The sequence below is a fragment of the Hemitrygon akajei genome, chromosome 18, assembly GCF_048418815.1.
Source record: "Hemitrygon akajei chromosome 18, sHemAka1.3, whole genome shotgun sequence".
In the NCBI taxonomy this organism is placed as follows: domain Eukaryota; kingdom Metazoa; phylum Chordata; class Chondrichthyes; order Myliobatiformes; family Dasyatidae; genus Hemitrygon; species Hemitrygon akajei.
The window spans coordinates 20,784,199-21,360,914 of NC_133141.1; the positions used below are offsets into that span (position 1 = coordinate 20,784,199).

At 41.8% G+C, this 576,716-nt stretch overlaps 3 protein-coding genes and 2 long non-coding RNA genes across 9 annotated transcripts; 2 read left to right on the forward strand and 3 right to left on the reverse strand.

Moving 5' to 3' along the window:
• Positions 1–7,989: 7,989 nt before the first annotated feature.
• Positions 7,990–24,802, reverse strand: LOC140741566 (uncharacterized). Its single transcript, XR_012102082.1, has 3 exons — positions 24,668–24,802; positions 8,744–8,846; positions 7,990–8,212 (listed from the first exon to the last, which is right to left on the reverse strand). It is a non-coding gene; the product is annotated as an uncharacterized lncRNA (long non-coding RNA).
• Positions 24,803–94,410: 69,608 nt separating this feature from the next.
• Positions 94,411–328,838, reverse strand: LOC140741175 (sodium channel protein type 8 subunit alpha-like). 5 transcript variants are annotated; one of them, XM_073071042.1, is made up of 28 exons: positions 328,726–328,838; positions 325,983–326,164; positions 324,217–324,545; positions 279,055–279,174; positions 262,163–262,251; positions 259,108–259,236; positions 252,383–252,474; positions 242,207–242,434; positions 237,143–237,206; positions 220,067–220,208; positions 217,087–217,293; positions 206,794–207,069; positions 198,407–198,790; positions 173,397–173,529; positions 157,520–157,758; positions 153,086–153,259; positions 150,026–150,382; positions 148,149–148,619; positions 143,074–143,194; positions 137,891–138,045; positions 136,074–136,247; positions 130,945–131,067; positions 112,004–112,288; positions 111,194–111,247; positions 103,643–103,780; positions 102,162–102,266; positions 99,149–99,419; positions 94,411–97,282 (listed from the first exon to the last, which is right to left on the reverse strand). In XM_073071042.1, exons 3-28 carry the CDS (start codon positions 324,490–324,492, stop codon positions 96,123–96,125), a joined length of 5,967 nt encoding a protein of 1,988 aa, XP_072927143.1. In that variant the 5' UTR covers positions 324,493–324,545; positions 325,983–326,164; positions 328,726–328,838; the 3' UTR covers positions 94,411–96,122. The 5 variants fall into 5 exon arrangements, with proteins under 5 accessions (XP_072927143.1, XP_072927145.1, XP_072927142.1 ...); XM_073071044.1 differs by having other exon boundaries at positions 198,440–198,790; positions 324,217–324,549; XM_073071041.1 differs by having other exon boundaries at positions 324,217–324,549.
• Positions 328,839–387,167: 58,329 nt separating this feature from the next.
• On the forward strand, positions 387,168–399,143 carry LOC140741176 (thiol S-methyltransferase TMT1A-like). The gene is made up of 2 exons (XM_073071046.1): positions 387,168–387,709; positions 398,213–399,143. Exons 1-2 carry the CDS (start codon positions 387,215–387,217, stop codon positions 398,447–398,449), a joined length of 732 nt encoding a protein of 243 aa, XP_072927147.1. The 5' UTR covers positions 387,168–387,214; the 3' UTR covers positions 398,450–399,143.
• Positions 399,144–488,563: 89,420 nt separating this feature from the next.
• Positions 488,564–490,756, reverse strand: LOC140741631 (fidgetin-like). Its single transcript, XM_073071916.1, has one exon. It carries the CDS (start codon positions 490,748–490,750, stop codon positions 488,564–488,566), a length of 2,187 nt encoding a protein of 728 aa, XP_072928017.1. The 5' UTR covers positions 490,751–490,756.
• A 15,795-nt stretch (positions 490,757–506,551) lies between these two features.
• LOC140741567 (uncharacterized) lies at positions 506,552–515,256 on the forward strand. Its single transcript, XR_012102083.1, has 3 exons — positions 506,552–506,624; positions 506,813–507,014; positions 515,149–515,256. It is a non-coding gene; the product is annotated as an uncharacterized lncRNA (long non-coding RNA).
• Positions 515,257–576,716: the final 61,460 nt, after the last annotated feature.

The window sequence follows — 576,716 nt, forward strand, 5'->3', positions numbered from 1 at the left end:
CCCCAATAAACAACCCCTCCTTCACACAAAAAACTAACAGAACATCAACCTCCCCCCCCAAACCCACTCCCCTTGCACAACAAAATGGAAAAGGAACGGGTGATAAAAACACAGAATATAAAAACCATAAGCCTGAAAAAGTCCACAGGCCATAAATACAACAGTCCAATCCGTAAACGCAGAACCGCGATACCATCCCAGGATATCACCGACATGTATCGAGAGGGGCACGACACGGGGCAGCAAGGCCTGCCCGTCTGCCACAGTGAGCCACACAGCGATCAAAAGGAATACAGTCGGTGTTGAATTTTTGCTCACCTTCCAAATTCGCCTCGATGTCTCAATCCTCCCCGACACTTTCATTGATGATTAATGGGCCCTATAATTGGCGAAATGGAGTTGAACATTGGTTTGCACCCCGTCCCGAAGTTTCTTCGCATCGTGGCCACCTGAGTGTGCGCTCCCCAGCAATACTAGCAAACCTGCTCGTGTGGATTTTGGTCCCCCTTGGGTTCAGGTGCAACCCATCCCTTTGGTACAGATTATACCTTTCCCAGAAGAGATCCCAAGGATCCAGGAATCTGAAATTCTGCCCCCTGCACCAGTTTTTCAGTCACATGTTCATTTGCCAAATCAGCCTATTCTTACTTTCACTGGCACGTGGCATAGGCAGCAATCCAGAGATGCTACGCTGGAGATCCTACTTTTCAGCTTCCTACCTGATGCCACATATTCTCTCTTCAGTACCTCAGCACTTTCCTACCTATGTTGTTGATACCAGTATGTACCACAACTTCTGGCTGCTCACCCTCCCTCTTTAGAATGCTGTGGACCCGATCTGAGACATCCCTGACCCTGGCAACATACCATCCAAGTGTCTCTTTCACATCCACAGAATTTCCTGTTTGATCCCCTAAGTAATTTTTGTGAATCTCCCATCACCGCGGCACTCCCCTTTTACTCCCTTACCTTCTAAGCCTCAGAGACAAACTCGGTGCCAGGGAGCTGGTCAATGTAGGTAGATCATCCCTCCCAACAGTGTCCTAAGTGGTATACTTGTTAATGAGGGAACTGTCCACAGGGTTACTCTGCACTGGCTGCCTATTCCCTTTCCCTCTCCAGAAAGTCACCCAGCTATGTGCCTCCTGCAACGTAGGTGTGACTGCCTCCCTGTAACTCTCATCTATCACCTCCTCATTCTCCTGACTGGTTTCCTGAATCGGTCTCCAGTTCCCTAACACGGTTTGTAAGGTCTTGCACTTCTCGCAGAAGTAAAATAACAATTAGGGAGACTGGAGGGCTCACAGATCTACCCCATCCACGTGAGGAGCACATTCCATGGAGCACCAGGGATCCATTCTCACTACTCTAGCAAGGAACTAACAGATGAAAAAAGAGAAACCTAACAAAAACCTTAACCTAGCCTATGCCTCTCCTCACTGAAGACTTTTGAGCCACCGCCCATGTTCCCCACTTGAACCCTCTCCCACTCCAACAATGGCCACTTCAGAATTGCTGCTTCGCTTAAACATAACTTCTTTTTATTGGCCCTAACCCCAACAATCTCAAGCTCTGCAGAAAGTCTCGATATGTAGATGGAAAGTAGATGGTAAATGAGCTTTCATGTAACTTGCTCACTTTATGACTATCAGGAAGGATAAACAGTATGGTCAAGGATTCCTGCTACCCTGGCCAGTCCCTCTTCTCTCTCTTGCCTTCTGGGAGATATAATAGGAGCTTGAAAGCCCAGACGACCAGGCTCCAGAACAGTTTTTCCCCCACTGCTGTCAAACTCCTGAATCAATCACCTCTTTCACATCCCCTTCCCAGTGGTGTTGCCATGTTCTGGGATTTATAACTCTACCAGCGCCATGATTCTGTTATGGTCACTTTTGCATTTCCTTTACGCTCATCGCTCTATTTATTGTTGCATTTATTATGACCACGAACACTGTTTACTCTGAACTTCACGTGAGCCAGGAATTTCATTGCACCCTGGTGTATATAACTGTAAACTAATCTGTGATCTGAAATCAGATATAAGAAAAATTCAGCAGCCAATTTCAGCACGACACATTTTCCCCAAAGCAAGTATGTGCACGCTTGCACTCACACCATGGGATTTTCTGCAACCATTTGAAGAATAGGACATTCATTGACTGAAGGTCAAAAAAGACAACCCAACATATTAAGTCTATAGATGTGCGATGGAGAGTAGTCTGATTGGTTGCACCACAGCCTGGTATGGGAATGCCATTGCCCTTGAATGGAAAAGCCTACAAAAAGTACTGGAAACAGCCCAGTCCATCACGGTAAAACCCTCCTCACCACTGAGCATATTTACAAGGTGCACTTCTGCAGGAAAGCAGCATCCATCATCAAGGACCCCCACCATCCAGACCATGCTCTTTTCTCTCTGCTGCCATCAGGAAGGAGGTACAGGAGCTTTAGGTCCCACACTACCATGTTTAGGAACCCCTCAACCATCAGGCTCTTGAACTAGAGGATAATTCACTCACCCCAACATTGAATTGATTCCACAACCTACAGACTCACTTTTAAAGGCTCTGTAACTCGTGTTCTTGATACTTATTGCTTATTTACTATTATTAATTTTTTCTTTACTTTTAGTATTTGCACAATTTGCTGTCTTTTGCACATCGGTTGTTTGTCCGTCTCCGTCAAGTGTGGTTTTACATTGATTTGATTGCGTTTCTTTGTATTTACTATGAATGCCCACAAGAAAATGAGTCTTAGAAAATGAGTACAGTATATGGTGACAAATATGTGCTTTGATAATAAATCTACTTTGAACTTTGTTTGAATGGTACAAGTGCATGTTAATGTACCCAACCAGCTCACCCCAATCGTTAGCAATAAGGTAGCACCCATCACTGCTGCACTGACACCACCTAGTGGACAGTCTAACAAAGCGCTGTTCTGTTCATTCAGAGGCAAAATGTCACATACCTCAAAGACATACCAGCAGACTCCCTGTAAACTCTCAAATACTCCCAAGGGAACCACTGTAAATACCAACCCACACTCAGGGACCACAGTAAACACCAACACTCTGTCCAGGGAGCCCCTGCAAATACTGACACACTCCTAGGAGCCCCTGTAAATACCAACACTCGCACCCCGCCCCCGTAAATATTCGCACACTCCCCGTGAACCACTGTGAACAGAGACACACTTCCCGGGACACCTTGTAAATACTGACACAACCAGGGACCCACTGTAAATATCGACACACTCCTGGCCCCACCACTGTAAATAATGTCACACTCCTACCCCCCCTACTTCCCGTAAATACTGTCACACTCCTGGGGTCCCCCTGAAAATACTGACACACAGCTGAGGACCCTCTGTAAATACTGACACACCCTTGGGGTCCCCCTGTAAATACTGACACTCTCCTTGCGGTCCCTTGCAAATACCGGCAAGGTCCCTAGGGACCCCTATAAATACTGACACACTCTTGGGACCCTCTATAAATACTGGCACACTCGTGGGGACCCCCCTATAAATACGGACACACTCCCCGGGACTCCCTGTAACTACAGACACACTTGTCAGAGCACCCTGTCAATTCCGACACACTTTCCGGGACTCCCTGTAAATAGTGCCGCAGGGTTTCTATGAATCTGTTTGCCATTAAACTGCCGCATTATTTAGCAATTAAGCCGTTCCGTGCGATTTGCCAGTAAGGATTTGGCAGACTTTTAAAAAAAAACTTAGGCCTTTCTGATTGGTACCATGTGTGGAGGGAGAACATACAAACAGAAAACACCATAGCATTCTATTCCTGATCATCACTTCATGATGCCTCGTTCAGGGATAATGGACAAGGGCAGTAACACGGTGCCCAGCAGAGTCTGATAGGACAACATCATCAGTACATTCCCTAATCAGCGCCCCTTGGGTAAGGTACAGTAGAGGAATCAAGTTGAGTGGGGAACAGGAAGGAAGGTGGAGTTGAAGCTGGCATTAGATCAGCCAGGATCACATTGAGTGGTGGAGCAGATGGCCAACTTCTGCTCCTAGCTCCTGTGCTGAATGTAACTAGTTTCTACCACCTGGCACCTCTTTCCTTTGATCCATAGCTCAAACCCCAATCTTTGAGCGATAAAAGGGAGGAGTAGGGAAGATAATTGATGCAAAATAAGTTTACGGACACATGTCACATTCACTTCCTGACATCCGGTGTGCAGTTAAATCCAGATGTTTACCATTGGCGCCTGTCTCTTATAATCTCCAACAGTGTATAAATGTGAATCCTGATGTCCCATATTGTTGCTCGATCCACTGAAGTCAATCAATAGTCAAAAATAAATGTAACTTTAATGATATTAAAGAACAAATGCCCCATCATTTGTCCTGAACTTGCTACCGTTGGAGGATGTTCATCAGACCCTGGCCTGGGAGACAAAGGACAAGAATTCCTGATCAGGCTGTGAGATTAGACGATAAGGCCATTAGATGTAGAAGCAGTAGGCCTTTTCGCCCATCAAGTCTGCTCCATCATTCTATTATGACTGATATATTGTCCTTCTCTAACCCATTCTCTGCCTTCTCCCTGTAACCTTTGATGCCCTTACTAATCAAGAAATTATCAACCTCTGTTTTAAATATACACAATGACTTGGCCTCTACAACCATCTGTGGCAATGAATTCCACAGATTCATCACCCTCTAGCCTCTTTGTGAATAAGGAATATTATGGAATGATGAAGTTTCTGCCAAGAATTTCAGCAAATTGGACTCTCTCCTCACCATTGTGGGCTAGGGTTGAAAGCTGTCCCATAGGCTAATACTTGCCTCCAAAAATATCCTGGAAAACCACTTCTATGGAAGCTTCAAATTGTATTTGAGTCTTCAATCTTTTACTGAGTAGCTGTTACTTGCCATTTATATTAATGATTTGGATGTGAACATACAAAGCACAGTTAGCAAGTTTGCAGATGACACTAACATAGGTGACATCATTGATGGTTAAGATGGCTATCAGGATTTACAGAGGGCTCTTGATCAGCTGGATAGGTGGGCTAAGGAATGGCAAATGGAGTTTGCCTGGGATAAATGCAAGACATTGCACTTTGGGAAGACTTTCACAGTGAATGGTGGAGCCCTCGGGAGTGTTGTAGAACAGGGGACCGAGAAGTACAAGGGTCCTTGAAAGTGGCATCACACATAGAGAGGGTGGTGGAGGTGACCTTCATCAGTCAGGGCATTGAGTTTGGAAGTCAGGATGTTATATTGTAGCAGTACAAGATGTTGGTGAGGTTGCATTTGGAGTACTGCATTCAGCTTCGGCCACCCTACTGCAGGGAAGATGACATTAAACTGGAAAGAGTGTAAAGGAGAGTTACAAGGATGTTGCTAGGATTCGAGAGACTGAGTTACGGAGCGAGGTAGAACAGGCTAGACATTTTTCATTGGAGCGCAGGTGAATGAGGGGTGATCTTATAGAGGTGTATAAAATCATAAGGGACCCAGTCATTTTCCCAGGGTCGGTGAATTGAGAATTAGAGGGCCTAGGTTTAAGGAGTGAGGAAAGAGATTTGAGAGGATCCTGAAAGGCAACTTTTTACACTTAGATTGTGGTGGACATATGGAACAACCTGCCAGATGAAGTTGAGGCAGGTACAACTTTTAAAAGACATTTGGACAGGTACATGGATAGGAAAGGTCTATGGGTTAAATGCAGAGTAGCTTTAGATGAGAATCTTGCTTGTATTGACCAGTTGGGCTGAAAGCCCTGTTTCCTTTCTGTATGACTATGACTATAATAACAGAAATAGCCAATCAGGGATGGATAAAATAATTTTGTGTTAAAAATGTGCTTGCTGTGGTTTCCAGTGGAGGACAGTGGATATCACAAGTAACAAGTTCCCTGCAAAAACATGTCCAGGGAAACAGGGTTGCTTCCATGGACTGCAAACAGCTGGTGGGACATCTGCTGCTGCTGGAATGCAATCTCAGCAAATGCTCCTGCTGTAGCCTATGCAGCCTCTGGAAAAGAAAGGATAAAATCCAAAAACCTCACTACTGGTACGCACCGAAAATCTCAAAATAAAACCTTGCTGAATCGACTGAAGCCAAGGCTATTTTCAGAACAGCACACTTTTGGCTGAATGAAGAAAATAGTTTGTCAGCATTCGATTCACATTCAGAATAAAATCTCATTTACATCCGATGCCACAGGCTGATACATCTCTATATGTATATCAGCCCCTCAGAAATAGAGCCATCACCGTACCAAGCTCACTCCCTGACCAATGCTTGGAACACTCAGGTGAACCATGCAGAACAGACACTACCCTCAACTCAAACAAACCTCCTTCCTTCCAGCTGAGGCAGAGGTTCACATGCATCTCTTCTGACCTTGTCTATTGTATCCGGTACTCTGACGTGGCCTCCTCTACATTGGTGAGAACAGGAGTAGACTAAGTGACCACCTCACCGAACCTCTTCACTCCATCCACAATGGCCGTCTGGAGCTCTCAGTTGTCAGTCATTTTACTTCCCCTCCCCGTTCCCAGACCTGTTTGCCCTCATCTCCTCTGCTGCCAGGGTGAGGCTAAACACAAACTAGAGGAACAGCTCCTCACATTCCCCCAGGTAGTCTACAGTCCAACGACATGAACATTGAATTCTCCAACTTCAGGTAAACTGCTTCCTCTCTGTCCCTTTTCTCTCTACTTCTGATCTACCCAGTTCCTGCTGCACCCACCCCAGCCTCCATCACCCTGTCCCTTTCCCACCTCCACCCACTCCATTTGCCCATCATCCACACACCCCTCCCACTGGCTCCCCTCCCCCACCCCATCTGTCCATTACCCACACACCCCACCCACTGGGTCCCCTCCCCCACCCACTCCATCTGTCCATCACCCACACACCCCTCCCACTGGGTCCCCTCCCCCACACACCCCATCTGTCCATCACCCACACACCCCTCCCACTGGGTCCCCTCCCCCACCCACTCCATCTGTCCATCACCCACACACCCCTCCCACTGGGTCCCCTCCCCCACCCACTCCATCTGTCCATCACCCACACACCCCTCCCACTGGGTCCCCTCCCCCACACACTCCATCTGTCCATCACCCACACTGTTCATCCCCCAGTGTTCCCATCCACCCGGACCAGCTCTATTATTTGGTTCCATGCTCCACCTCGCTCTGCTATCAGACCCACCATCTGCAGCCGTTTGTCACCCCCACCTCTCACCTCCCGGCCTCTGTCACTATCTCCACTCTGCCCTCCTCCATCTGCCTATCACACCTCCTCACCTGGATCCACCCATCACCTGCCACCCTTCCCCCTCACTTCTTCATACTAAGCAACACACACAAGCTGCAGGAGGAACTCAGCATGTCAGGCAATATCTATGGAGGGAAGTAAACAAACTCACAGGCAAAGTACTGCCTCACCTGGAAGGTTGACTTCCCTCCATAGATGCTGCCTGACCTACTGAGTTCCTCCAGCACTTTGTGCGTGTTGCTCTGGATTTCCTGTATCTGCAGACTCTCTTGTGTCACCTCCTTGTACTGACTATCTCCCCTCTTCTCTTACAATCCAGACGGTTCTCGATCTGGAACATCAACTATCCATTTCCCTGCACAGATGCTGCCTGACCCCTGAGTTCCTCCATCAGCTCCAATCCCATGCCTCTGCTCTCTGCCCATAGCCGTGAAAGTACAGAACCATTAAAGTACACATACCATTCCCTTTCCACAAGGGATCTGCTTTCCCCTATCTGCTCAGCCCAGATAACAACAGCTCACTGTGTGGAAGAATACTTGGCTTATTACACTGGACAAGAAATCTTTTCCAGAAGTGTAGCTTCCTCAATTTTGTTTTGTTTATATTAGACCACTTGAAGCTGAACATAAATATAATTTCAGACTACTTGTATCATGTAGGAATTTGGAGAAAGAAGAAAGTAACTACATATTGAATATAATGTGTTTAATTGCATAATGGTGCTGATGCTTTGCAATAGTTCAACTGAGCTGAAAATATTCTGTTAATGATTTTTGTTTGTACTCAGTGTCTGAAGCTTCTCGCTTAAGTGTCCAACAATAATCAGCCAGCATTGATGGATTCCAGTTGCCCTGATACCATTTCTCCATGACCGTAATGTCCTGGTGAAACCTTTCACCGTGCTTGTCACTGACAGTGACGAGATTTGCAGAGAAGAAGTCTAAATGGGGATGCAGAAAATTAATCTTTAGTGACATGTTGCAATTCACAGTTTTGTGTGCTTGAAGCATGTTGTCAACCAGTTTGATGCTCTGTAGTTGCCAAGAAAATCTTCAACTCAACAACATCCTTCTATGCGATTTTCTTCAGTCCCACTTAGAAGTTCCTTAAGCTACCTGTTTGATGACCTGTTTGATTTGTGGACCAACAAAATTGCCTTTTTTAATCTTGGCACCAGTTATTCTGGGAAACATCTGTCTCAAATATTGAAATCCTTCACAAAAGTTTATAGCCTTTCTAAAACCTGTTCTGCTATGCAGCATCTGCCCAGACAAGTTAGAAAACTCAGCTTACATTGTAGGCAACATTTTAATTGACTTGAATTATGAACTGAAATAACAAATATAGGTGATTTTAAAAAAAAGGTGCACAATAGGGAAGTTTCATTGTGATTTTCATGATCAGCAGCCCAGCATCCATAAGATATACACAAAGGTATTCAGGAAGCAAAATCTTTGTTATCCAGTGTTACCTGAAATTCTTTTTTTATTCATTCCAGGGAGAAATGTCCAGCCCATCAACTCTATTGAAGTTTATGCATAAAATGTGTTGCTTCTGGAGGACTGAGCTGTGCCCTAGGAAGAGAAGAACAAAATGGAAAATGTGAATCAACCTTTAAAATAACCAAGTAGAGCTTCCGCATCTCATCAAATGATATTCCCAAGCAACACACACAAAACACTGAAGGATCAAAACACTTGGTGGATCAGGCAGCATCTAACTTAATACTTCTTGTTACACTACTGCCATTTAAGGCAGCAATAAAGATCCTCCATCTCAGGCAGTGTTCAGGTCTTCCTTCATCATGTCAGTAGCTTCCTCTCGGTTTTCACTACTGTCAGTCATGCGAGTCCCGGGTGGAGACTCAGGAAAACCATCAAACTCAGATGTAGAAGGATTCTTCATTGCCGTTTCCATAACAAATTTGTTTTACCAATCAGGGTTGTTAGCCCTGGGCTGAACCCCCCAACCTGGAGGATCGGTGGACCACTTTTACTCTTTGACCTGTTTGGCATGGGTGACCTTACCAAGAGCCAGAGCATAAAGCTCTGATTCCAGCCAACGTAGCTCTCAAGTTCATTGAGGCACAACACAAGCCTCCAAGCCCTACGACAAGGTTGTGGTCCTCTTGGAGGAGGTAGCATCTATGGAGGGGAATAAACAGTCGACATTTTGGGCGAGACTCTTCCTAACTACTTCTTGATGTTATGTACATTCCTGGCAATAACAGGAAATTGGACTTGACTCGACCCAGCACCTACCTACAGGGAAGATATCAATAAGATTGAAAGAGTACAGAGAAAATTTAAGAGGCTGAAACTGGGACATGAGTACCTGAGTTATGGGGAAAGATTGAATAGTTTAGGACTTGTTTTACCCTGAAGAGTAGGAGAATAAGAGGACATTTGATAGAGGTATACAAAGTTTTGAAGGGTATAGTTAGGGTAAATGCAAGGAGGCTTTTTCCATTGAGGCTGGGTGAGACGAGCACTAAAAGTCATAGGTTAGGGGTGAAAGGTGAAATATTTAAGGGGAACCAGAGAGGGAACTTCCTCATTCACAGAAGGTGGTGCGAATGTGGAGCGAGCTGCCAACAGAGGAAGGGAATGTAGGTTCAATTGTAACATTTAAAAGAAGTTTTGATAGGTATATGGATGGGAATGGCATGGAGAACTATGATTCGGATGCAGGTAGATGGGATTAGGCAGACCAGGTAGGCACAGACTAGATGGGCTGAAGGGCCTGCTTTTGTGTTGTAGCATTCTATTACTGTAACACAGACACTTGCTACCTCAAATGTTATTTAAATACTTTTTTCCAATTAAATTGGTTGCACCACCCCAGTGAAAGCATTTACTTTGAGAGGATATGCAAGCTCCCAAATGTTTGAGTGGGTCGCACTCCAAGAGCAGGTCTGGTTGGTTTCCAGGTCCATTAAGAGTTTCCAATCTCTTATGATGTTACTGATCCTTAATGCGTGTCTTCTGTATGGAAACAAACTCCAAGTTTTCATTATCATTTGCTGCATAAATGCAGGGATCAATATTTGATGCATTACTGAGCTCATTTTCCCTATTTTATTTGCTGATAATTTGGGTGTTATCTGATAGTGTGAATAAATTGTTTCTGTGAACCAACTCAAAAACCAGCAGTCAAAAATTAGAAAAAGCTCGTGAACAGGATTTTGGCCAAAGAACAATCCTAATGCAAGGTCCTGATCCAGTATGTCGACTGTCCATTTCCCTCTACAGATGCTGCCTGACCTGCTGAGTTCCTCCAGCACTTTGAGTGTGTTGTTTCAGTTTTCCAGCAGAATCTCATGTCTCTGTATCACAGTTTATAATCTCATCAGCAATCCCGATCCTGCCATATCCGGGGTCCTTCCTTTCAGATTAAGTTCAAAGATCAAAGTAAATTTATTATCAAAGTCACCATATACTCCTCTGAGATTCATTTTCTTGCAGGCATTCACAGTAAGACAAATAAAACATATAGCAGAGTCAATGAAAAACTACACATAAAGACTAGCAAATGACCACTGTGCAAAAGACGAACTGTGCAAATAAAAAAACAAGTAATAATTATAAATTAATAATACTGAGAACATAAACTGTGAATTCCTTGAAAGTGCGTCCAGTTCAAAGGTGAGATATGTGAAGTTATCCACTTTGGTTCAGGAGCCTGATGGTTGAAGGGTATTAACTGTTTCTGAACCTGCCGGTGTGGGACCTAAGGCTTTTGTACATTCTTCTTGATGGTAGCAGTGAGAAGAGAGCGTGGCTTGGATGGAGTGGGTCCTGGATGATGGATGCTGCTTTCTGGTGGTAGCACCCCATATAGATGTGCTTAAAGGTGACATATTTAAATAAAGACCATCCACACCTCAGCTGAAGCAACTAACCTCCCAGGGCACTAACTTGAAAGAAAACTGCAGAGTTCTCCTGGTGTCCTACCTAATACTTACTGTACCTTTCAACCAACACCAAAATACTTGTTGTGAACATCATTAAGAGTCTGTCCTAGTCTAACCATGTTGAAGTCATGGCCAAGGAAGCTCACCAAACCCTCTACTTCCTCAGGAGGCTAAAGATATTCGACATATCCCTGTTGACTCTTACCAAAACATTCTGACTGGCTGCGTGATGGCCTGGTATGGCACTGGCTCTGCACGTGACCACAAGAAACTGCTCAGCACATCACAAGAACCAGCATCCACAGTATGGACTCCATTTATATTTCTCGCTGACTCAGTAAAGCAGCCACCCACCCATCCCAGACATTCTCTCTTCACCGCTCTCCCATTGGGCAGAGGATACATAAGCCTGAAAGAACAGGCCACCAGGTTCAAGGACAGCTTCTAAACTGCTATCAGATTCTTGAAAGGACCTCTTGTATAATGAGATGGACTCTTGGCCTCACAATCTACCTTGTCATGACCTTGCACTTTATCATTTACCTGCACTGCACTTTTTCAGTAATTTTTACACTTTATTCTGCATTGTTTTTATTTTACCTTATTCTAGCTCAATGCATTGTGTATTCAAGACAAACTTTTCAATATACCTTGGTACATGTGACAATAAAAAACCAATAGAATTACTAATACCACTATATAACAACTTTCCTAGCTGCCTGCCTTCCAACCCCTACCTCTGGCAGCACAGCAATGCAGGGCCAAGCTCTGACTTACAGGTAGCAAGCCAGGGATAATGAGAACCCAGTTTACTTAATGGGGTGATCATCCCCGACCAGCCAGGAGTACAACATGCATTTTCCATATTCGTAGCAGCTTCTTTCTAGAGTAATTGCAATGTGATGAACAGGCTCGAGGGCAAATCGCTTTGCAGTGTAGTCATTATTGCAACATAGGAAATGCAGACACCACTTTTTACACAGCAAGCTCTCATAAAGAGCAATAATCCGATCAGAACATTTTGTTTAATGACGTGGATTAAGGACAGATACAATAACATTAAGCAAGTACAATAACATTTAAATGACATTTATAAGGACAGGTATATGGATAGGAAAGTTTAGGAGGATGTAGCACAAACATGGACGAATGGGACAAGCTAACGGTATGGTCCAGATGGGCAGAAGAGCCTGTTTCCATGCTGTAATACTCTGTCTCTATGACATCTGCTGTGGCATATTGCACAAATGTCGTAGTAGTGTTGAAACAGGACGACAGTTGCCATCAAATATGGGCTCAACAAAAGTTTCCAAAGTTATTGGTCTCTCTAACAAGCAACTGGTGACTTCAAGTATGACTCCCTATCCTCCTTCACCATCTGGCTATAATTTGTTTCCACTTTCCGTTAGTGTGTGTGATGCCTAACCAAAGACCTTCCCATAGCTGTCATCCATGACAGAAATATTGCTTCAGCAATAAGGAACTAGGAACATTGCAAGCAAATGATTGTGCTGTGAAGTATTTTAAAGGACTCACTACTTGGCAGGCCTCTGTTTACAAAGGTTGAATGCTTTCTGGTCTAAGGTAGACTAGAACCAGCTCTGGTGATAAGGTAGTGTCAGTCCCTTGACAGAAGGCTGGCACAGAATTGGACCAATCAAAGTTCACCATCAGTTTTCCTGTAGCAAAATTGAACACTATATTCCAAATCTGGACTCACCAATGTTTTATACAACTGCAAAATAACATCTTGACTTCTATACTTTGTGCCCCAACTAATGAAGGCCAGTGTGCCAAATGCCTGGTTTTCTTTGTCCATGTTTAGTTGAGACAAGTTCACCTTGGCAAAAGTCTTGGTCCCTGGCAAATACTACCTATATATCGCCAGATGTGGGCAAAAGGGACTTATTGCCATCTTCAGCTTAGTTAGGTATATCCCCGAGTCACCATCCCCCACCTCTCCACTCCGAAAACCTCAGGGTCTTGCTGCTTTGGGCAGCATAATTGCGGGTGTCATCAAATCATAACACCACACTGTATTTTTCACATTTGCTCAACTCTTTCACAACCCAATTCTTTAACACGTTAGTGATAGACTAACGATCAAACTGGAGGAAGTCAGCAGGTCATGCAGCAACTACAGACGGAGATTGACAGTTGATGTTTTAAGTCACGACACTTCATTTGGACTGAGAGATACATGGGAGATAGTCAGTATAACGTAGTGAGGGGGAAGGGATGGGGTAAGAGCTGGCAGGTTACAGGTGGATTCCAAGTGAGGATGGACAATAGGGGAAGGGGACAGTGGAGATAGTGACCAAAGCCGAGAGGCGAGAGGTGGCTGCAGATGGTGGCATTTGATCGGAGAGGAAGGAGGAGCATGGAACCAAATATGGGAGCTGGGGAGGGCAGATGGGAACGGTGGGGGGGGGGGTGAGAGGGGACCCAGTGGGAGGAGTGTGTGGGTGATGGACAGATGGAGTGGGTGGGGGAGGGGACCCAGTGGGAGGGGTGTGTGGGTGATGGACAGATGGAGTGGGTGGGGGAGGGGACCCAGTGGGAGGTGTGTGTGGGTGATGGACAGATGGAGTGGGTGGGGGAGGGGACCCAGTGGGAGGGGTGTGTGGGTGATGGACAGATGGAGTGGGTGGGGGAGGGGATCCAGTAGGAGGGGTGTGTGGGTGATGGACAGATGGAGTGGGTAGGGGAGGGGACCCAGTAGGAGGGGTGTGTGGGTGATGGACAGATAGGAGTGGGTGGGGGAGTGGACCCAATGGGAGGGGTGTGTGGGTGATGGACAGATGGAGTGGGTGGGGGAAGGGACCCAGTGGGAGGGGTGTGTGGGTGATGGACAGATGGAGTGGGTGGAGGGGACCCAGTGGGAGGAGTGTGTGGGTGACGGACAGATGGAGTGGGTGGGGGAAGGGACCCAGTGGGAGGAGTGTGTGGGTGACGGACAGATGGAGTGGGTGGGGGAAGGGACCCAGTGGGAGGGGTGTGTGGGTGATGGACAGATGGAGTGGGTGGGGGAGGGGACCCAGTAGGAGGGGTGTGTGGGTGATGGACAGATGGAGCGGGTGGGGGAGGGGACCCAGTGGGAGGGGTGTGTGGGTGATGGACAGATGGAGTGGGTGGGGGAGGGGACCCAGTGGGAGGGGTGTGTGAGTGATGGACAGATAGGAGTGGGTGGGGGAGGGGACCCAGTGGGAGGGGTGTGTGGGTGATGGACAGATGGAGTGGGTGGGGGAGGGGACCCAGTGGGAGGGGTGTGTTGGTGATGGACAGATGGAGTGTGTGGGGGAGGGGACCCAATGGGAGGGGTGTGTGGGTGATGGACAGATGGAGTGGGTGGAGAAGGGGAACCAGTGGGAGGAGTGTGTGGGTGATGGACAGATGGAGTGGGTGGGGGAGGGGACCCAGTGGGAGGGGTGTGTTGGTGATGGACAGATGGAGTGTGTGGGGGAGGGGACCCAGTGGGAGGGGTGTGTGGGTGATGGACAGATGGAGTGGGTGGGGGAGGGGACCCAGTGGGAGGGGTGTGTTGGTGATGGACAGATGGAGTGTGTGGGGGAGGGGACCCAGTGGGAGGGGTGTGTGGGTGATGGACAGATGGAGCGGGTGGAGAAGGGACCCAGTGGGAGGAGTGTGTGGGTGATGGACAGATGGAGCGGGTGGGGGAGGGGACCCGGTGGGAGGGGTGTGTGGATGATGGACAGATGGAGTGTGTGGGGGAGGGGACCCAGTGGGAGGGGTGTGTGGGTGATGGACAGATGGAGAGGGTGGGGGAGGGGACCCAGTGGGAGGGGTGTGTGGGTGATGGACAGATGGAGTGTGTGGGGGAGGGGACCCAGTGGGAGGGGTGTGTGGGTGATGGACAGATGGAGTGGGTGGGGGAGGGGACCCAGTGGGAGGGGTGTGTGGGTGATGGACAGATGGAGCGGGTGGAGAAGGGACCCAGTGGGAGGAGTGTGTGGGTGATGGACAGATGGAGCGGGTGGGGGAGGGGACCCGGTGGGAGGGGTGTGTGGATGATGGACAGATGGAGTGTGTGGGGGAGGGGACCCAGTGGGAGGGGTGTGTGGGTGATGGACAGATGGAGAGGGTGGGGGAGGGGACCCAGTGGGAGGGGTGTGTGGGTGATGGACAGATGGAGTGTGTGGGGGAGGGGACCCAGTGGGAGGGGTGTGTGGGTGATGGACAGATGGAGTGGGTGGGGGAGGGGACCCAGTGGGAGGGGTGTGTGGGTGATGGACAGATGGAGTGGGTGGGGGAGGGGACCCAGTGGGAGGAGTGTGTGGGTGATGGACAGATGGAGCGGGTGGGGGAGAGGACCCAGTGGGAGGGGTGTGTGGGTGATGGACAGATGGAGTGGGTGGGGAAGGGGTCCCAGTGGGAGGGGTGTGTGGGTGATGGACAGATGGAGTGGGTGGGGGAGGGGACCCAGTGGGAGGGGTGTGTGGGTGATGGACAGATGGAGTGGGTCGGGGAGGGGACCCAGTGGGAGGAGTGTGTGGGTGATGGACAGATGGAGTGTGTGTGGGAGGGGACCCAGTGGGAGGGGTGTGTGGGTGATGGACAGATAGGAGTGGGTGGGGGAGGGGACCCAGTGGGAGGGGTGTGTGGGTGATGGACAGATGGAGTGGGTGGGGGAGGGGACCCAGTGGGAGGGGTGTGTTGGTGATGGACAGATGGAGTGTGTGGGGGAGGGGACCCAATGGGAGGGGTGTGTGGGTGATGGACAGATGGAGTGGGTGGAGAAGGGGAACCAGTGGGAGGAGTGTGTGGGTGATGGACAGATGGAGTGGGTGGGGGAGGGGACCCAGTGGGAGGGGTGTGTTGGTGATGGACAGATGGAGTGTGTGGGGGAGGGGACCCAGTGGGAGGGGTGTGTGGGTGATGGACAGATGGAGTGGGTGGGGGAGGGGACCCAGTGGGAGGGGTGTGTTGGTGATGGACAGATGGAGTGTGTGGGGGAGGGGACCCAGTGGGAGGGGTGTGTGGGTGATGGACAGATGGAGCGGGTGGAGAAGGGACCCAGTGGGAGGAGTGTGTGGGTGATGGACAGATGGAGCGGGTGGGGGAGGGGACCCGGTGGGAGGGGTGTGTGGATGATGGACAGATGGAGTGTGTGGGGGAGGGGACCCAGTGGGAGGGGTGTGTGGGTGATGGACAGATGGAGAGGGTGGGGGAGGGGACCCAGTGGGAGGGGTGTGTGGGTGATGGACAGATGGAGTGTGTGGGGGAGGGGACCCAGTGGGAGGGGTGTGTGGGTGATGGACAGATGGAGTGGGTGGGGGAGGGGACCCAGTGGGAGGGGTGTGTGGGTGATGGACAGATGGAGCGGGTGGAGAAGGGACCCAGTGGGAGGAGTGTGTGGGTGATGGACAGATGGAGCGGGTGGGGGAGGGGACCCGGTGGGAGGGGTGTGTGGATGATGGACAGATGGAGTGTGTGGGGGAGGGGACCCAGTGGGAGGGGTGTGTGGGTGATGGACAGATGGAGAGGGTGGGGGAGGGGACCCAGTGGGAGGGGTGTGTGGGTGATGGACAGATGGAGTGTGTGGGGGAGGGGACCCAGTGGGAGGGGTGTGTGGGTGATGGACAGATGGAGTGGGTGGGGGAGGGGACCCAGTGGGAGGGGTGTGTGGGTGATGGACAGATGGAGTGGGTGGGGGAGGGGACCCAGTGGGAGGAGTGTGTGGGTGATGGACAGATGGAGCGGGTGGGGGAGAGGACCCAGTGGGAGGGGTGTGTGGGTGATGGACAGATGGAGTGGGTGGGGAAGGGGTCCCAGTGGGAGGGGTGTGTGGGTGACGGACAGATGGAGTGGGTGGGGGAGGGGACCCAGCGGGAGGGGTGTGTGGGTGACGGACAGATGGAGTGGGTGGGGGAGGGGATCCAGCGGGAGGGGTGTGTGTGGATGGACAGATGGATTGGGTGGGGGAGGGGACCCAGTGGGAGGGTTGTGTGGCTGATGGACAGATGGAGTGAGTGGGGGAGGGGACCCAGTGGGAGGGGTGTGTGGGTGATGGACAGATGGAGTGGGTGGGGAAGGGGACCCAGTGGGAGAGGTGTGTGGGTGATGGACAGATAGGAGTGGGTGGGGGAGGGGACCCAGTGGGAGGGGTGTGTGGGTGATGGACAGATAGGAGTGGGTGGGGGAGTGGACCCAGTGGGAGGGGTGTGTGGGTGATGGACAGATGGAGTGGGTGGGGAAGGGGACCCAGTGGGAGGGGTGTGTGGGTGATGGACAGATGGAGTGGGTGGGGGAGGGGACCCAGTGGGAGGGGTGTGTGGGTGATGGACAGATGGAGTGGGTGGGGGAGGGGACCCAGTGGGAGGGGTGTGTGGGTGATGGACAGATGGAGTGGGTGGGGGAGGGGACCCAGTGGGAGGGGGTGTGTGGGTGATGGACAGATGGAGTGGGTCGGGGAGGGGACCCAGTGGGAGGAGTGTGTGGGTGATGGACAGATGGAGTGTGTGTGGGAGGGGACCCAGTGGGAGGGGTGTGTGGGTGATGGACAGATGGAGTGGGTGGGGGACGGTACCCAGTGGGAGGGGTGTGTGGGTGATGGACAGATGGAGTGGGTGGGGGAGGGGACCCAGTGGGAGGGGTATGTGGGTGATGGACAGATGGAGCGGGTGGGGGAGGGGACCCAGTGGGAGGGGTGTGTGGGTGATGGACAGATGGAGCAGGTGGGGGAGGGGACCCAGTGGGAGGGGTGTGTGGATGATGGACAGATGGAGTGGGTGGGGGAGGGGATCCAGTATGAGGGGTGTGTGGGTGATGGACAGATGGAGTGGGTAGGGGAGGGTGAAAGGAATAGGGTGACGGAGGCTGGGGTGGGTGCAGGAGGAGCTTGGTTTATCAGGAGGAGAGAAGGAGCAGGTGAACTGAATTTGGAGAATTCACTGTGTAATTGCGAGTTTGTGTGAGAGTGTGGTCAAAGAGGTGGAGAGCAGTATAAACCCATTTCTACCCCACAGATGCTGCTTGACTCGCTGAGTTTCTCCAGCTGTTTGGCTGTTAGTCATTTTCCAACATTTGCAGTCTCTTGCGTCTCAATAGGACAATAGTAGGTTGGTTGTAAACTGACTTAGCATTTGTCTGAATGTTTCTCTGAGCTTCAAAGTTCAAAAAAATATTATGAATGTACATATATATGACCACTTCCTACCTTGAGATTCATTTTCTTGTAGGAATTTGCAGGAAAAATAAACACCATACAATAGAATTTAGAAAAATCTAGAGATAAACACACAAGGGCTGACAAACAACCAATGTTCAAAAGAAGACAAACTATACAAATAAAAAGTAAATCTAAGACCTTGAGTTGTAAAGGGTCCTTGAAGGAGCGTCCACACTGGTTCAGGAACCTGAAGGTTGTATGGCAATAACTGGACCTCTTGGTGATGGACCTAAGGTTTCTGTACCTTCTGCTCAATGGTGGTAGCAAGATGGGGACATGGCCTGGATGGTGGTAGTTCTTGATGATGGATGTTACATTCTTGCAGCAGTACTCCATGGAAATGTAAATGAGAACATAAAAAATATGAGCAGGAGTCGGCCATCTGGCCCGTCGAGCCTGCTCCGCCATTCAATAAGATCATGGCTGATCTGGCCATGGACTCATCTCCACCTACCTGCCTTTTCCCCATAACCATTAATTCCCCTACTATAGAAAAATCTATCCAACCTTGTCTTAAATATATTTACTGAGGTAACCGCCACTGATTCATTGGGCAGAGAACAGTGGAGTGGCCTTTGCCTCTGATTGACTCCAGCCATTCCCCTTAGTACCTGTATGTGCACCCTCAAGCATATCCCCATACTGCAGCATACAGTTCTCTGAACAATGCCCAAATGCACCTGAACCAAGTCCAATTTTCAATTCATTTTCAAGCAGAATTTGTTTGTCAACAAAGATAACTTATTTTTTGTCCACTACAAAAGTTGACACATTGCATTTGACCTGATACCTTCACAATGTTCTTCTACATTGTACTTCTTACCAATCTCACTAAGACTCATAAAATAATCACCTCTGCCCATAACTGAACCTTTGGTGGCTGCACATTGAGGGCACATATTCTGGAGGGAGAAACTGTTAATACTCTAATCGCTCACCATTCTGAATTGTAGAGAATTCTGGTTGCCCTCCTTTACAGGAGGCACGTTGAGGCTTTGCAAAGGGTACAGGTGAGGTTTACCAGGATGCTGCCTGGATTAGAAGGTATGAGCTATGACTTTGGACAAACTTGTGTTGTTTTCTCTGGAGTGTCAGAGGCTGAGGAGAGATGTGATAGCAGCTAATGAGAAGCGTAGACAGAATAGACAGAGTCTTCAGCTCTTGGTAGAAATATTAAATACTAGAAGAAATGCATTTAAGGTGAGAATGGGAAGCTTAATTGAGATATGCTGGGTGAGTTTATTTTTTTATATACAGAGTGTGGTGGGTGCCTGGACTGGGCTACCAATGGTGAACTTAAGATGTTGTTAGACAAGTGAACATACAGGGAATGGAGGGATATTAATCACATGGAGGCAGAAAAGATTTAATTTAATTTGGCTTTGTGTTTGGCACAGATATTGTGGGTTGAAGGACCAGATCCTGTGTTGTACTATTCCATGTTCTGTGCTTTTCTGTGTCTGAAGTTAACTTTGTTTCTCCCTCCACAGATGCTGCCTGACTTGCTGAGACATTCTGATTTTAATTCAGATTTTCAGCATCTGCAGTTTTTATTGCTTTTAGATTCCTGCTAAAGGATTGTTTTCCCTAGAGCAGGGTTCCCAACCTGGGGTCCATGGACCCCTTGCTTAATGGTATTGGTACATGGCATAAAAAAGGTTGGAAAACACTGCCCTAAAGAATACCCTGTGGATCGCTTTAAATTCCCCCTTTAAGGGAAGTCTCTCTACTTTAAATTTTCCCCTTTATAAATAGTCTTGAGCACATTAGCATCTCAGCTGTGACAATGATGAAAGCAGCCATTGTTTATATGGTGGTCAGCCACAAGTCTGTATTATCATTGGCTCTTCACACAACCATGAAACATCTGGACAGCAAAGATGCTCTTTATCATTTACAGCTCAGCATTTAACACCATCATCCCCTCAAAACTAAACAGTAAACTCCAAGACCTGGGCCTCATTACCCCATTGTACAATTTGATCCTGGATTTTCTCACTCAGGCAGTTGGGATTAGCAAAAACATCTCCTCCACAATCTCCATCAACACAGATGCACCACAGGGATGTGTGTCTAGCCCCCTGCTCTACTCGCTTTACACTTACGACTGTGAGGCTAAGTACAGCTCCAACACTATGTACAAGTTTACTGATGACACCACTGTTGTGGGCCTAATCAGAGGAGGTGGTGAATCAGCATACAGGAGGGAGATTGAAAATCTGGCTGAGTAGTGTCATAACAACAACCTCTCACTCAATGTCAGCAGGACCAAGGAACTGATTGTAGACTTCAGGAGAGGGAAACCAGAGGTCCATGAGCCAGTACTCATAAGAGGATCAGAGGTGGAGAGGGTCAGTAACTTTAAATTCCTGGGTGTCACTATCTCAGAGGACCTGCCCTGGACCCATTGTATAAATATTATTGCAATGAAGGCACAACATCACCTCTACTTCCTCAGGAATCTGCGGAGATTCTGCATGTCATCAAAAACATTGTCAAACTTCTATGGATATGTAGTCGAAAGTGTGCTGACTGGCTGCCTTATGGCCTGGTATGGGAACACCAATGCCTTTGAGTGGAAAATCAGCCCAGTTCATCACAGGTAAAGCCCTCCCAAACATTAAGCACATCTACATGAAACATTGCTGTCAAAAAGCAGCATCCATCATCAAAGATCCTCACCACCCAGGCCATGCTCTTTTCTCATTGCTGCCATCAGGTAGAAGGTACAGGTACCTCAGGACTCGCACCACCAGGTTCAAGAACATTTACTGCCCAACAACCATCAGACTCTTGAACAAAAGGGGATAACTACACTCATTCCTTTTCTGTTGTTCCCACAACCAATGGTCACACTTTAAGGGCTCTTTATCTTGTTATTTCATGCTCTCGTTATTTATTGCTATTTATTTATATTTGCATTTGCAGTTTGTGGTTCATTGATCCTGTTTACAGTTACCGTTCAATAGATTTGCTGAGTATGCCCGCAGGAAAATGAATCTCAGGGTTGTATGTAGTGGTGTGTATGTACTCTGCTAGTAAATTTTACTTTGAACTTTGAACACTAGTTTAAAGGTTCAAACAATCAGCACTTACATCACCACTTCCAGGATCTCTTTCTTTCAACTTTACAGTCTGGCAGGGCTGTGGCTGATCCAGAAAGATCAACCAGTGAAAACAGCACAATTTGACGCACTTCTCACACAATAGACAGTAGACAGTAGGATTTTACAGGAAATTAAACCGTTGGTTGACATCTAGTAAAGCAGAAGATCAAGTGAAGGTTCTAATAAATGTTCACTTCACTGTAACCCTAAACCCCTCAAGGATGCCTGCTGTATATTTGATTAAGACACACTCAACTAATTTATACAGGTTTAAGTAATTGCTAAAGCAATGACCTGTGGGGATGCAGAGTACACAGGGTGATGCGTTCTCCACAACAGAAGGCAGATCTGTCTAAATTCAACAAGGAAACCAGATACCAATAACTTAAATCTCTTCCTCCAAGTTAATAAAAAACATGAACTGCTCTCTCCTGTAGGCCAGCCTGTTGTGTATTTAATATTTCAGCAATATTTGAGCAATATTGTAAATATATTGTTTGATTAAGCATTCTTATTCATTTAAATAATTCATTACAGGTTATATATAAAAATATGTGAGTTGCGTATGTCATGACTTAAAGTAAAAATGAAGTTAGACTCGCATTCCTGGCTCCCTTGTTTTCCTTTCAATTAGTTTTATGTTTTGGAGTCACAAAACATAACAAAGGCAACAAGGAATTTTTAAGTGAACCCAAGATGACTACTTACTTGTTGAAAAGCAGTGAGACGTTCAAGTTAATAAAAGGGCAGTGATAAGCAGTTGAGTTAAAAAAAGGAGCACATTTTTATTTCATCAGAGTAGTGCATTTTCTTTGCGAGTTAAAAAGAAGGCAGAGAATGGAAGAATTCATGGGTTCATAAACAGTGAGTACTGGGAAATAATAATCATAACAAAAAGAGCAGAAATGGCTGGTATGTCAGAAAGATAGACGCGTACCATTGCACAACAAATAACTGGATATTGCATACTGAGCAAATTGAGCAGTATTTTGAAGCAAATTAAATAGCTAATAAGAAGCAAATGCCAGTTTTGCTGAGTACATTGGATTTAAAGGCATACAGTTTGCTGATATTGTGAAAGTAATGCAGGAGCATTTAGAACCAAAGCCATTGTTGACTGCATAGGTGGAATCAAAAGGAAGGGGAGTCCATTTCAGTGCACGTGGCTGAATTGAAAAGTTTGTCTCAGCATTGTCAGTTCAGAGATGAACTGCTTAATAATACATTCAAAGATCATTTAGTTTGTGGAATCTTACAAGAAAGCATTCAAAAATGGCTCTTAACTGAAGCACAGCTTACACTTAAAAGAGCAGTTGAAATAACTGTATCAATGGAAACAGCAGAGACACAATTGAGTTGCAATCAAGTGTCAACAAAATTGCAGCATCTAGATGGAGGCCTGTCTGGCTGAACAAAATGTGTTACCGTTGTGGCAGGGGCTCACATATACCAGACCAATGCAGGGTTAAAGGTGAGAGCTGCAGAAAATGCAACAAAGGAGGACACGTACAAAGACAAAAATAAATGGACTGCACAGGGAAGATAAAAGGATAAAAAGTCAGTTTCAAAAAGAACATTAATCTGCATGTTGTTGATGAAAGATCTGATAATGATGAGAGTGACACGACTGAGTAGCCTTGAGATTTACAATGTGAACTCTAACCGGAAACAAGCAACATGGCTTGCACCAGAAGTGAACAGCAAATTAAATAAAGTGGAATTGGACACTTGCTCGGCTGTTTCAGTTATTACACAAAATGAGTTTGAACGTCATTTCAAAGATACTGAACTAAAGCCTGCAGATATCCAACTAAGAACTTATACTGGAACAAAGATGACTTCTGTGGGATTGACATTCGTAACAGTGAATTACAACAACCAATAAGTCACATTGTATGTGGTAAAAGCAGGAGAGCCAGCATTGGCTGAAACAACTATAATTTGATTGGAGATCCATCCACCATTTACATGCCACATCCCCTTCAATAGAGTCAACTGAAAGCAAATTAAGAAAGGCATTGAATGATGCCACAGCAGCATTAAAGGACAGAATTGGAAAACTCAAACATATCAAGGGTAAAATAGTGTTAAATGAAAGTGCCACACTCAAGTTCTACAAAACCCGTCTGGTTCCTTATACCATCTGTGATAATGTAGCCAATGAGCTGGATCATATTAAGACAGAAGGAACTCTTTCCAAGGTTGAGTGGAGCCCATAGGCAATTCCAATGGTCCCAGTAGCCAGGAAGAATAGGTTTGTCAAGATCTGTGTTGATTTTAAGGTCACTATCAACCCAGTACTGAAAATAGATCAATACCCTCTGCCCAGGATAGAGGATATCTTTCTGGAGGGAAACACTTCAGCGAAGTGGACTTAGCTGAGGCCTACCTACAGATGGAGATGGAAAAAAAAGAGTCTGAAATGTTTCTCAGCATTAACACTTACAAAAGGCTTTATTGCTATAGTAGGCTTATTTTTGGAGTGGCATCTGTCCCTGCACTCTGGCAGAAAGCTATGGATCAGGTGCTGCAAGGCTGCCCATGGTAAGCAAATGAAGGAGAATGGACAATGACTGCGCCACAAGAGATTCCGCAGCTGCTAGAAATCTTGAGCAACACACACAAAATGTGAGAGGAACTACGCAGATCAGGCAGCATCTCTGGAGGGAAATAAGCAGGCCTGGTGAAGGATCTCAGCACAAAACATTGATTGTTCATTCCCCTCTACAGATGCTGCCTGACCTGCTGAGTGCTTCCAGCATATTGCTCAATGATAGTGTCAAGAAGGTTCATGGAAGCACTTTTGGAGCATATACCAATTAAGACTGAATGGTCTGTTTCCGTACTGGAAATTCTATACAATATCAAGAGGAATATTTCCCCTACCATTTAGGTGCCTCACTTCATGCCCTCTCCAATGTTTTTCAGACCAGATTATCTACTTTCTGTTCTCCTGCTTTTAGCAATTCTCAATTTGGTTTATACATATATTTGTATCTTATAATTATGGCAGTGATATGCAATTACTTTTCTTTGTACAAGTTGGATGTGTTGCCTCTTATTAACATGCACTGCAGACTTAATGATGTTCTGGTAAATGAAGAGCCCCAAATGTAAATCCATGAATGAAACCTCACACACAGAACCCAGCTGTTACCACTTAAAAAGAAATATAAAATAGCTTACTGCTCACTGGCTGAGATGATCAGAACCGTATCTCTCTGCAAGCTGCCTAGAAAAGCAGTGATTTCCATTTTAATTTTGTTCAGTAGGTACCAGCTGCCTTCACTCACAAGTATGCCTGCTTGTCCTTGCAGTGGGTCCAGGTCACACTGTGGAACATGAATTAAAACACAAATTATTCACCTGGTCTGTGGTTTCTTAGCAACTGTAATGTCCTGGGTTTACTTTTTTCCTTCGGAATCCGAGATCTGTTTTTTTTTGGTTCTGATGCCAGGCATGGGGCTGTGAGCTTCTCACACAGAGTGTGTCACCACTCTCCTGGTTCTTTGCAAAGTGGCATCATCCGTCTCTTTCCTTGTGCCTTACAAAAGCATACATTGATTCAGTGAGTGCCTGCTTCCATTGATGGCAATCATTAATCTTCCGCCGAGGCAGTCCCTTGAGATCGATGTCCACTCTGGTTCTGAGATGTCCAATGAAGCCAGTGGCTCTATCACAGTTGGAGTACGAGGTGGGTGACAGGGAACAGGTTTGTGAGGTGGTGAGCTCCTTTGCTGTATACATGTAGAGTTTTTCTGTGTGGAACTCCTCCTCTGCTTTGGCAGGCATGGGCCAGAGTTTCCCAGGAGTCAGTGGGAAAGAGGGCTGGAATCTGTCCCTCTCTTTCTGGTAATTACTTCCCGTGGCAGAGCTGGGTATAGAGGGACCATTTCAGGAGCCCAGTGTCGGTCTTGAAGGAATGGTGATCAGAGTACATAGAAGACCCTAAATACTAAACTCAGGGGTAATAAACCAATGCTACAGCTTCCAGGATAAGTGCTTAAGATACACTTAAAGGGAGCACATTTAGAATGGAAAATTAAAGAGGCAACAATCTGCTAGAAGAACTCAGCCAATTGAGCAGCATCTGTGGGGGAGGGGGAAGGGAAGAGGAATGAATGCATCAGGAACTAAAAGGACAGTTGTGTTTTGAGGATAGCTTTTGATGCTCCCTGCAGGTTTTCTGATATTTGCAGCTCATTATACACTCTGATACAGCCAGGTGCACCGCTGAGCTGCACCAGATCTGGGAATGTAAGAAATGGCAAAAAGTCAATGGGCTTTTACCATTTGCTTTGGGCTAGATCAGAAATACATTTATAACAGAAAAGTAGAGCGTGCTTTTTATATGCTTGAGCGCTCCTGTGGTGTAATACACTACAGTATCAACTAAATGAAATCTCACTGCCTTCAATCCCAATTATGTTGTTAACCCAATTAAAACAATTTTTTTCAGAATGATTTTATCGACTAATAAACAGTAGAATTTAAATTTGGCCGTATACAAAGAAAGGGTTGCACTTCTGTCGTGCCTTTCACGTCTGTCTCAGGATATCTAAAAGCGAGTGAGGTGGAACCACTCTTCTGTCGTTCGAGACGGGCAGCCAGGCGGCGCACGGCAAGATCCCGCAAACTGGCGCGGCGACAGGGGCTGGGTCACCTGCTTTCGTGATGAGGGAGCGATGATCGGTCACCGAGGGATGAGAATCCAATGTTGTCAAAAAGCCCCTTTCAGAGGAGTGCGTCCTCTCTCCACCAGGTGGTGCCGTGGTTACTGGCGCCAGCACAGAGCAGAAATGGCTGCATCAGCACAGCTCTTCCAGCATGCGTGCACTGCAGACTTGCCTTTTCCCTCTGTGATGTAATCCCATCTCAGCCCCTCTCTGACATTTGAGCGATGAATCCCCGTCCACGATGAATCTGTGTCCATACAAAAGCACACTGTGCAGCTGCAATTATCTGGCTGGATGCCTGAAGGGAGAGGGAAGAGACACTAAAACGAAACACACCCCCTCTCTCAATGTTGCTGCTCCGAATATTATGAAAATTCAGGGCGATTTCTGACATCCCATTTGTTTAGAATCCACCGGCATTCTGGCCTGCATCAAAATGGGCGTACACTTTTGTATTTAAGAACAATTTACAGCAACCTTCCCAAAATCTCCTTAGTGATAAAAAACAGCATGCCTCTGCAAGGTGAATTAATTACTTTGAACAGGTTTACACTAAACAATTGCAGATGCATTATAAAAAAGGATAAAGAAAGGGGCATTAAAACATGATGAAATGGTTGTTTGAAAATGCTTCCAAGTGCACCAGGATGGAACAGCAGTGAACAGAATATTCCGATGGCCATTGAAGATAAGAGGTGCAGTCTGGAGAATATTGCTTTTAGAAGTTTTTCTTCGACCAATGCACAGATAGGGACAGACACAGTCAATAACTATTATGGATCTCAGAATATTTTTGCAGCAGAACTGATTTTAAAGAACCTTCCTGATTTCACAAAACTTAAATTTTTTCTTCACATCTGCTACTTTCCACAGTCGGTTCAAACATGGTAAAAATCCATACTTGCACAAATAATGCGAAAAATTCTCTCCTTGATATTTGTTTTTAAGAAGCAAAGAAGAATTTTGCATTAAATGAGATTTAGCAGCCTGTCTGCTAATGTGTTTGTCTCTGCTCCTGCAAGGTTCCCTCGGCCTTCACAGATTTTTAAAAAAACTATTTACTTCAATGCGTCCTTCGTTCCTGCCAGTTTTGCAAAGGCCATATTCTTCTCTTAAATTCAAATTTCAAATTGTTATGGGCACTTGTTTAATCTCATACATGTAGTTAGTGCGCACAGTCTGCATTAGGCCTTAAGTGACATCACACGCCTTGTACTGAAAAGCTGACAAAATCCTTATGTATTAATTATTCCCTCAGTTGTTTATAAAGTTGATGAGCTTGAACTGCTCATTGTGGAAAAAAAAAGCTCTTCAGACTGGGAACTGCTGTGAAACCATTGCAAAATTATTTTATGACTAACATTAAGGATTATATTTACTTCGCATCTGAAACACAGTATCAGGATGGAGGGTTAAGAGCAGCACACTGGAGAAGCCAGGTGACTGAAATTAAAGAGTCAGTATTAAAGATGAACTCAACTCAGATAAATACACGTCCTTCTGGCCCACTTTACATGCAAAATCCTCAAATTACTGCATACACATCTGAGATTAAATAAGTGCCCTTAACAATTTAGAAGTAAACATTTAAAGAAAAACATGGCATTTGCAAATCAGAGACACAGGAGATTCTGCAGACGCTGGAAATCTTGAGCAACATACACAAGATGCTGGAGGATCTCAGCAGGTCAGGGCAGCATCTATGGAAGGAAATAAACACAATATTTTGGGCTAAAATCTTTGTAAAACTTGTAGTATTGGTTCATTGGAACAACTAAAATCATTGCAAGTTTTTTAAGTTTAATCCTGTTCAATATACTGTTGTTAACTTGCATTGCTGGCCTCAAGCTACAAAGAGTTTAAATTTAGCTCCATCTTACGACCATCTTGCTTGTGTGAAACAAAATAACAGCCAACTGTCCGCCCTTGCAAAATGATCTCAATTGAGTCATTGAATCATTCAGCAGAGAAGCAGGCACTTCAACTCACTGAGCTTGCTCCAATCAAGAACCTATTTTCACACCAGTCCTACTCGAACCCATTTTATTCTCCCCTCATCCCCATCTGCTCCGCCAGACTCCTTCACTAACCCTCACAGTGGGGGCAATATACAGCGAACAATTAACCTATCAATCCACATGGCTCTGGGATGTGGGGGGGGGGGGGGGCCTACACCATCACAGGGAGAGCGTGCATGCAAACTCCACACAGACAGAACCAGAGTTCAGAGTCAAACCAGGGTCTCTATGTGAGGTAGCAGCTCTATGACCTGCACCACCGTGTTTTGTGTCATCTCGATTATTAATATTTGAGATGCCATCAAAACACTCATCTCTTGCTCATAATTGAACAAGCAAAAAGCAGAAAAGACAGTGAAAGCTCTGCAAAGATCGAGTAAGTAAAAGAGAATGATGTTAAATTCTGTGACCAACTGCGTGCTCTTTAACACTCAGTTTAGAATATAATTAGAACATATAAAACCTTTGTAAAGATCTGGAGCTGATTGTGACAACTCTCAGGAGACATGTTGCTTTATTCTCAATCTCTGTTTCCTTTTCTAAGCACGTGGTACTTAAACATAAATCTGCGATAGTTTGATACAACCTTGCATTTCAAGGCACTTTCATTTGAGCTTTAACAGTTACGTGAAAGGAACCTTCCTCTTACTTAAAAGACCTTTTCTCCATCTTACTTCCAAAAAGTATTTTTTTCATCCTGAGGAACATTCCTTGTGTTCCCCATAGGATCAAAGAGATCTTGATGGACCACAGCAAGACAGGAAATAGAGTCTCGCCACTCTGTAGATTGTAGTCAATGGGAGACTTAGGAGAGAGAGAGAGAGAGTGAGGAGGGGGAAGATGTGGGACAGAGGAATGAAAGGTGCCAGAATACATCATTGGTTAACTTATTAATGAAGCAGCCAATGACTGGGTGATTGGGTTGATATCTGTAATCTGAAAATAGGCTATTATCAAAAAGCACGTTACAGCACATTCCAAACAAGATGCCCATCCAAGCTAGTCCTATTTGCTCACATTTTGCCCATATCCCTTTAAACCTTTCCTATCCATGTACCTGCCCAAATATCTGTTAAATGTTGTTATTGTACTTGTTTCAACCACTTTTTTTCTGGCAACTTATACCACATATGGACCACCCCCTTAGTGAAAAAATTGCTCCTTAGGTTTCTATTAAATCTCTCCCCTCTCACCCTAAGCCTATGCCCTCTAGTTCTTGTCTCCCCAACCTTGGAGAAAAGACTGAGTATATCGATTCCCTTCATGATTTTATATATCTCTATAAGGTCACCCCTCAGTCTCCTACAAGGAATAAAGTCCTAGCTTGCCCAAGCTCTCTCTATAATTTAGCCCCTCAAATCCTTTTAAATCTTCTCTGCACTCTTTCCATTTTAATGGCATCGTTCCCTACGTTTTTCCCTAAGTGGTGACCAGTATTCCAAGTGTGGCCTCAACAATGTTTTGTACAACTGCAACAAAAACATCCCAACTCCACTACTCAGTGCCCTGACAGATGAAGGCCAGTGCACCAAACAGCTTCTTCTCACCCTGTCTACCTACGTCGCCATTTTCAGTAAACTAGGTTCTTGTGCTCATGGGTCCCTCCATGGACAACTACAAAGAGGCAATTCCAGACCCAACAGCTTTTCTTTAACTCTGCATGCAAAAACAGAATTAATTATCAGAGGTGGATGTGAGATTCTTGCTCAGAGATGTTGGCTAACAGTCGGAATGGTTGAAGATGTAACCCAGAGACCACAAACAGATGGAGCGACGAGAACAGTAGCTGTTGGGGGTGGGGGGTATTGTTGCATGAATTAAGATGGATCTGATGGGCTTTCATATTTGTAATTATTTTATGATTAACAGACAGGAATTTATAATACTGTCTCTTTTTCCCTAGTTAGAGGATACTAAAGCCTCGAGTATTTACAAACTAAAACAATGAAGCATATTTTGTAACTGTAGAATAGAATTCAGCAAATGCAGGTGCCTTGCAAAGTTATGGAAGATAAATGCACAAGGTACAATTAGCAGTGGCATTTTAAGGAATGCTCTCTGGAAGGTAGCACAGGCTTGAATTGTTTAGATCCCGTGCACTATATTGGTCTCGCAGATCATGCTCGAATTAGGATTCATGCAGCAAAATCATATGCCATTTCAACCATTTTACCAAGCTCAGAACAAACTGCTCATTTGAAATAAATTTCAAGTTGGGACACTGAAATCTGAGGGTCATTGTTTCACAGACAGCTTTAAATGTTTTGTTTCCCAACAAGAACTGATACTGACTCATATCCATGCAAGATTGCTTATGGAAGATTAAAGACAGGTTCGCAGACAAACTAAGGTTAACAATATTACAATTCAAAAATATAAATAGCTTCCCACAACTTTAATTTAATTACAATATTGCAACAACTTGGGTACATTTTTATCTGAGGAGCTTCACACTATCAGGCAACTGATTTGTTGCTTTATGAGTCATTCCCTGCTTCACAGGATGTGCTTGTTGCTATTTAGTTATGAAGATCAGGGAACACAACAGAATGTTGGTCTATAAATTAGTCTCTGGCCGACAAGAATGTGTGTTTGCAACTCTTGGAGACGAGGCAACTCAACTAACTGACGGATTCACAGGGAATACTTTGCAAGTTATTGATAATTGGCCAAGCAAAGAAGTTTCATCCCAAAATACCCCTGAGGTGAGGGGCTTGCTGGACCATTTTAGAGGGCATTGTTGTGGTTTTGGAGTCACAAGTGAGCCAGATTTATTCAGAAGGCAAATTTACCTCCCCCGGAGAAAACTCGTGAATCTGCTGTTCTTTTTAAATACAGCGCAGGAGCCTCACGGACACAAGTTTTATTCCAGATTTATTTAATTACTTGAATCTAAACTTCCTAGCGCTCATGTTGGGAATTGAACATATATCACCACAACAACTGTCCACATCTGTGGTTATAGTCCAGTCATTTAGCCATGACACTACTGTATTTCAACCACCTTATTAGACCATAAGACATAGGAGCAGAATTAGGTTATTTGGCCAATTGAGTCTACTCTTCTATTCCATTGGGACTGATCTGTCATCCCTCTCAATGCCATTCTCCTGCTTTCTCCCTGTAAAAAAATCAAGAACCTATCAGCCTCCACTTTAAATACCCCCAATGACTTGGCCTGCACAGCTGTATGTGGCAAAGAATTCCACAGATTCACCACACTATGCTAAAGAAATTCCTCCTCTTCTCTATTCTAAAGGAACATCCCTGAGGCTGTACCCTCTGATCTGAGACTCTCCTACGATAGGAAACATCCTCCCCACGTCCATTCTATCTAGGCCTTTCAATATTCAATAGGTTTCAAGATATCAGTGCAGATGTGGAGAGGGTGGGACAGCAACTATACTTCATTGGGAGTTTGGGGAGATTTGGTATGTCAACAAGAACACTCAAAAACTTCTGTGGATGTGCCGTGGAGAGCATTCTGGCTGGCTGCATCACTGTCTGGTATGGGGGAAGTTGCTGCACAGGACTGGGGGGAGGCTGCGGAGGGTCGTGAATTTAGTCGGCTCCATCTTGGGTACTAGCCTACAAGACGCCCAGGATGCCTTTGGGGACTGCTGTCTCAGAAAGGCAGCGTCCATTATTAAGGACCTCCAGCACCCAGGGCATGCCCTTTTCTCACTGTTACCATCAGGTAGGAGGTACAGAAGCCTGAAGGCACACACTCAGCGATTCAGGAACAGCTTCTTCCCCTCTGCCATCCGATTCCTAAATGGACATTGAACCCTTGGACACTACCTCACTTTTTAAAAAATATATAGTATTTCTGTTTTTTGCACAATGTTTAATCTATTCAATATACGTATACTATACAAAGTATACTGAATAAAAATTTTTATTGTTATTTTATTCTTTTTCCTTCTTCTTCTAGATTATGTATTGCATTGAACTGCTGTTGCTAAGTTAACAAATTTCACATCACATGCCAGTGATAATAAACCTGATTTTCTAAATTCCAGCAAGCACAGGTGTAAAAGGCCTACAGCCATAACATACGTGTCCAGAGGAGGTTCATGAAAATTATCCTGGGAATGAAAGGGTTAACACACAGTATGGGGAGCATTCAATGGCTCTGGGCCTGTACTCACTGGAGTTTACAAGAATGGGAGGGGGATCTCATTGAAACCTATCAAATATTGAAAGGCCTAGATAGAGCAGGTGTGGAGAGGACGTTTCCTATAGTGGAGGAGTCTAGGATCAGAAGGAACTGCCTCAGAATAGAAGGATGTCTCTTTAGAACAGAGATGAGGAGGAATTTCTTTAGCATAGTGTGATGAATCTGTGGAATTCATTGCCACAGGCAGCTGTGGAGGCCAAGCCATTGGGTATATCTAAAGCAGAGGTAGATAGGTTCTTGATTAGTCGGGGCATCAAAGGTTACAGAGAGAAGGCAGGAGAATGTGGTTGAGAAGTAAAATAAATTAGCTATGATCGAATGGTGGGGCAGACTTGATGGGCCTGATGGCCTAATCCTGTTCCTGTATCTTATGGTCTTATAATAATATTGATGGTGAGGGATTCACTGATGCTAACACCATTGTTTGTTGCTAACACCAACAAATTTCACATCACATGCTGGTGATGATAAACCTGATTCTGATTGAACACAAGTAAACAGGGATCTTTCCTTGTCATTGTTTCAAAATTAATGCAAAGGAACAGAAATTGCAGCAATTGCAAGCAACGCAGATTATATAAACAGAGAATTGTTTCTCAGCATTAACTGCATCAGTGTGAGATACTTAATGTGCAAATTCTGAGTATATGTTTGTATACTTTAAATAAAATTGTCACATTTTGTTCAAGATTTAGGCAAGGTTGCATCAGGGTGCTTTAGCAAAAATATTATTGATACTAAATCCCACTACTATGGCTTCAGGATGGTTACAGCAACTGTAACTGCCACCCTTCCATTCCCTTCTCTCTACTGCTTTCTGGAAGACACAGGAGTTTGAAAGCCTGGATGTCCAGGCTCCAGAACAGCTTCTTCCCCACTGCTGTCAGACTGCTGAACCAATCACCTCCCTCACATCCCCTTCCCGGTGGTGCTGACATGTCCTCAGACTCTCGTCCATTGTTGTCACTTTAGCATTTCTTCCTGCATCATTCTGTCACTTTCCGCTTATTGCTCTATTTATTGTATTTTGCTATGTGCACTGTTTACGTGAGCAAGGCATTTCATTGCACACCAATCTGCATCTGATCGGTTCTAATGTGAAAATTAATCTGATCAATCCAGTCCCTTGATAGTTGATACTAGAAACGTATTATCAAGAAAGGTCATGAAATTTGAACCAACTCAGGTGAGGAGATGGTTATGTGATGACAAATTATATATATAAAAGGACATAGTTTTAAAATTATGTATTGCAATGTACTGCTGCCGCTAAGACAACAAATTTCATGACATATGCCGGTGATATTAAACCTGATTCTGATTTTGAAGAATAGAAAAAAAACATGGGAGCAAGTATTGACACTATTAGTTGAAAGTAGAAATGTGTAGCAACACCACCAAAACCAGGGTTAAAGTGTTCTTCTGATGAGATAAAGTCTAATCCTGATCACTGACTATGCTTCACTCACTTAGAAGTGCAGAGGGCGATTGAGTTGGCTCTAAGATTTGGCACCCCCCGCCCAACAGGTTAGGTTCCAAAATCTGATCATGCTCAATTCTGTAGACTCCACAAGGAGGTTATTCATTTGGACAAAAACACGATAAACCCTTGATAACCAATCATCAAAGAAGATAGACTGATTTTACTTGGATAGTAAAGAAGTCAAGGGGTAAGGAAGTAGTTCTGAGGTAAAAGATGAGCCATGATCTTATTGAACAGAAGAGTAGAAATGAATGGCCAACTACTGCTTCTAAGTCTTTACGTAACCCCGAGATCAATTTCAGGATTGTAAGGTAGCCACCAAGCCACCTGCCTTGATGCAAATGATTCTAAACAACCACACAATCTTTATGTACAGTAGCCACAACACCAGGTTCAAGAACAGCTACTTCCCCTCAACCATTCAGTCCTTGACCAACCTGCACAGCCCTAACAATCTCAGTATAGCAACATTAGAACCACTTTGCACTACAATGGACATTTTTCCCCTAATCATGTTCTTTGCATAAACCGAATAATTTATGTTGTTCATTTATGTTTATTCCTGTGAATATTGTGCAACTGATGATGATGCTATACGCCTGTGATGCTGCTGCAAATATGTCTTTCATTGCACCTATGCACAAAGTGTACTTGTGCATGTGACAATACCGTAAACTTGACTTTGACTTTGGCTCTTGGGCTGTTGATGAACCTCAATAACTCAGAGTGGTTTGTGGCCAGTGGAATCCTTTTAAATTGTGATTACCTAGAAGCAGCAACACAGATGGATAGAAAGTGGAAGAAGGCATGTTTGCCTTCATTAGTAGGCCGCTGTCAATCCCAGGGGATGATGGGTTTGTGCCTCTAGTGGACTGTGTCCTCGCTAGGGCACAAGCCTGGGTGGGAAGATTTGAAGAACTGGCTGTTGCCCATGCAGTGGGTTCCCCCTCTCCACGTCACTGATGTAGTTCAAGGGAAGGGCAAGCACCAATACAGCTTGGCACCAATGCCGTCACAGAGGCTGCCAGAGTGAAGTTGTAAACAACATCAAATTGCCTTTGGGACCCCGGCTCTGGATTTCTTCCTCGGGATTTACTCCAGAAGCCTTTCCCATGGGTGGGTATGATTGCAAGGCAGCGGAGGTTTAAATTCAGAGTTTTCCTTCTCCTAGGCGGTCTGCCATCCAAGGCTGACGAGCCCCACCTGCCCGAAACAACTGGTTTTGAGGTGCCAGTGGTCCGCCTTTGTCCTTCTCTTGTCAGTAGGAACAGTTCCACCAGGCCGAGTAGCTAAGCCACATGTGAAGGCCAAGAGTTGGACTTGGCTGTCAGAGGCTGTTAAATCCGCACGCCATTTGGGGCACTTTATAGGTACTGGGAGTTTATCCACACTACCACCCCTGGCTATGACAACCTTAGGAACCTTGCCTTCATTGGTCAGGGCATAAATATAAGAGTTGGGATGTTGTGTTGCAACTTTACAAAACATTGGTTAGACCTCACTTGGAGTATGGTGTGAGGCTCCAGTCGTCACATTATTGGAAGAATACGATTGTGCTGGAGAGTGCTGAGGAGATTCATGAGGATGTTGCCTGGATTGCAGAACATTAATTACAGGAGAGACAGGATAGTCTGAGCTTGTTTTCCCTATAGAAAGGAGTTGTCTTGATAGAGGTATACAGGAGGCATGGACAGGGTAGGTAGTCAAAACCTTTCTCCCCATGGTAGGGGCATCAAAAACAAGAGGGCATAGGTTTAAGGTGAGAAGAAGGAGTTTTAAAAGGGAGCAGAGGGGTTAAGTGTTTTTACATCAAGAGTGATTGATATCTGGAAATCACTGGAAGAAGATCTGGCGGAATGCGATACAATCACTCTGCTTAAGAGGCTTTCAGATAGACATGTAAATGGGTAAGGCATAGAAGGGTACAGACCAAATGCGGGCAAATGGGATCAGTGGAGAATGGCAAAAAAGACATCATGGATTGGTGGGCCGAAGGGTCTATTTCTGTGCTGTGCAACTCTATGATGCTTGTAAAGGGCATGAAGGGATACAGGGAGAAGATAGGAGATTGGGACAGAGAGGGAAATGGATCAGCTATGATGAAATGGCAGAGCAGACGTGGTGGCCTAATACTGCTTCTATATCTTGTGGTCTTACGGTTAAAGCAGAAAACACAGCAAGCTCCGACAACAAGCAACGAAGGACCTGTTTTCGTTAGACTCTGGAAATATTTCCTTTGTTCTTGTTGGAAACAGCAGACAAAACCGCAGCTTAGCATCTCATCAGTGACAGACTCCCTCAGTGCCACGTGTAATGCCAGTCTAAATTTGTGTGCTCAAGTCTCTGGAGAGAATCTCGAACTGAAACCCTCACTGAGAAGTGAGGGTGAGATCCACTCAGCCAGAGTGGAAACCCACAGCATTTAAATGTCAGAATGCAAGCTGCAATTCCCAGGACTTGCCTTCTTTTGTGGTAAAAATGACAGAGCACGCATGCTGGCTGAGTGTTTGGGCATTGGTACAGCTGCACTGGGGCTTTCCAGCTCGATGCTACCCAGGGCCCAAACTGACTCACCAAAAACTGCAGGAAATGCTGCTGAACTGAGGCTGCAACCCTGCCTCAGCTCAAATGCTGCATCCTCTTTTTTCACAGCTGAAAATATGGCAGGGTCTGAACAATATCTTAAATTCAGACCTTCTTGCATCTTGTTAGATTGATTTATTTGTGAAAGGTATACCCAGGGCTAACATTTAAAATCCGTTCAGCGTGCAATTAAGCCAGAATTTTCTACTTCAGTCCTCTGCCGACTTTACACTCTTCTCACTACTGAGAAATAAGCAGCTGAGAGGGTGGTCCACGCCATTTAATGATCTGTTGCGTGGCAAGGTTTCAGTCCCAGGCTGCTCACTGTTCAGTCATGGTCAAAGTTCAAGTTGGTTAAGTTTGCAATGGGAAATACTGTGCATCTGGAATGTGCTGGGTACTGTGTATGGGTGGGACAGAGGACTGGTGATTGTGAGGGTGGGGGTGGTTGCTCTATTACCTGGCCTGCGGAGGGCAGAGGTTGGAGCTTCCTTCATGAGTTCCATCCCTAGGGTATGTTTTGAGGCTGAGGAGGTCACCCATCGAGGGGAGAATTTACAATAATAACACCACTGTAGAGGGAATGAATTCATCCCATGCTTGAAGTCACACGAGAAAAGTGAATTGCAACTGGAAGCACTTGCTTAAGCCTGGCATCATGCAAGTTGGAGCTGGAAAAGATATGCTGAAATTCTGGGACAGTAAGTTTATGGTTGTCATTTCCTTGGGGCTTCATCCTATGGCATTCTTGGACCCAACTATCCTGCCCCATAAGTTTTTGATGAAGAAATCCCATGCATTTTCAAAATTTTCCCATTTCCAGTCCCTTCAATTGTCTCAGCCTTCTCATCTGCTTCTGCCCTGAATCTGGGATCTCTGCACCTGACAATTCTGGCCTTGTGAATATTCCCAAATTTAATCACACCACCATCCCCTCCTCACTGACAATCAACACCAGTGCACCTCAAGGATATGTGCTTAGCCCACTGCTTTATTCTCTCTACACCCTTGACTGTGTGGCTAGGCACAGCACAAAATTCACTGACGACATGACTACTGTTGGCGGAATTTCAGATGGTGACAAGAAGGTGTACAGGAGCAAAATAGATCATTTGGTTGAGTGGTGTCTCAGTAACAACCTTGCACTCAACATCAGCAAGACCTAGGAATTGATTATGGACTTCAGGAAGGGAAAGTCGAAGAAGCATACACCAGTCCTCATCGAGGGCTCAGAAATGGAAAGGGTGAGTAGCTTCAAGTTCCTGGGTGTCAACAACTCTGAAGATCTTCCCTGTCCCAACATATTGATGCAATTACCAGTATTACCAGTATCTCATCATTCAAGATACGCCCTCCTCTCATTACTGTACTAACATCAGTAAGTAGAGGAGCCTGAAGTCACACAAACTCAATGTTTTAGGAGCAGCTTCTTCCCCTCAAACATCAGATTTCTAAAAGGTCCATGAACACTCCTTCACTATTTTGCTCTCAATTTTGTACTATTTATTTATTTTATACATATATATGTACAGTATACTTGTATTGTAATTTACTGTATAGTAATTTTTATGTATTGCACTGTACCGCTGCTACAAAACAACAAATTTCACAACATACACTCAATGGCCACTTAATTAGGTACCACTCCAGAGCTGCCGCTCACTGAATGTTTATTTTTGTTTTTCACACCGTTCTCTGTAAACTCTGGAGACTGTTGTGTGTGAAAATCCCAGGAGATCAGCAGTTTCTGAGATACTCAATCCACCCTGTCTAGCACCAACATGGTCAAAGTCATTTAGACGACATTTCTTCCCCTTTCTGATGCTTGGTCTGAACAACAACTGAATCTCTTGAGAATGTCTGCATGTTTTTATGCATTGAGTTGCCGCCACATGATTGGCTGATTAGATATTTGCATTAACGAGCAGGTGTACAGGTGTATAGAATGAAGTGGCCAGTGATGATCAAGCTGATTCTGACTGGCAACTGGGGCTTCAACTGTCAAGGCCCCAGATGCTGGGGTTCCTAACCTCAACCTCTCCACCTCTCTTTTTCCTCCCTTAAGATTTTTTTTGACAGAGGCTTTTTTCTCGCCAACTCTTACTTCCAATAAAGCTTTGTTTCCAGGTTTCTTTGATAGAGTCATGTGCAAAGTTAATGACACTACACTGATTTAAGTGATTGCTGAAAATCAAAGACTGCAGGTCCTTGAAATCTGAAGTCATCTGCTTCTAACTAGCAATAGACCAGCTCCTATGTAGATAGGAGTAAATGAGAAACTTCCTCTGGCAATGCCTGAACCAGTACATAGCCATTTGTTTAAAATAATAAAGACCCATCTTCAATGTAGTTGTGAGCCAGCCAGTTCCAGTGAAGACAAAACTTGGAAACCAATCCTATCTCAATCTGCCAGAATGAACAATGCTCAGTAAACAGCACCCATAATAAATAAGCAGTCCTTAAGGAAGATCAGTAAAAATAAAACAAAATCAATACTAACAACTTGAATAAAAAGTGAAAATGCCAGAAACACTCAGCAGGCCAGACAGGAGGAGAGAGAAACAGAATTAGAGTTGCAAGTCATACACCCTTTATCAGGACTGATTCAAGTCTTCAACCCAAAACATTAACAGTTCCTCTCTCAATGGATGCTGCCTGACTCAGGCATTAAGAAAGGAAGTCTTTTGTTTGTTCCTACCCAACATGACAGAAGGCCTGTTGCTGGTTAGAAGATGGCAGACATTCTGCTGCTTGAGGGCCTTAGGTAGGATTGGGCAAACACACAGGCATAGTAATCAAGTTCTGGATCACAAACCTTGAAGGGCATTGACATGCAATGCCACTAGTGATCTGATCTTTATAAAAGTAATGTTTTTTTCCCTATTTTAAAGTCTAACTGGCTTAGAGCAGAAGCAAATTGTGTTCCATTCTTTATTGATAGCTTGCTGAAAAGCGATGCAAGAACGTTAACTGACATCAAAATCATATTTATTACCATTGATTATATGACATGAAATTTGTTATTTTGTGGCAGCAGTATAGTGCAAAAATATAAAATTGCTATAAATTACAAAAATAAGTAAATAGTTGCAAAAAAGGAATAATGAAGTAGTGTTCAGGTGTTTATGATTCATTCAAAAATCTGATGATGGAGGGGAAAAAGCTGTTTCTGAATCATTGAGTGTGGGTCTTCAGACTCCCATACCTCTTCCCTCATGGTAGAAATGAGAAGAGGGCACGTTCCGTCTGGTGAGGGTCCTCAGTGGTGGATGCCATCTGCTTGATTCACTATCAACTCCCTGGTCTTGCTGACAGCGTGTCCGGTTGTTGTTGTGACACCACTCAACCAGCTGATCTATCTCCTCCATGCCTCTTGTTACCATCTGAGGTTCTACCAACATTGGTGTCATCGGCGGATTTATAGATGGTGTTAGAGTTACGCTTAGCTGCAGCATAATTCCAGCTAAAGTCAGCAGTGTACAATTCTGTCCTTGTACCAGATGCAAGAATGAAATGAAAATAAGCTCCCTGCAAGGAACTGGAAGTATAGACTTGTCACTCCACAATGCAGGTCATTTCAACATCCCTAAAGAGAACTTAAGATCTTGGAATGAGCTGGGTTTATGGCCAGGGACATGGAAGAAGTTGTGTAGGAAGGCTGAAAATTGCCTGATGCCTGAATTGTCGGTTTCCCCCACAGATTAAACTCAGGATCCTGACAAAACTCAGTCACAAAATCGAGAATTGTTCAGTTTCCAAAAGCTGCACAGACTTCAGGAAATGAGTCTTCTGGTAACTGAATTTTTCATCAGCTCCTCCAAAGCCTGGGCAGATACAGTAAATACTGCATTACACTGACTTGTTCAGTATTACAGAGTGTAGGATGTGGCTGGACCTGATTTGAATGATTCAAAGAGTGCATCATTCAGTTCCCATCATGGTGGCTTTGAGAATTGGAATTCAGTTTTAAGAAATCCAGAAATGAAGGAGGCCATGAAGGAATCAGGATGCTCAGAACTCCCAACTGATTCCCTAATGTGAATTCAGGAAGGAAAATTGGCAACTTGGTCTATCCATTCCTGATTCTCATCCTGTAAAACCTGTCTGACTCCAAACCTTCCTTTGAAATGACTGAGCAAATATTGCCATCCCAAAAATTTACCTTATGATTCATTTCTGGCAACTGGCTCAAATCAGTTGTGTCAGTGTGTTGATCCTGACCCCCAATTTGACTCTATTGAAGTCAGTGTTATGAACCTCAATAGCGAAATACAACGCAAAACACTTAGTGCTATCAATCTGAGATGTATTTATGGTTGATTATTTTCTGCTCTTAAGCTGGGATCTGGAGCAGTAATCAAAATGTTGGAGGCACTTAGCAGGTTGGGGGAAGAGAATTGAGATTTTCAAAACATCAACAATTTCTTCACAATCCCTTTCCCCCTTCCACCCACACAGATGCTGCTCGACTCATTGAATTCCTTCAGCAGATTGCTTGTTTTTCAGTCTTATTCTGTTGTCAAATGATGACCACCCTAATTGAAAATTTTGACCCACTTCACAAACAGTGAATAGTCAGATACTGTCACAAAGGAGACACAAAAGACAGCAGATGCTGGAACCTGGAGCAACGCACAAAACACTGGAGGAACTCAGCAGGTCAGACAGCATCTGAGAGAGAAATAGACAGTTGTTATTTCTGGTCCACTGGAAGGGTCTCGACCTGAAACCATTCTCCATTTGCACCTACAGATGCTGCTCGACCTGAAACCATTCTCCATTTCCACCTACAGATGCTGCTCGACCTGAAACCATTCTCCATTTCCACCTACAGATGCTGCTCGACCTAAAACCATTCTCCATTTCCACCTACAGATGCTGCTCGACCTGATGAGTTCCTTCAACATTTTGTGTGCTGCTTCCAACACTTAGAAATTTGTTGCAAATTGTGAACAGAGGCGTCTTTTATCTCAAGAGCAAGGTTTGAGTCCACTTCAAAGTTCAAAGTAAATTTATTATCAACGTATATGTCACCATATAAAACCCAGAAATTCATTTTCTTGTGGGCATACTCAATAAATCCATAACAAAATAATAACTATAACAAAATTAATGAAAGACTGCCTAACTAGAGCATTCAACCAGAGTGGAGAAAACAACAAACTGTGCAAATACAAAAAGAAGAAATAACAATAAATAAATAAACAAGCAATAAATATCAAGAACATGAGATGAAGTATCCTTGAAAGTGAGTCAATTGGCTGTGGGAACATTTCAGTGATGGGGCAAGTGAAGTTGACTGAAGTTATCCCTTTGGTTCAAGAGCCTGATGGTTGAGGGGCAATAACTGTTCCTGGACCTAGTGGTGTAACTCCTGAGGCTCTTGTACCTTCTTCTTGATGGCAGCAGCGAGAGAGCATGACCTGGGTGGTGGGAGTCCCTGATGATGGACGCTGCTTTCCTGCGACAACGTTTCGAAACATTTGATGTGCTCAGTGGTGGGGAGGACTTTATCTGTTATGGACCGGGCCATACCTACTGCCTTTTGTAGGATTTTTCATTCAAGGACATTGGTGTTTCCATACCAGGCTGTGATGCAGCCAGTCAATATACTCTCCACTACACATCTATGGAAGTTCGTCAAAGTTTTAGATGTCATGCCAAATCTCTGCAGACTCCTAAGCAAGCAGAGGCTCTGCTGTGTTTTCTATGTGATTGCACTTATGTGCTGGGTCCAGGACAGGTCCTCTGGAATAATAACACCGAGGAATTTAAATTTGCTAACCCTCTCCACCACCAATCCTCCGATGAGGACTGGCTCTGGTTTCCTCCTCCTGAAGTTTACAATCAACTCCTTAGTCTTGCTGAAATTGAGAGGTTGTTCTGACACCACTCAACCAGATTTTCAATCTCCCTCCTATAAGCTGATTCATCACCATCTTTGATTCAGCCTATGACAGTGGAGTCATCAGCAAACTTGAATATGGTATTGGAGTCCAGGTCGTCACCCAGGGTACTCATTCACCGCTATGAGCAGGTCCTGGGGTCGGCTCTGAAGTTCAAAGCCCAAAGATCAATTGGAAGTCTGGAAGCCTCGGTCTGCGAATCTCTGTGAGTCTGCTGGGGAAGTCAAAGCCCAATGTTTGTGAATCTACAAGCCCGCTGGAGGCTGAAGGTGGCCCTGCCCTGGGGGCCATGTTGGGTGGGCAGGAGGGAGGAACCGGGCTGCTTTGTTGTTTGCTTTGTCCCTTCTCCCATCTTCAACATTCCTCCTCTTCTTGGACACCTCACTCTGGTTCTCTGTCTACTCTGGATCTTCTCATCTTTAATTGCAGATGAGCCATCAACCAGCTTGACTTCAGCACTCGGCTCTCCTGCTCGAACCTTGCCCCTGCTGAGCACACTGTTCATTCCATCAATCTCAAGTTTACCATCAAACCCGCAGACAAAAGGGAGTGCTGTTGTAGTGTGGTGGACTGATCTCTACCTTACTGAGGCTCAGACACCTCCTCTTACTTACCCCTTGAAAAGGACCCCACTTCAGACCATCAGAAAATTGTCTCCGATGCCATCACTAACCTCTGGAGAACTCCTATCTGCTGCCACCAAACTCATAGTTCCCTTACTCCGCACTGCTCATTTCTACCTCCTACCCAAGATCCATAAACATGACTGTCCAGGTAGGCCCATTGTCTCTGTTTGCTCCTGCCCCACTGAACTCATATCTGCATATCTCGACTCTGTTCTATCCCCCTCGGTTCAGTCCCTTCCCACCTACATCTGCAACATTTCACCTGCTCTCAGTCTCAACAACTTTCCATTCCCTGGCCCTAACCGCCTCATTTTCACCATGGATGTCCAATCCCTATACAGTTCTATCCTCCATCAAGAAGCCCTTAAAGTTCTCTGCTTCTTTCTCAACAAAACATCTAACCAGTTCCCCTCTAGAACCACCCTCCTCTATCTGGCAGAATTGGTCCTCACCCTCAACAATTTCTCCTTTGGCTCCTCCCACTTTCTCCAAACTCAAGGGGTAGCCGTGGATACACTGCATTGGTGCTGCTACATGCACCCATGCTTGTCAATTTCATCAACTTCACCTCCAACTTCCACCCTGCCCTCGGTCCATTTGTGACACCTCCCTCCCCTTTCTCGATCTCTTTATCTCCATCTCTGGAAACAAACTGTCAACCGATATCTTTTATAAACCTACTGATTCCCACAGCTATATTGACTATACTGTACCTCTTCCCACCCTATCTCCTGTGAAAATGCTATTCCCTATTCTGAGTACCTTTGTCTCCAACGCACCTGTTCCGAGGATGAGGCGTTCCTTTCCAGGACATCAGAGATATCCTCCTTCTTCAAGGAATGGGGTTTCCCTTATTCCACCATTGATGCTACCCTCACCTGCTTCTCCATTTCCTGGACATCTTCCCGCCAATGTAACAGGGATAGAGTTCCTCCTGTCCTCACCTACCACCCATGAGCCTCCACATCCTATAAATCATTCTCCGCAACTTCCGCCATCTTCAATGGGATCCTACCACCAAATGCATCTTTACCTCCCCCGCCCCACTCTCCGCTTTCTGCAGGGATCAGTCCCTCCTTGTCAATCATCCCTCCCCACTAATCTCCCACCTGGCACATATCCCTGCAAGTGAAAGAAATGCTATACCTGCCCATTCACCTCCTTTACTTCCATTCAGAACCCAAACAGAACTACCAGGCGAGGCAACACTTCACCTGAGAATCTGTTGGAGACCCCTACTGTATCTGGTGCTCCCAATGGTGAGCATTAGTGAGACTCAATGTAAGATGGGGGACCACTTTGTTGAGTACCTTCGCTCCATCTGCCAAAAGCAGAATTTCCCGAAGGTCAACTATTTTAACTTTTATCCCCTTTCCCTTTCTGACATGTCAATCTATAGCCTCCCCTTTTGCCACAATGAGGCCACTCTTAGGGTAGAGGAGCAACACCTCATATTCTGTCTAGGTAGCCTCCAACCTGATGGTGTTAACATCCATATCCACTACTGCTAATTATCCCCCCTTCCTTTTCTTCTATTCCCCACTCTACCCTCTTACCTCTTCTCCTCACCTGCCTATCACCTTGCCCTACTGCCCCTCCTTCTTCCCTTTCTCCCATGGTCCACTCTCCTCTCCTATCAGATTCCTTCCTCTCCAGCCCTTTATCTTTCCTACCCACCTGGTTTCAACTATCACTTTCTAGCTAGTCATCTTTCCCCTCTCCACACCTTTATAACCTTCCCTATCAGTCCTGAAGAAATGTCTTGGACCAGAAGATCAACTGTTTATTCATTTCCACAGATGCTGCCTGACCTGCTAAGTTCCTCCAGCATTTTGTGTGTGTTGCTCTGGATTTCCAGCATCTGCAGAATCCCTTGTGTTTTTGTTTTTGCTGCTGTTGTTTTGTTGCTTGTTGTGGTCTGTGTTGTACTGCCAAGCATTGGAGGCATGCTATGTTGGCACCAGAATGTGTTGAAACACTTGTGGACTGCCCCCAGTACATCCCTAAGTGTGTTGGATGTTAATGCAAACAACACATTTTCAATGTATGTCTTGATGAATGGGTGATAAATATAATCTGAATCTGAATCTCTCTATTTTACCACAACCCCTGGAAACAGTTCAGATAAACACTTTACTGGCTGTAAAGTGGTTTGAAACATCCTAGTTAGGATATGAAAAGCACAATAGAAATGAAACTCTCTCATCTTTGAACATTGTGTTAGCCTAGAACTTATTCTGAAGAACACCAACACTGCATCTGCCCTCAATTCCTTTACCTGTGAATTTAATTAGCATCTTTGAAGTTTAGCCACAATATCGAGCCATTATTTTTAAGTGGAGCAAGCAACTTCAGATGTTGTAGAATAACACAACATAGAAAGAGGCCCTCCGGTTTTACAAAACTCTAATTAGGCCACAACTGGAGTACAACATTATGTTCTGATTGCCCCATTACAGGAAGGATGTGGAAGCTTTGGAGAAGGTGCAGAAGAGGTTTACAGGACACTGCCTGGATTTGAGGGCAGATGCTAAGAGGAGAGGTTGGACAAAAGTGGGTTGCCTTCAAGAGGGTCTTAGATAGGTACATGAATGTGCATGAGATGGAACAATATGAACATTGCAAAGGCAGAATAGATTAGTTTAAGTGGGCACTTGATTACTAATTTAATTAATTCGGTACAACATTGTGGGTCAAAGGGCCTGTTCCTCTTCTGTACTGTTCTATGTTCTAACTAAACGTGTACGTGACAATCATTAACCTCCCATCAATACTGATCCCATTTATCAGACTTTCTTGACCTTGGTGATTGAAATGCTCATTCAGAAACTTCTTCAAAGTTCAAAGTAAAATTTATTATCAGAGTACATTCATGTCACCGTGTACAACCCTGTCGTCTTTCTCCAGCGGGCATACTTAGCAAATCTATAGAACAGTAACTGTAAACAAGATCAATGAACAACAAACTGGGCAAACGCAAATATAAATAAATAGCAATAAATAATAAGAGCATGAAATAACAAGATAAAGAGTCCTTAAAGTGAGATCACAATGCATCAGCTGTGGGCCGGTGGATATTTTATAAACAAATTTATGAGTTAACTATTTGCAAATTAAAGGTTTTCCAGGCCATTTTCACTGAACATCAGTCATGCAATATGACACTATTTTGTAAACCATCCTGATTATTCACAAGAATCAAATCCATAAGAGACTTGGGTAGATAGAAATGAAGAGCGAGTCTCTGCTTCCACCACCCCCATCAGACAAATTCCAAACACTCTCGGGGGTGGGGGGAGAGAGAATCCTCCTCAGATCCCTCTAACATCTTACACTAAATTTATGCCCTTTAATTTTAGGCACCCTCTGCCATAGGGAGAAAATTATTATAGCTTATCTACATCTCTCATAGTTTTATATATCACTGTGAGGGTCTCTCCCTTCAGCCTTTTCCACTCCAAGGATAACAACCTTTGCCCATCCAGTCTCTCCTGAATCACTCCAGCCCAGAGCACATCCTGGTGAACCCCCTCTGCACCCTCTCCAGTTCAATCACATCCTTGTAACAACCAAAAGTCAACACAACTCTTCAGCTGTGGTCCCACCACCATTTTATAAACAGAATTATGGGTTAAGTATTTTCAAATTCAAGGTTTTCCAGGCCATTTTCACTGGACATCAGTCATGCAATCTGACACTGTTTTGTAAACCATCTTGATTTTTCACAACAATCAACCCCATAAGAGACCTGGGTGGATAGAAAAGATGTTAGAGCTACGGACAGCAGAGATTTCCCAGGATGTGTTAGGATGTGGAATCTATTGGTTACAAAGGATGTTTGAGAACTATTGGTTCTTCCACGTGTAGAATATTGCACACAGGTCAGGTACCCCTACCTAAAGAAGGATATATTTGTGATAAACCTACAACCTGGGACAGCAGGTTGGTCTACAAAGGGAGGCTAACTAGACTAGACATGTGCTGGCTCGAATTTCGATGAGTAATAGATGATGTCATTAAGGGACTTGACAGGGCAGCTGTGGACTTGATGTTTCCTTAGCTGGAGAGTCTCGAACCAGGGGCTGACATCTCACAATAAGTGTTGGCCATTTAGGACAGAGAAGGAAGTTCTGAGTTAGAAGAGAAAGAAAAAATACCAGATGATGATTTTCAGGTATATTGTGCTCACCTGGGTAAGCTGCATAAAGGCATGCCAGAGAGATTTCAGGATCTTCTCTCAATCCAAGTTCCAGATTAGGTAATAAATGTATTCCTGAACACTTGTAATGAGGAATTAACAAGAAGGATGGAGGAAGAACTGATCTCACGACAAAATCACTTTGATCTGAAGCCAAGGTTCAAAAAAATATCAAGACTTTTGGGTGCAGAAAGAAATCTCTAAACACTCTCCTGCACTGTGGAAAATGGTCAAAATGTTCTTTATTGCCTTTCCAACGTCATATTTAGTGGAGGGCGGTTTCAGTGGAGTTGCCCAACTTCTTTCAAAGCAAGGAAATAGACTGTAAATTACTGAACGTGGGGATCTGAGTGAGACTCCGTCTGAGGTACACTGAGCCTGATGTTGAGAAGCTGATATCACTGCTCCAACCCATCCGTCTCATTGCATGGTGAAAAAGCAATGAAATAGTGAATAGTTGGATTACTAATGTATGCTCTAAAATTGTTGATGAAACTATTTTTACTGTAATTTCATAAATAAATAATTTTATTTGCAGCTTTAAATAGATTTGAATATTTTTTGTCATTATTTGTCACTGCTTTGAATTTCCACTTTCTATTTTCTTCCACTGAGCATTGTAATTCAATTTTTTTTATTGTTTTATAAAATGGCCAGAAAGGTTGGGGGGGGGGGGGGGGAAACAGTAACCGAAAAAAATTTGGGGAACCACTGACTTATACTGATCCCAATTTATTATCCCCATGTTCTCAACAACTAACCCCTCCAGATTCCACCATTCACTTACACGCAAGGAGTGAGCTATAGCAGCCAATTAAGCTCCCATTGTTGAGATGTAGAAGGAAACCGGAGTACCTGGGAGAAACCCACGTGGTCACAGGGAGAACGTGCAAACTCCACACAGACAGCACTCAAGGTCAGGATCGAGCACTGGTCTCTAGGCTGTGATGAAGAGGCTCTACCAGCTGTGTCCCAGTGCAGAGTACTGTGGAGGCATTTCGGAGTGGTATTTGAATTTGAATTGGTTTATTATTGTCACATGTACCGAGATACAGTGAAAAATTTGTCTTGCCTACTATTCATACAGATCAATTCATTGCACAGTGCTTTGAGATAGAACAAGGTAATATAATAAAAGAATGCAGAATAAAGTATAACAGCTACAGTGCAGGCAAATAATAAAGTGCAAGGCTATAATAAAGTAGGTTGTGAGGTCAAGAGCCCATCTTATCATACTAGGGAACAATTCAATAATTTGCTAAACAATGGGGTAGAAGCTGTTCTTGAGCCTGGTGGTATGTTCTTTCAAGCTTTTGTACCTTCAGCCCAAGAGGGGAAGGGAGAAGAGAGAATGTCCAGGGTGGGAGGAATCCTTGATTGTGTTGGCTACTTTCCTAAGCCCATGGGAGGTAAAGACAGAGTCCACGGAGGGGAGGCTGGTTTCTGTGATGTGCTGAGCTGTGTCCACACTGTCTGTAGTTTCTTGCAATCGCAGACAGAGCAGTTGTCCTACCAAGCTCAGATGCATTTGGATAGGGTGCTCTCTGTGGTGAAAACTGGAGTGGAATGGAATTTTGAATGTTAAGTGTTACGTACCCAGTAACTGGGTCACTTACCAGCAAAGATAGAAAGGTCCGTTGAAGTCTGATGGGACTATTTTTAACAGTATTTATTGATAAAAATACACAAAAATAATATCAATGCAAACATACAGATAATATACGTCGTCAATACTAAATCTAAAAGCGTGGGTATAATAATAATCAATAAGAAATAGCTCTATCGTTGTCTAGGGGATAATGTATTGTCCGATGGAAATATAAAAGTCACTCAAGTTCATTTAGGCTGCAGCTTTTGGTTGGAGAGAGAGACGGGGTTTAGAACTTGCCCGTTTTCCTTTCTATGATGTCGATCCTTCGAAATGTCGTTGGTGTCCTTTTCCTTTTAGCTAAGCCGTCTTCCGTGGTCAGTCCCACCAATTCCGAGGCAAATGGAAAAGGACGCACGTGGGCTTTCCACCGGCTTTCACTATTACACTGTCACGGGATTTCTATCATTTCTCCTGGTGCGTCTAAAGGGGTTGTTCCCCAGACCTTCTTTTATCCTTACTCATGGGGTCTCAGATGTCAATCAGGTTGGGATGATGCCACCCCCCCCCCCCAACCAGCCCACGTTGCTCATTCCTTAAGGGTGTTGATGAATAGCACAGTGCTCAATACACAATTCCGTCTCCAAGAGACAATGGCCGGTTCCCGTGGCTTTGTATCGTTGAGGGCCAGGACATTCCAAACCCCCTGTGGATTCTGCGTCTCTCTCTCACTTCCTGGGTCTCCTGACCTGAGTTAATAGTGATCTTGCGATTCTCAAAAAGGAGGGGGCTACTTTCTACCCTTCGGCCCCTCAGAGTTGGGGCGCAGGCGTAACAAAAGGGACTCAATGGATATGAGGTTAGTGCGGAAAAGATCAACTGCCTTCCAAATGAAGACTAGGGCAGATGTAGGAGGCCGAATGGCCTAATCCCCCTTCTATTTCTTCTGTGAAACTGACTCATCACTTGGATCGAGGCCAGACCCATCACATGACCGGCAGGTGGTTGGTTTGATGAAAGCTCTTGTGAAACATTTGAACCAGCACTGCAATTCACGGCACTGAAAAATGAAGGAGTGCAAGAACTGAAAGCAGCTGACCAAAGGATTTCCCCACCTGCTCTCACATCATTAGAGTATTTGAAGGGTCCATTTTGCTTAACTGCTATGAGCAGCAACATTGAATGCAATCAGCAGCATAGTTCAGGTGGCCAATGTTCACAATGAACAAATTTATAACTTCACATCAACATCTTTGCCTTTCTCTCTACATCTCAACAGCACAATTGAATTCTTTGAAGAACCTTCATACTTATGCATTACTTTTCTCCCCATCCAATTCTCTTTCATACATTATGATTTAATCTATTTAGTGCAGAATAGACTGTTCAGCACCACTGAGACTGTCCCATCAAACCGTATCGTAAGACCACAACATTAGGAGCAGAATTGGACCACTGAGTGTGGTCCGCCATTCAATCATGCCTGATTTTTATTCCCAACCTCATTCTCCCACCTTCTCCCTTACCAATCTAGAACATATTAACCTATGTTCTATGGTCTCCACCACCCTCTGTGGCAATGAATTCCACTGATTCACCACCTCCTGGCTGAAGAAATTCCTTCTCATTTCTGTTCTAAACGCATGTCCCTTTACTCTGAGGCTGTGCCCTTGGATCTTTGATTCTCCGAATAATGGAAGCATCTTCTTCACATTCATTCTATACAGGTTTCTCAGTTTTTGGTAGGTTTCAAGGAGATCCCCTCCACAATCCACCCACCCTCATTGTTCTGAACTCCATCAAGTACAGGCCAAGAGAGATCAAACACTCCTCATATGTTATACATGCCGGATATCTTTCTTGTGAAATTCTTCTGAACCCCCTCCAGGGCCAGAACATCCTTCCTTAGATACATTGTGGTATTTAAGGAATAATATTTCAAATGCAGCCTGGACAATGCCTTACAACCCCTCAGCAGGACATCCTTGTTTTTATACTCTAGTCCTCTCAAAATGAATGGGAACATTGCCTTTGCCTTCATTACTACTGACTCACCTTACAAGTTAACTTTAAGAGAACCATAATCAAGGAGTCTTTATTTCTGAACTCTCTTCCCATTTAGAAAATAGTCTACATACGCTGTCTGATTTGAACTTGTCCTCAGCTGCACCATTGTACGTGTTCTCTTAGCCTCCCTTGTGAGCCAAACATCTGTCTATCTCAGCTTACTCCTTCCCCTGTTCCTTTGAGATGTCCCCCCTCCCAACCTTTGTGGGAAGACATTACTCTACATCTTCACCTTAAGACATAGAAAAGGTCAGACAGCCAAAATGTTTTCTCAGGGTAGGAATATCAAGTCCTGAAGGTCAGGTCATAGCTTGAAGGCAAGGGGGAGAAAGTTTAATGGGGATGTGTGGGACAAATTAGTTAAAAAAAACACAGAGAGTGGTCGATGCCCAGAATGAGCCGCCAAGGGTGGTAGTGGAAGCAGATACGATAGTGGTGTTTAAGAGGCTGTTAGACAGACACATGAATATGTAGGGATATAGGTCATGTACAGGCAGAAGGGATCTGTTTAAATTGGCGTCATTGGCCAGGATATACATTGTGGTCTGAAGGGTCTGTTGCTGTATTTTTTCTGTGTTCTAAGTGGAAACCCCTTATTCTGAAGCTGTCCCCTAGTCATAGAGAAACATCAAGAATCGCCAAGGGAAACATCCTCTCAGCAGCCACTCTATCAATACCCTTAAGAATATTTTATGTTTCAATTGATCCCCACTCATTATTCTAAATTCCACTCTCCACAGGCAAAATTCAAGCTCAAATCTCTTGTCATAGTCATATATACACAGAGCAGAAATGATAGGAAAATTAGCTATCTGCAGCAGTAGCACAGGACTAACATAAGTTAACAAACTTCAATTAACATAAATTATACATAACTTAACACATATGTAAAATAAACGACACTAGTGCAAACAGAGAGAAAATATATAACCTATGGTAATGTTCAGGTCGGTTCAAGAACATGATAGCAGTGGGGAAGAAGCTGTTGTTGAACATTGAGGTGTTGGTCTTCAGTCTACAGTACCTCCTGATGCCTGAAGGTAGAATCAAGAAGAGACCATGGCCAGGATGGTGGGGGTCCCTGATGATGGATATTGCCTTCCTGAGACATCACTTCTTGCCAATGGTGGGAGAGCTCTACCCATGATGGAACTGGCTGAGTCCATCACTCTCTGTAGGCCCTTGTGTTTCTACACTGCCACCGATCGGAATTGTTCCTCATGTGGCAACTCCTTCATCCCGGGAATCAACCTCTTCAATCTTCGCCATCTCCAGTGCAAGTATACCTTTTCTTAAGCAACAAAATCAAAACTGCACACATTACTCAAGATACAGTCTCACCAGTGACCTGTCAGCTTGTAACAAGACTTGCTTTTGTTCTCCATTGTCCATGCAATTAAGGCTTCGAGCACCATTTCAGGTATCACCAATCAGATTAATGCCACCCACTGCATAACGTGCCATTCCAATGTGCTTTGTGGTAAGGCGATAATTTACTTCTGAGATGCAGTGATCATTGCCGTATGAATATCATGCATTTAGTGGTGGTGTGGATTGCAAAACAAATACAGAGACAAGACTATTCAATTGCAGGACAGAAAGGCCTCCCTTTCTTTGACCCAAGTTTCAAAGAAGCATGGGGTGTTTTCCACAGTCTCTTGGCCTACACTTGCGTCCCAATCACCATCATCATAGCACTGTGAGGTGATCTAAGCTGGGTGAAAACCTGGTTTAGATACTGAACAGGCAGTCTACTGACCCTCCTTGGTACACAGAGCCCTTCCAGATTACAGCAACCTTTAAACCAGGGGTTCCCAACCTAGTGTCCGTGGACCCTTTGCTTAATGTTATTGGTCTGTGGCATAAAAAAAAGGCTGGGAACTCCTTGGTGTGTTTTTGCCAGGGGGTTGGTTACATACCCAGAGATGCATGTCAGACCAGATTAGGATAACAACACAAAATCATCATACAAGTTGATAGGGTGGTAAAGAAGACATAGTGAATGCAGATAGGGACCACTTTGTTGGGCACCTATGCTCTGCCTGCTGCAAAAGGTACAATCTCCTGATGGCTATCCATTTCAATCCGACTTCCCATTCCCATTGATCTCTCTGTCCATGACTTCCTCTACTGCCATGATGAGGCCAAATTCAAGTAGGTTGAGCAACAACTTATATTCTGTCTGGGTAGCCCCTAACCTGATCACATGAACATTGATTTCTCCAAATTCCAGTAATTTCTCCTCACTCCTTCTCTCTTTTTTCTCCATTCCCCATTCTGGTTACCCTCTCACCTCTTCTCTTCACCTGTCTATCACCTCCTTCCCTTCTTTCCATGGTCCACTGTCCCCTCCTTTCAGATTCCTTCTTGTTCAGCCCTCTACTACTTCCAGCTATCACCTCCCAACCTCTTACTTCATTCCTTCTCCCCCTGCCCACCCATCTTCCCCCTTACCTGCTTTCACCTGTCAGCTTGTACTCCTCCCCTCACATCACTTCCTTATTCTGGCTTCTGCTCCCTTCCTTTCCAGTCCTGCTGAAGGGCCTGAAACATTGACTGTTTCTTCCCCTCTATAGATGCTGCCTGACTTTCGGAGTTCCTTCTGCATTTTGCGTGTGTTGCTCTGGATTTCCACCATCTGCAGAATCATGTGTGTGTGTAGCATGCTATCTAGTCCCTGGCATTGAGTTCACGACTCAGGAATTTAATTTGCAGCTTTATAAAACAATAGTTAGGCTGAATCTGGTGTATCGTATTCAATTCTGGTCGCCCCATTATGGGAAGGATGTGGAGGCTTTGGAGTACGAAGTTGGGATGTAATGTTAAAATTGTACAAGGCATTGGTAAGGCCAAATTTGGAATATTGTGTACAGTTCTGGTCACCGAATTATAGGAAAGATATCAATAAATTAGAGAGCGTGCAGAGACGATTTACTAGGATGTTACCTGGGTTTCAGCACTTAAGTTACAGAGAAAGGTTGAACAAGTTAGGTCTCTATTCATTGGAGCGTAGAAGGTTGAGGGGGGATTTGATCAAGGTATTTAAAATGTTGAGAGGGATAGATAGAGTTGACGTGAATAGGCTGTTTCCATTGAGAGTAGGGGAGATTCAAACGAGAGGACATGATTTGAGAGTTAGGGGGCAAAAGTTTAAGGGAAACATGAGGGGGTATTTCTTTACTCAGAGAGTGATAGCTGTGTGGAATGAGCTTCCTGTAGAAGTAGTAGAGGCCAGTTCAGTTGTGTCATTTAAGGTAAAATTGGATAGGTATATGGACAGGAAAGGAGTGGAGGGTTATGGGCTGAGTGCGGGTAGGTGGGACTAGGTGAGATTAAGAGTTCGGCATGGACTAGGAGGGCCGGAATGGCCTGTTTCCGTGCTGTGATTGTTATATGGTTATAAGAGGTTCACCAAGATGCTGCCGGGGTTAGAGGGCATGAGCTATAAGGAGAGGTTAAGCAAACTAGGGTAGTTTTCTCTGGAGCATAAGAGGCTGAGGGAAAACCTGAGAGAAGTTTATAAATGTAATGTCCTGGTTAAGATTTCTACCACTATGCTGTGAGGTATTTTATTTTAACAGTTTTCTGCAAAAGCAGTGTGTCCTGCTGGTAAGAGTGTTTTGGTTTTGGCTAAAGACAAGAAGCCATGTTGTACAACTTAGGAATGTTGTGTCGGCCAATCTGGGTTGTGGGATGGGAGAGAAGGTTCTAGAGAGGTGGGTGGAGAGGGATTTCTGAAGGACAGTAGTCTGGTTTGGGGTCTTTTGGGGTGAGGTGTGGGGAAAAGAGCACCAGGAAAGACACCTAGAGGATCCCATCTGAAGGGGAGACCCTATTGCAAGGAGTGCTTCACGAGGTGGAGGATTCCAAGAAAGAAAGTTCTGCCTGTGGTTGGTGATGAGAATTCAGCACCTTGAGTAAAGCAATACTCCCAGCTACAACAGAAATGAGCTCCAATGTTTAGGTGCACATTTAGACTGGTTTAACTGTAATGGGCCCTTTTATCTTTCTTTTTCTGTTAACTGTTAGTTAAAGTTGAAAACTGGTAAATATACTTTCATTATAACTTTATGCTGGTGTACAACCTGTCATTTCTGGGCTACCGATAACTGTGTACGGACAGTATTTACACAGCATTCAATCAAATCGAGGTTCCTTTAATTGGAACATCACGGCATTCCTGTTTGGTTGAACCCCAAATCAAACTGACCTTAGACATATACTATTTATGAAAGGTGTTTTTCTTACTGCGGAGTCACGTTCCTGTTAGCAAAGTTAGCAAACGAGCTAAGCTAGTGTACAACCCCCAGAGAGAGGGCTACATAAAATTATGAGGGGCATAGATAGAGTAGACAGCTGGCATCTTTTCCCCAGGGTCAAAATGTCTAATACTAGAGAACGTGCACCTAAGGTGAAAGGGAATAAATTCAAATAAGATGTGCAGGGCAAGTTTTTTTTACATTAAAGAAAGAGTGGAGGATGTCTAGGATATACTGCCAGGAGTGGTGGCAGAGGCAGATATGATGGAGGTGTTTAAGAGGCTCTTAGATAAGCACATAGAGGGATATGGACCATATGCGGAAAAAAGGGATTATCTGCCATTAGCTTAGTTAGTTTGGCACAACATTGTAGGCCAAAGGACCTGTTCATGTGCTGTACTATTCGATAACAACACAAGAAAAGTCCAGGTGCTGAAACCATGGAACACCCAATGGGTAAGGCAGCATCTTAACCTCTGGACACTTCATATTTCATATCAAGACCTTATCAAGGCAAACTGAGGTACTCGTCTACTTCAAGCAGGCTTGAATTACACTAGTGCCTAAGAAGAACGTGGGGACCTGACTATCGTTCAGTAACACTTACGGCCACTGTGAAGAAGTGCTTTGAGAGGCCGTTGACGAAGCATACCAGCTCCTGCCTGAGAAGTGACAGATCTGTTCCAATTTGCTTACTGGTACAAAAAGTCAATAGCAGATGGAACATCTGGAAAATGAAGATGCATACATCAAGATGCTCTTCATCGACTATAGCTCAGCATTCAATATTATCATCCCTTCAAAACTAATCAATAAGCTTCAAGACCTTGGACTCAGTACCTCCTTATGTAACTGGATCCTCGATTTCCTCACCTGCAGACCCCAGTCTGTTTGGATTGGCAACAACATCTCCTCCACAATCTCCAATAGCACAGGTGCACCACAAGCCCTCTGCTCTACTCACTTTATACTTACGACTGTGTGTCTAAGCATAGCTCCAACGCATACTCAAGTTTGCTGATGACGCCACTGTTCTTGGCTAAATCAATTGTAGTAACGAATCAGCATATAGGAGGGAGATAGAAAATCTGGCTGAGTGCTACCACAACAACAACCTCTCAATTTCAGCAAGATCAAGGAGCTGATTACTGTCTTCAGGAGGAAACCAGAGGTCCATGAGCCAGTCCTCATCAGGAGAATCATAGGTGGAGAAGATCAGCAACTTTAAGCTCCTCAGTAACTTTCATTTCAGACGACCTGACCTGGATCCAGCACATAAGTACCATTACAAAGAAAGCACAACAGTGCCTCTACTTTCTTGGAAGTTTGCAAAGACTCAGCATGTCATCTAAAACTTTGGCAAACTTCTGTAGATGTGTGATAGAGAGTATATTGACTAGTTGCATCAAGATTAGTACAGAAACACCAATGTCCTTGAATGGAAGAGCCTACAAAAAGTAGTGGATATAGGTCAGATAAAACCCTCCCCACCATTGAGTACATCTACACAGGACGCTTTTGCAGGAGAGCATCATCCATCATCAGGGACCCCCCACCACCCAGGCCATGTTCTCTTCTCACTGCTGCTGTCAGGGAGAAGTCATGGGAGCCTCAGGACCCACACCACCAGGTTCAGGAACAGTTATTACCCCTCAACAATCACACTCCTGAACCAAAGGGGATACCTTCACTTAACTTTACTCACCCCATAACTAAACTTTTCCCACAATCTACAGACTCCCTTTCAAGGGCTTTTCATTTCATGTTTTTGATACTTATTGCATGTTTATTTTTTTTCATTTTTTATAATTGCAGTTTGTGGCCTTTTGCACACTGGTTGTTTGCCCTATTGGGTGTGGTCTTTCATTGATTACATTGTATTTGTTTTATTTACTATGAATGCCCACAAGAAAATGAATCTCAGGGCTGCATGTAAATGATCTTTGATAATAAATTTACTTTGAACTTTGAATTTTGAAGACAGAAGGGAGAAAATAGATATGAAAAGATGAGGTGCAACAAGAGCTGAAAGATGGATATCATGGAGGGGGAGCAGTGAGGGAGGGTCTCACAGAACTTAGTAGCCATTATATTAGGTATCTCATGTACATAATAAAGTTGCCACTGAGTGTATCTTCATGCTCTTCTGCAGACTACTGCTATAATACATAGTTATTTGAGTTACTTTCGCACTCCTGTCATCTTGAACCAGTCCAGCCATTCTCTTCAGACCTCTCTTATTAACAAGGCATTTCCACCCATAGAACTGACACTCACTGTATGGTTTTTTTTTGTTGTTTTTCGCACCATTCTCTGTAAACTCTAGAGACTGTTGTGCATGAAAATCTCAGGAGATCAGCAGTTTCTGAGATACTCAAACCACCCCATCTGGCACCAACAATCATTGCATGGCCAAAGTCACTTGATCACATTTCTTCCCCAGTCTGATGTTTGATCTGAACAACTGAACCTCTTGACCATGTCTACATGCTTTTATGCATTGAGTTGCTGCCACATGATTAGATATTTGCATTAACTAGCAGGTGTACAGGTGTATCGAATAAAGTGGCCACTGGGTGTATGTTCTATTAACTAGAAATGTGAAAAATTAACAACTTCTGTATTTGGAGATAAAAGACAAGTTTCAACATTTGGACACAGAATGAGACAACGCATTCCACTCATAAGTTCAGCATCTTTCTGAAATACTAAAGATGTCACTGGGTGACATATTCTTTTCATAAAAACAAAAGCAAAATTTAGTTTAATAGGTGTTCTGGGGAAAAGGAAAATGACTCACATAATAGTCTGTCATAGTGAAAGGGATTTGGGATTGATCTGCACTTGTGATTGATAAAAGGAATTGTGTTAACATTCACAATCCTCTCCCGTGATGTTAGGCCAACTCAAAACAGACCACACTCAAACTATAGTACACTACCAAACCAAAGACACTTTTAAAGCATTTTTTCTATTTTCCCTCTCAAGAAAGATATACAATTTTCAGTCAAGCTAATATTAACACAGTAAATTTTCAAGATGTAATGTAATGATTATTATTTTGAATCTCAATTTTGGCTCCTTTTTATGACATTTCACTACACAACAGTAACTCCGCAGTAGAATTAAAATTACAGGCACAGGAGGAGGCAATTTGGCAAGTGCCAATCTGAGCTCATCATCTGAAGTTACCAGCTATAAAAACATCTCTGCATTCTTTACCCAAGAACTATTCTGGACTGAAGGCAAAAGAAGCACAGAGGCTAGAATCTGGAACAAAAAAAGAGACTGGAAGAACTCAGCAGGTAAAGCAGCATCTGCAAGGCAAAAGATGTAAGTTGACATTTCAGGTAGAGACCCTGCATCATGTTGGAAGGGGAACAAGAAAGACTGCAGTACATAGGAGGTGTGGGAAAGCAGCTGGGAGGTGACATCCAGAACCAGGTAGGGAGGGGATGATGGGCAGGGGGTGGAGGATATAGGATAGGAAAGGTGAACTTGGATGTCCAGAAAACTTGGATGGACAAGTGTATGTGGTAGAAGAACACCAGGGTGTGGATCACCACCCACTACTACATCCCTATGCCTCCTGCGCAATGGAAATTTTAATTTTAAGCACAGTTTTCCACGATGGTTACAATAGAAACACATGACTCCTTACTATACAGGAGGCCACTCAGCCAATCAAGTCTATTCTGAGAGAACGTGCAAACTCCACAACCAGAGCATCCAGAGTAGGAGAGCAGATAGGAGAGAACCCAAGCATTTGAAAAGGACCAACAATTCCTAATCAGGGTTTGTAGCTTGCTAAGCAGTGGTAAGAAGTTATGAGAAAGATGAATACAAAAGGTAGTTGCAATTCATGTATTTATGAATCCCTCCCCCCCTTCCTGTGTTTCGTGTGTCAATGATTTTCCCAATGGGAATCACCCTCCGACTCATCTGGGAGACAGAAGAACCATTAGATGAGTGGTTCCCAACGTGAGGCGTACGCTCCACAGGGGGGTAATTTGATTTTTAAGGGGGGCAATTCGAGAATGAGTTATTAACAGTGAATTTTTTCTAGTAAGTCTGTGTGAGTATGTGTGCGAGTTAATACATATGTGTATATACAGTATGCATACATAAAAATACTTGTGTGTATGTACATGTGTAATTGCGTATGTACTGTATATATAGTGTATCACCATCATTACAACCATCAAATGGCTTTCATAATTAAATTAATGAATTGACTGATGTAGGAAGGAACGAATGAACAAGTCCAAACGCGTAAGAAACTCGTACAAGGTCGCGCCAATGCTGCTTTTTGCAGTAGCTTTCGGTTCTTGGTGGTGTGAAGGTGTGTACATCGCGTCATCTCTTTTAAACGGTGTATCTGTCTTTGTATGCTGTAGAAACGAATCGGCATTGTTTTATTTATTTATTATTATTATTTTAATATCACTTAATGTTCTTTTTTTTACAATTTCTTCCTCAGAACTTTAACAGTCCTTTGGTTCTTTTATTTTTCTCTTTCATGAATGCCATGTTCTTTGGAAGCTTGTTTAAACCAAGTTAATGGTCTTTTAGGCTTCCTCCAGGTGAATAGGAGTTCACTTTTTGAATAATAAGAATTATATATCACCACAGGGGGCATCAGGATTTTAGAGGTGATTAGGTGGGGCATGGCCAAAAAAAGGTTGGGAACCACTGCATTAGATGGATGCCAGCTGCCCAAGGAGTGGTGTGTGATCCACACAAAATGAACAGAAATCCCTTTGGTCCATTGGGTCTAGCAAAGGTTGCTGTCCCCAAGATGGGTACAAAGCCATCGCATGATATTCATGCCTTCAGTGACACTGCGCAGAAGATGACACACCTGGGATGCCTGATGGGTCACCTACCAAGATGTCCCCAAGATGGGTACAAAGCCATCGCATGATATTCATGCCTTCAGTGACGCTGCACAGAAGATGACACACCTGGGATGCCTGATGGGTCACCTACCAAGATGCCAACCACAACTCCTGTTGCCCCTGCCATGATAACTCTCTGCACAGAAAGAAGATGCTTCATTAGGCACAAACACATTCCCGCTTGCACGATCCTAATCAGAGATGCAGTTTCTATGTTGCTCCAACCGTTTCCTCACGCCTGCACTTTGAGTTTCATCTCCTTTGTCTAATTTCTTGTTCCTTCATCCTTGAGTTGAGATGCTTTCCTGAAACGGAACTCTACAGACCACCTCTTCACTACTATAGACTTGAATCTGATTGGGCAAAACAAGACAGTAGCATTAAAAATGCTTTTACTATTAAGTGTTTGACAAATTACCTCATGGGAGGCTAATCCAGAAGATTAAGATGCATGGGATCTGCAGCAAATTGGCTGTTTGGATACAGCCGAGGACAATGCTCAAAGGGATTTATTTGGGCAGGAGGTCTATAATTAGTGCTGTTCCACAGGGATCCGTACTGGGAACTCTGCTATTTGTGATGTATATAACTGACCTGGATGAAAATGTAGATAGATGGGTTAGTAAGTTTGCCAATGATAAAGAGATTGGTGTTGTGGATAGTGTAGAAGATTAGCAAAGAATACAGCACTATATAGATCAGTTACAGAAGCAGGCTGAGAAATGGCAGATGGAGTTTAAGCCAGATAAATATGGGGTGTTGGGAGGGCAAATGCAAGGAGGCAGCACACAGTTACAGGCAAGACCCTTAACAGTGTTGCTGAACAGAGATCTTGGGGTCCAAGTTCATAGCTCCATGAAAATGGCCACACAGGCTGATAAGGTGGTTCAGACGGTTTATGGAATGCTTGCTTTTATTAGTCGAGGCATTGAGTTCAAAAGTCCAGAGGTTATGTTACAACTTTATAGAACTCTGGTTAGGCCACATCTGGAGTACAGCGTACAGTTCTGGTCGCCCCACTATAGGGTTGCTGCCTGTGCCACATGCTAACGAGCGCAAGAATAGCATGATCAGGCATATTAATGTGTGACTGAGAGACTGGTGTAGGGGGCAGGGCTTCAGGTTCTTGGATCATTGTTGCCTCTTCTGGGGGAGGCACAACCGGTACAAAAAGGACGGGTCACACCTGAACCCAAAGGGGTCCAATGTCCTAACAGACAGGTTCAATAGAGCTGCTAGGGAGGGTTAAACTAATTTGGCAGGGGAATGGGAACACCAGTGATAGGGCTGAGGCAGGGGAAAACAGAAATAAATCAAAGATAGCGTGCGACAGAGATGATAGAAAGGACAGGCAGGAGATGGGGCATAATTACAGCCAGTGGGATGAGTTACAGGGCAATAGAGGTGTGGTGCAGTTAAAACAGAAAGCAACAGATACGGGGCTGAAAGTGTTAAATTTGAATGCAAGCAGCATAAGAAATAAAATGGACAATCTTGAAATTCAGCTACAGATTGACAAGCATGACTTTGTGGCCATCTCTGAAACTTGGCTAAAGGGTGGCTGCCATTGGGAGTTGACCATCCAAGGATATACAGTGTATTGGAAAGATAGGTTAGCATGCAGAGGGGGTGGTGTGGCTCTGTGTATAAGAAATTATATTAAATCATTAGAAAGGGATGACATAGGATTGGAAGGTGTAGAATCTCTATGGGTTGAGTTAAGAAATGGCAAGGGTAAAAGGACCCTAATGGCAGCCCGGATGTGGATTACAAATTACAGCATGAGATAGAAAAGGCGTGTCAAAGGGCAATGTCATGATAATCGCTGGGGATTTTAGCATGAAAGTGGATTGGGAAAACTAGGTCAGTACTGGACCTCAAGAAAGAGAATTTGTAGAATGTCTAAGGGATGGCTTTTTAGAACAGCTTGTTGTTGACCCCACTAGGGGATCGGCTGTGTTGGATTGGGCGTTGTGCAATGATATGGAGGTGATAAGAGAGCTTAAGGTTAAGGAACCCTGAGGGAACAGAGATCACAATATGATCGAGTTCACTTTGAAATTTGAGAAGGAGAAACTAAATTCCAATGCATCAGTATTTCAGTGGAATAAAGGAAATTACAATGGCATGAGAGAGGAACTGGCCGAAGTTGACTGGAAGGGGACACTAGCGGGAAGGACAGCAGAGCAGCAATGGCTGGAGTTACTGTGAAAAATAAGGGAAGTGTAAGACAGATATATTCCAAATAAGAAATTTTTGATTGGAAAAAGGACACTACCATGGCTGACAAGAGAAGTCAGAGCCAAAGTAAAAGCAAGAGAGGGCATACAAGGAAGCAAAAGCTTGTGGCAAGATAGAGGATTGGGAAGCTTTTAAAAACATGCAGAAGGAAACTAAGAAGGTCATTAGGAAGGAAAAGATGAATTATGAAAGGAAGCTGGTGAGTAATATCAAAGAAGATACTGAAAGGTTTTTTAAGTATATAAAGGGTAAAAGAGAGCCAAGGGTAGATATAGGACCAATAGAAAACGATGCTGGAAATATTGTAATGAGAGACACAGAGATGGCAGAGGAACTGAATGCGTATTTTGCATCAGTCTTCACAGTAGAAGACATCTGCAGTATACCAGACATTCAAGAGTATCAGGGAAGTGAAGTATGTGCAGTGAAAAGTTACGATTGAGAAGGTGCTCAGGAAGCTTAATGGTCTGAGGGTGGATAAATATTCCTGGACCTGATGGAATGCACCCTTGGGTTCTGAAGGAAGTAGCTGGAGAGATTGTGGAGGCACGAACAATGATCTTTCAAGAATCGATAGATTCTGGCATTGTACCGGATGACTGGAAAATTGCAAATGTCACTCCACTATTTAGGAAAAGTGGGAGGCAGCAGAAAGGAAACTCTAGACCTTTTAGCCTGACAGCAGTGGTTGGGAAGTTGTTGGAATCGATTGTTAGGGATGAGGTTACAGAGTACATGGAGGCACATGACCAGATAGGCCAAAGCCAACATGGTTTCCTGAAAGGAAATTCCTGTCTGACTAACCTACTGCAATTTTTTGAGGAAATTACAAGCAGAGTAGACAAAGGAGATGCAGTAGATGTGGTGTACTTGGATTTTCAGAAAGCTTTGACAAGGTGCGGCAGATGAAGCTACTTAGCAAGATAAGAGCCCATGGAATTACAGGGAAGTTACCAGCATTTTTGGAGCATTGACTGATCGGCAGAAAACAGAGAGTGGGAATAAAGGGATCCTATTCTGGCTGGCTGCTGGTTACCAGTGGAGTTCCACAGGGGTCAGTGTTGGGACCGCTGCTTTTTACAATGTATGTCAATGATTTGGACTATGGGATTAATGGATGATACAGATAGGTGGAGGAGCGGGTAGTGTTGAGGAAACAGAGAGCCTGCAGAGAAACTTAGATAGTTTAGTGGAATGGGCAAAGAAATGGCAAATGAAATACAATGCTGGAAAGTGTATTGTCATGCACTTGGGTGGAAGAAATAAACAGGCAGACTATTATTTAGATGGGGAGAGAATTCAAAATGCAGAGATGCAAAGGGACTTGGGAGTCCTTGTGCAAGATACCCTAAAGGTTAACCTCCAGGTTGAGTCGGTGGTGAAGAAGGTGAATGAAATATTGGCATTCATTTCTAGAGGTATAGAATATAAGAGCAGGGATGTGATGTTGAGGCTCTATAAGGCACTCGTGAGATCACACTTGGAGTATTGTGTGCAGTTTTGGGCTCCTTATTTTGGAATGGATATACTGACATTGGAGAGGGTTCAGAGAAGATTCACGAGAACGATTCCAGGAATGAAAGCATTACTGTATGAGGAATGTCTGGCAGCTCTTGGACTGTATTCCCTGGAGTTCAGGAGAATGAGGGGGATCTCATAGAAACATTCCAAATGTTAAAAGGCCTGAACAGATTAGATATGGCAAAGTTATTTCCCTTGGTAGGGATTTCAGGACAAAAGGGCACGACTTCAGGATTGAAGGACATCCATTTAGGACAGTGGTGCGGAAAAATTACTTTAGTTAGAGGGAGCTAAATCTGTGGAATTTGTTGCCACGAGCAGCCATGGAGGCCAAGTCATTGGGTACATTTAAGGCAGAGATAGATAGGTTCTTGATTACCCAGGGCAACAAAGGGTATGGGGAGAAGGCAGGGGAGTGGGGATGACTGGAATAATTGGATCAGCCCATGATTGAATAGCAGAGCAGACTCGATGGGCCAAATGGCCTACTTCTGCTCCCATATCTTATGGCCTTATGGTTGGGGCAGCATCTATGGAATCAATAAATAGTTGATGCCAGAATAAAATGGTGTGGGAAGGGGAAGCAGGACTAGCTAAAAGGTGATAGGTGAAGCCAGGTGGGTGAGAAAGGTAAAGGGATGGCGAGGAAGGAATCTGATAGGAGAGGAGAGTGGACAATGGGAGAAAGGGAAGAAGGAGGGGCACCATGGCTGGCGATAGGCAGGTGAGGAGAAGTAAGAGCCCAGAGAGGGGAATAGAAGAAGAGAGAAGGGGGAGGTAAGAAGAAAAATGAATTACCAGAAGGAGAAATCAGTGTTCATGTTGTCAGGTTGGAGGCTACCCAGCTGGAGTATGAGGTCCCATGATCCGTTCCCTTCTCCAGCTCTGTATCCCTTTTGCCAATCACCTTTCCGGCTCTTAGCTTCACCCCACCCCCTCCGGTCTTCTCCTATCATTTTGCATTTCCCCCTCCCCCTCCTACTTTCAAGTCTCTTACTATCTTTTCTTTCAGTTAGTCCTGACGAAGGGTCTCGGCCAGAAACGTCGACAGTGCTTCCTCCTATAAACGCTGCCTGGCCTGCTGTGTTCCACCGGCATTTTGTGTGTGTTGTTTGAATTTCCAGCACCTGCAGATTTCCTCGTGTTGGAGTATGAGGTGTTGCTCCTCCACCCTGAGAGTGGCCTCATTGTGGTAGAAGAGGAGGCCATGGACCAATTTACCAGTACAGGAATTAAAATGGACTCCAGTCACCTGTACTGTAATGAGGCCAAGTCTTGCCTTCAATTGCAGTGACTGGGATGTTGAGTGGAGAAGACTACATTTTCATCTTAAATACAAGAGATTCTGCAAATGCTGGAAATCCAGGGCAACACACCCAAACTGCTGGAAGAATTCATCAGGTCTGAGAGACTGGTGTAGGGGGCAGGGCTTTGGATTCCTGGATCATTGGGGCTTCTTCTGGAGGAGGTATGACCTGTACAAGAAAGGACAGGTCACACCTAAACCCAAAGGGGTCCAATATCCTAGCAGGCAGGTTCAATAGAGCTGTTAGGGAGGGTTAAACTAATTTGGCGGGGGAATGGGAATCAGAATGATAGGGCAGAGGAAGGGGAAAGCAGAAATAAATCAAAGATAGTGTGCAACAGAGATGATAGAAAGGACAGGCAGGAGATGAGGCATAATTACAGCCAGTGGGATGATTTACAGGGCAATAGAGGTGTGGTGCAGTTAAAACAGAAAGCAACAAATACTGGACTGGAAGTGTTATATTTAAATTCACGCAGCACAAGAAATAAAATGGACAATCTTGAAATTCAGCTACAGATTGGCAAGTATGACGTTGTGGCCATCTCTGAAACTTGGCAAAGGGTGACTGCCACTGGGAGCTGAACGTCCAAGGATATGCAGTGCATCGGAAAGAAGGGTTAGTAGGCAGAGGGAGTGGTGTGGCCCTGTGTATAAGAAATAATATTAAATCATCAGAAAGGGATGACATAGAATCGGAAGGTGTAGAGTCTCTATGGGTTGAGTTAAGAAATGGCAAGGGTAAAAGGACCCTAATGGCAGTTGTATACAGGCCTCCAAACAGCAGCCAGGATGTGGATTACAAATCACAGCAGGAGGTAGAAAAGGCGTGTCAGAAGGGCAATGTCATGATAATCGCTGGGGATTTTAGCATGAAAGTGGATTGGGAAAACCAGGCCAGTACTGGACCTCAAGAGAGAAAATTTGTAGAATGTCTAAAGGATGGCTTTTCGGAACAGCTTGTTGTTCAGCCCACTAGAGGATCGGCTGTGTTGGATTGGGCGTTGTGCAATGACATGGAGGTGATAAGAGAGCTTAAGGTAAAGGAACTCTTCAGAACCAATGATCATAATATGATAGATTTCACCCTGCAGTTTGAGAGGGAGAAGCTAAAGTCAGATGTATCAGTATTACAGTGGAGTAAAGGGAATTACAGAGGCAAGAGAGAGGAGTTGGCCAAAATTGACTGGAAGGGAACACTAGCAGGGAGGACAGCAGAGCAGAAATGGCTGAAGTTTCTGCGAAAAATGAGGGAAGTACAAGACAGATATATTCGACATAAGAAGAAATTTTCGAATGGAAGAATGACACTACCGTGGCTGACAAGTGAAGTCAGAGCCAAAGTAAAAGCAAAACAGAGGGCATACAGGAAGCCACAGCTAGTGGCAAGATAGAGGATTGGGAAGGTTTTAAAAACTTGCAGAAGGAAATTAAGCAGGTCATTAGGAAGGAAAAGATGAATTATGAAAGAAAGCTGGCAACTAATATCAAAAAGATAATAAAAGATTCTTTAAGTATATAAAGGGTAAAAGAGAGCTGAGGGTAGATATAGGACCAGTAGAAAATGACGCTGGAGATACTGTAATGAGAGACGCAGAGATGGCAGAGGAACTGAAAGCGTATTTTGCATCAGTATTCACAGTGGAAGACGTGCAGTATACCGGACATTGAAGAGTGTCAGGGAAGTGAAGAATGTTCAGTGAAAATTACAACTGAGAAGGCGCTCAGGAAGTTTACTGGTCTGAAGGTGGATAAATCTCCTGGACCTGATAGAATGCACCTTTGGGTTCTGAAGGAAGTAGCTGGAGAGATTGTGGAGGTATTAGCAATGATCTTTCAAGAATCGACAGATTCTGGCTTGTACCGGATGACCAGAAAATTGCAAATGTTACTCCACTATTTAAGAAGGGCGGGAGGCAGCAGAAAGGAAACTATAGACCTGTTAGCCTGACAGCAGTGGTTGGGAAGTTGTTGGAATCGATTGTTATGGATGAGATTATGGAGTACCTGGAGGAACATGACAAGATAGGCTGAACTCAGCATCGTTTCCTGAAAGTAAAATCCTGTCTGACTAACCTACTGCAATTTTTTGAGGAAATTACAAGCAGGGTAGACAAAGGAGATGTAGTAGATGTGGTGTACCTGGATTTTCAGAAGGCCTTTGACAAGGTGCTGCACAGGAGGCTGCTAAACAAGATAAGAACCCATGGAATTACAAGGAAGTTACTAGAGTGGGTGGAGCATTGGCTGATCGGCAGAAAACAGAGAGTGGGAATAAAGGGATCCTGTTCTGGCTGGCTGCTGGTTACCAGTGGAGTTCCACAGGGGTCGGTGTTGGGACCACTGCTTTTTACGATGCATGTCAATGACTTGGACTACAGGATGAATGGACTTGTGACTAAATTTGACGATGATACAAAGATAGGTGGAGGAGCGGGTAGTGTTGAGGAAACAGAAAGCCTGCAGAGAAGCTTAGATAGTTTAGGGGTATGAACAAAGAAGTGGGAAATGAAATACAATGTTGGAAAGTGTACAGTCATGCGCTTTGGTGGAAGAAATAAGCAGGCAGACTACTATTTAGGTGGGGAGAGAATTCAAAATGCAGAGATGCAAAGGGACTTGGGAGTCCTTGTGCAGGATACCCTAAAGGTTAACCTCCAGGTTGAGTTGGTGGTGAAGAAAGCGAATGCAATGTTGACATTCATTTCTAGAGGTATAGAATATAAGAGCAGGGATGTGATGTTGAGGCTCTATAAGGCACTCGTGAGATCACACTTGGAGTATTGTGTGCAGTTTTGGGCTGCTTATTTTGGAACGGATATACTGACATTGGAGAGGGTTCAGAGAAGATTCACAAGAATGATTCCAGGAATGAAAGCATTACTGTATGAGGAATGTCTGGTAGCTCTTGGGCTGTATTCCCTGGAGTTCAGGAGAATGAGGAGGGATCTCATAGAAACATTCTGAATGTTAAAAGGCTTGAACAGATTGCACATGGCAGTTATTTCCCATGGTAGGGGAGTCTAGGACAAGAGGGCATAACTTCAGGATTGAAGGACGTCCATTTAGAACAGAGATGCAGAGAAATTAGTCAGAGGGTGGTAAATCTGTGGAATTTGTTGCCACGAGTGGCTGTGGAGGCCAAGGCATTGGGTGCATTTAAAGCAGAGATAGACAGGTTCTTGACTAGCCAGAGCAACAAAGGGTGTGGGGTGAAAGCAGGGGACTGGGGATGACTGGAATAATTGGATCAGCCCATGATTGAATAGCAGAGCAGACTCGATGGGCCAAATGGCCTACTTCTGCTCCCATATCTTATGGTCTTATGGAAGGATGTTGAGGCTTTGGAGAAAGTACATAATAAGTTTACCAGGATGCTGCCTGGTTTAGAGGGCCATGAGAGGCTGATCAAATTTTGGTCGTTTTCTTTGGAACGGCAGAGGCTGAAGGGAGATCTGATAGAGGTTTATAAGATTATGAGAGGCATAGAGAGAGTAGACAGGGAGCATCTGTTTCCCAGGGTAAAAATGTCTAATACCAGAGGGCATGCATTGAAGGTGAGAAGGGGGAAGATTCAAAGGGGATGTGAGGGTTAAGTTTTTTTAACTCAGAGTGGTGGATGCCTGGAATGCACTGGTAGAGGCAAATACATTAGAGGCTTTTAAGAGAGGTTTGAATAGGCACATGACTACAATGAAGATGGATGGACATGGACATTGTGTGGGTAGGAGGGATTTGTTTTTGTTTTTGGTTCAGCACAATGCTGTGGGCTGAAGGGCCTATCCTGTGCTGTATTGTTCTATTCCCATCCTGTATAATTTAGGTATGTGTGTGGCCTGTAACTGGGTACCTGGGATGCCGCTGCAAGTTTTTTCACTGTACCTGTACCTCACTGTACTTGCGCACAAGACTTGGGACTTGGATCTGCCCTTCATGAAATGCATCAATCAATAAAAAAATGCACAGATAATTTTGCAACAGCATGAGAAACCTGCAGGCCCTTCATCGGTGATCCTTCATCTGTAACAATCTCTGACCTCAGTAGTAAGCCATGCTCAAAAAAATTGCAGTGAGCCAGAGAATTAACAGAGTGGTTCAGAGCCTTATCTCTGTACCACAATCCCTTGAAGCACAGAACCCTTTCAAGGAATGCAGAATCCTTGACTATGTCAATTTAATTTGCAAATATTAATTCTCCACTGGGACGAATCTACATTGCACCAGGACCACATGTTCTTTTAATATTAGCTTGGAAAGTAAACATCATAAGTGCATTGTCAAACATCGATGGCAGAACAATGACATGCCTCATTTTCACTTTGAAGATCATCGTGAAAAGCTTATTAATGATGTTCAAAAGAGAACTCAAGGAATATTGAAAATGAAGAATATTTTAAATTATACTGAAAATGAGATCAAGGGGAAAACACTAGTATCAATGAGCTCATAAGAACAACAACAAATGTTTACTCTAGCATCTGGGGTTGACCAAGATACAAGAAAACTATCCACGTGCATTTGAACGGACAACAGGGTACCCTACATCCAACTGTGATCACCAAGAGCGTTCATCCTGCTTAAAGACAGTTTTAGAGGGAGAAAGGGAATGCATGGAAGGGTGGGTAGAGGGCAGTATGGAGTGGGAGTAAGCAGTTGGGAATGAAGAGAGGGGCATGTGGATGGGAAGGAGAGAATGAGAGCATGTGAGTGGGGAGGAAAGGGGAGCGAGCGTGCAGATTTTAGGTGTGGGGGGACATGTGGATGAGGAAGAGAGGGGAGAGAAGAGGGCACATGGCTGACGAAGGCAGGTGAGGGAGAGAAGCATGTGTATATGGAAGACAGGGAGGCACATGGGGTGAGAGGGAAGAGATGGGGCATATGGATGGGTAGGGTAGAGAAAGGGGGCATGGGGTGGAGTGGGGAGGGGGTGTCATGTGGGGAGGGGAAGGAAAAACAGAAGGGGTAGCTTGAGTACGAGGTGGAGGTTAGAAGAGATTAATATGGAAGGGGGAAGCAGTGGGAAATCAGTCTCGACTGTTCCTACAGGAGGAGAAAACGCAGATAGAACGAAGACGACAATGGGAGTTATAAATAGTCTGAACAAGCAATAAAGTTTTTTTTGTAAAGTTCCTTCTCTGGATGGCACGCTCACACCTCAAGATGACGTCAGCAACACATCATGATTTACCATTACCGGAGCCCTGCTTTTTGCTATCTAATGCCCTCTGCTCAGCAAACATGGAAGTTGAGACTCCACACACAAGATCTCGCCCCTCCCATGCATTTGATTTCTAGAAGGCTGCTTACTTTATCTTACGCGCTTCCTACTCCCGTGTTGACTGAAGCCCCGCTCTGAAGACCGACTGCTTTCCTTGCAGAGGGAGCAGAAAACACCCTTGCATTTCCCAGCCCCTACCCCACCCACCTGTCCTCGTTTAACGCTCGCTCGCCTATCTGCATCAAGTCAACTCTTAACTCCCTTTTTTCCACAACTGCACTTTTTCACCCACTCCCCTACACAGTCCCGCCCCGAAAAAAAGGCGAAGCCAATAAAATGAAGACTTTGGCCGGACGCGTGTCTTTGAGCTGAGTCAGATGTTTGTTCTGCATTAATCTATCTGCAGTGCAGTCTTTCCTTTGCGAGGGTGTGAATAAATTCCTTCGCCATCCTCACAGCCCTTATCTCGTTCCACATGTAATCCCTGATCACAGTTCCGGGGGCTCGGGCTAAATGTGTGTAGTCCATTTGCGATTAATTAAGGATTGTGAACATTTATCTAGATTTTGTCGCCTCAATTAGAGTGCGGCCTTCACCCCCACCCGAATGAAGCTGCTTCAAAGAGCCGTGGGTGGGATTGCAGAGACTCGTTCTGTGATGTTTGCATCCCCCCCCCCAGAGAAAGAACCGTCGCCTTGTGCTCAGTTCTGCAGGGCACACGCTTCCATTTACCTGTTTTTATGGTTGGGAGAGTAACATTTAAAAATAAGACTTGATTTTATTTTCAGCACCGTCTTCTCGCCGAACACACGGCTCTCACATGTAGCATTGCAGAGCAAGAACGAAGATAGACCGTATTACCTCAGCCTCATAGCGTCACTGTAGCGGCGAGGTGAGCTTTAGTGACGATGCACGCTGCATGAATATTTATGCAAGGACTTGTGCCTGTCACTTCGTGACTTGTTGGCTGTGTGGAGGGGGGGGGGGGTGTTCATTTTCGCCCCAACTATCCCTATTAACCCATCAATGAGATGACCTTTACAATTTATTACCCCCGGGCAACCCATTCTCGCCCTTTCAGAAATATTCCCTTTACCATACTTATCCCCTTGCTCACCCTCTCATCAATTTACAGCTAAGTTTTTATTTCACTTTCTGAGTTTCGAGGAAGATCTTTGACCTGAAATGTTAACTTTCAACCTCTGCAGATGTTGCCTGACTTAGTGTTTCCAAGATGAGCAGATTTAAAAAAATTTTTTCGGGGGGCTAACTGATTCAGGGATAAGGGATTGGACGCTTCACGTGCCAGTGCACCACAATTTGAGACACCATAAACACTGCAGATAACTCATACTTTGACAGTTTACATTTCTTTAAATTCCTGATTGTTAACCTATCTAATGGCATGTTCTGGGTCCAGCACATAGATACAATTACTAGGAAGGCTGGCCAGTGTCTTTACTTTTTTAAAGCAGGATAAGGAACTTTTTTTTAAAGCTTGTCACCAAACACTCTAATGAGCTTCCAGAGATGCCCTGTCCTGTTGAAAGTGTCCTAGCTGGGTGCATTATGGCCTGCTATGGTAATTCAAATGCGCCGGAATATAAGAAGCGGCAGGAAGTAATGGACTTAGCCTAGTACCCAACAGGCATATCTCTCCCACCGTTGATTGTACCTGCAGGAGATGTTGTCTTAAGAAGGGAACATCCATCATCAAAGATCCCCACCATCCATGCCATCTTCTCACAGCTACCATCGGGCTGGAGGTACAGAAGCCTTAAGTCCCACACCACCAGGTTCATGGACAGCTACTTCCCTTCAACCATTCAGTTCTTTGCTGCACAACCTCAGTATAGCAACTACACTTTGGATAGTGACCACTTTGCACTACAGTGGACTTCTTCATACTTTTTGTTCTAATTGTTTTCTTTCTTGCCAATGTATGTTTTTCTTGTGAATGTTGTGTATCTGCTGTATGTGTGCCCGTGATGCTGTTGGAAGTAAGTTCTTCATTACACCTGTGCACACATGAATTTGATAATAAACTTGACTTTAATGTTGACATGAACTATCATAGAGAATTGATGTATCTGAGACACAAACAGCAAAAGGCTGCAAACACTGTCGGGTCAGAGAACCAGCTGAAGTTTCAGGTCCAAGACTTTTCCTCATTTCAAGCATTTTCTGTTTTCACTTCAGAATTTATTTTCATCTACCTGATAGTCCCAAGTTCACATTCCAACAGCTTTGCCCATGTTGGTTTGGAAGATGGAACTTTGAACTCCGTCACAGCTTCCCATAGAAAACAATGGCCATTCTAATGAGTCCACTCCACTACCAATATAACTCTTCCGCATTGAGCCGCTGAGAAAAGCTTGTCTCCTGATGGTTCTCTCACCTGCCACAAAAGCTCAAGAGAGCTGGCAGCTTACCCCAATGGATCATTGTTAGCTGAGGTGCAGAGATACCACATAAGATGCTGCTCACAATTTATGTTTCAGTTGCAGGAGGAGGAGCTAGATTTCACTGTGTTCTCTCAGGGCAACGGTGTGCCTTTTACTTGCTTCACTATGGCTGTTTGTAGTGCCACACAACCAATAGAGGCAGTCAGTTTGTAGCTCTGCCTTCAAAATATTCCCAAAGTACATTCAGCAGCTCCTAGCATTCCCAAGCTATGGTTACTTGGGAAACATTTCATCAAGCACAGGGATTGAGGATGATCATATGAAAGCCAATAAAGCTCAATTGCATTTATTTAGCATCGTTCTGTGTCGATGAACACCCAAAAATACTTTGGATCGAAGAAGTCCTTTTGAAGCAAACTGGGGACTTGTGCGGCACACAAAATGCTGAAGGAACTCAGGAGATCAGGTGGCATTTATGGAAGGAAATTAACAATCAACATTGTGGGGTGAGACTTCGTCAGCATTTTGTATGTGTGGCTCTGGATTTCCAGCATCTGCAGAATCTCATGTTGAGGCCTTATACAAGAGTGATTTTCATGTCAACAATATAAGATTATTTACTTGCTAATCAATCTCTGTTTAAGGCTTTGGGGCTGAAGGGAACTACAGAACCAGGAGTAGGCTGTTTTACCCATCTGATCTGTCAGCAAAAATCATGGCTTCAAAGCAATCTTCCTTTTTGGATTCCCGTAATGTCTAGAAATCACCTCTGTTGTGAATGAGCTGAGTGACTAAACCTCCACAACTCTCCGGGGTAGAGAATTTTTATAGGTTCACCATCCTCCATCTTCTGTATGATAATTTATTTACTCTTGTCCTCACCTACCACCCCATAAGCCTCCACATCCAACACATCATTATCCACAATTTCCGCCATCTCCAACGGGATCCTACCACCACATACCTCCACCCCTTCCACTTTATGCGAGGATGGCTCCCTCCATGATTCTTTTGTCCATTCATCCTTCCCCACTAATCTCCCTCCTAGTTCTTATCCCAGCAAGCAGCAGAAGTGCAGCATCTGCACATTCACCTCCTCCCTTAACTCCATTTTGGGCCCCAAACAATCCTTCCAGGTGAGGTAATACTTTACTTGCGAATCTGTTGGGGTCTTATACTACATCCAGTGCTCCCAAGGTGGCCTACCCCTACACTGGTGAGACTCGATGTAGATTGGGGGACCGTTTTGTTGAGCACCCCCAACCATCCGCAAAAAGCGGGATTTTCTGGTGACCAATCGTTTTGATTCCTATCCCCATTTCTGTTTAGACATGTCAGCCCATGGTGTGGTCACTCTCAGATTGGAGGAGCAACACCTTATATTTCATCCGGTAAGCCTCCAACCCAATAGCATGACATTGATTTCTCCAACTTCCAGTAATCTTTTTTCCCCCACCTCCTGTCCTCTTCTTCAATTCCCCACCCTGGGAACTCACTTCTCCTCACCTGCCTATCACCACCCCCGGTGCCTCTCCTCCTTCCCTTTCTCCTATGGTCCACTCTCGTCTCCTACATGATTCCTTCTTCTCCAGCCCTTTACCACTTATCACCTCCCAGCTTCTTACTTCACTCCTCTGCCCCACCCATCTGGCCTCAAGTATCACCTTGTAGCTTGTCCCCCTTCCTTTGCAGTCCTGCTGAAGGATCTCATCCTGAAATGTTGACTGTTTACTCATTTCCATAGAGGCCGCCTGGCCTGCTGAGTTCCTCCAGCATTTTGTGTGTGTTGACATTCAGAAGGGTGGTAAAAGAGGTTTCATGCAGGAAGTCAAGAGCAGAGCAACTGGTGGGCAGGAGGCTGGTCTTCAAGAGGCTAGGTGAGTCTTCTGACCTTTTAAATAGTGATAGAAAAAGCACTGTTTAAAATGGGATCCCAACTGTATGCTAGGAATCTAGTTTAAATATTCAGGTGAATCTTTTGGACTGTTTATTGTGCTACATGCTTTCCCACACACCATCTTTGACCACAATGCCCTTGGCATCCTTGTCGGGAGTTAGGTCTGTGCTTCTGATTTTTGATGCAGCCAGTAACGCCACAATGCCAGAAAAATCTAGCTGTCTTAAACAGTGTGAAATTCCAGAGAGATGAAGCCCACAAAAGAACTGAACTAGGAGGCTGAACTGAAACTGACAACAAATCTGCAGGAACTGTATGATTTCTTTAAATAGAAACGGTGAAGACTCTTTGCTGCCATGTGTTTTCAAGCAAATGTATGTTGCAGATTTCTGTCCCTGTTTAACACTTTAGGGCCCATAATGATTTGAGAGCAACCCATTTCCATTGCAGCAATTTTACTTTATTTGGCAGTTGAGAACAGATTCCTCCCGCTTCAGTCATATTCACTGCCTTCAGATTTGGAAACAGGTTGCAATGATGCATTTCTATTTGTCTGCTGGCTCTCCCATAGTATTACTTTTCCACTGAAGTCCTCTCCACTCTCTTGGTCCTAGGCTCCTTTTCTTATAGGCTCCATATAATAGTCAATGGAGTTTTGCCAAAACAATAATTAAATGATAATCAGCTTCCTACTCTCCAGATACAGAGAGGACACACACACAAGGCTTGTTCAGGTTCCAGACTTAAAATTGCTTCATTTGAAATCATTTGCTTTTCCCAATTCTTGGCTCTCTTTCCCTGTAGATATCACCCTGCAGGAAAAAAAGTTATTTCTATCCCTGTATTTAATTATCAGTATGCAAGAGCCTTGCTCTGAAAAGGAATGGGTTCTTCTTCTAGTCATACGTTGGAACTGGAATGATGTTGGTTGCCATGAACAGCCTTAGTTCAGCTCACAGTTGGCTTTTACTTGGAGACTCAGGAGATGGCAGACACTGGAATCTGGAGCAACAAGCTGGAGGAACCTAGGAGGTTGAGCAGTAACTGTGGTGGGGGTGGGGGGTGGTGGAGGAGGGCTGCAGATGTCAAAGGAGTTAACAAAACCCTTAAAATTGGTAAAATTCCCTTTATCTTGTCAAAACCTTTTCTTCATGTCATTTTCCAAAACTATGCAGAATGCAGTGGGATCATCTCACCTCTCATCTGATGAACTAAATAAATCTGTATTAATTAGTCCCACTGTAATCTTCATTAAATCTGCATTTTTTTGCATCCTCTGCTCATTCCTTCAGGGACAGCACAGGCTGATGTCCCAATGGGCTCCCTTCCACCTCAGATTCTAACCCCCTCCCCCCCATAATTTTGTATAACTACATGATGCAGGGCTTCGGTCCAAAATGTTGACAATTCCTTTCTTCCCACTGATTCTGCTACCCACCGAGATTGTCAGCTTTTAATTGTTTCATTTGCTTTTCCCTTTACCCACACCCTTCTCCACACATTTTGCACTGCATTCTAAAAGCCATCTGCTGGTGGCAATGGCTTCTATTATTCTGCGCAACACAACGTGTGGAAATATTAAAACTCCCCAGTCACCGTTAAGCACTTTGATGTACGTAATTAGTCAAAAGAGAGAGAGAGAGATTAGTAGAAGAGTTTTAGGATTTTATTAAACACAGTGGCAATTTGAATCACAAAACTATACATGGAATAAGCAGGTTTAAATTCAATATTCTACCATCTGCACACTCTACGTCTGCAGCCCATTTGAGAGAAATGCGTTCTCACTTTGCTCAGGAAAGTTTAAATATATCCTCTTATACTGCAGTTCTGATAGCTGAATTCAGGAGTTACATCTAAAAGTGAGATCTGAAGCAACTAAACAAAGCCACACTTTTCCTTTGGGCCATCTTGACACTGAGCTAACTCTTTGTCATCTTTAGACAAGAAGTCACAAGAACCGTGGCCTTGAAATTATACTGCAGATAAAATGATTTTACGAAGACTTAATGTGCTCTTCAGTTATTTGACCCGGCTCAGGGTTTTTTTCCCCCCCCGGATAACCTAGGGTATAATCCATTAAATGGTAGGCAAAGCAATTTAATTTCAAAAGCCACATGGAGACACAAGAGATTCTGCAGATGCTGGAAATCTTGAGCAACATGCACAAAATGCTGGAAGAACTCAACAGGACCTTTCTGATGAAGAACCTAGATTATTTTCTTCCATAGATGTTGCCTGGTCTGCTGTGTTCCTTCATCATTTTGCCTCTGTTAATTCAGGAAATGCTCAAAAACTAATCTCAGCTAGAAGTACAAAGATACAAATAAGTGTACAAATAATTTAGGTAAAACAACTTGTGAATATGCATTGCCTCGAAGTACTAATTCATTTTCAACTATAAGTTCTCCCAATCGGGAAATGTGCTGGGTAATCTACGTTTTCCCGAAAGGACCTTGTCATCTCATTGCAACCTTCGTATAGAAATTGCACGGGAATCCTAAAGCCAAAAGGAAACAACCATTCAAATATCATGACTGCAAAGGAGTGAAATACAGAAGTGTTCTAGTGCATAAATCACAAGAAGCTAGCAGCCAGGTACAACAAGTAGTTAAGAATGCAATTTTTATTAACTTTGATCTTTATTCCAAAAAGTGTTGGAATTAAATAGTTACAGTTGTACAAGGTGTTGGTGAGGGCACACTTGGAATACTCTGCACGGTTTTTGTTTCCTTACTTAAAGATAGAGTGGCATTGGTAAATTGGTTTATTGTTGCACATGTACCAAGGTTCAATGAAAATGTTTGTCATCCAGATCATTTCATCACATTAATGCACTGAGGTAGTACAAGGGAAAACAATACAGAATGCAGAATAGTGTTGCAAGGAAAGTGCAATGCAGGTAGACAATAAGGATCAAGATCATAACAAGGTAGATTGTGAGGTCAAGAGTCCATCTTGTCATACTAGGGGACGACTCAGTATTCTTATAACACTTGGACAGAAGCTGTCCTTGAGCCTGGTGGTATGTACTTTCAGGTTTTTATATCTTCTGCCTAATGAGGAGGAGGAGGAGAATGACTGTCTGGGGTGGGTGGGGAATTTGATTTTGCTAGCTGCTTTATTGAGGCAGCAGATGGTAAAGACAGAGTCCATAGAGGGGAGGCTGGTTTCTGTGATGTGCTGAGCTGTGTCCATAATTCTCTGCAGTTTCTTGTGGTCATGGGCAGAACAGTTGCCTGATTTCTATAGTGCATTGATAAAAAATGCTGAGGGCCAAAGAGGACATGCCAAATTTCTTTAGCCTCCTGAGGAAGTTGGGGTGTTGGTGCATTTTCTTGGCCGTGGCACCTACATGGTTGGACCAGGATGGGCTATTGGTGATGTTCACTCTAGAAACTTGAAACTCTCAACTCTCTCAACGTCAACACTGTTGATGTAAAAATAAACAGGGGCTTAAGTCCAAAGAAAGTGGAACTGAATGAACTGCTAGTGACTTTGAGTGATTTGTACAGTGCGGTCAAAGTGCAGGTATGGGTTTGATCTCCACATCTGTTATTTAATTTACTTATTTATTTAGTGATATGACACAGATTTCAATAGAGAGTCACAGACAAGGACATAGCTGCAAAATAAGGGCTGGGTCATTTAAACTGAGATGTGTAGACATTTCTTTTCTCAGAGTGGTGAGTCTCCAGAATTCTCTACCTCTGAGGCTGGATCATTAGTTACGTTTAATGTGGAGATTGATAAATATCTGAAAGTGAGGACCTGGCAGTTATGGGGAATTAGAACAGTCAGGGTAATTTTTCTCATATCCTGTCCAGTTTTAGGATAATCATTGTGTCCTTGCAATCTTTGCCTCTGCCCTACAAGTTTCCATACACTCTTCTTTTCTTTTCAAATCTTTTTATTAATTTTAAGAAAAACATAAGTAAAATATGAGTACAAAACATTTGAGAGTACACAATAGATTAATTAAACAATCAGATATATATTAATCAATATATAAAGTCTCCCCAACTCATAGTATTAATGTAAAGCATACACTCTTCTGCTAACTTTAGAATTCCATATACATCCCTTCTGACCCCCTTACTTCTCAACACCTATTACTTATGCATTCACCTCCCTCGATTGCATTTTCTTTTATTTTCAGTTACATACTTATGCATTTTTATGATTTTACATAATTTTTAATGGTATTCTTTGCCTTGCTAATTCTTTAGCAAGATGGTGGTGAAACTGTGGAACTAATTGTCACAGACGGCCGTGGAAGCCAAGTTATTGGCTATATTTAAAAACAGAGTTTGATAGATACCTAATTAGTAATAGTGTTGAAGGTTATGGAGAGGAGAAAGGGGTTGAGAGCGTTAATAAATCAGCATGATGGAGTAGTGAGGCAGACTTGATGGGCTGAATGGACTAATTCTGCTCCTATGTCTTATGGTCTCATCTTAATTTCATTCCACTATCTTTTTCTTCAAAAATTGACTAAGCTTTCATTACTTTTGCCAAATCCTAATATTGATATTCAGCAAGAGTCTTCGTTTAGGACCAGTCCTCACTTCTTTTTAAAATTTATTCATTCTGATCTGTCATGATCTCTCCACTGCTCTGGCACTGATTAACTTACATGCAGCTGATGCAACACTTAGAACTACAATATTGCATGTGTACTCCCTTTAAAAATTTTAGCAAAATAACTCCTTTTTTTTCAGTGCAAACATTAAATGCAGAATTGTACAGCAAGGATATGGTCCCTCACTGTTCTAGTATCTGAGACAAATGTACTGAGGCATTTTCTCACCACATTTGGTGAATATTACAGCCTGGTAAATTTCTTTTTAACCTTGTTAAATATTTCTCCTGTTCTATTCTCTGTTGTCATTTTCCAAAACTATGCAGAATGCAATGTAATCATTCTCGGCTATCATCTAATGTTGGACTAAAATGTTATTGTCTTGAATAGACACAGTGATTCAGGGACCTTGGATACTGTCTGTGTGAAGTCCACACATTTCCCCCTTGACTGCTTGGGTTTCCCATGGGCTGCTTCAGCTTCCTCCCACGTCCCTGTGATCTGCTGGTAGGTTAGCTGCCTGCTGTAAGTAATCTCTCACTGTAGTTAAATGGTAAGGGGAGATGATGAACAGAAGAGAGTAAGTAACTGGAAAATAAGGAAGGAGGATGGAATTAATGGGATTGCCACATTGAAAGCCAGCATAAATGCTGTATACTTAATGGCTTCCTTCTATGTTCTGATAAGAGAGAAAGGTACATGCATCTCAACTTGAGATCCAACCTAAAGAAAAACATTTTTAACAGCGTAACTCTTCAGTGTTGAATTTTCAAGCGCAATTTTGTATGGAGCTTGGAACACTTAGCTTCTGCCTCAAAGATCATTAGAGCCCAGGAGTCTACTCAGTCCACGTCAGCCATAACACCATAAGACAAAGGAGCAGAAGTCGGCCATTCGGCCCATCGAGTCTGCTCCGCCATTTCATCATGAGCTGATCCAATCTCCCCTTTAGTCCCATTCCCCCGCCTTCTCGCCATAACCTTTGATGCCCTTAGGAAGCACAATCAAATCAGTCCTGTTCCTGGGATCCTTCCTTGTGGCCTTGCAAAATTCTCTCTCTCTTCCTGTGCAAATTGAAAGCCATTCATGAATTGCTTCCACTCGCTGGTATGGCAGTCAGATCCAGGTCATAACTGCTCTGCTTTTTTTTTGGTTTGTCTTCCTATCCCTGCAGCCCTTTTGCCAGTCATTTCTAACCCTTATCGTTCAGTTCTCAATGATCTGTTGGAGGAATTCAGTGGATTGAACAGCATCATTGAGAGGGCAGAAGGAACTGCTGCAGCTTCAGAATGAACCCCTTCATTAGCAATGATGTTGGGCAGTTCCTTTCACTCCACAGGTCCAACCTGACCCATTGAGTTCCTCCGGCAGGTTGTTTGTTGCTCGAGTTTCCAGTATCTGCCAACTCTTGTGTATCCTTCAGTTCTCAACCCCGTGGAGACCCAACAATGGAGGGTGGGCACAATGTGGGGGTGAGAGGTGGTTGAGGTGAGGGAGAGGCAGGGAGAAGTGGAGGACGGTGGCAGAGAGATATCCTACACTAAATATTACATTAATATACTGCATATTCTTAGAGCAGTGGTCAAATGATACAATTCTTCCAATGGTATGCACTCAATATTATAGAGAAATGTAACACAAGTCGTTTAATAAAGAAAAGTAAAAGGGGGAGAAAACAGACATCCAAAGTAAGTATTCAGTCTTTGCATATATCGGCACAAAGCCTTCCAGATTCTTGTGGTGATGAACTGTCCTTCCACCTCAGATCTTAACAGAGTGTGGTTCTCCAGAGCGTATTTGTTGAGCTGTGACATTCTTGCCCCGCAGGGTTGGTGGTGCATCATCTAGTATCTTCAGATCCCTTTCCAGTTTCTCCAAAATGATGCCTGTTCCTCAGACAGGGCAGGCCTTCCCCTATCATGACTTCATATGATCCGTGTGTGGTGTGTGTTAAGTCACAATTGCCTTCAGGTACAGTCTGTTTGGAGTCAGTCTAGTGTCAGTTTCATCCCAATGTATCTCCGGCTCTTAGTGGTTACAGAACTCTGGGATCTCTATTGTTGCAGTGGGCCCTTATTTTGGCTGCCTCTGATTGTCTTTTCCCTTTTTTTGTGCCTCTAGTTTTGGCAGTGTTGCTGTTGGAACCAAAGTCCTTGCATTTTTTTTTACACTCGAGTCTCTGCACAGGGCTGTTCCTTGTCCTCTGTGTTGTGTTATAACACAAGACTTAGATACTCAAAATATAGGTTAACTTTGATGATTTAGCTTTCTTCAGTAGTCCCTTGATCACCTTCACATCATTCTCCACCTTTCCAGTACAAATATTTGGGGATTTTCTCCATGACAGTTGTATATCCTGTGTTGAAATTAGGTTGTTATAGTTTATATATTTTATTACTAAAATACTTTCTCCCTCTGAGGAAGCAATAGCATATGTAAATACAATAATCAATTGAAGGGACTGAAATTATATCAAATGCCCACTTAAATGAATGTCTGAATCATATTTTCACAACCTAGAATCACCAAATGGCATAGCATAAAGGGTAGCCATTTCACACGTTATGCTTGTGCTAAGCCTTTGAAAGAGCTTTTCATTTCGTCCCATTTCCCTGCACTTTCCATAGTGCAAATGTTCTCTTGTCTGAATAGGTATCCAATTTGCTTTGAGATCTTCTAATGAATTAGCTTCCTTCCCAATTTCAGACAGTGCATTCCAGATCATCACATTTTTATCATCTTGCTGGTTTTGCTTTTCATTTCTAACCTATAGCTATTGAATCTTCTGCCACTTGAAACAGTTTCTTATTTATTTTATCAAAATCCACCATGATTTTGGGAACCTCTGTTAAACGAAGAGAATGACCTCAGATTCTCCAGTTTCCTTGCAGAACTGAACTCCTCATTCCTTGGAATCAATCTGGTAAAACTTTCCTATGCTTAAAGTTATAGCTGAAATGTAGTTTAAACTCAAGTAAGGTACTTTCCTCAAAGTTGCATTCAAAAAAGTGAATTGTACACATTTTATTTTTCAATAATAATCATCTTCAAGATGGAATTGGGAATGTATTTTGGTTTCACTGAGGATCTTAATCTCTTATGCTTTATTTTAACAATATCATTTTTAGCATGGATTAAACTAAATTTTTTCTAGTACATTAGTCCAAAATCCAAATAAAAGGCCATCACAGCTAAGCCTCATGCTTTCTGAGAATGGCTTAACATTCCCATGGCAAGGGTTATTAGATAGTAAACAGGAGGGTGTTTATCATGGTCACCAAACTCAGAGCAGAACATATCCTACAATCTTCTTTAGTCTTTTTGCTCTATCACCCACTGGAGATTCTTTCCTCAGTTACCCAAACCATTTCTGGTGACTTCTCCAGAACTTTCATAGATCTTTATTTCTTCACACAAGTGATCCACTATCATACAAAGAAACTTAAAAAAAAATCAAAATACAACAAAGGCATGTTATTTTTATTCAAGTCCCAACAAATAACAGTTAACAATAGTCACATACACACAAGTAAAAACTTTGTCCAACCAGTTTTGAATTTAGAACTGTTAGGTAAATGTAATATATACTCGATAAAACGACTTAACACCATTTGAATTAGTATTCCCTACAGCCAATATTCATTAGCTGACTGACATGACTTACAGGATGGAAATCTGGTTTACGATGCTGGGATATGTTGCTAAAATTCGCTATGTTGCACTTTAGGGCATTTGAAAGGCTGTAAGCTAAACCAAATAAACAGTATCTAAAAATAAAATTGGCTACATTTACAACCTCTCAAAGATAACACTGTCAATACAAGTTTTATTAAGACTGACATATTGGTACATGCCCCAGTGGACTACAAGATACAAGTCAGAAAATATATAGCACCCCAGTATAGCACCACAGTAAGTCAGAAAATAAATGTAATCTTCCACATATTATTTTGCACATTCCAGAGACAGTACTACAGAGTTTGCTTCCTATATACATTTTTAAACTAACACCCAATGATTTAATTCTTTCCCCCACTCATAAATTAGTAAATAGAAGTGGTATAAAAACAGTCTGACGACTGACTAATTTTACGCCATAGCCAACTTTACATTGCATTGACTTCAAACAAGTCTGGTTTATTGACCCATTTCACCCCAGTCCCAGCACAAAATTGTCATTATTCATAACACACCACAGATTTTTCCTTGCCCTTTGGTATTTCTGTGTCTTAATTTTCACATACTTTTGCTATGGCAAGACCAGTAAAGCCAATTTGTCACTGACTAGAAGTGAAAGGCTTTAGATGAATGAGATTCTTTTTTGGCTCACGCATAAATTAATGAGGCTCACACTATTTGTAATGACACCTTTACTTGCCACTGCAACGTTGATAATAATGGCCTCAACTAACCCTGGGATGTAGATAAGCTATAAAAAAAAAATTCTCAAAAGAGCCTATTTTATTTCATTCTGGGACTCACTTTGAAAATTCAAGCTGGTTATTCAAAGGGATTTTTGGTAATTATGTTACACCGAATGTTTGAAGTCACTCTCATGGCTGGAAAGGAACAAATGTTTGTACGACTGCAGTCTTTATTGGAGTAAAAAAATGGCATAGATTAAGGAAAACAATAGAAAGCCAACAAATCAGGAAGGATAAGAGACAAGGAAACAGTTTAAAAAATGGAATGAAAGACAGTATACAAGATATGGTAAAAATGACTTTATTTAAAGTTGCTCATTTGTGAAAATGAACTATTCTCTAATTGGAGCCATGAATAGATGATAATTCTATTTGGAATAAAGATCCTCTAAAGCAGGGATTCACAACCATTTTTATGCCATTGACACCTACCATTAACCAAGGGGTCTGTGGACCCCAGATTGGAAACCCCCACTCTAAAAGGACAGAAATTGATAACAAACCTCCAATGGCAATAACATCAATAAGCAGCTTCATTGTTTAACAGCACAAACATGGAGTGATCAAAAGAAGGAAAGCATTAAGGTCAAAGTAATTAGATCAGTGGAAAACTAATGGCATCAAAGCAAAGGATATTGTATTGCTCACCTGCAAAGGTTTCTTTGGAGTATCCATCTTTAATGATCCAAAAACCCTTCATCAAGACTTTAAGAGAGGAAGACCGAAGATATGAAGTAATTACATCTTGAAACCCATCAGCACAAGTCCCGCAGCACTTCTAGTTATCAGTCTGAGAGGCTTCCATTGTAGTAAGTGATCACTGCAGGCATGTTGGAAACTTTTGCCTCAAAGTACAACAAAATTGAACCTAACATAACTGATGGAAAAATCTTCATTCAAATATTGATTCTGACTCAATGTCCTTTTGTTAATAACCTGAGGGGTAGAAGGAACGGAGGTGTGAAGTTTTAGTTCCCCTCTATCATCCAAATAAGGCCAAACCTCACAGGTGCTGAAAATGGATCAGTGAGATCACATGTCCTGAAGAATAGCAAGAAAACTCACCACTGTAAGCAATGAGAACTCCTGCAATGGATTCACATACCTGTACACCAAACATTATTCAACATGGAAAACTATTATGAAGGATAAACAATAAACTTAACCTCATCAAGGGGGTTATCTGAACTTCTGCACAAATTGACGGAACATGTTTCCAACGTTTTGTTGCTAAGTTAAGCCATGTTAGAGCAGCCTTGCCCCTCTAAAGCCACTGCCAAAGTAAATCTTGTGCAGTGAAAATTCTGGGAGAGAGCAGGTTATCAATATTCCGCAAAGTGAAGGAAAAGGTGAAATTAAAGACATTTTTAGGCCATTAAACTCACCTTGCTATTTCAACTCAGGCAGTTCCCATTACTTATTTGGCTTCCAACCTTATTCAGCATATCATTGCAAATTCTAGTGACTTTAAATTCACTTTTCACTAATGCACATTTGTGACTTGTTTTATTAGTGATGAACAGCCTAACTAGCCTTATATAATCCATTATTCATTCACATCTTCCCTTAACCTTTCTTTAGCAAAAGAGCTCAAGCTTCTTTAACATTATGGCATTCAGGACCAATGTTGATATTGCTTGCACTCTCTTCAATGCTCATATCTTAAACAAATGAGATGATCAGAACTCAGGAGCATATCATAAAACCCAGAATTCGGTTCTGGCTAGTACCAGAGTGAAAAATGTGTTTTAGTAATTGCTGCTGCACATTATTATAAAAGGCCCATAATCGTTTTAAGCCTCCTGCGCCTCCCATTTCCTTTATTAATTATGCTGTATATTCTTTCTGCTTATTTCTGATACTTTGCATTTGTCAATATGAAATTTATTTTGATTTTCTGTCTCACATCTAACCACATGTCCCATTTCAATGTCATTTATTTTTATATACATATTGAAATATAGTACGGAATAGACCCTTCCGGCCCTCTGAGCCACACTGCCCAACAATCCCCTGATTGAATCCTAGCCCAATCATGGGGCAATTTACAATGACCAATTAACCTACCAACCAGTATGTTTCTGGATAGTGGGAGGAAACCAGAGCACCCAGATAAAACGCACATGGTCACAGGGAGAACGTGCAAACTCCTTACAGGCAGTGCAGGAACCTGCAGAGTTAACAGATTTCCAGTTTGTTGCTGTATCGCAGCTTAAAGTCAGGACGGGCAACGGTTTAAACCTTGCGGTCCATTTACCACCACCCTCAGACTAACACTTGTTTCAGTTGGAAGAGCTGTGCATTTCTTTATTTTATATAAAAAGAACTTGATTTCTTGACCAGTCTCAATGTTTCACTCAAGAAAAATAATACTGGATCATCAGGCACTTCACACTTGACAGTATTGCAAAAGCATCCTTTATAACTCCAATTACCTTTGAAATAATCCATGAATATGCTTGATTAGATATTCAATTTGAACATAAATTATACTTCAATGTTCTCTTACCAGCTAAGCTGTGAGTAATGTTTCAGTGGTATCTTAGGGATCATCAAGAGATTAAAAGCCAACAGATCATTTAGCAAGGAAAAAAAGTATATTTCAGTTAGTAATCTTTCACATGTGCTGTGCATTTTAGGGGGTTGAAATAAAGTTTATTTTTGGACACTTCAATTTTGTTTTTGGTGCACTGGAAGAAGCTCTGAAGATTTCTCAAGTAGGGCCAAATGCATGGTGATTTTAAGTATTAATGTACAAGTCCTTTCCACATCATAGTATTGAGGATATTTTCCATTATTCATCCAGTATTTGTGCAAGATTAATGAACTTGTGGTTGCCTGGGTTGGAATTGACTGGCCTTTTAAAATAACTGCTTCTGCTATTCTTAAACCCTGTTAAACCTTTCCAGCACCCAATGAATGTTTAATAACCATAGCTGGTGTACCAGAAGCTGCCTTGTTACTCTTCTAATACCCTCAAGGGTATACTGTGTTGCATTTAACTAAAGGGAAATTTCTTAGCTTTCAGTCTGTTTTTTCTCATCTCACCAGCTTCAAAGCATTGCATGACACTCACTGGAGCAGAATAGGCAAAGAGCCAGACAGAATTTTCCAGAAAATATCATTGGATTATTCAGCCATTTCCCTCTCAGGTTTTTGTTTACCTTGCTTCCAAGTTTCTTCCTTCCGTAACCACTCTGTTTAAGATTCAGATACTATTGTGTTTTACAAATTTATCTCTTCTACACATACTCCTAAATTTCTTGTTATACCTTCCTGGACCCAATGGCCATACAACTTCAAAATTTCTAATAGCGTAGTTATTCCTTCTCAGAATACAGTTATATTCCAACCACATTCTCTCTTGATTGGCTGTGATCAGCAAGTCTGGATGTTAATTTTTCCCCAGTGTCATAAGAGTGTCTAATAGCATAGTTACTAATTCAGACTCTGTCACAACACTCGCATTTAAGCATCATCAGTAAATATTGGGTTGGTGAAGTCGCTCATTATTACAGCATTGTTATTTATACAACCTCTTGTAATCTTGTCAAGATCCTGTCATCATCTTCCTTTACCTTCCTCGGTGATGTGTAGCAGCTATCAAATGGTAATTCAAACCTTTGCTACCTTTTCGGCTACAGCTAGTCTATTTACTTGCATTTAGATGAGTGGTGAAATTGTCCATCTATGATCCAGGTGCAAAAATGGGTTTGCTGTTCATTGGAAGTGAAAACTTGGTCTTTTCTGCAATGACATTTCAACCTGAATGGACCCTGAGCCATCCCTAGAGAAAAAAAAAATCCGTATAAACAGTGTGGTTTCATTGGAGTCTATGTCACAGATGTTAGTTGTTCAAATAAAAATTGCACCTTTAGAAAATTCAAGCCAATGTCCAAACTCACTTGGGGACCTCAGAATCCCATTCCCCTGACTTTAATTCTTCTATGGACAATAACCATCAGATCTTCTCCGACTCACTTCACTCATCCATCTGCTTTGCTGTTTGCATCTTCAATTTTACTTTATCACTGATTTCTTTGCTTTAATCTTAGTACAGAAGACTCTACGAGTCCAAATCCTCTGCTGCATTCATACGTTCATTTTGCCGTATCATTTTAGCGTTTGTTCTGCTACACCTATCAGTTTCTTCTCAGTTTTCTGTATCTCTTCCTCTGGATCTCTCCTAGACCTTGAAAACTATTTAAATTCCCGCTAATAAATAGCATAGTTTATCATTTTTCCCCAAAGTATTTTACACCTTGAAATGAAATGGCTTAAATATGATAGAAATGGCCTGCATTTAATGGAACCAAGGTTGGCATTTATATCAAAAGTTGCAAGCCTATTATTCATCCACAGAATACAATGGTTGTTAGAAAATAGCTTTTTAAACTGAGCTAATTAGTTTTGAAAGGAATAACAGATTTAATAGATTACATCGAAGTAGGCTCTACTCAGGACTGTTCTTTCTACAATATGTGGTCCTTCCAATTTGACTTTTGAAATCCATGGTCATTAACAAAGAGGTCCTTCCCAAATTTCTCTGCTGGTTGACATCAAGCATGATCCACAGAGATTTTAATATGACATAGACTCACAGCTTTGGGTGAAACTACTCCAAATTCTTGAGTAAATGTAGTAGGAACCATAGCTGGATTACCTCTTCAGAGCAACCACTTGTCCACCTGAACAGCCAAATCAAGTTTACCTTGATTGGATCCTGGTGGAGAGAGACACACAGAGGTGAGTGAATGGCTAACTGTTTCATGGTAAGTTATCATGATTTTCTTTCTTTTATGCAACTTTGGAATAATAGAAGAGGTCGTGGCTAATATGGTGAACATCCATTTTGATAGACTTAGACAGAATTTATGCATGTGCAGAGTGAGACCTAGTTTAAAAATTATGAATTTGAAATGATGAGGAAACAATTAAAGTAAAACCTCTTGAATTAACTTCTTCATACTCATCATTTTAATTCTATTAGAGGATGGTTCTAAACCTGGAGCTATAGTTAAATGGTGAATCTCCATAACATATTCTTTTTCTTGTTTCCAAGAAACCTGATATCAATATAACTTGTGCTTCCTTTAAAAATCATCTAATTTTATTATTACCCATGGTGAAAACATGAAAGGCAGTTTGGAAGAGGTATATGAACACATTCCTTTTGCAAAGTGAAGATGCTCCCACTCTTATAAAAAATTATTTCTCCTGACAGATTATAAAAAGTTATTTTTTTCACACAATATATTTTTATCTATATCTGTACTACAACAGTTTTCTTCTTTAACTCTCAACCAGAATATATTTTCCAATTGTAGATTTAGGGCAATCCATTCAGCTACCACAACTTTGGCAGTTAATGAATTTTTAAATCACAAGGACACACAACATTAATATTGCTAGGTGGTTATAGACAAGACCCATCTTATACACGTTGGAAGTAATTTTTGATTTTGTGGTTAGAAAATTGGTAGCCTATTCTACATCTCCCCAGATTTTTAATTTCCATTCATTGGAGCTGACAATCTAGAGAATGGCAAGACTCTGGCTGATTTGATATAATTTATTACACAACTCACACACAAAGTCAAGAACACTTTCATTCTATGTCTCCCTTGATCAGATTTTGAAACACAGTAGTCAGTAGTTCTTTCACAAATATCACCAACTCCTAAACCTTTCTGAATTCTGGACATTTTCCCCCCAAGATCGTATTAGGTCAAAATCCATTTTATTTTGGTCTCTTAAGAGATTTTTATCCTGTCAGTTTAGACTAGTTTCAAATACAGAGGCAAGGTTTTAAGATATTGTTTTCAACCATCTGCTCTGTTTTCCCTAAATTAGCTTGTCTCTGATTCCACAATGTGACTACTCTTGGCGAGAGTCAGACAGCGATCTTGGATATCAGAGAGCAAGTACCAATGCAGCATTTTTATCCAAAAAGAATATTAATTACTTTAAACAATGTAGAACAAGGCAATGCTCATGAGGAAGGCCAGCTTCATTCCTTTACATTTTAATTTTATTTTAAATTTTTAAATCAAAATTGGGCATCGCAAGATGGTGAATACTAGTGCCCCCTCCAATGACATTCTGATTGCATCATCACTCTTGAAATTTAACAACATACCTGTTGACCATTCTTGATGTTATTGTTCAAATCCTATAGTGCAGGACCACAGATTGAAGGATCAATAAATAGAAAAGAAATTATATTGTCCCACTCTTAATTGCCTCCCAGCTTTCCTGAGTTCTGTTCAGTTAGTTCTAAGAATGGCAAGTACTCTGCACTCCCTTGACCACGTAGATTAGAGATCATTAGCAAGCTTTTGTCTTTAATAGCATCAAAAAGTTCTTAGTTATTCAATTTCCACAAATATGCAAATTGTAATAGGAGTTCCAATCAGGAGCAGGAGATGTAGCCAATATCCTCCCCTCTGTTATCCAAAGTACTAAGTGTAGTTGTGGAGCTGCTAATTTTTTGTAATTATGATCAGCACCCTCTAATTGAACCTGGAGGAACCTCTCATGGTGTGCGTGGCTCAGGCCCACTGCAAACGATGAGTTTACAAGAAAGCTACCGAGGAAGCTTAGAAGAATTCATTAGTGACAGACAGAGAGGGAGAGAGAGACAGAGAGACAGAGGACAGCGAGAGAGAGAGAGAATCAGAGGCAGAGAGAGAATAAAAAGAAAACAAGTAAAAATGAGAGAATCTATTGCTGGAATCAACCGCTGAATGCAAGCAGCCCAGATTTCACTTCACCCTGTTCTTTCACCATTATTTATGAAATGGCCAACTATCTGCATCATTGATCCACTGCCAAGATAATAAAAATCCGGCAGATTCCTTTCAGAATTAAATGCCATCCCTCAAGTTGCTGTTATACTTAAACTTATAATAGTACAGAAAAGACATGGACTTTTTAAAAGCAGCTTTCACATCCCCTGAAGCTACTTCACGTATGCCACATTATTCTGAAGAGCAGTGACTATGGTTATGCAGGTGATTGCAGCATGATGTTGCGCATAGCAGCTTTGTGTAAACAGCAACGTGATGAATGATTGGTTGATTGGACAAGGCAGACAAGCTCTCAGTTTAGTGTCTCATTTGAGTTCTGGTAATGTAGTATTCTCCAAATACCCCAGTGGAGCCTACATTTTATGCTTTAATTCTTGCAGCACAGCTTTTATAATCTTCTGACTGGAAAGCAAGAGCACTATCCAGACATCGCAATAACATTCTGAGGAAAGCAAAACAGGAAAATTGTCACATTTCCTCAGAAGGTTAAATAATACATAAAAATCAGGATAAAGAGGAGGTAATTGATCAGTAGGGCTTGAATGTTTGAGTTTTTTTAAGTTAACTTTCTCAATAAGAAAAATTACTTTGCCAAATCTTGCAGGAAAAATCATCAATTACTGTATTAAATGTAGTGTTGGAAATGACAGTATGAATTTATGCACATTGAAAGTCATCTGTTTGCAGTCAATTTTACTATTCTGCAATCCCCACAGCTTCCCCCACCACACCCTAAGTCACATCACTGATTATTCAACATTGTCATTTACCTATACATATACATACAACTGGTCAATGGTCTTGGTACAATATCCACATTTTTGTTAAGTCACATCATTAAAGGAAAACACATAATTAACAATGCATATATCCTATACATTTCCAGTGATTTTCTATGGAAAAATAATTTTCTAAGTTGCTCTTGAGTAGTGTTTTATTAGTTATCAGTTAAAATTTAAAAATTCAAGCCTTAACAGTAAAAATGTGTATTTCAGAACTTGTGTGGGAAATGCAATGTAATTTGGAAGATATATTTCAGGAACCATGAAAATAAAATAAATGTGAATTTATGCAACATTTTTTCACACTACTCAGAAACTTCTTGAAGTGCTTCACAACAGTGAATACTTTGAAATGCAGAATTGGGATGTTACTTTTTCCCCTGTAGTAATATTCCACTGTCAATTATGATAAGCAATAATACCAAAGCTCAATACCCTGTTTGAGAAAAGTTGGCAAAGACCATTTAGGGAGGATTCTTTGCCTCCATATATTAAGGGAGGCAGAGAATGATAAATTCTTTGATAAATGGATCAATGGAAGAGAGAGAGAGGCTTGTACCTGAATGCAAGTACCTGAATGCATTTCTTGAAAACATCACAAAGTGCTTCAGACAAAGTTAATTATTTTCAAATGTGAGGATTGTTATATAGCCAAAAGCAACAACAATTTGCGCACAGTAATATCTCACAAATAGCAAAGATGAGTGTCCTTTGTTATTGTCAGTAAAGAAAAGGATGATGGCTAGGACTTATGGAAAGCTTGGTTCTTCTTTGAATAGTATCACATAATTGCACACTTTTATAATGCTGGGAAACGGCAGCCAAAATTATGTACTCTGACACTAAAATGATTAAATTCTCAATCTTCTGTCTCAGAGGAAAGAATTTTACCAACTACCACAATAATAATACAAAAATAAGCTATATTGATGAGATTTCTCAATCGATTGAACAGCATGAAAAAGTGCATGGACATTGATCATCAACAGATTCAGAAGTTTAGAAACCTGCTTCAGAATACAAGTTTGAAAGGAATATTATGGGATATACTTAGTCAAGAATGATAACACAAAAGGAAGACACATTGACATAGTGCTTTATCCTAAAACATAATGAACTACTTTGAATTGCAGCTACTGTTCCGATGCAGGAAAATTCAGTAGCCATTTTGCGCATTGCAGGATCCCAAAGCCAGTACTGAAATGACTAATCATTGAGTCATTTTTCCAGCTGTGGGAGGAATATTAGCTGGAGCATCAGGAGAACTTCCTGGTCTTCAGATTGTGCTATGAGATCACCAACCACTTAACTGCATGTTGGTCTTCAGCTCAAATCTCATCCAATAGTTGGCACAACTTCAGCACTAAAATGTCATCAGAGGCACTGAACCAGAGATCTGGGACAATGGGTAGTAACCTCGACTCAGAGATGAACGAATCGCAATCAAAGCCAAACTCACACACGCGAGGTATCACTTTTGGTATTTAATGAACCAACAATCACTTTACCATGAAGGGTAGCTAAATGCGTAAAAAACAGATGAGTGCAATCTTCAAGTTTATTTTTGCTGTTAAGTTATGAGTCTGGGGGGAAACTATAAATTCACATGCACAGTTGGGTGTTGTGCTTGTAGAGAAACTTAATGCTACAATACAAGTTAGTTTCAACCCATATTTTTTATATATAAGCAAGTGTAGCTCCCTAATAGCAGTGAGGAATGTAGAATCATCCTGTATTTCTTTTGGTTTTAAGGTTGGCTTTCATTTGCTCGCTGGAAATTCTTTACGTTTACTAGATTATTAGTAAGTTAGCGCAAAAAAAACTTAAAGGGATGAAGAAATGTGGTCAAATAAATAGGGATGCTAGTGGCTATTGGAAGAATTTTCTCATTTTTCAATTTTGCCCAGTTCAACATTAGATGACACATTACAAAGCTCCTTTTGCTTTGTCCCACCCATCAAAGGATCACTTCCTATTGGACTAGTGTGATTTTGCCCCCTGTTTAGCACATGATGTGTTTTCTCCAATGGAAGGTAACATCTAGTATGTTAGTTAGTCCTGAAAGATGGCCAGTTTTGTCTTAATGGATCATAAAAGAGGCTACTCCTAAATCTATTTCCCTCCTAACTAGGATGGAAAGAGAGACTTCCATCACAGCAATTCCAGTTGCATGTGAGTTAACCACTACACATTCAGGACATCTATGTTGGTATTAAAAAAAATATTTGCAGCTAGAGTCTATCTTTGGGGTTAAATGCAGCCTCATATATAGCTATGAAGGTGGATTAGTATACTCAGCAATTTCATACTATCATAGTGTGTGTGCTTAGGATACTGTAGAATATATGATAAATGTCATAGTCTCCTTCCCATCTTTAATGCATCTGGCATTGGAAGGGGCAGATCTGACAGGACTGATTGTAACCAGTGGTGCACATGGCGGGATCTGTACTGTTAAGGGGCACTGTCTTCGTTGCGGAAAGTGGGGGGGAGGGGGTGGATAGATAACAGCAGAGCACCTTTTTGCCATGAGCAGCTCACATTTTCATTTTGCATCGATGGCTTTTGGTTGGGTTTGCGCTGAGCAAAAATTAGTTTTCACTGAAGACAGTACCCCTTTGAGACAGAACCCCAATAAAAGAACTAAACACAAAAATCCACACCAAGACAGCCTCAACCTGGTAGAGTAAAAAGTGTAATATTTATTCTTTAGACTTGTATTAATAATGTAGCTTTAACCATCATTGTTGGGTAATAGCATCATCCACCATGCAGTTCACTAACACATTACTAGTCAAGTTTACTACTAAGATTTTAAAATTACAGTTCACATCTGTGTGGCAGAAAATGAAAACCAGGATGTGGTTTGGTTCTTATCACCCCCATTCTATTGATTCCATTCAGAGCAGTTTAGGTATGAACAGACAATTACTCCGAGCCCATAAGCCCTGGAATTGACACTGGACAACATCACGGATCTTGCTGCAAAACAAAAATGAAAACAAAATGCATCCACAATATGCTGCTGCTTTCTAATTGCACTATTTTTCTTTTGCCGCCTACTCTTTTGTTTGCCAGTTTCTGATCTCTGCAAATTAGCGCGAAAAATCTAATTCTGAACAGATTTGGTCTTAAATGGATTTATTGCACAGAGAACCAGAGAACAGTGGGTTTTTAAAATTTGTCGTCTTTACAATTTGCCATTCGGTTTCTAGAATTGGGATGTTAACGAATGAAAAAGTATCCATGATCCAAAATAACATTTTGTGACAATGGCATCAGCCTGAAGCCATTATATTTAATTTTGTAATTTTTTGTTGTATTTACAAAAAATGCATGCCGATAAAATAAAATGATATATTACAATATTTATAATATTCTCTTAAAAATTCCAACCACACCTTTCAGCATTTGCTTTGTGCTGCTTACAACATAGCCTGTACATATATGTGTGACTCTGTTTTATACATCGTTTTCTACTAACGAGGGAAGCTAACGAGGGAAGAAAACATGAATCCTCATTTAGTTGTCATCCGGCGCAGGATGACAAGAAGTGAAAATGAAATGAAGCTGCACGGTCTGCCACTTGCACTCAGCACTGTGACTTGGCGTGCGAGTTTATTTATTTCTTTTTTTTAATTAATTTTTTTAAACAAATGTGATTATTAGAGAAAAAACATTATATGTGACTACAGAAGCAAGAAAAACATGCATCAAAGTGCCAACTGCAAACCATCACTGATGAAGATGTAAATGTTCGTTTTCTTTTTAAATGATATTGGAAATTCAAAAACTGTATCAACTTGGATTAATACACATCTTGGTGCTGCGTATACTCTGTTATCCAGTACCCAAAAATTGCACCACAGAGATAAATTGCCATGTACACAGCATTCCTTACCTCCGTATAAAATGTCTACTCTGCAATATGAAGGTGATTAATCAATACTGCAAGATACAAATGAACGATCTTTAAAGCCCTAGTTTTGGTTTACATTGAAATTTAAATACAACAAGCCATTCTTGTATTTTAATTTTCCCCTTTCAGGAGGATACAGAGCAGCAATTTATGTGCAACAATGGCTGTATGTTCAGAACATTAGCTATTAAACATACACACAACCCCCCTTTTTTGTTACTTCTACTGAGGTTGGATGAATGATTCATTAAAGAGTTTGTAAATACTTGAAGGGCACGATATTAGGCTGTCCCCCAATATAGTGTATGTTTTTCAGTGGAATGCCTCAGCCATAAGACAAAACCACTGGGTGGACAAAGTACTTGTGTCTGTGGTCTATGACTCTACATGCATGATTTCTGATCACAGCATGCTATCATGCAAATCATTTCTATGCATTGAACGAGCACAATTTTTTTGGAATCGGTCTGAGCAAGTCCCCCTCAGTCCGAAAATAAAACCCACGTACCTCCCCTTATCCCCAAACAACATGAAGCCCATGTAGAAAAATATGCAGATATAAGAAAGAAACCATGACTAAAAATAAAGGCATGGGCTAAATGTTACATTTGCTGAACAGATCATGGAAGGAGGCAACCATAATTTTGCATGGTCAAACAAACCTTGGTATTGTTTTTTTTTTGTCTGAACGAGTGAACTAAAATGAGAAAATAAAATCTCTGTCTGACCCCCTTGGCAATGTACTGATCCTAGCAGCCATAGTTTGTCCTTTGTTGCAGTGACTGCCAAAATATAGTAGATGCAGTAACCACCTATTGGAGTTTATTGAATCCCCTTTGCTGTACAGGGTCCTAGTGTCATGAGAGGGGAAGGTCACTGCCGTCTAGGCAACAACTGTATATTGTAAGCAGATTATGTTTGGTATAGATCTCTAGCTGAGAGTTCTTTTTGTTCTAGAAATTGGGTCACTGTTCTGCATTGATATATATATATATTTATATATATCTATATACTTTAAGTCTGTAAACAACATTTGCTTTCAAATGGAATTTTTTTCACAACTTAGATTCCCTGATGTCTTTTTGGTTGTTTCTGCCTTTATCATTGCCTTTTCGATCCTTCTCTTGTTTCTCAGGCTTAGTTACACTGTCGTATGATGGCAGTGATGCAGTGGAGGGAGTTCCTTCCTTTTTTTCTTGATTGGTGTTACCATTCTCATTTGCATGCCCTCCTGATTTAGTATACGGAAGTCTTCCTTTGGTGGTGATCTTTCGCCTCGCCAAATGTGCCCTATAAGCCCGCTGAATAATGATGGCGCAAACTTCTTCGTGCTTGCGTCGAAGCGTGGTCGTGATCGGCTCATAGGATACCTTGGAGGGATTTGACGCCACAAACCTCTCCTCCATCTGTTGCCGAAGAACATCCATTTCTCCGCTCTCACCCAGCACGCGCTTGGTAAATGCAAATAAGATATCCAGACAATGAATCCTATCTCCGCTCACCATGGGCAAGTCCATGGCAATGAGTTCTATGTGATTGGGTTTAGGAACTCTAAGAGGTGCTTCCAAAGTATCAGCAAAGTCAGATAACTTGTTGTACTCAATGAACTGTGTGGCATCAGGGTCAAACTTCTCCCAGATTTCATAGAATGTCTCAAAGTCATCCTCACTCAATGGTTCAGCGCTCTCCTCTGTAGCCACGCTGAAGTTCTCCAGAATAATGGCAATGTACATGTTCACAACAATCAAAAATGATATGATGATGTAACTGACAAAGAAAAATATTCCCACAGACGGATTGCCACAGTCTCCTTTAACAGCAGTGCCTGGGTTCTCCTTTTCAATGTCACAATCTGGTGGTCTGTTTAAGATTGGCAAGAGTAAACCATCCCAGCCAGCAGATGTAGTGACCTGGAACAAGCAGATCATGCTGTTGCCAAATGTTTCAAAGTTAAACATATCATCAATACCAGCTTCTTTCTTGACGTACGCAAAATTAGACATTCCAAATATGGAAAAGATGAACATGACCAAAAACAACAGAAGGCCAATGTTGAACAAGGCCGGCAGAGACATCATTAAGGCAAACAATAGCGTTCGTATTCCTTTGGCTCCTTTGATCAGACGCAAAATACGACCAATTCGAGCCAATCGAATTACTCTGAAAAGTGTTGGTGACACAAAGTACTTTTCAATTATATCAGCCAGGAACATTCCTAAGGAAACAGAAGAGATTTTATTAACAGTTCTGCTTTAACGCAATTAATTCCCTCACAAATGAAACACAGCATTGCAATAAACTAATGATTAGGGCAGTCCATGCAAGAATAGCTTGTGAAATCTGTTTACCAACTTTCTCACTTCATATCATTAATGATAAAACAATGTATTAACTGTACAGTCAGAACATCAAACCTCAATGCACATTACAGCTTTGGAAGTAACATGGGTTCCAGTATTTATGAAGTTCAGATGACAACAACCTCAAAAAACTTTGTTGCAATGGAAATTTTTGTGAAAAAAATGGAGCAATATTTTATGTTTACATTTTTCAATTTACAGTTTATCCAAATTTTATCCTAATTTATTTAATCCTAATTTTTAATTAGGATTACAGCCTAATCCTCAAGCCCCAATAAATCTGAAATGTTTCCTTTCTATACTTGTTCTGCAGTGGCTTTCCGTATATTTCATATGGAAAACAAATACCCTGGACAGCTTCCCTGATATTCTCTCAGACGTAAATAATTTGGAATGTGTTATATCCTGGAATATAAACTCCAAATTCAAATAATCATCTTCCAATTTGTGCTAAAAGCATTAAAACTATACCAGGGTGGAGGTCAGAGTTCTTGATGACACTACAGGAAAATGTTCAGATTGACTGTGTCTTCTGATGCCCAATTGCTTCCTCTCTTTCCAGAATTGCACAACAAAACCAATAATCATTTACATTCAAATATAAAAGACAGGTCACTTAAGTACCACAATGTAGCCAACACTTGCAAAATTAGAGGCCAGCAAATATAATTTCCTTCATAATTGGAGAGAAGAAAACTGTTATGCAAGTGCAGAACTTATTCACTAGTGGTTCAGGAGGTTAAAGAGAAGATCAAGTTCCTCAAGCCTAGTTTTGTGCCTATTTTTTGTTTAACCTTCATGGAGAATGTGGCAGTTCAACAAACAATTCCTATTTTGCATCAACAACAGTAACATAGGTGCTGGGTTGGGACCAATTTCTTTGTCACCGGTAATGTAATGCTAGTAAGCAAGTAGCTCTCTTTCCCTCAATTTTAAATTCTACATTAAACGTTCGTAAGCACCAACCAGCTGCCTTCCAAACACAAAGGCGGTTGCCAGACTGGATACTCACAGAGACAAGTTCTTCACCCTTCTACATCTGTGTTGGACTCCCCTCTTATCCCTCAATAAAAGGATGAGTGTAAAATTGGTGTTGCATTGAATCCAGTCAGTTTCTCGTGAGGAAAGAGTTAGATTTAACTTGCTTCTAATGCTTTTATGTTTTTGGGAAATATATTTTATACATTTGCTGTTGTGGCTTTTCATTGTATGCATGACAGTGAAAGAACATTAAATGCCTTTGACTCAAGAGCAAGCACTCCCACATTACAGCACAGGTCAAATTCAGTGCCAGAGTCCGTCCAACATGGTTTAACAATTCATCTTAATCTCAGCTGCAATGTAGTGTTGGATTATCTTCAGGTGGGAGACTTTCATCTAAAAATCTAACTTAGATTCAAACCTGGAGACGAAAGGCGAGACAAACATGTGAAAAGTTAAAACAGAATCCAGCCTGTTCTTCAAATACCCAACATTTAACCACATTCTCACGACAGGGTTGTGCAGCATTGGAAGATGGCGTTTTTTTTTTTGCTTTTCTTTTGTTTTGTAACGATCGCCCTTCCTGGCACAATTGTCCCTGCAATTGTGAGATTACTGGCCCAAAACAATCGGGTTAACTATTATTCTGCTTTGATTAAATTATGGGTGCACTGTTGCACAGACATGGGCTTTTCATTCATTAAACGTAAAGACAATGATCTTTAGGTATCATTACTTACCCACAATGGAAAGGATCACAACCACAAAGTCAAATATATTCCACCCAATTGTGAAATAGTAATGCCTCAGTGCAAAAAGTTTAAGTACACATTCACTTGTGAAGAAAATAATGAAGATAAAGTTGATCCAGTACAGAATATTTTCACTCTCTTTGCTTTGACCATCTGTTTCCACCATCATCGTTACCATGTTGAGGCAGATCAGGATCATGATGACAATGTCAAAAACCTGTTGAGTGACGAAGTCATAGACTCCGCCCTGGATTATATTCTACAACAAAAAAAACATACACAGAATGAATATTATAGAAATAGAATCGCAAATTAAACTAAATTTCTTCTGTGAATGATCCAGATTCCCCCAGTTTGCTACCTGTCCATGTGTCCGTTTAAAAGCCTCTTAAACACCATGAATGCATCTCCTTCCCACCATCTTACCTGGCAGCCCGTTCCAGCCACCTACCACTCTCTGTGTAAAGAAAAGCTTGAATTGCACACCTCTCTTGAACTTCCCCCTCTCACCTTAAAAGCATATTCTTGATTGCCTTGCAAAGAACTACATAACATTCTTTGTTTTTGTCATCTAAGAAAAAGAAACTTTGATTTCATGTAAAAAAAAAAGTGAGTCACACCTTTACTGAGGAGGAGGGGATGAGAAGGGTTGGAGGTGAGGGAAGGGAGGAAGGGAGAAGAAGAACCATACCACAGCTTTCCCCAACATCATGTTGGGGCTGACGATAATAAAATACTTAGATGGAATTACAAAATGGATCAGAAATGATAAGTGCTTGTCAAGCTTTTGAACACAAGTAATGCTTTGCAAAAGCAAGCTTAGAATTGTGCCTCAAAACTTTAGGCATCAGAGGAGTTGTGCTAAATGGGTGCAACGGGGTCAGCTAAAACTTTAATCACATCCCAAGCTCCAATGCACTGTACGTGTCTAGCGCTGAAAGTGTAGCAACTGATACTATTTGATACACAAGGTCAAGTTAGGGGAGAAATGGTAACTAGATCTCAGGGGTCTGTGTTGTGGTTGGCATCTTTTGGCTGGGAGTGGTGGAGGAAAAGTGTTGGGGGTGGCAGTGGGCCCCAGGAGCCGGTGACTTGGTAAACAGGAAGTGGAACAGGGCTGGTCTTTGAGATAGATTGCTCAAGATGGCATCAAGCTGCGACTGCCATTGAAGTCGAGGCTCAGTTTTACTTGTTTTTAAAAAAAAATTTGGGGGGGTGCTCATGGGCTGGTTTTGGGGACAGAGTAGGTAAAGGTCATGTTAAGATTTAGGGACAGGAATTTGAGCAATTAGAAGATAGGCTGGAGTCTTTAGTCTCTGTCCTGCAGACTGAGGGTCAAATACCAAATACAGAAGCCAAGGCCCATTGACCAGAGCCCGGGGTCTTTGAATCTCTGCAAGCCTGCTGGGGTAGTCGAAGGCCTAATGTCTGCGTGCCAATATCCAAATCTGAGTCCGATTAAGGCTGGAGATGGAAGAAGGCTGCATGTCTTGGGGGTAAGAGGTGTTTGTGTGCATGTGTGCATATATAGTCTGTATTGTTGTATTCTGGTTTGTGTTCCGTGTTGTCCTGCCGAGCACCGTGCGTATGTTATGATGGGGCCAGAATGTGTGGTGACTCTTGTGGGCTGCCCCAGAACACATTTTTGGGGTGCTGGTTGTTAAGGCCGTTAAGGCCAACAACACATTTCACTGTAAATTTCAATATACATGTGATAAATAAACTTGAATCTTGAATGTGGGCTTGCAGCAGGTGAGCGGGCATGCATATGGTGATCAGGGCCAACACCATGCAGTGTGCTGGGGTCGGGTATGACCAAAACACCATGTAGTGGAGTGGGTTTTATTGGCATTGGGGTCAGCAGGTTCAGTGAAAGCAGGGGAAGAAGTCTAGAATCAGGAGGCAGTGGATGGGATAGGGGAGGGTTATTGTCCAATGGCAGAAGATAAGTAATTCACTTACCTGTCAGATATTCCAGACCAGCACTGTGGTGGTTAAACCAAGTCATCCCAGGAATGGCTAAGGGGTGCTCCCAGGACAATGTAGTCCAATTTGCCCCACAGCCATCCAAAAGGAAATTGCATGGGGGAATACTATCATCCCCCATGCCCTGATAGGTAAATAGTCAATTCAGTTCAAGAAGGAACCGGTCAAATTTCGGGAAACTATGTCAACAGTTTCACTGGGGAAACAAGTTCAATTTTCAATTATATAACTCTGGAAAAACACATCATGGGACAGAATTTCTCAGTATGGATGCCTAAAGACTGGATTTCACCCCCATTTTGGTATGTTGAACTTGCATGTACCCAAATAGATGACACATGAAAAAAAACACGGAATTGGGGAATAAATCCAGATGAAAAACAGGTAGAGTATTTTTCATTTTGAATCACATGCAAAAAAAACCCCTGATTTGTAGATCACATCTTGAATATTCAATTTTTGTCAGGAAATGAAGAAATGGCTGCACATCAGCTAACAACATTGGAAGGACAATCAAACATACTGAGGTAATCTGTGGCTGGATTACACAGCCAAACTTCCTGAAAGTCAGGAAGTTGCTCCAGAAAGTTCAATGGTGCAGTCTGACATGAACATTGGCTTTTATGCTTAATTTGTGCAGAAAGAAAATCATTCATAAATGGGTTTGATTTCTCAGTATTCCAAAGCAAAGCCATCTGGTGTGCAGTCTAAAAATCACCTATTTTATACAGAACAAACCATTCAGAGAACTGAAGCAGTGATTTCAGCAAATTACAGCCAATAGATTCCTCCCCCTTCCATAATCCAAACAGGCAAACAGAACAACAGTCTTATTTTCACATAATAGTCCCTATTAAAGTTACAACCACTGCCTGCAATATTACTGAATTTTGACAATTGTCAGCAATCTTATTTTCACTGTCATGGAATTATTCATGCTTAATTAATGAAGAACAACTCTGGTACATTTCCCACCAGTTCCATCAGTGGTTTGTTGTACCTGTGTAGTACTTACCAATGGCCTTGGAATGGGCTTCTGAGGCTTCTTGGACCCCAGCTTTTTCATTGCATTGTAATATTTCTTTTGTTCTTCTGTCATAAAGATGTCCTGACCTCCAAAGTATAGAGAACAAAGAAAAACTGGTTACAATCTTCAGAATTTTACCATGCATATATTCTCATTTGCTTTCCCACTCACACCTTGTTAAGCCAGTGACTCTTGGCTGGAGTGCAGTTGGTCAGATGATTATCTAATGGGTATTTATTGGGCTAAGAGCCAGGACAGCAAGTGGTGCTGGACTACTAGGCCGCTGACCATTTCAATTCCATTTTGAGCTACGCGAGCTAATATTGTTAAATGGCTCTCTCACCTCGGGTAACAACATCCTCCCCTTGAACAACTAGCATTAACCACTTTCTCAAAAGAAATCAAATCTTGCCTTCTAGTCATTACTATCTAATGTCCCTCTCTGATATTCTTTTGTTTCTAAAATACCTAACTGTACTATTGTCTCTAAATACATCGATCTTTTCTGCTGCAATGTGAAGCTTCCCAATTAGATTTCTGACCCTGTCTCAGCATTCTCTACTCCATCAACATCTCTCCTCTATTGTTAAGGCGATGCCTTGAAAAGGCAGCATCCATCATTTAGGACCCTCACCATCCAGGACATACCCTCTTCTCAGGGAGGTGGTGCAGGAGCCTGAAGACTCACGCTCAGTGTTTTGGAAACAACTTCTTCCCCTTTGCTGTTGGATTTCTGAAAAACTCATGAAGCCATGAATATTTCCTCGTTGTTCCTTATTTTTCGCTTTTTTTGTAATTTATAGTAAAATTATGGCTTGCACTATACTACTACTACAAAAATAAAATATATGTGAGTGATAATAAACACGATTCAGATACAGAAGTCCAAAGGAAATGACTTAACCTGACTACTCTTACTAGCCACAGCACTTGTTTCTCTTTCCAACCTCACACTATTACTTCTGCAGTCTCAAAACGATCTAAATTTGGGTCTCCTTTCAACTACATGCTACCCATTAGTAACTTCACTCAAAGACGTGGTAGTTAACTGTCCTAAGATGGATGAGTGGAGGTTGGAGGAGGATAGGATCAGGATCAGCTGTGATGCTCCCTGTGGTCCAATCTCTCACTAAGGTCTTATACACAAATAATCACTACTTGGGCAAGATTCAGAGGTGGTATCTGTGGAATCAAAACCTAAAAGGTAGTCAGTGACCTAAGATGAGAGGGGACAATGATTTGGCAGGGACAAGACAAAAAAAAGAGTCAATGCAGCATGGGTCTTTAGTCACCTGATATAACAAATGTATATTAAATATTCACATATAATTAGAATAATTCTGAATATATTGATAACAATAAATTTTGATATTTGCACACTGACGTCCAAATGGATAAGTTGTCTCAAGCATCTGTTATAAAGAAAGTTAGAAATCGTTATTGGAATTTTCTCATGCAAAAGAACTTATCTTTTTCTTCTGTTGGTTGAAGTTGTCAATGATGACACCAATGAAGAGGTTCAATGTGAAGAATGATCCAAAGATGATGAAGATCACGAAATAGATGTACATGTAGATATTGTCCTCATAGAATGGTTGTTCTTCAACCTAAAACAATAATAAATTATTAATCATCTTGCTGCACAATAACACTCTACAGAGGTTAGTGACTTACCTTATAATATCCCACCAACCATATGTCTGGACCATAATAGAATACTCCCCAATTGTGGTTTTAAGAATATTTTTCGAACAGCAGGTAAGCAACTTTTAAACTGCCTACATAAACTGAGTATTGAGCAGCCCTTGGGCTATCTGTTCTGGAGAAGCCTAACCGGGACCAATGGAAGTTTCTGAAGTTATTGGGAAACTACTTCTTTTCTGTAGAGGTCAGAGGAGATGTGCTGCTCCTGGCTCCACAGATGCTCTGATAACCAACACTGATGTGACCCTGCCACCCTTTAGTTCGGCTCTCACCGTCCTGACCCCTGACACATCCCCACCACCTCAAAATGCCACTGAGTTACCTCAGCCTGAATTGCCACTGACCACCACTGGCTAATGCAAATTCCTTCTGCCATCTAAATCTGGCATTTAGTTAATATCATGCTGAAAACAGCTCATTCAAATTTCTTCTGATAGTATTTATTGCAGGCTCTCAAGAGACTGGGAGTTCTTAGTCATTTACTGAGCAGAGCTATATGGTTCTGTACATGCTTGAAGTGTTGTCATGCATAATTCACAGAAGGCTGACACAAGGGATTCTGCAGATGTTGGAAATCATGAGCATCACACACACACACACACAAACAATGCTGGAGGAATTCAAACAGGTCAGGCAGCATCCATGGAAATAACTGAACAGCTGACGGTTTGCACTGAGAACCTTCATCAGTCTTGATTCATTCAGTCCAGTTCATTTCCTTCCATGGATATTGCTGCCTGGCCTGCTGAACTCCTCCAGCATTTTGTGTGCATTATTCACTTGCTGGTGTGCAGGTACCGCAAACATTGAGGGAAGTTTGCAGAATGTTATCTTTTATGGCTAGGGGAATTGAGTAGTGAGTTTATGCTTCAGTTATATAGGGCAGCAGTAAGAGCGCATTTAGAGTACTATGTATGGAACTGACCTACTTACTTAGGGGAGAATGTTCCTACTTTGAAAGCAGTCCAGAGGTTTGATGGACTGATAACTGGGAATGATGCTACAATGAGACCACTCTCAGGTTGAAGGAGCAACACTTCATAATCCATCTGGGTAGAGGGGTAGAGTCCAAACTGATGACATGAACATGGATTTCTCTAACTTCCGGTAATTTCTTCCCCCCTTCCCCTTCTCTCTTCTCTCTTTTTTCATTCGTCATTCTGGCTCTCCACTTACCCCTTCCTTTCTCCTCACCTGCCGATCACCACCCCTTCTCCATCATTTTTTCCCATGGTCCTCTCTCCTATCCTATCAGATTCCTTCAGCCCTTTACCTTTTCCACCAACCACCTCCCAGATTCTCACTTCATTCCCCCTCCCCCACCAGGTTTCATCTATCACCTGCCTCTTCCTCCTCATTCTGGCTTCTTCCCCTTTTCTTTCCAGTCCTGATGAAGGGAGTTGGCCCAAAATGTCAACAGTGCATTCCCCTCGTTAGATGCTGCCTGACCTGCTGAGTTCCTCCTGCATTTTGTGCGTTGCTCTGGATTTCCAGCATCTGCAGGATCTCTTGTGTTTATGATATCGGGAATGGGCAAGTTGTCTTCAGAAGACAAATTTGACAGACTGTGCAAGCGTACAATAGATATGGAAGAAAGGTGACTTGAATAAGAGACAAGATCATGACAGGTATTGACATCGTGGTGTAGATTAGGTTTTTCCTGTTTTAGGAGAATCACAAACTAGGGGGGTCACTGTTTAAAAATAAGGGATCACTCATTTAACAGAAAAATATTGCCTCATCTTCAAGGGATAAATTCCTTTTGAACTCTTCTCCAAAGAACAGTGGAAGCATAATTTTTGAAACATTTTCGGACAGAGTTAGATAGATTCTTCATAAGGTGGCGATAGGTTACCAGAGGTAGGTTAATGTAGAGTCAAAGTTAAAAATTGGAACAGTTTAGAACTTATTTACTGGCAAAGTGGGCTCATTCGTGTTCCTAATTGGCCTGATTGTGTGTCCATGCATATATTTGTCAACATTGTTGGAAATAAGCAAGTACTCAAATTGAAGATTCTAGTTAACATGCATAATGTGTTATTCCTGCCTTTTTTTTCTAATGGATGGTCTTGGATCCGTGGAATCACTTTGGACGTAGGCTCTTGAAGAGGTATTGCTTCTGGATATTTTGTCTCTGCATGAAAGGTGTTCCCCTGCATGGCATTGATATCGTTGGGGAGTGGGTGGGGAACAAAGGTGCAAGAGGAGATCTCTGCTCTGCAGTAAATCAAGACAGGACCCAACTGCAGCACAGACCAATTGAAGGAACTTGACAGAAGAATATAGCTGTTTGGGCAGCAGTTTGGAAGTAGTCTTAGAGGTGCAGGAAGAGATAATTTCCATTGTGAGGTTGGGGGACTGAGACATGTCAGAGCAAGAGGAGGTCTCTGACCCCCTGAGAGAGACCGTTTCCCTAGAGATTGGAAGTGTGTTGATCTGCAGGGTCGAGATGTCCAAATGTGAGACCTGAAGAAATCCACAAAGTTAAGGAATTAAAATTAGTCTGCACTTGTCATGATGGAAATGAAAATAATCAATCCTGACAAGCTCATCCCCTTAAATTGCTTACTCCTGAAAAAAAAAATCACAAGGCAGTTTACAAGTCGGGGTGTCAAGGAATAACTAAGAGTTTGAATTACTGAATTGAATCTGATGAATTAATATAGCAAAGATGTAAGCAAAAAGGCTACTAAAGAGAAAACCACAGTAGATCGAGGCTTGTTAAGTAGACCAAGGTGACATCAATTTCCTGTACAATTCCAGTGTGTCACTCAGATTATATTTCTTTGTTATATCATTGGCGCTCAGTTTACTTTCAGTCTATGAACACTGGCCTACCTGCAAAACAAAATTGATGCAATTGCCATCAATAAACATACAACTGCTCAGTAACAGGGATATTTATAAGGGAAACCACATTAGAAATCAACGACGTAGGTTCATGGATAACAGCGTTACAAAATACATGGTGTTTACTTCAATGTTTGTACCGTGTACTGCTATCTGATGGAACAACATTCATGTCGGCAGGCACAGGCTCAGCTGAACAACACAGACAATGTTCTTCAGTGCTGAGCAAATGGCTTCAAACCTTTCCCTCCAGAGCAGGGCGTCCTGACCATTTTTATGCCATGGACCCTTACCATTAACCGAAGTGTCTGTGGTTGGAAACCTCCACTCTAGAAGTGGAACTGCAGTCTGTTAAGCAATCAGTACCCATGTGCAAACCCTCAACCTGCGTGCCAACCCATCACACAAGCATGAGCTCATAGGTACAAACAATCCAAAGGGATGTGCCAGGTCTCTGGAGTGGGAGCACAGTCACAAGAGTTGGTTAGAAAACCTACTTAATAGAAATTTGGCAAATATTATTGGCCCTGTTTAGCATCCAAGGGGTCAAAGTTTTAATGGAGATCAATGTTTGCACAAATCATTTGTTCATGTGGACCACTCTTGAAAAAAAAACTCTACAGACGTACTGCTGAAAGTATCCAGATTTGATAAGCAATTCGAATGGGCAGGAAGCAAGAGGTTGCAGAGAGTGGTGGGCTCAGCCCAAGATATTATAGGTTCATCTCTCCTCACCATTGGTAGTATCTGCATGTCTCAAGGAGGAAACATCTATCAAAGATTCCTCCCCAGTCCAGGCCATCCTTTCACAGCTACCATTAGGCAGAATGTACAGAAGCTGAAGTCCCACACCGCCAGTTTCAGGAACAGCTACATCCCTTCAACCATTTGGTTCTTGAACTGACCTGCACAACCCTACTCACTACCTCAGTAAAGCAACACTGACTATTTTGCACTACAATGGACCTTTTTGCTTCTAATTGTGTTTTTTTCTTGTAAATTTTGTGTATAATTTATGCTTAATGTGTTTATAATGGCTGCTTATCTGATGCTGCTGCAAGTCAGCTGTGTAACACGCACAAAATACTGGAGGACTCAGCAGGTCAGGCAGCATCTACGTTTCGGGCCGAGGCCCTTCATCAGGGCTGGAAAGGAAGGGGGAAGATGCCAGAATAAGGTGGTGGGGGAGGGAAGGAGTACAAGATTGAAGCCAGGCAAGGGGGAAGGTAGATGAGTGGGGGAGGGAGAAGTAGTAAGAAGCTCAGGGTGATATGTGGAAGAGGTAAAGGGCTGAAGAAGTAATCTGATAGGAGAGGAGATTGGACCATGGGAGAAAAAGGATGAAGGAGGCGGAGCACCAGGGGGAGGTGACAGGCAGGTGAAGAGAAGAGGCAAGAGGGAAGCCAGAATGGGGAATGTAAGGGGGGAGGGGAAAGAAAGAGAAATTACTAGAAGTAGACTCACAGATTAAGTGTTGCCTCTGGTGTAGGAATTCTTGCAGAGATAAGTGGCAGGAGGGAGATCAGTAGGGAGGGACGATCGAACAAGGGAATCACTTCGTATACATATTCACAAGTTCATGTGCACGTGGACTTGCACGCACATATGATAACGAACTCTGTTTTATGTTCTTGTCTTTGAATACAGCTTGCAAGCTAACGGACAATTGTAGAAGGTCTCACAATCCTGATCTGTTCATTTCTGGTCTGTGATGATAAGCATCATCTACAGGCCTCCACCAAAAACCACTGCATTATTGAAGGGTGGAATTGCAAACTTAACTACACTGAAAATTAGGAAAATTATTTAATTCATTTCCTTTGGTCTCTTATGCTATTTCAATTAAGTCATGATGAGTTATACTTCAGCTTCACCCACCTTTACCTTATACCCGACAAAGACATAATAAACTTAATCTTAAAAATTCCTTTTGCCTCAAGATCCATAGATTTGGTTGGAAAATATTAGATTTCCAGATGTCCTTGCATAAACGTGCTTCCTGCTTCTGTATGATAGGGTTCCTATTTTAAACTTGTGCTCATTAGTTTACACAACTGTGGCATCATGTTCTTTCTTCTGTACCAGCTGCCACAAGCAGGTCTTCCTGGTGGTCAATCATTTTCATTCCCATTCCGACGAGTCAATCCATGGCCACCTCGCCATGAAGACTCTTTCAGAGTGGAGGAGCGCCACTTTATATTCTGTCTGGGTACCCTCCAACCCTCCAAGCTTCTGGGTTAGCATGGACTAGTCAGGCTGAAGGGTCTGTTTTAGTGCTGTACAATTCTATAATTATGACTAGGAGGGCACAGGTTTAAGGGGAGAGGAAGGAGGGGAGGATACAATCCTAGTCAGAAACAATCACTAAATTTGAGAGCCATTTGAATAGACAAGGTATGGAAGGATAAGGACCTTGGAACCATAGGACACTACAGCACAGTACAGGCCCTTCAGCCCTCCATGTTGTGCTGACCCATATAATCCTTAAAAAAAGTACTAAACCCACACTACCCCATAACCCTCTATTTTTCTTTCATCCATGTGCCTGCCCAAGAGGCTCTTAAATACCCCTAAATGTTTTAGCCTCCACCACCATCCCTGGCAAGTCATTCCAGGCACTCACAACCCTCTGTGTAAAAAAACTTACCCCTGATGTCTCCCCTAAACTTCCCTCCCTTAATTTTGTACATATGCCCTCTGGTGTTTGCTATTGGTGCCCTGGGACACAGGTACTGACTATCCACCCTATCTATGCCTCTCATAATCTTGTAGACCTCTATCAAGTCCCCTCTCATTCTTCTACGCTCTAAAGAGAAAAGTCCCAGCTCTGCTAACCTTGCTTCATATGACTTGTTCTCCAAACCAGGCAACATCCTGGTAAATCTCCTCTGCACCCTCACCATAGTTTCCACGTCCTTCCTATAATGAGGTGACCAGAATTGAACATAATTGACCTTGTGTGGGTAAATTGGATTGGCGTAAAGGGGCAAAATGTTTGGCATGGATGCTGTTGGCTTAAGAACCTATTTGGTGCTTTACAAAAGTGAACAAGTGTGTCAGAAAGTTTGCAGGAAAAAGCAGTTAAAATACCACCCAGAACAGTTGATTGAGATGGAGAGTGACATGAAGGAGAGTTTCTGTGGTCAAAGCACTGCGAGGCAGCAGTGAAGATTGTGAGAAAGGGGCTTGCAATAGTTTGTTGTGAATGACGTCAGCTCTCCTTGCACTCTCACTCACTTTGCAGTAGATCACTTAATCGCAAGCAGGAGCAGAAGTTCTGGCCAACCCTTTGCCCACATATGCTTAAACTGACACCAAAAATAATATACCTCCCCGAGTAATAGGAGCATGCAATCAAACCTTCTGATGCTGCTGCTAAGCAAACATACCCTGTAGATTCAACGCTGGTTTTCTTACATGAATACTATACTTCTAGGATTGACAAGAAAAGATGTGCAGGCCGCAAAACTGGTTTGCGGTGGGGATATCTGTATTAAGTTAGCGATGCATGGTGGACCAGTGAAGGTTTCGTACATTGGCTTCTCACAGCAAATTCCTATTACACATAAAGCCCAAGCTGTCATGAATAATGAAGACGAGGCCTTTGCAGAACATGTCCCCCACCTCTTCCACCTCCCCCCCAAAAAAACATTATGGAGCAAGTGCAAGAACTTTGGTGAATTAAGAACACAAGAGGCCCACTAGGGTCAGAGAGGCTGGAGATTTCAATTAGTGTGAGATTAGGACTTTGAGGATCAGTTAGGGCCATCAGGGTAGTCACTGGACCAGAGCCCATTGATGAGAACTCAAGGGAGACGGCTCAGCAAGATCCAAGTAGAGGGTGCAAAGGGGATACACTGGCCTTGACAGCCTCAGCCTGGAAGTTGCTTTTATAAGACTCACTCATGGAAGCATCAGGCATAAATAACCTGTGCTACACATGTGCACTTGAGGCCACTGAAAGGCCTGGATAGAGGATGTTTCCGTTAGTAGAAAAGCCTAGGATCGGAGGAATGAACTTAGAACTGAAATGAGAAAGAATATGTTCAGCCAGAGGGTGATAAATCTATGGAATTTTTTGCCTCAGACAGTGGTGAAGGCCACGTTACTGGGTGTATTTAAGGAAGAGATTAATAGGTTTTTGACTGGGAAAAGGGTTAAGGGTTGTAGGGGAATAGGGTTTGGAGAAAATCAGCTATGATTGAATGGTAAAAACTGACTCGATGGGGAGAAGGCACAAACTCAGCTCCTCAGGATGTCTCAGTGTATAAGCACATCATATATGCAGAAGCCCCGAATACAAGATGGCCACCTTCACAAACCAATAAAATAAAATTCCTTGGCGCAGTCCATAAAGAAATTATGCTGAGTGAAAGCATCCTGATAAACGCTTTATACCAGTATTTACCAGTAACTCAGGATCTACAGTCGGTGCAGACATTTACAATTTATTTTGTCACCCTTACCTTTCGTGAATCAACAGCAGCATACATAATATCCATCCAACCTTTGAAAGTAGCCTGGAAAGAGCAAAATTAAAACCCAGTCAACAACGTAGTACTTTCACCTCTTCTTCTCTCTATGTAAAAAGCTATCACTTCCTTATACACTGTTGCAGAAGTTCAACATTAATCAGTCAGAGCTAGGTTAGATGGCAGAGACTTCCCCCGCCCCCCCAGGTGGAAATGTCAAATACTAGAGTGCATAGGTTTAAGGTGAGAGGGGAGGCGGGGAAATCTAAAGATGAGCGGGGTAAGAGTGGTGGGTGGCTGGAAGCCGTTGCCAGGGAGGTGGTGAAAGCAGATAGAACAGCAACGTTTAGAAGAAATGGGCAGAGGGGGAATGGAGGGATAGATGATGCCATGTGCAGGTAGATTGGATTAGTTTAATTTGCACAGACATCGTGAGCTGAGGGGCTTGTCCCTGTGCTGTACTGCTCTGTTCTATATTCTATCAAGTTCCATTGTTTCCTTTGGAGCAGGCAGGTGAAAGAAGATTTAAAAAAAAATCAGCTATGATTGAATGGCACAGCAGACTCAATGAGACCAATGGCCTAATTTTGCTTCTATACCTTATGGTCTCTGTGATAAATTGGAACCATGTTACACTGATACCAGCAGGTAGCATTCTTCTGAAATTGAGTTGTCTTCACTGGTCCATTTATTGCCCGCCTGATGCAGGTAAAAGCGTGGCATTCCCACAGTTATTATGCTATGTAGATGTCAAGCACAAAGAAAACCTTACTATAGCAGTAATGAAATGCAAAAGAAACTCACCACTTGCAACAACGCCAGATAACCAGCTCCCACATTATCAAAGTTGATCTTCACATTCTTCCAACGAACGTCGCCATTACTCGATCCTATCAAAGCCTCACATTCAGTCTTGTTGTTTACTTCCTTGGGGAGAAACCTAAGTTCGGATGTTTCATTAAAACAGAAATAATACTTTCCAGCAAAAAGGTTCACTCCCATTATGCTGAAAATGAGCCAGAAGATGAGACAGACCAGCAGTACATTCATAATGGAAGGGATGGCACCCACCAAGGCATTGACGACAACCTGCACCAGGACGCAGAAAGAAGAAAATCAATGCGAAGGGAAACTTCAGTTAGGCCACAAACCAGGGACTTTAGGTCAGGGTTTAAGCTGCTGTCACCTCCCTGCATAGCTAAATACTACACCGTAGGTCTATCAACTTTGACTTTTAAGTTACAAAACTGCTTGTGTGATTGATCCAGGAATCCATAGAGATATTTGTGATCCTGTCATTTAACAGAACAACTGTGGCTGTTATTTTCTTCAATAAGTTAGCTTCTATACTTCTGTTGCTCAGCTTAAACCCTGTCATTCCAATTCCACTTGGGAATAAGCGGTCAATGGCTAAGCGTGCAATCTCGTAAGCTGCTTGTAAGCGGACATTCTGCAGTGGTGATTAAGATACACATGCAAATTATAGAATAGCACTTTTATGCCATTTCCTGCATACTCAAGGAACTTTAAGCTCTTTGCAATGCATATCACTAGATAGTGGGTAAAAGCACAGCTGAGTGAAATCGAGCTTTAAAACCAACTACAATAAATATTGCATGTTTTGTTCTCATTATGCTTTAAAATTATATTGTGAAACTCTAAAGATCTTAGCGTGCCAAATAACTGTTATATATATATTTTATATTGAGAGTGACAGAATTACAGTTTTTTTAAAACACCCTTGGTCTCTTGGGCCATGTCCCACTGTCCCCTTTAGAGGTCAGGCACCAAGGAGGATCCAAGGTTTTCGTTCTTTGCTGCTCCATTAATGGCCACTAGAAGGTGCTCCAGGGCAGCTACAAGGGTTTCTGCATCCAGATCTCCCCTCCACGTTTGTGGAAACCAACCAATCTCCTTTCTACCTTGGCACCTCTTGTAGAAGATGAACTGAAATTGACTATTCACTCCAGAGTCCTACGACTTCAGTGTGACATATCATTATTCAAAACTACAAATTAAGTTCAGAACTTCCAAATTTCATTGAATATCTTCCATCCCTCTCTAACCTTCCTGCATCACAGATCATCTATGGCAGAGATCGGCCAGGCTCTGCGGCCATGTTCAATAGCAAATTATTATTCTCATGTTACATAGCCCCTTCTCTGCAGTGACACCAGGCTTCACGCTGACATTGTCCCAGCAGCATGGCCAAGACTGCAATCTTAGAGAACCCCAAGTCCTGACACTTTAATGCCACTACAGTGGTGCTCCAACCCACTATGCCACCTGAAGTTCAAAACTTCTCAATGAACTTTATCAGATATGCAAGACAAAGTTGATGTGCATTGAAAGATATTAATATTCAATAAGCAGAAATGAAAGTAATCAGTGCATTTTACTGATGGAGTTGATGTCATAGTTTTCTCAAAGACTTCTATTCTCTTCCCCCGCCCCCCCCCCCCCGAATTTATCAAATTACTGAATGCGATTGAGTGTGACAATACATTTAATTCTGAAGTACCATTCATAAATGTACCTCAAAGCTTTTGGACTTCATGTTGGAAAAGTGATTCTATTGCTCCATGTACCATAAAAAGAAGCAGTTTCTCTTACTGCAGAGACCAGAGCTTTCTGTCATTGATGCTGCTAGACAAGCTATACTGAGATACTATACAACTAGCTCCTTGCAGCCAGCAAAAATGATGAAAATAATCAAGTAACTTGATCCAGATCAGACCTCCTGTTGAATCTGACCCTGCGTAGAACAGTAAAATTATCAAAATAAAAATGCATAATGATTTAGGGGTCCAGATATAAAAATCATCAAAAGCCACTGCATTTGGTACAGAATGTAATCAAAAGTTCTGTTTTTATCTCAAGATATCTGGAATACAACAGGCTGGAAATGATCTTTTAAGCTGCTTGGTCCTAGGCAACATGTTAAAAAAAAAGACCTCAACTTTGGACGTGTTCAGCACAGTGACACTGGAGATAGAGGATTAAATGATACAGGTAGGCTGCGTATACTTGGATTGCAGTTAAGAAAGTTAAGGGATCTTCTGATCAAGTGGTTCAGTGGAGTAGATGGAAAGACATTACTCCCTCTGTTGGGAAACACAAACAAGAGGGCTCAGTTTTAAGATTATGGTCAGCCAGTTAGGAGAGAAATTGGGAAACATTATTCCCAACTCATCCCACCACCATTCCAAATACACACACATGCACACATACACAAGAATTCTGGAGTTCATTTCCTCAAATAGCTATGGATTCTTGGTTCATTGAATTATTGATGTTATTAGGTTTTTGTTAGCTATATTGGAATAAAGAGAAAAAGCAGAACAGGATATAGACCAGTAAATAATTGAATTATTACAATTGGCTACTCCTGCTCCAAAGACATGCCCAAAATGCAATTCTGGAGAACAGCTAACAATTCAAAATGAAGAATATTTTATAAATCCTCACAAAGAACACAATGTAAAGGCTTACAGTGCACTGTGTTGGAAGAGTGTGCTATAAAGACCTGAAAAAAAGACTTGAGAACCTGAAAATATGACCCTAATATTATACCACCCTAATTGTGCTCTGACATAATGTATCTGAACTCTCACACATTTCTAAATTCAAAAGGTTTTGAATTTCATGAGCACATGCAGGTGTGTAAAAAAAACCTACAAGAACAAACAAAATGCTGAAAATACTCAGCAAGTAGAATTGTGAGGAGAGAGAAATGCCAGAGTTAATACTTCAAGCTGATTACCCCTTGGAGAATTTAGAAACCAGCCATATTTATTGCAGGGAAGTGCAGGGATAGAAAGAAGGAAATGTGCACAATGGGGTGACGATCAGGAGTTCAATGACACAGAATTGTGTTGACCTGGAAAGTGTGTTGAAGCTTGTTAAATTGGCATGGGAGGCGCAAATAGAGAGTGAAGAAATAAAATGTTAGAAACCTCCTGGCTCACACCAATCAGTATCATCAATTTTCTTTTGGTCTCCACCTGATCACAGATGTTCCTTTTGCTCTCCCTACTCTTCCCTCTTTATTGGAATTTAAACATGTCTGCTTTTTAATTTTTAAATAAGTGTTAACAAAAGATCATCAACCTGGAATGTTAACCATTTCTCTCCCCTTAGACATCATCTGCCCTTCTGAGGATTTCCAATACTTGTAGGACAGGAGCCTTTGGAGATTTGAATGATGTTCGTGGGTGAAGCTAATTACACCATGGATTTAAACCGGTAGGAAAAAGTGTAACTGGACTAGCAATGCCCACTGAATGAAGTTAGCAACTGTTAGTTGGCTTTTTTTGTGTTGTTTATGAACTTCCATGGGAACTTCTAAAATGCAAAACAAATGTCTTTTGAGAGTAGGGGAGATTCAACCAAGAGGACATGAGTTGACAGTTAGGGGGCAGATGTTTAGGGGTAACATGAGGGGGAATTTCTTTACTCGGAGAGTGGTAGTTGTGTGGAACGAGCTTCCAGTAGAAGTGGTAGAGGCAGGTTTGGTATTGTCATTTAAAGTAAAATTGGATAGGTATATGGACAGGAAAGGAATGGAGGGTTATGGGCTGAGTGCGGGCCAGTGGAACTAGGTGAGAGTAAGCATTCGGCACGGACTAGAAGGGCCGAGATGGCCTGTTTCCATGCTGTAATTGTTTTATGGTTATATCTATAAGAACTTAATGAATTAAGAGAACTTTGCAAGATTATAGGGCATCAATAATTTCTTACCTACTTCTTTTGAAAACCCTGGAGAAGAATACAACTTCTCCTGTGCAAAACTCAAACTAATTCAATAGTTTTCTTGGGATAACTAAGTTTTTCTCCTGCTTTATTGCAAGTCTTTGCAAAGTAATCCTTTAAGTGTTAGCTTTTGAAGTTGCAATCCCATTATCACAATCATTAAAGAAGCCACTAATTCCTGATTACCTTCTTTGCTTAATTGCAATATTTTGGGATGAATCTCCCTATGCAGGCGGTGGTGAAAGGTGAAGTCCGTGACTAACTGAGAGATAGACAGCAGTACCTCTGTCACTCAACTGCACAAGCAGTGCCCAGTCTTGCTGGAATGGGGAACAGATTGGGAATCCACACTCCCAATTACAAGGCAAAGTCAAATCTAAGCAATTTTAATCATTTTCTTTTAATTTAATGCTTTAACTGATTTCTAAGTGCTCTTAATTTTATCTTTTAATTTTGTTATAAACTGTCTCTGAATGTCAGAAATATTCAAAGATGGCTAAATTTCAAAAGAGAGATTTAATGATTAGCTTTATTTGTCACATGTACATTGAAACATACAGTGAAACATGTCATTTGCACCAAACCTAATCAAGGATTGTTCTGGGGGCAGCCTGTCATACTTCTGGTGCCAATATGGCATGCCCACAGCTCACTAACCCGAACCTGTAGGCCTTTAGAATGTGGGAGGAAACTGGAGCTGTAATAGCACTATGCTACGGTGCCACTCCCTCCTGCTAAATGCCAAGGTCTGGTTTGAGAAGGTTTAAAAAAACGGGAAGACTGGCCCACTGTATCCAGACTAGGTGAGAGAGCACGTGTGGAGGCAGTGTGCAGCCAAAGTCAGATCAAGCACATTCTGAATTAGACGTCCTTTTCATATGCCTTTTTTTGTAACACCTCCTGTCCATTTTGTTGACTTTATGTCTCCCTATTCACCAAGATCTGTGCTTGTTTTACACTTCTACTCAGGTGTTCATGGTCATTTCTTTTTTAGAACACAGATCTTTTGAGGGTAGAAGTTGGTTCATTCTAGGATTAAATACCCCCTACTGATCATGTCACTTCACCCCTTAACAGATTTGCCCAACTGAGCATGGAATGTGCATCTCATCTCCGCTACATCAGACGAACCAAAATCTAGAATCATCAGGCAGCTGTTTGGTGCTTTCTTCCTTTCAGGCGCAATATTGAACTCAATTATTATGGTCAGTCATACATATATTGTTATAGTAACCCAATAATTAAATCTGGCTTAATTATTCAATCTGATACAGCCAGCACTTCTGTTGGTTTTGGAGAGAACTCTCCTGAATGTATTCAAGAAAGTTAGTATCTTTCTGACACAAAATAAATTAACCTAACCTTTCCCTCCTACTCAACGCACAACGTTTCATTTTTCTTACATCCATGTCTCTTAAATGGCCCTAATGCACCTGCCTCTATCACCAGTTTAGGCTGTGTGTTTCACACATCCACCACTTCGTGGAGAAACCTTCCTCTGACATCACCCTCATACTTTTCTTCAATCACCTTAAATGCATGTCCTCCAGTATTGGCCATTGCCGCCCTGGCAAAAAGGCAGCAGCTGTCCATTCTATCTATGCCTCTCAATCTTATGCACCTCGATCAAGTCACCTCCTATCCTCCTTTGCTCCAAAGAGAAAAGCCTCAACTCACCCACCTTTCCTCTCTGACATTGCGTTTCTATGTCCTTGTTCAAAAGTTGGTCATTTCCCATTCTAATTCTCTGGAGACACCTTTGGAATTCAACATGGAACTGCAATTCTTCTTTTATTTTCCATATGGATAACGCTAACATATTGATCATTTCAATTCTTTGATGTCTGTACATGCATTCATTGTCAGAACTTGTCAAGCTCCCTTCCCATTAATGTGATCATACTTAGTGTATCAACAATAAATACTTTGTCTCTTGCAGACATCAAATTGATATATTATTCTATACTTTCATCATTCGTTACAGCTTCATCTTCTCTATGTGGTTTCCAAAATTCTCAAATGCATAACCAATTGTTTGGACATTGCAAAATTAGTGGTAAAATACAATGGGCAGATTCCATTCTTCATCAGCAATTATATGCCAAAACCAACCTTTCATATTCACAGCCTTGACCATTAGCACTTTCTCAGATTTGAGAGAGAATGTCACCCACAGAAACTTCAAGTGATCTTGGATTACTGCACAATTTATTATTTACTTTCACTCACACCACTGAAGAGAATGAACAAGTCAGGACACTTCCAACCAAGAAGCTAATTATTGTGCTTCTCAACAAGTTGGCAACTATGATCTTACAAATAAGAGTGCCCAAATTTCTTTCTCATTTGAAGACATCCAGTACTTGTTCAGAACGTGTTGTTTTGAGAGGTTGACATATTGTTCTCCTGAATCAACACACTGCATTTATTGACTGACTCCAACACCAGAGACAATCCATATCTAATTGGTCATTGTTGAAGCTCAGTACTGTACTGCTTTTTCTTTCTGAAGATCGTGGAAATGACTAGTCATTTCCCAACTTGCTTTTTAAAATGAACAGTAAGGCATTAGATTCCTGAAGTTCCTTAGCTTTGTTTATCAGTCTCCACAGCTTCAGCAGACAACAGAGGCTGGGTATATCTGAAATCCAATTTCTTTCTTCTTAAGAGCAAGATAATTTGTTAGTCTATCGATCTTGTATTAATCTGATAACTTCAGACTAAATGTGATATTTCACATGTTACAGAGAGCTGTGTTTAGACATTACATCATTGAAATACTGCCTTTATTTTGACGTCTGGATTTTGGAAGCTTGACTTAGATGCACTTTTTTTCATTCCTCTTCTGGTAATAAGGCAAGTTTTTGATATGGCATGATGTTTTCCATGTTATTCAGAGTTCATTTTCAAAAAAAAAATTGGACATTACAGCTCATCATCCTCCCAATCTTCATTCTGCGGCATTGAAATTTTCCATTCCTAGCTCAATTTTTTTTTTTGGTTGCTTCATCAGCTTTACATCAAATCATTTTTAATGTTGGTTTTAGCTCTTCTAAATGCTGCCCCTTCATCACCCATTCTTGCAGTAAACACCGTCCGAGAAGTTGCTTGGTGCTGGACAGGCATACTGAATGGAAGTGTGAGATGGGCTCATGCATTTTTGGTGGTCCACTGCAAAACTGAACTGCTCAGATTCACCACTCTCTGTGTGAAGAAGTTTTTCCTCATCTCGGTCCTAAAAGGCTTCCCCTTTATCCTTAAACTGTGACCCCTCGTTCTGGACTTTCCCAACATCGGAAACAATCTTCCTGCATCTGGCCTGTCCAATCCCTTTAGAATTTTATATGTTTCAATAAGATCCCCCCTTAATCTTCTAAATTCCAGTGAGTATAAGCCTAGACGATCCAGTCTTTCTTCATATGAAAGTCCTGCCATCCCAGGAATCAATCTGGTGAACCTTCTCTGTACTCCCTCTATGGCAAGAATGTCTTTCCTCAGATTAGGGGACCAAAACTGCACACAATATTCTAGCTGCAGTCTCACCAAGGCCTTGTACGACTGCAGTAGAACCTCCCTGCTCCTGTACTCAAATCCTTTTGCTATGAATGCCAACATACCATTTGCCTTTTTCACCGCCTGCTGTACCTGCATGCCCACCTTCAATGACTGGTGTACAATGACACCCAGGTCTCGTTGCATCTCCCCTTTTCCTAATCGGCCACCGTTCAGATAATAACCTGTTTTCCTGTTCTTGCAACCAAAGTGGATAACCTCACATTTATCCACATTAAATTGCATCTGCCATGAATTTGCCCACTCACCTAACCTATCCAAGTCACCCTGCATCCTCTTAGCATCCTCCTCACAGCTAACACTGCCGCCCAGCTTCGTGTCATCCACAAACTTGGAGATGCTGCATTTAATTCCCTCATCTAAATCATTAATATATATTGTAAACAACTGGGGTCCCAGCACTGAGCCTTGCGGTACCCCACTAGTCACTGCCTGCCATTCTGAAAAGGTCCCATTTACTCCCACTCTTTGCTTCCTGTCTGCCAACCAATTCTCTATCCACATCAATACCATACCCCCAATACCGTGTGCTTTAAGTTTGCACACTAATCTCCTGTGTGGGACCTTGTCAAAAGCCTTTTGAAAATCTAAATATACCACATCCACTGGCTCTCCCCTATCCACTCTACCAGTTACATCTTCAAAAAATTCTATAAGATTCGTCAGACATGATTTTCCTTTCACAAAGCCATGCTGACTTTGTCCGATGATTTCACCTCTTTCCAAACGTGCTGTTATCACATCTTTGATAACCGACTCTAGCATTTTCCCCACCACCGATGTCAGATTAACCGGTCTATAATTCCCCAGTTTCTCTCTCCCTCCTTTTTTAAAAAGTGGGGTTACATTAGCCACCCTCCAATCCTCAGGAACTAATCCAGAATCTAAGGAGTTTTGAAAAATTATCACTAATGCATCCACTATTTATTGGGCTACTTCCTTAAGCACTCTGGGATGCAGACCATCTGGCCCTGGGGATTTATCTGCCTTTAATCCCTTCAATTTACCTAACACCACTTCCCTACTAACATGTATTTCCCTCAGTTCCTCCATCTCACTAGACCCTCGGTCCCTTACTATTTCCAGAAGATTATTTATGTCCTCCTTAGTAAAGACAGAACCAAAGTAGTTATTCAATTGGTCTGCCATGTCTTTGTTTCCTATGATCAATTCACCTGTTTCTAACTGTAAAGGACCTACATTTGTCTTGACCAATCTTTTTCTTTTCACATATCTATAAAAGCTTTTACAGTCAGTTTTTATATTCCCTGCCAGCTTTCTCTCATAATCTTTTTTCCCTTTCCTAATTAAGCCCTTTGTCCTCCTCTGCTGATCTCTGAATTTCTCCCAGTCCTCAGGTGTGCCGCTTTTTTTTGCTAATTTATATATTTCTTCTTTGGACTTGATACTATCCCTAATTTCCCTTGTCAGCCACGGGTGCACTACCTTCCCTGGTTTATTCTTTTGCCAAACTGGGATGGACAATTGTTGTAGTTCATCCATGCGATCTTTAAATGCTTGTCATTGCATATCCACCGTCAACCCTTTAAGTATCATTTACCAGTCTATCTTAGCTAATTCATGTCTCATACCTTCAAAGTTACCCTTCTTTAAGTTCAGAACCTTTGTTTCTTTGTATTGAGGGTGGGAGGTAGGAGAGAGCCATTAAGTGACGTGGAATTTGGGAAGTGAATTCATAAATGATTTGGGGCTTTTTTGGGGGGGGGGGGGGGGTAAAAGTGGTGGGGTGAGGATGATGAAGGTAATTGGAAGGACCTGGCCAGGATCATGTAAGTGTTGCAAATTCTAGTGCTTCTCTGCCCATTTGGATGGTTAGTGATATTTCTCAGCCACTTTTTAGTTTTCCAAACTTTATTTAATGTAGCACTTGCTACTGTTTTCAGCTTTTAAACAAACAAGACTTCCGATCCACAAAACCAGCTATGCCTAGAAATTGGATTATGTTGTACTATTTCAAGACTCTTCATTGTTTTGCATCACTTTAGAAATTAGATAGAATCTTCCAGATGCAACTCACCTGACTTGACTTCTACACCAGACACGCATCAAGCAAGCGGCTTCACTCCCTATCCAACTTTCCTGGAGAATTGTTGGGGGGGGGGGGGGTGGAATTAGATCAAAGCATCATACGCCAACCACGTTGGGCAAACTTGCTTACGCCCATGTTTATTTTCTTTCCTGTACCAGAGCGATGGTATCAATCTTTTTGTGCACAACCCCTTCCAATAAGGATGAGCCCAAGATAAGGCCCCACCCCTCCTAAAGCATCAGGTACTGAGGGGCAAACTGACAGAAACTTATAAACTTCTGAGAGGCATAGGTAGAATAGACAGTCTTTTTTCCAGGGTAGAACCTACAGTCAGAGTCAAACAGCACAGAAACACGACTTTCATCCCAAATGAACCACACCGATCAAAGCTGTGCCTTGTCCTAAAGACCTAATTTCCAATATTCCTTACTTCTCCAATCAATTTTCTGCAGCCCACAGAGGGTTGCTGATGTACGCTGGCACCGTTTTTTTTTATTTCTATTGATTCCGTTTACAGATACTACTCTATAGATTTGCTAAGTTTTCCCACAGGAAAACGAATCTCAGTGTTGTCTGTGGTGACATGTATGTACTCTGATAATAAAATTCAATTTTGAACTTTCATCTTTTGCCTACATCCCCAAAATCAGGCAAGTAGACCAGGCTCATTCAATCCAGGGTTGAAATGGGTAGCATTATTGTATGAATTTGTGCTATTAGAAACGTCTAATCTTCTCAAGCTTATGGACCGAATCATTACTGGATTCGTTGCTTTCTTCCCAATTTACCTCAATCAATTTGCAAATTGCAAATGTCACTCCACTCTTCAAGAAAGGAGACAGGCAGAAGAAAGGAAACTATGGGCCAGTTAGCCTGACCTCAGTGGTTTTGAAGATGTTGGAGCCGATTGTTAAGGATGAGGTTTCAGGGTACTTGGTGACACATGATAAAATAGGCCACAGTCAGCATGGATTCCTCAAGGGAAAATCTGGCCTGACAAATCTGAATTCTTTCAGAAAATAACAAGCAGGATAGATAAAGGAGAAATGGTGGATGTTATGTACTTGGATTTTCAGAAGGCCTTCAACAATGTGCCACACATGAGGCTGTTTAACAAGTTAAGAGCCCACAGTCTTATAGGAAAGATACTAGCATGGATAAGGCAGTGGGTGATTGGCAGGAGACAGAGTGGGAATAAAGGGAGCCTTTCCTGACCGGTTGCCAGTGCCAAGTGGCGTACTGCAGGGGTTGGTTTTGGGACCACTTCTTTTTACGTTGTTTGTCGATGACTTGGATGACAGAATTGATGGCTTTGTGGCCATGTTTCTGGATGATATGAAGATAGGTGGAGAGGCAGGTAATGTTGAGGAAGCAAGAAGTCTGCAGAAAGACTTGGACAGATTAGGAGAACGGGCAAAGAAGTGGCAGATAGAATACAGTGTCGGGAAGTGTATAGTCATTCACTTCGGTAGAAGGAATAAAAGCGAAGACTATTTTCTGAACGGGGAGAAAATGTTAAATTCCAAGGTGCAAAGGGACTTGAGAGTCCACATGCAGGATTCCCTAAAAGTTAATTTGCAGGTTGAGTTGGTGGTGAGGAAGGCAAATGCAATGTTAGTATTCTTTTCGAGAGGACTAGAATATAAAAAAAAGGATGTAATGCTGAGTCTTTATAAGGCATGGATAAGGCCTCACTTGGAGTATTGATAGTGGATGTGGAGAGGATGTTTCCTATGGTGGGGGAAAGCACACAGCCTAAGAGACTTTTATTTAGAAAGTAGATGAGGAGGAATTCCTTTAGCTAGAGGATGGTGAATCTGTTGCGTTCATTGCCACAGGTGGGTGTGGAGGCCAGATTACTGGATGTATTTAAGGCAGCGGTTGACAGGCTCTTGATAAATGAGGGCATGAAAGATTACCGGAAGAAGGCAGGAGAATGGGGTTGAGAAGGAAATGGGTCAGCCACAAGTTAATAGGCTGAATGGCCTAAATTTGCTCCTATTCCTTATAGTCTTATCTAATTTCCTCCAATTTTAAATCTCAAAACAGCAACTCCTTCCTGCAATATGTTCCAAATGTCCTACAGTACCATCTCCAAATTTCCATTCCCCATGTCTTTCAGAAAATCAGTATACACAGGCTATTTTACCACAAGGGCCACCACAGTTTTGATCCCCATGTTTGTGCATATTTTGTAACTGTCAAGGAACTTGCCTCGGTGACTTTACAACGTCTCAAATTCAGTTGTATCGTGGTCAATTACTGGATTTCTACTTTGGAGACTAGGGACTAAACGTAAAGGCAGCACACTATTTAACTGGTATTACATGTTAAGTGTCCTGTACAAAGAGATGGGTGTTATACTCAGTCAATGAAAGCAAATAACTGAGTAAACAGTCAAGAAGGAAAATGGTACATAGGACTTCATAGTAAGAGAATTTGAGTGGAGAGGTAGGACCAATCACCGCTATTCTGAACTAATTCTACGACATACAGATTCACTTTCAAGGACTCTTTATAACTCATTCTCAGTATTATTTTTTTATTTGGATAGTTTTGCCTTCTTTTGCACATTGTAAGTCTTTATGTATGTGTAAATTCTATTGTATTTCTTCTTCCCTGTAGATGCCTGCAAGAAAATGAATCTTAAGGTAGTATATGGTAACATATACGAACTTTAATAATAAATTTACTTAGAATTTTGAAGAACATCTTGCTACACAAGGACTTGGTGAGGTGACAATTGGCGTACCGGCTGTCCTTGGTTAAGAATGGGTTACATTTTAATAGACGTTCAGAAATTGATTTTGTCCGTATGTCACAAAATACACAGAAAAACTCACTATGGCAATCACACCTCCAAAAGTACACAAGATGGCTAAGAAAAACTTACTAAAAGTGGGGAGATGGAAAAAACTAGTTCAACAGGGATGAACACATGTACATATGGCAGGTTGCTGAATTTACTGACATTGTGAGAGCTTGTTTGTATAATTAGGTGTCCATAAGTCAACCGCTCAAACTGGGAACTGCCTGTATTGTGCCCAGTCTTGCATCCCTCTACAGCAAATGGATGAATGTCCATTTGAGTCCAGAGGAGATTCACAAGGATGATTCCGGGAATGAATGGGTTAACATATGAGGAGCGTTTGGCAGCTTTGGGCCTGTACTCACTGGAATTTAGAAGAATGCGGGAGATCTTATTGAAACCTACTGAATGTTGAAAGGACTAGATAGGGTGGATGTGGAGAGGATGTTTCCTGTGGTGGGGGTATCCAGAACTAGAAGGCACAGCCTCAAAATTAAGAGGCGACCTTTTAGAACGGAGGTAAGGAGGATTTATTTTTTAAGCCACAGTGTAGTAAATCTGTGGGATGCTATGCTACAGACTGCAGTGGAGGCCAAATCCATGGGTATATTTAAGGTGGAAGTTAATCATTTCCTGATCTGTCAGGACATCAAAGGATATGGCAAGAAGACAGGTGTATGGGGTTGAGTGGGATCCAGGATCAACCATGATGGAATGGCGGAGCAGACTCGATGGGCTGAATGGCCTAATAGCACTCCTACGTTTTATGGTCTTACGGAATGGCGATTCACCAAACTGTTTCCTGGCATGGCAGAACTGCTGTGTGAAGAGAGCATAGTTACATAGATTATATATCAGAAAAAGAAATGGTATTTACAGAACTGAATCCTTCATTATTCTGTAGAACCACACTCCAAAATCAACAGCTCAAGATGATCCAGTTTCCGTGAATGGTTTAAGATGGATGATCTCAGGCTCAGTATTTCATACATCCCCAGAAAAAGAACACATTCAAGGCAGAGGCAACATTTGTCAAAATCTAAGACAAATCTGGAGCCTTGTTGTGGGGAGTAATAAAGATTCTTATTTCCTAACTCTAGTTTAGAAGTGACTGCACCTGTACTAAAGATCCAGAATTGAAAACCATGAAAAAAATGTGTGAAGCCTGCCAAAGAATCTGTTTAATAGTTATGCTCCTCACCCACCGTTGGACAGTTATGCACTTGGTACCAATGAATCTGTTGAATCATAAACTGATACTTCTGGGACAACAAGCACTCTTGTCGAACAATCCACGAGTATTTCTTATGCCCCAAGGACAGAAATAAAAATGCATCTGTGGCGCTGAAGTAGGAACTGACTGTTTACCTTTGTAGTCCACTTGTCTCAGTCAAAGCAAATATGTTGCAAACATCTGTAAAATATGCTGCGTATACAAGTATAAAATAACAAAAGGTCAGTGAAAAATCAGTTGCTCATCGTGTTTTAGAATCGCATCCAGTTTGATGTTTCTTACAGAAAAATATAACGAGTTTCCAATAATGGTGCAACTGTAGATCTTCCAACCATGTCTCCCTATTGCTGACTTGTACAAATTATAAAGTAAATTTTTCAGTCTTAATTAAATACACAAAATCGGAACATCCATCTGTTTTGCCGTTCAATTTAAAAACACAGAACAGTACAGGTACTTGGGCCTAGAATGTCTGCACTGACCATGATGGCAATCTAACTAATCCCATCTGCCTGCAAATGATACAGATTCCCTATTCACATGTCCATCTAAATGCCTCTTACACATTGCTATTGTATCTGCTACCACCACCCCTGGAAATGCGGTCCAGGCACTCACCATTCAATGTAAAAAAAAATTGCCTCTCACATTTCGTTTAAAGTTACCTCTTCTCACCTTAAACCTATGCCCTCTAGTATTTGATATTTCTAGCCTGGAAAAAAAAGACTGATTGTCTGGCCTGTCTATGTCACTCAGAAGTTTATAAACTTTTCTCAGTTTTCCCCTCACTCCCTGATGCTCAAGAGGAAACAATCCAAGTTTGTCCAATATCTGCTTAAAGATAATATTATCCAATCCTGTAAAATAGCTTGGTGAAATTCTGCACCCTCTCCAAAGCCTCCACATCCGTCCTATAATGGAATGTCCAGAAATGTTCACAATACTCACTTAACCAAAGTTTAAGCACAACTACAATACGACTTCCCAACTTTGACACTCAGTGTCCAAACTAACGAAGGCAAGCATGCCATGTGCCTCCTTTACCACTCTATCCATTTGTATTGCCAATTTCAGGGGGCTACAGACTTGTATCCTGAGATCTGAATGTCAATCAATTTTGCAAGAGTCCTGCCATTTGCTGTATATATTCTTTTGCATTTAACCTCTCAAAATGCAAAAATTGAACTCCATCTGGCAGTTACCTGCCCACATTTCCAACTGGTCCATATCCTGCTGAATCCATTGACAATGTTCCTTGCTGTCCACAATTCCACTAACTTCCTGCAAACTTACAAACAGAACACTTAACATTTTCATGCAACTGTATCACAAACAACAGAGGTCCGAGCATTGATCCTTGTAGAACATCACAGGACACAAATGTCCAGTCAGAAAACAGTTCTCTACCACTCCCTCCCTCTTCTATGACCAAGCCAATTTTGAATCCAGTTTACCAACTCACAGCAATTTAATTGACTGTACCATTGTCATGAAGGACTACGTTAAATGCTTCACTGAAGTCCACATCCAGAACATCTCCTTAATCACCTTCAGCAATTCCTCAAAAGTGCTGCACGGTCAGCTTGCAATATGTATGTTACTTGCACTGTTCACCAAGGATTTCAACACCTGTCCTTTTTTTTGTTTTACAATAAATCCTATAAATCAATTTTCAATGCACTTGCATCACATCTAAGCTTGGACACAGCAGACTAGCTTAGAAACCAAAAGTTTTAATGTGCTAAAACGTGAATTCTAGTGCTAAAACCAAATCATATCCCAATAGCAAAATTAGCCAAATTCCACGCTGGAACCATGCTTAGATCATTCATACTCAGACACAAGCACTAAAATAGGACTTGCATGGTTCCAATTTTGCAATGTTTCTGTACAGGCATATTCATTGTGGCAACTGGGCTGCAGGACGACATCCAGCATAGACTCAGCAAAGCTGGAAATGTCTTCAGATCAATGAGCAACACATCAGGATCAACCAAGTCCACCATCCACACCAAGGTGAAGCTGTACCAGAGCTGTGTTCTGTCCACACTCTTGTACAGGTCAGAATGCTGGCACATGACAAAGAATGACCTTGGCAAGCTGTCATCATTCCACACCATGAGCCTCTGGAAGATCCTCTGTAATTTCTGGCCAGGAACGATCTCCAACGGCACCCTACTCCTTCAGGGTCATCAAGAGGACATGGCCACAATCATCATAAGAAAATGTTGGACATGGATTGGGCACATGATGATAAGAGAGGTCAATTCCATCATCAAGACAGCATTGTTTGGACCTCTGAAGGGCAGAGGAAACACGGGAGACCAAAGACAACTTGGCACTGTACCATAGAGGCAGAAATGAGGACCCTGACCCACACCTGGAGCACAATAGAGAAGATGTCCAAGGACAGACAGAGATGGAGGGCCTTCATTGCTGCCCTAAATGCCAGCAGTGTAACGGGCAGTAACTAACACAATGTAAGGAGATAGAAGGATGGAGGCCTTGTGTGCTGGGTGGACTGGGAGACATACAAGGCCTCACCACATTAGCACAATAAGAGACGACTACAGTGGCTCCTCCAGGAGCTTGAATCCCCGCACAATAGAGCAACGTTGAAAGAAGTCTCACAATCTCACGACACAAGAGTCTGCAGTTGCTGGAATTTGGGGCAATACACAGAGACATCAAGATAACTGGTGCACCATGATTTGCACGCAGACACTGGACATTCTCACAGAAAGTGGTTCTTTTAGTGCAATGGGGTAACTAGTTGACAGGGCGTGTGACCCATCAGGAAACAGATGAAGCAACTGGAGCAGGGATTCATTCATTTGTACCACACTTGGATGTGAGGGGATCTCATGCACCCTTTGAGCTGGTCAGTGGTAGACCATGTCAATACGAGGAGATTGTCACATTGAGAGAGCAATTTGGCTTGCACTGGTGAGCTTTATTTGACAGGCTCTTTATGAAAGCAGCCCATTGGTATAGTCAGTTACATCTTGTACAGTCAGTGTCTGCTTCCTCTGCTTAGCTGTGAGAGAAGGATACTGAGCAGGAACGAGTCCCTGGCTGACTTCATTGTACTTCTCTAACACTCCAGGTCCCCCTGCTCTCTTCCTCTGGCACTAGCTGTTCTCTACAACAGAATGTGACAAGGCCTCTATTGTAGTTACATGTAGGTATTGAAATGGCATCTGCAGGAGATTACTGGTGCTCTCCTTATATGACTATCCCGTCTTCCGCATGTCTTTCTGTACCTGCAGTGCTCAGAGAATGCACCAGTGTAGAGAGGGTAACCCTTACTCTTCAGATCCATCTCTTTGAGTGGGGCAATGCTGGCTGCTGAAAAAAAAGCAAAGCGGACTCCCTCAGAGGGTCCAGTTATATGCACCTCCCATAAACATTGGCATTCGCCACAAAGAGATTTGATTGACAGCCACCTTCTGAAGAGGAAAGCTATCCTTGTTCATAAAAAAGTTCTTGATTATTAATGGAGTCTTCTGGGCACAAGTCAATGGCTGCCTTCCATCATGGGATCCCAGCCACACTTATGGTATCCATGATACCACTGGCTCCTCAGTGAAATCAAAGTTGACAAAGCCGTGTGTGGATATTTTGGCCCACCACCTCTCTGATGCACCTTGGGAGACATGACAGAGATTTGCTGTGGCCACTTGCAATGATCCCATGGCAAAGTAGATAAGATTTAACGTGAGCTTGATTTCCATGGAGAGAGACCATCCAGCCACTTGCAGAATGTCCTGTACTTCAGTGACAATAACAGTGATAGACCTGATCTTATCGATTCATTGTTCAGTAGGGACATCCCGATAGGATGTAGTGCCTGTGGGAATGGGCTCGTTACTGACAGACAGGCTTGTGCTACCTGTCGAGGTCCATGTCCCACCTTGGGTGACAGGTCATTACCATAACAATGCTTCTAGTGACAGAATGTTGCCAGTGGCATACCCACTGACGCTTAAATGCTGTCAAGACGGACACAGAATTTCAAAGGTACTTTGTTCTGAATGTGCTCAGAGGGTACCTCAATGTTAGCACAGAAACTCTCTGACAACGCAAAAAACGCAACATAGTGGCACAACGCACTCCTAATTGTCCCGTGACCATTCAGTGATCACATCCTAAAGACCCAATTTGTGCAAAGGCGGGCAACGTGAATAGCAACAGTTAGGTGCGCGCCCGACACTAGATAAACCGCAGCTATACTCGCTGACGTGAGAAACACAAAGTCCAATATCGTCACAGACAACTTACCCTGGATGTGATCTACTGCAGGTTAAACAGATTTCTGCTCATTGCAAGTGCTCACTGATCCAGTATCCAGGCTATCATTTAGAGAGTTTGTTGAAGCCAGTCTCACTCAAACACACTACCTGTCTAACCTAGTGATGGCTGCAAGTATTTGAACGCAATACTGGGGAATAAAGAAACTGACTCCTCATTGTATCTCTGCCCAGCCCTCCTCCTCCTCAATATTTGGAAACTCTGTTTTGTTTTAAATCAAAAGGTATTGTAATTTGCATGAACACTTGGCCAATTATTCAATATGGATTCCATGCAATCAACAGCAGCGAGTCTTATCCCATATTAATCTATTTCAAATCTTTCCATGTTATGATGGCATCAAACTCATTCAGTGCAATGCTTGATTGTGATAATATTCTTGTAAAGTGACAAAACAGGGGTACCATAGAGCATGGTATAGAGGAGGGAGGAAGTGGAAGGAAAAGCCATCAGACAAGGCCACCAGTCTCCATTAGACTGGATTGAGAACAACCAGGTACAAGAAGATGAACACCATGCTATGTATATACTAATAAGGTCTAACAATGCATTTCTTGTAACACAGACAGTACAATTAATTAAATTTTAATCACAGCTTGCATGGAAAGTAATCCATTCTTTAATCAAGTTCAACATTCGCCTACTTGTTTCAATTTTCAATCATCCCCCAATCCATTTTCAGCATATACTTCATGCGTGCATCTTTGCACCTGGTGATTCTCTGTTTAGGTTATAGCGGAAAACCCTTTTAAACACTAAAGGAAAGCCAGGCCAAATGAGAACAGCTGATGTATGTTCTACGATGGCATGTAGCTTGGGCCAATCTAATGTGATGAGGCAGCCTAATGTATCTCCTGTTCAGGAGAGGGTGCAGGTGGGGAAATACAGGGAGAGGGGTTAAGTTCAGCAGCTGTGTTATGGTTAATTTTCCCCTCCCCACACTATTGATCAATTCTAGCATGCTTAAACTTTTTTTCTCATATGCATGCAGAAAGTCAGCTGCTTTTCCGTCTTACCCTCATCCCTTCAAATCGTGACAAGGCTCTTAGAGGTCTCAAAGCTCTTAGTGTCCTAAGAGACTTAATGGCACCTAGTTCGGAGTAGCCCAGGGCATTAGCTACGAGGCTGACTAAGGAAACCTATACAGAAACAGAAAAGCAAAGTTCCCAATACTGTTAGCAAAGGCCCTATCACTGATGAAACAAAGTGGTCTAATTATGAGATTGCCCCAAGCTCGTTGCGTTGAACTGGGGTCAGCTCCCTAGTTCCCTTGCCTGAAGTAATTCCTAGTGACCTAGAAGGAAATGCTTAGTTGAGAAGAGAGCCATAAGATAGAACAAAAGGAAGAAAAGTGAAAAAAGGGTCACAGACACACAGACAACTAAAGGGGACCTGTTGGAGGAAAATGCCCAATGGATGATAAGAACCTTACCCTTGCCCTTTACTTTGTGAAGGTCCGATCGAAGTGAGGGGAGAAAAAGCCCAGAAAATTAAGCCACACAAATAAAAGGTACCTATAAAAAAGAATACAGGTAAATCTGTGCTGCATATCAAACTAACCTCTGATATATTAATATACAGAGGCACTGGAAAGAGGGGGTAGGGTTGCAGAAAGGACAGATCTCGGCCTGCAAAAATATTGTTCCCAGTGGACAGTCAAACTGGCACTCTGCGATGTGTTAAGTTTGGTAATATTTATTTCAGCATGTTGTTCTTATATATAATTAAACAAATAATTAGCCTGTAAAAATGTGCATTGGGTTCTGCAGAGAGTGTTAATTTAAAACCACCATCTCTCCTGATGAATGTTAAGGAAGCATCTTAATTTTACTTGGTAGTTGCACACAAAGTGGCTCTTTGGAAATACATTGCTTGAAGATGAACACAATACTTTGCCTTCAAGCATGATACAGTATAAATTTCAAGGCATCTCCAAGTGATTAACCAAATACTGAACTGATACTTTTCAGTTTTCTCCCCAGCTATGCCTCATTTGGGGCAGAAAGGCTGTGGAATTCATCTCTCTTTTTCCAGCTATTTGAGAAAGCTTCAGGCTGACTCTCCAATGTAGTGACTGAGGGAGTCCCACACGGCCAAAGGTGCCATCATGAGCTGAGACAATAAACCAAGGCAGTGTCCATTATCAGGGGATGCAGAAGATCTCATGGTGCTACTCTGAAGAGTGGGCAAGTTATCCTTGGAGATCTGACCAATTTGCTTCAGTCAAAACCTCCAAGACACTCATTATATAGTTCAAAAAACACTGAAACTAGAGGAGTTTGTGTACGATTTGATAGTTTCAAATTGGCTCGATATTTGATGGTGATTTTGGATAATTAATTGCATTACAGCTGCACCTAATTTAAACTGGTACACTAATGAATTCCACTGGTGTAGTCTAAACAAATCAGGTTATCACATGTGATAAACATGTAGTAATTGTTGCACACCTCTCCCAATCCACGCTCTCCAAACACAATTTTAGTAAATATCGAGCCAGTTCTTCAGATGCTTAATCACTGATGAAACAAAAATCATAAAAACATGATTATGTTTAATCATAATCAAAGGGAAGAACAAATGCCCTTTTTAGAAACATTTTAATGAGTTTCTTTTTAAAGAAAGGATATTCTGAGCACTAAAGACAGCAGAGACAAGCCACCCAATGAAGATTCGATTTTAAAAAAATATTTGTTTACGTATTATGCCTTCTGACTCAGCAATTAATTCAATAAGCCAAAGAAATAACAGCTATTCAATAGCAATTAAGTCACACTCTTCCCCAGAAATAGCTCCAAGCGCTGAGAATGTTAGCTATCAATGATACCAATGGACCAAAATTTGTCTTCAGTACTCAGAAGGGTCAATGGGGAGTAGATTTCCGTAAATAAATTATTTTTAAAAAACTTTTACAAAGGTTGGAATAACTTGAAGCTTTCTATAAAGGAAGCAATTTAAAACAGGAGTTTACAATACTATCGGCATTTTCTCTAAACAAAATCTTTTCTACAAGGAAAAAAAGAATGCATTAAAGAGGTCTACGGAGGTTATAAATGTTATGTTAGTTCACCTTCAGCCAAGAAGAAACATAAAGCAAGCTCACATCGACTGTTTATAATGGTTAGTGTACCCAAAGCCAAAAGGAAAGACAAGATGATCATCCAAGGCCTGCAAAGGAAGTCAATAAGATTTTATATAACATTTTAATTAGTATGAATGATCTAATCATTTCAACCAAAAGGGATATTCACATCAACAACACTAAGGCATTTTCTACCACTTTGCCATGGACAAATTTAATTTCCAGAGATGACAGATTTCAAAATAATCATTACACGGGCTCAGAGACAAGACATTATAAATGGCACTGTTTAAAAATCGGGGCCAACTATTCAAAAGGTTCCCCCCCCCCCCCAACCCAATCAGTAGCAAGCCTTTGGAGCTCTCGTCCTCAAAATGGCAATGGAAGCAGAGTCTTTGAGCATTTTTGAGGCGGATGTAGGCAGCTTTTTGATCAGTAAAGGGGTGAAAGAATGCTAGTGGCAGGCAGGAATGTGGAGTCAGGGTCACAGACACATCAGCCATGAAGGGTGGAGCAAGATCCAGGGGCCAGGTGACCTACTCCTGCTTCTAACTTGCATGCTACTCATATCAAGTTTCAAGTTGTTATCTACAAGGATACTGGACACACAACTGAGACTCAAACATAAACAGCCTGGAACTTCTTGCTAAGCAACCCACTGGGGGTCTACAGCTACCTAGGATGACTCTTCAAGCAGCAGCTGCCTCAGCAAAGCCAGTGTTAAAGCGATCAGAGAGCCTGTACCATGTCGATGGGGCCTTCTCAATGTAAATCTCATTGCATGGTTCCCCTGAGCAAACCCTACGCATTACAATGATGAAGGGAACTTCAACAGGCTCCATGTCTTCAAGCTCATTCTGTGTCTAAGCAACCAGTCTGAATGATTGCTGATGTCCCTGACATTCAGAAACACACAACTGTTTACGATCACAGTGAAAATGTACATTGGAAAAGCAGTTAAATCATCTCAATTAATCCAAATACAAGATGCAATTTGCCTAAAACTCCCATCTCACTTCTCATCTACTCCTCTCCATTAAGATGAATGGGTTCACTGCCTAGCCTGGCAGAGCTACTGTAGACAGATTACCCAGCATAACTGCCAGCGACTTGCAGTAAGTTGGCAACTAGATTCTGAAGGATTTAACATTTCAGCATAATTGGGAAGTTACCCCTCAGGGAAGTTTGAAATGTCCACAAGAAAGCCCAGCACTTATTACAGTCATGGCCATAAAGATTTCTTCATGAGCATTTTCCAAACTCAAGGAGGACAAAGGCAAGTACAGGAAAACATCCAGATCATGAGAAACAAAATCTACTGAAATCATTCCATTTTATAAATTAATCTAAGTATCCAATTTTTTTTTCTAATTTTCCTCAGAAATATCCTTTGATCTCCTGGAATTCCTAAATCTCTCCCACTGCTGTACCAGTAGATAAAAGATAAAAGCGAGAGCCTCCATTCAGTCATTTAGTTTTCAACTGGCTAAGAGCTCCCTTCAGTAAAGCTCAACAGTTCATGTAGAAGTGGCTGTCGATTGTATTCCTGCCCCAGGCTTGTTGCAACTTGACCTGTATCCAAAATCAAGCTACATCTTAAGAGTTAAGATTTTGCCTAAATGAATTGAATATCAGGCAGCGGGTATTATGGGCAACCTTTTGGTACTTTCACTGGGGTATATTTCTGTTTTTGTACATGTTGTAATGGAACAACATGTGATGTGTATTATTTAAAGACTGATCATACTTTGAATTGTGCCAAACACCTTAAATAACAAATCTATATAAAATATCAACAGAAATATGAACTTCTTCAATTTCAAGAGAAGAGCCGTTAGGACTTCATAATTTACAGCATCTGAATTTACAGTTTCAAAAGGTAAGTTTAGTGGTTTTCAGAAAATATGTTCTTCAGTTATCCAAAGATTAAAAAAAATACCTGTCAGAACCTTAACATAGAGTGCAGTTACTGAAACAAATCAAACAGATGCAAGGGACGCATTCCATTTAGGATGTGCATCATCATAACGGTCAACAGTTCATTGTTCTGCCTCATACTGCACTGAAATTTGTCATTTAAACCAGTTAAATATTTAATTTTAAACATTACTTTTTGAAGTCAACATCACCTTTCTCCAGCAACTCTCCATTTTTGAGACGCCAACTTAATTATTTTGGATAAGCTCTAGATAGCTAGGGCAATGCTACAATGAAACATTCCCCCATAGTCACTAGATTTGCATATATAAATACACTGAGCAGCCAAAACTAAATTACAAATGTTGCTATGGTGATGGAATTAAAATTTAACATGATTCCAACAGTATTACACACACTTTCTGCAAATAAATAATCAAATACTTTGAAGGAGAGAAGATTGATTAAAATATAGTTAGTCAATGTCATTTTATGGACTGAGTCACATTTTTTTCTTTACACAATAAAACACGAACTCATACTTGTAGGAACATTGCTCAATAATTGACCTGTTTCTGTATAATGATAAATAAAGGCATGGCATCTTAATTTTACATATATTAATACATTCCATTCACAACATCTACCAAGACTGCCTTACAAGTTGTTTTAACTTTTTAAAGGCAAATTAAGAATAGGTTTGGCAGAGAGGAAAAAGCAGAAGCAAAGTAATATTGTGGTGATCAAGACTGAATGTTAGTCACGGGAAGAAATGGGCTTTGTCCAGCCCAGAAAACCCCTGGAAGAGAACCTATCTGGAACAAAGCTTCAGACTTTCATGTCCTCATCAAAACTTATGACAAATCCCTTCATTAAGATTTAACATTTCTCTGCCCAAATAAGATTGATAGCCACTCAATCAATCACTTCGATGCACCTCATTAACATAGCTAATTCTTACATCAACTTAAAATAATTTTAAAACATTATCCTTCTTCACAGTACATTTTGACGATTGGTGTTATTGCTGACGGCAGCATAAAAGCATTACACAAGATAAAATATATTCTTTGACTACATAACCCAAATCTTTTTACTTTAATCCCACAAACTTTAACTCTAAAAATGAGAAAAATGGATACATACATCCACAATCAGGAAGTCCAGCCAGCACCACGCATTTGTGAAGTACTTTTGAAATCCATAGGCCACCCATTTTAACAACATCTCAAGGATGAAGATATACGTGAAGATCTTGTCAGCATACTCAAGGATGGTACGGATTGTCTTTCTTTGTTCAATGTAAATATCTTCAAAAGCCTAAAAACACAATTTTTAAACTATATGTGGTTTGTCTTTTATAAAAAATTCATTTTGAAAGCACCTACTTGCACGAAAAGTGCAAATTCACAGATTGTATTTCCTTGCTTCACAAGTTCACAATTGTTGTTGTCATAGCCAACTGCAAGAGCCTGCAGGTAAAGGTAATCAGAGCACATTGCAGTCTAGTCTTCATCTTCCATGCTCATCTAGCAGGTATCACTCTGGCTGCTGCCCCAGGGAGATGACAGCAACACCCATTAATTGCCACACCACAGGTTAGATAACATAGTACAGAATAGTGACTTGGTCTGGAACATATCGAATTTATGTTAGTTATTTGTTAGTCATTTTCATATGAATGTGTATTTTTCAGCCGAGTCACTAACAAGGTCTTTATAATTATGTATTCAAGGGGGAAAGTTCATTTTACCCCTGCCTCTTTAGTAAATATGGTCATGCCATATAACAAATGAAACACCAAAATCTGTCTATTAAAATATTTATTGGTAGGTTCTCACAACCGAGAGATTTTACCCATCAGGTAAGTCCAAACAGATGGAGTCTTATTTGGGATAAAGACCAAAAGTGGCCCAATGGAAGTAATCAGAATTGTGAAAAGGGCTGTCATTAAAAGAACTTACACCTATCAGTAGGCAAGAACAGGACTAGGGGCAATAAACAAGCTTATCCAATAGGGAGCTCTTTAATCATCGAGTGAGCAGAATAGGAACACCTTATTATAGGGTCTGACTGGGAGGAGGCTCATTTCGAAAATTGTTACCATAGCTGGCATCAATAAAGTGAATACACACAGTCCTTTTCATGGGGTAAGAGAATCAAAAACTAGAGGGCATAGGTTCAAGGTGAAAGGGGAGAACTTTAACAGAAACCTGAGGGGAACATTTTTCCACACAACGGGTGGAGTGCATATGGAATGAACTACCAGAGGAAACGGTTGAGATAGGTACAAAAAACATTTAAAAGACATTTGGACAGGCTAATGGAAAGGAAAGGTTTAGTGTTTTTTTTGGGGGGGGGGTGTCAACGCAGATAAATGGACCTAGCTTTCATGGGAAAGCATTGGTGAGTTGAGTTGAGTTGAATTAAGGGGCCTGTTTCCATGTTCTATGACTCCAGTTGTGGCCAAGTCAGGCACAATGTAATTAAGGATCTGAAACCACGTACCAGAAAAACAAACAAATTAAATTTGCATTAAAGAGCAAATCAAGTTAGAACTTGTGATTAAAAAGTCATTCCATTCTACAGTGATTGGGAATTGACACCAGCGACAGTCCTGGCATGCTTTACAGATTTAGAATATCCTGGGCAAGTTCTCACTTTGCATTGACTTAGCTGACCTCAAAGAAAGAGTTTGCAGTATTTTGGGGAAAGGCTCAGTTATATTTGTATCCTGAGATGAACAACCCATAAACTTCTGATTGGAGGCTGTCGTGAATTGTAAGGTACTGAAGGACATGGAAGCTGTATTATTGAAGGAACCAGCACCTTAAGAAAGGGAGAAGAAAAATACTGGAAAAACAGTAGTTTTGGAACAACAGCTTGTGACTGTAAAATACTGCTGCTCCAAGAAGAAATAATGCTGTGTGTACTCAACGTGTCTTCATTTTACCAAAACTCACCAGTGCTCCACTACTGAGCAGAATCATGAACACGATGAAGGTTTCAAACCAGTTGTGCTCTACTATCAAAAAGCAGGTCTTTCGCAGTGTCCACCATGGTTTGCCCCAGCCTTCTTCGATGCTAACCTGACAACATTTAAACCGTTCCACACAACCTACAGAGAATAAAAAATATGGTTTTAAGAGCACTGGGTTAAATTATTTAACAGTTCATTGACTGACAACCATATACAAGGTGGCAATTTTGTTCAAGGGCTTGCTGCAGCTTCCGGATCTACTCCGTGAGACAACTACTGCTCCAACTGACAAAAATAAGTTGCTTTGCTCAAAACACCACCTTCCTTTTGAGTGTATTGAATCACAGATACCCACTTCTTCACCAGATTCTTCTTGAAAACAGCTTTGTGCAATTGGATTTGTCGATCTTCCCTGATCCACAAGCCAATTAGCCTTTGAACAAAAATTATGCCTGTTATTATACCCCAGTTACATTCCTTAAACATGCTTCTTCCACCATTTAAATGCATTGTCCGAAGTCAACATTTCAGTCAAGTTGCCTCAAAGACTTCTCTTATTTTACCTTGCTTCAAAAATTAAATTCCTGATATGATGAAGGAATTTGTTAGATTGCATTTCTCTGAACCAGTCTGTAAGAAGTGCAAATCTGCAAGGAGAGGTTGGACAGGCTGGGTCTATTGTCGATGTGATGTCAGAGGCTGAGGGCCGACATTAAATGGTTTGTAAAGTTATGAGGGGCGTAGATAGGATCAATAGTTACAGTCTTTTTCCCCAGGGCAGGTTTAAAGTGAGAGGGAAGATAAATAAAGGAAACATGAACACAAAAAAGTCTTCAGATGCTGGAAATCCAAAGCAACACAGAAAATGCTGGAGGAACTCAGCAGGTCAGGCAGCATCTATGGAAATGCTTAAACAGTCGGGCTGAGATCCTTCTTCACTGAGAAGGAAGGGGAAAGATGCCAGAATAAAAGGAGGGGAAGGAGGCTAGCTGGAAGGTGATAGGTGGAGCCAGGTGGGTGGGAAAGGTCAAGGCTGGAGAAGAAGGAATCTGATAGGAGAGGAGAGTGGACCACAGGAGAAAGGGAAGGTGGGGTGGGGGGGGGGGAGGAGTAATAGGCAGGTGAGAAGAAGTCAAAGGTCAGAGTGGGGAATAGAGGGGGGGGGGGAAATTTATTTATCAGAAGGAGAAATCGATATTCATGCCATCAGGTTAGAGGTGACCCAGACTGAATATATGGTGTTGCTCCTCCATGTTAATAAATAAAGGAGATCTGAGGGTGATTATTTTTTTCCACACAGAGGGTGGTTCATTTTCAAATGAACTGCCAGAGGAGATGATAGATGCAGATACTATACAACATTTAAAAAGGCATTTAGTCAAGCACTTTGATTGGAAAGGTACAGAGGGATACAGGCCTAATCCAGGCAAATAGGATTAGTGTAAATAGGTGCCATGGTCAGCAGGGAAAAAGTGGGCCAAAGGGCTGACGTGTGTCAACCTTTCTACGATTACAATAATACCCCTCTGTAGATTTGGAGGCAGAGCATACCAAGCATCCACGTGGAGATGCTAGCCTGTGATGCTGCTGCAAGTTTTTCAATACACTTGTGCATATGACAACAAACTCTTTGAAAAAACGCACCATTTTTGTTCTATACTACTGTAATTCAATCCTTATTTTAATTATTTTATTCTAATCCCATCTAGAATAGCAAGGATCAGACTTTTTCTCACTGCTGCCAACAGATAGAAGGTACAAGAGCCTCAGGACTCACACCATCAGGTTCAAGAACAGTTACTCGTGCCAATGGGTGCTCACAATTCAATGGCACGAGGGATATTTACACCTTGTCCTGTGCTTTTGGATTTTGATTAACTGGACCTGTCCAGTGACTGTCGTGTAAGGGCAGCTGACAACAAGGGAAAGACCTTGTGACGACATGGAAAGGCAGCTGACAGGAGGGAGTAGACCCCATGGAGGCAGACCTCAACACTGTTTCAGCATGTTGGAGACACCCATTAACAGCTATGAAAAGGCAACAGAGGAAGACGAGCGAGAGCGGGAGCCAAGATGGCTCAATGACTGATTATGCGTCTACAGACCTAGAAATGGAATCTACCATGAATTAAGAGAGCACTGCACAAGAGATGACCAAAACACCAGCAGCAGTAGTGTTGGGTGTGCATCTGTGGGTGGGAGAAAGTTACATCAGAAAAAGAGTTGAAGATCCATCAAGGGAGGAAAGGATCCAGGGGCCTCGCATTGACTCTTGTGAAGTCAGTCAACTAAGTTGAGTGAAATGCAGTGACCGGACACAAACCAAAGTTCGCAGAGCATCAGCGCCCATCACTGAGGAAGTTAGCACAGAAAGCCCAGATGGGGCACCCACTTACCAGTGGAAACAACTTTCCTGCCCCCATCATATCTACCCAAGTCATAATTTATGTTTTTTTTATAATATCCCTTCTCATTCTTCTGAATTCCAGTGAGTATAGTGCCAGGCCCTTCAATGCCTCCTCATAAGCTAATCAGTTCGCCTCCCGGATCACCTTGGTGAACCTCCTCTGCAAAGCCTCCAAAGCCAGTATATCCTTCCTCAAGTAAGGAGACCAGAACTACACACAGTACTCCAGGTGCGGCCTCACCAGTACCCTGTACAGTCGCAGCATAACCTCCCTGCTCTTAAACTCAATCCCTCTGGCAATGAAGGCCAACATTCCATTTGTCTTCCTGGTAACTTGCTGCACCTGCAAACCAACCTTTTACAATCCGTGCACAAGCACACACAACAGCATACTGCAATCCTTGACCAGTTAATAATCTGATCTAATAGTTTTCCTTCTGAAGTGGAGAATCTCACATTTACCAATGTTGTACGCCATCTGCCAAACCCTTGTCCACCCACTTAAACCATTTGCATCGCTCTGCAGACTCTCCACATCCTCTGCACAATTTGTTTTCCCCACTCAATTTAGTGTTAGCAGGAAACACAGATATGCTGCAGTCTGCTCCGTCTTCTACATTGTTAATGTAGATTGTGTACAGTTCCGGTCCCAACACCAACTCCTATGCACACTGTTCACCACTGATTGCCAAACAGGGAAACATCTATTTATCCCAACTCTCTGCTTTCTATTGGCTAACCAATCTTCTATCCATGTTAATACATTATCCCCAACCCCATGTATCCTTATGAGTAAGACTTTTATGTGGTACCTTTTCAAATGCTTTCTGGAAATTCAAGTCCATCCACCTGTTCCCCTCTATCCATTGCCTTCTTTACATCATTAAAGAACTGCAATATGCTTGCCAAACAGGACCTGCCCTTTATGAATCCATGCTGTGTTAGCCTGATGAAACTACTTCTATCCAGATTCTCACTATTTCTTCCTTAATGACAGTTTCAAGCATTCTCCCCACTACAGACATTAAGCCAGCTGGCCTATAGTTATCCATCTTTTGCCTACATTCCTTTTCATACAGTGACGTGACATTTGCTGTCTTCCAAACTGCTGGGACCTGTCAAGAGCCCAAAGGATTTTGGTAAGTTATCTGCAATAACTTTCCCCAGTTCTTTCAGTATTCTGGGATGTATCCTGTTGGGACCAGGGACTTGTCTACCTTTTAGGCCCACTAGTTTGCTCACTGCTACTTCTTTAGTGACAGCGATTGCATTGAGGTCCTCACCTCCCATCACATCTCCCTTTGGCATCGCAGACACGTTCTCCACCATGAAGACCGACACAAAATAGTCTCTCGAGGCCTCAGCCACTTCCACATTACCCAACATTAATTCCTCCTCCTCATTCTCCAAGAGACCTACGTTCACTGTAGCCACTGTTTTCCACTTTATATTATACTAAAAACTTTAACCATCTGTTTTTATATTTTTTATAGTTTTTGCTAGCTTACTTTTAGAATCTTCTCTTTCCTCATTGCTTGCCTTGTGTATTTTTGTTGCTCTTTAAAGTTATTCCAATCTTGCAGTTTCCCATGACTCTTGGTGATTTCAGTTTGATACTATCCACCATTTTCTTAGTTGTTCAAGGCTGGCGCTCCCCACCCTTACTGTCCTTAACTGGAATATATTTCTGATGAGTACTGTACTGTGAAAAACTGTAACTGGCTGCATCGCCGTCTGGTGTGGGTGGGGGGGGGGGGGGGCACGGCACAGGGTCAAAGTAAGCCACAGTGAGTTGTAAACTTAGCCATTTCCATCATGGGCACTTGCCTCCGCAATATCCAGGGCACTTTCAGGGGTAATGCCTCAAAAATGGGACATCCATTATTCAGCACCCCCTCACGCAGGACATGCCCTTTTCTCACTGTTACCATCAGGTAGGAGATGCAGAAGCTTGAAGGCACACACTCAGTGATTCAGGAACAGCTTCTTCCCCTCGGCCATCTGATTCCTAAGTGGACGTTGAGCCCTTGGACACTACCTCACTACCTTTCCCCCCTCTTTTTGCACTATTTATTTACTGTGTGCGTCTGCGTTGTAATTTTTTGCTTTTAGTATTATGTACTGTACTGCTGTGCATAACAACAAATTTCATAACATATGCCGATGATATGAAACCTCATTCTGATTCACTAAATGTGTTATCCACAACATTCTCAGCATCACAGATGCTCCAGAATGAATCCATGCACAGCTCCAGGGCTAACATACGGTCCGTCAGGACTCACTTCCAGCACACGTAGTCATTAGGTTCTCTGGCAGCCTCCAAATTCCCACATTGCACATGAGAAGCATGACATGGATCTGAGCTCACCTGCCATGGCTAAAAGGCTTTTTTTGGGGGGGGGGGTAGAATCTACTCTCACCTTACTTTACTGTTGTTTGTGATTTTAAAAGCACATGCCTCCAGACTCAAGGTCAGCTTCTTTCACATTGTTACAAAACTATTGAACAGTACTCTTGTATGTTAAAATGGACTCTTGACGTCACAGTCTACCTCATCCTGCACATGCACCTTACTGTCTGCCCACACTTACTCTGTAACTGTAATCCTTCAATCTGAACTCTGTTATGGCACAAACTCAATGCACTGTTGTAATGAAAAGATATGCCTGCATAGTACACGAAATAAAGTTTTTCACTGTATGTCAGTACATGTGACAACAATAAGCTAATTTACCAAGTTATACACTCAGACGTACCATCAGTGAAGCAGGCTTCAGGGTCCAAATATTCTTCAGGTTGTTCCACTGGTGGACCCTCTTCTCCCTCAGGTTTTATATCGATTGTGCTTCCTTCCGATGAGCTGGTGTCATCCAGTTTCTGCAAGTTCAAGAGAAAAATACATGAATGGCAGCTTCACAGCAACATGTCCTGCTGAAGGTATGAATCCCAGCAGGTCAAGTGAGGACACAGATACTGATGGTCAGCCATTTTGTACTGGGCAGCAATTATCGCAGAAGAGGAACTGCTGACAAAACAGACCAAAGGTGGCAGGTTTAATTCCTGGAATAGTTTATTCTGAAAAGCCCAACATCAGATGGGTATTTAGAGCAACAAGAAAGTTTAAAGATATAATATTCAAAATACAAAGGTAAACGCTGAACAACACAATTATTGTGCCTTGGCCTCTGATACAATATTATTATTTCTGTGTGATAAGTTACATTCAGATGAATTTTTTTTTACTTTCAAATTTTTTGAATTTTTTTGTGAGGACAATACATGATTTTGAGTGGGTTGGGAATTCTACACATAAAGATGCAGTCGTGTGGGACAGAATCAATTTCTTTCCCCTCATCATCGCCGTATAGTTGTCTGCAGTCTGAAGCGTGAACCCAGTAATGCATTTGAATCGTGCAGGATGAGGAACAATTTCAACTCCCTTGGCAACATGGTAAAAATGGAAATAAATCAGACAGAAAAAAAATCCAAGGTTTACATATTCATGCATCGATGATAAATAATATGTACGTAACAAAGGAACATTAATGCAAACATGGATACATCCTGACCAAAAACCTTTGGACTATTTAGTTAACACTGCTTATACCGCTGAAGTTAAATTTTCATCCACTATCCTGTCTAGAGTAATATAATCCATGATAAGATCCAGCACTTCATTTGTTGTGCTATCTTTTGGGTTAAAAGTCTTGCTCCAAGAAGTATTACAATTTAAATGAGTCACTGATTTTAACCTCACACAGGCGAGCAGTAATAAGAGATAAACTGATATCCACTGCTCCCAAAAATAAATAAATTTGGGCCTCATCTAAACCCTGCAGAAACTGAGTGTCCCAAGCTGTTGGTGGTCATCTTAAGATTGCTCCTAGCAAAGGGAAAATTCACCCCCACCTCCCAATATTTTGCCACTGGTATGGGACAGAGAATCTCAACTTGAAATGGATATGTAACTGAATCAGGTCCTTGGGTTATCTAAAGTTTCACAGGGTGAGGGGTAATATCTGCAGAGGGGGAGGTGGTTAATGAGCAAAGGGAGGAGTTCCATTTTCAGATTGGCTGTCACTGAGTGCAGAGGGAGAAAAAGGCACAAGCACTCATCATCGACATCTTTAAGAGATGGCGCCTTAAGAAGGCATCATCCATCACTAAGGGCCTTCACCATCCGGGATATGCCCTCTTCTCATGACTACCATCAGGGAAGTGCTATAGGAGCCTGAAGACACACATGCAGCAATTCAGAAATACAGTAGCTTCTTCCCTTTTGCCAACAGAGTTCTGAATGGTCCATGACCATATCTAGACACTAGAATACTACAGCGCAGTACAGGCCCTTTGGCCCTCGATGCTGTGCTGACCCATATATTTCTTTTTTAAAAAAGTACTAAACCCACACTACCCCATAACCCTCTATTTTTCTTTCATCCATGTGCCTGTCCAAGAAGCTCTTAGACCCCTAAATGTTTTAGCCTCCACCACCATCCCTGACAAGTCATTCCTGGCACCCACAACCCTCTGTGTAAAAAACTTACCCCTAATGTCTCCCCTAAACTTCCCTCCCTTAATTTTGTACATATGCCTTCTGGTGTTTGCTATTGGTACCCTGGGAAACAGGTACTGACTATCCACCCTATCTATGCCTCTCATAATCTTGTAGACCTCTATCAAGTCCCCTCTCATTCTTCTACGCTCCAAAGAGAAAAGTCCCAGCTCTGCTAACCTTGCCTTGTTATTCCTTTTATTTGTCACGTTTTGTAATTTTACATATCTTTGCACTGTACTGCTGTCGCAAAGCAACAAATTTCACATCATACAAGAGATAATATATCAGATTCTAAGGACAATTTAATCTATATTGATGCCTTTGATGGAAAGACAGACAGATGGAAAGACACGTGCAAGGTTTCAACTGATAAGCTGAGAGGGGAAGTGAGCTGCGAGGGAGCACAACATGACTGGGACATTTACTTCAGTAGGAAGTAACATAATGCCCTTGAAATTCAGCTGCACAAATAAAAATGTTCCAGAGTAAGCATGTGAAGTCCTTTTCAGGAGAGGAACATGATTCATCATTTCCAAATCAAATCACACCACTTGAAATCTGACTGGGCAATTTTGACTACAAATAAGCTTGCACTGATGACTAATTCTCTGCACCAGGCTCTGCTCAGAGACATCGATTATTATTTGATGAACACTGATGAGGAAATTAGGTCACTATGAAACTATGAAAACTGAGCCAGTGGATGTAGTGTACCTGGACTTCCAGAAAGCTTTTGATAAAGTCCCACATAGGAGATTAGTGGGCAAAATTAGGGCACATGGTATTGGGGGCAGAGTACTGACATGGATTGAAAATTGGCTGGCTGACAGGAAACAAAGAGTAGCGATTAACGGGTCCCTTTCGGAATGGCAGGCTGTGACCAGTGGGGTACCGCAAGGTTCGGTGTTGGGACCGCAGCTGTTTACAATATACATTAATGATTTAGGTGAAGGGATTAAAAGTAACATTAGCAAATTTGCTGATGACACAAAGCTGGGTGGCAGTGTGAAATGTCAGGAGGATGTTATGAGAATGCAGGGTGACTTGGACAGGTGGGGTGAGTGGGCAAATGTATGGCAGATACAGTTTAATGTGGATAAATGTGAGGTTATCCACTTTGGTGGCAAGAACAGGAAGGCAGATTACTATCTAAATGGAGTCAAGTTAGGAAAAGGGGAAGTACAACGAGATCTAGGTGTTCTTGTACATCAGTCAATGAAAGCAAGCATGAAGGTACAGCAGGCAGTGAAGAAAGCTAATGACATGCTGGCCTTTATAACAAGAGGAATTGAGTATAGGAGTAAAGAGGTCCTTCTGCAGCTGTACAGGGCCCTGGTGAGACCCCACCTGAGTACTGTGTGCAATTTTGGTCTCCAAATTTGAGGAAGGACATTCTTGCTATTGAGGGAGTGCAGCGTAGGTTCACAAGGTTAATTCCCGGAATGGCGGGACTGTCATATGTTGAAAGATTGGAGCGACTGGGCTTGTATACACTGGAATTTAGAAGGATGAGAGGGGATCTGATTGAAACATACAAGATTATTAAGGGATTGGACACGCTGGAGGCAGGAAGCATGTTCCCGCTGATGGGTGAGTCCAGAACTAGAGGTCACGGTTTAAGAATAAGGGGTAGGCCATTTAGAACAGAGATGCGGAAAAACTTTTTCACCCAGAGAGTGGTGGATATGTGGAATGCTCTGCCCCAGAAGGCAGTGGAGGCCAAGTCTCTGGATGCATTCAAGAGAGAGTTAGATAGAGCTCTTATAGATAGTGGGGTCAAGGGATATGGGGAGAGGACAGGAACGGGGTACTGATTGTGTATGATCAGCCATGATCACAGTGAATGGCAGTGCTGGCTAGAAGGGCCGAATGGCCTACTCCTGCACCTACTGTCTATTGTCTATTGTCACTTTGTTCCAAGGCATGCTCGTCTTCAGAACAAGCAAGTTTCAATAATACTGGTGATACAGCAACCTTTGCAGTACTCTCCAATTCTCTGTACTTGAGTAACCGAGCAGCATTCCTGTACGGAGCACTACTCCCTTCCTTAAGCTCATGGCTCTTGTGTAAATCTCACCCAACTGCAATCCTTTTACAAAACCCATCACAAGCATTGATCCTCCAATCCTCAGATTCTGAACCTCTCACGAATTCCCAACAACCTCAAATTAACCCCACGCACCCAGCTCCACTCCCTAATTGGTTTGCAAATACATCAAGTTAAAAAAAAGTATGTTTAGTGCTTTGTACGAAATTGCTATTTAGCAGGACAAAGAACATAGACCATTCCAGCACAGAACACGCCCTTCGGGTCACAATGTTGGGCCAACTTTTTAGCCTACTCTAAGATCAATCTAACTCTTCCCTTATACAGGTGTCCCCCCCCCCTTTACAAAGGTAGAGCGTTCCTATGAAACCTTTCTTAAGCTGAAATAGCATAAAGCGAAAAACCATTAATTTATATGGGAAAAATTTTCATAAAAACAAAATTCCTCTTTGTAATGCGAAAACAGGTTACTAACGTAGGTCTTTTGTAAAAGCGAAGTGGCATAAAGCGAACATTCGTAAAGCGGAGGACACCTGTATATAGCCCTCCATTGTTCTATCACCCATGTGTTTATCTGAGAGTTTCTTAAGTGCCCTTAATGTATCTGCCTCAATCACCACCCCTGACAGGGCATTCCATGCACCCACTACTCTGTGTAAAAAAAGAAAAAGAAACTTGCCCTTGACATCTCCCTTGTACTCTCCCTCCAAACACCTTAGAATTAAGCACCCTTACGTTAGCCATTTCCATCCTGGGGAAAAGTGCCTCTGGCTCTCCACTCTATGCTTCACATAGTTTTATATATCTCCTTCAAATCACCTCTCATCCTTCTTCACTCCAAAGAGAAAAGCCCCATCTCACTCAACCTATCCTCATAAGACATGCTCTCTAATCCAGGCAGCATCCTGGTAAATCTCCTCTGCACCTTCTGGGGAGATTTAACCCATTTCTAATGAATGGATTTAAACAGTCTGCTGTAATATTAGAGAAGGGAAATTCAGAGCACCTTCTTTCAGGTGACAGATACTCAACATAAACTTTCAACACTAGGGCAAGCAAAGACCTATGGACACATGCTATGCCCAAATGGCGTAAAACTAATTTACCCAGAAGGCATTTTATGATACCAAATTCACATTGTGGGGTATTTTGCCAAATTCATTAGCACCTCATGGTTTAACAGCAAAGATTACCAATAGTTAAGAACCACAAGTCACCTCTCCTACCTCTTTGCTTCCACCAACTTCAGATTCACTGCTGAAGTCTTCAGTATTCAGGTTTTCAAAATCTGATTCACCAACAGCTATTGGAACTCTGACCGTAAGATTCGGGTTGTGAATGAAGGAATTGTGGTCATCGTCAATGATATACTTTTCCACACTGCTCCCAATGCCACTCGTGGTCCCATTGCCATTCTTTTGGTAGTCCATTTCTCGGTTTATGTCAGCACCAGTATGGTTGCCTATGTAGTTCACCTTTTTGTCTATGAGCTCATCCAGTGGCTTTGCTTCATCTGCATCTTTGCTCTTGAAATGTTTTTGAACAAACTGGTGCCCATACACTTTCATAAAGGCAATTCCTTTTTTGATCCTGATCACAGACAACTGAAGGTTGTTGATCTCCCCGTCATCATCAGTTGCTGCCAGATTATCAGCGCTGAAAGAACTCAGTAGCAAGGCCAAGAACAAGTTCAGCACCTATAGTGTAACAAATATTTATCAGCGTACATTAGACACGATGCCAGGAGGATTTTTCCAAAAATTACCAGCAAGAAAATTGTTCTAATTTTTTTTTTGGAGTACAATTACCAGAGTTTAGTGCATGAACTACATCACTGAAGTATTCTCAAACAAATAGCGGTTTTAAAATTAAGCCAATACAGTCAAGCATCTGTTAGTGCAACGTTAAAATGAAACATGTATATGATTGTCAGGAAATGTCATAAAACAAAACAGTCAAATGCTGCATAGTCTCATCCCGTGTGGGTTTAATTCTCTGCATTTTTTCCCCAAAGAACATCACATTCATTCTCACATTTACAGCTGAAATTATTTTCCCTCCAATAGATTAACTTTACCGTTAGAATTAAGGACAGATTTATGCAGGAAATAAAGGTGTGCAAAAGGACATTGAAAAATACATTCTGTTTAGTCGGTTTCAAAAATTGACATTTAAATTTTGAATAAATTCTTCATTCTTCTTCCCCAGCTCAGTTTGAACAACACCAAGCAATTCATTTTAAAATTGAATGACTGCAAGACAGTCTTTGCTGAGCACACGATGAAAATGATAACTTATAGAGTACAGGGAAGGAATACAGTTGAACAGAGAAATCTAAGTGACATGTTCCTCCACGGGGGCTCTTGTTTTGCCACCTTCTCCAGAATAATGTTATGAACTGATGAGGTGGGGAACTTGGAAATATTCCTACTTTAATTTAGTTTGGGAATCTAAATTTGCTGCATAGTGTAAATGACTTTTCATTTGCAATAATTATTGCTTAACTAACTCTCTGGGTCACATTATTTTATATTATTGCAGATTCCCAAAACAGCTCAAAATAGAATGAACTTTAAAATGAAAAAAAAATAGCTTAAAATTTTTGTTTGCTACTTCAACCTTCATCTTTAATTTCTTACTCTAAAATGTTTAAATGAGAATTAATGACTGGGTGTGCAATTTGGTACCTACTGGTCACATCACTGTTATTTATCACTGGAAACAACGTCCTCAAAAGAGGACAAGAGCCCGCAGATGCTGCAATTTGGAAACAACACAACTGATGCTGGAGGAAATCAGCAGGACAGGAGTTCTGCCTGACCCATCGAGTTCCTCCAGCATTTTGTGTGTTGCTCATTAAGAGGAATGGACCACTTCCCAGAGATTGTTAAATCTTTGTGGACAGCTTCTTTCAAGATCATTCCTTTACCATTGATCCAAAGAAAAATCTCAACCCATTTTTGTTTTACTGGAGTCTTTGGCATAGCCGAACACTGTACAGAGGTTGTTGTTTGGAATAATATGAGACACTTTTGAAGCTTCTACCCAAGACGCTGTATGTTATTTAACCTGAGCAAGTTTCTCAAAAATGTTTGTTGCTTACCACGAGATTACCAATAACCATGACCATCATGAACACAATGAGACACATCGTCTGGCCTGCCACTTCCATGCAGTCCCACATCGTCTCAATCCATTCCCCACACAGCACACGAAAAACAATCAAGAAAGAGTGGAAGAAGTCATTCATGTGCCATCGGGGCAGAATACAATCTTCATGGATCTTACAGACGCAGTCCTTGTAACTTTTACCGAACAACTGCATGCCTACAACGGCAAAGATGAAGACGATGATCGCCAAAACCAACGTCAAGTTCCCCAAGGCACCCACAGAGTTGCCTATGATCTTGATCAACATGTTTAGCGTTGGCCAGGATTTTGCCAGTTTGAAAACTCGCAACTGTAAGACAAGTAGAAAAACTGATGAAGAAAAGCAATGGCAATTTCAGTTATAAATCGTCAGAGGGAAGAACAACAAACAGCTGTAGGAATCTTCATTTATCTGCCAGCTTTCATGCCCTCAGGATGACCAAATGAGTTTTATAGTCAATACATTGCTTTTGAAGTAAATGTTATTTTTAAAGGCAGATATAGCAAATGACACAAAATAGGTTTCCTTGTCCCATCTGATCTCAATTATATATCTCATTAGTTTGTTGGCTGAACTTGTAACATCAGATTATTGAGCGGTTTCAAAGTTGATTCAGAACTTCATCAGCAAACCAATGCACTCAATGTCAGCAAGACCAAGGAATTGATTGTGGACTTCAGGAAGGGGAAATTGGGAGAACACAACATTTCAGAGCATCTACCCTGGGCCCAACACATTGATGCAATCACCAAGCTGTGCCAGCAGCTCTACTCTGTTTGGAGTTTGAAGAGATTCAGCATATCACTGAAGACTCTTGAAAATTTCCATTGATGTACAGACTTCCAGCTAATTGCATCACTGCCTGGTAAGGAGGTTCCAATGTATGGGATTGCAAGAGGCTGCAGAGGGTTTAGACTCAGCCAGCTCCATCACGGGCTCACCCCTCCCCTCCACTGAGGACACCCTCAAGAGGCAAAGTCTCATGAAGGTGTCATCCATCATCAAGAATCCTCACTACCTGGGACATGCCCTCTTTTCATTACTTCCATTTGGGAGAAGTTTCCGGGGCATTAACACTCCCACTCAATGATTCAGAAACAGCTTACAACCCTCCACCATCAGATTTCTGAATGGTCCATGAACACTATCTCATGATTCCTTTATTTTTGCACTACTTTTGTAATTTATATTAATTTTAAACATCTTTTCACACCACTGCTGCCACAAAATTACATATTCTACATAATGTCATTGATAACAAATCTGATTCTGACCATTATCCCAAAGCAAATAGCCAAAAAATGCTCGCACATCTGAAGAGTTGCAGCTACAGTGGCAGCAATGCGCCAACTGTTTTGTATGTGGGTGCATCGATAGAAACTTCAGTCAGACCCCAAGGAGCAGTGGTTGGGCAGATCTGCAAGGCCAGGGTGGGGGCTTCAAGGCAAGCACAGACCATGGGAGCAGTCATGGTTGTGTGTGGTGGGGGTAGGCAACAGATCAAAGCATACGACTTAACAAGGAACCAAATCCAGCAATGCCATGCTGTGTTGTGGGAACCCAGTTGCCCCACGGTGCCCAACAATTATTACCCCTGGGACAACATAGTCTAATTCTCCCCAGCACTGCTTCAACAGGTGATGAGGTAAAAATGTTAGCTGCCACACAAATGTGGAAATCCTATCTGGCATGCAGGTGCACATCATTTCAGGAAACATGCGGTTGAATTTCTAGAGTGAAGCAAAATGCTCCAAATTATTACATTTTACTTTGGAAGGGGTAATAAATCAATTTTCAGTTATGTTACACTGAATAATGCATTAAGTGATCCAATTTCTTGAACTCTATATTCCAACGTATCTCAAGGGATTTGCAAAATAATCTTTGTTATAACATTGGGGTTGAAAGCATTCAATTCAAAGTGAGGAAACCTCTCGAGTCTAATAAGGCAAGTGAAGTCAGCTTGATGAATGCCTCATATGCATATTCGTATCTTCATTGTTCTTAGCCGATAGTTCTACCGTCGAGATGTGGCATCTATTCAACCAGGTGTCCTTTTCTCCAAAAGTTGTCATCATGGTATATTTTATAGATCAATTCATTTTTGTTCTTTGTATATTAACTCCCCATCCCTCCCCCTTGATGATGCACCAAGAATCCAATCTATACCTGCACTGCCACCAGTACCCCATTTAGCCAGCCACCTTATAGCAGCAGTAACCAATACAACTATAATACACCTTCAAAACAGAGAAATTAAACCCCAAGTTAGTTCACAAGTATCAGACAAAATATGACACCAAGTCAAATGAAAAGAAATTAGAAGAGATGAGTGAAAGCTTTGTTGGAGTAGTAGATTTTAGGGATGGGTTTTACAGAAAAGGGAGAGGTGAAGAGATGTAGAGGGGAGAGAATTCTAGTGGTTAGGGCTTTTTTACCCAATGCTACAGCACTAATGCTGAGACAAAGAAATTGGAGACAAAGGTATAATTGGAGATTTCATAAGGGGACCGGAACTGAAAGAAATAGGAAAGGGGAAGTCATGGATTGTATTCATGAACATCTCAATTATATTGTCCCCCTTCATTCTTCTGTGCACACCTTTTGCACTGCTCAGCATTTTGTTTCTCCCGAACTTCACCCAGCCACTGTTTATTCAGGGAACACCACTCAGGTCTACTTCACTCTTCCAAAATCTGACTTGTCCCTTACAAGTTACATCTCTTAGTTTTTCTTGCAACTTTGGCCCATTGGATCTATCAGCTTTCAAAGCAATTCCACCAATCCCACTTCATCTCTAGATACCCATCAACACTCCCTTTTTACACAGAATGGCTCCACCCTCTCTCTGAATTCCTGGTTGTCAGTGGATCAATAAATACCCTGACTATTGGCAGAAGGGTGGGTGCATTGCAGGATTTTGTCAGTGAGAACACCCTCACCCACGGAGACTGCAAGTGACTCCAAAACAAAAAGAGGTGAAGGCACAAAATCCCAAGACTTGATATTTACCAATCGGAAGGACCTGAGTACAGACAATCCTTCAACGTTCGCCAGACCTAACTCCATCAAACTGAGGGACACAATAAATCCATCAAAAATGTTCCATCCTTCCTGAAAATAGTAGTATGGATCCATTGCTATCAACTTCATCACCATCTCAGCCGTGAAGATTGCAGTGAAGACCTGAAAAAGATCAGAGTTAGAATGTTTTGATATAATCCGTAACACAAGTCCATGCAAGTGTAGGACGTACTCAACATTCTGGCTGCAGATCAGAATGCACAGGTTGGGAATTGCTGGCTAAGCATCTTTCTGGGTGTTCCATGTATAAGCCTTCACCTGGTCACTGCGGCACCTGCCCTAATTGTCTGTAAGGTCACCTAAACTACATAAAATGAGACTTGACTTCACATATCAGTGAGCGAAATGTGGTTTTCAGGATCGGGGTGGACTCTGAAGGCCACCCAAAACTTAATCCCAATCAGTTGACTGGTTCTCTTGGTCAGACTCTTGCTGCACACAGAAGGTCAGCTTGTTCAACAGGAGAAGTCTAGGCCACTACTAAAATCTTTGAACTGTTTTAACATGTCTCTGCCAGTGATATTTAAAACCTGTTCGAGTTGGTTTAAGTAACCAGCCAAAAAATAATTTATTGAATGGCACAAGAATAATAATTAATTAAAAAGGAAGGTAAATGAAGTAAACTAAGTTACTCACATGTAGCTACCTTTTTCCAGTGGCAGTACATGAATGGGTTTGCTGTAGATACACTTGCCATGCACTAGCCTACCCTAGACTTGCCTTGCACTGCCATACACAACATAGTAGGCTCTGCCACTTGAGCACCCCAGAACTCAGTTTGAGGGCTGGGGGTCCAAAAGTTGAATGGCAGGTTAGACAAGCTCGTCTTGGACTTCCATAAGCTCAGTTGAGAATGGTTTCCAGACAAAACTGCCAGCTAGTGTCAAACTTAAATGTGGACGTAACTGTACATTGTACTCAATTGTATTCTAATTGAGAGTTGAAGTGCTAAATGAATGGGCCATAAAACTGCTCTTCACTGTTCCTATCATCGCTTAAATTCTGGCACTAATGCACCAACAAATGCCAAGTCAAGACAGTGTTATATAAGAACATATTGTATTTATAACACGTCCCTGCATGAGTTGCTGTTGACAAACAACAGGAGGGCCAGAGACCAGGAAAACTACATCTGTCTCTTAGCAGGATGCTTTGCACACACCACAGAATGCTCAAGTTTTTTTAATGCACAATTATGGTGTATTGTTATTATTGTTTTATGCACAATTATAGTATCATATCATTGTTATTACCAGCCCAATATCTGGTCATGTCTCAGCCTGTATGTTACCTATTCCTCCATGACAACAAGCACAAACAGTTTATAACCTCTCACCAGATTTTCCCTATGCTGGTGCACTTAAAAAAAAAAGTACAACACATTGTTTTCTGCAGCATTTAGTCAGAAAAGAAGAAAATTTGCACTTAGTGCATTTCACAAGTTCCCAGTAATTTTAAAATGTAGTTCCCACTGTGATACCCATTTCCATCACAATTATCATTAAACTTCTGTGGATTTCATTGCCACAGAAGGCTATGGAGGCCAAGTCATTGGTTATATTTAAAGATGAGATTGATAGGTTCTTGATTAGTAAGTGTGTTAAAGGTTACAGAGAGAAGGCTGGAGAATGGGGTTAAGAGGAGTAAATAAATCAGCCATGGTGGAGCAAACACAATGGGTGAAACGGCCCAATTCTGCTCCTGTGCCTTAGGGTGTTATTGTCTTAACCTACTTGATTTGTCATGAATTAAATCTTTCATCGTGGCCTCTGAGAAAAGTGCATTATTAAAACATAAGACAGTTCAGCACAGGAGCAGGCCCTTCAGCCCACAATGTCTGTGCTATGTATGATGCCAAATTCAGTTAATGCCTTCTACCTACACATAATCCACGTCTCTCCAACCTCTATATATTCATGTGCCTATCAAAAAGTCCCAAATGCCACTATCTTATCTGCTTCCACTAGCAACCCTGGTAGACCGCTCCTTATGACTCCGTGTAAAAAAAAACTTGTCCCGTACATCTCCCTTAAGCTTTCCCACTTCTTACCTCAAAACCACACCTTCTAGTGTTAGGCATTTCAACCCCAGGAAAATGATTCTGACCATATACTCTATCTCTGCCTCTCATAAGTTTTGTGAACTTGTGTTAGGTTTCCCATCAGCTTGCAATGCTTCAGAGAAAGTAAACCAAGTTGGTATTACCTTTCTCGAGGCAGTTAAACGCCTCCAGCATGCCACTGATCACTGGACCTACAATTTAATGTTGCCTGCCAAAAGCCAGAGAACTTGGACAGCACAAATGTGTCATTCAGATCATTTCTTTTAAATAGACAGGGAATCTCATTACAACTATGGCTTCGAAAAGAAAAATGGTGAAAAGGCTGAAACTCCACTCTGGAAAAAGTTAAGAAATCTGACAAGGCAAATTGAAGGCATTTTCACTTGCAACAATCTGCAGGCTATAAATCAGAGAAAACTTGGGCCACAGGAAGCAGCTATTCAGCCCATTGTGTCTGTACTGCCCAAAAGAGCTCAGCAGCCCATAGTCCTGCAGGTCATAATTCTTCAAGTGTACATTGAAATATGATGAGGAATTCTGCCTCTCCCACTCTCTCATACAGCAAGTTTCATACCCACATCACCATCTGAGTGTGGAAAAGGAAAATTAACCGTCACCTCCCTTCTAATCCTTCAATTACTTTAAATCCAAGGGCAGCAAACAATCTGCTGTTGCGCTACAGTTCTCCAAACAGATTGTTTATTGCTCTAGATTCCAACATCGTAGTCACGTATCTCCCTTTAAATCCATGCACTCTGCTTTCTGGCTCTTCTCCAAGAGAAAAATATAGGTTTTTGCTATTTACTCTTTCCGGGCCTCTCAAAATTTTATACTCAACTACATTATCTCTCATCATCCAAAGGAATGTGACCCCAGCTGATTCAATCTTTTATTCTCACTATAAGTTCCCAGTGTTACCAACATCCTGATAAGTTTTCACTGCACCTTCTCCAATGCTGTCACAGCTTACTTGTAATGTAGCTGTCGCAACTATAGGCAGTACCTGAGGTGTAGTTTAACTTGTGTTGCATACAATAAGGATGGCCTCTCTGCATTTATGTTCCACACCTTGGTTAATAAAGACCCACTGTGTCTCTTCATCTATGTTATTGACATGTGACATGTCCTGCTCCCTTTAAGGATTTGCAGACACATTCTGCGGTCCCACTGCTCCTCCACACTTCATTCACTGGTTTGTAGATGGCATCACTGCAGTGGGCCAGTTCTCAAACAATGACAAGACAGTACAGGAAGGAGATAGACAGCCAAGAGACATGGTGTCACGATAATAATCCCCCCCCCCATGTCAGCAAAACAAAAGTGCTGACCATTGACTTCAGGAAACAGGGAGGGGTACACTCCTCTGTCAGTATCAATGGTGCTGGTGTAGAGATGGTTGAGAGCTTCAAGTTCCTAGGTGTAAATATAGCCACATAGGTTCTGTGACCAGGTAAGCACACCAGCTTCTTTACTTCTTCAGACAGCTAAGGAAATTGCAGAGAGTTGTGAATGCAGACCGGTCTATTGCAAAAAAAAAAAACACTGCCTCCCATCCACTGACTCAGTCTACATTTCTCACTGGTTCAGGAAAGCAGCCAACATAACCAAGGACCCCTCTCAACTTGGCCAATCTCTTTTCTATCCCCTATTGGGCAGAAGATACAGAATTCTCAGAACACACACCACTAGGACAAGGACAGCTTCTATCCCACTGTTATCAGACTCTTGAATGGATACCTTATACAATGAAAATGAACTCTTGATCTCCCAATCTACCTCATTGTGGTTCTTATACCTTATTGTCTATCTGAAATGTGCTTTCTGTAAGTGTAACACTATATTTTGCATTATTTGTGTCTTTCCATCATCCTAAATGTACAGATACATGGAATGATCAGTCTGGATGGCAAGCAAAAGATTTTCACTCTTGGTACATGCAACAATGAAAAAACAATTCTCTCTCATTTATTGGTTATCCTCTTGCCTGACCACACCTACAAATTATTGGATGATCACTGGTAGATGTAAAAGGGAATTAAGGGGCAACTTCTTGAGAGGTGACTAGATTGTGGAACACTTCTAGCTACTTGGAAGAGGGCCAGAAAATTAGCAGATTATGTATTTAAGGGAGAAAATCTAGAGAAGAACATGAGCAAGAAGAAAATGCAGATAGGATTTAATGAAGTAGATAGACAGGCACATAAACGAGAAATAATGGATCATTGGATCAGCCCACGTACAAGATTGTAGACATAGTACGTCAAGTCCTTTATTTAAAAAAGTTAAACCATAGGCCTTACCAGGTTTCCCACAGCCAAAACACGTTCGAAGTGGGGTGTCATTGGGTAATGCTCCATTGCCATGAAGAGGGTGTTGAGTCCAATACAAATGGTAATAGCCAAGTCCACAAATGGATCGAATACAAACAGATGCATGTACTCTTTAAGCCTCACCCACAACGGACAGCACTCCCAGATCAGAAACATATTGGCAAATTTATACCAGCAGGGTGGGCATTTTCTTTGAGACTCTTCAAGTTCTGAAATTACAAGATCACAAATTTCAGCAAAGCTTACCATTGTGTGCAACGTGTAACACTGAATAATTATTCACTGCTAATTAATTACTTCATAGCCTCCCTCAACTGACTAAAATTGAACATGGACACAATACAGCCACTTTTCTGACCAAATATCCAAGGACAACAAGACTTGATTAGGTTCTCAAGAAACTATTAATGCAAACTCACCCATTTTATTCCTCTGCTACTGCACTCTTTCACACCAATTCTTTGCTAGGGGATGTTGTTTAGGGTGTCAGTGTCATCCCCAAATAATCAATGATTGCATGTGGTTATGATGTGTAGTTAATATAGACCAGTACAACACATACTGACATTCTGGCCCATAACATTGTCAAACTTTTAACTTGCTCCAAGATCAATCAAACACTTTGCTCACGCTTAAACTGTCCACTTTACTATTATCCATCCGCCTATCTGAGAGTCTCCCAATGTATCTGCCTCTACCACGAGTCCTGGCAACACTTACCACTCTGTGTGTAAAAAAACTTCTGACATCTCCCACCTATATTTTCCTCCAATCATCCTCCAATATGCCCACTTGTATTAGCCGTTTCCACTCTGGGAAAAGAGAAACGGCAGCCTCTAATCATTTTATACACTTCTATCAAGTCATTTCTCAACCTCTTGGGAGAATATGCTCCATCTACTACTCCTCTCTGCCTTCTGTAGGCAAGTCAATTCTGAATCCTCACAGACAAGTTTCCTTGGATCCCCTGCCTCCTGATTTTTTGAAAGAACCTACTGTGGGCAACCTTAGCTAAAACTTGCTAAAATCCATATTCACTACATCGACTGCTTACCTTCATCAACGTACTTTGTCAGATCCTCACAAAGCCTTGCCCTCCATTTTTTATTTCATCCATGTGTATGCCCACCTAAGAGTCCTTCAAATGTTCCTAATGTATCTGGTTCTACCACCACCCCAGCAACAAGTTCCACACACCCGCTCTCTGTGTAAACAAAGTACTTACCTCTGACATCACCCCTGTATCTTCCTTTAACCACCTAAAAATCTTGCCTGTTTTTATTAGCCATTGTCGCCCTGGCAAAACACATGCTGGCTACCCATTGTATCAATGCCTCTTATCATCCTATGAACCTCTATCAAGTCACCTCTTATCCTGCTTTGCTCCGAAGAGAAAAGTCCTAGCGTGCTCAACCTTTCCTCACAAGACGTGTTCTCTAATCCAAGCAGCATCCTGGTAAATCTCCTCTACACCTTCTCTAAAGCTTCCATATCCTTACTATAATGAGGTAACCAGAACAGATTAAAATGGTCCAAGTGTGATCTGACCAAAGTTTTACAGAGCTGCAACATTACCTACAACTCAATCCCCTGACTAATGAAGGCCCAACACACCATATGCATTCTTAGCCACCTTATCAACTTGCATGGCAACTTTGAGGGATCTATGGACATGGATCCCAAGATCCCTCTGTTCTTCCACACTGCTAAGAATTCTGCTATCAACCTTGTATTCTGTCTTCGCGTTGAGCCTTCCAAACTGTATCAACTTCACACTTCCTGGATTGAATTCCATCTGCCTCTTTTCAGCCCAGCCTGCATCCTATCAATGTCCCATTGTAACCTACAACAACTTTCTACACTCTCCACAATTCTACCAACTTTCCTGCAATTTGCAAACTTAGTAACCCATCCTTCCATTTCTTCATCCAAGTCATTTATAAAAATCACAAGCAGCAGGAACCCAAGAACAGACTTCTGCAGAACATCAGTGGCCACCAAGCTCCAGACAGAATACACCATCTAAAACCACCCTCTGCCTTCTGTCGGCCAGGAAATTCTGCATCCTCATGACTTTGTGAATGACCTAATCATGTCATTACTAAAATCCATAGACACCAGATCCACTGCTCTACCTATGCGTTTTGCGACTTCCACAAAGAATTCAAATCAGGCTCGTGAAGCACAATATACCTTTCACAGAACCATGCTGACTAACCCTAACCAGGCTATGCTTCTCTAAATGCTTGTAAATACTGTCTCAAAAATTCTCTCCAATAGTTTGTTCACCACTGACAGAAGACTCATTGGTCTATAATTCCCAGCATTATTCCTATTAGCATTTTTGAACAAAGTAGTAACAGTTGCCTGCCTTCAATCATCTGATACTACTCTTGAGGCCTGTAATGAGGCAAAGATCACTGCCAATGGCTCAGCAATCCCTTCTGGTCTGGGAACTTGTCTATCCAAATAGAGGATGCTTCAGCCATCCTCATTCTTAACATCAACATGTTCTATTACATTAGTATATGATATTAAATAAGTAAATTAAATAAGTAGTGCAAAAATAGAAATAAAAAAAATGAAGTGAGGTAGCCTTCATGGGTTCAATATCATTTCAGAAACTGGATGGCAGAGGGGAAGAAGCTGTTCCTGAATCACTGAATGTGTGCTTTCAGGCTTCTGCACCTCCTTCCTGATGGCAGCAATGAGAACAAGGGATGACCTGGGTGATGGGGGTCCTTAATGATGGACGCCGCCTTTTTGAGGCATCGCTCCTTGAAGATGTCCTGGATACTATGGAGACTAGTGCCCATGATGGAGCTGACTAAGTTTACAACTCTCTGCAGTTTACTTTGATCCCGTGCAGTAGCCCTCACTACCAGAAGATAATGCAGCCAGTTAGAATGCTCTCCCTGGTATATCTGATATGTTGGAGCCAGGTTAGATCCTCAGAGATGTTGACACCCAGGAACACTTTCCACTTCTGATCCCTCTATGAGGATTGGTGTGTGTTCCTTCATCTTACCCTTTCTGAAGACCATAATCAGTTATTTGGTCTTACTGACATTGAGTGCAAGGTGGTTGCGGCAACACCACTCAACTAGCTGATATATCTTGCTCCTGTACACCCTCTCGTCACCATCTGAAATTTTGCCAACAATGGTTGTATTATCAGCAAATTTTTTAGATGGTATTTGAGCTGTGCCTAGCCACACAGTCACGGGTGTAGAGAGAGTAGAGCAATGGGCTAAGCGTACACCAGTGTTGATTGTCAGCAAGGTGGAGATGACGTTTCCAATCTGCACAGACTGTGGTCTTCCAGTTCAGAAGAAGAGGATCCAGTTGCAGAGGGAGGTACAGAGGCCCAGGTTCTGGAGTTTTTCAATCAGAGCTGTAGGATTTTTTTGTGTTAAACGCTAAGCTGTAAACAATAAACAGCATCCTGACATGGATATTTGTACTGTCCAGGTGATCCAAGACCACGTGAAGACCCAATGAGATTGCATCCGCCGTAGACCTATTGTGGCGATGGGCAAATTGCAGTGGGTCCAGGTCCTTGCTGAGACAGGAGTTAATTCTAGCCATAACCAACCCCTCAAAGCATAGATCATCGCCATAGATGCAAGTGCTACTGGATAGTTATTCAGGCAGCTCACGCTGCTCTTCTTGGGCACCGGTATAATTGTTGTCCTCTTGAAACAGGTGGGAACATCCAACCGTAGCAACGAGATATTGAAAATATCTTCGAACAACTAGTTGGTTGGCACATTTTTTTCAGAGCCTAATCAGGTACTCCATTGGGACCCGTTACCTTGCAAGGGTTCACCCTCTTGAAAGACAGCCTGACATTGGGCTCTGAGACAAAAAATTACTGTGTCACCGGATGCTGCAGGGACCCGCATAGCTGTGGTTTTATTCTCCCTTTCAAAACGAGCATAGAAGGCACTGAGCTCATCTGGTAGTGAAACATCGCTGCCATTCACGATGTTTGGTTTTGCTTTGTAGGAAGTAATATCCTGCAAACCCTGCCAGAGTTGGCGTGCGTCCGATTTCACCTCCAACCTCATTTGAAATCATTCCTTAGCTCTTGAAATAGCCCTCAGCAAGTCCCTGGTTTTCTCGTACAGACCTGAGTCATCAGACTTAAATAACACAGATCTAGTCCTGAGCAAACTACAAACCTCCTGGCTCATATACAACTTTTGGTTTGGCTATGTGCAGAAAGTTCTCACAGGCACACACACATCCACACAGGTTTTTAATGAAATCAGCGAAAGCTGTGGCATACTCATTCAGACTCAAAGATGAATCCCCGAATACAGTCCAATCTACTGATTCAAGGCAGTCCTATAAGCACTCCTGCACACCCCTTGTCCATACATTCTTGGTCCTCACTGCTGGTGCTGCAGTCTTCAGTCTCTGTCTATACTCAGGGAGTAGAAGTACAGCCAGGTGATCAGACTTTCCAAACTGTGGGCGTGGGATAGCACAGCAAGTGCTCTTGATGGTGATGTAACAATGATCCAATGTGTTGTTTCCTTTGGTACTACAAGTGATTTGTTGGTAATAATTATTTAGAGACTTTTTCAAGCTGGCCTGGTTAAAATCCCCCAAAATGATGGGGAAGTCATCAGGATGCACTGTTTCATGCCTGTTGATTATGTCGCTCAGTTTGTCTAGAGCCTGCTGTACACTGGCCTGAGGTGGGATGTACACTGCTACCAAGATAATTGCTGAAATCTCCCGCGGCAGTTAAAATAAATGACACTTGATTGCTTGGCGTGCCAGGCCAGGTGAGCAGGACTGGGATAGCACCGGCACGCTTGCACACCACAAGGAGTTGATGATGAAGCATACCCCGCCTCCTCTGCCTTTGAAAGACTCAGCGGTCCTATCTTGATGGTGTATTGTGAAGCCAGCCAGTTGTACCACTGTATCTAGAATGGTAGGGGCTAACCAAGATTCCATGAAACAAAAAAACACAACAGGTCACAATGTCCCTCTGGTACAGCACTCTAGCTCTGAGATCATCAGTTTTATTTACCAGAGACTGTATGTTTGCCAGCAAGATAGTCGGTATTGGAAGTCGAAATCCATGCTTCCTCAGGTGAACTTTTAGACTAGAGTGACATCCTCTCTTCCACTAGCTCTCCCAAGTCCCTTCTTAAACTCTTTTCTGTATACCTTGCAACTCCTCAGAGCCCTTTCTGACCTCTGCACTCTAAATCTTAAGTATGCTTCTTTTTTCCTTTTGACTGAATGTTCCACATCTCTTGTCAACTGCAGCTACTTCACCTTACCATCCTTTCCCTGCCTAAATGGGACAAACCTACCCAGAAACCCAAGCAAGTGCTCCCTAAACAACCCACACAGTTGCATCGTGCATTTCCCAGAGCACAATTGACTCCCCATTTACACTCCCATATTCCTATCTTATAGAATCCTAATTCTCCCTTCCCCAAATAAATACTTCTCCATACCATCTGCTCCTATCCCCATGCAAAGCTACGCTAAAGGTCAGGGAGTTGTGGTCAGTCTCCGAAATGTTCATCCACCAAGAGATCTGGCATCTGATCAGGTTCATTGCCTAGTACGAGATCCAATATGGCCTCTCCGCTAGTCAGCCTGTCTACGTATTCAGTCAAGAATCCCTCCTGGGCACACCTAATAAATTCTGCTCCCTCTAAATATTTTTCACTGAAGTGGCAATCATTATAGGGAAGTTGAAATCACCAATGACGACAACCCTGCTATTTTTGCATCTTTCCAAAATCCCCGAGGTTTATTTTCTTGTGAGTATACACAGTGAACACAAGAGGCAAAATAAAATCAATGAAAACTTACCTAACAGGCAACAAACTGTGCTAATACAAAATAATAAATAAATAAAGCAATAAATATCAAAAACATGAGATGGCAGAGTCCTTGAAAGCAAGTCCAAAGGCTGTAGGAATAGTTCAGTAGTGGGTGAGTGAAGTTATCCTCTCTGGCTCAAGAGCCTGATGGTGAGGAGTAATTGCTGTTCCTGAACCTGATAGTGTGGGTGCAGCAGCAAGAAGAGAGCATGACCTGGGTGGTGGGAGTCCTTGAAGATGGATGCTGCTTTCCAGCGACAGTGCTCCCTGTAGATGTGCTCAATGGTGGGGAGGGCTTTACCTGTGATGGGCTGGGCCGTATCCACTACTTTCTGATGGATTTTTCATGAAAAGGCATTTGTATTTCCATACCAGGCAGTGTTGCAAATAGTCAATATACTCTCCATCACACATCTATAGGCATTTGTTAAAGTTTTAGATGCCATGCTGAATCTTCCCAAACTTCCAAGTTGAGGTGCTGTTGTGCTTTCTTCATGATGGCACTTACTTGCTGAACCAGGGGAGATCCTCTGAAATGATAACACCAGGGAAGTTAAAGTTGCTGACCCCTTCCACCTCTGATCCCCTGATAAGGACTGGCTCACGAACCTCTGGTTTCCTCTTCCTGAAGTCAATACTCAGCTGCTTGGTTTTGCTGACATTGAGTAAGAGGTTGTTGTTGTGACACTACTGAGCCAGATTTTCAGTCTCCCTCTTATATGCTGATTCATCACCACCCAAAGACAATGGTATCATCATCAAACTTAAATAAGGCATTACAGCTATGTTTAACTTCACAGACACAAGTATAAAGTGAGCAGAGCAGGGGGCAAAGGACAGAGGCTTGTGGTGCACCTGTGCTGATGGAGATTGTGGAAGAGATGTTGTTGCCAATCCAAACAGACTGGGGTCTGCAGTGAGGAAATCAAGGATTCAATTGCACAAGGAGTTATTGAGGCCAAGGACTTGAAACTTGTTGATTAGTTTTTATGGGATGATAGCATTGAATGCTGAGCTGTTGTCGATGAAGAGCATCCAGATGTGTGCATCTTTGTTGCCCAGATGTTCCAGGGTTGAGTGAAGAGCCAAGGAAATGGCATCTGCTGTAGATCTGTTGCACCAATAAATAAATTGGAGTGGATCCCAGTTGCTTCTCAGGCAGGAGTTGATATGTTTCATCACCAACCTCTCCAAACACTTCATCACAGAGGTGAAGGTCCTACTGGATGATAGTCATTGAGGCAGGTTACCTTGTTCTTCTTAGGCACCAGTATAATTGAAGCCTGCTTGAAGTTGGTGGGTACTTAAGCCTGCTGAAGTGAGAGGTTCAATAGTTCCATTTACCATCAGAGAAATGCGTACAATATACAACCTGAAATTCATTTTTTGGTGAACACTCCAACCAGTTGACCAGCACTGGTCTTAAGTACTCGGCCAGGTACCCCATCTGGGCCAGATGCTTTCCATGGATTCACCCTCCTGAAGGATGCTCTCACACTGACCTCAGAAATCACAGGGTCATCGGGGGTTGCGGAAGCTTGTGAATGTTCCTCCTTGTTTTGATGGTCAAAGCAAGCAGAGAAGACATTGAGTTCATCTGGAATGAAGCTTTGTTGTCACCTATGTGGCTTGGTTTCACTTTTAAAGTGGTAATAACATTCAAGCCCTGCCGCAGTTGTTGAGCGCCTTTCAGTGATTTAGGTTTGGTCTGGAATTGCCACTGCTAATGGCTTCCTGGAGATTGTACCTGGACCTCTTGTATCTTACTTGATCGCCAGACCTAAATGCCTCTAATCTGACCCTTCGCAGATCGCTGATCTCCTGGTTCATCCAGGGCTTCTAGTTGGGAAGACGCTGAAAGGTTTTGTGCAGATATATTTGTCTATGACTGTTCTTATAAAGTCCTTGACAACTGTGGTGTATTAATTCAGATCCTCAGATGAGTCCTTGAATGTGGCCCAGTCAACCGACTCAAAGCAATCCCATAGGCGTTCCTTTGCTTCCTGCGACTACCTCTTTGCTGTCCTCATCTCTGGAGCCTTGCTCTTTAGCTTCTGTCCGTATGTAGGTGGGTAGGAGGACAGCCAAGTGATCCGATTTACTGAAATGCAATTTAGGGATGGATTAGTAGGTAATCCTAATCATAGTATATCTGTGATTGAATGAGATGGGACCCCTGATGCTGCCAATTATATGTTGATGATAATTGGGCAGAGATTTCTTCAAACAAGCCTGATTGAAGTCCCCAGCAATGATTTGAAAAGCGTCAGGGGAGGCTGTTTACTTGCTGATGGCAGCATTCAATATCTCGAGTGCCTGCTTAGGATTGGCTTTTGGTGGCATGTAAACTGTGGTCAGGATCACGGAGAGAACTCCCTTGACAAGTAGAACTGTTGGAACTTAATTGTTAGATGCTTCAAGTTGGTGGGGGGGGGGGGAGAGGGGGCGGCATGAGTACAACAAAGCCGCCATGTCTGAGTACCACAAAGAGTTTATCATGAAACACAGACCCCCCAATCTTTGGTTTCTCTAAATCAGAAGACCAGTCCATCCTATGTCTCAGGAAGCCCTCAGGTCTTATCAATGTATTTGCCACTTCCAGAGTGAGCCATGTCTCCATGAAACACAACACTGCAATTTTGCATTTCACACCCATACAGCAATCTTCTCGTGGGTCATCAGTCTTGTTCTCCAGTGACTACATTTGCTAATAAGATGCTGGATAAAGGAAATTTCATTCCTTTTTAGTCTAGCTTGGAGCTCTCCCCTCCCTTTCGTACGGCCATGGTGATGTACCATCTTCTGCTTAAAAGTATCACACCTGGACGCTTGAGAGTTAAGTCCACCAAGTCCTTAAGTAGATCATGAAATCACTAACTCATTAAGATGGTTCTAAACTACATTACTTAAAAGTAAATTACAGGCTGCAGATTCCAGTGAACATAATCAGAAGTATATTTAGAAGCTTTGTAAGCTGCCTGCAGCACATCGCTGTAGTTCACCAGCGCCATCTCGTCTTTCAGTGATTGCTCCTTTCCTGTTTCTGACTTCCAACCACACTGACTCAGGTGACGATCCTTCCAAAAGATTGTCCCAATCTGAGACACCCTGGACCCTGGCACCTGGGAGGCAACATACCACCCGAGTTTCTTTTACATCCACAAAATCTCCTGTCTGTTCTATTTACTATTGAATTCCCTATCACCACATCACTCCTCCTCTCCCCACCTCCCTTGAGCCAGAGCCAGACTCAGTGCCAGAGACCTAGTTTGGATGTAACCCTTTCCCCCTCAACAGTATCCAATCTGATGTACTTGCAATTTAGGGGTATGTCCACAGGGGTGCCTATTCCCTTTCCCTCTCCTGACGGTCACCTAGCTACCTGCCTCCTGCAACTTTGGTGTGATTATCTCCCTGTAGCTCCTGTCTATGAACTCTTCATTCTCCCCAAATGATCTGTAGGCCATCCAACTCTTGCTCCCTAACATGATCTCTAAGGAGCTGCAACTATATGGAGTTCTTGCAGATGTAGCAGTCTGGGAGACTGGGACCCAGGTCTCCGACATCTTGCAAGAGGAGTACATCACTTCCTAGGGATGCGTTATTGGTACTCTAGCAAGGAACTAATAGATAAATAAAAGAAATTTGACAGAAACCTTGGCCTAGACACTGCATCTCCTGACCTTAACCAAAGCCACAGTTCCCCACTCTAACCCTGTCCCACTCCAACAATGGCTGTTCTGCTTAAATTTAATTTCTTTTAATTGGCCCTTGACATATGTCTAATAATCCAAACAATCACAAACTCTGCATCAAGTCCAGACAGGCTGTGCTCATTTTTAGTGCATTTAATATTGGCTACAAAATGATGAGTGTTGCTTTGAGAATGTATTGTCATATAATTAACTGCTCTTGGGTTGAAAGAATCGCATATGGAGTCTTATTTTCTTTCTTTTGAGATAAAGCACAGTAACAGGCCCTTCTAGCCCAATGAGCCTATGCTATCCATGTGATTAATTAATCTACTAACCCATAACATCTTTGGAATGTAGGAGAAACCCAGAGGAAACCCATGCAATTGTGGGGAGAATATACTAACTCCTTCCAGACAGTAGTGGAGTGGCACTGTGCTACCATGCTGAACCTTCGGTCATGCTCTGAAAGCCCCTCATCCACCAGTTTACACAAAGAATCCAGACCCTACATAATTTGATTTTTACCTTGGATGAAATCACAGCACGTTATGCACTGTCCTTGCCCAATGTTCAGATGTATATTTCCAGCAAGGAGGCTGCTAGAAAGGCTGTCGGAAGTACTCTTTAGTTTCAAGCTACCGTGGCATCAAAGCTGCTACACTGCCCAGTTTGATTAACTCTGATTGGTACAAAGAAATGAGCTTGGATTGCAAAATTTTGTGACTGACTCTGGGGGAGGCAAACTTCTTGATCTTCATTATCTGCTGTTGAATAAGAAGTGATGGTGGCGCTAAATGGCAACTCCTTTGTTTGCATCTTTGGAAACAGCTCTACTTCCATCTTTAATATCTTTATTTTTCCCTTTCAGGGTTCTTTTGAAGACCCTGACCTGGAGTTACATGTTGACTACAGTTCTTTGAGGGAATGGGACCTGTCTAATGACTCGGTCTAAGAGTTCGGCTCGGCTTTGGAGGCCTAGGATCTCGGGGCTCTGGAGACGGGCAGATCAAAGGTCGGTGTCATGGCAGGAGACTCGTGTGTCATTGGAGGAGTTGGAATATCTATGGCTGTGTGCCCAGAGACTCAAGATCTTTGGGCACAGGACTCGATAAAAGTGACACAATGAACTTTTAACATCGTAAACCAGCAAGTTGTTTGTTATGTCTCCCCTCTGGCTGTGAAACAGACACCTCATTCTCCTTTATGAGAGTGAGAGGGAGGGAGAGGGGGAGAGGGGGAGAGGGGGAGAGGGGGAGAGGGGGAGAGGGGGAGAGGGGGAGAGGGGGAGAGGGGGAGAGGGGGAGAGGGGGAGAGGGGGAGAGGGGGAGAGGGGGAGAGTGGGAGAGTGGGAGAGTGGGAGAGTGGGAGAGTGGGAGAGTGGGAGAGAGGGAGAGAGGGAGAGAGGGAGAGAGGGAGAGAGGGAGAGAGGGAGAGAGGGAGAGTGGGAGAGTGGGAGAGTGGGAGAGTGGGAGAGTGGGAGAGTGGGAGAGTGGGAGAGAGGGAGAGAGGGAGAGAGGGAGAGAGGGAGAGAGGGAGAGAGGGAGAGAGGGAGAGTGGGAGAGTGGGAGAGTGGGAGAGGGAGAGGGAGAGGGAGAGGGAGAGAGTGAGAGAGAGTGAGAGAGAGAGGGAGAGAGGGAGAGAGGGAGAGAGGAAGAGAGTGAGAGAGAGAGTGACAGAGAGTGAGACACACACTGTGGTATGTCAAATGCTGGGTGAACAACGTAGTCTTTGCAGTACTGCAAGTCTGTGTCTTAACTGTTGCTTTTGCTCATGCTTGGGTGCTCGGTGACAGGTACCGATGCTTTATTTTTGCTGGTGGTGTGGGGGGAGTGGAGGGGGGGATTGTTGCTTGCTGCTGCTTACACGTGGGAGGGAGGGGAGCTGGGGGAGACTTTGGGGTTCTAACATTTAATTGTCATTCATTCTTTCGGGAACTCCTCTGTTTTCGTGGATGTTTGTGAAGAAAAAACATTTCAGGATGTATATTGTATACATTTCTCTGACCTTTGAAACTTTTTAAACCTGTCTAGGTCTCCTAAAATTATTGAGTGCTAAAACACACAAAACGCTGGAGGAACTCAGCAGGTCAGGCAGCGTCTTTGGAAAAAGTACAGTCGATGTTTCAGGCGAAACCCTTCGGCAGGACCCTAGCTTTGAGTGCTAACCCCAGCTTTAATGGAAGTGAACTGTGTATACAGTTCTGGGGGGGTGGGGGTGGAGTATGCTAGAGGAAAGAAGCATTTTAAAACCATAGTTTATTTTCTCAGCGACAGCATTTAGACCAACCCATCTTGTCGGTTTTGATCCATCTGGTGGCAGTTTTCCTGGCACTGAGTCGCAACTAACTTATTTGTTAAGGGCAAGTCACTGTAACAATGTTTGATTCTGTCATCTCAAAGTTCAAAGTAATATTTATTTTACTTTATTTTTCTTCCCTTAGAGATACAACACAGTAACAGGCCCTTCTGGCCACCCAATTACACCCATGTGATCAATTAATGCATATGTTAATATATACTACCTTGAGATTAATTTTCTTGTTGGTATTTACAGGGAAAAAAGAAATACAACTGAATTTTACAAAAAGCTATACAAGGACTGACAAATAACCAATCTGCAAACACCATTACAACTTTGGGCGCCAGAGTTCAGAGTTCAATTCTGACGCCATTTGTAAGAATTTGGTACATCCTTCCCGTGAACGTGTGGGTTTCCTCCAGATGCACCGGTTTCCTCGCACATTCCAAAGACGTACCGGTTAGTAGGTTAATCGGTCATGATAAATTGTCCTGTGATTAGGCTAGGGTTAAATAGCTGGGCAGTGCAGCTTGGTGGGCTGGAAGGGCCTACTCCGCATTGTGTCTCTAAATGAAATAAATAAAAACAAAATTAAAAAAGATAAATTATGCAAATAAAAATAATACTGAGAACACAAGTTATAACGAGTCCTTGAAAGTGAGCCTGGAGGTCGTAGGATCAGAGTAGTGGTGAGTGAAGTTATCCATTCTGCTTCAGGAGCTTGATGGTTGTAGGGTAATAACTGTTCCTGAACCTGGTGATGTTGGACCTCAGGCTTCTGCTGTGCCTCCTGCCCAATGATAGTAGCAAGAAGAGAACATGAACTGAATGGTCTTTGATGGATGCTGCTTTCCTGTGGCAGTGCTCCATGAAAATGTACTCAATGTTGGGGAGGACTTTATCTGTAGCCTTTTCTGTTCTTGGGCATTGGTGTTTCCATACCAGGTCGTGATGCAACCAGTCAGGATATGCTCCACTGTGCATTTGTAGAAGTTCGCTAAAGTTTTTGGTGACGTGCCGAATCTACGTTAACTTCTAAGAAAGCAGAGGTGCTATCATGCTTTCTTTGCAATGACACTTAAGAGCTGGACCCAGGACAGATCCTCTGGTATGTTAACGCCAAGGAATTTAAAGCTACTGACCCCCTCCACCTCCAATCCCCTAATGAGGATTGGTTAATGGACCTCCGACTTCTTTTTCCTGAAGTCGATAATCAGATCTTTAGTTTTGTGGACATTGAGTGAAAGACTGTGGAGGCGCCACTAAACCAGATTTTCAATCTCCCCCCTATATGCTGATTCACCGCCACTTTTGATTCGGCCAATGACAACAAACTTAAATATGACATTAGAGATGTACTTAGCCACACAATCATAAGTGTAAAACTAGTAGAGCAGGGAGTCAAGCACAAAGCCCTGTGGTGCACCTTTGCTGACGGAGATCACGGAGGAGAAGTTGCCAATCTGAACTGAGGTCTGCATGTGAGGAAATCAAGGATCCCATTGTACAGGGAGGTACCAAGGCCCAAGTCTTGGAGCTTAGTGATAAATTTTGAGGGGATGATAGTGTTGAATGCTGAGCTGCAGTCAATGAAGAACATCCTGATATATGCACTTTCACTGTCCAGGTGTTTCAGAGCTGAGGGAAGAGCCAATGAAACAGTATCTGCTGTTGAGCTGCTGTGACGGTAGGCAAAATGAGGTGGATCCAAGTCACTTTTCAGGCAGAAGTTGACAAACTTCATGACCGGCCTCTTGAAACACTTCATCATAGTGGATGCAAGTACAACTGGATGATAGTCAATGAGGTAAGTAGCCATGTTCTTCTTCATTGACAGACGATTGATGCCTGCTTGAAACAGGTAGGTACCTCAGACTGCCAAAGCGAGAGGTTGAAGATGTCAGTAAACATTCTATCTAGTTGATTAGCAGAAGGCCTCAGTAATTGCTCAGATACACTGTCTGGGCCAGGTGCTTTCCTTTCTCTGTATCAATACACACCATGGTCCCAGCAGGGGTTAATGGAGTAGGAGCTACATGAAATTTTTTTTTTTTTTTAAATCATCCTACACAGGGGCACAAATCATTAAAAGCAATTCATAGGCCAAGGTTTTCCATGGTACCGTTTCAGATACTTCGCGTCACTTGGAGTTGTATAACACATAGTAGAACATTGATTCTGACCAGAGAAATGTGCGGCCCTAATGAACCCAAATTGTATTCATGACAGTACGCATACACACGCACGTTTATGGAATAAGATGGAAGGTCAATGTGGTAAATACATTCTGGTAAACAGCAACACGAGTTTAATCAGCTTTTAATGAAAGCACCTGCAGTGCACTGCCAGGGTGGTCATGATACAATAGCAATGCTTAAGAAGCACTTACACAGGCACATGCAATATGCAGGGAATGAAGGGATATGGACCATATGCAGGCAGAAGGGGTTTTATCAGGACCAGCACAGACATTATGGGCTGAAGGGCCTGTTTCTGTGCTGTACTATTGTATATTCTAAGGCATTTCACAGAAGTGATTATCAAACAAAATTTTACATATCTGGACTAGTGATGAGAAAGAAGCTTCATTATGGAGGATGGCTGTAAGCGGAGAATTAAAGGCACTGAAGCAGAAAGACGAGGGAATTCCTGAGCTTGCAGACTTGGTAGCCAAAAGCATGGCTGCCAATAGTGGAGCAATTAGACCTTGGGACAATCAAGAAATCAAAATTCTTAGCTGGATGGCAAGGCGAAGTTGCAGATAGGAAAGGGCAAGGCCATGTAAATATTTGGAAGCAAGGACGAGAATTCTCCAGGCTAATAATTCACTCCATCTTGGACCCTCCATCTGCAAGTTTGCAAATATTCCTCATCTCCCAACAGACAGACCAAAGTAAAATATCAGGTAGACTTTGCTTTACAAGCTATATGTGGGCTTTCCTTATTAATAAAATATAATGCACAAGATCAATTGCAAAAATGTACATGCTTAATATTATCAAAATAAGGCAAGACAATTACTAATATTCTTGTTACAAGGCAGCATTATTTTAATAAGAGGACTTTTTTGTTTAAATTACTCAATTCAAATGTAGATTTTTAGATCTAATCCAGGATCCTTGAATAGCCCAGAGTCAGTCCAGCTAAAAATACTGCAACAAGTCAAAGAGTAGGAATTGCACTATACTGTACCCTAGCCACCTTTATCTATAATCACTGTATTGGCTCCACTAGCTCTTTAAGTTTCTCTCACAATACATCCATAAAGGTCGAGTCTATTCTGAGGCATTTGTTAGTGCTGCTATGATGCTTGCAGTCAGTGTGGGATTTCATTTCAGTACTGCCCACAACAGCATGACTAAGATTAGCAATTGTAGGGACCAAGGACAAAAATGTGGATTATTATACTGGACAACAGAAGCAAAGGAAGAATCACCAACTTGAGAAACTGCACTACCTTTGTGTGATGACTTCTTATCAATTAAATGCCTGAACATGTTGAAACTGAAAGCATTCTGGATTTGGTGCATCTGCTGTTTTTAAATCAAACCAGCTCACTAGGTGCTATATTTTAATGACAGGTCATCTGCATGTGGATAAAACAATGCCATTACTGGTCTGTTCTAACTCAAGTATTGACACTGAGGTTGTCCTATTAGACATCACCTTGCTAGCTCGAAATGATGGCAACTCCCTCAGTTCATAGGATCTATGAGAAAGAACAAGGCAACTGACTTCTGCTTCCAAGAGCAGCCAATGCTGAGTGAATGACAAACTCACTGTTGATTGCAATTTGATACTGTAAAACTATTATCTTATATATACTTAGTTCAGAAGTTTGAGCAGCAATTAGAAACAGAAACTGATAAGATGGCACTATTTGCATTGTGAAGCATTGCAAGAACAGAGTGGCACCATTATTATTGAATAGCAGACACATTTTAACCCCCTGGAGTTCACCCACCAAGAATTGAAGAAAACATGCATTCTACATACCTTCCAGTGTGTTAGTCAAAACACTTAAAACACTATTCGCTCTATCTTTCCTCCCAAAAGACGCATTCAACTGGTCCATGGAAACCAGGAGGGAGCCAGAAAGTTTCTTTTTGCTCTCTATTTCAGTGGTAGGCTGCAAGCAGTTAAAGTGAAATTAGTAGAGTTTCAAACATTTCTTTTTAAATGATGATAAATGGCAGTGTGCAGCTTGCATGCTTCAACCAGAGATCAGCAAGTGAGGAGAGGACAGGTTTCAAGTTTCAGTTCAGTACAGCAAACAGCAACCATCAAGGAGAGCATTGTTCACTAGCGTGGCTAAGTTTTTCACCTTGCATTTATGTTCAGCTTTCCATTTTTATAAACAAGTAATCCAAAATATTTTGTTGCAATCAGAGATACTCATAAGTTGTGGCACAACATTTGGCCAGTCATAAAAAGAGGAAAGAAGAGCTACATTCAAAGAAATTACATTATTTCAATTCATGACTTTCAATATTGTTATTAACAAAGTGCATAATACTTCTACTTGATAACTAATTCAATGTATAAAAATTTTGAAACTCCCCGATTATGTTTCAACCTTCTTCCCCAAGTATTGTTCAAACTAAAGTCATTCATTACCTTGAGCACTGGTTTCATCAATGTCTTTCCTGCGTCCATTCTTAATTAAACCCAGACCTCAGTCCCATGTATTCACCTCTACCAAAAACCCACACATGCACCATTATTCCTGGAATTCAACCTGAATAACCTTGCCCCAGCTTTTAACTCCCTCCTCCTCATACAGATCTTCTACCACGTATTCCAAAACTTTCACTTACTCTGCTCCACCATCGGAAGGCAGATTGTCAGTTACCACACACTTACCCGCTTTGCAATCTCTGCCAATCTTTCAACCATCTTTTCTACAGAATCTGCCTTTACAAAGGAAATTCACCTGATTAGATGTGCTTACTGTCAATGACAGCATTTCTCATTTGATGGTCATTTTACCTTAAGTATTGTGAATTAATTTACAAAAAGACAAGGAATGCTTAATGAACCTAAACTGCAACAAACAGCTGGTGAAGAAATTAGACTGAAAATGTATTCCCTTTCTGCCTTTTGCAGAACTCTGATGTGAATATCAAAGCTTCAGTGAAATACAAAAGCTTCAGTGTGCTCCACCGACTGTTCCAGACACAAAATGGAGACATCTAGTCATAATTTCCTACCCATTTCTGCCTTCCTACCACCACCTACACACCTATAGCCAAATTTTATCACTCCCAAAGGTATGGCACTGAGATCAAAGCTTGCTAGAAACAACAGAAGTATAATAGTAGACATTGAGTACTGCATACAAAATGCTGGTGGAACTCAGCAGGTCTGGCAGCATCCATGGAGAAGAATAAAGATTCAACATTTCAGACCGAGACCTTTCGTCAGGACTGGAAAGGAAGGAGGAAGAAGCCAGAATAAGGTGGGGGAAGGGGGGAGAGGAAGGAATACAAGTTAGGTGATAGGTGAAGGTAGGTGGGTGGTTGAGGGTGGGGGGGGGGTTGAAATGAGAAGCTGTGAGGTGATAGGTGGCAAAGGGCTGAAGGAAGAGGAATCTGAAAGGAGAGAAAAGTGGACCATGGGAGAAAGGGAAAGAGGAGGGGCATCAGAGGGAGATGATAGGTAGGTGAGGAGAAGGGGTAAGAGAGGAGCCAGCATGAGGAATGGAAAAGGAGAGTTGGGGGAGGGGAGAGAAATTACCTAAAGTTGGAGGAATTGATGTTCATGCCGCCAGATTGCAAGCTACTCAAATTTTGTGCATTACTGCTGCCAAAATAACTGTGGTGGTTAAAAAAAGTGAAGGCAGGCAATTGGCCCCTTCTACCTGCTGTGCATTCAATGAGATCATGGCTGATTTCTTTTATATCTCCTATAATCTCTCAATTCTCTTAATATCCAAAAAATTATTCTGTTTTGATTTACTCAAGGGTGGTTTTTTTTGGCAGCTCTCTGAACCTTCAACAAGGACTTGTATTCTCTCTGCAAACTCTACCTCGTGCACTTGATTGGAAATGCATTATCAGCTTTGGAATGTCCTGCAGCAGTTATCATTTACTTCCATACCACCACCTTCCTAGACAAGCTCTAACAAAGTTAGGAGCACCATCTGAATCGTGCATTTATTGCTGTCTTTCATAGATACCATGAATTTCCTTCAATTCCTTCCTAATGAAAGACCTTCAAAGCACTGTCATAACTGCTGCAGAGCTGCAAGCAGCAAATAACCCAGCCACCATCTCCGGAACTTGACTAAGCAGCCTTGCTATAACTGTTCAACGCAATCAATTTAACCAAGAATTTATGTAAATTGACAGAATTTTCATTCTCAACTTTGGAGGTAAGAATTCTCTTAAGTCACACACATAAAATGCTGGAGGAACTCAGGAGGTCAGGCAACATCTATGGAAAAGAACAAAGGTGGTATCTGTGGGATGGTTCATTTTGTTAGAATTTCTCTTTTACTGTCTGACCAGGTATTCTCATCATCTTACATCAAGGGCAATATGATCTACCATTTTATAGTTTTGAGAGTTTGCTCCAATTTACAGGTGGAACATATACTCTATATGAAAGTAAAGTCATTGAAAGGCAATTGAAAATTAGAACTGATGGCGCTCAAAATTTATAACATGACCCATCAGCATGTGTACAGAGGACAGGCAGCTCATGATTCAGATGGATATTTTTGGTTGCAAGTTGGGATACTTTATTGCTATTGGCTCACTACAATGTGGGTGGCGACTGGCTAGTTGTGAAGGTCCACCTGCAAGTAGGGGCCAGCAGCGGGTGGATGCTTTCTTTAAACACATTCTTAATTTAGTCATGTAATTGGGCAATGCTAGCACGGCCAAGAATTGAATAGTTTGCCAGGCTATTCCAAAGGCAGCTCCAGAGTTCTGGGTCTGGAGTCACGCATTGGCTAAAGATTACAAAATGGCATGACCTGTCCCGCTCGATAACTATTTCTGATCCCAGATTTGTTTTATTAATTGAATTTCCCAACTGCTATAGGAGAGGGAATGGACTAGGGATTCAAGCCCGTGACCCTGGTTATTACCTCAAGAACACGGCATCTATCATTGAGGATTTCCACCATTGGGGTCATGCTGCTACCATCAGTCAGGCAGGAGGTACAGAAGCCTCAATTCATACACCACCAGATTCAGGAAGAGTTACTTCCCCTCAACCATTAGGTTCCTGACCAACCTAAACCACACCTCAGCTCCCAAAGACTCCAGCCAATCCTTTGCACTACAATTGGCCTGTCTCAGATTTTTATTTTTGTACCAACGCCTATGTTTTGCACAGTTTTTCTCCCTCCAATGTCTTGTGTTTTGTCTGTATCTATGTGCTTGTGATGCTGTTGCAAGCACGTTTTTCATTGTACCTGTAACCTCACCGCACTTGTGCATGTGACAATAAATTTACTTGGGACACTAATCCAATCAGTTAACACACTACTCAAACACCCAAGTATAATGGGTGTGCAACATGACTAAGGAATGGTGTACATTCCCAATACTTAATTCTGTGTATTTGAGTTATCTTTGCTCAGCTTCATGTTTTTCTGATGTCACGTGTGTCAGTTATTCACACTGAAATGCACTATCCCCTGTCATAAGTGGCAACAGATTTGCTAACAGTAAACCTAACTGGAAGAGGAAGATCAACAAGCAGGCTAAGCTTTAGGCAGTGTTTCACTGGCTCCCAGCAAACACACTCATGCTTGTTTCCAGATTGAAACAATTATTGGAAAGTTCCTGTGGTATCCAAGCCAAATACATCACAAAGTGCACGAATAACTATTTAACTGACTGCTTCTTCAGAGCACTTTCTGCCATAGCTCCACAAAAGAGTGATTGAACAGCAGTCCCCCAACACCCCAAATCCAGCACAGAAGACAAACAATATTTTCCAAATGGTCTCCAAAGGAAAGCTGAATGCAGACTGATTCCATCTGTTGGAAGGATAACTGCATATGGCATTGAACAAGCATTTACATCCAAGTACAATCCTCCTAACTTAAATGTGCCTACTGAAATTATCATTCTGGCCTGGATGTCATGGTGCTCCTCTTAATTCTGACACTTGCATCCACCAGCCCAAGATGGAAGTTTAGGATGAGGAAGGATCTCATCGAAACTCACTGGATGCTGAAAGATCAGGATGTAAGAGGGTTAGGGGTTATGGGGAAAAGATAGGAGAATGCGATTGCAAAAAAACTAACCATGACTGAATGCTGGAGCAGACATGATGGGCCAAATAGCTTAATTCTGTTCTTACACCTTATGGTACAGACAAAGTTAGTGGGTAAAAAGATGGAAAAAAATAGAGATGGGAGCCAATCAACTTTTTTTAAAAAAGGAAGAAATCAAGAATATTACAATAGTGCAAGGTTATTAAACATTGGTGTGCAGAGGGATCTGGTTGCACTTGTACATGAGACACAAATTAGGTAGATCAAATTATGAAGACAAACGGAATGTTGACAGGTAGATTGAATACAGGACTTGGAGACTGTATGCAGCTGTGGTTATCTTAACTGTCAAAAGGAAGGCTTAATTTTGAGGTAAAAATTAACTGGATTAATTCTTGCCACGAGGGGCTTGACTTACAAGGAAAGATTGAGCAAGAAAACCCCTCTATTCTCAAGAGTTTAAGAATTAGATGGTAATAATAATAGATGGATGCTGTTCAGATGCTTTTCCTGGTGTGTGAATAAGAAACAGGGATAATTGTCTTGACCATCCAGGACTGAGATGAGGGGGAGTTTATTTTCCAAGGATTGCAAGCATTTGTAATTATTCCATCCCAGAAAGCCAAGAAGGGAAAGAAGTATTTTTGGATTACTGGCAAAAATCGAGGATCGTAGAGTAAAGTGGGGAGGTGCGGGTAAGGTCAATGATCATTCGGCTGTAAGGTTATGCAACAACAGAATAGGGACATGGAGTAATACAGCATGGAGATAGGTCCTTCAGTCTAACTCATCCATGCCAACCTTAAGTTCATACAATCATTAAAAACCTCTCTGTGGACTCAGTCTATACTTCCTGCCACAAAGCAACCAGCATGATCAAAGATGCTGGACTCTCTCTTTGCTCTCCCATCTGGCAGAATCAAGATGATTCAAGCTGGTGCTGGCAACGTTACAGGCTGCACACAAATCTTCTAGATATACCTCTTCTGAACTATTATCACTGCAATCTGCAGTCTGCTCTTTCCCTTAAAGTAACAACCTTTTAAACTGGCTTAACAAACTCATGGTTCAGTGGATTTAACTCTCAGGAATGCAGGCATGTCACTATTAAGTGGATGAAGGCACATCGCCACAACTGTAGGAGAGGGAGGAGGGGAGGGCTGCAAACCAGACTAAAATGTCAGGGTATGAAACTTTTACCCTGCATTTTGTTAGCAAATGTACAGTCACTGGAGAACAAGATTGAGTAACTGAGGGCAAGATTGCTGTCTCGGAGGGAAATGAGGGATTACTGCTTCCTGTGTTTCACAAAGACATGGCTAACTCGAGACACGTTGGATGCATCAGTAAGACCTGCTGGCTTCTCGATACACAGGATGGACCAGACTGCTGATTTGGAGAAGGCAAAAGGTGGGGGCTCTGAGTTTCATGATAAATTGTTTGCGGTGCTCGGAGATGGTGGTCTTGTCGCACTCTTGTTCCCCTGACCTGAAACATCTAATGATTAAATAGCAACCATTCTCCACACCAAGAAAGTTCTTCTCTGTCATCCTGACCACAGTTCACCAAAGACTGATATTAAGGAAGCACTTGCGGTTCTGAGTGCCACCAACAGCAAACAAGAAACAGCCTACCCCAACACCTTTCAAATCATCGTCGGGGACTTCAGTCAGGCTTGTTTGAAGAAATCTCTGCCCAATTATCATCATCACCTGTAGCACCAGGGTTCCAACACACTTGACCGCTGATATACTACCGCAAGGAATGCCGACCGTTCGATCCTTAGACCGCATTTTGGGGAACCTGATCATCTGGCTGAACTCCTCCTACCCGTATACAGGCAGAGGCTAAAGAGATGAGGACAGTGAAGAGTTTGTTCTGGAGCAAAGGCGCGACTACAATTGCTTCGAGTCAGCGGACTGGGCCATGTTCAAGGACTCAGAGGATCCGACCAAATAGGCCATGGATGTCACCAACTTTATAAAGACAGTTGTAGACGAGTGCATCCCCACAAAATCATTCAGAGGTTTCCCCAACCAAAAGCCCTGGATGAACTATGAGATTCACAATCTGCTGAGGGCCAGATCAGTGGCGTTCAGGTTTGGCAACCAAATAAGATACACAAGGTTCAAGTACGATCTCTGGAAAGCCATATCATGTGCGAAGTGGCAACTCTGGACCAAACTTGAATTGGTAGAGCTTGAATGCTGTCACCTCCTACAAAGTGAAACCAAGCGACATGGGTTGGCCTAGATGGAGTACCTGGCCAACTGCTAAAGATCTGAGCTGATCAACTGATTGGAGTGTTCACTAATATCTTTATCATCTTGCTTCATAGGTCTTCAAACAGGATTCAATTAAACCAGTGGTGAAGAAGCACTTACACCCACTGTGAAGTGTTTTGAAAGGTTGGTGATGAAACATGTCAACTCCTGCCTGAGAGGCAACTTGGATCTGCTAGAATTTGCTTACCATCACAACAGAGGCCATCTCATTGACTCTTCACTCAACCCTGGAACACTTAGACAGTGAAGATGCATACATCAGGATGCTCTTCATTGACGACAGCTCTGCATTCAACATCATTACCCCCTCAGAATTAATCAATAAGCTTCAAGACCTTGGCCTCAAAATCAGCTTATGCAATTAGATCTTGATTTCCTCACTTGCAGACCCCATTCAGTTCGTATTGGCAACAACATCTCCTCCACGATCTCCATCAGAACAGGTGCACCACAAGGCCCTCTACTCCAGTTGCTTTATACTTGTGACAGTGTGGCTAAGCACAGCTCCAATGACATATTTAAGTTTGCTGACGACATCACTGTCATTGGTCGACTCAAAGGTGGTGACGACTCAGCATATAGGAGGGAGACTGACAATCTGGCTGAGTGGTGTCACAACAACAACCTCTCACTCAATGTCAGCAAGACCAAGGAGCTGATTATTGACTTCAGGAGGAGGAAACTGGAGGTCCGTGAGTCAGTCCTCATTGGAGGTGGAGAGGGCCAACAACGTTAAATTCCTCAGTGTTATCATTTCAGAGGATCTGTCCTGGGTCCAGCATACAAGTGCCATTTAGAAGGCAGCACAGCAGTGCCTCTACGTTCTCAGAAGTTTGTGAAGACTCGCCATGTCATCCAAAACTTTGACTAAATTCTATAGGTGTGCAGTGGAGACAATACTAACTTGTTGCACCACAGCCTGGTATGGAAACAGCAATACCCTTGAATGGAAAAGCCTACAAAAAGTAGTCCATATAGCCCAGTCCATCACGGGTAAAGCCCTACCCCCCACTGAGCACATCTATATGGAACGCTGTTGCAGGAAAGCATCATCCATCATCAAGGACACCCACCATCCAAGGCCATGCTCTCTTCTCGCTGCTGGAGAAGGTACAAGAGCTTCAGGACTCACAACACCAGGTTCAGGAACAGTTATTGCCCCTCAATCATCTGGCTCTTGAACCAGAGAGGATAACTTCACTTACCTCATCACTGAACTGTTCCTAAAACCTCTATGAATCTCACTTTCAAGGACTCTTCATCTCATGTTCTTAACATTTATTGTTTACATATTTATAATCATTACTTTCTTTCAGCATTTGCACAGTTTGCTGTCTTTTGCATAATGGCTGTCTGTCTGTCCTGTTGGGTGTGGTCTTTAATTGATCCTATTGTGTTTCCTGTATTTACTGTGAATGCCCGCAAGAAAATGAATCTCAGACTTGTGTATGATGACGTACATGTACTTTGATAATAAATTTATTTTGTACTTTTGTAGAAGATGCAAAAGCCTGAAAACATGTACCACCAGGCTCTAGGACAGCTTCTATCCCGCTGTTATCAGACTCTTGAAGGGATCACTTATACAATAAAGTGAACCCTTGGCCTCAAATTCTGCATTATGATCTTGCATTTCATCATTTACCTGCACTGTACTTTTTCAGGAGATTTTACACTTTATTCTGCACTTATTTTTAAAACCACATTCCAATTCAATGCACTGTGTAATGATTTGATCTATATAAACAGTATGCAAGATAAGCTTTTCGCTGACCTTGGTACATGTGACAATAAAAAAGCAAATCCAAAAAAAAAAAAAATTTGACCTAGGGCAGACAGTTCAATAATCTTCATCTGGGAATATCCTCCACTACTTCCATCATCTCCTTTACCTTCTACATGCATCATAGAGTATTCTGGAGAAGTACCAAACAGAGTTTTATCAGAGAAATTGGGTAGTTTCTCATTATCTGCCTGAATCATACACTAGTTTGATATGCTCTTCGCCATAATAACTTTGGGATTGAATAGCCTGCTTTTAGCATTGGGTCTCGAGGTAATTTTCTCTTACATTCAATCATCATCTGTATTGTTATTAATCCCCTATAGAATTTTTGTTCCTCTTTCTTGGAGTCAGAGAATGTCATGAAATAATACAGAAGTAGTCCAACCTCTCCATGCTAACCTCAAGTTCATGTAAGTGATCTCACAGGCGGTGGATGAGACTGAACTTCTGCAGTCCTCACATATCCATTGTGAATAACAGCGGACCAGTGGAGAAGGCTCCAAGAACATCCCTGTCCTCCTCAACTGTGGGGCCCCAGTGTGCAAGTGCTGGAGATGGGGCTCCATTCTTCACAACTACTGTATATCTAGCTAGCAATGCCTCAAGCTCTCTCCTGGGGGCTCACACTGTGATACAAAGCTGGTCTTCAGTCAATTTGATTCACTCCATGTAGCAAGAAACAGCAAAGGCCCTGGTTCCAGACAATGAACTTATTGCCAGTACTGAAGACATGGACTTCACACACCATCCCATTGCAATTTTCACACCTAGATCTACCAGAGAACGTGGAATGTCCAAGTCCAACAGCTAGTGTTGCAGCTCTATAAAGTCCTGGTTAGACCACATTTGGAATATTTTGTTCAGTTCTGGTCACCTCATTACAGGAAGGCTTTGGATGTGTTAGAGAGGGTGCAGAGGAGATTTACCAGGATGCTGTCTGGATTAGAGAGCATGTCTTATGAGGATTGAGCAAGCTAGGGCTTTTCTCTCTAGAGTGAAGGAGGATGAGAGGTGACTTGATAGAGGTGTACAAGATGACATGAGGCATAGATCGAGCGGAGAGCCAAAGACTTTACCTCAGGGCGGAAATGGATAATACGAGGTGACATAATTTTAAGGTGGTTGGAGGAAAGAGAGGGGAATGGCAGAGATGAGCTTTCATCGTATTTTTTTTAAAAAAAGTGGTGGGTGCATGGAAAACCCTGCCAGGGTTGGTACTAGAGCAGATATATTAGGGACATCAAAGAAACTCTCAGATAGGCATATGGATAATAGAAAAATGGTGGGCTATGTCAGAAGGAAGGATTGGAAGGATTAGAATGATGTTAGAATAGTTTAAAAGCTAGGCACAACATCATGGGCTGAATGGCTTGTATCGTGCTGCTGTATTCTATGTTCTAAACAGCCCAGGAATGTCTTGTTCACAAAATGCCGGATAAATCCAACCCAGCTAATTTCTGCCAGTCTACTCTCAAAGCGATGAAAGACATCACCAAGGCAGCTATCGAGCCATACTTGTACAGGAAGAACCTATTCACAGAAACAGAGTTTGGGTTTCACGGCCTCAGAATTCACAGCTTTGAATTTTATGAATGGGCCAAAGAGCAGAATTCCAGAGCGGGGCGAGGCGTGAGCAATGCCGAGTGTTACATCGAGGAAGTAATGAGCATCCAGAGAAAAGCACTCCTACGGTTGGAGTCTTACTTTACACAGAGCAAGATGGTTGCAGTTGGCAAAGATCAATCCCAGCCTCAGGAGGCATGAGCCATCTAGGACTGAAATAAGGAGGCACATCATAGTGGTGCTTCATGGTTCATAGTGAGCATGAGGTGTTTATGGGTTGGTTCATTGTCCCTTCAGAAATCTGATGGCAGAGGGCAAGAAGCCGTTCTTAAAACAGGGATTAAGCTGGAAAGGGGTACTGATCGCATACTATTTGGTTCTATTCACAATTCTTTGACTCAAGCTTTCATCCAGTAAGACATAGATGACTTTCAGGCACAGGCTAATAGATGGCAAGTAACATTCACACACCAAAGTGTCAGACAAGTACCAACACCAAAAGAAGGACTAACCACCTACCCTTGATATTCAATGGCAATACCATCATCAAATCTCCCCATCACCCCTTTCATTAACATTGCGGGGGTCACAGATCGCTAAGAACTCAATTGGATCACCCAAATGAATAATAAGTTCACAGGCTTTATGTCCAATTGCAAGTGGCTCATCTCCCAACAAAAAAGCATTTCCATCGGCGACAAGTTGCACGATAGGAATGGGGTGGCGTATTAACTGCTTACTTAGAAGAGGGCAGCTGCAACAACACTAAAGCAGCTGGCACCATCCACAATAATCTCCGCCATGGACAATCCCAAGCCCAGCAGTGATGAAGGGAGGTTGGGCATGGGGTTAGCAACCCCACCCCTTAAGGACCCAGAGCCACAGAAATGCCAACAGAAGCTCCAAAGATCTCATCCATAGGAGAGGAAGGATGTTCACCCAAGATGTGTTACACCTGAGGACAACTTAGGAGACTGGCTCAGGACAGGGGACTCTGGTGAGCTGACCCAGTAGGGGTTACAGGCTTAAGACGATGACCATCCACAACAGAGCAGCCCTGGATACCTGGCTTGCTATACTGAATATCCATTCCCTCCATCAACAGCACAATGGCTGCAACATGCAACATTTACAAAGAGCACAACAGGTACTTGTCAATGATGCAGTCTCTCTCAAGCCCACAAACTCTACCACCAAGGACTCAAAGGTTACAGATGCATGGGGAAAACATCCACCACCTGCCAGATTCTCTTCCAAGTTGCTCTCCATCCCAAGTTGAAAATCTATCATCGTTCCTTCATTGTCATTGGGTCTAAATCCTGAACCTGTGTCCTCAACTTGTACACCTTCACCAGTGACTGATTACCACCTCCTCAAGGGCACTTGGGGACAGACCATAAACACTGGCTTTGCCAGCAATGCAGAGATGCCTGAAGTGAATAAATAAATGAAACTCACTCAGTACCACACTGCTTGAAATTGATACCAACACTGATACTGCTATAGATTTTATAGCCCGAGTATAATTCACCAACTCCTGACAGAACGTACCCAGGCACATCAAAACGTTCACCTTGTGACTCGAGTTGAAAGACTCCTGGGTCAAGAAGAAACCAGTCCTCACTGTGCTTCTGACAGATGACAAATATTTGAAACTTGAGTTTTGTCTATAAAAGTCCCCATGAAATATAAGCAAGTGGCTTCTGACGACAACATGCTTAAATGCCCTGGCATCAACTTGCTTTGATTAAATTTGTACACCTTGACAGACATGCTGCATATTTTCATTATTTTCTGCTTTGTCAGTAATTCAAGAAATTAGTTTCATCTTACTGAATTTCTTACAAATAAACCTCATACGCAGCACATCATCAATTGAGACTGAGTTTCACGCACATAGTTAATTAAAATATTATTAGATGACTAAGACAAGACTAGTACGGGATGATAGAGGCATAGATCGAGTGGACAGCCAGAGACAGCTTTCCCCAAGGCGGAAATGACTGAGACAAGGGGGCATAATTTTAAGGTAATTGGAGGAAAGTGGGTGAAATGCCTTGCCAGGAGTGGTGGTAGAGGCCGAACATTAACGGTATTTAAGAAACTCTTAGATAGGCACGTAGTTGATAGAAAAATGGAATGCCATGTAGGAGGGAAGGACAAGATTGACCTAACAGTAGATTAAAAGGCCAGCCCAACACTGTGGGCCGAAAGGCCTATTCTGCACCACAATGTTAAGGCATTGGAATGATCTTTTAATAGTTCCCTCCTCTAACACACATTAGCCCTTTTACTTTCAAGAAACTAATCTGGCATTGCACATGGCTGCGTTGACACATTTGCACCCTGAACTGCCTTTTAAATCTACTCTTTTCAAACGAGTCAGCCTAACTGCAGCTGTGTGTAAATGACAGCGTTGCTGCATTTAACTGCTTACAAGTTTAATTTTCCTCTATTGTTTTGAATTTACTGCAGGGTTTGGCTCTTGGAAATATTGCTCATGTGAAATTGAAAAATTAATCATTCCTTGGGTAGATGAAGGAAGTAGTTAAGTCTCCCGTGTAGTTTCACGCTGCAAAACAGCTCGCTGAAAAGTAAATTAGTGCTAACAGGGACCCAGATAACAACAATTTAATTGAAAGTCACAAATGTACACTACTCCTGCCCTTTGGAGTTTCACAGCAATAACATATAAACGGTTGTATTTAAAAGATATAACAGCTCCTCTACATTGGATAAACCAAATTTAGATTAGGCCAATCAACAAGGATCAATCTGACCTTCCCGTCACTTTTCACTTTAAGTCTGACCCCTCTCTCTCAACAACTTACTACACTGTTCCAACCAAGACCAATACAAACTTACCTCCTCATTACCTAGGCACGTTGCAGCTCTTTAGATTCAATATTAACTTTCTAACCTACTCAAAAGTCAATCTAACTCTTTCCTCTTCCATAACCCTGCATTTTACTTTCATCCATGTGTTTAGTTTAGCAATTCTTAAATGTCTCCAATGTTTCTGCCTATACCACCACCCCTAGCAACATGTTCCACACACCCACCACTTTCAGTGTAAAAAAAACTTATCTCTGACATCTCACCCCGCCCCCCATACTTTCCTCCAATCATTTTAAAATTATGCCCACTTGTATTAGCCATTTCTGCCTGGGAATAAGGTGCTGGCAATCCACTTTATCTCTGCCTCTTATCATTCTGCAAGCCTCTATCAAGTCACCTCACAACCTCCTTCACTCCAAAGAGAAAAGCCCTAACCAACTCAACCCATTTTCATAAGGCCTAGGATACTGGTAAATCTCCTCTGCACCCTCTATAAATCTTCCACATCCTTCCTAGAATGTGACCAGAACTGAACAGAATATTCCAAATGCTCTAACCAGAGTTTTACAGAGCTGTAACATTACCTCACGGCTCTTGAACTCAATCCCTTGATTAACGAAAGCCAACAAACCATATGCCTTTCTTAACTACCCAGTCATCTTCCTTTATTTAAAATCAGTGAGGATTAACAAGCACATATCTCTCTCTTGCTCGTTAAGTGCCAAAAGCACCCAAGTCAGCTGGACAACCTTGGTCAATCTACCGCAGATACTTCTGCTCTCGTTAGTCCTTCCCTTCTCTGCGGCTCAAAGCATGTCTATTTGCTCACTTTCCCAGTTCTGAAGGATCCACCTGAAACCATTTCTTTCTCTCCTCACAGATGTTGCCTGACCCAACAATTGTTGAACACTCCAACAATTTTACTTCAAATTTCCAGCATTTGCAGCCTTTCTCCTGGCTTTAAAATATGCAAAGTGATGCTTGTTTGAATGAAATCACATTAACACTTCAAAAGTCACTGCATAAACTACTTTGAAGAGCAGCGAGCGCTACTGAGTTGCCAAATCTTGCAGCTATTATGAAAAGGTGGCGATCCTTTCAAGATCTTACAAGACTCTTAATAAGGTGAAAGTGAGAGTTGGACAGAATTCCATCTCTGCCATACTTCTGATGGTACAGGAGCTTCATAAAGAGATTTTTCAGGCTATCTGACAAATCCTGAATTAGGCCTCAATTGACAATATTCTATTTTTCCTATGTTTACATGATTAGATACACCTGATAAAAATTGTTCCACATTATACCCTTTTGCTAGGATGAATTTTAGTTCTCTCAGCCAATCAGCATCTTGTGTAGAGGTACTATCATATTAATAATAGTGGCTAACTGCCTCACACGGCAAATCAGAAGCCTAACTGACATTCCAGGACGCCCACTGGGAATTAGAACACGACAAGTTATACAGTATATTCTATTACTTCCTTGTAGATTGAAAACCAAAATTGCAGATGCAAGGGTGACACACCCCATATGTTGACCGAAACTTCTTAGTAATCATGCTGGGGTTCAATTATGAGAAATCAGGCCTGATTTGCTATCTTAGCCTGAGCTGGATAACAATGATGGATTCCCCATGAGGCAAAGTCACAAGGTAAAGCAGGGAGAAACACATTATTTTAACCTGCACCATAAAAATGTTGCAATTGTTTCAATTATTTTGACGCTGGCTTTTATAACATGCTTTAAGATCTCATTGTCAGTCTTTCATGTATTCATTTCACCCCACGCCAACTGCTCCATCCACTTTTCCACCTGTTATGTGCCTTGAGTCACTGATTTGGAAATAAGACATGCAGCACAGCCTTAGGAAATTACAGAATTCCAGACAAAAATATCCAGGCATACAGTACATTTCCCACTTAAACTTCCATAATGTCTTGGTCAATATGTATTAGTCGATAAAAATACACGTTGCTTTACTGTGAGAGAGAATCTTCTGGTATTGCGGTGTGCGGGGGTGGGGGTGGGGGAGGGATGGTTCTAGATTGGGAATTGGCTGCAGGAAATGCTCAAAAGCCAGGGGCAAGCAGGTGATCTGATGGCATGAGTCTGGGAACAGCAGTTGCTATTTTGCTACTTATGTATAAATATGTGTGACCAAGTTATAGGAAAAGCCTGCATTTTCCAACGGTATTAAAGTTCATGCTAAGGATAAAGAATCTCTGCAAGACAAGTTCAATGTGGGATCAATGATCCAAACTCCAAAAGTGCCTTTTAGCATGTAATGCACCCAGATGTGACCAAGTGTGCTACATTTAGAATTATTTAATTGAACGCCAAGCACCCATAATCTTGTCGTCATTTAGAATATTACATACCGTTTTGGCTCTCAGAGATGTTGGGAAAATTAAGGGAGGCTAAACATAATATCAGTTTGAAATTCAGTTCACAACCCAGGAAACCTTAGAAAGGATTTTCTTTAAAAAATTTGTAGAGCTCAGGTGGTTTCATATGGTGTAAAGGGCTTCAATATAATCCTCGAGAAGCACTTTCAGCTGGACAATTGGGGAAAGGCCATCCAAAGAATTGAAACAAAAGCACTGTTCAGACTTCCTGCAGGTTGAAGTAATGCATTTCTCCCTGCTTTTGCCTGGCAGGGAATCCATTATTATCCATACATAAGCTATGGAACACAACAGGTGGCTTAGACTTTATCTGTTCTATCTCCAGAGGATAGCGATTGGGGAACCAACAGAATGCAACTAAAAAAGCAGTAAGGGGAGAAAAGACAAAATCTGAAGTTAAGCTAGCCAATAATATAAAAGAGGGTAACAAGTTTTTTTCCAGATATACGAAGAGACAAGAGTGGACCTCAGACCATTGGAAAATGATGCTGGGGAGGTACTAATGGGGGACAAAAAATGGTGGAAGAACTGATTAAGTATTTGGCATCAGTCTTCACTCTGGAAGATAGCAGTATGCCAGAGATTTGAGTGTGTCAAGGGCAGAAGTCAGTTTAGTAGTTATTACTAATAAATCACCAGGACCAAATGGACTACAGGGTTCTGAAAGAACTAGCTGAAGAGATTGTGGAGGCATTAGTAATGATTTTTCCAAGAACTACTTGATTCTGGAATGGTTCCAGAGGACTGGAAAATCACAAATGTCACTCCACTCTTTAAGAAGGGAGGGAGGCAAAGGACAGGAAATTATGGGCCAATTAGCCCACCTACAGTGGTTGCCAAGATATTATCAATTATTAAGGATGAAATTGTGACTTTGGGGTACTTGGAGGCACACAATAAAATAGGTGCAAGTCAGCATGGCTTCCTTAATGGGAAATCCGTTGGAATTCTTTGAGAAAATAACAGGCAGGATAGACAAAGGGGAGACAGTGGGTATTGCTTTGCTAGGATTTTTAGAAGGCCTTTGACAAGGTCTTCACATGAGACTGCTAAACAGGATAAAAGTCCATGGTATTAGAGGAAAGATACTAGCATTGACAGAAGATTGGTTGAATGGCAGGAGACAGAGTGGGAATAAAGTGGGCCTTTTCTGGTTGACCAGTAGTGTTTCACAGGCGATGGTGCTGGGTCTGCTGCTTTTCATGTTAAATGTTAATGATCTAGATGATGAATTGATTGGTTTGTGGCCAAGTTTGCATACAATATAAAGAAGTGCAGAGAGTGTTGAGGAAGCAGGGAATCTGCAGAAGGACTTACGACAGATTAGGAGAATGGGCAAAGAAGTGGCAGCTGGAATGCAGTGTAATGAACTATATGGTCATGCACTTTGGTAAAAGAAATAAAAACACAGACCATTTTCTAAATGGGGAGCAAAATCAGAAATTGGAGGTGCAAAGGGACTTGGGAGCCCTAAGACTTAACGTGCAGATTAAGTCTATGTTAAGGAAGGCAAATGCCAAGAGTAAAACATAAGAGCAAGGATGTAACGCTGAGGCTTTATAAGGCAATGGTCAGACCGTATTGTGAGCAGTTTTGTTCCCTATATCTCAGAAAAGATGAGCTGGCATTTGAGACGATCAGAGGAGGTTTTTGAAAGGATAAATGTAGGAGAAGCGTTTGATGGGTCTGGGCTCACTGGAGTTTAGAAGAATGAGGAGAGGATCTCATTGAAACATACCAAAAATTGTCAGATCTAGATAGAGGATGTTTCCTATACTTAGGGGGCCTTGGACCAGAGGACACATCCTCAGAATTGAAGGACAGGCCTTTAGAACTGAGATGAGGTTGAACTTCTTTAGCCAGAGGGTGGTGAATCTGTGGAATTCGTCGGCACAGATGCCTGGAGGTCAAGCCATTGGGTATATTTAAAGTGGAGGTTATAGGCTCTTGATTAGTAAGGGCGTTAAAGGTTACAGAGAGAAGGCAGGAGAATGGTGTTGAGAAGGAAAATCATTCATGACTGACTGTCAGAGCAGACTTAATGAGTGAAATGACTGAATTCTGCTCCTATGTCTTGTGGAAAATCTTTCACATCCACTTCGAGTACATATCTTTAGCTGCTCTGTTTTTATTGTTTAAAAAATCTTTCTTCATCAAGTGAAACAAACTCAAGTCATACTATTGGAAATCATACTTGCCAATCCTAATGCATTTGCATGGAGCAGTGATGCCAGGTACTGTGTTGCAATTATTCCAATTCTATAGGAGTCAGCTTACTGTCAAGCATTTTATCTACCCAATAGAAGCCTTCAAACAAACATTACTTAGAGAAGGGCCACTGAAGGGAAGGGATTTGTATGAAACTAAAAGTCTTCTCCTACGAAACTTGTTTAAATAGAAGTAATTAACTTTAGCCATTGGTTTAAGTCTTGAAAGTAAATCAAATTGTAAAATACAATTCCAAAACAACCAGAGAATTAAAACTGAAACAATGGCCAAGATCAGTGCTCCCCAGTGACCAAGGCCATTCAATTGCTTCCCCAAACACACTGACCACAGACTAGGGTACCGAGAGAAAAGCAAACTCATTTTCAGATTCACATCAGAAACGTGCATGACTTTGCAGCTTGATTGCCACAATATTTCAGATATTGCCACATATTTTCATTGAGGTTGATTAACACAGTAACTTACAAACTTCAATCATCCAAATTAAAGATTCTCACCAGTAATTTTTTATATATATATAAAATATATAGAAATATAAAATGGCTTCTTATAGCACTTGAATTTTCAAAAGTCAATAAAAAAAATGCAAGGATGAGAGTGAAGGAAGTTCATTCACATTAAAACTAATAAAAGTATGGCAACTAGATACACCTTAACATGTTCCCTCAATGTTCTGCCCTGCACACGCAGTTCAATGGACACCAAACGTACTCCAATACTTCACCCCGCAAGCAGTCAGCAGCCAGTTAACTTGGGAAGACCCACAGTCGATCCAGCCTTCACTCCTGAAACACTTGATTTCCCAGCAAGGTCCAGTCAAGAGCAATAATCAAGGTAACTATTGTCTCTAACCCATCACTCTGAGATGAAGTCTCCACAGGTGCTCTAGCTGAGATGAGCTAACTCAGCATAGAACAGAAATGTGACTTCTTGTCCAACTTCTCTTCGTGCTTCTGCTCATATTCATTGTGTCAATATTAACAAAATATACAAGACAATGTCTTTGACATTCAATTCCCATCTATTCTGGTTAAATTTTTATGCAGGCAAGTAAAAATTAGAGGCCCCATGCCAAGGCTACATCTATATTGTTTCAATCAACCATTAACAAAGGCAACATGCATTTTTAGAGCATCACATCAAATCTTTCAGAAATCGCTCGGAGCACATCACATAAAATGAATTCTCTCTGAAGAGCAGAAACTATTATGCAAACATAGATGACAGCCATTTTGCACAAAGCAATATCTCACAAACACCAATGAGATGGAGAAATGCTGCCCAAGACACTGGATGTACCCCATGCTCTGTTTTATAAAGTGCCATGGATTATTGCCCACTAAGTAGGCAGAAATTAATTTAAAGTCTTATCCAAAGGACAGAACCTGAGACAATGCAGCACTCCCGTAATCCACTAACACATCATCCTAGATTACATTTTCAAGTCCTTGGACTTGAACAACTTTAACTCGGTCAGGAAAGAATGCTGGAGCATCAATGGAACTCATCTGAAATGTTAGGAAGTGCAGAAAAACAATACATCGGCTAATTTTACTTTCATCACAATACAATGGAGGAATCATCAGGCCTCTTGATTAGGCTGAATGAATTCCAAAATAAAATTTTAGGTTTTTGGGATACACCAATATATCTTGGCACAAGGATTTTATCTCTCTGGTCCTCTACGCAAGGATTTTGGATAGATAAGGTGGGCAGGGCAAGTATTTTTCTGATGGGGGGGAGAACAGGAAGAAAACATTCTGAAGGACATTCAGATTTTCTCTCTCAACCAGTTACAGCAGATATTGGCAGAGGGCTAGATGCCTCCCTCTAGAACAAGGGCTCCCAACCTTTATTATGCCACTAAGCAACGGGTCCATGCAATGTTCCCTCTAATTAGCAATGACCAGTGTGCGCAAAAATCTTGTGCTGTGCAATTTTTTGCCCAGTGACAACAACATATGCACACTGAATTTTTTAAGTAGAAGTAAACCTGGATAAGGATAATAAACTCCCACATCAGAAACTGGAAAAGGAAATGTGATTATGTATGATCGTGAAATATACTTAATATGCCAACGAGATAGAGGATGACAAACTTTTGTGTCCAGTTTTAATTCCTTTGTGCGTTAGTAGCAAAAGATGTGCGCGCACACACACACACACAAACACACACCTTAGAGGGAACATTGGGTCCGTGGACCCCAAGTTGGGAACCCTTGCTCTAGAAGGAGAAATGTTGTTTGGGACCAGAGACCAAAACTAAGTGAAATATGAAGAATTTAAAACAACAAAAACATATTACAACAGCCAACTTTACACAATGTGCATTCACAAGAACAAATTCATGCATAATACGACTAAACTTGAGACTTACAAGACATTATGGTAGATTACCTTTTTGATCAAAGCTACAAAAATATCTTCATTGATACAAGTTAAATCCAAAAATGTTTGAACATAAACATGTGAATGGGGAGCTCATATAAAGATTCTTTTGTTAGACAAAAAGTTGTGACAGTTACCTTCAACTAGCCAAAATCTTCATAAAATTTAGACAATTTTGGCAGAAATAAAAAAACAAGCTGTCCAGTTCTGGTCGCCTCACTATAGGAAGGATGTGGAAGCATTGGAAAGGGTACAGAGGAGATTTACCAGGATGCTGCCTGGTTTGGAGAGTATGGATTATGATCAGAGATTAAGGGAGCTAGGGCTTTACTCTTTGGAGAGAAGGAGGATAAGAGGAGACATGATAGAGGTGTACAAGATATTAAGAGGAATAGACAGAGTGGACAGCCAGCGCCTCTTCCCCAGGGCACCACTGCTCAATACAAGAGAACATGGCTTTAAGGTAAGGGGAGGGAAGTTCAAGGGGGATATTAGAGGAAGGTTTTTCACTCAGAGAGTGGTTGGTGTGTGGAATGCACTGCCTGAGTCAGTGGTGGAGGCAGATACACTAGTGAAGTTTAAGAGACTACTAGACAGGTATATGGAGGAATTTAAGGTGGGGCATTATATGAGAGGCAGGGTTTGAGGGTCAGCACAATATTGTGGGCCGAAGGGCCTGTAATGTGTTGTACTATTCTATGTTCTATGAAACTTCATCTCACAATGAAATACCATGACACACCCATTTACAAATCTTTTGCAGCCTAATTGTTACCTCATGAATTTTATGTACTTTTTAAAAAAAAAACAAATTCTCTTGAAATACTATTTTATTAATGTTGTTTAAGGAAATTAACTTGGCCTGAGTCAAAGCTATTTCCCTCAGTTATGACATTTAACAGTTCGGGTAAAGTAAAACCATTTATCTATGTGTTTTTTTTCCAGTGGAAATGTAATTTTCCACAGGACTTTTTTTTTCAGTCCATGTCCCCAATAAAAAAGGGGAGATCTTAATTCTGGGGAATGAAACACTTTTGGCACTCTGTATCAGTATGGAACATTCAGGTCAGGTAGCAGCAAGGTTACATGGAAAGTAAAGCTCCCTCTGATCTGTCTACAGCCTCAGGAGAGCACCTCATACTGCGCAAGGCATTGTTACTATTTTACATCCTAGTCATTGAGTGATTTCTGAGTGAAATTGCCAGATTATCACCAAATTGGGCGACAGATTTACAGCTAATAGAAACAGAAGCAATTTATCAACTGACAGTAAGGAGGGAAGGCAAAAAAGAACTAAAGGGTTTATCAGTGTAGGCTGGATTCAAATCCAAGTTTCAGGTCTGAAGTTCTTTTGTTATGCTATACACACCCCAAAAGTATAATTTCTACCCCTGCCCCCACCAAATTCTCCCCATTTCAACTTAGATTGGAATAATTTTATTTTATATAATTTGGTGAAACCATTCAAATCAAGCTATCTAAAGGGTTAATGTACAGATTGCAATGTTTGTTTTTTTTTTGCAACAAGTGCATCAAATACTTTGAACCATATTGGTTGGCCTTTCTTTTATAAATGTATGCCACGTCTATTCTTCCAGTCACTAGAGAGCAACATCTTTGCATCAGGCTCCTGAGTTTAGATCACTAAATTCAGGTCATGTCTTTCAGCTCAGACCCATGTTTTTTTATCAGTTAAGTGAGAAGGGAGCAGGCTTTTAGCAATGTAAACATGTGGAGCTGACATTTGGATCCTGGTCTCCCATGATCCAAACAGCAAAAGCACTAAGTGCCTTCCAGCTTCCTGAATTAAGTCGCATCATCGGAACGGAACGGTTTACAACTTACTTGTAGCTCTTTTCTATGACATACCATGCTTTATGTCAATGGGAACAGCTCCTGCTTTGCATCAATTGAAAATGTGCAAATTCAGGGGGGGAAAGTGATCCAAAATGAGACCATTTGAAGAAGTGGGCAGAAACTTCTCAGGCTTGGATCCCAACTGCCGTAAACAACAACTCGTGCCAGCACATCTTCAAATGATCCCAGAGGGATCATTCAATTTTTAAAAATTACTTATTTTGACCCTTTTGACTTTCATCAACACTAAACTGAAGCCAGCACTTGGGTGCCAGCCGGGATACACAAAGCTTCATTTCCTGTATTCAGAGCTGGCAATGTAAGGTCCTGTTTCACTCTGAAGACCCAATACCTGGAGCACAAACATGTACTTCAAGTCTGGTTGAATGCTAAACGAAATCATTTAATCAGCTCGCTTACCAGCAAGTGTTCAAGCCCTGGTGTTTAAATTATGCTGCAAGCTACTAGAATACAAACACTTAATACACATTTTCCTAAATTTCAATCTAAATACGATTTAACGGCAATAACTACCATCTCTGCTAAAGTAACAGAGATAGGAACTTAAGGTGAACAATTGTGAAATGTCATCCAACAGCATAATTTCAAGGAGGCTCAATCTTTCAATTGATCAGCATAGATAGCAATGAAATTGATTAATTAAATGCCTGCAACAGTCTTCTCGTACTGGGGCTTTACAATCCTTGCTTCAGAGAGATCTGGTCTACATATCACACCAGGCTAACATTCACCAGAACAATTTAAGCGCATGCATTATGCTGAATATAATTAAAGAGACAGTATCCTTTATAACATCTATTGTTAATTTATTTTTACTGAAATGGAGAAAAGCTCAAAATGAGTAATACTAGCCCTTAAAATAAAATATCATGATTAGCATTATTTCTACCTTTTTGTTACAAAACATTTTCTTTATATTGTGAGTGTTGATGATATAAGATTGCTTAAACAACAATCTAAGGGGGCTGCATGAATTAACCACAGGCAGCGTGGCTTGAAGATTTGGGTGGAAGACTGGAAATAGTTTGGACAACCACATCACTCACAAGTTAACAATGGTGTCAAGTCAGCTTAATAGCCCCTTTAGCATCAATGTCCTCTGAGCTGTCTTTCCCCCACCCCCACAGGGAACATCAACCACACCCCATGACACCATTTGTGTTTTCAATGGAAAATATTTAAAATATAAAATTACTGTAAAATTAAATATCCATGCTAAAAACAAATATGAACCTTTCAAACTATTTATCAAGCATGTAGGATAAAGCCATGATTTACACCAAGAGTCAATGGTATGCCAAATCCGTCTTGAAGGCAGTGAACTTTTTGAAAATTTGTAACTTAAAATTTTTCTTTAAAGCATAAGGGGCACTGATTAGTGAACTATTTTCAGTTAATTTATGACAGAATTTCAATGATTGAGCTAAATATCAGAATAATCCTAATAATATTATAAAATCTACCCTAATAGTTCAAAGCTACTATTATAATGCTTCCCTAACCCTAGAAATGTAAAATATTTTTAAAAATTCTTCACGGCTTAGTATTTTAGGGGCGCACAAGTGACCTGTGTCAATTTAACCAAATGTTTGCTAAATGTCGACACACACTTGTCTTTGGAAACAGATAAAGGAAACTCAATACTTATTCCAATAATGTCCCTCAAAGTAAGTACCGGTATTGCTCCTTGCCTTCCAATGGTAAGCAGTGGTGACAAAGCTAAGCGGTGCTAAAGGCTCATGACAGGATCATTTTTTTTTGCACCCATGCCTCTTGCATCCAGAACTGCAAATTCAAAAATGGTTTAAGAACTGCAATTGTCCAATGGTGCACTGAAAGAAGTTCCTCAATGTTTATGAGATATAAAACTATTTCCAATGTCGAATGCAATCATGACATCAACTATGACACTACAAGCTGGCCTTTTGAAACAGGTCAGTTGTCTTCCTGAAAGCACAGATTAAAAGGATACCGTCTGTTTAATTTGCTCATTATTGCAAAACTGCCAGCTGTATTTATGCTTAAATCATTTCACATGCTCCATGCTTCAGATTTCAAGTGTTAGTGAGGCTATGCTGGCATGCTAGTTCTATAGATATAGACCTGAAGATACATATTCATTAGGTGAGGAGTTGAATGCTGGTTGCAGGATTTCAGAAAATGTCTTAGGATGTAATCCTGAAGTGACCCATTTCCACCCAAATAATTTGGAATTCATTTTTGATCTTGTTTTGATTCCCTGGTTACAGCGTGGACTTCAGAGGGAAACTGCACTGTGCAACATTAGTAATCTTGTGCTCATAATCAGAAGCTTCGCTCAGTAGGCTTGTAGTTAGACATACGGCTACAACACTGAAGCAGCTATCCTAGGAATATGAAATCAATGAATTCATCCTTCATTGGTTTTCTTCACAACTAGTGTGTTAATGTCATTTGCTTCTCATTGTAGGAGGGTAGGCTTTTCTCTTCACTTTCATTGCTGACTTGTTCATGAGGAAGCGCATGGGCCGTCTAGTTTTTATAATACAAAATTAAGGGAGAGTTAGTCCATGACACTCCATACCAGAGTCATAGAATAGAACAGCACAGAAACAGGCCTTTCAGCCCAACTGGTCCATGGCATCCAAACTGCCCAACTAAGCTAGTCCCATTTGCTCATGATTGACCCATATCCTTCTAAACCAGGGGTTTCCTAACCTGGGGTCCATGGGTCCCTCGGTTAATGGTAGGGTTGCCAAGGCTCTCAACCTTTCCTATCCATGCAGCGGTCCCAGCACCTTTCAACTGTCGTTACTGCAGTTGTCTCAACCACTCTGTCTAGCAGTTCATTCCATTCCTACCACCCCGTGTGGTGAAATTGCCCCACAGGTCTCTTAAATCTCTCCCCTCTCATCTTAAACCTATGCCCTCTAGTTCTTGATTCCCTAACAATGGGTAAAGTACTGGGTATATTCATCCAATCCATACCCTCACAATTTTATATACATCTCTAAGATCACCCCATATGTCTCCTATTCTCCAGTGAACAGTTCTAGTCTGCCCAACTTCAGGCCCTCTTACATTTCTATTCAAAACAAGCACCTCTAATGTTCTTTAGCATTATCTGAACATAAATTAGACAGTGGGCGAGTGTTTGGTAAAAGTGTTTCCTTTGGGTGGAAAAGGTTCCAGTTTTTCATCTTAAGTCATTTTCACAAAGGGATGTTTTTACAGGTTCCCAATTAAGCACGTTCACTTGTAGGTTACAATTTGGAACTGAGGAGAAGCAGATGTAGGTTCTGTTGCACAAACCAACTTCCATTCCTAAAAGGCATCCTGTGTCAGGAAGGGCGGCATACATAAATGCGGAGAGGTTAGATAGACCGCCATGCCTAAACTGATCTACTCATTGACTTCCTTACACTGTCATCAGTAGCTGCCTTATCTATTATCACCTCAGGCAGTAGACGTCCACCAGGTAGGGTAGCTCCTGGGCCACCAATAAGTGAGACCACACCATTGCAGTCCACTGTGCTGTTCCTTTTCGGATTGACTGGGAGTACTGGAAACATTTTGGATGACTTGCTGGGTTGACTGTAGCCGCCATAGCTGTTCCTCCTGTTGGGCTCCTTGTTCGGAACAAACAAAGAATTCTTCCGATTGCCATCCGTTTCTTCCACTGTGCTGTGTTCGTCATCAGCAAATTCAGTTTCTGAGCTGGGCTCTTTCCGATCTCTTATACTGAAAATGCTGCTTTTGCTGTCAAACCTGGTTAGGTTTGGGGACCCCAAGATGCTCAGTTGAGACTGCAACAAGAAAATAAAAAACAACACCATGAGAATATTGATGCAAAAAATCATCAGGTACATTGAGATAAAATATTTGCTTATCTGGGCAAGGGAAGTCATTTTTCTTCAACGTATTTAGAAGGCCTCTACTTTGAGCTTTTCACTCTTCTGGCAAAGACTATTAGAATTTTAACCCTTTACTGGACCCACTCATGTGATTAATTAATTATTCAAGCGATGGTCTGTGCAAAGGTCTGATTAATTCTGCTCCTACGCAATGACCTTGAGCATTCTTATTCCAGCAAAAGACACAAAACCGTACGATGAAACAAGGCCTTGGACTGACATTTCTCCCCAACTCATGGGTACTAATAGTAACTGCAGTCGTCGAGTACAAAATGGAAATAAAACTCTCGAGCATCCAAATACCCCCGCTGTCCGGGCAATACCATCATAACACAACTACCATCGTGCAGAAGGTACAGAAACTTGAGGTCCCACACCACCAGTTTGAGGAACAGCTACCTCCCTTCAACCATTTGACTCTTGAACTTACCTGCACAATCCTAATCACTACTTTAGTTTAAGCAACACTAGGATCACCTTGCACTACAATGGACTTCATTTTTTTAGTTCTAATTGTGTTTGTTGCTCTTGTGAATGTTGTGTCTCTATTGCCATGTGCCTGCGATGCTGCTTCAAATATGTTTTTCCATGCATCTATGCACACATGCACAAGTGCAGATGGCATAAACCCGATTTTGATGCTCTGTGTGGCTATGACTGATCCACAATGAAATGGCCAACTAGCCTATCACCGAGCTCCAAAAAATATGGTCACTCCTGTGTTCTCTCCTCTTTTATAAGCACTGGAAGAGGGGAGGCAGAAGAGGAGTCAATTTAATTACTTTTCACCTGCTAAACACTAAATTTCCAATCACTCTGAGGTCAATTATATCACTTAATTATTAAGATCAACATTCACAGAACAGTGTTGGAATAAGCTGGGATATCATTAGCAAGTTTCATGTAGGAACATGATGGAATTACTTTCTGCATTTCAACCGGCTTATGATCTCGTCAACTCCTTTGTTAAAATAACCATGAGAGGTTGTGTGAGATGTGCACTCCCAGGAGTTTGAAACTGCTCATATATTAGCATTCAGAATTTGTATGATAATCTATGTACAGAATTTCAAGGCCAAATTGGCCACTGCATTCAATTTATTTGTGCCATCAAAAGTTTTAATTTTTTTAAACATTTCCATTAATATACAAAAAGCTCATACATTTTTGGATTTGTAATAAAGAATGGAATATCAAATAAAAATATAAATGTACTGCATTTAATTTGAACATAATGACATATTTCATGCTCTTGAGGTTTTATTCAAGATTGTTTAATGTCATTTCCAGTACACAAGTGTAAATGAGAATCAAATAGTTGTTACTCCAGATCTGATGCAGTGCAAAAAACCCCCAAGAAAAACCACAAGATATGGGAGCAGAATTAGGCCATTCAGCCCATTGAGTCTATTCCCCCATTCCATCATGGCTGATTTATTATCCCTCTCAACCCCATTCTCTTGCCTTCTCCTTGTAACCTTGGACACCCTGACTAACCAAGAATCTATCAACCTCTGCTTTAAATATACTCAATGATTTAGCCTCCACACCTATCCATGGCAATGAATTCCACAGATTCACCATCCTCTGGCTAAAGAAATTCCTTTTCATCTCTGATCTAAATAGCCATCATTCTATTCTGAGGTTGTGCCCTCTAGTCCAAGACTCACCCACTATAGGAAACATCCTCTCCATCAAGGCCTTTCAATGTTCAATAAAGAACACAATAATAACAACAACAAAAACAATAAATATATAAGATAGCTGATATACACCGATTGACTGAATGCCCATAATGATCAGTGATAAGATGAACTGTTGAGCAGGACTGTAGTGTAATGGTTAGCACATCACTTTACAGCAATCACAGATTAGGGTTCAATTCTGGTCATGGTCTGTAAGGAGTTTTTATACTCTTCCCCTGACCATGTGGGTTTCCTCCAGGTGTTCCAGTTCTTTCCCACATCCCAAAGACGAACAGTTAGGGTTAGTGAGTTGCGGGCATGCTAAGTTGGCACCGGAAGCATAGTGACATTTGCGGGCTGCCCAGCACAATCTTCGCTGATTTAATTTGATGCAAACGACACATTGCACTGTATGTTTCAATGTATGTGACAGATAACGTTAATCTTTAATCTTTAAGAGCTGCTCACTGACACAGTCAGACAAAAGTTATAGGCTGGAGCTCTAATAAAGCACGGAAGATGAGAAATAAGTGGCTATCACACCACTACGCGACAGTGTGAGAAGGTATTATCTGGGATAAGTGTAAAGCAAAGCTGTTTGGTTCTCTCCACAAGGACGGACGTGGTTATCTAGACTCAGACAGCAATGCACCAGCACAGATGAAATTTGACAACACTCTATCTGAGGAATGTGAAACCTTGGCTAAAAGGCAGCTCAATTCACATCAGTCACTTCCCAGGCTACTACAATAGCACCTTTTAAGTCTGCAAGCTCCACGCCAAGGACAAAAGGTACCACTTGAACACTATCACCTGCAAAGTCTCCAACCAGTCACATGGCATGCTGGCTTAGAGATTCATAAATATTCCTTCAAGGTTGCTGCGGTTCAAATCCTGGAACTTCTAACCAAAGACAATGCACCACACCTATGCATACATGTACTTGTGCACATGACAATAAACTTGACTTTGAGAAGCTCTTTAATTAGAAGGACAAGGCAACAGTTAAAGACTGTCCTCACCAGCAATTAAGAAGAGCAACTGTTGACCTTAATCACCACTGCCCCAGAATATTGATTTTAAAAAGATTGTATATGCGTGAAGATAATTTTCCTGGGTTGGCATTCAAATGCACTTCATTGCCTGGCTGGGGCAGAAAACAGGAAATTAGGGAAGATGAAGCATTCAAAGGACATGGTGTCATATCTTTAGGTTCCCTGCATCCATGTGAGCTCCAAGCAAGAAATCCTCTTCTACTCCACCACCAGCTTAATAGCCTGAAGATATTTTTCATGGATTATAGATCTTATTTTCTGAGATTACTGCACTGCACATGACTGCAAGTAACTACAGAGTTGTGGACACAACTCCACACATCATGGAAACCAGCCTCCCATCTATGGGCTCTGTACTTCTTGCTTCCTCAGTAAAACAGTCAATATAATCCAAGACCCCATCCACCCCGGACATTCTCTCTTCTCCCTTCTCCCATTGGGTAGAAGATACAAAACCCTGAAAGCACACATCACCAGGCTTCAAAATAGCTTCTATCCTGCTGTTATCAGACTCTTGAATGGACCTCTTGGCCTCACAATCTACCTCAGCATGATCCTGCTCTTTTCACAAGCTTTTCAATTTATCTTGGCGCATGTGACAATAATAAACCATTACCAAATTGCAGGTTTTGTAATTATTTATGCATGGGATGTGGATGGAGATGGTAATATTGGCACTAATAGCCCTTGAACTATGAAAACATTGAGTCAGTATCATGGATAAATACACTTCAGCCCAAGCAGAGCATCCCAACCAAGATTCCCATCTAAACAGGTCCAGTCTGTGCAAGTTTGATTGATATTCCTCTAAACCAGGTGTTCCCAACCTTTTTTATGCCATGGACCAATACCATTAAGGGATCCATGGACCCCAGTCTGGGAGTCTCTGCTCTAAACCTTTCCTATCCATGTACCTGTCCAAGTATGTTTCAAATGTTGTCAATATACCTGCCTTTTAACCACTACCTCTGGCAGCTCGCTTTATATATATGAATCACTGTCTGGGTGGAAAAAATTGCCTCTTTGGTTCCTATTAAATCTTTCCTCTTAAACTATACCCTCCAGTTCTCAATTCCTCAACCATGGGAAATAGACTATACACATTCACCCATTGGTGGGTCGATTGTTGTATTATAGAGCACACAACATCATCCAAATTTCCTTCCTCAAAGGATATTAGCAAACCAAGTTGTTTTGCAACAACAACTCAAGTAATTCATGGGTGGAGAGGTTAGCTTCTTATTAATTACAGACTTAATTAACTACTTGAATTTGAATTGCCAACTCACATCCCTGGACCATTGATGCAGAACTTGTTCCTAATCCAATAATTTAACCACAAGAAAATTAAAAAAAGAAAATGCAGATGCTCGGTTCTTCCACGTTGCTAGAAGGAGATCAGTCATTATAATCTCAGAGTGGCTTGAAGATCTTAAAACACTGGCGTCTGTTGAACATCATTTTTAAAAAGGATGAATATAGCATCCAAACTGTAGAGTTGCTTATCAGCCATTTGTACAAAAAGTAGTGGATACGGCCCAGTACATCATGGGTAAAGCCCTCCCCACCATTGAGCACATCTACATGGAGCGCTGTCGCAGGAAAGCAGCATCCATCATCCAGGACCCTCACCATCCAGGCCATACTCTCTTCTCACTGCAGCCATCAGGAAGGCGGTACAGGAGCCTCAGGGCTCACACTACCAATTTCAGGAACAGTTATTACCCTTCAACCATCAGGCTCTTGAACCAGAGGGGATAACTTCACTCGTCCCATCACTGAACTTTTCCCACAATCTATGGACTCACTTTCAAGGATTCTTCATCTCATGTTATCAATATTTATCATTAACTTGTTTGTTATTATTTAGTTTCTTTTTCTTTTTGTATTTGCAGTTTGTTGTCTTTTGCTCATTGGCTGTTTGTCCATCCTGGTGGATAAAGTCTTTCACTGATTCTATTGTATTTACTGTGAATGCCTGCAAGAAAATGTATCTCAGGGTTGTACAATATTTAGTGACTTACGGTATATGTAATTTGATAATAAATTTACTTTGAACTTGTATCCTGCCCAGGAATGCAAAACACATTTCAAACAAAAATAGATTCAGAGAAGGACAAAATGATAGAAAAATTGAACTGAATGTCCTTTATCTGAATACTTGGAGCACTCATTAAAAGACAACTGAATTAACGGCACAAATGAATTAAATGGCTGTGAGCTAATGGCCATAACAGAGATATGGTTGCTAAGTGACCAAGGGTGGGAGTTGAACGGCCTAGGATGCTTATATTTTTTAAAGAGGTAGACAAAATGCAAAATGAAGCCGGACAGCTCTGATATTAAGATATGGGGTTAAGGCAACATTGTTCTCATCGTAGTAAAGCAAAACACAGAACTAGTTTGGATGGAACCAAGAAACAGCAAGTGACAAATCGTTGGAATCGTATGCAGGCCTCCAAGTGATCATGATAATGTAGCATGTGGCACATGAGGGGAGGGAAGAACATGCAGCAGGGATAGCACTATAATCAGTGGACTTCTAATCTACATATAGACTGGGCACACCAGTTATAAGCGTGTGGAGAACAAGTTTAGAGAGAGAATAAGAAATGACTTTGTTGATCAACAGAGGAACAAGTCAGGGAACAGACAACTAATACTGTGTAATAAGAAAGGGTAAATGAACTGGGAACTAAGCAGCCTTTAATAACTAAATTAGTTTCAATCTTTATTTAAATTCTACCTAAAACCAGCGTTTTAATCTGAATTATAGAAACCAAGAAACACAAGATCTGGGTTGGTTAGAATAGATTGGGAAACAATTTTAATATGATTCAACAGTGAAACTTCACTGGCAAACTTTTAATTAGTACATTGTGCAAAAGGAAAACATTCACTTAAGGCAAAAAGATTCAACTTGAAAAGTTTGAGAGCTGTGGTTGGATAAGTTGAAGTCTAATATAAGATTAATGTGTAACCACTTCTGGCTCATCTAAAAGCAAGCGATTAGGAAATCTATAAATTCAGCAAAGGAGCATTGATAAGGGAAGAGAAGAGCGTTAATGTGCTGACATTGGAGAGGGTTCAAGGAGGTTCATGAAAATGATTCCAGGATTGATGGCTGGTCACGTGAAGAGCATTTGATGGCTCTGGGCCTGTATTCACTGGAATTCAGAAGAATGAGGAGTGACTACATTGAAATCTGTTGAATGTTGAAAGGCCTCGAGAGAGTGTATGTTTCCTATAGTGGGAGAGTCTAGGACCAGAGGACACAACTTCAGAATAGAGGGATGACTTTTTAAGAATGGAGATGAGGAGTTATTTCTTTAGCCAGAGAGTGATGAATCTGTGGAATTTGTTGCCACAGAAGACCATGGAGGCTGTGTCTTTGCGTACATTGAAGGCAAAGATTGATACATTCTTGATTGGTTAGGGCATGAAGGGATATGGGGAGAAGGCAGGAGATTGCGGCCGAGAGGAAAAATGATGAAATGGTGGAGCAGACTCAATGGGCCAAATGGCCTAATTCTGCTCCTATATCTTATGTCTTATGGATATTAGGATATCAAAGCTAAGTGAATGAAAAATGAAAGATTCCAAGAGTTTCAATAATAATGGGAAATAATAGCCATAACTTAATGTAAGTCCCTTATAGAATAAAGCAGGAGAAATTATATGGGGAATAGAGAAAGGAAATGGCAGTAAAATTAACTCAATATTTTGTGCCTGCCTTTACAGAAAGTGCAGAAAACTTCCTGGAAACAATAGAGAACATCTAAAATGAATGAACCAAAATAAATTAGCATTTGTGAAAAGAAACAATTGACAAAATTAATCAGCTAAATCCTTAGCAACTGATAAGCTGGATCCAAGCTATAGAGCTAATTAGTGCACTGATGACCATTTCCCAAAATCCTACAGTTCCAAAGTGGCTCCCAGATTGGAAGGTCACCAATGCACCCCAAGTACTTAAAAGAAAGGAGGAAAAGTGAAAACAACAATTAACAGTCCAGGGAGCCTCATGCCAGGAGTAGAGAGAATGCTAGAACCCATTATTAAGGGATTGGAAAGTAATAATAGGATTGCGCAGTTAATCTGGATGTATTCAAGTGAATCATGTTTGACAAATCTGCTAGAATTTTGTTTGAGCTTGTAATGAGCGGAAAGGATAAAGGCAGACCAGTCTATGGTATATTTGGACTCCCTGAAGGCTTTTGATAAATACTGTACATGATTATTAAACAAAATTGAAGTGCACAGTATAGGAGTAATATATTAGTGTGGACTGAGGACTGATTAACTGACAGGAAGTGGATAGCAGGAATAATCTGGTCATTTGTTGGTCAAAAGGCTGTGACTAAGGGAGTACCATTGTTGCTCACAATCTATATCAATGATTTGAGCAAGGGGATCGAATGTTATATATCCAGGCTTGCTGGTGGGATAAAAAAAAATCATGTGGCAGTGTGGGCTATGAGAGTCTGACTGGGTTGTGCAGCCATACCCCACGAACTACATGAACAAGTAAAACGTTTTCTTTCATGGCCATCACAGGCAAGGTCAAAGTCAAGGCACATTGACCTGGATCTCTGAAAATGTTGGCAGTTTTGCTGCAGCTTTCTCCCCCATCCTTTCCAATTTACATCACACCTTGCACACTGCATGTGACACATCTCTTTCCCACCATACCACTCGCTTATCCTTTTTTTGGCACTTGGCTGAGCTCTGTCTCAGGATTTCACACAGAGCATGGAGACTGTTCTGTTGAACAGAGTGAATGGACAGGTTCATTGACATTGCAGTGCCATTGACCACAATTAAACATCTTACAGCTCCCTTGAAATGAAGCCTCTCACGGCTTCCGTCATTGTTACTGCCTAATAGCATTGCTACAGTATAATAATCACCAGAATCTTTCTGGAGCTAGACTTGGAACACGCTGCATCCCCTCCTTCTGAGGAATTTCGATAATGTGCTCAGAGGCAATAATATAAACGTTTATTATAATTGGTTCAATCAAATCACTAGATTCATTATTCCATTTATTCACTGCAACTGCGCAGCAGGCTTTAGATGCTGAACAGCTATCTTTATGTTAACTGCGGTCGCAGTATAAAGCAAAAATTAATTGAAACAATGCAAATGGGTGTACCTGATTCATTGGGTATTTCATCCCATGCCTGGCCCTTTTACTGATTCCATTATCAGATTCTGATTTTAAAATCTTTTCATGGTCTCCTTTTTCTTCCCCCTCCGAATGGCCTCTCGTCTGCTTCCGTTTCCTCCGCCGGTTTCTCCTTTCCTTTGCACTCTTTGAGCTGAGCTTTGACAACTCTGATGAGCTTTGTGACATTCTTCCCTCTTCCTCTTCATCCAGTGCATCTTCTGAAACTGTCCCAGCAGAAGTAGCTGTTGCAGCAGCAGCCATCTATTTGTGAATAAACAACCGGACCAATTTCAATTGGATTTGCAAAGAAAATTTTATACTGATAAAACGATAAACGAAGAAATATTATATTAGAAAGATTGGAATAGTACCCTTTCCCCTTTAGCCATTTTCCTACAATAGACAAAAACATTTGAAATTAAATGGAAGTAGTTTCAGGCAAGTTTCAAAATTAAATTCAATAACTGCTGCAAGCTGATAAACAGCATACAACACATCACATCGAATGCATCTTGAGATTAGAGCAGGTAGAGTAATATTTTGTCAAAGCTGATATATTGAATTACGTTATTCAGCATTCAAATATAAAACATAAAACAGAAATGTGAATGATTCAGATCCGAGCTAGCTCCTCAACAGAGCGCAGAATCATAATCTACAAAAATGAAATTAACCAATCTCATGTGAAATAGGATGATTGAAATTTCAGAACAGACTTTCCAATTTCTGAATGGACAATGAACAGTACCTCACTACTTTATTTTGCCCTCCTTTTGCGCTACTTATTTAAATAAAAATATTTTTTTCTTATCATTTCTAGTTTATATATCGCAATGTACTGCTGCCACAAAACAACAAATTTTACAACATATGCCAGTGATATTAAACACAATTCTGAATTGCTGCTGTTTTAGTTAAAGAAGCTTTTATTTAAAAAAAAGAAAAGGCTTTTGCAGGAAATCGGTTTCCCTGCTGCTTTAACAGGCAGAAACTAAACTTCAAGCTGGATATGCTTAAGGTAAAATTGCAGACCAAAGGAGTTTTATACAATTCCATTATATGTTCTGACATCAATAAGCATATAGAATAACTTTGAAACTAATGCATTCCAGCCTAATAACCACGGAAAGCATCAAATGGTCGAAACAAGTAGTCAAGTTAAATACTGCAGATTGCAAGGTTAATTGAATACTCGAGTACTTCACAATGGAGATTTTGAATCAATGATAAACTTCATAGAACATTTCTCCAGGAAATGCATTTGGATAGAGTTCTGCGGAAAAACTGGGCTTGTTGGCCCTAAAAGATTCTTCCCCCAAGCAATAGGCGTGTCTAGGTGAGGAGGGGTTGATTGGCAGATGGAATCAAATGAGAGAGGTGGAGATAGTGATAGAAGATGGGAGCAGAAATGTCTGGGTAGCCTCCAACCTGACGGCATGAACATCGATTTCTCTAACCACCCCCCCCCCCCCCCCAACCGCCTTCTCTCTTTTTCTAATCTGGCCCTCCTCTTACCTCTTCTGTCACCTACCCATATGCCTGTTGCTTCTCTTGCCCACTCTCCCACAGACCATTCTCCTCACCTATCAGAATCTTCCTCCTTCAGCCCTTTACCTCTTCCACCAATCACTTCCCAGCTTCTCATTTCATCACCCCTCCCCCAACTACCTTCCTCCTCACCTGGTCTTACCAAACACTTGCCAGCTTGTACTCCTTCCCCTCCTCCCACCCTCTTATTCTGGCTTCTTCCCCCTTCCTTTTCAGTCCTGATGAAGGGTCTTGGTCCAAAATGGCAGCTGTTCATTCTCTCCATAAATGCTGCCTGACCTGCCGAGTTCCTGTGGTGAACTACATATACCTGTCTGGACACGCCCCCCCCCCCCCCCCCCCCCCGCTGACTGCTCCTGTGGCTCCTCCCACGGACCCCGGTATAAAGGCGATTGGAGACACAGCCCCGGTCTCAGTCTCCAGGATGTAGTGTGGTGGTCAATTGCTGCTTGTTCTTTCTTCCAGCCAATATCTTGCCTCACGTCTCCGAGAGTTATTGATGGTGCATCAGTTCCTCCATCATTTTACGTTTGTTTCAAGGATTTGGGGCTACTGGAACCCAAAAATAAGCGAACTCTACTGATTTCTACTATGAAATGTAGCAATAAAATCTACATAATGGAATAAAGACCTCCGCCCCCTTCCCCCTAACCCCACTTACTGCTTTCTTTCTCCTGTTTCTGAAGCCACAGGGAATTTTAACCACCAAGAGGACCACAACCTTGTTGTAGGGTTTGGAGGCTTGCGTGCCTCGATGACTCGGAGAGCTATGCTGGTTGGATTCAGGGGTTTGTGCTTTGGCTCTAGGTAGGGTCACCCATATCAAACAGGTCGAAGGGTAGAGGCCAGACTAAGAGTGGTCCGCAGCTCCTCCAGGTTTGGGGGTGCAGCTCAGGGCTTACAAACCTGGATGGTCAAAAAAAAAAGATCGGTATTGAAACAGCAATGAAGAATCTTATATCTGTGTGCAACAGTATGGGCAGAGATGAAGGACTTTCATTGCTGTCCAATGGCCTAACAGGCAGCAAGTCAGTACGTTAGGGAATTTTAAAGTGCTAATGCAGTTACAGCTTCTTCACTGTTTGTCAGCTTCCACCCTACACAGAGGACTCCAACATTGTCACAGTATTTTTTCCCAATGCTCCCAATTTTTTCCCAATGCATGAAAAGAATTTTATATAAAAAAAATCTTCTTTGAAGATGGAATGTTTCTCTTATTGCACACTGTCCAGATATTAGCTCAGATGCTGAAAACGATGCCAATGAAAACTCTTTTCCATTCCAATAATAGGGTAATGCCAGCTCCATCAGGATAGGTAAACACAATCTAGATTGTATTCTAATTCCTGAGGAGAATTAGGAGTTTTCCCCCAGTTAAATCATCATGAACTTCCCCCATACAAGAACCAAATCAAGTAACAAGCCATTCTTGAATTTCCACTCAATAGGATATGAAAAAATGAAAACAAATGCAAAGTCGGAACAGAAACAGGAAATGTATAAACCGTGAAAAGGAGCGAAGGCAAAAAGCAGAAGGGTTTGGATGCATTTTCTGGCATCTAAACCTTTATCAGTACTGATAATTATGCACTGGTGTACACGTCAATGGCATTGCTCCTTAAAATGGAATATGCTATTCTAATCCAGTAAATGAGTTTAACATTGGGTACATATATGGAGGAACAGAGAAAATATTCTGCATGTCATCCAAACAGATCATTTCATCCTATCAGTAAAAGGGAAAACAATAATAGAATTCAGAATAAAGTGTTACAGTTACAGAGACAGTGCAGTGCGGGAAGTCAGTGAACTGCAAGGGCCACAGTGAGGTCGATAATGAAGTCAAGAGTTCATCTCATTACATCAGGAGACCATTCAATAGTCTTATAATAGTGGGACAGAACTGACCTTGAGCCTGGTAGTACGTACTTTCAGGCTTTTGTATCTTCTGCCCATCGGAAGGGGGGAGAAGAGAGTATGTCATTGATTACAGTGGCTGCTTTACCGAGGCAGCAATATGTATAGATCATTTGGGGGGGGGGGGGGGGGGGGGGGGGAGTCTGCTGTAAATTACTGAGGCAAGATTTAGGATATAATGTGCAGCTTTGCTGACTGATCTTAAAGGCCAATACAACTGTGGTTGAAAACCAGAAAATGATGGAAATCCTCAGAACAGGCAGCATCCATGGAAAAAGAAACCAACAGCTTAAATGCTTCGGGTGGGTGAGCTTATATCAGCCTAAAGTATCAACTTTTGCCACAGATGCTGCCTGATCTGCTGAGTATTCCCAGCATTGTTCTGTTCCTCAGACTTCCAGCATCAACAGTCTTACTTGTTTTAAATTCTCTTGTTTAGAAGATAACAATGTGCCTTAACTGTTATGGAGGGATGCTCATAGAATGAATTTATATTCATAATTGCTGATTCTTTCACTGTAAGCAACTGGAATGAAGTTTACCCTGAGCAGATTGAAACCAGGCCAATCACAAAATTTGCTAGCAGTCTACCTTTGACTGACCTTTCCCTGCCACTAAATGATGCTTACAGTCAATATACCCTCCCATTTCTATCCATCCCGATACAAGACACTCAAAGCTTGGCACTACCACCATTACCATTGTGGAACAGGGTCAGCAGAACTAAGAATTATTTAAAGGCATATTGCAGACATATCAAGAGACATGACCTTGTAGCTCAAAACTCACTAGAGGACACTCAAGCTTCTTCCAAAGTCTACAGAACACAAAACATTATGGGATGTGTCTGCTAGCATTTAGTTCCTGAGATGCTGATGACTCCATGGGTACTTCAGCAGTAGTACTCTAGTACTGGAGGTATTACCACCATGGTGACCACACATGGTGGGGTTTAGGACCTTAGGCCAGAAGGCAACAAGATTCTTATCAAAAGGCCTGGCCTACTCCCATTGCCTTCAGAGACAACTACCTGGGCTTTTCTTCTGCACAAAAATGGGATGGGGATGGTCCTCAATGGCAATCACAGCACAAGTTGCTGCTGCTCTCTGGCTGTTAGGAACATGCGCCTTCAAGGAGTGGCACTCTCCTCAACAAATTCTCAGAATGATAAAGAACGAAACACCTGAATGCACAATTCTGGCTATAAACAATCTGAATCCTTCCTCAGACCGGATTTTGGCCAATTACATTACTTTCTTTTGCAGGGGACCTGACTTAAACTTAAAGAAACAATAATGATTTTGAAACTTTAAGTGAGTGAGATTAAATTTCCAGTCACTAGTTTGCAATGGGATTGTGGCTTCAAGGACAAAGACTCATCCTTGATGTATGGAATATAATGGTTTTTCAATTATCAAGACACAGGAAATGATATGCAAGTAAAACCAATAGAGATAGAGCTGAAAGAGCAGAGTCATATAGAAGAGAAACAGGCCCTTCGGCCCAATTCATTCATACTGACCATGATTCCTATCTAAGCTCGTCCCATTGGCCCATATAACCAGATAACAATTACAGCATGGAAACAGGCCATCTCGGCCCTTCTAGTCCGTGCCGAACGCTTACTCTCACCTAGTCCCACTGACCCGCACTCAGCCCATAACCCTCCATTCCTTTCCTGTCCATATACCTATCTAATTTTACTTTAAATGACAATACCAAACCTGCCTCTACCACTTCTACTGGAAGCTCGTTCCACACAGCTACCACTCTCTGAGTAAAGAAATTCCCCCTCGTGTTACCCTTAAACTTTTGCCCCCTAACTCTCAGCTCATGTCCTCTTGTTTGAATCTCCCCTACTCTCAATGGAAAAAGCCTATCCACGTCAACTCTATCTATCCCCCTCATAATTTTAAATACCTCTATCAAGTCCCCCCTCAACCTTCTACACTCCAAAGAATAAAGACCTAACTTGTTCAGCCTTTCCCTGTAACTTAGGTGCTGAAACCCAGGTAACATTCTAGTAAATCTTCTCTGTACTCTCTCTATTTTGTTGACATCTTTCCCATATCCATCTAAACCTTTCCTATCTATGTACTCGTCCAAATACCTTTTAAATGTTTTTATTGTACCTGCCTCAACCTCTTCCTCTGGCAGTGCATTCCACATACCCACCACCCTCTCGATGAAAAGGTTGCCCTTCAGGTTCCTATTAAATCTCTTCCCTCTCACCTTAAACTTATGATCTTTAGTTCTTGATTCCCCAATGCTTGAAAAAAAGACTATGAATTCACCCTATCTATGCCTCTCATAATTTTAGACAGCTCTATAGGATCACCCCTCAAACTCCTACACTTTAATGAATCCCAACCTGCTCAACGTCTCTCCTTAACTTATTCCCAAGTCCCCAAAAGATCCTTGGAAATCTCATCTGCACTCCTTCCAACTTAATGGCATCTGATCGAAACTGAATGCATTATTCCAAATCAGGTCTCACCAACATCTTGTACAACTACAACACAACATTCAAACTTCTACACACAATGGTCTGATAGATGACCAAATACCTTCACCACCCTGAATACCGCTGAAGCCAGAAGCTGGGCTCAGTTGGAGAGGGAGGTACAGAGTTTCTGAAGATTGTTAATTGGTACTGAGATTATTATGGTGTTGAATGCTAATCTGTAATCAATAAACATCAGCCAGATGAGGGCATCGCTGCTCTATGGGTGGTCCAAGACTGAGTGGAGAGCAAGTGAGACTGCATCCACTGCAGGCAAATTGCAGCAGGTCCAGCTCCGAATCTTAGGCAGGAATTTGATTCTGGCCATGACCAGCCTCCCAAAGCATTTCATCACAGTAGATGTGCCCATTCACCTCCTCTCTCACCTCCATTCAGGGTCCCAAACAGTCCTTCCAAGTGAGGCAACACTTCACCCGCGAAACTGTTGGGGACATCTATCGTATCCAGTGCTCCCGACGCGGCCTTCTCTACATTGGTAAGACCGGTTGTAAATTGGGTGAATTCTCTGGTGCCCAAACGTTTTAATTCTGATTCCCATTCCAACGTGCCAGTCCATGGCCTTTTCTTGTGCCAAGATGAGGCCACCCTCAGGGTAAAGGAGCAACACCTCAAGTTCTGTCTGGGTAGTCCCCAATCTGATGGTATGAATATCAATTTCTCCCAGTTAAAAAAAAGTCCCTCCCTTTCCCCTTTTCTTCTATTCCCCACTCTCACCTCTTGCGCTCTCACCTGCCTATCATGTCCCTCTGGGTCCCCTCCTCCTTTTCTTTCTCCTTCCTTTCTCCACTCTCCAAGCCCAAATTCTTTCCTCTCCAGCTCTTTACCTTTCCCATCCACCTGGCTTCACCTATCACCTTCTAGCTATCCTCCTTCCCCTCCCCACACCTTTTTTATGTTGGCATCTTCCCCCTTTCCTCTCCAGTCCTGAAGAAGGGCCTCGGCTTAAAACATTAACTGTTTACTCATTTCCGTAGATGTTGCCTGAGCTGCCGAGTTCCTTCAGCATTTTGTGTGTTACAGAGTATGTGAGTGAAACTGGGGAATAGTCTTCTTGGGCAGTGGTATGATTATCATCTGTTTGAAGAAGGTGAAAATCCATGACTGCAGCAGTGAGAGTCGGAGTATGTCCTTGAACACTCCCACCAGGTGGATGACACAGCTTTGCAGTGCCCTACCAGGTATACCATTGGGGCCTAACTCCTTGTAAGGGTTCACCCTCGTGAAAGATGCCCTGACTTCTGAATAAGTTCAGTAACAACACCTACAAATACCTTGGCGATAAATTTTCCATTTTTGGTTTCGAGGGCAGTTGACTCAAATAACTTCTATTTTTGAGATGAATTAGAGTAAATAATGTCCGGTAAGTTGTCAAGGGCATCAAGTCTGAGGTACAAGAAATTCTGTTCAAGAGACAAGCATTAGTATATAGTCTGGTTAATAAACAATTGCAGTGTAGACAGCAAGCTTGACCATATATAGCAATAGCAAATTATTTATTTATTGAGATAGATTGCAGAATTGGTTCATCTGGCCCTTTGAGCCGTGCTGCTCTGATTTAATCCCAGCCTAATGACCAATTAACCTACCAACCGGTTCATCTTTGGACTGTGGGAGGAAACCGAAGCACCCAGAGGTCCTGGGGAGAACGTACAAACTCCTTACAGGCAGTGATGGGAATTGAACCCAGGTCTCAACATCGAGATTTACACTGGAATTTAGAAGAATGAGAGGGGATCTGATTGAAACATATAAGATTAGTAAGGGATTGGACACACTAGAGGCAGGAAACATGCTCCCGATGTTGGGGGAGTCCAGAACCAGAGGCCACAGTTTAAGAATAAAGGGTAGGCCATTTAGAACGGAGTTGAGGAAAAACTTTTTCACCCAGAGAGTTGTGGATCTATGGAATGCTCTGCCTCAGAAGGCAGTGGAGGCCAATTCTCTGGATGCTTTCAAGAAAGAGTTAGATAGAGCTCTTAAAGATAGCGGAGTCAAGGGATATGGGGAGAAGGCAGGAACAGGGTACTGATTGTGGATGATCAGCCATGATCACATTGAATGGTGGTGCTGGCTCAAAGGGCCGAATGGCCTACTCCTGCACCTATTGTCTCCTGTACTGTAAAGCATGGTGCTAACCACTATGCTTCTGCGCTGCCCCAAAGCATACTTGTGAGAGAAGTTTTTAAGATGTGCCTTCAAGTACTTGAGGGATCTGCCTACAATTGAGGAAGTGACTGGGTGCAGGACGTGAGAAAGTCAAAGTCTGGTAATGCCTCCCCCCACCCTCTCCTATTCCCTTTTCCCTCTCTCACTTTATCTCCTTGCCTGCCCATCGCCTCCCTCTAGTGCTCCTCCCCACCCCTTTTTCTTTCTTCAATGGCCTTCTGTTCCCACCTACCAGACCTCCTCTTCTCCAGCCCTGTATCTCTTTCACCAATCAACTTCCCAGCTCTTTACTTCATCTCTCCCCCTCCCAGTTTCACCCATCACTTTGTATTTCTCTCTCCCCTCCCCACACCTTTTAAATCTACTCATCTTTTTTTTCCTCCAGTCCTGCCGAAGGGGTCTCAACCCGAAACATCCACTGCACTCCTTTCCTAGATGCTGCCTGCCCTGCTGAGTTCCTCCAGCGTTGTGCGAGTGTTGCCTACAATTGAGGCAACACTCAATTTATTAAAGATTGATAAATATCATTAAAGATGCCAGTATTGGTAAACCTTTAAAAGACATTGAGATGGTCTTCATCTAATTTATCAGATCTTCTATTGCCCCCAAATCATTGTCATTGTTCACCTGTTTCTCTGCCACAATGTTTCTTCCAATGGGGTTCCAGACACAATCTTTCACTGGACGTCAGCATGGCAGAGCAGAGGGTAGAAGGGATCTTGGTGCCATTTTCATCTGAGACCCGTGAGAGCTGGGTCACCCAACACGAACTAACACAGATGTGCAGCAAACAACTAGGAAGGCAAATGGCGAGCTGGCCTTCTCTGCAAGGGGGTAGGAGTGAAAAAGTAAGAAAGCCATGCTGAGATTGTGGGGCATTTTGGCTAACCTCAGTTTTGGCTCTTGTGTGAGCAGCAGGATACACTTGACCTCAGAGTCAGTGCAGAAAAGATTCACTGGATTGATTCCTGGGGAAGGTGATGCCACACAAAGAGTGGTGCAGATGAGAATCATAGGAAAGGTTGGTAATTTGCTTCAAAGATGGTTCACTGGCCGGGAGAGCTTAAAAATGGGAATGCTCTGGGTGAGGAGAATATTAGGATAGTTTTCCTCCAACACCCCCCTCCCCCCCCCCCCAAAGATCATGAGGGGAAAAGCCATTGAATCTATTCAAGATTAAGGTTGTTCAGATTTTGGTCAATAAGGGAAATCTAGGATTATGAAGAAAAGGCAAGACCCTGTTGAAGAATCATATGGCTGACACCTGCTCCTATTTATGGTCTTAAACTTCATTGTATGCACAGGAAAAAGTACATTTAATCCTCCCTTATATCATTAAATGTCCAATTTATCTGTCTTGAAGGCCAAGTGAGTGACCTCACACTTGACCAACAATGAAGGCCATCTACCACAATTTCATATACCTACTCACTGTTTTGCTTTCCATTTTATTCAACTTCAACAAATGGGGCAGCCAGGTTCATCATGACATAATTAACTCCCAGCATTCATTAAATACTTTACCAGAACATAATTTATAAAGTATCAACTCATTGCTTGTCTCAAGCTAGTTTTTAAAGAGATATTAGTTACCTACATCTCTTTTTTCAAGCCTCAAAGAAAATGTATCACACAGAGAAAGAAAATGAACTGCTCATCTCTCCACAGATGCCGCTTGACCTATTGAGTAATTCCAACATTCACAGCACTTTGTTTTTCTAACAATGTGCTATAAATGGATGTAGATCAGTTTAGTTTCCCCAATAAAATAACTAAATCCCAATGTGCATTCTTTTGATATTCAGTGTGGTACCGATCTTACAATTATCTTGCACAAGACCAGATATCAATCTCCTCCATTTTGGTATTAAGTTATAAAGTTCTATTGTTAGTTGGCTTTTGACAGGAAACAAGCACGAAAAGAAACTCTTCCCACAATAAACCATTTCATTTAATTCTGTGCAAGAAATAGCACAGAATTTAGAGCATCTCTATGACCAAACAGAAATAATGCCATGGTAATGTTTCGACAGATATCAACCAGAGCAAAGCTTTGCACTTAGTTTTTCCCAGAACTACTCAGTAATCATTTTCATTCAAAACCAACTATTCAAGCCACTAACCAAAGCATCCTCTTGTTGTTTCTTCAACTGCTCCAGCATCTGTTTGAACTCCTGTTCTTTCTGCTCAGCTTCCTCCAGAGTAGCCTGGTTCTGTTCTTCATAGGCCATGGCTACCACAGCCAGAATCAGATTCACCAAGTAGAAGGAACCCACGAAGATCACAAGAACAAAAAAGATCATATACGTCTTCCCTGCTGCTCTTAACGTCTGCAAAAAATATAAATTTTTAGTTATTTTTCATGGATAACATAGACAACACTGATGTCAATGTATCAGTTATCCCCGTGTACATCCCAAATAATAAAACATTTTATTGCAATCTTAGTGCAAATCAAATAAATTTTGAATGAGCTTTAAAGTCATAAAATTATTTATTTTGCCAAACGAAGCAATTATTTTACTTATATCTAAATCTCAGTTAAATTAGCAGCAAATCTGTTTTTGCTAGTGTTAATAAGTGAAGACTTTTGGCTCAAGACATTGGAAGAACTCTGTTGCTCTTCTCTGACTAGTGGCACAGAACGCTCACACGCCCCTGAACAAACGGGGCCCTTGATTAACATGCTGGGAATACTGAGCTGCGGAGTCACATCACTATGTGCTGGCTTGGTATTTTATTTGTGACATGCAATGCACACTTAACATTTTTAATTATAGATTCATATCGCAGATTAATATGAGCAGCCAGAAAATATTGTATTTCACAGTAATTTCTGCTGGAGCTTTGTCACTAAGTTGGAAGCACTAAACCACAAGAAGTGTACCAAGTTCAATGGCTTAGTATCCAGGATCATGAACTTTTCGGTTCCCCAAGTTCAATATCACACATTTCTGGCATTAACTACACTGTATACCTGGTATCACAGTGGTAGAAATGTTGAAAGTCCTGAATGCTTTTGGTGTGACTTAAAACACACAATTGATTGCTTGGATGAAATGGGTGAACAATTCATTAAAAAGTGTATTATTTAAACCAATCTGTAGATTCCTTCAAAAATATTTGACGTAAAGTTATGGGCCAACTTCAAGCTGTGGGAAGTTGAGCCAAAGAAGTTCTTAGATGTGCACCATAGTGCGCTCATGGATGCTGCTTCTTGGATTTTGGCAGGACTGTCCACTACTGTGCCTTATCCCAGGCCAGCCGCTCGTTAACAATTGCAACCCCTTGGCCTCGTGCACTACTGAAGTTTCCAATGTTGCCCCTCAAACCTCAAATAGTACTATTTTAAAATGTGTGGACAGATACCATTCAGTTTCTGAGCTGATCTGACAATCAAATGCACCATGCACTTCAATGCATTTTATTCTTTTGGGTCAGTGCAAAGACATTGAGCTTCTGGGTAAAGAGAACAAGCATCTTAATGGATAAAGACTTCACAATTTTCCATTTACTGTATCTCTGGAAATTTCAGAACACACAAATAAAATATTTCTTGATCTCAAACAATGGAGGAAATCAGCTCAAATGGTCTTTGCTTAGTCTATTTCTCTCAGAGGAAGGCTTTCTCTCGCACATTTTAAAACTGTAAACACAATCTGAATACATTCAAAGCAAATCTTCCTGTATTGTTGAGACATTTTTTGAACATTGGGAGAGGGATAGTCTTTCACTAAAATGGCAGCCATTGCTTGCCAAAATTGGTGATGGAGATGGCAGTATTCAGCATAATTTTTAAAAGCTTCTGAAGTTGTTTCCATTCATCTGCAGATTGTGAATGTTCCAATTTCCCCAGGTCTGTAGGAAGGCAGCCTCTGTTGATTGGCTCTGGGCCACTGCAGGAAAGCAGCAGCAGGTTGAGATCCAGGATTTACTGCCAGCAGCGGAACTGCTATTTTCATCACAGTTGGCCAAAGGATGCAGTTCACAAGGAGCCAAGGACCAGAAATGAACAACACCGACGACAATTTTGACACATTTAATAAACAAAACATCTTATATTCATAGCTACAGGATTCACCTTCCCCATTCTGTGCAACCACTTGAACAGTGAGTTTTCACAGCTATTGGTTTTGTAAACATCCTCTATTGATTCACCCAGCTGACCATTACTAATGAAAGAGCCCAGACGGTATCTTGGCAAACTATTAAATCACAATGGACTTTACAAAAAGGCTCTTTCTATTTTACCACCCACCCCCAAGAATCTCTCACACATTTCTCTACAGAGTGATTAAGAACAAGTGAGCTTTGGGTCATTTTGTCATCACCCCTCGTCAAGCAGAAGGAAACAACCATTTGCAACATCACAATCATAAACAGGCAAAATTAAATTCATTAACTCCAACAAGAAAATCTCCCAACATCAGTTTTCTGCTGAAGAAGCTGCGAGTTTAAACTTTGCCCAAATATGAAACAAAATACAACAAAGATTTATTTTAATTCAAAGAATGCAACTCATATGTGTAAACAAGAGTGAATAATATGAGGTATAAGTGCTTAAGAGAAAGCAGATCTCCTTGTGACTTCAAGTGCTTAAAATGTCATGTGCACATCATTCTCATTCACTTCAACAACTCATTCTCCAAAAAGTCAATTAACAAAGCACAATCTGCTCTTTATAAATTCATACTGATTGCATCTGTTTAGTTCTGCACTTTTAAATTTCATCAAATGTTATATTGTGAGCTGAATGTTTATTCAGAATTGAGAGGGCAATAACCAGTCTACATATTTTAAGATTTATCCCCTTTCTTGAACAGTACTGTACCATCTGTTGCCTTCCAGTTCCTTGGCAAATTTCCTGTTTCCAAAGATACACAGAATATTGTCGGTTTGTCCTGCTGGCTCCTCACTTGGAAAGTCAACAGATCCAAGCCCAACTTTTCACTTAAACTTTTGCTCAAAACTATTTGGAATAATTATTGTCAATAAAAACATGGTTTTTTTTAAAAAAACATTCAGATTGTCTACCAAATTCAAATGGATACATTGGTTTAAAAAAAATGTAATATTTAAAAAATACAACATCTCCTTACTTACCAACTGGTACAAATTTTCCCAGTAGTCTTGGGTCATGAGTCGAAACAAGGCCAGAAAAGCCCAGCCGAATGTATCGAAGCTGGTGTACCCGTAGTTAGGATTTCTTCCTGCCTTCATGCAGATGTATCCTTCAGGACATTGACTAGAAGAAAGAAATCAGGCAAGTATGATACCCATTTCTTACAACAGAACTTTGTGCAAGTTTACATTTTGTATTAATACAAATATACATTTTTTTAAATCAAGGGTAAACCTAAAATTTCCAAAGGTGCAGAGATAAAACATCACTGACTTCAACAAATCATGGGGGCAACACTTTTTGCCCATTTCCTCTGTTATATCATATTCTATCACTTTAATGGAGAACAGTATAATTATTTCAGGATCACTTCCAATACAATTACTAAATCAGCTACTTGGAGATGCAGAGCAGGGAATTGCCCAATTTATTCACCCACCCTCTCCCCTTTCTTCACCATAGAGTCGTACAGCAGGGAAACAAGCACGTTGGCCCAACTTGTCCATGCCAACAAAAATATCTAAGATAATCTCATTCGCATGTGTTTGACCCACATCCCTCTACACCCTTTCTATACATGTACTTGTCAACAGGGATTATCAACCAATTTTGGCAGCTTGATCCATGTACCCATCAACTCTGTGTGGAAAGAAAATTCCCCTAAGATCCCCTTTAAATGTTTCCCCTCTCTCCTTAAACCTATGCCGTCTAGTTTAGACTCATCTCCTGGGACAAACACTGACTATCCACCTTATCTATGCCACTCATGATTTTTATAAACCTCTAGAAGATCAGCCAGCAGTCTCCTACACTCCAGGGAAAACAGGCCCAGCCTATCCAGTCTCTCCTTATATCTCAAATCTTCTAATCCCTGAAACATCCTAGTACATCTTTTCTGTAACCTCTTTAGCATCCTTCTTACAAGAGGACTACCAGAAGTGAACAGTATATTGCAAGTGTGGATCACCACTATTTTGTACAATTTCAACATGGCGTCCAACCTTTGCAGTCAGCACCACAGCCAATGCAGGCAAACATACTGTATGTCTTTTTCACCACCCTGTTTACCCATGTTGCCAGTTTCAGGGAACTACAGTTTGTACTTATTACCTCATGTCTCTCTTCTACAACATTCCCCGGGACCCTGCCAACCTCTGTTTAACTTCCCAAAATCCATCACTTCAAAGCTGTCTGAGCTAACTTCCATCTGCCATTCCTTTGCCCACTTTCCGGTTGATTCTGATCCTGTTGCAATCTTGGACAACTTTGTCTACCACACCACCAGTCTCAGTGTCATTTGCAAACTGGATCATCCTGTTACCTGCATTCTCATTCAAGTCATCAATATAAATACGATAAACAACAGTGGACCCAGCGCTGATCCCTGCAGCACTCTGCTGGTCATTGGCCTCCAATCTGAGAAACAACCCTCCACGACTAATATTTGATTCTACCAGCAAGACAATTTTTTTTAAAAATCCAGTTGGCTAACTCACTCTGGATTGTGTGTGTACCAGACTTAGTGGAAAAGGTGACTTGTGCAGACTTTGGAATACTGAAGAAAGTAAATCCAGATAAAATTAATGGTTTACTTTTTACTTTGTTAAATACAACTCACTAAATAAATCTTTTTCTCAGAATAAAGCAGGTTGCTCTAAATTCATACACCCAAAATGTTGGAGGAACTCAGCAGGCCAGACAGCACCTATGGAAAAGAGAAACCAGTCAATGTTTCAGGCTGAGACCCTCCTTCAGAATTTTCCAGTCCTGATGAAGGGTCTCGGCCTGAAACATCAACTGTTTACTCTTTTCCATAGATGCTGCCTGGCCTGCTGAGCTCCTTCAGTATCTTGTGTGTATTAGTTAGATTTCCAGCGTCAGCAGATTTTCTCTTGTTGATCTAAATTCATCTTGCTCGACATACTGACGGAAATTGTTAGAAGGGGTATTTAATACTCCCTAGTATTAAGCAACTGAGTGGGAATCTGGTAGATGATAGATATGTACCAGATATATAACTAATGAGAAGATGCAAGTCATGGGCCTTTTGCTCCGGAGAAAACAAAGCAAATGTAATCCGGATACACTTTCCCCCAGTGAAGAACGCTTGACACTTGCTTAGCACCAGAGTTCTTTGGAACGTACCAAATGAATGATAATCAAAATATATAAAGTTAACATTCAAACCGCTGATAGGTGTTCAACATCAACATCAACAAGATGGTCCCCGTTGCTGCAAGACTTGGGACTTTCATTGCAAAACACCACCATAGAACATTTCATACTCTGCCACCCTTACACAGAAATAGCAATACTTAAAATTACTGGCTGCGTAAATCACAACACAATGCAGGGAGAGTGTGAAAGTACATTTTAAAGTGTCAGAACAGGCGAGTGAAGGAAAATTAATTTGTGAATTAATTTGCCTGGTATAGACCAGCAACAGCACCTTTCTTGGTCAGTTGCCAAGCCTTGCATTATTTATTGACAGTCAGTTGGCTGGGAATGGGATAAAACGCAGGAATACCCTTAGGTCCATAATATGGTTTCTGTTGTGGAAAAGATATCAGCCAGCATTTCCTATGCTTTGACTAAACATTTGTGTGATAGCACATTCACTCTCTTCCTCATTTATAGTTTGGAAATGCGCAGGCTTTGCACTGATAATCTTTGAATATTTGATTCAGTTAACAAAATGCTCAACAGATAAAAGAATTTGACCTCCACTGACAGCCAGATTCCAGCCTGAACTGTATTACCTTTCTAACCAAAGAGCCAAAACCAAACCCAAATCCAGTCTCATTCTGGGAGCCAGACCCATTCGCCAGAAACAGCTGACTGCTATTAATATTAAGCAGCTTAAAAATTAAAAATAGGGGACGAGACTTTTCCTATAGTTATGAAGGCAATACACTCGCAGCCCACTTTGGAAATTCAAAAGATATTGCACCCTCCCTTTCTGGTTAATCTATTCAATGACTAAATGGTTTTGCTTTATCGACAGTCTTAAAATGTTCACCCCGTTTCAAATAATCTAAGGCAATTTACAATAAAGTACTCTGAAAGCCAAAGGTCATTGAATAGGTATAAACCACATACATTGCACAAATTTTCACCTGTACTGACAAAGATTGAGGCTCCAGGCTCCACACAACTATTATCATCCAACAATCTCAGCAGAATTTGAAGCATTTCACACTAGGTCCTTTGCTCGTAAATTAATGAGACACTGGGAGTCTGGAGTAGGCTGCTCAAAAGGTGTGGAAGAGCTCAGGATTGTCTGGTACATCACCTTAGCCATGGAAATACTCACTTAACAGGCACTTTCATTGTGTCACTGCTAAGCAGCACTCTTTTATTGAAAGCTTGAAAAATTATTAGGAAGTTCAAACGTTTTCCAAAACAAGACATACATATACAGTTTAAAAAAAAGGTATTCTTAAACCTGGGGAAGTCAGGAAATATCTGGGTGCACATTGGTGTATCAACAATATCTCATTGGTGTATCAACAATAGCTGAGAATGGGTCAGCAAGATACTACTTCAGGATATAGAGAATAATGAGGCTGCAAAATTGTCTGACATTGAAAGCAGTCCCTCCAAACACTAACTAATCTGGATGGTATTATTTGGAAAACTGGGAATAGCTTTTTCTTTCCATCTTCCCAAAACCAAGGCTGGCTCATGGTTCCCAAAAACTGCAAATTCTAGCTTCCATGATTAAAGAATAATTGACAATTACAAGCACTGACAGAGGGGGCTAGGGATCTTAACAGAAGAGATAATGGGCATTTCTGTACTTAATGAACAGCTTGTTCCTAGAGTGTCTTCAGATTCACGTGACCAGGATATTTACTGCCTCGGGTACTTCAAAGCCATCACCACAGAGGCGTGAAGTATCCTGCAGGTCAACCTTTAAGCTACACTAGTGTCTGGACTGCTCCCTTCATGGAGGCCAAGGTGACAATGATTTACATGTACTGCATCACCGGATCAGCCTAGATAGCATTGGCAGCTCATCTTCAATTGCTGCCCAGTGAAGCGTCAGAGAACTCGTCCAGGCTTCCTACTCACCAAGCAATGATGTAATGTCAATTCCTTTTAATTTCAGCCAAGAGAGAGTGGCATCTTGGCACTGACGCCAACTGAGAATCACACTGCAGAAGCAAAATGGCAAGACAACAAAAATGGAGACAAGAGACTGCAGATGGAGCAAAGAAAAACACAAACTGCTTAACAAACTCAGAGTAGGCAAAGTGATCCAAAATGTTGGCCATCTCCTTGCTTCCACGGATACCGCCTGACCTGCTAAGCTCCTCCAGCGGGGTTTCTTTTCCCATTTTGCTACGTGAGAGTCCTTTGCGTGGTTGCTCTCTGGCTGCTCAGGATCCCGAATCCGCTCAGCATCCTACGAGGAGCGCTTGGTCATGACGTTCTGGTGCCCCGCCCATCGTACAAGAAGCCTGAGATGGCTGGTCTCAGGCCACGTCGAGGGCACCGCTTGCAAAGTCATTTCAAGAAGTGAACTGGTGCTCTCGTGAGAGGTGACAGCATCACCCCGAAGCTGCACTCCAGGCCACTGCTCAGGGGATTGGGTAGATAATAGCGGAGTAGGCAGTTGGCATACAGACTATTCCACCAACTATACCCAAACAGAGTCCAAATCAGAGGAGATAGCCCCTCCCTCATATTCAGTGTTCTCCACAATCTGAGTAGCACTGTACTCACAACAACAAGGCGGGAGCTGGGAGAAATGCAGGAGCACCTCATTGATCCTACAGTGAGACAAATATCCCCCAATCCATTTCGCTGCTCCTGCAGAAAAATTATCTCCTTCTGCATGACACCTTTCTGCTAACATATGGAGAGTAATCTGCCATATTTCCTTCCCCTTGCACAACTATACTATCTTGCTGATTTTGAGGCATCCGTGGAACAAGGGGAAGCTATTCAGCTCCTCGAGCTTGTTCTGCCACTGAAGACTGAGTAATTCCATAACTCCAGTTATCCAACTTGCATCCATACCTATATTCATGCATAACAAAAGTCAAGGTCGATATTGAACTTGATTTAAAGCCAGCTTCAGCAGCAAATTTCTCTGCGTTTTGTGTGTGGTGATTTCTGACAGCACCACTGAACAGTCAAGGCTCCAATTTCAAGTCTATAGCCCCTTTTTGTTCAGGATGCCCCACCAGAGTTTTGTATTTATCTACCGTATTAAGATATTTAACAGAGGAATGTATCATTGATCTATCCAACTTGCACTCAGAACTTAAAGCCCGTTAGTCAATATTATTGGATTGGCATGTAGAATTGTTATTTTTCTTCTACTTTTCTTGAAAGTTAACTTTCCTATGCTTGCTTGTACTTTTATTCAAGTTCAGTGAATTTCCCAGTAATTATGGTTTCGTTGCTTCTGGGTTTTTCTAGAAGCTTCTTAGTTTTCTGCTGCAGTTGTCATGCCACTTGAATCTGGCTATTTTTTGGTTAGTTGTAACCACTGGAATTTTTGTTATCATTGGTGTGAGTACAAGACAGTCAGAACTAGTTTTTCCTTTTCTTTGTTCATTCTTGTAACAACTTATAAAATTGCTTAGAAATACGAGTGGTGATTGATAAGTTCGTGGCCTGGGGTAGAAGGAGTCGATTTTAGAAAACCGAGCACATTTATTTTTCAACATAGTCTCCTCCTACATTTACACACTTAGTCCGGCGGTCGTGGAGCATACGGATCTTGGACCTCCAGAAAGTGTCCACAGCATGGGGTGATTGATAAGTTTGTGGCCTACGGTAGAAGGAGATGAGTTATACAGCTGTCGTTACATGCACCTGCAGGTCAACTCTTTGAGTGATTATGCAGAAAGTTTGACGTTAATAACTTTTGTGGTATTTCTGTTTTAAATAATTGAACATTACAAGTGAGCACTGTCTGAGAAAATGGACAACATCGGCCTTCGTGCAGTCATCACTACCTTGTTCTCAAGGGCTTATCACTCAAAGAGACTCACGAGGACATGGTGGCACCACTAGGGGAGGGTGAAAAATAAACATACTAGGTTTTCTAAAATTGGCTCCTTCTACCTTAGGCCATGAACTTATCAATCACCATTCTTAAGTTTTATTCTTCATTCTTGTCTTCTGAATAACCTTTGAACCACAAAAGCACCAGGATCCAACAATATCATTCCGGTAGATGTGTGGCTATGTCAAATTTCTCTTTTTTTTGGGAATATACTCTCATAACTTAGTTCCAAAATGGGTGGCCTTGCACTCGACACTCTGACAACCCTCTGCCTTGGTTTAGGCCACTTGATCTGTTACCCCATGGCAATTTTGCTGTCTGTATGTATATTTCCCACAGTTACCTATTCCCTAATGTCAGTGAAATTCAGTATATGGGCATCTATTCCTTCAACTAAAGTTTAAAGTAAATTTATTATCAAAATACAGACACGTTACTCTATACAACCTGGAGATTCATTTTCTTGCAGTTAATATATTGGATATTTATTGGATATCCATTTATTGGATCTCAATAAATCCAATAGCCATAATAGAATCAATGAAAGACTGCACCAACAGGGCAGACAACCAGCGTGCAAAAGACAATAAACTGCAAATACAAAAAAGCAAAAAAGGAACAATAATAATAATAATAATAAGCAATAAATATCAAGAACATGAGGTGAAGAGTCCTTGAAAGTGAGTTCATAGGTTGTGGGAACATTTCAATGATGGGGCTTTGGTTCAAGAGCCTGATGGTTGAGGGGTAATAACTGTTGCTGAACCTGGTTGTGTCAGTCCTGAGGCTCCTGTACCTTCTTCCTGATGGCAGCAGCGAGAGAGCATGACCTGGGTGATGGGAGTCCCTGATGATGGACGCTGCTTTCCTGCGACAACAATCTGCATAGATGTGCTCAATGGTGGGGAGGACTTTACTGGGTCGCATCCTTTAGTTTTTGTAGCATTTTCTGTTCAAGGGCATTGGTGTTTCCCTAATGCAGGCAGTCAATATACGCTCCACCATACATCTATAGAAATTGTCCAAGTTTCAGATGTCATGCCAAATCTTCGAAAACTTCTATGGAAGTAGAGACGTTGCGTTGCTATCTTCGTAATTGCACTTACGTGCTGGGCCCAGAACAAGCCCTCCAAAATAATAACACTGAGGAATTTAAAGTTGCTAACCTATGAGGACTGGCTCATCAGCCTCTGGTTTCCTCCTCCTGAAGTCAATAATAAGCTCCTTGAGCTTGCTGGCATTGAGTAAGAGGTTGCTGTTGTGGCAGCATTCCACTAGCTTTTCAATCTCCCTCCTATGTGCTGATTTGTCACCACCTTTGATTTGGCCTGTGTGGTGTACTTGTGCTGATGGAGATCATGGAGGAGATTATTGTTGCCAATCTGAACAACCTGCATGTGAGGCAATTGAGAAACAAATTGCTCAAGGAATTATTGAGGCCAAAGCCTTGACACTTATTGATTTGTTTTGAGGGGATGATAATACTGAATGCCGAGCTGTCGTCGATAAAAAGCATCCTGTTGTATGCATCTTTGCTGTCCAGATGTTCCAGTGTTGAGTGAAGAGCCAGCGAAATGGTATCTGCTGTGGACCTCTCATGACGGTAGGCATATTGGAGTGGATATAATAAGACATACACTGCCCGTGTTGGTAGTAGAAACAGAAATAGTAGAGGTATTGAAGAGGCCAACTTTAGATAGGAATATGAATATGGAAGCAATGGAGGGATATGTGTAGGATGCAGGCAGTAGGAATGAGTTTAATTTGATTTCCCTCTTGCACAGACAATGGTCTGAAGGATCTGCTCCTGTGCTGTCCTGTTCTGTGTTCTTTAGGGAAGAGGCTATTTGGTCCTTCAAATCAGCCCTGCAATTCAATTACATCATAGCTGTTCTGTTTTGACTTTTTCCTCAATACTATTTGATTCCCTTTGTACCCAAAAACCTATTATGTTGAATTTCTTCAAATCATGAGTGCAATTAATTTTTTTTTCTTGCAACTTGTATAAATGGAAATTCTTTCTTTTTATACATCATATGCAGTAAATTACCAAGAGTGCAGTACCAGAGTACCAGTGAGGTCATAGAGTCACACAGCACAGAAACAGGCCCTTCTTCCAGATGGTCCACGCCGACCTAAATTCCCATCTAAGCTACACCTACTTGTCCATATTTGGCCTAATCCTTTTCTATGTAACTGTCCAAGTACTTTTTAAATGTTATTAATGTACCTTTCCAATCCACTTCCTCTGGCAGCTCATTCCATATATGGATCAACCTCTGGGTTAAAAAGTTGTCCCTTGTAGTACTTTTTGAATCTCTCTAATCTTACTTTAAGGTAAGATAGGAGAGATTCAAAAAGTACCACAAGGGACAACTTTTCACTGAATCTGTGCCCCTTGTGATTTATATGCTTCTTTCGAGGTCCTAGCTTGCCAAAAATCCCTGTAACTCAGTCCCTTGGGTTCTCCCAACTTCCTCGTACATCTCCTCTGCACTCTTTCCAGCTTAATCACATCTTTTCTGTAGGAGGATGACCAAAACTGAACACAACATTTCAATGTCTTGTACAACTACAACATAACAGCATGCCATTGAGAACTGAGGATATGCTGGGACCAAAGCAAGAACAACTGGCACTGGGCTCTTGCAATGACATGCACACGCTCTCCTAGTGAGGGTCAAGCTCTCCTGGCTCTAGATAACATCAGGGTAGGTTTGAAGATGGACTTCAATGGACCAGATTGTGCAGTACCACTATGCTGGCCTGGAAACTTGGCCTGCACTTACCTGGGCCAGATGCCAATAGCCCATCTTGCTAAGCCCTTGGCACTGGGTCCAGTGGCTTGGTCTCTGTAAAAGGCAAGGCCTCAGATGGTGCAATAAATACCTGTCCTAAAGCATCCCTGACACTGAAAAATCAGTCAACAATCAATTAAAATGATTAAAAATTAAAACAAAATTGCTACAAAGCACAAATACCTGCACAAACATACAAATTCAGAGGAATATGCCACTTGGACCTTAGAGACGGCTATACTGTTCAGGAAGATCGTTAAACCATAGCAAAAAATTTAATATCAAAGCAACTCCCTCTCCCCTTGAATCTTTTCTCTTACAATCTCCATCAAAATATATCGGAGCTCAGGTAGAGAGCAAGCACCCACAATAACGAAGAATAATCTCAGTAAAGCTGGATTCTGCTTCTGGTCTCTACATGGTGTCTAGCAACGGTGCAAACTGAGGGATTCAGCCCACTTTATTTGTCAAATCAATCCTGAGCCTCACAGTGCATGTGCAGATTTCCAGATGTTAATTTAGCCTCAATGACTTGACGACAGAAATATGATTGGAACTGATGGCAAAGTTAGTGGCACCCAGTCTAATATTAATATATGGAGAGAGTGTACATCAATCAGGAGAGAGATGAAGTTTCAAAGTGCATTTATTATCAAAGAATGCATAAATTACACAACCTTGAGACTTGTTTTCTTACGGGCGGTCGCAAAGCAAGGAACCTGAAAGAACCCAATTAAAAAATTTGGGTTCCAATATGAATTTCTGTATCTTATTCCACTTTAATTCAAATCAAAGAGAGCACCAATGGGAGATTATTAGAAGAATACACTCAGTGTCCACTTTATTAAGCTCACCTGTACACCTGCTCATTAATGCAATTATCTAATCAGCCATTCATATGACAGCAATTTAATATATAAGAACACGCAGACATGGTCAAGAGGTCCAGTTGTTATTGAGACCAAATATCAGAAGGGGGAAGAAATGTGTTTTAAGTGACTTTGGCCATGGAATGATTGTTGGTTTAAGTATCCCAGACACTGCTGATCTCCTGGGATTTTCACGCACAATCTCTGGAATTTAACATAAACTGGTGCGAAAAACAAAAGAAAACATCCAGTGAGTGGCAGTTCTGTAGGTGAAAATGCCTTGTTATTAAGAGAGGTCAGGGGAGAATGGCCAGAGCTGGCAGTAATGCAACAGTGTGGATGCCAACTGCCGTAAAAACTCAAGGAAGAAGAAGAAGAATGGCCAGAGTGGTTCAAGCTGACAGGAGGGAGGGTGACAGGAACTCAAATAACCACGTGTTACAACAGTGGTGTGCAGAAGAGCACCTCTGAACACACAAAACGTTAAACCTTGAAGTGGATGGGCTACAACAGCAGAAGACCACGAATGTACACTCAGCAGCCACTTTATTAGGTAGAGGAAGTACTTAATAAAGTGGTTACTGAGTGTAGTTTAGAGCTAGCAAAAGCACAGGTAGGAACAACCGTACACAGTGATGCTCAACTGGAAAAATGATTGGTCCTAGTTGATGTATTTGAACAGGAAAGCACAATTTATAGTCTGGTTCAGTCTGAAAAGGCAGCTTGAACCAATATCCATCTGAAAACATTAACTTTGGTTTGCAAATACTGCTACCAATTGATCTCCGGTTGTGCCTTAAAATGGAGTGTTCAGTGAAAGTTGACAACCTTGCTGCCGCAGCTAATGGGTTTTCTCTGTCAAGAGAGTAACAGAGGGGCAAACGTGCCAAAGTCCACAGTGATGTCCTCCACAGATGATGAATTACACTGCATGGTGGCAGAAGAGACTATTCCCAGTGACCAGAGTGCTACTTTTCGAAGAGTTCACTTGCCACATCAGTTCACATTCTGCAGTGCACTCACTGCAGGTCTAAGTTAAAGTCTCACTCACCTTTCTCAAGCCTCTCAAATCTGTTCAAATCCAGGACAAAAGCAGCGGCAAGTTCCCATGTTATAGCAGGGACTGCTTGCTTAAAACCAATTGCATTTGTACAGCATGACACGTCAAGTAGCAGAACGGAGAAACTAGTAGCCAGCTGGCCTTGTCCATGGCTCAGCAAGTAATTTGAAAGGCCAAACATTACTAACATGCAAAGACATTCAAAAATCATAATTTAACCAGAATATTAAAAAATGTAAAGTTATTAAAAGATATTTGAATGGATTCAATTACAATTAAAACAATCTAAATACACAATTACCTTAATTCCTTGAAGCTAGTTTATTCCCTCAAGTTGTTTCGCTTTTGACAAAGAATAATGCCAACTGACCGATTTACTGGCATTGGTTCTTTAAGCAATCTCATTTACAAAAACCCCAAAACTTGCTAACATCAGAAAGCAACTTACAAACCCACCAACCCCATAGATCTTTGGGACGTGGGAAGAAACTGGAGCAACTGGGCAAACCCTAAATGGCCATAGGGAGAGCGTGCAAACTCCACATGAGCAGCACCTGAGGTCAGGGTTGAACCTGCAGCTCTGGAGCTGTGAGGCAGAGGCATCGAGTGCTATGTTACCACAAGTGAATTCTTCAAGTTGGCTGCTTGAATGAGTACGTCAGCACAACACAGGAATGACTGTAACTCCATCACTCTTCAAGGAGTCCAACGTCAAAATGCAGTCAAGGACTCACGGATGATTGCGGTGGTCCGGGACCGTTTACTCTTTTCCATTGATGCTGTTTGGCCTGCTGAGTTCCTCCAGCATTTTGTGTGTGTTACCTTCAGTCCTGTCTTCATCACCCTTTCTGATTTTGCCCTCATGTTACACTTCAACTCATCCCACTGACTTGAATTTTACCCTATCATCTGCCTGTCCTTCCTGACAGTCTCACTACACACTGCATCTACTTGTACACCAACTGGCCCATCCTCAGCACTATCACTCCAGTTCCTATCCACCTGCCAAATTAGTTTTAAACCCTCCCCAACAGCTCTAGCAAACTACCCACAAGGATATTGGTCCCCCTTGGCTTCAGATGCAACCCATCCTTTTTGTACAGGTCATACCTTCCCCAGAAAGGATCCCAATGATCCAGAAATCTGAAATCCTGGCCCCTGCACCAATTTTTCAGCCACTCATTCATCTGCCAAATCATCCTATCATTGGCATATGGCACAGCCATCAATCCAGAGAGTTCTACCCTGGAGGTTTGGTTTTCAGCTTTCTACCCAACTCCTTATATTCTGTTTAGGACCTCCTCCCTTTTCCTACTTCTGTCATTGGTACTCTGTCAGCATACAGAGATGAGGTGCAGCAGCTAACGGACTGGTGCAGAGCCAACAACCTGTCTCTGAATCTGAACAAAACAAAAGAGATGGTTGTTGACTTCAGGAGAGCATGGATCGACCACTCCCCGCTGAACATTGACGGCTCCTCGCTAGAGATCGTTAAGAGCACCAAATTTCTTGGTGTTCACCTGGCAGAGAATCTCACCCGGTCACTCAACACCAGCTTCATAGCAAAGAAAGCCCAGCAGCATCTCTACTTTCTGCGAAGTCTGAGGAAAGTCCATCTCCCACCCCCCATCCTCATCACATTCTACAGGGGTTGTATTGAGAGCATCCTGAGCAGCTGCATCACTGCCTGGTTCGGAAATTGCACCATCTCGGATCGCAAGACCCTGCAGCAGATAGTGAGGTCAGCTGAGAAGATCATCGGGGTCTCTCTTCCCACCATTACAGACATTTACACCACACGCTGCATCCGCAAAGCAAACAGCATTATGAAGGACCCCACGCACCCCTCATACAAACTCTTCTCCCTCCTGCCATCTGGCAAAAGGTACCGAAGCATTCGGGCTCTCACGACCAGACTATGTAACAGTTTCTTCCCCCAAGCCATCAGACTCCTCAATACCCAGAGCCTGGACTGACACCTTACTGTCCTATTGTCCTGTTTATTATTTATTGTAATGCCTGCACTGTTTTGTGCACTTTATGCAGTCCTGGGTAGGTCTGTAGTCTAGTGTAGTTTTTTTACGTAGTTCAGTCTAGTTTTTTGTACTGTGTCAGGTAACACCATGGTCCTGAAAAAACGTTGTCTCATTTTTACTGTGTACTGTACCAGCAGTTATGGTCAAAATGACAATAAAAGTGACTCGACCTTGGTACCAATATGTACCATGACTTCCAGCTGCTCACCCTCCCCCTTCAGAATGCTGTGGGCCCAATCTGAGATGTCCCTGACCCTGCACCTGGGAGGCAACATACCATCCGGGTGTCTCTTTTGCATCCACAGAATCTCCTGTTTGCTCCTTTAACTATGTGTAATGCCCTGGTTAAGATTTCTACTACAAAGCTGTGAGGTATTTTTATGTATAAGTAGCGTGTCCTACTGGTATGATTGTTTTGGCTTCGGCTAAAGATAAGAAGCCATGTTGTCCAATTTTGTAATGTTGTGTCAGACAATCAGGAACAGGATGGCATGGAACATTCTCGAGGGTTGGGCGGGAAGAAATTTCTGAAGGAAAGTAGTCTGGTTTCAGGTGAGGTGTGGGGAAAAGAGCACCAGGAAAGACACCTAGAGGATCCCATCTGAAGGGGAGACCCTATTGCAAGGAGTGCTTCACGAGGTGGAGGATTCCAAGAAAGAAAGTTCTGCCTGTGGTTGGTGATGAGAATTCAGCACCTTGAGTAAAGCGATACTCCCAGCTACAACAGAAATGAGCTCCAATGTTTAGGTGCACATTTAGACTGGTTTAACTGTAATGAGCCCTTTTATCTTTCTTTTTCTGTTAACTGTTAGTTAAAGTTGAAAACTGGTAAATATACTTTCATTATAACTTTATGCTGGTGTACAACCTGTCATTTCTGGGCTACCGATAACTGTGTACGGACAGTATTTACACAGCATTCAATCAAATCACAGTTCTGTTAATCGAAAGGTCCCAATATTCCTGTTTGGTTGAACCCCACAAATCATATCGACCCTAGACATGGATTACTTATGAAAGGTGGCCTTCTCACCATTGTTAGCAGAGTTAGCTAGTGAGCCATGCTGGTGTATGAGCCCTGGTGGGAGGGTTGAACATGGAATCCCCTATCACTACTGCACTCCTCTTCTCCCTGCCCCCTTCCTTTCTGAGATACAGAGCTACACAGTGCCAGAGATCTGTTCGCTGCAGCTTTCCCCGGTGAGTCATTCCCCCCCAATAGTATCCAAAGCGCTGTACTTATTATTGAGGGGAACAGTCACAGGGTTACTCTGCACCAGCTGCCTATTCCCTTTCCCTCTCTTGACAGTCATCCTGGTACTCGCCTCCTGCAACTGCGAGGTGACTACCTCCATCTATGGCCTCCTCGTCCTCACATATGAGCCGAAGGTCATCGAGCTGCAGGTCCAGTTCCTCAACGTCGTCTCGAAGGAGCTGCAGCTTGATGCACTTTGAGTAGATGTCGTTACCAGGAAGACTGGAAGTCTCCCAGCATTCCCACTTCTCACACAAAGAATGTACCAATAACCCTGGACCCATTCTCACCGCACTGGCTATGTACTAACAGACAAAAAGAGAGAGGAAGAAAAAAAGAACTTACTGGAATCTTACTTAGATCCTCCACCTATTCTCACCCAAGCCTGTTGAACCAATGCTCGACCATTCAAACACAGTCCGTGCCCATCATGGCAGCTCCGCTTTTACAACTCGCTTCTTTTTATTGCCCTTTGCCGAGTGCCTAAGAGACTGCAGCCCATTGAAAATTCCCAAAAGACTCCAAGCTCTTTTTAAACCCCACGCCGCCTCAGCCAAACAGCGACTGCTCACAATGATTGCAGACCACCAAGAAGTTCCAAAAGGCTCCGAGCTCTTTTTAAACCTTGCGTTGCCCAAGTCAAACAGTGACTGTCCACAATGATTACAGACAGCCTGTATATATCCTGTAACCTACATTTATCCTCACCGTTAAACATCAACTGCTGACCAACCAATCACACCTTCAACATTCACATCCCCCAAGCTGTTAATGCATACAATGAACAGTAAGACTCGCAGAGAGAGGCTTGGGCTCAGTGCAATGGAGGGAGTGCTGCACTTGAAATGCTTTGTGACAACATATTAAACTAAATATAATGCAATAGCTCCCACAGTGCTATTCCCCTTCACCGATTCATCATTAGCAGATTATCACACTGCTGTTTCCAGCACTTTCTTTGCACAAATTATTTCGATGCAGCACAGAAGGATAATATTCGACCCGTGATCTCACAAAGCAATTCCGTTTCCCACTAATTTTCCTCAAATCCTATCCTCCCCCACAATTTTACCATCCACCTGCACTGGGGACTAGTTAGAGCCAATTAACTCAAGCACCTTTGGGGTGTGGGAGTAAAAGGAGAAAACGCTGAGAAACCTCAGCGGGACAGGCGCTCTGCGAAAAGGGAAACGGGTGACATCTTAGGTAAAGGCCCTTCAGAGCTGAGAGAGCGAGAAACTGAGTTTGTCAAAGTAAGAGAAGGTTACAGGTGTAACAATGGGCATGCACATAATGGGATGAAATTATGTAGCCGCTTAGTGCAACAGTCACAGGGCGTACATGTAAACTCCACACAAAACAGCACTGGAGGTCAGGGTTCAACCTTGGTCGCCGGCTCAGAAGCACTGTGCTGACTAACTGGGTGTCAGACCACCCTATGTTTAAGTACAAGCAGTATAAGATTGGCTGTAAACCAGGCTGGGATACTTCAGCTTGTTAAAACAAGATGTAGGTGTCAGTTGTTACTCATACTTAAATCAAACACAGGTACACATACGCCAACCAATATATTGATTCTTTCCTCAATGCCTCTTCAATAAACAAAATCATCTGAACAAAAAGTGTGAAGCAAATCTTTGAAAATAGGGATTCATTATATATTTTACTGCCAAATATATAGTGTAATGTCAAAAATTCATATAAACAGCTACTTGGAATTGGGTACAAAAAGGTAGAAATCATTGCCAATAGTTTTAAAAAATGACGGAAAAAAATAGATGGTAACTGTAGACAAGTAATATTCATCAGGATTTAAGATGAAACTTGTCTCTTCACCCCTTTAAAAAAAAATGCAGCACCGATGCTTAGCTAACGTACGACGATAACAAGGCAATAGATTTTGCTTTTCAGAGGCAGCGTGGGACTGCTGTTGATGGAAAATTATCATCGCAGCTATTACAGGGCTGCCACTTATGAACAATGATACAAACAGTAAGGGGTTTGATCCTTTTTTTAAAAAATGAGCTGTTAGTTGGGCAAGAAATACTCGCCAGGGCAAATTGCTGCTGCTCTTTGAAGCAGGTTACAGGACCTTCAATGGCCACCATGACCATTAGAACAGTCAGAACCTTGGTTCAGCATTTCATATGCTTTCAATCAAAATTATGAGCTTGGAATGCTAAACTAGGGCCCAAGTGTAATGTTCAGGTCAAACACTGTATGACAGTGCTATACCAAACTGAGCTTCCAGAATTGTTCACCTCAAAGAAAGTGAAAACTTGTGGCTGTGCCTCATTAAAGAGAAAAGCCTAGGCAAGTGCAAGAGGAAGAAGTTGAAAAAAAAAGACAAAGTCAGTGCACGATCAAAGGATTTTTAAACATCTAATTATCAATAAATAAAACTCAATGGTTTTATTCACTGAACAATAATCAAAGGAGGAAAGAAGTTAATTTTAAGATGTAAAGAAATGCAAATTTATGTTAGCAAGTTTTTAATGAACAAACAACCCGAATATTAAGTCATTTTTGTAATATTTCAGAGAGGAAATTGTAGTTTTTTTTCCCTTAATCTTTTGTATGCCAGGTTTTCTGCTGCTTATTTTCCTTCTTTAAGCATCCTGGAGACACTTACATGCTAAAATGCACTCAGACAGACACCACAGATTCCAGGAACTTGATCCAAGTGGCTATTCATCAAGTGGGAAAGAGGGCGAGTGTGCAAAGAAGTGATTCTGTCAGCACTACCTCCACATACATTCTACCACTAGACAACTTAAAATAGACACCTTAGTTAATTCACTGCCTCTCCAATGTGATGTCAAGCAGGCCAAATGCAACAGCCCAGTGCTCACCCAGCTGAAGTCAGTTATTGAGCAAAGTCAAGAGATCAAATTTTGGTCCTTCTGATTTCTAATTCTTTGCTACACCAAGCAGCTGAATAGCATTTTAAGTACCATTGATGAAAAGCATTTATTCAAGAACAAATAATTAAAGGGCATACAGGAAATAAAACTTACCCAGCATCTGAGCCATTTCCACAGAGCAAAGCATCAGGAAATCCTGCCAGCTTGTAGAAATTTGCTGCAAATGATCAGAGTAAGAATTAGAGTAATTTGTAATTTACAAACATTTACATTATGTGTTTTCCTTCAACAATTCCATTTCAAAGTTGTAAAAATTACTTTAAAGGTCACTTGCAGTGCTATGGACTCACTTTCAAGGACTCTACAAAGTATCCTTATTATTTATTTTTTTATTTGCAGTTTGTCTTCATTGCACATTGGTTATTTGTCAGTTTTTGTTTGTGTGTAGTTTTTCATTGATTCTATTGTATTTCTTTGTTCTATTGTGAATGTGTGCAAGAAAATAAATCTCAAGGTTGCCTATGGAGACATACACGTACTTTGATAATAAATTTACTTTGAATTTAATTACTATGTAGACAATGGCTACATTGGTAGAAAATTCTGAGAAGGTGGCCGTGGATTAGGAAACCATTGTTCAGAATGGAGAGGGATGTAGGAAGGGAGAAAACAGTCATCCTTTGTTGGGGAAAAAGTTGAATTTTCTTTGGAAAATGAAGAGTAACAGGATATTTGGAAAATCAATATGACTAGAAAGGGTCAACATGGTTGCATGAATGGGAAATAATGCTGAGAAATTTAGTCAAGATCATTGAGGTTGTAGATGGATGAGGATGCAGGGCGCTTGGACTTCCAATGGGATACAGTGCCACAGCACCAGGGTCCAAGATTGCTCCAAATAAACAGTGGCACCAAATCACATTGCACGACTGGATCATTTCTGCTCAGACTGAAGTAGGCTATGATTGTGCGATTGTGTCATCTCATTTGAAGATGCATCCTGCATTGATGGTGCAACAATAACGTTGGTAGAGAAGCAAATGGCCATGTCCAAGTGAATGTAGACTATCAATGTGTTGCATAGGGGAAGCAATACTGGTCTTCTTGAGACCTTGTTTACTTTCCCTATTTATTAGAGTAGATCGAAATATTCTAGAAGCTCATCATCAAATTTGCACATCTCATGTGGGCATTTCATTTTCTGGCAGTCTGAGAAAAATATTGTTAAAACATACATCATGTTCTATTGGGTTCAGTGAGCACATCAGATTGTCATCACCTATGTTCAGGGTGGCTAAAATTTTTTCAATACTTTGTTGATTTGACCCTGCTTCAAACTAAAAATGCACCTGAAATGAGATTTTCTTATTGCTTCTGATTAATATGCCATGCAAACATTGCAAGTTGTGGCTCTCTGCTGCCAATTAAATGTAGCAATGTTCATATTTCAAATATCTGATCATGAGTTGATCAATGAAAGATGGGCGTTATAATGATTCCTGGGCTATTATTCAAAAGAGGGAGAGAGGGAAAAAAAACAGGGAGCTATGGATAAAGAAGCCTAGTGGGAAGCCGCTGAAATCCATTATGAGGGAAGTGGTAGCAGGTTTGGGCAGATTCAACAAGGTTCAATGAAAGGGAAATCATATTCAACAAATCCGCTAATTTTTGTGAGGTTATCACTTGCAAAACGGATGAGGGGGAAATCAATTTTTTATGGTGAGGGATAAGTTTAAAAAAGGAGATTTACAAGGGCTTTCATTCCATTTATTTTTGTACATGTGCCCCGATTGGGCTGGCAGGGGACGTGGTGGAAGGAGATACAACAACAAGGTTTCGAGCCATTTAGAGACAGGCAGGGAATGGAGGGAAACTGACCATGTTCAGGCAGATGGATTAGTATGGATTGGCATCATTCTCGGCACAGATATTGTGGACCAAAGGGCCTATTCTGATTCATGTTCTAGCTTAATTACCTAAAGCAGCTTCATCAGAGCATTATTTTAATCTTCCATACTCAATGGAATACCAATTTGATCTATTAAATCAGTCCTGCTAAGTTCTATACCACATCCCTTTCAAAACCAGTTTTGTCTTCCGAAGTGTGCAATACATAGATCTGAATGCTACTGCAGCTGGAATCCAAATAGAGATCTTCCTAACGAGAACAGTATCTACCCCTCTGATATTCATCTCTAACCTGAAATAATTAATATTCCAATTATTTAAATTTTATAACTGTTCACATTTTAAAAACTATTTCGATACATCAGCCCCAAAAATCTCCATCCCTGTAGTTCACATCTTTGAGAAAATACACTCAGTGGTTACTTTATTAGGTGCCTCCTGCAACTAATAAAATGGCCATTGAGTGTATGTTTGTGGTCTTCTGTTTCCCTTCCACTTCAAAGTTCGATGGGTTGTGCTTTCAGAGATGTTTTTCTGCACACCACTGTTGCAATGTGTGATTATTTGAGTTATTGTCACCTTCCTGTCAGCTTGAATCAGTCTGGCCATTCTCCTCTGACCTCTCTCATTAACAAGGCATTTTCACCAAAAGAATTGTTACTCAATGAATGCCTTTTCTTTTTGCATCATTCTCTAAACACTAGTGACTTATCTGTAAAAATCCCAGGAGATCAGTGTCTGAGATATTCAAACTACCCCATCTGGCACCAACAATCATTCCACGGTCAAAGTCACTTGGATCACATTTCTTCCCCATTCTGATGTTTTGTGAAAACAACTGAACCTCTTGACCATATCTGCTTGCTTTTGTGCATTGAATTGCTGCTAGATATTTGCATTAACAATCATGCGTACAGATGTAACTAGTTAAGTGGCCACTGACTGTAGTGTTGTTTTTAAAATGTGAAGTCGCAAGAGAGAAAAATGAAACTTCAAATTACGATTAGATGTTGAATCATATACTAGGTTTGCCTACTCTGCCAATGCTATTTTACAGGTTTGTGCTCCAGTAGACACCAGTCACAAAGCATAATTTAACAGCATCATTGGTAAATCTGAATATAGTGTTTTCTATTTTAGTGAGCTGCAGGCTGAATCCCACTAAAGACCGTGAGAGATGACATTTGTCACCTCTTCCAAGTTATGATATCTAACTCTAATCAGAGTTTAAAAACAGGGGTTCCCAAAACTTTCTTAATGGTATTGATCCAAGGAATAAAGAAAATGGTTAGGAAACCCTGGTCTAAATAATCCTCCACTTGCATGTTTCTATGCTTTCATCTCTGCCTTGAGCAGTACCATATTAAATCCTCGTGGAAGCTTAGACAATTACTAAGAGCTCCTGCCTTATCAACCATATTAGTGACATCTATACATTCAAGTATGTTAGTTAAACATGACTTGCTCTTCCCAAACCCATAGTTTACGCTATGGTCATTTCACATTTGGCAAGTACTCAGTCGCCTGACAACTAATGGCAGATTTTCAACAAATGGACAATTTTATATGGTTTATAGGTTCCCAATTCCATCCTCCATTCTAAAGTCAGGGGTTGCATTAACAGTTCTCCCCAATCTAATGGGACAGTTCTTAAATCAAGGGCATTTTGGAAGATCATAGCTAGGTATAAGACCATAAGACCACAAGATATAGGAACAAAAGTAGGCCATTCAACCCATTGAGTCTGCTTCACCATTCAATTATGGGCTAATCCATTTCTTCCAGTCATCCCCACTCCCCTGCCTTCACCCCATACCCTTTGATGCCCTGGCTAATTAAGAACCTACCTATCTCTGCCTTAAATGCACCCAATGACTTGGCCTCCACAGCTGCTCGTGGCAACAAATTCCACAGACTTACCTCCCTCTGACTAAAGTAATTTCTCTGCATCTCAGTTCTAAATGGGCGTCCTTCAATCCTGAGGTCGTGCCCTCTTGTCCTAGACTCCCCTAACTCTGCCATATCTAATCTGTTCAGGCCCTTTAACGTTCGGACAGTTTCTATGAGATCCCCCCCTCATTCTATTGAACTCCAAGGAATACAGCCCAAGAGCTGCCAGACGACCCCCATATGGTAACCCTTTCATTCCTGGAATCATTCTTATGAATCTCCTCTGAACCCTCTCCAATGTCAGTATATCCTTTCTAAAATAAGGAGCCCAAAACTGCACACAGTACTCCAAGTGTGGTCTCACAAGTGCCTTATAGAGCCTCAACATCACATCCCTGCTCTTATATTCTATACCTCTAGAAATGAATGCCAACATTTTATTTGCCTTCTTCACCACCGACTCAATGTGGTGGTTAACTCCTTTACGGTATCCTGCACAAGAACTCCCAAGTCCCTTTGCATCTCTGCATTTTTAATTCTCTCCCCATCTAAATAATAGTCTGCCCGTTTATTTCTTCCACCAAAGTGCATGACCATACACTTTCCAACATTGTATTTCATTTCCCACTTCTTTGCCCATTCCCCTAAACTATCTAAGTTTCTCTACAGGCTCTTTGTTTCCTCAGTACTACCCGGTCCTCCACCTATCTTCGTATAATCGGCAAATTTAGCCACAAATCTATTAATCCCATTGTCCAAATCATTGACATACATCGTAAAAAGCAGCATCACCTGCTTTCCCCATATTGAAAGGGCAAAACTATGATCATTTAAAAGATTTAATTATGAACCAATTCAAGTCCCTTGAACCCCACAGTTAGACCTGTTCCTTGCAAAGGGCCTATAGCCATGCAAAGATTATCCCAGGTTATCCATTCTGGTGTCTTGGATTCAAGACTATTGTTAATATTCTTGATCCACCTTGATCAGCAAAGTGAATAAAGGATGCTCACAAATAATGTTACACAATTAAGATTGGATTATAAAGATGGAAACTTGGGCAAAATCATTTCAACCAAGGAGCAATACTGCAGAATAATTTAACAGGAAAGTCAGAAGGGAAATGGCTTCAAGAGAAGCTGGATCTTCTGAATAAGGGTCAACATGTTGGGACTGGTTTCTTTCTCTTGTATAAATTTTTGATTTTAACAAATCATCTGAAATTTAGCACTCAACCCAAGGAATATTGAGCACAACACAGACCACTCATTCTATGCTACTACACAATGAGACACCAACAGTCTTGTTTACCGTGAAGGAAAACATCAATAATCATTTATGACATTAAACCACCTGAAAGTATGAAAACAGTACGCTCAAGTAAATCAATCATGTACATTAAAACCATAAAATGCTTACTGTCATTCATAATGTACTCATTATAGTCAAACAGTCTTGTTCCATTTTCATCTGTGGCATTAAGATATGCTGGATCAGGTGGCCAAATGACACATTTTTGCCTTAAGTTGCCCATGAACAACTGGAGTCCAATAAGGGCAAAAACACTTAGGCAAAATACAGTCAAAATCATTACATCAGAAAGTTTCTTTACAGACTGGATTAGAGCACCGACAATGGTCTTCAAACCTGTAAAAAGAAATAGACCATTATAGGTGTACCTTTAATTATCATTAATTTTTCTCCCTCATAAGAAACTAAAAGAGCATTCCACAAATAATCCATGCAGAAAGCAAGCAATGTTGCGCAAATCATGTCAATGGATTTAATAATGTTTGAACTCAAAACAGAAAAGGTTTGTTGAAAAGCTTGTGGCAAAGACATTTTAATGGTTATTAGCAACTGACTATTTTGGTTTAAACTTGCTAGCACAGCTTGCAATAACATCAATAGTTCACAGCAAGGCAAATGCAACATTTGTCTACAAGATTGGGCATTTTATGAGGGGTTTTGTATCCAATTCTTTCAGAGAATAGACCACAGCTCAATTCTGCCCATAATTTGCAATAACCAAACATTGCACATCAACAAATCGTGGGACACTTAAACTCTGTCACCAGTTTCTCTCACTGAAGGGACAAATCCATGGGCGTTATATAGATTTAATTGTGAACCAGTCCATGTACATACCTTGAATGGATATCCATGTTACACTGAATTTGATAGTCAAGGGCTCATTTTGTACAAATATCTTAGCAATAGGACACTTTCCTAAGGTGAGACTTAAATATAGTGTTGATGCACAGTAGTAACATCTTTGTGGTTAATTGTGGCATACTTGGCCTTGGAATAGAAAGGTAACTGAGATCAAGAGCTCTGCTCCCCTGTATTAAGGTAGGACAAGATGGTTCATCTATAAAATCTTGTGTAGAGGTTGCCCAATATAGCAAACTGAATTGGGAAGATACAAATCCTCTATTCCTGAGCTGTTAAGACTTCTACAACAGCTCAGTTGTCCCAAAAGAACCTGTTTACCACATCAAATATTGATTCAAAACTCAAATTACACTACATCTAAAGTTTAAACATTTTCAAATTGGTTGATAAAAATGTAATTAACTTAATATTAAAACTGAAGTGAAGTTGGACAAGTATGCTCATTTTAATTCATTCATGTTGATCAATATTCAACTCACACCCGATATTAATATTTCACAGTAAGTGGACAATGGCAAGCAGACTAACTGACCTGCCAGAATACAATTATGGATTATTAACACAATATGGAAAGATATATGGAGGCAGGATCTGACTTTGTGATTATTAATTACTAAAATTATGACCTACTGATATACAATTGTGATGTCTAATGAGAAATTAAAGCTTACAATTATTTATCCACTGAAAGGTCTACTATTTTATCAATACTATTAGAACTTTTGTTTCTCCAAGCACACATTAACTGTTCAAATCTATAATTCCCTTGTTGAGTTTTTAAGTGTGCAGACATAAGTGTAATCAAGAGCTGGGCTTTGATAGCATTCATAAAAAAGCAAAATCAGACATTTTCCTCTATTTATGACAAAAAAATCCTTTGCTCTTTTAACGTCTGCCCTTTGATACCTCAGAAGTGATATTTCCCCACGTGAGACTGGATTACAAGTGGCAAAGGGCCCTTGGGCCAGAAAAATCATAGTAACCCCATCACTGTCTTTGTTTATAGCCACAAGAAAGGCAATTTCTTATCAGGAGTTATGAAGCAGCAAGACCCCGAGCTGATGTACCATCCTATCCTAGAGGTGGGGGGGAGGGTGCTTATGCCAATTAACATCAGCTATCATGGACAAACATGGGAGCAGTGCTGGAATCTCTAGTTTGTGCAGTTACTTACTGGCCAGTGAGGTATTAAGGATATTTTAATACATTGGTACTGATAAAACTTTTAGCAAAGTTGATTAGCGCTCGGTAACCCGAAGGCCAATTTTGATGATAATTTCATAGTTTGCTCAAATACACGTGTTAAATCCAGAGAACACCGAAGATGTCAACCCAGCCCTCGGAATCACAGAGTTAAATCGCTGATTACTTATTTGGCTTTGGCCAGGGTCTGCATTACAGATTGCATCCCCTTCCATGTTAAATATATTCACAGTCAAATATTTAATGCCACACTGCCCTTAAATTTTCAGGATTTAAAATAAAGCAGATCAAAAACAGTAAACAATTAAACCCCAAAGTCACCAAAAGCGCTCATTGAAAGCAAAATTTAAGCTTAAGTAAATTAAAGTCCCCAAGAAAATAATTTCAAAAATATAGGAACAAAAAAAAGAGTGAACATGTTACAGCATCTAATCTGTGTTTATTAGCACCAAATTATTTTTCACCATTCAGGAGGAAAAGATTTGCAGATCAAAATTACATTAGGGTTAGGGTTTGATATTATTTGATATTATTGTAGGAATGATTAATGAGTTCAGACCAAATAAACAGATTTAACCCCTCTGTTAGAATGGTGAAGAGGGTAATCTGGAGCAAGCACAGTGGTTTTCATACAACAACATCCACTATAATTTGCATCCTGCGAAACGTATTTCCTGTGAATGGAAATAAAATGCTCATTTTGATCTCAACAACACCACAAATGAATATTCTTGGCAGCACATTCAGGAAATTAAATAATCAAGTCCCTCCAGCACTCTCACTGACAGACTGAGTCACTTTATTCAGTGGTGAGAACATATCGTGCGCACCTAATTGAAGGCATCTTTAAAAAATTTGATCTGTGACAATTTCACCAAATAATTTATTCATTATATTAGTCAACTAAATCACCAGTAAAGGGACATAATTGGAAGCAGAAGCAACAACAAAACATTAATAAACTGTTCTGTGTTGCAACATAATGATATCCATCTCCCTCTGCCACATACGACTCTTGTATATTTAAAACTTCAATCTAATAAATCAGCAACCTCAGTGTTTCCAAGAGATGCAGATGCCACGGAAGTTACAGAATAATACAAGTTCTGGCCTCTGAGCTTTCTCAAAGACATTGAGAATTAAAGCAATTGAAGCAGTTACAAACCATTATTTCGCTATTTGATCGAATGGAATTGATCAATTTGGTCCAGATATAAATGAAAATACTACAGTATAATTTTTTTTACTCAACATAAATTGGTTATTTTATAAACATTTCAATTATATTAAGTAAACAATTGAACCAGCAAAAGATGCCAAAGTCAGTATGTCCTTATGATTCAGGGGTACAAGACTATACTCATTAAGGCTTGGCGGTGGCTAGATAAAAGGCAAAGTGTGGAGCAAGATTTTTTTCTAAAATATACAAAGTGGCAAGTACCTGGAATGGGTTAGTTACCAAGGGCAACAGTGGAAGCAGCATTTTGGAGGAGTTGAAGAGGCTTTTAGATAGACACATGAATACAAAGGGAATAGGATTTAGATGATACACATTCAGAGAATATTTAATATAAATTGGATTCAAGATCGACACTGTTTAGGGTCAAATGGCCTGTCCAGTGCTGTACTCTTCTAGATTTATGCTATGACCACAGTATTCACGCCAGAAATTCCAACTTTCCCCAAGTAATGCTGCATGGCCATCAGTTGAATTTATAAGATGACTGAGGAGTTTTTCCAATTACTCACGTCCATGTGAAAGGTCATTTCCCAGGCATTAGGAAGTGTCCAAGGGACCAAACCAATAAAATTTTGAAATCAGGTTTAAGATCTTGTTAGGGTCCATACCCTGTTCCATGTATTGGATTCAGGCAACCACCCGCAAGAAGTCATAGCAGTATTCACACACAAATCTGTGCTACATTCCCTTAAAACTTTTGCTCACACTGACAGATTCATCAGTGACAGCAGGACCTGTTGTCCACTTGCTAATGAGACCTAACCCAGGCAAGTGGGTCAAAACAGGATCAAATGGATAAGGAAGAACAGGTTGATGTGCTGTCCTGAAAATTGTTGTTCCAAAACAGAAACTCTGACCCTCCACTGCACCCTTACCCTAGTGTTAAGATTTGCTATACAATGATAAGTAACAAAGTTCACTGAATGTCCATGTTTTACAGTACTGTGCCAAAGTCTTAGGCACGTGTAAAAAATTTTTGTAAAGTGAAGTTGCTTTCAAAATAATAAAATGAAAAGTTTCTAAATATCAAAAAAACTATAAAAAGCAGTACACAGTAAAAAAAAAACTAAATCAAATCAATATTTGGTGTGAGCACCCTTTGCCTTTAAAACTGCATCAATTCTCTTGGTTACACTGTCATGCAGTTTTATCAGAAAATCGGCTGGTAGGTTGGAGAACTTGCCACAGTTCTGCACACTTTGGCTGTCTCGCTTGTCTCCCAGGTAATCCTGGACAGCCTCGAAGGTGTTGAGATCAGGGCTCTGTAATGGCTATACCATCTGAGACCATATGAAAAACCTAGGGTGTCTAAGACTTTTGCACTGTAAATGCAAATTCAATGTAAGGGTATCAAGAAGCAGATCTCATGACTTTGATTCATAAACTTGGTCAAAAAGATGCTTTGCAAGAGCAATAGGGTGTTTTACAGTCAGAAGAATGCACACACTGCTCAGTTGCCAACAGGACCAGAAAGGATAGTGCAGCAAAGGTTACTTGGCTGGGCACTATAGTCTTGGGGGTCATTGGAAGTGCTTCTCTTCCAAACGGCACCTCAAATCCCACATGGGCCTCAGCTGCCTTCTGCACTCAGCAGGAGAGGGAACAATGCTAAGCAGGGATATTCCCCCACATTGGTCACCTTCTGCTCCCCATGGTAAGCTAATGGAACGTGGGCTCCAGGTCTCCTTGCTGCTCCTCTTCCAACACTGGCATTATCTTCTGTAAGATTGTGTAGAACACAGTAAATTATTCACATTTGTTTCCTGAATTGAGTTGCGAGACTAAAGCAGACAAGGAGAAGTGTGCTATTGAGATATCCGTATTGTTTTGCACTATTATTCTGACAGCATGGTACCCTCTCATCTCCAAATTCACCCCACAGTATACGAGAAATTCCCGCCAATGCAGAATCCCTCAGAATGAGAAGGGCATGTGCATTTTCCAGAAATACAGCATTAGCAGAGCTAACAGAATTTTCATTTACTGAAAAGATTGGCCATTTCAGACAGAGAAGACATTTTTCCTCCCTCAGTGTTCAAGGTAGAGGTAGATACATACTTGATAAGGTACTAAAAGCCAGATGGGAATGCAGGGAGATGGTAGCAATTAGATCAGCCACAGTCTGTCAAATGGAGAAAGCTTGAGGGGTCAAGTGATTGCTTGCTCCTTGACTTGTATGTTGAAATGCACTATTAAGAAGTTCTTCAGATAATCTACATTGGCCTACATGTTAGAGTTGACAAGATGACCAAAGTCACTAATGGGAGAACATAGTGGCATACAATTGCATTCCCAGATAAAGGGTAATTCCGGTAAACCCCAAAATCTCATCCAGACTCGCCGACTTAGCTAATAAAAAAAACAAATGGATGAGATGTACCCCAGGCAAATGTGGGAAGCGAGGGAGGAGATTGCTGAGCCCCTGGTGATGAGCTTTGCATCATCAATGGGGATGGGAGAAGTACCAGAGCACTGGAATGCTGAAAATGGTGTTCCTTTGTTCAAGAAAGGGAGTAGAGATAACCCAGCAAATTACAGACCAGTGCCCACCCAGCTAGTCCCAGTTTCCTGTATTCCACCCATATCACTAGCCACTAACCCTCCATGTACCTATCCCACTGCTCTTGTACCTGCCTCAACCACTTCCTCTGGCAGCTCGTTCCACATACTCCCCACCCTCTGTAAAAATGTTGCCCCTCAGATCCCTTTTAAATCTTTCTCCTCTCACCCTAAATCGATGAACCCTAGTTTTGGACTCCCGTACCCTGGGGGAAAAGTCTGTTACTGTCAACCTAATCTATACTTTCCATCTTATCAAGATCTCTTATAATTTTAAAGATTTCTGTAAATAGTAATCCCTCATTCTGCTATGCCTCAATCCTAGCCAACCTCTCCCTATAATTCAGATTATAGGCCCTCTAGGCCTGGTAACATCTTTTCTGCACTCTCTCCAGTTTAACCACATCTTTGATCTCACTTTCTAGATTTTGTAGAATTTTAGAAATCTTAAATCAAATCTCTCCTCAGTTTCCTTCAGACAAAGACAACAATCCCAGCCTAGACACAGCATCCTCAGGGATATAATTTTTTTAAGTGCTGACAGTTTCCTTGTAAATCTCCTCTCATTCTCTCTGCTGCTATCACATCCTTCCTGCAGTAGTACAACCAGAATTAGACAATGTCCTCTGGCCTTTACACTGTATTGGCTTTACTCCCTTTCTTTTGTGCTCTTTGCTTCTGCTGATAAAAGCACGCCACAAGTCTTCACGACCACTGTCCTTCCGGAGTTTGCGGATGCGTTTTTAGAACTCCTTCTGCTCCTCCCATCATTTATCAAGTATCTGCTTGCCTTCCTCAACTTTCTCAGATGCATCATTCATACTTATCCCGAGTGAATTCCATTTATCAGTTTTGTGTCCATCTAACCAGTCAGAGTTGAATTGGATGGAAAAAGGCCCTTTGACCCATATGCTAAGGAAATCCCATTTAAGCCAATTCAAGTTTATCTCACTCTCAGCACTCAGCCCATATCCCTTTATACGCTTGTCATCCATATATCTGTCCACATTTTAAATGTACCTGCTTCAGCCACTTCCTCTAGTAGCTGGATCAATATTTCCACCACACACTGTATATAAAAAAAGTTGCCTTTCAGATTCTTAAGCCTTTCACCTGTAACTTTAAAACTCTGTTCCCTCATTTTTAATTCTCCAACCCTGGGGAAAAAGGAACCACTAACCCAATCTATGCCCCTCAATTTTATATACTTCTGCATGTCTATCAATATGCAGCTGTGACTTAGAACTTAGGTTTTGCTGTCAATCACAATACCAATTTTAATTTTTTCTGCAAATCTCTTAAATGTAGAATATACATTTTAGCCCCAAATCATCTCTTGCTTAACCATAAAATGGGTCCTAAAATTGCAAAACCACTCCTGCCACTAAAATTCCCATTTGCTTCCCATCACTTGGCCTGCTTTTGAATCTAACATCATTTTCTCATGGTTCCATAAGCTTTCACCTTGTCAATGCAAACTACAAGTGTTTTTAAAACACTCATCAGCACTGTTACTTTGTCAAAACAAAAAACAAGTCAGTTGGGCACAGCATTTCCTCAAGAAATTCACATTGACCAACTTTGAGCAATTTGTCTTTCTTCAAGTTCTCCAAATTATGCAACCCATCAATCTCCCACCCCTGATCAACCTTTCCATAATCAAGTTCAATATCTATAAATCACAGCCCTTTCTGTAAAGACAAAATGTAAAAGTATTCATTTGAAGTTTACATGTCTCTATATTCTGTCTTACTATTTTGAGCTCCAAATCAGCCCCAATTTTCCTTCCATAAGACAGAGGAACAGAATTAGGCCATTTCTTGCTCTGCCATTCCATCACGGCTGATTTATTATCCCTCTCAAACCTGTTCTCCTGTCTTCTCCCCGTAACCATTGACATCCCTACTAACCAAGAATCTATCAAACTCCACTTTAAAGGCACCCAATGACTTGACCCCCACAGCATCTGTGACAATAAATTCCACAGATTTACCACCCCCTGGCTAAAGAACTTCTTTTTCTTCTTCCAAAACTTCTTTCTATTTTTGTATTTATAGAATATCTTAAGATTTTCTTGGCTTTTACCTAAATATCTTCTGTCCATCGTCTTCCACATTTCCTTTTTAAGTTTCATCCTGAATCTTCTATACTCCAGCAGAAGACCTTCTGCAACACTATATTTCTATCATGAATATCCCTTTATGCTCAACATTGCAATGTGTAAAACTGGGAGCTCCCCTTTTCTTTTACCCTGTTCTGAACTGTCACTTTGAAACAGATAAATTCTAGCAGCTACTCCCAGTCCACTATGCTAAATCATATCTCAGACTCATTAAACTTAATTCGATTTCGAGTTTCAACTCCAGATGTGACAATAAGGTACTAAATGCAACTCTCTTCTTTTGGTTACCATGCCCTGCAAGAAACACTGAAACAAACACATCTTGGATTCAACCTGAGTTCTCACTGAAATGCACAAAACTGAGAGTGTTTGCCAGAGCCAGGAGGTCAGTCTTAAACTACAGGACAGACCACTTTCGACCAGAATGAGGAGAAACTTCACTCAATGGATGGCAAGTCTGAAATTCACTAGCCAGGAGGCCTGTAGGAGACTCAGTTATTGGGTTCATTCAAAACTGTGTTCATTCAATTCGAAAATGTTAAAGTCAAAAGGGGAAAGTGCAGGAAGATGGTGTTCAGGTAGAAGATTAGCCATGATCACACTGAATTGTGGAGCAGTCTCAGTTGAAATGTCTACTCCTCATTATGTTCCTTGTTCTACTTAGAACTAGCAGGTAATTAAGAGATATTAGAATGTCTTTATTAAAAAAATACATGCAGCAGTGCTTACCTTTGATTTTAAATATTTAAAATTTTATATTCAAAGATTTGTCTGCCGTTCTTTTCCCTGCCCCCAAAGTCACAAGATAAATTTTAATAGATCATATCATTAGAGGCTAAAGAGTGTCATATTGACTACATGAATATAGCATTTTGCTGGTTCAATTGTCAAAAGTTTCAAGCAAACTGTCTGAACAAAGATTATAACAGCAGTTCACTTTGTGGAAGTTTATAATACACAAAATACAGATACATTTACTTGCTGCAGGAAAGCATTAAAATGCAACTGTGGCAGAGGTAGAATAGAACAGTTCAAAGTGCAAAGAACCCTTGAAGCATCACATAAGCAAGCAAATGGATGGCTTCAGAGGGAACACAAGCAAGTTACATTTATATCTCATGCATTGCTTAAACGCCAAGGCTGAATCAAGAATTTTATATCAAAAAATTAACCCCATGGAAACCTTTGTCAAAATTGTCCAAATCTGAATGCCAATGTGAAAGCAATTTTGGGCCATCTTATCATATTTAATAGAAAATTGTACTGTGTGTGTGGAAGCACGAATGTATTTGATCTCTCTGCCATGAAGGTAAATGCAATTTTATCAGGAAGATATGAATTGCAACCACTTATCACAGGAAATCATTGTAATCGTTCTAACGTTGATCAAACAGGTACTAGCAGTGTAGAAAACACAAGGTGTGTGTTTAACTGGGGGAAGATAAGAGCAGGCATTGATGAGATCTTTTACTTTTGATACTAAAGTAAATTATACAGCAATTCTAATTCAAAATTCATTCCCTGGTTATGCCTTACACAGATTAAAGGAATTTTATTTTCTTCATGTGAAAACTATTACAATTACAACGTTACTGCTACTGATTAGGGCTTTGTTCACAAGATAAACAGGATAGGAACAGGCCATTCTTGAATCCTATTCTTAACTGGACTTCCTACTTCAGGAACTTCTTGCCCTGTTAACTGTTGAATCACTGTGTAAAGATTCAGGGAGATAGGAAAGAAAAGATACTTGCATTGAGATATTAATGGTTAAAATGCAATATTTGTAGAATTTTCATTCTTCCGCCCCTCCCCCCCCAATTTTCTCCTCCCCTCCTATCTGGAGTATAGCTCTTGCACAGAAACTAATTACTTTTGTGTCCAACTGTCCAGTTTCTCCGCCAGTGTAAAACACAAGATTGTAAGATTTGACATTCTATTCACCAGAGGGGCAATGCTTCAAATTTTAACATCTGGAAAAGTTGGGATACTGGAGCCTCTGGATGGTCTCAAACAGTTTTTCCAGACTTGGTTCAAAGCACTGAAATAAAACATCATTCCATGGGCATATTATTGGATAGAAAGTTTAAAATCATTGATTCTTCCTAACAAAATATTCATGTGCATCTTCTGCGAAATCAAGCAGCAAGAGACTTAATTTAAGAAAACAAGTGGTCAAAATTATAATGGTTTTCAAAAGCAAGTGAGCTGATGAGTTTATCATGCAACAGGTGTGTTAACAGATATTTGTACCAGAAAGGGAAAAGTCAGCCTTCGTGTTTAAATTAGCTCTCACCTGGAATGACTGAAATAGTTTTCAAAGCTCGGAGAACTCTGAATGTTCTCAACGCTGAGACATTGCCAAGGTCCACAAACTCTGTCACATATCTGCAATAAGGGAAGGTCACACACAAACACAATGACAAGACACAAAACAACTAGAGGTACACGGGGCCTACTCAACACCTAACACCAATCATGGACTTCTTACCTGGAATTACAGAAATAGTTTTCAAAGCTCTCAATACTCTGAAAGTGCGAAGAGCTGAAACATTGCCTAGGTTTACAAATTCTGTTACATACCTGCAGAATTAAATCACAGTTATTTGTGGTTATATTTTAACCCTTTGAGTACCTTGGTAACATTTCGCACCAGAGCAGAGCTATTTAAAAATATTGAATAATAATTTAAAATATTTCGTCACGGACACACTTTGTTCATGGTTTGGTCAATTCACTAGGCAGTGTCAAATCACTGACCCATCTATATTTAAAGTAAACTTCAAATGCACTCTTTGATCTTTAAAGTATTTATTTTAAAAAAAATCAATTCTTTTTCCACAAAGAACATTTGCCAAGATTTTTAACCCATAGTTTCCTCACATCAGTTTCCTGACAATAGATTTGCCTTCATGTGCTATGTTAATGCAACCCAAATCCAGCTTTGGCATCGTTGCTGCATCCATTGAACAGCTTCAGCCCAGATGGATCCAATGGCTACTTCCTGCTGCAGCATCAAGTTTTTACAATTATAATGATCTCAAGCCTCCAAACTCAAACTGACTCACTGATTCTGGCCAACACCTTTTACACCCATGATTTAAATATTTAATGCCCATCTTTCCTTTTTAAGGAATAAAAAGAAGCCAGGCTCTGAGGTAATTATGATCATGTGCCAAACTTATTCTTTTGATGATTTCAAATTTCAAAACAACCAAATGCAGTCTATACCATAGCCTGTTCTTGTTCTTAGGCCCTTAGCTCCCAGTGGAGCATAAACCATTGATGACCTCCTGACTCCATAGCTTGTCAGATGAATTTTATTCAGTTGAGATGGTGGCATGCATTTTGTTTTCTTTTAAGAGTACAGCTACAAAGGTCTGAAACCAAAAGTGAAATTAAAAAGTATTTGAAACACTTAGAATGTGTGATGAAATCTTATTTAAATCTGAATACATGAAGTTTAACTGTTATAATTTAAAATCTCTCTTAAAGCTCTGCCCTGTTGAAAATAAATTAACTAACATAAAATGCAATAGATCAGTAATCATTCAGTATGGTTAACAATAAGAATTTCCATACTGCAATTTTCTTGTCCAAAATCCACTTTTGTTTACGGGGCTTGGCAGCCGAGCCTACAGTTGGAAAAATTAGCGTGTTATTCTTGGATTCCCTCAGATCAGAATTGGGTCATTAACATTATAATCTGGCAACTACCAAAACACCTACATTGTTATTGAGATATAGAAGTCAAAGCTAATCAGGCTTCATTTGAATTTTCACATATTGCGATCTGTGCTAGTCTTCGGCTCTGTTTCCAATGATCTAGAACATGCCTGGCTCCAGCTTTCTCAAGCAGCTCAAAGTTGCAACTTGGCCTTGACAATGTTCAAAAAGTTCAAAATTCAAAGTAAATTTATTATCAAAGTACTTGTATGTCACCATATACTACCCTGCGATTCATTTTCTTGCAGGCATTCACTGTAGAACAAAGAAATACAATAGAATCAATGAAAGACTACACAAAAAGACAAACAACCAATGCCCAAAAGACAAACTGTGCAATTACAAATAATGATAATAACAAAAAATAAATACGAAGAACACAAGTTGTAGAGTCCTTGAAAGTGAGTCCATTGGTTGTGGAATCAATTCAGAGGTGAGGTGAAGTGACGGGAATAAAGTTATTCTTGCTGGCTCAGAAGCTGGTACAATCTTTCTCGATGACAGCAGTGAGAAGAGGGCAAGGCTTGAATGACATGGGTCTTTGATAATGGATACTGCTTTCTTGTGCCAGCACTCTGCGTAGATGTGCTCTACGGTGGGGAGGGCCTTTCCTGTGATGGACTGGGTTGTATCCACTACTTTTTTGTAAGCCTTTCTGTTTTTTTTGGCTTTGGTGTTTCCAAATGGGGACATTTATCCAAAAGTTCTGTCTTCCTTCTTCTTATATTACAGAAAGCCATCTTGGCAATCCCTTTAAAGTTCTTTCTCTGCAATGATTCTTAGCACATCCCCATTGCCCCTTTATATAACTATTCCTGATATGTTTTAGTCCAAACTGCTTTTTGACAAAAGTTGCCTAAAGAAATGTATTGAATTTCTTAACTTCAACCTACTGAACGCCAAATGCCTTTAATTCTGAAAACAGCACTGAAAAATAAATTTCACATGGTTCAAAAAATTTATAACTTGGAGCTCCTACAGGGAGGATAGCTTTTTGCACTCGCTTCAATATACTGAAAGAAGTTTTCACCTTGATGTTTACTGGATATAGCTCTAGAAACAGAAGAAGCCCTAATTCAGTTTGGATCACCATTTGCTGTTAAAGGAAAACATTTTGGAAACATCCCTACAAGGGTCATTAATTGACAGAGTGAAAAGGTCTCACCAACTCAACAAAATGTCTGCTGAGAGCATTGAAACAAACTAGGAACAAAGTAAACGGGGAAGCACGGAACCACACAAGAGCTAGAAAGTTGAAGGAACCCAATAGTAATCGTGTGTCACTGACCAAGAAAAAGAATTAAATGACTGATTTTCAGTAATTTAAGCCCAATATTTCCTTTTGGCCTGAGGACTCCAACTTCTTTCATCATAATACCCCATTCCTCAGCTTAATGTTTACATTTTAATATATTTCAAAATCAGGTTTATTATTATTGATGTATGTCATGACGTTTGTTGTTTTGTGGCAGCAGTACAGTGCAATGCATAAAAATTGATAAAAGTTACAATAAGAAATAAAATGAATAAATTAGTGCAAAAGAGGATTAGTGAGATAATGTTTATGGACCATTTAGAAATCTGATGACAGAGGGGAAGAAGCTGTTCCTAAAATGTTGAGTGTGTGTCTTCAGCATCCTGAGCCTTCTTCCTGATGGTAACAATCAGAAGAGAGCATGTCACAAAGAGGGCACAGTGAGGGTCCTTAATAACGGATGCTGCCTTCTTGAGGCATCTCCTTTTCATGATGTCCTCATTACTCTTCACCTTAAGAAATCATTGCCAAAAGATGTTAATCACACAAAGTTGCTTTGCAAAATGCATCCACCGAACTGAAAACTGTTGAGGTTGAGAACAAAACACATGGCCCCTTGGAGTCGTAACGAAAGCCACATCAAGTTTTGGTTTAGAAATTGCTCCACACATTCCCCTGTACAAAACTATACTGGAAGTGACATCGCCAGTTTCAGTACTGTGTTCCTGATTGATGCACTGTGTGTTCTTGCATAGCAGCTACAATTACTGAAGCCAGCAACTTCAGGGGCATACCAAAAGCAATACTTGTTCCTGAGTATGGAAAGCCAAGGAGCTGAGCAACAAAGTATACAGTCGAGTCATTAATTTGGGGGTGGGGGATGGGGAGAGAAGGGAGTAGAAGAGGGGTCCAGAGGAACCAGAACAGGCTGATGAAAAAGTGTCCAGAGAAGACATTCTTTGTGGGTGGGGCCATGGAGACACTCCTTGCAAGATGTGGGTAGGGAGGTCTTTACAAGGAGATGACTGCTGTCTTCAAGCGCCTTTACGAAACCCTCTTGCCCGCTCTGGCTGCCCCTCTGGATTAAAGAGGAAATAGGTGAAGTCTTATTGCCACAACTATGGAGAAGTGATTTGGGTGACACCCGCCCCCCTCCCAAAAGGTGGCAACGAGCAGCAAACTGTGAGATGTCGCAGAGAGAAGCACCACTTGAGATCCAGATGCCAGGAAGCTGAGTGAATCCATGATCGTATCCTCCAGAAGGCAAAATGGGCAATGATTGTATTTGTAGTCACAAGAGTTTGGAGATCTTAGCAAGGACTTTGATTTTGTTGCATTTTGAGCATTACACTATAACTAGCCTATTTTCTCAGACCAGGAAGGTTGAAAATCTCTGCGGGACTGCTATCAATGTCATTTGGAGGATTTTTTTTTAAAGAAAGTTAGATGACAACTTTCCTGAACAGGTAAGGCAATCTGAAATGCTTGCAGATTGCTTTTTTTTCCTAGGATAATTTGATTTCCACCAGTACACCACCACATTATATTTGTATAATCAAATCTCTATAGCTCTACATAATAATGACATCAGCTTATGTGGTCCACAAATTTTTAAAAATCTCATTAAACTTGCTGTTACAACTCAAGTTACAACTCCTCTCACCCCGCACCCCCCCCCCCCCCCAACTATATTTATCCAGGTGCAGCCAGTCTCCTGCTATACTGCATCAGAAGCCTTTAATAAATTCTAATCTTACTGACACCGCTAATACATTCTACCCAATTGCTACTTTATTCATTAAATAATAAATAAGCTAACTAATAAATAGGGGGAAACCACTTTTTAAATAATGCTATTTACATTGTAAATGCAAGCTGGTACTTATGTATCCACATTTTATTCAATATCTGTACTTTAACCTCTAAATGTTATGTAATTCTTTTTAAGTATTGAATGTTTTTGCATATATCACTCTGACCAACACACCACAGTAAATTTCTAATAGATATAAATATATATGGTGAATAAAGGTGATCCCTGAAATCAGACACAAAAGCATATTCTCACTGGAAATAGCACTGAGAGGAAAGCTTTTCTTGCATTTTCTTTCTGACTCAGTAGTGACCAACTGCTGTAACGCTTCTTTATAAAGTCAGTGCAAGTTAGTAAAATGTCTATTATATTCTAGATATTATAATCACACATTTTCAACAGAAATGCATCATTCCATTTGTTATAGATATGTCACTGGGCTGAAAGGAATCCTACACCAGAGCTCATTTACAGTCTTAACCAGCTGCCTATGCTTTGATGGCATTCTATGTCAAACAATCCAGCAGTAAGAGAAACATGAGGTCAGAATTTATTTCACCTTTTTGCTTTCCTTAAATGCTGGGTGGAACTGAAAGACTCATTTCCCCTTGTTCCATTCTGCCTTCTTTCAACCACAGCACTCTCTAGTTCCATCTCTCCCAACCAAGGAATCAGTGAAGAATATTTAGTTGTAATCAGTTTTTGTTTTAACCCTTCAAATAGCCTTTTTTCGGATGATGTTGTTTCCTGCCACCTAAACTCCTGAACTGCCTCTCACCAGTTAGTAGCACCCTCTCAGTTTGGGCAGGAGACTGTAAAGCCCCAAGAGTTTAAAATTAGGACTGTAGAGTCAAGTAATTCCTTCTAAGCTAATTGTCTACAGTCACATAACATGACTTGCGTAAGACACTAGGCCAAAATATCTTGTTCTTCCCTTTGACATTGAATCTGTCCTTCTCTTTGCCTCATTAAAACTCCTTTTCTAAAAGGAAACTATTAAAAATAGGCTTTAATGTAAACATTGACAAATAACATTTCCAGCACTCTCAAACTCAGTTTAAGTTCTGTGCAGCATTGCTAAATTCTGCAGAAACTTTTTTTTGGAAAAAAGTCTATATTCAACTTTATCTCAAACCAATTTGCGATTTTCTTCCACATTACTTGGAATTGCAAAATTATATTTCCGTAGATCCATTAGTGACTGTTTCCAACTGTTAAATTCCTTCCGTGAAGTTATCCTATACAGGCGAAAAACAGAAAAAAGGGATTCAAAGCAAGGTGCTTTTAGAACACCAAGGATTGACAGGGTGACTGATGTATAGAAGCTGATACCTGTGCTTATGGCATCCCTTTCACATCAGGTTATTTCCAAAATTAGTTTTAATTTCCCTTTATAAAGCAAAGAATCATTCTTGTGGACAAAGAATAAGGCAATATCATGCACGGTGCAATATTTCAGATCAGCACTCAAAGGGTTAACATTGGTGATTATTCCGTTTTGCTAAAATCTCTGCTTACATTATCGCTATCATAGGGCACATCGATAATTCATCTGTTTAAAAGGTGTTTAGCAATTTGAGTTATTGGGGATTACAGGTTGATTAACTCGCTACCAAATATATTTAACAAAGGAATAGAGTTATCAATAAATAAGAACCAACAAATAAATGTTATGTCATCTGTAAGCAACAAGCCATACAGAAGATCTGCAATAACAATAGTCAGTTTGCTGAGTAACATCACCTGTATCACCAAATCTGTGTGGGTTAAAAAATTGGTCAGATTGCAAAACACCTTTCATTGTTTGTATTAAATACTATAACCTTTACATCTTCATGACCACCTCTAGGCTTCCAAGTCCAGTCTAGTTCAACAGAAAACCTGTCGAGCAAAATTAGATCCACATAACAGAACTAGTGTCAACACTAGTATTAGCCAGCTTCGAAATCTTCAAGAATCATTACTACCATCTCAGCAAATATTATGCAGAGATTGTCATCGTTATCCCTAACCTTTAAACTTGGCAATATAGAAAATTACTGTAAATTAAGACCTGTAAACATTACTTGTAAAACTATTAAAAAATTAAATGGAAGTTTAAATATATATTAGATACTTAAAATACTCAAATTCCATGCAAATCACATTAAATTAGTTTCACAGTTGAGCCATTAGGTAACAATACTTTTTCAAATATCAAATAACCTACAGATTAAAAATTACTTACGCCATCATTATTACACTGAAATCCAGCCAATTCCATGGATCTCGTAGAAATGTAAAGCTATCTATGCAGAATCCCCTTGCAATCATTTTTACAAGAGATTCAAATGTATAAATGCCGGTAAATGTGTATCTGTGGAGGAGAACACAGAACTATATTTATTCAGAGAGGATGATGTGTGAGGAACTAACTGCTCAAAGGCTCAGTAGATCCCCGCCCCCACCCCACCCCAAGTAGCGTCAGTAAACTGAAATCAATCAAACACTCAAGACAACATTTTTTCAGACATAGACTGGTCAAATAATCTTTTCCAATGTTCTTTCCAATTATCCCAAGTTATCAACAGTACAATACTCAGTAACTCCTGTAAACTTATTTAACAATCATTTCATAGTATCTGAATGAACTTTAAAATTATAGCAGAATTTTTCAAAAAGCCCTTTAAATAATAATAATTCATTCTGGAAGATAATGCAACTGGATTTTTAGCAACATTGCGTTTTAAAAGCAAAGCTTATGGGCTCGGGGTTGAATATGTGCATTGGAATTGATAACTCTTTCATTTCCAACTTAATGAAGAATTTAATTTTAAAAATCCCAAATTATCTACTTGTCACCCAAGATCATGATCTTCTTTGGTAGTAACTTCTCACCTGTTCCAGATTCAAAAGGCAGCATCCAAGTTGGATCTTGGCACGTGAAGAAAAAAAGTGTTCTTGTACTTCACTGACCACCGTTAATTTTTATTGGCAATCCCCATTTGCCTGAGGTGGTGGCAGTCAGCCACCTTGAACCATTACAGTTTAGCCAATGAAAGTACTTTAACCTTGCTGTGAGGAGCTCTAGGATTATGACTCAAGGACAATGAAAAGATGACACTATATTGCTAAATCAGGATAGTGCAAGAAGTTACAAGGAAATTTGTTGGTCATTTTTCCATAGCCCTGCTATTCCTGTCCTTCCGAATGGTGACTGTCATATTTCTAAATGTTTCTCTGTTGGGATTTGCTGCTCTGAATGATACCCATGGCAGTTACTGCGTACTACAAGGAGGGGGAGTGAATGTGTAAGGTGGCTGTTGGGGCACCAATCCAGAAGATTATGTTCTGTATGGTTTGGAGCTTAAGTGTTAGTGGAGCTGAACTCATCTAGACAAGCAGATTCCAAGCCACCATTCCACAATCTTTGCTTTGCAAATGATGGAAAGTCCGAGTTTGATGGCAATCTCTTGCTGCAGGTTTCCCTATCTCTGACTCTGCTTTGCAGTGCGTGGCTTGTCTCATTAGTTCTCTTGTGAATAATGAGCCAATTGGCAGTTGGGGATTTGGCAATGGCAACACCAAGGAATGCAAAGTATGGAGTTATTCTGTGAGATGGTTATTGGCTGGGATTTCTTTGCAACTCATATTACTTGTCAATTACCAGCTCAAGTTGGTATGTTTTCCCTGGATTGCTATTTACAGCCTTGGGCTGTCCCATCATCTACATAGCTGCACCTTCAACAATTTTCCACATTAGAAGTCTTCATTTCTGACCTTAAGGCAAGGAGAAGATCCTTAATGGAGCAGATGAAGACCCAGGATACTATCCGAAGGCTCTTTGAAGTCATAATCAAATGATCCCTCAATTTCAAGGATAGTCACAAATTTTACCTCTGGAATTCAGATTTTATTGCACCCTTGGTTCAGAAAGGGACTCAAACTAAAGAAACAAGATTCCTGAAGGAATACAACTCAATTAAATGATCAGGGTCCTGGCATGTGCCATTGAAAACTCACCAACTGACTGAAATAAACAAATTCCCAGAAAGTGGATCAAGTCTGATACTTCCTGTCTGCACACTTCAGTTAGATAGCCTTGATTTATTACAGAAACTGTGTCGATGTTGAGGAAGAGCACAATAGTGTTCAGTTCTAACAGTTTTACACCATTGGCTCAGCTACATACAACATATTGGCAGAAAATATGAAGACAGAGCAACTTATTTTCTATGCTGTCTATAACAAGGGTTTCAGGAAATCCATCTACATCCCTATAATGGGAAACAATATTACTTTGATTTTTAGAGATTATAAATCTTTATTTACTGCATTGCACAAGTTTTTCTTGCCAGAATGCCAGCTAAAAATTGGTTGCATGGTACTTTAGTAAGCCCAATTTATTGATAACACTTTACTCTAGTTCCACGAATGTTATTAAAAATAATAATCTATTCTAATACGTAGAATCAAATATCCAAATTCAAAGTACATCACACATCTTTTAAGGTAGGTGAGGATGGGATGCCCTGCCATTTTTTCTGCTCTCCTCATCAGATATCTTCAATAGTTTGTAGGATTTATTTATGGATGTTTGCTCTTCCCTGCAGATTATTATACCTTTACAAAGCTAATTATTACCCTTGAAATAATCTAACAGGACAAAATTGGGCATTTGTTTAACACAACGGGAAACACAAAGACATTAACTAAACTCAGTTGTGATGCAATATTTTCTGATATGGCAGTTAAAACTATTTCACTCTTCTTCCCAAATTAATTTGCAGTTGAAAGTGTTACTGTATGGATGACCGAATAGATCTGGAGAAAGCAGTTGGCAGGCTGGCATCAAAGTGATATTTATTACATTGACATGGAGTCCAACATAAACTCCAATTCCATAACTCTGTGATGAATGTGGCAGCTTTATAACCATTTCAAGAGCCAAGATTTATGAGCGTCAGGGAATGTGGTAATGAAGTTGTGCTTAGAATAAAGTTATCAAAACCAGACTTTTGCTCTTTGAATAATCCACATTGAAATACCTTTTAAAAATGCCATTTCTTCAGATCAGCTCAGAACAAAACAAGAATGGAATATCCATTTTATTCCACTTGAGGCACCAGCAAAAATTCTCACTTCTCTTTGGTGTGCACGCTGCTCATTTTTAGGACAAACCGGAAGGATCCATAGCTTCCTCATTCCCTTTACAAAATGTCTTGTGTTCATTGCCATGCACAGTACAGTTTGACAAGTTGAGAGAGAACATTCACAAGGAGCAAATAAAGAGAGATACTTACTCCACTTGCTTAGACCAGTCTGGGGGTTTACTAAAAGTCATGAATACGCAGTTGGTCAAAATAGTGGCCATAATAATCATGCTGAACACTGTAGATTGAAGTTAAGGAAATCATACTTATTCCTGGTGTTCAATAATTAATACATTTATTAGATAACAATGCATTTTCATTTCCATGCTGTTACACATTTGCTGGCTTCTTCCTTATCAACAAGGATATGCATTACTTAACATGCACTGCTACCTGGATGATATTAAACTATTTCTTACACTACTGAGATCCTATAAGATGCCCAGAAGGCCAAGCCTCTCTGTTCGAGTTTTAGCTGCTGGCACCCAAATGTAAAATTACCTAATTTTCAACACCATCTCACTAATGTCAGGTCTCCTGCAGGTAATTGAGTGTGTATATTAAAACATATTCAACTTCAGCAACAGCAGGACTTAGCAAAACCAAAGGGAGACCTGGCCTGTGGGACTGGCAACTTTATTCCGTCAAGAATGGCAGGCAACGTGCATCATTCAGATGCTGAACATGAAGCTCAGCATTCATACTAACCTCCACCAGGGAACTGGGCTGTCTTTAGACCATTGAGTTCTATGTGGATGAGCCATTTGGAAAGTTCTAAAATATGCAGAATACCAAAAATTTATTGGAAGACAACAATTTTATTTGCTTGAAATTGTGAATGAATCATTTTCCTTCAGGTTTCAAATGAAATGTCATCTGCAAAGGAAATATTGGCATTCAAGTATTGTACCATCATAATCACTGTTCTATTCTTCCTCTTGACAATGGAACTGCAAGGCCTTCAGGCTTTCTTACAGGATCTCTACAGTTTATGTAATTCTTGCCTTACTTTCCTGGAATCCCAAGCAATGTGCCAGATACAAGACATTTAGAATGGATAGTACACCAAACCAACAAAAAAACCCACACAAAATGGATGAAGCTACTAAAGTGCATAACAGTGAAAACAGTTGCAATCATTGCCTTCACAAAATAAAAAGTGTAGGTTGGTTATAACAGCAATGACAACTTAAAATAAGGAAATATAACATGTAACTGCAGTGCGAGCAGCAAAGAATGCCTATTATTTGGATGACTAATGAAAAGATGACCATCTGTTCTATGATGGCTCTCAATGAAACAATTCCTATTATCTGTGCAAATCAACTGCTTGTGTCACCATTCTAAAAAAGGAACATTCAGTCAAAAAGGTTAAAGCAGAAAATGCTGGAAATTCACAGCGGTCCAATCAGCTTTCGAATGAAGAAAAACTAACCTGACACAACCCCTTCCATTGGATACAGATCCAGCCTGTAGTATTCCTTCAGATAATTGAAGGAGACATCTTTCTGCACCCTGATTGACAATTTTATTTCACGAGTATTGTTGAATGCCCAGTCTCCATTTTCCAGCTCACAGAAACGTGGATGGCCTACACAATAGATGGCTTTGGTCCAAAAATCCATAATCTAACATTGTTGACCATTTAGCAATGCAACTTGTAAGATATCCAAGACTGTCTGCTGGATGGAAAGTTTGTTGTGGTGGGGGGGGGGGGGGGGGGGGGGGGGAGAGAGAAGGTAACCTAAACCCCAGTTTTGGAAGGACTGGGGGTGGGTGTTAAAAAATTTGCTCCTAAATCTGCATAAAACAACAAATCTCATGCAAAGAGTGCCTGATAGAAGTGATTTTTCACTTTCCTATCATTCGGGCTGAGACTAATATAACACTACCAAAACATAGCAGGAGGAGATCTACTCTGCATCTAAATGCACTACACCACACATGAAACACAAATTTGGCATTCAAAACAGAAAATCCTCCATTTTCCTGACAACGAGAGCTTGAATATAAATATCTTATGAGTCCAACTGATGGAATAAAATTGGCCTCACTCTTTTGGCCTCTGATTAAACCAGATTAACTCAAGTTTCAACAGTCACAACCTGTTTCCTATACATTCAAACCCACAGCACAAAACTGCTTTAAAACACCACTGAGACCAATCATGGTAAGAGGCCACTTAATAACTGGCTGCAAGAGAAAAAAGTCTACCACTGCAAACAGGAGGTGCTGCGGTGAAGTAACAGGTGAAATATTGCTTAGAGTGCCAAAAGCTTTGTTGCACATTTAATCTGTCCCTACATCTCACTTAAGGATTATTAGATGCTAATACAGGATGCCCAAAATATGAAATAGTCAATTCTTCAAGGGGCACAGAAGTCACAAAAAAAAACTGTTCTTAAGATTTACACCTAACTGTTAGCCCAAGGACCCAATGTGTATTTCCAGCATTTGGTGTAATTTTTGCTTTCAAATTTTCAGGCAGCATCAAGTGCACATTTTTCTATCCATATACTATTAAAATACATCAACCTCAACTGCCACAGCTCAGATAAACTTAATTCTTATTTTAAAATCACTCATTATATCTATAGCACTTTGAAGCTACAGACTACTTGCAATATCTGACTACTTTGAAACAGCAAGGTAACAAAGACTTTAATGCACGGCATTGATTTGCAACTCATTTGTTCCTGCTTCTTTGCCTGTAATCAGAGGATCTCAGTGGCTCATTTTATTAACCAATCAGCAGCTGGAAACACTGCGGCTAATGGAGGAGAGCTGCCGCTTGCGAGTTGGCTGCTCTTCCGGCTGCAGGTGGCTGGCTGGCTGGCCTGCTTGCACGCTTATTGCCTGTTAGCTTGGCTGATTCATTGCGAGCAATCAGCATCCGTTTGGCTGGCTTGTTGGGAACAATTTGCATTCTGAGCACCAGCTTGACTGGTTGGCTAATTGCATGCAGACTGGCTAGTTGCTTCGTCCTTTCTTTTTACTGTTCTCAACCAGATTTTGCTCCCTCATTAAGTTTGTATCTCACATGCTTCACTCTAAACTTGTACTTCAACTTACCATTTCATGACACCCAATTTTAAAGGAAGTCTGTGTTATTGATCTTGACATGGATCCAGTTACTGCTGTGGAATTTTAGGGCATTTGGATACCTATTTTTCTATTATTCAGAACAGCTCATTAGCTTGAGCAATATCAAAGCAATACCGAAGGCTCACATTCAAGAATGAAGCAAGTTCCCTTGCTCCCTCTGTTGGGGAGTTTTCCTAGCCATTGGATAGAACATGAGAAAGTACAAGAAAGAGCACAACGTGGAAGTGAACAAGGTATATCTGGTGATGAATACAATGAGGTAACGCAGATGGAGGCTGACATGAAGTCAGTCGCTCATGATGATCCAACCACCTCGCAAATGTAAAATTAGTTTGGTAACCCAGACAAGTTTGATGCAAACATTAATTGGACTATGTTGTGTATTTAATATTTCGGTAAGATTTGAGTAATATTACAAATATATTGTTTAAGCATTCTTTGTTTTTTTTCACATTATTACTGGTCATACGTAAGAGTGAATGGCACGCGTCATTACACCACCACATCAAAGAGCACACCTCCCGAAAGTAAAACGAAGTAAGCATACACCTTTTATACCAGGCTTTTACTTTCGACTAATTTATGGAGTTACAAAGTGACGACAAGGAAGTTTTAAATGGACCCGAGACAACCACCTACCTGTTGAAGCACAGCAAGACATTAGATTTTTTTTTAAGCATAGTGAGGTGTTAGAGTTTTTAAAAAAGTTGAATAATGGACAAAATTCATGAGTCATAAACAGTGAGTACTGGGTGTAAATAATTTTATTTTAAAAGGCAGAAATGACTGACTACATCGGAAAGATAGACATGTTCAATTGCACAACACATAACTGGGTGATGACAAAGGAATGCCAGTTATACTGAGTACAAGTGGTGGAAGAGCATAGTTTGCTTAGGAGTTTGACTGCTCGAACCAAACCAGCCAAAATGAGCTTTGTTGATATTGTGAATGTAATGCAGGAACATTTTGAACCAAAACCATTGTTGACTACAGAATGCTTTAGGTTTCATAAGCGGAATCAAAACGAAGGGGAGTCAATTTCAGTGTACTTGGCTAAATTGAAGAAATGTCTGAGCATTGCCAGTTCAATGATGGTCTTAAGATCACATTATATAAACTAAATGGCACGTGTCATTACAGCACCACATCAAAGAGCACACATTCAAATTGGCCCCTAATTGAATAACAATTCACATTTAAAAGAGCAGTTGAAATTGCTGTATCAATGGAAACTACAGCCAAAGATACAATTGAATTTCAGTCAGGAATGAAAGTGAACGTGAACAAAACTGTAACATCTAAACAGGAACCTGACTGGCAGAACAAATTGCATTACTATTGTGGCAGGGACTCACATATACCAGACCAATGCAAGATTAAAGGTGAAACTTGCAGAAAATGCCACAAAGTAGGACATGTACAAAGAACATGTCGGACAGACAAATAATTTGACTGCGTAAGGAAGAGATAAAGATAAAAAGTCAAGTTGCAGTTTCAAAAGAGCACCAATCTGCACACTGCTAATGAAAAATCTGACAATGATGAAAGTGACATTGGACTGCGTAGCCTTGAGGTTTGCAATGTGAAAACTAACAATAGGTGAGCAATATGGCTTACACAAGAAGTGAATGACAAATTAATTAAAATGGAATTGGACACTGGCTCAGCTATTTGAGACATTCCACAAAATGAGTTTTAAGAGCATTTCAAAGATACTGAACTGAAGCCTGCAGATATCCAGCTAAGAACTTATACCGGAGAAGAGGTAACTCCTGTGGGAATGACACTCATAACAGTAAAATACAAGAACCAACAAACCACATTGGGCTTGTATGTGGTAAAAACAGGAGGATCAGCATTGTGGGGTCATGATTGGCTGAGACAACTACAACTTGATTGGAGATCCATCCACCATTTGCATGCCACATTGCCTGCCATAGAGTCAACTGAAAGTGAATTCAGAAAGGTACTGGATGATGCCACAGCAGTGTTTAAGGATGGCATTGGAAAACTCAAACATAAAGGGTAAAATAGTTCTAAATGAAAATGCCACACCCAAGTTTTACAAAGCCAGTCCTGCTCCTTAGACCATCTGTGATAAAGCAGCCAGTGAGCTAGATCACATGGAGGCTGAAGGAATTCTATCCAGGGTTGAGGTGGAGCCCATGGGCAACTCCAGTTGGTGCCAGTACCCAGAAAGAATGGGTCTGTCAAGATCTGTGACGATTTTAAGATCACCATCAATCCATTACTGAAAGTAGATCAATATCCTCTGCCCAGGATAGAGAATATCTTTGTAAACCTTTCTAGAGCGAAACTCTTCAGCAAAATGGCCTACCTACAGACGGAGATGGAAGAAGAGTCCAAAGTGTTTCTCACCATAAACACTCACAAAGGGCTTTATCTCTATAATAGGCTTATTTTTGGAGTGGCATCTGCACCTGCACTCTGGCAGAAAGCTATAGATCAGGTGCTGCAGGGCTGCCCAGGTATTCAGTGTTACCTGGATGACACCATTGTTACTAGTGAGGATGACAAGGAGCATCTCCAAAATCTCAGAACAGTGCTAAAAAAAAAGATAGGAAGATTATGGGCTCAGAGCATAACATGCCAAGTGTGAATTCTTTAAACCAAGCATCATTTACTGTGGTTACACTATTGATGCACAAGGACTACACAAGTGTGCTGAGAAAATTCAAGCAGTGCTGGATGCCCCAAGGCCAAAGGACATGTCACAGTTGTGGTCCTTTTTAGGATTTGTCAATTACTATAACAGGTTCCTGCCAAACCTGGCTACTGTGCTCCACCCCTTAAACTCATTACTACAGGGCAGGAAGAATTGGCAATGGACAAAGTGCAAGGTTGCTTTCCAAAAGGTAAAGGAAGTGGTGACATCAGACACTGTACGCACACATTATGATCCACACTGTCCAATGAAGCTTGCCTATGATGTGTCGCCTTATGGTATAGTGCAGTCATGTCATGTTATGAGTGATGGAAGTGAACAGCCCATAGCTTTTGCATCAGGTTCCCTTACCGCTACAAAGAAAAATTATACACAGATTGACCGAGGCCTCAAGTCTGCTCTAGCTTCTGTATTTGCATAGAAGGTAGGTTTGTGTCCTCCCCACTACACCACCAGAAAAGCTCGACTGTTGGTTCACTTCTGTGTTTAAGTTGTGCCTTTTCTTTTCCCCGCTGGGTTCTTAGTTGCTTAATGCCGTACTCTTCATCTGAAAAATGTTTGACGGCTCGCCTTGATAAGTAGCTTGTAGGTTATGGTTAAACGTGGCTGCTCATATCTAATCACCACTAATGGAATCCTATTCTCATGAACTGTGTGTTTGAAGGCTTTAATGACACATTAATACCGGTAACAAAACAATGTTTTTCATGAAAATGCACATCAAGTCCCTATACCCTGGTTCTTACTTTGTTGTGCTGATCTGGTCTCGTATTGTACAGAATTAACAGCAGCTAAGAACATTGTCACGGATAGAAATATTTATCTGGCTCTTTCAGTCAGCCGGGGTTTTGTTAATTTACCATTCACTGCAAAAGCGTTCACTTGCCTCTTTATCCATTGTGCAAACTGCACAAAAAGAATTGAGCTGTTCTGTTATGCTTCACAACTCCAAAACAAAAAAAAACTAATCGGGAAAAAGAACATGGAGCCAGAGATAACTTCTGTATGGTTAGTGTTTTACTTTAAGGAGGTGTGCACTTATGGCCCTTCACGTACTTTTACATATAACCTGCAATTAATTAACCAACAAAGAATGCTTAATCAAACATATTTACAATGTTAATCAAATATTACTGAAATATCAAATACGCAACACTCCTCCCTGCTTAGCTATAAACTCCAACTCAACATAGAATGCATCTCAATGATATACACAGTATATGACATAATACAACTACTATATCGACATTCACAGCATAGGAAATTTTAAGTTGTTCCATTCAGGCCTAAAGATTTGATAACTCTGGAGGATTTCTTGCACTTGTGGGATAACGTCTTTCCTGACCCGGGAGGTCATTCTGCTTGGCAGGTGGGGGGTTATATGGGAGGCAGGGTTTAAGGGTTGACACAACATTGTGGGCCGAGGGGCCTGTACTGTACTGTATTGTTCTATGTTCTATGAGGTGAGAGGGGAAAGAATACAAACTGGAAGGTGAAGGTGAAGCTAGGCGAGGGGGAAAGAGGGGAAAATAGTTGGGTGGGGGAGGGGAGATGAAGTGAGAAACCGGGAGGTGATAGATGGAAGAGGTAGAGGGCTGAAGGAGGAGGAAGATGAAAGGAGAAGGGGGTACCAAGGAAGAAAGGAGGAGGGGAACCAGAGAGAGGTGATGGGCAGGTGAGGAGGTGGGAAGAGAAAATGGGGCACCAGAATGGGGAATGGAAGAAGAGAGAAGGGGGAAGGGGAGAAATTACTGGAAGTAAGAGAAATCAATGCTCATGCCATTAGGGTAAAGGCTACCCAGTCAGAATATGTGGTGTTGCTCCTCCAAACTGAGAGTGGTCTCATCTTGGCAGTAGAGTTGTCCATGGCCCAACATGTTGGAATGGGAATGGAGGTTGGAATTAAAGTAGTTGGCCACCAGGAAATCCTACTTCTTGTGGATGAAACAAAGGTGCTCGATTGGTTCAGATTTTTGTTCTTGGATCAGTTTTGGGTTTAGATGTGGCACTTCCCAAATTCATAAGCCCTAGGGCACAGGGAAGATCAGCAACACCACCACATTTGCAGTGAGCTACTGGGACGGATCATAACTATGTGGGTGCAGCTTTGTAAACTCAGTCAAGTCAATGTTGGACCACCTATTCTGCTGGAAGTCTGGACTCGAGTTTATGGCTGAATTTTAAATGGGGAAGAGCTAACCAGCATCTTATTTACGGCAAGTGAATTTCTCAACAAGTCCTTCACTTTTAAGAAGTCAAATGTTTGCGTTCAGCACCCCTAAGCAGGGGGCTCAAATTTGGAAGCAGAAGTTACATCTGACCATCGAGTTTAAGACATTCCACTATGGAATTATCATGTCAATGTAAAGTAGGTGCACTGCATACATTGTCCAAGACAAATAACGATCCCAATTATTTTGAGCATTCCATGAGAAACAGTGTGTCCAGTGTGAAACCCCATCTCTTCAGTCTCCACTTTTAACTTTTAAATACAAAACTGATACCTCTTAGGAGAGCAATGTACAGAATGTAAAGGAGCTACGGTGATTACCAGAACTGGATGGAAAGTTTGGAAGATGGATCCGCAGCCATTGACTTGTTAGAAATTCCTAGGGCATTCTAATCATGAACATGATTATTATTTATACAGTGTTAGCTCTCAAGTCTCAAGGAAACTTCAATGTCATTATAAATGCCATTAGGCATGTGCAATTTAGTACCCAGATGAATCGGTGCTCCTCTCTATTTGTGTAACTGTTGCCTGTATCACATTCCCATGTAATAATGCTTGCCTTCTTGTCCCAACAAGAACCAAAGATGAATACATGTGGGGTTAGTAGAAGCCATCTACTAAAAGCAGAGGAGATTTGAGGATATTGCCAGGATGAGTAACTTTCAGCTACTCAGTACAGATTGTGCACATAACTGAAGGCAGACAATGACAGAGAAGTGACACTAAGAATAAAGTTCCAAAGGTAGGCAAACAGATCAGGGCCGATTTTGTTTAAGCAAAGTCAATAACAAGGGGAAATAAACTTAAGTTAATCAGATCAATAATAGAGATCGTTTTTTTAAAAAATAGCATATTTTAAGAGGATTCTGGGACTCTGACCGAAGGCTGAAGGCACAAACCCTCAAGTTTAAAAAGCAACAACACAAGTACTTCAAGAGCTATAATTTACAAGTCTGAGGACTACCACTTTATGAGATTGACCCAGGAAGATCCATTTTCAGACAGTATGGATACAGAGACAAAAATGTTCTTTAATGGTGGAAAGCAAGCTGATGAGAACACTCTTCTGCATGCCTCTCAGGTTGGGAGGAACAAGCTTTAGAAGTTTGACTTGGTACAGCACCAACCACACTCTATGCACAGAGGCAGGCGACTCATGAAAAGTGATGCATTAAGTTGGCCAATGCACTCTGCACTGCTTATTTACTTTGAGGAGCACCGAACAGTTGGGCATATCTGAAAACAACAGCAAGTGGGAGCAAACTGGGAGCCAGATAACTATTGTAGGAAAGGCAGATAATAGTGCTGAAGATAAGGTAGCTGGTTTACAAACAGAGGCAATACGAGGTGAGGAGAGGCTGTTGATAGGGCAAAATTGCAGTCAACAGGATGAGTTGCAATGTAAAAGGCAGACAAAATCGAAAAGGGTGAATACAAGACTGAAGGTGTTATATTTGAATGTGCACAGTATACAGAATAAGCTAGATGTTGTTGCAGCTCAGTTGCAGATTGGCATGTATGATATTGTAGCCATCACTGAACCATGGCTGAAAGAAGATTACAGCTGGGAGTATTGTATGAAAGGACAGGCAGGAAGGCAGAGGGGTAAACTGTTGCTCTGTTGGCAAATTGAAATCAAATCATTAGAAAGAGGTAACATAGGATCGGTAAGTGTTGAATCATTGTGGATAGAGCTAAGGAACTGCAAGGGTAAAAAGACCCTGATGGGAGTTGTACACAGGTCCCCCAAATGGTAGTAAAGATGTGACCTGCAAATTACAACAGGGGATAGAAAATGCACACTAAATGGTCAATGTTATAATAGTCATGGGGGACTTCAATATGCAGGTAGATTGTGAAAATCAGGTAGGCGTTGGAGGCCAGGAGGGGGAATTTCTAGAGTGCCGATGAGATGGCTTCTTGGAGCACCTCATGGTTGAGCCCACTAGGGCATCAGCTATTCCAGACTGGGTGTTGTGCAATGACCCAGAATTGAATAGAGAGCTTAAGGTAAAAGAACCCTAATGGTAAGTGATCATAATATGATTGAATTCACCCTGAAATATGAGAGGGAGAAGCTAAAGTCATATGCATCAGTATTACAGTGGAGTAAAGGGAATTACAGAGGCATGAGAGAGGAGTTGGCCAGAATTGATTGGAAAGGAACACTGGCAGGGATGGTGTTAGAGCAGCAATGGCTGGAATTGCTGGAAGTAATTCAGAAGGCACAGGATATCTACATCCCAAAGAGTAAGAAGTATTCTAAAGAAAAGATGACACAACTGTGGCACACAAGGCAAAAAATAGCGGGAAGTTAAGGAATTGGGAAGCTTTTAAATACCAACAGAAGGCAACTAAAAAAGTCATTAAGGTAAAGATGGAATACGAAAGCAAGCTAGCCAATAATATTAAAAAGAATACCAAAAGTTTTTTCAGATACATAGAGTGTAAAAGAGGTGAGAGTGGATATCAGACTGCTGGAAAACAATACTGGAGAGGTAGTAATGGGGACAAGGAAATGGTGAATGAACTGAAGTATTTTTGCACCAGTCTTCACTGGAAGATACGAGCAGTATGTTGGAAGTTCCAGATGTCAGGGGTCTTCAAGTGTGATGCACCATCAATAACTCTCTGAGACGCGAGGCGAGATATAGGCTTTTATTGGCTGGAAGAAAGAACAAGCAGCAATTGACCACCATACTACATCCTGGAGACTGAGGCCAGGCTCAGTCTCCAATCGCCTTTATACCGGGGTCCGTGGAAGGAGCCACAGTTAGTGGGAGGAGCCACAGGAGCAGGTATATGTAGTTCACCACAAAGTGTGCAAACTTACTATTACTTGAGAGAAGGTTCTTGGGAAACTGGAACATCTGAAGGTAGAAAGTCAGCTAGACTAGATGGTGTACACCTCAGTGTTCTGAAAGAGGTAGGTGAAGAGATCGTGGAGGCATTAATCAATAATCACTAGATTCTGGAATGGTTCCAGAAGACTGGAAAATTGTAAATGTCATTCCACTCTTCAAGAAGGGAGAGAGGCAGAAAAAAGGAAATTAAAGGCCAGTTAGTCTGACATTAGTGGTTAGGAAGATGTTGGAGTCAATTGTTAAGGATGAGGTTTTGGGGTACTTGGAGGCACATGATAAAATAGGCAACAACACACACAAAATGCTGGTAGAACACAGCAGGCTAGGTAGCATCTATAGGGAGAAGCGCTGTCGACGTTTCGGGCCGAGACCCTTCGTCAGGACTAACCGAAAGGAAAGATAGTAAGAGATTTGAAAGTAGAGGGGGGAGGGGGAAATGCGGAATGATAGGAGTAGACCGGAGGGGGTGGGATGAAGCTAAGAGCTGGAAATGTGATTGGCAAAAGGGATACAGAGCTGGAGAAGGGAAAGGATCATGGGACGTGAGGCCTCAGGAGAAAGAAAGGAGTGGGGGGAAGCACCAGAGGGAGATGGAGAACAGGCAAACAACTAAATATGTCAGGGATGGGGTAAGAAGGGGAGGAGGGGCATTAACGGAAGTTAGAGAAGTCAATGTTCATGCCATCAGGTTGGAAGCTACCCAGCCGGTATATAAGGTGTTGTTCCTCCAACCTGAGTTTGGATTCATTTTGACAATAGAGGAGGCCATGGATAGACATATCAGAATGGGAATGGGACGTGGAATTAAAATGTGTGGCCACTGGGAGATCCTGCTTTTTCTGGTGGACCGAGCGTAGGTGTTCCATGAAACGGTCTCCCAGTCTGCGTCGGGTCTCACCAATATATAAAGGGCCACACCGGGAGCACCGGACGCAGTATACCACACCAGCCGACTCACAGGTGAAGTGTCACCTCACCTGGAAGGACTGTCTGGGGCCCTGAATGGTGGTGAGGGAGGAAGTAAAATAGGCCATAGTTAAGATAGTTTCCTCAAGGGAAACCTTTGACAAGGTGTCACACATGAGGCTGTTTAACAAGCTACAAGCCCATGGCATTACAGGGAAGATTCTAGCATGGATAAAGCATTGGCTGATTGGCAGGAGGCAAGGAGTGGGGATAAAGGGAACATTTTCTGGCTGGCTGACAGTGACTAGGGGTCTGTGTTGGGATCGATTCTTTTAACATTTTATGTCAATGATTTGGATGATGGAATTAATGGCTTTGTTGCAAAGTTTGCAGATGATATAAAGACAGGTGGAGGGACAGGTAGTTTTGAGGAAGTAGAGAGGCTACAGAAGGATTTAGACAGATTAGGAGAATGGGCAAAGAAGTGGCAGATGAAATAGTGTCAGCAAGTGTTTGGTAGAAAAAAAATGAAAGGGTTGACTATGTTCTAAATAGAGAGAAAATACAACACTCTGAGGTACAAAGGCACTTGGGAGTCTTTGTGCAAGATTCCCTAAAGGTTAATTTGCAGGTTGTCAGTGGTGAGGAAGGTAAATGCAACGTTAGCACTCATTTCAAGAGGTCTAGAATATAAGTACAGGGATGTGATGCTGAGGCTTTACAAACACTGGTGAGGCCTCACTTGGAGTATTGTGAGCAGTTTTTGGCCCCTTATCTTAGAAAGAATGTACTGAAACTGGAGAGGGTTCAAAAGAGGTTCACGAAAATGACTCCAGGATTAAACGGCTTGTCATATAAAGAGCTTTTGATGGCTCTGGGCCTGTATTCACTAGAATTCAGAAGAATGAGAGATGACGTCATTGAAACCTATTGAATAGTGAAAGGCCTTGATAGAATGAATGTGGAGAGGATGATTCATTTGGAAGGAGAGTCTAAGACCAGAGGACACAGCCTCAGAATAGACAGGTATACTTTTAGAACTGAGACAAGAAGGAATTTCTTTCACTAGAGAATAGCGAATCTGTGGAATTCTTTGCTACAGGCAGCTTTGGAGGCCAAGTCTATATGTATATTTAAGGCAGAGGTTGATAGATTCTTGATTGGTCAGGGCATGAAGGGATACGGGGAGAAGGCAGGAGATTGGGGCCGAGAGGAAAATTGGATCAGTCATGATGAAATGGTGGAGGAGACACAATGGTCCAAATGGCCTAATTCTGCTCGTCTCTCTTGTGGTTCTGCCGCTACTCTCTCAGACAGCCCAGGTGATTGAGAGATCTGAATTGAACATCCATTTAATAACAATGCCTCAATTGCATCAAATTGTGGAAGTTGACTGGTTCCAATTGTTAAGATGTTAAATTTGGCGATGCATTTCCTACCTTGTGTGCCACAATCTCCAGCTTTAATTGCAATAAAGATGCAAGTTTAAGTGAGAAATGTCTGTAAATGGATTCTGTTCATGTATTCACAAGACAAAGTGAAACAAGGAAACAAGGAAACGGGGTGCAAACGTAGCACAGGAATTCCTTGGAGCTGAATAACACTGGTTTTAGCATGACAAATTAAAAACAGCTATGGAACCAATCAAACAGGCCACTGATGTTGATGGCATTATCTATAAAGTCAGGAACTTGCAGAAATCCAATTGGTTGCTATGAAATTTAGAGCAATTAGTATTTACTTTAAACTTGAAGCAACCCCGATGGACTTCAGTATCTTGAGGCCATACATGTTGCTATTCTTTCTGCAAGTTTATGTGTTAAAGACATTGAACACACTCCTCAAAACAGCAGAAATAGTTCAGCGACTATACGGCAAAAGATAACTGAATAAATATGTCAAAAAGTTTTCTGAAGTTTAAAATCTACCCCTATAAGATTTAAAGGGCAATAGGTACAAAACTAATTTTAGCCACAACGTTTGCAGTCAGAGGAAGTGGCACATTATCTACTAAATGTCATCTGGTCAACATGATTTACATTTTGAAGTACAACACAAGATATACTTCATGGTTCTAGAAGAATATGATGTAGCTCTGTATCGAGATAGACATTGACTAGGTGCTAAAATTAAGAATTGGAACAAATGCATTTAAATTGGTACACCCAGAGCAGAGGAGATCATTGCCCACTTCTCACAAGGTTTTATGTGCATAATTAAGTGTGAAACTGCAGGAATGTGATAGATGTCCTAAATCCTTTCAGAGATCTGGAAGTTTTCTTCAAATATCACTTTTTTTAAAAAAACAAAGCAACTCTAAGGTTTTAGGAGTATCACACACAAAATGCTGGAAAAACTCAGCAGTCAGACAGCATCTATGGATGGAAATGGACAGTTGACTTTAAGCCAAGACCCTTCATCAGCAATTATTATTTTAGCAATTAGTTTGCTTCAGTAGAAGAATGTGTAACTACAGAATACAAAACTTGAAAATTTAATCATAACATGAAGCCTCTAACCCCTCAAGCTAACTGTTAACCAAATTAAAGGGAATTTGTTTCTGAGCATGCTTATAGTTCTATTGTGTCAATCTTTGCAGTCTTCAGATGCTCATGATCTAAGCTGCATTTATTTAGCACATTTATCCTTTTCCCAAGCCACTTCAAGAGAACATAATCAAGAAAAGGGTTTAGCATTAGAGAGCAGGGTGGCTGCACAGTTTAGCTTTGTTGAGATACTTAAGAGGTAAAAGGATATGAAAAAATGCCAGGGTTTAGTGTTGAAGGCATAGTTGCCAACACTGGGGCAAGGAAATACATGAGATTCAGCAAAGTTGGTTTTGAAGGTGAATTGAGTTCAGAGACTTCTAGCACTGCAGAAGATTGTGAGATAGGGAAAGACAAGGCCAAGTGAAGAACCGAACACTAAAATGGATTTTTAAAAAAATATATGAATGGGTCAATGGATCAGGAGTCAGTGAGCAATGCAGCAATGGATGAAAGGAGATGTTGCTGAACTAACGTTTCAGGAAGCAAGATGGAAGATGGGCCTGAAGAATTCTGAAATAGGCATATCTAGAGGTAATAAAGGCACAGTTGAGAACTTCAGCAGCAGACAGATCAAGAATTGTCTCCTCCATCATGAAAATAACCCATTTTCACTTCATTCGCATTTGATCCTAAATTAGAACACTTACATTTGCTGCACAATATTCACTTCAGTGAAGAAAGCACCATCAGAGATTCCCCAATACAGCACTGAACTGCCACATAGACCATAAAATGGAACCCACTCTTGCACTCTAAGAATGGCTCAGATTTAATTGTTTATCAAGATAGCCCACCTTGGTTGGAATTTTAGGACAAGTTAGATTGATTATTAAAAGTGTATAAAAACAGAATTTTGGGTCAGTAGCCTGGCTCCTAAACTATAGTTCAACTGTGATGCAAATGGATGGAGAGGGAAGTCAGGATCAAACTCTGTTGCAGAGCTTCATAGTGAATCAGCTTGCTAATGGTAAATCCCTTTCTGATAAACTGGTAAGGGTACATGGAAGATATTATGGAGAGGGGCTAGCAAGTCAAGGGAGGGGAGTGAACTGGAAAAGAATGGTTTCTAGGGAGCGGTGGGGGGGAAGATACCAGACAACAAGAATTTTATTTGCAGAATTATATTCCAATCCTTGTTGTTATTAGCTTTTGATGGTAAGAATAGGGCTGAAGGTGGAAAATCTATCAAATGCGCTTCCAAGCTCGAAACACTAATAAATTAGTTTGTCTGCAAGAGAGCACATTAGCACAAATTTAATAGTTTCAGCTAAAAGCCCTGGAACATTAAGCAAACGCTCCATTCAATAACAGAGTGGATGCTTCACATCAATGCTGCAGATGCAATACAAGTGTAGTCCAAGTCCAGCAGAAATGATTGATCTGACATCAGAATCAAGTGAATGAAGATCTCTTTCCTTCTCATCCTGGAAATGATCCTACATCATTATCAAGTAGAGATGCAAGGCTTTGAGCAGGTTCAATAATATACAGTGAGAATGCATTATGCTCCCTGTAATTCAAAATCAGCTGTGCTAACAGGAAGGGCAACAAAATTCCTTAATACGAGTCTTTAAATATTAGTGCACAAATGCTCTTATTATACCATCTGCTCTTATGCCATTTAAATTGTTTGATGCCTCCAAACTAAGTGTATATGAACGTACTAAACATTTGTTCATAAATATTTGAACAAGTTTGAAAGGCAAGAACAGACCAACAGTTGGAGAAAACCTGATAAATGTCAATGATGTTGAAGGAGGCATGAAGTATGACAAAGTTATTTAGATCAATTAATCCTTGAGAATTCATTTCAGCTTTCCAGCAGAGTCATTGTTTTCTATATTATAAAGGAAGGTCATTACAGTGAAGCTCTATCGCAATTACTTGTTTACATCAAGTATCATTTTTCGTATTTAATATAGATTTCCTCTTGGCAAAGGAAGAATTTCTTTCTTTTTTTCATGCAGCAAAATCATGAACCTGTCCTTTTTGAACATGTAACTTCAAATAGCAGCCAAAGCAACTTCACCTCAGTGTCAGCCTCCAATTACAAATACTATATTCTTTCTAAAGATTTGTTTTAAAGAATGTGTTCAAATTAGAAGCCAGCCTACACTAAAACCATATAATATACTGATTAACATTCTACTACCCTTCTGCTTCTTACACCTGAATCACAAAGGAATGCTGTGTACTATTAAATACATTTCTTCATCTGCGCTAAATTATATATGGAAAACTATGGGGTTCAATTATGGTTTCATAATTCACGTTATTATTTAATCCTGGGAAATACAAAACTGACAGAGACATTGATAACATCCTCTTTACTTTCTCACTTCATCATTATGAAATTAGGTCAGAAAAGTTTAAACTGTCAAAATTTGCAACATCTCCGGAGTAATATTTTATACGCACACCTAAAATATTTACAACAGCACAATATAGTGACGGCATAAGAACGAGGGAAGAAATCTGTAAGTCACCTTATTTGAATAGAACTGCTTGGATATATACTTATCACATGATGAGCACGATATTGGATTCACCAATATATTGCATGCAACCTGATTTTGCATTTGGTTTGCTGATAAAACAGTAAATTGATGCAAAGTACAACACAGTACATTTAAAATTGCCAGATTTTCATCTACTAGCACAAAAGAAAAACAAGATGTAAAACACTAAAAAGGATATGAATGTATCAAAATTTTAATAGCGAATCTCCTCAGTGGATTCAAGGGGCCTAAAATGTACATAGCAGGTGTGGCACTAAATCGGAAGATAGCTTTTCCTCTGTTTAGTACTATAAAGGTCTGTGAGGAGAAAAGAAGGAACATTGTTACACAGATGGTAAGCATAAGATGTTCAACACATTTTCATGCAGTAGATATATGCAATTTCAATGGACAGCTTGAAGAAAGATGGAGAAGATATTTCCAATTAATGGCTAAGAGATATTTTCAATGCACTACAAACATTTTCAAAAAGTGGGCAGCATTTAAATGAATGAAAAAGTCAGATTGTATTGTCTACAATATAATTTGCAAATTAGTTGTTACCAAATCTAAGTGACTTAATGCACAAAAACCAAGTGCTCCGACACAAATACAGGGATTTTAGTTCTCCGTGGAAAAGGTCACACAAATGGGTGACTCTTGAACTTTAAATTATTGAGTAGGGAACTTATCAGACAAGCAGAAGGGAGTGAATAACTCCAACACTTCCAATAAATTGGACAAATCACACTCAGATTAAATTAAAGCAGAAAACTATTTTCTTCTTCGTACCACGTTCAATTGCACATGGAAAGCATTCTTTGTCATCACTTAGCTCTAAGGTTTCGTAACAGGTAATTTTTAATTGCTAACAGTAATTTTCCACCTAATTCACTAATATCAATCTGACTACACAAAACAGTTTTGGGTGAAGACCTTTCAATCTTCTTGATATCAATCTGGAATACTACTCCTACATTCTCCATATAACTGTATTTTACTTTTTTTTAAATTTGGGAGTCTAAAGCCTTGGTTTCAACCATTCTTCCTACTTAACTATTCCCATTATTTATCATTTTACATTTAATTACTTTGTTCAATTGTGGTATCGGATATAAACCTTGTTGATACAGGTCTGCTGAATTCATGTCAATTAATGCTTATGATATATGATAAAGGACACATTTCCACCTTAACCAGCAGTCCAGATTTAGCTATAAAGTTGAGTAATATTTCTGGGATTGAGCAGGATTAATTTCCACAGACAAATAACCAATGTTCAATTTCACTTCTATACATGATTTTGGTGCACAGGCTTGCTTTCATACACTCACTGTAATTTTTTTTAATTTTGTTATATTTTTACATCAATTAGACATAGCATGCAAGTGCCAGTGAGTGAAAAATCTCACCTGGAGACAGTGTCAGCACCAGGAATGCAAAACCAAACAGACCAAAAACAGCCTTGACCCTCTGCAACCTCAAAATGCATTTCAGATATCCAGAACAGCTAAGCTAAGGGACAATAACTTGAGTGCAGCGATTAAGGTAAAGTCACGTATTTTTGTGGTGTGGAATATACTATACCCATTACCACCCTGTAAATTTGCTGCATCATCAACCATTTTTAACTGCAGATGCAATACCTCAGCTCATATCCCAAGATATTAAGACAATTAAGTGCTTTCATGTCACTTTGGAAAACATATAATCATTCATTTTTCTTTAAACATTGAGGAAAAATAGCATACACAGAATGGATAAATACTTGTGGCTTGAAATAGCTCATTATACTGTTAATTTTTAAGTATTAAGAAAGCAAGTCATATGAAATATTTTGAAATTTGAAGTGAAGCCACAGTCTTAGTCTTAAAACCTTAATGTAATCTGCTCAGCAGCCTTTATCAATTGAAAAGTATTTCATTAAAATACAAGCAATTAAAGTAGTTCAACATAATTACTTACATATTTTGTGTGCATTGCTTTAGTTACCTTGAAATTTGCGGCCGTGGATCAGGGTAACCACTAATCAAGCTTTGATCTGCCCATTTTGGGGTTTAGTCACCCAGCAATTTTGAACCACACCAAACTAAGGGGTATTTCATCCACTGTTGAATATTGAAAATTGGCAGTGCATGTACAAGAGCAAACCATTTTTGCATTTGCGCATATGCAAGACGACCATTTTACATTTGCATATCATATTGACTCATATGCGCAGAGCTTTATTTAATTTTAGGATGAGCAAAATGGCCAACTCGTTGGGAGGTAAAGCAGCTTCATTGCCCCAAACAACAATCTAGTACTGGTAAGTATCACATGGACTATGTTAGGGAATTAGGGAATTGGACTATCACCTATCCAATTGCAGTTTTTGAATGGATTCTGTGGAATTTTTGCATGTACAATCCAAGTACCCAGCTCTTGCACCCAAAGTGTAGATACGTCAATAAGGTTTTCAATGATATTATCATAAAAATAAATTTCAGATCTCAAGCCAAGAGCCAACCAAATTCCTTTCCAATAAAGCAGAATCTTGGTGTTACTGTTCCTAAGTAGAAGTGGTAAATGGAGGCACTATGCTGTTTATTTATAAAGTTTATGATTGCACTTATGGACACAGATGACAGAACAAAAGTAGAGCAAACTTTTGGTGGGTGTTCCAGCAGATCAAAAGAAATATCCCTATTTTAGTCATCTTACTAAGTAATTTCAAACTTGGGTGTTATTTGCACACATTCGTAATCCACGGCAGGCCAATTAGAGTCCCAATGTCATAATACACTATTAGGAATGTGTTAATGGAACATTTAAAATATCACTGAAAAAAATTAGATCCCCGAGTAAAATTAGCCTTTGCAATATCTGAAGTACTGTCACAAAAAGAAAATCTCAGCAAAAAGATAAACAGATCAAAATGTAGAAACTATATGCAACGTCAACTAATAAAATGACAAACGTTAACACATCATATAATATTGCAACAGGATCCTTTCAAGAATATCTTTTGCTTTAATAGGCAAATCTCCTTTGACCTGTATGTTCTAATTCTTGGTTCATTAAATGTCACCATTTGATTTTTAAAACAAAATTTCTTTCACCAAGACCCAAGACATAACCTTCACTGAAAACTGTATAACTCTGTATGACTGAGTTTCCCATCCCCTACTACCTACCAGCTTTCAAAATACAAACCAAAGAACTGCACTTATTAACACCTTCCCTCCTTTTACTTCCAAATTCATTATCTCAACATAAGGCATCTGAGCTCAAATTCATCAAAGTACGCTTCACGTATGTTATTCCAACAAATCAGAATTTTTAGGAGGATTATGGGAAGCGGTTCCTAAGAGTTGTCATAGCTAGGGCTTGGTAGTGGGGATAAGCTCCTGCTACCTATTAACTGCTCCAAATGGCGTGCTTCTCAAATAGCCTCTGACAACCAAGTCCACCTCCTGGCCTTCAGGTGTGGCTTAGCTAATAAACCCAGAAGAACTGTTTCTACTGATAGGATAAAGGTCAGTTACTGACACCTTAAAACCAGTCACTAGGCAGATGGGGCTCATCAGCTGTGGTTCCAGCTCATCTGGGAGAAGAAAAACTCTGATCTCAAACCTCCGCTGCCTTCGGGAAGGGGAGGCTTCAGGAGTAAACTCCGAGGAAAGCTCTGGAACTGGAGTTGCTTAGGCAGACCTACACCGAGTTCAACACTGACTGGTGACTCCTGCAACACTCCTAGTGCCAGATTGCATCAGCCTCTGGATTTATCAGGGGGAGCCTGCCATGTGGGCAACATATCATACTGCACTAGCTTGCGCATCATGTAGACAGCTGGGATGTAACGTCTATGGTCGATCCTGACTAATAGAGGGCCTCATATGGGATTAGGGCTCTTGCATCAACAGCCAATCCACAACATGGTACAATATACAGAATGTGCAAGGCACTTTGACAAAACACTTGATGCAGCACAGGTTTCAGGCTGCAAAAACTTGAACAAGAAAACGGCAATGCACAATGATTGCAGGACAATGGCATAAACTTAAGCAAAGAGTTTTGCATTCATACTGCAATTTAGCGCATATGCCATTGATGCCGAATTACGTCAACCGGCATTCTACAAGTAATATCAGCAACACTTTTGCGCTCAGCAAATCCTGCAATGTCAGACTTTTGGGTAGCATTTAGGAATAACAGCCTATACATACCCTTTGCTAATGTTCACCTGAACAACAAGTAGTGTTTCATCCAACAGATGGCGGAACATCTGACGCTATGGCACTTCCTTTGCACAGCATAGAAGTGTGAATCTAGACCTAGAGCAGGGCTTGAATCCATAGCTTTAATTTAGCTAGGATGCTACTGACTGATTTCATTCCGACAGAAAGATTAATTCAAAGTGGAAGAAGTCCAAATCTAGAGAGCACGTAGAGGGAAAATGATTAGATTTTTGACCTTTCAGCAAGTGCATTGCTCATCACTTTACTAAGCCAAAATAACCAGATGATCCCGGATTCCCCGTTGTCTGTAGACACAGTGGAGCAGAACAGTAGGGCCAATACTGACCTCAGCACCATTTCTGCTCCCAACTATTGGCCAGCGACAGCTGCTGTAAGGTGCTTGTGCCCGAACATTTAGGATGGGATTCGGCTTGGCTGTGACAATCTTTCATCCACCTGTAAAACCTACCAGCCAAGCAGTGCTGCAGGCCAAGTAAATGAAGGCAGATCGACTTCTTCAACTGCCTCTAGCAAGCATATGCGCCTTTGAAGAAAGTGGCCAGAAAATTAGATGCAAGTACACAGAAAACAAAAAAAAATATTTGCAAGTAAATGGTCATCATTTAATATGTGTTCTCACCATTTAATATGTAGGATTCAACCTGTACAATGTCATTTCTAGAATCTGTCATTCTCATTACAGTTTCCTTTGAAATTTCTTGCACTTTCATATTACAGAGCTGGAGCTGGAGCAAGGACAACCTGAGTCAACTCTTACCAGTCTTGTTCTAGATCAAAGATTTAAATATCATTTGCACTGCCTGATACAAAACAGGTTAACCTTCACCATTTCCCTTAAAATGTACATTCCCCCCCCACAAAGTTTAAACTCCAAGAAAATCAAGTTATTCTTGACCTGCAAAGCCAGTATGTAACATAAAATGGGCAGTTAACCAATGCAAGCCTTCTCAATGAGATATTGTAGACTTTAAATAGAATTACCTAGTTACACTGACCCCATCGTAATACAAGCTCTCTTGAATTATCAAAAAAATAGTAGAAATATAGGGTAGGAGAGAATTGTAATGGCTACCTCTTGATTCCGAGTGCTACTGAAAGATTTGATGAAATGTGCATACACATGCCATTTAGGCTAAGACACAAGCCACTTGAGCACCTGATAATTAAGTGATGGAGAATATGCTACCATACCAAAAACTGGCAAGTACAGTATCAGTCAAATTATGCCCATCTAAAATCATTTGCTGAACTGAAGATTCTACTCTGCTAGAATATTTGCACATTGTAAAGAATCAAGACATTGCACATTTAGCATTAAAAGTTTATTTGACCCACAAGACGACAGTCATTTTAGTGAACTAGAACAAGTAACGTTCCACCACCCATTGTTTGAACAAACAAATTTTAGGCATTTTGCATTGGTTCATTCCAGAACTGCCAGAAACACATCTTGTTAAGACTGAAGGATGTTTGACGGAAGTTCACAAATCCTTCAAAGACCTTTATGCCCTTCAATAAAGCAGCAACTTACAGTATATATAGAAAACTTTGTAGATGGAACACAAGCTGCAAAAATAAATCAAAACGCCTAACTGCTGAGATGAGAACATTAAAAAAAGGAGCAAGAGTAGGCCTTGTGGCCTGTCGAGCCTGCTCTACTGTTCAGTAGATCAGACTGAAGGCCATGGACTCAGCTCCACCTACTTGTCTTTTCCCCATGACCCTTAATTCCCCTATTATACATTAAATATATTTAAGACACAGATAGATTAATGAGGTAGCCTCTACTGCTTTCCCTAGGCAGAGAAAGTATTACCAGAATGAAACAAAAGCTTGGCCAAATGATCCAAGAGCTTGGGCCATTAGGCCAGCTTTTAGTGATTGTATTTAGCCAGGGAATTCCACACAACAGAATCTAGGCAGCTTCAGGCATAAATAGTGATTATGGGAACAGGAGGAGAATGAGGGGGCAATGGAAGACTATGGAGTACACAGGATTTTAAAGGACTACAGGTAGGTGGAGATTTATTTATTTATTTATTGAGAAACAGTGCACAATTGGCCCTTCCAGCCCTTTGAGCCACGCTGCCTAGCAACCCCGATTTAACTCTAGCCAAATCAGAGGAGAATTGACAATGAGTAATCGACCTAGCAACCAGTACGTCTTTGGACTGTGGGAGGAAACTGGAGCACCCAGAGGAAACCCACACAGTCACTAGGAGAACGTACAAACTCCTGACAAACAGCAGCAGGAATTGAACCCAGGTCACTGGTACTGAAAGGCGTTATGCTGACCACTGTGTTACCGTGCCACCCCATGGGGAAGGGAATTAAACAATTAGAATTTTAAATTTGAGGCATTGCACATTCAGAAGCCAAAGGCAAACAGTTAAAGCAAGAATTGTAACAATCACTTCCAAGTGATTTTGTAATAATTGGGAAAAATAAACACTTTGGGGGGGGGGGGCATGTGATTTCTGGTCAAATTGAATGGGATGACATCATTCCCCAAGCATTCCTCTTTTGGAGATCTGCAGGGGAGGGGTAAGTTAGCCCACACTGGCTCGAGACAGAGCAATCCCAGGATAACGAGTTCTTGTTCCTGAAGGCTGATCTAGGAAGCTTTCAGACAGGTCAAATACTTCCTGGAATTTTGTTTTCAACCACTCATTAAACTTGCTGCTAAACTAAGCTCCAAGCTCCATCTCGAGGCACTCTCCAGCACCCAAATCTGCATTCCATAATGCCCAGTGATCTCCTCTCCCCCCAATCAATTTCCTGGCCTTTGATCCTTCTGTCTCCCTCCTCTATGACTTCCCCAATGTCATTACTTTTGTTCATTATCCATGATATTTGGAATGCGAACTGCTCCCCCCTCCAAACCCCTCCCCAAACATGCCAATGCCAGAGCATTATCATTCCCTCCATCTCCACTTCCTGCAGCATCAGCCCATGATGCCTCCATACCTACTCTCTCCAACACCCGCACACAAAAAAGTTCTAGATCACTCACCTACTCATACATCCTAACCTATGGCTGACCGCTTGAGCAGATTCTAAGCAGTGGAAGGTAACCAGCACATTTTTTTTAAAAATAGTAGCTTCTGATTTGTTACAACTGACCCCAAACCACAGCCAAAGGAAAACAACCAAAAATAGTTTCACAATACCTACTGAGCACCACTCCACAATACCCTGAGCTTACATTAGAATTTCATGGTAATGGGCAGCAAGAAACACCAGACTATTTAACATAAATTCTACTTGGCACTGAGCCTGCTCCAGCATTCAGTAGAATTATGATTGATACTGGCCAAATGACATACACTTGCTTTTCCCTTGTAGCCCTTTTGTTAGCAATGTTTTATTACTCAAATGTGAAAGGGACAATTGACCCAACATCAATTGAGAATTAGCAGGAGTTACAAATTGCCATCACTTTGTCTGCAGAATGCTTTTCGAAGTTCACTTGTGAAAGACATTTTACAGTCTTCCTGGGTCTTATACCTTCTCTCCTTAATGCCCTTCCCTTGGACAACATTGGTGGTGTGGAGAGGGGAGACTTGCAGCTTGGGCAACTACCAGTCTTCCATAAAAATAAACCTTGCCCAGGCTTGCACCCTGGAAACTTTCCAAGACACAAATCCATGGTCTAGTGAGACTAATGGAGGCCTATACCTTCTCTCCATTTAGCCCATCAAAATATCTTGGAAATTTTCAGTAAAACTCACGCGACAAAGTTCAAAACCAAAAAAAGGAAAATTTCAGGGAACACTCCTATTTTATGTCAGCTCCACATGCAATTCAACCTTTGGAGATCAGGGATCATTTTGGTAAACTTACACCCTCCAAAGTCAGTCTTTCCTTCCCAGATCTGCTCATTGTACTGCGGCTGTGGTCCAATGTTACAACGAAAATATAACTGCTGTCCTTGTTATATAACAATCCTTTACCCCTAAAGGCCAGTAAACAACTAGTCTTTTTGAATACTTTCTACATCCGTTCAAGACATTTTGATGTACACAAAACCTCAAATCTCTCTGGATCACCTAACTTTTCACCATTTCCATTTACTTTGCTCAATACTATTTAGCCCCAAAGCAGATGACATCACACTTGCTTACCTTGAAATCCATTTGCTATAATCCTCCTTAGTCAACATCTATTTTCATTATATCATGTTTCCATCCACACTGCTTGATTGCTGGCCTTTATTAATAAATGTTATTAATCCTTGCATCTCCAAATCCCATTATTCAAGTTTTCCAAAGCCACAAATCCAAGTCATGCTTATGGTGTGGTGAATAGCTGTGTCCCAAACCCAGGTCCTTGCAGGGCATCACGATTCCCACCTTGCTAGTTAGAATACTTCACAATTTTTTTGTCTTTTGCCGTCAGCTAACTTTCTTGTCAAAAGTTTGCCTTCAACCCCATGAGCTTCAAATTTAGTGAAGTCTCTGATGAGGAATTTGACATTACATCCACACGTGGTCCTGTTCACTACTGTAGTTACTGGACTCAGAATCATAACATGGAAACAGACCTTTAATCCCAACTGGCTCCCGTCAACCAAAGTGTCCATCCAAGCTAGTCTCATACCCCTCTAAATCTTTCCTATCCATGTACTTGTCCAAGTCCTTTAAATGCCTCAACCACTTTTTCTAACAACCCATTCCATGTACTGACCATTTTTCTGGTGAAAAAGTTGCCCCTCAGGTTCCTACTACTAAATCACTTAGTTATAAAAGATTGGTTGGGCTGAGGTCATTAACATTGCAACAAATGTTGTGGAGAGATTTGAGGTCTATACAGTGAATACAGTGGGGGAAAAAAGAATGATCTATAGAGGGTTCAACAAATAAGAGACAATTAAATATCTGGCAAAAAATAGCAGGGGATTCAGGGTTTGAAATACACTGCCTGAAAGGCTGCTGCAGTGAGGTACTTGTTAAATGCGAGGATTTCAAAGTGACAACCATAAACTCCAGACTAAAAACTGGGGAGGTAGGATCAACACAAGAGGCTTTTTTTTCCTCTGCCCAGCATGGACACAGTTTGCTAAGTGGCTTCCTAGTGGCCATTACACAATCTACAATTTTGTGTTGATTTTTATAGCCCTTGTACACTTCCTTGCAGATCCTGACATTTTGTCGCCTTTACTGTTCTTAGCAGCTCACCCAGTCACCACAATCAGTGCTGGATTCTGACCTTCTCATCCCATATACTATCATCTTTTAGCTTGGTTCATCAGCCACAGTTTTTCTGGTAATTAGACTACATGTTATGAGGAGATAGAGGAAATCTGTATTAGTATTTTTCCAAAACACCTCAGTACTCTCTATTTTTGGATACTGATGATTTTTGTCCAGTTTACTGTCTATTTCTTCAATCAAAAGTCAAATTTAACTGCATCTAGAATGTTAGCCATTTTGTATTTCTCCCTTTCTAGCCAATACAGAATGATGAGCTTTATTTACATCAAAACATACAGTGAAATGCATCATTTTGAGTCAATGACTACAGTCCGAGAAAGCCACATACATGGTCATAGAGAGAATGTACAAGCTCCTTACAAACAGCATCAGGAATTGAACCCTGATCAGTGATTGCTGGCCCTGTTAAACGATGTATTAATCACTGTGGCTTCCTCAATGCATATTACAGTTAATCCAGCTCATTAATAAACCAATATGGTTTCCTCTTTCAATGTTTACAGAATTTATTGCAGGAAATTATCCCAAAGAAATAAGCCTTGTTCCAATGCATGCAAAAGTTAAAATATTCAGTTTTAACTACCCTGCCCTTTCCACATTATAACTTGCATTTTACCACTCACTAAAGTGGTAAGCCACTTTTTATTTCTTATTCCTACCAAGTCTCCACTACCTGCCGTAGTCTTTCTCCCCCAGAGCTGTGGCAACCTAAACATAGAAGGTATGGATTTCAACTGAGAGAGAAAAGATTTAGAGAGAACTTGAGGTGTAAGCTTTTCCACACAAGAGGGTGGTTAAGGACATGGACAGAGGAAGGTGCAATCACAGTGTTTAAAATACATTTAGATAGGTACATGGACAACAGAGATTGTGGGATTTGGGCCAAAGGCAAATGGGATCAGCTCAGGTAAGCATCCTGGTCAGCATGGACATACTCAGCCAAAGGCCCCGTTTTCATGCTGTATTGCCCTATAAACATTATATCATTTAATTCTTAGTCTTTAAAGATACTCTGATCCTCTGCCTAATCTTTACTGCAGACCTCATTTCTCACTGCTGACCACCTTGCAGTCATGTCTTGACAACAACCGCCGTATTATGACTGCAACTTAAATTTAGGCCTCCAGTTCTTTCAATTCTTCCCTTACACATTCTAAGAAAGCATGCTTACTGGTCTGCACAAAATCTATCCTTCTGCCTTAACATTCAACTCATTCAACGCACGCCAAATGCTGGAGGAATATGGAAAGGAACAAACACTGGAGTTTTGGGCAAAAACCCTTCATCAGAACGAGAAAGCAAAGTGCAAGAAGCCAGAATAAGGTAGTGTGGGTGAGGAGGGGAAGTAGTACATACAGGAAGGTGACAGGTGAAACCACGTGAGGGAGAAGGTAGGTGGGTGGTGGGGGGGGAGGGGATGAAGTAAGAAACTGGGAGGTAATAGATGAAAAAGATAAAGGGCTGAAGAGGTGGAATCTGATAGGAGAGGAGAGTGGACCATGGGAAAAAAGGGAGGAGGAAGGGTACCAGAGGGCAGTGAAAGGCAGGTGACATGGGAAGGGGTAAGAGGGAAGATAAAATGGAATCGTGAAACGAGAGAAGGGGGAGCAGAGAATAAAGTACCAGAAATTAGAGAAATCAATGCTCATGCCGTCAGGTTGGAGGCTGCCCGGACAGAACATCAGGTGTTGCTCCTCCAACCTGTAGAGGCAGCCATGGACCAACATAACAGAATGGAACGGAGAGTGGAATTAAAATGGTTGGCCACTGGGAAAACCTGTCTGTTGTGCACACTTGACAAAGCAGTCCACCAATCTACATCCAGTCTCAACAATGTAGAGTAGACCACAACAGGATATGGTTGATGACCCCAACAGACTCACAGGTGAAGTATCACCTCACCTGGGAGGACTCAGCAGGTCAGGCAATGTCTATGGAGCATCTGTCCCCTTGCTTTCCAATCCTGATAAAGGGACTTGGCTCAAAACGAACAGAAATGAACAGTCAATAGATGCTGCCTGGCCTGCTGAGTTCCTCTAGAATTTTGTGTGTTGCTCAAGATTTCCAGCAATTGCAGAACTCATATAGCTGATTTTACATTTTCACTTATTCTCCAAATCCATGCTTTCTATTGCCTGCAAATGCAATCTGAGTCATCAGCATTGAACACCCTACAATTTTGCAACAGTACATTTAAATAAATTTCAGAGTAGAATAAAAGAGAGCTCTTTCTAAATGGGCAGCATTGTAAAGAGAAGCAAAGTGCAAAAGTGTATGAATAAAATGGAGCCTGAACTTTCATAAGTAAGAGACTATGCAGGGCAGGTGTTGTGGTGCATCTGTAATACATGGGAATTGATGAAAATTAGACAGTCTTAGCAACATCTGCACTGTCTGCACTTCAAGCAACTTGAACTCTGAGGTGATGAGCTAGTTTCCATAATTCAAACACGATAGAACATTGAGGGGTAGGGTTACCTGATACTTTGTTCAAGGAGGTAGATTACGCACGGTAGAATTCATCTGTCTAGTTGAGGGGGAGTTTGGAAACTTGAAGAGATCGAACAAAGCAATAATGCAGGCTTGCAACAGAGACACAAAGACTACAGATGCTAGGTACATTTGTGCGGGGCAGGTGGGCGAGTGCATTCAGCAGAAAGAGTTGTCAATGCTTCTTCTTTCTAATGAAACCCTTCATCAGGACTGAGAGCTAAAAGACAAGAGGGCCAATATAAAGAGAAGGGAAGTGGTGAGAATGGAGACAGAGACATTTGGTAGACTGAGGAGGGGTGCAAGATGACAGGCAGGTTGTGCTAGGCAGGGGAGGGAAGCTGAGTTACAAAATGGAATATGATAGCAGGGTCTATCAGGAGGGGATGAACGATGTGGAAGTGAAGGTACGCATCTAATTTCTGACAGTGCAAGAAAAAATTGTACAAAACTGAAGTCGCTTTATGTGAATGCAAGCAGCTTTTGTGACAAGGTAGTGAATTAATGGCTTAAATGGAAATAAAACAGTACGATCTAACAGCCATTACAGAGACACGTTTGGAAAAGTGCCCAAAGCTGGGAATTAAATATGCCCAGCAATCTAACTTGTAGGAGAGATGGGAAAATTAGCAAAGAAAGAAAGGTCATAGTAACAGAACACTACAGCAGAGAAACTGGCCCTTTGGCCCATCTACCATGTGCCAAACCATTAGTCTGCCTAGTCCCATTGACTTGCCCTCCATACCCCTGCCATCTATGTACTTAACCAAACTTCCCTTAAACATTGAAATCGAGCTCGCATGCACCACTTGTACTGGCAGCTCATTTCACTCTCTCACAATCCTCTGAGTGAAGAGATTCTCCCTTATATCCCCCTTAAACATTTCATTTTTCACCCTTAATCCATGACCTCCATTTCTAGTCTCACCCTACCTTATTGGAAAAAGCCTGCTTGCACTTACCCTAACCTATACCCCCTCATAATTTTGTATATCTCTATTAAATCTCCCTTCATTCTCCTATGCTCAAGGGAATAAAGCCCTAACCTATCCAACATTTCCCTGAAACTCAGACCCTCAAGGCCCGGCAATATCCTCGTAAATTTTCTCTGCGTTCTTTCGATTTTACCTGCATCTTTTCTGCAAGCTGGTGACCAGAATTACCATACAATACTCCAATTAGGACTCATTAATGACTTATACAACTTCTGCATAACATCCCAGCTCCTGTACTCAATGCGTTGATTTATGAAGGCCAATGTGCCAAAAGCTTTCTTTACGACCCTGTCTACCCATGACTCCACCTTCAATGAGTTATGAATTTATAGATCCCTCTGTTCTACCTCACTCCTCGGTGCCCTACTGTTCACGGTGTAAGACCTACCCTGGTATGTCCTCCCAAAGTGCAACATCTCGCACTTGTCTGCATTAAGTTCCATCTTCCACTTTACAGCCCATTTTTCCGGCTGATCCAGATCCTGCTGCGAGCTTTGATAACTTTCCTTGCTGTTCACTGCACCCCCAATCTTGGTGTCATCCACAAATATGCTGGTCCAGTTGACCACGTGACCATCCAGATCATTGATGTGGATGACGAAAAACAATGGAGCCAGCAGCAATCCCAGTGGCACACCACTAGTCCCAGGCCTCCGGTGAGAGAGGCAACCATCTACGACTACTCTCTAGCCTCTCCCATAAAGCCAATGGCAAATCCAATTTACTACCTCATCCTGAATGCCAGGTGACTGAAACTTCTTGACCAGTCTTTCGTGCAGGATCTTTTCAAAGGTATTGCTAAAGTTCATGTAGACAACATCCACTGCATTGCCTTTTATCAACTTTCCTGGTAATTTCCTGGAAAACTCTTAAGATTGGTTAGACATGACCTTCCACACACAAAGCTATGTTGACTATTCCTAATCAGTCCATGTCTATCCAAATACTTGAAATATACGGTCACTTAGAACACCTTCCAATAATTTATAGGTTCACTAGCTTATGATCTACTGGCTTATTCTGAGAGCCTTTCTTAAACAAAGGAACAACATTCACCATCTTCCAATCCTCCGGCACCTCACCTGTGACTAGGGATGTTTTAATTACTTCTGCTAGGGGCCCTGCAATTCCTGTATTAGCCTCCCACAAGGTCCAAAGTGAACACTGTTGTGTATTAATTTATTTCAGTAATATATTATTTGATTAAGCATTCTTTGTTGCTTACACAATTCATTATTTGTTGTTCACATAATTCATTATGGGTTACATGCACGAAGTATGTGAATGACATATGTCATTACATCACCACATAATGATGTCTCACTAAAGAGAATCTGTGTGGACACGTTTTCCCAGGCTCCCATGATTTTCTTTCAATTGTTTTCTAGAGTTACAAAACATAACAGTGACAAGTTTTAAAACTAACCTGAGACAACTACCTAGCTGTTAAAGTGCAAAACGTTTTCTTTGCAAGGGGAGTGAGATGGTTGAATTTTATTAAAAAGGCAAAGAATGGATGAAATTCATGAATCATAAGCAGTGAGTACTGGGTGATTTTTTTTAAAAGCAGAAATGGCTGGCTACATTAGAAAGACAGACATATTTGTTTGCATAACACATAACTTGATCATGTATACTGAACAAATTGAACAGTATTTGAAGCAAATGGAATAGCCATTGAAAAATGAGTGTCAGTTTTGCTGAGTACAATTGGTGAAAGAGCATACAGTTTGCTTAGAAGTTTAATTGCTCAAACCAAACCAGCCAAAATGTGCTTTGCTGATATCATGAACGTAACGCAGGAACATTTAGAACCAAAACCATTGTTGATTGCAGAACACTTTAGGTTTCAAAAGCAGAATCAAAAGGAAAAGAGAGTCCTCTTCAACATATGTGGCTGAATTGAAGAGATTGTCGAAGCATTGTCAGATCAGTGATGGAGTGAATGATACACTGAAAGATCATTTAGTTTGTGAAATCTAATAAGAAAGTATACCAAAAAAAGGCTCCTAACTGATCACAAGTCACATTTTAAAAGAGCAGTTGAAATTGCTGTGTCAATAGAAACAGCAGCCAAAGATGCAACTGAGTTGAAGTCAAGGATGAAAGTGAGTATAGACAAAATTGCAACATCTAAATGGAAACGTGCCTGGCTAAACAGATTGTGTTACCATTGTGGCAGGGGCTCACATAAACCTGCATTTGTCTGGTGTAAAGGCGAAACTTGCAGAAAATGTAACAAAGGAGGACACATACAAAAAGCATGTTGGGCAGACAAAAATAAATGGACTGCACAGGGAAGAGAAAAGGATAAAAAGTCAGTTGAAGTTTCAAAAAGAGTATTAATCTGCATGCTGTTGATGAAAAACCTGATGAGTGACAAAGGACTGCATTGTGCAGCCTTGAGATTTACAGTGTGAAAACTAACAGGAGACAAGCAATAGGGTTTACACAACAAGTAATGGAAAAATAGTTAAAATAGAATTGGACATGGGCTCTGCTGTTTCAGTCATTCCACACAATGAGTTTGAACTGCATTTCAAAGATACTGAACTGAAGCCTACAGATATCCAACTAAGAACTTATACTGGAGAACAGATAACTCCTGTGGGAATGACATTCATAACAGTGAAATACAACCACCAATAAGCCACATTGGGCTTGTACGTGGCAAAAGCAGAAGGGCCAGCATTGTGGGGCCATGATTGGCTAAGACAACTATAACTTGATTGGAGATCTATCCACCATTTGTATGCCACATCCCCTTCAATAGAGTCAACTGAAAGTGAATTAAGAAAGGTACTGAGTGATGCCACAGTAATGTTCAAGGATGGCATTGGAAAACTCAAACATATCAAGGGTAAAAGAGGATTAAATGAAAATGCCACAATGAAGTTTTACACGCCAGTCCTGTTCCTTATACCATCTGTGATAAGGTATCCTGTAAGCTGGATCACATGGAAGCTGAAGGAATTCTTTGCAAAGGTTGAATGAACTCTATGGGCAATGTGAGTGATCCCAGTAGCCAAGAAGAATGGGTCTGTCAGGAACTATGATGATTTTAAGGTCACCATCAACTCAGTACTGAAAGTAGATCAATATCCTCTGCCCAGGAAAAAGAGTATCTCTGTAAACCTTTCTGAAGGGAAACACTTCAGTAAAGTGGACTTAGCTGAAGCCTACCTATAGATGGAGATGGAAGATGAGCCCAAAGTGTTTCTCATCATAAACACTCACAAAGGGCTTTATCACTCCAGTAGGGTTACTTATGGTTAGCATCTGCTTATGCAATCTAACAAAGCTATGGACCAGGTGTTACAAGGCTGCCCAAGCACAGTGTTATCTGGATGACATCATTATTACCAATAAGGAATTAAAGGAACATCTCCAATATCTCAAGACGGTGTTAAAAAGATTAGACTATTATCGTCTCAGAGCACAATGCAACAATTACCACTAATTGTGGTCACACCATTGACGCACAAAGATTACAGAAGTGTGCTGAGAGAATTCAATCACTGGTGGATGCCTCAAGGCCAAAGGATGTGTCACAGTTATGGTTCGTTTTAGGGTTTGTCAATTACCAGAGATTCCTGCCAAGCTTTGTCTACTGTGCTCCACCCCTTGAACTCAGTCCTTCAGATGAGGAAGAAAAGGCAGTGGACAAAGCAGTATGAGGTGGCTTTTCAAAAGACAAAGGAAGTTGTGACGTCAGACTGTACTCACACATTATGATCCACATTGTCCAGTGAAATTTGCCTGTAATGCCTTGCCTTACAGTATAATGCAGTCATGTCACATTATGAGTGATGGAAGTGAATGCCCAACAGCCTTTGCATCACGTTCCCTTAAATACTGCTGTAGAGAAAAATTATGCACAGATTGACAGAGTCCTTGAGCCTGGTTTGGGATATAAAATGTTTCAATCAGTACTTGTACAGAAGAGAGTTTACCCTCATTACTAATCATCAACCACTAGTGTCCATTTTCAATCCACAGAAGGGTGCTTCACGACAGCAGCAGCACAAATGCAGAGATGGGCTCGGTTTTTTGGTAGATACAAGTACACGAATGAATTCAAGAGGACAATTAACCATGGGAATGCTGATGAATTGTCCTGTTTATCCTTGGATAAGGAAATACCTGAAAAATTTACAAAAGAGGGCAGTCCTCTTGACGTATTCTCCCTAATGCAAATTGAAAGTTTCCCTATTACAGCAGAGATTTCCAAAGGGAAACCAGAAAAGACCCCACACCATCTCAGGTCTACATGGCCACACAAAATGGCTGGAACATGCAGCAGAAATTCCATTTCCCCATTTTTACCAGTGCCAGGATGACCTTGCTCTTGACAGGGGTTGCCTGATGTGGGGATTGAGAGTTATTGCACTATTCAAGCTGAGAGCTAAAGTGTTGGAGGAGCTATGTGCTAATCATCTAGGCATGGTCAAAATGACAATGCTGGTTCGAAGCTTTATCTGGTGGCCTGGGATAGATCAGATTGAGCAGATTGCCATGCACTGTTTGGGATGCCAACAGGTCCAGAAGATGCCAAGACCAGCACCTCTCCATTCCTGGGACTGGCCTGCATTGCCCTGGCAGAGTCAATTGTTAGCGAAGAAAGATATTCAGAGATGTCAGAACCACATTTTGCAGTCCCAGAGTCAACTCCAAGAAACACCACGGAGGAGACCACAGAACCCGAGATTGTTTCACAGGCACAAGTCTCACCTGCCAAGCAGGGTGACCCATCTGTGCCCCCCCCACCCCCAAGCCAGGAAATAAGCTATCCCACAAGAATAACACATGACCTCACTGTTGCTGTGCCTCAATTCAACAGACTCTCTGCCCATCTCCCAAGTACAGATGCCAAAAAATATTTAAGATCTCCTCCATCTCTTTCAGATCCATGCATAAATGACCACCACTCTGATCTTCCAGGGGACCAATTTTGTCCCTTGCTATCCCTTTGCTTTTAATATACCTGTTGAAGCCTCGATTCTCCTCCACCTTGTCTACTAGAGCAAGCACATGCCTTCTTTTAACTCTCCTGATTTCCCTCTCAAGTATTCTTTGGCATTTCCTATACTCCAGTACCTCATTTGTTCTTTGCTGCTGTACTGCTACGCATCATCTTTTTCTTAACCAGGATTCCCCAAACCTGTTATCCTGGTCTCTTATTCTGATAGGAACATACAAATGCTGTACTCTCAAACATTCACTTTGGAAAACCTCCCCAGCTTTGCCAGAAAACAAGCTGTCCCAATCCACACTTGCCAGATCCTTCTGAAATCATCAAAATTGGCCTTTTCTCCAATTTAGAATCTCTACCAGACCTATTCTTCTCCACAATTACCTTGACACTAATGCATTATGATCACTAGATCCAAAGCATTTCTACACACACTTCTGTCATCTGCTCAGTCTCATTCCCTAATCGGAGATCCAGTATCATACTCGCTTTAGTTGGAACCTCTATGTATTGATCAAGGAAACTTTCCTGAACACACTTGGCAAACTCTATCCCATCCAGCCCTTTTACAGATTGGGAGTCCCAGTCAATATAGAAAGTTAAAAATCACCTACTATAACAACCTTGTTTCTTACAACTGTCTGCGATCCCTCTATAAATTTGCTCTTCCAAATCCTGCTGACTGCTGTGGGCTTTAATATAATCCCAATAATATGGTCACTTATTTCTTATTCGTCAAATCCACCCATAGAGCCTCGTAGACAAGCTCTCCAGACTGACCAATGTGAACACTGCTGTGACATTTGACTCATAATGGCAAATAGGTGATTTTCGTTTTAAAGCATGGAAGTAAAGCTGTATAGATCAAATCAAGCTGGAGTTAGAAAATAGCAAGAGCAATAAATGGGGTGGATTCAATAAAACAGTGACAGGCAGAGCAGTTCATGCAGCTGCCTTCCAGTTCCAGGAATCTGGGTTCAATTCTAACCTCAGGTAGTGTTCATGTGGAGTTTGCACATTCTCAGCACGGGTTCACTTTCCTCCTACATCCCAAAAGAGAGCTGGCAGTTTAAATAACAACTGTAAGTTACCCCTTAGTGTAGGCAAATGGCCAAAGAAATTGGGGGGGGGGGGAGGAGAGAGAAGACGGAGGAGTGTTCATGGGCATGTAAAAGAAAATAAGTTGTAGGGTTGGAGGAAAAGAGAAAATGAGATTGCCATGTTGGAAGCCAGCATGAAATCAATGGGCTGAATAGCCTCAGTTGTAATAAGTTAAAACATTGGTGGGAGTCGTTTTCATACTCCAAAACTGTAGTGGGAATATGGAGCATGGTATAAATCAATAAATCTGAAGTGCATGTAACAAGTGCAAGGCAATGATTATGGAGGGGACCTTATCTGTAGCTTGGCTAAACTAAATTAGCAATAATGCGAAGGACAGAGTATAACAAAGAGGTGGTTCAACAGATCAGAATAATCAATGAGAAATCGGGCTATTTTACATCCAGTATTATCCAGTGAGAATGGGCTAATTGCTGAATTTGTAGAGTCCTTTATAAAGAGAGAATATGATAGGATTTTCTCTAACAAAAAAAAAGAAATGACAGTACATTCTGAAACCAGGGTCTTAAATCTGACTGAAGCAAACTACGAAGTCAAGAGGCACAGATCTCCTATGGTAGCTTGGGAATCTGCATTCAAAACAGTACAACCGGAATGACGAGCCAACAATGGAAGAATTAATTCATAGCTTAAAACACATCTTTACAAGGCAAAACAACCACAAATGAATCAACTGTGGCATTAGATCAAAGAAAAGGGAATGAGTAACATCACCTGCGCCCCCAATTCGCTGAAAAACAAAAAGAACCGAGCATAGGGATTTAGAGGATACACTGAATATTTACAAGGATGTTGCTGGGCTCAAGGGACTAAATTATGGAGAGCAGGTTGGGATTTTATTCTTTGGAGCACAGGAGGAATGAGGGGTGATATTGTAAATTAGGAGGGGCATTGATCAGGTTTGAGTTGGTCTGATTTCCAGGGTCAGGGTGTAACTTTAAGGTGAGGGGAGAAACTTGGTCTGGATCTGAGGGGCACCTTTTTCCGCCCAGAGGATGGCTCATATATGGAATGAGCTGCTCAAGCAAGTGGTTAAGGCAGGTACATGAATACTTAAAATGTACTTGGAGAGATATGGGCCAAATGCAGCCAAAAAGGGACTGGCTTAGATCAGAATCTTAGCCAGCATGGATTCAGAGCCTACTTCGATGTGTACAACTCCATGATTGGGAAATTCCAGAAATCAGCAATGGAGGGTCAATACATTTATTTTTTTTTTAAATGGGAATGCAGAGCATAATAAGTAGAAACTGCTATAAGTACAGTATGCAAAAAGGAAAACAAACAACCAAAGTTAATGTGGGCTCCTGACAAACAGGAGAACTATATTGGGAACAAAGGAAATGGCAGAGAAATTGACCGAAGATTGTATCTGCCTTCACAGAAGATGAAGTTAATCTCCTGGAAATAGAGGTGAACAGAATGAGTGGAATGAAAATTGGCATTTTAAAAGGTACATTGGAAAAATTAATGAGAATGAAAGGCAATAAATCCCCTGGAACTGATTACCTGCATCCGAAGGGGTTGAAGGTAGTGGCTACAGAGATGTGGATGGTTTAATTAACATCTAGAATTCCAAATTGGAAGTAAATGTAAGAATACAAGGTATTTAAGAAAGGAGAGAGAAATAAAATGGGGACTATAGCACAGTTAGTTCAACACTAGTTGGAAAAATGCTGGAATCTATTAAACAAGTAGCTCAGAAAGAGCAGTAGAGAGAAGAGGAGTGCAGTAGGGATAGGGGATCCTGAAGAGAGAATATAGGGAGCTAAGAAAGATGAAAAGCAGGACTGCCTGTGCCTCATTGCCTCGTGCCAGTGAGGGCAAGGATGATTTGGCAAATGAACGCATGGCTGAGGAATTGGTGCAGAAGGCACTTTTGAAAACTAGATGAATAAGATAGATAGATAGACAGATAGATAGTAGAGGGTAGACAAAACACTGGGGCCATATGGGATATACCTCAGGTTACTATGGGAAGTGAGAGAAGAGATTGCTGCACCTTTGGTAATGATCTTTGCATCCTCACTTGAGTAGTACAGGTGATTGGAGGGTGACAAGTTATTCCTTTACTCAAGAAAGGAAGTATGGATAACCTTCGGAATTACAGACCAGTGAGTCTTATTTCAGTGGCTAGGCAAATTATTGGAGAGGATTCTTAGAGACAGGACTTACAAGAATTTGGAGAAACATAGCCTGACTAGGGATAGGTCATGCCTCACAAACCTGACTGAACTCTGAGGATGTGACAAAGCACACTGATGAAGGTAGAGCATTGGATTGGGTGCATATAGATTACAGTAAGGCATGTGATAAGGTTCCCCATGGAGGACTCATTCAGAAAGTCAGGAGGCATGGGATCCAAGGAAACCTGGCTGTGTGGATACAGAATTGACCTGCCCAGAAAAGGCAGGTGGTTGTAGATGAAGTGCATTAAGTCAGGAGGTTAATGACCATGGTATTCCACAGAGATCTGTTCTGGGGCCCCCACTCTTTGTAATCTTTATAATTAACCTGAATGAGGAATTGGAAGTGTAGGTTTGCATATGACTTGAAGGCTGGTGGAGTTGTAGATAGCATGCAGGATTGTTGTAGGCTGTACTGGGACATTGACAGGATGCAGAGCTGGTTGAGAACTGACAGAAGAATTTCAACCCTGAAAAGTGTGAAGTGATTCAATTTGAAAGGTCGAATTTGACAGCAGAATACAGGGTTAATGGCAGGAATCTTGGCAGTGTGGCAGAACAGAGGATCTATCCATGTGCATAGATCCTCAAAGTTGCTGCACAAGTTTTAGGGGGTTAAGAAGGCGTACGATGTGTTGGCCTCCATTATTCACAGGGTTAATTTCAAGAGCTGTGATGTTGCAGTTCAACAAAACTTTGGTTAGAGCACACAGATAATACTGTGTTCAGTTCTGGTCGCTTCATTATAAGAAGGATGTAGAAGAGAGAGGGTGCGGAGGAGATTTACCAGAATGCTATCTGGACTAAAGGACATGTCTTATGAAGATAGGATGAGCAAGCTAGGGCTTTTCTCTTTGGAGAGGAGGAGGATGAGAGCTGATTTGATAGAGGTGTACAAGCATAGAGTGGAAATTCAGAGACTTTCTTGAAGGGTGGAAATGGCTAATACAAGGGGGCAAAAATTTTAAGGTTTTGGTGGGTGGGTATGGAGGTATGTCAGAGGCAAGTTCTTTACACAGAGTGGTGGGTGTGTAGAACACACCTCTGGGGTAGCAATAGAGGCTGATACATTGGGGAATTTAAGAAACTCTTAGATAAGCACTTGACTGATGGAAAAATGGAAGGTTCTGTAAGAGGGGATGGTTAGATTAATCTTAGAGTAGGTTAAAAGGTGGGTGGGACATTGTGAGCCCAAGGGCCTGTATGTTCTAAGTAAGTAACGGAAAATATACTTGAATGATAAGAATGTGCAGAAAGGAGAATAACATTTGACAAACATTTGACAAGTTTTGAGGTTGTAACTACAAGAATGAATAAGCGCAAACTACTGACTGACGTATTTGGACTTTCAAAGGGCTGATAAGGTGCTACACAGAAAGAATGTTAAAGAAAATTAGAGCATACTGCATTAATGCCGGGGTCTCATATGTTCACAATTTAGATGAGCGATCAAGTGCAAAGTATTAAAAATTTGGTACAAAGCAGGGTAGTAGTTTGGTTTGTGAGGAGAAACAGAGATAAAGTGGACCAGCAACTACATGGTAGACTGAATCTAATGTGGAAGAATGAGGTCATCTACTTTGGTAGATAAATGGAAAATGGAATCTTCCCGTATTTAAAGGCTGTGTTCGGAAAGAGCTGGATGTCCCTGTACATAAATCTCTGAAGACTAGCATGCAAATCAAAAGGCATGTTAGACATTTGTCTTTACTTTAAGAGGATCTGAGGACAAGAATAGAGACGTCTTGATCCAATTACATTGATCCAATTACATTGCTCCATGGTGAGACTGCACCTGGAATATTGTGGAAAAACCGAAGGAAGATTACACACATGACAGAGGGAGTAGAAAGTGGCACATCAGACCAATGCATAGCAAACTTGTTTCATGCAAAGGGAGTTCAAGGAGATGGGGCCCAAACTCTAGTATTTAATTTCAAGGAAGAATCTGGCAAGTGCTTGGGAGGAGAAAACATTACAAGGGTCGAGGATAAAGTCACGGAAGCACACTAACAGGATGTCTCTGCCAAAGTATTTGCTGGGTCCGGCAGCCTCCTAACAAGTTCAGTGGTGCTTGGAGATGAAAAGATCCAGGGGAAAAAAAAACACCAAATATCCAATGGACAGTTGATGGCACCAAAGAGAATCTAAGGTATATATGAATAGATACAATATTGAAAAGTAACGACACATTGTTTGATGACGTTAGTCAAAGTCCTACATGACATTTCATTGAGTTCATGCCAGAAATCTTCACTCCAGTTGAACCATGGGGAAGGTTTTCACTATATACCAAAGACATCATATACTCCAAGTCCCATTCTTTTATGGAAGCATAATTGTACAAGTTGCCCATCATCTCCTCCGTGTTAAAAGCCAAACGAAAGTGCAAAATCAAAAGAAAGCTGCAGGTGCTGGACATTTGAACATCACAATCCTGGAAATAGTCAGGTCAGTCTGTGGGAGGAGAGGCAGTTAATAGCTTAGATCAAAGACTCTCCTTCAAAGCCGGGCAGGACACAAAAGATTGTTAAGCTGCAGGGAAGGTCGGCAGCGAGATTCTCTGATGGGATAAAACCTGGGCGACCATGGACTAAGCTGTAAACAAGATTATCAAGTCAATGAGTGAATGGGAGCAGTTAAATAGTGAAAAAATAGACAAAAGAATGTGAGAATGGTGAAATGCAGAGCAGGAAGACATGCCTGGCAGGTCACTTTGGACACACCCTTTACTCCCAAAAAGATAAAAGCAAACCTGAGCCAATATCATATGACCAATATAGACAGAAGTCAACTTACTTGATGCTGAAGGGTTCAATACCAAGCCTAGAAGGCTGTAACATGCCCACACAGAAGATAAGGTCTTGTCCCTTAAGAATGCATTGTGCATCATTGAAAAATTAAAGTAACAGGCAACGGACAGCTCTGGTTGACTCATGCTGGCAGAGAACAAGTGCTCAGTGAAGTGGTCATCCAATCTGCGTTTGGTGTCCTCATCATACAGGAGACCATGATGTGAATGCCAAAAGCAGCAGAGTAGACTGGAGGAAATGCAAGTGAATCATTGCTTCACCTGGAAAGACGATTTGGATCCCTGGGTGATGGGAAGAGGCAAGAGAACAAGTGTTGTATTGCCTGTGGTTGCAAAGGAAAGTGCATTGGGGAGAGGGGGAAGGGAAGCAATTTGTGGATGGGAATGGAAGAGTGACCTAAAGGATCACAAAGAGAATGATCCCTGCAAAATGCTGAAAAGGAAGGAAAGGGGTACAGGTGTCCCCCACTTTACAAAAGTTCGCTTTACGCTGCTTCGCTTTTACGAAAGACTTACAATAGTACCTGTTTTCCCTAACCGAAAGAAATCCAAACAGGATTTTTGCTTTTTACGAAAAAAGGCGCCCGCTTTAAACTTGTGTTTACTTCGAGAAAGACTACCATGACCGTGAAGCCTTGCGCAGGCAGGTGTGTGCGCATGCGTGTACGTGCCGATTTTTTTCTACAAATTGGTTTTGGCTAAATCTTCCCATTCTGGTAAGTGAAACTACACTGTATATACATTATTTCTACTTTATATAGGCTGTGTATTCATCATATCATTCCTGCTTTTACTATATGTTAGTGTTATTTTAGGTTTTATGTGCTATTTGGTATGATTTGGTAGGTTATTTTTTGGGTCTGGGAACGCTCAAGAATTTTTCCCATATAAATTAATGGTAATTGCTTCTTCGCTTTACACCATTTCAGCTTACAAAAGGTTTCATAGGAATGCGCTACCTTCAGATAGCGGGAGAAACCTGTAGATGTATCCGGTGGTGGAATCTTCTACCTGGGTATGTTACAACCTTCTGGACTCAATAGTGAATACTACAACCTCAAGTAACTTGACTACTCTCTCTGTGCTAATCGTCCATCTGTGGTGTTGACTGGGCTTGTTTCTCTTCCCCTGCCAACCTTTTTCCTCTGGAAGTGGAGAACATTCTCATCCTGACCTGCCAGGTACATCCACCTCTTCAGCATTTCCCAGCTCCTGCATTCTTTCACCCATGTTCTCCCATTCACTCATTGATCAGCTAACCTTGTTTATGGGTTATCCCAGGATCACTCCATTAGAGAGACCCCTCCCCCGCCCCCCCATCCTCACTGCATTGTAGTGGTGTCTCCTTCTTGGGTCACGTTCCTGAAATGCCCATTTCTCTTTACATGGATGCAGCTTGACCAGCTGAGTGTTTCTAACATTTTCAGTTTTTAAAGAACATAGAACAGTCCAAACACAAGGAAATCTGCTGATGCTGGAAATTCAAGCAACACACACAAAATGCTGGCGGAACGCAGCAGGCCAGGCAGCACATAATGCCTTCAACCCATAATGTTATACTGAACTATATAAACCCACACCCTGATCAATGTAACCCTTCCCTCCAATACAGCCCATAATCTTCCATTTTTCTTACATCCTTGAGCCTGTCTATCTAGGAGTCTCTTAAATGTCCCTCAAACATCAAAGTTAAGAATACTTTTTCAAAATACTGACCAATTCTGAATGATTTTAAAACTTTAAAGTATCTTGACTGAATATTTACAACACCCTTTGGTAAAGAACACCAATTTGGATTAAAACATCAGCTGGTACTATACATCTAAAACTGTCCTATTTAGAAAATGTCAGCTACATTTTAAGCAACAGAGAAACTTTCTGGCTGAAATCTGTGGATGCTGAAGAAAGATTACATGCACTTGTTAGGAATGCGATTTAATGGTTTATCCTACAATTTTGTTTGATTCATTCTGAAGGTGTGAACGTGGCTGGCAACATCATCATTAACTCCAATTAAGGAATGGGCAATTAAACAGCTACAGAACATCATTGGGTCTAGAGTAATCTACAGGCCTGACTGAGCAACAATGGCAGGTTTCCTTCCCTGAAGGAGATTTTAAAAAAATCAGCAATCCAAAAGTTTCAAAGATACCCATTCTAAGTCATTTATGACTCACAGTTAAATTGCTCAGCTGCCATCAAAAATCCCGAACACGTTGCTGGATCAATGGAGAAATATGGTTGCTCAGTCAGTAACAACCAAGACACTACCTTACCCCCAAATTACACAAGTCAATAATATCAACTTCCTCCAATATTAATGGAGGATTGAAATAATTTAACATGGCACAAGGATATCATTCACTACCTGGAAGATCTAAGAAATTTCCTTTAAGCAATAGTAAAGTCTATGGCTGAAACACACAATGAGCACCATCTACTCAAGTTTTCCCCAAACAAGAGTGGCATCATTGTACAACATCACACGCTATTAAACCTACACTCTAATCAAACCTTGAATTTCAGAAATGCTTCAGGTGGAAAGATTGAAATTTCCCCACAGGAGAGATTCTTGGCTGATTACTCAAGGGGCAACCTATACCAGTTAGGAAAATGTAGGCAGCCACGAGGTGCTTGCTGATTTGGAACACAGATGAATACAGACACACCAGCTGAGTTCTATTAAGTGCGATGATTGAAGAGGTCAGTACCAGGAAGCTACTTAAAGACAGCCAAAATCTCTTAAATGGGAAGTGGATTCTGACTACAATAATTATACAGGTTCTGGGTGAAAAAATTGCTGAGAGAAAATATGATCCAAGGCTTCCACATACTCTTCCAATGGGGAAAGTCAATGATGGGGAGGGGAGAGGTAGAGGGAGTGCATGGTTTCCCCCAATGTCCTAAGGGCCAAGGAATCCTTCAGGCATCTACCTAGGTGCCAGATGGAGTTAGTTTGTCAATAACACAATTGCACCAGGAGAGCATTTGGACTGTTTGCATCACAGCCTGGTACCCTAATGCACGGGATCGAAAGAGGCTACAAGCGGTTGCAAACTCAGGCAGCTCAACGAAGGGCACATGCCTCCTCTTCAAAAGGCAGTGCCTCAAGAATGGTGGTATCTATCACTGAGGACCCTCATCCACCCAGGACAAACCCTCTTACCATTACCACCATCAAGGTGGTGGTACTGGAGCCTGAAGACACTCTCAATTCTTTAGAATCAGCTTCTTTCCTTCTGTTCGAATTCTGAACAGTCCATCTACCTCTTACTATTTATTTTTGTAACAGTATTTTTATGTATTGCAAATTTCACGACATATGTCAGTGATAATAGCCCTGAGTCTGAAAACCTGAGGCCTGATAAAAGAAACTGGAGTTACCGAGGCAAGACCACCAAAAGATATATTATGCTGCATCAATCACTGTCTCCATAATCACACAAAGCATTTTTAAACACTGCCCAAATATTCCTACATCTCAGCTTGTACAATTGGAGCCTTGATTTCCTCACTTGCAGACCCCAGTTTGGATTGGCAACAACATCTCCTCCATAATCTCCATCAGCACAGATTCACCACAAGGCTGTGTGCGTAGCCCACTCCCTGCTCTGCTCACTTTACACTTATGACTGTGTGGCTAAGCATGGCTCCAGTGCCATATTTAAGTTTGCAGATGACACCACCTTCATTGGTTGAATCAAAGCCGGTGACGAATCAGTATATAGGAGAGAAATTGAAAATCTGGCTGAGTGGTGCCACAACAACCAGCTTTTCCTCAATGTCAGCAAGACCAAGGAGCTGATTATTGACTTCAGGAGGGGGAAACTGGAGGTCCGTGAGCCAGTTCTCATTGGGGGAATCAGAGGTGGAGAAGGTGAGCAAATTTAAATTCCTCTATGCTATCATTTCAGAGGACCTGTCCTGGGCCCAGCACACAAGTGCAACAAATAAGAAAGCATGGCAGCACTTCTACTTCCTTAGAAGTTTCGTGAAGATTTGGCATGATATCTGTAACTCTGACAAACTTCTATAGATGTGTATATTGGATGGCTGCATCACACCCTGGAATGGGAACCTTGAATGGAAAGTCTTACAAGAAGTAGTAGATACAGCCCGGCCCATCGTGGGTAAAGCACTCCTTACCACTCACACCAACATAGAGCATTGTCACCGGAAAGCAGCATCTATCAACAGGGACCCCCAGCACCCAGGTCATGCCCTCTTCTCACTGCTGCCATCAGAAATGTGGTGCAGAAGCCTCAGAGCCTAAACCACCAGGTTCAGGAACAGGTATTACCCCTCAACCGTCTGGCTCTCGAACTAGAGGGGATAACTTCACTCAACTTCATCCGCCTATTCTCACGACTGTTCTCACAACCTATGGACTCACTTTCTAGGACTTTTCATCACATTCTCGCTAGTTATTGCTTATTTATTATTATGATCGTTTCATTGTTTTTTCATTCATTTTGTATTTGCACCATTAGTTGCCTTTTGCACACTGGTTGTCTGCTCTGTTGATTCTATCATGCTTATTGAATTTATTGAGCATGTTCACAAGAAAATGAATCTCAGGGTTGTATATGGTGACATATATGCATTTCAATAATAAATTTACTTTGAACTTTCATGCTCAGAATCTCATGACTATAATATATAACCAGTTCTCTAGCATAGTGCTGACAATGCGACCATGATAGTCACGTTCTCCAAACTCCTCACTTGCCTGGCTCTAATGCTCGTCTCTTGCATAGGGAGCACCAAGTAATAGAGTCACAGAGATGCACAGCTGGAAAACATCTTCAGCCCAACTTGCCCATGCCAACCGAGCTGCCGAATTGAGCTCGTTCCATTTGCCTGCTCTAAGCCCACATCCATCTAAATCTTTCCCATCCATGGGCAGTACCCGTCCAAATGTTTCTTTTTAAATACCTCATAACTGTACCCCATTTCCTCTCACAGCTCGTGCCACATATTCAACACCCTCTGTTAGGAAAACTTGCTCCTCAGGTCCCTTTAAATCTCTCCCCTCCCACCTTAAATCCATGCTGTGTACAGCAGTTTAGGTGGGAAAAAGACTGATTATCCACCTTATCTGAGCCCCTCGTGATTTTATAAATCACAATAAGGTTTCCCCTCAGCATCTTACACTCTAGGGGGGTGGGGGAGTCTCTGATGAGAAGGAAACCGCCTGCACATCCTTTCCACTTCATGGCACGATAGAGGACAGCAAAAAGATAAAGATAGAAGCCAAGCAATTGCTAGAAATATTAAGCCAAAAACTAACTAATGGGATGTCTTTAAATGACAATCAAAAGAGCACCTTGTTGTAGTGATGGGGAGAACAGAAAATTGTCTACCTAAAAGGACAGTGAATCAGACAAGATCTAAATAACAATTCTTGGTCATTTTAATGGTCACTACATTATTTCAGATTTATTAAATTAAATTAAATTCTCCAGTTACCATGGTGTTAATTTGCATCTCCAGTTCATTGCTCTAGACCTCAATTCCTCATCTACTAATTTAACTACATTGCTACATCTCAGAACAAGGTTAGCGCAATCAATCAAATCTTGATGTGGTCTAAAATAGAGACAATAGCATTCGCTTCTCTAATATTGCATTGACTTGGATTTTCAGAAAGCTTTTGACAAGGTGCAATACATGAGGCTTCAAAAGAAGCTAAGAGCCCATGGTATTACAGGAAAGATACTAGCATGGATAGAAGATTGGCTGACTGGCAGGAGGCAGAGTGGGAAGAAAGGGGGCCTATTCTGGTTGGTTGCCAGTGACTAGTGCTGGTCCACAGGGGTCTTTGTTGGAACTGCTTATTTTCATGTTGTATGTCAATGATTTGGACAACGGAATTTGTGGCTTTGTGGCCAAGTTTGCAGGTGACACAAAGGTAGGTAGGGGGACAGGGAATGCTAAGGAAGCAGGGAGTCTGTTGAAGGACTTAGATTATGAGAATGAGCCAAAAAAAAAGCAGATGGAGTATAATGAAGGGAAGTATGTGCTTATGCTGTTTGGTAAAATGAAGTGTAAACTATTTTCTAAACAAGAAGAACATTTAGAAATCAGAGGTGCAAAGGAACTTGGGAGCCTTTGTGCAGGATTCCAAGGTTAACTTGCAGGTTACATTAGTAAGGAAGGAAAATGCAGTGTTAGCATTCATTTGAGAATTCCAGAATATAAAAGCAAGGATGTAATGCTGAAGCTTCAATAACACATTGGTCAGACCGCACTTGGAGTATTGTGAGAAGTTTTGGGCCCATGATTTAAGAAAGGGTGTGCTGGTATTGGAGAGGATCAAGAGAATGTTCATGAGAATGAAAGGGTTAATGGTATGATGACCTCTAGGCCGGCACTTGCTAGAATTTAGAAGAATGAAGGGTGGGGAATCTCACTGAAACCTAGCAAAAATTTTAAAAAGGCCTATATAGAGTGAACGTGGAATGAATGTTTCCTGTGATGGGGGCATCTAGGACCAGAGGGCACAGCTTCAGAATAGAATGATATCCCTTTAGAACAGAGATGTAGAGTAATTTCTTTAGCCAGATGGTGATTAATCTGGAATTCATTGCCACAAATGGCTGTGGAGGTCAAGTCATTTGGTATATTTAAAGCTGAGGTTGATAGGTTCTTGATTAGTAAGGGCATTAAGGATTATGGGAAGAAAGCAGGTGAATGGGGTTAAGCAGTGATGGAAATAAATAAATAAATCAGCCATGATGGAATGGCAGAGCAGACTCGATGGGCTGAATGGCCTACTTCTGCTCTACCTTATGGTCTAATATGGCAGATAGTGCCATTCATGATGGCCAAACAGGGAACACCTAGCACCACAATTCATTTTAAGCCATTGTATACAATTAAAGTGCTCACTGATCAACCAAAATGGCAAAAGAACAATGTAGGAGAATTACATCATTAAAGAACAAAACTACACTGAACCCCAATACCAGCACTATCCTGATTAAATACCTTACTTTCTCATTTGAGGCAGAAGTACTTAACTCGCTACACTCTCCACTGCTCCTTCCCCACAAACAGTTCCAGTCCCAACCTCTTTGTGCGTTACAGGTTTATAGACAGCAGGAAAACCATTTGACAGCAATTACAAACAGATTTCATTATTAACGGTGATGCACAACTTATATTGAAAACCTTCAGCAACTGACCCATCACCAGGAAGATATTGGTTACCTGCCCAAGCCCTTATACATAAACCTTGACCTCTCTCTCTTTGATCTAGTTCAAGGTAGCTTTAGTTGAGATTTGAAGTGTTGGAAAGTATTACAATTACCCACCACTTCCTTGCTCCACCTCATATACAAAACCTCCAGTGCTTTTAATCTACCAAAGATCAACTCCTTTTTCACAAATGTCATGAATTAAATATCTTTTCTGGTGCATTTCAAGTGTGCTGAGTGTTTGTTGTTGGTGGTAGCAGGAAGTAACGGGCTGCTGGCGACGGTGGTGGAGGCGGAAACGATAGGGTCTTTTAAGAGACTCCTGGATAGGTACATGGAGCTTAGAAAAATAGAGGGCTATGGGTAAGCCTAGGTAGTTCAAAAGGTAAGGAAATGTTCAGCACAGATTTGTGGGCCGAAGGGCCTGTATTGTGCTGTACGCTTTCTATGTTTCTAAATAAAGGAATTGTTTCTTTATCAGAAAAATCTTTGCTCTTCTCTTGTTTTACTCAACCTTCTAAGTTTCCATAATGTTCATTTGTATACAACCAGAGCCCTCTTCAGAAATACCAAATACTATTCTGTTCTGACGACTTTAAATGACAACTCTACAAATGAGTTGAGCAAAGTCGCATAAAATATTAACAAGACCTAGGATTGCTAGCCAAAATCTGCTCTAATTTTCTGAATCACTACAAATTAAAAGTCAAATTGTTTTGCATTAAGCTGCTTCAAATCACCTTATACCACTGCAGCAAATATATTAAAGGAAACAAGCATGCAATTTTAACCTACCAATACGCATCTGTGTAAATTATGGGCTTATCAATACACTACTGGTGATGGACCCAATTTGTCACAACAGTTAAGCCTTGTGATATTAACAACAAAGTGACAAGTTGAATAGATACACGATTACAGGGTTCACAAGACAGAAAGAGTGATGCGCACTAGGATTGTTGTTGAGACCTCTGTTGTATTCTGCATATTGACAATTTGAATGTATGCACACAACTAAGGCCAAAAAGTGCTGGCATGGAATTGGGAAACATATTAATAAAAGGTTTACATTTACAAAGCACTTTACATGACCTCAATCAAATATGACATGAAATTTGTTTTGCAGCAGCAGTACAGTGCAAAGACGCAAAAAATCTACAAATTACAAACCAAAAAAAAGTGCAAAAAAAAAATGGAAACAATGAGGTAGGAACACGGGGAAAAAATGCTGGATGAACTCAGCAGGTCCAGTAGTGCTTTAGACCAAAGAATGTCCAGAAACACTTTATAAACAATGAAGTGCAGCCACTGTTGTGTTGGAGGACACAGCACCAAATGCCCAAACAGCAAGCTTCCATACCCATCAATACGATAATGACCATGGAATCCATTTTAGTAGCATTGCATGGCAAACGTTGGCCAAAATTCCATGGTTAACTCCCTCGCTCTTTAAAATAGTGCCTTTAAGATGTTTTGTCTACTTACAAGAGCAAGAAACGAAAAAGGTTTTGGCTTAAACTTGACCAAAAAATAATATTCACGCATCAAACTAGACGATTGCTGTGCCAGAATGAGACTTTAGTATGAGGATCCAAAGGAGACATGGGAATGCAGCTCAATGCAGACAAATTTGGAACAATTTGGGAACTATGATGCAGACTAGTTCTTTATCAAGTATTAGTGATATTTTTAGCAACGTGCTGGAAAAAAGGGGTCCAAGAGTCTGTCAGATCCATTGGTTTGCTGATCAGGAGGGAAGGGTATAGGGGACAGCATTTCAAAAAGTGCAGGAAACCAAGGGTGTGGAGGGAAAGCTAAAGATGAAAGGGTTTTTATGAAACACAGAATAAAAAAAAAATCAAGGACATTTACATGGTAGAGTTTTGTAAATGCCATTATAGAATTTTTTAAAATCAAGGGAAAAACACAATGCATAGTAAGTAATTAGAATGACAACTATGAGGGCAAAGTTCTAAAAAGAAACACCAATTAGGGCTATATTTGCTTAAAGGTTAGAACAAGATACAGGGAGCTTTCTAAAATATTGTGCTGTAAATAATGAAAGATCACTTTTACATAAGAATTATGAACAAGGAGAATACAATGCAAGATGCTATTTAGAATGCATGATAGTGTTTGGGCTGGTGGGGGAAGGATTGCAACGTTACGCGATAATTTCTCTATCTACTGGGTTACAAATAAGCACAAAGATATAAAATGAATTTCCACAAGCATTCAGACAATCCTAACTTTCAAAACAGCAGATGTAAACAAAATATAATAAATGTAGATCGAGAGGAAGGGAAATTGAGAAGCCGCAAAGCGAATCTCTTCTTTCTGTGCTCAGATTTGTAATTCTCTGAAACAGATACAACTGAAGCAATCTTTCAACAATGTAAATATCACTGAGAATCATTGGTGTATAAAGTGCAATTTATATCGAGGTCTGGGATGTCAAGTTATGATGACTAAAGCTTCCTTTCTTTTGTTCTCGTCCTCTTTCTTTCTCACCTCTCCCATGTCTTTACTAAAATAATTGGTTACCACACTTGCATGTTATATTCCTTGTATTAAAAAAAAAGCGCATCTAAATATTTTACCATTTCAGCTTTGGCCTAATCAGGGTTTGCACTAACCTCAATGGCACACTATTTCCATTTTCTTAAACTCTTGGGAATTCTTTGCAAAATTGTAGTGGGATTTAAGGTCATTTGCAAATTGGCAAATGCCTTTCTTTCAGCAACTGCTCGTGACTTGAAATCATCAATTATACAAGTGCTTTTCTGGTTGGGGATTGGATTATGATGAATGCCACACACCCATGTGCGTGCTTTCTTCTGCTCCAGAGCCAAGGTGCACTCTTTGCCAAGCCATCCCATTCCACTATATCATTTCTCCCTTCAAGTGTCTTCAATTTCAACAACCTATGGATATTGATGTCCTTGGGCTGTTTTTAACCTTCCATGTACTTCTGATGCCATTCTTCCCTCTAATTCTCTGCTTACATTACTCCATTAATCTAAACAGCGTGACATTTACGTCAGGAAGTGGGGCAGAGCACATTCCCACCTCTATTAATGGTACTGAGGTGGAGATAGTTGAGAACTTCAAGTTCCTCAGCATAAACATCAATATGTCCTGGCCCAGCCACGTGATGCTACAGTCAAGAAAACACACAGGCACACTCCTCAAAAAGCTAAGGAAATTTGCCATGTCCCTGTTGGCCCTCAGCACAGAAAGCATTCTATTCAGGTGCATCACAGCTTGGTATGGCAACCGCTCTGCCCAAGACCACAAGGAAGTGCAGAGATGTGGACGTCCTTGCATTCGGAGGCTGTGACCTCTGGTCCTAGACTTGCCTGCTATGGGAAACATCCTCTATGTCTATTCTGTTTAGGCCTTTCAATATTCGACAAGTTTCAATGAGATCCTCTCTCATTCTTCTAAACTTCAGCAAGTACAGGTCCACAGGGCCAGGACCAGCAAACACGCTTCATACATTAACCCCTTCATGTCCGGGATCATTCCTGCTTTTCTGGTGCACCATTACCTCGAGGAACACTCAGCCAGCTTCTATATTCAATAGCTCATTATTTTTGTCATTTCCATCACAACACCAACGCCAAACATCCTTCCCTTTGAATGTTCTGAACATGAACTATCCCTCCATGCCATTCTAGTCCACAAATATTGTCTTCTACATTCATTTGCTTTCCTCTGAAACTACAGGAAGAACAATACCTGTGCCTTACCCTCGCTACTCAGGGCCAGAAATACTGCTTCCACATAATGCAACTACCAGGTAACGGAACTTTTAAATTTAGTATGGTGCATTCACTCTTCTCCCTACAATCTCCTGTGTTGGGTGATCTCCTTGCTAACAACACTCATTTGCCAGCATGATCGAGTCTTTGATCACTTCCACATTGTCCAAGTTCTCTATGCTGCTCTAATCTTATCAAATATTCTGACTTTAACAAGGAGCTTAATAATTTCAGTTTACAACTACTGTTCCCAGACAACAGATTCATGAAACTGCTATTAGTATTTAAACTATTTTTGCTTGTGTAATGATCAGCTTTTGCCTTGAATTCTGGCACAAAAACATCACTGTTGTGTGCTATCCTATTGTGTACATTACTATTTTGTACGATTCTGCAGTGGGGGAAAGAAAGAGTAGAGAAATGGGTCCAAACATCTTCTGCCCAGTTCATTATTTCTTTAAAAATGGTTTTGTCTGTCATGTTTTTCTGGTCTTGTGAATGCTGACTCTTTTCGTTCCTCCTCACAGATGCTATTTACAACACTCATTTCAGCTTTGTCTTGACCAACTTCAAATTCCATTTCTGCCACAGATTTCCCATACCAGACCGTCACTTCATTAACAATTAAGTACTTAACAGAATAACTTTCATTTTCTGATCTATGAACCGACAATACTCCATAGTCCAAGGTCCCACTTCACCTCCAACAATGAACCATTTGATTCCTACCCTCCATTGTACTTGGCAACAGAAAACTCCCAACAAGTACTGTATATATTTGCTATTTTTTGCTGTCTCCTTTTTTTAAAAAACTGATTCCGTTTGTCTATTTTCCTTCCTCACTCCTCCTCTGAAACTTGCCCTATCTAAACATGACTTCAAGCCCATGGGAATTAACATGTAACTATACAAATTTACTTCATACAGAACCTATAAGAAATTGCCACAGGATTAAGAGAGGCTTGGAGGAATTTGCTTTGGCACACACTTGCTGATGTGCTTGGCTGTACTAGTAGATTACAGAAAGGTCAGCGTGCTGTTTAAGGGACAATTATATTACCTTAAAGCAGGGAAATAAGTGTGGAGTAATATAACTGTTTTTGATTTACTCAGATCAGAAAATCCATTGCAGTCTTCTCTGCCACATCAAACATAAGAGCCAAGACTTAAGGTTGCTCAGAATTCAAGATTGCTAACTTGTACATCACTCCCACTTTCCTGCTTGATCCCCCATCCCAAGTCCCTTAATGGCCAAAATCCCTATTGAACCAAGTCTTAAATACACAGAGTGATTGAACAGCCCATACAACTCCAAAGATTCACAACCTTCAAATAGAAGCAGTATTTTCCTCATCTCAAATCCTAAATGGCCACCTTCTGATCTTGAAGCTGTTCTCAACGTTTTAGTCTGAGAAAACAGCATTTCACCATTTACTCAGCCAAGTCCTCTAAAACTTCAATGTGCTTCAAAATTATCTCTCATTCTACTAAGTTCCAGACAATGCAACCTCATTCTCTCTTTAGAGTACATCCCTTTCATCCTAGAATCAAGACTTCATACATAGTATTCTCTCTAAGTCAGGAGTTCCCAACCTGGGGTCCACAACCCCCTTGTTTAATGGTAGGGTTCCATGGCATTCAAAAGTTGGGAAGCCCTGCTCCAAGTAGTTCATTTCTTAAATGAGAGCAAAGCCGTACACAATGCTCCAAGTATAGTCCCAACGCTCAGTACAACTGCAGCAAGACTTCGCTGCTTTCAACTCCTTGCAATGAAGACCAACTTGCCATTTTCCTTTTAAGAGTATTCAATGACAGCAAACTAAGCTTGGTTTACTTTTGGACAAAGACGAATAAATTTCACCCCACCCAGCCAAAGAGTAATATGATAATAATAAGTTCAATTCTTTAAAAAATCTGCTTCTCCGTGTTTTTTGCCAATCCCAAGCATCGTAGTCCATTTGACAATTTGCTTATTCATTTGTGAGTATTTCTTAACATTCTTACATCTTGCTCATTGCTTTACATTTACATCCCACTTTCCTTTACATTGTCTAAGAATTTGGACATTTTACACTGTTTATTCAGCAACATCAACCTAGGCACAATATAAATATTGACTTTTGCAGTTCCCCATGAACACAATCCATTTATTCCTGTGCCTTGTCCACTAACCAATCTTCAACCCAGTTTAGTACATTAGCCCATCTCTCTCGAGATCTTATTCCTAGAAAAATTTGAATACCCCATATCCACTAGTCTCTCTTTATGCTGTTTAATGCAGTACATCGTCAATTCCAACACACTTGTCAAAATATTTTACTTGCATAAAATCGATTGATTTTGCTCTACACTGCCTTCACATAACTAGACAGTGAGCATCTATACACAAGAATATCAGACGAGGGCAGGGGTTGTCAACCTGTGATCCTCGATCCCCTTGCTTAATGGCATAGGTCCATGGCATAAAAAAGGTTGGGTACCCCTGTCCTAGGGAGAGAAAGGAAGGTTGTGTGGATGAGAGATTAACAAGGAAAAAGAACAGAGTCAAGAAGCAAAAAGGGAGGTGGGGTAAAAGGGTGAACACAAAGGACAGGAAGTGAAATCAAGCAAGGTTTTCATTGTAACAGGCAGAAAGAAATTGCCATAGCTGATTTTTGCGAATGGCCTCTTTTCTGAAAGGACACCTTGTTTAAAGGGACAGCTTCTAACTTTTACAGCACAAATGACTGCATTTAATCCCTCCCCCACACACACTTGTGTTAGCATGGCAAAACAATTGCTCAAAATAAATTATTACTGTTCATATTGCATGCAGAGGGTAAAATCATGTTCAGTGGGCTCTTGGTGTTAATATCATACTTCCTAAACTATTGGGGCTTTTATCTCTTCAGGATTATTTTCCATCTACATCTACTGGTTTGATTTGGTCAAACTAACACCAAAAAGTGTTCTCAAAATATTAAGTAACAGTAAATACCCATTTCCATTGTACTTTACAGAAACATCTAATTAAATGAAATAAAATATTCATAGGAACAAACAGGATTGCTTCTCTGAATGATACATGCCTTTGCAGTTAAATTTCCAAACACCAGTTCAGACTGTAATCAAAATGTATGAAAACTAAAATGATTCTTTGATTTCACAATTTTGTATTTCATGTGTTGTATTAAACAAACAAGCCGCATCATCAAGGAACAGATTTAAATTTGGCCAAATTATCATGAGAATGAAAGCTAAAAATCTCCTGCAAAATAACTGAAGGTGAATCTAAACACAAGGCTAAGCAGCAAAGGATGTTATACCTGCAAGCACATGGGTCATTATTCTTTTTTAGATTCCACCAGTAAAGGAATTCTAACGCACCTTCAGTAATCCAGAACCAATGACCTTGAACAGGCAGATAAAAATGCCAAACAGCTCAGTTTAAATATGCTTCCAGCCCAACTGCACCAAAGATCAGCAAGGTCCAAAGAAGAACACAATGTTCTGTGGTCATGTCTTCCACAAACTGAGATTAATATGCCATGAAATCACATCTCAAGTGAAATTTAAGAGCTTCACTTATCAGGAGTTACTCTGAAATTCAATGTCTTTTCTAAGCTCACACAGCAACCACTCTACAATCAGCAAGATCTCAAAAAGTGATGGAATAACAGTTGATTGAGAAAAAAATGCTAAAGAAAGTTGTTAAAATCCTTGGCTTTCCACTTCCAACAACCAAACATAAAACTTTACTCTCAATAGGTTTCTGGCCAGCAGATTCTAGGAGTAAAGAATATTACAGAAAACACATTTCAAGAGGCCTCAAACTGTGAGTGATATCATTGGGTTAAGCCAGCACTGGCCTTCATATATACAAATTCATTATCGATTCATTCAACTATTTTCCAACTGCATTCTACAAATATGCAACCATCTCAAAGGTAATCAATCAAGCTACGAGGAAGATTTTTTTTTTGTTTTCAAAGTCCAAAGTAAATTTAAAGTACTGCACATACTGGCACATGTCGCCATATACAACCCTGAGATTCATTTTCTTGTGGGCATTCACAGTAAATACAACAACCACAATAAAAATCAAAGGATGGACAAACACCCAATGTGCAAAACACAACAAATAATAATAAGCAAGAAATATCGAGAATGTGGGACGAAGAGTCCTTGAAAGTGAGTCCATAAGCTGTGGGAACAGTTCAGTGATGGGGCAAGTGAAGTTGAGTGAATTTTTCCCCTCTGGTTCAAGAGCCTGATGGGTGAGGGGTAATAACTGTTCCTGAGCCAGATGGTGTGGGTCCTGCGGCTCATGTACCATCTTACTGATGGCAGCAGCGAGAAGAGGGCATGATTTGGATGGCGGGGGTCCTTGATAATGGATACTGTTTTCCTGCGACAATGCTTCATGTAGATGTGCTCAATGGTGGGAGGGCTTTACCTGTGATGGACTGGGCGACATCCAGTACTTTTTGTAGGCTCTTCCGTACAAGGGGATTGGTGTTTGCATGCCAAGCCATGATGCAACCAGTCAATATACTCTCCACCACACATCTACAGAAGTTTGTCAAAGTTTTAGATGTCATGCTGAGTCTTCACAATCTTCCAAGTAGAGGCGTTGTCGTGCTTTCTTTGTAATGGCACTTACGTGCTGGACCCAGCACAAATCTTCTGAAATGATGACACTTGGTTATCACTTCAGTTTATGGACATGAAAGTGACAACTTTGAGCCTGTTAACTCCCACCACTTTAGAATTATAATTACTTAGCAGCATGGCAATACATCCAGCATCACAATAAAAAGACAAATGTGTGATGTCCTGTAAATCTCTCACTAGCTTAATAAGCTCATGTGGAAATGGTTAAGCCACAGGGCCCCAGAAAGGTTTTATGAACACCAATTTGTCCCCCAAATAGTTAGTTGACCTACAAGTAGTTACAAGACATAGACAACTAGAAATATTGCTACTGGGAGACTGAACTAATGAAAATAAATCTTCCTGCAAAAATAATATAAGCATAGTTTTTATTTCCTCAGAGCTTTTCCCCAAGACATGGTAGATCGCCATTCCTCAATCAAAACTAGGCCTACTCCCGTAGTTCAATAGCGCAAGTAGAATTGAAGTCACAAATGTGTTTACTGAGAAGTCATGGATGAGATGGAATTAAGCGTTGGCCTGAACTTGCAGTAGTTAAGATTAGAAGATTTATGAAGTACCCACCAAAATTATATCTGTTGTTTTGTGGAAATTAAGGTAGACAAAAATGAAATTCTGCAGAGAGTGAAACTCCAAATAAAACCAGAAGATGCTGGAAATACTCAGCAAGTCGAGCAGCACTTGAGAGCAAAATGCTTCATGTGAAAGCCCCAAGTTCTCATTTTAACTGTTCTGATGAAAGGACTTTTGATCTGAATTGGTTCTTTTTGTTTCTCTCTCCACAGATGCTGCCTGACCTGCTGGGTGTTTCTGGAAAAGCAAATTGACAATCTTATGGATATGACAGGCAAGACAATAGACAGAAGGGTAACATCAGAAAGGAATGAAGCCACCACAGAGAGAAATGGCAACTCTGATAGCAACTGTAACTAAGCAGCCTCACTGAGGAAATAACTAGCTTAAAGGAGGCAAGCAAAAGTGACAGCAGTTCAAGAAAGGGTGCAGAAGCTTCAGAAACAATACGAAGGATTGCCTTGAGAATGGAATCAATGGCTTAGGTAACAAAGCATAGTCTGGGTAACACAAGAGAGAAGCAATACATGTGGGAGAGGAGGAACGCAAGAGGCTGCAGAGGGCAGTGGGCTCAGCCCAACACATCACAGGCACATTCCTCCCCACCATCTGTAGTAGCTACAGGAGGCACTGCCTCAAGAAGGCAATGTCCAAAGAACCCCGTCACCAGAACTAGGTCCTCTTCTTGCTGTTACCCATTGAGCAGGAGGTATAAACGCTTGAAGCCCCACACCACCATGTCCAGGAACAGCTATTTCCCTTCAGCCATTCCGCTCTTCACAATCCTTATCAGTAGTTTAGCAACACTATAACCACTTTAATCACTTTGCACCAAACAGATGTCTCTTCCTTTTTTCTAAATTTGCTCCAGTTGTGCTCTTTCTTGCAAGAATAGGGTTTATGCTTAATTTGTTTTTTTGTGAATACTGCTTATATGATGCCAAGTGCCAGTGATGCTATTTCACTGGTGCATACGGGTAAATAAACAAAGGGACATAACCATCAGCAATTGATGAACACATTTCATTCTTGGCCTGATTGCTTTACTCTTTTACCATTTTTGAAATTTTAATTTTACTCAGCATCTTAGCCCCAAACAATTAAATTTCCACATCCCATATACAGTTTAAGCTGAGCAAACCCAGGAAAGCAACGGAACTGTTCAACATGTATAAAACTTATACCAATACCAATATCTATCCTTTCAACATGAACCATTATTCTTCTTTGGCATAAACAAATTCAAGGATAGTGGCTTACCCTTCAATAATCAATTAATTAATCAAACAAATCCTATTCACCAGCCTCTATAGAAGCATTTCTAGCCAACATTATGGGGTCATTTATTCAGCTTTTCTCCTGGACAACGTAAATGGGAAAATTATTGACAATGTGCTGGACCAAATTGACAGTTCCCACCAACAGTGTTTACTTAGTAACTCCATCAAAGAGGTTTACTGCTGACATCTGGAAACACCTGCAAGTCAACTAGCTCCTCCCATATCTGTGCACTAACTGGTTGAAGACAGTCTTCAAAAAGATGCATTCTGTGCTAATTGAGGCACAAGATATTTGTATACAGAATGAAATAATCTCTCATTTAAGATACTCAGCATCATTATCAAATATCAGGTCACACATTTCATCTGTAGGTATGCAACGCAATGTTGGTGCTATACAGACATCGGTCCCATCCAACAGCACCTACTGCATCAATGTGACATTTCCCAATTTCTACAGCAGCTGACTCTGGCAAACTTGTGCTGTGGGCTCATACTTATTAAAAATGGGACTGGGACTGGGCACCACAGTGGTGTAGCAGTTAGTGCAATGCTATTACAACTCAGGGCATTGGTGTTTGAATTTCCATCCTGGTGACCTGTGTAAGGGATTTGTGTGTTCTCCCTATGGAATGAGTGGGTTTCCTCCCACAGTCCAAATCATACGGATTAGTAAGTTAATTGGTCATTGTAAATTCAACCACAAGACCATAACACATAGAAGCAGAATTAGGCCATTCAGCCCATCAAATCTCTCTCTCACACACCCCCCCCCCCCCATAACCTTTCATACCCTGACTAATCAAGAGCCTATCAATCTCCACCTTAAATGCACCCAGTGACCTGGCCTCCACACTGCCTGTGGCAACAAATTCCACAGATTCACCACCCTCTGGCTAAGAAATTTCTCCTTGCCTCGTACTAAATGGACATCTATTTTAAAGCTGTGCCCTAGACTCCCCCACTAAATGAGACATCCTCTTCACATCCCAATTGTCCCATAATCAGGCTAGATATATATCAGTGGTTGTTGGGTGGCACAGCTCGAAGGGCTGGAAGTGCCTACTCTGTGCTGTATCTCTAAATAAATAAAAGTAAAATGAATTTTGAGGGCAATTCTACTGAAGTCACAGTTTACAAATCACACAATGCACAGCAAAAGGCTCACACATTTGGGGAGAGCACTCCAGAACGCAAGTAGCTCTGGGGGAAATCAAAGAGACAGAGCTTTAAACCATGGCAAGGACAAAGTCAATAAACTTACTGTTTTAAGGGTCTCTTTTTCTGTGAACAGTAGCATTTAGAAACAGACCACTACTCAGCAGCAACTCTTGAACTCAGGTGATAGCTTATTTGTGTGCTGCAGTATGGATAAATAGAAATATATGCTCAGCAGCCCAGGTCATTTGCTCTTTTAGATCTCTAGATCTGAAGTTTAGAACTACTCCAAACTTCCAAAAGCCAAGTTCAGCATCAATCAAGCATTACTTACTGACTTACTTCTACTTAGTCAGGATTGGTGGAGCCCTGGACCACAGATCTTGTCCTTTCATTTACTGTGAATAGAAAACTGACCACATGTAGACGGTATTGCCCATTTACAGAACGTAATCAGAGAATGCCAACAGCATCACTACAGCAAGGATGGCACACAAAAGATCAGCTGCATCAGACCATTAGATTTGAGGAAAATAAAGACAGACTGCAGAACACTGTTATGCTTCTCTGTGACATTTACAAGGATCCGTCACTTCAGATGAAAAGGATTAATTAAAAAGAATGGAGAAATATCTGTTTCTTATTGGCACATTTTTGCTAGTGCCTAATTCATAACACTGGAAGACTGGTTTGCTGCAGCACATTTTCCCACAATATTCCACAATGAAAAAGCTACAAGCACAAATATTAGTGAACAAATATGAAAGCCAAGCTACAAAAAAAATAAGACTCAAATGCCTCAAAGGTGGACATTTTCCCCAATTTCTCATCAGCTAATAGAATAATCCTCTCTCTACATCCATCTTGTGCCTCACAATCAAGGTTAAATTACTGGCACAGACTTGCACATCACACCAGTGGTCGCTGGGAACAAACTTGAAGAATTCCCAAGTTGTGGACTATTTTATGCCACGTTTCCTAGCCCACACAGAACTGAGTAGTGACTGCCCAAATTCATTCCAATCTGCACCATTACAGTTCAAAGACTAGTCCTCCATCAGTATGATTGGATTTGAACCCAGGTTAAAGAACCTCATTCCTAATAATGATGTGTCACTGAGGGAAGAGATTTGCAAACGAGCCTTTGTTCTCATCCATCTCAACTCCTGTTCCACCTCATTTGCTGAAATAAGATTAAATCTTTCACTTACCAACTAGAAATATTACTCATCCTAAGCTGGAGTTCTATCTGCCCCTGTAGTACCAGTGGTCCTAAAACCAATTTTGCTCTGCTCAAAAGCAAAGTGAACAGAAACTTCACAAATACATAACCCTTTCTTCACACAGAATAACTCTGGACCCTCACAACCCTGTTCTTGTACCACCTGGGTTTCCACTCAGTCCCAAACAGATAATGAATTAACAGCCCAAGAGAACCACAATCACAGTGCTCAGTTGTCCTTGCAATTGTTCAATTGAGCCATCTTTACAAAAATATAAGTCAATTTTATATATATTATATATAGAAAATATTTTAAGGGTACACGGTTACAAACAGTTCATGAACTTGAAGTTATATAAAGAGATAACCTTTCAGACAAGAACTCTCAGTTTGTCAACTTAAGTTTTTTCAAATCCTATCAACTCCACAACTTGCATGTCATGGTTGCCCAGTCATGAAAAATGAAATTGTGAGGCTTCTTTTCAATCCAGAGAATTGCCAATTCTATTGGCATCAGCCAGTGTTTGCTCCAAATATTCCCACAAGGGTCATCTGAGAAGGAAAAACTGGGGCACATGAGAAACTAGCCTGCAATTATTCTCCTTTCTGCTTTCCCACATCATTATATATAGTGTCAGGGTTAAATCAAACAGTTTTTAAATATTTGTATGGGCAAACACTAATATACAAACTAATACACACTAATACACTAATATACAAAGAGTTCTATCCAATCCTTTTCCATCCTGTACTGCACGTTAGACACTATTTCTGGGAGAACCTATAATTTTAGAGATAAAACATTTTATTCCTACCAGCAAACAAAAGCATACACCTTATCAAACAGTGGGAATTAGCAAAAGAAAACCTGGCACACTTAACCAGAAAGAACCACCCATTCTTGTTGTTGCATCTTTGCATTAGTACGTTAATTTACTGGAACATTCGTGGCTTGAAGTGGTGACGGATCTGTGTATTCGTGGCCTATCCATATTTCAGTCACTAAACTATTTACGATGACCACCCACCTTAACCCATGCTGAGACAATTATGTGACTGCCTATAAGAACCACATAAAAATCAGTTTGAGCAGAAAAACCAAATGCTCTGTAAATTATGTGAATTGGTAGTCATTATCCAATTAACTTAAAATAAAACAAGTACGTGATTATTGCAATGCAGATATGATGGCACTGGGGCACTGTACAAAGCTTGTTCGGATGAAAATTAGTTTATGGGTCCCAATATGAAAAGGGAAATATGTTCAAAATTGCTAAAGTAATCAAAAGATTAATATAGAATTAAAAAAATGACCCATTATCTTCATCCACCCCACCCAAAACAATAATAAAGCAATTAACTTTTGCAGATCATAAATATCAAACTAAACTTGCAACCACAGGTCCACTACTTCAACCTCTACTGACAGTTTTCCCCTGCAAAAAAAAACAGCTAATAACTGGTTGTCCGAGGCACTCACTTTCTGATTTATATAAAAAGGGTCCAAGTCCTCCAATGGTTCAGCAATGCATTTAGAAGGGGGGTCGCCATAAATAAATGGCAAACTTCTGCCTGCTTCAAGGTCGCTGTTTGGTTTAAGCTTATTTTGATCATCATCATCTCGGTGGCTGCTATCTTGCTTGCTAGGTTTTTTGTTCTTCTCTTCAGCGATCCGCTGCTCAATGATAGCCAAAGACTCACGGGTGAAAAGGCGAAAACTGTCAGGGCCTGGCGGTGCAAGCATATGCGCTGCCATATTTTCATCCTGCAACAACGTCTTCAATTATGTAGCCTCCAGATCGGACAATTCTGTCTGAATAAAAATACAACAAGCTTTAAAAATAAACTGTAAAATAAAATAGAGATGAAAAGTTGACCAAAATCACTAGCAAAAAAACTTCACCCAAAGAACAAAGCATCTTGACTTTTATGAAGCTCCCAAGATAACCTTAACCACTCTCATACAAGTGATCACACTGAAATGCACTAAAATGGTTATAATATTCTAAAACAGTTTTGAAGTTTGACTTTTTAAATACATCCACAAAAACATAGCTGCATAACAAACTACCATAGTAAATGTTCCAATATGATAGTGGGCAAGCAAGCGAAATGTCCTGATCATGCTTATTTGTACAATTATTACAATGTGACACATGTAATACTAAAATAATGCAAAATCATTTAAATCAGTACTTAAACTTAAAAAGGTCCACTTCACAGTTGTTTATTTGACGCAGATCTGTAGACTAAAATGCTCAGTTCTACAAATTTGCTCTTAAACATTTAAGTTCTTTGCAAGTGTTTGAGGGTAGTTAATTTTACAATACAATTCAACCACATATTTACATTCTGCTGTCCCATTTCAAAGGAATAAAAAATTTTGAACCGGTTACATAATCTGAATTTGTGTTTAGGTCTATGCCCAGCTGGCTGTAAATAAGGGATGAAATGCTATTTATGAAGAAAAGTTGAATTGAGCTTTAATGTTTTTTAAAATAAAGTGTTTTGCCTCAAGATCTTATTTAAACATCATACATGCAAAGATAACTGTCCTTTTCTGCTAAATTAGGCCACCTCAAACTTTTAACAACTCGAAGTGCTCAGTACAGCCATTGATATTGAAATAGCCCAAACTTCTGCCATTAACTTCTTTTATAAATATTTCTCCATCACTGCAGGTTCAAACGCACAATGTATTTAAGAACATATCTCTATTTTGGTTCACACTGCCCATTTCAATCTATCAAACTTTCACTACATTTGAGTATTATGGCGAAACAAGTACCCAATTGATTTTAAAATTTTGCTGCCTAATTTTAAGAGGAAAAATTACAAAGGTGTGCAGTGTCTCCTTTCTAAAGGGAAAATTAAAAAATAATGGCACTATAGGTATTAGTTAAATTCATATATTCAGATAAAAGGCCAAGTAACTCACTCAAGGTAAGTATTTGGAGTTTTAACATTTTAGCTTGGTCAGTTGGAGAATTACAGCAAAAGCTGATATGCCCTTCCAGTGCATGCAATTTACACCTTCCAGTGTTAAGCCAATAAATTAAATAGTACACTGAAGAAACAAGCACCACATTCATGATTATAACAAACGTTTAACACGCCTATTCGTAAGAATATAACCCTATATACCCCTTTCAAAACCAACTTTCTCATTTCATTTCCAATAACTGGACAAGTTTAGGCGGCAAATCAGTCAGAATACAACATTAAATGAAAAAGCCATGAACCTACCTTCTGAATTTTGTTTTATATCATGGTAAGACACTGGACATTCCTTTGCAAATCCTTTTCAGATCAATAAACCATCGATTGGGGGGAGGGGGTTATTTCTTTATTCCAATGACAATTTCAGCCACGTCAGCAGGAATGAATCAATAATGAATGAGAATCACGTGTCCAGAAGAGGCCACGAGCTGAAAATTTAAAATGCACTTTTTAAAATCTCTATTATAGAATATTAACGTTAAAACGCAACGGGGGCGGGAAGAGGGGACTAGTACACCAACGGCAAGCATTAAAAATATGACATTGCTGATTTGCTGTACAAGGTGATAAAACATGCCGAAAAGATGCAAGATACCTCATTTATTCTCAAATCAAAATAACCACACAACGCCTGGTACAGTACACGTATTTAACAGATCGCATTTGCGCTGCTGTTCTGTGCTGTAATTAGCAGCGTCGGCCCTTATGCCATTTTTTTTCGATCGTTTATGGCTGCGCAGCTCAAGTTCTTTAATTTAAACAGCAGAATGTGGTTACCGCCTTGCAGTTGTGTACTTGGTACAATTAGATGGATTTTAGCAGTATGGAAAATCCACCATACATAGAGAGCAAGGCCACACCCAAACAGAAATCCCGCAAGCAGACCACTTATACAGGTGAACCCATTTAGGGCGTTTGCCTAATGCTTTATCAAATAGTTCCGAGTGTTCACCCGACAATGTTATATTGCGTGTCCTTTAAAACGGTATAATTAAAGAAAAAAAAACAGGCGGATTTAAGACAAAAACAGTGTTTCAGAACATGGCTGTGGTGGAAAGCGCTCGGTTTCAAGCTAAGACAGGTGAATTGGGCACTAATAACGTATCAGATCATTTTAGATTGTTTAAAAGGGCAAAGTAGATTTATCAAGGAGAGGGAATATACTTTTATTTGAAGTACTGTATGCTATAACGCACCCCACACCAAAATATAGGACTTTTAATGCTCAAATGAGACAGAAAAGCCAAAAAAAAATCGGTACCTGGCGCTGTTCTTTCAGCACCCGCAAGCAGGTCAATGTACCCAAGAGGGATTAAGGGCCAAAGATTATTATGTACTGTTAAAAAGCACTTATATATCACGTTTAGATGCATTTTCAGGGAGACGTCACACAGTCAACAAATACAACGTCTCCCTTATCTGGTTCATCAGCCTGTATTTTAAATCGCGGGCCAGGCAAACGCAATGGATTGAAAACGCAGCTCTCGGGGTTTTGGGAGCGGGGGCGGTAAATATCTAGGCCTCCCAAGCCCCGTTTCTAAACTATTAAACAAGAATGGAAGACTTAATTATACTTCTGAGAATAACCCAGGAAACAGCTTCTCCAAAGAAATTAGGGGAAAATGATACCTTTGACAATATGTTAAAACAAAGATCCTCAACACCTTGGAATCATTATATATTATAGGCCGACCAAACACTTGGTGTGACGTTTTACTGATTATCTGCAGCTAGCAACAAAAAGCCAAGACGACTATTTATTAGGGTTGTTTAAACTAAATCAGATTCGAGTTACTAATGCATTCATTAAAAAACACAAAGATTCTAAGATCTGAAAACCATCCATTATATCACACCGCCTTGTGAACATTCTCTGCAACACACCTACCCAAAAATATGAACAGTTAATCCTTGCAACTGGTTCGGCCAGTACATCCATACCATTTATTTTTTAAAAGAAAAACCAACCGCAGATCTTGAAGTTCTCATTTGTGCATATGGTTTCTAGATGAACAGAAACCTCGACTCAAACAGTAATCGTCGGTATATACAGGAGTGCAATGTGTGTAAATAATTAATATTAAACTATATAGGGTTAGGTTCACTGGATTCCAAGAAAAAAAACACTGCAGTACTCGGGCATCCAGTACCTTCACGCCATTCCTTAAAGAAGTCCCAGTCTGACTCACCTCTCTCAAATCAGAGAATAACGCGTGCCATATTATAAAAAATAATTCGCAGGCGATACAAACATTAGAACCATCGGACTGATCCACAGCACCACACCCGCAATAACAATTTTCATTTAATCAACAAACAGCCGGGGAGAGAGCCCTGCTCAGTTTAGGAAAGGGGGTGGAGGGAGGGGGGTAGCGAGGAGAGATCGGCACTATGTTCACATCGCAAGCCAGGTTTTCAGCCAAATGTAGATCGGAATACCTTCACACAGCTCCATACACTATTCAATTTGACTTTCCAACTGCAATAACACTAAACCGCATATTTGAAATGCGTCGAAAATAACTTATTTTTAAAAGAACCAGCCATATACCAATCTAGCCTCTGTGAAGGAACTATATAGGCTTCTCAATAAAATGGTGCAATCCAATGCATTTAAAATCCAGTTTCTCCACGCGGAGAGACAAGGTCTTTTAATTCAAATTTGAATTTCCGGGATCCCCAAACGTTATTTTGGACTAATATCATAGCGGAGACTCATTTGACATTTAAATATAGAATAACATCGATGCAATTACTAGATCCAATACGAAATACAAGGTAAAGCAAGAGGGAGGGGTGCAGGCTGATATTTAATAACTGATCTGCAGTTTCGGGGTACCCCAGCAGACAACCTACTCAGAAATGCAGACGATGTTCACAGCTGGAAAATTGCTCTGCGGCAACGACTTGCTTGGGCTATAGCAGCTGAAAAAGCCACTTATTTCATAAAAATGGCCTGCCGCTGTAGAAAAAGAAGGGATTCACTTACATTTTGTGCATTAACACAAATCCCGAAAGGCGTTGCTGTACTGCAGATGTTGAAAGGATGCAGGAGAAACTGCGGTTGTCGCCATATTGGAGCGCTTCCTTCCCTTACCAGTGCGTGCCGTTACCTTGCATAATTGATGACTCTCAGCAGAATGTTAGGGATCATGTCCAAAGAGTCCTTTTTTTTCTAAAGCGCCTGGGTTAGAATTCAGGTCTAAAACTGGAGCTTGCAAAGGAGCCATGACTTTATTTTCCTCCTGGTCTTTATTTTTGCACGCTTATTTAATAAATACAACTCCCTTAGAAGAGTGATTTGGTTTGTAACAATCACTTTTAAGACCCTGAAGATTAAAAACTTTTTTCTAGCATTGGTGAGGTTCTCTATAATATATGTAAAATATGTTTTATAAAGGAAATGTAACACAAATTTGATTTGATAAACTATGTCCATCCTTTTCAGTAAAATGACAGACTTGATTTTATAATATCTGGCTACTAATGAACAAAGAAATTATTTTTCAATTGACTTATTTCATATTTTCTTTAGTTGTTCTATGGCTTCAATATATATATTGTTGGAAATGTAGTCTTTACATCAACATTTGGAAACAAAACAATTTTTTGGTTTACTATGATATCAGAAAGTCAGAAGGCAAATTGCTTTTCCTTTTACAACATAAAGCATAATATTATTACTTTGTCATACAGGTAGCTTTGTTTTATATGCCTTTAAGGTAATAAAATTTAATTACTGTAAATTGCAACTTAGGAGGTTAATTACAGCTGTTTCTGAAAGGTTTCAGATCAGCTCAAAGAAATCAGTGTAATATCTGATATCCCTTCCTGCATAATGTGTGACCACAATAAGATGGATAACTAGGAATTATCGAGGAGCATTTTGAGAGTTAATCTCTTTCTTTTCAGTGGCAGACTGACATATTGTGCAATACTAATATTTGGCTTTTGTGGATTTTAGTATTTTATTCCTTTTTATCACACGCTGTATTTTCCAACAATTCTGTTATTGTACATAAATTTTATCATGTATCTCCTCTGTTGTTTCTCATTCCTGGCTTTAAGTGTCCATTTTAAGAATATAAAATGCATTCAGTGGAAAGAAGCAGTAAGAAGGGAGCAAGAGAATCTGATGGTAATTTCCTCTGTACCTAAACTGCCAAAATAATGAAAGTTGGAAGGAAAGTTAATGTTAAGAAGAGAAGTGACAGATATCCAAATATCTGAAATATCTGAAATGGGAAGTGATTGTGGGTCATAGGGAGAGGATGTGAAAAGCGAGATCTGGAATAGTCTCTCATAACTAGTGCCTAGATTTGTGAGGGCTCGGGAGCTAAGACAGCAATTAAGTTAAAGAACACTGAAGTAGGAGCATTAAAAGCAAAGTGCAAATGTACATTAACTCTGCTAAGATAAATTTCAGACTAATTTTTAACTTCATGTACAGGCTATCTGGTTTTGATTATCAAAGATCTGACTGGCTGAGCAGTGAATTATTTCAGGCTTCATGCATACTCTAATGCTTATAAAGTAGGTTAAGTGGTTTAGGTTAGCAGGTCAGCAAAAGAAACTTTGTTTTCAAAAATTATCTCTTTAATTGTAATTAAATTAGCTTACACTGCAGAATAATGATACATGAGGAAGATCAAAGGTAGTTTTTTCTTAAATATCTTGCTACTCTGGCCAAAGTAAGTATTCTCAAAGCAATGATAAGTGACATACAGTTTAAAATGTTAATTAATGCAATTTTCGTGTGTTGCTTTCCGGTGCTTGGTTGGTTGCATTTCCTCTTCTGCCTGCTTCTATACTATACTTTTTCATGAGGGTTTCTGGATCTTTGACTGTTCCACCAGGGTGGACATTTTTTAAATGGTGAGCCAATATGGGATTTTCTTAAACTACATGAACCGACAAACTCCAAACTTGAACTTTCCCTCAAGTGACATCCATTTGTGTCCTTACATTCAAGTATCATTTGATGATGAAGAAAGATAGAAATTCTGGCAGATTTTCCCCCCTCTCCTGACCCAGGGATACCAAGCATTTGCAGCATTCTTGCTTTGCTGCTGACTGAGATTAAATAACTTGGCACAAACTAGGAATCAACCTTGCATTCCTGGTTTATGTGTAAAATCAAGTTTCAAAACAAATAACTGCTTGGCGAAGAAAGTCTGCACACTTTCTGAAGGAATAACAGGCAGTTTTAATCATTAGAGTGAAGCATTGCAACAGGAATTCCAAACCCCAAGACCTGGGCCTCAGTAACCCTTGTACAATTGGATCCTGGATTTCCTCACTTTAAGGACTCACTTTAAAGACTCTTTATCTTGTTATTTCATACTCTCATTATTTATCGCTATTTATTTCTAGTTGCATCTGCACAGTCTGTTGTTCATTGATCCTGTTTACAGTTACTGCTCCATAGGTTTGTGAAGTATGCCTGCAAGAAAAGGAATCTCAGGGTTGTATGTACTCTGATAATAAATTTTACTTTGAACTTAGAACTTTGAATTACAGGTTTTAGCCTAATTCTTAAGTGTCACTTCTGAGGTCAGATGATGGTCTCCCAAAAACTGAGACCAATTCAATGTGACTTGTGCATGAAGATGAACATGTAATAAAAATAACACTAACTTAATTTAAGGTTATGCAAATATTGCCATGCAATTTCAGAGGAAAACTAGTGATTTATAATCATTACCCACACCACATGAAGGTTTTTGTATTGTATTTGATCTGTTATTAGTTTATCTAGAAACTAATAGAGATTTTGGATGAGTGTAAAGCAGTATTCTGCACTGAAGGTAAAAAGAGGTTAACAAATTAGACAAACTCTAATCTGAGAATACATTTCTACAGATGGTCCAGGATAGATGGATTTCTATAACATGTACAGTTCACTACAGGAAGGGTGTGGTAGCATTAGAGAGAGTACAGAAGAGGTTTACCTGGGACAGCTGGCTTTATTTACAAGGTGCGATGGGATTGGCTGGGTTTGTTCTCCTAGGAGTACAGAAGGCTGAGGAGTTGACCTGATAGAGGTTTATGAGATTATGAGGGGTATAGATAAGATAGATAGTCAGAGTCACTTTCACATAGTAAGGGAGTCTGAAACAAAAGTGAGAGGGGAGATATTTAATAGAGATCTGAGGGGACAATTTCTCACACATAGAAAGGTGTTTGTATGGAATGCGCTGCCAAACAGGTGGTGGAGGCAGAAACAATTTCAATGTATAAAAGGCAGTTGGACAGATACTTGGAGAGGAAGGGAATAGAGGAATATAAGCCCAATGCAAGCAAATGGGATTAGCATAGAGAGGCATCGCCATTAGCATGGATGAGTTGGGCTAAAGGTCCTGTTTCGGTGCTGTACCATTTTATGACTCTATAACCATGACATATCTGCCAATAACTATTTTATTTGACTATGGAACCATTTTGACAATCGGGTTTAACATATATTATAATTATTGCAACTATTAACAAGTAAAGAATAGAGTAAGTATGTCAGGGTTCATCGTATCCTCTTTGACAAACTGCAGAAATCCTGTACAAAGAACTTCATTTGCGAAACAGTGCTTTGTCTTGGCGTACTTCAATAGAAACACAATTTCTTTCCTTGGGTAAAATAGGAGAAAATTCCCTTCTGGTTATTTGTTATTAGTCTGGAAATATGATGGGCACCATCTAACATGTGTTAACCTGGTGCTCCTGATGGGGTTTCTGCAACAGGGGAACATGAGATGATACTATTGTCCAAAAAATGTTCCTTTGGAAGGAAGCCTTTCATTAGAGATTCCTACAGCAATTTGATTTTCCCAAAACAATGCCAAACTGGAATGCCTGAGCTAAGTCAGTTACTCATTTACTTTGGGAACTCCCTTCTCGAGCGTGCACTGTGTTAACCACCCTACTCCACCTTCCATCTCAGGTCCAGTCCACAGATCTGACACCAAACCCTTACTCTCCGCACCAACCATTTATTTTGCCGGTCCATTATTTTTCTCTTGACATTACAAATGCTGGACATAATCCCAAACTCTGCCTTCAGAGTCAGATAACCTCCCTCTACCATCAGCACTGCAGAGGCTCAATGGGGTTTGTGGCCACCAGCTCATCCCCAACAACCTTTCCAGCCCACACTCAGAAAGGATTGCTACACAGTACATTTTTACTTCTACAACAATGGGTCTCCTGTGCTTGAAGCTCAATTGGTGATTTCTTTGGATTGCCAATGATACAATGTGCCCATTGCATTTGACATTTAGCAATAGGCATTTTCCTTTGTCAGTCGTTCTTTTTATTTCTACAAGCTTCTTTACAACAACAAGCATTGCATCACCTAGTCCATCTCCTTTCAGCCTTGCTGACATCCCACACTGTGGACCATAGCTTGTCATCTAGGTTTAAAAAAAAAACACACATCAGTGAATTCCTTTTCAAATCAGCTCTCTTACTGCTGTGGGATCTGACTTCAGATCTAAACATGTTCTAAAGTTTTCCAGACCATGCATAACCATCTATGAGCCTGAATCATAGTGATGTACGATGATAAAGGGCATTTGGTTTCACAACAAGACTTGATGTACTTATCAGTTAGTTAATTAAGAAGAAACCTTATATCTAACATTATTATGTTTAAAATTTTATCACTGAAGTTTCATTTCTGTTTGGTTGTAGGGTTGTGAGAAGGCTTGACAAGGTAGATGAGGGAGGGGGTTTCCACTGCTCAAGGATCTTGTAGAAATAGAGTCAAAATATGGCTACACAGCTCAGATGGTGGAATTCTCTGCCCAGAGGACTGTGGAGGCCCAGTCGCTGATCACATTCAAAACAGATCGACTTTTTGATTGTGAAAGGAATCAAGAGATAGGGAGATAGAGTAAGGGAGGAAAATGGTGTAGAGATGTAAGATCAGCCACTATCTTGTTAGATGGTGAAACATTCTCAAAGGATCAAATTCTTATGTTTTTGTGTTCCACATTGGTCCAACAATCAAACATGAAAGGAACATGTAAAAGAACTAGAGGAGGATGATAAGACACTAGCTTCAATGTAAATAAAGATATTTTTTAAAAACTTGCTTGACTTCTAACATGTTTTAATACCTCATTTATACCATGTATGTTGAGGTAATTTCAATGAAGCATTCTCTGTACTCCTGCCCCTCCACCCACCTTCTTACTCTGGCTTCATCCCCCTTCCTTTCCAGTCCTGATAAATGGTCTCGGCCTAAAACGTCAACTGTGCATTCCTCTCCATAGATGCTGCCTGGCCTGCCAAGTTCCTCCAGCATTTTGTGTGTGTCTCTTCCATATAGATTTTATATTCTGATAATCAAAAGTATCATATTAAGAGTGAATATTCAAAATATAAATGCTGTAAAACATTTTCTCAGATCTCGCTGAGTACAAAGCAGCTACTGTGTTTGCTTACATAAGTAACTGCATTTCAAATTGATTTTTATGCATAAAATTACTTCAGATATTAGCAACATGATGCTGTGTTATGTCAATATGAGTATTTCTTTATCTTTACTTTGCTAACCTAGCTGGTTACTTTGCCATATTCCTGTGTAAAATCCTCACCTCGTAAATCACCTGGGGGATTCTAGTTCATCAGTTCCAACTTCTAAATGCTGTCAGCAGATTTCCTGATGGAATAATGAAGCAGTATAAAGTGGGAGACATGTCATAAATTTTGAGAGCCAGCGTAGTTATTCCAGCATGGTCTTGGGCAGATTGAGAGACTTGCGAAGTATAAACAATATGAAGACTCAATGTATATGCAACATATAAGTTACCAGTTACACTGAGTATAACTCACATTGAACTTGCTTGTGACTGATCACACCAACCCTCAGATCATACACCACAGGTTTCCATATCTAACATATCTAAGGTTATTTTATAATCCTTGACACAGATGTACAGATTCTTCTTCCACTTTTTCTTTCAATTGGTATTAACATTAGCACAGCATTAGAACTGTTAGCTCTTGAATGCAGCCAATCCTTGCCAATATACAGTTGATGTTAAGAGTTGTACCACTACTGGGGAAGGAAAGGTGACAGAATCTCAAAGATGATCAAACTTATGGAAGTTTGGAAGGGGTAACAATTTCAGCTGAATTATTAACAGGAGTAGGTATAACTCTGGATAAATGCTAGTAGCTTAAAGAAAGCTGGAAGGAATGTTTTTATTTTTAAAAGTTATTAAAGAACTTAAATGTATTACTGTGTAGGTAGTGTGATCCTTCAAGTCGAGTATGATGTTCTCCTAAAGTTATTGGTGGGTCCTCAGGTGGCTTTAGAGGCCATTCCTGGATCCGCATGTTCTGGTGCAGTGTGGGCAAGAGTAAGTGGTGGCTTTATTAGTGATTGATTGGGTCTTTTAGTTGTTCAGTCTTCCATTTAACAGCTGCTGCTTGTCCTCTGTGGCTCCCATGTAGTGCAGCTCCCTCTTGAACAGATTTCCTCCAGGTGTATCTATTGAGTGCAATGTCTTCCCAGTTTTTAGATGTAATGTTGAATTTCTTCAAGCAGATTTTGATGTTTCCTTTGCTCACCAGGGGCTTGGAGACCGTCATTCAACTGGGAGTAAAGGATCTGTTGTTGGAGAAATGGCTAATGACACTGGCTAATGAAATGGTAATCATAGCACTGGAGAGGGAATTAGATAAACACTTCAAGAATAACAGGGGAAGAAGAATTGCAGTAAAATTGGTTTAAAGGACAAAGCTCTTTTATGAAGCTAATACAGACACAATAAGCTGAAAGCCTTCTTCTCAGCTGAAAAATCTATTGGTTAGTAGGTAACCACTGCACTCCTCGAGTGTGCAGGGAACATTAAATCACAAATATATCCAGCCTTAAAGCACCTTCATGCAACCCAATAAAAGGAAACAAAAATCACTTCTTTTGCGTGTTTTTATTTTGTTGATTTTTTGTTCGTCCAGTGATCAAGAACTTTTGTTTTCTTCATTTATTATATTTTATAATTGATACTGGTTTATTATTGTCACATATACTGAGATAAAGCAAAAATCTTTTGCCTGTGCACATCCCAGGCAAATCATTCCATACATAAGTTCATTTTGTAGTACAATAGAAAAACAGAATGCAGAATATCGTGTGAAGGGAAATGAAAAAATCTTGGTTGCTCATAATTTTTTTATTTTAGAGATACAGCACAGTAACAGGTCCTTCCAGCCCAAAGGGGCAAAGCCTCACAATTCTATCCATGTAACCAATTAACTTACTAACCTGTACGTCTTTGGTCCATGGAAGGAAACCCATGCAATCATGGGTGCAAAATATAAATTCCTTATAGACAGGGTCTGAAATTGATCCCAGTTCTTTGGAGCTGTAAGACGATGCATTAACAACTATGCTACTGTGCCATCCGTAATGTTCATGACTTCCCACCTCTAAAAGCAAATTAATTCTGAAGAAACCAAGCACTTTAATCGTAACAATAGAAGGGATTCACTCATAATGCCAAGATGTTGACTGGCATCCTGAATATATCAATCAATAAAAGAATACAGTGCATTCTTTTATGAAGAAAGAAGTTCACTTATTGTTTTGGAGACTATTTACTCCACAACCATAGCCACCAAACAAGAGTCTTATCTTTGCTGTTTGTTACAGCTTTCTGTATGCATTTGCCCAGTACTTTTCACATCTCCAGCAAATATATTTCACACTGTAAAAGATAAAGTCCTTCAGCCAGCTATTCTGTGGAATTTACTTACTCTCACTTTACCCTCCTCTATATTCTTCCATACATGTTGTTGCCTCTCTCTCCCCTAGCCTCTCCATCAAAAGAACCAGATGTGCAAAGTTCTACAGATGTCGGTACTGTGGTCCTTGACAAAACCGAAGCGAAAGGAAGGGAGTTAAATGCAACCACAAAGAAGCCCTAATTGGCTGGCACATGCAAACTCAAGAGCGTGATTGCCAATCCTTTTCAGCTGCCCACTTGTGAAGGTGCCCCAACTCCGTGGCAGGGTTTGTGGTTGTGAAAGGGCCCTCCCCCCCCCCCCCCAAAGCAGCAGCTCCTGAGGTGCCCAAGACCTTGCCTGCCGGAAGTCCCAGATGAGAGACTTGTCCAGGATGTCATGAGCTGGAACTCAAGAACCCAATTCCTCAGGGCTATACCCCTCCCAATCCACAAGACACTGGACCGTGATCCACACCCAGCGAGATGCCAGGAGGCAGGGCACAGAATAGTCCAGGAACCCATACACCAAGCAGGGAGGAGAGGGACAGGAATAACTGGAGCAAGGGGAGAGGAAGTCACCAGCTTGAACTGGGAAACATGGAACACTGGGTGAATCTTCATAATGATGGTGGGCACAGTCTATAGAAGGCTCTGTTGATAGCCTTCTCCACTATGAATGGTCCCTCATAGCATAGGGCCTGACCTTGCAAAGGAAGATCTTTGGATGCCAGCCATACTTTCTACCTGGGCTTGAGGGACTTCACCCATCGATTTGCTACCTAGCCAAATTGTTTCTGAATGCGCAGCAGAGAAGCCCTAGCCTATCCCCATATACTCTTGTAGAGCTGAACCAACTGCTCAGCAGAAGGAACTCTCACAATCTCTTGGTCAGGAAAGAGCGGAGGCTGGAATCCCTTTTAGCATTCAAAGGGGAACATGGAGGTTACTGTGGGCAATCTCTGCACAGACCAGTTGGGAGTTCCAGGTCATGGAGTTGGGACAGACAAGGCAGCACGGGGTTGTCTCCAGCTCCTGATTCGCTCTCTCAGTCTGGACATTAGATTGGGGATGAAAACCTGATGAGAGGCCAGCTGCGGCTCCCATAAGAGAACCAAGGGCCTTCCAAACATGGGACGTGAACTGTGGTTCTCAATCAGACACTATGCCATGCAGCTTGAACACTTGCTGAACCATGAGGTTGGCAGTTTCATGCGTCAATGGGAGCTCAGGGAGAGCAATGAAACGGGGAGCTTTGGAGAATCATTCTACAACTACCAGAATGGTAATATTTCCATCTGGCAGAGGCAGGCCAGTGATGAAATCCACTGAGAGGTGGGGCCAGGGGCAGTGGGGCACAGGTAGTGGGCAGAGCGGACCATCAGAGAGCTAACTAGTGTCTTATTCTGGGCACAAGTAGGACAGGAAGCAACAAAGTCATGCATATCCAGGGATGGCCACCAAAATAGTCTCTTTATAAATTTCAGGGCCCGTTGAATTCCTGGATGGCCAAACAGACAGGAGAAGTCTCCAACACTCTGGGCTGCACAGTGGCGGGGACAAACAGTGGGTTGGGAGATCCCCCACCTGGGCCCGAATCCAACTATTGGGCAACCCGCACCTTGCTTCTATTCTCCAAATCACTGGCCTAGCTATGGATGAGCGATGAAGGATGGGCTCTGGATTGGCATTGTCCTCAGAGATGTCAAACTTGCAGGAGGGAGCATTGGCCTTGGTATTCTTGCTGCCAGAATGGTAGGTGAGGATGAAATTAAACTGGGTTAAGAAAAACCCAATGGCCTTGACAGGAGTTAAGTCTCTTGGTGTCATGGATGTAGGAGAGGTTCTTGTGATCTGTCCATACCAGAAAGGGGTCCTCTGCTCCATCCAGCCAAAGTTGCCTCCAGGGCCTCCTTGACAGCCAGAAGTTCTCGGTTCCCAACGTCTTAGTTACACTTTGCAGGAGTCAAGCGACAGGAAAGAAAAGTACACAGGTGCAGCCGATTATCTACTGAAGAGTATCGCTCCAATGCCAACATCTGATGCATTAACCCTGACGATGGGTTTGGATGCTGCAGCACTGGGGCAGTGGTGAAGTGTCACTTTCGCTCTGAGAATGCTTGGTTTGTTTCACTTGTCCTGCAGAGGTCGTCTTGGTGAGTGCATTCATGGGGGGCCGCAGTGGAACTGAAGTTTCTGATGAAGCAGTGAGAAAAGTTTGCAAACACCATGAAGTGCCTCACCTGTTTGACAGTAGATGGTTTGGGCCAGTCTGTGACTGCCTGAACTTTACAAGGGTCCGTTTGGACACTGGAAGGAGTGAGGGTGTAGCCCACCTGCTCACACTTCTCTGGCTTGTCCTCGAGGAGCTGCCTGAGAACCCTCTGGACATGCTGAACATGTTCCTGGTGAGACCAGGAATAGATAAGAATGCCTTCCAAATACACAATAATAAGAGAATGTGAGAAATGCAGGACAAGTGGTGGCAGAGAAAGGCTGAGCAGGTGGAACGCTGTGCAGACATGCATGCCATCAGAGAGTTCTTCAGCGCCGTAAAGTCAGTTTATGGTCCTTCTAAATCAGGATGCCTCCCCTTGCTGTCATCTGACAGGTCAAGCCTGATCAAAGATCAGGAAGGACTGAAAACCTGCTGGGCTGAACAGTTTTCCAACCTACTCAATAGGCCGTCCACAGTTGATCCTGATGTCTTACAGCAGATCCCTCAGCAGCCAGTCCTGGACAACCTAGACCTGCCTCCCTCTACGGATGAGATCAAGAAAGCGATCTCGCAGATGAACTCAAATAAAGCAACAGGGCAGGATGGCATTCCTGCCGAGATCTACAAAGCATTAGGTCCAATTGCCTTGCAGGCATTCCAAGACATCTGGATCACAGGGGAGATGCCTGATGGCTTCCATGATGCCCTCATTGTTGCTCTCTTCAAAAACAAGGGAAGTAAATCAGACTGCGGAAACTAAAGGGGTATCTCACTGCTGTCCATCACAGGCAAGGTTTTTGCTGCATTCCCCTGAACAGATCTGTCACTGTCTTGGAAAGGAACCTCCCGGAGGCTCAGTGTGGCTTTCAGCCAGAACGGAGTACAGTAGACATGATATTTGCCGTGAGGCAAGTCCAGGAGAAGTGCATCGAGCAGAACAAGCCTCTTTACTCTGTCTTCATTGACCTGACAAAGGTATTTGACACTGTAAACAGGGAGGCTCTCTGGATTAGCCTGAGACGTTACGGATGCCCGAGGAAATTCGTGAAGATGATTCAGCTGTTTCACAACGGAATGACAGGACAGGTCCTTTGCAGTGGTGACACGTCAGCTGCATTTGCCATTTCCAATGGGGTGAAGCAGGGCTGTGTACTAGCCCAGTCCTGTTCAATCTGTTCTTCACTTGCATGTTGTCACGTGCTGCCCAAGGTCTGAAGGAGGGAGTGTACATCAGGTACCGATTGGAAGGCTCTCTCTTTGACTGTCGCCGCTTGAATGCACGGACGAAGTGCTGACAAATGTAAACAACTTCAAATACTTGGGAAGCATCATCTCGAGTGATGGGTCTTTGGACAAAGAAATCGACTCCAGGATCAGCAAGGTCAGCCAGGCTCTGGGGAGGCTGCGTACCAGAGTGCTCGATCAACACAATGTCCACATCTCCACAAAGCTGGAAGTCTACAGAGCTGTGGTCATCCCTTCTCTTCTATATGGATGTGAGACCTGGACTCTGTACCGACGACACATCAAACAACTGGGGAAATTTCACATGCCCGCCCTCCTCTCCATCCTTGGCATTCGTTGGCAAGACCGTGTCTCCAACCTGGAGGTCTTGGATCACGCGGAGTCCACCAGCACTGAATTCCTGATCATCAGAGCCCAGATGCGGTGGGTGGGACACGTCATCAGAATGGACGACCACCGTACGCCTCGCCAGCTGCTCTATGGTGAACTGGAGACCGGAAAGAGACCTCAAGGTCGTCCACGCAAGCGCTACAAAGACGCTGTGAAGGAAACCCTACGCTACTGTGACATCCAGCCAAGGGAACTAGAAGCTGCGGCTGCTGACAGAACCCGCTGGTGAGCCCTGTGCTATGAAGCCTACACCAGTTTTGAAGACAGGTGCTGCCAAAAACTGTTGGAAAACCGTGAGCGGCATCACAGAACAGCAGCCACAATTATTACAACAGTGGACTTCCAGTGCCCCCATTGTGCTAGACTCTGCGCTTTCAGACTGGGACTGCAGAGCCACCTCCGTGCTCACCGATGAACTGCACAACAGTGTGCCTTCTTCCAAACCGAAGGACTACCACAAACAAATCCAGTCTCTCGTTCCTTGTTTGTAACATATTTACAAACACTGGAAGATTTCAAAGCAATATCACAAACATGTCATGCATTTATCTTGGTATTTCATTGTTGGCATCTTTAGTGCAATAAGATTATTTTTTAACAGCACACCTTAAATTTAATTGTTACAGTTTTGGTCTGTGAGATTACCAAATTCTACAAGTAAACGCGCTTTGTTATCTCTGTACTACTGACTAAAAGGCAATTAATTCTTGATTAAAAAATGTGATTAAAACATTGGTGTACCAGATGAACTGCCTGGTTCCAATGAACATGGTATGTACAGGACATTCTGTAAGTTTCTATCACTAGTTTTGACCTTTTTATTTACAAAAACTGTCTTCATCATTTTTTGACCAACATTGCCCTGTTCAAATTGGCTGTTCTGTTTCCTGCATTTTAACGATTACAAACCAGAAAGCAGATTGTTGGCACAAAGTGCTTTGGAATGTCCTGCTTGAAAAGGAGCCATTTAAATATATATTGTTTATTCATTGTTTCTCATTCTTGACAGAAAACAGGATTACACCATTTAGCCAAACCTTGCATCCAAATTAATTTTCTTATGTCTATAGCTCTGCTTTATTTGTGCTATTATTTTGTTTTAGCCACTACCTTTCCTCCACCATAACCCTTATATTATAATAATAACCTTCATCAACTTGCTTTACAGCTTTGAACTTCTTGCTCTCAACAGTAACATACCTCGCACCAACACAAATGTTCACACTACAGCCAACCTGCTGGAGGAACTCAGCAGATTCCTAAATGTTCGCAGAATATTTATTCTAAAATGATACTAAGTTCAATGCATGAGAGCTAATATGTGGAATTAAAAAGTAAGTTTGAATCTTAAACAAATAACTAGACAACTCCAAATATTTAAGTCACATTCCCTTTGACCAAGTGTGACTAGAAAACACCTCAAGTGTTTCTATTCACAATAGGGTTGTTCACCAGGATACAGACCTCAATGTAATGCTTCCTGTTTAATTTGCATAGAGGATAATCTAGAAGAACTTAAATATGTGTGCTTTTGGAGGGGTATATAAACAATGCATGTATATACATGCACTATCATTCATGATTATGAAGTGATCAGAGAACTAAGCCTTGATTGTGCAATTTCAATAAAGCTGCACAGGTGAATTGAAATGAATGTTTTATTTCACTAAAGGGCACAGTTATACTATATTCCCAACCTAAAGCATTATATATATATAATAAAATACCTATATAGGAGAGCATTCAAACTTGTTGCATTAACATTGGGTATGGAGGGGCCACTGCACTGGATTGGAAAAAGCTGCCGAGAGTTGCAAACTTAGCCAGCTCCATCTTGGGCACTAGCCTCCCCACCATTGAGAACATCTTCAAAAGGCAAAGCCTCAAAAAGGCAGCATCCATCATTGAGGACCCCCATCACCCAGGACATGCCCTCTTCTTATTACTACCATCAAAGAGGAGGTACAGGAGTCTGAAGACACACACTCAATGTTTAAGGAACAGCTTCTTATGCTCAGCCATCAAGTTTCTGAATGGACAATAAACCAACCCTTGTATACTACTTTTTGCTCTCTTTTTGCACTGCTTATTTAATTTAATTTAATTATTTTATATATCACTTATCGTGATTTATAGTTGTTTGTGTATTTATTGCTGCAGAACAACAAATTTCACAACATGTCAACATGTCAACGATATCAAACCTGATTCTGATAAGATCAGCAATTGCAAAGTGTAAAAGGACCAGGAGGAAAAAAACGATTATTTTTGTCAGTGATTTCCAATCTACTATGCATTTTCCTGATTTCCCAATGTCTATTTATGCCAAAAGAATATAGGAGGGAAATTTTGTTTCCTTGTAGTCTTTTTCTGCTGGCTGGTGGTGTAGTGGCATCAGCGTTGGACTCGAATCCGGCCGGCTCCCTTACACGCTCTCCATCTGTGCCTGGGTTGAGTGTCGAGCTAGCAACTCGACCTCGTAAAAATAAACCTGGAGAGGGATGGGTTCCACCAGGTTTCAGATGCCCAAGACACGCCATACCATACGATGAGCAATCACCAAAAAGATCGGTGCAAAAAGCTTGTCATGATGGCACCCCGACGACTCCACCAGGAGTTAAGGGTGCGCACACACACACACACACACACACACACACACACGAGTCTGTATCTAAAAGAAATCAGGATAAGCACACTGCAAACACACTGTAAACAAACTTCAGGCAAACTGGTGCAAGATTACCTCCTGGAAAGGGTTTTACATTCCAAGTGAAAGGATTTAAATAATAACACGCTAATAAATAATAACAATCTCGTTTGTTTTCCACTGGATTGTGCTTTAGAAATGTGCAGCTTGACACAGTGGCATAGCCTGTCAATACAATCCTTCTGAACCTTTATCAGTTTAGCAACAGCAGCTGGGGCGGTGAGGGGGTAGAATGATGTTCCCCTCTTAGGGGCTCAAATGTGTTATAGATAGTAATAATCATATTTTAATTTGAAACTGTGAATAGCTTATGAAGCACTGATTATTGTATAGTATTTTGTTAGTGAATAAACTTCTGTAAAACAAGAACGTTCCACTTTAATTAACTTTCTCGCTCTTCAGCAGCATCTCCAATATCTTTCCCATTGCTCAGATGGCTTTTCTCTTTCTGTTTGGATCCAAGACTCTTTATACACTCCAACCTCTTTAGTCTGAGAAAAGAACTCACTCCTTTCCAATCACCATTTTAGGCTCAGCCCCTTTAAGTAAGCCTGGAGATTCCTTCTGCATCTTAATTGTTATCCTTCACTGTTTCCTCAAGCTGTAACAATACTCTTCACATCTCCATTTTCAGAAATGTTCAGTCAGCAGACAATGTTTTCTAAATTCAGATACATCCCACTCACACCATCCATTGTCACCCCGAGGCTTCCAGCATGTCTTCAGTAACTTTCCCCATTGTCCTTCAGATTATTTGTACCCTCATCAGCCTTGGTTTTACTAATCCCAATCACATTATTACTTCTATAACAAAATAAACTTTAATCACAATAAAACATTATTTACAAGAATAAACCGTGCAATGTCTTTACATTCTTACATTCATGGAAAATGCATTAAGTAGCATTGTATTACATTTCTTAAAACCAATAACACTGTTGCCACTCATGTGGCCCCCGGGGTGATAGACTACTACAATAATTGAAGGGCTTCCTCTCGCACCAAGTTGATGATCTTCTAGCAGTACCTGATGCATGGCAACTCTGCATTCCATCTAAATGCCACATTAGTTGGATACCCTTTACATTGACACAGGCAAGGCTAGACAATGCCATGGATGTTCTGTTTATGGTTTTTTCTGGTGTGAAATAGCTGTGTAGTTAGTCACACAATGCAGAATTGGAGTCACATCTACTTGTTATACACCGAACTGTGTAGCTAAGCACAGCTCCAATGCCGTATTCAGATTCACTGGCGACACTACTGTTGTTGGACAAATCACTGGCGATGATGTGTTAGCATTCAGGAGCAAAATAGGACATCTAGTTGAGTATTACAGCAACAACAAATCTAAAACCAAAAATATGCTTATTGACAAACAAGAGAAAATCTTCAGAAGTTGGAAATCCAAGCAACACACACAAAATGCTGGAGGGTCTTGGCCTGAAATGTCAACTGTACTTTTTTCCATTGATGCTGCCTGGCCTGCTGAGTTCCTCCAGCATTTTGTGTGTGAACTGCTTTTTGATTTCAGGAAGGGGAAAGAGGATGAACATTGAGGGGATTGGTGGTGGGGAGAGTCAGCAGCTTTAAATTCTGGGGGGAGGGGTGGTGGTTAACATACCAGATGACCTATTGTGGGACCAGTTATCTACAGCAGATGCAATCACAAAGAAGGTGCACCAGCCTATATACTTTCTTGGAGGGTCAAAAGGTTTGGCCTGTCACTAAATATCAGCACACTTCTACCTGGTTGATTTCATCATGGTCTGGTATGGCAATTTGAATGTGCAGGAATGTAAGAAGCTGTAGAGACCAGTAGACTTGGCTCGATACTTCATGGGCACCTCCCTCCACACCATTGATAGTATCTACAATACTTATCAAATGTATCATCCAAGTCATACCATCATCTTGTAATTGCTATTAGGCAGGAGGTACAGAAGCCTGAGGTCCTACACCAATATGTTCAAGAACAGCTACTTCCCTTCAACCATTCAGTTCTTGAACCAATCTGCAGAACCATCATCACTACCTCAGTACAGCAACATTAATGGCCACTTTGCACGACAATGGACTTAGGATCTTTTGGTTCTAATTGTGTTATTTCTTGTATAATTTATGTTTAACTTATGTTTTCGTTGTGAATGTTGTGTTTCTGATGCTATTTACCCATGATACTGCTGTGAATCAATTTTTCGTGACTCCTGTGCATACATGTATATGACAATAAACTCAACTTTGACATGTAAGCCAGACTAACATACATCAGATAAACAGACTTGCTGCATGAAGTCAAGTTTCTGCGGGCAGTTGAATCTGAGGAGGGTATTCCATTGACCCTCCCAGCAGGTGTTGAAGGCTATGGGTGGGGCACAGGGGCTGGTCCTGTTCTCTGCAGTTGGGTTAGTGTTGAAAATCATGAGCACCATGCCCTGGAAACCCTGCTGTAGTTACTGCAGTCGGACCTTTTTCTTTTCTTGAAGATGGTTTTAATGTTAGTATCTCAGTGCATCCCAATTGTAGCCTCCTCTTCCCAGATTTGGATTGTGTGATTGTGGATTTGCGACTGAAAGACTTCATCATCAAGTTTTAGGAATTCAAGACAGATACTGGCTGCTGCCGAGGCTTTATTAGTTTTGAGTCAGGATGAGGCCCCTGAACTTCTTGCCAGTAAGAAGTGGGAGTGAGACATACCGGGACGGGCTGCAATGGAACAGTCAAGTGTGCTTACGACAAGGACAGCATTGCAGTGAGGAGGTTTTTGAAAAGTTCCTGGCAGAAAGCCTCTCTCTTTCTAATGAGTTCGCCTGTTCCTGGCCCTTGGTGGAATGGAGCCATTGGTGATTTTTTTTAATCCTAGAGAAACCATTCAGGTTAAGAGTGTTGACAAATGGCTGAGCCTCCTCTTCTTTCTCATCTACTCTCTATGTCCTGATTTGCCTCTAAACCTCTGCCTTCAGGTGCATGTAGGTTAAAGTTAAAGTCTGTCCCAAGCCTTATAGGCTCATTAGGCCAGTGCTTATGCCAGTTTATATGACGTGAAGCATCTGAGAGTACAGGACTCCCCCTCCCCCCCCCCGGATAGGAAGCCAGTCTATCGCGAGGTTAACCCCCAGCATTTTGCCAGTACCCATTTTCAGCTGGGTGGACTGGAGCAATGTGTGGTTAAGTGCCTTGCTCAAGGACACAACACACTACCTCAGCTGGGGCTGAAACTCACGACTTTCAGATCGCTAGTCAAACTCCCTAACCACTTGGCCACGCGCCTCAGGTGCATATAAGGCTGTTTCTTTTCCTTTGAGGAAAGGTGATGCTCCCAATCCAGGAACACCCTATATTTGTACTCAATTAGTTTCTGGATCCCCTGGTCCTTCTTACCAATCCTGTCCTGTTTTTTCTTGTTAGTAAAGCCAAGAACATCTTCACATGTGCAGACTCCAGGGCAGCCCTCAAGTCGTGGACACTTTGTGGCTCCTGTAGGCTCTACTAATAAACCAACTTCTTTCTAATACTTTCTCCAACCATGTGGCTCTTTGATCCCAAACTTTCTTCATCACCTCTGGAACAAACTCTTCCTTGCTAACTCACATGGGACAACATGACCTTCAAGTTTAAGCTAAGAGGGGACAACTTCAAAGGAGACGTGCAGGGTAATTTTTTTTTGCAGAGAGTGGTGAGTACCTCGAATGTGCTCCCAGGGGTGGGTAGTGGAGATAGATACGATAGAGGTATTTAAGAGGCTCTTGAAAGGCACATGAATGTGCAGAGAATGAAGAGATTACAAACATTGTGTAGGCAGAAGAGATTAGTTTAGTTAAACATTTAATTACTAGTTTAATTAGTTCAGCACAACATCGTGGGCCAAAGAGACTATTTCGTTGCTGTATTTTTGAAGTTTCACCTCCAAGTCCTTATTCCTTTCTGGAAAGGAAATATGTGACTATTCTTTCCAGTTGGTTCCAGTTCCTGGAACTCCTTCTCCATTAGCAGTGAGGGAGCATGTTCACTGGAAGGACAGTTAGTGGTTCAAGAGGGTGACTCACCCCACCCTACCCCCTCATCTTCTTCGGGCCAATTAGGGATGGGCAATAAATTCTAGATTTGCAACAATATCCACATGTGTAAATGAATAAAAAGAATAAAAACAAAGTTCCCCTTCACCCTACAGCATCCTATCCCATTGAAATATCTGTAAAGGAAGGCCTTTTACAAAGTCATACAGCCCCTTCAGCCTAATTGGTCTGTGCTGACCAAGATCCCCATCTTAGCCAGTCACTTTTGTCCATGTTTGGCCCATATGCCTCTAAAGCAGGGGTCCCCAACCTGGGGTCTATGGACCCCTTGCTTAATGGCATTGGTCCATGGCATATAAAATGTTGGGAACCCCTGCTCTAAAGCTTTCCTATCTACGTACCCATAGAAGTAAATGTTGTTAATGTAGCTGCCTCAACCACTTCCCCTCACAGCTTGTTCCATATGTGACAGATCATTCCATTTACTTCACTCTTTCTCTGCTTTCCTACAGCAGAATGGCTTGCGAGAGCACATACAGTGCATTTAAAAAATAGAACTCTTCAGAAGATGCAGCTGTGTACAGTTTCCTGATCTGTGCTGACAGCAGGCTCTCTCTGGTCAGCCCATGCTGCGAGGCCCTTTTCAATATAAAATCAGCTTTAGCTTGAAAAAGTGAGATGTGAACAATATGTGATTTGTTATCACAAACATTGGGATCGCTGGTTGAACACGGGGTAAAGGCTTTGGACAGTGGTTTCTTCTGAAAAAACAAACTCTACAATATCCTGACACCAGAAGCCCCATTGACATTGACAGTGCTGAACAATAGAAGGTCCACAGTACTGTAACCCAACATGGGATCTGGAGTTCTACTTATAGCTCCCTGAAAGTGCCTACACAAGTCAATAGGGTGATGTTTGCCTTTATTAGTCAAGGCACTAAGTTCAAGAGTCTGGAAGTGCTCGTTAGGCCACATCCAGAGTATTGTATTCAGTTCTGGTTACCCCACTATAGGAAGAATGCTGAGACTTTCGAGAGTGGCAAATGCTGAGGGCAGACCTGATACAAAGCAACACACACAAAATGCTGGAGCAACTTTTTCCCAGGGCTGAAATGGTTGCCACAAGAGGACACAGGTTTAAGGTGCTGGGGAGTAGGTACAGAGGAGATGTCAGGGGTAAGTTTTTTTACGCAGAGAGTGGTGAGTGTGTGGAATGGGCTGCCGGTGACGGTGGTGGTGGAGGCGGATACGATAGGGTCTTTTAAGCGACTTTTGGATAGGTACATGGAGCTTAGAAAAATAGAGGGCTATGGGTAAGTCTACTAATTTTTAAGGTAGGGACATGTTTGGCACAACTTTGTGGGCTGAAGGGCCTGTATTGCGCTGTAGGTTTTCTATGTTTCTATGTTTCTAACACAACACGTCAGACACCATGTATGGAAACGAATAAACAGTTGACGTTTTGGGCCGAACCCCTTCTTCAGGACTGATAGGGAAGGGGGAAGACACCAGAGTAAAAAGGTGTGGAGAGGGGAAGGAGGCTAGCTGGAAATTGATAGGTGGAGCTAGGTGGGTGGGATACAAGTTTGTAACATTATGAGAGGCATAGATAGAGTAGTCAGCCAGTATCTTTTCTGCAGGGTTGAAAAGTCTAATACTGGAGGACTTGCATTTAAGGTGAGGGGGGAAAGTTCAGAGGAGATGTGTAGGGAAAGTTTGTTTTTGCACAGAGTGGTGAGTGCCCGAAATGCAGAAAGGCAAGCAGACTGACAATCTGTACCCAAGACCAGACTCCAAGCAACGACTTGGCCTCAGTCAGTGTTACCCTGGCAAACTACCCCAGAATATCACAGTGGCCTTTGACACCTCACTACTATCAAAGGCCTTTGAACAGTTTTTAAGTATCACTGATAGTCAGGAATAATATATCAATTATTCCAATAAATAATTTTAAAAATATGGAAATTGTAAAGAATTTAAAAAGCAATGGAATATTAACAAATAATTACAATTGTTAAAGTATAATAACCCTAGGACTTATACATTGGATCAATGACACATTCAAATTAAAAGGATGAAGGGTGGAGGAAAAGGAGGTTGTTGCTGTTTGTACATATGTTTGTACATACTGTAAGTCCTTTCTGGCATACGACTAAGGTGGCTGGATGTGAAATGCATCTGTGTGCATCGAACTTTGAAGTGCCTTCTAAATGGAATATCTGATAACCCAAGGTTCCCCTATCAAATGTAGTAAAGCTTGACTTAGCTCTGCATCTTCAAACCCATCCCAGGATGGTTTTGAAGGCAAGCACTAAGCCAAACCAACTATGACACCAGTGATTTAAACAGACAGTTTGCAGAAGGATTCCAGGAATGAGAAGGTTACCATACGAGGAACGTCTGGCAGCTCTTGGGTTGTATTCCCTGGAGTTCAGGAGAATGAGGGGGGATCTCATAGAAACATTCCAAATATTAAAAGGCCTGAACAAATTAGATATGGCAAAGTTATTTCCCATGGTAGGGGATTCTAGGGCAAGAGGGCACATCTTCAGGATTGAAAGGCGTCCATTTAGAACAGAGATGCGGAGAAATTACTTTAGTCAGAGGGTGGTAAATCTGTGGAATTTGTTGCCATGAGCGGCTGTGGAGGCCAAGTCATTGGGTGTATTTAAGGCAGAGGTAGATAGTTCCTGATTAGCCAAGGCATCAAAGGGTGTGGGGAGAAGGCAGGGGAGTAGGGATGACTGAAAGAATTGGATCAGCCCATGATTGAATGGTGGAAAGACTCGATGGGCTGAATGGCCTACTTCTGCTCCTAAATCTTATGGTCTTATGGTCTACTTTTGGACAAAATCTTGTTTCTGCCACTGCATCACTTCTGAACACATATGAGGTGAAAATGAACAAGAAAATCATCCCATTACCCTCCTTATCCATCTATTCTTTGGACCGGGTTAGATGACCACCATATAACATTGTTTCTCTGCTTTAGTTCCTGTTTATTTGTGACTTCAAGAATCTGGCGTAAAATAGATTTAGGTGGGCTCAGACTTGATAACAAAGGCCCACAAAACAACCCACCCTTTCTTCTGCAATAACTGCTCATCTTATTCAGAGAGTTGCAAAATAAAACGGTTGGTCTCGGGCAGAGGAGATGGCAGAGTTTTGCAGTGGAGAGGAAACCCTCTGAGTTTGAAGTTAAAAATTAATGTATTGGGTAGCGTTGCGGAATTTCATCCTTCATTTGGCTCTGCAATATCTGTTTTGGGAGTTCTTGAATGTAATATGATGACTAATGTACAAAAATATTCCATTCCCCATTACTAATATACATCTTACAATGGGGACACCTTTTCACACAATGAATATTGGGCTTTAGAAATCTAATAACCGATGTGGAATTATTCCATATAACAAAATAAGACTCAATTCTAACTAATTTCCATGAACCAGTCACAATAATGAAAATAAAAGTTCTACTCACACCAGCAGAAAAGAATAACTATAACCATAGCAACGTCATTTGAATAAACACCTTCTTAGGATTCTGGGGTAACAGGAATAGAACTAGCTTGTGAAATGCAATTCAATGGTTCAATTTAATCAGAAAATGTATACAATATATGACCTGAAATCCTTACTCTTCACAGACATCCACGAAACAGAAAGAAAAAGAAACAAAGAATGAATGACAGAAAAACATTAGAACCCCAAAGCCTCCATCCTCCCTCCCATGCACAAGCAACAGCAAAGCTTCAACCCTCCCTCCACTTGTTCCAGCAGAAAGCATCAGGCTCCCCCACCACCCATCAAGCTCCCAAGAGACCATGATCTATAGACCATCAAAAATTGCTGTCCATCCGAACACCTCGCTATCTCAATAGGCCCTCTTTCTAACTAACGAGGAAGAGTGAGAGGAAAGGCCAATAGCTCACTGTTCCGACGTTACAATCTGCAATGTCGCTTATTTCCCAAAATGTTTAAGGACTACTTTCTGAATAAAATTAAATGATGAACTTCATCAATAAAAGTGTTGCTCACCAACATTCTGGATCATTAGTTCAAAGGAAAAGGACACTACAGAACCATTTTCTGAATGAAATTTATGCATTTATGAAGGATACTGGATCTCTCAGTCACAGGTAAGCAACAAGTCTTGTATTTATCACCTGAAGGAAATTCTAGTTCTCATCTTCACACCATCAAGTTGCTTGGTGGTTGGCCGCGGAAGATCAGATGGTCAGCCGGCATCGAAAGAGGACTTGCTGGCAGAAGAAAAGTTAAGTTGGTGGGAGAAGAACTTTGGGGAGGTCCCACAAGAAGAATTCTGCGGGGCCCCAAGTCTCCAAAGTGGGACCCAGGAGGTACTCTTGGTACCTCTTGAGATCAAAATGAAATATTTTTAAAAAAGCTTCTGAAATGGCCTGCTCTGTTCTGATTTCATCGTTGTCACCTGGCAGAAGGGCGCGACAACCATTCTGCTCAGTTACAGCACCGATCAGGACCCAATAAAATTGAAAGTGTAAGTTATCACTGATGATAGCGAGAACCAGGTGGTACAGCAGTGGGCAAACCCTGCAACCAATCTTAAGGACTCTCCAGACTAATTTACATCAGAGATTTACAGTTAATTGCCCAGCAATTTCTATTTATCCTGCATTGAAACACCCATATATTTGGATGTTTTAATCTAAAAGCAGGTCTTATTAAAGACTGGTGTTCATATGCACACCCCCATACTGCGATTAAGATGACCATACTGCATTTAATTCATCTTTCAACTATATGCGTACATGACCTACATATCCTTTCACTTAGTGTTAGAAAGAAATAGCTTATCAACCTGCAGTTTACATCAAGATATTCATTTTCTTCAGATGCACATTGGTTAGCCTCTTATTTTATTACAAGATATCTAAAAGTAGTTTACATTTGCTGTAATGTGTTAACTGATGCACTTCCAGAGACAATTGAGCTGCCTGGTCTGCAACTAGCCTCGGGCAATGTGCGGGTCAAAGCCCCAGATATGACAGGCCATGATCGTGCACGGCAACACACAGCCATTGCAGAGGGTTCGAGCAGATCGCGAGTGTCCATCACAGTTGCCTGATCTCCCCACAACAGGGAGAACTCCGCCATAGCAAACCGGTAAGACACACCAAGCTCAAAGACACTCATCAAGAAATTGCATATCTTCTCACATGATAAGTTTCATTTTGAAATAATTAATGTTTATGTTAATTAAAATAATTCTGACTGTACACTGCCTCACCAGGAAATCATATTAACGAAGCAATGAAGTTGTTGGGCAGATGAGTGAGAGAAGTATCAGTATGTTGTCTGATCATCATACAGTACCTCTCATTCAGACGCTTATCAATGGAAGATCAGAGCTTGATATCTTCAAGACATGGCAATGAACATTATCACTTTTGCTTCACAATGACTAAGTTGAAGAGAGTGATGTGCAATAAATTCAACAAGAGGTTGAAGGTTAGTGGTTTCCCCACTCAGCGATTTGTTGGCAGGAACTGGAGTTCTATGTGGGCAGGAGGCACGGGGGCCTGTGACCTCCTAGGTGCACGAATCAGTGAGATCGGAGTTCAAGGCCTGGAGTTCAGGTCCTCATTCAAGATCACCTGCAAGTTCTGGGTCGATCGGAAGTCTAGAAGTCGAGGCCCAACGGCTGGAGCCCCGAGTCTGGGAATCTTTGCAAGTCCACTGGAGAAGTCAAAAAGGCCAAACTGTCTGTGAATTCACGAGTGCGCTGGAGGCTGGACACCAAAGGCAGCCTGTCCCGTGGATAGAGGACTGTGCATGTGTGTGGGTGGATGAGATGGTGGGAAGGAGGGACAGGGCTTGTTTTGCTGTTGTTGCTTTGCCACTTTATGTTCTGTTTTGTTATATTCTGTGCTGTTCTGCCAAGCATGGTAGGCATGCTACATTGGCACCAGAACGTGTGACAGTACTCGTGGGCTGCCTTGTACATATGGCCAATAAAGTGAGAATGCAGTCTATCATGATCACATGACCTCATGACACTGTGAGGTAGGATTCACCCAGGCCTTATACTGTGAATACGCAGAGGCCAAGTATTCAATGCAATGAAGCCAGGGTAACAAGCAGCTTAATGAGAAAAGAGTTAATGCTCTTGTAGGTTGAGATACAATCACACAGTTTCCATAACCAGAACTATATCAAATACACATCATGGAATGGACATCTGTAGTGGTATGATATTATCAGTAACATGTAATGTTAATTTACTATTGCACAAACTTCTATCAATAAAGGAGTCTTTGTCACTAATTGCTATAAAAAATGTTTGGAGCACTAAAGAATCTTTGATGATAACATCTTGTTCCTAAGGTGACGCCCCTTTCGCGGTGAGTGGCAGAAATAACTACAAGTGCTGTACGTTCACAAAAATATGCCTTGAGATAAACCTTGCAAAAGAATCTGAAACAATCTCAACATTGGATTCTTCAACATAAGATATAGTTTGCAAGATTGTGGAGAGCATTTTTTCCCCATTCATTCCTTTGCACAATCATACTACATCCTTGATAGAAAAACCTAGTTATGTGTAGCCACGTCTAAGAAGGCAGCTTTCCTTTGACTTTGTACAAATCAGTTGGAATTGAGTCAGAGTTAATGTTTTGCTGTGGTCCTTTATCCATTGGGAACTGATGGTTGCAGTAGAGTGTGCAGCCAATTAGTTATTCACTGGCGTGATTTGTGGGGGGAATCTCAGAGAAGCTCTCCTTCCTACATTGCAAGTTCGATATTGCACTTGCACGTGTACCTGATGCTGGTTGTACCTGATCCTCCATTTCCACCTCTTGCAAGGGCTGGTCTCTCTATCGACTGTGTTGTGCTGAGTGCAGCTGGCCATGACAAGGTGGTAGATGTTACAGAGCACCTTCGGATTGATGCACCAAGCAGGATCTCATCTTGAGTGGGCTGATGGTGTTTTCAAAAAGAGTATCAGCGGTGACTTTCACTGCATCCTCATCTTCTGTGCCAGAGAAAGCTTCTTCCCTTGAGATTCTCCCTCCTTCTGATCCTTCTACCTACACACACACACAAACACAAAACCTCCCTCTCTCCACCCTGATCACCTGTGCCTTTCCCCTCCTCTATTTGCCCATCACCCACAAATTCCTTCCACTGGGTCCCCTCCTTTACTGTTCCCATCTGCCCTCCCCACATTCCTTATTTGGTTCCAAGCTTCACCTTCCTGTCCTATCAGATCCCACCACCTGCAACCCTCTGTCACCTCCACCTCTCACCTCCCAGCCTCTGTCACTATCTACACTCTCCTCTCCCCCATCTGTCTATTGCCCCTCCTCACCGGAATCTGCCCATCACCTACTAACTCTTGGTCTGCCCTTTCCCTTCACCTTTTTACACTAGGTATCTCCCCTCTATCTTGCAGTCCAGACCCAAAACATAAACTGTCCATCTCCTTCAATAGATGCTGCTTGACTTACTGAGTTCCTCCAACAGGCTGGTTTTATTTTTTAGTTCTCCTTTCCTCGGTTTGATAGCATTAATGACTTTCCTTGTGGAGACAGAATCAGTGACATCCCTTCTTGTCATCAGCTGGGAAATACAACAACAATCTTCTATGAACACCTGGAATGATCATGAGGCTAGGACATTGACTGTGGTAGCAATCTTGACTTCTCGGGGCTGAAAAGTGTCAAGTAAAATTAAGGCCAGTAGAGCAAAAGGTAATAATGATCACCAACAACAGAGAATCAGACCACTACCTTTGACCTTTAATGGCATTAACATCAGCTTCCCCACCATCATCATCTGGAAGGGATGTGATTGAAACACAGGCGGACCAGACACATAAATACCATGGATACAGGAGAAATTTGGAGGCTGAGTGAATGACTCACCTCCATCAACATCTTTCCAACATCTACAAAGCACCTTTCAGGTGTGTGATATAATAAACAGCATCTATTTCAAAGGTTGCCAACCTTTTTTATACCATGGACCAATACCATTAAGCAAGAGTTTTGTGGAGCCCAGGTTGAGAACCCCTGATCTACTTGGATGAGTGCAGTTCCAATGTTTAATAAGATTGCTACTATCCAGGACAAAGCTGCCTGTTTGATTGGCAGCCCATCCACGATCCTAAACATTAATTCCCTCCGCCACTGATGCACAGAGATTGCAGAGTGCCCCCTCCACAGAATACAAGACTTGTCTTGGCTCTCATGATAGCATCTTCAGACCCATGACCTCCATCACGAAGAAGGAGAAGGGTAACAGGTGTGCGGGAAGTCAAGCACTTCAGTTTCCCCTCCCGCTCACACACCATCCTCACTTGGACCTACGTCATTAGTCCTTCATCAGCATAAGGTCAAATTCCTGGAAGTCCCTCCCCAACAGCACTGTGGAGAAGACTTCATCAGAAGGACTGGAGCGGTTCAAGGAGCTTCAACAATATCAATTAGACATGGGCAATAAATGCTGATGTGTCAATCCAAGTGTGTCAAAAGCAGCAAGTTGAGAGAGCAAATGTGATTTCCAATTGGAAGTAGCAGGTCAAATTTAAAGAGCAGTGTGATCTGGTTCAAAAGTAGCCACAATTGCCCTGGAAGCAATTAATTTTCAATCACCTAGTGTTGCATAAAATAACATCGCAGTGTTCAATTTCATAACATACACTACAGATTGTGCAGAAGCTTATCCCATTTTCCACCAAGTTCAGAGTCAGAATCAGGTTTAACGTTGTGAAATTTGTTAATTTAGCAGCAGCAGTACAATGCAATACATGATAATATAGAAAAAAGTAAATAAGTGGATATATATATATACATACATACATACAGAGAGATATATATATACACACACATACAGTATATATATACATACAGATATATATATATCTGTATGTATGTATTTTAAATATTTAAATTAAAATATTGCAAAATCAGAGCTAATATAAAAAAGTGAGGGTGTGCAAGGGTTCAATGTCCATTCAGGAATCTGATGGCAGAGGGGAAGAAGCTGTTCCTGAATCACTGAGTGTGTGTCTTCAGGCTCCTGTAATTCCTACCTGACGGTAATGATGAGAAGACGGTATGTCCTGGGTGGTGGGGGTCCTTAATAATTTACGCCTCCTTTCTGAGGCACCGCTCCTTGAAGGTGTCCTGGATACTACAGAGGCTAGTACCCAAGATGAAGCTGACTTCATCTACAACTTTCAGTAGCTTCTTTCGATCCTGTGCAGTAGCCCCCTGCACCCTCCCCAACCCCCCCCCCCCCCCACCATACCAGACAGTGATGCAGCCTGTCAGAATGCTCTCCTTGGTACATCCGTAGAAGTTTTCAAGTGTTTTTGGTGACAAACCAAATCTCCACAAGCTCCTAATGAAATATAGCCGCTGTCTTGCCTTCATTATAGCTGCATCAATATGTTGGGACCAGGTTAGATCCTCAGAGATCTTGACACCCAGGAACTTGAAATTGCTCACTCTCTCCACTTCTGATCCCTCTGTGAGGATTGGTTTGTGTTCCCTCGTCTTACCCTTCCTGAAGTCCACAATCAGCTCTTAAATTTGCTTTGAATGAAATCATTTGCCCCAGATGCAGGATGGTAAACACAGAATTGAAAAAAAAAGTCATTTAAATGATTGGTTCTGAAGCATCTATCAGTTTTGCTTTAAGGTATTTGTTAATCTTTATATTTTGTGGTAAAATAGCTTTTCAATATATTTTGCATTGTGCATCAGTATGACATTATTTGGATGAGAATGAATACAAGCAGATGAAATAATCTCTGAAGTATGTAAGAAGAAATGTGCGATGTGGATCTACATGTATTGTTCAAAAATGGTGTAGGATGGCTGTCAGGTTAGCATCGATCAAATGTGGAAGAATTAATCACTGTTAAACATACAGTCATACTGCATGGGAACAGGCCCTTCAGTCCATCTAGTCTATACTGACCAAGATGCCCATCTAAGATACTGCCATTTGCCTGCATTTGGCATTCCCCTCTAATCTTTTCCTATCCATGTGCCTATCCAAGTTACTGAACCGTATCCAGGTACCCATCACCATTTGAGTGAAATAGGTTGCTCCTCAAGTTCCTAATAAATCTCTCCACTCCCACCTTAAGCCTATGCCCTGTGTGCAGTCACCCTGTCGATGATCCCCATAATTTTATACACCTCTGTAAGATTATCCCTCATTCTCCTGCGCTCCAATGAAAAATATCCCAACCTGCTCAGCTTCTCACCATAACGCAATACCTCGAGTCCTGGCAACATTCTTGTAAATCTCCTCTGAACTATTCCCAGTTTAATGGTATCTTTCCTATGGTAGGCTTCCGTTAGTCTCGATAGACCATGGATTTGCGACTTGGAAAGTTTCCAGGGCGCAAGCCTGGGCAAGGTTTTTTTATGGAAGACCGGCAGTTGCCCTAGCTGCAAGTCTCCCCTCTCCACACCACCAATGTCCAAGGGAAGGGCATTAGATCTTTCCTATAGTAGGCTGACCAAAACTGAATGCAATACTCCAAATGCCAATGTCTTGTACAACTCCAACATACTTTCCCAATTTCTCTACCAAAATATGGAACACTGATATATTTTGTAAAATTAAATACCATTTGAATCAATCAACAGTGAACATTTAGATAGCTTTCAAATCCTTCTAACAGTTGTATATAATTAACATTATTATTTTAGTCAGTGACCTTGTGGGAAAAGAACATTATCCCTGTTTCGCTGGTCAGATGGAGATGAAGATTGAGATCTACTTTGGTCTTCCATAATTCCTATGAAGAACTGTACTAACAAAAAAGGACAGGAAGAATCATTTTCAGACTTTGTAAGCTTCCTCACATTATTAGGAAAGGACTAACTTCAATCACTCAACGTCAACTAACAGATGCTGCCCAGTATAAGAAGGTTATGTCCTAAAAAAATGCCTTTTTACTACAGATAGAAAGAATTTATATTCATTAAGGATTTTACAGCATTTACAGTCCTGACAAAGGGTCTCGGCCCGAAATGTCGACAGTGCTTCCTCCTATAGATGCTGTCTGGCCTGCTGCGTTCCACCAGCATTTTGTGTGTGTTGCTTGAATTTCCAGCATCTGCAGATTTCCTCATGTTTGCTTTTACAGCATTTCATTATTTTGAAGTGTAATCTTTTTGCTTTGTTGGTAAATGCAACATTCAATTGGCAAGTAGTAATGCTCCTAACGCAACTGGAAGATAAACGTCTGGTTATTTTTTAATGTGGTGTTAACAGTTAGCCAGGACATTCTGCTTCTTTTCCATGACTGTCAAGGGGTTTCTACCCAAAACAGGCACATAAAGCCTGAATTTAACACGTCACCCCAAAGGCAGCTCCTCTCACAACTCCTCTCAAAGGATGCTCAATCAAGATCAGTCAAAATCATGTGACCAAGTATCTGAAGTTGGGTTTGGTGAGATTGGTATTGATAAACTGAGACCGACTATTTAGGTGCATTGTATATGCTTTCATAAACAGTACTTCGGTTTGCATTGAAGTTTCATGTCCTTTAGACATTCATAATGAGAAATGGCATAGAAACATCAGGGAGAATCACCTTCAGGAAAAAAAAAGCAGATAATTAAGCATTTACAAAGTAAAATGTAGACATAAAAGATACAATGCTCAGGAGAATACAATTATTCTGTGACTGATGCTGTTCTAACTTTAGAAGCATGAACTGTGGAATATGTTGTCTGTGCCCAGAGTGTAGACATTGACTTCCGATCAATCTCATTGAAGTTTTGCTCCATTGCTTTCAAAGGTCAGGGAATCTTTCTAATTGCAAGTTTTACCAGTGGTTTAATTCACTCGAGATATTAATTGTCACAAAGAGGCAGTGAAATGAAATAATGGGCCAAACAGAGATTTCTGGTTATATTCTATACTATTTCCATAGAGGATCCCAGCATTTCCTGTGATTCTCTAACATCAACAGCACTGAAGCCAATGAGATTGCTGTGTAAATTAGATCACTGATAAAAGTAAGCCATTAGTTCAGCAAAATTCCTATAAACGGAGTTTCCAATTTCACAACCAAACAAGCATTTGTATTGGGCTGAATACAACTTGGAAATGAAAATGGTATGTCAGTCTTTGAAAATTTACTCAGTATTTCAAAATGCCTAATAATAGAATGCCTGGGAAATTTTTATGTAGCATTCCTCCTGTCATACACACACCTACATCATGAACAGATGCAGGGAGCCATAAGTAACTGATTTTCTGTATCTGTCTGATTTTCATTAACATAAAGGTTCCTGTGGAAAATTTTTTTTTGATTTATTGCCAGTTTGGTCTGGACAGGGGCTTGCAATGGACCACAATGAAGAACCACATTGGGGTCAGTCTCATGCCAAACCATTTGGGTTAAACTGACTGGTGTTAGGCACAGATTGACACAAAATTTCCTAACTTGTGTAGAAGGGATGCTGGCAAAGATACCGAAAATATCACATGCGCAGTTTGAGATGGAACTTAATATTGAAGATGCTACATTTTAAAGAAAGGATGTTTGAGGAACCTTAAGACTATATTCGATATAAGGCTTCAGAGAATTAATTGCAATGCTCTCAGCTTGGAAGTTACAATGTGACATTTCAGACTCTTCAATGAGCCAGCAAAACGATTGCACATGCACACAGTGAGGATCTCTATGCTAATATTTGCGCACATAATTTCAAGGTTTATATTTTAACTTCAGCATCCTTCCCATCTCTTTGTTTCAATAGAGTCATAAATTAGCTGGGAAGCAATTCTATGCGCTGAGAATGATGAAATTGTATTAACAACAGTGAATGTACTTACTAACCAAAAGTACCATAGTGATCATGTTGTTTGATTTGTGTACTAAATTAGCTCCATTTGTGTAGGCTGGAATGTTCAGGAGTAGATTAAAATTTAAGCCTATTTATCATCTCAGTACGCAGACACTCTGCACACGACTTTAAAAGGACAAGATAGAATAGACTTTATTAGGTCTGTTCAGCAAAGTTTCCTTAATCAGTACATAGAAGTCCCAATGAGAGAGTGTTCAATACTTGATTTCCTATTAGGGTATAAAACAGGGCAGTTGACAGAGGTTTGTGTAGGGGAACACTTTGCATCTAGTGATCATGATGCCATTAGGTTCAAGGTAATTATGGAGAAGGTTAGGTCTGGTCCTTGGGTTGAGATTCTAAAATGGAGAAAGGCCAATTTTGATGGTATCAGAAAGGATCTGGCAAGTGTGGATTGGGACAGGCTGTTTTCTGGCAAACATGTACTTAGTAAGTGGGAGGCCTTCAAAAGTGAAAGTTTGAGAGTACAAAGCTTTATGTGCCTGTCAGAATGAAAGACAGGAATAACAGGTTTCTGAAAACTTGGTTTTTGAAATATATTGAGGCCTTGGTTAAAAAAAAAGGAGGTGCACAGCAGGTAAAGGCAGGTAGGAACAAATGAGGTACTTGAGGAGTATAAGAAATGTAGGAGAACACTTAAGAAGGAAATCAGGAGGGCTAAAAGAAGGCATGAGGATGCTCTAGCAGACAAGGTGAAGGAGAATCCTAAGGGCTTCTACAGATATGTTAAGAGCAAAAAGGTTGTAAGGAAGATCAGAAAGGTAAATCTATACATGGAGCCAAAAGAGATGGGGGAGATCGTAAATAGATTTTTGCATTTGCATTTACTCAAGAGATGGACAGAAGTGAGTCAAAACAGCATCAAAGTCACAGAGGAGGAGGTGTTTGCTGACTTGAGGCAAATTAGGGTGGACAAATCCTCAGGATCCGACAAGGTGGACCCTGTGGGAGGCGTGCAGAAATTTCAGGAGCCTTAGCAGAGATACTTAAATCATCCTTAGTGACAGGTGAGGTACTGGAGGATTGGTTGATAGCAAATGTTGTTCCACTGTTTAAGAAAGGCCCTAAGAATAAGCCAAAAAATTATAGGTTGTGGAGCCTGATATCAGTAGTGGGAAAGTTATTGGAAAGTATTCCAAGGGACTGGATATATAAGTATTTGGATAGACAGGGCCTGATTAGGGATAGTCAACATAGTAGGTTGTGTCCAACCAATCTTATAAAGTTTTTTGAGGAAGTTACCAGGAAAGTTAAAGGCAAAGCAGTGCATGTTGTCTACATGGACTTCAGCAAGGCATTTGACAAGATCCAGCATGACAGGTTGGTCAAGAAGGTTCAATCACTTGGCATTCAAGATGAAATAGTAAATTGGCTTTGTGGAAGAAGCCAGAGAGTGATAGTAGATGGTTGCCTCTCTGACTGGAGGCCTGTGACTAGTGGAGTGCCTCAGGGATTGGTGCTGGGTCCGTTGTTGTCATCTATATTGACAATCTGGACAATAATGTGGTTAACTGGATCAGCAAATTTGTGGATGACACCAAGATTTGGGGTGTAGTGGACAGTCAGGAAGACTATCAAAGCTTGCAGAGGCATCTGCATCAACTGGAAAAATGGGCTGAAAAATGGCAGGTGGAATTTAAGTATGAGGTGTTGTACTTCAGGAGGACCAAGTAGGGTGAGTCTTACACAGTGAATGGTAGGGCACTGAGGAATGTGTTAGAACAAAGGGATCTGGGAATACAGACCCATAACTCATTGAAAGTGGCATCACAGGTAAATAGGGTCATAAAGAAAGCTTTTGGCATATTGGCCTTCATAGATCAAAGTATTGAATACAGGAGCTGGGATGTTATGTTGAAGTTGTATAAGATGTTAATGAGGCCTAACTTGGCGTATTGTGTGCAGTTTCGGTCATCTACCTACAGGAAGGACGTAAATAAAATTGAAAGACTACAGAGAAATTTTACAAGGATTTTGCTGACACTGGAAGACCTGAGTTGTAAGGAAAGATTGAATAGATTAGAACTTTATTCCTCAGAATGTAGAAGATCTGGGGGAGATTAGATAGAGGTATAGAAACTTATGAGGGGTATAGATGGGATAAAGGCAAGCAGGCTTTTTCTGTTGAGGTTGGGTGAGACTACAACTAGAGGTCATGGGTTAAGAGTGAAAGGTCAAATGTTTAAGGGAAACATGAGAGGAAGCTTCTTCACTCCGAGAGTGGTGAGAGTGTGGAATGAGCTGCCAGCGCAAGTGGTGGATGGGATTTCAATTTCAATGTTTAAGAGAAGTTTAGATAAGTGCATGGATGGGAAGAGTATGGAGGGCTAGGGTCTTGATGCAGGTAGGTAGGACTAGGCAGTTTAAATGGTTTGGTGTAGACTAGATGGGTCAAAGGACTTGTTTCTGTGCTGTAGTTTTTTGACTCTATGAGAAGAGTTCAATCCAGGAGTAATCTAGTGTCATGTTGAGTATAATGACTGTGATTGTCATGGAGCAAATTGTATAGGTCTAATTCATGATCCACATGAAAATTTCCCATTTATGTAACAGCACAATTCCAGGTGTTACCATGCCCCAGGTCATTATTTGAAGTTAATGAGTGCATGGTCAAGTAAAATGGAGTACTGTACACCTTAATGTATTCTAATATAACCAACTGCAATTACATGGTTTTACGCCTGTGCCCCAACTCTGAGGGGCCGAAGGGTACGAAGTAGCCCCCTCCTTTTTGAGAATCGCAAGATCGCTATTAATTCAGGTCAGGAGACCCAGGAAATGAGAGAGAGACACACAGAATCCTCAAGGGGTTTGGAATGTCCTGGCCCCTCAGCGATACAAAGCCACGGGAACCGGCCATTGTCTCTTGGAGACGGAATTGTGTATTGAGCACTGTGCTATTCATCGACGTCCTCAAGGAATGAGCAACGTGGGCTGTTGGGGGGATGGCATCCTCCCAACCTGATTGACATCTGAGACCCCGTGAGTAAGGATAAAAGAAGGTCTGGGGAACAACCCCTTTAGACGCACCAGGAGAAATGCTAGAAATCCCGTGACAGCGTTTAATAGCGAAAGCCGGTGGAAAGCCCACGTGCGTCCTTTTCCATTTGCCTCGGAATTGGTGAGGCTGACCACGGAAGACGGCTTAGCTAAAAGGAAAAGGACACCGACAACATTTCGAAGGATCGACGTCATAAAAAGGAAAACGGGCAAGTTTTAATCCGTCTCTCTCTCCAACCCAAAAGCTGCAGCTTGAATGAACTTGAGTGACTTTTATATTTCCATCGGACAATACATTATCCCCTAGACAACGATAGAGCTATTTCTTATTGATTACTATTATACCCACGCTTTTAGATTTAGTATTGACGACGTATATTATCTGTATGTTTGTATTGATATTATTTTTGTGTATTTTTATCAATAAATACTGTTAAAAATAGTACCATCAGACTTCAACGGACCTCTCTATCTTTGCTGGTAAGTGACCCAGTTACGGGGTACGTAACAATGGCACTTGGTGGGCAGACAAAAATTGAAAAATCGCAGATGCTGGAAATCTGAAATAGAAACAAAAAATGTTGGCAACACTCAGCAGATCAGGCAGCATCCATGGAGAGGGAAGCAGATTTAATGTTTTAGGAGGTGAAAAGTTAATTCCACTTTTATTTTAATGCATAGCTTCCTGAATTATGGTTGCTTAGTAATACTGCAAGTGGAGATGTGCCTGGTGGTCACAACTTGTTGGAGGTGGCAGAAATTACAGAGGCCAGTACATTGAAAGTAAAGGCTGGTGGGATGGAGAGTGCGGGTGGGGTGTGTCGAGGGGAGCAGAAATGCAAGAAATATATACCAGATGTGGTTGAGAGCCCTGTCAATTATGGTCAAGGAGAAGTCACAGTTTTGTAAAAACAGAAAACGTATTTAGAATCATAGAGCATTATAGCACTCGTCCAGGCCCATTTAGCCTAGTCCCATTTGCCTACATTTGGTTTATATCCTTCTCAGCCTTCCTTATCTAAGTGTCTTTTAAAGGTATTTTACCTGCCTCAGCCGCTTCCTCTGGCAGCTCGTTCCTTTGAAGATGCTATATCCTCTCAGATCCCTTTTAAATTGTTTCCTTCTCACCCTAAACCTATGTCCTCTAGTTAGTGAATCCCTTTTCCAGGAAAAAAATACTGTGCATTCACCTTATCTACTGTATGTTGTTGAGTGCCGTCGACTCGTCTATGGAGTACACTGCGGATAGTGTAGTGGTCCATAGGATTTTTGTCGCAAGATATGGAAGTAGATGCCAGGCCTGTCCTCCACACAGATACTGCTGCTGCCCAGACTGGGACCCAGCCGGATTCAAACTCAGGACTTGCCTCGAAGTCCTGTGCTGATGCCACACCACCACCAGCCGGCTAATCTACTGTACACCCTTCAAGATTTTATACACCTTTATAAGGTCATCCCTCAGTCCCTATACTCCAGTGAATAAAGTCACACTCTACACTATTCTCCCTATAACTCAAGCCCTTGAGTGCTGGCAATATTCTTCTTTTTATTCATTTATGAGATGTGGGTGTCACCAGTTAAGCCAGCATTTATTGCACATCCCTAGTTGCCCTTGAGAAGGCCCTTCTAAGTCTTCTTTTCACACTTTCCTGCTTAATAACATCTTTCCTATAACAGAATGACCAAAGCTCTACACAATACTCCAGGTATGACCTCACCAATGCCTTGTACAACTGCAACACAACATCCCAATTCCTGTATTCAATGCCCTGACTGAAGGCCAGATACCTTCTTCATCGCCCTGTGTACCTGTGATGTCACTTTCAGAGAACTATGTAGCTGTATTCCTAGCTCCATCTGTTCTACAACACTCGCCAGGTGTTACCATTCACTGTGAAGCCCATACTCTGGTTTGACTTTCCAAAATGCAGCACCTTGCACTTACTGGATTAAACATCATTTTCCATTTCTTGGCCCACTTACCTCACAGATCAAAATCCCCTCTGATTTTTGATAACCTTCTTACAACACATTTGGCCTATCACGTTCATGTCGTGTTCCAAGGGGCTAATCTCATTAATCTCATTCCTTAAAACTACAAGACCTAGGAGCAGAATTGGGCCATTCAATCTATTGAATCTGCTTTGCCTTTCTATCATGACTGATTTATTTTCCCTCTCAACCCATTCTCCTGCCTTCTTCCCACAACCTTTGACACCTTTACTAATTCCCCCTCTCCTTATTTCCCTGTACCTGTGCAATTTATTCCCTCTCGTATACTCACCATCTCACTTTTAATTCTTTTTGACATTAGCCTACATTGAGGGGTAATTTACAGTCAACAGTTAACCTACTGGAAAACATCCCAGAAGGGTCATTCTCAGAACAGATGAGTCACAGAAACTGAGTGAATGAAATGACTTCCTTAAAGAAAGCAGAAAGCAAGGAGGTATCGTTTAGATAGCTGTGGAAGTCTGTGGGCTTTTAACTTGTCACTAACCCACCACTGTGACTGAGACAGCAAAATCAAAAAAAAAAGTGAAGAGAAGAGCAAAGGTGGACCATGTGAAAGTGAGGTTAGGCTGGAAAGTGAGAGCTAAGTTGATGAACTTCTGCACAGGAGCAGGAAAGCAGCATCGATACAGTCATGAATGTTCCAGAAAAAGTGAATGCACCCAGGGTGGACTATATCAGGCACTTTACCATGTATCCCACAAGGAGATCAATAGGAGTACCCACTGCTATGCCTTTGATTCGGAGAAAGTGAGTAGAGTTTAAGGAGTTGAACAATTTCTGCTTTAACATCCATCACTTTGCACAATCTAAAGTGTAACAAGTGGAACCTCCATTGTTCCAAGTTATGCTTATCTAATACACCACGTCACTCCTTCCAGGTTAACCAACTTGTCACTTGCTCTTCTTTTAATTTAATGAACTACATTTGGTATTCATGATATGGCTTCCTCTACATTCAAAACACGTAAAACAGATAGGGCAATCCTTCTGCAGAACAAACCCTTCAGTTAGCAAATTTGATCTTCAAATACCAATTTGCCTGTCACCTTAATGAGCTGTTCCGCTCCTACTCAGCAATCCCTGACTTTGGCCTCATGCATTGTTCCAACAAAAATCAAATGTAAACTCATGGAACAACATTTCATCTTCTGCGACTCTACAGCCCAAACTTGAATTCAACAACTTCATATAACCAGCCTGTCCAGTTTGGGCATATCTGGTATGAGAGTGGGAATGTTGAGCTGTTAAAAGATTGCCAACCTGTTTCTGTCTCCACAGGCACTGTCTAAAGTTTTGAGTTTTATCCAGCATTTTTCACTTTTATTTCAGGTTTTCAACATCTGCAGTTCTTTTATTATTTTTGATTCCTGTTGTCTTGTTACTAATTCTTCAAAGACAGATATGCTTCAATGCTTACACATATTGCTATAAATTCTTCCTCATTAAGTACAACAACTCACATATTAATGTTGTTCAGACAGCGAACTGCTCTGTTTTTATTTCAGGCATTAATTTTCATTGTGGAATCGAGGGCATTGTCTATTTATGGTGCTATGTCACTTCAAAACACTTCAACACATGAGTCAGAAGGTTGTGGTTTAAGCAGCATTCTTATATTTGCATGTATTTTAAGCTGACACATCTGTATAGTAATGGAATGCTGTGTTGTTGATAGGATTGTTCCACAAGTGAAACATTAAACAACAAACTATTTGCTCATTCAAATGGAGAAAAAAATTCAGCAGCATCATTTGAAGAGCAGAAATTCTCCCAATGCCCTCGGTCAATATTCTTCCTTCACCAGCACCAACAGAATACAATTAAAATTCAAAGTAATCAGACCACAAACAAGAGAAAATCTGCAGATGCTGGAAATTCAAGCAACACACACAAATTGCTGGGGGACCTCCGCAAGCCAGGCAGCATCTATGAAAAAATGTACAGTTGACGTTTCGGGCTGAGACCCCTAAAAATTCAAAGTAAATTTATTATCAAAGCACATATATGTCACTACATACAACCCTGAGATTAATTTTCTTGTGGGTAGACTCAATAAATCCATAATAGAATAATAACCTTAATAGAATCAATGAAAGACTGCACCAACTTGGGCGTTCAACCCGAGTGCAAAAGATAACAAATTGTGCAGATACAAAAAGAAAGAAATAATAATAAATAAATAAATAAATAAATATTGAGAACATGAGATGAAGAGTCCTTGAAAATGAATCCATAGGTTGTGAGAACAGTTCAGTGATGGGGCAAGTGAAGTTGAGTGAAGTTATTTGCTTTAGTTCAAGAGCCTGAAGTTTGAGGGGTAATAACTGTTTCTGAACCTGGTGGTGTGGGTCCTGGGGCTCCTATACCTTCTTCCAGATGGCAGCAGTGAGAAGAGAGCATGACCTGGATGGTGAGGGTCCCTGATGATAGATGCTGCTTTCCTGCGACAGCGCTCAATGGTGGGGAGGCCTTTACCCATGTTGGACTGGGCTGTAGCCATTACTTTTTGTAGGCTTTTCCATTTAAGGGCACTGGTGTTTCCATACCAGGACATGATGCAACCAGTCAATATACTCTCTTCTACACATATACAGAAGTTTGTCAAAGTTTTAGACATCATGTCGAATCTTTGCAAACTCTGAAGGAAGCAGAGGCACTGCCGTGCTTTCTTCATAATTGCACTTATGAGCTGGGCCCAGGACAGGTCCTCTGAAATAATGACACTGAGGAATTTAAATTTGCTGACCCCCTCCACCTCTGATCCTCCACTGAGGACTGCCTCATGGACCTTTGATTTCCTCCTCCTGAACTCAATAATCAGCTCTTTGGCTTTGCTGACATTGAGTAAGAGGTTGTTGTTGTGGCACCCCTCAGCCAAATTTTCAATCTTCCTTCTATAAGCTGATTCATCACCACCTTTGATTCAGCCAGCAACAGTGGTGTCATCAGCAAACTTGAATATGGCATTAGAGATGTGCTCAGCTTCACAATCATGTGTAAAGCGAGTAGAGCAGGGGGTCTAAACACACAGGCTTGTGCTGCACCTGTGCTGGTGGAGATTGTGGAGGAGATGTTGTTGCCAGTTTAAACTGAGTGGAGTCTGCAAGTGAGGACATCAAGGATCCAATTGCACAAGGAGGTATTGAGGCCAAGGTCTTGAAGCTTATTGATTAGTTCTGAGGGGATGGTGGTATTGAATGCTGAGCTGTAGTTGATGAAGAGCATCCTGATGTATGCATCTTCACTGTCCACATGTTCCAGGGTTGAGTGAAGAGCCAATGAGATAGCATCTGCTGTGACCTGTTGCTCTGGTGGGCCAATTGGAGTGGATCCAAGTCACTTTACAGGCAGGAATTGATATGCTTCATCACTAACCTCTCAAAGAACTTCATCACAGTGGATGTAAGTGCTACTGGAGGATAGTCATTGAGGCAGGTTACCATGTTCTTCTTGGGCACCAGTATAATTGAAGCCTCCTTGAAGCAGATGGATATCTCAGACTACCGAAGTGAGAGGTTAAAGATCTCAGTGAATACACCAGCCAGTTGATCAGCGCAGGTTTTTAGTATCTGGCCAAGTACACCATCTGGGCCAGATACTTACCATGGGTTCACCCTTCTGAAGGCTGCTTGCACGTCGGCCTCAGAGACAGAAATCACACGATCATCAGAGGCTGTGGGAGTTCATGACGGTTCCTCCATGTTTTGACAGTCAAAGCGAGCATAAAAGCCATTGAGCTCATTTGGAAGTGAAGCCCTGTTGTTGCCTTTATTGCTTGATTTTACTTGATAAGAGGAAAAAGCATCCAAGCCCTGCCACAACTGTCAAGCATTCTTTGTTGATTCAACATTAGTCCAGAATTACCACTTCACCCATGAGATGGCTTTTCGGAAATCATACCTGGACCTCATGTAATTTTCTTGGTCACCAGTTTTGAATGCCACTGACTTGGCCCCCAGCAGACTGCAGATTTCATGGGTCTTCCAGAGCTTCTGGATGGGGAAGACATTAACTGATTTTGTGGGGACATGCTCATCTACAACTGCTTTAATAAAGCCTGTGACAACCATGGTGTATTCAGTCAGATCCACAGATGAGTCCTCGAACACGGCCCAGTCCACCAACTCGAAGCAATCCTGTAGCCACTCCTCTGCCTCCCATGACCACCGCTTTGCTGTCCCAATCTCTGGAGCTTTGCTCTTCAGCCTCTGCCTGTATGCAGGGAGGAGAAGGGCAGCCAAGTGATCAGATTTCCCAAAATGCGGTCTGGGCACGGAACGGAAGGTATTTCTTATCTTAGTATAACAGTAGTAATGATGGTAAATAGGCAAGGATTTCTTCAAACAAGCCTGATTGAGATCCCCAGTTAACCAAATATACTGTATATAACCTTGCTGCTGTGTGTGAAAGTGATGCGATGAGCAGCTACTGTAAGTCAGCAACTCCTTTTCCGTCCTTTTTATGAGAAGTTATAAAAATGCATGTCTTACTTTACATAGAGATGCAAGAGACCGCAGGTGTCTGAACCTGTAACAATATACTGCTGCTGGAGGCACTCAGTGGATCAGGCAGCATCCATGGAGGAAAATGGACAGTCAATGTTTCTGGTCAAGACCCTTTGTCTGGACTAGGGAGGATGATGCTGATGCGGGTGACTACCGACCTCTTAAAGCTATTCATCATTGTTAATGTTAGAGCTACTGGTCAGTAATTATTGAGACAGGACATTTTACTTCTCTTGGAATGATGGAAGCTTCCTTGAAGCAGATGGCAACACTAGACTGCTGGAGTGTGAGGTTAAAGATGTCAGCAAAGACAGTGGCTAGATGATTGGCACACAAATTCAGAACCCGCCCAAGGTCTCCATCTAGTCCGGCCACTTTCTGAAAGTTCACCTTTTTGAAAGCACACCTGACTTCAGCTTTTGTTTTTATTCAGTTGCTTTTTATCATCTGGTAGTTCAGCAAACTTATTGCTTTTGGTGCAAGATAGAAAATAAACAATGACTGAGTATGTGTTAACAAGGCCGATACCAATCTGTAAAGATTAGAACATGTGATATTCTAAACATAAAGGGAGAAGCTCAAGTGTGTGACAAGATTATTGAAAATTAATCAGAATCAGAATCAGGTTTAATGTCACTGGCAGCAGCAGTACATTGCAATACATAATAACAGAAAAATATATAAATAGTTACATTAAATAAGTAGTGCAAAAGTAAAAATAAAAAAAGTAGAGAGGTAGTGTTCATGGGTTCAATGTTAGTTGCAGAGGGGGAGAAGCTGTTCCTGAATTGTTGAGTGTATGCCTTCAGTTTCCGAAGCACATCTCACACTTTTATAGTTTGGTGATTGCTTCATTCGGAAAGTTAAGACCTGCTAATAATAAAAGGTGATTTCTTTCTCCAGCGTCAATACCTAGTTGAATATTGTACTGTTTATTTCAGTGTCTCTTGTCTGCTGTAACACTGGCAGTTGTTTTCTCTCGTATATTTACAATGGTGGGAGATGAGATGGAGCAAATGAAGAATTGCAAGATTTATACTTTTTCTCTTTCTTCTACCTTCCTGAGGGGCTGTGTGCATACATCTACTGATGCCTCTGGACACATCATCAGTGGGGAAATAAAGCTAATCATAGAACATAGAAATCTACCGCACATTACAGGCCCTTCAGCCCACAATGTTGTGCCAACCATGTAACCTATTCTAGAAACTGCCTAGAATTTCCCTACCGCATATCCCTCTATTTTTCTAACCTATCTAATCATATTTTTGGAAAGAAAAGATAATAATTTCTTGATATGCCATTGTGGTGAACTACATATACCCATCTGGACACACCCCCTGCTGACTGCTCCTGTGGCTCCTCCCACAGACCCCTGTATAAAGGCGATTGAAGCCTGAGGCCGGCCCTCAGTCTCCAGGATGTAGTATGGTGGTCAACTACTGCTTGTTCTTTCTTCCAGTCAATAAAAGCCGATATCTCGACTTCACGTCTCAGAGAGAGTTACTGATGGTGCATCAGCCATGATAATGAGCTTTTAGAGAAAGATGCAACAGTGTTCCATTAGTGAAAAATAAATAGATCAATTATGAACAGGGATCATACTTCTTCAGCCTCCACAACCTCCAATCCTATAACTGTTGGAAATCTCTGCATTGATTAAAGCTATCCTCTTCAGGATTCCCACTATTTACTGATCTACCATTGACATCAATTCCTTTAGCCCTACATTCTGGAATTCTCTCTATAATCTATGTCACCATTCCCAGTTTTAATGAAAGGCCTTTGAACTGAAGCATTATGTCTGTGCGTGCCTCTCCACAGACGCTGCCTGCCCTGCTGAAGGTTTCCAACACTTTATTTTTAATTCTCCCTCCTTTATGGCACTGCTTAAAAGTTACTCCTTTGACACATTTTGAAATCACTTGAGCTGTTGAAACTGTAGCAGTGTCAGAAATTGCAATGGAGGAATTCAAACAGGCAGTTTGGGGAAAAGATGGGCAAGAACTTAGAAGACTAAAAACATTCGAGGAGCTTGAACAGGAAAGGTGCCATATAAAAGCACGTAAGCAGATTCATTGAGGTAGAATTGATGGAACTGTTGCTTCCATGGCTTCTGTTCTGTCGTTAGCCTTGACTCCACTGACCTTGAAAACTATCATCTCATCTCCACCTTCCATTCTCCCTCCAAAATCCTTCAAAGTTTTGTACTCCGAAGCTGATGACCAGAGTCCTTTTTTAGAATCCCTCGACTGGGGTTCTGCCTCTGCCAGTTTCAACATGTCAAAAACAGATCTCAGGGTCACTAATTACACCGTAGATGATTGTGGCAAAGATAACTTAGCTTCCTTGTCCTTTTCAGTCCATCTACAGGCTTTAGGATATTTGAACTCCAACATTTTTCCTGTTTGCTGAGTTCATTCAGATTGCACTTAACTGGTGCCACACAGACATTGCTAGGTCTAGCCTGAGAATGGCTTCCTTTCCAGCATCAGAATCAAGTTTATTATCACTGACATATGGCAGGGAATCTGTTGCTATGTGGCAGCAGTACATAATAATAACAACTACTGGAAGTTACAAAAAGGAGTATAAGAAGTAAATAAGTAGTGGAAAAAGAAAGCAAAATGGTGAGGTAGTTCATGGGTTCATGGACTGTTCAGAAATCTGATGCGAAGGGGTATTAAAGAAGCAAATAGACCATTTGGACAGTGGCAGATTCAAGAGAGGTTGGAGAAGTTAATTTGAGAATCGATATGGAAACTGACACTATTTTCTGATCATGTTCTTAAGAGGGGGCACATACTATGGAAAATAAAAGGGTGCAAAAGATTGGATTTTGAGGGATACTAGAAATAACGTTGTGGATGGATGCAGAGGGTTATATACTCAGCCAGCTCCATCATGAGCACTTGCTTTCCCACCATCAAGATGGAGCCCTGTCGCAGGCAAACAGCATCCATTAGCAGGCGCACCCACTATCCAGGCCATGCTCTATTCTTGCTACTGCCATCAGGAAGGAGGTACAGGAGCCTCAGGACCCACACCACCAGGTTCAGGAACAGTTATTACCCCTCAACCATCAGGCTCTTGAACCAACCGACACGACCGATTGACAAACGATGCAATAGCCACTGCTTTACATGCCATCCTTACACATCTGGAGAAGAAGGATCCAAGCTCGACAGGAAGCTCAGAGACCTCGGCCTTGACCCTGCCTTGTGCAGCTGGATCCTGGACTTCCTGTCAGATCGCCAGCAGGTGGTAAGAGTGGGCTCTCTCACCTCCACCTATCAATACAGAAGCCCCTCTGGGCTGTGTACTGATCCCTTCCTTTACTCCCTGTATACCCATGACTGTGTCACCACCCACAGCTCCAATCTGCTAATTGAGTTTGCCGACAACACTACATTGATTTGCCGAATCTCAAACAATAACGAGATGGCCTACAGGGAAAAAGTCATCTCTCTGACACAGTGGTGTCAAGAAAACAACCCCTCCCTCAATGTCACAAAAACAAAGGAGCTGGTTGTGGATTACAGGAGGAATGGAGACGGGCTAACCCCTATTGACAGCAATGGATCTGGGGTTGAGAGGGTAAACAGCTTTAAGTTCCTCGGTATCCATATCACCTAAGGCCTCACGTGGTCTGTACACACCAGCTGAGGAAGTTTGGTATTGGTCCCCAAATCCTAAGAACTTTCTACAGGGGCACAACTGAGAGCATTCTGACTGGCTTCATCATTGCCTGGTATGGGAACTGTACCTCCCTTAATCACAGGATTCTGCAGAGAGTGGTGCAGACAGCCCAGCACATCTGTAGCTGTGATTCAGGACATTTACAAGGACAGGTGTGTTAAAAGGGCCCGAAGGATCATTGGGGACCCGAGTCACCCCAACCACAATCTATTCCAGCTGCTACCATCTGGGAAACAGTACCATAGCATAAAAGCCAGGACCAACAGGCTCCGGGACAGCTTCTTCCACCAGGCCATCAGACTGATGAACTCACGCTGATTTGAGTGTACTCCATATTACACTGACTGTTCTATTTTTTATAAATTAAAATGATTGCACATTGCACATTTAGACAGAGACGTAACATAAAGATTTTTACTCCTCATGTATGTGAAGGATGTAAGAAATAAAGTCAATTCAATTCAAAGGGGATAACTTCACTCAACTTCACTTGCCCATCACTGAAATGTTCCCAAAAACGATGGACTCATTTTTCAGGACTCTTCATCTCATGCTCTTTATATCTATTGTTTATCTATTTGTTACTTTTATCTCTTTCCTTTTTGTATTTGCACAGTTTGCTGTCTTTTGCATATTGACCATTTGTCCATCCCATTGGGGTTGGTCTTTCATTGATTCTTCTATTGTGCTTCTTTGTATTTACTGTGAACACCTGCAAGAAAACAAATCACAGAGTTTTATATGATTACATATACTATCTATTGTTCTATGTATGTACTTTGATAATAAACTTACTTTGATCTTTGAATCTGTTTTCCATTCTTCCTCAGATGAATTTTCATATTTCCTCAAATTGTTTAAATAGGATTAAGTACTTCCAGCATTATATTTATTAATGATCCCCAGTAGGGGGAAACATAAGCAAACCTTAATAAAAAGGGTGACATTGAAAGTGAAGGTAAAATTATTGTGGCAGATTGTAGATGGAATAATTCGGCGACAGGAGAAAGGGGAGAAAGGAAAGAAGGAATTTTGAGGGTGATGTTTAGAGAGACGTAGGAAAATAATAAAATAGTTTTCAAATAATTAAATAATTTTCTTGTCAGACATTCCTGATTAAGAAAATCAGGAATGTCCAATATGACGATCAATTATTACATTTCAAGTTAACGGTAATCATGAAATGCAGAAAATGCAAGAAATTGTCAGCAGGAATGAAAAAGAAGACTGGGTTTCCAATGAAGGTGATCCATTTGTTAGCCAACTCTTACCCTTCTAGAATACCAACTTTATAATCTCTACTTTACACCATCTAGCCCTCCAGCCTCCTAACTATAACCACCCAAATCAATTGCATGACTGACAACACTGCCAATCTCTTACAACTTCACCAGCCCACCCTGACAACTTGGAATGTCATTTTAAAAGTCACAATATCTCAAGGGTGCAACTTCTAGACTAGTTCTCCATGAAGGGGTGTCTCAGTTCCAGAAAATGAGAACAGAAACATAATTTTATAGATCATTAAGAAACACACAGTAATTTTCCAGCTTTGTTGTTTTTCTTTTTTCAGAAAAATCACAATTTTCACTCGATCCCTAACTACATCCTGTCTGGCTGCAAAATCTCTTCAGCTTCAAATTCAAGGCTGGAGTTTCTCAACATGACTTGCAGTTTTACCTTAATTATGTTCTATCAAAATAAAAATTTCACTTTGAAACAACTGGTGCATTTCTAAATCACTCGCATGAAAAAAATAACTCTTTTCGTAGGAATAAGTGCCTATTAGAAATATGGATAAAATGCAATATGTCAACTGCTTCTTTTATGCAGATATATTTCTTTAAGATTGTTTAAAATAGTGAACAAGAAAGAAAATGATGGATTTTTAAGTTTTAAAAGACATTTTAGTTTGAAGGCATCTTATTCATTGTTTAAAGGGAAGCCTCGATGTACCATCATTTTGTTTAAATTTAAGTAATATTGCAGTTTTGCCAAGTATATTCCAAAGAGATATAAAAAAATCTAGGCTAAATATGAAATGAACTGTGTAACAGAAAATCTCTACAATTTTGTATAAAACAGTAAATTGTTTAAAATAATTTAAAGAAAGCCTGCAAAATGTTGCAGTGACAACACTTATAGGTGCATGGATAAGAAAGGTTCACAGAGATATGGGCCAAATGCAGGCAAATGGGATGAGCTGAGGTAGGCACCTTGGTCAGTATGGAGGTGTTGGACTGAAGACCCTGGTTCTGTGCTGTATTATTCTATGACACCTTCTAAAAATAACTACATGCAACATCAACCATATTTCATGCAATATAGGTTATTCTTCTCGGACAACACCTTGGGTCAAAGATAACTTGCTTCTACAACAGCTTTGTAGGTCCTGAGAAGGGCAATGTGGGGCCTAAACATTCTGCTGTAGACAAGGAAGGTGAAGTTTGAGGGAGGTGAGCAGCTTGTGATGCACTTTTTCTGCCATTCACACTAGGATTCTGTGCTCCTGCTGCATGGACTAGAGGTGCCATTCCAAATGCTTCTCCTCCATGTCAAGGATTAATGGGTTGAAGATTCCCATGCGTTGATGTTCCATGTTTGGAGGGAGGCTTTGAGAACATCACTGAAACATATTTTCAATCCTCCTTGTGATCTCATGCTGGCGGTTTGATTAAAGTTCAGGAATCTGGTGGTGGATATGCAAATCGCAGGGCATGCCCATTGGAGACAGCTGATTGAGGCCTTAGAGCAATTAAAGTTTCAATGCTTGAAATCTTTGTAGAGACAACATCAGCATTTCTTCAAGTGCATCAAGATGTCTACTTCATACTGAAATGTGGGGATCACTGCTGCTCAGAAATCCACATGCTCTGTGTTGGCTTTAAGATCTTGATTAATACAACTAGTCTGCCTGAACATAAGTCTGTACTTGTAATTATCTCACCTTTATATTTGCATAACCTTGATTAACTTTGTGGACAAAATATGCCAGTAATTGAAGTGAACAGCACTAGGAAGAATAATTTTGAAAAAAAAAGTTTATTGTTGTCGCTTGTACTGAGGGTCAGTGGAGAAACAGTTTTGCATGCTATCCATACAGATCAGTTCATCACTTCATTTACAGTTACAGAGAAAGCTTCGGGAGTAAACCCTGAGGACAAATCTGAAGCTGGAGTCCCTAAGGCAGTCTGACGTTGCCTTCAGCCTCACTCTGGCAACTCCTGTTACGACACCGATGCCAAGTTGTATGGGTCCTAATGCCCTTCCCTTGGACAACATCGGTGTTGTGGAGAGGGGAGACTTGCTGCATGGGCAACTGCCGGTCTCCCATACAACCTTGCCTAGGCCTGCACCCTGGAACAATCCAGGCGCAGATCCATGGTCTCACGAGACTAGCGGATGCCACCACAGAGAAAGTGCAGTGCAAGGCGACTATAACCATATATAACCATATAACAATTACAGCACGGAAATAGGCCACCTCGGCCCTTCTAGTCCGTGCCGACGCTTACACTCACCTAGTCCCACTGGCCCACACTCAGCCCATAACCCTCCATTCCTTTCCTATCCATATACCTATCCAATTTTACTTTAAATGACAATACCGAACTTGCCTCTACCACTTCTACTGGAAGCTCGTTCCACACAATTACCACTCTCTGAGTAAAGAAATCCTCCTCGTGTTACCCTTAAACTTTTGCCCCCTAACTCTCAAATCATGTCCTCTTGTTTGAATCTCCCCTACTCTCAGTGGAAAAAGCCTATCCACGTCAACTTGATCTATCCCCCTCATAATTTTAAATACCTCTATCAAGTCCCCCCTCAACCTTCTACGCTCCAAAGAATAAAGACCTAACTTGTTCAACCTTTCTCTGTAACTTAGGTGCTGAAACCCAGGTAACATTCTAGTAAATCTTCTCTGTACTCTCTCTATTTTGTTGACATCTTTCCTATAATTCGGTGACCAGAACTGTACACAATAAGTTGCAAACCTCCAATGAAGTAGGCTATGAGGTCAAGAGTTCATCTTACCATACTAGGGGACTGTTCAGCAGGATAGGATCCTCCCTTTAGCCTGGTAGTACCTGCTTTCATGCTTTTGCATCTTCCACCTGATGGAAGGGCGGAAAAGAGAGAATGTTTGGCGTGGAGGGATCTTTGATAAAGGACTTCCAATTCTATTGGAAAATTCAATGCAATACACAAACAAAGGCTGCTTTACTCGAGTAAACAAAGGACTACCTTTCTTGCCCACTGCACATTCTCCTCACTGCAGTCAATTTCACAGGGAATTTTGCCATCAATATGAACTGGTAGCTCATCTCACTGGACATATAAATATACAATCCTTACAGCAGAAAAGGGGGCTGGACTCATATGCAGACCCAGAGGTGTCATTCCATTATATACCCTTCTATAGCCTTGTGCTTATTTAAATTTACATCCTATTTTTAACAGTTATAATCCTTTCTAACCTTACTTCCTCGTTAATGGTGGCAAATGAAAATCAGTTCTGTTTTATTAATGCTGATTGTTAATTTATTGATTTTTTTGCTATTGTTCTTTTCAATCTGAAAATTCATTATTCTATATCTTCCCCATCCCCTGCCGTACATGACATTATAGCACACCTGTGCTCACTTATTCTTGACCCTCGCCAATTTTACACGTGCACTCTAATAAGCATTCTATCGGGATGACAGTTCGGCATGGCAAGTGCTCTACCCATGGCCAGTGGCCAGTGCTATCATGTTTGCTGTTGTGTGCTGGGGCAGCAGGCTGAGGGTAGCAGACACCAACAGAATCAACAAACTCATTCGTAAGGCCAGTGATGTTGTGGGGGTGGAACTGGACTCTCTGACGGTGGTGTCTGAAAAGAGGATACTGTCCAAGTTGCATGCCATCTTGGACAATGACTCCCATCCACTCCATAATGTACTGGTTAGGCACAGGAGTACATTCAGCCAGAGACTCATTCCACCGAGATGTAATACTGAGCGTCATAGGAAGTCATTCCTACCTGTGGCCATCAAACTTTACAACTCCTCCCTTGGAGTGTCAGACACCCTGAGCCAATAGGCTGGTCCTGGACTTATTTCCACTTGGTATGATTAACTTATTATTATTTAATTATTTATGGTTTTATATTGCTATATTTCTACACTATTCGTGGTTGGTGCGGCTGTAACGAAACCCAGTTTCCCCTCGGGATCAATAAAGTATGTCTGTCTGTCTGTCACAAGAAACTGCAGAGAGATGTGGACACAGCTCAACATTTCACAGAAACCAACCTCCCCTCCATGGGCTCTGTCTGCCTTAGGAAAGCAACCAACAAAATCAATAATCCCTCCTACCCTGGTCTTTTCCTCTTCTCCCCCCCAAGATACAAAACCTTGAAAACACATAGCACCAGACTCAAGGACAGCTTCTAACCCACTGTTGCAGAAACTTGATTGGAACTGTTGAACGTTAATGATTGATAAATGTATGACCTCACAGTCTACCTTGCCATGGCCCTTGTACCTTATTGTCTACCTGCACTGCTCTTTTTGCCATAATTGTAACAGTTTATTCTGCATTCTGTTATTGTTTTTCCTTTGTACTACTTCAATGTACTGATGCTTTCAAATATCTGTATGGATGGCTTGCAAATCTGTGTTGTTCCATGGTCTTGGTACATGTGACAATGTTAAACCAATTTAGCCTAGCTTATGCATTTAAAATTAATATTTCTGCCACCATGCCACACTGGTTATGACAATAATAAAGTAGTTCCAACTAAAATGCCAGAAGCTACAGAACTAAAGCAAAAACAGAACACGAAAATATTCAACATGTCAGCCTGTATCTGTGGAGAAACACACTGGGTCATCATATCACTGTCCTATAACATATCTCTCACACTCTCTGTACAGGGGCTGCTTGACCTGCAGAGTATTTCCAGCAAACTCTGTTTTTAATTAAAATGTTGCAAATGATCAGCATGGTAGCGCAGTGTTTAGCACACCACTTTACAGTACAGGTGACCCGGGTTCAATTCCCACCGCTGCCTGTAAGGAGTTTGTACGTTCTCCCTGTGACCGCGTGGATTTCCTTTGGGTGCTCTGGTTTCCTCCTACAGTCCAGTTAGTTGTTTAATTGGTCATTATAAAATTGTCTTGAGGTTAGGCTAGGGTTAAATTGAGGGTTGCTAAATGGCGTGACTCTAAGTGGCCCGACGCCGGCCCCCAGGCCTGAGTCGACGTAGTGACTCAAAGGGCTGGAAGGGACTGTTCCACGCTGTATCTCAATAAATAAATTTTAAATGTCTTATTAAAAAAGATTAGGTGGTACTAATAGCTCCTTTGATTTCTCTCCCTCACAGAGTTGTTTTATGAGCTTTGATCTTACTTGTAGGTACCAGATGAGATCTTCTATGCTGCAAGTAACATATTTCAGTAGCCCCAACCTGGGAACACCATCACCTCCAGATTTTCTCACAAGTCATACTCTCCAAATGGGACAAAAATTGTACTTTCGTCATCACTGGGCTAAAAAATCGTGTATTATTAGTACTGCAGAGCATCTGTGCCACATGGACCATGCAGATCAAGAAGATCACCCATCTTCAAGGGCAACTACGGACAGATAATAAATGCTAGACTCAGCAGCAATCCCCAAAGAGGGGTAATTTTAACAAAATGAAAAATGTGTCAATGGCTACTGATGATTACTGCTGTCGATGATGTCCCTGAATGTTAATAGTTCATCCTGATTATAAACCAAAGACAACATTTGTATCTTTTTTGTCAACTTGGCACAGTTAGCAGCATTCCTGCTTGAAGCAGAAGGTTATAGCTTTATTATTCCATTCCAGAATTTAAGCAGACAATCTCAGCTGGTTTAATTAATGAATCGTCTTGTCATGTGTTATTATCTGGGTGCAAAATTCAACTACCGCTCTCTTTATTCTATAGCCCTGTTTGAAGGGGTGAGTACTGTACATCTGATCTTCAGGACAATATACCCGCCCCCCCCCCCCCCAACCTTATTCAACATCTCGAAATGAAAGAATTGGTAATATCAGCTTTTTTTCCATGCAAAAACTCCGGATGCCCTTCAAAGTAATTCAATGTATCTGAAGTAATTTGCAACATCACTGAAAGATATGAAAGGAAGCTTTGTGTTGCTGTGATTATATTTTCCAATAATGCAACAAGGTTGGTAGCAATTGGATGACAAACTAGCAAAATTTTCAGTGTATTCGCAAATCTGTTACCAGTTGATCAAGATCTAGTCCTGCAACGCAAGATGCCGAATCATGCAAGTAAAACTCAAGTGGTTGATATGATGATATGCCTTGCATTAAACTTTAACCAAGTTTAACTTCACCAAGAACTGAATTAATTTCTCATTCCGCACTTTACCATTTATAAACTTTTAAGTATTGCACCTATACTTAACATAACAGTTAATATTTGACTAAGTATGTTGAAACATTTCAACATAATATTTATATCAAAAACATGATCACAATTCCATCACCATGCTCTCAATTTGATGAAAAAAATTAAATAATTCAAAGACATTAGGAAAATATTAAAGAAGATGCAGAAAATTAATGGAACCCCATTCAAAATAAGAAAATACTGCCTCACACCTAAGAAAAATATTTTGAACATGGCAACTATTAACTAGCATTGAACTGCATCAACATTCATACTGGAATGAATTAGTTAACACAAACGTCTATTTGTTCTTACCTTGGCACTCATTCAATGCAGATTTGTTTTCTTATTATTATTTTTTAATTTTACTCTGCATATTGGCAATCTAAAGCTGGTGCACAATAGCTTCCAAGTAATTTTGTGCAATAGTTTGCAATGAATGACCAATGAAAAAAAGGATGTTATTCCCTGTTTGTCCTTGTCATATACAGAGGCATGCAAAAGTTTGGGCACCCCTGGTCAAAATTTCTGTTACTGTGAATAGTTAAGTGAGTAGAAGATGAACTGATCTCCAGAAGTCATAAAGTTAAAGATGAAACATTCTTTTCAACATTTTAAGCAAAATTAGTGTATTATTTTTGTTTTGTACAATTTTAGAGTGGAAAAAAAGGAAAAGAGCATCATGCAAAACTTTGGGCACCCCAAGAGATTTGAGATCTCATAACTTTTACCAAGGTCCCAGACCTTAATTAGCTTGTTAGGGCTATGGCTTGTTCACGGTCATCGTTAGGAAAGGCCAGGTGATGCAAATTTCAAAGCTTTATAAATACCCTGACTCCTCAAACCTTGTCCTAACAATCAGCAGCCATGGGCTCCTCTAAACAGCTGCCTAGCAATCTGAAAATCAAAATAAATGATGCCCACAAAGCAGGAGAAGGCTATAAGAAGATAGCAAAGTGTTTTCAGGTAGTCGTTTCCTCAGTTTGTAATGTGATTAAGAAATGGCAGTTAACAGGAACGGTGGAAGTCAAGTTGAGGTCTGGAAGACCAAGAAAAATTTCCGAGAGGACTGCTCTTAGGATTGCTAGAAAGGCAAATCAAAACCCCCGTTTGACTGCAAAAGACCTTCAGGAAGATTTAGCAGACTCTGGAGTAGTGGTACACTGTTCTACTGTGCAGCGACACCTGCACAAATATGACCTTCATGGAAGAGTCATCAGAAGAAAACCCTTCCTGCGTCCTCACCACAAAATTCAGCATCAGAAGTTTGCAAAGGAACATCTAAACAAGCCTGATGCATTTTGGAAACAAGTCCTGCGGACCGATGAAGTTAAAATAGAACTTTTTGGCCGTGATGAGCAAAGGTATGTTTGGAGAAAAAAGGGTGTAGAATTTCATGAAAAGAACACCTCTCCAACTGTTAAGCACGGGGGTGGATCAATCATGCTTTGGGCTTGTGTTGCAGCCAGTGGCACGGGGAACATTTCACTGGTGGAGGGAAGAATGAATTCAATTAAATACCAGCAAATTCTGGAAGCAAACATCACATCGTCTGTAAAAAGGCTGAAGATGAAAAGAGGATGGTTTCCACAACAGGAAAATGATCCTAAACACACCTCAAAATCCACAATGGACTACCTCAAGAGTTGCAAGCTGAAGGTTTTGCCATGGCCCTCACAGTCCCCCAACCTAAACATCATCGAAAATCTGTGGATAGACCTCAAAAGAGCAGTGCATGCAAGACGGCCCAAGAATCTCACAGAACTAGAAGCCTTTTGCAAGGAAGTATAGGTGAAAATCCCCCAAACAAGAATTGAAAGACTCTTAGCTGGCTACAGAAAGCATTCACAAGCTGTGATACTTGCCAAAGGGGGTGTTACTAAGTACTGACCATGCAGGGTGCCCAAACTTTTGCTTTGGGCCCTTTTCCATTTTTTTATTTTGAAACTGTAAAAGATGGAAATAAAAAAGTAATCTTGCTTAAAACATTAAAGAAATGTGTCATCTTTAACTTTATGCCTTTTGGAAATCAGGTCATCTTTTACTCGCTTAGCTATTCACAGTAACAAAAATTTTGAACGGGGTGCCCAAACTTTTGCATGCCATTGTATATATAGAAAGAAATTTAAATGTGTGCTCCCAAACCATGAGGGTATTTACTTTGGTTGTGTCACACATTTCATTGATTTGCTTCCTACACAATACTTATTTTAATTTTAGTTTTCAAAAAACTATATCACTTCCATTTTAATGAAAAAGCGGGTCTTCTTGTCAGAAGTACTTTGAACTGTGCAGAGTCCAGGAAGGAGCAAAAGGTTTACTTTGTTACAAGCTAGTTTATAGCTGATAGTTTTACAGCCCCACTATCTTTAATCACAGAATAGTGCACAGCATCTAGGTCCACTTCTGAAGAAAGGTTCCAATGAACAGTCAAAAACCTGAAAGGTTAATACTGTTTCATTACACAGAGTCTAGCTGACCACAAGCAATTTCAGCGTTTTTGATTTTAACAGTGATAGATTGCCCCGGAGCTAGACCCCAGTTCTGCAGCTCAAGCCACAATCAATAAACAGCATGCACAGAGAACATGTATACAGCCAAACATGCCAGGAAATTCTGGCAATTTGCCACTCAATTGCTGGCCTTTGCCCACAATAGGTCCAGAAATCCCACAGGAATGCAGAACCTAATTGGCTGGAGGCTCTAAACTGGGATTTTACTGACTATGTTATGTTGGATTCTTATTGAAGTTCAGGAGGTGTGCGGCACAACTGGCAGGTGTGTTAACTGACACTTTTAATCTCTCCCTCTCCCAGTGTAGAGTGCTCTCCTGCTTCAAAACATACACTATTGTCCCTGTACCTAAAAAGACCAAGGTAACATGCCTGAATGACTGGCGTCCTGTCACACTGATGCACCATCAATAACTCACTCTGAGACGTAAGAAGCGAGATATCGGCTTTTATTGACTGGAAGAATGAACAACACTACATCCTGGAGACTGAGGGCCGGGCTCAGGCCTCAATCGCCTTTATACAGGGGTCTGTGGGAGGAGCCACAGGAGCAGTCAGCAGGGGTCTGTGGGAGGAGTCACAGGAGCAGTCCAGACAGGTATATGTAGTTCACCACACACACTCACCTCAATAATAAGCAAATGCTTTGAGAGGCTGGTCAAGGACTACATCTACAGCTTGCTACCACCCAAACTGGACCCCGTACAATTCGGCTACCGACACAACCGATCGACAGATGACACAATAGCCACAGCTCTACACACCCTTACACATCTGGAGAAGCGGGATGCTTATGTGAGAATGCTGTTCTTGGATTACAGTTCAGCATTCAACACCATAATTCCCTCCAGGCTCGACAAGAAGCTCAGAGACCTTGGCCTTCTCCCTGCCTTGTGTAGCTGGATCCTGGACTTCCTGTCAGATTGCCGGCAGGTGGTAAGAGTGGGCTCCCTCACCTCTACCCCCTGAACCTTAAAACAGGTGCCCCTCAGGGCTGTGTACTAAGCCCCCTCTTTACTCCCTGTATACCCATGACTATGTCACCACCCACAGCTCCAATCTGCTAATTAAATTTGCCAATGACACCACACTGATTGGCCTAATATCAAATAATAATGAGGCAGCCTACAGGGAAGAAGTCATCTCTCTGACACAGTGGTGTCAAGAAAACAACCTCTCCCTCAATGTCACAAAAACAAAGGAGCTGGTTGTGGATTACAGGAGGAATGGAGATGGGCTAACCCCTATTGACGTCAATGGATCTGGGGATGAGAGGGTAAACAGCTTTAAGTTCCTCAGCATAAGCATCACCGAAGATCTCACGTGATCTGTATACACCAGCTGTGTGGTGACAAAGGCACAACAGCACCTCTTTCACCTCAGATGTTGAGGAAGTTTGGTATGGGCCCCCAAATCCTAAGACCTTTCTACAGGGGCACAATTGAGAGCATCCTGACGGGCTGCACCACTCCCTGGTATGGGAACTGTACTTCCCTCAATCGCAGGACTCTGCAGAGAGTGGTGCGGACAGCCCAGCGCATCTGTAGGTGTGAACTTCCCACTATTCAGGACATTTACAAGGACAGGTGTGTAAAAAGGGCCTGAAGGATAATTGGGGACCCAAGTCACCCCAACCACAAACTATTTCAGCTGCTACCATCCAGGAAGTGGTACCACAGCATAAAAGCCAGTACCAACAGGCTCCAGGACAGCTTCTTCCTCCAGGCTGTCAGACTGACTAACTTATGCTGATTTGAGTGTATTTCTATGCTATATTGACTATCCTGTAATACATAATATTTATCATAAATTCCTATAAATTGCACATTGCACATTTAGATGGAGACGTAATGTAAAGATTTTTACTCCTCATGTTTATGAAGGATGTAAGTAATAAAGTCAATTCAATTCAATTCAATTCAGTAGGGCACAAACTTCATGACTTCCCAGCAGTAGAGGAATGGAAGAAACACTTCAGTTAATTTTTTCTTTATTTTACATCATCAAGTTCAGTTTGAGTCAAAAAATCAATGGGCTAAATTTCGCTGGTACATGAATGGTTTCTGGTCACTTCATTATTGGAAGAACATGGAAACTTCAGAGAAGGTGCAGAGGAAATTTGCTAGGATGCTGCCTGGATTAGAGAGCATGTCTTATGAGGAGAGTTTGAGTGATCTAGGGCTTTACTCTTTGGAGTGAAGGAGGATGAGAGGTGACTTGATAGAGATGTACAAGATGATAAAAGACATAGATTGAGTGGACATCCAACACTTTTTTCCCCAGGATGCCAACAGTTAATATGAAAAAAACATACTTTTAAAGTGATTTTGGAGGAAAGTATTGGGGGGGGGGGGGGGGGAATGTCAGAGGTAGTTTTTATATTCTTCAAATACAGAGGGTGGTAAGTGCAATGGACGCATTGCGGGGGTGGTGGTAGAGGCAGATACATTAGGGACATTTAGGAAGCTCTTAGATAGGCATTTGAATGATAGAAAAATGGAGGGCTATGTGTGAGGGAAGGGCAGGGTAGATTTCTATTACATTACTCAATGCCTCATCCTTAGAGCCATACAACATGGAAACAGGCCCTCCTGCCAAACTGGTCTAAGCCGAACCAAGATTCCCACCTAAGCTGGTCCCATTTCCCTAAATCTGACCTATATCCATCTAAACCAGGAGTTCCCAACCTTTTTTTATTCCATGGTCAGAACCATTAACTGAGGAGTCTGTAGACCCCAGGTTGAGAAAGCTGGTCTAAACCTTTCCAGTCCATGCGCCTGTCCAAGTACCTTCTAAAATATTACTATACCTAAAACATGAGAAAATCCCTCAAATCCCTTTAAAATATTTCCCTCTCACCTGAAACCTATGCCCTCTACATTTTGATTCCCAACTATGGGAGAGAAAAACTGCATTCACCCTATCTATGCCCCACATGAATATATACACCTCTGTAAGGCACCCCAGTCCACCAGGCCTGGCTAACCTTTCCCTATAGCTGAGGCTCTTCAGTCTGAGTAACATTCTTGTAGATCTTCTTTGCCTTCTTTCCAGCTTAATGACATCGTTTCCACAACAAAGAGACCAAAACTGTGCATAATACTCCAGGTCTTATACAACTGCAAGATAACATCCCAACTCCAATATTCATAACAGAACACTTTAGGCCAGTAACAAGGGTCTGTATGATCGGCCCAGGTTAGGTACTGGGTGCCTGTGACCAGTGTGACCATGCTAGTGCTTTTGAATTTTAATGTATGACAAAGCTAGGGATGTGGCTCAAAAGGTTTTTAGGTTCTTTAAACCACTTCAAGGCTGGAACCTGTGCTGGCCTGCCCTTGTGTGGTATTATAACCTATTACTGTTACAATTTATTGTGTATTCTGTTTTCCTTTCTAATACCCAAATTGTACTTATATAGGGATTAAATCCGGTTGGTTGGCCAGCAAATGAGTTTTTCCACTATCTTGGTGCACATGATAATGATAAACCAATATCATTATAATCCACCCGATTGAAGATTGGGATGTAACTCCACGCTCTGAGGGAGGCAAAGTACAAGAAATTGGGGACAGCATGGTAGTGTAGTGGTTAGCACAATGCTTTACAGTGACCCAGGTTCCATTCCCGCCGCTGTCCTGTGAGGAGTTTGTATGTTCTCCCCCTGACCGTGTGAGTTTCCTCATGGTGCTCTGGTTTCCTCCCAGAGTCCAAAGGCATACTGGTTGCAGGTGAATCGGTCATTGGAAACTGTCCCGTGGAGTTAAGTGAGGGGTTGCTGGGCAGCGCAGCTCAAAGGGCCTAATCTGTGTGAGTTCAGTGCCTATGGAAATGAATAAAGTCGTCCTGAAGAAGGGTCTCGGCCAGAAACGTTGACTGTTTATTCATTTCCATAGATGCTGCCTGACCTGCTGAGTTCCTCCAACTTTTTGTGTGTGTTGATTTGCAAAAGGCGCATAATTCCAGCTAGACGCCTTTTAAAGCATTAAACAATTCACCGGAAACTGATGTTGCAACCCGATTTTATCGTAACGTTTCAAACCTGCTTATAACAGCGGTTTGGAATTTCAGCGGAGTGAACTTGCTTTCCATCTAGCGGAGGGTCGGGAACGCTTCATTCTGAAAGATGGCGTTGGTCAGACTTGTGCTGCAGTATCTCGTTGCGATTCTCGTGTTCCCGGTGACTGTTCTTCAATACATTGGAATATGGGACCCGCTGTACAAAAGATTTTTCCCGAGTATCATGTACAGATTCACGATCGACATAAACAAGAAGATGGCCAAAATTAAGAAGGAACTCTTCGACAAGCTGCCAGAATTCGCTAGTTCCTCGGGACTCACTGTCTTGGAACTGGGTTGTGGCTCTGGTGCTAACTTTCAGTTTTTCCCCTGGGGCAGCAAAGTCATATGCGTCGATGTGAACCCCAACTACAAGAGCTTCTTGCAACAAAGCGAAGCCGAGAACAAGCACATTAAGATAGAAAAGTTTATTCAGGCAAGCGGCGACGACATGGGCCTAGTGGCAAGTGGGTCGATGGATGTCGTGGTCTGTACGTTGGTCTTGTGCAGCGTTGAAAACATTGACTTGGTGTTGGAAGAGGTTATGCGCGTGCTGAAACCGGTAAGAAATGCAAACACACAATGTTCAATTTGTAAACTATTAAATCCTGGATCAGCTAGTGTTTGAGAAGTCAAGAATCTGGGGGGGGGGGGGGAGGAGGGGGATTCCGAGGTAGTTAATGCGAGCAAAGGGTCAACTAATTTCTATACGGGTCGCGGAGAAGAGACGGCAGATATTGTACCGGGAGAAACAATCAGTCTGCTGAAGTAACTGGACCATCGTTGTGTGAGGTCGAAGACTGAGTAGGGAGAGGGCAAAGAGTGAGTAAAAAGGAGGGCAGTGGGTGATTTGTGCACTGAGGAGGGATGAAGGATGAGAGTCAGATTGAGCTAGCTCCTCTTATCTCGTGACTCAGCACTCCAGGTATTTCTTTACCCATTAACTATATGTGTCTGTGGGCTCTTGTTCTCAGCTTGTTTTCTAGCTCACTGGGGATCTCCCTTCAGTCCTCCTGCAAAGTTTCAACCTGCAATGTAAACAACCCATTGCAAAAGACAAACTGCACATCAGAAATACCGAGAGTACGAGTGTAGTCCTTGAAAGTGGAGGTCTTAGAATCAGTTGTTTTGAATGGTTGCTTTAAGTTAGTGGCATTGTTCTGGCTTTATTTCCAGAGACTTGTTGCTAAAGAGATGCACAGATTTAGAAGTGCTCAGTTGCAAACATTGTATATGTGCAGAACGAACACCCCCCCCCCCCCCCCAACAGATTTCCAGCATCTCTTTAGTTTCTGTGGCGATCTTGTGTTTCTGTGGTTTCCTTCCACTTTCCAACAACTTGTGGCTCCTGAATGAAATGGTTACTCTGCTCTTGCCTACATCAGGATGGGGGCAGATTTAGGAGGTATATGGAAGGCTGTTGAGAAATGTGGGGTAGGGGTAAGAGAATGAGAATGCACCGGAAAGCAAATGGCTTAGGAAATTAAATACTTTGAAATACAAAACTGCAGGAGCTGGAAATTTGTCCCATTGATCCATTCCATGTGGGAAGGAATTTGCAAGTTCTGTCTTGAGATATGTGGAAACTTCCTCAGCCCTTTTCCAGTACATTGCCATTCTGACTCTGCTTCCTGAATATTTTAATTGCATTTACTACTAATTTTATCCTTTTTTTTATGTGGCTCTTCCCCGATCTGTTTCTCTCAGGGAATAGACCACGTTCATTGCAAACCTACAGACTCTTGCAGCTGACTTGACTATACTTGCAAGGACTTCATTCAATTTCACCAGATGTAATGCTTATTCTTTTATGCTTCTGCTTACTATTATCCAGGGTCCCACCCCTTCCAGATGAAGCAGCAATTAATTCATTTGCATTTCTTCCAATCTCCTACTCAGCACTGTATTGTCAGAACCAGTGGCCAATCAGAGCTATTAGCAATGCAACCCAACAAGCATGTTCTACAACTCTGAATAGTCAAAAGGTTCAAAGGTTCATTTAATATCAAAGCGTGCACCTGAAATTTGAATTTCTCCAGATAGCCACGAAACAAAGAACATGAAAGTCATTCAGAAAGAAACATCAACCACCCCTCCCCCCCATGCAGTAAAGAACAGCATCCTGATCACTAACCCCCCCCCCCCCCATGTACAAAATGGAACAGGAACATTGAACCCCCCCAAAAAAACCCCTCTCCTGCACAAAAACTAATAGAACATCAACCTCCAAGTACCCTCCCCTCGCACAACCATCCATGTACCTATCTAGCATTTCTTAAATATCCCTAATGTCTCTCCTACCACCACTGTAAAAAACACTACTAACGTATCCCTATATTTTCTGCCAATCACCTTAAAAATTCTAGCCCTCATATTAACCATTTCTGCCCTAGTCTCTGCCTGTCTACTCTATCAATGCCTTTTATACCCCTCTATCAGATCACCTCAAAATCTCTGGGAACAGAACGGACAGCATGCTTTGTATTGGATCTTGACCACCAGGAGGAGAGCACTTGTACATTTCTACTTTCACAGTGGATTTTGACTTTGCATTCCATACATCAGGTCACTCACACACAAATTGAGATACAAGCTGATAGTAAATTGAAAACTAAAAAATATATATATTCAATGATTGAAAGAGGGATTAAACAAATTACTCAAGACTAAAAGTAATGAACTTGATATGACGTTTAAAATAGATGTTGTGGAACCATGGCTCAGACTCATAGGTTGTATAGAAATTAAATCTGTCTTAAAATAAGTTTCCATACAGTGAGAACAGATCAATAGTTCAGATGACATCACAAGCATGAAACTTTTTCCAGTGTTACTGGTGCATTTTAATTGCAGAACAGAAGGTATTTTTGATTGCACAGAGCAGTGAGTTGCAGCTATTTTTAAAGTACCTACATAATTACTCAAGTACCTCCAGTACCAATATTACTCTTTGCAGGATTAAGCAGGTATAAATTTGAACCCCAGTTTCCTGAATCCTGTTAAAGTGTTACTAATTTGAGCAGAACCTCAAGCTGCCAGTGGACAGGGTGTGAACAAATACTTAAAACTATTCTGAAACATGCCTAAGAAGGTGACTTAACTGCTCCTAACAAGGAGAATCATAAGTAGCATACAAATAAGATTATCTTTATGAACCTTTATTATTATTTATAACCCATTCTAAGTTTATTCATAATGGCCAGAAGATTTTCCTCATTACAGCAGTTAACTTTCTCCCATCACTTCTTCTTAATCATGCTGTACCCTGCTCAAGTCCTTTCAAAAATAAACTGATTATACTGTAAAATAAAAACACAAAATGCTGGCAGAACTCAGCAGGCCAGTCAGCATCTATGGGAGGAGGTAGTGATGACATTTCGGGCCGAAACCCTTCATCAGGAGTGAAGTAACATGGTCGAGGGGGGATAAGAAGTTGTGGGAGGGATAAAGTAGAGAGCTGGGAAGTGATAGGCTGGAGGGAAATGGGCTAGGGGGAAGGTGGAGAATTATGGGAAATAAGAGAAAGAAAGGTAGGGCTGGGGGGAGATTATAGTGAGGGGGGAAAAGAGAGAGAAAGAGAACCAGACTGAAATAATAGACAGGGATGGGGGGCAGGGGTATCAACGGAGGTCTGTGAGTTGGATGTTCATGCCGGCAGGTAGGAGGCTACCCAGGTGGGAGATAAGGTATTGCTCCATCGACCTGCGCGCGGCCTCATCTTGACGGTAGAGGAGGCCATGGACAGACATGTCAGGAGTGGGAGTGGTCTGTGGAATTGAAGTGTGTGGCCACAGTATACACATATTACTTGTTAAGTTAAAAACAGAAAATGCTGGAATTGTTTAGGCCAGGCAATAGCTATGGCCTTCAAGAGGACCACAACCTTGTTGGGTTTGGAGGCTTGTGTGCCTCAATGACCCATAAGGCCCTAAGACATAGCAGAATTAGGCCATCTGACTCATCGAGTCTGTTCTGCCATTCAATCATGGCTGATCTTTTTTTCTCTCTCCTCCTCAACCCTAGTTCCCAGTCTTCTCCCTGTAACCTTTGATGCCATGACCCAGAGAACTATGTTGGCTTTGGTTCTTGGTAGGGGCACCCATGCCAACCAGGTCAAAGGGTAGAGGCCAGACTAAGACTACATCTACACTAGACCGGATAATTTTGAAAACGCCGGTTTCACGTAAAATCGATAGGCATCTACACTATGTGTTTTTAAAAATATTTCTGTCCACATTAAGACAGATATTTCGGTGAATCTCCTCCTACTGAGCATGCGCAGGACACATCTACCGAAAACAAGCGACATGTTTGGTGTCGCTGTGAAAGTGTGCGTTTGTGCAGTTACAGACTAGAAAAACTTAAACGATGGACAGCTGTTGGCTCTCGTGCAGGAGGACTTAAATTTTTTTTTTAAAAAAACTAATACTGGAGCGTATGGAAGCAACCAACAGAGAGTTTACGGACAGTATGATCTGGCTGATGATGAACATTGAAAAACTGACTAACTCTGTTGCATTAATAAAGCACTTTGTTGAATGTATAAAACATGTCTACATCAGTGTTATCTTGTATTTCCATACAATGTTACATTAGGCTGTTACACATCAAGATTTGAATAGCTCAGACTCAGCAGAAAGCAGCTGATTGGGCAGTGGAGGTCAGGTGACCAAGCAGTTTGAAAAGCTCAAACAAATAAATAGAGGGTTACCTCAAGCAGGGCGGCCTGTGGAAAGCGGCCAGTGAGTGAATGGAGATTTGAGGCTTTGACTTGAGAGGCTTCGACAAGAAGAGGCTGAGGACGAGCTTCACTCCAAGTGAGGTAAGGCCGGGTAAGTTCTTTTCAAAGGAGAAAGTTTCAAAAGTTGAGGCAAGTATTGGGTAGGTCATGGCAGCTGGTTTGTTCATCCTGCAGCATGTGGGAAATCAGGGATACTTCCAGTGTCCCTGACGACTATGTGTGCAGGAAGTGTGTCCAACTGCAGCTTCTGGCAGACCGCATTGAGCGTCTGGAGCTGCGATTGGATTCATACTGGAGCATCCGCGATGCTGAGAAAGTCGTGAATAGCACGTTCAGTGAGTTGGCCACACCGCAGGTAAAGGCTACACAGGCAGAAAGGGAAGGGGTGGCCACTAGACAGCGTAGCAGTCGGCAGGTAGTGCAGGAGTCCCCTGGGGTCATCTCCCTCCTAAACAGATATACTGTTTTGGATACTGTTGGGGGAGATGTCTCATCAGGGGAAGGCAGCAGCAGCCAAGTTCGTTGCACCATGGGTGGCTCTGCGGCACAGGAGGGAAGGAAAAGGAGTGGGAGAGCTATAGTGATAGGGGATTCGATTGTAAGGGGAATAGATAGGCGTTTCTGCGGCTGCAAACGAGACTCCAGGATGGTATGTTGCCTCCCTGGTGCAAGGGTCAAGGATGTCTCTGAGTGGCTGCAGGACATTCTGGAATGGGAGGGTGAACAGCCAGTGGTCGTGGTGCACATAGGTACCAATGATATAGGTAAAAAACAGGATGAAGTCCTACAAGGTGAATTTAGGGAGTTAGGAGATAAACTAAAAAGTAGGACCACAAAGGTAATAATCTCTGGATTACTACCAGTGCCACGTGCTAGTCAGAGTAGAAATAGGAGGATATTTCAGATGAATACGTGGCTTGAAAAATGGTGCAAGGGGGAGGGATTCAAATTTCTGGGGCATTGGAACCAGTTCTGGGTGAGGTGGGACTGGTATAAACAGGACGGTCTGCACCTGGGCTGGACTGGAACCAATGTCCTAGGGGGAGCGTTTGCTACTGCTGTTCAGGAGGCTTTAAACTAATGTGGCAGGGGGATGGGAACAAGTGCAGAGAGACAGGGGTGTAAAATGAGGGTAGAAGCAAAAAGTAGGTGAAAAGTAAAAGTGGCAGGCAGGCAGAAAGAGCCACTTTTCAACATAATTGTATAAGGGCTAAGAGTGTTGTAAAAACAAGCCTGAAGGCTTTGTGTGTCAATGCAAGGAGCATTCATAACAAGGTGGATGAATTGAATGTGCAGATAGTTATTAATGAATATGATACAGTTGGGATCACAGAGACATGGCTCCAGGGTGACCAAGGATGGGAGCTCAACATCCAGGGATATTCAATATTCAAGAGGGATAGACAGGAAAGAAAAGGAGGTGGGGTAGCATTGCTGGTTAGAGAGGAGATTAATGCAATAGAAAGGATGGACATTAGCCTGGAGGATGTGGAATCGATATGGGTAGAGCTGCATAACACTAAGGGGCAGAAAACGCTGGTGGGAGTTGTGTACAGGCTACCTAACAATAGTAATGAGGTTGGGGATGGCATTTAACAGGAAATTAGAAATGCATGCAATAAAGGAACAGTAGTTATAATGGGTGACTTCAATCTACATATAGATTGGGTGAACCAAATTGGTAAGGGTGCTGAGGAAGAGGATTTCTTGGAATGTATGCAGGATGGTTTTCTGAACCAACATGTCGAGGAACCAACTAGAGAGCAGGCCATTCTAGATTGGGTATTGAGCAATGAGGAAGGGTTAGTTAGCAATCTTGTCGTGCGAGACCCCTTGGGTAAGAGTGACCATAATATGGTGGAATTCTTCATTAAGATGGAGAGTGACATAGTTAATTCAGAAACAAAGGTTCTGAACTTAAAGAAGGGTAACTTTGAAGTTATGAGACGTGAATTAGCTAAGATAGACTGGCAAATGATACTTAAAGGGTTGACGGTGGATATGCAATGACAAGCATTTAAAGATCGCATGGATGAACTACAACAATTGTCCATCCCAGTTTGGCAAAAGAATAAACCAGGGAAGGTAGTGCACCCGTGGCTGACAAGGGAAATTAGAAATAGTCCAAAGAAGAAACAAATAAATTAGCAAAGAAAAGCGACACACATGAGGACTGGGAGAAATTCAGAGACCAGCAGAGGAGGACAAAGGGCTTAATTAGGAAAGAGAAAAAAGATTGAGAGAAAGCTGGCAGGGAACATAAAAACTGACTGTAAAAACTTTTATAGATACGTGAAAAGAAAAAGATTGGTCAAGACCAATGTAGGTCCTTTACAGTCAGAAACAGGTGAATTGATCGTAGGGAACAAAGGCATGGCAGACCAATTGAATAACTACTTTAGTTCTGTCTTTACTAAGGAGGACATAAATAATCTTCCGGAAATAGTAAGGGACCGAGGGTTTAGTGAGATGGAGGAACTGAGGGAAATACATGTTAGTAGGGAAGTGGTGTTAGGTAAATTGAAGGGATTAAAGGCAGATAAATCCCCAGGGCCAGATGGTCTGCATCCCAGAGTGCTTAAGGAAGTAGCCCAAGAAATAGTGGTAATTTTTCAAAACTCCTTAGATTCTGGATTAGTTCCTGAGGATTGGAGGGTGGCTAATGTAACCCCACTTTTTAAAAACAGGAGGGACAGAGAAACCGGGGAATTATGGACCGGTTAGTCTGACATCGGTGGTGGGGAAAATGCTAGAGTCGGTTATCAAAGATGTGATAACAGCACATTTGGAAAGAGGTGAAATCATCGGACAAAGACAGCATGGATTTGTGAAAGAAAAATCATGTCTGACGAATCTTATAGAATTTTTTGAAGATGTAACGAGTAGAGTGGATAGGGGAGAGCCAGTGGATGTGGTATATTTAGATTTTCAAAAGGCTTTTGACAAGGTCTCACACAGGAGATTAGTGTGCAAACTTAAAGCACACGGTATTGGGGGTATGGTATTGATGTGGATAGAGAATTGGTTGGCAGACAGGAAGCAAAGAGTGGGAGTAAACGGGACCTTTTCAGAATGGCAGGCAGTGACTAGTGGGGTACCACAAGGCTCAGTGCTGGGACCCCAGTTGTTTACAATATATATTAATGATTTAGGCGAGGGAATTAAATGCAGCATCTCCAAGTTTGCGGATGACACGAAGCTGGGCGGCGGTGTTAGCTGTGAGGAGGATGCTAAGAGGATGCAGAGTGACTTGGATAGGTTAGGTGAGTGGGCAAATTCATGGCAGATGCAATTTAATGTGGATAAATGTGAGGTTATCCACTTTGGTTGCAAGAACAGGAAAACAGATTATTATCTGAACGGTGGCCGATTAGGAAAAGGGGAGATGCAATGAGACCTGGGTGTCATTGTACACCAGTCATTGAAGGTGGGCATGCAGGTACAGCAGCTGGTGAAAAAGGCAAATGGTATGTTGGCACTCGTAGCAAAAGGATTTGAGTACAGGAGCAGGGAGGTTCTACTGCAGTTGTACAAGGCCTTGGTGAGACTGCACCTAGAATATTGTGTGCAGTTTTGGTCCCCTAATCTGAGGAAAGACATTCTTGCCATAGAGGGAGTACAGAGAAGGTTCACCAGATTGATTCCTGGGATGTCAGGACTTTCATATGAAGAAAGACTGGATCGTCTAGGCTTATACTCACTGGAATTTAGAAGATTGAGGGGGGATCTTATTGAAACGTATAAAATTCTAAAGGGATTGACAGGCTAGATGCAGGAAGATTGTTTCCGATGTTGGGGAAGTCCAGAACGAGGTGTCACAGTTTAAGGATAAAGGGGAAGCCTTTTAGGACCGAGATGAGGAAAAACTCCTTCACACAGAGAGTGGTGAATCTGTGGAATTCTCTGCCACAGGAAACAGTTGAGGCTGGTTCATTGGCTATATTTAAGAGGAAGTTAAATATGGCCCTTGTGGCTAAAGGGATCAGGGGGTATGGAGGGAAAGCAGGTACACGGTTCTGAGTTGGATGATCAGCCTTGATCATACTGAATGGTGTTGCAGGTTCGAAGGGCCGAATGGCCTACTCCTGCACCTATTTTCTATGTTTCTATTGTCAGAGAAGTACTTGCATAACTAGGTAAACCACCTTCATACGAGCAAGGACAGAAAACAGGGCAAAGTGAGTATACTTATTTATTCAGTAAGTTATGGGTCAAAGTATTTGGTGAGTACATTTCTAACTCTTCTGGCTTCAGTCTTGTTGCCGTCTGTTCTGAAATTGTTAGGTTGCGTTCAAAAAAACAATGAAATGGTGCGCTGCCGTCACCATCTGTTCTGGCACGTCATGACAGTGTTTTTAGATTTCTCCGGTTACCCCGTCCACGCTGCTCCAGCCAATCTGGCATTTTCAAAATTACACACCCTGGAGAGCGTTTCTGAAATTCTCCAGTTTTGGGGGACCAAAACGCCGTTTTAGTGTGGACGGAGAATAAAAACAAAGAGAAAAAGCTTCAGTTACAGATTTATCCGGTCTAGTGTGGACGTAGCCTAAGAGCTTAGCTCAGGGCTAATAATCCTGACTGGTAAACAAAATTGTTCCAGAAACAGCAATCTGAGTGCAACAGTATTCCTGAGTCTCTACCTGGGATGTGTGTGACTGACAGTAATGAAAACAGAGCAAACTAACACAGTGAAGGAAGCTTTGAACACTGCTAGAAATGGAGGATCTTCATTGCCGCTCTAAATGTCAGCAGAGTAACGGGCAGTAAGTAAGTAAGTGGCTATGGAGGAGAAATGGGGTTTAGGTTTCAGGTTGATGACCTTTCAGAGGATTAGAAACTGGAAATGCAGCAATGTTTTATGTTGTGCAGAAAGGGAGAGGAATAGAAAGAACAGGGAATGTCTGAGAGGGTGAAGACCAAAAGAGAATGAATGACACAGGGTAGAGGTAAGAGTAGCCTCAGTTGGTCACTAATGACAATCAGAAGCATGTTATTTTTACTGAAGTGTCCAAAAATGTTTTGATAATTTCAGCTTGAATGAAATTAACAAGAATTTCTCAGACTGGAATTTTTTCCACTTACTTCCTCCTCCTTCCTTCAAGTTTTTCAGGCCTTGCTATGCATTTGGAACAGATTTTAGTCAGCCCTAATGTATGCTTAATTATTTAGGAAGGTGGTGTATTAAAGCTATTGTTAATAATGTAATGTGAAACAGCTTTTTTTTAAATCATATACAATTAACTTTGGAAGCCAACTTTCATAATAATTAGTCACCACTTCAGTAAAGCATCATAAAATGTACCTATCAAGACAGGTGTAAATGAAATAGACCTTTCAGAAGGATGGAGATCCATTGTACACTCAGTGGCCAATTTATTAGGTACAGCAGTGGAACCCAGTTTGGTCTTCTGCTACTGTAGTCCATTGACTTCCAGGTTCGACATGTTTTGCATTCAGGGATGTTCTTCTGCACAATACTTTTGTAATGCATAGTTATTTGATTTACTGTCACCTTCCTGTCAGATTGAGCCAGTCTGGCTATTCTCTGACCTCGCTCACTCATTAATGAGGCACAGAACTGCAGAACACTGGGTATTTTTTGTTTCTTGCACCATTCCCTGTAAACTCGGGGTTATTGTATGTAAAAAAAGAAATTCCAGGAGATCAGCAGTTTCTAAGATACTCAAACCACCCCATCTGGCACCAACAATCATTCCACAGTCAAAGTCACTTAGATCACATTTTTTCCCTATTCTAATGTTTGGTCTGAACAACACCTGAGCCTCTTGACCATATCTGCATGCTTTTATGCATTGAATTGCTGCAACATGATTGGCTGATTAGAGGGTGTGCCTAATAAAATGGCCACTGAGTGTAGATCTAGAAAGAAGTTTGGAGAGTGATAGCAGGACAGTTATATACACCAGCCTTTTCTCAGCAAGCATGCATAGAGTTGGACATTGAAATTTTCCAGCTACTCCTTGCCAACGCCTAAAATCAATCTACCTTAAATTGATGAACATATTGATTTCAAAAACAGAACCATTTACGGCTTGCTTTAAAGACAGGAACCTTCTCTTTCTCAGCAGGAATAAAGTGTTGTGTGGTATGATTTCACTTTGTTTGGTATGAGCATCAAGCAAAGTACCAAAATCTATGTATGGTCACAAAAGCACACATCAGTCTGCAGAAATTACTCTTGCAGTTTAAGATATTATACTAATTGCAGTCTAAAACTGATGGATTATAATCTGCAAATTACTTAACTACCTGTTCACTTTGGTTTCTTTGGATCGCTCACAAGTTTTTATTTTATTCCTGCAGGGCGGTGCATTTTTCTTTATTGAGCACGTGGTTGCGGAGAAAACAAAGTGGCGGCACTTCTTTCAACATGTATTCCAGCCAGCGTGGATTTATTTTGGGGATGGGTGCTTTCTGACCAGGGAAACTTGGATAAACCTCGAAAAAGCCAAATTCTCAAAGTTGAATATGAAGCATATCTGTGAGCCCTTGGGATTTGGTTTGATTTATAACCATGTTGTTGGATATGGAGTTAAATGAGAAACTAGTCACTGGGAGATCCATACCTGAGATGATTGTCTTTTGATTATGCATTACAAATTTCTTCTATAGCTGTCATTGTAAGTAATAGATTTAACACACACAAAATGCTGCAGGAACTCAGCAGGTCAGGTAGCATATATGAAAATGAATGAAAGTCGACATTTCGGGCCAGGACAAAACATCGGCTGTTCATTCATTTCCATAGATGCTGCTTGACCAGCTGAGTTCCTCCAGTATTTTGTGTATGTGTGTTGCTTTGGATTTTCAGAATCAGCAGAATTTCTTAAGTTTATGAATATCTTAGAAGTTACAGGTCCTCTCCAAGTTACAGCAGGGTTCCGTTCCTGAGAACCATCCATAATCCAGTTTGTGAGCAGGGAAAGCAGCCACAAACTGAGTTCCCACCTGGCAAAAAGCGGCCAGCAAATCCATCCCACCGGTCTGCCAAACACTCGATCATATGTACAGACTGTACTTACGGCAGGTAATTCTTGAGGACGACCTGTAATTGTGGTTTTGATTAGTTTTAAGTGAATCTTTTAAAATTGTGTCATGTAGAGAGAAATTTCTGTATAACTTTTTTCAAATGTAATCAAGTGAGGTACATAGTCCATTTGTGGCATCACATTAGAGCTTTGTTAGTTTTGATATTTAATTACATCAATAAATACTTACCTCCATATCCTCCAAAGCTTCCTGGTCCAGATTATTAAGCTTATTTACACAATATTACTGCTTAATTTGCATTTGTATTTGTATTGTGGGCATATTCACCAAACACTACCCCTATCTTCTTGCTACTTGCAACTTGAATTACTACTTTCATTTGAAACACAGGACTATGTGTGCAAAAATAACACTTAATAGAGCATCAGATCAGATCAAAAGTGCCCACAGGCCCTACTACATCTCATGAATGGCAGTGGGCAATTCTAAACAGCTAGCAGAAGGCTTCAGTATCCCCATCCTCAGTAATGACGAGGCTGAAGCATTTGCTACTGTGTTGAAGTGCCAAGTGGATAATCCATCAGTTCTGATCATCATTGACCAGCCTCATAAACAGTGGGTTCAAGAGATCAGAGGCTGGGTATCAATAACTCATCTCCTAACACCACTCAGCCTTTCCATTATCTATGAGGCACAAGTCAAGAGCATGATGCTCTCTACTAGACCAGTCCACCTTGAAGAGCACCCGAGAAGCTTAACACAAAGGTCAAAGCAGCCTGCTTGATTAGCACCCTATCCCACCCCAAACATTCATGACCTACATCACGGCTACGCTGTAACTCAATCTACACCATCTACTCGCCTGAGCTCCTTTCACTGCACTTATTGTTGCTCATAGATGCCTGCAGGTTCCCTTCTAAGTTGCATACAGTACTGACTTGGAAATTTATCACAGTTCTTTTACTGTCATCAGGCCTAAATCTCAGCTGCCTGCCGAGTAGCATCATGGGACCACTTTCACCAGAAGACTGCAATGGTTCAAAAAGTTAACTCAACCTACCTTCTGAAGTGCATCTGGGGGAGTAGGACAATATGAGCTGGCTTAGCCAGTGGTGTCCATTGCCCCCTCCCCAAATATATATAATTCACAATAAAAACACTTAATCTGATAATTTTAATATCTGAGCAATTCCTACCACCTTCACAGAATGGACAAGATTTCATTTGTGCATTGTGTAGCTTAGTCATGAATGTGTCTGCTTAGCTCCTATCAATGTTCACAAATTGCAATGCCCACGACTGTGGTGCATTTCCTCCTCAACCTCCTTGACCAGTTTGCAAATTACACATCTCCAAAACTTCTCCCCCTTTTTCCAGCTCTCCTTGTAACTCAGTCCCTCAAGTCCAGGTAAAATCCTTGTAAATCTTTTCTGCACTATTTCCAATTTAGTGCAGTTTGGACTGAACAAAATACTCCAAGTGTGGCCTCACCAACTTTGTGTACAACCACACCATAGCATCCCAACTATTATTCAATGTCTTGAGTGATGGAGGCCAGCATGCCATAACCCTTATTCACCTTCCGGACTAACTGTGACTTTGCTTTCACAGAACTATGTATTTGAATGCCAAGGTGCCTCTGTTTGAAAACACTACCTAGGGCTTGATCATTCATTGTGAAAGTCCAACCTGGATTTGACTTTCCAAAATGCAACATCTTGCACTTACCTGATTAACTCCGAACTCTGAATAATTTTTTAAAAATATTTTAATATTTTATAAATCTTTTATTGCATTTCATCGATTATTAGTTTTTGAGTTTCAGGAATATTCAGAATTATTTAAATACTTCAACTCTTAACAGAAAACAAAGCTGAGTTGGGGATTCACCACACGGAGACACGAGATTGATGCTGGAAATCTTGAGCAACTCACACAAAATGCTGGAGAAACTCAGCCGGTCAGGTAGCATCTATAGAAGGAAATGAACAGTCGACATTATGGGTCGAGACTGTTCATCAGGTTGTCAGACCTTCAGAAGAGCTTAATTGGCAGGCCTTATTCAGGTCTACTTATGTCCACCAATTTCAACAAGTCCCTGACACTGCTCAAGCCTGGAGCCATGTGGATGAACAAGAACACCCTTCTGGGTCCATGGGTAGTAAGGAAGTAGGGAAGGCTGACTGGTGAGTGCATGAATAGCAGGCTCTATGCGGGAAAATCCAAACCACCTTTAGCTTTAAAGGGAGCTTTGATTATCATGAAAACATTCAGCTGTGTTGCCTTAGTTCTGGCTTCCAGATATTTTACTTTTTCTTCTGCATAGTAACTCCTCCTGGAGCACTGAGAGTACGGGCAATGATTTCTTTTAAAATTGGAGTTAATGGTAACTAAGTGGATGATTTAACATAGAACCATTTGTTTGGATATCTATGTATACCTAGTTGGTAATCATTAATGTATATAGACCAGTATTGCTGTATTTTTATCTGCTTTCAAAATTCAGTACCATTGATTTCAGTGTGCTAAGTTGAGATGGATCTGTAGGGAATGAAATTAGTTATATAACCACAGGGAAGGTTCATAAAAGTGTTGTAAATGGATACTTATATTTCAAATTTGAAAATCTAATCAACCAATACATTAAAGCTCAGGGAATGTAACATGAGAACTTGTCTAGATGACAGTACCATGTGATTCCTAGTATATGAGTAACAATTTATTACCTTTAGCTATTAGTTTGCATGCGTAATTGCAAATAGTAGTCATTGTGTGTTTAATTCCTATGAAAACTATTGAATGTCTTAGGCCCATTATCTTGTGGAGCAATTTACAAATATGCCAAGTCATTATTTCTTAAAATCTCCACTGCTCAACTTATCTCAACTCTTCACTGCCTTTACTTTGGCAGACTGTTCAATATTCAGTGCTGGTAAGTCAAAATTTAAACTGGTAGCATTGGGGATATCAGTTCTTCAATTAGCATGGGCCGCACACTGGCGCAGCAGGTAGTACTGCTGCTTCACAGTTCTAGGAACCCGAGTTCAAACCTAACCTTGGGTGCTGACTGCATGGAGTTCTCATGCACTACAAGTGTGGCCTCACCAACTTCTTGTACAACCACACCATAACCTCCCAACTATTATTCAATGTCTTGAGTTATCCCTGTGGATTTGCTCCCATATTCCAAAGACACGTTAGAGCAGAAGTTCCCAACCTGGGGTCTACGGGTTAATGGTTAATGGTAGGGGTCTATAGCATAAAAAAGGCTGGGAACCCCCGTGTTAGAGGCTAATGGGCTGCTATAAATTGTTTAAGGACTACATCCTCCCATTTTTTCTGGCTTTGTGGAATCTGTCCCGATCATAACACTTCCTACATCAGTGCTTCTGGGATCTTTACAGGTACGTCATTTGGTTACTCAGCCTAAATGGATTGGGAAAATGGGCAAAGAAGTGGCTGAAGGAATATAGTGCGGGGAGCTGGATGGTCATGCACTTCGGTAAAAGGAATATAATTGTAGATCATTTTTTAAAAGGGGAGCAAATTCAAAAATCAGAGATACAAAGGGAATGAGTCCTTGTGCAGGATTCCCTAAAGGTTAACTCACAGACTGAGTCAGTGGTAAGGAAGGCAAATGTAATGTTAGCATTCATTTTGAGAGGACTAGAATATAAAAGCAAGGATGTACGTTGAGGCTTTATAAGGCATTGGTCAAACCACACTTGGAATATTGTGAGCAGTTCTCGGTCCTTTATCTAAAAAAAAGATGTGCTGGCATTGGAGAAGGTCCAGAGGAAGTTCACGAGAATGATTCTGGGAATGAAACTCTAACAACTTCCTATTACTGATGTGAGGTTCAGTGCCCTGTAATTACCTGTATTATCCCTATTTACCTTCCTGAACTAAGTACAACATTTGCTACTCTCCAGTCCTCTGGGACATTGCCTTTTGCTAGTGATAACACAAAGATATTTGTCAAAGCCCCAGCAATCTCATTTGCTTATTTCAATATTCTAGGATATATGCCATCAGACCTTGGGAACTTATCCAACTTAATGCTTTACAGAAGACCCAGCACTGCCTCCTCCCTGATCTCAAAATGTCCCAGCATATAATCTGCCTACATTATCCTCTAAATCCTCCTCAGTTAACCAACACAAGTACTCATTTAGTACCTCAGCCACTTGCTCTCATTTGAAGCACAAATTCCCTCCTTGATCCTTGCGTGGACCTACCTTCCTCATTATTATCCACTTTTTGTGATCGTAAGTATAAAATGCTTTGGTATTCTCCTTGACCATGCTCGCCAAAGACATATCATGGCCCCTTTTGTCCTTCCTAATCACCTGCTCGAGCGCTTTCCTGCTGTATTTATATTCCACAAGGGCCCAGTCTGATTTTAGCTTTTAAAACCCTGTACATGCTTCCTTTCTCTTTCTGGCTGGCTAAATGTTGGACTAAATCCATTTCCTTCTCCATCTCTTAAACTTCTCCTGCTTATTTTTATTTTATCATTCCCAACACCACTTCCCACCCTGCTGCCCCTTCTACATAGGGCACTGAAATCAGAAATTGTGGCATATTTTCATTCAACAGTTTGAAAGACCAAGTAGAATGAAGGTTCTATTCTGCTTTTTTTTCTCCTACTGCACAACAGAGAAGCTATTGCAAAAAGAGCTTGGATTTAATATTCTATTGATAATTTGTAATTGATCCATGAAATGATAACCCAGGGAAAACAATGAACCACATAAGATGATAATCAACCATAAGCTATTGGAGAAGAATTAGGCCATTCAGCCCATCAAGACTGCTCTGCCATTTAAACATGGCTGATTATTTTCCTCAACCCCATTCCCCCGCTTTCTCTCTATAACCCTTAACTCCCTTATGAATCAAGAACCTATCCATCTCTGCTTTAAATTCACCCAAACACTTGGTCTCCACTGCCCTCTGCGACGATGAATTTCACATTTTCACCGTCCCCTGTCTCAGTTTTAAAGGGATGTCTCTTTATTCTGTTGCTGTGCACTCAGATCCTAGACTCTCCTACTGATGGAAATAGCCTTTTCAAGTCCACTCTATCCAGGCCTTTCTGCATCCAATAGGTTTCAATAAACTCTCCTCTCATCCTTCTGAGCCCTTTTGAGTACAGGCTCCGAGATATTGAACTCTCCTCATAAATTAACCTTTTCATTCCTAGGATCATTCTTGTGAACCTCCTCAGGATCCTCTCCAGGGCCAACACATTTTTCCTTAGATACTGGGACAAAATTGCTCAAAATATTCTAAATGTGGTCTGCCTAACGTCTTAGAAAGTCTCAGCAGTTCATCCTTGCTTTTATATTCTTGACCACTTGTTATCCAGATTTCCTGATATTCCAAAGTGAAATGGCTTCATAAACCATGAGTGCCACTTCCATTCAGGGAGGTGAAATTCTGACAAAATTTCTGCTCCTTAGATGGTGCTGGTACTTACCTGATGAGAATGCTGGGTTGAAATCAACAAATTTGCATAATCATTAGATCACTCTGATTCCTGGAATAAGCATATAATTCAATTATTCATGAGAAAAATAAGGAAGCCATTCAATATTAATTAGCCATCATCCTGCCAGCAAAACGTATTTACATAACCGACCAATTAAAATTCCACCATCTTCCAACAACTCCTACCATATTTCAGGAAGCATTCATAGCACTGAGATAAATCCCATGTTCGTTCAATGAAACATATACAAGCACAAATTAAAGGAAACAAATGAGAATACCAATAATTTAAAAATGATTAAATTAGATTAGGAACCCACTACCTCTAATTAGATTAGAGACTGGAACCCCCACCATCAAAGCCACGCCCTTTTCTCAATGCTGCCATTAGGTAGAAGGTACAGGAGCCTGAAGACCCACATCTCAAGGTTGTGTGATAAGACCATAAGATATACCAGCAGAATTAGGCCATTTGGCCTATAAAGTCTGCTCTGCCATTTCTTCATAGCTGATCCATTTTTCCTCTAACAGGGTTCAACAGCAGCTTCTTCCCCACTGCCATCTGGTTTCTGAACCCGCCTGAAAAACCCTAACCTCGGACTATATTTTTGTTTCTCTTGCTCGATCTTGCACTTACGTTACTATGTTTATTTTGTACATGTTTAAGTGTAAGACCATAAGTCCATAAGATATAGGAGTAGAATTATTTATTTAGCAATATGGCATAGAGTAGGCCCTTCCAGCCTTTTGAGCTGTGCCACCCCATTAACCCCGATTTAACCCTAACCTAATCATGGGATAATTTACAATGGCCAATTAACCTATATAGTGCATCTTTGGACTGTGGGAGGAAACACACACATTCCACAGGGAGGATGTACAGACTCCTTACAGAGGGCATACCACAGTTCCCAAGGGGACATTGGGATTGCATAGAGGGAGAGTTTAAAAGAAGCAGGCAGGGCAGTCGACATATTTAGTGTGGCACTAATCCCAAGGAGATAGTGGATTATATAGAGGGAGAGAGAGTTTAAAAGGTGAGTGGGGTCAGTCAGAACATTTTGCAACCACAGTTCCCATTGAGAAATTGGATTACGCATAATTAGGCACTTGGAAAGATCCAATAAAAATAAGTTAAGTTTAAGCAGAGTGGCCATTGTGTGAGTGGGCCAGTGTTAGAGAGGGGAGTTGAGGCTTTGGCTCATTGAGGCTTCAGCAAAGAGAGGCAAAGGCTGTAAGTAGATCTTTTTTTCATTATTTATTCTTTTTTTCTTTCATATCGCACACTTAGAGCAGTCGGGATGCCAGGCAGGATAGTGGTACGTTTCTCTTCCGGGATGTGTGATGGCAGAAAGACCTTATGTGTTCCTGATGACTACATCTGCAAGAACTGCATCCAACAGAGTTGAAGTTGGACTTCGAAATCAATGAACATTTGATTAGTCGGGAGGCTGGGGGATTGATAGACAGGACATACAGGGAGGTAATTACATCCAAGGTGCAGGACACAGGTAACTGGGTGACCGTCAGGAAGTGAAAAGGGCATAGACTGCAAGTGCAGAGAACCCCTATGGCTATTCCCCTTAACAACACTTAGGATACTGTTTGGGGGATGGGGGGATGAGGGAGGAATGACCTAGCAATGGAAAGTCACAGTGGTTAGGTGTCTGGAATTGAGCCTGGCTCTGCATCTCTGAAGGTAAGTGGGGTAGAAGAGGTGAGCTGTAGTGACAGGGGATTTGTTGGTTAGGATGACAGAAAGGAGTTTCTGGGGACAAGAATGAGATTTGTGAATGGTTTGTTGCCTTTCGGGTGCCAGGGTCAGGGAGCGAGGGCTTCAGATTTTTGGATCATTGGGCTCTTTTCCAGGGAAGGTGGGACCTGTACAGCAGGAATGGTTAGCACATGAACTGGAGGGGGGCTAATATCCTAGTGGGAAGGTTTGCTAGTGCTACATGAGGGAGAGGTGAGGGTTTAAACTAGAGTTGCAGGGGATTGGGAACCAGCATGCCAGAAGTGGTTGTGGAAAAGAATGTTGCTAAGCCTACATACAAAGTCAGGAATCAAAAGGTTGAGGATGACGGGACTCATGTTCTGAACTGTGTATACTTCAATGCAAGGAGTATTGTAGGAAAGATGGATGAGCTTAGGGCATGAATCACACATGGAATTATGACATTGTAGCCATGAGTGAAACTTGGTTGCAAGAAGGGCAGTACTGGCAGCTCATTGTCCAGGGTTCCGTCGTTTGGTAAGTGGGAGGCCTTCAAAAGTGAAATTTTGAGAGTACAGGCTTTGTATGTTTCTGTCAGAATAAAAGGCAAGGATAACATGTTTGGAGAACTTTAGTTTTTGAGAGACATTGAAGCTCTGGTTCAGAAAAAGAAGGTGCGTAGCAAGTATAGGCAGGTAGGAACAAATGAGATATTTGAGGAGTATAAGAAGTGCAAGAGAACACTTACGAAGGAAATCAGGAGGGTTAAAAGAAGATATGGAAGTTGCTCTAGCAGACAAGGTGAAGGAGAACCCTAAGAGCTTCTACAGATATATTAAGAGCAAAATGATAGCAAGGAACAAATTTGGTCCTCTTGAAGATCGGAGTAGTAACCTATGTGTGGAGTCAAAAGAGATGGGGGAGATCTTAAATAGATTTTTGCATCTGCATTTACCTTAAGTGTTCTCCTGACTAGGCCTCACATATTAGGTTGGTCAAGAAGGTTCAGTCACTTGGCATTCAAGATGAAGGGAATAAAATGGATTAGACATTGTCTTTGTGGGAGAAGCCATAGAGTGGTAATAGATGGTTGCCTCTTTGACTGGAGGCCTGTGACTAGTGGAGTGCTGCAGGGACTAGTATTGGATCTGTTGTTGTTTGTCATCTACACCAATGATCTGGATGATTATGTGATAAAGTAGATCACTAATCTGTGGATGACACCAACATTGTGGATGTATTGGACAGTGAGGAAGACTATCAGAGTTTGCAGCAGGGTCTGGACCAGCTGGAAAGATGGCAGATGGAATTTAATGAAGACAAGTGTGAGGTGTTGCACTTTGGGAGGATCAACCAGGGTAGGTCTTACACAGTGAACGGTAGGTGTGTGGCAGAACTGAGGGATCTGGGAATATAGATCCACAATTCCTTGTAAGTGGCATCACAGGTAGATAAGGTCATAAAGAAAACTTTTGTCACATTGGCCTTCATAATTCAATGTTGGGATTTGGGATGTTATATTGATGTTGTTTCAGACTTTGGTAAGGCCTTATTTGGAGTATTGTGTGCAGTTTTGGTCACCTACCTACAGGAAAAATGTAAATAAGATTGAAAGAGTACAGAGAAAATTTACAAAGATGTTGCTGGGACTTGAGAACCTGAGTTATAGGGAAAGGTTGAATACGTTAGGACTTTATTCACTAGAATATGGAAGATTGAGGGGACATTTGATAGTTGTACACAAAATTATGAGGGGTATAGATAGCGTGAATGCAAGGAGGCTTTTTCCACTGAGGTTGGGTGAGACTACAACTAGAGGTCATGTGTTAAGGGTGAAAGGTGAAATATTTAAGGAGAACATGAGGGGGAACTTATTTCAGATAATGGAAGGAGTGTGGAACAAGCCACCAGCACAACTAGTGGATGTGGGTTCGATCTCAATATTTAAGATACATGGATTGGAGGGGTATGGAGGGCTATAGTTCAGGTGCAGGCCAATTATGCAAATTAATTGTTCAGCATTGACTAGATGGTCCAAAGGGCCTGTTTCTGCACTGTAGTGTTCTATGACTCTAAGACACCAGGATTGAACTCCAAATTTCAATGGCCTAAGCTGTAATAACATCACTCTATCCAGTACACTATCTTGGCATCATAAGCCCATTGTCTCTGCACCGCTGTTCAATCATGGCTGATTTAGTTTCTCAATCCATTCTCCCATCTTCTCTCCATAACTGTTAACCCCTTACCAATCAAGATTCTATCATCCTCTGCTTTAAGTACACCCAGTGACTTGGCCTCCACCATGCTCTGTGGCAATGGATTCCACAGATTCACCACCTTCTGACTGAAGAAATTCCTCCTCATCTCTGTTCTAAAGGGACATCCCTTTATTTTGATGCTGTGCCCTGGGATCTTAGACTCTCTGAGTAGTGGAAGTATCTCCTCTACATCTAGAATATCCAGGTATAATTTATATTAATTTAAGTTTATATGAACTTATGTTTAACCTCATCTTGTCATGTACTGTGTTGTTGCCGCAAAATAACCTGTATATGTACACCTCTGACAATAAGCTTGAACTTGAATTGAGGAGAACGCAATCGCTTAGCATGTCTCTCATTTCACTTCTGTTCTTTGCATTCTTGTTGGTCTCTTTGTCCTTTTTGTAAAAGCAAAGAGAAACGAATGGACGGTGGGGTGGGAAGGGAGGCATCAAATTAAGCAGATTCGTGATGTTGCATTGATTGCATTTTGAATCATCCAGCGAAAATCCAATCAGAAATTAAACTCATCGTGCTAACCATAAGATTCCAATTAATCAGATCTCACCAAAATGCTCTATTCAACTGCTAGTGAATGTATAGATTTATTCAATCCTATAAGTGCATCCCACAGATTCGGCAGGCACAAAGAGGAGCTATTTTAATCTATCCCTGTACACTGTCCTTCCTTCTGTTACATCCAGTATGATTATCTTCTCTGTTCCATTGTTCACCCACATCAGAACTCAAAATATGTCCATGTCTGCTTTAACATCATAGCTTCAAAGGAATAAATGGGCTTCACTTGGCCTTGTATGACATAATTCTCCTTGGCATCCAGAGGGGACTAGAATCACTGTGTCATAGAGAAGTAGAGCATGAAAACAGGGTCCTCAGCCCAGCGAGTCCATGCCAACCACCCACTTATACTAATCCTATATAACCTTAATTTTCCAATCTCCCCATGTTTCCATCAGCTCCCCCTGGATTCTACCACTCACCCACGTACTAGAGGGAATCTACAGCAGCCTATTAACCCACCAACCAACACGTGTTTGGGAGGGAAATGGAGTATCTTGGGGGAAAGCCCACATGGTCACGGGGAGAAAATGCAGACTGCACACACAGACAGCGCCACAGATCAGGATAGAACCCTTCTCTTTGAAGTTTGATGCAGCTTGATACTGGCTGCATCACTGTGCAGTCTTTCTCAGCACCTCATTTTAAATGAGTTAATCTTCCTCCTCTTGCTCTTTTATAAAATCCAGATTTTAGATTCACCTAGCAGAACCACAGAGCCAAGAAGTTTGACATGTTGAATGTCTTCTGCACACACCACTGTTCTAATGTGTGATTATTTGAGTTACCATCACCTTCTTGTCAGCTTGAACCAGCCTGGCCATTCTCTGATCTCTCTCATTAGCAAGGTGTTTTTGCCCACAGAACTGCCACTCACTGGATGTTTTTTTTGTTGTTTTTTTGCACCATTTTCTGTAAACTCCAGAGACTGTTGTGTGTGAAACTCCCAGGAAGATCAACGGTTTCTGAGATACTCAATCCACCCTGTCAGCCACCAACAATCATTTCACAGTCCAAGTCACTTAGATCACATTTCTTCCCCATTCTGATGTTTGGTCTGAACAACAACTGGATCTCTTGACCATGTCTGCATGCTTTTATGCATTGAGTTGCTGCCACATGATTGGCTGATTAGATATTTGCATTAATGAGCAGGTGTACAGGCATACCTAATAAAGTGGCCACTGAGTGTATATGTTAGTACTATATATTAATAGCTTCAGTTTTATGCATTGTGTCTAATCTGTTAATGAGAACTTTAGATTGAAGATAGAGAAATTCACACACTGCCAAAGATGTTCTATCAGTTGTGGGTGGGTGTTAAATTATTCTTCACCCAAGATTGTATGCTTTTTGACAAATGCCATTTTTCAAGGCACCTTTGCCTATTGCTATTAATACAAAGTCCTTCAACTTGTGAGACAGCTAATTATTGTAACATGTAACACTTCAAGTCCTAAAATTAAATGACAAATAATCAAAAAAGAAATCTTTTGGTTTACCCACTCCCTCACACCTCCCAGTATAACAGGGTTTCTGTGGAACATCTGTCCATTTTAATGGATAAATTAACTGATAATGGGGTCAGTTCTGATTGAATAATTAATGGTAGTGCCATCACTCGAGCCCAATATGATGTTCTCCTAAGGGGTTGTCTATTGGTGGATCCTCATGTGGCTGTAGAGTCCAATCTGGGATCCACATAGCTGGGATGTTCGGGTGGAGAACGCCTGTATGTGACTTTGCTTAACATGGGGAGCTTGATGTACAGGTAGCCAATCACATGGTCCTTGACAGATGAGGTCAGGGTTCACTACTTCAGCTTTCCTCTGCCTTCACTGCTGTCATGATGCATCATCACCTTTCGCCAGCTCCACCACTGAAGTCTTGGCTGGATCGCTCTTTGTCTGGAAATTCACCCTTGACCTTACCACCATGGGTGACCCTGCCAGGAGCTAAGTGCCAGATGGGTAAAGTCCAGATGGCAACGCTATTGGGATCTTAGGAACTCACAGGTCTCACTACCACGATAAGATGACGATCCTCAGAGAAAGATTGAACTGTAAAAAATTAAATTGATTCAAAGAATGGTCAATACTTTAACAGCTTGCACTTATTTTTCCACAGTTTTTGCTGCTGCAGGTGCTGACAGTTGTTAGGTTGTGGTTGTGGTTGTGGTCAGGCTGTATGACATAATTCTCCTTGGCATCCAGAGGGGACTAGAATCACTGTGTCATAGAGAAGTAGAGCATGAAAACAGGGTTCTCAGCCCAGCGAGTCCATGCCAACCACCCATTTATACTAATCCTATATAACCTTAATTTTAGAGGGGATCTACAGCAGCCAATTAACCCACTGACCTGCACGTGTTTGGGAGGGAACTGGAGTATCTGGGGGAAAGCCCACATGATCACAGGGAGAAGAAGCACACACAGGCAGCGATTAGACTTGTGCAGCTTGGCTCAGGAACCAGACTGTTGAAGGGAAGTAGCTGTTACTGATGTCTCAACCTGAAATATCAACAATTCCTTCCCTCCCATGGATGTTGCTTGACCTGCTGTGTCCTGAATGTCCAAAAAACATAAAAAGCTGATCGTGGATTACAGGAGGAATGGAGACAGGCAATGTGACAGCTCTTGAGAGGGTGAGTAGTTTCAAACTCCTCGGTACACACATCACTGAAGATCTCACCTGGACTGTCTACACCGGCTGTGTGGCAAAAAAAGGCATAACAGCTTTTCTGCCACCTCAGGCGACTGAAGAAGTTTGCCACGAGCCCACAAATCCTCAAGACCTTCTACAGGGGCACCATTGAGAGCATCCTGACTGGCTGTAGCACTGCCTGGCAAGGGAACCGCACCAACATTGATCACTGGGCACTGTGGAGAGTGGTACAGACAGCCCAGTGCATCTGTGGATGTGAACTTCCCTCCACTGAGGGCATTTACAGCAGCAGGTGTATAAAGAAGGCCTGGAAGATCATTGGGGACACCAATCACCCCAACCATAAACTGTTTCAGCTGCCTTCGTCTGGCAAATGGTGCCACAGCATTAAATCCAGGAGCAACAGGCTCCGGGGAAAGCTTCCTTCTACAAGCCATTAGATTTTTAAATTCACATGTCTACACATTGCGATGGAGTCATTACACAAAGATTTTTACTCCCTCATGTTGTGGGATGGATGTAAGATTTAAATAAATTCAAATTCAAATTCCTCCACTTTTTGTGGTGGATATTCACTACCCAGGGCCAAAATGAGAACCAATGGATAATTTTAACCTTGCAAGGGAGAGAAACCATCTACCTTTAATCTGATTGTCCATATATTTTCCTCCAAGAGCAATTTAAGAGTGCCTGAGAGTAAGATTCCAAGCCAACTTTTTTCTTTCATGACTACAAGATGGTCTCCAGTAACACGGAACAAAATTAACTGACACAGCACAGATCAAAGAACGAATTCTGTTTGTATGGCATAATTTTATCATGTGGTGCACTTACTGACTTAATGATTGCAAGTAATTGATTTACTAGAAAGAACACAAATACAAATATTTTATTGTCACCAAACAATTGATACTAGAGCGTACAATCATCACAGTGATATTTGTTTCTGCGCTTTGCGCTCCCTGAAGTACAAATCGAAGTAAATATAATAAAAGTTTAAATTATAAATCATAATTAGTAAATAGAAAAGGGAAAGTACGGTAGTGCAAGTCAGGTCCAGATATTTGGAAGGTCCCAGATCCGGGTCAGGATCTGTTCAGCAGTCTTATCACAGTTGGAAAGAGGCTGTTCCCAAATCTGGCCGTATGTATCTTCATGCTCCTGAACCTTCTCCCGGAGGGAAGTGGGACAAAAAGTGTGTTGGCTGGGTGGGACTTATCCTTGATTACCCTGGCAGCACTGCTCCGACAGCGTGTGGTGTAAAGTGAGCCCAAGGATGGAAGATTGGTTTGTGTGATGTGCTGGGCTAGGTTCACAATCTTCTGCAGCTTCTTCCAGTCTTGGACACCAGGTTGTGATGCACCCTAGAAGAATGCTTTCTACGGTGCACCTATAAAAATTAGTGAGGGTTTTAGGGGACAGGCCAAATTTCTTCAGCTTTCTCAGGAAGTAAAGGCACTGGTGGACCTTCTTGGCAGTGGACTCTGCTTGGTTAGACCAAGTCAGGTCATTTGTGATATTCACCCCGAGGAACTTAAAGCTTTTGACCTGTTCCACCTGCACACCACCGATGTAGATGGGGTTGTGCGGTCCGCTACTCCTGGATACGAGATAATGTAACAACACAAATGTCTAAATGTTCAAAAGGTTTGAACAGGCTGCACTGCTTACCAATTCTCATTAGTTACACTCAAGTGTCAAGACTGACTACTTCATCAAATATTGCAGCAAGACTGTATTGCAAAGGAAAGAGGGAGAATCAGCGGGTTGGAGGAAGAGTAGAAAAACAAAACAAGGCTGAAGACGTCCGGATTTTGTTACCAATGTGGAAAGCATTACAATGTTGAGTTGAGATTTAGCATTACATGTTCTTTCAACTAAAATAATCTGTCAGGGCACATAGCCAGGAGAAGAAAAAACAGTATGAAAAGGGGAATTATGGGAAGCCAAAGTGAAAGTGAGGAGAAAATGCCTTTGAATATGGGCAAGAATTTTCCACTGGAATGGGAAAAGGACACTGGAATTTCCACATTCCATCTGGAATGGGTGCATCTTCTTAGGAAAAGCTGGGTCTGTATCCGTTGGAAAGGATGAATAATGCATATAATTTCCTGAAGGTGGCCAAAGAGAGAGGTTGTTGATGTGAGAGCATCTAGAACCAGGAATATGACTGTTTTAAAAGAAGAGGATGCCCATTTAAAACAGAGATGAAGCCAATCTTTTTCTCTCAGATGGTAATGACTGCTTGTAATTCTCTGTCTCAACAGCAGTGAAAGCAAACTCTGCAAATACTTTTCGGGCAGACTAGATAGCACTTGCTGTCATTGTGGATCCTACTGTATGCATCTGTGATGCTGCTGCAAGTTTTTCATTGCACCTGTGCATACATATACTTGTGCATCTGACAATAAACTCGACTTTGATTAATTCACATGCATAGTGAAAAACTTGCTTGCAGCAGCATCACAGGCACATAGCATGAGAGACATACCATTCATAAGAAAAACATAAATTGAACATAAATCTTCCACAATTTTTTACAAGAACAACACAATTAGAACAGAATAAAAGTCAGAATCAGGTTTATTATCACTGGCATATATTGTGAAATTTGTTGTTCTGTGGTAGTGCAAGATATGGTGTCGCAATAGTGATTCAAGCTGTAGAGTTTGGTTCAAGAGCCAAATTGTAGATGGGAAGTAGCTGCTATTGATATCAAAAGTCCCTCCCTCCCACAGATGTTGCTCAACCTGCGGAGTTCCTCCACTATTTGTGGTGGATATTCACCACCCAGGGCCAAAATATTTATAGCTTACCTCAATTTATATGCACAGCAGAACATTAAAGTTTAAGGTCCAAAATACTGACAGTGGAACAGTAGAAAGACTTTTTTAAACTTTACACACCCACTTGATATGATTAAGAGGAACAAAGTTCAAACTTAAAAGTAAATTTATTTATCAAACTATGTTACCATCAGCAACCTTCAGATTCATTTTTTTGCAGGCATTTACAGGAAAAAATAGAAATTTACAGAAAAACTATACATAAAGACAGTCAAACAACCAATGTGCAATAGAAGACAAACTGTGTAAATAAAATATAATACTGAGAACATGAGTTTGTAAAGAGAGCTTGAAAGTGAGTCTGTAGGTTGTGGAATCAGTTCAGAGTCGTAGAGAGTGAAGTTATCCACACCAGTTCATGAGCCTGTTGGATGTAGGGTAATAACTGTTTCTAAACCTGGTGGTGTGTGACCTAAGGTTTCTGTACCTCCTGCCTGATGGTAATAGCAAGAAGAGAGCATGTCCTGGATGGTGGGGACCCTTGATGATGGATGCTGCTTTCTTGCACTAGCGTTCCAGGTAATGTACTCAATGATGGTGAGAGCTTTGCCTTTGATGGACTGGGCTGTATCCACTACTTTCTGTAGATATGTCTATACCAGGCCATGATGCAACTAGTTAGGATATTTTTTATTGTCATCTATAGAAGTTAGTCAAAGTTTTTGGTGACGTGCCAAAAGTACACAAACTTCTAAGAAAAGAGAGATGCTGTCATGACTTCTTTGTGATGACACTTACATGCAGGCCACAGGACTGTTCCTTTGCTATGTTAACACCAAGGAATTTAAAGCTACTGACCCCCATCTCCCTCCATTCTCCTAATGAGGATTGACTCATTGGTATCTGACTTTTTTCTCCTACAATCAATGATCAGTTCTTTGGTTTTGCTGACATTGAGTTGTTTAGGCACTGAGTTGAGAGATTGTTGTTTTCAATCTTAGATAGATAGATAGATAGATAGATAGATACTTTATTCATCCCCATGGGGAAATTCAGCATTTTTTCCAATGTCCCATACACTTGTTGTAGCAAAACTAATTACATACAATACTTAACTCAGTAAAAAATATGATATGCATCTATCAACCAACAACAGTAGTATTGTCAGCAAACTTAAATATGTGCAATGGACTGGAATTGATTAGAGAGCTAAGGTAAAAGAACCCTAAGGGACAAGTGATCATAATATGATCGAATTCACCCTGAAATTTGAAAAAGAGAAGCTAATGTCAGATGAATCAGTATTACAGTAGAGTAAAGGAAATTACAGAGGCATGAGAGAGAAATTGGCCAGAATTGATTGGAAGGGAACACTGGCAGGGATGATGGCAGAGAAGCAATGGCTGGAATTTCTGGAAGCAATTCCAAAGGTACAGGATATACACATCCCAAAGAGGAAGTATTCTAAAGGCAAGATGACACAACCGTGGCTAACAAGGGAAATCAAAGCCAACATAAAAGCTAAAGGCAGAGCATATAATAGAGCAAAAATTAGTGGGAAGTTAGAGGACTGGGAAGCTTTTAGAAACCAACAGAAGGCATCTAAAAAAGTCATTAAGAAGGTAAAGATGAAACATAAAAGTAAGCTAGCTAATAATATTAAAGAGAATATGAAGAGTTTCTTCAGATATATGAAGTGCAAAAGAGAGGCAAGAGTGGATATCAGACTGTTGGAAGACGATGCTGGAGAGGTAGTAATGGGGACAAGGAAATGGAGGATGAACTGAATAAGTATTTTGCATCAGTCTTCACTGTGGAAGACATGAGCACTATGGTGGAAGTTAAAGGTGTCAGAGGTCATGAAGTGGGTGAAGTTACCATTATTAGGGAGAAGGCTTTTGGGAAACTGAAAGATCTGAAGATAGATAAATCATCTGGACCAGATGGTGTACACCCAGGGTTCTGAAAGAGGTGACTGAAGAGATTGTGGATGCATTAGTAATGACCTTTCAAGCATCACTAGACTCTGGAATGGTTCTGGAAGACAGGAAAACTGCAAATGTCATTTCACTCTTCAAGAAGGGAGAGAGGTAGGAGAAAGGAAATTATAGGGTAGTTAGCCTGACCTCAGTGGTTGGGAAGATGGAGCCGATTGTCTAGGATGTGGTCTTGGGGTACTTGGAGGCACATGATAAAATAGGCTCAAGTCAACATGGTTTCCTCAAGGGAAAACTTTGCCTGACAAATCTGTTAGAATTCTTTGAGGAAATAACAAGCAGGATAGAGAAAAGAGAATCAGTCGATGTTGTGTACTTGGATTTTCAGAAGACCTTTGACAATGTGCCATACATGAGGCTACTTAACAAACTATGAGCCTATGATATTACAGGAAAGCTTCTAGCATGGATAAAGCAGTGGCCGATTGGCAGGAGGCAAAGAGTGGGAAAAAAGGGAGCCTTTTCTGGTTGGCTGCCAGTAACTAGTGGTATTCCACAGGGGTCTGTGTTGGGACTGGTTTTTTTCTTGTTATATGTCAATGATTTGGATGATGGAATTGATGGCTTTGTTGCAAATTTTGTAGATGATACAAAGATAGGTGGAGGGACAGGTAGTTTTGAAGAAATAGGGAGGCTACAGACGGATGCAGACAGATTAGGAGAATGGACAGATGGAGTACAGTGTTGGGAAATGTATGGTCATACACTTTGGTTGAAAAAATGAAAGGGTTGACCATTTTCTAAATGGAGAGAAAATATAAAAATATGGGATGCAAAGGGATTTAGGAGTCCTTGTATTAATTTACAAGTTGGGTCTGTGGTGAGGAAGGCAAGTGCATTCATTTCAAGAGGTCTAGAATATGAGTACAGGGGTGTCATGTTGAGACTTTATAAGGCACTGGTCTGGCCTCACTGGGAGTATTGTGAGCAGGTTTTGGCCCCTTATCTTAGAAAGGATGTGTTGAAACTGGAGAGGGTTCAAAGGAAGTTCACAAAATTGATTCCAAGATTAAATGGCTTGTCACATGAAGAACGTTTGGAGGCTCTGGGCCTGTATTGACTGGTTTTAGAAGAATGAGGGGTGACCTAATTGAAACTTATCGAAAGGTGAAAGGCCTTGATAGAGTGGATGTCAACAAGATGTTTCCTATGGTGGGAGAGTCTCACACCAGAAAGCTCAGCATCAAAACAGAGGGGCATCTTTTTAGAATGGAGATGAGGAGTAATTTCTTTAGCCAGAGAGTGGTGAAACTGTGGAATTTTTTGCCACAGGCAGCAGTGGAAACCAAGTCTTTATGTATATTTAAACCAGAGGTTGATAGATTCTTGATTAGTCAGGTCATGAAGGGATACGGGGAGAAGGCAGGAGACTGGGGCTGAGAGGAAAAATGGATCAGCCATGATGAAATGGTGGAGCAGACTCAATTGGCCAAATGACCCAATTCTGCTCCTATATCTTTTAGTCTAAATATGGCATTGAAGTTGTATGTAGCCACACAATCATAAATATAAAGTGAGTAGAGTAGGGAGCTATGCTGTACCACCTAGGCTGATGGTGATTCTGGAGGAGATGATGTTGTCAATATGTATATGTCTGCCAGTGAAGAAATCAAGGATCCAATTTCACAGAGAGGTACTGAGGCCAGGTCTTGGAGCTAAGTAATGACTTTAGAGGGGTTGGTAGTCTTGAATGCTGTGTTGCTGTCAATGAAAATCATCCTGCATCTTCATTGTCTGGGTGTTCAAGAGCTGAGTGATAAAATAATGAAATAGCATCTGTTGTTGACCTGTTGTGATGATCGGCAAATTGGAGCAGATCAGGTAGGAACTGATATGCTTCATGCCCAACCGCTTGATGCATTTCATCATGGTGACTGTAAGTGCTGCTGGAATTGAGGCAGGCGGGGACCTCAGACTGCCAAAGTGAGTAATTGAAGATGTCCGTAAACACTCCAGCCAGTTAATTTAGCACAGGTCTTCAGCACTTAGTCAGGTACATTCTCTGGGCTGGAATACAACATATGTCAACCTGATTAAGAGGAACAATTCCACAAAAAGACTGCAGCAGTCGCAGAATATCATATACAGATGATGTTGTTATGATATTTCACAGATAGAAAGACAAATATAGAAAAAGTATTAAAATTATAAGGCAGTAGGAGCTGGTCAGAATTACTGAGAAGCATTTACTCCTCAGCGTCAGTCCAGAAAGATGGCTTCTCAGAGTCCACTTTGTGTGCTACATAACTTGTTCGCCTGTAACATAGTGGTAGCTATAATCCTTTGTAAAAAGTGTGTTGATGTTTCGGAAATGCTTTGTCAAATTAAAATCTCTGTTGGAACTTACTACACAAAATAAAATGTGCCCCATTTAATATAAAGTAACTGTAAAGTAACTTGCTTCATTAGCTGGAAATATCATCTTCTTGGTTGTGAGGCAGGATCCATTGCAGGAAATAGAGATTATTGACAAATGCACTCCTTTAGAAAAGGGACTAAAGTAGTTAATTATTTAGGGGGGAGGTCTCCCTCCCACCTACTTGTGCCATTTTCTGGGAGCGTAGCAGATGAAGGGTCCAAATCTTTGTTGAAGATCCCTACCACCTATTCCTGTCTTGAGCTCCAAGTCTGCCTTGCGTTTTTCAGACCTGCCTGAGGAGGCTCGAGCTCCAGAACTACCTTGTGTTTTTCAGATCTGCCTCGAGAGCTCCCTGGGCCATCCAGTATCGGCCTCGGGGGGGAAGTCCTGTCATGAGCCCTGTGGCTTTCTGTACAGCGTTGAGCCGCAGGGGTTTTTGAGCACCTGAATTTACTAATCAGTGTCTTAACCAGAGTTGATAAACCCTTGTGTTTTTGTTTTAATCCTGTCACATTAATTCTGACTGGCATGTGTTTCCTGCAGTCTATGATTATTTAAAGAGGACTCTCATTCAGTGCCTTAGTGGGGGGGGGTCATTATGTTGCAGAGAATTAATTACCTCGTGGTGTCACTCAGTCGCCCCTCTGAGGCTCTGATTCCAATGTTTAACCTCTTGTTTCCGTCTTTTCCTGGGGATTTTGCCATTCTTCCACACCTGCTTCAGTCCTCCTTGAATGCACCATGACAATCCTAAAATCTCTTTGGCCCACTGCCGTCAGGAAGGAGGTGCAGAAGTATCAGGACTTGGACTGCCAGACTGGGTAACAGCTTCCTCCCTCAGGTTGTGGGACTAATGAATACGCTGCCACCACCGAGGTCTCGTCACTAAGACAGCGAGCTCTTTACTGTAATGTTTACTGTTTATCTGTGCTGCTCTTTACTATGTGCATTTTGAATTATATTATATTAACTTATGGTATAATATTTTGGTTTATGTGTTATATGTGATACATATTTTGTGGGCGCATCGTGGTCCAGAGGAATGTTGTTTCATTTGGTTGTACATATCTATAGTCAAATGACAATAAACTTGAACTTGAAGGTAATTAAATGAGTGAAATACAAATTGGGAGCACTGATAACTTTAAGGTCTTAAAGATACTTTTTTTGTCATATTCCAGTTTCCTTTTTTTAAATTCTCTGGGAGATTTTGTTGGTTATCCAAAATATTCAATACAACTTCTCAAAGTTTTAAAAATATCTTCTTAAAACTGAGCAATGGCACCATCTATTGATGCAAAATGCAAAGCAGAACCTGAGAATGGATTCTTTTTCATTCCTGTCTCTGATTGTAATTTGGGGTTTTTCAAACTGCGCTGAAGGAAAAATAACATCACTATTTCTCTCATTATGTTTATTCTACAGTCAATTAATGATGAGCTTAGTCATAAATACTGATCATAAATTTAGCAGATTGTCAGAAAATCCTATCTTATTCATTAAAGCCGTATAAGTAAGAAAACCTACTGCCCTTACCCAGTCTGGTCTTTATGTAACTTCTGACCCGCAGCAGTGCAGTTCACCCTTACCACCCTCTGAAACGCTCCAGCAAGCCATTTATTTGTGTGAAAACTGCTAGATTGAAATACAAAAATAATGAAACTAATCAGACCACCATCAACCTTGGCAACGGATTTGAAAATGGCAAATTCACATCAAGCCCAGTCAATCATTGAAGCATCTCATTACAAATAACTGTAGACTGTTCTCAAATTTGAGAAATTTGTCCCAGGGACTGGTCCAACATCAAGGCAACACAGTCAAGCTCATAGATCAGACCTTATAGCCAATATGTCAAACTCCTCCTTGACAACCTCAACCTACCGCAATTCACCTACCAGCGAAACAGATCCATGGTTGACGCCATCTCCCTGGACTTACACTCATCTCTGGAGCATTTGGAGAGTAACAACATCTACTTAAGGATAATGTTTATTGACTACTTCTCTGCCTTCAAGTCTATAATTCCAAGCAAGCATATCTCCCAACTCCTAGACCAGGGACTCAACACTTCTCTTTGCAAGTGGATCTCTGACTTCCTGACAACAGATTGTAATCAGTAAAGCTAGGCAGCATCACCTCCATCATTATCATCCTCAACGTCAGTGCTGCACAAGGTTGCATTCTCAGCCTCCTACTCCACTCCCTATACACACGTAAGTGTGGCCTGATTGTGTTCTAATCCCATTTACAAGTTTGCAAATGATTCCACTGTACTGATCCAAATCTCAAGTAACAGCAAGTTGGAGTACAGAAAGGAGACAGAAAGGACACGTTGTCTTGACAATAACCTTTCCTTGTCGGGCTTACACAGGAAGGCACCTCCCATCTCCACCCAGCTAAAAGAAGTCACCTGCCACTAGTTTCCAACTCATCGCCTGCAATCTATTTAAACCCAACTCTCATCCACAATCCTTCTTCAGTCATCAAACCAGCCGACCTCAAACATTTCCTGACAGATTGGGTGAACCAGTGATTGCTTGCCTAAAGGAATTCATCCCTCAACATGAGCACATGATTCAGAAGCAGCAAGAAACCATTGACTATCTTCTCACCACTCTCAACTAACTCTCTATCTTGCTACAGCAAGCACACACCAGTCAACCTCTTCCCTTGGAGCACTAGATTCCAGTGCCCGATTGCTTTGACGGATCCCAAAACAATACCGTACCCAGTGCACTTTGCACTTCAAGCTCCAGCCATCTCTGTATTTTACAGACTGAGTCAAGATTGTCTTTAACATTGCCTTTGTCTCTTAACTGGACGAGCCACAAACTGGGACAATAAGACCTCCATTTGCAACAGGTACGAGGATATCACCGCTGAGATTTTTGACCATCTGGGAAGTGGAAGGGAGGCAGTGGGTTGGGTACTTTGCCTGCATCAAGGATTAAGGTGCTGGATTACACCGTGAAATTCAGGACCCTCACAGCAGAATGCAGCTGGAATGTGGAAGTACTACTGACCCACTACCAGCACAACCTGATGAGCTGTCAACCTTGGAGACACCCTCCGACCTCAAAAGCTTCATCACTCTGGCCCTCCAAATTGACAAGCTTCGTATAGAAGGACCCTCCAGATCACCAGCCAGAAACCAATTCTGTTCCTAGGGCCATTTCAGGCTGCAGAACCCTCATCATCAATGCCTCCAGAACCCAGGAGAACCCAGGCAGTTAGGGAGAACTCCCTTAGTACCCTCCTCCCCCCCCCCCCCCCCCGCCCCCAGGACCCAGCATGTGAATTGGTGGTGCAACAACTTGTTGTGGAGCAGCCAATCACCTACGCATCAAATGCCCACTACGGCTGAGAAATGGCACCACCAGGTAGAGATGAGGGGCCTTCTATCTGGTAAGTTCCCCCAGCCTCTTGTTCCAGTACCATAGCCTGATTCACTCTCTCTGTCCTCCTCCACACCCCGACGCCTCCTCAAAATCCAATTATATGGCAAGTTAGAAAAATGCCAGTTCCCCACTCCAGTTATTTCCTTCCAGGGTTATGTCCTTTCACCCCATGGCATAACCATGAACCCAGAGAAGTTGAGCGCCATTTTTGAATGACTGCAACTGCGCTCCCTCAAACATCTACAGTGCTTTCTTGGTTTCTCCACCTTCCACCCCTGGTTCATTAGAAACTACAGCCAAATCACTGCTCCTCTCACCTCCATCACCATGTCACATACCTCATGGATAATGTGGTCTATTGCCGTGGAACTCAAGAGATGCTTCACCACTGCTCACATTCTCTGCCATCCGAACCACTCTGGACCTTTTATGGTGGAGGTGGACATATCTGATATGGTTGCTGGGGCCATTCTCTCCCAGAAAAGACAAATCCTTGTCCCTTTTTATTGCGCAAGTTCACCCATACACAACACCATGATGGAGAAGGAAGCAGGGAGTTACTCACTATTAAATGGGCCTTGGAGGAATGGCTGATGGGAAACACGAATCCTTCCTGATCTGGTCTGACCACCAGAACCTCATATCCATACAACAGACCCACCAACTCAACCCACGTCATAGAAATATAGAAACATAGAAAACCTACAGCACAATACAGGCCCTTCAGCCCACAATGCTGTGCCGAACATGTACTTACTTTAGGAATTACCTAGGCTTACCCATAGCCATTTATTTTTCTAAGCTCCATGTATCTATCCAGGAGTCTCTTAAAAGACCCTATCGTATCTGCCTCCACCACTGTCACCGGCAGCCCATTCCACACACTCACCACTCTCTGCATAAAAAAAAAACTTACCTCCTCTGTACCCACTTCCAAGCACCTTAAAACTGTACCCTCTCGTATTAGCCATTTCAGCCCTGGGAAAAAGCCTCTGACTACCCACACGATCAATGCCTCTCATCATCTTATATACCTCTATCAGGACACCTCTCATCCTCTGTCGCTCCAAGGAGAAAAGGCCGAGTTCACTCAACCTATTCTCATAAGGCATGCTCCCCAATCCAGGCAACATCCTTGTAAATCTCCTCTGCACCCTTTCTATGCTTTCCACATCCTTCCTGTAGTGAGGTGACCAGAACTGAGCACAGTACTCCAAGTGGGGTCTGACCAGGGTCCTATATAGCTGCAACATTATCTCTTGGTGCTTAAACTCAATCCCATGGTTGATGAAAGCCAAGGCACTGTATGCCTTCTTAACCACAGAGTTGCAGCAGCTTTGAGTGTCCTATGGACTCGGACCCCAAGATCCCTTTGATCCTCCACACTGCCAAGAGTCTTACCATTAATACTACATTCTGCCATCATATTTGACCTACCAAAATGAACCACCTCACACTTATCTGGGTTGAACTCCATCTGCCGCTTCTTAGCCCAGTTTTGTATCCTATCAATGTCCCACTGTAACCTCTGACAGCCCTCCACACTATCCACAACACCCCCAACCTTTGTGTCATCAGCAAATTTACTAACCCATCCCTCCACTTTCTCATCCATGTCATTTATAAAAAATCACAAAGAGTAAGGGTCCCAGAACAGATCACTGAGGCACACCACTGGTCACCGACCTCCATGCAGAATGTGACCCATCTAAAACCACTCTTTGCATTCTGTGGGCAAGCCAATTCTGGATCCACAAAGCAAAGTCCCCTTGGATCCCATGCATCCTTACTTTCTCAGTAAGCCTTGCATGGGGTATCTTATCAAATGCCTTGCTGAAATCCATATACACTACATCTACTGCTCTAACTTCATCGATGTGTTTAGTCACATCCTCAAAATATTCAATCAGGCTCGTAAGGCACGACCTGCTCTTGACAAAGCCATGCTGACTATTCCTAATCATATTATGCCTCTCCAAATGTTCATAAATCCTGCTTCTCAGGATCTTCTCTATCAACTTACTGACCACTGAAGTAAGACTCACTGGTCTATAATTTCCTGGGTTATCTCCACTCCCTTTCTTGAATCAGGGAACAACATGTGCAATGTTCCAATCCTTCGGAACCTCTCCCACCCTCATTGATAATGCAAAGATCATCACCAGAGGCTCAGCAATCTCCTCCCTCGTCTTCTACAGTAGCCTGGGGTATATCGTCTGGTCCCGGTGACTTATCCAACTTGATGCTTTGAAAAAGCTCCAGCACATCCTCTTCCTTAATATCTACATGCTCAAGCTTTTCAGTCCGCTGCAAATCATCCCTACAATCGCCAAGATCCTTTTCCGTAGTTGTGGTAAACTATGTATACCTGTCTGGACACGCCCCTCTGCTGACTGCTCCTGTGGCTCCTCCCACAGACCGCTGTATAAAGGCGATTGGGGCACTGCTCCTTCCTCAGTCTTTGAGATGTTGTGCTCCCTTTTGCTGTTAATAAAAGCCCATCGTTCACTTCCAGTCTCTGAGAGTTATTGATGGTGCATCAGTAGTGAATACTGAAGCAAAGTATTCATTAAGAATCTCTGCTATCTCTTCCGGCTCCATATACACTTTTCCACTGTCACACTTGATTGGTCCGATTCTCTGATGTCTTATCCTTTTGCTCTTCACATACTTGTAGAATGCCTTGAAGTTTTCCATAATCCTGTCCGCCAAGGCCTTCTCATGGCCCCTTCTGGCTCTCCTAATTTAATTCTTAAGCTCTTTCCTGCTAGCCTTATAATCTTCTAGATCTCTATCATTACCCAGTTTTTTGAACCTTTCATAAGCTTTTCTTTTCTTCTTGACTGGATTTTCAACAGCCTTTGTACACCACGGTTCCTGTACCCTACCATTCTTTCCCTGTCTCATTGGAACATACCTATGCAGAACCTCATGCAAATATCCCCTGAACATTTGCCACATATCTGCCGTACATTGCTCTGAGAACATCTGTTCCTAATTTATGCTTCCAAGTTCCTGCCTGATAGCTTCATATTTCCCCTTACTTCAATAAACGCTTTCCTAACTTGTCTGTTCCTATCCCTCTCTAATGCTATGATAAAGGAGATAGATTTGTGATCACTGTCTCCAAAATGCTCTCCCACTGAGAGTCCTGACACCTGACCAGGTTCATTTCCCAATACCAGATCAAGTACAGTCTCTCCTCTTGCAGGTTTATCTACATATTATGTCAGAAAACCTTCCTGAACACACCTAACAAACTCCACCCCATCTAAACCCCTTGCTGTAGGGAGATGCCAATCAATATTTGGGAAATTAAAATCTCCCACCATGGCAACCCTGTTATTATTACACCTTTCCAGAATCTGTCTCCCTATCTGCTCCTTGATGTCCCTGTTACTATTGGGTGGTCTATAAAAAACACCCAGTAGAATTATTGACCCCTTCCTGTTCCTAACTTCCAGCCACAGAGACTCGGTAGACAATCCCTCCATGACTTCCTCCTTTTCTGCGGCAGTGACACTATCTCTGATCAGCAGTGCCACGCACCCACCTCTTTTTGCCTCCTTCCCTGCCCTTTCTGAAACATCTAAAACCTGGCACTCGAAGTAACCAAACCTGTCCCTGAGCCATCCAAGTCTCTGTAATGGCCATAACATCATAGGTCCAAGTACTGATCCACACTGTAAGCTCATCTGCTTTGTTCATGATACTTCTTGCATTAAAATAGACACATTTCAAACCATCGGTTTGAGTGTATCCCTTCTCTATCACCTGCTTTTCCTCCCTCTCACATTGCCTACAAACTTTCTCTATTTGTGAGCCAACCGCCCCTTCCTCTGTCTCTTCAGTTTGGTTCCCACCCCCCAGCAATTCTAGTTTAAACTCTCCCCAATAGTCTTAGCAAACCTCCCTGCCAGGATATTGGTCCCCCTCGGATTCAAGTGGAACCTATCCTTTTTGTACAGGTCATGCCTGCCCCAAAAGAAGTCCCAATGATCCAGAAATCTGAATCCCTGCCCCATGCTCCAATCCCTCAGCCACGCATTTATCCTCCACCTCACTCTATTCCTATACTCACTGTCACGTGGCACAGGCAGTAATCCCGAGATGACTATCTTTGAGGTCCTGCTTCTCAACTTCTTTCCTAACTCCCTGTAGTCTGCTTTCAGGACCTCCTCCCTTTTCCTGCCTATGTCATTGGTACCAATATGTACCACAACCTCTGGCTGTTCACCTTCCCACTTCAGGATATCGTGGACACAATCAGAAACATCCCAGACCTTGGCACCGAGGAGGAAAACTACCATCCGTGTTTCTTTCCTGCGTCCACAGAATCGCTTTCTGACCCCCGAACTATAGAGTCTTCCTTTCCCTACCCTTCTGAGCCACAGGGCCAGAATCTGTGCCAGAGGCGCGGCCACTGCCACTTCCCCCAGGTAGGCTGTCTCCCCCAACAGTACTCAAACAGGAGTACTTATTGTTAAGGGGGACGGCCACAGGGGTACTCTTTAGTATCTGAATCTTGCTCTTCCCTCTCCTGACTGTTAGCCACTTATCAGTCTTCTGAGGCCTCGGTGTGGCTACTTGCCTATAGCTCCTCTCTATCACCTCCTCACTCTCCCTGACCAGATGAAGGTCATCGAGCTGCAGCTCCAATTTCCTAACCCTGTCCCTAAGGAGCTGCATTTGACGCACCTGGCACAGATGTGGCTGTCCGGGAGGCCGGGAGTCTCCCGAACATCCCATATCTGACACCCAGTGCAGAACACCATCCTCACAGACCCAGTACAGAACACCGGCCTACTTCCTGTTTCTGTTCCTCACAGGTAACCTACCTCGCCTCGACCCCTCAGGCCCTCTTCTTCGAGCAATTCAACTTCACCATCTCCAACTGACCCGACTCCAAGAACACTAAGGCAAACGCCCTGTCACAACAGTTCGACCCAGCTGAAATGGAGATCGACCCTCAGCCCATCATTCCATCCTTGCAGATCCTTGCCCCCATCGTCTGAAACCTTGAGAACCAGATTTGCCATGCTCTGCAACATGAGCCTACTCTGGCTGACACACCTGAGACCCGTATGTACTCTCATGCACTCTGAGGTACGCCAGTGGCCCACTCCTCACCCTTCTCTGACTATCCATTTGGAGGAAGCAACAGCAAGAGCAAAGAGTGTACTTTAAGTGGGAGACGTTAATGCCCATCACGACGATTAGCTTGGTAACACCACTGACGACATCGCTGCAGAACTTCCCCGGGGCAATATTTTCGGCCCAGCTGCTTCATCAGTTACCTTCATTCCATCATGGCAAACACGATGATTGTTTTATGCTCAATTCCATTCATGACTCCTCAGAAAATGAAACAGCCCATGTCTGAAATTATTCAAGCATGGGCTTATAAGTAGGAAGTAACACTCAAACCAAGCATATCGCAGGCAATGACTATCCCCAACAAGTGACCACCCATCCTTGATATTTAGTGGCACTACCATTGCTAAATTTGCTCCCACCAAAGAGAAACCGTTGACCAAAGACTCAGGTGAAGCACTTGTTCCATTTGCAAGGATAAATACCAGGAGGAAGATCAGTGGGGAGGGTCGAATGGAGAAGGGAGTCATGTAGGGAGCGATCCCTGCGGAAAGCAGAAAGTGTGGGGGGAGTGGGGGTGGAGGGGAGGGAAAGATGTGCTTGGTGGTGGGATCCTGTTGGAGATGGCAGACGTTCTGGAGAATTATGTGCTGGACACAGAGGCTGGTGGGGTGGTAGATGAGGACAAGAGGAACCCTATCCCTGGCAGGGTGGCGCGAGGATGTGGTGAGAGTAGGCATGCATGAAATGGAAGAGGTGCATGTAGGGCAGCATTGATGGTGGAGGAATGAAAGCCCCTTTCTTTAAAGAAGGAGGATATTTTATTATTTCTGGAATGAAAAGCATTATCCTGTCCTCATCTTTTGCTCCCCCACACTATCCTCTTTCTGCAGTAATCGCTCTCTACATGACTCTCTTCTCCATTCATCCCTTCCCACTGATCTTCCTCCTGGAACTTATCCTTGCAAGTGGAACAAGTCCCATACCTGCCCCTGCACCTCCTCCATCACTACCATTCAGGGCCCCAAACAGTCCTTCCAGGTGAGGCGACATTTCACCTGTGAGTCTGTCGGGGCCATCTGCTGTATGTGGTTTCCCGGTGTGGCCTCCTGTGCATTGGTGAGACCTGACGTAGATTGGGACACCACTTCGCTGAGCACTTACACTCCGTCTGCCAGAAAAAGCAGAATCTCCTGGTAGCTACCCATTTCAATTCTACTTCCCATTCCCATTCCGACATGTCAGTCCATGGCCTCCTCTACTGCCATGATGAGGCCACACTCAGGATGGAAGAGCAACACTTTATATTCCGTTTGGGTAGCCTCCAAACAGATGATGGCATGAACATCGATGTCTCAAACTTCCGGTGTTACGAACCCCGTAACTGGGTCACTTACCAGCAAAGATGGAGAGGTCCGTTGAAGTCTGATGGTACTATTTTTAAAAGTTTTTATTTATAAAGGGGCACAAAAGTAAGGTTAATACAAACATTCAGATAATATACGTCGTCAATACTCAATCTAAAGTGCGGGTATAGTAATAATCATTAATAAGAAGTAGCTCTATCGTTTTTTCTAGGGGTAAAAATATTGTCCGATGGAAATATAAAAGTCTCTCAAGTTCATGCAGGCTTTAGCCTTTTGGGGACTGCTGGGTTTCACTTGTTGGAGAGAGAGAGAGAGAGAGAGAGAGAGAGGTTTTGTGAGAAAAGAAACTTGCCCAGTCTTTTAGGACGCAAAACTGTTGAATCGGGAACGTTGGTTCCCCGTTGTTAGTTCGAAGTCCTTTTCGGTGTTATCAGCCACCCGCTCCCCAGGCCAGGGGAAACGGAATGCACGTGGCTTCCAAATAGCTTCCCGTTATCACGGGAGCGATGAGCGATGGTGTCTCCTTCTGGTGTGTCGCTAGGGGACTGCCCCCTGCAGCCCCTCTTTTATCTTGACTTGCAGGGTTGTAGATGTCAATCAGGGTGGGGTGATGCAATCCCCAGCCCACATTGCCCGAGGGTGTACACGTAGCCCTGAGAGCTGTCACGTAGTATAGGATCGCAATCCACAAAGGTGTCTCCAAGAAACAATGGCCAAATCCGTTGCTTTGTCCTGCTGAGGATTCTCTCTCATTTCCTGGGTCCAAGACCCGAATTAATAGCGATCTTGCAATTCTCAAGAAGGAGGGGGCTGGGATCATAATACCGGTAATGCCCTCCTTACCCCCTCACCATTCCCATTCCTGTTTCCCTCTCTCACCTTATCTCCTTACCTGCACATCACCTCCTTCTGGTGCTCCTCTCCTTCCCTTTCTTCCATGGTCCTCTACCCTCTCTTATCAGATTCCCGGTTTCCCCTATCACCTTGTACTTCTTCCTCTCCTCCCTCCACTTTCTTTGCTCTAACTTCTCATCTTTTTTTTCCAGTCCTGATGATAGGTCTCGGCCCAAAACGTCAACTGTACTCTTTCCCACAGATGCTGCCTGACCTGCTGAGCTCCTCCAGCATTTCATGTGTTGCTTTGGATTTCCAGCATCTGTTTTAAGTTTAACTCAAAAATGTCATGGCTCAGGCATCCAGATGGTGGTGACAAAGCATACTAAATATTACAGTAAACTCTCAGCCACAGGATCGGGAGGCTGTCAGTTGCATGAGAATTGCTGATAAAATATCATCACAGGCAGGTATTCTATCTATAAATCGATAAATAAGCTGCTGAACTACATATCATCTCCTTACTGTTAATAACCCCGTGGTTTTATATTTTTGAGTTTCATTTTGTTTGGTTTAGTATTACTGTCACATCTACCGAGATCACACTGCTATTGTTTTACCTTATTCTACCTCAATGCACCATGGTAATGATTTGATCTGCATGAACAGTATGCAAGACAAGCTTCACACAGTCTGTCCTGTCTGAGCACTGCCGTGACATTTTCCCTGACCATACCATCCCTCCCCCTTTAGGCCCTCCTACTCTATCATGTCTAAAATAGCAGAACCCCAGAACACTGAGCTGCCAGTCCTGCCCCTCCTGCAAGCAAGTCTAACCAATGGCTACAATGTCATAACACCAGGTGCTGATCCATTCCCTAAGCTCATCTGCCTTTCCTACAATACTCTTTGCATTGAAATATACGCAGCTCAGAACGTTAGTCCCACCATGCCCAACCTTTTGATTCCTGACTTTGTATATAGGCTTAACAACATTTTTCTCAACAACCACTCCACGATCTGTTCTGGCACTCTGGTTCCATCCTCCTGCAACTCTAGTTTAAACTACATTAGTGCAGCAAGAGCAAACCTTCTCACTAGGATATTAGTCCCTCTCCAGTTCAGGTGAAAACTGTCCCTTCTGTACAGGTCCTGTCTACCCGCGGCCTTCGCATCTACTCGCCAAAGCCTCGATGAGCAAAAGCCTCAACTCCTTACTCTAACACTGGCCCACTCACACAATGGCCTGTTCCCTTAAACCTAACTTCTTTTTATTGGATCTTGCAAGTGCCTAATCATACGCAATCCAACGCCTCCTCGGGAACTGTGGCGTGTAAAATCAGCTGACTGCCCCCACTCATTTCTTTTGAAAACTCTGTCTCCCGCTATGCAATCCAAACTCTCCTCGGGAACTGTGGCGCACAAAATATGATACTCTAACAAAATTTCATCAGGTTTAACAGAACCTTCACAAGTTGAAGTCAAAGACTGAAGAGATTCAGGCTTTTTGCTGGCTACATGTGAATTCCAGATGCATAAATATTGGACAAATGAGTTTGCTGCACTTGCAAGAATCTGCAGGTGAATCAGTTGGTGAGCAGGGTAAGGTCACAGGACTGGGCAGTTGGTGGAGCTGTTGGCTCTGGAGATGATATTGTCCAGCAGGTTGCTAGGAAGTCAAGAATGAGGTCCAGATTTTGTGGTTACAAGCATTTTATTAGAGGTTCATAACAAAGAAATAACAGTGGAGCACAGCAGCAGATAACTACTCTAACTAATCAACTCACTCTACCGTAACAAAGAAATTCCCTTGTTCATTTTTACACTGCAAACTGGCACAAGCTGGACAGTCAAGGATAAAGGCTGTCTGTAAATTAGCAAGGACAGCATCAGCTACAGTACAATTTACTGCACATCCATTGAACATTTACAAACATGTGAATATACAAACATATCAGTGTGAGAATAAAGAAAGGAAATCTACAATTGGTAACAATCTTGATCCTAATCCCACAGGGGTTATGAGAGGGCAGTTGGTGAGCAGATGGCAGCCAGCTGATCCTGATGCCAACATCATGGTTTACTGAGGGTTGAAAAATGGAGTGGCATTATTTCCCAGTCCTGCACTTCATGAGTGTCCTTCAGGGAGTGAAATCTGCTTTCCTTACCCAATTTGGTCCATATGTGACTCCAGGCCACCTTGTGTTGTTGGGTCTTGATCGCCCTCTGAAATGGCCCAAGCGAACCACTCAGGTGTCCATTGCTGCTCCAAATAAAACTGGACAGAGGCACCAAATTCAAATACAGCAACATCACTCCCACCCAGTCCTGCTCACATATCTCTGGGGACTGGTGTCAAAGTTAGGAGAACTGTCCCACAGACCGATGAATCAGCAGCCCGACACACTCGTACTCACAGAACCTGCCATGGCAGATACTGTGCCAGACTCAACCTTCCCAATCACTGGAGATGTCCTCTCCCACTGGCATGACAGACCCACCAGAATGGTTGGCACAATAACAGACAGAGGGTGGTGAATCTGTGGAATTCATTGCCACAGATAGCAGTGGAGGTCAAGTCATTTGGTATATTTAGAGCAGAGGTTGATAGTTTATTGATTAGTAAGGGTGTCAAAGGTTACCGGGAGATGGCAGGAGATGGCAGGAGTTGACATACCTACGGTTAAGATGGCATTACTGAACTCGTGTGCCAGCTCTCTGGTAGTTAAAAAGATAAGAAATCCGACCAAAAACAAAACACTAAAAATACCTTTCCGGAGGTAATTTGTGTTAAATTATCGCCACAGAGAAGGGGTGAGTGATGGTGCGGCAAGTTGAAGGGATGAGCCCAGATGGTGTGTTGCAGAATCATTGCAGGTGCGGGTCTGATGCCCACACGACTGGCTCGGGTGCAAAGTTGGGTCGCTCTGGATGCCGAAAGGAGAAGTCGGGTCCTGGACAGAGAACGTTCAGTGCTCATTCAACTGGCTTGGTTGCAAGGTTGTATCACTCTGGGCACCAAGCTGATTCAAAGAGCTTGAGAGTGGCTTCGGGCTGGGTGATGAAATCTGGGCCCGGGCAAGTCGCTGGATGGTGTGGTCTAGGCCCAGAGCCTTACGTTGCAGCAGTGCCCGGGTCCTAGGGTTAGGTACGATTTGCTGTTTAGACAAGTTAAATGCTGGCCCAGACTGGAAGTGAGAGCCGATTTCATTCACTCTCTGTGATGTTCACTCCTCTCTCCATGGCATCGGAGCCTTTCGTTGTCAATTTAAACGCTGGCCCAGATAGACTGAAAAGACAAGGTGTTGGGATCTGGGACGAGAGATGATCTCACTCATTCTCCACGATGGTCACTCCTCTCTCCATGGTGCTGAGGCTATGAAGTCTGCCCCGGCTGCTGTGCTTTGTGGCTGCTAATATGATGAATTGATAAGCAAGGCTTTGGGCCTACTCTGGGCTGCTCCAGGACTCGGATCTGAGGACTCAATTTGGTTCAGATTGTTGTTGTTCGATTCAATTGTTTGCATGATTTGTGTTTTTTTCTTTCTCTTGTGCATTGAGTGTTGGTCTTTTATTGTTATTTTTATTCTTTTTCTTTTACTTGAATAGGGGTGAGAGAGAAAATAAACCATCCATGATAGAATGGTGGTGCAGACTCGATGGGCTGGATGGCCTGATTCTGTTCTTAATTCTTATGGTTTTGTGATTCCCACCTCCATCCACTCTCAGCTCATGAATATGTTTGTTGATTTATTGAGATACAGCGCAGGGTAGGCACTTCGATTCATGCCGTCCAGCAATCTCCTAATTTAATTCTGGTCTAATCAAGGGACAATTTACAAGGACCAATTAACTTAACAACCGGTACGGCTTTGGACTGTGGGAGGAAACCCACGCAGTCACGGGGAGAATGTACAAACTCCTTACAGACAGTTGTGGGGATTGAGCCCCGGTCGTTGGTACTGTAAAGCAATGTGCTAGCCATTACACCACCTTGCGCTTCTCTAAGTCAAAACACTGGAAGTAGCAAGGTTATTGAATGTACTCTGTGAGGGATGTCACTGTGCATCAGCAAGCTGTCTTGGTATAATGAGTGTTGACCCATTCCTCAAAGACATAGCCACCAGACTGGGTCTGCAGCAAGTAGTGAGCCCCCAATGACATTGGGACTTCAGTCTCCGAGACCGACGTGAGAGAATCTTTCAGGAGGGTGTTCATCAATATCTTTAACCTTTCACTTTGGCAGTCTGAGGTACCCACCTGCCTCAGGCAGGCCTAAGAAGAACATGGTAACCTGCCTTGATGACTATCATCCAGTGGCACTTACATCCACTGTGATGAAGTGCTTTGAGAGACACATCAACTACTGCCTGAGAAGCAACCTGGATCCTCTACAATTTACCTACCAGCACAACAGGTCAGCAGCAGATGCCATCTCATTGGCTCTTCACTGAATCCTGGAACATCTGGACAGCAAAAATGTATACATCAGGATGCTCTACAGCTCAGCATTCAATACCATCATCCCCTCAAAACTAATTAACAAGCTTCAAGACCTTGGCCTCAATACCTCCTTGTGCAATTGAATCCTTGATTTCCTCACTTGCAGACCCCAGTCATTTCGAATGGGCAAAAGCATCTCCTCTACAATATCCATCAGCTCAGGTGCACCACAAGGCAATGTGCTAAGCCCCCTGCCTAGCTTGTTTTATACTGTGAGGTTAAGCACAGCTCCAATGCCATATTTAAGTTTGCTGACAACAACACTGCTGTTGGCCAAATTAAAGGGGGTGACGAATCAGCATACAGAAGGGAGATTGAAAATCTGGCTGAATGGTACCACAACAGTCTCTCACTCAATGTCAGCAGAACCAAGGAGCTGATTATTGACTTCAGGAGGAGGAAACCAGAAGTCCATGAGCCAGTCCTCATCAGGGGATCAGAGGTGGAAAAGGTCAGAAACTTTAAATTCCTCTGTGTTAATATTACAAAGGATCTGTCCTGGGTTCAGCACCTAAGTGCCATTGTGAAGAAAGCACCACAGCGCCTCTGCTTCCTTAGAAGTTTACAAAGGTTTGGCATGACACCTAAATCTGACAAGCTTCTATAGATGTGTAGCAGAGAGTATATTGATTGGTGTTTCCATATTACAGCCTGCTATGGAGGCACAATGCCCTTGAACTGAAAATCCTACAAAAAGTAATGGATATGGGCCAGTCCATCATGGGCAAAGCCTTCCCCACTATTGAACACATCTACACAGAGCGTTGTTGCAGGACCCCCACCATCCAGGCCATGCTCTCTTCTCGCTGCTGCCATCAGGAAGAAGGTAGAAAAGCCTCAGATTTGGGAACAGTTATTACCCCTCAACCATCAGGCTCTTGAACTAGAGTGGATAGCTTATCTTAACTTCACTCGCCCCATCACTGAAATGCTCGCACAACCTGTGGATTCACTTTTGAGAAGTTTTCATCTGATGTTTTTGATATTTATTGTTGTTTTTCTTTTGTATTTGCACAGTTTGTTGTCTTTTGCACACTGGTTGTCCGCCCTGTCGGGTGTGGTCTTTCATTGGTTCTGTTCCCACAAGAAAACGAATCTTAGGGTTGTATATGGTGACATATGTGAACTTTGATCTTTGAACTTTGAACCTGCATGAAGAATGTACCTCTTTGTCCTCTTCCTCACCAACTGGTTTACAACAGAGGTTTCTTCCCCTCCACCATCAGATTTCTGAATGGTCCACGAACCCATGAACACTACCTCACCATTTCACTACTTATTTATATTCTATATTTCTTATTCTAACTTATACTAATATTTTTATGTATTGCAATGCTGCTGTAAAACAACAAATTTCATGATGTGATAATAAACCCAATTCTGATTCTGTTTTATTCATCCTGTTCACTTTTTGCCACCCCATACCAACTGATTAAAGAAAGACAAGATACCAATTTCACTTCATGTATTTTTAATACTGTGTTACAATGCTTTAAAATACATCCAGTTTCTTTGAGATTGACCATTGCATTTTTTTTTTAAAAAGCTAACATTCAAAAAGACATGAAATAAATATTTAATCTAGAAAGCATTGGAGTGAGGTAGAAATTGTTACAGATACTGTAAAGCTATAATGTGAAGAATGCTTTTGAAGGTAATACAGTTTTGGGAACTAATACTTGACCATCTTTTATCCCCATATATACATTCAATTCTCCAATAAAGATTGCTTGTTATACAATACATGCTGTCTAAAGATGAAATCATTCATCACATTGCAGTGTTCAGGATGAAAAGTTTGTCAGTCCAAGGCAATTTTTGGCAATTTATAATGGTGATAGGTTTTTGCTTTATTTACTTTCACCATCCTACATTTCCAATAATTCAAGGTTTGGTTTGTATTTGACTTTAGTAAACAGTTTTATGAATGACTTCACTCTTACGTTTAGTACAGAGTTCACACCCATCAATCAAGATCCAAAGATAAACGTACTCAGGTACCAAAAGTTAGAAAAATATAGAAAATAGCTTAATTATGATAAAGAGAAATAGTCATTTCATCACACAATTTATATCAGTATGTATGACTTCTTTGGCTAATTTTTGAATCATTTATTATTACCACCAGTATATATCCAGGCCATGCCATCGCGTTGCTCCCATCGGGCAGTAAGCACAGAAGCCTGAAGTCCCACACCATCTGGTTCAGGAACAGCTACTTCCCTTCCACCATTCATCTCTGAGCAACCAGCAAATCCTGTATCTCAGCATGACCACTAATGACCACTTAGATCATTTTGCACTAAAATGAACTATGCTTTTTTATTGCTCTGTGTTCTTTCTTTTAAAAATAGTGTATAATTTATGTTTCTCTTGCGAATGCTGCTTATTTGATGCTCGGGGGCCTGTGATGATCCTGCAAGTAATTGTTTTCATTAAACCTGTGCACACATATACTGATGCATATGAAAATAAGCTTGACCTTGAACTTTAAGGAAAGTAAACCCTTTTGCATTTGAAACCTTTAACAACTGCAGTAAAAATGTTGTTCAAGATATATAATTTTTTAAAAAGTTGAGATCTTTAATTGAGATGAAGATCTAGAAAACAGCTTTTATTTACAAAGTATACATCTAATTAACCCCAATACTAAATGAAGAATTTAACCCTTTCCCTTGTTCATATTTGGTCCAACAAGTAAACAGTAAACAAGTTGTTAGGTCAAAGAAAAGGAATTCTGGAAATAATATAAAATTTTAAAAAACTTCTTAGCATTGAATTCAATGGTAAATGACATAAATGAAGTAGTAGGTGTCTCAAATAAAAATTAATGATGAATTTATTAATGGCCTGAAAGAAAATCTTTCATTTTGGTTCCACTCTTTCCCCTTTGCTTTAATTTTCATGTAAAAATCCCATTATGTTCTTCAGTCTGAGTCTCTTTAGTTTTGGTTGCTGAAAAGTTGTGTAACCTTCTGCTAATATAGAAAATGTGCAACTCCTCAGCACTCACTAAGCTGAACATTAAAAAAGCAATACCAGATTGCGAACTGTCAACTACAATTCGATTTAACTCAACATTTTACAAAGAAAGCAGTCCAAACTATATCATTTTACAAAATCGCAGAGTCTTGCTTAACTGATAAATAGGGAGATTGCTCGGATATACTGATCTGTGAAGATTTCAGTCATTTTGTCAGGAAGTTTAATACAAATTGTGAGCATCAACCTTCACACCTATTTCTGAAATCCTTTGCAAAATCTATCATTAAAGAAACCCAACTAGGCCATGTCTTCTTCTTTCAGCTACCATTGGGCAGGAGACACAGAAACCTGAAATCCCATACCACCAAAATCAAGAAGAGCCATGTCTCTTCAACCATTTGGTTCTTGAACCAACCAATACAACCCTAATCACTACATTAGTACAGCAACTCCATGACCATTTTGCAGTACAACGGGTTTCACTTCTACTGTGTTTTCTTTTTTAGTTTTATTTTTTTCTGTAGAGATTGTGCTCTTTCTGGTAAAAAAAAAAGTGTGTATAATTCATGTTTAACTTATGCTTTTCTTGTTAATGTGTATCTGATACTAAGTGTCTGTGATGCTGCAAGTCAGGTTTTCATTGCAACTTTGCACACATGTACTTGTGCATATGACAATAAACTTGACTTTGATTTTGACTTTGACAGGTATCATGCTCTTTCCAGGCAGTGATGATGCCTCTTCAAAAACCATGATACTACATCTAGGTTGAAGCACAAGACGCAGCTTTCACCAGCAAGCTATTGGTCCACTGCAAGCTATAGTAGCTTCTCAAGGGCTGCTCTTCAGAAGGATTTTTTAATGACTAAAACATTGATCATGGAACAAAGGAATCTGTGGGAGTATTTTCCTCTGTGTGTTTGAAGTTAGTTGGTAATTAGTGGGTGACCATGGCCTATTAGAATTGATCAGAAATGTGGTCTCTATATCATTTTCCTGTCATTTTAAAAGGGTGAAAGATAAGTTGAAAAGAAAGTCAAGGGAAAACCCAATGAAATCACTGCAGGAGTTATATTTGCAAAGTGAAGCCCAATAATCAACACAGTTGGAAGATTTGAAGATCTGCATTATTTTACAGTGCAACATACATTTCTATTCACCGAGGAAAGCAACATCCATCATGAAAGACCCTCACCATTTGGGACATGCCCTCTTCACCTTACTACGATGGGGGAGGAAGTACAGGAGGTTGAAGACCTATACTCATGTTTGAAGAACAGCTTCTTCCCCTCCATTATCAAATTTCTGAATGGTCTATGAACCCTATCTCAAAATTCATCTTCTGTACAATTTATTTATTTTTGTAATTTATACCAATATTATGTCTCATACTGTACTGCTGCCACAAAACAAACACTGTATCTCAGTGATAACAGACCTGATTCTGATTCAAGAAATCCACTGAATGCAGAAAAATAAGTTATTATTCATTTAGCAGTTTGTTGCTTTCTTGAGAACCACTGGGAGTTCCACTGGTCTAGGAGACACCTAGAAAATTCTGAATACTGAAGGAATGAATGATCATCAAGTTTGTCATTGCCAAAATGTGACAGTGTGTACCTGAATAGCAAGCACCAAAGAAGTTCTACATGTCAAATACATGCTGTGTCAGGCCTGCTCCCACTAACACACCTCAGCCTCCCAGCCTTCACCCAGCTAATAGCATTCACCTGCCACTCATTCCAGACTCATCACCTGCAACCTATTTAACCCCAACTCTCAGACATAGTCCTTGTTTTGCTGGCTGGCGGGCGGTTTTTATGTTTGATCAGTGGTGGTTTCCCTTACTTTTGTTTGGCTAGTTTGTTAAATTTATGTATTTTATTAATTTATTTTCTTCTCCTTCATTCAGCCTAGTAGTTTGAAAGGGTTAGTTTATAGCCTATGGCTGCAAAGGGGGGAAGGGGGGTTGAGATTGAAGGAGGAGGGTGGGAGACTGTGGAATACTCCAGAAGTAAGGGAAACCAAAGAAGAGATGCATCAAGTGAAAGACCTGATGTAATAGGGGACAACAAATTTGAGGAAAATGGGTGACTTGGAGGAATTTGTAGTTCTGTATAAAATTAAAGGTCAGAAGGAAGGGGAAGGAGGATTTAAAGCCCTTAATCCTCTGAAGTGGCAGCAGCATTAGAGAACCAAATAGGTAAAGGATTCCAGGCCAAGATCTTGTATAATGGATTGCTGAAAATTTGTTGCAAAGATGTTGACCGATATAACAGTGCTAAAACAGTGGGAGAATTGGTTGTGAAAGTGGAGTGTATTACTCTGAAAGAAAGGAAGGGAGTTGGGGGGTAGTGTATGGTATTTGGTCTGGCATGACTGAAAAGGAAATTTTGGACAATATTAAAGGTAGTCGAGTGATCGAAGCCAAGTGATTAAAATCGAGAAAAGGAGGTGATTGGGATTCTCCTCTCCTACTGGTTTTTGCAGGTAACGTTCTTCCAACTACAGCCTATTTTAGGAGCATGTCTTATCAAGTTAGAGAATATATTAGACCTCCCTTGCGCTGTTATAACTGCCCGAGATTTGGACACGTTGCTGGTTCATGTCGAGGTAAAAGAAGATGTGCGAAATGTGGAGAGGATCACGATATTAAAGCGCGTAAGGCAGTGGCACCAAAATGCAGAAACTGTGGAGGGGACCATGTAGCGGCGTTCAGAGGATGTGAGTATTTTATTAAGGCAAAGGAGATTCAGGTTGTTCGCACCCAACTAAAAATATCATATGCTGAGGCAGTAAAGAAAGTTGATAGAGAGGAAAGGATAAGTAAAGAAAAGATTGGAACGCTGGTGAGTCAGCACATTCCACGTTCTCCAACTATGGTTCCTTCAGACATGTTGTTGATGACTAAATCGTCTTTTTTGGCATTTGTTGTTGATGTACTGGTCGGGGCTAAAACTGCAACCAAGAGATCAGATATGATAAAAGTAGTTGTTGGAGCTGCAGAGAGATTCCTTGATATGAAACAGGTTTTACTGGAAAAATTACATGAGTATATGACAGACAAACAATCACTGAATACTTCTCAGTTGTGGGGTCAGAGAGTATGGGGGAGCTTTAGGTGGATAAAGAGGCTGATAATTAGTATTTGAATGTTTTTAATATTACAATGGAATGTGTTATGAGTGTGAGTCTGTGTTATAACAGATCTGATGGACAATGGGGTGCAGAGTTACCCATCCCCCCCCCGAGAATCACAAACCATTACTGTTGCTGTGCTGCTCATGAAAGAGAGAGATGAAAAACATGCAAGAACATCTGCTACAGATAAGAGAGGGGAGAGAGACTTGTTGATTTACTGTATTATGACTTCAGCTAGGGTTATTTATCTGCTACCATTTTGCTCATTAACATTCCTCAGTGGACTGTAGGAGTGGGCTGGTTTGATGGACACAGTCATTCAGAATTGATGGATAGCTGAGACCCTGTTAGTAGGGATAAAAGACAGGTCTGGAGAGACACCCTTCAGACACGCCAGTGGACACTGATTGAGGGTTGGAACCCACAAGAAAGGTGGGGGCATCGGAGCCCGAACCAGGAGATCGGTCAGTAAAACTCAGTGTTACAGCAGGGCCGGTGGGGACTTGTGTGTGTGTGTGTCCACTCATGCCAGAGTGACGAGTCCACCACAGAAGAACGGTCTAGCTGAATGACAGAGGGGTCATAACTGAATGGCCACAACGACACGACGGATTAAGAAAGGAGTAAAAGGTTTGCCTGCCGCAGCTGTTGTTGTTACATCTCGCTCGCTCGCTCTCTCTCTCTCTCTCCAACGATTACAACACAACAACCATATCTACCTCAGCACTCATGAACTGAACTGAACTTTATACTTTTCTATGACAATTCATTTACCCCTAGACATCGATAGAGCTTGTTTATTATTGCTTATTGTTATTCCTACACTTTTAGGTTTATTATTGCTAACTTGTGTTATCTATATATTTGCATTATTGGTATTGATTTGCTTATTTTACTAATAAACACCTTTGAATACAGTGCCACCAGACTCCAACGGATTCTTCTTTCTCTGCTGGTCAGACACCCAGTTACGGGGTACGTAACAAATGCAAGAAGTTTAATTGCAAATGGTCAAGAATTTAAAAGATTTGTTGGAACTTTTAAAGATAAGCCTGATTTGATCTGTATACAGGAGACATGGTTAGATGTCTCATTTAGATTTTTGTGATCCCTGGATATGATAGTTTGAGAGCCGACAGAACGGGTAAATCTGGTGGAGGGTGTGCAACTTTCATAAAAACAGGACTTCAGTTTAGAAGACTTGATTTTAAATCAAACCTTGAAATTGTGGCTGTGGAGGTTTGGAGCTCTCGTGGTCAAACAACTTTGATTAACTTCTATAATCCATGTAATATGATGTTATCAGATTTTGATGGAATTACGAACAAGGTAAGATCCCCAGTAATTTGGGTTGGAGATTTCAATGCCCATAATCCCATGTAGGGTAGTGAAAGTAAAGATAGTAATGGAGTGGTGGTAGAGGAGTTTCTAGATGAATACAACATGGTACTTCTAAATGACAGAAGGTCTACAAGATTTAATATTGTAAAGAATACTTGTAGTCACTTAGACTTATCAATCACTTCCTCAAACTTAGCCAGGATTGGGGAATGGGATGTTATGAACAGGTACACACTAGGAAGTGATCACTATCCTATATTATGTAGATTGGTAGAAATTTGATAGTAGAAGTTGAGGAGAGGGCTGCTAGGTATAATTTTTCATTGGCTCAGTGGGATGAGTACCAGGAGAAAGCTGTGGATATAATAGAAGAGGTTGATAGCGAGGGCTCCATAGACGAGTGGAATGAATTCCTTTGTTTTATAATTCATAAAGTTGCTCAATTGACTATTCTGCTACGGAATGTTCCTAAGGCTCGACCATTAGTTCCATGGTGGAATAAAAATTGTGATATAGCAGTAAGAAACAGAAATAGAGCTTACAGGAAGTTAAGAAAGTACCCAGTGTTAGATAATGTTATGGAGTATAAAAAGGAAAGAGCAGTAGCAAGGAGAGTAATTAAAAATGCAAAGAGGGATAATTGGAGAAGATTTTGTGGAACCCTGGGCCCTGAGACACCTATAAAGCAGCTATGGATGATCATTCACAGAATGTCAGGGATATATAGAAAACCATCTATCCCAGCTTTGCTGGAAGGAGATATTGAAGCTGTAGCCAACAAGGAAAAGGCTGATATGTTTGTAGAGGAGTTCCAAGTGTTACACAGTTCTGGAGAGCCAGGTGATTTGAGAAAGGAAAATGTTAAAGGAAAGTTGGAAATTGGACAGGAGTTTGGATGATAATAGCTCCATAAATCTGTTTTTCTGTCATGGTTCCAGTAGGCTGTTCTACTTTAACATCCCTTTCTCCCTGATTATGCCCTAATTTCAGTCACTGGATCTCCAATTGCTACTAGTTTACTCAATTACAGTACACCTGCTTTTCATCAGAGACTGAAATAAATACGATGGCATCACTATCAGAGGTTGCCGGTTTGTTGGTCTATTCCCATGTGATAACTTTGTTTCTTGACTGTTTAGAACCGTTTGTTCCAGGTTCAGCTCCAGTTTCAAGATATTCCATGAAAACCCCGTCTCCATGTCAAGACTCCATATCAGAACTCCGTGTCAAGATTCCTCCTGTTTGCTGTTCAACGTTCATGACTGCGCCAGCATCCCCAACTCAATCTCCATGCCTGTGTTCTGCACTTGGGTTCTGCTCAGTCACTCTGTGCAACAGAACAAACTGGCCATAATGAACCCAGTGGACACGAATCCCCTGCAACAAGCCCTCACCAGCCAGGGCTCCCCACTGGGCTTGCATGATCAGCCGCTCCGGGATGTCATGGAGAACCTCCGTTCCCTATCAGTGAACAGGTCGACCGAGTATCCACCCATCTTATCCCGTCGACTCCGGGAACTCTGTCTGACCAGCCCAGACAGCCTGTAGTGGCGATGCCCGATGCGTCAACAACACGACCGCTAAGAGAGCCGCGCGTACCTGAACCAGAACCCTACGCTGGGGATCTGGGGAAGTGCCTGGCCTTTCTACTACAATGCTCCTTGGTGTTTGAGCAACAGCCATCCACGTACGCCACGGACAGATCGAAAATAGCTTACATTATGGGGTTGTTGCGAGCAAATGCCTTAGCTTGGGCCACCACAATTTGGGATAATCAACCAGAGACCTGCTTTTCCTTCCCCACCTTCATCTCAGAAATAAGGAAGATTTTTGACCATCCTGTCTATGGTAAAGATGCCGCTAAGCATCTACTCACCCTCCATCGAGGCTCGCGCAGTGTTGCCGAATACCCCGTGGAGCAGCTGACTCGGGCTGGAATGGTGAGGCACTCCAGGAGGTATTTCAGCAAGGCCTCTGTGACAAGGTAAAGGATGAGTTAGCGGCTAGGGATGACACTAACAGCCTGGATTCGGTGATCTCCCTAGCCACCGGGCTGGACAACCGACTCCGAGAACGTCAGAGAGAGAGAGAGAGAGAGAGAACAGGTCGCCCTGCTCCTTTGGCCACCCCACGCCACGCTTTACCATCTACTCCCAGCCCTAACCACTCTCCTCCTCCTCCTGTTCCTAGAATAGCACCTGGCCCGGCAGTTTCCATCACCCCGGGAGAGGAATCAATGCAGCTGGGATGGAGACGTCTTTCTCCCACAGAGCGACTTCACGGAATCCCTTCGGATATTGTCTCTGACTGGGGACCTCAATTCATTTCGCAAGTTTGGAGATACTTTTTGTTGAGCCCTTGTTGCCTCAGTTAGCCTGTCGTCTGGGTTTCACCCACAGACGAATGGGCAAACGGGGTGGGTCAACCGGGAGTTGGCGGCAGCATTATGTTGTATAACAGCCAACAACCCGTCTACCTGGAGCAACCATCTCGCATAGCTAGAATACGCCCACAACTCTCTGGTCAGCACCGCTACCGGAAAATCTCCTTTTGAATGCTCTCTTGGGTATCAACCCCCGCTGTTTCCCGCCCAGGAAGAGGAGATTGCGGTGCCGTCAGTCCAGGCCCATAAACACAGGTGCTGAAAAATCTGGGAAGACACACTCACGGCCCTGCTTCGCTCAGCCAGCCGTAACCGCAAAATTGCTGACCGCCATCGTACCCCTGCTCTTGAGTATCGACCTGGGCAGATGGTGTGGCTCTCGTCCAGAGACATTCTTCTCAAGAATGAGCCCAAGAAGCTCGCCCCCCCCCCCCCGCTTCCTGGGACCCTTTGAGGTTGAGAGCATTATCAATCCCACCGCAATCCAGCTCAAACTACCAACGTCTATGAAGATCCATCCTACATTTCATGTCTCCCAGTTAAAACCAGTTTCTGTTAGCCCCTTGTGCCCTCCGACTGAACCCCCTCCCCCCAGATCATCAACGACCATCCGGCGTACACTGTCTGGTGGTTATTGGATGCCTGCTGTTGGGGCAGGGGTCTCCAGTACCTGGTCAACTGGGAGGGGTACGGCCCGGAAGAACATTCCTGGATTCCCCTCTCCTTCATCCTGGACCCTTTTCTCATTGGGACCATCCAGACAAGCCTGGGGGGGTTGCCTGGAGGCTCCTGTTGAGGGAGGGGTACTGTCATGGTTCCAGTTGGTTGTTCCCCTTTAACGCTCCTTTCTCCCTGATTATGCCCTAATTTCAGACATTAGATCTCCAATTGCTACTAGTTTACTCAATTACAGTACACCTGCTTTTCATCAGAGACTGAAATAAATACGATGGCATCACTATCAGAGGTTGCCAGTTTGTTGGTCTATTCCCATGTGATAACTTTGTTTCTTGACTGCTTAGAACCATTTGTTCCAGGTTCAGCTCCAGTTTCAAGATATTCCATGAAAACCCCATCTCCGTGTCAAGACTCCATATCAGAGCTCCATGTCAAGATTCCTCTGGTTTGCTGTTCAACGTTCATGTCTATGCCAGCATCCCCAACTCAATCTTCGTGCCCGTGTCCCGCACTTGGGTTCTCCTCATTCGCTCCGTGCAACATTTTCTCCCTTCAGGAATTGCAGGAAACTGTCCAATCAGGTTCAAACACTTCTCCCGCTAGGGATGGGCAGTGTTATGAATTGATTAAGCATTTAGATGACTCTCTATTAATAGAAATGCTAGCTTTGTTTAATTCAGTGTGGAAAGAAGGAAAGTTACCAGTAGAATGGAAGCATGTGGTGGTAGTTCCAGTTTTAAAGCCAGGTAAAGGTGTGTCTAGTCCTAGTTCGTATCAGCCTATAGCTTTAACATCAGTGCTTTGTAAAACTATGGAACAAACAGTCACCAACAGTCTTGTTTGTTTTTTAGAAAATAAGGGACATTTTGCTGCCTATCAAAATGGTTTTAGAACTGGAAGATCAACAATGGAATCTGTTGCCCTTTTAGATCATGATATTAAAAAAGCGTTTCAAAATAGAGAAGTAATGGTAAGCGTATTTCTAGATATTGAAAGAGCATATGACTCACTATGGAAGGATGGTTTATTAATTAAACTCTATGATGCGGGAATTAGAGGTAGAATGTTTAATTAGATCAAAGATTTTCTTAAGGAAAGGACAATTCAAGTAAGAATAGGCGGAACAAGCTCCAAGTCAGTTAAAATAGATAATGGTATCCCTCAAGGAAGTGTTATTAGTCCAGTTCTTTTTAAAGTCATGATAAACAATATCTTTGAGCAGGTAGGGACAGGATTTGGCAAATCGTTGTTTGCCGACGATGGTGCAATCTGGAAAAGAGGAAGAAATTTCAAGTATATATTAAAGCAGGTACAAAAGGCTTTAAGATCAGTTGAAAACTAGGCAAATAAATGGGGTTTCAGGATTTCCGCTTCCAGGTCCAAATTTATCATTTTTGGCTTTAGGAGAAAGATTCCTGATTGTGAATTGTCTATATTGATTTATTTTGATGAGACGAAGCTCTCTGATAAAGTTAGTTTAGGGCATTGTTATGATATGCACCCAATAGCACCAGCTTCCAGAATTTTGAAACTCTAACTCTCTGGAGTATGGACAGCTGGTATGGCCCCTATGGAATCTAATGAGAACTTCCTGGGGAAAAAAAAACATCCTATCAAAGTGCCAAAGAGCAGAACTCCAGTTCCATCGACCAGTTCAGGAACATTGCACTGTTGACTGTCGAGGGGAAAATCATCTTCTCTGTTATGGCTGAGAGGATGACCAGCTACCTTATGGGCAATGGATACATTAACACCAGCCGCTAGAACGCAGGAGTTCCAGGCTTCTCAGGATGTGTGGAGCATGCATCATTGATATGGGACCAGATCCCGCAAGTCAAGCACGAAGGTGACCTGTGGATCTGTGCCTCACCAGATCGTCAACTTTGTGTTGGAGTTCTTTTACATTCCTGACTGCATTAGAGGCCTGGTTTCCGATTACTTTAGTGACCTCTAGATAGGCTTCTCTTTTTGAGACTTTACAACAGGGTGGCAGCAGCTTGAAGTAGACATCGCAATGGGGTGTTCCGTCTCTCCCATCTGTTTGTGGCAGCCTTCGAGATCATCCTTATTGGAGCAAGGCCAGTGGTTGGAGGGATAAAGCTGCAGTGAGGACAGGCTTCCTGAGAAGCTACATGGATGAACATAGAACAGTACAGCGCATTACAGGCCCTTCGGCCCACAATGTTGTGCCGACCCTCAAACCCTGCCTCCCATACAACCCCCCACCTTAATGAGGTCACAAGCATCCTTCAGCCGGCTGCATGCACAAGAAGACTGCTGAAGAGGCTGGATGAGCTAGTGACATGGGCAAGGAGGAAGATCAAGCACTCTGTCACAAAGCCTAACCCTCTGAAAAGGGGTCAAAGGCAACAACCTCCCTTTTGTTGTAGGAAGCGAGGAAAATCCCATTGTTGGCCAGGCAGCCCAAGCAGAGCCTTGGGAGACAGTACACAGCAGAGCTCTCTGACAGGCAGATGGGAAAAGTAGCACGAACAGCTCGCAGAGGGCATGGCCAGAATCAACCAGAGTCAACTACCTGTGAAGTATAAAGTTTGGTGCTTACAGTTCACACTGTACCAAAGGGATCTGTAGCCCCTGAAAATGTGTAAAATTCCCTCATCAACAGCCAGTAGGATGGATGGGATAGCCAGCTTGTACATCAGAAATAGCTGGGCTGCTTTGGTGCTTCTTGGACACTGGGCTCTTTTACATTTACAGCTGCCACTGAGATACATCAGTCTGCTGTACAAACAGGAGAAAATCTGACTGGTCGTTGAGCTGAGGGAGTCCACTGACCCTCTGGTGAGGAGGCCCAATGCCCCAATCCATACCGGCCGTAAATGGAGAGCTCAAACTGAATTGGACTAGGCTGCAGCACCAAGAGGCTGTCGGCAGAGTCCAGGCTGGACACGCAGGATTTGGCTGGGGGAAGGCAGCATGTTTCTGGCCCAAGACCTCAAAGAAAGAAGAAAGCCATGGTAGTAGAGGAGGTTTTAAGGACAGAGCAGGTGCACTACAGGGTGAAGGCAGTGGCACAGGGCCCCCAGGGAAGCTGGACAACATGGAGGGCATCATCAACAGGTCATTCAGCTGGTCTGACCTGTGGAAGATCCTACAAGCCAGACACAGCTTCCTGATCTGGGCAACCAATGACACCTTGCCCTGTCCCCGAAATCATCACCAGTGGTTTGGCAGTGAGGATAGCTACCCCCTGTGGGATACCACCAATGCCAACCTCCAACACATCCTGGCAAGTTGCAAGACTGAGCTGTCCCAGGGGTGTTACAGATGGTGGCATGACTGGGTCCTAAAGAAACTGGCGGAGATGCTAGAGATCCGGAGGCGGGATGCGAGAAGCAGCCTTTCCCCAGCGGGTCGGCAACTCATCCCATTTCTTAAGGCTGGTAAGAGTGCTGAATGCACCGGCCCTTCAGAAGAGCTCCTTCAGGACTCCTCCACAGGCAAGCAGTAGAACTTGAGGGCAGACTCCAGCAGACAGCTACAGTTTCCCATTGAAATCACCACCACATCTCTCTGCCCAGGCACAGTCCTCACCATCCCATGGAAGGAAGGAGTGGAGGCTGCCCACAAGTGGAAGAAGCTGAAGTGCTCAGATCTGGCAGCTGAGTGTAAGGAAGCTGGAGGACCATCATCTACTCTGTGGAGGTCGGATGCCAGGGCTTTGTCGGTACATCGATGACAGGGTTACTCCGTGATATGGCTGTGACTGGCGTGAGGCTCAGGAGGGCCACCAGAGAGATGCCTGAGGAGGCAGAAAAGGGCAGCTTTTGCTTGTGGTTGAGGAGAAAGAGTAATTGGGGGACTGACTAACCCCATTGAAAGCTGCAGGGGGTGGCAGAGAGATGCCCCTGCTCTGCCCTGCCACCAGATGTACCAGGGCTAAGGGAGGGAAACATCCATGAGTGGTGGTCCCTGGCTGATGACCCTGCAGCTGATCTAAGGACACTGGAGGTGTGGCAGGCAACAATGCCAAGCAGGAAACCTCTTCCACGGAAATTCACTGTCAGCATCACAGTTCACTTACTAAAGGTTCTTTACTAGTGGATAAAATGAAGTTAGTGCTGTGGTGAATCGTACTGCTCAGACATCTAGCCATACTGAGAAAATTAAAATTATTGTGAAAGCTGCAGAAAAGTATCTTGGTGTTTTATGGGAAGCTGTAAATGAAGCTCTGATGGGTGGGGTATCTGTAGGCTAGTCTACTTGTGAAGGTACATAATGCAACTAAAAATATTGCAGTGGAATGCGAGAAGCCTGATTACTAATGGCAAGAAGTCCTGAAGAAGGGTCTTGGCCTGAAACGTCAACTGTTGATTCATTTCCATAGATGCTGCCTGACCTACAGAGTTCCTCCAACAGTTTGTATGTTGCCTTAGACTTCCAGCATCTGCAGTTTCTCGCATGTTTGGAAGATTAAAAAGTTTATTTCTGATTTGTCAAATCCTCTCCATATATGTATTCTGGAAATTTGGTTGTTACTACATTTAATTTTTTTCTTAGCAGGATTATATTTTTTTTATTGGGTGTGATAGGTTAGTTGGTAGAGGAGGTGGTGTTGCCAGTTTAATAAAGAAAGGGGTAGGGTACGGAGTTGTGAATGTGAATGAAACTTATGAGGCACCTGCAGTGCAAATATTTGATTCAACAGGTAGGCTCATTTTAAGTGGTTAATTTTTACAATCCTTGTGAAAAATTTTCTATTGATTTACTAGAAAGTATATGCAGTTGTAGCTCATTAAGGGCTGTATGGTGTGGGGGATTTTAATGCATATAGTTCGCTGCGGGGCTTCACCAAGAAGCTTCTTGGACAAAAGCAGCGTGGACACCCACCTTGCGCAAAAGAGGAGATTGATCAGCATCTCCAGGCGGAACTAGGGAGCAAGACTTGGGGACGTGCTGAGACAAGATGTGTCCACCAGCACCTACCACTGAGTTCAACAGCAGGGAGCCCAGCTTGAAAGAGGTCCAAGAAATAGTAAGACCAGTTAGGGCAAGCTCAGCCCTCAGACCAAGTGGACCATGCAAGGTATTCAAGTGATGTCCCAAACTTCTGTACAAACTGTGGAGGTTCCTCAGGGTGGTTTGGAGGAGGGGGAGAGCGGCCCACCAATGGAGATTCACAGATGGTGCCTGGATTCCCAAGGAGAACTCCAAGAACATCAAGCAGTTCCGAGTCATCTCGCTGCTCAGCGTTGGGGGGAAGATATTTTTCAGTGTCGTTGCCCGACGCCTGATAGAGTCCCTCCTGAAGAATCATTACACAGCCTGGATTCCTTGATCTCCCTAGCCATCAGGTTGGACAATCGTCTTCGAGAACGCCATAGAGAAAGAACTGGTCATCCACCACCCTGGGCCACTCCTCGGCACTCATTACCGCCTCCCACCAGAACAGACCTCTCTTCTCCTCTTGCTCCTAGAGTAGCTCCCAGCCCGGCCGTTTCCACCGCCCCGGGAGGGGAACCTATGCAGCTGAGATGGAACCGCCTTTCCCCCACAGAACGACTACGGAGATCGAGAGCGGGTGAGTGTCTACATTGCAGCCAGTCCAGCCATTTCCGTGCTACCTGTCCCCTTCGGCCACAGTAGAAAGGGGGACCCTGGTGAGACAGACAACATTCCCTTCTGCCCCCGACCCTGAATGCAGCTTCAAGCCACTTTACGTTACAAGCAACAGTCCCTGCCTCTGTCAGCACAAGTGGACTCCGGCGCAGAGGGAAACCTTTTGGATGAAAACTTAGCTTTCCAAGCCGGAATTCCTCGTGAGCCATTGAGTACCCCCCGGGAAGCCCGGGCACTGGACGGTAGAGTACTGGCCCGAGTCACTCACTGCACAGAACCCCTGTCCCTCCTCTCCGGAGACCATCGGGAACAGGTACGATTCAATTTAATTTCCTCTCCTCAAGCTCCTATAGTTCTTGGTTAAGCTGTCATAACCCCCACATTGACTGGTCCACTGGGAAGATGGTCAGCTGGAGTCCATTCTGCCACTCCACTTGCCTACAATCAGCCCTTTCCCCAGTGGAGGTCACTGTGACCTCGTCCGCCTCTGAACCCCCCGACTTATCCAAGGTTCCAGTAGAGTATCACGATCTGGGAGAAGTGTTTAGCAAGCAATGAGCTCTTTCCCTACCTCCATATTGCCCTTACGATCGCACAATTGACCTTCTTCCCGGAGCCCCTCTACCCACCAGTCGGCTGTATAACCTGTCTCGGCCAGAAAGGGAAGCAATGGAGGCTTAAGTAAGTGACTCTCTCGCAGCGGGCATTATCCGATCCTCATCTTCCCTTGTAGCTGCAGGTTTCTTCTTTGTGGGGAAGAAAGACAGCTCACTGCGCCCCTGCATTGACTACAGTGGCCTGAACAGCATCACCATAAAGAATAAGTATCCACTCCTTATCTCCTTATCTCTGTCTTAGAGCCCCTTCACGGAGACACAATTTTCTCTAAGTTGGACCTGTGGAGTGCCTATCACCTGGCCAGGATAAGGGAGGGAGATGAATGGAAAACAGCTTTTAACAACCCCCCTCGGTCATTTCGAATATCTGGTCATGCCATTCGGTCTCACCAATGCCCCCGCCGACTTCCAAGCCCTGGTGAATGACGTCCTTAGGGACCTTATTAACCGTTTCATTTTCGTTTATTTGGACGACATCCTAATCTTCTCCCGCAGTCTTCAGGAACACACCCACCGTGTCCGTCAGGTTCTTCAGAGGCTGAGAAGTGCGAGTTCCATGTCCCTTCTGTCAGTTTCCTGGGGTACATCACTGAGTGCGGGCAAGTGAGGGCGGAGCCCGAAAAGATCCGGGCAGTGGCGGAGTGGACAAAACCCACGACACTCAAACAACTCCAGCGATTTCTGGGGCTCGCAAACTTCTACCGTCACTTCATCAGGGATTACAGCCGGGTGGCAGCACTCCTTACTCGACTTACCTCTCCTGCAACCCCTTTCCACTGGACCCCCGAAGCAGACTCAGCTTTCTCGGAGCTGAAGAGGCGTTTCACCTCTGCTCCCATCCTGGTCCAACCTTGCCAATCCCTCTTGATCCCTCAAGAGGGATCCCAGGCATCCCTCTTGCCAATTCGTAGTGGAGGTGGACGCCTCCGACTCTGGGGTGAAAGCAATCCTCTCTCAATGCTCCCTCCTAGACCTCCATCCCTGTGCCTTCTCTCGCCGTCTGTCCACCGCTGAACGGAACTACGACGTAGTGAACCGGGATTTGCTGGCTGCCAAATTCGCTTTGGAGGAGTGGAAGCACTGGCTGGAGGGAGCTAAACATCCATTCATTGTCTGGATGGACCATAAGAACCTTGAATACATCCAAACTGCTAAACGCCTGAATTCCCGCCAAGCCTGTTGGGCATTACTTTTTGGTCGTTTCAAATTCACTCTCACCTATCATCCTGGTTCCAAGAACGGAAAGCTAGATGCTCTCTCTCATCAATGTCTCTGAGGAGGGCCTTCCCAACCCCAATACCATCCTTCCACCATCCTGTGTGGTGGCTGCCCTCACCTGGGAGATCGAATCCACAGTCAGAGAGGCCCAACGGACTCAACCTGACCCAGGCAATGGACCCCCCCCCCCCCGCCCCAATTGCCTGTCTGTGCCTGACTCTGTTTGGTCTCAGCATCTCCAGTGGGGACACACTTCTTGTTTCACCAGCCATCCCAGAATCGATCAAACTCTGTGCCTTCTGAAGCGACATTTCTGGTGGCCCACCATGGATGTTGATTCCCGTTCCTTTGACTCTGCTTGTTCTGTGTGTGCCCATGGAAAAGCCTCCCACTGACCACCTGCTGGATTGCTTCGTCCCCTACCTGTCCCTAGCCACCCTTGGTCCCACATTGCTCTGGATTTCGTTACCGGACTACCCCCTTCACATGGTAACACTGCTGAACTCACCGCGGTGGACCATTTCTCCAAAGCCATACACTTCATAGCCCTTCCCAAACACCCTACAGCCCGTGAAACAGCCGACCTCCTTGTCCATCATGTCTTCCGCCTTCATGCAATTCCCGCTGATATCATTTCTGACCGGGGTCCCCAATTCATCTCTCAAGTCTGGAGATCCTTCTGTCAAGCCCTTGGAGTCTCGGTAAGTCTGTCTTCCGGCTTCCATCCGCAGACTAACGGTCAAACGGAGCGAGCAAACCAGGATTTGGAAGCAGCACTGCACTGCATCTCCGCCAACAACCCGTCATCCTGGAGCACCCACCTCACTTGGGTAGAGTACGCCCACAACCGCCACCGGAATGTCGCCCTTCGAATGCTCCCTCGGTTACCAACCCCCTCGGTTTCCTGCCCATGAAGACGACATTGCTGTGCCTTCAGTTCAGGCCCATCTCCGCCGGTGCCGCAAGATCTGGAAGGATGAAAGCGCGGCCCTGCTCCACTCAGCCGACCGCAACCGGAGGATTGCCGATCGCCATCGAATTCCTGCACCAAATTATTGGCCTGGTCAGAAGGTTTGGCTCTCTTTTAAAGACATCCCCCTCAAGAATGAACCCAAGAAACTCACCCCTCGCTACCTGGGACCATTCGAGATTGAGAGTGTCATCAACCCCTCGGTGGTCAGACTCAAACTGCCCAGATCCATGCACGTTCCACATCTCCCAATTGAAATCTGTGTCTGTCAGCCCTTTGAGCCCTCCTGCTGGACCTCCTCCACCCGCACGGATCATTGACGACTACCCAGCTTACACCGTCTGGCGAATACTGGATGTGTGCCGCCAAGCCAGAGTCCCGGCTACCCACGCCTGCATTGCCATCAAGTTCAGCTGCCGGAGTGAGACTGGAGCCTTGCCACACCAACAGTAGGAACTATCTATTGTTGAGCTTGGAACTGTCTCTTTGTGTCCCTGTGTTCAGTGTCCGTGTATGAGTCCCGGCCCTATGTCCTGTTCCCAAGGAGGGGTCCCGGCTCTGTGTTCTGTGTTCCTGTGCTCCAGTCCAAGGCTCCGAGGAGGTTCCAGTTCGTGTCAAAGTCCACGTCGTAGCCTAGGCCCTGAGTCCTGGTCTTGTCCAGGGCTAGTGTCCGTGTCCAGCTACGCCTCTCCCCGCTTTTGCTTTGCTCTCCCTCGATCAAGACCAAGTCTGAGCTTCATGTCCTCGTCCAGCCCTGGAATCCAACTTTAAGCTCTTTTTAAATCGAGGCTTGATTTTTTTTTTCTCTTTTTTGCTGCAGCATTTAATTGGGATCTCCTGCACTGTAATTTCTATTTATCATTTATCTATTTTTGTGTAATTTTATTCTCTTGTATATGGTCTGAAATTTGATGTTTGAATTTTATTTTTTGTTCTATGTAAATGTAACCCAGGTTAATTAAAGCCAAAGATATAGTGTTAGACAGCTCCACCTGTGGAGGGCTGAAAATGAGGTTTACTGTTTTTAAATATTTTTTTTAAAAAGGAAAATCTGAAAAATAAAAGAACTATGCAAGAATGAGGCATGGCTGACACAGGTGCGGACAAGGAGAAAATCACAAATGATTAAAAGCTGAAGACGTGAACTGTTAAGAGTGGAATTAGCAAAAGAAGATGATGAGCTACTCAAGATTCAATGAACCAGCACGGGAGTGAAATGTGTGATGACGCAGATGATTTAATACGGTTGGATGTACAAGTTTATTTCCATTTGAAGAATCTGTATTTGATTTGCTGCAAGAACTGATTATTTTTGCAAAGACTTTGATAAGTTACTGAACGAGATTTACTTTGTTTAAAAGTTGTGATGTTGGAGAATTGTTGTGAAAGTTAAACTGTGTATATAATTTTTAAATTTAAACGTAGATATACTGCCTGGAACTGAAACTGAAGTTAACTATTATACTTAAGAAAAGGAATTCTATTTGGTTTTCTAACTAACTAGGGATAAGTAAAAAGGAAAGTTTAGTCTGTAAACTTTTAAATAACACTAGATCTATTTTGAGAAATTAGAGTAATAAAGGAACCTCACTGATTCTAATTAAAAAGGAATTTGTTTTGATATCTAAGATTTGGAACCTAAACAGAATGTTGGAATTTTGAATTGTTCTTGCTCATGTACATATTTGTTCATATTGGTTTTTTTTCTTATAAACAAAACCTTATTTCCAGAAGTGTGTGTGGTTTTTATTCACTGCCTCCTTCTGATACTTCGAATCTTCTGATGGCCTACTAGCACCTAGTGTAATTTGATTTTCTCAAAGTGCAATGACTAGTTACACACAATAAGACTGGTGCTACACAGGCGTTAAGTAAAGCATTTTGCACTGCCTTGTGTTTGAAAAGTGCTATACAAATAAACTTGCTTGCTTAAGAGAACGATTAGGGAATCACTAGAGATGGAGCATGTGGGGGACCTAAACGTTGGTTCTAAGAGTGTAGAGATGGCTCCAGTGTGGGACCACACATTCCTGACCTTAATCCTATAGGAATGTTGTGGAAGGACCTGAAGCAAGCAGTAATTGCAAGGAAGCCACCAACATCCCAGAGCTGAAGCAGTTTTGTAAGGAGGAATGGCCTAAAATTCTTCCAAGCTGATGTGCAAGACTGGTCAACGGTTACCAGAAATGTTTGGTTGAAGTTATTGCTGTACGGGGAGGGGGTCACATCGGTTACAGAAAGCAAAGGTTCACATACTTTTTCCAACAAATACATGTAATATTGGATCATTTTTCTCAATGAATAAATGAACAAGTATAATGTTTTACGTTATTTATTTAATTGGGTTCTTTTTTTAATCAAGTTTTAGGACTTGCAAGAAGATCTGATCACATTTTATGCAGAAATAGAGAAAAATTTACAGGGTTTACAAACTTACTAGCACTATGTATATCCAAGGGTACTTAAAGATATACAAATACCCAAGAACTGGAAATGTCCAGTATGTAAGAAGAATGACTGCACTGACCCTGGTAACTATAGACCAGTAAGCTTATAATAAAGAATGAGATGAAAAACCTCATGATAAGAACAGGCATGTTAGCAGAAAGCCAGCATGGGTTCAGAAAGGGGAAATCATGTTTTACTAATATGCTGGAGTTCTATGAAGAGGCAACTAAAATTTACGATAACAATAGAGCAGTTGGTATCATTTACTTGGACTTTCAGAAGGCTTTTGACAAGGTACCCCATGAGAGGTTAATAATCAAATTACAGGTGGTAGGGATTCAGGGTAAGGTGAGTGAATGGGTGCAGAATTGGCTTAAAAACAGAAAGCATTAAGTTATGGTGAGAGGATTATTTTCATACCAAGATGATGTTAAAAATGGGATTCTGCAGGGATCAGTTTTGGGGCTGCTGCTGTTTTTAATTTACATTAATAATTTGAATAAGCACATAACAAATAAACTAATAATATTTGCTGATGACACAACACCCCTCGTTTTTACAGACTGCCCAAAGTACACAAACTAGGATTGCCCCTCAAACCAATAGTCTCCCTTCCAGGCACACCATCCTACAAACTGGCAAAGGATCTACAGAGACAATTGATACATCTCATTAGTAGCTCAACCCACTCAATCAGTTCAGCTGAGGAATTTCTTACAAGTTTTAGAAGCACCCATATTAGTGAAGATGAGGTGTCACGGCACTGTTTACTTCTATCAACCTCAAACTGGCAAAAGACACACTGGCCCAGCTACTGGATGAACCTGACCAAGTCTAACTCTAATAATACTATTAACCGTGAGAATACCCTGCTATTGCTAGACCTGCGTCTTACCACACACTTTGTCTTCTATGGCCAACTGCACGAACAAATCAAGGGCACACCAATGGGATCGCCTATCTCAGGGCTCATGGCCAAAGCAGTCATACAGCTACTGGAGTAAATAGTTCTGCCACTGATTCAGCCAAAACTATGGATTTGGTATGTGGTTGGCACTTATATCATTATCAAGCACACTATGTAGGATGAGACAACCCAGCTAATCAACGTCTTTACCAGAATTAAGTTTACCAGAGAAGAGGAGAATAACAGCCGACTCCCATTCTTAGATGTATTGGTTGAACGACAAGTCAACGGTGAATTTCAAACTGGTGTTTATTGAAAGGCAACTCACACAGATCAAATACTCAATTTCCACAGCAACCACCCAGACGTCTACAAGCAAAGCTGTGTCAGGATATTATTCAAACAAGCCACTACACCTTGCAGCACAGCGTTACTACAGAAGAGTGAAGAAGAACATCTTTACAAAGTTTTCAAGAACAATGAATACTCAAGGAATTTTGTTCGGCATTGTTTGTCCTACCGATAAAATCAAAGAAGTACACAACGTCCAACGAAGCTGGACACCCTACCCTACATCAAGAACATATCGGAAATGACCAATAAATTTCTACGACCATTTGACATCACAGTAGCACACAAACCTACAGCCATATTATGCCGATGTCTATCAAGCATAAAAGACCCCCTACCGACGATGCAAACGACTCGTAGACAAATAGTCATTTGTCTATCTGGGAAGCATTGTCAACAAGAAAGGAGGTACAGATGAGGATGTAAAGACCAGGATCCAAAAAGCCAGAGGAGCCTTCATAATACTACGTCCAGTTTGGACGGCAATAGAACCAAGGCTAAGAGCCAAATTGAGAACCTTCAACTCAAATGTCAAATCTGTCCTCCTTCATGGCTCTGAAACTTGGAGACTGACATCCGAAGTAATCAGAAAAATCCAGACCTTTATCAACAAATGCCTACGTCAGATTCTGGGGCTAACATGGACAGACTACGTGAACAATCTAGATGTGACAAAGGCCCGTCACTGATTACGGATGGCACATGACACGTTCAGTAAAACACTCAAAGGGTCATCCGCACACATTATTCCCCTCTGTCATTGTGGTGAGTGCACGCATCACAATAAATCAACAGTCACAATTTTACACTCATCCCCAGCAGTAATAGGTATGAAAAAAAAACACAATATGTCACAGTTTAATTATCTCAGGTCAATTTATTCATATTCATCTTTCCAATAAGTGCTTTGCCAAAGTGTCATGATAATCTGACGTTTCTCTCCTCCACAGTCACTGGATCTGAAACAGAGCTGCTGCATAGAGTGTCTAATATAGAGGCAGCTGCAACCTGCACAGGTGTGCTGATGGTGGAGGATACCATCTTTAACTGGGTCAAGGGTTATGTTACCTAATTACTCATCTGGTGGTAAAGTTTTGGGGTTTATTTAAGTTATTTAACCGGGAAATGGTGACGGAAATGGTGGAAATGGGAAATGGAAAAGGTATATGTGTTTATTGTGAGAACTGGCAGTAGAGTTTCAGATTGTGTGAAATGGAAGATAATTGAGTTAATTAGCTTTTGGTTGGCCTAGGGGGAGGAGTTTAGCAGTTATAAACCTCAGGTTACCAAGGCTTTGGGTTTTTCTTTTTTCTGTTTAGTCTGAGGATGGCTGTTAACCAGACAGGCGACAATTGCAAGCTGTATGCATATTGTATTTTTTTCCCCATTCTTTTTCTTGTTTTGATGTGGACATCCAGGATTTTGTTTTTCCACTATTTTTGTAAATAAAAGCACGTCAATCTACTTTTGCGTCTCAAGCCATCTGGTTATCCTTCTTAGGCAGTTGACCCACGGTTATTTGTGACAATAGAATTATGGCAAAGGACCAACCAGACACCAATTGAGGCAGAGATCAAGAGGAGGAAGTGGTGCTGGATAGGACACACGTTGAGGAAGCCCCCAAACAGTATCACCAGACAAACTCTCACATGGAATCCTCAAGGCAAGCGAAATCGATGTAGCCCCAAGTCCACATGGAGGAGGGAAGTGTTAACTGACACCAGGAGAGTGGGAATAACATGGTCACAGCTGGAGAGTCATGCACAAGACAGGTTGATCTGGAAAGAGGTTGTTGATGGCCTATGTTCACTGGTGAGTTGAAAGGCAGAAGAAGAGACCTACGATGCATAGAATGAACACCAAATACAAAATTCCCTGCACCAACTGCCACAAGCATTATATTGGACAGACTGGTAGGAAGCTATCAACAAGGGTACATGAACACCAACTGGCAGTAAACCATCATGATCAACTTTCCCTTATATCTATACATTGTGACAGTGAAGTACATCAATTCCACTGGACCAATGTCACTATCCGAGGCCAAGCTCGTCAACAACAAGCCTGAGAATTCTTAGAGGCTTTGTTCTCTACACAGAATTCTGTCAACAATTACATCAAAATGAACCCAGTTTACATCCCACTTCAGCGTCAAGTCGTCAGTCCAGAGCCAAGAGCCAATTCACAGCTGATTACATGTGTCAATTAATGAGGATGACGTTAATCCACACACACACACACACAATATTTCATTCAAAGTTGCGCTGATGGACTTCCGGTATGGTGGAGGTACAGCCAGCAGCATAATCAGTAAGGGCTCCCAGATGGTCTTATTTCCCCGTAAATAAGAAATGGCTATTTAAATAGAAAATTTAAATAACCATGGAGAAAATGCTTTCTGAGGCCTTGGAGGGACTAACATCCCACTATGAAGAAAACCACCTCGGCGCAAACCCATCAAAGACGTAAGTTTGTGCATTCCACCTCTGGAACCGTGAAGCCAAACGCCAGCTTAAAGTGACCTGGTGTGGAGCAACACTGACGCATTGTGAGCACCCTGTCTACGTAGGAGCCACCCTTGACAGATGCCTCACTTTTGGGGTTGGCCGGGAGAGTCAGCAGCGACGAAAGCGAATGACGTCAGGCGGTTGGATAAACAACTAGATTGTGAATGGACGGAGAATGGCAGGAGGAAGTGACAGTTTGGGAAGTGAGTTAGAGATGGAGGTTGGTGGGAAAGATTCCCAGTTCTTTAACATAGGGTCTTATTACTTTAATTCCTAAACCAAGAAGAGACAAGTTATTTGTTGATAATTGGCGTTCTATTTGCCTTCTCAATAGTGATTATAAAATTTTGGCCCAAATCTTTGCTAACAGAATGAAAGTAGTTTTACCATTTATTATTGATGAAACACAGTCAGGTTTCATGAAGGGTCGTCATATCTTTAATAATGCCAGATTAGTTTTAGATCTTATTGATTATTCTCATCTTGTTCAAAATGATAGTTTTATACTGTTTTTAGATTTCTACAAAGCTTTTGATACTATTGAGCATCAGTTTATCTTCTCTGCTCTTGGTAAATTTGGATTTGGTCCATTATTTTGTAAGGTGGTTAAAGGTTTTGTACACAAACACTAATAGTTCTATAAAGTTGAAGTTGGGGACTTCACCGAGGTTTGATGTGAATGGGGGGGTGAGACAAGGTTGTCCTATCTCACCTTATCTGTTCCTTTTACGTGCTCAGCTGCTCACCTATTCCATCAAGTCTAGTCCTCTCAAAGGCATTTCCTGTGCAAATTCCAATTTTCTGATTAGTCAGGTTGCAGATGATACGACTTTTTTAAATGATGTTTCTGAAATTTTAGTTAGTCCTGACGAAGGGTCTTGGCTCGAAACATCGACTGTACTTCTTCCTATAGATGCTGCCTGGCCAGTTGCGTTCCACCAGCATTTTGTGTGTGTTTCTGAAATTTCATTGGCTTTAAATTGCATTTCTGTTTAAATATTTACAAATGTGAATTGTTTCCTCTTAAAGGTTGCACTCAATCTATAATTAATAATATTCTAGTAAAAGACAAAGTCACGTATTTGGGAATAACTACTGTTAAAAATGAATACATAAGGTGTGTGGATAATTTTCAACCTCTTATAGACAAAACCAAAAAAAGATCAAGCCAGTGTCTTCAAAGGGACTTATCTTTGAAAGGCTGGGTTTTGCTTTGTAAAACAGAAGGTCTTTCAAGGCTTATATATATAACTCTCCCCTTATACGTCGGTAAAAAAATCTGTAAATTGGTAGACATCATGTTGTTTAATTGTTTATGGAAAAACAAAGTTCATTATATAAAAAATCTGCTGTCATGAACAGTTATGACAAGGGGGGTCTAAATTTTCTTGATTTTGACAGTCTTAATAATACTTTTAAAATTAATTAGATTAAACAATTTTTACGTAATCCTACTTCTATATGGAATTGTATTCCTTTTTTTTGTCTTCTCCCAGGTTGGTGGATTGGAATTTTTTCTTTTATGTAATTACAAATTAGACAAAGTTCCTCTCCGTTTATCTCAGTTTCATAAGCAGATGTTTTTATCTTGGTATTTGATTTACAAACACAATTTTTCTCCTCATAGTTACTTTATCTGGAATAATAACAACATAACTTATAGGAATAAATCTTTGTCTTACAAAGGTTGGTTTGATAATAATATTTTGTTAGTTAAACAGTTATTTAATTCAAGCAGTACTTTATTGAGTTATACTGAGTTTTTATGCACCTTTGAATTTCCTGTGACTCCAAAAGAATTTGCTGTTGTTATGGATGCAATTCCGTCTGGTGTAATTATGTTGTTTAGAAATACACCATATTTGGTAGTTGAATTACCCAGCTTGGATCCATCCAGTACAGCTGTAGGAAAGGTTTGTTTTCTCCGTCTTTTAAAAAAAATAAGAGGCATTAGAAGTTTGTTTCAAAAAGACATTACTTCTATTCCTACGGCTGTTAGTTTTTGGAATAGTCATTTGGGGAATCTGAGGTGGAGGAGTATTTGGGGCTTATTTAATAAATTTTTATTGAGGAATAAAATTAAAGAAATTTCATTTAAAATTATACATAGATATTATCCAACCAATGTTTAATTGACAAGGTTTAATTCTGATATTGAAACTAACTGTTCTTTTTGTGGTTTATCTCCAGAGGATTTATTTAATCTGTTTTGGGATTGTGAATATGTTAAAACATTTTGGGTTGATGTTTGTCAATTTATAGATCAATATATTAATGTGGATTTTACTTTTTGTTTTGAAAATGTCTTATCTGGGTTTACTAATAATACCAAACCTCATAGGGATTTTTTTTTAATCATAAATCTTTTGTTAATTTACAGCAAATTTTATATCCATAAATGCAAATACAGCAATAAGAAACCTTCATTTATATTTTTTATGTCAGACTTCAAACTATACGTTAATACTCTGAAAACTTCCCATAACCAGAAAGCTGTAAAGACTGTGCAAATGTGTTAACATGTCGGGATATTTCTCTAAATGGTTTTGTTTTGTGACTCCTTTTAGATATAGTTCCTTCTGTCCAACAGTATTTAGAGTGGATTTTCTTTTTTATTTGTATATTTAAAGTTAATAGTTATATATTTGTTGCTGCTTGTGTGTGATTCCCTGGCTTTGTTAGCATATGTTCAGTGTTTCTGTTTGTGTTCAATAAAAATTAAAGAATAAAAAAAAGGTTGGCAGGAAAGAGGAACGGAGTGGAAAGAGTAAGAAAAGAAAACAGAGGTATGAGGTGTCAAGCTCTGAGGAGTCAGGGGATGATCAAAATAGGATAACAAAACAATGGAAAGCAAAGCAATGATAAAACTGGGTGAAGATGGGGTGCTTTTGGTGATTGGAACCCGATTCGTGTGACGAAGGTGTCATGGTCCCGACTGGCAATTCCCCATCCTGCTATTATCTCATTGATTGTGCCTTAATTCCTGTCGGCTGATTCCCTAGCCCCAGTAATTACCGCACACCTGGTTCCCATTAGCGAACATAGGATAAAACTCCGGCGTCACAGTCCTGCTGTGCCAGTTCGTTGGTCAACTCTAGTGTGAGCAAATGTATCTTTACAACAGAGTGTGGGAGGAGGGAAGATTACCAAGTGCATGGAAAAAAGCAGTAGTAATTCCAATAAGAAAATCTGGCAAGGATCCGTCAAAAGCCACTAGCTAGAGGCCAATAGCATTAACATCAAATATGTGCAAGATAATGGAAAGGATGATAACAGAAAGGTTATCGTATGAGCTTGAGAAGAAGGGAATGCTGGCAAGTTATCAGAGTGGTTTTAGGAAGGGAAGGAATTCCATGGACTCAGTGATAAGGTTAGAGACTGAAATAAGAAAGGCCCAGGCAAATAAAGAGTCAATAGTTGCATTTTTTTTTGACATAGAAAAAGCCTATGACATGATGTGGAAGGAAGGTTTGTTAATTAAACTGCACAAGATGAGGGTTGGTGGGAGAGTTTTTAATCAGATTAAAGATTTTTTGTTTGGTAGAAAAATTCAAGTTCGGATTGGATCAGAATTATCAAAACGGTATATAGTGGGAAATGGCACACCTCAGGGTAGTGTGATTAGCCCGTTACTTTTCATCATTATGATCAATGATGTCTTCACAAAGGTACCAGTGGACATAGGTAGGTCACTGTTTGCGGATGATGGGGCCTTGTGGAAAAGAGGCAGGAACATGGAGCATATAATCAGGAACCTACAATGAGCAATTGATGAAGTGGTGGAGTGGGGTTATGATTGGGGATGTAGATTTTCAGCGGAAAAAACTCAAACTGTATATTTCACCAGGAAAAGAATTGAAGTAGGGAAGAAGTTAAGGATGTATGGGATAGAATTAGAAAGGGTTGGATCATTTAAATTTCTGGGAGTTATATTTGATTCACGGTTAACATGGGCAGACCATATCAGGAAAGTTAAGGAGAAATGTTAAAAAGTAATAAATGTGATGAGATGTTTGACTGGTAGGGAATGCGGAGCAAGTTGTTCAGCATTGAAGAGAATGTATGTGGCTTTAGTAAGATCTGTGTTGGACTATGGAAGTGTAGCATACAGATCAGCAGCTAGGTCTCTTATAAGGAAACTGGATGTGATTCAGGCTCAGGCTTTGAGAATGTGCAGTGGGGCTTTTAAAACATCACCAGTATCAGCCCTACAGGTAGAATTGGGAGTAATGCCTTTGGAACTAAGAAGGATGCAATTGACGGCAAACTACTGGGCTAATTTGCAGGGGCATAATGATTCTCATCCTGCAAAAGGAGTGTTGCAGGAGTGCTGGGAGAATGGGAGGTTTCAGAGGGAAAACTTTAGTCGGGGAGGGAATGATATTGCTAGATCATGTGGAGTGTTTGATCTAAGGATAAGTCCTTCAGTAGTTTATCCGGTTGTAGCTCCATGGAAGCTGGTATGGCCTGACGTAGACTGGCATTTGTTAGAGGTAAAAAGGAAAGGAAAATATAAAACTGATTTGGTAAGTGCATTTAACTATCATGTGATGGAAAAGTATAGTGGTATACTCAGATTTATATGGATGGTGCTAAGGAACCTGAAACAGGAGTGACAGGGTTTGGGGTGGCTATACCAGCAAAAGCAATTGGAATCAGCAGAAGAACATCTAATAAGTTAGGAGTGTATACAGTGGAGATGTTGACAGTGTTGGTTGCGTTGAGATGGGTGGAGAAAGCTAGACAAGTCAAAGTGTTGATATGCTCAGATTCATCCTCAGTTCTAGCAAGTTTAAGGTCTTTTCACTCAAACAGCTGGCAAGATGTACTTCATGAAGTCTTTCAGTCAGTCACAAGAGTTGCAAATCAGGGAGGTCAGGTAAAATTTCTATGGGTTCCAGCTCATGTAGGGGTGAAGGGGAATGAGAGGGTGGATGAGTTGGCAAAGAGGGCGTTAAAGAAAGAAATATAGAAATGCACATTAGTATCAGTGAAGTAGAGGCTAAGTGTGTAATCTGGGAAAGAATCATCCAAATGTGGCAAGAAAGATGGGACAGAGAGGGGAGGGGGAGGCATTTATATCAAATACAAAAGAGTGTTACAGGTACTAGGGTAGGCAGTGGATACAGAAGAGAGGTAACTGTGTGGACTCGGTTAAGGCTGGGGCACTGTGCACTAAACCAAACATTGAAATTGATAGGGAAACACCAGACAGGACTGTGTGAGGAATGTCAGGAAGAGGAGTCAGTAGAACGTGTAGTTCTGAGTTGCAGGAAGTATGGGATACAGAGAGAGATGATGAGAATTAATCTAAGGGAATTGGGGGTGCAGAAATTCATATTAAAAGGGTTACTGAGCATGGGTGAGAGGGCACAGGTCAGGGTACTTTTAGCTTTCTTAAGGGATACAGGGTTTTTTTTATAGGATAGGATGGATAAGCAGGAATAGGGTACTAGGATGGCCAAAGAAGGAAGGATAAAGTGTAGATTAGGGTATGTGTGTGTGTGTGTGTGTGTGTGAATGAGTGAAGGGGTTTAGAATGTAAGTCTATCGTCTGATCCACACCCCGGAGCAGAAGGTGGCGGTAATGCACCATTAAGCTGGGTGCCAACCGCAGTAAAACAAGAAGAAGAAGCAGAAGTGTGAGTAAACCTCGTTTCCTGATTCCTTAGGACTGACAGTTCTAAGCTCCTGCATCATTTCCTGGATACTCTACGTAAACCTTGCCTCTGTGTAAAGACTGTCCTGGATACCGGTTCCCCGTTTGCAACAGTGCTAACGCCTCACGACTCTGCCTCCGTGCCTGTGTCCTGCACTTGGGTTCATCCTCAGCCTCGTCCTTGCAACAGAAGGTAATCAACCAACTTATAGGTGAGGTCAAAAGAGCAAAGGTATTACGAAATGGATCGCTGTTAGTGATAGTGTTGGGATAGTGCTCAGCAAGGCAAAGTGATAAGATTAAATAAAATAGATGGCAAAAGAGTACAATGCTCCATACCCAACAATAGGAAGTGGACTAGAGGAGTTATTTCAGGAATACCAACAAAAATTACTATGGATGAGATTAAACACAACATAAAAGGAGCAAAAATTATCGAGGCCAAAAGTTTGAAAGTTACAAGAAAAGGAAAAATGTGTGATAGTTTATCGGTTATGATTAACTTTGATGAAGAGAGATTGCCGTGTTATGAGTGATGAACAGACCTGATGGACAATGGGGTACAGAGCTAACCATCCCCCCCTGAGAAACATGAACTATTACTGTTGCTATGCTGACCATGAGAAAGAGACACGAAAAACAGGCAAGAACATCTGCGACAGATAAGAGAGAGAGGGAGTTTGCTGATTAACCGTATTGTGACTCCTTTTGAATTATTACTGTTTCGCTGCAAGGACAATAGTTTGCTCGTTAACATTCCTCAGTGGACTGTAGGAGTGGCATGATTTGATGGACACAGTCATTCAGAGTTGATGGATAGCTGAGACCCTGTTAGTAGGGATGAAAAGACAGGTCTGGAGAGACACCCTTCAGACACACCAGTGGACACTGATTGAGGGTTAGAACCCACAAGAAAGGTGGGGGCTTCGGAGACCGAACCAGGAGATCGGTCAGTAAAACTCACAGTGTTACAGCAGGGCCGGTGGGGACTTGTGTGTGTGTCCACTCATGCCAGAGTGACGAGTCCACCACAGAAGAACGGTCTAGCAGAAGGACGGAGGGGTCATAGCTGAATGACCACCAGAACAACGGTGCAACGGAATCAAAAGGCAACAGGAAGGTTTGCTGACTGCAGCTGCTTAATCTCTCGCTCTCTCTCTCTCTCCAACGATTACAACTCAACAAGCATAACTACCTCAGCACTCATGAACTGAACTCTATACTTTTCTATGACAATTCATTTACCCCTAGACATCGATAGAGCTCGTTTATTATTGCTTATTATTATTATTCCTACATTTTTAGGTTTATTACTGCTAACTTGTGTTATATGTATATTTGCATTATTGGTATTGTTTTGCTTATTTTACTAATAAACACTTTTGATATACAGTACCACCAGACTCCAGCGGATACTTCTGTCTTTGCTGGTCTGACACCCAGTTACGGGGTACGTAACAGCCGACTAAAGTTTATTTAGGGTATATGTGTTATGAGGTCAGAATATATATACCACCGCCTTTAAGGTGCTTTAAATGTCAGAAATTTGGGCATACTGCAGCGGTCTGCAGAGGGAAACAAAGATGTGGGAGATGCGCTGGAGAGTATGAATATGGGAAATGTGAGACAGGTGCTAGGCTGAAGTACTGCAATTGTGGCGGGGAACACAGTGCAGCTGATCGAGGGTGCATTAATAGCAAGAAGGCAGCTGAGATACAATGTGTAAAAGTAACTCAAGGGATCAGTTACGCGGAGGCAGCGAAAGGATTTGCTGAAAAGGAGAAGGCTATCAAGCAAATAAATACAGGGAATAATAAATTGATGAATTATGAGGGCTGTAAGATGATAAATAAGGATACACTCTAATAATGAGTAGAAGCTGAGCTTGCAGCCGATGTGCTGGGAAGCAAGGGTGCGACCGGCTGCAGTAGGCTGCAGAGGATTTGTAGCCGCATCAACATCAAGGCTACTCCGGGAGCTGGGAGTGCGAGGGAACACACACCGACAAGCAGTCAAAGACCTCTCCAGAGCTGCTAGAAAGGGTAGTCAGTAGCTCTGGATGAAGAGAAAGGATTCCATCCAGGCCCCCAAGTGAGTGAATGGCATCTAGGGGGTGAGCCTGTGATGCTGGGATTCACTGGAGGTGTCGTGGTCCTTCCAGCGAAACACTGAGGAAGGAGGGCGCCCACTTGATAACCCAGAAGATGCCACCACTCACTTGGCCACCCCGCAGAGTCTAGGCAGCATGTCTCAGCAGTGCAAATAAGGGATAGTAACATCTAGTCCTACATAACATACCTGTAGAACGGATTTTGTAATGCTTATGGTAGATGCAATTAACTGTTCAGCGCAAACAAACAAAAGAACCGAGAAAATTAAAATTATAGTCAAGTCTGCAGAAAAATATCTTGGTATTACAGGGCTTAGGTGGGATGTAGTCAAAGAAACGCTGAATGGAGGATCAAACAGTTCACAGGCAGGGGAGGTGGGATCTTAATGACAGTATATACTGTATTTTATAATGGAATGCAAGGAGACTTATTGCAAATGGTCAAGAATTTAAGAAATATGTATCAGAACTTAAGGAAAAACCTCAGTTTTTATGTATACAAGAAACATAGTTGAAACCACAATTAGATTTTGTCTTACAAGGATATACAGCTATTAGGTAGGATAGAAGTAATGGCAATGGTGGAGGAGTAGCAATATTTATAACCAGTGGGATGAGGTATAATATAGTCAACATAGGGCAGAAATATGAATCAATAATAATCAAAAATTGGATAGGCAGAGAAAGCTTGGTAATAATAAATTATTATAATCCATGTAGAAGATTAAGCAAAGATACATTAAACTCGTACCACAAGCTGGATGAACTCAGCAGGTCGGGCAGCATCCGTTGAAAGGAGCAGTCAACGTTTTGGGCCGAGACCCTTCGTCAGGACTGAAGAAGAAGAGGCAGGGGCCCTATAGAGAAGTTGGAGGGAGGGTGGGAAGGAGAAGGCTGGTAGGTGCCAGGTGAAAAACCAATCAGAGGAAAGATCAAGGGGTGGGGGAGGGGAAGCAGGGAGGGGATAGGCAGGAAAGGTGAAGAAGGAATGTAAGGGGAAAGCACTATGGGTAGTAGAAGAAGGCAGAATCATGAGAGAGGTGAGAGGTAGCTGGAGGAGGAGGCAGAGTGAAACTGGGATGGGGGAAGGAAGAGGGAGGGAATTACCGGAAGTTGGAAATTCAATGTTCATGCCAAGGGGCTGGAGACTACCCAGACGGTATATGAGGTGTTGCATGCCAAAGGGCTGGAGACTTTAAACACATTAAACACACTGGGTGGTGGGATGAAAGGGAAAATAGTATGGTGTGGGGATTTCAATGGACACAGTACACTATAGGGATGTAAAAATATTGATGAAAATGAATTAGTGATAGAAGAATTTATAGATGACGAAAAATTGGTATGTATATATAATGGAGAAGGTACGAGATACACAACGGAAGATGTGTCGTAATGGTAGTAACATCATCTAGTGGTCGTCTTTAAGAATTACTTCCACTCAAGTCAAGTGCAGTGCAGAACCTTTAGGGATTGTAACATCCAGACCTATTAATCAAACTGAATATCTGGAATAAACCAGTGACCGCTGCAAAAGGGCAGCTGACAACCAGGGAAAGACCAGGTGACGGCCCGGAGGGACTGCTGACAGGAGGGAACAGACCCCATCGGGGCTGGCGTGGGCTGGCTACTCGTGTCAGCAGGATCCATCACTAGACAGCGTATTAGATCCACCCATTTATCGCTACAAAAACTTCAAGACGAGTCTGCGAGAGCGGGGGTGCAAGATGACTCACTGACAGACTACACGGTAACAGACCTAGGAATGGAAACAACGACAAAACGGACAACTAGCATGGCATTTGACAGAGCAGCAGCGCCGGTGGGACACAAACTACAATGCTGCATCTGTGGCTGGACAAAGATAACATCAGAGAAGGGGCTTAAGATCCACCGGGGCAGGAAAAAGTGCCTGAGGGAGCTCGGCAAGGGGCCTCGCATTGACCATTACCTTTTAAGAGGTAGATCAAATCAGTCGAGTGAAGCCCAGTGGCAGACAAACACCAGAGTCCACAGGGTATCAGCACCCCAGGCGAAGCTCAACCAAGCACAGATCCACCAACGGACACGAGTCCAGAGCCCAACCAGCCACGGCCAGCAGCAGAAAGGAAGCCCCAAATCTTGTGGCCAAAGCCTGCCAGAAGAATGAGTGGGAGATCATCAACACAGACCTAGTCCATCTTCTAGAAGGACTGAAGGGAAGTGTGGAAAGAAAACTGGACAAGTGGGGAGACACCATATACAGCTATGGGGTAGAGAGATTTGGTGTGAAACAACAGAGGACACAGAGAGAACCTTCAGTCCAGCCTAAATCTAGGAGACAGCAGGAAATCGAAAGACTGGTGAAGGAAAGGAGGCAACTGAGGAAACAGTGGAGGGAGTCCACACATGGGGAAAGGAAAGGACTTGAGGTATTACAAGCAGAAATAAAGCAGCACTTGACAAAGCTGCGAAGAGCAGAATGCTTGAGAAAACAACATAAGAGGAAAGAACGGGTGAGGGCAAGCTTCTACAGAGACGCTTACAAGTTTGTCAAAAGCCTCTTTGGCAAGGAGAAGAGCGGGGTCCTTACAGTACCTGTGAGGGAACTGGAGGAACACCTGAGGAAGACCCACTCTGACAACCGGAGGCATGAGCCAGTCACCATTCCGAATGACATGCCACCAATCCACCCACCTGAGCACCAGATGGAGGTAAGGCCCCCAACATGGAGGGAGGTGGAATGTAAAGTTAAACAAGCAAGATCAGAGGTCCCAATGACATCCCATACAGGCTCTATAAGAACACCCCCGGCGTCCTGAAATACCTCTGGAATCTAATGAAGGTGGCATGGGGGAAAGAAATTATACCTAAGGCATGGCAAAGGGTGGGAGAGATACTAATTCCCAAAGAGAAGAATTCCTCAACAATCAGTCAGTTCCGCCAGATCAGTCTCCTGAATGTGGAAGAAAAGATCTTTGGTGTCGTGGCTCAAAGAGTCTCGGCCTTTTTGCAGAGCAACCACTTCGTCGACACGTCAGTGCAGAAAGCAGGAATACGTGGTTTCCCAGGATGTCTGGAACACGCAAATGTCATCTGGCACCAGATACAAACTGCCAAGCAAGACCTGCATGTGGTCTTCCTGGATCTTGCCAATGCTTTTGGGTCGGTGCCTCACCAGACTGTGGGCAGCTTTCAACTTTTTCCAGGTTCCACAGGGCATCACAAAGCTGGTCAAAGCGTACTTCCTAAAAATAATGTAAAAGAAAAAAAAGCGTACTTCCAGGATCTGCAGTTCTGTGTCACAACACAAGATAACACCACCACACTGCAGCACCTTGAGATAGGCATGATGGCAGGCTGTACCATCTCTCCCCTGGCATTTATCATGGTAATGGAGCTCATTATCCGAGCATCACAATGGGTGGTTGGAGGGAAATGCTTGAAGAATAGGCTGTGTCTTCCTCCAGTCAGGGTGTACATGGATGACGTGACCACAATAACAACAAAAGCATGCACCAAACGCCTGCTGGATAAACTCCAGGGAAACATCAGATGGGCACAAATGGAGATCAAACCCAGTAAGTCTCGTAGTATCTCAATTGCCAAAGGCCGACTCACCGACATAAGGTTTCGTATCAATGCTGAGCCCATACCAACTGTCCTGGAGAAGCCCATCAAAAGCCTCGGACGTTGGTACAACGCAGACCTCAGAGACACCGAGCAGGTGGAACAACTAAGGCAGGATACAATCAGTGGCCTCAAGCTAATCAACAACACAGCTCTCCCAGGGAGGTTGCAGCTTTGGTGCTTTCAGTTTGGACAGCTGCTCTACTTGTGTGGCCAATTACCATCCATGAGGTCACTATGTCTCATGCAAATCGGCTGGAGAGGCTGGTGAACTCACATGTGAGGAAGCAGCTTGGGCTGCCGAGGTGCCTTAGCAGCAAAGAACTTTACAGGAACGGAGCCCTTTCTCTGCCAGTTTCTAGCCTGGTGGAGGAATACAAATGTTAACAGGGAAGAAATGGATCCCAGCCGCAGCAGTACTGGACACAGAAGCCGTCCTCCCACACCGGGACATAGTGGGCTATGTCCAACAGGGCAGAGGAGGCTTTGGCCTTGGAGTAATGAAACCTAACCCTTTGATCACATTATTTGGTATTGTTGTGGGAAAAGACTTTATTTTGAAGATGCCTGATTCGCATATTTTGGCTTTTACTTCTCTTATAGGTAGGAGGGCGCTCTTGCTTAAATGGAAGGATGCTGTTCCGCCTACTCATGCTCAACAGTTATGGGAAATTTAGAGAAGAAGTACTTATTTAGTAGATGGAAACCACTTACATTTTCGCTCGCTGGTCGCAAGATGCGATAAATAAAGTGGAGGAGTGGGCAAATAAATGGGGTTTCAAATTGTGTATAAGTAAGTTGCAAGTGATATGTTTCTCAAGAAATCACAAATCAGGTTTTGTGAAATTATATGAACAAAAATTAGAGCAGGTAAAGGTAATTCAGTTCCTTGGTTTGTTATTTGATGAGAAACTTACATGGAAAAAGCAAATCGAGAAAATCACAAACAAATGTAAAAAAATAAACAACTTATTGAGGTGTCTTGCTGGACAGGATTGGGGTGCAAGCAGGTTATCGCTATCAAGCTCTAATGAGGACTACATTGGATTATGGATGTGTAGCATACATGTCAGCTGCAGAAAGTAATTTAAAAATGCTGGATTGAGCAAGCTCAGGCCCTCAGGATATGTAGTGGTGCATTCAGAACATCACCTGTATCAGCTCTTCAAGTCGAAACGGGGGAAATGCCATTAAGACTTAGAAGAATAAAGCTAATGCTACATTACTGGGTTAGCATCATGGGGCATAACTACTCACATCCAGCTAAAGCTATTTTAAAAGACTGCTGGGAACATAATAATTCAAATTTTAATAGCTTTGGATGGATCGGGGATGTAGCAGCACAAAAGTATGGTTTACACGAGATGGAATATAGCCCCACATCATTATCTGATGTTCCTCCATGGCTCCTTACAATACACACAGTGGATATAAACTGGCAACAACTTTTTTAAAAAAAAAAGTCTAACTGTGGAATCAAACTGATAGTACAAGAATATATAGATCTGCATTTTAGAAAGGAACTTGTAATATTTACCGATGGATCAAAAGACCCGAGGTCTGGCCACACAGGTATTGCAGTCTACATTCCTCAGTGCAAAATTAGCATTAGGAAAAGAACATCAGACCATTTATCAGTGTATACAACAGAATTAATGGCAATATTGAGTGTATTATCTTGGATAGAAGAAAATAATGTCAAAAAGGCTGTAATCTGTTCAGCCAGTTTGGCTGCATTAACCTCTATCAAATCAAGAAAATCAGAAAGCAGACAGGATATTTTATTGGAGATTCTATGCAATTTATAAACACTGACCAAAAATGGGGTAGAAGTAAGCTTTCTCTTTACCCGTAGAGGTGGACGATAATCAATTCAGGGAATGGAACAAATGGATTTCCCGCTTTATCTGGCAAGGAAAGAAACCTAGAATTCAATTTAACACCTTACAGTTAGGAAAAGAAGGAGGAGGTATGGCACTTCCTTGCTTGAGAAATTATTTTTATGCTTCACAGATAACCCCTCTGTTATACTGGTGTAATAAGGAATATAAGGCTAGATGGAAGGAAATAGAATTTGGATTGATTGACAGTTTTCCTCTGCAGGCCTCAATAGCAGACAAAGGATTGATAGCCCAATCGGAAAAGTCTAAAAACAGCTGGATAAATCTTACATTAAAAGTATGGCAGAAGGTGGCTAATTCATGTGGAATTAATAACACGTTAAAACTTTTTAGATGGTGTGCATATGATACCGAATTTCTTCCCAACAGAGTAGATAAAAGATTTGAACTATGGATAAAGAAAGGTCTTACAACCTATCTCTCATTTATACAGAAAAGAGTATTACAAAGTTTCCAATCCTTACAGGACAAACATGGCCTAGAACATAATGACTTTTTTAGGTACCTTCAAATACGACATTATGTTAACCAGAGTTGTAGATACACAGATTTATCAACAGTAGAATTAGAATTTTTCAAGATTCTGAATTCGGCTTACAGTTCAATGCCAAGTAAATCAATTTCTCGATTATACAATGTACTCTTACATGCTAAAAATGAAAATACATTGTATATTAAAGAGAAGTGGGAGAAAGAAGCCAGGTTGGTACTTTCAGAGGAGGTTTGGGGAAAATATGCAGCTTTCAGTGGTCTTCAACTAACTCTTTGATTTGGAGAGAACATTGTTGGAAAAATATTATAAGATACTTCAAGTCCCCATATCAGGAAAAATATAAAGACACAAACGTGACGTGTTGGAGAAGGTGTGGCTCCAAGGAGGCAAATCACTTCCATATTTTCTGGAATTGCCCTGAATTAAGTTTATATTGGAAAGGTAGTCATAGAACTTTAGGTCAGGTATTTAAGACCCAGATTCCTCTGAACTTAGAGACGCTCTATTTGGGACATGTACTGTTTTTGGATCAGAAGAAAGACATGAAGTTGCTACAAGTCCACTTAGCGGCAAGTAAGAAATCAGTCACCAGAAAGTGGCTAAATCCAATATCACCTACATTAGAAGATTGGCATGAAATTATCTTGGAAATATTTAAAATGGAAAAGATGACCTACTCTTTGAGAATTCAAAAAGAAAAATGTAATCAAATTTGGAATAAATGGATTGAATTTACAACCCCAAAGCGAGCAGACTTTGGAGGACTCTCCTAATGATTTATACTGCTTTTCTCATCAACACAGTAATATCGCTAATGTAAGCACCCTTGGTTCGATTGTTTACTGTTTTTTTTTGAAAATAGGGAATTAACACAAGTAAAGGAAAAGATTTGGGAAAGGGGAAAAATATGGAAAAATTAAGTAAATAAGTACATAGGGATTGGATAATTATGTTTGGGGGTAGGAGCAAACATGAACGAGTTAGGATATAAAATCCTACAATGGTAGTTACATAGGGTTACATATAATATTTTGGACCAGAAGTAATGGTTCAGAAGAGATACATGGAAATGATTATTAATCCACTATTATTACTATTTTTCTTAACATTTATTGTCATTGTTTAGTCGAATAGGGTGGAATTACAACTGCACATAATTATCTATTTAAGTGCTTTATTACTTTTTATATTATCTCAATGTGTGCTTATGAATGTATAAAAAATTATATATTAAAATTAAATTTTTAAAAATTAATAAGAAGTAAGCTTTCTTTGGGTTCCTGCTCATTGTGGTGTGGAGGGTAATGAAAAAGTGGACATTATAACTAAACAATCACTCAAATCGTCTATAATGGAGGTCCAGATCCCCCTAAGCAAAGCGGACGTTGAAAGCATTATAAAAACACGTACTGAGGAGACATGTCAGAAGCACTGGGATGAGAGGGAGACAATTGTACAAAATACAAAGGCAAGTCAGATACCAGAGAATATCAGGTGGACATAGAAAGATAGAAGTGATCATCAGTCGTTTAAGAATTGGTCACGGGACTTCTGGTAAGATGGCGATTGTTTAGTTGCTTCAAACTTTTGCTCCGTTATACTTCCTATTTTCGCACTATGTGTCTCCCTTTTTAAACCTTAGTTCGTTATTTTATTTGCTTTCTTTTATCTGCCTGCGAATACGTCTATCTTATAATGACTACAAAAAGTACTAAACTCGGGGAAAAAAGAAACTTCCACGGCTCTGTCGGCCGAGATTCTCTCTATCCTGGAACGGCATCGACAAGATACTCTAGCGGATATCAAGACTGAATTTAGAGCTTCTATCAGTCAGCTGGAGTCAAAATTGGATCAGATTAATGCCAGAGTGGATGACCATGCTGAACATCTATCTCGCATCGACCTAACCTCTGAAGGTTTAGGATGCCGTGTTCAACATATAGAAACTCTCTGCTCCAACCTAACGGGAAAAACAGTAAACTTACTTCCAAAATGGCAGATCTCGAAAATCGGAGCAGACGCTGCAATCTGTGAATTCTCGGTTTGCCGGAGGCCACCGAAAAGGGCTCTTCCGTTGAATTTTTCTCTTCTTTTCTCTGTGAGATTTTCAGGAAAGAATTTCTCCTGACTCCACCTGAGCTAGAAAGGGCTCACAGGATTTATGTTCCTCGTGCCATTTTGGGTTCTAGACCACGGCCAATTATCTTATGTTTTCATCGATATCAGGTGAAAAACCGTTTGATTATGGAGGCATGCCGAAGAGGTACTTTGACTTTTCAAAATACTACTATTCGTTTCGTGTAAGATTATGCCCCCCAGGTTCTGAAGATGCGTGCTGAGTTCAAAGGCGTAATGAAAGTGCTTTTGGATCGTGGATTCAAACCTTCTCTTCGTAACCCAGCCGATCTTCGAATTACACTTACTACTGGAGAATATAAGTGGTTTAAATCAGTGAAGGAGGCTGAGTTGTTTGTTGGAAATCTTCCAGCCATCTTGACTTCTTCGGACCCGGTTTGATTTTCTAAAATGGCTGATAAGTACTTCTTGAATTAAAGTTTTTTTTGCGAACTCAGACTCTATTTGAATAATTCAGACATTAACTATTGAGATTCTAAGGGTTCTAGTTAGTCTCTCCCTGGACTTGGTGCGATTTTCTTAAATAGATGATTTAAATTTAATGTTTCGCTGCAGACTTTAGATTTTACTTGTGTAATTTATTCTACTTCTGAATAACTTTAACTATAGAGAACTGCAATTGGTCTTAATTTCTTTTGGAGGCTTGGAGTTTCTTATTGAAGGTGTCCCTGTTGATTTATGGTATAAGATTTGCTTTTTTCTTTTAAACGGCTGATATGTATTCTCTTTAAATTTATAATTTCCCCCTTTCCCCCCCTTTTATTTTTTTCTTTCAATTTTTCATAGTTTCTCGCGGGTAGGTTAGTTTTTTTTGGATTTTTTTTGTATTAAATTTTATACCTTTTCTGACGAAGTTGTACCTATTTGTAATTTTGCTCTCTAGTGCATAAATTAGTTCGTATTTGCTATATTATCTATACGGAGCCTATGTCAACGATATGGAACTGGAAGTTATTTTTGGGGTAACATTTTTTTGTAGAGCCAGCTGCTTTTTTGGGTAGCCATCTAGTTTTGGGTTGCGAGGGTGGGGTGGGTTCTCCAGTTCCAACACTATTTACTGTTTTTTCTGTTTTCCCTTGTTATTCAGGACATGCTTCTGCCCTGATTTTACTGATTTATGTTTATATTTTTGCTTCCAGACTGTTATTGCAATGTTTGATTTTATATACACCTACTACCTTTTATGTATTAACAATTGATAATGGTTAATACACTGAAATTTGTGAGCTGGAATGTAAAGGGATTGAATCATCCTGTTAAAAGAAGAAAGGTCTTCTCCCATATTAAGCAACTCAAAGCTGACATTGCTTTCCTTCAAGAAACTCATATTCGTAGTTTTGATAATTCTCAGCTTTTGTCAAAGTGGGTGGGTCAGCATTTTCATTCATCTTTCCCGGCCAAAGCTAGGGGGGGGGGTTTCCATCCTTATTAACTCAAATATTCCTTTTGAACTCCATAATAAGATACCTGACACAAATGGCCGTTTTATTATCGTTTCTGGTAAATTATATAATACTAAAGTTGTATAGCAAACCTGTATGCTCCCAATTTTGACGATGTTAATTTTTTTGAACGTTTTTTCTCCTCACTACCAGATTTAAATTCATATTCTCTTATATTGGGTGGCGACTTTAATTGCTGGTTAGATCCCAATTTGGATCGATCGTCCCCTGTTACTAGATCACCTACTATATCTGCTTTAGCTACTCACTCTTTTCTTTCTAATTATGGTATCTCTGATATATGGCATTTCCTTCATCCTACTGAGAGAGATTATTCCTTTTTTTCACATGTTCACCATACCTTTACTAGAATTGACTATTTTTAAATTGATAATCAACTTATTTCATTTGTCCATTCTTGTGACTATCAGAGTATACTGATTTCTGATCATGCTCCAATTACTTTGTCTCGAAATTTTCCTGGTCTCCCTCAGAGGAATAAACATTGGCGTTTTAACCCGACTTTATTATTGAACGATGATTTTCTAAAATTTATTAAGGATCAGATAACTTTTTATTTAAACACTAATACGTCATCTGAAATGTCATCCCAGATTGTCTGGGATGCCATGAAAGCATATTTGAGGGGTCAAATAATCTCATATACAGCAAATCTTAATAGAAAGTCCCGTATAGATTGATTAGACCTAATTAATCAGATTAAAGAATTAGATCAATTGTATGCTCAAACTAATAACCCTGAGTTATATAAGAAGTGTGTAGAACTTCAATCTAAATTTGACCTTCTTTCTACTCAACCTGTTGAACGTCAACTTCTTGAAAGTAAGAGTCGTTTTTATATTCACGGTGACAAATCTGGTAAATTTCTAGTTAATCAGTTGAGGCGTTCTAAAGCTAACCAACATATCACAAAGATCCGGAAGGAGAACGGGGATATTACATCGGATCACTCAGAAATCAATGACGTATTTAAAAATTTTTACTCTCGGCTTTATTCCTCTGAATCTCTGAATGAGAATATTTCTGTTGATCTTTTCTTAAATACTCTGAATATTCCTTCGCTTTCATCTGATTCTAAAGCAAAACTTAATGAGCCTATATCATTAGAAGAAATATCTTTTGCAATTTCTGCACTTTCTTCAGGCAAATCTCCTGGACCTGATGGGTTCCCCGTAGAATTTTATAAATCATTCTCTTCACTCCTTTCTCCTCAGTTACTCTCAGTACTATCTGACTCATTTAACTATGGTAAATTGCCACCCTCATTTAATGAGGCATGTATTATTCATTTATTAAAAAAGGGTAAAGACCCAACAGAGTGTTTCTTGTACAGGCCGATCTCTTTGCTTAATGTTGATGTTAAAATCTTGGCCAAAGTCTTGGCTCATAGATTAGAAACTGTCATACCCTCTATTATTTCTGATGATCAAACTGGTTTTATTAAAAGCCGTCCTTTTTTTTAACATACGGCGTTTATTTAATATTTTATATTCACCTTTAACTGGGATTCCCGAATGCGTTATTTCTCTCGATGCGGGGAAAGCATTTGATCGTATAGAGTGGAAGTACCTCTTTGCGGTTTTAGAAAAATTTGACTTTGGTCAAAGTTTTATCTCTTGGATCAAATTGCGGTATCTATGTCCTACCACCTCTGTTTTGACTAATTCTCAGCAATCCCAGTTAGTTAACCTCAAACGTGGCACCCGTCAAGGATGCCCTTTAAGTCCCTTTCGTTTTGATTTGACTGTAGAAACTCTGGTGATAACATTCCGAAGCTGTCCTGAATTGACCGGGATTTGGAGGGGGGGTGTTGAGCATAAAGTTTCTCTTTATGCTGATGATCTATTACTTTTTCTTTCAAACCCATCCACATCCTTACCTCCAATGTTTTCACTCCTTGATCAATTTAGCCAGTTTTCTGGCTATAAACTTAATTTACATAAGAGTGAACTTTTCCCAATTAATAAAGAAGCACAAGTATTAGCATTTCGTGACCTCCCCTTTATAGTTCATAATCAATTTACTTACCTTGGTATTACAGTTACAAGGAAGTTTAAAGATCTTTTTCGTGAAAATTTTGCCAATCTTTTATACACTACAAAACAGAGTCTGTCACAATGGTCACCTCTATCTATGTCCTTGGTAGGTCGTATTAATGTTGTTAAAATGTACGTTCTCCCTAAATTTTTATATTTATTTCAATCTATCCTAATTTTTATTTCTAAAACCTTTTTCGATTCCTTAGACTCTATTATTTTGTCCTATCTGTGGAAGAATAAGCGTTCTAGAATTAATAAAGTTTATCTTCAAAAATCTAAAAAAGAGGGTGGCATGGCCTTACCTAATTTTCGTTTATACTACTGGGCAGCTAACATTCGTTGCACTATCTTTTGGTCTTTTTTTCATAGCCAATCTGAGTTCCCTAATTGGGTAGCAATGGAGCTGAATTCCACTAAAGATCTATCTATTTCTGCACTTCTTGGCTCTGCACTCCCTAGTAGTTTGTCTAGACTAATTGTTAATCCTCTTGTTAGACATACTTTGCGAATATGGGCCCAGTTTAGGAAATTTTATGGTTTTTATGGTTTTTCCCTTTCTAGTCCTATCTTACATAATCATCTTTTTCTACCTACTATGTATGATTCAACATTCTGTGATTGGTATAGGAAGGGCATTAGACATTTTGAAGATCTTTTTATCAATAATCGCTTCGCATCCTTTCAACAGCTCTCTGCTAAGTTCAATCTGCCTAATGCCCATTTCTTTAGATATCTCCAAATCAGACACTTTATCAATCCTTTAATTCGCAACTTCCCTGAAATGCCCGAGAAAAATGCTATGGATTTCTTTCTTTCTATTAATCCACTGGGTAAAGGCTTAATATCCTTTATCCGTGATAAATTAGTATCCTTACGGCGTGCCCCTGTGGATAAAATTAGAATGGCTTGGGAGCATGACTTAAATATTCCTTTATCTGATGAGATTTGGGACTCGATTCTCAAATCAGTTAATTCAACCTCTCTTTGTGCTCGCCATTGCCTTTTACAGTTTAAGATTGTTCATAGAGCCCATATGTCCAAATCTAAATTATCTCGATTTTATCCTAATATTAGTCCTCTTTGTGATAAATGCAAAAGTGGTGAGGCTTCTCTCATTCATATGTACTGGACCTGTCCTAGCTTAGAGAAATTTTAGAAAAATGTTTTTATAACTTTATCCTGTATTCTGAAATCACCACTTAGAACCTAACCCTTTAATTGCTCTCTTTGGTTTCTTGGGTGAGACAGATATACGCTTGAGTTCGACTAAATGTCGAATATTATCTTTTGCTTCTCTCCTGGCTAGACGTCTAATCCTTCTTAGATGGAGAGATGTTGCCCCTCCCACGCATGCTCAATGGCTTAACGATATCATGTCCTGTTTAGACCTTGAAAAAATCCATTATTCAATTCTTAATTTGGATATAAAGTTTCATAAGGTCTGGGAACCTTTTATTGAGTATTTTCATAACTTTCCTTTTAATTAAGTTTTTTTTTCAGTCCCTTGCTTTCAGCTGTTTTTTTTTTGGTAGTAGGCATTATTATCTTCTGTTTTCAAGTGTATTTACAGTTTTGGGGGTTTGAATGTTCTGATTTATATTTTCTACATCTTGTTTTGGTTGGTCTGGAGTTTTTTTGTTGTGGGGCTTGGGGAGGATACTAACTTTACATGACTTCAATTTGGGTGCTTTCTCAATTATCTACTTTGTTTTGGGTTTTTTTTATTTGTAGTGTTGTAGAAAATGCATTAAAAATCAATTAAAAAAAAGAATTGGTCACACAAGTCTTAATTACACATTATATAAAATAGGGAAACATCCAACTGGGTTGTGTGAATACTGTAATCAACCAAAAACAGTTGAACATGTATTGATAAAATGTAAGAAGTATCGAAGAGAAAAAGTGAAGATGATAGAAGAGCTTCAGATGAACAAAAAAACTGCTGTTGGTATAGGAGACATTTTAAGTGGGATTTCAAGAGAAATATGGGCCTATATCATGAAGTATCTGAAAGGCTCTGGTTTATTATATAGAATTTAGGGAATGCAATTCTTTTCATTCCTCCTGTTTATCAAACGATCCACACTCCAGTCCAGTAGGTGGCAGTAATGCACCTTAAAGCTGGTTTGCCAACCGCCATGAAACAACACAAGAAGGAAAAGAAGATGCCTCACCTTCAAGAACCACATCAATAAGACAAAGGCAAAAGTGAGCGCACAAAACAACATCCTGAGTAAGCTCACTAACACAAAATGGGGAGCAAGCTCGAAAACGTTGTGAGCCAGTGGACTTGCTCTTTGCTATTCCGCTGCTGAATACACCTGCCCTACATGGGAAAGATCTACTCATGCTAAGAAGATGGATGTCGTTCTGAATGCAAGCTGCCGACTTATCACAGGTTGTTTAAAACCAACTAACACCAACAGCCTATATATCCTGCCAGGTATCGCTCCCCCTGATACAAGAAGAACGGTAGCCAGCAAGAAAGAATGACTCCATCAAACATCAGATCAGAGGCACCCTCTACATGTCATGGTCCGGTCCGTGATGTCCGCGTTCCGGCTTATGGTCTGGTCCATGGACTTGGGACTCCGGGTCTTCTGGCGTTCCCTTGTCTCATTTGGGCTTAATCGTAGGCACCTGATTCTCGTCTTGGGGCTAGGAATATAAGTGGCCCTGGGTTTGAGGCTGGTGGCTTGAAGGAAAGGACACAAAAAGAAAGTTTTGGCTGGACAGGAGAGCAAACAGCAAAAGATATGGGTGTATATGATAAAGAGTTTTGTCCAAGTGTGGTGTGGCCTGTCGGACCTTTCTGGGTATTAGAAAATCCCTCTGTAGATTTGGAATTGCTTCAGATTAAATGCAGTAATAAAATGGCTGATATTCTCAGTGAATATCATAGGTATAAAGAATGTAAATATAAAGACGTACAGATTTTTACGGATGGATCAAAGGATCCAGAAACGGGTGCAACAATTGTTCTGCCAAGTTATCAAGTGGAAATTAGCAAGAGAACTCTGGATTGCTTGAGTGTTCATGCAGTTGAAATGTTTGCCATATTGTTAGCACTAGAATGGAATGTGCAGGTTGACTGTAATAATATTGTGATATGTAGCAATTCTGTATCGGCCCTTGCAAGCATTAAGGCGGGTGCAGCTAGAGGACACCAGGATCTGTTTATGAAATCCTGTTTGCAAATTCAAGACTGGTTAGACAAAACAAATATATCGCATTCATGTGGGTTCCAGCACATTCGGGTATTATGGGAAATGAGACAGCAGATAAGCTGGCAAAAGCAGCAGTCAAAAAAGGATCTGTAGAGGTCAATATTAAGCTATCAAAATCAGAGGGGAAGAGCATAGTGTGGAGAAGGATAAATCAACAGTGGCAGCAGCATTGGGATAGAGCAATAAAAGGAAGACATTTACATTCAATTCAGAACAGAGTAGAATCGGGAAAGAGTAGGGGCGTAAAGCGGAAGGAGCAAGTAATGATAAGTAGACTGAGAATTGGGCACAGCAACCTTAATGATACTCTGGCCATCATAAATAAACATCCAACAGGTTTTTGCGAACTATATCAGGAGACTGAAACATTAGAGTATATCCTTATTTTCATGCAGGAAATTTGCACAGAAAAGACGACACATGTTACAACAATTACGCAAAATAGGACTGGTAGAGAACAGTGTTAAAGGTTTATTGGAATGTGGGGAGAGTGATCAGGGGAGGAAATGGTTGTTTAGTTTTTTTTAAGGGCGACGGGACTGGAAAGATGACTTTAGGCAGTCAAGTGAATGGACAGTAAATCCTGAAGATGGCAGCAATGCAACAGTTTGGATGCCAACTGCCGTAAAAACTCAAGGAAGAAGGAAGCTTCATTTGCTAAATAGAGCTTACAGGAAATTAAGAAAGTACCCAATGTTAGATAATGTTATGGAGTATAAAAAGGAAAGAGCAGTAGCAAGGAGAGTAATTAAAAATGCAAAGAAGGATAGTTGGAGAAGATTTTGTGGAACCCTGGGCCCTGAGACACCTATAAAACAGCTATGGATGATCATTCACAGAATGTCAGGGATATATAGAAAACCATCTATCCCAGCTTTGCTGGAAGGAGATATTGAAGCTGTAGCCAACAAGGAAAAGGCTGATATGTTTGTAGAGGTGTTCCAGGTGTTACACAGTTCTGGAGAACCAGGTGATTTGAGAAAGGAAATTATGTTAAAGGAAAGTTGGAAATTGGACAGGAGTTTGGATGATAATAGTGCCATAAATCTGTTTTTCCTCCCTTCAGGAATTGCAGGAAGCTGTCCAATCAGGTTCAAACACTTCTCCCGCTAGGGATGGGCAGTGTTATGAATTGATTAAGCATTTAGATGACTCTGTATTAATAGAAATGCTAGCTTTGTTTAATTCAGTGTGGAAAGAAGGAAAGTTACCAGTAGAGTGGAAGCATGTGGCGGTAGTTCCAGTTTTAAAGCCAGGTAAAGGTGTGTCTAGTCCTAGTTCATATCGGCCTATAGCTTTAACATCAGTGCTTTGTAAAACTATGGAACGAATGGTCATCAACAGACTTGTTTATTTTTTAGAAAATAAGGGACATTTTGCTGCCTATCAAAATGGTTTTAGAACTGGAAGATCAACAATGGAATCTGTTGCCCTTTTAGATCATGATATTAAAAAAGCGTTTCAAAATAGAGAAGTAATGGTAAGCGTATTTCTAGATATTGAAAGAGCATATGACTCACTATGGAAGGATGGTTTATTAATTAAACTCTATGATGCGGGAATTAGAGGGAGAATGTTTAATTAGATCAAAGATTTTCTTAAGGAAAGGACAATTCAAGTAAGAATAGGCGGAACAAGCTCCAAGTCAGTTAAGATAGATAATGGTATCCCTCAAGGAAGTGTTATTAGTCCAGTTCTTTTTAAAGTCATGATAAACAATATCTTTGAGCAGGTAGGGACAGGATTTGGCAAATCGTTGTTTGCCGAAGATGGTGCAATCTGGAAAAGAGGAAGAAACGTCAAGTATATATTAAAGCAGGTACAAAAGGCTTTAAGATCCGTTGAAAACTGGGCAAATAAATGGGGTTTCAGGCTTTCAGTCCAAATATATGATTCACATATAAATATAAATCCAAATATATGATTTTTGGCTTTAGGAGAAAGATTCCTGATTATGAATTGTCTATATGATTCTCCATTAGAAAGAGACAAGGTATTCAAGTTTTTAGATGTCTGGTTTGATGAAAGACTTACTTGGAGGGTTCATATAGATAAAACAATTGGAAAGTGTGAGAAAGTTTTAAATGTTATGAGAAGTATTGCTGGATGTGACTGGGGAGCAGGGCGGGAAACTATGTACTTAATATATCGAGCTATGATTAGATCAGTTATTGATTATGGTTGTATTGCTTATGGTTCCGCTGCTACGGCAGTGCTTGAAAAATTAGACACTGTGCAGTCCAAAGCACTTAGACTCTGCTGTGGATCTTTCAGAACAACATCAGTCCCTGCATTATGTGTTAAGATGGGAGAAGTGCCTCTACATTTAAAACGAGTTAAGTTGGGCCTGCAGTATTGGGCAAAACTAAATGACTTCAATCACAGCTGTCCATCAAAATGTCTTTTGCAGGAGACGTCGGAGCGCCAAAGTAAAATTAAAAGATATCCATTTTTAGATTTGGTTAATATCTGGGCTGTGAAATTGAAACTGATTGAGGAAGACATAACTGACCAAATTTGCTTGCCATCCGTTCCTTTTTGGCTTTTGCCAGAACCAGAAGTAGACCTATTCCTCCTTTTTCAGCTTCAAGGAAGCAGAGCAATTTCAACAGTGATCATAAATGAATATTTAAATAATAAATGGGGATCTTATCTGAAGATTTTTACTGATGGCTCAGTGGACCCAGAGAGCAGTAAGGCAGGATTTGGGATGTACGTGTCTCAGCTTGGAGCTGAGATTGGTCACCATGTTTCAGATAGTGTTTCTGTCTTTGCAACAGAATTATTAGCAATCCTCTGGGCCTTATGGTGGATAGAAGACTCTCGACCATGCAGGGTTATCATCTGTTTGGATTCTGCTGCTGCCTTAGAGGCTATAAAAGGGAATAAAACAAAAGCTCATCCTGACATAGTTATTGAGATTCTCTTAGTTTTGTTTAGAGTAGGGAAGATGGGTTGTGAAGTCAGATTTACATGGATACCTGGGCATGCTGGGGTGGAGGGAAATGAAATTGTGGACGGCATTGCAAAGTCTTCCTTACAGAGCGAGCAAGTAGGAATTAGAATACCCCTAGGCAGAGCAGAATTGAGAAGCAAGATTAAAAAAAGGTATAGAGAAGCAATGGCAGGAGGATTGGAAAGATGAATTAAAGGGAAGGCATTTCTTTTCTAGTCACCCACTAGTTAAAAAAGTCTCAGACTGTTACTCTTTAAATTGTAGAGATATTGTGAAATTAACAAGACTTGGGTTGGGGCTTTGTGGGCTAAACTATTACTTAAAGATAATAGGAAGACATCCTACTGGATTATATGACTGTGATAATCCAGAGGCAGTTCAGCATGTTTTGCTGAGTTGCAATAGATATAAACTTGAGAGAAGCATATTGTTCAAGAGGCTGTCTGACTTAAATGTATTTTGTTTTTCTGTTAAATCTTTGTTTGGTCACCAAGAGAACCACCATCTGATTGAAAAGTTTATTATTCTGTTTCTACATGCGACTAGTGTATACTCAAGAATGAGTTTCTTGAAACTCTGTAACTAATTATACATTCTGCGGAGGATAGTAATACACCTAGATGGGTCTAAACTGCCAGAAATAGAAGAAGCTTCATTTGCTGGACTGTTCCCTTCATCTTAGGCCTGAAGCCTTGCCTGTATCTCTGTCAAGTTCTACCATTGGAGCAAGACTGGAGCCTCGCTGTGCCTAGATAAGGAACTGTCTATCGTTGTTTGGAACTGTCTCTGAGTCCATGCCTTTGCTAGGTAGGTCTGGTTGTTTGCTGCTACCTTGTGTTGAGAACTGTCTCTCTGTTCTGTGCATGAGTCCTGGCCCCAAGTCCTGTTCCTAAGGAGGGGTCCTGGCTCTGTTTTCCATGTCCCTGTGTTCCTGTCTCTCTCAAGACCAAGGCTCTGTGTTCCTGTTCTGTCCATGTGCCCCATCCTGTACAAGAGTTCCATGTCTAGTCCTGCAGCCAAGCCTCAAAGAACCCAAACCTCACCTCGTCCTGTAGCCAAGCGTCAAAGAACCAAGACATGTCCAGTCCCGTAGCCACGTCATGTCCTCGCCGAGTTCCGGGGTCCAAGCCAGAATCAAGACCCAGGTTCTGGGTCCTTGTCCAGTCTCTGGCTCGGAGTCCAAGCCCAGGCTCCTAGTTCCCAGTTCCTGCTTTCCTAGCCTAAGTCTGTGTTCTTGTCCCAGTTCCTAGTTTGTGTCCTGTCCCATCCCTAACTCTAGTCCAGTCCCTAGTACTTCAGTGTCTGTGTCTTCCATTTGGGTCTGCTCCCAGCACCCCCCCCCCCCCCTCCACCCCGTATGACAGAACCAGAAGTAGACCTATTCCTCCTTTATCAGCTTCAAGGAAGCAGAGCAATTTCAACAGTGTCGATCATAAATGAATATTTAAATTATACATCCTGCAGAGGGTAGTAATACGCCTAGATGCATCTAAACTGCTGGAAATAGAAGAAGGAGAAGTCCTTGTTCACTTATCAATCCCCCTGGCCTCAACCAGTTGTCCTAGATTTCACTCTTCCTACCTAAAATTTACCTTGTTGCCCGTTGTGTTAGTTTTTGTTCTCTCTTGTTCAGTGGCCCTTATGGCTTGTTATTTTGCAGTCTACTGTTAGGGTTATCATTCACTAAGTCGTCTCTGCTGCTCTGCTTTTGTGTCAAGCCTCCTCTACATTTCCTGATATGCTGAAGGAGAGGGAAGAATAAACATCAGTCCATCTACAGGTTATAATAATTATACAAGATTTTGTCATTGTACCAAAAAGGCTTGAATGCATTCGAGTTCAAATACCAATACAACTTGAATTAAGTAAATATCTATTAATTTAATGTTTCTTTACTAACTAAGCCTTTTGAAGTTAGAAATATCTAAAATTGTCATGTGATTTTTGCCCCTTTTGAAGGAAGTATTCTTCACACTCCTAACATTGCATAAATGTTCATGTCCAATCATCCGTTAAAGCCTTAAACCAAGGTCCTGTCTCAACAGACTTTAAATTTCATTTTTTCAATTCCCTCTTGATATTTTGCCAAGAACTCCAGCAAATTTCTACAGATATAATGTACAGAACATTCTGCCATTCAGACTGGTTGTATCACTGCTTGGTCTGGAGGCTCTAATGCACAGGATTAAAAAAGGCCGCAGAGGGTTATCAACTCAACCAGCACCATCATGAGTACAAGCCTCCTCACTGTCTTGGCCATCTTCATAAGGCAATGCCTCAAGAAGGTGGCGTCCATCATAAGGACCCTCACCACATAGGACATGCACTCTTTTCATTACAACCATCAGAACCTCAACAGCTTCGTCCCTCAGTCATCGGATTTCTGAACGGTCCGTGAACACTACCTCACTATTCTACCTTTGTACTTGTAATGCCATGGTTAAGGTTTTTACTGTTATGCTGTGAGATTTTATTTTAGCAATTTTCTGTTAAAGCAGTGGGTCCCCCGGTAAGAAATTTTGGCTTTGGCTAAAGCTAAGAAGCCACGTTGTCCAACTTGGAAATGTTGTATCAGCCAATCAGGATTGTGAGATGTGAGAGAAAGTTCTAGAGGGCTGGGCGAGAAGAGTTTTCTGAAGGACAGTAGTCTGATTTGGGGTCTTTTGAGGCGAGGTGTGGAGAGAAGAGCACCAACGAAGACACCTAGAGAATCCCATCTGAAGGGAAGACCCTATTGCAAGGAGTGCTTTGTGAGGTGGAGGATTCCAAGAAGGGAAATTCTGCCTGTGGTTGGTGATGAGATTTCAGTGCCATGAGTAAAGCCGAACACCCGGCTAATACTGAAATGAGCTCCAACGTTTATGTGCATATTTAGAGTGGTTTAACTGTCATGGGCCAACCCAAAGCATGCTGACCTTAGACATGCCTTTCTTATGAAAGCTGGCCTTCTCACAGCTGAGTCACATGTCTGTTAGCAGAATTAGCTAAAGAGCCAGGTTCAGGTATGAGCCCAGGTGAGTAGGTTACACACAATTTATTTTAGTTGTATTGTAATTTTTTGTCTTGCATTGTACTGCTGCCACAAAACAACAAATGTCACGACATTTATCATTGATAATGAACCTGATTCCAATTGCAGTGACTCTTCATCTAATTCTACAGGCAATCTCAAATAATTCATTCAAGCAGGCACCTTCATGTTGGTAATGAATGCTGGTACCTCATTCACTCATGGTAAGTATTACAACTTAGCCCATCCTTAATAACTATCCAAAGACTTGCACTTCCCAGCAAGGATCTCTGAATAGTAAAAACAGATGTTTTCTCCACCGTTCTAGACAAGAGACACCAATGCCAATCAAAACAACCTTACTGCTACCATAGCAAGAGATCAAGACTGTATGGTCCTTGGTCGTTTCCATCAGCTTACAGCTAACTTGTATTGAACCTGTCCAAGAGAGTTCATGATATCTGTGTTCAATACTCACAGCTTTCCTGAGTAGCTGGAGAAAAATTATTTTGAAGCAACAGAACATTAAGAGCAAGAAAAAAAGAACCTGCTCTTCACTGCAGCTGGAGCAGAAACACTAATAAAATACAACAGCAGAAATAAATATGGAAAAAATACAGAGGAACCTGACTGCCCTTGGTAATTTAGTTGATTTGGGATCATCTAAAAAGCTATTTTTCTGATTAAGGAACATATGAATGCTTACTTGCCAAACCAATAACTTCAGAAATGTTTTACTCCATAGAATTCCCACCAATTGATTTGCTTAGAACTTGTCTTTAGTGATATAACGGAAATTAATGTCAGGTATTTACTTTAATGTTGCTCACTTTGTTTATCCTGCCATCTCCCGATCTCTTAAACTTCCAAATCTTCTCTGTCAGACACAAGACCCAAACAACTTGCTCCATTCTGTGTACAACTTCAGATCCTTTTCTGAAATGCTGGGGCGGACTTTACAAAATGCATTTTCAAAATCTTTGTAGGTGGCAGCTTTCCGCTGACCATCTTGCTCGGAAGCCGCTTCCTGACAGAGCTGCATGAGATCGCTCCCTGAATATCCTTCTGTATTCTGAACAATTGAGCTAATTTCCCCATCACTCAGGCAATGGTCTTGTTGGGACAAGGTATAGATTAAAATTTGGCGCCTTGCAATGCTATCCGGTGGAGAGATATAAAGACGCTTTATAAAGTACCTGTGGATGGTCTCCTCAATATCATCTGGGTGCCTAGTACCTCCAATGACTATAATACGGTCACTGTTTGAGTTCAGCACACCTTCTACATGAGACAGTAATTTGGCTTTAATAGACTTAAGGTGGATGCTTCCTTCACCCACAGGGTTAGAGAGCATGACATCAAGTTCATTGATAAAGATGACAGATGGTTGACGAGACCGAGCTACAAGAAACATAGCCTGTAAGATCATCTCTCCATCTCCCTTCCACTTAGAGATGAAGGAAGAACCACTGACCTTCAGGAAAGTTGCCCCTAGGTGAGTGGCAATGCATCTTGTGAGCATCGTTTTGCCTCCTCCACGAGGTCCAAACAGCAAAATGCTTTTTGGTGCCCTATTTGCACCATTGTACGCTTCTGGTCTCAACAAAGGCCACAATATCTGTTGTTCAATCACTGCCTTTGCAGTATCCAGTCCAGCGATATCACCCCACTGTACAGGAGGACTCGAATCCACAATTTCATTGGTTACTAAGCTTAGGAGTTGAGAATCCATGCTTTTCAATTGCTCCTCCAACTGACTGCTCGCAGTAACCGTCTCGACTCTCCGAGCCTGCATCTGGGGGTTAAGCATGTGGTCTTGCTCATCCACCACTTCGCTGTCCAATAATGCAGAAGTGAACTTCACAAAAGCTTCGGATGAGCTTGACTGAAGTGGAAGCTGTTCACTATGGTATGGTGGTGACATCATTCTTTTCTTCCCATGGTCGCCGTATTTATCAGTAAGGTCATTCACAATATGTTGCTTCCTTGTTTTGAATTCTACAGGCAACATGTCACCATTTCTACCAAAGTGATTGTCTTGACAATCACCAAGTGCCACATCATTTGGCATCTGATACAAACTTAAAGCAGTCCTTTGCTGTCTATAACTGTACCTATTCAGACCCTCATCCTCTCTCAGGTTTGCATCAAATGTTTTTCTCTTTAAAGCACCGCTTGAGCCATTGGTAACAGGAGATAAAGAATCCTTAGTCAAACTATGGCTCTGATAGGCATATCTTGGGTCTATGGAATGGCGGGATGAGGAAGGAAGACGAATAGGAGCTGGAATACCTAAGGGCGGAAGATGTACTCCTGAGTAACCAGGGCCAGAGCTCGACTGAGAAGGGTAATGGTTTGAGGGGTAGTTGTAGATTGAGTTTAGTCCGGTGAAAGTTGAATTATAAGAGGACATTAAAGTGGACCTGGAATGTACTGGCTGCAAAAAACTTGAACTACTTAAAGATGAAGTAAGAGAGGAAGGAACTGCAGATGTAGCTTGGCTACAGTGGTCTGAAGTTAAATAAGTTGCGGTGTAACCTTCCTGAGATGTTCCAATTGGTACAAGGCAGGATTGAATGCACGAGGCAGAGGTAGGACCACTTGTATTACTTGGATAGCAAGGTTCGGAAAGACTGTTGGTCACCATAGAGGAACCTCCGATGCCTACGCTGCCACTTCCTGGTGGGAGGGTAGAATTAACTCTTGCTTTACTGTCTGTAAGACCATCATCTATTGAACTTGCAGAAAATGATCCCTGTTCATGAAAGGACATTTGCCAGGATTCGTTTTCATTCTTTTGTTCATTAATTGGTCCAAGTGGAGCATCTATGTAAGGATTTTGCTCTGGCCTCTCAAATGAAGAGTTCACAGTCCCAGAGTACTTCTCTGCATATTTCTTGAGCAAATTAGAGGCTGTCAGTGCAGAAATGTCATCATTTGCCCACTCGTACCGGGGATGCTGCTGTATGAGATGGTTCTCTTCTGGTTTGTGAGCTAGAGAAGACATTGTGAATGAGATATCGAGGTACTGCTCTGGTCCCTGAGCATGCTCTGGAGTCCAATGCATCTTCAATAGGCCTGAAAGGCAACAATGTACATTGTGAACTAGATCTTCAAAGACTAGTTAATCAATATGACTTACCAGGTTATCAAAAGATGGATCCAATTACCCATTTGTCAGAACTGTATGGACTAGCTCTATTGATTTACCTGTAAAACCATACCATTACAATTATTTATACCCTTGTATGGAAGGTCTGCTATTATCCTTGTCCCTATTTTCAGTAGACAATTAATGTAGAATTGAGTTGGAAAGAGCAGTAAGATTACAGTGGGTGGAGGGACAGATCATGAAGTTTCCAGTAAGTGCAGAATCTACTTTTACACTGAAAGTTTAGAGTAGGGCAATTCTAATATTGGAAAATATTTTTGCCAAAGGTCCTAATTGATTGACTTTCTAAGCATGAGATTCTCTTCCTGCCTATGCATATGATAAAATAACCTCCCAAAGTTCAGTTAAGGTGCATGCAATGCCAATCACCTGGCAATGTGCCTGAAATTGTTAGGGGAGACTTCCTGCCACTTTTTCTTTAAATGTGCACTTTTCAATAATATAATTACATTTATTAACAGAATTTCCTTCTGTATTTTCCAGTGCTTCTAATTAAAGGTTTTACTTTAAAGTTTCATCATCACCCAAAAGACTTGAAACCCACTAGATATGGAAAGACCGGGATAGAGTGGACATGGAAAGGAGGAAAGTCTGGGATCCAATGACACAGCCTCAGAATAAAAAGGACGTCCCTTTAGAAATGAGATGAGAAGGAATTTCTTCAACCAGAGGATGGTAATTCTCTGGAATTTGTTGCCATAAAGGGCTGTGGAGGCCAACTCAATGGGTGATTTTAAGGCATATACTGATAGGTTCTTGTTTGGTAAGAGAATTAAGGGTTATGGGGAGAAGATGGGAGAATGATCTTTAATAAGATCAGCCATGATCAAAAGTTGGAGCAGACTCAATGGGTTGAATGGCCAAATTCTGTTTCTGTGTTTTATGGTCAGAAGGTTATATAGTCTATCTTAATACTTTTGTCCAGAGCCAAATGCAGGGATCAGAGGAAAATGAGGTCAATAAGACATGTGGCTACTGGGATGAATTTTATAAAGCCCAATTCTACAAACATACAATCAATGTAGATTGGAAAATCACAGCCAACAATTATCTTATGTACACAGGGCTTACATCAAGGCCAATCCATATGTCAGGCACACAATGTCTTCTTTGTGTCTGAAGTCAGTGTAATAATTGAAGAATTTAAGTTGCTTTAATTGAGTATAGAAATAGCAATATATATATTGCATTACAGTATAGAAATTTAGGCAGACGCACAAGTATTCAATTAATCTACTTCAAAATCTCTTGATAAACATGATGCACGACTGTCAAATAAAACAGATTCCATATACTTTGGTCATGTGATTTTTCAAACCCAGTGTTAACTTTTCTTCCTACTGGAGCAGAGGCTAACTGTAATGGAATGATGTTGGCAGTTACAAATATTCTGCATCAAAGTCGTCCAAAATGTTTGAAAGGGGAAAATACAATAAAGTCAGCAGCATCTGTAAGTTGTAATTTAACTTTGTAAGTGAAGAAAAATATTGTATTTATATGAAACCTCTCAAAATCTCCCAAAGTGTAGTCACTGCTTTAATATTAATTAAGCAACATAGGCACAGCAATGTTTCAAAATTAACCGCCCAATTTCACACACCCCCCCCCCCCCCGGCCTAGAAGTCAATCTCTTAGCCTCCAATTAGACAATAGACAGTAGGTGCAGGAGTAGGCCATTTGGCCCTTCTAGCCAGCACTGCCATTCACTGTGATCATGGCTGATCATACACAATCAGTACCCCGTTCCTGCCCTCTCCCCATATCCCTTGACCCCGCTATCTATAAGAGCTCTATATAGATAATTAATGGATCATGTTTTTTAAATTTTTATTTTATTTAGTGACACAGCATGGAATCGGCCCTTCTGGCCCTTCAAGCTGTGCCCCAGTGGCCACGCCCCCCCCGACAACCCTGATTTAACACTGCCCTAATCATAGGACAATTTACAGTGACCATTAACCTACCCGGTACACCTTTGTACTATGGGAGGAAACTGAAGTGCTCAGGGGAAAAACCCAGGGGGAGGACGTACAGACTCCTTGCAGATGACGCTGTAAATGAACTCCGATGCCTCAACGTTGCACTAACCGCTACGCTACTGTGATGGCCAAGTTTTTCAATTACTTGAACTGGATAAGGTAATAATGTTAGGCCTAAACGGATGTACAATTAAAGTACAGCATCCAACAGCTCTAATGTTTTAGTTATAAAATCCTGTACTCTATTTGCTTTACTGAATGCTGGATGTTCCAGGTACTTGTTGTAGTTTCAATCTAATGCAGAATTCGCAATGATAGCAAGACAAAATAATTCCCATGTCCAGGAAATAACCTTAAAGTGCCTAACTAGTCCACAAAGCTTTTTTTGAAAACTACCTTATGTCAGATTTTTCTACTGAGTCGGGTTTTCCTTCAGGTTAGGAAAACATTGGGTTTGATTTTGCTCTGTATTGAATTAGTTAATCTTATCTGAGACCATTATAGATATTGTAGGTGTCTTTAATTAAAACAGCCAATGTTTCCCCTTCTGATTGCTGCTTAGTGGCTCCTAATAAAATATCAGGCAAGGAGAGAAGATTCAGCGTCGACAGATCTCTCACTTCATAACAAAGAAAAAAGTGTTTTTGTGAGTGTGCAACTGACCCTGAACTAGGATGTGCAACTGGTAGAATAGATTTGAGATATCCAGTGTACGGTAGATGTGCGGGACCCCAGTTGTGAAGCCACCCAATGGAAAAATTTTCTTGGTCAGTAACACTGAGCCAACAACCTCATTACAATACCCCTTTGCTTTCTCTTTCTATTCCCAAGGAAGACATATGAGGAAGCAATTGCATTCACCACAATCCAACCTTAAAAACTTACTATTGACTAATTGTTCAAATTATCGTGCAATCATTATTTTGCCATTTTGCGTACAAAATCATTCCTTTTCTTTCCAGAGAAATATTCTGTACAAAAATATTCTATAAAATCAGCTGCCTTCAGGAGTGACAGCTAAGGTCTTGCCAACAATGCTTCTGTATTTTGATTTGGGCAATGAAACTGGGCTTGGATGGAAAGAAAATCAGTGGGAGATTGTCTGAGCCAGTGACGATAATTCAGTTACACATTACACACTGGTGTGGCATGGCAGCATAGTGGTTAGGACAACACTTTACAGTACCAGCGACCCAGGTTCAATTTCAGCTGCCGTCTGTAAACAGTTTGTACGTTCTCTCCATAACTGTGAGGGTTTCCTCTGGGTGCTCTGGTTTCCTCCCACAGTCCAAAGACGTACCAGTTGGTAGGTTAATAGGTCATTGTATATCATCCCGTGATTAGGCTAGGGTTAAATCGGGTCATTGCTGGGTGGCATGGCTTGAAGGGCCAGAAAGGCCTACCCCAATCTGTATCTCAATAAATAAATAAACATCATTATGGAAAAATATAAAGATAACATAGGAATATAAATTGGATTGGGGATAATTTCACTAGAATGAGAAGTGACAGAAGAAAAAAGGACTGGAAATAGTCACTGTGGATAAATTGGTCTCAGAGAAAAGGGAGGTATTCAAGTGACAGATAGAAGGGGAATACACACAAATTGCCAAAGGAACCCAGCAAGTCAGCGGTATCAATGTATAGGAATAAACAGACAAGGTGAAGGAGAATCCTAAGGGCTTCTACAGACATTTAAAAGGACAGCAAGGGACAAAATTGGTTCTTTGGAAGATCAAAATGGTAATCTATGCGTGGAGCTGAAAGATGGGGGGGAAGTATTAAATGATTTTTTTTTTTGCTCAGGAGACAGGCACAGAGTCTATAGAAGTGAGGCAAAGCAGTAGCGAGGTCATACACCCAGTACAGATTACAGAGGAGGAGGTGCTTGCTGTCTTGAGGCAAATTAGGATAGAGTCTGACAAGCTGTTCCCCAGCCCCTGTGGGAGGCTAGTGCAGAAATTGCAGGGGCCCTAGCAGAGAGATTTAAAACATCCTGAGCCAAGGGTGAGGAGCTGGACACAGGTACTTGGATAGACAGGGGTTGATTAGGGATAGTCAACATGGCCATGTACAGGGTAAGTTGTGTCTAACTAAGCTTACTGGGTTTTTCAAGAAAGCTACCAGGAAATATGAGAAGGCAAGGCAATAGATATTGTCTACATGGAGTTTAGCAAGGCCTTTGACAAGGTCCCACATGGGAGGTTGGTCAATAATGCTCAGTTGCTAGGCATTCGGAATGAGGTAGTAAATTCAATTAGACGTTGGCTTTGTAGGAGAAGCTAAAGGGTACAGTAGATGGTTGCCTCTCAGACTGGAGGCCAGGGTGCCACGAGGATCAGTGCTGGTTCTGTTGTTTGTCATCTATATCAACAATCTGAATGATAATGTGGCAAACTGGATCAGCAAATGTTGGATCATATTCTGCATGGAGGCCGGTGACCATTGGTGTGCCTCAGGGACCCATTCTGGGACCCTTACTCTTCGTGATTTTTATAAATGACCTGGATGAGGAAGTGGAGGGATGGGTTAGTAAATTTGCTGATGACACAAAGGTTGGGGGTGTTGTGTATAGTGTGGAGGGCTGTCAGTGGTTACAGCGGGACATTGATAGGATGCAAAACTGGGCTGAGAAGTGGCAGATGGAGTTCAACCCAGATAAGTGTGAGGTAGTTCATCTTGGTAGGTCAAATATGATGGCAGAATATAGTATCAATGGTAAAACTCTTGGCCGTGTGGAGGATCAGATGGATCTTGGGGTCCGAGTCCATAGGACACTCAAAGCTGCTACGCAGGTTGACTCTGTGGTTAAGAAGGTATATGGTACATTGGCCTTCATCAATCGTGGGGTTGAGTTTAAAAGCCGAGAGGAAATGTTGCAGCTCTATAGGACCCTGATCAGGCCCCACTTGGAGTACCGTGCTCAATCCTGGTTACCTCGCTACAGGAATGACGTGGAAACCATCAACAGAGTGTAGAGGAGATTTACAAGGATGTTGCCTGGATTAGGGGACATGCCTCATGAGAATAGTTTGAGTCAACTCGGCCTTTTCTTCTTGGAGCGACGGAGGATGAGAGATGACCTGATTGAGGTGTATAAGATGAAGCGAGGCATTGATCGTGTGGATAGTCAGAGGCTTTTTCCCAGGGCTGAAATGGCTAGCATGAGAGGACACAGGTTTAAGATGCTGGGGAGCAGGTACAGAGGAGATGTCAGGGGTAAGTGTTTTACGCAGAGAGTGGTGAGTGCGTGGAACGGGCTGCCGGCGGCAGCAGTGGAGGCGGATATGATAGGGTCTTTTAAGAGACTCCTGGATGACTACATGGAGCTTAGAAAAATAGAGGGCTATGGGTAAGCCTAGTAATTTCTGAGGTAGGGACATGTTCGGCACAACTTTGTCGGCCGAAGGGCCTGTATTGTGCTGTAGGTTTTCAATGTTTCTATGTCACCAAGTTTGGGGTGAAGTGGACAGCAAGGAACACTACCCAAATTTGCAGTGAAATCTGGGCCAGCTGATAAAATGTCAGAAGAATGGCAAATGGAACTTAAGACCACGAACATAATTAAGCCATTTGGCCCATCAAGTCTGCTCTACCATTTCATCATAGCTACTTTATTATCCCTCTCAACTTTATTCGCCTGCCTTCTCCCCGTAACCTTAGATGCCCTGACTAATCAAAATCCTATCAACCTCCTATTTCAGTATCCTCAATGACTTGGCCTCCTCAACTGCCTATGACAATGAATTCCATCTAAAGAAATTCCTCCTGCTCGTCTGGTCCTAAACTCACCCACTATAGGAAATATTCTCTCCACATCCACTATACAGACCTTTCAATATTTCATAGGTTTTAAGGAGTCCCCACTCATTTTTCTAAACTCCACTGAGTACCTACAGGCCTAGAACCATCAAACACTCCTCATACATTAACCCTTTCATTCCTGAAATCATTCTCGTGAACCTCCTCTGGAGCCTCTCTAATGTCAGCACACATTTTCTAAAATAAGGGGCCCAAGACTGCTCGTAACACTGAGTGTGGTCTGACCAATGCTTTATCAAGTCTCAGCATTAAATCCTTGTACTTGTATTCCAGTCCTCTCGAAATGAATGCATTTTAATTGCCTTCCTTGCCACCGACTCAACCTGCAAGTTACCCTTTAGGGAATTCTGCACAAGGACTCCCAAGTCCCTTTTCACCTCTGATTTTTGAATTTTATGCCCATTTAGAAGATAGTCTAGCCTTTATTCCCTCTACTAAAGTGCCTAACCATGCACTTCCTTATTATATATCTCACTTACTTCTTTGCCCATTCCCCCAGTCTGTCTCAGTCCCTCTGCAGATACACTAATTGCACCTCCACCCATCTTCATATCATTTGCAAACTGAGCCACAAAGCCATCAATTCTGTCATCCAACCATTGACATATAACGCGAAAAGAAATGCTCCCAGCACCAACATCTGCGGAACACGACTAGTCACTGGCAGCAAACCAGAAAAGGCTCCCTTTATTCCCACTCTTTGCCTCCTATCCAAGTTATTAGCTTTCCTGTAATACCACGGACTCTTACCTTGTTAAGCAGCCTCACGTGCCGCACCTTGTCAAAGGCCTTCTGAAAATCCAAGGAAACAACATCCATCGACTCTCCTTTGTCTATCTTGCCTGTAATATCCTCAAAGAATTCGAACAAATTTGTCAGGCAAGATTTCCCCTTCAGGAAACCATGCTGATTTTGGCCTATTTTATCATGTGCCTCCAAGTACCCCAAAACTTCATCCTTTATAATGGACTTCTACATCTTCCTAACCATTGAAGTCAGGCTAAGTGGCCTATAATTTACTTTCTTCTGCCTCCCTCCCTTCTTGAAGAGTGGAGTGACATTTGCAATTTTCCAGTCCTCTGGAAGCATGCCAGGATCTAATCATTATTGAAAGATCATTACTAATGCCTGCAGTAACATTCTGCAGGTGACGTCCTGCCTGAGAAGCGACTTGGATCTGCTCCAGTTTGCCTACTGGCACAACAGGTCCACAGCAGATGCCATTTAATTGGCATTTCACTCAACCCTGGAACATCTGGACAGCAAAGATGCATACATCAGGGTGCTCTTATGACTATGTGGCCAAGCACAGCTTCAATGCCATATTTTATTTAAAGTGCCTTGAAAAAGTATTCAGTCCCCCACCACTATATACAAACTTTACTGTTTCATTATCTAATTGTAAAATATATAGAAGCAGGATTTTGAGCTAATCTATAAAACATTGTGCATCATGACAAATCAAGAGAAAAATTCCAAAATCTGTCAACAATTTACTAAAAATTAAAAACCAAAATTGTGAGGCTGAAAAAGTATTCATCCCCTTTGTAATCACTATGCTAACTTTCCTGCCTTACCAACTCATTCAATTTGTTAATGCAGAAAATTGGAGGATCACCTGTTTTCACTGAATTCATAAAAATAAATACCCCCTCTGTCTGTAAGGTTCAACAGTATGGTAAATTTTCAACAGACCAAACCAAAATGAAGAAAAAAAGTGTTCAAGACCAGTCAAGGAAATGATAACAGAGAAGCATAAATATGAGGAGAAGTACAAGACCATCTCGAAGGCACTGAACATACCTTGGAGCTTCGAGCAGTCCATCAGGGAAAAAGTGGAAAAAAATGTGAAACCACAACAACACTGGCTGGGTCAGGCTGCCCCTCTAGACTTAGATGTCGGAGAACAATGGCACTTGTGAGAGAGGCTACTGTGACACCAACAGTCACTCTGAGTGAGCTGCAGAAGCCAGTGGCTGCAACTGGAGATGAAGTTTGTGGCTCCATAATCTCTAAGGCCTTGCACAAAATAGGTATTTATGGAAGAGTGGCAAGGAAGAAGTCCTGGCTGAAAAAATATCATATCCTTGCTTGTACAGACTTTGCAAAGCATCACTTAGAAGATACTGTAATGATGTGGAAGAAGGTCTTGTGATCGGATGAGACTAAAGTGGAACTTTCTGGCTTCAACACTAGGCAGTGCGTGTGCCACAAATCTAGTACGGTGCATCAGCCAGGTAACACCATCTCTACTGTAAAGTATGGTGGAGGCAGCATCACACTATGGATGTGCTTATCAGCAGTAGGGCAGGAACTGGAAATCTGGTCAGAATTGATGGGAAGGTGAATGCTACTAAATATAGGGATCCTGGATAAAAACCTGCTAGCCTCTGCCGGAAAGCTTAAACTGGGGAGGATGTTTGTCTTTCAGCAGGACAACAACCCGAAGCACTCCGCCAGAGCAACCATGGAATGGCTTCAAATGAAGAAAGTTATGTCCTTGAGTGGTCCAGTCAGAGTCCTAACCTTAACCCAATGGAACATCTCTACCAAGACCTCAAGATCACTATCCACCGCCGCTCCCCAACTAATCTGGCACACCTTGAGCAATTTTACAAGGAGGAATGGCCAAATCTTGCTCCATCACATTGTGCAACGCTAATAGAGACTTATCCAAGACAACTGGCTGTAATAGCTGTGAGGGGTGGTTCAACTAAGTACTAAGCAAAGGGGGATGAACTGCTGACACTACAGTTTCTGAATTTATAGTTTTTCATGCTTTACAATTTTCCCCGTTTATGGGCTCTATTGTGAAAAAGGAGCATATGACTCACAAATATAAGTTCTCTGTTAAATTGATCAAAAACCCTGGTTGTAATACTCATTTATGTGAACAAAGTGTTGGGGCTGAATAGTTTTTCAAGGCACTGTATTTTGGTACCCTCTTTTATATTATTGGCCAGCTTCCCTTCATATCTTACCTGTTCTCTCTTTATGGCATTTTTAGTTGCCTTCTGTTGCTTTTTAAGAGCTTCCCAATTTTCTAACTTCCCACTAATTTTGAGAAATTATATGCCCTCTGCTTTGCTTTTGGTCTCCCATCTTTGACATCCCTTGTCAGCCCTGGTTGCCTCATCCTCCCTTTAGAATACTTCTTCATCTTTGGGATGTATCTATCCTGCACTTTCTGAATTGCCCCCAGAAACTCTAGCCATTGCTGTTCTGCCATCATCCCTGCTAGTGTACTCTTCCAATGAACTTTGGCCAGCTCCTCACTCATGTCTCTATAATTTGCTTTACTCCACTGTAAGGGTGATAGATCTGACTTTACCTTCTCTCTCTCTAACTGCAGGTATGTTCTATCATATCATGATCACTGCTTCCTAAGGGTTCCTTTACCTTAAGCTCCCTAATCAAATTTGGTTCATTGGCCAACACCCAGTCCAGGATTGCCTTTCCCCTAATGGACTGATCACAAACTGCTCTAAAAAGCCATCTCTTAGGTATTCTACAAATTCCCTCTCTTGAGATCCAACACCACCAACCTGATTTTCTCGATCTATCTGCATATTGAAACCTCCATGACTATCGTAACATTGCCTTTTCTATCTCCCATTGTAATCTGTATCCCACATCCCAGGCCACTATACTACTCCCATCAGGGTCTTTTTACCCTTGCCGTTTCTTAACTCTACATATTCTGATCCTATGCCACCTCTTCCCAAGGATTTCATCTCATTTTTACAACAGACCCACACCATCCCCTCTGCCTAACTGCCTGTCCTTTCAATACAATGTGTATCCTTGGATGTTAAGCTCCCAGCTTTCAGCCACAACTCAGTGATGCCCACAACATCATGCCTACCAATTTCTAATTGTGCTACAAGATCATGCAGACAATGTATGATTCTTCTGAAAATTATTCTATTTTGTTGAATAAAGGACTTCCACTTCTCTCAGCTACAGCTTCAGTTCAGCATTACAACACACTGCACAGTTCTGGTCACCACATTATGGGAAAGCTATGATTGCACGGGAGAGGGTGCAGAAATTTTTGAGGACTATAAAATTGCAGCTATGAGAACAGATTCTATAAGATAAGGCAGTTTTCTGCAGAACAGAAGAGATTAAGGAAAGTTTATATAAAATTACAAGGGGCCCTGTATCAAATAAGTAGGAAAATTCAATAATACAGTAGCCAAAAATTAGTGGGCATAAGTTTAAAGCAACCACATTCTTCTACCCGCTCCCTGTAACCTTTGATGCTTTTACAAATCATGAACCTATCAACCTCCATTTTAATTTACAGCTATATAAAACTTCAGTTCGGCTGCACTTGGATAATCATGTGCATTTCTGGCTGTAAAGAAGAGGTTCACCAGGATGCTGCCTGGTTTAGAGGGCATGTGCTATAAGGGGAGGTTGGACAAACTTGGGTTGCTTTCTCTGGAGCAGCAGAGGCTGAGGGGAGACCTGGTAGAGGTTTATAAGATTATGTAAGACAGAGATAGGGTAGACAGTCAGAATTTTGTTTTCCCAGGATTGAAATCTGAAATACTGGAAGACGAGCATTTAAGTTGAGAGGGTGAAAGTAAAGATAAGGTGTGCAGGACATGTTTTTTTTAAAAAAAAGAAGAGATAATGGTGGGTTTTTGGAACAGGGCGAGTGGTGGAGGCAGATGTTATAGTGACGTTTAAGAGGCTTTTAGATAGGCACATGAATATGCAGAGAACGGAGGGATATGGATCACATCTAGACAGATTTAGTTTAATTTATTATTGTGTTTAGCACAGACATTATGGCCTGAAAGGCCTTTTCCTGTGATGTACTGCTCTATGTTCTATGAGGTGACCCCTTAAGACAAATAAGGAATCATAAATAGGTACTCACACAATTTGAACACTGGTTACTTTGCAGCATTTTTCAGTACCTACCCCAGTGACATTTTATTTTTAAATTCAGTTACTTTCTAACTTCACGCTGTAAAGTATGCCTTGTTACTGTGAAGGTGCTCACAAATATTTGGTCGTGTGAACGGCTGTGTTCTGCAAATTTTTGTTTTTAGTAACAAAGCTGTACATTCAGAGTGAGAAAATAATGGAAAGGTGAGATCAGAAACGTTTCTTTAAAACACTGATAACAGGCAAGACATAGACATCAGCATCATCTAGTGGATTGACTATGAAATATCACAGTCCTCCATTTTGACATACATTATTGATAAAACCAGCAAAATAATGAACATCAGTAAAAAAAAGTAAAGAAAGAACTTGCATTTATATTGCATCGTTATTGACCATAAGATGTCCCAAACAATTTTGCAGCCAATGAGGTACGTTTGAAGCGTAGTCTCTGTTGCAACATAGGAAATGTAGCTGCCAATTTGCGCACAGCAAGCTCCCGCAAGCAGCAATGAAATACACGAAGCAGGTATTGGACTACTCAGGCATGTTTATTGTTTCTCGGAGGATCCTTCCCACTCCAAAACAGCTTCACGAAGTCTGAAAAATACTTAGTAAGGTTTTCATGAGAAATACATGCATAATTATACAGTGGCTCAGGATGTTTGAAAAAGTACCACAGTTCAACGTGACAAAAGTAAAGTTAATAGAACATGATATTTTAAGTTTGATTTATCTTCTTCTGCGCATGCCAAGTTAATCTTTTCTGCGTCTCAGCTTTAACTTTTACTTTGCAATTGCAAGCAAGCTGATTACCCATATTACCACATTGCTAGCTGTTATTGCATTAAGTGCTCTCTTTTATCAGCTATGTAATATGTAATATATGTACATATGTACAATTCCTTGTAATATGTTGCAAATATCACCCTCCTAAATAAAAACATCTTTGCTACCACACCATTTAAAACTTTGCCTCTTCTTCATAGTCTTCAAATGTTGCTGCCTCCTGCAACTTGCTATGCCACCCAGCCACATGGCTCTGACCAAAGTCCAAATCATGCAATGGTTGGTCACTATCGTTTGTCGTTCTTCCTGATCTAACTCAATTTAACTGCACTGTTCTCTTCCAAAACCTCTGTTCTTCACTAACTCATTCAGCTGTAATCAAAAATTCACCAACAATAGTTCATCTTCTCATGCTTTTATCATTGGCTCTGGAGTTTCTCGGTGATTTAGCACCAAACTTCTAATTCCCCATCTATATACTGTTCCTTGGCAACATCCCCCCAAAACGTAGGATTTTCTTCATTGACACTCATGTAGCTCTATCTCCCTGCAGCCCCCACAATGCTCTACATTAAAGCTGAACCAACTATGATTTCCTCCAACTAAACGTTGGAAAAATTGAGGATACTTGCTTCTGACTCTATTGCAAGCTTTTTTTCCCCCACAATTTCTTCACTAAACATGGCTGCTGTCTCAGGCTAGGTATACTGGGTGGTCCTGAGCTTAGGTTCTGCACCCATATCTTCTCTATAACAAAGACTGCCTACTTTCACCTCCATAATATTGTTTTCCTTTATCTGTGTTTTAGCCCCAAACCACTATTTGTATCTATTAACTCCTGACTTGAATACCCTATGAAATTTCCCACCTTCCACCCTGCTCATCTAACTCTTTTGCTGCCCAAATCCTAATTCACTCCTCAAGTCTCCCAAGTTGTTTCAATTAATATATTCTTCTAAAACTTACCTCATTCATCATGCTCTTAGTCTTCCTTCGTTATGTCTCCTCATTTGGCACAGCATTGATTGTTGACTGATTGTGCTTCTGTAAAGGTTCTAGGAACACTTCACTTTAAATATGCCAAGTGTTGATGTCTTGAAGTTCAGTGATCGCTGCAGCTGGCGGAGTCACCCCAAGGAAGCCCCAGCTTGAAAAACACTTAAAAATTGTGGTGGCAATTGGCTCAGGGAAAAGTCCCACCCTGCTGCTTCCCCACCAGGAATCCAACCGACCATATGAAATAATAGAAACAATTACCATCGAGGACATTTTGGAGTGCAGCAGCCTTTGCATTGTAGGAGGGAATAGCCAAGCAGAGAAGAGACAACAGCCACACGACTTACAGTTGCACTGTAAGTGACCTATTTTGGAGCAACTATGCAAGAGGTGGTAGCATCAGCCAATAGGAGCCACAGGGACAGATAACACTGGACAACAAATTTTTTCCAGAAGTGTTGCTTCCTCAGAATTTTGTTTTGTTTATGATAGACTGCTTGAAGACGAACACAAATATAATTTCAGAATACTTGTATCACGTAGGAATTTGGAGAAACAAGAAATTAACTTTTATTGAATATAATGTGTTTAATTGCATAATGGTGCTGATGCTTTACAATAGTTCAACTAAGTTAAAAATATTTTGTTAATGATTTTCATTTGTACTCAGTGTCTGAGGCTTCTCGCTTAAGTGTCCAACAATAATTCACCAGCATTGATGGATTCCAGTTGCCCTGGTATCTTTTCCCCATGACTGCAATGTCCTGGTGAAACCTTTCACCATGCTCGTCACTAACAGCACCAAGATTTGCAGGGAAGAAGTCTAAATGGGAATGCAGAAAATGAATCTTTAGTGACATATTGCATTTCATGGTTTTATATGCTTGAAACATGCTTTCAACCAGCTGCATGTAGTTTGGTGCTCTGTAGATGCCGAGAAAAATTTCAACAACTTCCTTGAATGCCTTCCATGTGATTTTCTTCGGTCCCACTAGAAATTCTTCAAATTACCTGTCATTGATGACCTGTTTGATTTGTGGACAAACAAAAATGCTTTTCCTGAATCTCGGCATCAGTTATTCTGGGAAACATCTGTCTCAAATATCAAAATCCTTCATAGAAATTTCTGAGCCTGGTGATAGCAAATTCCATCCGTACAGTCCTGAACCCAATAATTATTACTAAAACCTGTCCTGCCATGCAGCAGCCGTGCCGCCTAATCATGCACAAGCATGCCTGGACAAGATAGGAAACTTTACAGCTTACATTGTAGGCAACATTTTAATTAACTCAAATTATGAATTGAAATAATAAACATAAGTTTATTTTTTTTAAATGGTGCGTGATAGGGAAATTTCATGCTGATTTTCATGATCAGTAGCTCAAAATTCATAAGATACACCTAAAGATATTCATGAAGCAAAATCTTTGTTGTCCAGTGTAATCATGCATATTTGCACAGCCAGTGGTAATGGCATCAAAAGGCAAGCCCTTCTAGGAGCACCCATAGTACTTTATTCTGAGGAAGTTGGCTCTTTGAGAAGAAAGGACATGGGAGTGAGGGAAGGTCAAAATTATGAGAAGTATAGATAAAGTGGATGCAAGCAAGCTTTTACCCTTGATGAGACTAGACTTAGAGGTCATAAATTAGGATGAAAGATGAAATATTTAAGGAGAACCTGAGGGGGAGCTTCTTCACTCAGAGGGTGGTGCGAGTGTGGAACGAGCTGTCAGCAGAAGTGGTTGATAGGGGTTCAATTGCAATGTTGAAGAGAAGTTTGTGTTTAATTGTCATTCAACCATACATGAATACCCACAAATCCAGCCAAATGAAACAGTGTTCCTCTGGGGCCAAGGTGCGAAACACAGAATCAACAGCACACAGCACATATAGCACATATAAGACAGCAGTAAATATACAGTCACACACACAGAAAATATAGTCCAAGTCCCTGAGTCTAAGAATGTTGCAGCAGTCTGCATTTGAGCACAATACAGCTTGTCTTCCACGAGCAAACACTGAAGAGCAGCACCGACTCCAGCATGGATGGTGTGCGCACCGATTCCGACGCCACTCTCCTGGGCAGATGTGAACAGGCAACACCAGGGCTCGAGGCCTCAGTCTTCCACTGAGCAAAGGCTGCAGGTCAGCACTGACACCAGCCCGGACGCTACGTCACACCGCCCCCAGCACCAACTCCTGGACAGCTGCAAACAGGTGACACTGAGGCTGGAGGCCTAGTCATCACAACAACCGAGGCTACACAGCTCCCCTGCTGACAGTCTCACCAATAAACCAGTGAAATGGACTTGCAGCATTTTACATTACCAATGTCATTACCAGGGTTTTGCAATCACAGGAAAAAGACAACTACTCGCTGTTGGACTGCCCACCGCCTTCATGCACCAACTCCTCCGACACCTCTCTGATGCACGCCGCAGCACGATCCGTACCAAGTTCAGCCCCTTCATTTTCTCCACCAACAAGCAATTTGCTGTCCGGGTAGACCTGCAGGACTTCAAGCTCTTAAAGTCCAGCAGGGTCTTGCGATTGTAAAAAATACATTTAAGAAAGAAAATAATACCTTTTGTTGGCCCCATAGAAGCTGCTGTGACTGACCACGTCACCATCTTACTGGTCAGCGTATGGAAAGGTACATGGATGAGAGGGGTGTAGGTGCAGGTAGATGAGACTAGTCAGAGAAACAGATCAGACTCGAGGGCAAAAGGGCCTGTTTCTGTGCTGTAGTGCTCTATGATGGTACTTTAAATATTGTTCATATTCTGGTTTTGCAGGGACCTGAACACCGTAGCCTGTATTCTCTACTTTGTGGTTAGACAATTGCCCGATGCTGTGACCCCATTATAGACCCAGCCCACATTTCCATGGACATATCTGGCACAGAGAATTATCCCATGGACACCAGGAAGGAGTGCCACAGAAAATTATTGCAGGGCCAACATTGACAGAGAGAACCATTCAGCAAGCAACTGAATACTTAAGAACCCATAAAACGAATGAAGGCTTTTCTTTCTATGTCCTCTTCCCGAGTGAGAGCTTACAGGAGACTGAGGTAGTAGTGAGGAAGGCGGGATCCACAAACAGAACCACTCCCCTAATAGAACAAAACACTGCTGCTGATGCTGACGTCATTTTTCTGCACGAGGGTCAGCTGAGATAGCAGAGAACTGAGCATGCCCACTAGGTCCCATCTCCCTGCCACCATTTATGGGCAGAACCTGTTATAGAGGGTAGTGTTTGAGAATTGAGATCAACAAAGGTGAGCCTTACAGCTTAATTTTCTAAATAAGGTCAAGGAAGTGAATTCAAATCCAGTCTCCTGCTTTCTCTAGAAAGAATAACAGACTCAAGACATGAAGATTAATTGATTTTATTAAGCATTTCAAGGCAAACATTTGTTCTTTATATTTTCATGACGCTCTTCTCCCTGTCCATTTTTATCTGCAGGCTGTTTGGACTCACAAAAGAAAATTAAGCATTCATCTACGTTGGGCAGTAGCATGGCTACACAGAACATACGAGGCCGGACACTCGCCCTAATGTATCTATATCCTTTGCTGGGGTCGCTGAAGCTTTGCATTCTGCGAACTGACTTGTTGACAGGACAACGTAGTGTTTCCTAACTGCAGCATGTAATCAACCTCAAACTGTGAGTGGTTTTAAAATCTTGAAGGATTTTGCAGGCAATTCATAGACACCGGTCAGTGTGTTTTATCTTAAAGCAAAAAAAGAAGCGAAGTTATGCGCACAGATCTCCCACAAGCAGCAATGAGATAATGTCCTTTAATAATGTTGGTTCAATATGCCAGGAGCACTCTTGATTTCCTTTAATAATAAAATGCTGTAAATATTTAGACAAGTTTTTAAAAGTGGTTAAAAAACTATTGCATTCTACCATAGCTAATGATCAACAGGCCTCTGCTCCTCTACCACCTCCACTTCCCCTTCCTGTCCTGTGCCTTGTTACTCACCTGAAGCTCTCTACATCCTCAAGGATATGCACAACTGTTCTTCAGGAAACTGCAGAGTTGTAGACACAGCTCAGCACGTCACAGGTACCTGCCTCCCCTCCACAAACTCCATCTACATTTCCCTCTGCCTTAGTAAAGCATCCAACATCAGCAAAGACCCCTCCCACCCCCACCCTGGACACTCTCCCTTTCCCTCTCTCATCAGGCAGATGATACCAAAACCTGAAAGCTCGTATGATCGGGCTTAAGGAAAGCTTCTATCCTGCTGTTATAAGAATACTGATAAGATCAACTCTTGACCTCACAATCTACATCGCTATTGCCTTGCACCTTATTGTTCGCTTGCACTGCACGTTCTCTAGAATTGTATCACTTTATTCTGCACTGTCATTGTTTTCCCTTGTATTGTCTCAATGTATTGATGCAATGAAACAATCTGTATGGAAGACATCTCAAACAAAGTTTTTCCCTGTACCTTGGTACCTGTGACAATAAAAACCAATTTATCAAATTTAACTTCAATGCAAATCAACAATGTAGCTGCATTATAGGAACCATAGAAAGGGGGACAGATTGCAGTAGGATGGGGAAAACTGACAGAACAGGGGATACTCTTCTCTTACCCCCTCCATGATTTCAGGCAGCCATGTGTAGAACTGTTGAGCTGACTTCCGAAAAGGAGTCAAGAGTTTACATTTCCCGAGCCTTGCTCCGCTTTGGATCTCTGTTCCTTTGTGGAGTACAGCCTGGTTTTGGATACAAAGAACAAGTATTGACATGTTGCAGACTGAAGGTGGGACTACAGTGATAGATGGTCTCATTGCATGCTTCATTGAGTGGTCATGTGCCAATATGATGCAAAAAGGGTTTCAATTATAAAGTTGAGAATTGGAGAAGAGCCCACTGAAATATGATATGCATAGGATGCCATTGGAAGATAAATAAAATTCTTTGAAGGGGAAGGTGAAGAGACACAGCCCATCTAGACCCCATCACCATACCTTCCCCTTCCCCCTCCATCTGCCCGTCACCCACACGCTCCTCCAACTAGTTCCCCTCCTATCAGTCCGCCACACCTCCCTTATACTTATTTATTGAGATACAGCGCGGAATAGGCCCTTCGATCCATGCTGACCAGCAATCCCCCGATTTAATCCTAGCCTAATCACGGGGTAACTTACAATGACAAATTAACCTACCAACCGGTACATCTTTGGTGACAGTAAATTGTCCTGAGGTTAAATCGGTCAGTTGTTAAGCAGTGTGGCTTGTTGGACTGGGAGGGTCTGTTCAGCACTGTATGTGTAAATAAATAAAACCTGCCCAGCACACCTCCTCACCTGAATCTGCCTGTCTCCTCCCGTCTCTTATCCCACACCTTCCCACTTTATATCTCCCTTCTGCTCTCAGTCCAGTCGAAGACACCCAAAACTTTGAATGTCCATTTCTCCCCTCGGACACCGTCTGACCCGCTGAGTTTCTCCTCAGCCTGACCAGCTTCCAGATTCCAGTATCTGCAGCCTCTGGTGTCTCCATAGTTCTTTGAGGGCTTCAAATGGAACAGATTTATAAACAAGATGGACACGCTTCGATAAGAACTTGGTTGGCATTTCCAATTGGGCCAAAGGGCCTGTCTCTGTGCTGTACAGCTCAATGGCTCTATGGAGGAGAGACTGGTGAACCAATGAACTCCATGAAAACAGGATTGTTACTTGTGACAAAGGTGGCACAGCACTTAGAATAGCTCCAAGGACCTGTGTTCAATACCAACCTTTGGGTGAATCTGTTGGGAGCTTGCATAATCTCCCTGTCACTGCTCGGCTTTCCTCTGCTGCTCCAGTTTCCTCCTGCACCTGGGAGATCACCTGATCACTGAAAATGACTCCTAGTGCAGTTACAGGGCAAAGGAACATTAGGGGAGCAGGTGAGCACCTGAGAGATGCTATTAACATTAATATGGGCCTTGATGCAGTTGCCACACAATACACGGTATCTATTTCCTGTCATCGTCAGACACGATGGATAACTGACATACAATATCTCCACAGCCCACACAACTGTGTTACTGACCACAGTATGAAACATTCCATTTATCCAGAGATCCATCTATTATTGCCTCTTCTCCATGCAGTAAGAGCCCACACAGAGTCAATTATGCAAACTCTGGACTGATGGAATATTTCCAAGATAGCATTACCGCATGTAATCTTGTCTCGTTAAACTTGCAGTTGATTCTGTCCATCAACACATCTGCTTAAACCAGTACCTTGATCTAAGACCCATACCTACATGTAAAAATGAAAGCGATCCATTGATATTCTGGGGTTTTGTGGAAGCCATCAAACAAGTAGGCGTCTTTTTTCCAAACACATATTTCATGCCATTGGCAACTGGAAAATATAAACAACAGAAACCATTTTCTTTTTAAACCAACCAAGCAGGATATGGCATTATGCTGGTATTTGTTTCAGGTAGAGGACATACATCCCTTTTGTTAGGATTACCCAGGATGCAATGAAGTTCCCTGCTGATGTGAAGCTCACAATGTCAACAGCATGTGTGGCTATAGTAAACACAGAACAACAAAATGGTGCAGAGACTGTAGTGCAAGCTGAGGCAGTGCTAAAGTGACAATAACAGAGAGAGGTAGAGCTATGTTTCTGAGAACGTGGTAGTGCCACCGGGAAGGGGATGTGAGGGAGGTGATTGGTTCAGGAGTCTGACAGCAGTGGGGAAGAAGCTGTTCTGGAGTCTGGACACCTGGGCTTTCAAGATCCTGTATCTTTTCCCGAAAGGTAGAAGAGAGAAAAGGGAATGGTCAGGGTGGCGGGAATCCTTGACCATACTGTTAGTCTTCCTGATGTATCGTGAGGATGGACAGGACGGAAGGGAGTGATGATCCTGTGGCAGACTGGGCAGTGTTTACTGCTCTCTGCAGGCTCCTGCAGACCAGACCAGAGCGGTTGCCACATCAGGCTGAGACATAACACATCAGGATATTTCCTATAGCATGTCTATAGAAGTTCATGAAATCCTGGTCGATATACTGAACCTTCTCAGAACTGTTTTGAGTATGGACCCATTTCCATGTCTTTTATACCATCCCTGTATCCATTAACCCTTACTTCCTTGGACCAGCATTGTTCTCTTCAAAGTGCATTTCAGAACATCGCTCCACTGATAGCAGCAGTATACCTTCCTCTCTGGATCATCAGACAACCCTGGTTTGAAATGGCTTTGCAGCTCTGTCACATGCAGCACTGATGGCATCACTTAGTTTGCTAATATCAGGCCTTATTTTTTATTAACAGGAAGGTGATAGGTGACGGTGAGGGGGGCGGGGTGTCATGACATCAGCTGCATGACATGAACATTGCCCAAATACTGACAGTATCAGGTTGGCACTAGCAGTGTGATGCCAGTCAGAACAGGTTTATGGAATACAGAGACCTGATGATACAATGGAAAATCCAAAGGATATTTGTGACCATAACTACATCAGGCTGCTGGTTATTGACTACAGCTTAACGTTCAACACCATCATAACCTCAGTACTAATCTACAAGTTTCAAAATCAGGGCCTCTATAACTCCCTCTGCAACTGGAGCCTTGACATCCTCATCAGGGGACCACAGTCTGTGCAGATCAGAAGTGCCATCTGCTCGCTGACAATCAACACTGGTGCACCTCGGGGATGTGTGCTTTGCCCACTGCTCTACTTTCTCTACACCCATAACTGTGTGACTAGGCACAGCTCAAACATAACACCATAAGGCATAGCAGCAGAATTAGGCCATTTGGCCCATTGAGTCTGCTCTGCAATCTCATCATGGCTGATTCATGTTTCCTCTCAGTCCCAATCTCCTGCTTTCTCCTCGTAATCCCTTCATGCCCTGACCAATCAAGAATCTATCAACCTCTACCTCAAATATATACACTATGACTTGGCCTCCACAGCTGCCTGTGACAAAAGGATTCCACAGATAAACCACTCTCTGGCTAAAGTAATTTCTCCTCATCTCCCTTCTCAAAGGATGTCCCTCTATTCTGAGGCTGTGTCCTCTGGTCTTAGACTCTCCCACCATAGGAAACATCCTCTCCACATCCACTCTATCAAGGCCTTTCACCATTCAGTAAGTTTCAATGAGGTCACCCCTTATTTTTCTGAATTCTCGTGAGTACAGGCCCAGAGTAATGAAAGCTCTTCATGTGACAAGCCATTCAATCCTGGAATAATTTTCGTGAATCTCCTTTAAACCCTCTTCAGTTTCCAGTTTCAACACAGCCTTTCTAAGGAGCCTAAAACTGCACACAATATTTCAAGTGAGGCCTCACCAGTGTTTTATAATGATTCCTTGCTTTTATATTCTAGTCCTCTTGCAATGAATGCTAACATCACATTTGCCTTCCTCACTACCGACCCAACCTGCAAATTAAACTTTAGGAAAACCTGCACAAGGATTCCCAAGTCCTTTTGTGCTTCAGATATTTGTATTTTCTCTCCATTTAGAAAATAGTCAACCCTTTCATTTATTCTACCAAAATGTATGACTATATACTTCCTGACACTATACTCCATCTGCCATTTCTTTGCCCATTCTCCTAATCTGTCCAAGTCCTTCTGTAGCCTCTTTACTTCCTCAAAACTATTTGCCCCTGCACCTATCTTCATATCATCTGCAAACTTTGCAACAAAGCCATCAATTCCATCATCCAAATCATTGACATATAAAGTAAAGAATCGGTCTCAGCATAGACCCCTGAGGAAAACACATTAGTCACCGGCATCCAACCAGAAAAGCCTCCCTTTATTCCCACTCTTTGACCACCTGCTGGTCAACCACTGCTTTATCCATGCTAGAATCTTTCCTGTAATACCACGGGCTCATAGCTTGTTAAGCAGCCTCATGTGTGGCACTTTCTCAAAGGCCTTCTGAAAATCCAAATGCACAACATCAACTAATTCTCCTTTGTCTATCCTGCTTGCCATTTCTTCAGAAAATTTCAACAGATTTGTCAGGCAAGACTTTCCCTTGAGGAAACGATGCTAACTGCAGCCTATTTTATCAAGTACCCTGAGACCTCATTCTTAGTAATCGACTACAACATCTTACCAACCACTGAGGTCAGGCGAACTGGCCTGTAATTTCCTTTCTTCTGCCTCTCTCCCTTCTTGAAGAGTGGAGTGACATTTGCAATTTTCCCAATCTTCCAGAACGATTCCAGAGTCTAGTGATTCTTGACAGATCTTTACTAATGCCTCCACAATCTCTTCAGCCACTTCTTTCAGAACTCTGGGGTGTAGTTCATCTGGTCCAGGGGACTTATCTACCTTCAGACCTTTCAGTTTCCCAAGAACCTTCTCTTTAGTAATGGTAACTTCACACACTTCATGACCCCTGACACCTGGAACTGCCAGTGAAGACTGATGCAAAATACTTATTTAGTTTGTCCGCCATTTCCTTGTCCCTCATTACTACCTCCCCCAGCATTATTTTCCCTTCTTGAAGAGTGGAGTGACATTTGCAATTTTCCAATCTTCCAGAATCTTTACTAATGCCTCCACAATCTCTTCAGCCACTTCTTTCAGAACTCTGGGGTGTAGTTCATCTGGTCCAGGGGATATCTACCCTCACTTCTCTTTTACACTTCTTGTGTATCTGAAGAATTTTTGGTATCCTATTTAATATTATTGGCTAGCTTACTTTCATATTCCATCTTTACCTTCTTAATTACTTTTTTAGTTGCCTTCTGTTGGTATTTGAAAGCTTCTCAATCCTTTAATTTCCCACTCATTCTTGCTCTATTATATGCCCTCTCTTTGTCTTTTATGTTGGCTTTGACTTCTCTTGTTAGCCGTGGACATCTTGCCTTTAGAATGCTTCTTTCTATACATATATATCTCCTGTGTCTTTTGAATTGCTTCCAGAAATTTGGGGTCTGTATACAATTCCCATCAGGGTCTTCTTATCCTTGCAGGTCCTTAGCTCTAACATCTTCTGACCCTATGTCACCTCTTTCTAATGATTTGATTTCAATTTTTACCAACAGAGCAATGCCACTCCCTCTGCTTTCCTGCCTGTCCTTTTGATACAATGCGTATCCTTAAACTTCGTCTATAAATCCACCAATGACACAACTATTGTTGGCAGAGTCTCAGATACTGATGAGGCGCCATACAGGAGTGAGACAAATCAGCTGGCTGAGTGGTGTCACAACCACTCAGTTATTAGGTATTAGGTATAGGGTTATTAGGTATTAGATACCTACTAAAGTGGTCACTGAATGTATTTCACTGTTAATAAACCGGATTCTGATTTGGACCACATTTTAGGTAATCAGTAGCTTTGAGTTTAGATTGCCATGTGTAGCACTGTACAAGTTTTCAGGAATCAATAATAAAATATTGACAAATAGGAAAACACAATAAATTTCATGCACACACACCATTTGTTTTCTGGCCATTAAGGTGGTGTTTTAAATCATTTATAATTCCAAAGAGAGTCATAAACCATATGACTTTGCAATACAGATGGAAATGATCTCACTGTTGTAAGTGTTTAAGGTGTTTAAATTTAGTACTTTGCTTAGCTTTTCTCCATAACCCTAATTTTTAAAAAATGTATTAATTCATGAAATGTAGATGCCACTGGTATTGCCAGGAATTATAGCCATATCCAAATCCCCCTTAACTGAGGGGATGTTGTTCACTTGGCAGGTCTAGAGTCACATAGAGGCCATGAATGGATAAGGAGGGCAGAGTATGTTAATGAACTAGATTGATTAATATGACAATCCAACAGTTTCACAGTCACCGTTATCAAAGCTACCTTTTTCTGTTGACTTCACGTGTATGTAATTATTTGAATTTATGTTCCCCAGCTGTCTTTATGGAATTTGAACTCCGACTGCTAGTCAAGTAACTTAACCACTTCACCAGGTTACTCCTCCAAAAATGCGTCTTATTTCTATTTGTAAGTCCCTATGTAGTCTACTTCCTATACTCCAGATTATATGCTCTCCAATATCACAGCGTTCTCTTTTATATTTCCACTCTGTTCTTTCACCAATCATTCTAAATTAGCAACTTGTTTTTTACTGAATCAATTAACAGCTAACAACAGGAAGCATCTCCAGATAAAAGTAAACCATCCCCTGAGAATTGCAGAAGAGGTAGCTGCGTTACTGCACGGTACAAAAACGGCACTGCAGCAGACTGGAAGGCTCTACAATGGGTGGTCAAAACTGCCCAGTGTATCACCAGCATCAGCCTACCCACCATCAAGGACATATATACAGGAAGGTGCCAGTTAAGCGCCAGTAACATCATAAAGGATCCCACCGACCCATCAGGGAGGAGGCTACGTAGCATCCACACCAGGACCACCAGACTCAAAAACAGTTACTTTTCCCAAGCAGTAAGACTGATCAAAACCTCCACCTGCTAACTCCACCACTACTTTATTATGTCCCATTAGTCCCCTTATATGCATCCTGGGGTCACTTTATGACAATCAGTCTATGTACTGTATATCAGCTATCGTATATATTTATATCTATTGTGTTCTTTATCTTTTGTGTTGTTTACTTTGTGATGCATTGGATCTGGAGTAATAATTATTTTGTTCTCCTTTATACTTATGTATTGGAAATGACATAAACAATCTTAAATCTTGAATCTTGCAGTCTCCATTGAAATCAAAGAGCACACAAGTCAACCAAATGTAGTGATCTACAAATTAAAGAAATCAATTGTGAAGTCCTGCTGAAGGGTCTTAGCCTGAAGTGTTGAATCTTTATTCCTCTCCACAGATGCTGCCTGATCTGATGTTAGTCCAATTGAAAAGTATACCACAAAGAAGCACATCACAAACTCAATCCATCGTGGAAAATGTACATCCAAAATTATTTGATTCAAACCTACAAGCTTGAAATTTAATCATTAACAAATAAACAAGCTGATAATTGAGACACAAGAGGCTAAGCTGGTGGATTTTGGAGCAAGAAGCAATCTGCTGGAGGAACAGTGGGTCAGCCAGCATTAATGGAGGAAAACGGATAGCCAATGCTTTGGGTCAAGTCCCTTTATCTGATCTGAAAGATAGAGGAGCAATAACTGATATAAAGAGGTGAGGGGAAGGGGTGACAGTTGATGGGTGGATCCAGGTGAGGAGGGGTGATAGGCAGATCGAGGAGGGAGAGTGAAGATCGTGACAGAGGCCGGGAGGTGAGAGGTGGGGGTGACAAACAGATGCAGATGATAGCAGAGCGAGGTGGAGCATGGAACTAAATAATAGAGATGGTCCGGGTGGATGGGAATAGTGAGGGGGGAAGTGTGTGGATGATGGACAGATGGAGTGGGTGGAGGAGGGGACCCAATGGGGGATGTATGTGGGTGATGGACTGATGGATTGGGTGGGTGGGGAGGGGAAAGGAACAGGGTGATAGAAGCTGGGGTGTGTGTAGGAGGAACTGGGTAGATCAAGGGGAGAATGAGAAAAGGGACAGAGAGGGAGCAGGTTACCTGAAGTTGGAGAATTTAATGTTCATGCTATCAGACTGTAAACGACATAGGGGGAATATGAGGTGCTGTTCCTCTAGTTTGTGTTTGGCCTCACCCTTGCCATGGAGGAGGCTGAGCGCAAACAGGTTGGTGTGGAAACGGGGAGGGAATTAAAATGGCTGGCAATCAGGCGTTCCAGATAGGCATAGCAGACAGCTAAATTGAGTTGAGATACCTATTCATTCCTAGATATTTAGTGTTAAAGTTGCAAAGCAAGAGTTGAATGCATCCCAGAAGAGAGAACTGGGTGAATTGGTAAGGATTTAAACCTCTGGATTGCAAGTTGCATTACAGAACCTCAGGACAAATTGCCCCATTGTTCAAAACTGCCAGACCAGTCATGTACTTAGCGTTGTCACCTCTTGGAAGGTCCCAGTTCTCTGGCTTTTGAAGGCCTGAGAGATCTTTGGTTCAGGGACGTGCAAAGAGGACACCAATATGGATGAAAGGAGTATGGTCCAGGTGCAGGTTAATGGGTCCAGGCAGCTCAATAGTCTGGAATGGACTAGATGGGCTGAAGGGCCTGTTTCTGCTCTGTACTGTTCTATGACTCCATATATTCTCCCAATTAAAGGATCAAGGATCCTAAGAAAAGCCAATAGACAGAAAGGAGACAGGTGTCCAACATGAAAGTGACCTGCATTGCAAGAACCTAGTCTTGCTTGCACTTAAAACATAGAAAACCTACAGCACAATACAGGCCCTTCAGCCGACAAAGTTGTGCCGAACATGTCCCTAACTTAGAAGTTACTAGGGTTACCCATTGCCCTCTATTTTTCTAAGCTCCATGTACCTAACCAAAAGTCTTTTAAGAAGACCCTATCGTTTCCGCCTCCACCACCATTGCCAGTAGCCCATTCCACGCACTCACCACTCTCTGCGTAAAACACTTACCCCTGACATCTCCTCTGTACCTACTCCCCAGCACCTTAAACCTGTGTCCTCTTGTGGCAACCATTTCAGCCCTGGGAAAAAGCCTCTCACTATCCACATGATCAATGCCTCTCATCATCTTATACACCTTTATCAGGTCATCTCTCATCCTCCATCACTCCAAGGAGAAAAGGCCAAGTTCACTCAACCTATTCTCATAAGGCATGCTCTCCAATCCAGGCAACATCCTTGTAAATCTCCTCTGCACCCTTACTATGGTTTCCGCATCCTTCCTGTAGTGAGGCGACCAGAACTGAGCACGGTACTCCAAGTGGGGTCTGACCAGGGTCCCATATAGCTGCAACGTTACTTCTCAGCTCCTAAATTCAATTCCATAATTAATGAAGGCCAATACACCATATGCCTTCTTAACGACAGAGTCAACCTGCGCAGCTGCTTTGAGCATCCTATGGACTCAGACCCCAAGATCCCTCTGATCCTCCACACTACCAAGAGTCTTACCATTAATACTATATTCTGCATTCGTATTTGACCTACCAAAATGAACCACTTCACACTTATCTGAGTTGAACTCCATCTGCCACTTCTCAGCCCAGTTTTGCATCCTATCAATGTCCCACTGTAACCTCTGACAACCCTCCACACTATCCACAACACCCCCAACCTTTGTGTCATCAGCAAACTTACTAAACCATCCCTCCACTTCCTCATCCAGGTCACTTATAAATATCACGAAGAGTAAGGGTCCCAGAACAGATTCCTGAGGCACTCCACTGGTGATCGACCTCCATACAGAATATGACCCATCTACAACCATCCTTTGCCTTCTGTGGGCAAGCCAATTCTGGATCCATAAAGTAAAGTTCCCTCGGATCCCATGCCTCCTTACTTTCTCAATAAGCTTTGCATGGGGTACCTTATCAAATGCCTTGCTGAAATCAATATACACTACATCTACTGCTCTTCCTTCATCAAGGTGTTTAGTCACATCCTCAACAAATTCAATCAGGCTCATAAGGCATGACCTGCCCTTGACAAAGCCATGCTGACTATTCCTAATCATATTACACTTCTCCAAATGTTCATAAATCCTGCCTCTCAGGATCTTATCCATCAATTTACCAACCACTGAAGTAAGACTCACTGGTCTGTAATTTCCTGGGCTATCTCTACTCCCTTTCTTGAATAAAGGAACAACATCCGCAACCCTCCAATCCTTCGGAACCTCTCCTGTCCCCACTGATGATGCAAAGATCATTGCCAGAGGCTCAGCAATCTCCTCCCTTGCCTCCCACAGTAGCCTGGGGTACATCTCGTCTGGTCCCGGTGACTTATCCAACTTGATGCTTTCCAAAAGCTCCAGCACCTCCTCTTTCTTAATATCTACATGCTCAAGCTTTTCAATCTGCTGCAAGTCATCACTACAATCACCAAGATCCTTTTCCATAGTGAATACTGAAGTAAAGTATTCATTAAGTACTTCTGCTATTTCCACTGGTTCCATAAACACTTTCCCATTGTCACACTTGATAGGTCCTATTATTTCATGTCCTCTCCTCTTGCTCTTCACATGCTTGTAGAATGCCTTGGGATTTTCCTTAATTCTGCCTGCCAAGGCCTTCTCATGGCTCTCCTAATTTCCTTTTTAAGCTTCTTCCTAGTAGCCTTATAATCTACTAGATCTCTAACATTACCTAGCTCTCTGAACCTTTTGTAAGCTTTTCTTTTCGTCTTGACTAGATTTATTACAGCCTTTGTACACCATGGTTTTTGTACCCTACCATAACTTCCCTGTCTCATTGGAACGTACCTATACAGAGCTCTACACAAATATCCCCTGAATATTTGCCACATTTCTTCCGTACTTTTCCCTGAGAACATCTGTTGCCAATTTAAACCTCCGATTTCCTGCCTGATAGCCTTATAATTCCCCTTACTCGAATTAAATACTTTTCTAACTTGTCTGTTCCTATCTCTCTCCAATGCTGTTGTAAAGGAGATAGAATTATGATCACTATCTCCAAAATGCTCTCCCAATGACAGAGTTGATGCCTGACCAGGTCCATTTTCCAATACCAAATCAAGTACAGCCTCTCCTCTTGTAGGCTTATTGTGTCAAAGAACCTTCCTGAACACACCTAACAAACTCCACCCCATCTAAACCCCTGGCTCTAGTGAGATGCCAATTGATATTTGGGAAATTAAAAACTCCCATCACGACAACTCTGTTATTATTACACCTTTCCAGGATCTGTTTCCCTATTTGCTCCTCGATATCCCTGTTACTATTGGGCGGCCTATAAAAAAAACACCCAGTAAAGTTATTGACCCCTTCCTGTTCCTAACCTCCACCCACAGAAACTCCGTAGATAATCCCTCCATGATGTCCATCTTTTCTGCAGCCGTGACACTATCTCTGATCATCAGTGCCACGCCGGCACCTCTTTTGCCTCCCTCCCGGTCCTTTCTGAAACACCTAAATCCCGGCATGAAGTAACCAAACCTGTCCCTGAGCCATCCAAGTCTCTGTAATGGCCACCACATCATAGCTCCAAGTGCTGATCCACCCTCTAAGCTCATCCGCTTTGTTCACAACACTCCTTGCGTTAAAATAGACACATCTCAAACCTTAACTTGTTTAAAAATTGAGGTCAAATAGGGTCTGGCTATTCAAAGGTTAAAAAGGAGTATATTGGTTTGCTAGAGTGGAGTTCAACCCAGAAATGTCTGAAGTGATTCATTTTGGAATGTCAAATTTGAAGGCAGAATACAGGGCTAATGACAAGAATGTTATCAATGTAGAGGAACAGGGGAATTTTGAGGTCCACATCCATAAATTCTGCAAAGTTGCCACTCAAGTTAATTGAGTTGTTAAGAAGGAATATGGCTTGTTGATCTTCATTGGTCAGGGGATTGACTTCAAGAACCGTAAGGTAATGATGCAGCTCTATAAAACCTTGGTTAGACCATATTGTGTCCAGTTCTGGCTGGGTCATGATAAGAAGGATGTAGATGTTTTACAAAGGATGCAGAGGAGATTTTCTCTTTGGAGTGAAAGAAGATTAGAGGTTACTTGATAAGGGCATTTTGTGTGGGTTATGTAGGAGGAGGGAAGGATTAGATTGATTTTAGAGTATGTTCAAAAATTGGCAGAACGTCATTCTGTTCTAATTACCTCAATGTACTGTTTTAAAACATAACACAAACTGGTACTCCCACACTGTAAAAGCACTAAATGGGATAGAATTTGTCAAATGTGTTCAGGAAAGCGATAATGTCCGGGATAAACTTTTCCTTGGACCTGATGTTGGTTGAAGGATAACTGTAGTCCAGGACACCAGGTATATCTCCCAACCCTTTTTCACAATTTTGCCACATGATCTATTACATCCATTACAAATACCAAATGGCATATTGGTTCAATATCTCCACCAAGCTATGGCACCTATAACACTGTAGCTCTTCCCCACTATGCAGTGGAATGTCAGCATAGACTTTTATACTTAATTTGCTGAAGGGTGACTTGAACTCACAAATCCTCTTTCAAAAAGACAAGGCTTTCATTTACAGCTGAAAAGCTTTAATTTGTAAGCTGCTTAAGATAATGACCAACAAATGAAGTCAAGCTTACAATGGAAACTGCACAATCCCAGGAATGAAAAGCTTAACACATGAGGAGCATTTGATGTTCCTCTCAATAGAGGAGTCCCTCAGGGTTGTGTACTGAGACCCCTCCTTTACTCCCTGTATGCCCATGACTGCATCAGCACCCACAGCTCCAATCTGCTAATGACATTACACTGATTGGCCTAATCTCAAACAAAAATGAGATAGCCTACAGGGAAGAAGTCATCTCTCTGACACAGTGGTATCAAGAAAACAACCTCTCCCTCAATGTCGCAAAAACAAAGGAGCTGGTTGTGGACTACAGGAGGAATGGAGACGGGCTAGCCCCTATTGACATCAATGGATCTGGGATTGAGAGGGTAAACAGCTTCAAGTTCCTCGGCAACCACATCACCAAGGACCTCACGTGGTCTGTACACACCTCAGACAGTTGAGGAAGTTTGGTATAGGCCACCAAATCCCAAGAACTTTCTACAGATGTACAATTGAGAGCATCCTGACTGGCTGCATCACTGCCTGGTACGGGAACTGTACCTCCCTTAATCGCAGGACTCTGCAGAGAGTGGTGCAGACAGCCCAGCGCATCTGTAGTTGTGAACTTCCCATGATTCAGGACATTTACAAGGACAGGTGTGTAAAAAGTGCCTGTAGGATCACTGGGGACCGGAGTCACCCCAACCACAATCTATTCCAGCTGCTACCGTCCGGGAAACAGTACCACAGCATAAAAGCCCGGACCAACAGGCTCCGGGACAGCTTCTTCCACCAGGCTGATGAACACACACTGATTTGAGTGTACTCGATATTATATTGACTGTTCTATTTATTATAAATTACTATGATTGCACATTGCACATTTAGATGGAGATGTAACGTAAAGATTTTTACTCATGTATGTAAAGGATGTAAGAAATAAAGTCAATTCAATTCAATTCAATGTCTCTGGGTCTGTACTCGATAGAAGTTCAGAAGGATAAGGGGGATCTCATGGAAACCTACCAACTACTGAAAGTCCTGGATAAAGTGGATACGGAGAGCATGTTTCCATTGGAAGGACAGTCTAGAATCCGAGGGCACAGCCTCAGAATAAAAGGGGCGTCCCTTTTAAAACTGAGATGAGGAGGAATATCTTCAGCCAGAGGGTTTTTGAATGTGGAATTCATTGTTACAGAGGGCTGTGGAGGTCAAGTTATTGGGTATGTTTAAGGCAGAGATTGATAGATACTTTATGGTAAAGGGTTAATGGTTACAGGGAGAAGGCAGGAGAATGGGGTTGAAAATCTCAACCACGATGAATGGCAGAGCGGACTCGATGGGACAAATGCTCTTATTCTGCTCCTATGTATTATGATTTTATGAAAAATATCTCTTAACATTGGTAGTCTGTGTAACTGATTACTTTGAAAGCTGACTGAAGTGTGATATTGCAAAATGTGTCTTCCTTTTTTGAATGTACACAGATATACCTTCTGGGAAAAACTTTCACTTAACGGATTTATATTAATGCAATACTCTACAAGTAAGTCATGTTTCAAATTACAATCACTAAATTGCTGAAGATAATTTAAAGCAGCAAATTCAAACAAGCTGGAAATGAAGACCAGACAGCACTGGAAAGGAATAAAATCTTAAACATTGATTCAATGAGATACTCGTCACTCTACATCCATTAAATCTTTTTACTGGTGTACTGTACCTGCATGGGCAAGATCATCACATAAGCTGTGGTGTGCTCAACTCTCAAATTCAGGGTTATGCTGTATTTGTATATGTACCTGGGTATAGCCTTGATCAGGTGAAATAGCAGCTACTAGCATTGGACGTGTCTGTCAATCCTTTATGTGTAATCCAGTGGAGCTCATTTTAAATGTTCTGCTTTCCATAAAGCATCCGAAAGAAAGAAGTAAGTTCAAAATAAGCTTCAAGTCAACATTTCTCAACCCTACCTACCAGGTTCAAGAACAGCTGCTTTCTTTCAACCATTCAGTTCTTGAACCAACCTGCACAACCCTAATCACGACACCTGTATAGCAATATTACAGCCACTTTGATCACTTTGCACTACAAGGACTTTGTAGCAAAGTTTGCTGATGATACAAAGATGGGTGGAGGGGTAGGTAGTGCTGAGGAAGCCATGCAGCCTTGCAGCAGGACTTAGAATGGGCAAAGAAGTGGCAGATGGAATACAGTGTTGGGAAATGCATGATAATGCATTTTGGTAAAAGGAACAATAGTGTGGACTATTATCTAAATGGGGAGAAAGTTCAAACATCAGAGGTGCAGGGGGACTTGGGAGACCTCGTGCAAGACTCCCAGTAGGTTAATTTACAGGTTGAGTCTGTGGTAAAGGAGGCAAATCCAATTTTGGCATTTATTTCAAGGGGAATAGAATAGAAAAGCAAGGAGATAATGCTGAGCCTTTATAAGACACTTAGAGTATTGTCAACAGTGTTGGGCCCCATATCTCAGAAAGGATGTGTTGGCATTGGAGAGAGTCCAGAGGAGGTTCACAAGGATGATTCCGGGAATGAAGGGGTTAACATACGAGGAGTGCTTGGCAGCTTTGGATCTGTACTCACAGGAATTTAGAAGAATGCTGGGGGATTTCTTTGAAACCCACTGAATGTTGAAAAGACTACACAGGGTGGATGTGGGGAAGATATTTCCTCTGGTGGGGGTATCCAGAACTAGAGGGCACAGCCTCAAAATTGAAGGGCAACCTCTTAGAACAGAGGTAGGGAGGAAATCTTTTCGCCAGAGAGTAGTAATTCTGTGGTATGCTCTGCCACAGATTGCAGTGGAGGCCAAGACCGTGCGTATATTTAAGGCAGAAGTTGATAGTTTCCTGCTCAGTCCGGGCATCAATAGATATAGCAAGAAGGCAGTTGTATGGGGGTGAGTGGGATCCGGGATCAACCATGATGGAAAGGCGGAGCAGACACAATGGGCTGAATGGCCTAATTCTACTCCTATGTATTATGGTCTTATGGACTTTTTTCTTTTTGTTCTAATTGTGTTCTTCCTGTAAAACTGTGCATAATTTATGTACATTTTTGTGAATGCTGCTTATCTGGTGCTCTGTGCCTGTGATGCTGCTGCAAGTCAGTTTTTCATTGCACCTGTGCGCAAGTGTACTTGCGCATATGATAAGAAACTCGCATTTGACTTTCACACTAAGTCCCTCAATTGCCTTTTATAAACTTGTATTCACTGCTAGATTCCTCACATTTATGACTCTTTCGATGAAGAGCTCCACAGGGATAAGTGGACTAATTATCTGAAAATCATCTGTTTCTGTATGGGAGATGATTAACATTCCTCATGTTAGCTTGACTCTAGTAATAGGATAATGAACAGATAATTAGTTTAAATGATTTTGTTTGAAGGATAAATATTGTCCAGGGCACCAGGAATAGCCAGCTCATTTTTGCTTCTTTGTGGAATAGAATCTTTTCTAAGCTCTCATGAGAGAGCGGATAAGGTCCCATCCGAAAAGCAACACACACAGCCATGCAGTACACCACAGGATGGTGGAGTGACAGCCTTGATTTTTGTGCTCAAGACTCTGAAACAAGGCCTGACTTGGAATGAACATGTTTTGCACTGAGCCACATAATGAGGAGACTCATAGTCTTGAGGATAAGTTGTGCTGAATCACCAATTTCTACTCAAAAGCCAATGACACGTTCCTACCCTCTTCCAATCCACATACTTCACACCATGATGAACATTTGACTGACAATAATCTCAAGGAAATACACTTTTGCTTCATCAACTGCTTGACCCCAATGTCAACAGGAAGAGAGAAGCTTGTTAAACATCCAGGAGTGAACTTACCACAGCGCCTTTCACCTCCAAAATCAGGTGCTGAGAACCCGTCCCAGAATGCACGTGCATCTCACTAATGACATCATCGGGCACATTGCGTGCATATGCCATCATGCAACATGCGTGATGAATCACCAGCGTAATGTAGGCACATCTCGAGATTCACATGGAATAGGAAATGTGAGCTTTCAAAAAGGTAATAAAATTCAACCAATCTGTAAAAATCCAGACTTTCACCCTGTTGAGTCTGCCTAGGCTATCCAGTTAGGGGCTGACAAGTGAAACACCTCTCAGGAAGATCTGTACAGTTAAAAATATTTGTCACATCCTATTGTGGCTTTTGGCAGATAACAAGAAAGAAAAGTGACCAATCATTATCGGACGAAGACATCATCCCTCATAACACACAATTCAACAACTACCACCAAGACATCAGTAACTGGATTTATTCAGTAAGCTTGAACTAAACAGAAGCTTTCCCTCAGGCATAACCTAATTAAAGGACATTGTTTTTTTGTGAATTTCTAAATAATTTTAAAACTCGCACTATTTATTGTGGGGGGAGGGAGCTTTTCCAATGCTTGTTTCACAGAGCCACCAAAGGATTAAGTGCCAGTTCAGTACACGCAGGGGTGAGGAGGCGACGCAAACTCTTGAACTCAAGTACATATGGCTGTTTTAATAATTCATGGCCAGATTAACACTTTCACTTCACATGTAGGGCACGTTTCGTATAAACTCAGATTTTTCTGTTCAAACTCCAAACAAACGTCTATCAGTAATCAGTTTTTTCATGCATATCACCTGTTGCTAACAAATTTGACATGAAATTGTGGAGGTAGTGAAGTGCAAAGACATAAAATTACTAAAAATTACAGAAATAAACAATGACAAAAAGGAAAACTGAGGTAGTGTTCATGGGCCCATAGAACATTCAGAAATCTGATGGTGGGTGGCAAAAAGCTGTTCCTAAATCATTGAGTGTGTGTCTTCAGAATCTTGTATCTCTTACCCGATGGTAGTAACAAGAAGAGGGCATGTCCCAGATGGTGAGGGTACTCAGTGATGAATGCCACCTTATTGAGAAACCATCTCTTAAAGATGTCGTCGATGGTGGGGAGGGTTGTGCCCATGATGGAGCTGGCTGAGTCTGGAACCCTCTGCAGTCTCTTGCAACCCTATGCATTAGAGCCCACATACCAGGCTATAATGGAACCAGTCACATTCCACTGTTCATCTATAGAAATTTGAGAGAGTCTTTGGTGACATCTGAGATCTCGTCAAATTCGTAATGAAGTAGAGCCTCTGGATGCCTTCTTCATGGTTGCATCAATGTGTTGGGCCAAGGATCAATCCTCTGAGATGTTGATGCCTTGGAGTTTGAAGCTGCTCACCCATTCCATGGCTGACCCTTTGACGAGAACTGCTCAATCTATCCAGTATTTTCTATTTTAGTAAGATCTCCTTAGTTGCTTGAGTAGATGCTGGAAGAGCCCTTTCATGTGCTGTGTTTTTGTGGTGTACAGTAAAATGAAGAGAAATACTGAGAATTACTGGTGTTTCTGGATGCATGTAGGTGTGGGACCTGCGATCCCGAGATAGATGTGTTCAAGACTGCAATTGACATCTAAGACTCCCCACAACATGGGACAATTGGCAGGTTTGATGATGTTCAAGGTACCCGGTATGTAAGGTATGGTGGTAGAAGGGAATGACCACACTATTGGAGTGGAGTCAGGAGAGGCAGGTGTTGAACATTGATTTCTCCAACTTCCAATATTTTTTCATTTCTCCCCCCTCTCCTTTCCATTCCCCATTTTGCCTCCCCTCTTACCTCATCTCTTCTCCTCACCTGCCTCTCACCATTCCCCCCCCTCCCCGTGCCCTTTCTCTCATGGTCTAGTCTCCTGTCCTATCAGACTCCTTCAGCCATTGACTATTTTCACCTATCACCTCCCAGCTTCTCACCTCATTCCTGCTCCCCCACATACCAACCTTCCCTCTCACCTGGCTTCACCCATCACCTTCCAACTTATACTCTGTCCCCTCCCCCCCACCTTCTCATTATGCCCTATTCCCCCTTCCTTTCGAGTCCTGATGAAGGGTCCCAGCCTGAAACTTCCCCCCAAGCTATCAGACTCCTCAATACCCAGGGCCTGGACTGACACCTTACTGCCCTATTGCCTTGTTTATTATTTATTGTAATGCCTGCACTGTTTTGTGCACTTTATGCAGTCCTGGGTAGGTCTGTAGTCTAGTGTAGCTTTCTCTGTGTTGTTTTTTTACATAGCTCAGTCTAGTTTTTGTACTATGTCATGTAACACGATTGTCCTGAAAAACGTTGTCTCATTTTTACTATGTACTGTACCAGCAGTTATAGTCGAAATGACAATAAACTTGACTTGAACTTCAAGTCTCTGTTATATCAAAGCTCACTTCAACTAATGGCAAATATGTTATGAGGGAAAGGTCTACATATAACAACTACCATCTGATTTAGCATTGTCTACAGTGGAGAACATTCTACTCCGTCTACTAATTTAGGACCAATTATTGCAAATTTAGGACCAATTATTGCAGCATAGTCTGGACTGAATATCTGACTTCAATATGCTTTATTCAGACCTGATGACACAGCACTACCAATGCCACCATTGCTTATATCTCAACCATGAAACTCAAGATTGAATACTCCTTTGTATTAAAGTTCAAAGTAAAATTTACTAGCAGAGTACATACACACCACTACATACAACCCTGAGATTCATTTTCCTGCGGGCATACTCACCAAATCTATAGAATAGTAACTGTAAACAGGATCAATGAAAGAGCAAGAGCAGAGGAGACAACAAACTGTTGAAATGCAACTATAAATAAATAACATTAATAAGAGCATGAAATAACAAGGTAAAGAGTCTGGTTGTGGGAACATCTCAATAGATGAGTGTAATTATTCTCTTTTGTTCAAGAGCCTGATGGTTGAGAGGTAGTGACTGTTTTTGAACCTGGTGGTGTGAGTCCTGAGGAACTTGTACCTTCTACATGATGGCAGCAGCGAGAAATGAGCACAGCCTGGGTGATAAGGATCATTGATGATGGATGCTGCTTCCTACAGCAGTTTTTCATGTAGATATGCACAATAGTTGGGAGGGCTCTACCCATTATGTATTGGGCCAAATCCACTACCTTTTGTAGGATTTTCCGCTCAAAGGTATTGGTGTTCCCGTACCAGGCTGTGATGCAGCCAGTCAATACACTTTCCACTACACATCTATGGAAGTTTGTCACGGTTTCTGATGTTATGCCGAATCTTCGCAGCCTTTTAAGGAAGTAGGGGTGCTGTAGAACTGATAGACCAAATTTTTCACTGACAAGAATCTGTATGGTTTCACATTTATTTGTTCCTGAAGCCCAAGTGGCAAGGTTTTGGTATCAAGGAACATTAATTGAACTTTCTAACTCTTAATTGATATTTCCCAAAGTCTGTGTCACAAATTGCTGGAATATTGAAAGGCACAAAGCAAGACCAATGCTATCATTGGCATTGTAGTGATTAGTGCACTGCTTTCCAGTGCCAGCTGTAAGACTGGGGTTCACTTCCCACTACTGTCTGTAAGGAGTTCATACATGCTCCCTGTAACCTCACGGCTTCCCTCCCTGTGCTCTGGTTCCCTCCTGCACTCCAAAGATGCACGATTAGAGTTAGTAAGTTAAGGGCATGCTGTTTTGGTGCCGGAAGCATGGCAACACTTGCAGGCTGCCCCAGCACGATCCTTGCTGATTTGGTTGGACACAAATGATGCATTTCATTGTATGTTTCAATGTACATTGCCATTGAAACTACATTTTTCTCTTTATCACCGTGCCCAAGGTGCAAGTACAAACAATGGGAAAGGAGCAAGCAATCACTAGGAAAGAAAATGGTGTGAAGCTGCAGTCAAATCTATATATTATATACAGTCCACAGGCTTTTGGGCCAAACGCAGAACACGGGTTCGATTTTCTACCCTCAGGCCTCGATCCTTTAATTGGTGCAGAGTAATGGAGCTGAGGAACTGGCGAAGGACGTACCTGCATCCTCCATAGTCAACTTCGCCGAATCCTTTAGTGTCCCGTAGTCACACACCAAAATTTTATTCTCCGAAAGGAACTTCCATTGGAGTTTCGAGCAGCTGCCAGTGTTGGACAGAAGGTACAAAACCCACACCACCAGGCACAGTTATTTTCCGGCAGCCATCAAGTTCTTCAAGTGGCCTGCACAAGCCTAACTCTACGGAGCACCAAGGACCACCTCTTGCACTATCATGGACTTGTCTCCGAGTCCACCACGTTTGCACTAATATCTTGTTTTGCATTGTTATTTTTTCACTGGCTGGTATAATTTTATGCATAATTTATATATAGCTTATATTCTGTGTGTTGTCTGTAGCATCGTGCCTGTGATGCTGCTGCAAGCCCATTTTTCACTGCTCACCATCCTTCGGCACATGGCAATAAACTCAACTTCTTTGCATTATGGCACCAACAAGAACGTGCATATTAAAACTGGTACAAGTAACTGACAAGATAGCTAAAAAGTAATTGATAACCTCCAGGAACAATTCACAAACTGCCAATAGCATCGTGGACCATCGTGGCAGCTTTGCAAATTTGAATTCAGCTTAAAAGAATAAACTTTGAAATGGACTTTGAAATGTTGGAACATTGCTAAAACTCCATCTGTTTCACCGATGTCCTTTAGGGAAGGAAACCCGGCAGTCTGACTCCAGTTTCGCACCATTGGCGTGGGTTCACAATTAACTCTGATGCATTTACTTTGACGCTGTTCCAAAAATGACAAACTTCTGCCAGAGGCCAATGTTGGGATAGAACAGGGACAACCTGCAATTTTAGGTCATTGAGTTCAAATGCTTACTAATTCACTTAACTACTCTGGCCAAGTTCAAACTAGCTATGATTTTAGAGCGTTAGAAATGACATGCCCACCATTATCCATGTAACTCTGCAACACAAGATAACTAGGCTTTTGCCTACAAACCTGGATCAGATGAGGTTGGAACTCAACGTCAATAGTAACATGAAGCAACTGCCTGCCTGGCTGTGTACTTGTCTTTGTTTTGTGGCTCCCTGTTAGGAGAAGAGCCTCAAGGTTGTATCATGTGTATAAATACAATTTTTATATTTCAATAATAAACGGACTTTGAACTGAAATGTGCTAAAATAAAAAGAGAAAATACTGTAAAAACTCAACATCTACGGAAAGATAAACTTATTGTTTCAGGCCTGGGACGCTTCAGCTGAATGAGGCGAAGATTCAGAGTTCTAGATAGTGAGCCCATCTTGCTAACTCAGCTTGCCAGCACTCATGATGAGCTGTAACTGCTGAGCTCTCTTGATCTGCATGTCACGGAATGAGCACTATTAAAAGCTCTATTTTCACTTCTTCAGTCAACAACTCTTAACTTTAAGAAACAGCAGAAAAAGCAAAACACAAGAACTTCTGCAGATACTGGAAATCCAGAGCAACATACACAAAACCCTCAGCACAAAACATTGACTATTTGTACATTTCCACAGATGCTGCCTGACCTGCTGAGTTCCTCCAGCATTTTGAGTGTGTTGCAGGAGGAAAAGATGACGTGCACCTTACTGACAAATAAAGAGCTGGGTAGAATTACCAGTGAGTTACCATTGTCATTTTCAATGTCACATGGGAGAATCAGAACCAGAATCGGGTTTATTATCACCGACATGCACTCAGTGGCCACTTTATTAGGTACACCTACTCATTAATACAAATATCCAATTGGCCAATCATGTGGCAGCAACTCAATGCATAAAAGCATGTCGACATGGTCAAGAGATCCAGTTGTTGTTCAGACCAAACATCAGAATGGGGAAGAAATGTGATCTAAGTGACTTGGACTGTGAAATGATTGTTGGTGGCTGACAGGGTGGATTGAGTATCTCAGAAACTGCTGATCTCCTGGGATTTTCACGCACAACAGTCTCTAGAGTTTACAGAGAACGGTGCGAAAAACAAACAAAAAAACATCCGGTGAGCGGCAGATCTGTGGGTGAAAATGCCTTGTTAATGAGAAAGGTCAGAGGAGAATGGCCAGAGTGGTTCAAGCTGACAGGAGGGCGACAGTAACTCAAGTAACCATGTATTATGACAGTGGTGTGAAGAAAGCATCTCTGAATGCACAACACATCAAACCTTGAAGAGAATGGGCTACAGCAGAAGACCACAAACATACACTTCTTTTTTTTTAGGTGCAGGAGGTACCTAATAAAGTGGCCACTGAGTGTATATCATGAAGTGTGTTGTTTTGCAGCAGTACAGGGCAAGGCATTAAAACATTACCATAAGACCATTCAGAAATTTGATGGCAGAGGAGAAGAAGCTGTTCCTAAATCATTGAGTGTTGGTCTTCAGGCTCCTGTACCTCCTCCCTGATGGTAGTAATGAGAGGAGGGCATGTCCCAGGTGGTGAGTTTCCTTACTGAGGTTGAGGTTGAGGTCAGAACAGAACAATACAGCATATCACAGACCCTTCAGCCCATGATATTTTGCCAGCCCTTTAACCAACTCCAATATCAATCTAAACCTTCCCTCCCATCTGGCCCTCCATTTTTCAAAGGAAGAGTAATGCTACAGGTTTAGAGCAGGTTTTTGTGTTTTAACCCATTCTCGCTGTGTATTGCTCTGGTCACAGAAATCATTCCTATGACCTGCTCTAAATAAGGGGGATGATTAGCAGGGGGATTTAATGTACAGGATAGCAAGTGAAGGGAAGAAAACAAGTATGAAGAATACTTCAACTGCTCTGTGGACCAAGACAAGAGGGGTGTTGGGATGAAGGCCAGCATTAATGATATACACATCTAGCACTGATGTCAGATTGTTCTTCATCATCCACTGTATTAAAACCTGGAGCGGACTTCGAGTTGGATTCGGGAGGAAGCACTAAGGAAATATTTAAACAAAGGTCAACGTTGCAATAAATGGAACTGGATGAGGAAAAATAGTCCAACTCTTTTGTGTCTACCTTACAAATCAGCTGTTATGTTCTGCAAAACTGTTGTTCATTTGGAGTCAGAATCAGATTTATTATCATTGACGTATGTTGTGAAATTAGTGTTTTGCAGCAGCAGTACATTGCAATACATAAATTATACTATAAATTATAATAAGAGAAATAAATTTAAAAATTAAATAAGTACTAAAAATAGTAAGGTAGGGTTCAGAAATATGATGGTAGAGAGGAATAAGGTGTTTCTGAAACATTGAATGTGTGTCTTCAGGCTCCTTTACCTCCTTTCTGATGGTAGTAATGAGAAGAGGGCAAGACCTGAGTGGCAGGGGTCCTCAATGAAGGATATCGCCTTTTTGAGGCATCACCTTTTGAAGACGTCTTCAAGGTGGTGGGGAGGCCAGTGCCCATAATGGAGCTGCAATATCTCTGGGAAGAACACTCTACCACCTAACATATCAAGATCACTGTTGTGTCCATCTTGCGAGCAATGCACGCTTGGGTTTCTAAAACTGTTTGCCTCCATTTTGCTGGGTAAATGAAGCTCTCATCTTACTCAGCTCTAGTTGTGTTGCTACTGACCTATTTTGCTCTTTGTGATCAGTCCTGGTCTCCACTTAGGAGGTCTCCAAGTACATTTGGAAGATTATAAAACTTTTAACAGTCACAGAACTGACAATGTAATCGATACTGATTAAAGCCAAATGCTGAAAAAGACAACTAAACAGCCAGCACAGCAACAACAAACAGTACTGCACTATTTGTCAAATGTCCAGAAGAATTTAGAGTGGAACCTTTAATGAAAACCTGTCAAAGAAAATACAGCAGGACAGTTCTTCAAAAATATGGGCCTATATCAGAAAGTAGATTTATTATCAGTGACTTAGATGACATGAAATTTTGTGGCAGCAGTGCAGCGCAAAGACATAAAATTAAGATAAATTATAAAAATAAATATCTACTGCAAAACAGGAAGGGTTCATGGGCCATTGAGAAATCTGATCGTGAGGGAGGAGACAGTGTAGAAGCTATCTCTGAATCAGTGAGTGTGGGTCTTCAGGCTCTTCTACCTCTTCCCCCCCCCCCCACCCAATGATAATAATGAGAAGAGGGCATGTCCCAGATGGGGAGGGTCCTCAGTGAAGGATGCCACCTTCTTGAAGATGTCTTTGTTCGTGGGGAGTGTTGTGCCCTGGATGGAGCTGGCTGTGTCTAAAAGCCTCTGCAGCATCTTGCAAGTGAAATATTGAAAATGTAGGCTTGCTCTTTCTCAATCACTAGATTGTCAAAATTATTAACAAAACCCAAGGAAACTGGACGATATCGAACTCTGAGAATGACAATGAGTCTCAATACAATTTGTACAGCTACTTGGAGGTACTCAATTAAATTCAAAAATTGCCATCCTAATTACACTTCTCAGTGCTTCACAGAGTCAGTATCTCCTGGACTGTTTCAGCATTCAGCTTTGTCTGTGCAGTTGATACAAACTAAATTTACTACAGAAAGTTAAGCAGATTTCCAGTGAAGTTCTTTCCCAACAGGAAGTGTGTTTGTGTTTTTGCAAGGTGTTGATATCACTGGTAAGGTCAACATTTAGCACCCATTCCTTGAAAAGGCAGCTAATCACCTTCTTGCACCTTCTGTTCAAGCTGTTCCAATAGGAGTTTGCAAGATCTACACCCAGTGATGATGAAAGTACCTTGATCTACCTGGCGTCAATAATTATTATAAACACTAAGCATCATTCCTTCAAATTCTTATTGCTGAACATATTAAAATAATGTTGCACTTAAAAAAAAATAAATTACTCTATTTTGCCACAATCAGTAAGGATATATATATATATATCCTTATATATATAAAATATATCATATTTTTTACTGAGTTAAGTATTGTATGTAATTAGTTTTGCTACAACAAGTGTATGGGACATTGGAAAAAAAGTTGAATTTCCCCATGGGGATGAATAAAGTATCTATCTATCTATCTAGGCACACCACCACCACGATTATCCTCAATACTGATGCTCCACAAGGTGGCGCCCTCAGACCTTACTCTTGTCTCTGTACAGTCATAACTGCCTGGATGGATTCCGCTCTAACTCAAATTTCAAAGTAATTTATTATCAAAGTCCACTTATGTCACCATATGCTGTACCACCCTGAGCTACATTTTCTTGTGGGCATTCAGAGTAAGTACAAAGAAACACAATAGAATGCACAATAGAAAAGCCGTACACAAGTCAAAGGATCAGTATGCAAAAGTGTGCAAATACAAGAAGAGAAAATATATAAAGTGACAGAAATAAATAAGCAATAAAGATTGAGAACATGAGGTGAAGAGTCTTTGTAAGTAAATCCATAGTTCGTAGAATTTAGGGTGGTTTGAGTGAAGTTAAGTGAACTTCCAACCTTCTAAGAAAGCAGAGGTAATTCCATGCCTTCTTTGTAATGGCACTTACGAGCGGGACCCAGGACAAGCCCTCTGAAATGATAATGGCAAGGAATTTAATGTCACTGACCCTCTCCATCTCTGATCCCCTGATAAGGATTCGGGTTTCCTCATCCTGAAGTCAATAATCAGCTCCTTGGTCTTGCTGACATTGAGTAAAGAGGTTGTTAGAAACATAGAAAACCTACAGCGCAATACAGGCCCTTCGGCCCACAAACCTGTGCCAAACATGTCCTTACCTTAGAAATTACTTAGAGTTACCCATAGCCCTCTATTTTTCTAAGCTCCATGTACCTATCCAGGAGTCTCTTAAAAGACCCTATCGTATCCGCCTCCACCACCACCGCCAGCAGCCCATTCCACGCACTCACCACTCTCTGCAAAAAAAAAAACTTAACCCTGACATCTCCTCTGTACCTACTTCCAAGCACCTTAAAACTGTGGCTTCTTATGCTAGCCATTTCAGCCCTGGGAAAAAGCCTCTGACTATCCACATGATCAATACCCCTCATTCATCTTGTACACCTCTATCAGGTCACCTCTTATCCTCCATCGCTCCAAGGAGAAAAGGCCAAGTTCACTCAACCTATTCTCATAAGTCATGCTCCCCAATCCAGGCAACATCCTTGTAAATCTCCTCTGCACCTTTTCTACGGTTTCCACATTCTTCCTGTAGTGAGGCGACCAGAACTGAGCACAGTACTCCAAGTGGGGTCTGACCAGGGTCCTATATAGCTACAACATTACCTCTCAGCTCCTAAACTCAATCCCACGATTGATGAAGACTAATACACTGTACGCCTTCTTAACCACAGAGTCAACCTGTACAGCTGCTTTGAGTGTCCTATGGACTCGGGCCCCAAGATCCCTCTGATCCTCCACACTGCCAAGAGTCTTACCATTAATACTATATTCTGCCATCATATTTGACCTACCAAAATGAACCACTTCACACTTATCTGGGTTGAACTCCATCTGCCACTTCTCAGCCCAGTATTGCAACCTATCAATGTCCCGCTGTAACCTCTGACAGCCCTCCACACTATCCACAACACCCCCAACCTTTGTGTCATCAGCAAATTTACTAACCCTTCCCTCCACTTCCTCATCCAGGTCATTTATAAAAATCACAAAGAGTAGGGGTCCCAGAACAGATCCCTGAGGCACACCACTGGTCACCGGCCTCCATACAGAATATGACCCCTCTACAACTACTCTTTGCCTTCTGTGGGCAAGCCAGTTCTGAATCCACAAAGCAATGTCCCCTGAGATCCCATGCCTCCTTACTTTCTCAATAAGCCTTGCATGGGGTATGTAATCAAATGCCTTGCTGAAATCCATATTCACTACATCTACTGCTCTACCTCCATCAATGTGTTTAGTCACATCCTCAAAAAATTCAATCAGGCTCGTAAGGCACGACCTGCCTTTGACAAAGCCACGCTGACTCCAGTACTCCTAATCATATTATGCCTCTCCAAATGTTCATAAATCCTGCCTCTCAGGATCTTTTCCATCAACTTACCAACCACCGTTGTAAGACCGTTGTTGTAGCATCACTTAGCCAGATTTTCAATCTCCCTCCTGTATGCAGATTTGTCATCACCATTGATTCAACCAATGACAGTGGTGTCATCAGCAACATCAGCAAGCTTGAATATGGCATTGGAGCTGTGTTTAGCCACATAGTCATAAGTGTAGAACGAGTAGAGCAGGGGGCTAAGCACAGTCTTGTGGTGCACCTGTGCTGATGGAGATTGTGGAGGTGATGTTGTTGCTATTCTGAACTGACTGGGGTCTACAAGTGAGGAAATTGAGGATCCAATTGCACAAGGAGGTATTGAGGCCAAGGTCTTGAAGCTTATTGATTAGTTCTGAGGGGGCGATGATATTGAATGCTGAGCTGTAGTCAATGAAGATCATCCTGATGTATGCATCTTCACTGTCCAGATGTTCCAGGGTTGAGTGAAGAGCCAATGAAATCTACTTCATCTACAAGTTTGCAGATGATACCACTGAAGTGGGCAGTATATCAAATAATAAGTCAGAATGCAGGAAGGATATAGAGAGTCTAGTGACATGGTGTCATGACAATAACCTTTCCTTCAGTGTCAGCAACACAAAAGAGATGATCATTGATTTCAGAAAGGGAGGCAGTGCAGATGTCCTGTCAGCATCAATAGTATTAAGGTTAAGAGGATTGAGAGCATCAAGTTCTTAGGAGTGAATATCAACAATAGCTTGTCTTGGTCCAACTATGTTGAAACTATAGGGGAAAAAAAAGCTTTTTAGTATCTCCACTCTCTTGGGGGCAAAAGAAATTTGGCATGTCCCCATTGACTCTTATTAATTTTTGTAGATGCACCATAGAAAGCATCCTTTCTTGCCTTCACAATCTCCCTCGTTGTGACCTTGCAGCTTATTGAGCAGGGCTTCTTTTGCGGATCGTTGTGTCCTGTTTTATTGCGTTACGCCACGTATTGCAGGCAAGCTATTTTAGCGCCAGAATACATGGCAACACTTGCAGGCTGCCCCTAGTACCTCCTTCTGTGTGTTAGTTGTTAATAAATCTGAAACTCGATGACCACCATGCCTCCCACGTTCCCGGGAGAACAAAGCCAGCCTATCCGATCTCTCTTTGAAACTAAAGCCCTCCATTTCAGACAATATCCTGGTGAATCTCTTCTGTGCTCCCTCTACCACAGCCTTTTCCTCACTACGATTAGGTAATAAAATACCAAGTTGTTCATTCTGGTCCTAGTTGCCTTGATTCCCTCACAGTCGCACAACTGACAGTGCTCCAGTTAAGGCTATTCTTGTTGTTTTGGCTGCTATCTGAGCAAAACAACCAATATAACAAGAATATTCAGAACCAGACACTCTTGGAAACATACCACACAAATTGGGCTTATCTAACCAGTGACACCTCAGCAGATTACAACTCAGCAGTTGAAGAAATGGAGCTGAAAGCTGAAGTTAATTTGGTAAGAGCTTAAATGAAGCTGGTCCTCATCAGTTGCCTTGTTTAGTAATGGCCAGAATTTGAACCACTGCAGTTTTAGTTTTGAAAATAAATTACAGACAATCTCTGACACATAGTTTAAAGCACTTAAGCCAATTTCCAACTATTTTACCAGCATGGGAAAACACAGTTGACTGACAGAAGATTAATTTTATCTGCAGTTAGCTTTTGTAAAAAGTTCTGACAAGTTTGCTTATATTAGATAAGTTTTCAATAGGAAATAGCGGAATAAATGGAAACCATTAGTCATTTTAATGGAGCCAGATCTCTTATTTTTCAATTTTATTTATTTCTAACATGTTTCATCGCCATTATACAATTACTTTGAGACACTAACAACTGTAATTTATTATTTCTTATTAAATTAACATAAATTTTAAAATTAATTAAAAATTTAAAGGCTTTGTTTCAGCAAAAAAAAAATTCTCTTGAAATTTACCTCATTTTCTCCTGAGTGAGTCACTTTATTTTCCACATCTGTAACCATCTTAACCCTTTCTAATTCCTTCCTGTTGAGTGGGATGGGCTTGGAAGAGTGCAATGGGGCATTTCTCTTGAGGAGCCCTGCTCTCTTCAATAACGAGAATGGAAATGTTGAAAGGGGTGAATTTGAGGCAGATTGAGAAAGTTACAGCAAATGACATACCCATAAAGGACAAAATGCTACCTGTACATTTGTTAAATTTAAACACAAATTAAAAAATACTTTACTCTAAGAGTGTGCAGTGTAGACTGCTGGGTGCATGCATGAGGCAAAATCATTAGGGATGATCAAATTGTAGCTGGAGTTTATATCATCAGGAAGGCCTCTGATGGGGCTAAGTGTTTGCTTACATTACATTTGACAGAAAAGGGATGGCATTAAGAAATTTTCAGAATTATGATTACAGTAGCCAGAAGCAGAATCAAGTAATCAAGCCCTGATGTAGCATCTCAGAGTGATACATACAGACTATCCCTTTTCCTTCACATAAGCTGCTGTTGAGTTCCTCCAAGTTTTTTTTATTGCTATAGTTGTTTTTACAGAGGTAATCCAATTTAAACAGCTTTCCATTTCAAATGCTTGAAATTGTCCTTGTTCTAATGGTAATGTAGTTGTTGGGGCAACGCTCTTACAGCGCCAGTGACCCAGGTTCGACTCTACTGCTGTTGCTATGGAGTTTGGACGTTCTCCCCATGACTGTAAGGGTTTTCTCTGGGTGCTCTGGTTTCCTTCCGCTTTCCAAAGATGTACAGGTGGCTTAACTGGTTACATGGATGTAACTGGGCAGCGTGGGCTCTTTAGGCTTCAAGGACCTGTTACTGTGTTGTAGAGATATACAAGACAAGTTTTTCCATTATATCTTGGTACATGTGACAATAACAAACCAATTCAAATTCCATAGGAGACTGTGGAATGAGGCAAAGGAGAAGGTAGATTAGTCTGAGGGCAATGTCTCCAAAAGGTGGCATTCATCATTAAGGACCCCTATCACCCAGGACATTACTACCATCACGGGGGAGGGTACGGGAGCCTGAATATGCACACACAACATGCTAGGAATGGCTTCTTCCCGTCTGCCATCAGATTTCTGAACAGTCTATGAACCCATGAACTCTACCTCACAATTCCTCTTCTGCACTACTTATTAATTTTATTTTTAATGCAACATAAAAATTGTCTTGCACTGTACTGCTGCCACAAAACAACAAATTTCATGGCATACGTCAATGATAGAAAACTTGATTCTGATCAAATGAAGTCTTGATAGTTTCAAGTAATCAACATTAGCTTTAAGTAGAGTTCACTGTCCCCCGCTGACACGCAGTCATTCAATAGCCTAATTAGCACTGATTACTTTGCAGCATTCATGTAAATAAGCCACGACAATAAAGTTTGCACGCTGCTCACCACCCAAGCAACCAGCAATTCGTTAAAAGCACATCACAATTCCCTAACCCATTTTCATGGCAATGAATTAACTCTTGCTGTTATCCATTCAATTGAATCTCCTTTTAGGAGAATATTTTATTGTTGTTTTGCCTCTTTAATGACAAGTTAAAACACCCTGCATGAAACTTAATCTGTTGTAATTTAAAACCTCTGAAAAGTATTAGAATTCCAATCCTAGTACAGTATTCCCATACAAATCTTCATGAACCCTGCAGTTTCCATAACAACAGAAATGAAACAAGAGTTGAAGTTTGTGAAAGTGTACCAAGTTTCCACGCTGGAGCACTCCTTCTTAAATTTCTCTCTTCTCACTGTTAACGTCGGGCAGGAGGTCCAAAAGCCTGAGGTCCCACACCACCAGGTTTAGAAATATTTACTTTCCGACAAACATCAGTTCTTGAACTGACCTGCACTACCTCAGCAAGGGAACACAAGGGATTACCTTGCACTATTTTTGATTTGCCTCCGATTGCAATTTTATTTGCACTAAACTTTTTTTTCTCTCCTCACAATCTTGTACACTTTCTGTATAAATATGTGCTGTGTGATGTCTGTACTTACTTGTCTGTGGTTCAGCTGCTAGATTTTCACTGTACCTGTAAATCACCGCACTTGTACACATGATAATAAACTCATTTTGACTTGACTTAAATATATTTTATTCATCAAATATGCACAATAAGTGCAATTAATACACAGGGATGATTCCACAGGGACCAGTCCCTCAGTTTCCAGTGGCAACAAGACCCTAGACTGTGGTCCTTCCCCACAGAGACTTAGCATTCTCCTAGTAACTTGCTCCTGGGGCAGGCAAAGACAGTTGTGTGTGTGTGCTGGAATCAGGAAGCAAAGGATTCCGCCTGGGCAGACTGCCTGGCGATGTCTGTGCCAGGGTAACACACAGTTTGCTCAAATACCATGGCGGTGTTTCAAGAACATTGGGCACCGCAGGGGTAAATGCCATCCTTGACAAGGATGGAAATATTTTAATTTACCGTAGTTGATGTTACTGATTGTGTTAGTCACTGTAACAGCCTCTGTTGTAATAGTATTGTAGAATATAATTTGTAATAAATGTATTTTTGTAAATAAAAAGAGACTTCAGTTTGTTCCTCAACATGGAATGTGCCATTCGGCTGCGTTCCTCCACATGCATCTCCTTACACCAGAACAGCAAAAGGTCTTGGGTAAACCATCAAATAACGCCAATAGATCATCAGTTCAACTTTCACCAAGTTGCTGACCTTCCAGCAGTGCCTGATGTCTGTCTTGGTGTGTGATCCCGGGAACAGCCTGTAGATCAGAGTTCTCTGTTAGGCAGCTGCTTGGTAAGGGCCTTTACATCAGATGTATAGTCCACCAGGGTGGTGAATGCTCACGAGACTCACACTGCAGGAAGAATCTGGTGAGGAGAACTCCTCTCACTGCCAGCCAAGTGACATTGTGGTGCTTGTTGGTGAGTTCTTGGCAATCTGTCACGAGAGTTTTAACAGTCTGCTCAGGGAACCATCTCACCAAATCCACTGTGCCCTTCTCCCACAGGACCCGCAGAAAGCTCCTTGCTGATCACTGCCTGACAGAAATGTGGTCCAAAGTGTCTGAACGTAGAACAAGTACAGCACAGCACAGGCCCTTCGGCCCACAATGTTGAGCTGACTTTATAACCTACTCTAAGATCAATCTAACCATTCCGTCCTATACAGCAATCCATTTTTCTATCATCCACGTTTTTCTGAAAGAACTTTTCTATGATGGACAGGTAGTCCAGCTATGTACAACAGAGTAGGACATTGTGTTGCAACAAGTCCAGGCTCTTCCTTGCCAACCCCGGCGATGCACTTCTCTCTCTTTTTTTAAAAGAGACTCCAATTTCACTGCGACGACATCGTAACACAGCTACATCAGTTAAAGAAAGTTGACAATGGAACGCAAACTAAAGAATACCTGCAGCACAAACATTGTGTAATGATTTAATCTGTATGAACAGTGTGCAAATCACTGAACCTCGGTACATGTGATAATACTAAACCAATTCTAATATCATTAAACAGAACAGTTTGAAAATGCTTTTATGCAAGACAACATTTACAGTATATGTGCTGTGTGAAAGGATGCCATTTAAAACTAATCACAAAGTTCAAACGTCAAAGTAAATTTACTGTCAAAGTACATACATGTCATATTCTTGCGGGCATTCACAGTATATACAAAGAAACACAACAGAATCAATAAAAATAAACAACCAGTGTGCAAAAAAATAAAACAACAAATTGGGCAAATACAAAAAAGAAAAAAAAACAAAATAATAATAATGAATAAATAAGTAATCAATATTGAGAGGTTGAGTTGTAGAGTCCTTGAAAGTGAGTCCATTGGTTGTGGAATCAGTTCAGTGTTGTGAGTGACGTTTTCCACTCTGATGGTTGAGGGGTAATAACTGTTCCTGAACCTGGTGGTGTGGGGCCTAAGGCTCCTGTACCTCCTCCCTGATGGTTGAGGGGTAATAACTGTTCCTGAACCTGGTGGTGTGGGGCCTAAGGCTCCTGTACCTCCTCCCTGATGGTTGAGGGGTAATAACTGTTCCTGAACCTGGTGGTGTGGGGCCCAAGGCTCCTGTTCCTCCTTCCTGATGGTCGAGGGGTAATAACTGTTCCTGAACCTGGTGGTGTGGGGCCCAAGGCTCCTGTTCCTCCTTCCTGATGGTTGAGGGGTAATAACTGTTCCTGAACCTGGTGGTGTGGGGCCCAAGGCTCCTGTACCTCCTTCCTGATGGTTGAGGGGTAATAACTGTTCCTGAACCTGGTGGCGTGGGGCCTAAGGCTCCTGTACCTCCTTCCTGATGGTTGAGGGGTAATAACTGTTCCTGAACCTGGTGGTGTGGGTGTGGTGAACTACATATACCTGTCTGGACACGCCCCCCCCCACTGACTGCTCCTATGGCTCCTCCCACAGACCATGGCTCCTCCCACAGACCCCGGTATAAAGGCGATTGGAGGCACTGCCCCTTCCTCAGTCTCTGGGATGTTGTGTGGTGGTTGCTTGCTGCTTGTGTTTTCTTCCAGCCAGCCAATAAAAGCCTACCTTAACTCACGTCTCCGAGAGTTATTGATGGTGCATCAGTGGGGCCTAAGGCTCCTGTACCTCCTTCCTGATGGTCGAGGGGTAATAACTGTTCCTGAACCTGGTGGTGTGGGGCCTAAGGCTCTTGTATGTCCTTCCTGATGGCTGCAGTGAGAAGAGAGTATGGCCTGGATGGTGAGGGTCCTTGATGATGGGTGCTGCTTTCCTGCGACAGCGCTCCATGTAGATGTGCTCAATGGTGGGCAGGGCTTTACCCGTGATGTACTGGGCCGTATCCACTACTTTTCGTAGAAATTTCTGTTCAAGGACTTTGGTGTTTCCAACCAGGCTGTGATGCAATTGGTCAGTATAGTCTCCAATGTGCATCTATCAAAGTTTGTCATATTTTCAGATGACTTGCTGAATCTTCACTAACTTCTAAGTAGAGACACTGCCATGCTTTCTTTGTAATGGTACCTACATGCTGGGCCCAGGACAGATGCCCTCATTTGATAACACCAAGGAATTTAAAGTTACTGACCCTCTCCACCTCCGATGAGGACTGGCTCATGAACTTCCAGTTTCCTCTACCTGAAGTCAATAAACAGCTCTTTGGTCTTGCTGAAATTGAGCAAGAGGTTGTTGTTGTGGCACCACTCAACCAAATTTTCAATATCCTTCCTATATGCTGATTCTTTTGATTCGGCCAACAACAGTGATGTCACCAGCAAACTTAAATATGGCACTGGAGCTGTGCTTAGCCTCACAGTCATAAGTGTAAGGCGAGTTGAGCAGGGGGCTAAGCACACAGATTTATGATGCACTTGTGCTGATGGCAAGTATGATTTCCAATAGTATGACCTGAGTTTGTTTCACCTGATGAAGAAAGATTTTTTAAACAATAAAAACAGAGCAGCTGAAGATATGTACTCCAAATGGATGTTAAAGATTCATTTGAAAGATTTTCCATAAGACATAGGAACAGAATTCAGCCATTTCACTCATCAAGTCTGCTCTGACAGTCAGTCATGAATGATTTTCCTTCTCAACACCATTCTCCTGCCTTCTCTCTGTAACCTTTGACGCCCTTACTAATCAAGAGCCTATAACCTCCACTTTAAATATACCCAATGGCTTGACCTCCAGGCATCTGTGCCGACGAATTCCACAGATTCACCACCCTCTGGCTAAAGAAGTTCAACGTCGTCTCAGTTCTAAAGGGCCGTCCTTCAATTCAATGGAATTAAGTGCTACTGGACGATAGTCAATGAAGCAGCTTACCATTAGGCACCTGTATAATCGAAGCCTCCTCGAAGTTGGTAGGTTCCTCAGACTGCCAAAGCGAGAGATTAAACATATCAGTAAATACTCTAGCCAGCTGACTGGTGTAGGTCTTCGGTACTTGCCAGGTACACCATCTGGGCCAGATGCTTCCTGTGGGTTCACCCACCTTAAGGATGCCCTCACGTCAGCCTCAGAGCCTGAAATCACAGGGTCATTGGAAGCTGGGGGGCGGAGTGGGGAGGTGAGGTTCGTGAAGTTGCCTCCATGTTCTGTCAGTCAAAGCAAACATAGAAACATAGAAAATAGGTGCAGGAGTAGGCCATTCGGCCCTTCGAGCCTGCACCGCCATTCAGTATGATCATGGCTGATCATCCAACTCAGAACCCTGTACCTGCTTTCTCTCCATACCCCCTGATCCCATAAAAGGTATTCAGCTCATCTGGGAGCGAAACCTTGTTTTCGCACGTCATTTGGTTTCACTTTGTAGGAGGTGATAGCATTTAAACCACAGCTGTCGAGCATCTTTCAGGGATTCCAATTTGATTCAGAATTGCCACTCTGCATGTGAGATGGTTTTAGAGTCATAGAAAAGTACAGCACAGAAACAAGACCTTCGGCCCATCTAGTCCATGATGAAACCATTTAAACTGCCTACTCCTATCGATCTGCATCGGGACCATAGCCCTCCATATCCCTACTATTTATGTACCTATCCAAGCTTCTCTTAAACATTGAAATCGAGCTCGCGTGCACCACTTGTGCTGCCAGCTCATTCCACAATCTGGTGACCCTCTGAGTGGAGAAGATTCCCCTCATGTTCTCCTTAAACTTCTCATCTTTCACCCTTAACCCATGACCTCTAGTTGTAGTCACACCCAACCTCAGTGGAAAAAGCCTGCTTGCATTTACCGTATCTATACCCCTCATAATTTTGTATACATCTATCAAATTTCCTCTCAGTTTTCCATGTTCTAAAGAACACAGTGCTAACCTATTCAATCTTTCCCTTATAACTCAGGTCCTCCAGACCCGGCAATATCCTTGTAAATTTTCTCTGCACTGTTTCAAACTTGTTTACATCCTTCCTGTAGGTAAATGACCAAAACTGCAAACAAATTTCAAATTAAACCTCACTAATGTCTTATACAACTTCAACATAATATACCATTCCTCTTCCATACTCAATACTTTGAATTATGAAGGCCAATGTACCAAAAGTTGGCCAACTGAAGTACAAAACCTCGCACTTGTCTGCATTGATTTTTTTCTCCCCCCATACGCCATACCTGGACCTTTTGTACTTTTCGTGGTTGCCAGGCCCGAACACCACCGATCCAGTCCACAGCAGACTGCAGATCTCCTGGTTCATCCAGAGCTTCTGCTTGGGGGAGAACTGAATAGGACACTTCTCTGCGAAATGTCTTTATAAAGTCTGAACAAACATGGCGTATTCATTCGTATCCTCAGATAAGTTCTTGAACATAAAGCTGCAGATGAACCCTCTTTCAGATATATAATCCAGGTCCTCTGTACTCTTGACATTTATATTGATGTTGGGTATCTGCTGTGGCTTCAGTGGGTATGCAGCAAATGCCTTGACATTTGAGAATGAGACTGCACTGGCAGACAAGGTGTTTCTATAGCTATATTAAGAGAAAAGGATAGCAACGGACAAAATTTGTCCTCTTGAAGATTAGCATGGTCATATACGCATGGAGCCGAAAGAGATGGAGCAGAATTTTCAAAGGTTCAAAGGTCCAATTTAATGTCAGAGAAATGTACACAATATACATCCTGAAATGCTTTTTGCATTTGTATTTACTTGGGAGTCAGACACTGAGGCTACAGAATGGAGGCAAAAGAGTAGCAAGGTCACGGACCTTATCTCAATTATAGAAGAGGAGGTTCTGGCTGTCTTGAGGTGAATTAATTTGGATAAATCCCCAGGGCTTAACAAGGTACCCCTTTAGACCTTATGGGAAGCTTGTGCAGAAATGGCAACAGTTCTGGCAGAGGTATTTAAGACCACACGTGAGATGCTGCAGGACTGGAGGATAGCTAATGTTGTTTTGTTGTCCAAGAAATGCTCTATGAATAAGCTGGGAAATTATATGCCGGTGAGCCCGACTCTGCAGCACAATAATTTGTGGAGATTTTCGTCTACCCGTGAATGGCGTAGCCTTTTCACACTGAAGATCTAACTGAAGATTTGAGGCCCTTTTTGGTACTAATTGAACAAAGATGGAAGTAGTGTTACTCACGGAGTGGGTACCCTTGTTCTGAAACTCCTGGTAACTCTATCTATTGTAAACAGTATTTATCAACTCTGCAAGGCAGTGCACTCGCCACCTCAGAATACACAGCAACCAAAAAGGATTGTCCAGTTATGTTGAGGAAAGGTTGGTGTGGTTTTAGCCAAATTCACCTACTAGTCTGAGTGCACAACAAGCAAGAAATGTTTGCTTTAAAGCCTGAATCAGAGTAAACAAAATTTACATTACTCTAGCAACACACAAAGGAACTGGAGGAACTCAGCAGGTTAGGCAACATAAATTGGAGGGACGCACACAAAATGCCAGAGGAACTTCTGCAAGTCAGGCAACAATTATGGAGGCAAGTAAACAGTCGACATTTTGGGCTAAGACACACTCTGATGAAGGGTCTAAGCCTGAAACGATGACTGTTTATTTAAGACCATAAGGTATAGGAGCAGAAGTAGGCCATTTGGCCTATTGAGTCTGCTCCGCCATTCAATCATGGGCTAATCCAATTCTTCTAGACACCGCACTCCCCTGCTTTCACCCCATACGCTTTGATGCCCTGGCTAATCAAGAACCTATCTATCTCTGCCTTAAATACACCCAATGACTTGGCCTCCACAGCTGCTCGAGGCAACAATTTCCACAGATTTACCTCCCTCTGAGTAAAGTAATTTCTGCGCATCTCAGTTCTCAAAGGACATCCTTCAATCCTGAAGTCGTGCCCTCTTGTCCTAGAATCCCCTACCAAGGGAAATAACTTCGTCATATCTAATCTGTTCAGGCCTTTTAACATTCGGAATGTTTCTGTGAGATCCCTCCTCAATAGATGCTGCCTGACCTTGGGTGGGGGGGGGGGATGTGTGTGAGTGTGAGTGTGAGTGTTTTTTTCAAGATACCTAGCATCTGCAGAATCTCTTGTATCCATTGGTGGGAAATGGAGAATTGACCTTTTGAATCGGAGACCCTTTGCATTTCATAATGTGCCTTTCACTTAACGCTAGCTGCCTACATTCCTGGTTAGCTTATAAACAAAAAAATTACAGTCAAGTTGGAAAGGTCACTGTTTCTGCAATATAGCAAGTTTAAAGTGGTTGTGCTTTCTAGCCTCCTTGTACTAGAGGTATGTGTACGTTGTCATCACTGCCTCACAAACTCTGCTATCCCCAGCAGCACAGGGGAGTGAAATGTTCTGACACAAGTCACGAGCAGTGGAGTACAATGATTAAGGCTCTGCCAGGAGGGGAAGCTGTGCTGTTACGAAGGCAAAGGCTTTGGTCGGTCATGTCATACACAGGGACAACAGTCAATCACCTGCGAGTGCTCAGTACAGAGAATATGGACACCAAACTTGGCCTATGCACATTCTGAACTATACACGTGGAAACTGTTTCCATTATACTCCTACGCAAGTGAAAGCCGAGATTCTTAGAAGTCATTCTTCCCAGTTTTACTTGCTTCTGTTTCTTGATGTTCATCTTTTGCTTCCTGGGGAAGTTCAGAGTGGAGAAGGCCAGTCTTCACCGAATGCACTTGCAACAGCAGCTGCTCATAATGTGATGCCCCTGATCACAAGCTGCTATCTTGCCTGCTCACAATGTGAAGGGTGTTAATTCAACAATTATTATGTTTGTACAATTCCTATTTAGCAAAACTGTGTGTGCGTGTGACTGTTTATAGCTCTGAATCTGTATCTTGCATACTAAGAATGCAACATGGTGCAGTGAGTTTGTGCAATTAATCACACACACAAGGCCAACTTGTTGCACCTTACAACAGCCACTACAAGAGTCCCCTGACAACATGATCTGCTGAACGTTTGCCAAGCCTGACTGCTTGACATCTCAAGGCATTTCAGATAACTATATTCAAGATAAAGCATCAAAGAGCAACCACTCCTGTTCAATGAGCGGGTCAGATCATTTACTTTTCTTAACAATGCCAGGGAGGTCAAAAGTACTCCGAGATCAGATCTGGGGTTATCACCCTGTGATAAGTTTCTTCACTAGACTATTCTCACAATAGCTGTCCCCATGTTTTTATTAAACGAGTAGTACTAGTCCATCCATAAGTTAACAGTCACACCAAAAGGCTGGCAGGGGCATGAAATAAAGGTATTTCACACTGACATAATCACTCAACATATTTCCTGTCAGCTTCATTTCAATCAGGAACAACGATCCTTTCGTGACATTAAGGATCACTGCTTTGATGTTGTACCTTATTTATGTCAGTGTTGCAAAGCACTTTGTGTAACTAAGTGTTTATTTAGAGTGCAATGACTGCACCATCACTGACAGCGGAACTCCCATACGTTAGTCTGAAGAAATCAAAAACCTACGGAACAAATCAAGGACAGTGGACCAGTAGACAAAACAAATGTCTTCGTTCTCATTAGATGGTGAAAGAGGTTTCCTGAATTTCATCCTTCTGGATTGAAATAATCAAAAGGAGACATAACAAAAGTCCTGACGATAATCTGCTAAACAGTTATCATTTCCAAATGAAGTTATTCGTGGGATGGTCTGTGATAACACAGAAGAGGAGTAGTCTGTGTCCTTTAAATGTTGTGGCCTCAATTCAATGCCTGACTAGAACGAGATATAATTAGTGAGAAATAGTCTGATTCTGTAAAAGAGCAAAAAATGGCTTTGGAGGCATGCAGTGAGTTGGTGCCAGCTGTAGCCTTGGGATAGAGCCAATGAGGAGTGGACATGGTAGTGTAGCGCTAATATAGCACCAGTGACCTGGGCTCAGCCGTGCCACTGTAAGGCATGTGTATGTTCTTCCCTTGACCATGTCAGTTTCCTCCAGGTGCTCCGGTTTCCTTCCAAAGTCATATGGGTTAGTATATTAATTGGTCACATGGAAATAATTGTGTAGCATGGTCTCATTGGGCCGGAAGGGCCTGTTACTGTGCTGTATCTCTAAATAAATAAATGGACAAATTGGCCCAGAATCAAAGCAGAATAGTGAAGAACTGTGTAAGAAAAGAATAAAAATGAAGGCTAACAAGCGAGAACTCCAGGAGACATACTATCACAAGGAAGAACCCCGTGCCTGGGGCAGGAAGAAGGAGAATCAGTCCTAGGGCCAACAGGAGATCCTCTATTACACTGCTGTGAGTGGGAGCAGTAGTTTGGGTGAGCATTGGTCCAAAAAGAACAACAGAATTGAGGAATTACTCAGATTTTTTCATTTGATACCAGAAAGTTGCAAGTAGCTTGAATTAATTAGGATTTGTATGGTCATTTACTTATCCTAAATTAGTTGACCATGGTAAGGGTCAACCCACATTAGAAAAATATAGGAGTGGGCCAAAGGGTCCTTCAAGGCTGCTTTCATCATTCATCAAGATCATGGCTAATCTACTTCAGCCCCGTTTCCCAGTACTATCCACATATCCCTTGGTTCCAAGAAATCTATCCACCTCTGTTTTGGTTGCATCAGGGCCTGGTACGACAATTCCAATGGCTGCAGAGAGTAGTTGACACAGCACAGCCCATCACAAGCACATCCCTCCGCACCATTAACAGCATCGACAGGAGGCAATACCTCAGGAAGGCAGCATCTATCATCAAGAATTCCCACCATCCAGGCCCCGTCCTCTTCTAACTGCTACTGTCAGGCAGGTGGTAGAGAAGCCTGAAGGCCCGCACCACCAGGTTTAGGAACTGCTACTTTCCTGCAACCATCAGGTTCTTGAACCGACTGGCAGAACCCCAAGTTCTTGCACTACCAAGAACTTGTCTCTGATTATGTCTTTTTTTGCACTAAAGTCTTCTTTCTCTCCTTTCATTGTCAGGTATAATTTATATTCTGTGCATTGTCTATATCTACATGCCTGTACAGCTGCTGCAAGTTTTTCCATTATACCTTTATCTCACCGTACTTGTGCATGTGACAAGAAACTCGACTTGACTTGACTTGAATGTTAGCATTCATTTCGAGAGGACTAGAATATAAAGCCAAGGTTGTCTTTTTGAGGCTTAATAAAGCTTCACTTGGAGTATTGTTTTGGGCCCATTATCCAAGAATGGATGTAGTGACATTAGAGAGGGTTCAAAGGAGCCTCAACAAAAATGATTCTGGGATTGAAAGGCTTGCCATATGAGGAGTGTTTCATGGCTCTGGGCCTCTACTCACTAGAATTCAGAAGAATGAGAGGTAACATAATTGAAACCTAGTGAATAGTGAATAGTGAAAGGCCTTGATAAAATGGATGTGGAAAGGATGTTTCGTATGGTGGGAGAGTCTAAGACCAGAGGACACAGCCTCAAAATAGAGGAGCATCCTTTTAAAATGGAGATGAGGAGGAATTTATTTAGCCAGAGAGTGGTGAATCTGTGGAATTCATTGCCACGGGCAACTGCGTCCTGTCCAACTCTGACCAACTGCAACTTCATTGGGCACACCGTGTCTATGCTTATGGACTGGATCCTGTCCTGTGAGAAATCCCATCTGATCAGGCCCTGCTAGTTGTGTCAGGTATGAAAACCCGTGATACTGTATATTAGAATCTTCCATTTGGTCCCAGCAAACTCTAATTAAAAGGCATTTAACATTGGACATGAAGCACCCCAATATAGATTACAGAGAACTTTAGAGAAGCTTTCAGCTGGTAGTTTCAGTGCCACATAGTATCAAACTATTCCACATTCCATTCTTAGTTTTTCCTATGTTCTACCTCAACGTACTCAAGCGTGGACTATCAAGATGGCTTTTCACCGCATCGTGGTGCATGCATCAGTAATAAACTAATCACCAATTCATATTTATTGGGGAGGCAGACATTTCACATTCCCTCAACTGAGGGGCATGTACAGTGCCCGCCACCCCAATACCCATCAAAAGCTCATAAGTTTACCTCTTGATATTAAAGATGTATTTGAGTGCTCTTCCAAAAGATAGGTAATTCAGTTTCACCGAGCTTCCCAAATCCAAGCATACCCACAAAAGCTGTGCTGTGTGGTCCAATGTGAAATCAGGCAGCCTGTTCACCAAAGGATTGATTTTTTTTTCAAAAAGGAACTCTTAACTTTATAAAAGAGTGTATAAACTCAGTTTAACAAGTGATTTGCTTCCTGGGTCAGTGTCTCTGTATGTTTGTGGTTGATTAAGTGTTGAGTTTACAGAGGAATCTGGCTAATCCCAGCTCCCCTGCTATCTCATCCCATCAAAATGAACACAATTTGTCAAAGTCATATGGATGAAGGACGATGGACTCCCTGATCAAGGTTTTCCATCAAGATAACACACACAGGGGTCATTACACAGGAAATAGCAGACCAGCCCTATGACTCTGCAGTAGGTTTACTGATGGAAATTGAGCAGCTCCTGGACTCTCATATCTCAAACAACACCACAAGCATGTGCCAAGTCTTGTCATTGTTCCCTTAGCAACAACAACTTCCATTTATATCACACTTTTCACTTAGCAAGACTGCTCAAGATGCATCAAAGAGATGTACTTGACACGAGTTGACACTAACCCACATATGGAAACATTAAGACAGGAAGCCAAAAGCTTGGCCAGAGAGGCAGACTTTATAGAACATCTTACCAGAGGAATCATGAGGGGCAGGGATAGGGCAAAAGTGCAATATATTTCCCAATGAAAGAGAATCAAAAAGGTTTAAGGGGAGAGGGGAAAGATCTAAAAGGGACCTGAGGAGAAATTTCTTCACACAGAGTGGTGGGTATAATGAAATGAACTGCTAGAGGAAGTGGTTGAGGCAGGTACAATATCAACATTTTAAAGGTATTTGGCCAGGCATTTTTAGAGGGAAACACGAGGAAATCTGCAGATGCTGGAAATTCAAGCAACACACACAAAATGCTGGTGGAACTCAGCAGGCCAGGCAGTATCTATAGGGAGAAGCACTGTCAACATTTCGAGCCGAGACCCTTCGTCTCTTTTAGAGGGATATGGGCCAAATGGGACTGTCCTAGATATGTTATGACTCTCTGAAAGGGAAATAGAAGTGTGTCAGAGTCAGAGCCACAGAGAACTACTGCACAGAAGCAGGCCCTTTAGCCCATCTAGCCTGTGTCAAACTACTATTCTGCCTAGTCCCATCAGCTGGCACCTGGGCCAGTGTGGTGAAGTTTATATAGAGGGAATTTAAGAGCTTAAGAGACTTGGAAGTTGAAGGATGCAAAGAGATCAGAATTAGAGGGACATACGGTAGATAACTTGAAGGGTGTAGTATGGCTTACATCCTGAATCCTGGTGGAATGAGACCATGGACGGATTTGTTAAGGATAAGAATGTTTAAATAAAGTCATTAATAGACGGGAGCTAATATGAGACGGCAAGCACAAAGGTCATGGGTGAAAGAGATTTGTTGTCACTTAGACACAAGCAACGGTGAGTGCAAGTTTATGGATTGTATGTGTCAAGCTGGATTGAGGGGTTTTCAGCAGCAAGGGCTGGAAAGGGAGGATGACGATTTCTACAGTATTAACAGAGAACTCATTGAAACGTTTGCACAATATATCCACTGCTGACTATTTAACACAAGGGCTTGCCATTGTTTTAAATAGCTGGTGCTTTCTTAAAACAGTAGAGGAATTTTTAGGTAAATAGCATTTTCATTATTCATGCCACACAGAAATATTATATGCCAATTCAACTGTTCCTTGAAAAAACCTTAATTGGCAAGAGAACCTCAAAAGCTTTGCATAAATTTGAACTTTCCAGAGACATGTAATAAAATAAGTCTATTTAGTATCTGTAAAGCTTCAATTTTATTGCTGTCACCTTGTTTTAACAGTTAATTAACTAGACCAGGGGGTTCCAACCCTGTTTTTATGCCATGGACCCCTACCATTAACCAAGGGGCCCATGGTCTCCAAGTTGGGAACTCCTGAACTAAATGAAAGCTGCCTCATGTCAACTTGTTCTATTTAATGCAGTATTGATCATTCCTTTCCTCTTATCCAGGTCAAAAGCTCCACAAAAAAAACCAAGCAATATTTTAAAAAATCAAAGAAAATACTGTATTAAGAAAAGAAAACTTCACCTCAAAGTCAAATCCAAACTCCTGAACTGATTCTGCAATTGGAGGGAAGTGTTGTAAGGGTTCTTCCAAGAATGTTTTGTGGATATCCTGTCTAACAGTTCCTCAGATTCATCCACCTCTTGCATTTTTTAATTGATTTAATATGAATTATCCATTATTGCTTTCAATTACATAATTTGTATCCAAATGCCTTGTGATTTAAGGTGATTTACTTCAGACTCCAGCAATCAGCTGCTGTGTGTACACTATGAGAATGAGGTGGAATTCCAAATATAGTTGGATGGAAGATGGAAGAATGCCTATTCTTTTTCTGTGGTAATGATCACTGGAAATTATTAATACTCACACATCTGAGAAAGCAATATATTTTATTGACTTCATTAGTGCACTCACAGAGGACTAGAATTTGCAGTGCCACTATTATAGGTGTATTTGTGTTCAATGTGCAGTGCACCAACAATCATTGTGGATGTGAAACCAATTTTACAGGCTTTGGTATGGTTTAAGGCATTTCATTTTCCCCTCAACACACACAGATGAAAATATACTAGAACGTAGAACAGTACAGCACAGGAATGGGCACTTTGACCCACAGTGTTGTGCTGAACCAATTCAATTAGTAATCAAATGGCCAACTAATCTTTTCTGCCCAAACAAAGTCCATATCTGTCCATTTTCAATATTTATTATTATTTCTTTCTGTATTAGTTGCTTGTCCTGTTGGGTGCGGTCTTTCATTGATTCTATTGAGTTTCTTGGATTTACTATGAATACCTGTAAGAAAATGAATTGCAGGGCTGTATATGGTGACATACGTGTACTTTGATAATAAATTCACTTTGAACTTTGAAGTACAGCAACTGGGACCACTCTGGCTCTAGCGCTGGCACCACTTGCAGGGGTCGTCCCAGGCAACCGCTCCTTGGATTGCTGCCTATATAGAACATGGAACATTACAGCATACTATTGGCCCCTTGGTCCTCGACATTGTGTCGACCTATTAACCTACTCTAGGATCAATCTATCCTTCCCTCCTGCATAACCCTCCATTTTTCTATCATCCATGTGGCCACCTAAAAGTTTCTTAAATATCCCTGATGTACCTGCCTCTACCACCATCCCTGGCAGGACATTCCATTTTCTGTGTAAAGAATTTACCTCTGACATCTTCCCCCCCCCCCCCCCCACATACTTTCCTCCAGAACATTATGCTCCCTCATATTTGCCATTTCCACCCAGGCAAAATGTCGTTGGCTCTATAATGACAGTTACTTTGTTGTCCTGGTGCCAACGGTCTTTGATCCAGGATTGTCTGTGAGGCAGAGGGGGGTCTCAGCTGGCTGGACCTCAAGAGTCAATGATCTGAGGGCCATTCACTTAGTCCCGTCTAAAATATTAATCAAACAGGTGCTGGATTATTCTGTTCCAATATGGTCAGCTTGAAACTATCCAAGGTAATAGGCAGGATCTTACTGCACAGGACATTTCACTGGACAGCAGCCTCATCATTGACCTGACTTCGGTGGGATGTTCTCATCTGGTTTCAACACAAAGCGACCAAAGGGGTATATTTTACCCCTAATGAAGCAATTCCAATCTTTCAAACAAAAATAGCAAAACTAATGCCATTGAAAAGGAAGCTTCACATTCAGCAAGATTTATTAACCATTCAGTTCAGAAGTGTGGCATGTCTCCCACCACAATGTGACCTCTGATAATTTCCCCCTCTGGATGATGAAGACAGTCTAATATTTATTGGCTTGCTACAACTCTGTAATGGGTGTGAATGTGCACAGCTTCAATGCTCGTTTTGGCTGGTTTATAAGGGGGGGCAGGGCCTCTTAATGGTATCACCAAGCATGTGGGGGAAACTGACCAAATCATTGATTAAATCCCCTATTTTAAAAAAACAAAACCATCTGAAATACACAATCAATATTCTGACCCTAGCTACAGGTTATGAATTGATCGTCCAGAAATAACAGCTTCTACAGTGAGAACATACAACTGTGCTCATACAGGACTCAGCATTCAACACCATCGTCCCCTCAGTATTAATCAACAAGCTTCAAAACCTGGGCCTCTGTAGCTCCTTGATTTCCTCACTGGGTTATGACAGTCAGTGCAGATCGGAAATAACATCTCCTCCTTGCTGACGATCAACACTGGCATACCTCAAGGATGCATGTTAGCTCACTGTCTACTCTACACTGATGACTGTGTGGCGAGGCACAGCTCAAACACCATCTACAAATTCACCAATGACACCATTGTGGGTGACAGAGTCTCAGATGGCAATGAGCAGCTAAGCAGATTAACATACAGAGTCCTGCAGGAACTCAGCATGGCAGGACACTAGGTCCTCAGTCACACTAAGGTCCTGATGAAGGGTCTCAAACCAAAATGTTGACTGTTTATTCCTCTCCACAGACGTTGCCTGACCTGCTGAGTTTCTTCAGCATTGCTCTGGATTTCAAGCATCTGCAGAATCTCTTGTGTTAGTGAGGTAGTTCACTGGTTGAGTGGTGTCACAACAACAATCTTGCACTCAATGTCAGCAAGGCCAAGGAATTAATTGTGGACTTCAGGAGGGTGAAGTCAGAAGAACACACATCAGTTCTCATTGAGGGGTAGGCAGTGGAAAGGGTGAGCAGCTTCAAGTTCCTGGGTGTCAACATCTCAGAGGATCTAACCTGGGCCAACATATTGATGCAATCACAAAGGCCATCAGTTATACTATAGATTTGGTGTCGTCATCATGGCTGTCCCACGAGGTCGAGGATGATGGTCTTCATTCCGTTTCTACAGAGCAAAGACACCTGTGCGTGTATTTGTTTAACGTGTACCTGATGTTGCACTCCAAGAAGCACACAATACTTCACAAATCAACCAACTGATTCCAATGGCGTGGAAACCACAACGATTGGAGCTGATGGATTTGTTACGGCCTTCACTCGCCTTCAAGCCATTGAGTTCAAAGTAACTGCGTCCGCCTGTTCCACCATTGAGGTCTTGGTTGGATTGTTCTTTGTCAGGGACCTCACCCTCAACCTTACCACCATGGGTGACCCTACCAGGAGCATAGCTCCAGACGACATCGCTCTCGGGATCTCAGGACCACACAAGCTTCTCCACCACGACAAGGTGACAATCCACTGAGAATTGGTGTACAACAAAGACCATCACATTTCTACAGATGGAGTGCATCCTGATTGGTTGCATCACCATCCGGTATGGAGGCTCCAATGTACAAGGTTGAAAAAGGCTGCAGAGGGTTGTAGACTCAGCCAGGTCCATCATGGGCACAAGTTGCCCAACACTGAGCACATCTTCAAAAGGAAATGCCTCAAGAAAGCAGCATCCATCATTAAGGACCCTTGCCATCCAGGACAAGTCCTTTCCTCATCTCCATCAGGGAGACATCACAGGAGCCTGAAGACACACACTCAACATTTTAGGAACACCTTCTTCCCTTCCCTCATCAGATTTCTAAAAGGTCTGTGAACTCATGAACGCTATATCACAATTCCTCTTTTGTATCATTTATTTTTTAATTTGTAACTTATAGTAATTTTTATGTCTTACACTTTATGGCTACCACACAACAACAAATTTCATGACAGATGTCAGTGATGATATACCTGATTCGAAGAACCAGTGTAGTTCCCAACACTAGTCCATGGAACCATCAGCTGCTGCATTCATCTCTCAGAAGTATAAAGAATCTCACACTCCACCATAGCAGCTGCCTGACTGCAGCAGATGTCGCCAAGGGAAGATGCAAGTTGGTTGGGGGAGGGGGGGGAACAATGATCTCCATTATGCATGGGCACTTCTACCCCATCGTCACACCAGCAGGAACTATGAAGTAATCGCCCAAGTTAGAACCTAGGAGTAAAGCACTTCGTCTCAAATGCTGGAAATCCATTTGTCCATTCACTTTCCTCCACACATCCCCCAGCAACGAGTAAGCTATAAAACACTAAGCATAACAAAGAAGTGAAGCAAGGAATTGCACTGCAAGTATCAATGAGATGTTAAACATCAACAACCATTGTAAAGTTCAGAGTAGATTTTGACTTTGACTTTTACATGGTGATCTAAAACCAGGGGAAAACAAAAACATTTTACAATTCATTTGGGGAAAAAAAAATGGGGAAAGCTATAGATTGCTGACTCACTACCTCTATCATCACCTTTGAACATGAAATTTATATTCACCAAAGTAGGAGCATTTTAATTTCAAGTGCAGACTAGCATTATATTTCATATGCTAATGATATTCGGGTAGAGATGGTTGACAGCTTCACGTTCCCATGTGTAACTACCTCCAACATTTTTTCCTCCGGTCCAGCCATGTGGAAGCACCCTTCTGCTTCTACTAAGGAAATTCTGCATGTCCCAATTTTTAGAGATGCACCATAGAAAGCATCCTATCTGGACGTATCACTGCTTGGTATGGCAACTGCTCTGCCCAAAACCACAAGAAACTGCAGAGAGTTGCGAACACAGCCCTGTCCATCACACAAACCAACCTTCTCACCATCAACACCGTCTACACGTCCCACTACCTCAGAGAAACAGCCAACACGATCAAGGACTCCCTCCCACCCCAGACATTCTCTCTTCTTCCCCTCCCATCAGGCAGAAGATACAAAAGCCTGAGTATGAACCACCAGGCTCAAAGACAATTTCAATCCTGTTGCTTTCAGACTCTTGAATAGACCTCTCATACACTAAAAGATGAACTCTTGATCTCCCGATTGACTTTACCGTGGCCCTCGCACTTTATTTATCGACTTGCACTGCATTTTCTCTGCAACTACAGTATTATATTCTACATTTTTAAACATAGAGATTCACAGATGCTGGAAATCCAGAGCAACACACACAAAATACTGGAGGACCTCAGAAGGTCAGGCGGCATCTATGGAGGGGAATAAGCAGTCAACATTTCAGGCTGAGACCCTCCACCAGGACTGGAAAAGAAGGATGAAGAAGCCAGAATAAGAAGGTGGGTAATGAATACAAGCTGGGTTATAGGTGAGACCAGGTACGGGGGATTGTGCATGGGTAGGAGAGGGATGATGAAGCAAAAAGCTGGGTGGAAGAAGTAAAGGACTGAAGAAGGAGGAATGTGATAGGGGAGGACAGCCAACCATAGAAGCAAGGGAAGGAAGAGGGGAACCGGGGGATGGGATAGGCAGGAGAGAGGGTATCAAAATTGGGAATGGAAAGGGAAGTGGGGGTGGGGGGGGGGAAGTAATTACCAAAAGTTAGCGAAATTGATGTTCTGCATTCTGTTCTTCTTTATACTGCCTCTATGTGTACTTACATCTGACATGACTTGTAAATGAAAGCTTTTCACTGTACACTACCAACACTAAATACAATCCCAGGTGTCATGAGGCAAAGAATAAATCTTATTATCACACTTGGGTGTTTGAGAAAGAAGAGACTGACTGAGATTGGGAGAGGTGGAAGGTGGGAGGAAGACTTTGGATTTAGCCAGTGGATTATGTTATTTGTTCCTTGTTAACAGGGGTCAAATTAATTGTCCAAATATTTTCAGCAGTACCAGTCAGCTTGCAGGTACAGATTTGGACTCCAAGCCTTGTATTGCCCTCTTTTGTAGAAGGGCAGAGTTAGAACATAGAACAGTACAGCAGAACAGGCCATTCAGCCCACAATGATGTGCTGAACCAAATAAATTAGTAATCAAATGGCCAACTAAACTAATCCTTTCTGCCCACACAATGTCCATATCATTCAATTTTCCTCACATTCACGTGCGTCTCCAAACTGCTCTTAAAAGTCCTTAATGTATCTGCCTCTACCACCACCCTAGGGAACATATTCCAGGCACCCATCACTCTAAAAGAAATTTGCCTCTCATGTCTCCTTTAAAATGACCCCCTCTCACTTTAAATGCATGCAGTCAAAGTAGGGAATGGGGGAAAAGGAATCTTGGACCCATTTCCATGAAGCTGCCAAAGAAATATACTACCAGCAAGTTTAAAATTGAAGAGAATGGTAAACTGAAGATATTTCTTCAATGAAACCTGGACAATTCCAGTATGTAGAGTTAAGACTCCACATGGATGTCATGCTAGCTAGAGGCAGAGTCTTCGTTTCAGGCCAAGCAGAGCAAAACAAAATGATAGGACCAGCAACTTCAGCCTAAACAGTATTATGCTGAAAAATAAATGTTGTGTGGCGTCAGATAAGAACCAGACCGAGCTTGGCTGTGATGCCTTGCACACATCTCTATTCCGCCAATGATCTCAACCCGACATCACAATAATGTACGTAAAGGGAAAAGTACTGGGAGATTTACCGTGCATTTAGGTTGAGACAAGAAACAGCGAAAGGCAGTAACATCCCAAAACAAAATCATCACCCAGGAGCTAAACCTAACTGCAGGCAGTAACTTCCAGAAATTACTGACAATAAAGAAACAAACAGAATTTCCTTTCCAAGTAATTTGAGAATCAAATGAATTTGATGACAAAGTTTAATCACAAATAACCACTTTTAACAATCCCACAAGGAATCAAAGTTCACTTACTTGCTCTACCACAATGGAGGAAGAGATGATCTGAACATTAGAAGCAGTGTACTTTTAAGTCCAAAATATAGAGAATTCTTACAATTCCAGTACAAGCAATGTACACTAGAAATCTTTGTGCAGTTTATTTACAGAATGGCATAACCTTGCTCACAACAGCTGAACATGATACTCAAGTAAGAAAAACATGCAGAATGAAAATAAAAAAGAACTGAAGTTTGATAAGACCAATGCTATTTTTGAATTTTAAAAACACTGTTCAATTATTTAATATTTGTGAAATGGCAGAAGGTATTATAAGTTTTACAAAATTCAAAGTTTTGGTCTGTAAACCTTATTATTCATCATTTTAAAATCTTGTCACCCAATTTAATTCTGCGTAGACTGCAGCTGCTACAGTCTCCTAATTTAATACAGGCATGAACTATACTACAGTGACTTAGATATCTCATAAATTTAAACACACTCTTGCTTTCAGCAGTACCTGGGTCTTTAAAAGTTCTTCCTCCACCTTATTTGCATCATTCCAGCCTGGCTCAGGTGTGAGAATCAAACTCCTGGAAGTAGTCAGAGGATTATTTTCCTGAAATCAGTCCAGGTTTGAGATTTACTTGGATACCTGCCCATACTGGAAACAAGATCCAAACTAACTCTGTCTGAAAAAGCAGAGAATCAGTAGTGTGCAGTCTATGGTGCCTCTTGAACAGAAACAGCACTAAGTACTGGAACTCAATGCAGGCATTCTTAAAGGGGCAGGACCCTGCAGGAAAACAGAAGCCTCATTGGAGACACTGAAGGAGGAGCAGAGCCAAATGATAGGAAGGAAATGAGTTGTGTTTACAGGAGCCAAGTCTTAGAAATTAGATCGATTTCATAGCTGATTACAGATCAGCTCTACATTAAAAAAAAGACCGCCAAGTAATTAATTTTAAGAGAACGTGCTATAGTGTGCTGGAATCTATAAAGGAAATTAGTAAATGCTACGAGCTTCATTAAAAGCATCCAATAATACTGCTTTACTGTCCTGTCCAAAGTGAAGCTCTTTGTCCCTCCTTTTTTTGGGTGCCAGGTTCTGTGATTCACTGTAATTAACGCAAGAGTATGGACTCCCAAGCTTCAGACTCACAGCTTGATACTTGTAACCATGCTCATAAATAAAGGACAGCACCGTTAACCACAGGATATCCCACAGAAGTCTGTGAAATTTCAGAAAATATTCAAACAGTCACAGTGACCTCATTATACAGGAGCAACAAAGTCACAAGTGAATTATGTGGGTCAGGTCACAAATGGAGTGTTTCTGTATGCTCTGGACTCTATTAAAAAAAGGTATCCCATTTTGCTCACTCTTCCCAATTTTAAAACATTTTGCTTGGCATTTTCTTTCCTGTAATCCACCACACTTTGGTGATATCAAATAGTTGAGTGAACTTTTGAAGTTGCCCCAATCGGACATCAGAGAAGTGACTGTTTTCCATGATCTCTGAAATCTTTACTTCAGGCGAAGCTCTAGGACTTCATTGAGAATTGGCGTGCTTGGGATAGCAAGAAAAATCAAGCAGAATATTTTCCCCTGACAAGTTAATAGAATGTGGTGACCATGAAAGGTCATTAAAGCAATAAAGGGGATTTAAGAGACAAATCAACATTGTTTCTAGAGGGAGGGGGATGGATAAGATGAGACGAGGTAAAAGGAGCTAATTGATCGAGAAAGTATGGGCCATTTCCTCTTCCTGGAAAATTCTGCTTTTATGACTTGGGCCTGGATGCAAATTGCTAGGCCAAGCCCACCTGCCTTATGAGTTACCATGGTAAAGTAAAGCTAGGGTCAGGTTGTTTTTGAACTGGGCTGCTGCACATAAACTGGAAACAATCAAGTGTGTAAGGTTAACTGCGTACAGCTAGAGCCAGCAACTGGACAAGCCACAAGTGTTCTCATCTCGTCGGGTTAGTTAAATGACAACAGGTCTGAGGTTTCAGAATAACATAACATCGCTCACAAGTGTTCCTTTGGTACAGCTATTAAGGTGAACCAGCTGAAATTTTGTTTACCAGTCTACTCTTTTCTGATGTTTGACATTGGGATGGATAGGATTGTACAATTGTTATTGTGCAGTAAGAGGGCACTCAGCCCATTTAGTCCATGCCAGCTCATCACAGAGCAACTTGTCAGTACCCCCTTCCTCCTCTTGCTTGCTAAATTGTCCAGCTAATAATTCCCTCTCAATGCACATGAAATAGTTCTCTATCAGTCTAAATTTCTCACTGACTCAGTAAAGCAGCAGCAGAAAGACTCCACTCACCCCGGACATTCTCTCTTCTCCCCCCTTCCATCAGGCAGAAGATACAAAAGCATAAAAGCATGTACCACTAGGCTCAAGGACAGCTTCTATTCCACTGTTATCAGATTCTTGAAAGGAACTTTTGTTCAGCAAAATGGACTCTTGACCTCACAATCTACCTCCTTATGGTCTTGTTTACCTGCACTGCACTTTCTCAGTAACTGCATTGCTATTGGTTTACCTTGTTCTACCTCACACTGTGTAATGAGTTGATCTGTATAAACAGTATGCAAGACAAAGCTTTCACTGTACCTCAGTACATGTGACAACAATGAATTAATACCGATACCAAAATTAAGCATCTGTGAATCTGATTTCTAGGCCAGCAAACTTAATATACAAAAAAAATGTGCTAAGCTGCTCTATAGATATGTGAGGAAATTAGGAGAAGCAGTGAAGGAGCAATCCTGGTAACCTGGTCCTTGGTGGGTTTTAAGGAGCAGTTGAAGAGGAGCTCCAAAGAGTGGAAAAGTGGAAAGCTGATGGCACGGTCGTTATTGTGTGGCAAAAGAGGGAGTGACACAATGACCTGAGGAATACAAAGCTTGCAGAGATAGGCGGAAGCTTGGTGAGCATGCAGTGTGGTGCCTTGGAGAACAGCAGTCAGTGTAGTTCAGCATATATAATGGCCAGGAGTAGCACGATTGTCTTTAAAATTAATGTGCAACCCAGTGTTTTAAACAGAGACCCTCAGATTCAGCTTGTCCCACAGAGGAAACCGCCTTTCCACACTACACAGGACCTTCCCCACTACACAGGACCTTCCCCACCCCCCCCCCACCATCCCGTCTCACTCTTCTATGCTCCAGCTGAAACAAGCCTAACATTTCCAACCTTTACTCAGAAGATAACACATCCATGCCAGCTATCAGTCCAATAAACTTTCTCTGAACAACTTCTAGTGCATTAACATCCTTCCCTACATAAGGAGACCAATAGTCTACAGTATTCCAATCACCAATGCCTAATGTAACCGAAGCCTAATTTCCACTTGTGATAAGCTAGAACATTCTACGAGCTTTTTTTTAATAACTTGCTGTTCCCAAATACAAGTCTTTTCTGGATCATGCACCAGGACACTCAGATCTCTCTGCCTCTCAGAGCCCTGCAATCTCTCACTATTTCAATAAAGTTTCTTGCTTGCACTATGAGCCATTCTGTTGCATTTCCATCAGCTCAGGTGCTCCTCGGGGCTGTGTGCTTAGCCCCCTGCTCTGCTTGCTTTACACCTATGAATGTGTGGCTAAGCACAGCTCCAATGCCATTTAAGTTTGCTGAAGACACCATGGTTGTGAACCAAATCAAATGCGGTGATGAATCATCTTACAGGAGGGAGATTGAAAATCGGGCTGAGTGGTGTCTTAACAACAACTTCTCACTCAATGTCAGCAAGACCAAGAAATTTCAGGAGGAGGAATCCAGAGGTCCATGAGCCAGTCCTCAGAGGTGGAGAGGGTTAGCAATTCTAAATTCCTCGGTGCTACTATTTCAGAGAATCTGTCCTAGACCCAGCAAGCAAGTGCAATTACAAAGAAAGCATGGTAGCACCTCTACTTTGTTAGGAGTCTGGAGAGTCGACATGGGATCTAAGACTTTTACAAACTTCTAAAGATGTGCAGTGGAGAGAATATTGACTGGTTGCATTACAGCCTAGTATGGAAACACCAATGGCTTTGAGTGGAAAATCCTACAAGAGGTAATGGATTTGGCCCAGTACATCACAGATAAAGCCTTCCCAACCATTGAGCATATCTACATGAAACACTGTCCTAGGAAAGCAGCATCCATCAGAAATCCTCTCCACCCAGGCCGTGCTCTCTTTTTGCTGCTGCAAATCAGGTAGAAGGTACAAGAGCCTCAGGACTCACACCACCAGGTTCAAGAACAGTTACTACCCCTCAGATATCAGGCTTTTGAATAAAAGGGGATAACTACACTCATTGAAATGTTTCTACAACTAATGATCTCACTTCAAGGATTCTTTATCTTGTTATTTCATGTTCTAAATATTTATTGCTAATTATTTATATTTGCATTTGCACAATTTGTTGTCTTCTGCACTCTGGTTGATCTTTCATTGATCCTGATATAGTTACTATTCTGTAGATCATATATGTCAAACTCAAGGCCCGCGGGCCAAATCCGGCCCGCGGTGGAATTATCTTTGGCCTGCGAGATAATATCTAATTACTATTAAAGCTGGCCCCAGTAATCGAAGCGCCTATGGTGTATGATATGGCTAATGCTGAGTTTATTCAGGTACCAGGTTTTCAGGGTTTTTAGTGTTTATTCGGCAGTCTTGCTCGGCAGTCTTCTTCATAAGAAACAGAATTTGTAAAGTGAAACACTTTGTAGTTATAGCAGAGACTGAGACACATGAGAGCAGGCTGAAAAAATGGAGGCAACGAAAGCTGCGTTCGCACGCGTCCGACTGATCCAGCCCGCATGAAGCTGCATTTTGCTCAATCCGGCCCGTGACCTAAAATTAGTTTGACACCCCTGAGTAGATTTACTCTGAATGCCCACAAGACAACAAATCTCAGGCTGCATATGGTGACATATATGTACTTTGATAATAAATTTACTTTTGAATTTAATTACTGTATTACCATGTACAGTACACTGTTTAGACCACAAGACATCGGAGCAGAATTAGGCCATTTGGCCTATCGAGTCTGTTCTGCCATTCAATCATGGCTGATCCTTTCCCCCTCCTCAGCCCCACTCCCTGGCCATCTCCCCGTAACTTTTGATGCCATGTCCAATCAAGAATCTATCAATCTCTGCCTTAAATAGACCCAACGACCTGGCCCCTACAGCTGCCTGTGGTATCAAATTCCATAAATTCATCACCCGCTGGCTAAAGAAATGTCCCCATATCTGTTTTAAATGGATGCCCTTCTATCCTGAGGCTGTGCCCTCTTGTTTATTATGTGAGCTTCATACAAATAATTTTATTACATTCTGTGTACAGCAATAAACTAATATAACACAGAGCCATACAGTACAGAACCAGGCCCTTCAGCCCATCAAGTCTGTACTGACTACCAGCCATCCATTTATACTGACCCTATACAAAGCCATTTATTCACCCACCACTCTCACCAGACTCTCCAAGTCATCTACACATTTGAGACAATTTACAATGACCAATTAACCTACTAACCTGCATGAACATGGGATATGACTAATGAACCCAGATAGACAATTTCACCCTTTTTCGTATTAGATTCCATTTGCCAATTTTTTGCCCACTTACTTAAGCTGTCTCGATCCCTCAAGGACCAACACTTTTCACCATATACATTGACATGGATTAGGAATTTGGTGTGACATGCAATAAAAACAAAACAACATATGATTATAAAGAATTATATAAAAATAAAGTTAGAAATACTGATATGGAATAAAATGTGCATAAATACCAGCATGTATTTACAATGAAAGCAGCATTATAAAAACGGTTTAAAGTGCTTACAGTGTAGTCTCGTGACTGTTGTAATAGATAGTAGGGGGTGTGGGGGCTAACTAGAATGGTTGATTAGATAAACCACCTGAGGGAAGAAACATTTAAGACAGCATAAAGATTTTACTTTAATAGCCCTATAGCACTTTCCAGAAGGGAGCTTTTGGAAAAGGCAGTTTGCAGGATGGGTAGTGCCTGCAATGATTTTGTCCTGCCTGCATCTTTATCTTGGACACATACAGGTCCTGCAGTGATGGTAGACTGCAGCCAATAGCCTTTTCAGCAGGCCTACCAGTTCGCTCAACACACACACACAAAATGCTGGAGGAATGTAGCAGGCCAGGCAGTCTCTGTGGTAGAGCACAGTCGACATTTCAGGCTGAGGCTCTTCATAGTTCTCGTATATTGTGAGAGGATGTTTCACCAAATGAGACAGTAGTCCCTTCATCACCTTCTTATGTCCCAGTACGTTTGCACCATCAGAAAATTTAGCTGTGAAGTACTTTTGGGCCAAGACATCAACTGTTCATTACCTTCCATAGTTGCCGTCTGACTTGCTGAATTCCTCCAGCATTTTGTGTGCGTTGCAACGGCGAGATCAGTGTGGGAATGGAAAGGAGAATTGAAATGATACACAACTGGGAGATCAGGATGACCATCTGCAAACCAGTCTACACTTGCCCTCGATGTTGGGAGGGGTGGGGTGGGGGAAACCCTCATTTGGAGCACCCAATGCAGAACACGAGGTTGGAGAAGGTGCGTGTGAATCTGTCTCACCTGAAAGGCTGGTTTAGGTCAGGCAGTTAGGGAGGAGGTGAGCAGGAGTTACATTGCCATGAAGTTTTGAAATAATTATTTTGATGAAATGAAAATACAGACATAGGTGTTCAACAGTTATTCCAGCTCTTCATATCATTATATTCAAAATACATATCGTCCATGCTTTGCATAGAGAGAATAGTTCATAAAAAGTTGAACCACGTTAATTAACTTAGAACCATACTGATAACCTCAGTACGTCCTGTGGACATTGGTAGTATGGAGATCATCTACTCAATTTCCCCACATCTGCACATCTGAGGCATTATCTGATATTATTTGACTGATTCTTTGTGTAGATTCCAGCCCTCTGGCAGTATCATTTCAGATCCATATTTAACGAAGGCTTCAGAAAATTGATGATCAGCTCTTGGACTTATAAAATCAGTTAATTAGTGCATACCAACAAGTCAACCCTTCAATGTTTCTCGTTTGATTTTTCTTGTCCAATGCTCAGTACTAACGGGAACCTGCTCTGAATTGACACAAAAATATATTGTGGATTGGTATGTGCCTTGTGCTAAAGCACACTACAAATTTATATTACAGTAATAAACCCCTGGTCAAACACTTAACATAGGTCATCTACCTTGCAAAAGAAGTTTATTTAAGGCATGTGGAGAAACTGAACCTTTGAAGCAGAACTGCAAATAATAACTCTAATTCCTTTACACTCCCTCAAACACTAACACCCTTTGGAGTTCAGCCATCCTGTGCCAGAGACTCTTCTTTGCATTTCGAAAGTCTCCAATATGTTATCCTTACTGTGGTAAACCATTCCTCAAATACTGAAGAAACGGTCATCAGTTTTAAATACATTTTTTCCTTAATCTCAATTCTACAACCTCTCAACTTACTTCCTTAGCAAACTTTCAAATAGCATCTTTAGATTCATAAGATCATATGGAAACAGACCCTCAGTCCAGTGAGTCTGTGGCAAGCACCCAGCACCCGTTTTTATTCATCCATTGCATTCTCTCCACATTGCCATGAACACTCCCCAGATTCTACAAATGACCTACACACTAGGGGCAATTTACAGCAGCCAATTCACCTCCCAGCCCACATTTTTTTGGGGATGCATGAAGAAACCAGAACACCCGCGGAGGAAACCCATGCAGTCACAGGGAGAACGTGCGAACTCCGCACAGCCAGCACTAGAGTTTAGAATCGAACCCGAGTCTCTGGATCCATGAGGCAGCAGCTCTCCCAGCTGTGCCACTGTGTCATAGCCATTTTGAGTTTATCTGATCTATGCCCTTTAAATTGTAGAGCTTCAGTTTTGAACTTCCGATCGTAGATTAGATTCATCCTGGTTGCCGTACCCTTGTGACATTTTGTGGCACAACTCTGAGAAATGGGGGAAGCTCAATCAACATTGTCCCATCGGTGCTGGTTTCATATCTGGGAACATACCTCTAGATTCTACACAAACCCTAACAGAACAAAAGGGAGAAAACAAGAACATAGCGGGGAAGAATAAAATGAAACTTTAGAGGCAGTCTTCTTGGAACTGGATCAGTTTTTTTTAATATAGACAAGTCACACATAGAAGTGGTTTTTCACAAAGTAGATCACACTAGCAATCAATTTTGGGTTAAATCACATCCGTGACAAAGTTGTCCTTAGCACTTCTCATCTTTTCCTTCTGTCAAACCTGCAGCCATCCCATCATTGGAAAATTACTGAATGGTCCCCTAATATGATAAGACAGACTCTTAGCCTCACAGCCCACTTTGTTGTGACCTTCCACCTTACTGTCTGTCTACACTGCACTTTCTCTGTACTCTAAAACTTCATTCTGTATTCTCTTACGGCTTTACCTTGCTCTACCTCAGGCCTCCATCATAATGGACTGACCTGCATGGATCTGCAAGTTTTTCACTGTACCTCAGCACATGTAACAATCATAAACCAATTTACCAAACTGCATCATGCACTGAATGTTTCCTCCACCACTGGCATCAGCTACAACTTCTCGGTACAACCTCCAATGTGCTGAACATCCACAAGAATCACAAACAACACCATTCTTAAGATGCAGCCAAAACACTTTCATAGTATGCACCATCACAGATGATGAGACTAAATCAGAAGAAGACGTGCTGATACATTGTTACTAACCTTATGTAGTAGATAGGGTATCTCACTTACTGCAAAGGTGAGCTGGGATCCAGTCGTCCCTTTGTCCAGGAGATTTTGGACATTCCCCTCAATAAAGGCAAGATTGTAAGACAGAGGAGCAGAATTAGGCCATTCAGCCCATTGAGTCAGCTCTGTATTTAATCATAGCTGTTTTTTTTCCATTAACCCCATTCTCCCCATAAACCTTAACCCCTTTGCGGATCAAAAACCTATCAATCTCTGCCTTAAGTGACTTGGTATCCATGGCCCTCTGTGGAAATAAATTACACAAATTCACTACTCTCGGGCTGAAGAAATTCCTTCTCATCTCAGTTTTAAAGGGACACCCCTTTATTCTGAGGCTGTGCCCTCAGATCTCAGACTCTCCTGATGGAAGCACACTCTCCAAGTCCACTCTATCCAGGCAGGTTTCAATGAGATTTCCCCCTCATCCTTCTGAACTCCATCGAGTACAGGCCCAGCGACATCAAATACTCTTCATTTATTTTGGCAACGTGATATGATGGTACTCTCCTAATCCAAACCAGCTACTGCCTTGTTACCATGGAGACTGTGTCTTTAAAGGACTGATGGCTTGTGTCAGCACCTGTGCTAAACTGGAGCAGGCCCCATCAGGGACAACTCAGGTGTTTTTGTTCACAAGTCTGTTTCTAATATCTCTTTTCCATTTTGTTATTAGGTACTAATGATATATGCAAAACATGTTTGGCAAACTAAAGGTTGAAATCCTGTTTCCCAGCATCACTTACTGCCAGCATGCTTTACTTTTCCACTATGCCTACTAAACCCAGATGGCAACTATTCAGTCTTCCACTCTTCTGTCTTCAAAAGAATTAAAACCTTTTAGGCTGTAAGTCAATCCTTCAGAAGGTGTCAAGCAAAAAGGTTTCTTGCTTTTATTGCAGTTCGATGTAAAACAATCCTTTGTTTTACATTTAGATGAGAAAACAGGCTTTTACATTACCCTAGGGTGCTTTTAATCAATAACCATTCTTCATGTTTGCAAACTAGAATGTTATCATATCCAGTAGCTTATCCAAATTCGCCTCAGAATAAAGTTCTTGGGATGAGGAGGAATTCCTTCAGCCTGAAATTGGATTGAAGTAGAGAGGGAGATTTTCCCCACAGATATCATTCCAGCATTTCTTGGGGTATAAACTATTGAAGAATTTATAATTGTCAAACTGCATTGAATTTGTATTTGTCCGGTAATTGATTTTTTTGGAACACTAGGAAGTCATCATATCACACTCACATGCAATTTAACCCCTTCCCCAACAAGAAAAAACACAATGAGTGTATAAAGTGTACACACAGTTTGGTCAGTCTGGGGTAGTACCTGTTACTTCATTTCCTACTTGAATGTTAAGCAACTGCCAGTTGTGGCATGATTTCAGCCCTTAAAGAGATATTCTCCGTGCCAGCCCAACGACAGAAACCAATGCCATTCATTCTGCTTCAGGAAAGCAGCCAGAATAATCAAAGACCCCTCCCACACTGGACATTCTCTCTTTCTCTCAATGGGCAGAAGATACAAAAGCCCCAAGGCACATACCACCAAGCTCAAGGACAGCTTCTATCCACTGCTATAGACTCCTAAGTAGGACAAGATGGACTCAACCTCACAGTCTACCTTGTCATGGCCTTTCACCTTATTGTCTGCCTGTTGTCTGCTTTACCTCGAACACTATTCTGCATTCTGCTAGTGCTTTCCCCGTGTACTCTCTCGATGTACTGACATGATGAAATAATCTGGATGGATGGCATAGCGAACAATGTTTTTCACTGCACCTTGGCACATGTGACAAGAATAAACCAATTACCACGTTGGATAAGAACTGTGGAATCAGTCAACATCTGGGATATACTCCTAAAAACATGCACTCTCCAACAATTACATAGGCACCTACCCAACAAAATGTAAGTTTGCTCAGGTATGCCTTATTCACACAGAAAAAAAGCGAACTGGTGCCTGAGCAGTCTACTTTCAATTATCAGCAAAGAAAGTGAAGCTGTTACCAACAGTGCAGCAAATGGCTATCATTAACTGATCTATCACTGCCAGGTCACCCCCCCTTAGCATCTGATGCTCCAAAAAAAAAATCAGTTTGTCCAACCTCTCTTTATAGCACATCCCCTCTAACCCACTCCATTCCTTCTTGAGGGCAATGAGAGATGGGCTGTCCTCTGCAGTGATACACAGAAATTAAGCCTGCTGTGTGAGCTTTCTGGAGGAGAAGTTTGCGTATCAGTCGCAACCTCCAGGATTAGGAAAGGATAATAGTGCAGAAGGTGCAGAAGTCCCACACCAAGGGGTCAAGAATAGCTGCTTCACCTCAACCATTCACTTAGAGTCATGGAGTACTACAGCACAGAAACGGACTCTTTGGCCCATCTAGTCCATGCCGAGCCATTATGCTGATTAGTCCCATTGACACGCACTAGGACCATAAGCCTATATATCCCGCTGTTTCATGCACCTATCCAAATTTCTCTTAAATGCTGAAACCAACCCCGCATCTACCACTTCCACCGTCAGCTTGTTCCACACTCTCATCACCCTCTGAGTGAAGAAGTCCCACTTCACGTTAAATAATTCACCTTTCACCCTTAATCAATGAGTTCTAGTCTCACCCACCTCACTGGAAAAAAAGCATTTACCCTATCCATATCCTTCATAATTTTGTATACCTCTATCAAATATCCCCTCAATCTCCTACATTATAGGGAATAAAGCCCTACCCTAGTCAACCTTTCTCAAGTCCGAGCAACATCCTTGCAAATTCTTTCTGTACTCTTTCAATCTTATTGGCATCTGTCCTGTAGGTAGGTGACCAGAAATGCACACAATACTCCAAATTAGGCCTCACCGATTCCTTATACAACATCAATATAACACCCCAATGAACAAACACATCATCAGTTCAACTTCAACCATTTGTTGGACTTTCAGTTAACATCCTTATTCGTGAAATTCTTTCAATGCACCTCAGCCAGGCCGAGTCGGGCTTGAGATGAGCAGCTCTCAGCTGTTTTACACTTCGTTTTGTTCAAAGTAAATTTATTATCGAAGTACATATATACACCATATATATGCCAACCCTGAGGTTCATTTTCTTGTGGGCATTCAGAGTAAATACAAAGAAACACAATTGAATCGGTGAAATACTGCACACAAGACAGAACCGATGTGAAAAAGACAACAAACTGTGGAAGTTCAAAAAGGAAAAAAAAACACAAAATAACAACAACAAATAAGTATTCAATAAATATCAAACATCAAGATGAAGAAACCTGAACAGTTCAGTGCAGGGGTGAGTGAAGTCATCCCCTCTGGTTCAAGAGCCAGAGAAATAACTGATCCTGAACCTGGTGCTGTGAGTCCAGAGGCTCCTGTACCTTCTTCCTGATGGCAACAGTGAGAAGAGAGCATGCTGATGATTTGAGCAGATCAAATACACAGCTGATTATGAGATTGTCTCTCCATCAAACTGAATTACACTTTGCCTCAATTTTGTAAAGGACTTCATTTTGAAAGCTAAGTAACCCGTGCAATGCCCCTCCAGCAATATGCTGCCTGATCATTAAGGACCTTGCTCATTAAACTATACCTTTGAATATTTCAGCTATTCTAATGCAAGTGATATTAAATACACAGTCATCATTTACACACCCAAGAATCAATATTAACTGATTGCATCCAAGCCAAATGCAGGCAAATGGGTTTAGCTCAGAAAGACACCATGGATGAGTTGGGCCAAAGGGCCCATTTCTGTGCTGTATAACTCTATGAATGCTTGTTCTCCAGATATTCCACTTTGAGCACGAAACAATGCTCAAAAGCCCTGCTAAAGCTATATATCAACAACTTTGTCTAGAAAGCTTTATCTAGTTAGAGGCTTCATAAGTTTTTTTTTTCTCTGCACTCCTTCCTTGCAGGAAATGAAATGGTTAAACTCTGAACGCTGCTCAGTTTTTATTGATTCAAATTGAACATCAAAATCTTGAGGAAGCTGGTTCCCCTTGGGATCTGTCCACTGACGATTTTAACATAGATCAATTGTTGCCCATTATGCTGTTCGCTGGTGTCAATAGGAGCAATTACTTTAAGGGGATCTCTTGACTCTCCTCATAATGAGAGACCGAAGTACACAGGTTTCTGTGAGAGTGCTTTCATAGTTGATTCGACAGGTATATTGATGGAATTGGTAAGGAGAACACCACCCCCCCCCCCCCTTAGAGTAGTACCTTAACCTTTTGTGAATAAGAGCCTACTTAAAGTGTGTATTAGACACAGCTGCCACAGTTTAACTGTTATGTCCATTCATGGCTCTTGATTGGCTGCACTTTAAGCCAAAGCACTGAGCTAGTGACTGCTTGCGGACTGTAAATCTTAGCTGCCCTCTTAATAACTCACACTGCAGAGGGTTACAATAGCATAAGACAGACACGCCCATAAGTTATATAACGGTGTCCGTCTTCCAATAATTGTATTGGAGTTGGTTTATTATTGTCACATCTACTGATATAGAGTGAAAAAGTTGTCTTGCATATCATTCGTATAGATCAAATCGTTACACACTGCATTGAGGTAGAACAAGATAAAACGGTAACAATGCGGAATAAAGTGTAAAAACTACAGAGAAAGTTCAGTGCAGGTAAAGTTCAAAGATCAAAGTAAATTTATTAACAAAGTACATAAATGTCAACATATTCAACCCTGAGATTCATTTTCTTGGGGGCATTCTCAATAAATACAATAACCATAATAGAACCAATGAAAGACCACATCAATAGGGTGGACAACCAATGTGCAAATGACAAAAAACTGTACAAATACAAAAAGGAAGAGAAAAGAAAAAACTAATAATAGTAATAATAATAAATAAACAATAAATATCAAGAAAATGGGATGAAGAGACCTTGAAAATGAGTCCATTGGTTGTGGGAACAGTTCAGTGATGGGACAAGTGAAGTTGAATAAAGTTATCCCCTTTGGTTCAAGAGCTTGATAGTTGAAGGGTAATAACTGCTCCTGAACTTAGTGGTGTGGGTCCTGAGGCTCCTGTACCACCTTCGTGCAAGACCTGGGTGATGGGGGTCCCTGATGATGGGTGCTGCTTTCCTGTGACAACACTCCGGGTAGATATGCTCAATGGTGGGGAGGGCTTTATCTGTGATGGACTGGGCTGTATCCTCTACTTTTTGTAGGATTTTCCATACAAGGACGTTGGTGTTTCCATACCGGACTGTGATGCAGCCAGTCAATATACCTTCCACCAGACATCTACAGAAGTTTGTCAAAATTCTAGATACCATGTTGAATCTTCACAAACTCCTAAGGAAACAGAGGCACTGCCGTGCTTTCTTTGTAATTGCACTTGCATGCTGGAAGCAGGACAGGTCCTCTGAAACGATAACACCAAGGAGTTTAAAGTTGCTGACCCTCTCCACGGATCCCCTGATGAGGACTGGCTCACGGACCTCTGGTTTCCTCCCCGAGGTCAATAATCAGATCCATGGTTTGGCTGACATTGAGTGAGAGGTTGTTTCTGTGGCACCACTCAGCCAGTTGTTCCATCTTTCTCCTAGATGCTGATTCATCACCACCTTTGATTTGGCCTACAAAAAGTGGTGTTGTCAGCAAACATACAGTAAATGGTATTGGAGCTGTGCTTAGCCTCACAGTCATAAGTGTAAAGTGAGTAACGCAGAGGGCTATGTACACAGTCTTGTGGTGCATCTGTGCTGATGGAGATTGTGGAGGAGATGTTATTGCCAATCTGAACTGACTGGGATCTGCAAATGAGGAAATTGAGGAGGTATTGGGGCTAAAGTCTTGAAGTTTATTGTATAGTTTTGAGGGGATGATGGTATTGAATGCAGAGCTGTAGTCAATAAACAACATCCTGATATATGCATCTTTACAGTCTAGGTGTTCCAGGGTTGAGTGAAGAGCCAATGAGATGGCATCTGCTGTGGAGCTATTGTGCCGGTAGGCAAATTGGATGAATTCAAGTCACTCCTCAGGCAGGAGTTGATATATTTCGTCACCAACCTCTCAAAATACTTCATCACTATGGACGTAAGTGCTTCTGGATGATAGTCATTGAGGCAGGTTACCACATTCTTAGGCAATGGTGTAAGTGAAGCCTGCTTGAAGCAGGTGGGTACCTCAGCTGAAGTGAGAGGTTAAAGATCTCAGTGAACACTCCAGCCAGTTGATAAGCAGAGGTATTTTGTACTCAGTCAGATACCCCATCTGTAGTCTCTGGAGACTTACTCTTTAGCCTTTGCCTGTATGCAGGTAGGAGGACATTCAAGTGATCAGATTTACTGAAATGTGATCTGGGCATGGAACGGGAGGTATTCCTTACCTTAGTATCATTTGTTGTGCTGGGACCTCTGGTGTTTCAGGTTATATGCTGATGACAATTGAGCAGGGATTTCTTCAAACAAACCTGTCTGAATTCCCCGACTATGATATGAAAAATGTTGGGGTAGACTATTTCTTGTTTGGAGACAGCATCATACAGTCAAGCAATGGACACCAAACTTGTCCTCAGGTACTCAGTCTTGTTCTCCAGCAAATGCACATTTACTAACAAGATGCTGGGTAGAGGGGGACAATGAGGTGTAAGGACCATGGCGATGTAGATTGTGAGATCAAGAGTTCATCATTAATGTACAAGAGGTCCGTTCTAGAGTCTTATAACAGCAGGACAGAAGCTAACATTGAGTCTGGTGGTGTGTGGTTACAATCTTTTGTATTTTCTGCTTGACAGAAGAGAGGAGAAGGGCGAATGACCAGGATGGGATTTGATTACGCTGGCTGCTTTTCAGAGGCAGCGAGAAGTGTAGACAGAGTCTATGGCGGGTAGGCTGGTTTTCTTGATAGACTGGGCTCTGTCCACAACTTCGCAATTTCTTGCAGGCATGGGCTGAGTAGTTGCTATACCGAGTCACGATGGGATGCTTTCTATGGTGCATTTATAAAAATTAGTGAGGGTCAATGGAACATGTGAATTTCCTTAGCCTTCTGAGAAAGCAGAGGTGCTGGCAAGCCTTCTTGGCAATGGTGTCTTCATGGTTGGACCAGGGCAAGCTATGGCGATAATTACACCTAGGAATTTGAAGCTCTCAACCATTTCCACCTCAGCATTATTGATACAACCAGAGACAGTTGAAGGCAATGCACAGGAAATCTGGGTTTCTAAATTAGAAGAGTGCAGAAGTTTCAGAGGGAGGATATTGTGATGAAAACACGAAGCATTTTGAACACAAGAATAAAGCACAGACAAATCTGAAATAAACATAGGTCACTGAGGATCAGTGCCATGACAGAATGGAACTGTGCAACTTTGCAACAGTCTCCCCACTTTGCTTTCAGCCAAGTTTGGGGCTGAGGCCAGGTCCCAAGCATAACAAGGAAGAGATGTCTGGAATCGATCATTTGATTAGGCCAGAAGTTAGCGTTTTGGGTCTGAATAATAGTGGATTGGGAGAGCAAGTTGGAGAGAAATGTCAGTCAGAGGACCATAGGAGAACATTCAGCCAATTAATTCATGCCAGCTCCTAGCAGAGCAATCCCACCTATCCGTCTTTACTTATCTCCGCAATATATACTCTTTCACATGCCTGTCAACTCCCCTTTGATTCTTTTTACTATTTGTGGTGAACTACATCTACCTGTCTGGACATGCCCCCCTGCTGACTGCTCCTGTGGCTCCTCCCACGGACCCCGGTATAAAGGCGATTGGAGCCTGAGCCCCGGCCTCAGTCTCCAGGATGTAGATTGGTGGTCAATTGCTGCTTGTTCTTTCTTCCAGCCAATAAAAACCTATATCTCGCCTCACGTCTCAGAGAGTTATTGATGGTGCATCACTATTACAGTTGCCAATTAAACTACCATCATGTCTTGGGATGTGAGAGGAAAGCAAAGCACCCAGGAAACACCCTCATGGTCACACAGAGAATGTGCGAACTCCTCACAGAGGTCAGGATTGAACATGGGTCCCTGAAGACTGTGAGCAGCAGCACTAATTCCTGTATCACTCTGCCATTGGGAACAAGGTCCCACACCACCAGGGTCAAGAACAGTTATTACCCGACAACCATCAGGCTCCTGAACCGGCGTAGATAACTTCGCTCACTTCAACACTAAAATAATTCCACAACCTAAGGACTCTACAATTCATGTTCTCAATATTTCTTTCTTTCTTTCTCTCCTTATTCTTATTATTTGATTTTTGTATTTGCTCAGTTTATCATCTTTTGCACATTGGTTGTTCGTCTGTCTTTGTATGTAATTTTTAATTGGTTTTATTGTATTTCTTTGTTCAACTGCAACTGTCTGCAAGAAAAGGAATCTCAGGGTAGTATAAGGTGACATATGCGTACTTTGATAACTTACTTTGAACTTACACTAATTATAGAAAATACCGGGCTCAAGGGCGGCTTCTATCCCATTGTTATCATATTCTTGAATAGACCTCTTAGATGTGAAAGACCAACTCTTCCTTTCCCAATCTACCTCGTGGTAGCCCTTGCAGTTTCTTTGTCTACCTCCATTGTGACTGTAATACAATGCAGTACTATGCAAGGGTGTATGGAGTGCCCAGGGAGGGGTAGCACCTCTGGTGAAGGGCTTTGTCATGTCCAACCTGGGGCAGCTTGCCCACCTTTGGTCCCCACCGGACACTCAGCTCTCACCCGTGGCTCCAAGTAGCTGTTGGCATGCGACAGCAGCCACAGCCCAGTACACCGCTTCGACAGGTGGGCTAAACCAGGTGAGGGTAGCTGGCAGCCTCATACCCTGGTGAGAAAGGGACATGCCTGCCCTAGCATGTGAAGTCAGCTCTGGTGGACTGGGTGAATGCGGTCAACAATGAGGAAGGTGATACTGCAACACTCTGTGGCGAGGGAAGAGCATGACGAGGCACAGAAGACGTCATGGCTATCCACTGCAGCCAAGGAAGACCCCAGTTTGTGACGCTTACTCGTACCACTGGACCCGGACTTCCAAGGTCGAGAGAGTGGAACTGCCCGAGTGCAA

What these genes read in the sequence shown, in the direction of transcription:
- LOC140741176 (XM_073071046.1), top strand. Translation starts at nt 387,215, where the DNA reads ATGGCGTTGGTCAGACTTGTGCTGCAGTATCTCGTTGCGATTCTCGTG. An exon ending in TTATGCGCGTGCTGAAACCG is followed by an intron (nt 387,710 to 398,212) that starts GTAAGAAATGCA and finishes TTATTCCTGCAG; the next exon opens with GGCGGTGCATTTTTCTTTAT.
- LOC140741175 (XM_073071042.1), bottom strand. Translation starts at nt 324,492, where the DNA reads ATGGCAGCGCATATGCTTGCACCGCCAGGCCCTGACAGTTTTCGCCTT. An exon ending in TCAACCAACAGAAGAAAAAG is followed by an intron (nt 102,267 to 103,642) that starts ATAAGTTCTTTT and finishes TGTTCTCTATAC; the next exon opens with TTTGGAGGTCAGGACATCTT. An exon ending in AGCCCATTCCAAGGCCATTG is followed by an intron (nt 99,420 to 102,161) that starts GTAAGTACTACA and finishes TTTTTGTTGTAG; the next exon opens with AATATAATCCAGGGCGGAGT.
- LOC140741631 (XM_073071916.1), bottom strand. Translation starts at nt 490,750, where the DNA reads ATGCATTGGACTCCAGAGCATGCTCAGGGACCAGAGCAGTACCTCGAT.